The 566,087-nt window shown below is 38.1% G+C and overlaps 14 protein-coding genes and 3 long non-coding RNA genes across 28 annotated transcripts in view; 9 read left to right on the forward strand and 8 right to left on the reverse strand.

Moving 5' to 3' along the window:
* slco3a1a (solute carrier organic anion transporter family member 3A1a) overlaps positions 1-35,807 on the reverse strand; it is a 92,981-nt gene extending 57,174 nt beyond the window's left edge. Inside the window, exon 1 of one of the 2 annotated variants that reach the window (XM_067418938.1) lies at positions 35,719-35,807. Coding sequence is in view for 1 of the 2 variants with exons in the window: in XM_067418937.1 (XP_067275038.1) it covers positions 8,610-8,747 (138 nt within the window). In the remaining variant the exon portion in view is untranslated. Of the gene's footprint in view, positions 1-8,609; positions 9,130-35,718 lie in introns of those variants that run through there. The other variant, XM_067418937.1, reaches the window with a different exon arrangement.
* si:dkeyp-59c12.1 (Ras-related and estrogen-regulated growth inhibitor-like protein) lies at positions 35,770-38,021 on the forward strand. Of its 2 annotated transcripts, none has more exons than XM_067418942.1 (4): positions 35,770-35,926; positions 36,063-36,116; positions 36,198-36,274; positions 36,972-38,021. In XM_067418942.1, the coding sequence occupies exons 1-4, from the start codon at positions 35,854-35,856 to the stop codon at positions 37,395-37,397; spliced, it is 630 nt and encodes a 209-aa protein (XP_067275043.1). In that variant the 5' UTR covers positions 35,770-35,853; the 3' UTR covers positions 37,398-38,021. The 2 variants fall into 2 exon arrangements, with proteins under 2 accessions (XP_067275043.1, XP_067275042.1); XM_067418941.1 differs by having other exon boundaries at positions 35,771-35,926; positions 36,969-38,021.
* Positions 38,022-38,168: 147 nt separating this feature from the next.
* On the reverse strand, positions 38,169-59,753 carry plin1 (perilipin 1). 2 transcript variants are annotated; one of them, XM_067418940.1, is made up of 9 exons: positions 59,735-59,753; positions 59,189-59,253; positions 58,727-58,922; positions 57,280-57,362; positions 56,897-57,161; positions 51,220-51,410; positions 50,554-50,694; positions 49,721-49,912; positions 38,169-40,178 (listed from the first exon to the last, which is right to left on the reverse strand). In XM_067418940.1, exons 2-9 carry the CDS (start codon positions 59,231-59,233, stop codon positions 39,876-39,878), a joined length of 1,416 nt encoding a protein of 471 aa, XP_067275041.1. In that variant the 5' UTR covers positions 59,234-59,253; positions 59,735-59,753; the 3' UTR covers positions 38,169-39,875. The 2 variants fall into 2 exon arrangements, with proteins under 2 accessions (XP_067275041.1, XP_067275040.1); XM_067418939.1 differs by lacking the exon at positions 59,735-59,753 and adding an exon at positions 59,385-59,463.
* A 9,717-nt stretch (positions 59,754-69,470) lies between these two features.
* Positions 69,471-77,104, forward strand: LOC137043252 (uncharacterized). Its single transcript, XM_067419444.1, has 3 exons — positions 69,471-69,572; positions 70,036-76,530; positions 76,994-77,104. The coding sequence occupies exon 2, from the start codon at positions 70,242-70,244 to the stop codon at positions 76,311-76,313; it is 6,072 nt and encodes a 2,023-aa protein (XP_067275545.1). The 5' UTR covers positions 69,471-69,572; positions 70,036-70,241; the 3' UTR covers positions 76,314-76,530; positions 76,994-77,104.
* Positions 77,105-81,307: 4,203 nt separating this feature from the next.
* Positions 81,308-86,453, forward strand: LOC137043521 (uncharacterized). The gene is made up of 6 exons (XR_010898510.1): positions 81,308-81,575; positions 82,165-82,200; positions 82,687-82,789; positions 84,257-84,421; positions 84,501-84,601; positions 85,995-86,453. It is a non-coding gene; the product is annotated as an uncharacterized lncRNA (long non-coding RNA).
* Positions 86,454-107,152: 20,699 nt separating this feature from the next.
* gnrhr4 (gonadotropin releasing hormone receptor 4) lies at positions 107,153-122,065 on the forward strand. Its single transcript, XM_067418935.1, has 4 exons — positions 107,153-107,525; positions 107,845-108,531; positions 111,490-111,694; positions 117,297-122,065. Exons 2-4 carry the CDS (start codon positions 107,983-107,985, stop codon positions 117,761-117,763), a joined length of 1,221 nt encoding a protein of 406 aa, XP_067275036.1. The 5' UTR covers positions 107,153-107,525; positions 107,845-107,982; the 3' UTR covers positions 117,764-122,065.
* Positions 122,066-183,054: 60,989 nt separating this feature from the next.
* pex11a (peroxisomal biogenesis factor 11 alpha) lies at positions 183,055-186,348 on the forward strand. The gene is made up of 3 exons (XM_067419823.1): positions 183,055-183,492; positions 183,609-183,724; positions 185,039-186,348. The coding sequence occupies exons 1-3, from the start codon at positions 183,437-183,439 to the stop codon at positions 185,605-185,607; spliced, it is 741 nt and encodes a 246-aa protein (XP_067275924.1). The 5' UTR covers positions 183,055-183,436; the 3' UTR covers positions 185,608-186,348.
* Positions 186,349-187,762: 1,414 nt separating this feature from the next.
* LOC137042968 (novel protein similar to elongation factor RNA polymerase II (ell)) lies at positions 187,763-237,930 on the reverse strand. The gene is made up of 12 exons (XM_067418943.1): positions 237,734-237,930; positions 233,600-233,647; positions 211,036-211,160; positions 207,824-207,987; positions 201,296-201,537; positions 199,867-199,991; positions 194,257-194,377; positions 193,473-193,914; positions 191,962-192,025; positions 191,382-191,553; positions 190,820-190,864; positions 187,763-189,747 (listed from the first exon to the last, which is right to left on the reverse strand). Exons 1-12 carry the CDS (start codon positions 237,914-237,916, stop codon positions 189,637-189,639), a joined length of 1,842 nt encoding a protein of 613 aa, XP_067275044.1. The 5' UTR covers positions 237,917-237,930; the 3' UTR covers positions 187,763-189,636.
* Positions 193,929-302,436, forward strand: fkbp16 (FKBP prolyl isomerase 16). The gene is made up of 9 exons (XM_067418945.1): positions 193,929-194,116; positions 243,137-244,003; positions 245,674-245,843; positions 247,216-247,304; positions 293,724-293,935; positions 296,124-296,305; positions 297,860-297,937; positions 301,817-301,957; positions 302,080-302,436. The coding sequence occupies exons 2-9, from the start codon at positions 243,418-243,420 to the stop codon at positions 302,164-302,166; spliced, it is 1,545 nt and encodes a 514-aa protein (XP_067275046.1). The 5' UTR covers positions 193,929-194,116; positions 243,137-243,417; the 3' UTR covers positions 302,167-302,436.
* Positions 302,437-303,876: 1,440 nt separating this feature from the next.
* On the forward strand, positions 303,877-305,493 carry serf2a (small EDRK-rich factor 2a). Of its 2 annotated transcripts, none has more exons than XM_067418947.1 (3): positions 303,877-304,002; positions 304,867-304,975; positions 305,148-305,493. In XM_067418947.1, exons 1-3 carry the CDS (start codon positions 303,918-303,920, stop codon positions 305,212-305,214), a joined length of 261 nt encoding a protein of 86 aa, XP_067275048.1. In that variant the 5' UTR covers positions 303,877-303,917; the 3' UTR covers positions 305,215-305,493. The 2 variants fall into 2 exon arrangements, with proteins under 2 accessions (XP_067275048.1, XP_067275049.1); XM_067418948.1 differs by having other exon boundaries at positions 303,964-304,109.
* A 270-nt stretch (positions 305,494-305,763) lies between these two features.
* Positions 305,764-317,671, reverse strand: rasef2 (RAS and EF-hand domain containing 2). The gene is made up of 17 exons (XM_067418946.1): positions 317,165-317,671; positions 316,370-316,522; positions 315,078-315,168; positions 311,981-312,076; positions 311,819-311,899; positions 311,130-311,245; positions 309,449-309,517; positions 309,255-309,336; positions 309,042-309,112; positions 308,624-308,807; positions 308,447-308,545; positions 307,919-308,063; positions 307,741-307,822; positions 306,444-306,558; positions 306,246-306,359; positions 306,086-306,162; positions 305,764-305,994 (listed from the first exon to the last, which is right to left on the reverse strand). Exons 1-17 carry the CDS (start codon positions 317,473-317,475, stop codon positions 305,892-305,894), a joined length of 1,989 nt encoding a protein of 662 aa, XP_067275047.1. The 5' UTR covers positions 317,476-317,671; the 3' UTR covers positions 305,764-305,891.
* Positions 317,672-320,020: 2,349 nt separating this feature from the next.
* On the reverse strand, positions 320,021-432,332 carry sema4ba (sema domain, immunoglobulin domain (Ig), transmembrane domain (TM) and short cytoplasmic domain, (semaphorin) 4Ba). 7 transcript variants are annotated; one of them, XM_067418952.1, is made up of 17 exons: positions 405,531-406,473; positions 396,859-397,033; positions 392,273-392,387; positions 361,211-361,575; positions 344,272-344,432; positions 343,348-343,410; positions 340,627-340,725; positions 339,865-339,976; positions 339,015-339,131; positions 337,491-337,648; positions 331,784-331,965; positions 331,263-331,413; positions 329,187-329,397; positions 328,653-328,768; positions 328,090-328,247; positions 327,094-327,182; positions 320,021-324,951 (listed from the first exon to the last, which is right to left on the reverse strand). In XM_067418952.1, the coding sequence occupies exons 4-17, from the start codon at positions 361,314-361,316 to the stop codon at positions 324,188-324,190; spliced, it is 2,487 nt and encodes an 828-aa protein (XP_067275053.1). In that variant the 5' UTR covers positions 361,317-361,575; positions 392,273-392,387; positions 396,859-397,033; positions 405,531-406,473; the 3' UTR covers positions 320,021-324,187. The 7 variants fall into 7 exon arrangements, with proteins under 7 accessions (XP_067275053.1, XP_067275054.1, XP_067275052.1 ...); XM_067418953.1 differs by lacking the exons at positions 392,273-392,387; positions 396,859-397,033; positions 405,531-406,473 and adding exons at positions 422,210-422,369; positions 432,318-432,332; XM_067418951.1 differs by lacking the exon at positions 396,859-397,033.
* A 6,604-nt stretch (positions 432,333-438,936) lies between these two features.
* On the reverse strand, positions 438,937-472,674 carry LOC137043711 (uncharacterized). Its single transcript, XR_010898560.1, has 5 exons — positions 472,577-472,674; positions 472,146-472,269; positions 458,472-458,664; positions 439,661-439,703; positions 438,937-439,453 (listed from the first exon to the last, which is right to left on the reverse strand). It is a non-coding gene; the product is annotated as an uncharacterized lncRNA (long non-coding RNA).
* Positions 472,675-477,333: 4,659 nt separating this feature from the next.
* znf710a (zinc finger protein 710a) lies at positions 477,334-504,026 on the forward strand. The gene is given in 8 exon segments (XM_067418957.1): positions 477,334-477,527; positions 497,002-497,178; positions 497,180-497,360; positions 497,363-497,410; positions 497,413-498,566; positions 501,049-501,240; positions 501,377-501,551; positions 503,063-504,026. Coding segments are annotated over 8 exon segments (2,118 nt in total). The 5' UTR covers positions 477,334-477,500; the 3' UTR covers positions 503,227-504,026.
* Positions 504,027-504,912: 886 nt separating this feature from the next.
* On the reverse strand, positions 504,913-520,720 carry idh2 (isocitrate dehydrogenase (NADP(+)) 2). The gene is made up of 11 exons (XM_067418961.1): positions 520,533-520,720; positions 511,925-512,016; positions 510,554-510,719; positions 509,954-510,114; positions 509,716-509,859; positions 507,948-508,084; positions 507,627-507,778; positions 507,285-507,397; positions 505,700-505,797; positions 505,453-505,545; positions 504,913-505,287 (listed from the first exon to the last, which is right to left on the reverse strand). The coding sequence occupies exons 1-11, from the start codon at positions 520,642-520,644 to the stop codon at positions 505,203-505,205; spliced, it is 1,353 nt and encodes a 450-aa protein (XP_067275062.1). The 5' UTR covers positions 520,645-520,720; the 3' UTR covers positions 504,913-505,202.
* On the forward strand, positions 520,309-545,523 carry LOC137042976 (uncharacterized). Its single transcript, XR_010898399.1, has 3 exons — positions 520,309-520,418; positions 523,642-523,742; positions 545,292-545,523. It is a non-coding gene; the product is annotated as an uncharacterized lncRNA (long non-coding RNA).
* Positions 524,917-528,983, reverse strand: ankrd34c (ankyrin repeat domain 34C). 2 transcript variants are annotated; one of them, XM_067419824.1, is made up of 2 exons: positions 528,751-528,983; positions 524,917-527,627 (listed from the first exon to the last, which is right to left on the reverse strand). In XM_067419824.1, exon 2 carries the CDS (start codon positions 527,594-527,596, stop codon positions 526,001-526,003), a length of 1,596 nt encoding a protein of 531 aa, XP_067275925.1. In that variant the 5' UTR covers positions 527,597-527,627; positions 528,751-528,983; the 3' UTR covers positions 524,917-526,000. The 2 variants fall into 2 exon arrangements, with proteins under 2 accessions (XP_067275925.1, XP_067275926.1); XM_067419825.1 differs by having other exon boundaries at positions 524,917-527,645.
* Positions 545,524-566,087: the final 20,564 nt, after the last annotated feature.

Below are 566,087 nucleotides of genomic sequence, written 5' to 3' on the forward strand. Positions count from 1 at the left end.
ATAATAAGAGACTAGCAATAATATACAACCAGCAACATTCCCACTGTGCCAGTAAAGCACTATTTTAAGATTTGCCCTGATATGTCCTATAAAAGACATATGCACTTTTCAATCCCAGAGCCTTTCCAACATTACCAACAAATTTAACAGGTCATAATGTCACATAAAGTCACAATTATGAAAACTAAACAATACAGCAATAAAACTTGTGTGTTTTTGTACTATTCACACCACCTGGTTAGTTGCCAGGCCCAAAGATATGTGCCAGCAAGTTCTGGAAGCATGACGAAAGGACAGGACTGGCCACATCCCCCATCTGCCTCCACTTCTGCTTTCCTCAGAGTCTGTGCCAACTGAAACCTGTTGACTGAATAGCCGGATCTGTCTGCATACATCAGTAGCAGTGCCATGGCGATAGGGCACATAGGCTGCCACATTAATGCCAGGACACATTCAACATGTCAGCAGAGCAAATCTCTGTTAACTCTACCCTGACACGCTCACACCCATCACCCTCTAATCCCCCAGCATGAAACCCTATTATTATAGGAAGACTATGAATTATTGAACAATAAGACAAAAATGTCTATCATGTTATTGTTGAGTCAAGTCAGTCTTACATAATAAGCAATGACAAATTGTACAGAACAACCAGTCTGATATCATTCAAGCGTGAAATGTTTTCAAGAACATGTGCGGCTACCAGGCATCCTTCAGCAATCTGTGTTTGATTTTTGAACATGAGAGAGACAAAGCATTGCCTTATCAGTCTAACAGGAAACAGACCAATGGTAGACCTTTCCATGAATTGAGGTTTCTGAAAAGAGATGGTGGACCAATAGAAAACAGTAACTTTTGCATCTACACTCTTAGAAGAAAAGGTTAAACCTTAAAAGAGCTACGTATTTGGAACCCCTACAAGGTTCTATATAAACCCTTTTTAAAGGTCCCGTTCTTCGCGATTCCATCTTTCAAACTTTAGTTAGTGTGTAATGTTGCTGTTGGAGCATAAATAATACCTGTAAAATGATAAAGCTCAAAGTTCAATGCCAAGCGAGATATTTTATTTAACAGAAGTTTCCTTTCAAAGCCTACAGCGAACGGCCGGTTTGGACTACAGCAGGAAGTGCAGGGATGTAATGATGTCACTAGAACCATTTGTTGACTAACCCTCCGCCCACAAGAACATGCAAAATAGGGGGCGTGGTCTTGTTGCTCTCCCACGTGGAGAAGAGCATGCATTCAGCGCTTGCATCTCCCCGTTATGGTAAGAGGCGGGACCTTTCCGGGCAAAGTGCGCTAAGCTGCTGTCCAATCACAACACGGGAAGCCCTGGCCAAATCAGAACTCGTTATGTGTTTCTGAAGGAGGGACTTCATAGATACACGCGAAACATGAACTCATGTTATACTGCACACTGTAAACACAATCAAAGCTTCGAAAACACACAAAGAACGGGACCTTTAAGTGCCAAAAGGGTTATTTCTTGTCATTATAGAACCTTTTAGCATAAAAGGCTCTTTGGAGTTGAGTAAAGAACCCTATGGTTCCATATAGTACCCCAATGATCCTAATGAAGTGTACTCAACTCCAAAGAACCTTTTATGCTAAAAAGGTTCTATAATGACAAGACTTAAAAAGGGTTCTATATAGAACCTTTTAGGGGATCCAAATACGTAGTGCCGATAGAAACGTTTAAGGTTCTATATAGAACCTTTTCTTCTAAGAGTATGCGTATATTAGGCAAAGTTCTTTAGAACAAAATTAAAGCAGGAGATTGCACCAGTAAAAATCAGAAATTTTTCAAAATTTATGAAAAATCAGAACAGTTATAATACTGGTATTATTACGAACCATGGCTGAATATTGAAGAAAATAGTTTCAAAGAATGAGATAAATAACTGACAGTGAAATATCTGGCTGATCTCACTGCTAACAGCATCCATCCCAACTGTTCAAAAGAAAATGTGATGGGAAGATAAATGAGGGATGTCATTTACAGAGTCGGCACATTGTTTGCTGTCAGGCGAAGATTGATTTTGAGTCCTGCACTGTCATAATAAACACATTATTTTTCATCATCAAAACATTTCACCCATAAAGAAATTAATTGCACTTTTGAAAAACATCTTTAAGTGCACTCACATGAGATGAAAAGTCTGCTCATATCAGAAGCCTAAAAAAAGTTGATTCATTTAACCTGGAGCAGGTTACCTCATGGAGGTTGGCAAGTTGAGATACCTCGGTATCCCCTTGTACTCACAAAATAAATCAATTGCAGGTGACTGCAAATACCATTTTTTTGAATGGTTTTTGTATGGCTTTAGATTCATGCCACTCGCTATAAAGGTGTGAAAAAAACATTGATTTATATGTCCTGCAGACTTTAGCTCAAACCCTGAACAAACTCTGAAGACACTGAAGACATTGATTAACTGGTTCAGAAGTGTTTGATTAGGGTTGGAGCTAAACTCCTGGACTGAGGCCCCGTCCACATGGAGATGCATTTAGCTGTATACGTATGAATTTTGTACCGTATCAGAGTTTCATCCACATGGATCTGGCGTTTTGGTAGCATGAATACAATATTTTCTGAAACCGGGTCCCAGAGTGGATAATTCTAAACGTCAATCGTGTGTGTTTTCGTGTGTACAGCAAATCTGTAGATTTTCTGAAACAATGATGTCATCACACTACGTCTAGCACGGTGAAAGAGTTAAAGGATACAACTATGGGCACTGGGAATGTGCATATCAATATTGTGTCATTTAATTACCGTCTTTGTATTATTGTAAGTAAAGGTTAAGAGTTGGGGTAGGTGTAAACATTAATAAATCACATCTGTTAAGTAGCAATGTATTTATTGTTAATTTATCGTGAGATTTTCCCTCACCTCCTACCACTGTTACCCATTCTACTCACAACTCTTCTTCTCTGTCTTTAGCGTATTCCTGTGGCAGAATTACAGCGTCACACACTGGCCTGGCATATATACTACATCGTTTTGAGTAATTGCGGGAATCTCGTGTGGACGCAGATATTTCTTGAAACGAGGAAAAAGATAGGATTGGGAAAGCTCTGGCTTCGTGTGGATGGGGCCTGAAAGTTCCCACCCCTGCTCTACTATTTTTAGGGACTTCCACAACAGGTACAGAGCAGCTATAGCGGTTTTCTCCAACATGTTTGATGATTGAAAAAATGGCAGAAAGAAACATTGTTGATGTCCATGAAAACCACGTCACGTAATGTTTTTATTTAGCATGAGTGACGTAAATAACAAGTTATCCCACAAGTAAACTAGAGCGACCTGACCTGAGGTTCTTTTTGACCTGAGGGAGGGGTTCTAGCAGACCAATCACAGTGCTTGTGGTCTGTGTAGAATTGACACGTTGTTACATTTTTGGAGCAGACCTGCAGCACCCCTCTCAGAAACTGAAGCTTTCACACCTCGATTGGCCCCCCGGTGACCGGTCCCAGTATAGTTCCCCCTCTGTGTTTTCTAATAGACGCAAGGCAAACTAAACAATAAAATTACACTTCAAAAATTTTCCCCCCAAAGTTAGTTTATGTCATTGAAGGGCAGTTATCATGACGATGATTTCATTTCAAGTGTTCGTTTTTAAAATAAGTTTAGTTTTAGTTATTTGATGCTATAAAAACGGGGGGTGGGGGGAGGTGTGGGTGACGTCATGATTAACAGATGAGATCGACGTCTTCTCTGAGTGAAGTTGTCACTGAGGCACTAACAGACTTTTTCCGGGATTTTTGGTAGCAGATTGGAGCTTTAGCTTTAATTTCTACATTTCCATAACTGTTTATTTCACACCAACATAATTAATTGTTCTGCATCTGTGAGAGTGTGGGCGGGCTTTTGATATCGCTGCTGTACTTCCTGCCCTACTTCCTGCTCTCTACTGCGCAACTCCGGTCCTGAAATCTCTACTGCGCAGACTCTGCCCCAAGATGTCAGCGCCGTGCAGGCCGTCTGAAAGCTTCAAATCGGCCAAGCGGAAACGGATGATGTCGCGTCGTCCATATTTTTTTATGGCCTATGTTTTGGAGATGTGCACTTCAGGCTAAACATGTTACACACAGCCTGTGACATAGCTACAGCTTGAAGTAAAAATCAGCCTTCAAAGCAGCTTTCTTATCTTTCAAATCCACATGGGGAACACTTTTGCTAATTTGCAGAGGTTTACCACTAAATGGTTTGGAAATCCTAAATACCAGAGATAACTAATGATTAAGCATTATGAGGGTGACAAATGTCAAAATGAAACACATGCACATACATTTTTATTTCATGCTAACTTTAATGATTCTCTTAATTTCTAAAATAAGTATATTAACCATGTAAAGACTACATATAATTTATAATGCACCGTTTTCTTTAACATTACTTTTAATCTGTCCTTTTGTGGCTGTGCTTCATTTAAACCTGTATCTAACATTCCTTACTGTCTGAAACGGCTAATCTCACAGGCACTCGTATGGTGGACATACATGACATATAGCCATCTACATGTTTCAGCTTAGCACTGTATTAAGCACAAGCAAACTGAGCAAGTACAAAGTAAATGAGCTGAGGTTAGAAGAACAAGATATATTTGTTTGGATATGTCACGTGGCATGCCTGCCAAGGGACATTTGCAAACACAGTCCCAACATTTTTGCATCACAGTCAGAGTACTTAAATATATGCATATTGAAAGCTGTACAAAGATTTACACAAGTTGTAAGCTTTTTCAGGAGATAAAAAACACACTGGCTCTCTTAGCACATGGGGGAAGTACCGACTGCCCAAAGTCAAGCTCAGGGCTGGGGCTAAACTTAGGAAACTGACACAATGTCCAGGAATGAGCCACTGAGTCATTCTATGATGGAGGGTGGAGACTTAAAATCTCAAAAGGAGACAAGAGTTACAGTTGATTCTGAAATAATCTAAATGAATCATTACATGGAACATTTTAAATGCTACTGCTAGTTTTAACAAAACAAAACTTTTTCAATTAATCTTGCATTATAAATAACTGAATGACCTAGACGTTAAACAATCACTCTGAGTTCAGACAAATGTTTGCTTCAATAAGACATATTTGGAAATATTATGAAGCACTATGATGGCTGGTTTGTCTATGGAAAAACCCTAGGGAGGATAAGTTTAGTTTAATGCCATATTTATCTGTTAAAATAAATCTGGCCAATCTCTTCATCTTCCAGTCCCACAAAGTTTTTTTTAAATGGAGAGTTGTGTTCATTTGCTTTCCAAACATCACAATTTCCATAAGCTGGGAACATATCCAGTCCCCAACAAGTGTACCCCTTTGAGACTGTTCCCATGATGTATTGTGGTTTACTGGCACAGAGCAAATGATTGTTTCCTTTCCAAATATGGTCTGAGCTTGCACAGACATCAGAGACGTCCCATGGGTGTGGAGGACATGGCTGGACAAATCTTGTCCTTATCAAAGATGCTATATAGTAAGGTATCCAACTCACTGACACCAAGTACTGTCAGATTTTTCATTGAGACATCGCACACCAAACAAAGCAGAGAGACCAACAAAGCAGCACTGTGTTGTGTTTATACATTAATAAGCAGAGTTGTCAAAACAGAAAAAGCAATCAAATCTTTTATCAAATGGCCAGTTGGCCACTCAAATGTATCCCTAACACAATGTGTTATATTAAATTAAATAATATTACACACACACACACACACACACACACACACACACACACACACACACACACACACACACACACACACACACACACACACACACACACACACACACACACACACACACACACACACACACACACACACACACACTTATTAGGGCTGTCAAAAGATAAAACAATTTTTAATCATGATTAATCGTACCGGTGTTGTGCGATTAATCGCATGCTTGTTGTGAAATTATATATATTAGTTCTGCAACGACGCGGCGACGTCAACGATGACGTCGACTACAAAAATACGTTGACGTGCGTGAAATGCGTCAACGCGTCACACTGTTTGTTTACACCTCGCGTAATGGCATACCGGGAATGGAGAAAGTTGCATTCTATCACAAAAACAAAGACCACTGTTATCAAAAGTATGGGAATACTTTAAACAGAGGACAAATAAAATGGCCCCTTGTTCCCTTTGCAAAACCGATATGGTGTACCACGGCAGCACAACTGCGATGCGCGAGCACCTCAGAGGAAAACATCTCGGCACTCTCCGGTGTTACGGTTTAACTGGTTTCCGTGTGATCTGGTGACTAACTTCCTGGCTCAGGTCGGATATTCTTGTGCTTGCGGCATTCTGAAAAGTTGAGATGAACTCGATGCGGTGCGGACGCGCATGGAAAAAACGATTATGAGCGTGCTTATCGCGCGGCTACATTGGAAATAATGAACTTGAGCGCGCAAAAGACGTGATATGTGAACGGCCCCTTAAAAGACAGCGTGCCGCGAGAGTCACAAACCACCGAGCTACCCCGAATCAGCTCCAGATCTCTGGAAACCATGCTAAACCATAGCAGAACCCTGACTACATTTTATGGTTTGTGATGCTAAAGAACATTTCATGACGTCTCAGACAACTGTAAATGTATGGCTACTGTGGTTTAATTATAAACGCTATCATAAACTCATATTTACCATAGTAAAATAATTTTCTTTGCCTTATTATTTTATACTGTAAAAACTTCAACCACATTGATTGAAAATGAATAAAGGTTGAAATATTATATTAGAAGTTGTACTTATATTTTTTTTGTAAAGTTATCCAATGGATTCATGAGCTAATTACAAAAAAGAACAGTAGATTAATTATTTATTTCAATAAAAAGAATTGTTAGATTAGTCGACTAATCGGAAAAATAATCGCTAGATTAGTCGACAGAAAAAAAATCGTTAGATTAGTCGACAGAAAAAAATCGTTAGATTAGTCGACAGAAAAAAAATAATCGCTAGATTAGTCGACAGAAAAAATAATCGTTAGATTAGTCGACAGAAAAAATAATCATTAGTTGCAGCTCTAATATATATATAACTTGTTTTGTTGGGGATACATTTGAGATAGATAATTTAAATAGGTTTAATAGCCAATAGATAAAAAGAAATAACGACAAGATAAAGACATTCTTGGTTCCTGTAAATATTAAAAAAGGTTATCATCAAAAATATATCTTAGATATCTAAAGCAGATTATTCTTGTCCTGGATTCTGTTTTCAGCATACATCATTATTTTTGCTTCATAACAACACTGGTTTTGTCAGGGACTATATATTTGTACGCGTATAGATTTTTCATGAGAAACTGCGTTCATTTGCAAAACATTGCGTTCCCCGAGAAACTTTGCGTTTGCTTGCAAAACTTTTGCGTTCCCCAAGAAACGTTGTGTTAATTCGCAAAACCTTTGTGTTCCCCTGAGAAACTTTGCATTCATTCGCAAAACTTTTGAGTTCCCACAAAAAAAAAAAAAACGTTGCATTCGTTCGCAAAAACTTTGCATTTCCCTGAGGAATTTTGTGTTCGCTCACAAAACCTTTGCATTCCCACATGAAACATTGCGTTCGCCTGTAAAACCTTTGCGTTCCCATGAGAAAGTTTGGGTTTGCTCGCAAAACATTTGCGAGAGAATCCAAAAGCATTGGCAAATATTTTTTCCCTCCATCTAATTTTTTTCCCCCTTTAACATTTCCCTTTAGTGGTTCCGTATTTGAGGTAAAGTTTGCCGTTTAATAAAATATACATTTTTTAAAAAATTTTATAAAAGCAATAATCTGCCTTGGTGTATTGTGAATAGTCTACATAAATAATAAAATGAGTGGGGGTTTAGACAACTCTTTTTGGAGTGGGTTTCTTTCACTTATGAGCTATAGCTAGAGATATAAATGTAAAACCAGGAGGGAGTTGATCTAGACTAGAGCAAGCAACACTTCACAGAACGCTTCGAGTAAGTAGGGAAATTGTTGCTCCCTTCCATCTAGACTATGCTCTTCCAAAATGTTCCAAACTCATTACTTGGTCGCACACAAAGTTTGACACTGTTGCTTCTTTTAGAACTATTTTCGTTGGTAGAGAAGAAATATCTAAACTGTCAGTTGTCTGAAACAAGTTTTCCATAGAACTGTTGAAAGCAATAGGCTAACCCACGTCACAAACGTAGAAGCGAATAACAGCAGGTCTGTGATCACCTACTGTACAGAATTACTGTAGCCCACTTCCAATTGCTCGTGTGATATTGCTTAATGGTTTTTTATATAGATGGAGATTTGAAATGACTGTCATACTAGCCCAGAGCTTGCCAGTCATCTTATTTCTCACAGTCTGACAGCTATGCTGCATACAGCTGTAGCCTATGATATCTGCTTATGACTGCTGAGGAAGCTAGCCTTACTACTGCATGTGTTATATGATTATGTCACATCCGTTTCACGTTTCATACCATGCACTAAATCGCACTCAATAACAAGAAGGTTAAGACTGAAAATAAGGATTAGCGCAAACCAAATGAGCCAAATAAGTTTAGCAAGTCCAAGAGCAAACAGTCATTTCCATGAAGTGTCAAACTAAACCAAAGGCAAATGATAACCATCGCTTAACTTACCAAGTATGCCCCCACTGTGCCCTGTGCCAACATCAGAGCACATTCCGCCACTAAAAATATCTTAATATTTGAGAAACATGAGGGCTTCTTCTCATCCCGCGGAGGATCCTCGGAGCTCCTCTGCTTTTTCACCTGCATCCTGAACCTAGAAACGCAGCTAGAAACTATAGTAAACGGAGAATAATCGCTACGTCAAGAGTGTGTTGATATTTCTGATACACTATAACTGTTGTTTACAGTCAGACTCTGCGCCGTGTGACAGACTTTTCATTGAAACTCCGCCGATGAATGAAGACGAACTAAACTCTCCCCCTGTGCGCTCTATCGCGGAAACGGTGGATAAAACGTCGCTGGTTTTTACTCCACACATGTTTCTTTCCCTGTGAGACTGTCCGAGCTCCCGCCGTGTTAGTGTTTGCTCGTATTCCGTCACCATCGATCTAGTCCACAGGCTTGATTCTCCGCCTCGGTCATTATGACTGATATGTGCGCGTTTCCACCGGACGGCTGACTTGTACAGTAAGACACATGTCTCGGTAGAGGCGCTGTGCTGCAGACACGGAACGGTCTGCTTTACAGCATTACTGACTCAAAATAAAAGCACATTTAAAATATAATGTTTTAAAATATTTCTGCCAGTCATTATCTGGGTGCATTCTGTTGGTTTCGCGCAACACAACATTGGATTTTGGCGCCTATAGGTATTTATCTTAAATATGTAAGCCTAAACAAACTTACACATTTTTGTAATATATATTTATAAGTGTATAAATACACAATAAATTGATTAATAAATGTCCATAACTATGGTCACGTAACATGTAAGTGATTTCTGTTGGAGAGCTTTCTTATAGGACTCAATAAATAATAATAATAATAAAAAATATTTATATAAATAAAAATGTTGATTTAAAAAAACAACATACATTTAACAGTACAAGATAAAAAAAATATTTCCCTATATATATATATATATATATATATATATATATATATATATATATATATTCATCATCCATCTCCTGCTCCATATGTATCCATATCCATTTATCCATCCACATCCGTCCATCCTTCCATTCATATCCATCTATATACATCCATACCTCCCTCCATCCATCCATCCATCCATCCCTCCCCATTCATTCATCCATCCCCATCCATCCAATAAATATTGAAATAAGTAGGACATTCTTTAACAATTTACCTGTTTACCATTTTTTTCTTTCTTTTTTTCTTATAGGTTAAACGGAGTTTATAATGTTTTACAGGTTGGAAGTTCAGAGACATCAAAAATTCAGAAGAATGCAATGTGTTTCCAGATGCATTAGTACATCACATGGTCCCTGGCAGTATGATCATATTTGGGGATACGTGCATGTTTTCTAAATGATTGAAAATCCATCTTTTAATGGAACCATAGTGAAAGTCTTAAGTATAAAATCTTATAACCAGTTCACTATGCCCTAATGGGTCTGAAACCTTGCTGAATTATTATCAAAGAGGATGTGAAGATGATTCATCATAAATATCTTGGGCTATTTAATTCCAAGTCGACATAACATGTTTAACAGCTTACTTAATGTCTTACTAGCTAATGGATTGAGAGACATGCTTTTTGTTTTTCTGAGATGTGGTCACTGTGCAAACACACTGTTCTCTGGTCAGAGTTTTGAGGAAGAAGAGTGTGAAATTCTGACTCATGTTAGGTGGAGAGCTAGAGTTGAGGCTGATGCTTGCCACACACACACACACACACACACACACACACACACACACACACACACACACACACACACACACACACACACACACACACACACACACACACACACACACACACACACACACACACACACACACACACACACACACACACACACACACGCCTGATGACACTGCTAGGTGTTTGGTTGCCATGGCAAGCATGCTAGCAGCTGTTAAGTTATGAAGATCTCTTTTCTTTGCTCAACTTTTCTGATTATTTAACATGCATGGATATCTTGTAGAATCATAGTTGAATAGTTAAAGAGAGTTTTCCCTCATTATATACGAAGCCTGGTGTTGTTCCAGACCTGTATGAGTTTCTTATTTCTGCTGAACAAAAAAGAAGATATTTTGTAGAATGTTGGTAAACCAGACAGTTGACGGTAGCCATTGACTTCCAGTGGTTCTAGTGTTTTTTTTTTCTACTATGAAAGTCAATTTCTACAGTCAACTGTTGCTGTCATTCCTCATACGTGTAAACAATGCAATAAAGCTAATTCTACTTAAAACAGAGGTTCAACCCTGATAGGACAAGAAAAAGCATCAAAATACAGCTTAAAAACTGAATATGATCTAAAAAAACATGCTTTTACTTAAATGCTTAAGATGCTTAAAAGACGCATGCAGTTTTTTTTTATGCACACGAGTCTAGTGCATCATGGAAAAATTCTAAATCAAAGTTTTAGGGAGAGTTTTGACATGTTAGCATCCATTAGTAGATGCAAAACATGCATTAAAGTGACTTGCCAGGGGGAGAAAAAGGATCTTCACAATAGGCAACCCGCCAGACAACGTTCCATATGGACCATGCATTTTTCATGTGGACTTGAGAAACAATGTGACAAAAAAATAAAAATAAAATACTGCATTTATTTTTTTTGTTGGGAATTATCATAGAAATTATATTACAAATGATACTAAAAAAAATTGCCAATGCATTTATATGGGCCACTCGGGAGAAATTGTGATACTCAATAAGGCTGCTGAAAATAGCTTACCACCTTTTTCATCATTTCATTGCCTGTTTGTATAGTCACGAATGCTTATGCACATTAGCTGGATCAGACTGCAAAGTGAGATTAAGCATGTTTTCAACTAAAAAAATGCACAAGTGCAAACAAGGGTCATTGGAAAACAATTCTGCAAAATGAAATTACGTTGCTTTTTGCAGTCACACACATACAAAGTAAAAATAGTGCTAAAAGCTTTCAGTTTCAGTTTTTCAGTCTTAATCTAAACAGATGAGCGTGAATCTCAATTTGAAATATCCAGTGAGTTAGCCTAGAAATCTAGACGCACCCTAGCGGCAGCAAATTTATTATGCCCGCAAGTGTCGTCTAGGAACTCTCAAACCCCCTTCTGAGCTGCATTCCTCTCAATCTGGACGGGCCAATCACATCGTGGCCATAATGACGACGGCCGAGTTGCGTTTGCGTGCTTCTAGTAAAAACAGAAACTGGCGAACGGCGGTCTTTCGAAACAGCTTTGACCGCGATTCTGGAAGACTTGGAGTTAAGCTTTTCTCTGAGAAAAGAACAAAGAACGGCACTGAAGTCATTCTTAAAAAGGGAAGATGTGTTCGGAGATTAGCCGACCGGATACAGCGAAAGTTTTATCTATCAACAAGCTCTGTTTCACCTTCGTTGCTCTGGTTGGTTGTAGCGCTATCCTATCGCGTGCAGAGGGAGTTTGAAAGACAACCGTTTATCCGCCCCTCGGATTGAGCTGTCAATGGTGAGGTTCCAGACCAAACATCTTGATGTGGGTCTGGCTTGTCAGGCTACCAGTGAGTTGCATTAAAGACACAATATGTAAGATTTTTATAATATAAAATTGTAAGAATATAAGATTTTTAGAAGAGAGAACACTATATTTTGTTGACTTGTGTAGTTATCCCAAATGTTTCCAATAATGTTTAAATCCAGGGAAATAAGCTATTTTAATCAGGAGTGCGTGCCGCCTATCGTTTTCTTGATTTACCGCGAGTACCATGTTTTACAATGCCTAATATCGATCTATCTTACTGCAGTGTGCAACAAGTGTCTCATAGAAGCCACCAAATGAATGCACAAAGTAGCATTATAACATATCTTTCAACACACTCAGATGTATCGAATATGATAAAACAGTCCTGCATTACCCCACATACACATGAGCGGAAGAAGCGGAAGTGCTCATCTGAGGCAAGCTTCACTGCTCTCAAGCTGTGTGTCACGCTCGTCTCTCATTAGCAATCGCACCAGCACCCTTGTTCCCACCCTGCTTCACACTAGTAAAATTAATAAATCTGTGATACATTAGCTTATCCATGAAAATGATTTCTGAGTCCTGTTGGATTCTTTTCCACCGGCTGTAGGGGTGAAGACAGTAACTCCCATGATTCCTTTCTTATGAATAAGAGACCTCTAGTGCCAGGTTAATGCTCTGATCGAAAATACCGTACCAAATAAACAAAATCCTTTTTTCTTAACAAAAGCAAACACAAGATAAAATTGCATTTTCTTAAGCAACCATGCCATTTTATCTGGCTTCTATAATTTGTGTTCCTTAGTCATGAGTCATGTTTTACGGGATATGTACCCGAGTACTCTGCATTGGAAGTGCAGTGCTGAAACAGGTTAGCTATTGAACAAGTTTGCTATGAAAAGCTACACTTAGAGCTGGTTATGCGATGCAAACGTTAAATATTATATATATATATATATATATATATATATATATATATATATATATATATATATATATATATATATATATATATATATATATTAGTTAACTTACCAATTACCACTACATCTCACTAAATACACAATATCCAAATCAGTCTGAAACACATTTTTAAAATTCCTCTGCTAAGAAATTTAAGGTGTGTTTATGTAATTACGTTACATAAAAAATAGCTTCTACACCGTATCAAAAAACCCTATTATTTAAAATTTAAGTAAAAAAAAAAAAATCTAGTATAAAATGATAACTGCCAAGTGACCAGAATAACAGAAACACACACTCCCTGCTCTCCTGAAGTTATTTTCACTCCGCATTCCATGGAAACTCCCTTTATACAAACAAAGTGATACAAATACTTGACATGTTTCCGTTCTCATGGAACTGTATTATATGTCTGCACATATAATCATAATACATAGTATTTTTAGAGATCTGTTTCCTTTTCAGAGATAACCAATTCAATAGTATAGAACAGCATTGGTTTTATTATCTGCAAACTGTTTAACAGCAAAATAATATTTTCTTAAATTTATAGAATTTTCACATTAAAACATTCTTTATCGTACCTTAATATAGGTTGCCAGTTGAGAGATATCAAACAAACAGAATGCAATGTGTTTCCAGATGCATTAGTATATATCTAGGCACTTCAGTGACAGCACACATTATGGGGAAGGCATGCAGTCAGCAGGCTCTATCGACTCTAATGACTTCTCCATGCACAACGAAGGCTTGCTCATTACACTAATGTGCTTTATGGTGCACAAACTGCATGATATTATGACAACACCGGTGGCCCTATATTTTATTGGTAAGCACAAATGAAACACAGGCTCCCACAGCTAAAATCAATTTACATTTAATTAAATGGCCTGTCTTTTGCTTCATAATGAAAAGTGGCACTGTTAGTTTTCAAATAGATGCAGCAATAACACTGTTTTGGTACAAATGGGAACAAATTATAAAAGCAATAAATTTGATGGGTTGACATCATTGTGTCTCATTTGATGCCTATGCATGGGCTTGTGTCAGCAAAGACTGTGTAAGACAAAATTGTTGGGAAGCACTGCATGGTCTAGATTTCTCCATATTGTGCTCCTAGAGGCGATATTTCAGTGCGTCAGTCATGTGCAGAGGAATCTGACCTGTGGCGCAACATAATTACTCACACCAGCAGGCTGGAGTTTCACCTGGAGCAGAACATATGTGATGTCTCCAGATACCAGCATTTAATAGATACCTTGTTGCAAGAATCCCTACAGATTCCTTTGACCATAAAGCCAAACTCTGAGCAAGTACGTAACATTTATAACCAATTGAACCCATCTGCATGGTAGTGGTGGCCTTGAAACAAGTATTGGTTTTTGAATCAGAGCAAAACCATTTATTGTGTATTAACTGGTTTTGCAAATTACACATTTGCTTGTCCTCACTAAAAAAAATTAGTTGGGAAACAAATCCTTTTCTCTACGATGTGGCCTTCCGTCTACACTGAGACTAGTTTTTATTAATTAAAAAAAATAATTTTCATTAAAGAAAAAGCTGCCTGAAGAGGATACATTTGAAAATTTCGTGCTGTATCTGTGAAATCATGATGCTCGTTTCTTGAATTGTTCATTGAAACAAACTGATTCTTTCACCGAAAGAACTGATTTGCGGAAATGAGTCAGACTCTACATAACTATTGTGAAAATGCATTTTGTGGACTGTGAAAGAAAGATATAGAGGGTATGCATTGACATCACTTTCCTGCCGGGACCACTCCCATCAGTCGGACTGAGTGGAAAAAGGGCCAGCTGCTTGGCTGGATTTAATAGGGAAAAGGTTGCAAAAACGTGAGTAAAACAAACAAATATCAGTTTAAACTAATGGTTGGACTTGATAGTGCTCCTGACAACTTAACAAAGATCCAGGGATCCATGGATGTTGACATGCAGCCAGGAATCCTGACATTTATACAGGTAAGTTCTAAGATCTGCAGTAGTCAGTATCTATCAAAAGGGGCCCATGGAAGGAACAGTGGTGAGCTGGTGAACATGGGGCGGCATTGATGCACGTTGTGAGCGAAGGCTGGCCCGTGTGGTCTGATCAAACAGACAAGCTAATGTAGCTCAAATTGTTCAAGAAGTTAATGCTTGTTCTTATAGAAGGGTGTCAGAATAAACAGTGCATCATAGTTTGTTACATATGGGGCTGCATAGCCGCAGACCAGTCAGGGTGTTCATGCTGACCCCTATCACCGAAAGAGCCAACAAGCATGTGAACATAAGAACTAAACCAGGGAGCAATGAAAAACAGTGGCCTTATCTGATGAATCATCTGGCCTCCAAATTCCCCAGAAAGAAAATCTAATCGAGCATCTGTGGGATGTGCTGAACAAACAAATCCGATCCATGGAGACCTAATCTCGCAACTTACAAGACTTTAAGGATCTGTAAGTTGCTACTAACTGTAGCAACTGCTAAACTCTTTGTGCCAGAAACCACAGCACACCTTCAGGGGTCTAGTGAAGTCCATACATTGACGAGTCAGGGCAGTTCTGGCAGCAAAGGTGGGTAGGACCAACACAATTATTGGTCATAATGTTATGCTGGACCAGTGTATATCATCCAGCACTAAAACTTTTTGTCAGTGTTTATTTAAAGGAACACTCTTTTAACATCAACATAACCAGCGTGACAATCTGCTTGCACAGAGAGCGAGTCTTGTAACCATGGTGACGTTTGTGAGAGATGATTCAGAAGATATTTACTTTGGTGCAGATCCTGAACCGTATCTATTTAAACCGGAATAACAGTTACACTGAAGATGAGCTTTTGAAATGTGAAAGACAAAGTGTGGCTGAACAGACTGGAGCAGAAGGGACGAGGAGAACAGATTCAAACTGGTGAGTCAGAGAAGAGTCAAAATTCAAGGGAAAATGGTCCGATCATGGATTCGGTCTTCTGACTTTTTGATTTTGACTCACGTAATATGTGAATGAAATATGCTAAGACAGTGGTGCTTATTATGAAGACAGAGAGAGTGCACGTGCTCCGCTCTTGCTCTCTGTCACTAAGTTAACATGCGCCCTGACATCTACATCACTCAAATAATGAAAAATTGATCAAATAAGGCTTTGACGGTACAAACATTTTTTTGGTGGCCGCCAACAGAACGTAACATCACTATCGTAGTATTTTTTGTACCATAGAAACTGTGTAGATAAACAATACCGGCAATTCCACATTCTATTTTATTTCAAACTATACACTACCTCACCAGAACTCTACAACAAAACTACTAACGTTATATACTGTATAAAACAGCCGATGTAGTGATTGCATTCACAGGTAACATTAGCTAAAGACAACAGCAGTGGTTTTCAATCTGGTTGTTCAAGCTAACAACCAGATTTTGTTTTTTATACTTACAGCCATGGGGTATGATACAGTTCGCCCCGTCTGGCCGTATCCTTTAGACGCCGTACCATGGTAACACTGTCCATGTTTTCCAAATAGTCATCTGGTCCCAAATGCTTTGAGCAAACATGCAGTTTCTTGTTTGAATCTACCGGTGTTTTGATATCTATGATTCAAAGCAGTCAACTACTTTCGTCGAGTCTTTCGTTACTTGATTTTTGTTGGTATTCTGTGAAACATGATGGTAGAATACACCTTCGACTCACTATCACAGCTCTTTACAATACACAGAACCATGGCTAATCGAACAGTAGATCCACAACATAATCAAGTTTTAAATAGGAAAAATATTATCTTTGAAAAAATAAAGTTTTTGGTCATTTTTGAGAGCGATGCTAATGGGCTAATATTCAATGATGAATGCTAAGCTATGCTAAAAGTGCTACTGCCAGATACAGAGATCGGCTGAATGGATCCAAAAACGGTAAAACTCTAAGGGACTTGAAAAATAAGCCTATTTTCAAAAAAGTGGAGTGTTCCTTTAAAAACATCTAATTATGCAGAATATAAGATGGCAAATATTTAATTTATGAGTTTTAAATACAATATATAGGGTATGCTTTTACTCAAATTCAACATTAACACAAAATGACAAGTGCAAATCCACATTTCATTGTCTGGAGTATAGCCGTTTCTTTGAAATGCAGCAATTTGCTTCCCTTCTCTGTAGCTTTCCGGAGTCTGTATACCTTCCATTTCTTGTCCAATCTATTTGTATAGTCAACCGCAAAGCTCTTTTCCATTTTAGACGTGTTTTGCGTGCTTATCGCGCCATTCACACTGAAAACCACTTTCTTACTCAGTGGGCATAACCCACTAACAGTCACACCGGCCGATGGTGATGTCATGTGCATACACTCTAAACAATGACACATGCTTAGTCATGTGATGCATATTGTACAGGTAGATATTATATGTTAATAGCGGTATTGTGCCTGTTTTGTGCTATTCACTTTCACAGTTTCTAAAATGTGTTGTTTTGTACACTCTTCACAGTCTTAAAAAGATGACAAAATGTACTCACATTTGCTGCAAAACAGTAGTTGCAAACATATAGTAGTGAGTGTGACCAGGATGTAAAATAAAATAAAATGATCCTGCCAGAAGAATTGCGTGATAAATGTATTACGTTAGAAGGCGCTCGCTTATTTAGAATGACCTACGAATTTGACAGAAACTTTACGAGAACTTCTGTGCACATCAAGTGAAGTTACGTCAATATTTATCGCAAACCTTCTTGGGCATCTTAGTGTTGTAAGAAAAACTAACTGCGCACACGCACGCACACACACACACACACACACACACACACACACACACACACACACACACACACACACACACACACACACACACACACACACACACACATTTCAGTTTTCTCAGGAGAGAAAAATGTCAAACATAACATGCAAAGGAAACACACATGAAGGTGGCTAATAACCTCAAGGTTCAGCCTTGTACTCTCAATACCTCTGCTAAAAAGCAATGGCACCCTTGGGAAACATCCTGATTATAAAGATACCACACTGGCATTTAAAAGCTTAGCAGATGTTGACTGAGAAAATGTCAAGCAACATTCTTTTTTCAGTTTTACTGTCCTAGCTATTAATAGAGCATCAGTATCTGTTCTGTGTTCAACACACACACACACACACACACACACACACACACACACACACACACACACACACACACACACACACACACACACACACACACACACACACACACACACACACACACACACACACACACACTAAGACCTCTACCATCTATTTTTACCCTGGTATAGAGAGGCTAGCATGTGCTTTAAAACTTGAGTGGCACTGCTGCAAAAGAGTTGAAAATATAGAGCCTTCCACATGTGGAGTGATGGGTTTGGGTAAATGAAAACATTGGCTATGCTGTCGCATGCTCTCAGAAAGAAAGAATGACGTTAAACATTCACAATGCAAAATGGCGCCTGTAGTTCTGTAGGTGTTTTGTGTATTCAGGAGTTCAATAAACTGGAACAAACTGCTTTCCTGGAAGCTCTCATGCATGAACAAAATTTGCACCTTTACTTCTGGGAAAAACAATAAAGCCACACACTGGTGCAAGTTATAGGAAGGCCTCTGCCTATTGATTCCCTCAGTAAGCAAAAGCACACAAAACAAAACAGAAAAGTGTTGAAGAAGTGACAAGGAATGCTCTACAGGTGCAGTATTATGCTACAAGACGGGCCGGACAAGTTTAGCCATTGTCTAAGTTGTAATAAAGCTATTTAGTCATATGTGAACTCACCATCTGCAAGTGAGGGAGGGAAAAACCGCAGCAACACAAATAGTAACTCAAGCTGACGCGCAGCAACAAACAGACATGTCATAGTGCCACATATTCCCATAATCCTCCCACTATCCTATGTCTTTGAAATCTGCAATTGAAGTTATTGGATATGTGGCATTATTTTAAATGGTCTTTTCAAGTTATTAATTCCATTACCATAGCTGAGAGAAAGAAGCATTATTTCTGCCAGTCATTCGCTGAAAACAAAGAAACAACTGCCACATATTTAAATTAGGGCTGTGAATCAGTGAGGGAACAACTACAATCACATGAAGCAGCATACATCCAATTAAAAATGATGAAGGAAAAACAAAAAACTACTCTTTAAAAATGCTGATTATTTTATGTAAAAGTGAAGGTTTTCAAGTTTTTGTAAAATACTATTTGCATACAGTTGTGTTCAGAATTATTGGCACCCCTGGTAAATATGATCAAATATGGCTCTAAAAAATAAATCTGCAATGCATATTCTTTTGAACTTTTATTTAAAAATATGCAAAAATAACCTTTCATTGAATTAAAAGTACATCATTCATCAAAATGAGTAAAACCAAAGAATATAGTTCAGATGTGCAGCAAAAAATTGTTGAGCTTCACAAAATAGAAAGTAGCAAAAGGAACATAGCTAAAGCATTGAAAATCCCAATTTCCACTATCAGGGCAATAATGAAAGGGTTAGTTCACCCAAACATCAAAAGTATGTCATTAATGACTTACCCTAATGTCGTTCCACACCCGTAAGACCTCAGTTCATCTTCAGAACACAGTTTAAGATATTTTATATTTAGTCCGACAGTGTATCCACACTATACTGTCCATGTCCAGAAAGGGAATAAAAACATCACCAAAGTAGTCCATATGTGACATCAGTTAGTTCATTAGAATCTCTTGAAGCATCGAAAATACATTTTGGCCCAAAAATAACAAAAACTACGACTTTATTCAGCATGGTCTTCTCTTTCCTGTTTGTGTTCAATCCTCAAATAAAGATTCAAACGGTCATGAATCAGCGTATTGATTCATGATTCAGATCGCCAATGTCACATGATTTCAGCAGTTTGACACGCGAGCTGAATCATGAATCAATACGCTGATTCATAATTGTTTGAAACTTTATTTGAGGATTTGTGCATGAACTTGTGCGTCTTAAACTGTGTTGCGAAGATGAACAGAGGTCTTACGGGTGTGAAACAACATTAGGGTGAGTTTTAATGACATCAGTTTCTGTTTTGGGTGACCCAACCCTTTAAGATGTTCCATTCTAAAGATGTTAAGAATCTGCCTGGAAGAGGATGTGTGTCTATATCGTCTTAATGCAAGACGAGGAGGAACGTTTGACTGGCCAAAGACTCTCTCCAAGGATCACAGATGGAGAATCGCAGAGATTAGAGTCCTGGGGTCAGAAAGTCTTTACATTTTATATTAAAACATTGAACAAATCTATAAATCACCACGTTGTTCAAAAGGGTTTCAAGAAAAAAAATCTTCCTTGCTCATCCAGAAACAAACTCCAGCATAATCAGTTGTCAGATACGACTGGAAATTCAAAAAGGACCTGGTTCTGTGGTCAGATGAAACCCACCAGATGTGTTTGGTGCAAACAGGGAAAAAAAGTACCCCATGTCCACGGTAAAAATACCACTGGATCTTTTTTGCTGGAGGTCCTGGACATCTTCAGATATGGAATTATGGATTCTAGCAAATACCAACAGATAAAAAATCAAAACCTGATCGCCTCTGCTAGAAATCTTACAATGGGCAGATCCAAAACAAACAAAATGAAGCTTCTGCCATGACCATCCCAGTTCAATGAGCTGAACCCTAGAGAATGAGTGGGGTGAGCTGAAGAGAAGAAGCACAATCATGGATCTGGGAATCTGAAGGATCTGGAGAGATTCAGTATGGAGGAATGATCTCTGATATCTTTTCAGGTGTTCTCAAAACTCATCAGGCATTATCAGAGAAGACTCAGAGCTGTTATCCTGGCAAAAGGAGGTTGCAAAAAGTATTTAATAAAAGGGTGCCAATAATATGGCCACCGTGTTTTGGAGAAAAGCATTTATTTCATGATGTGATTTACTCATCCCCAACTCCCCTTCTATTCTTTTACTTCAAAAAATGTTAGATGTTTGCACACTTTTAAAAGCTCAAAAAGATAAACATTACAGATTTATTTTTTACAGCCATCTTTAATCAAATTTACCAAATGTACATACAAATATTTCAGTTTTTTGAGAGCATTGTGCTTCATGGGAGTAGACGGAGCAACTTTTTTTGACTCTCTGATTGGTGGATTTTTTTGCACGTGTAATGTAGTTTTTCACAATGAATATACGATTATATATATACGAATATACGTTCAATAATTATTTTAAAATAAGTTGGAATAATGTTGGCTGATAAGTTCAACAGAAGAAAATATCATCGATTAACAACCCTGTACAGTAGCTAAGCAGGGCTGTCTTTAAAAGTTTATAAGTTATCGTTCAAAATCAATTTCCTTATGGAGAAAATGAATGATTAAGTGCCTACTTCTGAAACCCAACTGTTTCACTCTATTACAGAACATGGTCAATTTGTCATGTAATCACTGTATCGAGTAGCTTCATTTCACACATTTTAAACCCAAGCCACAGAATATCCCTCTAAAACAGGACAGATAATGCAAAAAGTCTGCCGATTCTGCACATTGCAAATTACCATCCATATCCGGGAGCAATACACTTGGTTTGATGCATCGCTTGACAGCTAAATTGTCCTCAAAATGATAGCCTTTAAAGCTCAATGGCACTGTTCTAATGCCCTGTCCCTTACAGTGCAAACTAACTTTAATAATCCAGATATTTATGTGACGTCTGTATTATGAGCACAGAAGTGACACAGGATTAGCGATCATTAGCTTGGCACTTTCTCGTGATTTGTGCTTTGATTTCCGAGCACTGACAGTCTAAAATGGCTCTTTATGATTAAAAGATTTCAGTAATGAAACTTCAGTTAGATGAAAAGCTAAGGCTAGCGCTGAGCCGTCACCGTTGGCGCTTCTGCACAGCATTGCCATACTGTGAGCGTTGGATCAACCCCAGTTTTAAATTTCACTGGGTAAATAATCCCTTTAATTAAACCTTCCCACCCAGGCGTTGTAAAAACTGGCAACTAGAAATAAACAGACATGCAATCAAATATCTCCATGCAAGGGCCTACTCACAGAAGTCTTAAACTTTACACATGGAGTTATTTTGCCATTTTGAATGATTGAAAATCTCACTCTGTTTATTTCAAGCAGTAATTAAGAGTTCGAAATGGAGAAGTGCCAAAGCGCAACAATGGGCTGCTTATAAATTCATAAGGGTATACTGTAGATCCAAATTACGTGTCTAGAAAAAGTCTATTGCAGTTATTGCTGTGATTCACTGTTAAAGAAGATATATATAATTTTGAAGGTTTCTGTCAGGCAATTCATATTCAACAGTCATAGCCATTAGTCTATCGTTTTACGGACTTTTTGTATAAAGTGTTCGTTAAAATTGAGTCAAAAACCCTAAGGTTAAATATAGAATGTGTTTTTATAAAGGTGATAAAAATAACTAAACTTAATCTATGTAAGTGCGGGTCATTTCATATGCAGTGCCTTTTGAAAACCTTCATAAATCTTTAAAATGCTTGTGCTATGTCATTTATATCAAAAGTGACATTTAGAAATATGCTGTGATGTGAATATGCATAGAAATGCATATGACTTTTAGATAAAAAGATATGATGTTTTTTAAATAACATCTTTATCTAGTCTGTTACAAATATTATGGGGACATGAAAATGCACTGCATAACAACCCCTATGACTTGAAACAGAATACAAATAATAATGTTATTGTACTGACAATACTAAAAATTAGTTTGATAGTACATATTTATGCTGTCCTCTCCCTGACTGATACAGCTTTATGGGTGTGATGGATTTTATAGCAAGGGACAGACAAAGTGCCATAACCTCCTTTCAAGAGCACATAAAATGCACTAAAGAGCCTTTGTTCTTTCTGTTGGCACAGACGGGCGAGTTTACCACCCTGGATAGCGATGGAGAAAATAAACAGCATGTTTAGCAATTCAGAAGCTCTCGCTCTGGAAAACCCCAATAAATTCAGCCTGAGTTGAAAAGCTGCTGACTGTGCTTTCACAGGCCTGACTGTGACAGCAGTTTGGAGACAGGGTGCCGTGCCACCTCTCAATTCATTACAACCCCATTGGAAGTACGGATAGACAAGAATGCACTGAAGGGCAAACATAAATGTCTGTCATGTCATGACATGTGCCACATCTTTTACTCAAAGTGAAACAGTTGTGAGCAGTCCGTTAGGAAAATACCTAAAAAAATCCCAAAAGTGTCAAGGTTGTTGAGGCAAGAATATAAAGTAATTAAAATGTTTCATAAATTACGTGGTGTCGATTAATCGTATAAATTTAGCTGGAAAAAACTACCCTTTAAAGTCCTCATTGTTTAAATGTGAAAGCATTCAGTAGACATTACAAAAAGTGCTTAAGAAATAAATATTGTATTTGATTCAACATAGAATTTAATGCCCTGCCCTATGACCTGTTAGTGGGTGGGATATATTAGGCAGCAAGTGAACATTTTGTCCGGAAAGTTGATGTTAGAAGCAGGAAAAATGGGCAAGCGTAAGGATTTGAGGGACTTTGACAAGGGCCAAATTATGATTTCTAGACGATTGGGTGAGAGCATTATATATGTACAATACAGTATCCTATATATATATATATATATATATATATATATATATATATATATATATATATATATATATATATATATAGTGTGTGTCCTATATTAAAGTTCATTATATCTTTTTCAGCATAGTTAGAAAATACATTTGTAGTTTGTTTTTGAAAACAGTTTTGCTAGTTTGCATTCGGCATTTTGTACACACCCAATTGGCTCACATCCTGTGCAGCTCTAAAGAAGGAAAAGGCTCCTTGATTTCATTTGTCTTTTAAAACAATGCAAGCCAGACATGTACTTGCCCTTTTGTCATGGCAACCGCCTCCGCTGTCAATCAACCAGTGGCATTCTAGAGATATTTATACATGTTAAATAGTTCTCTCTGTGGATACAGTCAGGGACTTTGCAACTCAAATAGGGTAAATGTGTCCTCTGAGAGAAATATAGAAAATACAAAAGGCATCAGGACATTCCACTCTACATGATAATGAACAGTACCGCTAAATGCATTGGTGCATTCATCTGAGCTGATGAAGATATATTTGAAACTGTCCAGCCAAATACTGTTTACACAGTTTTCGTGCAGTTAAGGATCTTGCTATTCCAACAATTTAAATAAGATTTTCCTCCAGTACGAGATCTTTCTTAAAGCTTGCGTGATGCCCTCATCATGTTGTGTCTGCATTAATTTACAGTGTTTAATAATGAAAATATTGGCTGTATTGTATCAATCAAGCATGAAAAGTACATAGTGAGTATAAATCGTGGGACCAGGGGAGTATTGTAGTAGCTTTGGTGAGCGTTTAGGGACCATTTGAAAGCACTTACCATATTTACACCATGAATTATTCATTTGTTTCTTTTCCCTCAAGCATGCGCATATGCCAAATAGCTAGAGTCAAGTTCAGCTCACATATGAAAGCAAAGCATAAAAATCACACAAGCCACAGAGAAACGAAAACGAAAGTATCTAGACAAACGATTGGCTGCATATTCACATCTTTGAAAGAAACTCTGGTTACACTTTATCTTGTTACAGCGTATTTAAGTTCTGAGTAATATTAATTAACAACACATACTGTTAGGGTTAGGATTATGGTTTGGTTTAGGACCGTAAGCATCATTTTCTGTTACTATAGTACTATAGGAAATACATGTAACAAGGACGCTGTAAAATTGTGTAACCAAATCTTGTATGCTTCCCCACATTAAAAAAAAAGTGTAAAAACATTAATACTGTAAAATATTATTACAACTTAAAATAACTTTTTTCCTATTTTAATATATTTTATAATCTGAATTTTCAGCTTCATTAAACCAGTTTTCAGTGTCACATGATCCTTCAGAAATCATAACGTTTCAAAAGAACAGAATTTATTTGAAGCAGACATTTTCTGTAACAATTTAGTCTTTACTGTCACTTTTTATGATAATTCTTTACTGAATAAATGTATTAATTTCTTTAAAAAACAATGACATATATTTTGACTTTAATTGTAATGTAAATTAGGTCACACCTTTGACACTATTAACTACAACTTTTGCCTCAGTAAACTGCTAATTACTGCTTATTAATAGTTAGTAAGGTAGTTTTTATGTTTAGGCATTCGATAGAAATAAGGGACATAAATAAGGTCATGTAGAATAAAGCATTATATGTTCTTATAAATAGTACTAATTAACAGTCAATATACATGTTAATAAGTAACTATAGTTCATAGTAAGAATTTGACCCTAAACTAAAATGTTGCTGTATATTAATACATGTTTAACATTTCAAGTTAACATTAATGTATTATGAATGAACATGAGTTTGCAAATGATTAAAATTAACGCTAACCCTGTTTGATACCTAATATATTAACTAATGTTCACAAATTGAACCTTATTGTAAAGTGTTTCTATTCCTTCTGTTACGATTAAGAAAAAAAGGTTCATCCCTTGCAAACAAGGGATGAAAAGTATAAATTACCCTTTCAGAAAATGTTCACTAACAGACATGAGCAATAAGCAACAGGATGTCTCATTTAAATTCAGCAGCAGTTTCTCGTTGATATACACACAGCGATAAAGGAACGGGTAATGGAAAGTGAGACACATGCATTAACACTGAACTGATAAAATTCTGGCACATTGAGGAATGCAGGGAGCAGCTTCCACCCCCTTCCCATCAAAATACATAGTGGCACTACAAGCAGCTGTTTGTGAAAGGCTTGGGAGTTTGATTCTGCCTTCTCGCTGCACAGCTTGTGGCGCTACAGCAAAGTAGCTCAAGCGTTTCCTTCCTGAGGGGGATATGAAAAAGCAATGGTCTCATCTTTTCCTTTTGTAACGGTTCCTCCACAGATGTCTAATGATGTCTAATGAAAGCTGCTTCTCACAAAGGACAGTGGTTATATAATATCAAGACAGATTTCTAAATGGTGCAGAGATGACGTATTTTTGTAGGCCAAAACTTGGAAACAAGATAGCATTTTAGCACTTTCGGTTCCATTGTCCTGAAGTCGATGGGTTTTTGGTTAAATGCTTGGCATAATGGTTTGTGGCGAAGACAAGCTTAAGATATGTTTATTCTACGATTAAAAAAATACATCTAAATGTGACTACAGAAGTTGTCAGTGACATTAAACGTCATCAGTCGAAGAGGTAAACAGGAAAACTGTAGTCTGCTTTCACGGCCCCTTGTTTATAACCGAGCTCTTGCAAATTATTATGACTCAAATTTCCAGGAAAAAATATTTTTTAAGACCGAAAATGGTTTTTGTAGCTTAGTTATGGCGACATTGAAGTCATTTGATTGTGGTGTAGTTCGTTTATAGCCTACATTTAGCTTTTAACTTCTGCCCATTGTATTTTATACTTAAAAATTCAAGTTTTGTTCATTAGTGAAGATAAACAAAACATAAAAGAATTATAACCATAGACCATATTTTCTCTAATAGTCCTAAAGCCATTGGAAAGTCGCTGTGTTGGGAACCAGGGTGATACGAGTGTCTTACAAAAAATTTGCCCGAAAAAGTTGGGGGTTTGAGGCAATCGGTTTCAGAGCAAAACCTTTATGTCACCAAAACCTGGAGAGTTTTATTTTGTAACCATACATTTTCATGGGTCTGAACTTGAAATATTTCATATATTTAACTTAAAATGATCATGTTATATCACATTTTTAGTAGTGGAAACTTGACTAGCTTTAACTAGCTAATTCAATAAATACCACCTTGAACATTTAAGATATCTGTATGTAACCTTGCATGTAACCTTTAAAAAAATAATAATAACAGAAACTCTTCTAAATGATCATAAAATATTAAACACTACTAAATCTCCCAATTAACATTTATTTTGCACAAAAATAGTTTTTAGAAATCCCAGTCCATTTTCAAGTTCATCAAGCTTAAACCAATTAAACAATTTGGATTACTTGAAATCATCAGGCCACTAGGGGACAGGCTCCAGAAGGAGCAGAATCTCATTGAACCCCATGTTAAAATGCCCAACTTTACAGCAGAGAAAAAGCCTGCATGGTTTAAATTGTGGTTTCTGTCTATACAGCTAATTTTGCTCTTCATGACAACTGTGACGGGGTGAATTATTTTATAACTCATTCGTTTACATTATATAAAGCCTTAAAGTTCTGCATAATTAAGGGCGTGGTTACTTTGATTGGCAGGTGGATCTGCCGTTTGTCTGCTGTCTAGTAATCATGTCACCTCAGCTCTGCCCACGTCCCGTCTCTTTGCCCATTGTCAGTTAACTGAGAGTGACGCGCAATGACGTGTTGCCAAGATAGAAACGGCCAGCTCGTCTCTACTTCACACTTCAAAACTGCTCTTCAGAATCCTATGGGTGACGTCACAGACACTACGTCCATATCTTTTTACAGTTTATGCTATTAACTCATATTTTCACATGGTAGGCCTATGTCTGCCAACCATGAACCAACTGTAATAACAGAATGGTTTAAAAGAAAAAAAGAAGAAAAAAGAGAGATTCAGTCTTTTCTTTGTTCAGAAAGCTCCAAACACATTCCTTTGAAGATTGTTGTATTGGTTACTGAAATGGCATTAAATTCCCTCACTCACAGTTCAAGGTGAGCCGTTCAGTGGACACACACAATTTCTTAAGAAAATCTATCCAGCTGAATAATGGAAGTGTCTGAAAACATGAATATCTGAGTGTCTCAACCTCTCTCTTCCATCAGCCTGCTCTGGGATTCAAAAAGCAAATCTGGGCTGGAGAGGAAAAAATGTTACAGTCATTGTACAGCACTAAAGACCATGATGGGTAAAGAACACTACAGCCTTACCATTATGGGTATTAATGAAACTAATTTAAATAAAATAGAAATCTAATGTGCTAGGCTGACAGAAAGATATCGAGGACTTTAGATGATGCCAATTCTGAATCAACATACACAACTGCCAAATTTTCTATATACTTTAATCATTATGAACACAAATTGTACTAACTGCTTTAATGAGATCGTTTCTGCCTAAATTGATACATGAGTGTCTATATATATACACACACACACACATACATGCACACACTCACCTAAAGGATTATTAGGAACACCGGTTCAATTTCTCATTAATGCAATTTTCTAATCAACCAATCCCATGGCAGTTGCTTCAATGCATTTAGGGGTGTGGTCCTGGTCAAGACAATCTCCTGAACTCCAAACTGAATGTCAGAATGGGAAAGAAAGGTGATTTAAGCAATTTTGAGCCTGGAATGGTTGTTGATGCCAGACGGGGCGATCTGAGTATTTCACAATCTGCTCAGTTACTGGGATTTTCACACACAACCATTTCTAGGGTTTACAAAGAATGGTCTAAAAATGAAAAACATCCAGTATGCATCAGTCCTGTGGGAGAAAATGCCTTGTTGATGCTAGAGGTCAGAGGAGAATGGGCCGACTGATTCAAGCTGATAGAAGAGCAACTTTGACTGAAATAACCACTCGTTACAACTGAGGTATGCAGCAAGGCATTTGTGAAGCCACAACACGCACAACCTTGAGGCGGATGGGCTACAACAGCAGCAGAGTCCTACACGAGTCCGATTTTGTAAATCCACACCCGCCCGTACCCACGGTGCGTTAAACCACATCCGACCCGTTTTCCGACATGGAGCACTAATTAAAATCTGCACCCGACCTGGCCTGCTTAAAATAGAACCGACACTCGACCCGCACCCGAAATAAAATCAGTTTAGCATATAACATTATATAGGCCTACACATTTATTGCCAGGTCATACAAAAGTAATTACAGCAGTGTGCCACGTCTTTAAAATTCAAACACATTATTTTCAATAAATGTACGCACACCAGCGGCGGCATTCGGCGCCTGTCTGCGGCGACTCAGGAAGTTGTTCAAAATCCTGATGCACCACAGATGCGCCAATGTACTGTACTGATACCCGCAGGCCTATATAATGTGCCCATCCAGCGCTGAGCTTTGCGTCCGGTGTGCAACCCTCTTGAAGCCTTGTGTGATTTACCCGCGGGTACCCGAACCCGTGCAGGACCACTCATCTCCACTACAAATAGGAAAAAGAGGCTACAATTTGCACAGGCTCGCCAAAATTGGACAGTTAAGGACCTGAAAAATGTTGCCTGGTCTGATGAGTCTCGATTTCTGTTGAGACATTCAGATGGTAGAGTCAGAATATGGCATAAACAGAATGAGAACATGGATCCATCATGCCTTGTTACCACTGTGCAGGCTGGTGGTGGTGGTGTAATGGTTTGGGGGATGTTTTCTTGGCACACTTTAGGGCCTTTAGTTGCATTTGGGCATCATTTAAATGCCACGGTATACCTGAGCATTGTTTTTGACCATATCCATCCATTAACCATGTACCCATCCTCTGATGGCTTCTTCCAGCAGGATAATGCACCATGTCACAAAGCTCAATCATTTCAAACTGGTTTCTTGAACATGACAAATTGTAGCCCAGGAAGTTTCCATCAACTGCAACATGCTTTCCTATCAATATGGGCCAACATTTCTAAAGGATGCTTTCAGCACCTTGTTAAATCAATGCCATGTAGAATTAAGGCAGTTCTGAAGGCGAAAAGGGGACAAACAAAGTATTAGTATGATGTTCCTAATAATCCTTTAGGTGAGTGTATATAAATATATAGATGAGATGAAGACGAAGATGACAATGAAGAAGACGATGATGATGAAGATGAAGAAGGTTCCAGGTGAGGGCTTCGATAAAGGACAGGTAGTCACTGGTGGATCGGTGCAAGACCAGACAGTGAGTGTGAAGGTGAGGAGTGCTTATGTAGTGGTGAGTGGTGCACAGGTGATCAGAATACCAGTGATGGGGAACGAGTGGGTGTGGCAGTGTCTGATGGCTGAGAGGGCATGATATATATATATATATATATATATATATATATACATACATTTTTTACATTTTTGTATATATTTGTAAGACACAAATATATGCATTGTAAAATGCAAAATCATATAATTAATCAAATCATTAAAGTCACTCGTTTGGACAGTTTATCTGTACGGGAAATTGCAAATCCAATGTAAATTTCAGACAGGCCTTCTATAAAAATGGTCTAATTCCACACCTTTACTCACGCAGTGTGCTATAAGCTTGAATCAGGACAGAGTGGATTTATCAAAGATGGAAGAGGGTTTAGATTTAGAGGGTTTAGTCCATAAGGAGGTTCATTTGCATAAGCACATGCACAGACTCAGCTGCTTTACTTTTCATGAATAAATGTTCATAATAAGCGAGTATTGGGTTTGTAACTAGATATGAAAGTTAATGCAAAATCCACCAACTGTGAATCAGTCTGGTGTCTGTTATAAATGTAATGCCCATTATTTGCTCAACACTTTTAATCAACACTTATTACATCTGACACTCTCAAATAAAATGATATGAACGAGCGAGATTGAAAATAAGAGAAGCATTTAGTGTTCATGTTCACATATAAACATGTGCTTGCAAAGATAAAGGCCTCGGACCTGTGCGTGCATGCACACACACACACACACACACACACACACACACACACACACACACACACACACACACACACACACACACACACACACACACACACACACACACACACACACACACACACACACACACACACACACACACACACACACACACACACACACACACACACACACACACACACACACACACACACACACTACACAGTGTACATAAACAAACAGTATGACAGGATTTCTTTTTCACAGAGGTGAACTTTATCCTTAGATCAGTGAGACTCAGGCCGTGTTTACACCTGGTATTAAGATGTGTTTTGGTCGTCAGGATCACAAGTAGACTATGGAGACACATTTCTATATAAAACTGATGGTTTAATTTGTTCCACTTGCAACAACCTCTGTCCTGATTTCTTCCCAGGGAGGGTCTGGTCTGTGGGTGGGTAAATGTACAGGCTTTTTTAAAAATTAATATTAATATTAATAATTAACAATATAATTACATTGTTGTGTTTAGTTGATGCATAGATATCCACGTACAAAGTTAGTAAAGAAAACATTTTGTAAAATGCTGAAGCACATTACACTAGCTCACCTGTGCGGGATATATTATGTCTGACACTCCTGCAGTATTTCACACGTGTGTGGAAATTAGAGCAAATATAACCTCTGACAGCTCAGAAATTGAGGAACTGACCCCAGGGTATATACAATATTATCTACATTCCCTTTGGTGCCCCCAGCATACAATATCTATATTTCATTGCAGGAGACATTAAAACATTTTCCTAAGAGAATCGTAATGGCCTTCCCCGCTGTGCACTTCTAACCCTGCAGTGAGAAGGCAGAACAGAATACCATGTTTTACTGTCTGTCAAGCATGTAATGAGCTATTGTCTATGCGTTCATATGGCCCATTTCTTGACATTGCTTTGACTTTTCTAGATTTGTTTTAAAATATAGATGGCTAAAAATGGAAACATTCAACAATTCAGGTGAGATGAAGCTGTGCATGGACCATTTATAAGTAGATCATACAAGTATGATTTGAATGTGTTCAGGAGCGATGTTTTTATGGCATTCAAAGCCTTTACAGTTTTTTATTTATTTATTTCACCTGCCTCGAATTAGGTTGATAGTGCTTTTTATGAGGTCAGTATGGATACAGTAATAACTGTGGCTTTGGCAATGGACTCTAGGTAAGAGAGAATGTAAGAGGAATTTGAGATAACATTACACTTTTTGATTAAAAAGTAAAATAATATAAATTAAATAAATATTCTGTTGACCTGACTAATAGTAGCCTAAACATTTATTGCAATTGTTACATGTATAAAATAATCTCTCACAGTTAAATAGCTTTAAACATCCAAGAACAGTAATTATGTATAAAACAAAAAAACAAAATTAAGGGATGTTAGATTAATAATACATTACTAATTAGCTATGATGAATAATTAACTAACCATACCATGTTTTGACTGACTCCATATGTTAGCCTTAATTACTCATACCTCTTTAAAAACAGGAAACGTGGTGCGAGATTACCTTTTTAAAACCGGGACTAGTCTCACAATTCAGATACTTGCTAATTGTATTTTGTTACTGATTGCAAATAACATGACAAAATTTGTTGTTAGAAACGTTATATAGATTAAATGTTTTTTTTAAAATTACTTTTAGATTATATTCAACTTGTTTATCACCTCGATTTCAATAGGATTATTATGTACCATATACAGTATGTATATTATATATATATGTGTGTGTGTGTGTGTGCGGAACGTGCGGAATGAAGGATTACTTGGCGAACACATGGCACCATAATGCACTATGGGAAGAAGGCAAGCCGACGGAGGAAGTGTGGAACTTTGGGCAATGTTGCTGGGAAACCATGGGTCCTACCATCCATGAGGATGTTACTTTGACACGTACCACCAACTGTGGCCTCTTTCAACAGGATAATGCGTCCTGCCACAAATCAAAAATGGTTCAGAAATGGTTTGAGGAGCACAACACATTTGAGGGGTTTATTTGGCCTTTAAATTCCCCAGATCTCAATCCAATTCAGCATCTTTGGGATGTACTGAACAAACAATTCCGATCCATGGAGGCTCCACCTCGCAATTTACAGGACTTAAAGGATCTGCTGCTAACATCTTGGTACCATATATATATATATATATATATATATATATATATATATATAAACACACACACACACACGCACACACACATTATGTAATCACAATATATACAAGCAACTGCATTTCAGTCAAGAAAGTAATCACACACACCAGCTCAGTCAGGGCTACAGCAGGGTGTTGCAGGAACAGGGGAACTTTATGACGACACAGAAAAGTTTCTACACAGGCACTATTTAAAGCATCCCATCAGGTAGGATTACCGCCTGGCATGGAAGTGGAAGAACTCAGAACAGCAGAGACGTGCAGATCGTCAGCTGAGAGTATGTGTCAAAAGTTTGGAATACTACTTTCGTTTTGAAAAGAAAGACTGCTGAGTTTCATGTAGGTGAAGGTGTTGACATACAGGTCCGCTCTGCCAGCACTATTACTATTTCACAGATCAATGCAGCCTTGGTGAGCATAAGAAACAGCTGACCATCTGCATGTCTCTGACTTCTGCTCCTTTGCCAGGTGGTAATCCTATATGATGGGATGCTTTAAATAGTGCCTGTGTAGAAACTTTTTCAACATTAATAATAAGAAACATATTTTTTGGGCATCAATAAGGATCATGTGACACTGAAAACTGGGGTAATGATGCTGAAAATTCCGATTTGCATCACAGGAATAAATTATAATGCACTAGACAGAACAAATGTGTTATTTTAGAATAAATACAATGTACGATTATAATCAATTTAGATTTTTGGTTTTATTATTAGGGACATATTTATTGATCAATTTGATGGAGATTGCCTTGTACACAGAAGGAAAGATGAAAAATGACACAAAAACACTCATAGTCTACAACACAACATATGAAACGATCTCACACATTTTCTTCCTTAGAACTGCTTTTAACTTGTTTTCCCATCCTATGCACTTCTGTCATGGAAACATATTATTTTGATTATACTGAACCCTAGTGGCCAGAAATGGACAATACATTTTATTTTGCATTGAATTTTTACCTTTCCATTATGAAAAAGTAAGTAAAAAATGTGATCCACAGATCATTTAAGCACCATGAAACATCACACATCTATTTTAGTTAAACCTACAGTGAGGACTGGGGCAAAATGTGACACTATTTGTGTGGTTACATGAATAGGGTAAAGTTATTTCCTTTTATTAGGCACATAACATTACAGTTGGCATAAACCAGAATATCCAACTGAAATAGCTTCTTGAACTTCTAGAAATAAATGTAGTGGGGCTTGATTTTGTCCAACAGGAATCGCTTGAATCTTTGTGGTTTGCTATTGCTGTGATCTCATGTGTGAGTAACAGGTTTTCCCACCCTCAGTAAACACATCATCAATAAAAAAAAGAGATGACATAGCATGGAATATTCATTTTAAAACAAGTAATGATGTGCATCGATAAATCATAAATAAACTGCAATATTCCACAAAAATGTCATTGTGTTTACACACCAAGAATGAAGACAATGTAATATTTATAACAATAACTATATTAGCATCCATGCTATGACATCTGCCCCTTTAAATGCTTGATCTTGTTAATGTTGGTGGATTAACCTTTAATGTTTTTGTCATTCATTAGCTGAAAAAAAAACTGTTCTGAAAATGAATCCAATGGTTTTGTTCATATGTCGCGATAGTTATCGCGACGTATGAACTGGCTGAAACATATGAACAGCCATTTACATCAATCAATCCTGACTTCCGCTTCATTTGACGTCACTTCCAAGATGTCGGCAAGTCCTGCTTCTAATGAGCATAAACGTAAAAACAAACTTAACATTAGACAGTAAGTTTATGTAATGATACCTTCATTTTTGCTTTTCTTCAGCTATTTTCAAAGAGATTATGTTAGTTTTATTGTTTTTGCCATTATTGACCCCGAAGTACGATAAGCCTCCTTGTGTCATGGCGACGTCACATCATCAACTTGTGAACATGACGTGTGACAGGTCTGAAGTGGGACATTTATTTTGGGATATACCCATGTCTAACCTCCTCTGAAATGCAAACCTCATTTGCCTACAAAATGACCTCATACCTGCAACACTCTATATGGCGAATAAGCCTGCCTTCTAAATGAAAGAGCCAATCACTGATTAGTAAAGTCACTGTAGCTGCCTTTAGAAGTTCCAATTGCAATAGGGTTCTGAGATGCAGATTATGCATGCACATTTGCTGTGTCCAATCCCCCCCTGTTTTTCTCATGTTTCGAGTGTTACGAAAACTTTATGACACAGTTGTAGTCCAATTATTTGGTGATTTCAGATATGAAATTTAATCTCAAACTTAGCTAACAGTTTTTGAGAAGTTTCTCCATTCAAAGAGCTAAACTTGCATTTCAAAGATGGCCGCCAAGATTAATGACTTCCAGGGGGGAAATACAGTTCATTAAACATTTCTAACAGCATATTTATAGCCCCATGGTAGCATGGAAGTGTATTTTTATTGTATTCACTTTTTATCCAATGTACTAATTGATGGCTATAGGCAATACCAAAAATATGATGCTGTTTTAGTTTTAATTTGTATAATACACAAACATTATCATAATTTAAGAGTAAACAAGATGTTTGAAACCAAAACACAAAACCACTAGAAACCTCTGTGACTTTTGACTCTGTAATATATTGTATCTGCCCACCAGGTGTTTTCACATAAAAGTAAAAGCAGTTGTTTTCTAACCCTCAGTAGCTTAACTTATTCACAGCACCTTGTGGCCTCAAACACAGGTTCAATGTTTGAACAATACGTAAACCATAGACTGTAAAATATGTAAACAATGACTGCAAAAATATTCAGTTCCGTTTAAGCAAAGTGGGCTCTGTAAATTCCGGCGAATTGACATACATCTCTTTATCATTAAATGTCACGCAATAGGCTGTTTGATGTTAAGATTTTTTGTTAGATTTTTTAGTTCATAAAACTCACCGGCGTGGAGAGCGGGCAGGAACATCAGCGTCACAGACTGGAGCGAGCACGTCTAAGCTCCGCCTTCCCCTCAACTTGGTTGACTGCTGCGGACGCGCGCCAGATCAGATCACTCGCAGCATCTTTCAAAAGGATATGACTAGACTAAACGGGCAGAGAATGGATGCAAACGTCGTGGTACTCGGTACAGACAATGTTGGAAAATCTGGTAAGTTTTTCTTAGAAAGTATATGATATACATCCATAAAATACATATTTTTTTCTTAGTCAGCTTTTGTAACTTTTTTTAGACATTCTTGCACATATCTAAACAAATGCTCATACACCTTTATTTGTTTTTGTAGCACTTATTGTCCGCTTCCTGACTCGTAGATTCATCGGGGAATATGGGGATATTGGTAAGTTGCCCTATTCACTGACTGACTTGCGTTTCCTTTAATGCTTTACATTTTACTATAACTTATACGCTTTCTCTACAGAGTCCCTTTATGCTCACAATGTCGTTGTGGATGGAAGAGAGCAAACGCTGAATATTTGGGATGCACCATATTCACAGGTGATTCAGTGTTTCAGAACCTGTTGTAATCCAGGTTAACTTTTTTGTCGACTATTTAAAGGAATAGTTCACCCCAAAATTCAGTCATCCTTTACTCACCCTCAAGTTGTTCCAAACCCTGTATGAATTTCTTTCTTCTGCTTGAACATGAAAGAAGATAGTTTGAAGAATGGCGGTTACCAAGAAGTTGATGGAACCAACTGACGTTCCATAGTCATATTTGTTTCCCTTATAATGGAATTAAATGGGGACCATTAACTGTTTAGTTCCCCATATCCTTAAAAATATCTTCTTTTGTGTTAAGAAAGAAAGAATAAGAAAGAAATTCGTACATGTTGAAGGTGAGTAAATGACAGAATCTTCATTTTTGGGTTAAATAGTTATCACTTTAATCTCTCTCTCTCTCTCTCTCTCTCTCTCTCTCTCTCTCTCTCTCTCTCTCTATATATATATATATATATATATATATATATATATAGACACATATAGTATCCTAGCTTGGTCATGGTCTGTTGGCTAGACTTAGAAGGGTTTTTTGGACACTTTTTCTAACTTGCAAACCATCTTAAACCAGCTAAGACCATCAATTCATCTTAGGCTGGTTTCTACTGTTATAAAACGTTCTGTAGTGAATAGCAAATATTAAACGCACCATCTGAAAAGTACAATAAATACACAATGGTTGTCTTCTTAGCAGGACCTGTCCATCGAGTCCTTGATGTGTGAGAAAAGAGTCCAGTGGGCAGATGGCTTTGTGCTGGTCTACAGCATCTGTGACCGAGCCAGTTTCAACGCAGTCTCCAGACTCATTCAAACAATCAAAACAGCTAAAGACTTTCTGGGCTTTGAGAAAATGCCCATAGTTATTGTGGGAAACAAGAGAGACCTGCACCATCGCCGTACGGTCCTCAGCGAGGAGGGCAGGCTACTGGCGCTCTCTGCCGACTGTCAGTTTTATGAGGTCTCGGCTGCTGAGAACTACCACAGCGTCCTCATGGTTTTCCATGGGCTGATGGATCGCATCAGGGAGTCCAGGGTGTCTGCGAAAAAGTTAGCAGGCATCAAGGGCATCGTGAAGAGCATGTCGGCAGTGTTCGCTCGCAGGAGAACAGATTCGTTGTGAAGCTGATTAGAGCTCTGGAAAGCTTACAGTATGTGGTCTTATGACCTATTTTAGAACCATCGAGTGGGATGAACTGTTGTTGTGGTTCCTAAGAGAGTCCGGGATCTCTCACATGACTACAGCTGGACTTCCACATGGGCAACTAAGAGATTGCCCTAAATATCTGCTAAGGTGATGGCATCCATTGAGAATGTGTTGAAAGCAGAGAGTTCTCAATACGTTGCTTATGATGCTATGTGGTAGCAGATTATATCAATCAAAAGTGGAGTTAGGTGTGAGGATAAATAGGTCATTTAATCTCATTTGCTTACTTCAAGCAGAAAAGATTTCAGTGCTTCTGCAAATAAACATAAACACTGGTAAACACTGTGGTGATGACGGCCTTGGGACTCATTCATGATTCGATGCTGTGATCTAAAAATATAAGCAGACGTAAGATAACATTGTCCTTGGCTACATTTATCAAACACAAAAGTCTCCCACAGTATAAGGAGTTGTCATCAGCTCAAGGCCGTCTTGCAGTTTGAATCGCAATAGTATCAGTCTTTAATGATTGTGTGTATGTGCATTCAGATGACAGCACGTGTTTTCCCCAGCTTCTTTTCTGAGACTGTTCAAGTGCTTTATGAAGAACAGACCACACTGTAATTGTGCTACAAAATCTAATAAATCACATAAAGACTTCCCCTGAATGCCAATGCACAGTGCAATGTTACAATCATCAGCATATGAATATGCTGTTTTTGTATTGAACACATTGTTACGCCAAAATCATGTATTCAAAGTATGTTTACTTCAGTTGATGAAAGATTGCATATCTGACACAAATGCAGTGAGTACATGATATATACAGCTGACAGGTAAATGTGTATTCGTCAAGTATTTATAGACCACAGACATTAAGAGTATGCATGTAAACATTTTAATCTGACAATAAAAATGTTGTAATTATTCCTGTTATTTGTATTACAATATGGAAATATTCAGGCTTAAACCACTGTTACAGGCTATTTTCTTAAATAATTATGCTGTATGTGTTGCATAAATCAACTAAACTAACTCAATTACCTTTCCTGTAACTCGCTCTGGTATCTTTGAAGAGACCAAAATTTGAGGACTTTTCAAAACTGAATAGAGGCAGTGACAGCAACAAAAACAAAAAAATATTATAAAGTTAATAATTTATACTCATACTTAATTGGTTACAACTGTGCAGTTGTGGTGTACCTGTTGTGTAATGATCTAATCTCATTCCTTGCATCTTGGTGGATGTCTTTTTGGAGAAAGTGCATGAGCACCAATCGCTATGACTGTTGATACAATAAAATATAACTGAAATATAATTTCCCCTGTGTCATGAGATTTGCACCATCTCTGTAATTGCAGTTATTATATAATCACTCACAAATAGGTTATGCAAGACATTTGTATAATTTTATGCTCCTTGTGCATGTTTTATTATTACTAATATGTAGCTAAAAGTTTGGGGGTTTTTTTAAATCTTTTTTTAAAGATTTTTTTCTGTTGAAAGATTCATATTTTTATTTGATCAACAAAGATTAGAAGTTATAGTTAATGCATATATAGCGTTTTAAAATATTGCTAAATAAATTATATTCTATTGAATGTCATTTAAAAAATCCTGCACAAAAACATGGTTTTAAAGGTCCCGCTCTTCGCGATTTCATCTTTCAAACTTTAGTTAGTGTGTAATGTTGCTGTTGGAGCATAAATAATACCTGTAAAATGATAAAGCTCAAAGTTCAATGCCAAGCGAGATATTTTATTTAACAGAAGTTCCCTTTCAAAGCCTACAGCGAACGGCCGGTTTGGACTACAGCAGGAAGTGCAGGGATGTAATGACGTCACTAGAAGCGTTTGTTGACTAACCCTCCGCCCACAAGTACACACAAAATAGGGGGCGTGGTCTTGTTGCTCTCCCACGTGGAGAAGAGCGGTGCTTGCATCTCCCCATTATGGTAAGAGGCGGGACCTTTCCGGGCAAAGTGCGCTAAGCTGCTGTCCGATTACAACACGGGAAGCGCTGGCCCAATCAGAACTCGTTACATATTTCTGAAGGAGGGACTTCATAGAACAAGGAAATCATCAGGCCGTTTTTAGGACTGAGGAAACAGCGCTGTACAGATAAGTAAATTGTGTGAAAAATACTGTTTTTTTACACGCGAAACATGAACTCATGTTATATTGCACACTGTAAACATAATCAAAGCTTCAAAAACATGCGAAGAACGGGACCTTTAACAAAAATATTAAGCAGCTGTTTTCAACATTAATAATAATAATAAATGTTTCTTAAGCACCAAATCATCTTATGATTGATTGATAGGAATAAATGTATAATTAGGCCTTCATGTAGGTCACTGACTTGAAAATTTAGAAATCATCGCTCTATTCCCACTTGGCGTTCCTGTGGTTTTGCACTGTGTTAAAAGAAGAGGAAGAGGAGGAGATCTGGGTCTAATCTGTCAGACTCTTCCTAGAGGATCTGTGATTGGATGATTTGTTGTTGCTACCCCCAATAACGACTTTCTGCTGCACAGGAATCTGCTTCATGACCTTCTTCTTCAGCTGACGGGTCTCCTCCGACATCTCATTGGGCTCTGTAGTCTTGAGAGACTGCTTTTCAGAGTTGTCACTGGGACTGTGCATGTGTTCTCCAACACTGGACTCCTGCACAAGGGAGACACTCAGACATTCGTCTGCTCCATCTTTCCCAGCCAGTTGGGAACCTCCTTCTGTCTTGGAAGATTGTCTAGGAATCTGTTATGAAAGAAAACAAAGCCATTCTTTAGTTTTCCACATGTGAAGGATCTCAAAGGTAGCAGAGAGTATGGAATTTGGCAGTCAAGTACTACTGTTCATTCACACGAATGAAGTATTAGCATTAAAAACCGGCAAATGTCCTAGAGCTTTATAGCTGTAATGAAAAACATAAAGTATTCTTTGACTGACATTAACAATAAAGAGAGCCAAAAAGTGTGTACACCACAATAGTGACTTTATATATATATGCATTATATATATATATATATATATATATATATATATATATATATATATATATATATATATATATATATATATATATATATATTTTTTTTTATTTTTATTATATTATTATAACTACTGATTAACTACTGAATAACTGATTACAGCCTTTATATAAACTGACAGCCTGCTGCAAAGGGCAGAGTAACTTTGGTGCCAGACGTAGTGGAGTCTCCTCCTTTTGTCTAGCTATTTTATGGGATCCCCAACAGTCCCAGGCCAGGGGTTAATTAGGGAGGGATGGGTCTGTCTGTGGCCAATTACAACTCTTTGTCACGTTCTCTGACCTCGATCGCCTCCTAAGTCTAAGTGACTAAGCTCTGGGCAACAGTGAAGGCTTAAGATCCATCTCATTAAAGGAATAGTTAACCCAAAAGTTCTGTCATTATTTATTCAGCCTCAAGTTGTCCCAAACTTGTAGGACTTTCTCCTTCTTTTTACTTGTGTAAAGAGATATTGAACATAAAGCAAAACAACCAAATATTAATTCAAATAAACTGCAAAAAAGGGGAAAAGGGCCTAATTGGCAAACAAACACACACAAATCTAGAAGATTTATGACACAGGGTCTGAATGGCAAGGTTCTGGCACAGAAATGGCCAAAGAAAGTTTTGGTGGAATTTTCCTTAGCCAGAAAGAGAAAAGCACCTTATCTACTGCTAAGAACATGAAGTAACGCGTGGCCTCGGCTCTTCACTGTTAACACTGTGTTGCTATCAGAGATCTTCCACTCCAGATTTTCCAGTTAGTTAAACTCACGCAAATCCTTAAGAAACACGCAGACACAAGCATCAACATCTCTCCCTCTCACTTCTACAGATAAGCTCATGAACAAAAACAAAGACACTCTCAGACAAAACAACCCAAATATCTATAGAATGATAAGATCATCTTTGAGACATGACTCAGTTCTCAGTCTACACACATTTGTAAAAACATTATGTGTAACAAAGATACCAAGGCAATAATGTGTTCCCAGAACTCTCTAAATGTGTTTTAATACAACTCTAAAGCAAAATAATGCATTTTGCAAGTTAATTACTGAGGTTAAGATGAATAAACCTTAATTTATGTGTTAGGTTTCAGGTAAGGGATGAGGCGAGGACTCATGTTAATGGGCATTTATTAATAAAAAGTAAATAAAATAAAAATACCCCAAAGAGGAAAAACATAAATAAATTAGGGAGAGCAGGTTATAAAAAAAAGAAACAACACTCAGGTAACATGGTTAAGACAATAGACAGCAGAGCACATGGCACTAGAAACAAATAAAAACAAAGACATGTGCTCAGACATAAACATAACATGAAAACGCAGCCAAAAAAAGCTCTGATCGACTGCACAATCACACAAAACATTACAACATGAAAGCATTTGGCCAATGGAAAACACACAGCAGATATAATGCATCGTGTAGACGAAAGAGTGCACGTCCAAGCTAACTCTGAACCGCACACTTACAATGACAAGACAGGAGTGCCAGGGCTCCAAACTACCCCCTTCAAAAGGGCAAACATAACAACATGACAAACCAGGATGGGGGGAGACAAGGAGGGCAGGGAGGGGAGCCAAGCCAGTGCTGGCAGAACAGCCCTGAAGTCTCTGGAAGGTCCGAAGCCCAGGCGATGACCAGTGAGGGGTGGGAGAGTTGAGCCAAGAAGAATCCGACAGGTCTGGAGACCTGGCAGAGGGCCAGGGCGGAGCCTACACGCTTAAAAATAAAGGCGTTTTTTTGGCAGAGTGTACGATTCCATGAAGAAAATAACCTCTTCATTCCACAAAAGGTTCTATGTAGTGCAAAAAAAAGGTTATTTAGACTATAAAATGGTTAGGGAAATTTTTTTCTGTAAAGAACATTTCACAAAACGGTTCTTTGGGAAACCAATAGTTATTCTATGGCATCACTGTGAAAACTCATTTTTGGTTCATCCTGGCACCTTTTTTTTAAGGGTGTATAGGACAGGCAGAGCAGGCTGGTCAGAGTCGGGCAAGACAGAAAGGAGGGTGAGGAAGGGGAAGGTGAAGCCTTGCTCCATAGAGGAGTAATTATCCCCGAACAGAAATTGTTCAGACCAATGAAATCATCAGGGCGGGCTTTAGACGATGACGGACAGATGATCAACAGTAACGTAATCATCACGTCATCAAAGGGGCTTGGATTATATTTTTTCAAATCGTAAACGGAGAGCTTGTTTGTATCTGCATTCACCTTAACAAGTTCTCTCAGAAATGATGATCGTGTTGGGTAAGTACTCTGTGTATCATTAAATTATTTTATTTTTTTACAACACCGGCAAAGATCGTGTATTCCAGCCTGATTCCAGCGCGCGTGCAGAGAGGGTTGCCAAGTTTTTACAACAAAACCCGCCAACTACTAGCCCTAAACAATAGCTTCTTGGGGGGTTCTCCGGGGGGAAAATGGCGTTTGGGGGGTAAAATGTGTGTTATTTTGGCAAGGTTGCCTGCTAAAATTCGCACTCATCGGTCTATATATCACATAATAGTCGCTTCAACCTGCAGACATAGAAAACAACCCGCGGGGAAAAAACGCGTACTTGGCAACACAGTGCAGTTGAGTTCTGTTGACATTTGACAATGCATCGCTTCGTTGCTCTGATTGGTTGTAGGTCTATCCAATTTAATGTCTTTCCTGGTTCGGTTGAAACACGCCCCATAATCACAGCCCAATGGAGCAGTTTCAGACTCATATTCTGACTAGAATTGAGTATGACCACATCAGGCTAGATGGAGACAAGAGTCTAGGTAGAGTAGTCCCAGGGCGTTAAGGGACAGTTCACCCAAAAATCACCCTCAAGCCATTCTAGGTGTATATGACATTCTTCTTTCAATCAAACACAATCGGAGTTATATAAACAAATATCCTGCCTCTTCCAAGCTCTATAATTCAGAGTGAATGGTACCTTGTTTTAAGCCCCAAAAAGTGTATCCATCATAAAAGTAATCCATACAGCTCTAGGGGGTTAATAAAGGTCCTTTGAAGTGAAGCCATGCATTTTGTAAATAAAAAAAATCCATATTTATAATTTTATAAACTATAATCTAGCTTCTGGTAATGGCCGTTTGTGAAGGCGGAAGAAGTGACCTGAGGCATGACGTAGAATGCAGGAGTAGTGTAAGCTTAGGTGAGAGTAGACGCCTCTCGAGGTTCAAGTTGCGCTTCCGTGTTCACCGTGTTCCGTGTTCATCATCCGTGCCCTCCTACATACTTCCACTCAATTTTCATTTTCCTTCAGTACTACTTCTGGGAGTGCGGTGTATTCTTAGCTTTTCTCCGAAAAATTTTTTACCGGTCCAATCAGCGAACAGAGGGAGTGGCTGAGAACGATGGCGTTGATGTCCTGCGCTAGTTTGAGTTTTAGTTCAGTAATGGCGGCGAAGAAAGATGTCAGTGATAATTGCATTCATGAACATAAAGATGTCAGTTATTGCCGTCCGTTTCTCACGACCCGCGTAAAAATCCCCGGCCGAGATACCTACTGCTTTTGACAAACACGAAGGTCGTGTGAAGATGTAATAGCTGTCCGAATCCACACCTCTGAGTTTTCAACAATATTCTCTGTACAAATGAAATGTATGAGAGTCTGGTAAGACCAGGCTAGGTCAGAGGTCCCTCTTCCACTGAAACTAGATCCATGTACGATCATCACCAGAAGCCAGTAATTATAGTTTATAAAAGTTATAAATATGGATACCAAATGCTACCAAAAACACATTGTATTACTATCAAAAACATTTTACTTTTATGATGGATGGATGGTCTTTTTTTGGACTTAAACAAAAAATGGTACCATTCAGTCCCAATATAAAGCTTGAAAGAGACCGGATATTTTTTAATATACAGTAACTCTGATTGTGTTTGGCTGAAAAAAGAAAGTCATATACACCTAGGATGGCTTGAGGGTAAATTATGGGATCATTTTCATTATTGGGTGAACTATCCCTTTAGAAAGCAGCTGGAGCAGACAAAAGGCTGGCAAACAGGAAGTCAGTGGAGAGGCGTGCACTGCCCAGGCATGCAGGACAACCATGGCCTAAGAACACACAAGAATGCCTAGCCAATGAAAACATAAGCCAGGCATTCTACCAAAACACAAGACAAGAGCGCATGTCGAGACAAAACATGGAGCATGAATGTCCAAACCCGACACTGAACCGAAGTGTTGAGATCCGAACGCCAGACTCCGCACATACAAATTATCACATGGACAAAAGAGCACAATGAGCTAACTCTGAACTGCACACTCACAACGACAACAGTAGGAGTGTCACCAAACTAAGAATAAACCAGCTCAAAGTGACAGAACCCTGACATTATGTAACTACACTCATTAGCATCAGGTCAAACAGCTTGCATGCAGTTCGTTTAATCAAAAACGTTATTTTCCAGATGCTTTCTGGGTATTGTGATGTAATCATCAACACCGCAGTGCCAAGTCCTATCACTTCACGTGTGATGTTTGTGCTAACGGTCTGAGGCTAATTACAATATCAGACCATGTTTCCCAGAAGCACCCAGTGGGGTTTGTCCTAGTGGTGGAAATCTTCCAACGAGACTCGCCTGCTGTTTTTCAAGGAATCCAAGACCAATATGGCAAGAAGACAAATGGGAAACTTTGAATGATTCATTATGTTTCTCTCTGATCTCATCTGGAATACACATTGCAATATTAATCAAGAACAGGGATTTTTAAACCTCTTTTATTACTCGATGACAACTAGGTCAAAGAATCCACTGCATCTATGAATAGGTATTCAGCATTTAATGAGAAAGTAAAGCTCTGCAAGCTGGAATCAGTTTATCATCTTTATCAACCTGCAAATTTAAATGCATATTTAGATTCTTTAAATCCTTTTTGTTTTTTGTTGTAGTGACACATGAAGCCAAGTGTCAAACTGTGCTTTTATTCACAGAATTTGAGTTCCAGTTCCAGTTTGCCCTGCATAAGAGCAAGTTACACAACAATTCCTCAGTACCTTGACACTATAATCCGATTCATTTTATACTCTTATGCAAGTTTTTTTTTTAAGAATTGTCTTATGCTCATCAAGGCTGCATTTAATTGATTAAATATAGAGTGAAACAGTAATGTTATGAAATATTATTTTAAATACCTGTTTGCTATTTTAATATATTTTAAAATAAAATGTATTTATTTCTGTGATGCAAAGTTTTTCGGCATCATTATACTCCTGTGTTCAGTGTCACATGCTTCTTCAAAAATCATTCTAATATGCTGTTTTGGACAAGAAATTATTAATATTATCGATTTTAGTTTGAAGTTGTGCTGCTGTTAATATTTTAATTAAAGTATAATCATAAATTAGACTTATGGTTAGGCTGAGGACAGTTAGACAGTGCCAGGATGTCATTTATACTCCCTGAATCAACATCAGTCCCCGTTTGACAAGTCACCAAAAGAACATCTAAGAATGCACCGAATAGTCATGATTTAAACCATTTGTCTCCGTGTCAGCTGACTTCTCAGCTATGCGTGACATATTTATATATATATATATATAGAGGGCTGAATTATTTTATATATATAGAAGCCTGAATTTTCAGCATCATAACTCACATTGTCACATTTGGTGTTTAAGAAAGATCAATGTTGATAACAGTTGTGCTGCTTAATAGTTTTGAGGAAACTGTGAAACTTTTGCTCAATTTGATAAATCCTTGCTGAATAGTATGCATAAAAAATAAACATTACTGTCCTTATTTTGAATAGTAGTAGTATAATTAAAAAAAGACAAATTCAATTACTGTACTTCAGTTTTAAAGCAGTTTTAAAGCAACTTTTTTTTGTTTAAAAAGTTGTTAAATCCAGACAGGAACAGTAGCCCCTCATCTGCTTGCAAAAATAATCCGATCGAGCTCCACCCCATCCGTTTGATTAAATCCTTGTGTGCACCTCCTCTTCATACAATGCTCCACAAATGGGTAGAAAGCATGTCAGCACACGTGCTAATGCTGTGCAATGTATTGTATTCTCAAAAAAAGTGAAACTTAACCCGCTTGACAATAAACTATCAAACAAAAAGCAGGATTAAAATGTATTTCAATTAAATTGTATCAATTGTTTCTACACTCTAACTTTTTTTGTTGGTTTAACTTAAAGTAAGTAACCTGGTTTCCTTACAATTTTGAGTTTATTGAAATAAAAAATTTGATTTGATACAATGAAGGAAATTTGTTTAATAATTAGAAACTCAAAATATGAATGTATCTGAACCACATAAAAATTTGATAAATCATGAAAATAGCACTATTTGTCATGTTTCACTGCGTCATCAGAAATAAAACACAATTACCCAATATTCTTACAAAATCTTTTAATAGTATTTTAATAGAGGTTGTCGAATCTCCAAATTTTTTTATGGTATTAACTAAAAAATTTAATTTCAATGAACTCAAAATTAAGGCAACCAGGTAACTTTCTTTCTAAATATTTTTGTTTAACAGTGTATTGGAACTAAAGATATCCCAAAACCACCAGGCCAGTGTTATATATTTAGTTCAGTTGAGGTCTTACAATATCCCAAATGTTTCCAACTATTTGTAAATCAGGAGAAAATGTATATTTTAACCAAGGATCTGGGATGTCTGAGGGAGTCGCTTGTCAATTGCGTCATATCTGCGTTACCCTCGGTTTATGGTTTTATTTTGCAGAAATGCTTTACTCTTAGCAGTGTGAACAAGTGTCACAGCAGCCGCTGAGCGAACGCACAGACATCATAACATCATTTTAAACACACTCAAATGTATCAAATATGATAAACAGAGCTGTGTTACCTCATACTCATCACCAGAAAAGCAGAAATGGCACCCGTGACTGTGACCCATCATAATAAAAGTCCCGCTGCTCGCAGGCCGTGGGTTGCGTAAAAAACAAAAAAAAATAACGCTCCTGCAGTTATTGAGGTGGAGTTATTCAATGGTTGAACACGGCCTTGCTCAGCTCCTTCAACACTCGGTCCTGCTCTGCTTCCTACTACAGTAACTTTAATAATTGCATTCATGAACATAATTTCCGCCCGAGTCCTATACCATTTCTTTTGCACTGGCTGAAAACCACGTCCCAAGATTCTGCACTCAAACCTGCCGTCATCAAACTATGTCTTTGTTTTGAATAGGCGCACTCTAGCAAATGGAAAAGTTACATAGTGTAGCTTTAAAGTGCCCCGATTATTCTTTTTCGAACATAATCTTTCATTCAATTTGTTAAATTGGCTGTTTATGAATGTAAAATGTGTGAACATTTTCAAAATTCAAAGTGCATGATAAATGGCGTTATTGGGCTTTGTTTTAACGATCTGAGCACATGATATGAAGCGCATGGCACAGGTGCACTCAGGGTGTTTCCATATCCCCTTTTGCTAGTTTAACGAAGGAAAAAATGGTCGCCGCACCAGGGGCATGGTCTTAAAGGGTTGTACCAAATCTCTTTATGAGTCATGGGTGTGTTTTGGGCGTAACATGCAATAAACCGATCGGAGTCTCATCTCCCATTCCCTTTAAAAGCCAGTTGAACAATGGCAGATTGACCATTTTGTGTCTTGTGTGTGTGTGTGTAAGCAGAGTGCAGGTGCGTTGTGTACCTGGCGTACATTACTAACGCACCCTTTACAATAAATACTGAACAATTAACTTTAGACCAGGTTTTTGTTGGACAATGTCCGCAGTCATTTTTATTTGCCTCAAAATACCAGCATGCCAACAATGCTCCTGCACAGACCAGCACCCATGGGTGAACAGGTGGGCACGAGCGTTTTGCCATTTTTTTTTTTTTTTTTTTTTTTTTACTGTTTAAAAATTGTAACTTTCTTTTAGCGTTTTGCCATTTAAACAACATCCCACTGGATGTGAACATGATAATTGCGTCAAGTTGAAACTATCAAAAAACACTTGTGCCGCGCCTGGTGTCGCATTGCGCCGGGTGCATGATAGGGCCCACTGTCTCCCGAAAGAAAGAAGTGATTCTGAACTGCCTGAAATGAGTTGTTATTAATTTCTGTCTTCATTTGCATAAAGCTAAACTACAGTCTACATTCACCAGCACAAACAAAGACAAAGCCATGAGCTGAGACACTAAACAAATACTGAAATTTGGAAAAGGACACCGCTGGCAGGGCTGCCAGGGCAGAACCCTGACATAAGGACTTTAGTACTTAAAACTATGCCAAAGTGTACTTCTTTTTCACAGGCATAATACCAGATATTTTGTCTACTTTTGGTGTACCAACGAAAATAGTTCCCAAATAATGCCACAGCAAAACTAACTGATGCACAAAAATGTATGTGGAGTTTTGTTCCTGAATAAATCACTTGATTCACTTACTCATTCATAAAGACTTGTTATGTTCTTGAATGAATCAGTGTTTTGAATGAATCAGTTGAGTTAATGACTCACTGAGGCAGTCCACCTACTGGCATAACAATGTACCATCTGCAGAAAGAGTGACTGGAAAATCACACCACTAATGCACAGTCTAAAAGTATGACTGAAACATAAACATAGACAAGCAAAGTGAGGTAAACAGTGAAAGGTTCTGGTGCTGTTGAACTTGTATGTCAGCTATACTCCACTAATCAAACTTAAGAACTGAAACTATGCAGATAATAAACTTTCATGCAGTCTCACATGAGCATGACCACGATAGAGATAATAATCAAAACCAAACAGATGTTTTAGTTTTTGGCAGAGTAACCGTGCGCAAGCTGGAAAGCAGGGTGGGGAGCAGCAGCTCATTTGCATTTAAAAATACATGCATGAAAACAGCATTTTTTTTCTTCCACTCAAAAATGGGCATTTACAACATGGTATAATAAATTATCGGTAGGGTATTTTGAGCTAAAAGTTTTCAGATACATTCTGGGGACACCATAGACTTATATTACATCTTGGAAAAACGGACATAATAAGTTTCCTTTAAATTAACCTTTTTACTAAGTGATGTATCCAAGGTGATCTTGAAGAAAGGTCATCATTTATTACAATTATTCAATGTGTCTTTCAGTCTATAGGAAGGAAATAGTCCCCTGTTATGCAGAGCTGGGTGTGTGATCACAGCAGGCGTGGGTGATGAGGTTGAGGTGTGTGTGTGTTTGTTTGTGTCTGTATTTATTGAAGGCGGTCTATTCACATGTGAAGAGTCCACGTGAACTAGATTCCTGATGCATCGAAGCATGTGAGGGAGCCAAATCAAATCAAACCTGAGGATGACTGACTCACCAGCCCATAATAAGAAAGGTTGTGCAGCGCTTTCTCCCTGACTGTGCCAAAGGAACCCAGAACGATGTTGACTCCGTCCTTAGCCAGGCTGAAACTGGTTTGAGTTTTTTTTTTTACATTACCCACCACAGATTCATAGACCTTAAGTAACTGCTGCCCTAATCCACTGACCAGACTTGACAGCCATTTAATCTGCAAGAAAGAGAATAAATAAATCAATAAATATTAATATGAGTGAGCTAGGATGATTAAGCAAACAAACAATCCAATATTTGTCTTATGCTATTATGGAGATTCGTTTAATAAGATACTACAGGCTTTCTGTCAGGACTGCAGATGAAAGTGTTGTGTAATATTGCTTAAATCTCCTAGCCCATCATTAAAAAAGGTCCATAGAATATTGTCAATGGTATAGAGGTGTATGAAGCACTGTTTAACAGATGTCACTTTCAAACCAAGCAGCTTTCTGTTGGTCAATGCAGTGATTTCGAGTAAGCAACATGAACTGCATGGAGAACTTATTTGTCCTCACGCGAAACCCCAGATTGCACAGATTCATATTAAGATTTTGCCTCCAGCATTTATAATGGTAAATTTGATCGCACCATTAAACTATATATGCCTACACATGCACGCAAACAAACAATATTAGGTCATAATGAGATATTGCTTCAGTTTAATGGGGTGTATGAATGTTTACGGTATTACAGTAAATTGCTGGACAAAAACTGAATGCAAGAAATGCCAATACAGCTAAAAAGGCCAATAGTTTAAGTTTATGTAAGTGTTTAATACAACAGTTTTAAATTACTAGAACTAGAGATACCACTAACCTCAAGCTGCTCATGGCCATTATTGGTCATCTCCTTCTGAGGATTGTGCTGGTGTCCGTCTTTCAGAAATGCTGCCACAGAACTCGGGAGCCACAGTATTACATCTCCTATAGTATTTATGGTCTTCATGGTATATTCAACCTTAAAAAACACAAAATCAACATTTACATCACAAACATCAGGGGGTTTATTTAATTTTTAATTTAGTTTTAGCTCTCGTTTTTTAATTTAGTAATATTCAGGCAAGATTTTTCAAAAAAATTAAGTTGAAATGTCTTGTACAGCCAATTTGATTGTGATAAAATGAAAGTTTATTTTAAATCCCTGGCCTTATTCAGTCCTTAAAACTGTCCGTTTGCCAACGTTGCCATGGCGAAATAGGGAGTGAATGCATGTGCCGAGTTACTGGGCTCTCTGTTTGAGTCTACTGGCTTGGCAGAGTGTGGATACATAGTAATTTGGCGTACTAAGTGTACTAATTGAGCGAGCGCTATGCACAACTGCAGTTTCCAAAACAAGGGCCCTCGATTTGCTGTGGGCTCTGTGAAGAGTTGTACAGAATTACACTTCAAACACTTCAAAAAGGAAACATGTGCTCAACACTAAAGCCACATTTTGTTCTTGTTGGAAGGACAAACTAACACTTGAATCCTGTTTGCTGCTTACCAGGGGACTCGCGCCGGGGATCTGTGTGACCAGTTCCTGACCTTGACGTTTGGAGCGCTGAAGCTGTGCAGCTGTCTTCTCAAAGGCACGTCTGCAGATGGTGTCGGCCAGCGCTCTCAGTCTGCTGAAGCTGGGCTTTGGGCCAGAGGATCCAACATCAGGCTCCTGCTCTCCCATACTCCCATCGTCCTCTGCAATAAAAAAATGAAGAAAAAAAACTTAAGTGAGGATATAATAAGCAGAAGGGAGGTATTTAGACTGCTTTCATGTTCTTTTATAGAGATTCAAACACACACATCTTATTCACTCACAATCTGTGACAACATGTGACTGTGAAAAGGGTCACAAATTCCTTTACGCAGCAGAAATAAAAAATAACAATGGAATGAGAATTCATACAGACAGAATAATTTATTGAAAATTTTGGGGTCAGTAAGATTTTGAATGTTTTTGCAAGAAGTTTCTTAAGACCGCCGCCGTTCGCCAGTTTCTGTGTTTACTAGAAGCATGCAAACGCAACTCGGCCGTCGTCATTATGGCCCCGCCCACCGACTCTATACACGATGTGATTGGCCCGACAAGAGTTAGGCGATTACAGCTCAGAAGGGTATTGAGAGTTGCTAGACACTCGCGGGCAGATTAAATTTGCTGCCGCTAGGGTGCGTCTAGATTTCTAGGCTAGTAAAAAACATGATATAGCAAAATATTATTCCAATTTAAAATAACAGTTTTCAGTTTTAAAATATAATTAATTTCTGTGATGTCAAAACTGTAAAAAAATATATTCAATAAAATTATATATAATATTTACAATATAATAATTGAGCAACAAATCAGCATATTATAATCATTTCTGAAGGATCATGAGACACTAAAGCCTGGAGTAATAATGCTGATAATTCAGCTTTGTCATCACAATTATAAATAATATTAATATAGAAAACTGTTATTTTAAATTGTAAAAAAAAAAATTCACATTGTTGTTAATGTATTTTCAAATAAATATATAAATAAATACAATTATTAATTACTTAATTTTTGACGACTACAATAATGCTATGATTTTCCATGTTTTCTTTTCCATTGTTGTTTGTTTTGTGCAGGCTTCACCGTGACATTGTACTCGATATGAGTTACTACTGTAACAACTAGCACCAGTTTCCGATATAGCAGGGGAAAATAAATTATCCTCCAGGCTAAGAAAGGACAAAAACAAAAATATGGGAAAAGTGAGGAACGAGAGTTTCTCAGCATGAAATCTTCAGGTCATAGATGATGTAAGGGTAAAGAAAAAGAAATTCCTCAGGAAGCACTTCCTCTATGCGTATAACCAGAACAAACATAACCCAATGTAATAATGATAAACATAACCACTAAGCTCAGGGCTACAGAAGCATTCAGGCCTTCTCGGTCAATATCCAACATTAAATGCAATCCAATTCAATTTACAAAGGCAGACAAAACACACACTAAACAGATTCTCTCTGCTGAATGTACCATTAAACATGGCCACAGAAAGACACAAGCATGGAAAAAAATGTTCTAACTGTATTGGGATAGAAATAACCGGCAACGTGCTGCTTCTTTAGGGCCATGTGAGGAAGGAATTACCACGTTTGACACACTTTCACACTCATGGATAACCAAAGGAGCTGTACACAGGAAACTTTACTTTTCTGTTTCTAAAGAATTAAAGGAATCATTGCCTCTGAGCAGAGAGTTGTCTAAAGCCAGGTAAATACTATGATTTTGAAAATCCTAAAAGATTCCTCGGAAGTCTTTCCAGTACTTTCCTTAAAAAGTAATGCAATTAGCTACTGTTTTAGAAAGTAACGCATTACTTTTAAAAGTAACTTCTGATAACAGTGATCAGAAGCACATGTAACTCGCACACTTTGAGAGCCAGATTACAAAACCAAAAGTGTCACCATTAAAAGCCATGTTTCAACCACACACAACTATAATGATGTTCTCATAATAATTTTATGTAGCCTTTATGACTGTATTTTCCTTCTCGAAGTTTCAATCATATTTCAAGCAATTCAAAACCATCATGGCAGAAATTATACATTATTTATAATCTAACGACAACATTAAAGATGAAAATAGTGGTATACGCCATAGGTGAAGTGAATACTGCAGAATATCTTTTACTCACAGCACCTGTTAGTGTGTAGGATTATGTTAGGCAGCAAGTGAACATTTTGTCTTCAAAGTTGATGTGTTAAAAGCAGGAAAAAAAGAGTTTGACAAGGGACAAATTGTGACGGCTAGATGACTGGGTCAGAGCACCTCCAAAGCTGCAGCTCTTGTGGGGTGTAACTGTGAGCACATGAGCATCACATCTGTCCCAAAGTGGCCTGGTCTGATGAATCACCTTTTCTTTTACATCACGTGGAGGGCCGGGTGCCTGTGTGTCGGTTACCTGGGGAACACATGGCACCAAGATGCACTATGGGAAGAAGAGAATCTGTGGGATGCGCTGAGCACCGATCCATGGAGGCCCCACCTCACAACTTCCAGGATCTGCTGCTAACATCTTGTTGCCAGATACCACAGCACACGTCGCTACAGGGCAGGGATGTTTTGGCAGCAAAAGGGGGACCAACGCAGTATTAGGATGTTGAAAGGGGGATTCTGAAATCTACTGCCACTTCCTTATACCTGTATATAGTACATATATCCTAATTAACTTCATAATTAAAACCTTAATCAATATTTATCTTGCTATATTATTATAATGAATATTTCCAGTTATGATTCTGATTTATGTTTCTTGTTTTCTAAAGTGTGTATTTGGTCTCTGAGGAGTGACTGAGGGTCTGGCCTAGAGATGTGTGATGTATCACTAAACACTTACAACAAGGTCGTGTGTTTGGATTTTTGAGGTATCACACACCCCTAACATGTCAGGAGTGCAGTAACAGAGATGAAATATGGATTTGTCTTTCATTTAATTTATTATATTTTATTCCTTTTATATTTCCTTTTACTAAAACGTAAAGAGTCAATAAGAATATTGCCTGTACTATTGTGTGTCCCTCTCACTAAAAGAAAGCACATGTTATCAGTATGTTTTGGTTAGAACTGGAGCTTAATCAGCTCCAACCTTGGAGAGACTGTGTATCTGTGTAGGTCTGCAATATTCTATGGTACAGATCAGTGTTGAGAATGGTGTACAATGGGCACCCTAAGACCCTAAGAGATGGGTGGACTTGTTGTTCTAGGCAAGCTGGTGGCTGCTCCAGATCTGGAAGATCACTACGGGCCTAATTTCTGGGGTGAAAGCGTCAACAAGTGACACATCTATGGAAACGTGCATCAGATTAAAGGTGGGGTAAGTGCTATCTGGTAACCGTTGTTGGTATTTCAAACCACCCTATTTTGATAGCGCCGCCCCAGACATATGTAAACCCAGAGGCATCAATGCCATGGCAGAATCTCTGTGTATCTAATCCAGGTCAAATATTCAATGAAAAAGTCATCCCTTCTATCACAAAAACACAAACTGCTCTTGTGAACAACTAGAAAGTACACGAGCAAGACAGTCCAACTTACGTACATTTCACATTTATGACAAGATTAGAGTTACAGCAATCACAAAAACACACACAAACCGTTCTCATGAACAACTCGATAGTACACAAGCACACAGTCCAGCTAACAACATATTACAATTATGACAAGATTAGAGTCATAGCGATCACAAAAACACAAACTGTTCTCATGAACAACTCTGTAGCACAAGCCGACAGTCCAACTAACGACATATTACAATTATGACAATATTAGAGATAGCGATCAAACTGTATAGAACACAGGCACGACAGTCCAGCTAACAACATATTACAATTATGACTGGATAAGGGTTATAATAGATCATGAAAAGAGTAAGCAAACATATATTAGGAGTATAGTATCTTACTTGTCGGAGACATTGTGTGAGCTGATGCTTGAAGCACACAGGAGATTTAGATGCTCCATACGGTGTGGAATTGAACGGGTCTTTATCATCGCTGAAGTGTTGCACCCCTAACAATGTTATGCCTGATCTGTGTATATCGGGCTATACCGATATGGTGGACGATATCTTGTGCATTCCTTTGATGTATATGCCTTTAATTTTAGAAACAGATTTATTTTTATGTTTTCAATTTATTTTGTAATATATTACCATTTAGGTTTACTTTATTTTTAATTTCAGATTTAGTTTAGTTTTAGTTAGTTTTTATTTATTTGCTTATTACCCTAATTTAGACTTGTTTGTCATAATTATGATTTCTTATGTCACAATTAGGATTTACAATTTTTATTTTTCTTGTGAAAATGGGCTACTAGTTAGACCATCCACTTGTTTAATTTTAGTTAAAGATAGTAACCCTATCTCTTATGAGACTTCAAACACTGACAGTGAAGTGGAAAGAGCCAAAGTTCAAAGCCTGAATATTTCAGTTCTATCAGACACTGAGGACAATGTAAAAGTAACCATTTAACAACAGTAAAAGATACTAAAAATGATGTGATGAAACACCCGCTTTAAAACATCCTAATAACAGATGACGCAATTTGAAGCCATGAATGTGAATACGTGCCTCCGGACACATCTCTGTAGAGGAACCGACACACTGTGAACATTTAAAGATGAAATATTACAATAAACAGAGAGCAAAGAGGACACAACGCTACTATAGTTCTTCTAGGCAATGAGTCACACTCACCAGACTAGATCAACACTTATTCAATCCAGAACTCTATATTAACTTTCTCTACGACTCCAAGACTTGAACCACAACAATACAGTCCACAACACGAACACAATAAAACATTTTAATATGACTGTGTTTGATAGAAAAAATAGAATTGCAAAGACAATGTTACAATACAATTGCTAAATGGATAGTTTACCCTTAAGAAAGGAAAATATATTTACTAATATATTACTTGAAATATATTAAAATATAAAATATTTTGGAAATACATGGAATAATATATTGATATTATATATTATGCAGTCATGTTATATATTGCAAAATATACAAATTAATGCTGCTTTCAATATATTGCAATATATTGGAAAATATAAATATTAAATCCCATATATGTGAATATATTTCCTAATTTATTACAAGATATTTTCCAATATACTGCAATATATTTTTGTTTTGTAAGGGTAACTAGTATGGAAATATATTTCTGCCACACAAGAAAACAATGCTTTGGTGGATCATAATTATGAAATAAAAGTCAAAATTATGAGAAAACAATGCAAAAAAATGTTATAATTATGACCGCATATTTTGACATTTCATAATTATGATTTACTAAAATATTACTTTTTTTCTTATGTGGCAGAAATGACCTTCCATAAACAAGACATGGTTCAACAATAGAGAAAAAAACAGAGCAAAAGCAGTGTAGTCAAATTTGATAAAATGATTATGCCCATATACAAATGTATCTAATAAATCAAGTTTCAGCAATTTAACAATAACGCTTCGGCGACATCTAGTGTCTCGCTTTAAAAGCACATGTGCTTTGCCACATTGAAGGCTTAAGAAATTGTAACACTCATATTCTGTAAGCATAAAAATATTCTTAGAGAATATGTAAGATATTCTGATTTGTATTCTTTCATATTCTGAAAGATAAAAAAAATAAGCATATTTCATTTGAATACCTGTCTCAGCTGAAGATTCAGGAAGGACATATTCGACCAGGTTCTCCGTCAGACTCAGAGCCCTGTTGGCTCTTTGCTCGGCCAGGTAGACAAGCTTGCTGTTAAGGACATACTGTATGCCGTCACTTATGGCATTCTTGCTCTGCTGGTACCCAGTAGATACCTTTCCCAACACAACGTTAGAGGTGTGTTTGACTGGAATGGCAATACCATCCTTGGCGGTTTCCAAAGTTGAAGACATCAGCTCCTTGATATTTGATGCCAGCTATTGTGGAGGAAGCAAACAAAATACTTGCATTTTAAATGTCTGCCCACAATTAAAAGCAATCCAGTTAACAACTTGGAGAGCAGTATTAAGACAACAGTTTTCAGAACCACATTACCTCTGCAGGTGGAGACTGCAAGGCCGGTACCTTCTCCTCCAGGCGGTCCAGTCCTCTGCAGGCAATTGAGTTGGCTGCTATAACTATGAATAATAGATTTTCATACAAATGCAGTGTTGATGTTTTATAACTTGAGAGTGAAACATACAAATATAGGCTATTAACACATCTTTTTTTTATTGATGTAGGCATATGCTGATTCATTTGATGAAAATATTACCTAGCCAGGTATTATTGACCAGGACTTTATTCCACAGAAAGGGGGACAGGTAAAATTGCTTTCTCTCTAGAGATAAGTATGGATTTAAAAGTTTGTGACAACTTTTGATGATGGCGTGACAACGGCGATAGATAGATAGATAGATAGATAGATAGATAGATAGATAGATAGATAGATAGATAGATAGATAGATAGATAGATAGATAAGATAGATAAGATAGATAGATAGATAGATAGATAGATAGATAGATAGATAGATAGATAGATAGATAGATAGATAGATAGATAGATAGATGTTGGCAGATTAGTATTTTAGTTTATACAATTAATTAAGACCTAATACATATATTTATTTGGATATTTAGTTGAATACATTGAAATTTTAGTGTCCCCAACTGAGCAAACCAAACCAAAGATGACAGTACTGAACGTGCCACACCAGACTACGAAATATCCAACTATTATCTCATTACAAAAAGGAAATCACTTGCGAGCCATAGTTCTAGTAACATGTAATTTCATCTCTCAGCAGATTAGTCTTGTGTAACGATCAAGTGGGTCCTTGAAGGGTTCAAATATTTAACATTGTTGCCCAATTATTTTAATCACAAATCAGAGTTCAATTTTGCAATGCCAGACTATAACCCTGACTGCACTGCATTTCTCAATTTGTATTTGAATTCATGTTACACATTTATTTGTACAAAATAAGCAGGAGAACAGAAAAAAACAGCACTTGGCCTTTATTAATTATAGACTATCGTTGAATTTAAATAAATAATCGGTTATTGTTATATTTTGATATCATATTAGATCACTATTAAATTAATTTTTCAAGTAAGAGGCATCTACAAAACCAGTCATATGGGTAAAAAAATTTTTTTTTTAAATAAACGTAAAATTTATATTTATGGTAGGAAATTAACCAAATATCTTCATGGAACATATTCTAATGATTTTTAGCATACAATTTTTAGCATTTGACCCATATAATGTATTGTTGGCTATTGCCATACCCGTGCGACTGATGACTGGTTTTGTATTCCACGGTCAGCCACATAAAGATTCAATTTTGGTTTGAGTTGAAAAATATTATGTTTACATTCCACCGGGTCTAAACAGACCGTGAACTGCAAAAGTTTAATTTAATGCTTTAGGAAGGTTAATCCAGTTTAACAGCATAATGGATGAGTTTTTATTAAAAATACAAAAGATTTGAAGACTTACGCTGAGGCTCCAGTACATGGAGGGCAGGTTGCATACTCCATACAGCCAAGCTGCCAGCCCTGCTCACACCTCTCTCATACAGCCCACACACAGACCTTAGGATGGGATGAGACTGTTTTGTACGGATGTATGTCTTCTCAATGGATTCAAGAGCAGCATTGACAGATCGAAGATTGACGATTCGAAGAAATACATTCTGTAAGGAAAAACTTGTCATTTCAACAGTATAGTCATGAATATGAATGCAAAAGTTTCTTATTTGGCTTTCTACCAGTTTTTAATCCAGCCATACTTTTTAAGTCCAACCTTTTAATAGCCTATACAACTGCTGATAAACAGCTCTGACCCTCAAAAAGAACACATGCATTCATATAATAAAAAGGTGAAAGACAATAACCTTAAAAAAAGAAAAAACTGAGCTATCCGCAGAAGGACACCACCTGTCAGACGTTGAAACATTACCTGATCCTTCAAAACTTCACCGGTTCCCTTTTTTTCAGACGCCATCTCCAGAAGTCTTCAATGAGCTGCAGAAATATGTGGAGAGAAACTTTAGCTGGTCTAATCCCACATCTACACAAACATCTCGTGACAGATTTATTAGATCATGAGTAGGCTATGCTGCATTCTAAAGCATGTGTAAGTCTAGTGATCTTACAGTAAAGCTCAGTGTAGAAGACTGTCATCAACAAATCACAGTATTCCTCTGAGTCTAAACTACACCCACTGAACACTGGCAACAATATCATGATTTCAAAATCTCCCCCTAAATTATGCAAATGTTTTCTTTTTTTTTATTGGTAAATTCCAAAGTCTGTATTTGCCATGACAAACTGAACTACGTTTATATCTACATGTGCAACAGATCTTAATAGCATAGCAGAAGAAAAAAAAAAACTTTTTTACTAGCAGAAAATACAACTTTTGCCTGAGGCATCGGCCCTGCTGAAAAATAGTCTAAAAACTTAGAATTTAGATTAAGAGCAGCTAATCTCAGCCTAGCCTTACCAGAGGAGACCTGCTAGATGAGTTGACAAACTAGCCTAACAAGGCTAACCACAAAACCAGCAAAAAATCTTAAACATCTTGGTATTAGGATATTGTTTTTGGCAGGGCAAATGCAGTCTATTTGATAGAGGCTTGCAACGGTGGCTGAAATGACCACCACAGAGCTACATTTTACCGACATATGCAGCATGCTAAGTAACACCTGTTTTTCACTGATGTAATAACACTACAACCACTAGATGCCAGTGTTCCACAAGCACACTATTACTTTCGCTATATTTAATTATTGCCACTAGATGTCAGAATTTCTTCAGCTCCAGTTTCTACCACATTCAACCTAAAACTGAGCCACTGATACTTTTCAGATAACGAACAAAACTATAAAACTTAGGTTGAATGCATTTACACATGTAAGGAATGACATCTTAACTAGCTTTCTGGTATTTAAGATGGTTTCAGAGAAATGTTTATAGAGGCTGACAGTTGTGAGAGAAAATTGTGTATAAAATATACGATTCCCAATAGCATGAGCAATTGATGCTAATTGGTGTACAGCGTTCATATTTTAAATTTAAAAAATACCGCTTTAACTTTAAATTTTAATTCTCTGTATATTAAATGTATGTATAAGCTTATTTGGTATTAGTTATTTTTAAACAAAAAATGTAGAAATCAGAAACCCTTGTTATTAGGAACACCATTATTAGCAGTGATAAAGAAGCATCATTTAGGCCCTTTAAAGGTGCACTGTAACATTTTTTGCAGTAAAATATCCAAAAACTAATAGGCCTGTGTTATATCCTATTTTGTTCAGTTGAGTACTTATATAACAAATATTACCAACTACTTGTAAATTGAAACTAGAAAATGGCTATTTTAACCAAGGAACCGGGGCACGTGATGGAGTCGCCTGTCAACTGCGTCATATCGGAGTTACCATCAGTTTCTGTTTTTATTTTGCAGAAATGCTTTACTCTTAGCGGTGTGCAACAAGTATCTAATATGATAAAGAGCTGCGTTACCTCATACTCATGACTAGAAAAGTGGAAATGACACCGGCAACTGTGGCATTATAAAAGTCCCGCTGCTCACGAGGTGTCTGTTGCATTCATCTTATTAACAATCGCTCCAGCGGCCTTGCTCAGCTCCCACAACACTCGGCCCTACTCTGCTTCATACTACAGTAACGTTAATAATCTCACCAATTAACATAATTTCTGCACGAGTCCTATCTAGATTGTTTTTCACCGGCTGTAAGATCATGTCCCAAGATTCTGCAATCAAACTTGCTGCGACGCCTTTGTTTTGAACAGGCGCCCTCTAGCGGACGAAAAAGTTACACAGTGCACCTTTAAGTTTTTTTTTTTTTTTTTTTAATAATTCATTTTATTTCAGTTAACTTACGTCTTAAAATCCCCTTATTAAAACATCACACTTTTAGTGTGACTGTTTAAATTAGTCCAATTTAGCGATGACTTGATGAGTAGCTATCAACGTTGCTACCAAGCTGTTGCCAATACCCAATTTTAAAGAGGGGAAATTTTATGAAAAACAGTTGTGGTCCAATGTCAGAAATATGTAAATGGGGGAAAAAAAGGTATGTTTAATGAATTATTTCTATTAATGTTCTCTCTCTCTCTCTCTCTCTCTCTCTCTCTCTCTCTCTCTCTCTCTCTCTCTCTCTCTCTCTCTCTCTCTCTCTCTCTCTCTCTCTCTCTCTCTCTCTCTCTCTCTCTCTCTCTCTCTCTCTCTCTCTCTCTCTCTCTCTCTCACAAACACACACACACTACAAGACTATATGACTTTACTATACATATATATAAATGTGCATAAAAAGTCTGAGATATAGTTGAAGAAATGTAAATTGCTGCCATTTGGAGTAGTAGACAAATGTGGGTATTTTCTTTGCCTACAAGTTTCAGACGTTTAGCTAAAAAAGGGTAGTTTTAGGTTCTGAAGAAAAAAAGTATTACACCATACCCGGTCTCCCCTACACTTATTGATATTTATTTTCATGTGAGTATTTTTATTATGATTTATGGTTAGTTTAATGATTATAAACACAAGGTTAACCATGGAAAACCAAATCTATATTTATTGCATTAATATACCATCAATAAAAATAAAGCTGGCACGAGTTATGCCTAATTAAAAACTAAAGTCTCTTTGGATGTTATCCATTTCTAAAGTGAGCTACAGTACATGTAGGATAAATGTATGTGACAACGTTTCTGCCACATCTCTCTGACGCGGTGTAATACGTCAATGCCCAAATTTCTCACTTCCTTTCATTCACTCCCCATCACTAGTTATTAGTATGGTGAAAACCTTCCTGTTGCATTGATGTTGAGAAGGTTATGAAAACTGTTCATTCCTTTTAGTTCTGCTCAATACTACTCAAATGCATTGAATGATGAATACAGCCATAAAAAATATCCTCAATATGATTCAACTTGGAAAATTATGACTCACTGCATTGAATTTTGGATTGTATGATTGGAAACACCTTGAACTGGTCATTTCAATAGGGATCACTGATTAAGGATTAGCTCAAGCACAGCACAATTAGTTTAGACTTGGCTAGATTATAATAAATGTATGTCAGTTTTATGTAAATGAGGAGAGATTCAGGCAAAATTACTTTGTCCATTATGCCAACTAAATAATTGTAATTTGCATTTCAGGGGCACATCGTGACAGAGGTGTGCTTGCGCTGATAATAGACTCTGTGTGTGTGTCTCACTCAATGATGTGGATCCAGCTGTCCGTGTGTAATAGCATCTGAAATGTGTTTACAGTCCCTTGGAAGGATCAGCCACATTGGGAGATGATGGTGAGAAAAGCAAATACTGTTTTTTTGTCAATAAAGACAAATATGGAAGACTGTATATAATGAGTCCGATACCATTCAAAGCCGATATCATCATCAATAGTGATACCAATGCTGCTAAAGTTGGAGAAAACAACAAAGGAAATTATCTTGAAAGTTGTTGTGGAGATAACACTCACTTAGGAGCTCAACAGATACACAAAACAACAAAAAACAAATGAGATCAAAGGAAGATTTTTATTATTATTATTGTACCATAGAGATTAAAAATAAAGATTGCATGACCAGAATTAAAGGCAGGATGATAATTTCAAAGGCACCCAGAAACAGCTGTGTCATGCAACTTTTAGCTCTTATGCTGATCTGTTGGACCACATGAGATTCTAAAAGTGGCATGTAGGCCTAATAAATAGCAAAAAGTGACTTTTGAGCACCAAATCAGTGTATTAGAATTAAGGATTTCTGAAGGAAAGACTTTAAAAAAAATGCAGGTCTCCAATTGAACATTTTCAAGTGACTGATCACATCTAAATTTTTCAGTTGGCTGAATTGATTATGAAGCTCGCAAGCATTTCAAACTACACTCACTTCTTCTGGAGGGGCAAGATCTTTTTTTCAGGAGCAGCTTCTTAGCAAAACCTACTTTATACTGACCATCGTTTATAAAGCAGTCTGGTGAGAAATGATTTGCGCAAACATAAAAGCATTGACGTTGATCGGGGGGAATATTCCCTTCGAAAACAAAACTCAGCCACTCGGTCTTCAGCAGTTTGGATTTAGGAACATCATGACTGCTGTGTTCATTATTATACACTCTAAAAAATGCTGGGTTAAAAACAACCCAAGTTGGGTTGAAAATGCCCCGACCCAACAATTGAGTTGTTTTAACCCAATGGTTGAGTTGTTTTAACCCAGTGGTTGGGTTAAATGTTGCTTAAGACAACCCAATTGCTGGGTAAGAACAACTCAACCATTGGGTTAAAACAACTCAACCATTGGGTTAAAACAACTCAGTTGTTGGGTCGGTGCATTTTCAACCCAGCTTGGGTTGTTTTTAACCCAGCATTTTTTAGAGTGTACCCAAGAACAGAACAGAACGCCACAATCATTCTGCTCCAACATATCAACAATTGCGGACTATGATGATGACAGCTCGCTCAGGGCGGGTCTGAGGTGAAACGCTGCTCAATCAACAGTCGTGGTATGGGTGTGTGACGTCACATGGTCGGACGACTTGATTTGAGACAGGAGAAAACATAAGGAGATTTTAAAAAACAAACACTTTTTTATCATTATAGGATGGTTGTGTACAGGCACTGCCAACACACATTTCCATACAAAGAACTAAAAGTGCATTTACCATTATATGACTCCTTTAAAACAGAAAAAAAGTTATTTTAAAATATATATATTTTTTAATTTGTAATCAAATGTATGCAGCCTAGGTTAGCGTGGAATGTATATGCCAAAATGTGTTTTGGCGTGCATATGGTATTCAGTTTTTTGCGTACTTTATGGCGTATTATACACACAAACCACCCACCCCCATCCTACCCAAGAGCGTGTCATATACACGCCATAAAGTGACGTGACACTCAAATACAGACTCCTCTGTCATTATCCCTCTTCTAAAAGGTGCTCATCATTGACTATTATTAACACTATTGTAAGCAGAAAGCTTTTCTTCAGTAATCTAAGTGGCATTTCAAACCCATTAGTGCAAATGTAGACCCACCTCTATTTTCTACTTACAATTAAGTCACTCAGCACTATTCATGTTTTCTCAAGTATGAGCTTTATTTGAACTTTCTATTACAACAGTAAAATCTTTAAGATTTTTTACCATACCTTGTTACCAAAGAGGTGCAGTCCCAGGATAACCAACACCCCATTTATATATTTGTATAAACATATATATAAGAGTGGTTCTATAATTGGAGATACATTTTGCATTTTAAAAAGGTAAGGAAACAAACTGTTCGCTAACATAAATATTTTTCAGTATCATTTTTTAAAAAACATAACATTTTAATAATTATTAAAAAAATGTGTTTACTTTTAACGGAAAAGTATTACCCTTTACTGAGTTTTTATTTACACCTAGCATGCCTTGTTGGCAAGTGGTATTCACATTAGCTCCGCCTAACAATGCCTGGTTGGGCCAAACAAGATAAAAAAAGACGTGTATTCAACATCTTCAGTGGTGCAGTCAGTTGCATAAGTCTAAAAGATCTAGGTTTTGACGCGAATGACCCGGGTTCGAATCCGCCTTTTACAGAGCTCGCTCTTCTCCCTTTTCCTAAAAAAAGGCAAAGGCATTTACTTTCAATAAAAAAATAAAAAAATATTCTAAAAGTGGAAATAAAATGTCTAACAAAATGTTTAATAATAATAAAAGGGTAGGTGTAGCAAGGGCTTTTATTATCCCATTAAGGCAGCATCCGTTTAATAATTTTACTAAATATAAAAAATTACACTATGATGTAAGGCAGGGGTGTCAGTCCCTGCTCCTGGAGAGCTACCATCCTGCAGATTTCAGTTCCAGCACTGCTCCAAAACACCTGTCTGTAATTATTTAGCACCCTGATTACCATGATTAACTGGTTCAGGTGTATTTGATTCAGATTGGAGCTAAAATCTGCAGGACGGTAGCTCAGGACCAGGCCACCCCTAATGTAACGGATAGACAATTTTAACCTTTTTAGCTGACAACTCCACATGGCACTAATGAAATCATGATTAAAATGTTTTTAAACAACCCACAGTGTGTTTAGTGATAAATTCTGTAATGAATATAATACATTTTATAAAAAGGCTGTAACAGTAAGTACTAATCAACAGCCAATACCCTATGTGATATGCATGTTAATAGTGAGATTTGGACCCTAAACTAAAGTGTTACGAAATACAATTCATGGGCATCATGCACAATTAGAACTCAAAATATTAATTAACAATATCCATCAATGGGATTGATTATAGGTGACTGGGGAAAAATGCTGTTATTAACTGTTAAATGCTTCTGCAGTTACCAAAAAATCACTTGATGGCGTTTTGAGGCCTGTATACTGTAATGTTGCATAAAATGTAACACGAAACACCTAAATATGCACCTAAACCATAACTGATAACTAAAATAATATAAACAGAATAAAATGTAATCTGGGATTGATGATTTGTCACAGCAGGGGGTAAGAGGTGCCATCTTCTATCTCATATATGAATATGATTCCCATTTATCGGATGATTCCCATCAACATCATTGGAAAAGTGACTTTTTTTGGTACAGATATATCTATAAAAATTTAAACATCTCTAGTTAACTTGCAGAATATTATTTTAGCTTGTTTGTGCAAAATAAAAGGCGATCTGGTGATAAAATGTGTTGCTTTTGAAATCATGCCGCTGTTGTCAGTGACAGCGGCTCCTGCACAGATGCGTGCTTCAATCCCGTTGTGGAGACTCTCTATTCATTCCAGTGAAAGCACAAAATAAAATGCACACAAACATGTCCCAGCCCTTGATATAAAATCACTGATGAACGCATTTGATTGTAGCCTAATGAGTAAAAAAAAAAGTATACGAGGGCGGATCGAACCCAAACCTCTGATGTGTTTAACAAAAGTTAACAGGGCGCCAATTTTCCAATTCCCCACACAGTGAAATTATAGATACACTCTAAAAAATGCTGGGTTAAAAACAACCCAAGTTGGGTTGAAAATGCACTAACCCAACAATTGTTTTAACCCAATGGCTGAGTTGTTTTAACCCAGCCATTGGGTTGTCTTAAGCAACATTTAACCCAACCGCTGGGTTAAAACAACTCAACCGTTGGGTAAAATCAACCCAATTGTTGGGTTAGTGCATTTTCAACCCAACTTGGGTTGTTTTTAACCCAGCATTTTTTAGAGTGTAATAGAAAACAGAGGATTTGTTTTAGTTTTTTAACCGCCCGTGCCTAAAACCGCTACTGACTACATGCAACCCCTCCTCAAACCCCGGTCCGCGGCATGAGAGTTGGATGCTCTAACAAAGAGGCTAAAGGCTGCAACCTCTAGCATCAGTCGCTAGAGAGTCTCTTGAGGTCCGAGGAGTGAGGTTTACTTGCACAGTGACTTCCGTTACATTACATACACATCTATCCCCAGGCCGAAACTTTCAGCCTTGCCTCCCTTGGTCTATCAGCCAATAATCATAGAGATAATCATCATTACGTGATTGTAATGCAGTTCGTAGAAGGGAAGGAAGGAACGTCCAACAACTTTAATAAATAATAAACAAAACGAAAGTAAACCGCGGACAGCCCATCACGGACGACTGCCGCACACACATAAAAAAACATAACATAAATCCAGGCCTGGTCCTCTCTCGTCCTTCACTGGTGTCGCTCTCCTTATATGCCTCCGAGCTCCCTCATGAGAGGACTCAGGCTTACGGGTGACACTCATTCGCAATCACGTCCCCGGTCTCGCTCGCTCCTCCCATGTCTCTCGCTCGTCCACTTCGCCACTGTGATATTAATGACTTTAAGCAAAACAATGGTGTTCTATTGCGCATACATGACTTTAATTGCTACTCTGTGACGTTCTAAAGCAGAGGGTTCTCAACCGTGGTCCTCGAAGACCACTGTCCTGCAGAGTTTAGCTCCAACCTAGATCAAACTCACCTACCTGTATCTTTCTAGTAATCCCGAAGAGCTTCATTAAGTGGTTCAGGTGTGTTTGATAAGGGTTGGAGCTAAACTCTGCAGGACAGTGGCCCTCGAGGACCAGTGTTGAGAACGCCTGTTCTAAAGCAACCGTCTACGGGAGAACAGCTAATTTGCCATTAGAAAAGTAAATGTTATATTTTATAGCTATGTGGCATTTTAACAGTATCTGTATATAATTTAATACCAAAAGGAACCATTTCCTTGCTTTTTTAAATTACATGTTTTTTTTGTTTTTTTTTTTGTATTTTGTTAAATTATGTTAAATGATCCACTACGCCATCCTCTTTATTGTTTCTTTATTGTTTGGATTTTTGCGTTCTTTGGCTATGGCAGTTAACTTTACTTCCGGTTGCGTTCTATCAGTAGCTGTTTTTCCATATGGTTTTGGCAAATAATGACATATTCTCAGGAATAACACATAAAAAAAATAAAAAAAATAGAAATAACACATAGCATCACAAGCGGAACAGCTCATATGTCAGTCAGCAGGGGATCTGTCATCACCATATCACAAGAAGCCCATATGACATCTCTCTTTTTGAAATCTTCAGTACATTGCATGACCTTTTAATCCTACCACTAGAGACACAGCCCAGGACTCCAGACCACATTCCCTATGGGATAATATCTGCCCTCACCATGTAGCCATCATCTATTAGAGGTTCACCTCACATGAATTACCTTTCTGCCATGATTTTCCCTCTTCCTCAATCCAGCTGGTAATTTTTTTTTTTATTTGACGCTGTAGAGCTTAAGATCTGCACTCTTATCAGCAAGCCTTGAGGCGTGCAGGCTGTTGGCATGCAGGGAAAATCCCTCCAGAGCATTAAGAATATGTCTGTAATGCAACATATGGGTCTGGTGCTAGATATAAGCTGGGATACGGATGAAGAAATTTGAAGATTTCAAGCCCAAATTCAAGATTCACGATTCCTTTTTTGTCCCTAGGGAAATTTGTCTTGGACATAAGGGTGCCAAATAAAAAAATATACAATTATAGTGCAACAGACACAGAAATAAGACATAAGTACAGACATAAGTGTATTCAGTACCTCTAAACAATCTGCATTGTTTATCTATTTGAGCTATCATTCAAAAAACCTTTAATTGAAAGTTTAGGTTAGACCTCTGAGGCAGACCAGACTAAAAAAATAACTTTTAAACCATTTTGTCATCCTAACAGCATATGTAATGAAGTGCAGCAGAGCAGGGCAAGAATATTGTATATTGGAGTGCACTGTTTGGCCATTTCTAATTATAGGATGGGACTTAAGGCTGACTTATACTTCTGCATCAGACCTGCGGCGTAGACTTTATGTCGATTTTCATTTATACTTCTGCGTCCTTGTCCGAGTAGATGTGCAGTTACACATGCAGAGGGAGCATGGAAGGCCGACAGGGCCAAAAACACATGCATTTTAACACGTATTTAACGTGTATTACACGTGTTAAATACATGTTAAAATTAATGTGTTTTTCACATGTTTATTTGTTTGCGCAGAACAAATAAATGCATATTTAATGCGTATTTTTTCCATATTTAACATTAAAATGTTAAAAATCAGTTTGTGTAATCATGTAATTAATAAATAATTAACTGCCTGGGTATTTTAAAACGTAATATAATCAAATTGAAAAAAACGGTACTTCATTTTTGGAAACTGATTTTGTAATCCAGATTACATTACATTTAATCAGTTACTACCAGCACTATACAATTTCTTTCTTTCTTTGTAGCTGATTGATCGCTGAAAATAACATTTCAGGTTAATTTGTTTTAAATTGCATATTTTACATTATTCACAGTGCTGCTTTTAGATGCAAAAATCATTTTAAGTTCTATAACATTGTTTACCAGACATTATTTCACTTGTATAGTGCACACATTTACAGCCACTTTTGTGCATATTTACTTTGATATGCAAATTAGATTTATATGACAAATAACATTTGCGCCAATGCACCCAGATCTACTGACATGACGTCGTTCATAATTTTGATTCATCTTTATTTTGATACTGTTTTATACCTAAACATAAGTCTTTTCTAATTTTATACTGCATTTTTTGGTATTGACTACTAGTAGCATGAATCACAATGAGTGGTCTTTCAGTGTATTTCAAGAACTAATATACAAATTGTATAAAATCCCTGTTGAACTCTTAATTTGAATTCGTGTGTGACATCGCAAGGGGGTGGAGTCAGGGACATGCACAAACAAGTTCGTTTCACAGAATGTTCGGTCGCTGCAATGAGACAGATCGCGGTTTGTTTGGTGTGTGTGCGTTCTTGATAACGTAAGTTTACTTTAATATACATCATTATGTGACTGTGTATAGGTTTATATGCAGACATATGCATGCTTATTCCATATATTGTTGTTTTGCCGCGATATTTATTGCTCGTGCTAAGAATGTTTAGATTAACAGACGCATTTATGCAGGCAAGTCTGTTATTGCCAACATGTATATAACGACGCTGATATGGATCGCCGTTATATTTGTGCTGTCACTTTACTGGCATACAGTTTGGGTGTGTTGTTTACATTATGTATAAGGAGTAGGCCTTTTTGATTGTGTTCAGCATAAAATAATGTTATGCCTCTGTTCTATTACTGAAACAAGAGCTCCATCTTGTGGTCATTGGTTTAATTTCACCCTGTACTACTCAATGTATAACTAAAGGTTGCTTTATTTACTGTGATATATATTTTCAAGCATTGCATTTCATTTATTCATTGTTATTGTTTATTTATTTCAGAAACCACACATAGAACTACATCTAACCCAAACTACTTGTGTATTTGACGGAATAAATAAATGCTTGGGAACTGAAGCTGTCATGCATTTATTTGCCTATAAACCTTCTGATAGAGGTTGAGTATTGGATGTTGACAAGCCAGTGCATTTACGCACATACATCTTTAACAAAGTGGTCCTTCGAGCCGGATTCAACATCTTATCCTCATGGCAGCATCCCGTGATTACACTGAGGAACAACAAAGTCTCCGTCCAAGCAGGATCCGACGAATTCCTGGACATCTGGAAGACTTTGTACTTGCTTCCCAACCCCGGCAGCTAGTTCCACCCCCCTTGCAAGAGGATTTAAGTCATATGCATATTAGTGAGACTGTCTCTGCATCAGATGTGGATTATCGAACTTCTACTCCTGATAGACTTTGGACTTTGCAGTACACTGAGACTACAAGGTTACGTAGAGTGGAGGAGTGTGTTTGGAATGTTCAAGAGCAAATCAGGGAGCTACAAAGCACTTTACAAATGTCGCTCGAACAAGGCAAAGTTTCACCACACATGCATCAGGGCTACTCTCATGCCACCGGTACTGAACATCAACGGTCAGTCCCTCACTCAGGCAGTCAGCAGCAGTCCATCCAGCAACGTAGTGCCAGTTTGCCTCTTCTCTATGCAGACATAAACCCAGGTTCACAAACCCCTGACAATCTTGGAAGAGCAAGGTACTCTTATCAAACGATGCCTGCACACTCATCAAACACAGCCATACCTCAGCCTCCAGTCCAACAGCCGCCAGGGTTATTACCTCAGGCTCAACAGCCCTTGTATCGTCCATCATCTGTCCCTGTTATTGATCGTTATGTAGCACGACAAGCGCTACGACCAGAGTCTGCTCCAGCAGGTATGATACATCAGCCATATGTTTATCAACCCTCTAGTGATCTACAGCAGACATTTCAGCCGCAAGTCCAGTCCTTTGGGCAACAATGTGCACATCCAATGACATCATCTACGTCTACAGTGTACCGAACTGTGACCGGCAGACCGCCAGTTTATGCACCTCCTATGACACCTGTGCAGAGCAATCCTGTGAATTCCAATTATGTACAACCCCAGTTAATACAGTCAGTACCAGCATTTGTTCCAGCACAGCCTCTGATGTTTCAGTGCTCAGAACGTCGCCCACTGCAATCTGTAAATTATTCAGATCCATACACACAGGGCTATCGGCCTATCAGACCCACGGACACAATACCTCAGCCACAGTCATGTCCTGCACCATTTTCTTCTACTGAACAGACAGCAGGTCATGTTCCAAGCATGGTGGAGATGGCTATTGCTTCGTCTTATGGAATACCTAAGCCTAAGCTCATTAATTTCACCACGGGAAAGGAGAGTGATTTTGCTCTGTTAAAAAAGGGACTTGATGGCATCCTTGGCCCACATCTCCATTTGACAGAAGACTATAAATTCCAAGTGTTACTTGATCATCTCAAATTACCAGCTGCTTTACAGATAGCGAAGAGGTACATGTATGACCACATGCCTTATACACGCGCCATGCAAGCTTTGCAACAGCGCTATGGACAGCCTCGACAACTGATACAGGGAGAAATAGGCAACATTCTTCGCACACCTCCTCTGAGACCAGGTGATGCTCAAGGGTTTGAGGACTTTGCTTTATCAGTTAGCACTCTGGTTGGTCTCCTCAATACATTGGATGGGTCTTCCAAGACTGAGCTTATGTGTGGTTCCCATGTCGATAGATTGCTCACCAAGCTCTCATCATCTCATAGAGATAGCTTTGTTGAATACTGTCTAGCAAAGGGCATTCTCCAAAATGGGTCTGATAGAACCTACACTCTTCCGGAGTTTGCAGAGTGGCTCGAGAAAAAATCACAAGCGCTTCAAATATCGAGGAGAGCGGCTGAACTCTACAGTTCAGATAGACCTCGCTCTGAGAATAGAGAACAGAGAAACTCAAAGCCACCAAAGGTACAATCCACAATCTACTATGGCATGGATCAGGCGATAGAGAAACCCTCTGCCTCATCTACTTCATCTTTTCAGAAAGGGAAAGAGCAGACAAAATTCAAGAAACGGGAAAGCTTTAAACCGTACTGCCCTTTCTGCAAATGCCAAGAGCATTACCTCAACTCTTGTCCTGAATTTGTCAAATTAACCATCCCACAGATAACAGCATGGATAAAGGACAATGACAGATGCTGGAGGTGCGGTAGAGGACATGAGCCTGCAAACTGCACCCTGAAAAAGCCATGTTCCAATTGTGGTGAACAACATTTGTCAATTCTCCATGAAACCGCAGCCAACATCAACAAGAGCATTCTTACTATGAATACAGTAGCCCGCACTGTGTACCTTGATCAGGTTACTCACTCTGGCAGAGTCATGTTGAAAGTGGTTCAGGTCAGACTCCATAGCAAAGGGAGAATGTTGGACACATATGCCATTCTAGACGATGGTTCTGAAAGGACCATAATTCTCCCGACAGCAGTGCATTACCTTGATCTGGATAAGGCAGATGAATCACTCGCCCTCAGGACAATTAGACAAGAAGTAGTAGAGATCCAGGGTGCATCAGTCTCATTTGAGGTGTCTGCCTCTGTGAATCCGAGCATTCGTCACAAGATATATAATGCTTTTACAGCACAAGAGCTAAACATTGCCCGACAATCCTGCCCTGTGGATATTCTAAAGCACAAGTTTGCACATCTGAGAGACGTTCCCATTACACCATTCAAAGAGGTACAGCCCATGCTCCTCATCGGTTCTGATTACCCACATCTCGTTACACCAATAGCTCCAGTACTCATGGGCTCATTGGGCAGTCCTGTTGCAGTCAGTACAAGTTTGGGCTGGGCCATACAAGGTCCAACTACATTCCTAGACCAGCCATTGGAGACTACCTGCTTGAACCTCTCGCTGTTCAATGCTCCTATACAAGATCTGTCTCATCATGTTGAAAAGTTGTGGCAAGTCGACACACTTCCCTTTCAGCCTGTGAAAGACATAACACGATCCAAGCAGGACAGGGAGGCTCTTCAAATGCTGGAAGCAAAAACAAAGAGGGTTGAAGTGGATGGGGTCTCCCGCTATGCAACTCCTCTTCTTCGCAGAGTTAATGCGACTGTTTTGAATGCAGGTTCAGAATCAGTCATGGCTCTTCTAAGGGCCACTGAGCGCCGTTTGAATCAAAATTCAGAGCTAGCAGAAATCTACAATAAAGAAATCCACAAATTGGAGCAAGCAGGATATGCAATAAAACTCACTCCTGAAGAGGAGAAAGGAACAGATGAGTCATGGTTTATTCCCCACCACCTTGTGCACCACAACAACAAAGCCAGGGTGGTGTTCAACTGTTCTTATCACTTCCACCAAGCTTCACTGAATGATCAGTTACTCCCAGGACCTACATTGGGTCCATCACTGCTGGGAGTTCTCCTCAGATTCCGACAATATCCTGTGGCCATCAGTGGGGACATTCGTTCAATGTTTCACCAAGTGCGCTTACTTCCAGAAGATCAACCTTTGCTGCGCTTCTTGTGGAGAGATCTGGAAAAGGAGAGGAGTCCTGACATCTATGAATGGCGTGTTCTTCCATTTGGAACCACGTGCAGCCCATGTTGTGCCATCTATGCCCTCCAGCGTCATGTAATAGACCATCGTGAAGGCAATGAAGAGGTAGCAGACTCAGTATTGACATCCTTCTATGTGGATAACTGTTTGCAGTCCCTTCCCACAACTAATAAGGCCAAACAGCTCATAGATAAAATGAGAGCGTTACTATCTGCTGGGGGGTTCGAAATAAGACAATGGGCCAGTAACTACCCAGAGGTAATTGCTCATCTACCAACTGAAGCACGATCGGAAAGCTGTGAGCTATGGCTAACTGTAAACAAGACAGACCCACAAGAGTCTACACTCGGGCTCTCTTGGCATTGCCCCTCCGACAAGCTTGGCTATCGAAACCGGCCACTATCAACAGAGGAGCCTACTATGCGCAATATCTATAGAGTGCTAGCTTCCCAGTATGACCCTCTTGGTTATATTTTGCCTTATACCACCCGGGCTAAAATCCTTGTTCAAGCTCTGTGGATAAACAAAAGAGGCTGGGATGACCCCATTGGAAATGAGATGCTCGGCAAATGGCAAGAATGGACCAATGAACTGCAGTATCTTCCCATGGTAGGCATGCCAAGGTGCTATTTCCCAGACTGTCCAGAACCTAACAATGACAAGATTGAGTTGCATATTTTTTGTGATGCGTCTGAGCGGGCTTACGGTTCAGTGGCATATCTGCGTCTCCAAGACAAGAAAGGAGGGATTTATACCTCATTCGTTATGGCCAGATCCCGTGTTGCACCAAAAAAGCAACTATCAATACCCCGACTGGAACTGTGTGGTGCCCTTACTGGAGCCCAACTGGCTAAACTCCTCTTAACTGAAATCAGCCTACCCATCCATACAACTGTTCTCTGGACAGACTCCACCACAGTTCTTACATGGATCAAGTCTGAATCCTGCCATTACAAGGTATTTGTTGGCACACGGATTGCTGAAATACAGGAGTTGACCAGTTCAGAAAATTGGAGATACGTGAACTCAGAACTAAACCCTGCTGATGATATTACAAGAGGGAAAACCCTTGATGAACTCTCTCAAGAATGTCAGTGGAATCAGGGCCCTCACTTTCTACAACAGTCACCAGAAAACTGGCCAACACAACCTACTGTATCTTCAAATGACGAGAATGAGCTAAGAAAGTCATTGTTCTGTGCTCATGTTGCTGTCATTCACTCTTCCCTTCCAGATCCAGAGCATTACACAACATGGGCAGACTTAGTCCAAGCTACCTACCAATCTGTTCATGGGGCGGCAGCACCCCCAATGTTAGCATCACAGCGCATTGATACTGAATTGCTTCTTCTGAGACAAGCCCAGCAGGATTGTTTTACTGATGAAGTACATGCCCTTCAGAATGGTAAGGTCATCCATGCTACCAGTAAGTTAAGTACTCTGTCACCTGAATATGATCAAACCATGGGATTAATTCGGGTAGGAGGTCGTCTTCGCAAAGCTGAGAAACTTGATGTTGATACTTTACATCCTATTGTACTGGCACCTGATCACCCTATCACTAAACTAATAATTCAAGACTACGACGACCGACTGCTTCATCCTGGTCCTGAACGTGTCTTCGCAGAAGTACGAAGAACCTACTGGATTATCCGAGGCAGACAAGCCATAAAGAAATATCAACACCAATGTAGAGAATGCAGGAAATGGCGCAGTAATCCAGTCAACCCTAAAATGGCAGATCTCCCTGATTCTCGTCTTAGATTATATCAGCCTCCTTTCTGGTCAACTGGAGTTGACTGCTTCGGACCATTTACAGTAAAGATGGGCAGAAGACATGAAAAACGCTGGGGGATCATATTCAAGTGTCTCACCACACGGTGTATCCACTTAGACCTCCTGCATAATATGGATACTGACTCATTTCTCATGGCTTTACGTCGTTTCATTGCACGACGCGGCAAACCCTTCGAATTAATATCTGACCAGGGAACAAATTTCAGAGGTGGGAATCGAGAACTTCAAGAAAGCTTCTCTGCACTTGAGCCAAGCATTCAAGAAAAACTGAGTGAACACAGCATTTCATTTCAGTTTAATCCTCCACATGCACCTCATTTCGGTGGAGTGTGGGAGCGTGAAATCCGCTCCATAAAATCCTGTCTTCAAGTAGTACTTAAAGCTCAAATTGTGTCAGAAGAAGTACTATCTACTGTTCTTGTGGAAGTGGAAGGGATACTAAATTCCAAACCACTTGGTTATGTATCATCAGAGATATCTGACACTGACCCAGTTACACCAAACCTCTTGCTGATGGGGCGGCGGGATGCCTCTCTCCCTCAAGTGGTTTACGGAACAAGAGAATTACTTGGAAAGAGAAAATGGCGACATAGTCAAGTCATAGCTGACCAGTTCTGGAAACAGTTCATTCAGAACTACTTGCCAAGTTTGCAACCCCGTGCCAAATGGAAAAAATCTACACCAAATCTATCATTGGGGCAAGTAGTTATGGTCGTGGACTCCCAATTGCCACGAGCCCTCTGGCCAGTGGGTAGAGTAAACCGAGTTGTTACCAGCAGTGACGGGACAATTAGAGTGGCAGAAGTAACTATTGGTAATCGCACCTACAGTCGCCCTGTCTCTAAACTAATTGTGCTTCCAGAGATGCCTACTGATTCCAATGGTACATAATTTAAGGGTACAGGGACCTTTACTTGATTTCTAATTTGCTGTACAAATTAGGGGGCGGCTGTATAAAATCCCTGTTGAACTCTTAATTTGAATTCGTGTGTGACATCGCAAGGGGGTGGAGTCAGGGACATGCACAAACAAGTTCGTTTCACAGAATGTTCGGTCGCTGCAATGAGACAGATCGCGGTTTGTTTGGTGTGTGTGCGTTCTTGATAACGTAAGTTTACTTTAATATACATCATTATGTGACTGTGTATAGGTTTATATGCAGACATATGCATGCTTATTCCATATATTGTTGTTTTGCCGCGATATTTATTGCTCGTGCTAAGAATGTTTAGATTAACAGACGCATTTATGCAGGCAAGTCTGTTATTGCCAACATGTATATAACGACGCTGATATGGATCGCCGTTATATTTGTGCTGTCACTTTACTGGCATACAGTTTGGGTGTGTTGTTTACATTATGTATAAGGAGTAGGCCTTTTTGATTGTGTTCAGCATAAAATAATGTTATGCCTCTGTTCTATTACTGAAACAAGAGCTCCATCTTGTGGTCATTGGTTTAATTTCACCCTGTACTACTCAATGTATAACTAAAGGTTGCTTTATTTACTGTGATATATATTTTCAAGCATTGCATTTCATTTATTCATTGTTATTGTTTATTTATTTCAGAAACCACACATAGAACTACATCTAACCCAAACTACTTGTGTATTTGACGGAATAAATAAATGCTTGGGAACTGAAGCTGTCATGCATTTATTTGCCTATAAACCTTCTGATAGAGGTTGAGTATTGGATGTTGACAAGCCAGTGCATTTACGCACATACATCTTTAACACAAATCTTACTCTATTTTAAAAACAGTGTATGAGAGTTTTGTTATATGCTGAGAATGATGAGATGATAGTCATACGAGATGAAATATGTTTCTGCTTGATTCTATTTAAAAAAAATATATAATGAATTAGATTTACAGGCTTGTTTTTCTGCTCATAATTGGCTTCTCATTTTTTAGCTTCCAAACAACACCTAAGTGATGCACTGATGCAGTAAAAAAAAAGGAAATTCATGGACGCTGTGTGTGTGTATATGTGTGTGTGTATATATATATATATATATATATATATATATATATATATATATATATATATATATATATATATATATATACATACATACATACATACATACATACATATACATATACATATATAATGATGCTGTCCTCACAAGAATACAACTTTAATATATATTGATATAAAATATAAAAAGGTTATTTTAAAACAATATTACTGCTTAAAAAATAACGAGTGAGGGAAAGTGCAGCTTTCAAAGCTGAAAATCCGCAAATAATAGATTTTGAAAATGGTACTTTCACTGCTTATAATGACTGTTCAGCAGTTTCATGCATAAATGACAGGCAGGTGCTGTAAATGGGAGGATGGCTTTGGCACAAAGAAGCCGTCTTTTGCTAATTAACAACCTTGAGTTTTGAGTAGCAGCTGTCAGATGATGTACAATTATAAAAAATAAAAAAACTGAAAAAGAAAGTGCCACCTATACACTCACACACGTGCTGAGTAACTGAGTACTGTGGGGTTATTTTATTGGGTTATTTTTTTGTTAATTTATCTACTGGGTCATCACATAACTACGCAGCGCTTGGTCAATCAATGTAGCCCAGTGTTGGGTAGTCTGTGCCAAACCGCTTAAAACTGAATAAATATGTCAACGGTCATTTTGTGTTCTTTTGAAGGGAAATTGCTGAAAGAAATTAAGGTTTGTATTACATTGTATTCCTATCTAATTATTAATGTACAAAGAGAAAATGTTACATTTTACCTTTTTTGTTTACATGTAAGTCACAGCAGTGCCACCAGGAAGTTTCACCACAATATTGTGGAAGAACACAGTCACTGCATAAGCTTCTTTCGGATCATAATATTAGGAATGTGTGATACTTCATTTATTTTTAATGAAGTTCCAGCTCACATGGGGAAGACATACAAGTGTGTTCGCTTCTTTTCACTGCAAAATCATTTGTAAACTAGTCTCAGGTCGTGCTGGATTTGCAGACACAATGTTGTGCCTTCTATATTGGATCCGACAGGAATGGTGCAACACACTTATGTGAGTAAAACGTCTTTTTTATATGTAATAGTAGTCCCGTGGATATGTTTCCAGACGGGCCGGTGATAGTTAAATAGTTAAATAATATTCCTTTCTTGATCTGGGCACGCGCATGTGTGTGTGTGTGTGTGTGTGTGTGTGTGTGTGTGTGTGTGTGTGTGTGTGTGTGTGTGTGTGTGTGTGTGTGTGTGTGTGTGTGTGTGTGTGTGTGTGTGTGTGTGTGTGTGTGTGTGTGTGTGTGTGTGTGTGTGTGTGTGTGTGTGTGTGGTTCGTGCTTATATCCACTGTCTGGGCGGGCCAAGTAATACAGAAATAATATTCCAATCAATCGCAGGTGGATGAGAAATAAATCATTGTGTTTGTTTGATAAAGACGTTTACGAGCCCTGTGAGAGAATCATTCCGGTTGCCGCTTTCAAAACAATCCCTCTCTCATGTGAACTGACCTGACAGGGGAGCTGAAGCTAATTATAATATACAAATCTTATCCAATCCTAACCGTGGGCATTTACTTCCAAGTCTTCAGTGAGTCACGCCCATCAAAACCCAACGTTCAGGAGAGAGCCTTAAAACCAGTGTAGAAAATAGCCTATTACTTATTAGTTATGATGTTTTTGAAGGTAAAAACCACACAAACGTCATTAGTTGACCTCAGACAACAGTATAAAAAAGCCAGTTCATGACACCAATAAAAGAACACTCTTACTTGAAATTAGGCTCATTTTCTTACACCCCTAGAGTTAAACAGTTAAGTTTTCGAAACCATTCAGCCAATCTACGGATCTGGCGGTATAGCACTTTTAGCATAGTTAACCACAGATCATTGAATCTGATTAGGAACTTTGCTGCTGTACCATGCGCAATGATATTACGAAGCACCTGAAAATAGGCTAACTTCCGTCAACATAACCAATGTGACAAACTGCTTACACAGAGAGGACTATTGCTGGGGAAATATTTTCAGATGCTTCGTAATATCATTGCGCTACTGCACCAATTGTACGGCAGCAAAGTTCCTGGATTATTACGCATGAAGGAGTATATAGTTCCTAGTAGACATTACACAATGCAAGAAGAAGAGGCAAGTTTTAAATAGGAAACATATCGAAAGTCTTTGGTCATTTTTATGCGAGATGCAAATGGTCTAATCAGATTCAATGATCTATGCTAAGCTATGCTAAAAGTGCTACCGCCAGATCCGGAGATCGGCTGAATGGATTCAAAAATGGTAAAAGTAAACTAAACTGCTAAAATGCGTTGGAAAATGAGTGCTCCTTTTATGGATTCCCCAGATTCCCATTGGCTGCTGTTGCTGCTCATGTTTAATACATGGTTTTGAGTATTTCATGACAGAAAAGACTGACAATGAATAGCCTTTGAAAAATATTGTATATGAACTTTTCCTGTCCTATATAACAAGAGATTTATATAAAGTGTATTTTTATTATTTCAAATTAAAAACATTCAATATCAAATTGACTGACCAAGCACTTAAGTTCACTTTAAAATGAAAATTCTGTCATCCTTTACTCACCCTCAAGTTGTTTCAAACCTGTATGAATTTCTTTCTTCAGCTGAACACAAGGGAAGATATTTTGAAGAATGTCAGTAGCCAAACAGTTAACTGGAGCCATTGACTTCCAAAGTAGGAAAAAAAAATACTATGGAAGTCAATGGCTCCCGTTAACTGGTTGGCTACTGATATTCTTCAAAATAGGCTGCAAAAGAAACTCTTGCTGCAGGAGCAATATGGCTTTAATTGCAATAAAATATGTAATTGCTTGAGATGAACAACTAAGTCAATGTCACAAATAATAAATGCACTGCCTAATGAATTGCATGTATGATTCGTCATATAGCATCATTACTTTATGTTACCATTCCAGTTTGCAGAAAACACTGATATAAAGAACACTCTTCATTATGTCACAATTCATATTTGCTGCAGGTCACAAACCAATCCTTGGTGATAATGACCAAAAAATGGTAAGGGAATTTTTTCGTTTGTAGTTCACCTCATGGTCAGAGGAACTAATCAGAAATGCTAGGCATTTTTTCCTCATCGTTACAGCTATTTGTGCACAAACCTCTATGCGTCACACATGACTAAAGGTTGTTTAACTGAGGTGAACATAAATACATCGCCCACCTCCACACACACTGAACCTAATATGTGTGTCATTCTAACCCCCTCCCCCTCTCCAGAAACTGAGAAAAGTTCACCAGAGAAAACTGAACTTCTAGAAGAAAACATCTTCTTGGAAGAGGGATCGTAATGAAGCTTTGAGAGCTTCAAATAAAGAAAGACAAACGTGTGATTTGGTGAGAAAGGTCTAATGATGTAATCTGTAGACGGACATAAGAGGGTATTGTATACCCTGGAAATATCGTCTTTTAAAAACCTATTTCCCAAGAGATTAACCCACAGGTAAAATGTCTACTCAGTGTAATCTCATCTCATCATGACTTCTGCCACTGTTTGTTTTGTACAAATTGATAGCTGTCTGTTTGATGTGATTTCATCAGGTAGACTACAACATGCACCTGGATCCACATTTCAAACAACCAATCAGATTAGTTTACAGTTTATGTCAAGTTTAGATTTACATAAGTTTCTACATCAGTGTTATTCACCTTTCCCTCTGATTTTAGGGATAATTTATGGGTAGGGTTAGGTTAAAGAGTAAGGATATACAACATTTTTAGAACTAAACAAGAATGCTGTTCCAAGATCAACAAAATATGTTGATCCAGAAACAAGCAAAGCCCTATTTTCCTTTTAATATCACGGGCCCTATCTTGCACCCAGCGCAATTGAGTATGTACACCGACGCATGTGTCATTCCTACACAGCAAATTCATCAGTGTTAAATTTCCAGTGTTAAGCCAATTCAGAGTAAAGTGTTGAATTTATAGTGTTATATTTAGAGAAATTAACACTATCAGTGTTAAAAGCTTGTTTGCTTTGGTGTAATCACTGAGTTACAGGTATACAACCCCCGACAACACCCCCCCAGTGTTATTTGGAACATCCGGGCATTTATTCAGCGATCTCGCAGAAAGATTTTTTCCAGACGCCATTTTTTTTTTGTGCCATGCGGAGGATAATGAGAAACGACCTGGTGAGTGAAAGTTACTTAAAAGTTTGGGTTTAATTGTCATTTTATATCAAAATTATTATCTTTGTGTTAGTTTGAGATATTTTACATTCAAGGGTGGATGCATTTATGTCCAAATGTGTTATGTGTCCTTGTTCGCTACACAAGGCGAAAGGCGAGCGGTTTTGAATATTGCTCCTGACGGTTATCTGTGTCAAGGAAAACTTTTTACTTTGCTTGCATTGTATGTCTCTCTTTTTTTATCAAACAGGAACTTTATTGTTGTAGTTGACAGGGTATATGTTAGGTGTGTCGAACATACGGCCTTCGGGCGGCCACACCATGGCTCAAGGATGTGTAAGTTACAATCCAGCCCGAGGGATGATTAGACGCCGTTTTCTGTCACTCGCTTTCACCCGGAGTAGGAGAGAGTTTTATCAGGCAGCTGTTTTCCGGTTTTGTCTATAATATCGCGCGCAATCTATTGAGCAACGTTAAAGTTATCAATTCTTATCACTGAATAAGTAAAATGTCACTAACTTCATAAACTTGTAAGTAATATATCTCTAATGACGGTATTTTTTTTTTTTGTACGTTCTCTCGTTATGTGTAGGAATCAACAGGATCGCGAGACTCTTTCTTCTATAAGGTAAGTAACGTTACGTTAGAGTTTTGGTTTTGTAAAGCTGCCGTTAGGCAAACATAACCATGTGTAGTTAGATATATGTCAACATTGGTATTAAATGTGTTAACGTTATGCAGATATTTATTATCAGCACAACACATATATTGTAAAGGCATGTTTTGTATTTGTAAAACTTTCATAATAAGAAGGTGGCATAAAGGGATTTTTTTATTTATTTCTGTCCGTGCGTTTGTTAAGAAGGGTAACAGAAAGATATTGCTGTCATCCTTAGCAGTTTGAAATGCAGTTTGTAAACTAAGACCATACAAAACATCTGCAAACCCTGCAGCTTCACTTTCAAAAGGTATTTTGTTCAGAGAGGATTTGAGTGTTGTAAAAGCTTTCTGATTCTTAATTTGCCGAAGAAGGACCTACCTATTTATCATTTAGTTTCCATTGCATAGATATATTATCTAGTAAATGTCCTGTTGTCCCTCTGTTTCTTTACAGGCTCATGCTGTTGATTGCAAAATTATCATTAAGGTGCAGTACGAAAATCGCAAGAAATACATCAAATTACAAGCTGCTGATTTTGATGAATTAATTTCTGAAGGTAAATATCACAATTTGTTAAACAACTTGACTAACAAGTAATTCAGACTAAGAGGTGGTCATTATGTTTTGTAATTTAAACAATTTACCATGTTTTGTCACTTAGTCAGAGAAAAGTTGTCCATCCCTGCGAACAAGATTAGTGGAATATTTTTTGGCACAGAGGTGGATGAAATAATATTTGCAGAATTATCCACAGTGGACGGGATTTGCTTTGTTGTCAAGGACAGTCATGTCTAATAATTTATAACTTAACTTCCGTCTGTTTTAAAGGGATAGTTCGCCCAACAATGAAAACTCATTAATTACTAGAGATGTCATGATTATATGATATCAAGTAAGTTGTGCAATTACCATCTTAAAAAAAATACCCCCATGTTTTCAGTGCCGTTGTGTTATTGACAATTTCACATGACCAAAGAGTGTCGCATGCTGTCAATAACATACAGCCCACCGCGGGATTGCAAGCACCCAAAAATGAAATGTCTGTCATTAACTCCTCGCCCTAATGTCGTTCCACACCCGTAAGACCTCCGTTCATCTTCACACACAGTTTAAGATATTTTATATTTAGTCCGAGAGCGAATGCAAGTGTATGCACACTATACTGTCCATGTCCAGAAAGGGAATAAAAACATCATCACAGTAGTCCATATGAGACATCAGTTAGTTAGAGAAGCCAATGCTGAATAAAGTCGTAGTTTGTGTTATTTTTGGACCCAAATGTATTTTGGATGCTTCAAGAGACTCTAATTAACCCACTGATGTCTCATATGGACTACTGTGATGATGTTTTTATTCCCTTTCTGGACATGGACAGTATAGTGTGCATACACTTGCATACGCTCTCGGACTAAATATAAAATATCTTAAACTGTGTTCCGATGATGAACGGAGGTCTTACGGGTGTGGAACGACATTAGGGCAGTCATTAATGACATAAATTTCATTTTTGGGTGAACTAACCCTTTAATGAGAAAGATAACAACAGAACAGTACAATGACAAGCTCGCTTAAATGGGCGTTTTTACATTTAGCTTTGCATCTGAATCTTCCGCTGTATTGTCAGCTTCTCACTCGTGATAAATTAAATCTGACTCCTGCCACTTGTCTGTGCTCAGTTCAGTTTTTAATTGTAATGTCTATTCTCTAACTGAATGACATCTTTTTTTTTTTTTTACTATAAAACAATCAAAACGATATCAATACATATGACTGTTTATGATTCTATATTCTATAACGAAAAAACATTTACAAGTCTTGACATCAAATCCGGGAGATAAGTCAGTAAATTCGAGTAAAATCACAGGCTTTGTTTATCCCGTGCGAATGTGCCACGCAAACAACTCAGATGTGGGAGTAATTTCTAAATCACAGAGGTGCCTAGATAATACTAATCCCGTGCGAATAGTGATTTAGTACATGATTGTCAGAAATATAAATTAAAAAAATGTTTCTGTTGCTCCAGATTTTAGCCTCCTCTTTGGTCTACAAACTGATGGAGAAGGGGCCTACATTCTATAAAGAAAAGGGATCAGAGAAGCAGAGAACCTTACTACCACCCCAGTGCTCCTGAGTTTGCTGAAGTCTGCCAGAAATCAGTACAATGACGAATCATCAGATGATCAACCAGGTATTCATTTCACAAGACTAATGTGACAACACCGCAAAAAAGTGAGTAAATAAAAATCACTGTTTGTGTTTCTTTTTAGAGTGGGATATGGCATCCAAAGACCTTCTAAAAAGAAAAAACGCACAGAAAACTGACATCAGCGCAGCTCAGGCCACGGACTATCTAGTTGCATTTCACAAGGTATGTGCAAAGCTACAGTTTGTGGGGTTTTTGTTTTGTAGTGGGTAGCACAAACTACAGGGGCACTGAAAAGCATTACAAGTCATTAAATGGATTTTAAGTAAGAAAAAAGGGTTAGTTCACCCAAAAATGAAAATTCTCTCATTAATTACTTACCCTAATATCATTTGACATCCGTAAGACCTCCGTTCATCTTCACACACAGATGAAGATATTAGTGTTGAAATCCGATGGCTCAGACAGGCCTTCATTGACACCAATGTCATTTCCTCTCTCAAGACCCATAAAGGCACTAAAGACGTCGTTACAAAGCCCATCTCACTACAGCGGCTCTACAATCATTTTATGAACCGATGAGAATAGTTGTTGTGCACAAAAAAACTAAATAACGACTTGTATACTGATGGGCCGATTTCAAAACAAAGTTTCAAGCGTTACGAATCAGTGAATCGATTCATGATTCGGATCGCGTGTCAAACTGCTGAAATCACGTGACTTTGGTGATCCGAATCATGAATCAATTCACTGATTTATAGCGTTCGAAACTTTGTTTTGAAATCGGCCATCACTATAAGTCATTATTTAGTTTTTTTGCGCACAAAAACTAGTCTCGTGGCTTCATAAAATGATTGTAGAGCCGCTGTAGTGAGATGGGCTTTGTAACGACGTCTTTAGTGCCTTTATGGGTCTTGAGAGAGGAAATGACATTGGTGTCAATGAAGGCCTTTCTGAGCCATCGGATTTCAACACTAATATCTTCATCTGTGTTCCGAAGATGAACGGAGGTCTTGCGTGTGTCGAAAGACATTTAGAGTGAGAATTGAATGAGAGAATTTTTTGGGTGAACTAACCCTTTAAGACAAAAAAAGGCTTTGTTTACGATGATATACTGTGATGACGATAATGTATGTTTGTGCATATTGGTTGGTTAGTTGGAAGTCCTTTCCAGCTCGGAACACAGGAATTGTTTAATGGAAGTGAAATGCACGCATCTTATAGAATAACCAGTTCTTGGAAATTTGTTTTACGATACCCAACCCTACTCGCCAAGGTTGAATTTATTTGAACAAATATACAATAACATTGTATATATTATAAAATATTAATTATTAATTAATAAACCTTTTAACTGGAATAACATAAAATAATAAACATTTTAATTGGAATTTATTTTAAATTATAATTTATTGCTTTGATTGAAAGCTGGATTTCCAGGATCATTACTCCAGTTGTCATATTTTGTGAAAACCATAATAAATTGTCATTCAAAACTACATTAAAAAGCTTATGTTTGTATGGCATAAAAAAATAAATAAATTAGATTTAACAAAATTTGCAGAAACCCTGAACTAGTAAGAATATTAAGCAAACTGATATGTATTTTTTCCCACAGTTGATCAGCAGCTTAGATGAACACTTGCGGAAACTGGAGGGACATCGTCAGCCTCATCTCCTTGCCTCTGGAACTCACAAGTTGGCCATCAGCAGTTACTACATTGTGATTGACAAGATGCTCATTCCATGCCAGGGAACCACGTCATTGGTAGATTTCGATGAACTATTTAAAGTGCTCTTTGTTTTCAGTGTAAGTTATGATGACTTTGTATTTTAAGTGCCCTGCATGTTATGTGAAGACTTGGATGATACGTGAAGCTCTTCGATGCTCGAATGTTTTATGCTTATAGACTTTTATATTCTACCAAACAGCTGCATCATATAAACTGTGAGGTATGCTTTGTTTTATGAAGTTAAATGTTGATCAGGGTCATTTTACAGTAAATCTTGAGTGCCCTGTCCCGGGCTAAATTTATTGTGAAGTCCTGGTAAAGGAAAAATAATAAAATGGATTCATTACAGCACTTTATGGTCTGATTATTGTGTTGGTAACACTAATAGATGGTAACTGTTCAAACTATAGTGTAAATCATAGTTGTGTATGCAAAAATACTTAACATTAATTTTATTAAAATTTAGCTTAAACGTTGGTGAAATGTTGGCCAGGTAAACAAATTAATTTTGAACACTGACTTTGGTGTTCTGATTATCTATTGTGGTGTTAAAATTTAACACTTTAAGAGTTAGTTAGTTAACACTGTCAGAGTGTTAATAATGTTAACTCTTTCAAAAGTGTTAATTTAACACTTTTCCAGTGGTTCCCATATATACTCTGGGAAAGTGTTAATTTTAACTCTGAGGGAGTTAAATTCACTCTTTAAAATTTGCAGTGTATGTTGCACCCGCGCAAAGCGCGCTTTTCCCTCCACAGAAGCACGTCACTAAACTAGTGAATGAACTTGCGCTCTCTGGGTGGTTCAGCGCAAAAAAGGAGGCGTGTTCCGGCGCAAACAATCCCTGGTGCTATTTTGCTGTTCCATTAAACAATTGCGCTACTGACCACAAAAAACCTAGTCTAAAGTCAGTGGCGCGTTGCGCGTTGTTCATTATGCTATGGCGCATTTAAGGGCGCATGCTTGACCATAATGTATAGCGTGCACAACGCGCATACACTTTGCTCATGTAATCTACACAGATGCAACAGTTATTTTTGCAAATTATAAATTGTTACACTAAAAAAATATTAACACATGAGATGACGGAAATCATTGTGATGTGCCCGAATATGTTAAAAAATAGGCATAAATCTAGCTTACAAATTATTCAGGGTAATTGTAGTAATTAAGGATCAGACCTGTTTGCCCAATAGTTGCAAGATATGTATTTAAGGGCATCTGACAAATTGGTTTGTCCGTCAAGAACCAGGAAATAAAAAAATCGACTGAAAAACTGAAAAAACTGTTTAACCGACGCTATTTTTGGGTGGGTTTCTCCCATCCCCATACAACACAACTTCTCTGTCTTTCACTGCTCTTACAAGAACATCAGTCTCCTCGGCTGTGAACCGCTCCTGGCGTGCGCCTGGTAAATACGCCATAATAATAGCGATCCATAATGGAACTTGCGCAGCTGCTTTTAAAGGGAATGTTGGATGACGCTCTAATTGGTTTATTCACGTTACGCCCAAACCACACCTATGAATAATGAATCTACTTCAGACCAAACCATTTTATATTTGCGCCGGGCACAAGAGCCATTTATCCCGCCGGGAAAAAAGCAACACAATTAAAGACCCGCCCACAAAGACCCGCCCACAAAGTTACTTGCGCTTCCCGCTTTGACACTTGCGTTTCAGATCATTAAGGGCCCCACGGCTTTGAAGCAGAGATGAAAATAAAGGCTGGATCTCACAACAGTCGTCTCAGTTAATTTTTGTTGTTGTGTCACTTTGCTCACAGCTGATTGGTCAGTTTCAGTTTGACATCTTTTACCCAGAACATAACCCACCCCAGGGCAGGTTAGCTGTGGAGCGCAAGTTACAGAGGCGACGGACACCACTTAAACCCGAGCCACTTTCATAGTGTCTAAAAATCTAGGGTTGGTGCAAACTAAGCTGAAACATATCTGGCTATCCACCTAAACCGGCTTCATAGTAGGGCCCAAGAATAAAACTATAAAACAAAACTCAATCTCAGACCAAACGTGGCAGTTACTCCAGTCCAACTTTAAAGGGATAGTTCACCCAAAAATGAAAATGTTATGTTTATCTGCTTAGTATGTGGCTCATGATGACACATTGATATCTTAACATACAAAACAATCAGTTTGTGAGAAATCTTATAATTTATATATATTTTTTACCTCAAATACAACGCTATATCCAAAAGCATGGAACGCGCTTCACTTCCGATAAGGTCAATAATACACGCGCTGGATAGACAAACCTCTGTAATGTGCTAGAAACACCTTTCTTATTGCCTTAACAAATCTGAACAGTTCTAATAAAGTGTAGAAATTACAACAAATTTTTGTATTACTATTACCGAGGCCAGGCATGGTTGTGCACTTCTGTCTTGAGAGAAGACAGCAAACTGGATCAGACATCAGGACAGAGAGAGAGAGAAGTGGACAGCCCAGATGTGCAACAAGAAGAGACAAGTCTCTAGATTTAAAAATGCCTCAGGTCATCAGCAAACAGAATCAGTACACACTAAACAACATAACCATTCACATATCCTGCAATAAGAAGCAACAAAATTATAATTTCCCTTGTGAAAAAGACGTGCTGCTTAATAGTATTGAATATGCACTAGTAGTCTTAAAATCTTACACTTATTTTGATGTGTTGACATACATACTAAAGCACTTGTCAAGGACTTAAGTGTAATTTTAATGTATATGTTTATTGATATTACAACTATCTGCCTATCTATCCATCCATTTATCCATCCATCCATCCATCCATCCATCCATCCATCCATCCATCCATCCATCCATCCATCCATCCATCCATCCATCCATCCATCCATCCATCCATCCATCTATCTATCTATCTATCTATCTATCTATCTATCTATCTATCTATCTATCTATCTATCTATCTATCTATCTATCTATCATCTCACACATCCACACACACACACACACAAAGGAGTTTGCTATCTAAAAAACAGCAATAATAATTTGTAGGACTTAGCTGAAAATTCTTAATTGCCAAAAAACACAAAATGATAAAGCTAGATGCAAAGAGATATGCAACTAATTATTAATCATATGACATTTATATACTATGTGAAAACTACTTGGCTTGATGTAATAAATGTTGTCATGGAAACAATCCTATACTGTCCTTCCATGCACTGTAATTATCTCGTCCTTTGGTACCAGAGAATGGTCAAGCGTGAAGAAAAAACACTTTCAGTATGGATTTAATGCAAAATTGACAATGGCAGGCGGATTGGTGACATGCCATTGGGAAGTGATAGTGAAAAGGTGTGCATGAAACTTCATCTTAAAAGAATAGTAATTGGTTAAAGTCTGCAAAGCTGCCATTTCTGCACACTGTAGAAAAAGAGTTACCTGGTTGCCTTAAAATTTTGAGTTAATTGAAATTTAAAAATTTTATTAATACAATGAACTTTTTTTGAGATTTGACAACATTTATTAAAATATTATTAAAAGATTTTGTAAGCATATTGGGTAATTGTGTGTGTTTTATTTCTGATGACGCAGTGAAACATGCCAAATTGTGCAATTTTCATGATTTATAATTTTTTTTATGTGATTTAGATACAAAAATATTTTGAGTTTCTATTTATTAAACAAATTTCCTTCATTGTATCAACTCAAATTTTTAATTTCAATCAACTCAAAATTTTAAGACAACCAGGTTACTTACTTTTTTTAAGTTAAACCAACAAAAATCAACAATTTTTTTTGTCAGTGCAAGATTCAATTAGATTCATTCTAAAACAAAAACAGGTTTTTATCAGTTTTTTATGAAGCCAGTAAATTTTTCTCCCAATATCTGAGTCAAGATCTGTGTCCCATTTTTCTGTCCCTTTGTCCTGTTACCGCTTGATTTTTACCTTTACCTGGCTTGACTTCCTCACTCTTTTTGATGCATGCTGATGCCTCCGCTAGAGTCCAAACTCACAATGTCTGCACTTTTTTTGCCCTTATGTTCTAAATCAGCAACATCAGCAGTCCAGGTAAGTCACTTACACTGGATCTAAACAGCAATATGATGTGAAGAGAAAACCAGGTCTTCTGTCGTTATGCTACTCCTTGTCATCCCAATTTAAATATTGTATAATTTTTATATGCATGTGCATTTCTGATAACAAATGCTCTTATTCTAAATGTTCTCCTCCTAGATGTCCTCTTCAGTTGTTTACTCTAACTTTTATTCATGGGCTTTTTTTGATTTTCCGCTTTTAACAGCCTTATGACTGTAATGGGTCTGCATTGATTTTAACGGAACAACTTGTACCTCATGGCAACTCATGTTCCAAAGGATGATGCTCTTAATAAATTTGACTCCTTTCTGTAAAAGTCCTTCAACCCCCTCCATTATCCAGAAATACTGTTTTTGCAACTATGCTAAATGTTCAGTTAAAAGTCTTGCAGTGTTTTGTCATGACTCTAACTCTGCGATGACAGTTTTAGCTTAAGTGCACACTTTTTGCTAAACCTAGGGCTGTTTATTTGTCCATTTTTTTACACCCTTGTACTGTGTGTCTAAACTGAACTCAACCACCACAATCATTTGAAGCTGTCTACACTGGACGCAACAAAGTGAATATTGCAAATCCATTTGTTCTTAGACAAATTGATTTGGGAACTCCTGAAGTTAGAAATAGAACGGGCTGTCAGTTTACTGTTTGTCGTGGCACAATGCATGCAGTGTAGACAGCGTCACTGATTATAATAGTTTCTATTTGCATTTGTCACACTGTTCACTTCTGGTGTAGACACGGTTAATTTAATTATTTTCAGTGATGATAGAAACAATCATATAGGATGTATTATTATTAAAGAAAATGCATACATGCACCATGATTTAACATCATAAGAATTTATCTTCTGTATCTTTTTGAAGAAAATGAGAAAGCTCAAGTCCTGCTCAAGTCGTCCTCGCAATGGAGGTTCGGGTTGAACGTGCTTGGATAAAATCTACGTCTTTATTATCTTTACAGTGTGTACAATCAAAGTCCCTTTAAGACAAGTCATTTCACTCGGCGAACATCTTTAGAAAGTCTCGGGCATTTAAGTGCAGCTCCCATCCAATTCCCCAAAACTGTTCACCAAGCTTATAATTAAATTTCATATTTGAAATTACCAATGAAATCTAAACCGTCTCGTTCATGTAGTTACTAAACGCTTGAATTATGACAAAAAACAAACAAACAAAAAATCAGCATGGACAAAGCAAAAGTGGATGCACAATCCTAAATGCACTTCTTTACTAATTTAAATGATTAGCTCTTCATTTTGAAGGTGGGAGCTTTTTCGCCATATTGGGCATTGCACTTTCTCCCCTTCATTGTGTGATTGGAGTGCATTGTCTTTCATACAAAAAGTCATATCCATATAAAGTCTTTGGTACAATTGCTGAGGAACCCTCCTGAGAGTTATGGTAATAGGCATTAGTCTCTAAAAAGCGGTAGACCAATCATAACAGACTGGGTCATCTGGCCAATCAGAGCAGAGTAAGCTCCATCGATCCATCGAGTCGTTTGAGAATCATTGTACAATGTGGTTATATGCAATGTATATGAGAAAATTAAAGCATTTTTGAACTTTGATGCATGTAAACCTGTAGGAGAAACTTTAAAATGGCATAATAGGGGAAATTTCAATGTAAAATCCACGGTGTGTATCCCAATTACACCGTATCCCCCCTCAATATCAGCAAAAGTGTTTTGCAATACAAAATGAACACAATAAGTACATTGTACATATATTTTGATGTAAGTACATAGTTAGGCGACCTAATATAAAGTGGGGCCACCCCACCAATGTGGGGTCAAATGCACAACCTGCTCATTTATCCAGACAGAATCGAGTATTCAGACGTATAATATAATATAATATAATATAATATAATATAATATAATATAATATAATATAATATAATATAATATAATATAATATAATATAATATAATATAATAATATAAAAACACATTTTGCTGAACGGCATGTGCTGCTCAGCATAAAAGACCAACACTGAAGAAAGAAAAAATAAAGAAATAAAAGGAAAAAACGAACATAAAGAACCTCATAGCCTGTGAGGAGGTATTTGTGCAAGCATATATAATTACACTTTCTATTGTATACAAAGCAATTTTCTGTTTTCTAACAGCATAATTTCAGATCTCTCAAGGTAAAATAACCACAGTAAATTGTAGGTGATGGAAAAAACAAAAACAAAACATTTGTATTTCAATGAAGTTGCTTTATAAGATCTGACAGAACTAACCGTGGTACATTTCCTCAGGGATTGTACTCAGCAGTCCAACAAAAACTGAGACAAGTTTGTGACAGTCTTGAAATAACATCTTATAACTGCTAGAAGTGTCTTGGGAGGACACACTGAGCCCTGACCCCGATTTCAATACCCAATAAACTGATTTGTATCATTTTTATTACAAACTAGATTCAAGATAAACCTTTTCATATACCCTATTTAGCTTTTTTAATTTATTTTTTGTTTCTAATCATCCTCTCCATCTGGCAGCAATATTTCTTGATTCTTAAACAGTGTAATTTGTTATTGTCAATTACAGAAAGCAGTTCTGCTTCAGGACTTTGATTTTACAGTGGTCATCAGGTCTCATCCAATATTGTAGCTAAATAATTAATCAAACCAAATAGCTAAAAATGAACAATATTGTTTAGTAATTATTCAAATGATGAAATCAAAGAAAGGCTTGGATTCAAAACAAGTCTGTCTGCTCAAAAATGTGCACAGTATATGCTCACACTGCAGTTTTTTACAAGGAAGAGTTAAATGAGAAACATGGAAAAAGAGTCCTGCTTTTGGTGAATGGTCCCCCAGGAACAGAGATAGATAAAATTATCTGATCATGAGTAAAGTTCCTGCACGTTGCTTGGATACTTATAATAATAACCCATAATAGGACACCATAAGAGACTTAAAGTAGAGGCTGAAACAAAATAAAAGGTCATTTGGTGACACTAGCTCTTGTTTGAGTTAGAAAAGCCACAAAGGAGTTGCCTTTCAGAAACCTATTATATGAAACACCATGTGGTCTTGCAGATTTTTGAATGTAGAGGCCATAGTAAGCACATACACACACGTGTAGTGGATGTGAGGTTATGGGGGGTTAGAATAATGGATGTAGGCTTGTAAGAGTTGCGCATGCAAACTTCATTCCCCTAGCCTCAAGATGCACGCTAGCGACTGACTTTAGAGGCTGCAGTCTTTGTTGTCCTTGTTAGCAAGCCCACCTCCCAGACCAGAGTTCCCAGGTCGAATCCTGCAGAACGGATCAAGTACATTTGGTGCCGTGACCCGAATGGGAGTGAGGTTTATGGGGGGTGAGTGTAACGGATGTAGGCCAGTAAGAGCAGTGTGTGTAAACCTCACTCCCTGTCTTCAAGAGGCACGCTCTAGGCAGAGTCCCTTAGGCCTCTGTTAGTGCACCTGTCTCTCACGCCAGAGACCCTGGTTTAAATCATAGAAAGAAATGGACACAGTGACCCCCATAGACTTCAACGGTGAAAAGTTAAGTCAATTAGAAGCACTCTCTTCCTGATGGCTGAGCGTACTGCAGAGGTAGACAGTAACTAAGTACATTTACTTGAGTTCTGTACTTAAGTACACTTTTTGAGTATCTGTACTTTACTTGAGTATTATTTTTTCTGGAAACGTATGACTTTAACTTCACTACTTTTGAAAGACAAATATCATACTTTTTACTCCACTACATTTCCATCAAGGTCCTCAAAGTCGAAAGTCGTTTCTGTAGCAGCTTTAAAAGTCAGTGGATGATTTTTTTCTTCTTTAAAAGGTGTTTGGGTTTTTAACAAGGAATCACTCTTGTAGGGTCACGTGAAGTTCAATGATTTCCCAGCATTTTTTGAACACTATAGCAAAATGGAATAAGACGGATGTCAAAATGTTCATTGTGTCGAGTGTTCACATCAACAAAGTTGATTATGTCTTAAGTGAAGATAAACAGTTGGAGAATATCAGATGTGGATCAGTGTATTGGATCCGTGCATTCGTTCTTAGTGTGACAGCAGCTTTGTAAAGGGCTTTGTATCTTTTATACAAGTATTTAAATTAGTTTAAGTTAGTCGTATACTAGCATGTCAGATGAAGCATCACTGGCTTAAACCATGATGGCATAATGTGCATCTATACAACAATAATAAAATAATGAATTGACACAAAAAAGAAAATTTACTTTTGATACTCAAGTACTTTTGAAAACAAATACTTTGTCCACCTAAGCTTTTTCTACAAAACACAAACCTTCTTCACTAGCATAAAGATATCCCCCAACCCATCTCTGTTAATATAGCTAACTACGCCAGAGGTGGACAAAGTACACAACTTCATTACTTGAGTAAAAGTAAAAGTACTACTGGTCAAATATTACTCAGTTACAAGTGAAAGTTGTAATACTGATTTTTACTTGAGTAAAAGTACAGAAGTATTTGTTTTCAATACAAGGGTGGGCAATGAAGGGAGACCACAGTGTGTTGCGTGCCTCAAAATGTTAACTTCATACAATATGAAGTCGAACAAGTAGAGACTTCACAAAATAACAATAATTGAAATATATACTGTATATTTATCTTTACAAAAGGGCCTGCAGAAATTGTTTGCGAACCACTGTAAGGGAAACTGCTTGGTGTGGTTTGCCAAATAAAGATGTTTTGAAAGGCTCTGAAATAGATATTTTTAACCACTTCTGTTTGGAACGACACAGCATGTAACAACATGATTGTTCTCCCACTGGAATGCACTGTTAATGAATGAAATTATAAAAGATCCTAAAGATTTTCAACATAACACCAAAATAGGATGTTTCTTGCCTACACATTTCTGGCCTCGTAGCTGTGCCGGTCAACTGTAATTGCTGCTATTGAGAAGTGCGTACAAGACACAAAGTAATAGATTGCACACTATTGAGCAGCAGTCCTTGTTGAAAGGTATAAACATTTTCTATCCCAACCACTCAGCAATTCTGATCCAAAAACTCTTCATTTGGTTGTGTGAATAAAAAGCCTAAATTCAATCTTTTCATCAAGCGATCGTGTCTCTTCAGAAAGTTTGACCTAAACCGCTCAATTCAAATCGATTCGTTTTATGATCTTTTCGTGATCTTTTTTAAACGTCAGTGGTAGTTGTGTAGCTGTTAATGAAGGGACAGAAATCTCTCAAATTTCATCAAAAAGATCTTCATTTGTGTTCTGAAGATGAACGAAAGTCTTACGGGTTTGGAACGACATGAGAGCGAGTAATCATTCATAGGCGAGGATGAACCAACTCTAGTGTAAGGCTAGATGCGATTCCTCCTTAAAAACACATTTAAATAGAATTTGATTAAATAATTACGTGTTGCCTATCCACAACCTATCCCAGCATAAATACTCTTGTTATCAAAGTGGTTATGTTCCCAAGCCACTATCATTTGAACAGGCGATTTTGCCGATTTGAACATTGCTCAATGCTACAAAAATCTGATATGCTGTAAATAGAAAAATATATATATTTGTTTTGATGCTCTCAAAAGCACAATCACCAAATCTGTTGATGTTTATGATGAGAGTATTTGTGAGAGTGCATAATTTAGTCAAGAGTTCAGCAATCGACGCTTTTAATTAAATTTTAATTTTCTCTTTATTTCTAGTATAAATTATGCATAATTACATGCAACTAACCCTATTCTTAACCCTAACCCTATAGGAAGTTCTTTACATGTTTGCAGAACTCAACTGCACTGTGTTGCCAAGTCTGCGTTTTTTTCCGCGGGTTGTTTTTTTCTTGTCTATGGGTTATAACAACTATTATGTGATATATAGACCCATGAGTGCGAATTTTAGCAACCTTGCCAAAATAACACACATTTTACCCCCCAAATGCCATTTTTTCCCCGGTGAACCCCCCCCCATCCCCCCCCCGAGAAGCTCTTGTTTAGGGCTAGTAGTTGGCGGGTTTTGTTGTAAAAACTTGGCAACCCTGTCTGCACGCGCGCTGAAATCAGGCTGGAATACACAATCTTTGCCGGTGTTGTAATAAAAATAAAATAATTTAATGATACACAGAGTACTTACCCAACATAATCATAATTTTTGAGAGAAATTGTGAAGGTGAATGCATATACAAACAAGCTCTCCGTTTAGGATTGAACAAATATAATCCAAGCCCCTTTGATGACGTGATGATTACTTTACTGTTGATCATCTGTCCGTCATCGTCTAAAGCCCACCCTGATGATTTCATTGGTAGATAATTACTCCTCTATGGATCGAGGCCAGACCGAACCGCCCGACCTAAAAATGTTGTGGGCGGGGCTAAGTTCGGCTGGCATCCAGGCTATGATTGCACTGTAACACGGAAACTTTAAAATAAAGTGTAACCCGACTTTCCATAGACATAATGATTTTTATACTGTCCAAACTGTATGTCCTATCCCATATCCCTATAAACCTATACCTACATTTTTACGTTTTCACAAAACAAAAAAAACTGAGAAAAAAAAAAGCTGTTTTCCTCATGGGGACCAAAAAATGTCACCAGCAAGGGGACATTTTGTCCTCACAAACAAAATGTGTAGGGTTTACCTGGACCTTTTTTATTTACTTTTACTACAGTCAGAATTTTTTTGTGAAAGAAACCCCTCTTGAAATGATTGTTCACATCTATCGGTTTATGTTATTTGGTAACAAGCTGTTTTTTTCTCACTTTGCTGCAATGGCAGTTGTAAATAATTTGCTGGAGAGGTGCCATTCATGTCACTCACAGTCCCTGCTTCTGAGTGTGTGTAATGCTGCTCGTTATAGCAGCAAGTAGTACATTTCTAATTTTAGTCTTCTTACGGTTTGTTTTTCCTGCTTGTTATCCTGGTGAGCTGTGCACTTCCGCAGTTCAGCGTGCTTTTCTCTTTGAACGACCATTACAAGACAAGATGAAAAATATGGCTCTCTATGCATGAACTCCATTATGACTCTCCAAATGTTTTGTGTAGGTGGACTGTATACATAAAGCTAACCTTTTAGGTCATACCTCCTGACAAGGCTGGGAACTTATTAATATACTCTTGTGTCTGTGTACCTGGCACTAATGATATTACGCAAGTAAAATGTCCATTGTTTCTTGATAGCGGTTTCTAGTTTCTTCTGAAGCAAATCGTTGCGTTTGGGTAAGAAAAATATCCGTATTTAAAACTTTTTGAATTAAAGTTCCAGCGATCGGAAAAGTGTTGAAAGTGCCTTCTTGGAGTTCAAGATGCATACGTGACGTCTGTCGAGCTTACTTGGTAGAGTAAAACAGTTTTCCCATGAACTGAATACGGAAGGCGAAAGGCCGAAACGTTACTTTATCAATTTTAAATATGAATCTTTTTCTTACACAAATGCACCAATTATCTTCTAAAGGCATTTATTAACCTCCCAGAGCCGTCTGGAGCACATTATTTGACAGACAGATGCATTTTTATAGACTTCAAAACATTTACAGGTATGCATTTAGCAGACGCTTTTATCCAAAGCGACTTACAACTCAGGAGAACAGGAAGCGATCCGTCAAGAAGAGGCAAAGAAACACAAAAAGTGCCCCAAATACCAAGAAATGGAGGAGGTCAAACTCTCAGAGTTTGTCAAATTCAAATTCTGAACTCTGATTCAAAAACAGAGTAACCATCCCTGCCTTTATAAAGCTTGGACTAGCCAGGGCTTTTTTAATATAACTCAACTTTTATTCGTCTGAAAGTATGTCATATACACCTAGGATGACTTGAGGGTGAGTAAATCATAGGCTAATTTTCATTTTTGTTCGATTTTTTTCATTTTCACCTTACCCTTCACTGTAAAAAACAAAAACAAAAAAGTTGAGAAAACTTAAAAGTTTAAGGCAAACAGCTGCAGAACATTTTTGAGTTTTTTCAATTTAGTACAAATTTAGTTTGAGTAATTTTTCATGTTAAAGTGTTAGTTCACCCAAAAAGGAAATTTCTTTCATTAATGGCTCACCCTAATGTCGTTCCACACCCGTAAGACCTCTGGTCATCCTCGGAACACAGTTTAAGATATTTTAGATTTAGTCTGAGGGCTTTCTGTCCTTTGAATGTAAGTGTATGCCCACTTGATGTCCACGTCCAGAAGGTAATGAAAACATCATCATCATTGTCCTTATGTGACATCAGTTGGTTAGTTAGACTGTTTTGAAGCATCGACAATACATTTTGGTCCAAAAATAACAAAAAATACAACTTTATTCAGCATCGTCTTCTTTTCCGCGTTTGTTTTCAAACCTCAAATAAAGATTCAAACGGTCGCAAATCAGCAGACTGATTCGTGATTTATATCGCCAATGTCACGTGATTCGCGAGTTTGACAAGCGATCCGAATCATGATTCATGACCGTTTGATTCTTTATTTGAGGAACACGGAAGAGAAGACAATGCTGAATAGTCGTATTTTTTGTTATTTGTGGACCATAAAGTATTGTCTATGCTTCAAAAGAGTCTACTAACCAACTGATGTCACATATGGACTATGATGGTGATGCTTTCATTTCCTTCTGGACGTGGACATGAAGTGGGTATTCACTTACATTCAAAGGACAGAAAGCCCTCGGACTAAATATAAATATATAAATAAAAATATCTTAAACTGTGTTCCGAGGATGAACAGAGGTCTTACGGGTGTGGAACGACATTAGGGTGAGCCATTAATGAAAGAAATTTCATTTTTGGGTGAACTAACCGTTTAAATAGTTGAGTAAACTTTAAAAGTTTGATTTTGAGTGTTTAAACCTCGTTGATGAAGTCAAGTTGTGGGATATAAAGCTGCATTTGTTATATGTAAAGTCACAATTACGAAAAATTAAGTATCAATTAAAAAATACTAAGTCGCCTTGTGAGATATAAAGTTGCAGGCGTCCAGAAAATCTTTAAAATTGAAAAAAAGAGGAATGTATAAAAGCCCATTCTAAATCACATTAAAAAAAACATATTTGTGAGATTTTATTGTGATCTTAATGTAATAAAATGATTATATTATAAAAGCTGAGTGTTTAAACAGTCACACTGTGAAAAATTAGGTCACATTGAGATTTAAAGTTAAGATATGAGGTCATAATTACAAAAAATAAAGTATAATTTGACCTGTAGTCACAGGTTTCCTTATGGAATATCTTTAAAATATTTTGTTTTGTCTTCTTCAATTGTACTTGTTTCAAGCAAGCTGGCTTTCTTCAATCATGACTTCTCTCCTCTGTTCTGAAATGTTTTTTTCTTTTCTTCTTTAGGCTGATATGAACAGAAGAGAACAGAGAACTTTCAGAACAGAAGAGGTGCATCATAGACAGACTGGATCAACACTTCAATAACATCACATCCACATTTTCCTGCTGGTGTTGAGCTATTCCACACACGCCTGCACACTTTGGAAAAAGAAGTGTAGCTCAAAATGCATCATATGGATATGCATCTAACTAGATCAACAAACATGTTTCAACCTACTTGACTGCTCTCCACTTCCTGAGAGTCATTTCATTTCCATACCATCATCAAGACAGAATTAGGCTTATATTCCAGCATTCCTCCTCATTTATTCATAACTTGTTGTTCAATTGACATGTACATTTTAATAACAACAGCTAGATCAGATTATCATATAAAAAGCTGTCAGCCATGCATTTACCAGTTAGTACTTTAGTGCAGTTTTCATAACAACATGAGGGAATATGCCTTGTTCTCATAAATGGCAAATATATTGCATTCAACAGTCTGAAATTCATTCTCTGAAACTGAAAGACAAACACTTGAGGATAATTGCTAAAAGCCATGAAAGTACAACTTGCAAAAACCTCCAAATTGAACCATCACCTTTATATTTCGTTCTCTAAAGAAAGATTTACAAACAGTGATTTATGGTTATGAGGAAGATATTTGTTTCTACAATCATATTTTGTCTGAACAAATTCACGGTCAAAAATCTTAGGGCTGTGAATAAATGCTCCTTGTCCTTTAAACGCAGTCCTGCCTGGAGGGGTTATTCTGTGCCATGTGCTTATCAGCCTAATGTTCTGTCTACCCAGTGTACGTGAACGCCTTTATAACTCTTGTGTGAATTTGTGCTTATATTTGTGAGCATTGGATATTTCTGGTTCCTTGGACACAGGAACTTATGAGAATGTGCATCAGACATGTATTCACCCAGAAAGGCGAGAAATGCATACTCAAAACCAGACTAAATCAATTATGAAATATGACTTTAAAATAGTGTGCAGTGGTATATGCATAATTAAAAAAAAAACAAAAAAAAAACAGCAACTCTTTTGCATTTTTTTTTAGCTCTTTGCATTGAATAAGGTCTTAAAGTGTGGCATGAGGGGGGTAAATGCAAAAAAAAAAAAAAAGAAAAAAAAAAAGAAAAAAAAAAGATACTATGTGAGAGAAGAAGTGCAGATAATCATATAATAATTAACTTAGATAAATTAACATATGTGCCGACGGCCATATGCTTTTATCCTTATAGAGTATTTTTTAAACTAAACATTTACATAGTTATTATATGTATCAAAGGCATAAACGGTTTATGTGACTTTTTTATACATGTAAGTATGTCATACAAAAATAGTACAGCATTGGTTGCTGATAAAGTAAATATTGTTCTATATGCATTATCCAACATAAAAAAAGAAACTGTGACATGAACTTACACTGATTTAAAAAAGACAAACACACAAAAGTCCAACATGGTGGTAACTAATATATTCTGGAATATATTTTATATGTGATGTTATGAAATACTTTTTTCGTGCATGCTTATTATGCGAACTTGTAATACATTATATTGCGTTGCAAAGGACAAGTCAGAATATTGGGCAGTTAAATTAATAGAGCTGGATGAACATTCAACCTTATTTCAGACAATTCTGCTGTTGAAATGTACCGTAACACTCAGTTGGGTCTAACTGTAACGAGTAGGCTATATGAGAATGAAATCTGAATGTGTGTGTAAAACACTCCGGGATTGTTTGCTTTTACAGGCTAATTGCTTCAATTTGATGCACACACGCACATATGGAGCTATAAATAAATGCATGCATTCATATATGAAGCAATATTACATGAGAGTGTTAATGATGCACGAATTGCTGTTAATACAAGTGACACTAAATTTAACCTGTTAACTGTCACCCCCCTTTTTGAAAATATACATGAAAATTCACTATCCAAACTTAAATGGTTGCAATTCAGGAATACGTTGGAATATAGAAATATGTTTGGTATCATTGTAAAGAAGTCAGTCAGCAGAGTATTGCTCAAGTGAAATCACTTCAAAAAATTAAAGTATACAAAAGTTATGGAAGTTTAAATTTACTGTAAATCAAATATACTGTACAAGATATTTAATATATGTAAAAAATAATTTGTACTCTAAAATGACTATCAAATCAAAGCCATATGTCTAATCAATTTTTGTTCCAAATTTGAAGTTAATATCACAAAAATTGAAGTTCCCATGAGATTTTGTTTATGCGCTTTACCAAAAATAGCCACCGGGTGGCTTTTTAATGCAATTTCCTGTGTCAAAATTACATATATTTTTTCAAAATATCACAAAACAGTTTGTAGATATAGAACCGTGAGACTCAGACCTTTCCGACGATATGCGTTTTGTCAAGATTAGAAAAGGTTTTCATTATGAAGTAGTTAAATAAATATGAAATATGACGACGCCTCTTGGGGAGGAGCCTGTTAGAATAATTTAGAGCACCGTTTCCATGGTAACACAAGATCCGATTTCAAAACGGTTTTCACAGGATGAATCTTGAGTTCGTAAGCTTTCGAATGATATATATATATAGAATAAATATAGGATATAATTGTTTTATACATGCAGTGGCAAATGGGCCCGCCGGTGGGCCAGTGACACTTAACAGGTTAAATCAAGCAAAGATGGCATGAGTCGTTTCGGAAAAGAGTGATAAGGACACTACTGTGTAACACTGCTTTTATAAAACATTTTAATAAAAATTATGTTAATTTTGGAATGACATACATTTTAGACACAACGCCAGTTACTCGCTTTTGCTCGAAAATAGTTCCAAAGCCATAGTTAGTTTTTTTTAGTTTTAGTTTTATTTGTTTATTTTCGAACATGAGAGAAATAAAAATACAATAATGTTCAGACATTATTAAAAGAAACAAATAAAGGTGAAAGATAAAAAAATTAATTAATTCTATCTCATGAACGAAAAAGGAGTAGGATGAAGTAAAACTTATATACTCATACCCCTTTAATTATTATTTTTCTTTAAATAACATGCATATGCCTACGCCTACTCATACACATATATACATCAACACATATACATACTCATGTACACATTTGTATTTATACATACATACACCCATATATATACCTATACCCCTATATCCACCGACACATACACATACCTCCACATGCCATATACATACATGCATAAATTCAAAATAACCACTAACAAATGTTATAACTCTTAACAAAGGAGCGCTCCCATTTTCCTACAGTACTTCTTGATACTTCTTAAGAATTTTTTCTCTATACATTTTTTTAAAGAGGAATATGTTCTTGAGTCTGGTCTTCACCTACTGGTGCAACGATTCAGCCTGCTAAAAAAATCAATTTTACTATTTTATCTTTGTTTGAATTTTTATGGTGTGAATCAACATTAAGGTTTAACATAAGATTTTTGCTGTAAAATATCCAAAAACCACTAGGCCAGTGTTATTTTGTTCAGTTGGGTACTTACAATATCCCAAATGTTTCCAACTATTTGTAAATCGTGAGAAAATTTTGATTTTAACCAAGGAGGATGAACGTGTGAAAGTCTTTTTAACAAACTGAGAAACCAAAAGTGGACCAGTATCAACGTTTTCAAGATGGTAAGAGCCTCGCAACAAACATCGACTTGGCAGAGATGCCGTTCTTGCATGCGCAGCTTTATTAGACAACTGAGCAAAAAAACGAATCAATGTTATGTAGCTCAACACGATGAAATGTGTTCAGTATGATGTTAGTGTTGGTGTAGCTCACTGCTAGTCTCATACAGCCGATAAACTTACACACAAAATAACAAAACTTTCAACATACAAATGCAGTTTAGACAGTGTAGACCAAGTAAAACAGCATTGTGTTTCCTCACAATTTGAAATTGTCTAATAAACTGACCTGCAATTCAGCATTTGTGGGAAGTTCGGTAGAATGAATGTCCTCATTTTCTTTATACACACGTGACATGTGGTGCTGATGATAATCATAACACAGTCATGTTAAAAAAACATGAATGCATTCACTCATCCATAAACATAACTTCGTCATAAACATTATTAGATCCATCGGTATGACAAGAAGTTCCATGATTCCCTTAATGTTTTCTCTAAGGTTCAAACCAAGACAAAAACATTTCAAGTCCTTTTGTTGTCAATAAATGTATCCCTTAAAATAATATTTGATCACCAAAATGTAACGTTTAAAAAAATCTTTATGCCTCAAAATAGCTTGCTTCATTAAGCGGTCTTATTATCAAACAGCTAATAATATGTTGCTAATGTTACACAATCATGTTTCGGTTCGCCACCTCAGTCTGCCTTCTAAAAATCAGCATCCTTTGAAAATGCTTTGATGTTTTCCTAACATAATGTGCATCATATACATATAATTCACTCGTTATATTGATAATTGTACCTGATTTTTCATATCAACTGAAAAATACTGGGATAATCTATAGCTTCTCTTAAGACTCCCCTGGTTCGCAGCATAGTTATGATATGCTAAAGCCCACCCGCAAGTTAACGTGATGGTTTACAAGGTAGGCCTAGTTTGTGACACCGGCGATTTTCAAACTGCATTTTTCAGACTAACCAACCGATGTATGAAAATCAGAAATTTATTCAGAGAACCTTCCAGACATTGTAAAAACTATGGCTACTTGTAAGTTCCTGTGTGCAAAAATGGATCTATGTAATATTGCCATGCATGACTCTTTATTCTGTACTTTATTAACAAAGTAAGGATTGCTTAAGTTTTCTCTTTGAACAGACCAAAATAGTGTGCATATCTCTTGGGGCTATATCTCTTATAGAAATGTGTGGGGAAGTAATATTGATTTCAATTTAAGCTCCTCTATTGCTGTAAGGGTAACCCTCCTTTTATGAGATTTCTGGAAATTAATTTTCTCTGCCTTCTCTGGATAAGTGCAAGACGAGATAAACCTTATATTGTACAGGAAAAGAATAAGAACTAAAAAGTCGATATACAATATTTACAAAAGCACCAATTCGTATAGCAGGTAGGCCTAATCTTCCAATAATACGTTCAAAAGTCTGTCATTCAAATTCTCAGTTGGTTGCAGACATGCTCTGAGAAAGTGTGTGATGGATATTATACCTGTGGAGAGGGTTTAATGCATTCTTCCATTCTCCCCTGTGACAGGATGTCTATACCTGAGTGTGTTTGGGAAGGAGGGGTTGTGTGTGTGTTTGTTTATACATGGTAAGATTTAATGAGAGGAGACAGGGAAGGGCCGTATTTGTTGGTGTGTTGCTGTGCCAGACAGCTCAGTTCCCTTTAGCAGGGAAATGGGGCCAACTCGGACCGTAGCTCAGATCTGTCTGCAACACCCTGAAGCTGAAATGAGCTTGACTTCTGCCACAGCACCCTCTCCTGTCTCCAGATTTGGGTGGGCGAGAGGGACCTTCAGGTCACTATGAAATTAATTTTCCTTGCAGCAGCAGTGCTGGCACCTTCTCTTTAATACAAAGCCTCACTGAAATCAATTACTGTCATGCTAATGCTTAGGAGATATGTTTTAATCAGGAGAGCACACTGTACTCATTACATATTCAAATGTGGTGATTATTAAGGGTGCCAATGTTGAGACCTGTTTGGGGCTTCATCATAATAGTGGAGTGCAATGCAAAACCCACATCACGCCTGCAGTGAGTAAATTATAATTAAAAGATTGTTATACAATTAATTAAAGGGTTATAATTTTGAGAAAGATCTGCAAATCTTCCCATATTGTCAAAGAAAAAAAACTATTATTCACTTCCAGACTATATACGAGAACATTAGTCTAATCGGTCTATTTTGGTCTTGACAAATTAAATAAATTGCACACTAATTAAGTCTAATTAATTAAATTAAAACAAAATAGATTATTAAAATGAATATAAATACAGTTTATTGTGTGCTTAACTAGAGATTCCTGATTCACCTATTTGGCTTTATTGATTTCATTTCAATCATATTATGTTCTCAAAGGCCTGCTGGAGGTCTCAGATTTTTTCACGTAAGGTTGCAGGCTCATTTTCTGTGTGTGTCAGTGAAACGGGTCTCTCTATTATAGATATCTTTTTGAAGTGTGTGCGGAATGCTAAATGAACCGGTCATAAATAACTTATGTTTTTAAAAATCACCTTCCAAGCAAATTCTTGTTGATGCCAACAGACTGCTCACAGAGTTCAGCAAAAGTGAGACGTCAGGCAAAGTGGGATAATTAAATCAGACCTGAAAATGATCTATTATGACTTTTAAGATTTTATACTATTTAAATTTTATGCAGATTTTATGTATGAAGCTTTTAGATTCACACAGCAGTGGCTTAGGTCAGTCTAATTTTAAGAGAAGCAACTTTTTAAAAGACCTTTTTAAGGTCATTACTTGAGGTCTATTTTGCATAAACTGTTTGTCAAACAGCAACTATTTTATGATACATTTAAAGTGCTGATATTATGCCTAGAGGCCTGTTCACACCAAGAACGATAACCACCATAGTGTCCACACCAACACATGATATAGTCCGCGCTGAAGTTTTGTCGTCTGTCGCTTTAAATGCTCAAGCTCTTAATGCAGGATTGATTCTAATTGGCTAACATGTCTTTATTGTTTATCAGCAGCTTTATCTCTCTGTGCCGTTATTGTTATAGTTGTGGTGAGGAGTCTGCTATTCTTTCATATTTAGAAGGATTTTAAGAACTATATTTTTTGAATGGACCTTAATACTGCATCCCAATTTGCATACATCTGTTTTATTTTCATTATTATATGCCGTTTTAGTATTCAAAATTAGAATTAGTGTCTCAAAACATAAGGTGTGAGACATTATTATATGCCGTTCTAGTATAAATAATGTGAGTTGTGTTCACTGAAAATTCCCACAAGAAAAACTTACACTTTAAATACCCAGAAGATGCATCTTGGCCCGGCCCCAAATGGCACATTTCATATGCTGCACTTTCAGTCTTTTGGACTTACAATGGCTGCCAAGAGCAGGGTGTCCAATTTGTCATTTTAGATTTTAAAAGGGTGCTCATTTTGCTTATGGTTTAACTGAGTCATCGACAGTCAGCAGCAAGTACACTGGTCAATAAATGGATAGAAAATATTTGTTTTATTTAACATATTTATTATTGGAGGTTTGCATAGTAGCCTATTCTGATTTTTAATTTCACTGATTTTATTTTATTCTCACATTTAGTCTAGAACTACCATAACAATCATATTTACACACAATGCCTCAGCACTTAGGGTCTCTCTCAACATGGGGACATGAGAGCTGTGTCAATAAATGGGAAAACAAAGTGACTTGTGCTACTTTAAAAAACAAAACAAAGATATTTTGTTGTATATTTAAAAGTAGCCTAATGTGTTGTTTAACTAGTTACTTTAAAAAAGATTACTTTTGTCAAGTAACTAGTAAAGCAACACATTAGGCTACTTTTAAATCTACTCTGGTTTAGGTTGAATTAGTGAATCTACATCGCTAAATATGGATCACAGCAAGTTCGTGAACACAATTGACCTGCGTAAAAGATGATGACAGTTCAAACTGACACGCGCAACGAGAGCGAGAGCGAGCGCGGGTGTTGTCAAGTGACGCGCGAGGGAATTAAGAGGTGGAAAGTCCGTGTTTGCGCGCAGCGCGCGCTTCACCAGAGACAGCAGAGCAGACACGCGCGGACATTCACACATCACTCTCCAACTGGAATAGATAGCACAGAGGTTGCTATTGAAGATACATATCAGTTAATCTTATCTGAAAATTACTTTTTACAGAATTTCCGTTCATTTAAACAGCACTTTCTCTCTGAAAAAGTAGAGGTTGGTGCCTTTTTTAGTTTCAAATCAGTCTGAATAATTCCAAGACGAGTACCTTGCGAACAGGTGTTTGAAGTGTTGGAAAAGAGCTACATTTGAACTTAAACATCGGATGTTGGATGATATAAATCAACCGAGGTCTTGTAGTCAGTAAGATGAACAAACAACTATTTATTTCAAGGTCATTGGATTTATATTTTCTGCTCTAAGTGATCTTACCAGGAGAGCCGCTTCAGGTAAGTTACATTTAATATTAATAATAATAATAATAATAATAATAAAATAACGACTTTTAGGTGAATATATGATGTGTTTTTGACTTTTAATACTTATTTTAAAACCATAAAAATAACAAAAAACATCATTTTTTAGCAATGCAGTTAAACAGTAAATAAGAGTAATCAATATCAAAATTGCATTATGAGGCTAAAATTTTTTTCAAATATAATGGCAATTTTTGTAATTGTGAAATGCATCAGGCTGTTCTACAAACACTTGGACAGTTTAATATCTGAAAAATATACTCAATGTTTTCTCTTTTTTATCTCACTTTAGAACTCTCAAATAAAGGAGCTTTTACTCTAACTGTCTATCACTCCTCTGGAATCATCATCATCATGGCTCGTCTGTAAACCTCATTGTGCAGCAGGTAGCCGAACGAATGCAGCAAACACACGCTTTTGCTCTTCAGTGATGAATGACAGCTCTCCAACATCTGAGAACATCATGTTTCACCAGCTGACTGCAGACGCCCTCAATGGCAGTTGTGACTATACCTTGCCCTTGTGCAACAATAGTGCAGGTGAAGCGGCATTGCAGCTGCCCACTTTTTCCATGGCAGCGAAAGTGAGGGTGATAATCACCTTCGCTCTTTGCGCAGTGTCAGCTGTGTGCAACCTCGCCGTTTTGTGGGCTGCCAGCACCAATAACAAGCGCAAATCCCACGTGCGAATTTTAATCATGAACCTCACCGTTGCCGACCTGCTGGTGACTTTCATCGTGATGCCAGTGGATGCGGCTTGGAACATTACGGTTCAGTGGTTGGCAGGTGATCTGGCTTGCAGATTGTTAATGTTTCTGAAGCTCGTGGCTATGTACTCCTGTGCATTCGTGACTGTGGTCATAAGCCTGGACAGGCAGTCGGCCATTCTCAACCCTCTGGCCATCAATAAGGCTAAGAAGAAGAACAAAATCATGCTGAGTGTGGCCTGGGTGATGAGTGTTGTTCTCTCTGTCCCTCAGGTGAGGAGCTGCTTGAGTGATTTTCTGTGTTTTTCTTTGTCTTTTCTCTGTGTGCTGCATTACTCAGATTCACAAGGACCCCCCCAGAGTCTGGCGCAACACCCTGAATCATGTAGAGAGATCGAAATGAAAACGACAGGAGGTTTAACTACTTGCCTTCTTATATTTATATTTGTTAAAATAATAATAATCTGGTTTTAAACCACAAATTCATTCATTTAAAATAAAAAATGTATTTGACATTTTTTTATCTTTTTGTTGAAGTCTGCTATTCAGTTTTTAAAACAGATGAAAATGAAAATTCTGTCTTCATTTACTCACTCTCATATTTGACTTTCTTTCTTCCATGGAGCACTTTAACAGAATATCCAAACTGCTCCAATTAAGGCCGTCAAGTACAATGCGTGTGTGTGTGTGTGTGTGTGTGTGTGTACATCTCTATTCATGTACATCTCTATTCCATCTGTGTCTCTATTCCTGTGGGGACTTCAACCTGAATGCACATAGACTCATGGGGACTTGTGTCCCCATCAGATAACAAGCTTATAAATCATACAGAATGAGGATTTTTAAAAATGTAAAAATACAGAAAGTTTTGTGTGATGGGTTTAGGTGTAGGGTTAGTATAGGGGATAAAATATACAGTTTGTACAGTATAAAAACCATTACATCTATGGAGAGTCCCTACAAAGATAGTGAACCAGACATCTGTGTGTGTTTGTGTGTGTGTGAGATTTGGGCAAACCCTACATTTTGGGGACAAACTATCCTCACAAAAATGGCAATATACAAAATATTTGACCTTGTGGGGCATTTTTTGGTCCCCATGAGGGAAAAAACTAATAAATCATACTAAGTGAGTTTTTTTGAAAATGTAAAAATGCAGACAGTTTTACCTCGGTTTAGGGGTAGGGTTAGTGTAAGGGGGTAGAATATACAGTTTTTACAGTATAAAAAATATTATGTCTATGGAATGTCGCCAACATGTGTGTTTGTGTGTGTGTGTGTGTGTAATCATTAGTCATGATCTTCATTCCATCTCAGATCTCACTTACATTAAATAGCACTTTACACCATGCTTGAAGTCACAAATGCTGTACGCCACATACGTCACAATGCACCAAATATTAATATGCGCATATTGAAATCATAAAAGACATGAACGCCATGGCAGAAGGAAACAGTTAACCTTAATGTCCCTCACACAAAGAAGCCATAAATGGATGGTACTGCTTTAACACCATATAATAATTCCATTTTCATAATACTGAAAAAAGCAGCGTGATGATTCTGCCTACTGTCTCCTTTTGTGTTTTACGGAAAAAAATAATGTCATGTGTGGTACAATATCAGGATCAGAATAAAGGATGACAATTTTTATTTTGAGATGAACTATTCCTTTAATGTATTACTGTATTTTGTGTAACATATGTATTTACATGGGTCAGAATGTCTTTTAGATCATAAAAAAACACGTTTTAAATCAGTAACATATTCAGTAGTATCCCTAGAACTGGTGTAAAATTAGAATCAGAGCTAGAAAGTGTTGCAAAATGCATACATGTTCATAGATTAGTTCAACAATTACAGTACATGCTCTCATCAGCCCTTTAATTTCACCTCAGATTTGACATAATGACTGGCGCTGAGACACATTACTCAACATTAGCAACACACACGGACATGCACTCCTGTTGGGTTTTCACGTTTTATGGAGACGTTCCATAGACATAATGATTTTTATACTGTACTAACTTTATATTCTATCCCCTAACCATAAACCTACCCATCACAAAAACATTTTTACATTTATAAGCTGTTTTCTTCATGGGGACCAAAATTTTTTCCCACAAGCATTTTGGATATTACCATCCAGATGGATATTTACCAGGACCACACACACACATTTGCTTTTATGAATTGTGGAAACATTCCACAGGCGTAATGTTTTTTATACCGAACAAACCGTATTCTGCATTTTTACTTTCTTAAGAAAAGAAAAAAAAATAATTCTGTATGATTTATAAGCATTTTGAAAAGTGGGCACATGGGGAATGTCACCTTTTTCTGTAATACCTATGTCATACCCATGCATTATACACATTTGTGTCCTGATATGTCACAAAAACAAGAGTGTGCACACACACACACACTCAATCATATAAATTTGATATTTTCTTAAATGAGCTTGAAATTACAATTTCTGAAACGCAGCGAGAACTACTGTGGGATGAGTGTTAATAAACAGTGATTCTCAATCAGAGGAGGCGTGCACATTTTAAAACACTGCAGTTGAAGTAATAGATGCAGAGACCTCTTTATTTGCTCCTCCTGATGAAGTAGAGCGTTTATAATCAGTGTGCTTTCAAGTTTAGAGAAAGCTGATGACGGGTCGGCCAGGTAAAAGAATGAGAGCATATTACAAGCACCGAAACTCAACAGTAAAACACAGTGTGACCACAGATTGTGTTTGAATGAGGTTATTTCACAAAGATATTGTAGAAGATACAAGGTCACAGCGGGCTAAAGCGGATATTTTGTTGTCATTTGTTTTTGTGAATCACAGATGGCTTCAGCCTGTTTGTCAGTATGCCAATCTCATTTGTCATTTGGGAGTCTCCTTGTCTTATATAGAATATGTCAGGCATCATAATATTTATGAAATGTTCTGTGAAAGACTGATCCCGGGAACACTGACTGAATCCTGAGCCTTAGCTGAAGGGGATATATGCCACATCTAATTTGCACAGCTGACAGTGTTCACTTGATTAGTTGGCTACTGATGTGTAGAACATTTCGCAGTGAACAGCCTCTTAGATTTCTGGGCTAATTTTCCAAAAGAACAATTAGTCATTTTGACGGCTTCTAAATCAAGCTAGTGTTTTAATATATTTGATGGTATTAAACAAAGACAGTGGTTGTGATTGTAATCTGTTGTCTTGCTGAATTCCCCAACAGATGTTTCTGTTTCACAATGTGACCATCACGGTGCCAGCCAATTTCACTCAGTGCACAACCCGAGGGAGCTTCGTCAAACACTGGCAGGAGACCATTTACAATATGTTCACTTTCATTTGCCTCTTCCTGATACCTCTGGCCATCATGATCTGCTGCTACACGAGGATACTGGTGGAGATCTCCCGAAGGATGACCAAAGGAAACAGTAAGTGGAGTTTCATTTGAAAGGAAGCTAATTTGCATACTGTATTAATAGGACCATCACTATGAATTAGGGTGTTCAAAATATGTAGCTTTATAAATGTCATCTTTAAAGGGATACTCCACCGCTTTTTCATATTAAACTGTTATTCCCTTAACTAAGATGAGTTGATACACACCTCTCTCGTCTGAGTACATGCACTTAATCTCTCTGACGCGCGGTGACAATCTGGCATTTAGCTTAGCCCACTAAGCCCAGTTCATTCACTATGGTACCAAACAGAGATCAAGTTAGAAGAGACCAAACACCTTCACATTTCCCCTATTTAAATACAGTTACACGAATAATTGAACGATCAAGTATGATGAAATAAAATAAAACGTGGATTTTTTCTAAGCAGATTAAAAAGAAGAACTGTAATGTATGGCGGAATAGCACTTTTGAGAATACTGGAAAATGAAACGCCTGAAAAATCTTCCCTTAAATCTCCCCTCGCCCTCTCATTTCCGTCAATAGGGAGAGAGGATTTTTCATGCGGGACTTCTTAGTCAAAGTACTCTCAGAAATGTTATTCCGCCAAACATTATAGTTCTCCTTTTTAATCAGCTTAGAAAAGCGGCACGTTTTATTTTGTGTCACCATACTTTCGTTCAGCTATTCGTGTAACTGTATTTAAATAGGAAAACCATGGAGGTGTTTGGTCGCTTCTAACTAGGGGTGTCCATGGTTAACCGATAAACCGCTTAACCGTTAAAAATTGCATAACCGAGTGAAACATTTTGCTCGGTTAAGTGGCGTCAATGACGTGCTTTGAATGAAAAATTTGAATTTTTATATTTTTGCACCACTAGAGACCGCCAGAGTGCTCCCAGACATTTCTAATATCCACAAGAAGAAGTCATGACCAGCTTTTTTTTTCTTTTTCTTTTTTAACATGAAGCGGGCAAAGAAAAGTACAGCGTGGGAGCACTTTAAAATTGAGAGTGACGGGGCAAAATGCAAGTATTGCAATGCAGTGTTTACCGCATTTTTCAGGCTATAAGTCGCTCCGGAGTACAAGTCGCATCAGTCAAAAAATGCGTCATAAAGAGGAAAATAACAGAAGTCGCACTGGACTATAAGTCCCATTAGGGCAGAAGCAGAGCGGGAGCCACGCGCGCTGTGCATAACGGAGCAGAAGAAAGAAAGTTTGAAGTGAGAAACTTGTGAGGGACTAGAGAAAAGCAGAGGTTACTTTAACTGTAATGAATAAAACAAAAAAAGCTAATCGCGGACTGAACGCAAGATGGCCAGAGCTGAAGGAACGAGTCCACAGATGCTTGAACTCTCTGCCGGGAGAGGCTCAGCCGCGCGAGTCAAACGCTGTGGGAATCATTCTCGGCTGCATATTTTACTACATGCCCTAATCATGCAGGCGCCCTCGCGGCCACTCGCATTGCTCGTGAACTGGAGCGCATCTCATCCTAATTTAACGAAACTCAGCGTACGCCTCACAGACATGAAATATATCTTAAGAAAGCTCGAAATGTCTTTTAACAATTTTAAACGAAAAGAAATAGGCTACTCTGATTATGTAATCCATTATGTGCATTTCTCTCTATACACAGCAAAAAACATGTTGGGAGATTTATCACCACGGGTGTTAAAATTATCACTTTCCGGGTGAACATACAGGTCCATCTTTGCTAGTGTTAAAACAACACTGACGAAAGTGTTGGTTATACAAACACTGTGTTAGTGTTTCTTTTTAGTCACTCAAGGTGTTGAGAAATGTATTACTCATAAGTGTACATTTAACACTTTATGGTGATTAATCTCACACACCCAGTGTATTTAATGTTTATTTAATATAAATACTTAAATACTAAAATGGCACTGTGAATGAAATTTAAAACAATTTATATATATTATTTTATTTTTCCCCCAAAAAAATCAAGTGACTACAAATTTATTTGAATATTTATTGAAATTGTAATATATCAATTCCATTACATTTATGTATTTGGCAGACACTTTTATCCAATGCGACTTACACTGCATTCAATACCATTTTTAATAAAAAAAACATTTTTGTCAGTTCTTGCTTTCGCCGGGAATCGCTACAGTAAAGCCATTGTTGTCACACATACAATTGAATAAAACAATTTCTTGTTATACTCCAATGCTATAATATCTTACCATGATAAATCTCTACTGCGTTTCAAACAAGATTAAACAAAGAAACATTCCTCAAGTAATGTTTTAATTGAAAATACAAAAATTCAACATTGTATATATTAAATCAACCTTAATGTTAAAAAAACTGTCTGGTTTGTAATTCATTCTGATAAAAAATACTATTCCTTTATAAATTAATACATTTACATTTGGCAGATGATTTTATCCAAAGCGACTTACATTGCATTCAATGTACGCATTTTTACATTTTGTCAGTTCTTGCTTTCCCAATTCATCGATCCCACGATCTTGGAGTTGATAGCGCTCCTCAAAATGATCCAAACACATAGTATCGTTCCTGTTAAAGAGACACATTTGGTTAAAACAAACACATTAAAAAAATCTAAGATATAAAGTTTCAAACATCTTCAATCAACAAGCAGAGATACTTACATAGCCTGTCTTCCTTTCAGGATCGTTTAGGTTTGTAGAGTAATAATGCCAAGGGCATACATAGATTGTGGCCTTAAGTGGTTTCCTTCTGCAATAATAAACAATATTCCATGAAACAAAAATCCTCCAAAGCAGAAAGCAAACTAAAAGACTCAAAATAATCAGGTCACTTTGTGTTTTACTTCAGGTTATTTTTATACCAACACATAGCAAGAAAACGTTATATTCAAAACATAAGCACTACTGTTACAGATTTACAATGCTACAACTAGAAAAGGCAAGAACTAAGTTGTACAGAAAAAATCGCGCATGGAAGGGCACTAATGCATGTCTGCTCAACTAATACAAAATTAGACGAAAAATGTCAAATAGTACGAGTGTGCAATGTCGTGGAATGTATACGCCAAAACTCATTTCGGCGTGCATATGATACGCACTTTATGGCGTGTATATGACACGCTCTCTTGGGTAGGTTTAGGGTAGTGGGGTGGGGGGGTTCGTATGTATAATACGCCATAAATTGCGTATCATATGCACGCAAAAAACAGCGTATCATATGCACGCCAAAATGAGTTTTGGCGTATATATTCCACGACATTGCACACTCGTACTCGATCTTGAGTTTCTATATATTGACTGAAGCAGTTCATGAAGAAAAGCGTGTCCTACGATGTTTTCGACATTTTGGAGCGCTGTACAGAATGGTTGGCGTATGTTATCAAAGTACCACGAGAAGATTGCTAAAACACACAGAGCATTTCACTCGCAAAATGTTGCAAACCGATCAGTACGCGCAGCGCCGACAATGATGGACCGTGCTATCCGTGGGTGCTCCGCCATGGGATCGAGCCCCGGCGTCACACAAGAAAAAAAAAAATTAAGAGCAATTCATTCATTCGATTAACGTCTGCTTTCTCATTTGAATGACATTTCAAAACACCAGAATTAACTCTTAGTTACGGGGTGAAAGATATAAACGGTCTTATAAAGGTTGGAAGCCCTAAAGATACTTAACGTTATGCCAAATGAGAAGGAATAACTATCCAAGTCCAGTGAGTTAAAAAATGACACATAATGTTAATGCTGCTACATTATTACAAAATTAGTACAACGAAATTAAGTCACTTACGTAAATCTCGTCCTCCATTAACGAATTTAGTGTGTTAGTGGGGGTTATTCAGTTATGTTAAACTGAATGGCGGATCAAAAGCGCGCTAAATTTAAACTGAGGTAAAAAAATAAATAAAAAAAACGCTAACATAGTTAAGTCAACCACATCGGCTACGTTACTCATTATACAAGCTCATTAATAAATCACAAGTTGATAAGATAATAATACTATACTATACCTTGTCCTTGTAACCGTTGTGTGTGCAGGGAAATCCATAAAGATGGAGAGACCGAAGGATGAGCTGGGAAATTTAAAATGCTCTGCACATGCGCAGATGTTGATTGTTAACACCCAAAGGAAACACTGTGCTTTATCACCCAAAGGAAACACTGTGCTTTATCACTAAACAAGTGATAAAGCATATAATATTTGTAAATTAACACCAGATTTTATCACTAGATGCCCAACACCAGGTTTTTATCCCTCAGTAATTTGCTGTGTAGGCGCGTTCACTACGGAGATGGCGGTCGTCAAATTAATAAACTAAAAATAATAACCCTGAAGCACACTATGGTTAACCGAGTATTAACCGCTAAGGGCCTCGGTTAACGGTTAATGAAAAATTAAAAAATGTGCAGCCCTACTTCTAACTGGATCTCTGTTTGGTACCATAGTGAATGAACTGGGCTTAGTGGGCTAAGCTAAATGCTATCAGCATATCACCGTGTGTCAGAGCGATTAAGAGCACACACTGAGGTGAGAGAGGTGTGTATCAACTCGTCTTAGTTAACGGAATAACAGTTTAATATGAAAAAGCGGTGGAGTATCCCTTTAACTCTTTCCGATTGAATTGTCAACTTTAAACCTACTCTGTTGGTTGAACTAGCTTTGAACTAGCACTGGTCTTGATTTCTTCACTTAAAATAACAATCAATGGCTGTGTCCAAAACCGGCCCTATACGCTCATTCACTATTCCCTACATTAGTCCACTAATGTAGTCCACATGAGGAAGTGAATGAAAATGAGTGAGTGAACTCGGACACTGAGTGCACCGGACGGGCTGCTGCTTTTTTTCCCTTCTAGCTGTTTAATAATAATTTGTAACTTAGCAAACTGGCAGCTCCAGAACTAATGAAAATATTTATCTTGAACTCTGTCATGGACTCTAGCATGTATAAACCCTAATTAAACCATTTTTATAATCAATTCAAAAGGAATTTATACCTGTATGATATTACTATGGTTAATTCAGCTGTGGGCACCAACTCTTGGCAAAGAGTAGGAACTAATTTCGTCCGTGCAAATCTAACATTGAATTATGGGTATTCTTTAGCCATTGAGCATACATCAGTTGTACACTGTGCATTGTTGGATTGAATGAGTGTACTCGATAATGTCCACTATGGTTTTGGACACCACTATAAATGGCTGTTCCATCAAATAGTGCCATATTTAAGGGAATAGGAGACGATTTTGGACACAGATATAGACATATTTTCCTGGAATGGAGTAAAAATAAGTTATTGTGCATTTGGAATAAATTGAAGTAAAAGTAAAAATGCCCCACAATTAAATAACTCTGATAAAGCACAGAAGGGATAGTTCACCAAAATGTATATTATGGCATCATTCACTCTCACTCATACCATCCAAACCTGTATAATTGTCTTTCATCTGTGGAACATAAAGGATGTTTTTTTAGAAAATGTTTTTTTTACATACAAAGAGAGGGCCATGACATTTTTGACCATGAGAGTCAAACCATGAGAGACCATGAGAGGAAAGAGTTAATATAAGAGTGAACTATCCTTTTAAGTACAGAAAAAAGTGTTTGGACCATCATATATATTCTGTAAAAGTATAAAAATCTTCTCGTTTTACAGTTTCTTCAAAGGAAGTCCATTTGCGCCGCTCCAACAGCAACATCCCAAAGGCCCGTATGAGGACTTTGAAAATGAGCATAGTCATTGTGACGTCTTTCATAGTTTGTTGGACGCCGTACTACTTGCTGGGTCTCTGGTACTGGTTTCTTCCTGACGATTTAGAAGAGACCGTTTCTCACTCGCTGACTCACATGCTGTTTATTTTTGGACTTTTTAATGCAATTCTGGATCCCATCACTTATGGCCTCTTCACTATCCATTTCCGCAAAGGACTGAAGCGTTACTGTCACAACGCAGCCGTAATCACAGAGTCAGAAAATAACTCCATCATGACGGGCTCATTGAAATGCTCACCATCTCCGTTCCGCATGAAAAAAATGACCCAGACAGGTCCAGGAGCTGATCCAGAGCACAATACGGTGGGTGGGAAAGACAAGAAGCCAGTTGACAGTAAAAACAAGGAATAGTGGCAACCCAACCAATCCAGCCTTGAAAGTGTCATTTGGTCAGAGATACTGATGTGACAAGGCGGGCCTTGTACTGGCTGTCCGACTGCTCACAAGAACAATGAGACAACAACAACACATACCTGCCTGTGCTCCTCAACATAATGAGAGACGTTTGAATTGAGCTCAAGTGCGTGGGATCTTTTAAGTCATTCACTGATGAGCTGTGTAATTTACTCGTTATATTTAATACCCATCAATTTTCCTGATTCAGGTGATTAAGTGTTGTAATCATTTGCTCTTTACTAAATATGCCAATCATGTTTTTTCCCCCTGCGGATTAATTAGACCATTGCTACTTGTGGCTTTTGTTTAAAATGTCATTTACATCAAGAGGTTTTCTCTCTGTTTTTTTTCTTTCCATCTCACAAATCTATGTAGTTCAGCATCTACACCTGCTATCACAAAGGGCATTGCTCCTGAATTGCTTGTTTGTAAGGAAATTGCTTTCATCTACAAACAAATAAGATGTATGGCGTTTATGAGATATTACAAACGCAAATGAATGCACACCGGTTCTTGAATACTTTTCTGGTGTTAATGGGAAACGTTCATTTGTACCTTTTCAGGAATCTTAACACAGCCTCTTGAGATGGTATGGTTTAATGTGTCGACTTTTTATTGAAGAGATTCATAATCACTAACCAGCCTGAAGAGGTCCTGAATTTAGGGACTGTGCTATTCATATTCGGCCAGGGTTGTTTGAAGAAGCATTCCCCAAGTTAGAGTCTCGGTCTGTTTGTGATCGCCCTTTGGGGGAGGGGAGGGGAGGGGAGAGGAGGGGGGCTGTTTGCCGCAAGGCCCCCTAAAGCACGAGGCCCCGTGTGGTCTCACCAATCGCACCGCCTTAAGGAAGGCCTGTGGCATTAACATGTTTGCATTAAGGCTGTTATGTGCGATATGGATATGTTGACAGCATCTAAAAGTATTTACGTATATGCAGTATTTTAAATTAATAATTTATGTATAGTTAAAAAAAAATTATTTGTATTTGTATATTTTACAATTATACTTTTTTCCACCCACGCCTACCATGAATCTAACCACTCTTCAAAATAATATAGAAACGTAATAGGCAGATAAATGTACACTGGCAATCATTTTTGTCACAATATACGCTAAAAAAAGGGTGTTGGATTTACATTATTTAATTATGTACATCGGTCCCACATGAATGAATTGCGTTAAACAAACATAATTTGTTCATGTTACTTCAAAATCACAGAATGAATGCATTTTTAGTGACTCAATTAAGTAGTTTCAAAGTGAATTTTATATGACTTCCTGTAAAGATCCAGACATTCAATTTCATATTCATCCACTTCAATTTAATATACTTTAATGTTACACAACTGAATTATAATACTGCACTAGCTAGCTGACAAACTTTTAGCTAGCAAGAGCATATATTAGCATCTTAAAATATTAAAGACATTAAAGGTGCACTATGCAACTTTCCGTCCACTGGAGGGCGCCTATTCTAAACAAAGGTGTAGTTTGATGACGCCAAGTGTGAGCGCAGTATCTTGGGACATGTGGTCTTCACCTCACAGCCGGTGGGAAATAGGACTCGGGCAGAAATCATGTTCATGGATGCGGTTATTAACGTCACTGTAGTGTAAAGCAGAGCAGGAGCGAGTGTTGTGGAGCTGAGCACGGCCGCTGGAGTGTTTGTTATACAAGCACACGGCTCGTGAGTACCGGGACTTTTATTATGACGGCACGGGACAGAAGCGTTGAGAAAATGTATAGCAATTGTGTTGCTTCAGCTCATTTTGAACAAGCAGTATAAATATTTTTTTTCAGTGTACTATTATATACAATACCAGGTCAGTAAGATTTCTTTCTGAATTTAAAAAAAAAAAATTATTCAGTGCAGTGCATTAAATTGATCAAAATGGCAGTAAAACATTTAGAATGTTACAAAAAAATCTGATTCAAATAAATGCTGTTCTTCTGTTTTCAACTTTGAATGTAATAAATGTTATAGCATATTAGAATAATTTCTGAAGGGTCATGTGACACTGAAGACTGGAGTAATGATGCTGAAAATGTGTTCAAATAGAAAACAGTTGTAATAATATTTTATAATATAATAACTACTGTTTTTGGATCAAATAAACGTAGCAGTGGTAAGCTTTTTTTCAAAAACATAAACAGAATGAATCCAAACTTTTGAAGAGTAATGTATATATGAAACATTTGACAAATCCTCTGAAATAAGTTCAGTCTGTTCATAGATTTAGGGCCCTATTTTAACGATCTGAAACGCAAGTGTCAAAGCGCGGAGCGCAAGTAACTTTGTGGGCGGGTCTCGGCGCTGTTGCTATTTTCCCGGCGGGATAAATGGCTCTTGCGCCCGGCGCAAATCTAAAATGGTTTGGTCTGAAGTAGATTCATTATTCATAGGTGTGGTTTGGGCGTAACGTGAATAAACCAATCAGAGCGTCATCCAACATTCCCTTTAAAAGCAGCAGCAAATTCCATTATGGATCGCTATTATTATGGTGTATTTACCAGGCGCACGCCAGGAGCGGTTCACAGCCGAGGAGACTGATGTTCTTGTAAGAGCAGTGAAAGACAGAGAAGTTGTGTTGTATGGGGATGGGAGAAACCCACCCAAAATAGCGTCAGTTAAACAGTTTTTTCAGTTTTTCAGTCGATTTTTTTTCCTGGTTCTTGACGGACAAACCAATTTGTCAGATGTCCTTATATTCATATATGTCTTGCCACTATTGGGCAAACAGGTCTGATCCTTAATTATTAGCCTGAATAATTTGTAAGCTAGATTTATGCCTATTTTTTCACATCTTCGTGGCACACCACAATGATTTCCGTCATCTCACGTGTTAATATTTTTTTAGTGTAACAATTTATGATTTGCAAAAATAACTGTTGCATCTGTGTAGATTACATGAGCAAAGTGTATGCGCGTTGTGCACGCTATACATTATGGTCAAGCATGCGCCCTTAAAATAGCAAAATGAACAACGCGCAACGCGCCACTGACTTTAGACTAGTTTTTTTCTGGTCAGTGGCGCAATTGTTTAATGGAACAGCAAAATAGCACCAGGGATTGTTTGCGCCGGAACACGCCTCCTTTTTTGCGCTGAACCACCCAGAGAGCGCAAGTTCATTCACTAGTTTAGCGGCGTGATTCTGTGGAGGGAAAAGTGCACTTTGCGCGGCTGCAAAATAGGAATAACACATGCGTCGGTGTACAAAGTCAATTGCGCTGGGTGCAAGATAGGGCCCGTAATACTTGAATTTTAGATGCTGTCAATAGTTTAATAATCTATGCTTCTGCAGTGTATATTCAAACACAAAAAAACAGAACCACGTTTTACATACAAATACTGACGAATGTTTATAAAGAAAAGGTTGCACTCTCGTCAACACTTACTGTCACATTCCTCGCAGTAGCAGCCAGGAGAACTATTTAGCTTTAAAATGAGGTTAGGTTGATGCATGCGTAAGTGGTGAGTGTGTTTACATCATACTTCTCAGGGAAGGTGCTTCTTTTGTCACAGGGTATTGAAGTCCAACTGGAGACTGACAAACTGTAAAGCTTTCTTTCATTTTAATGTCAGGTAAATACTGTCATCTCTGTTGATGTGACGTTATGTGTACTGACAGTGCTTGAATCATGCATAATGATCAACATTTTTGAGAGCCTTTTTCTGGGTCACGTGACATCTTCTAGTTGTGAAGATAAAAACTGTGTTTGCCGTGTCTCTGCAGGGTGTACGACACGTAGGCCTTCGACCTCAGTGACCCAGATTTTCAACCTCAGTAAATGTAATAGCCCTGCGGGAATGTGCATTTGAGAAGGAAAGTCAAAGAGGAGTGAGTCTTTTCTGTCAATCTGTCATAAGTGAAGTGAAGATCTATACACTTGCACGTGTGTACATTTCCATTAAGTGAACCACAGCTGCTCTTCAATATTCCTTACGGATGGGAACAACATTGAGTCTTAGAGAAACAGTGCCAAATTTACTCATTATATCTGTTTTATATTTGCTGAAGAAAGAGATTAGATAGACAAAGTATATTATTGGATGATGTGAGTATGAAATGGCATTTATATAAACTGTTGACATTAATCTAAAGAAGAAGTTACAAATAATGTTAAAACTTATTTAAATGCATGACACCAACTATGTGTTTTTGAGAAAAAGAAGAAAGGATAAGATGTATTTTCTTTTATTGTGCATGATATATGATGATATTGTATTGTGTGTCATTATGTTGTCTGTTTTTAATGTGAGGCAGTAATAAAGATATTGCTTTCATTTACAATATCCTTGTTTCTTTTAAAAAGCCAATTGATTTCATTTATAATTTAGCCACATGTTGTTGAATATTACTGAAAAAGGTTTAAAGGGGTACTTTCTACACTGAGAAAAGACAAGACATTTTATTTTTATCTCATGGGGATTAAAGACAACAATTCCCAGAATGCTTCGCTGCCCTACAAGGCCACTCCCAATTAGGCTTGGGCGGTAATACGGTAAAATGGTATACCGCGGGATCTAAAAATAGCAACGGTATCAGTTTCAATACCGTCAAACCGTCAAAAAAAAAATTCAGATCAACTTACATATTGCTGATCAACAATTAATTATTAAATATTTAATAAGTTGAACTAATTAAACTATTTACATATTAAATACTATTTATTTGTTAAATGCCTAAATATGTGTATCCGTTGTTGTGACAGCGTGGATGAGAGAGAGAGAGAGAGAGGGGAAAAGACGGCGAGTCGGGCACTGAGTTATTCGGTCTCGAAACTTCTGCAGTTTGGAAGTATTTTGGGTTTTGACGGTAAATACAGACGAGGCAATTTGCAAATTGTGCAACAAAAAGATGACCCTGAGAGATGGAAATACCTTGAACCTAAGGGCGCATATCCGTTAACCACCATCCACTCACTGCTGCGTGGATGAAAAACCGAGCGCACCCTCGGACTATGCTGTAATATTGCCGAAGCCTTTTGTCACACAGCTGGCAATGTAAGCAATAAGCATGAACTCCACAAAAATCAAGTGGACATGGGACTCACAAAAAAAAAATTCAATTGTCTGACAATTGTCTCATAACGGTAAGCATAAAACGTGCAGAGTTTCTCAGGGGCAGGGGCTCAAATGTAAAAAATAAAATAAAAATATAGGCCTATATATATAAGCCAAGCCAACAGTTTGTTGACACTGTCTGAGCCTTACATCATAATGTTTTAATTATTCACGGTAATACCGTATACCGAGGTAAAATAGGGAGGAGGTTTGACGGTATCAAAATTTGGATACCGCCCAAGCCTACTCCCAATGCCACCGCTACTGAATCACTTTCACTTTCCCACCACCGCGTTCATTTTAATAAAATCAGTTCAGTTAGAGAACAGACACTACAATAAAAAACTGAACGTGTCTGTTCAATATAATGTGATTTAGCCGCTGAGTGAGTGTTACAGCACAAACGCAGCAGGAGTCAGAATACATTGTGATGAATGAGCTGATGCACGATCATTTGAATACACTCCAGGGTTTCTACTGATAGAAAGCCCTATGCTAATTGCTGAAGTAATCCTTTAAACAACAATATAATGATTTCAAAGCATTCAGTTCTCACTAAAGAAACGTCATGGATTCATATTCAGACATTTATATTCATAACAGATTTGTACCAAGTGAGTATGTGCAACCCACATTAATGGCAATTATAAAGTTTCTGGGAATCCATAAAACATGTTATGTTAAACAAAAAGCTGAGAAGAAATATGCAATATAACTACAATAGCATAAATTACTGTTCAAGTACATTGACTAATTTACATTCACTCTTCAGGTTATTTAAGATACTGGTTCTTTGCAGCCTTTCAGCCAAGAACAGAATCACGTTTGGCTGGAATATAGTCTCTAAAAAGGGTTCATGATTATTTGAATGATTAAAAAAAAACTCTAAGATGTTTCATGAGAGGTTTTTCAGAACCAGTGTGTTGGTTTCTGGGTTCTTCAAAGCAACAGCTGCAATGTTTTTTTTCTGTAGAGCCAATCATGAAAAACTTTGTTGTGAAATTTATAAAGGTTTTACTGTGATATCTTTGACACAACCCAACTTGTTTCAAACCTGCACCTTTAATTTTTTTAACTGCTAGAATCTTTAATTCTAGCTGAAGACGAGTCAGAATGTCTAAAACAGTGATTAAGATTTGATGTGATATTGATTGGTAATTGTGTCTGTTTAAAGACAATGGCGCTCATTTATCAATATTGCGTAGAAACGGGCGTATATGTTGCGCCTCTCACCGCCTGATTTATGAAGCTGTGATCGCCTCTGCAATCCAGGTGTACGCAATACTTGCCTTGATAAATGCCGCGGCTAAAAACGATCGTCATTAGAATAATATATATTCAAGTCTCTGGGTGTGTCTCAATCAGCTCCCTAGTGCATTACACACAGAAAAATAGGGTTTCAAAATTTTACCTTTAGGGGTACAACAGCCTGTCGCTGGGGCAGTACCCTTAAAAGAACAACGTTGTACCATTTTAACCACAAAAAGGTTCATAGTAGTACTAATATGCACCTTTTAGGAGTAAAAAAGGTACAAAGATGTCCTTTTATGGGTACTGCCCCAGTGACAAGCTAAAGGTACAATTTTGACACTCTATTTTTCTGTGTAGTCAGGGCACTGATCAGGGAGTCAGCCCATTTACTTATGTTCTGATCAGTGCCCTGACTAGTGAACTAGGGAGCTGATTGAGACGCAGGGTCTGCCTAACCCCACGCCCTAATTTTACGCTATGAACACACGGAAGACGGCAAAGAACACTGTCAGAAAAGACTTTTTTTCTGAGAGTGAAGCGAAACTTCTCCGACGTGGAGATCGAGACCATCACCAGGTGGAAAAAAACCAAATAGTTTTATTTGGGAGTTTAAAGAGTGGGATTAAAGGCGACCACAAAAAACTAAATATGGACCCAAATTACGAATACTGTTAATAGTGTGGGGGTTGAGATGCGCACTCCAGCAGTTTAAAAAGCTGTTTGGATGAGAAATTACCTATCACAATGCATTATTTTACAGCACGTGTTTTGAAACAATTAGCATTTGATTTTGTATCACGGCACATGTATTGGGGTGTACAATAGTGATGATGATGTGATGTGGCGTACCATTCATTCACATTAATAATTCCATGACAATTTGTAAGATTCTTCTTCTTATTTTTATTAATATTATGATTTTTATTATTAATGACACATTGTTATTTAGAAGAAGAATGTCGTTATTATTTATTTTATTATGGTTATTATTATTTAAAAGAAGAATGTCATTTTTATTATTTTGTCATTCTGAATTATTTTCAGTCCCAGTCTGTGTGCAGCTGCCGGGCCTAACCCTGAACGTCAGATAAAGCGCACAGGCTCGCCACTGGAGGAATACATGCTTTGGTAAAGTCACACAAATGAAACATCGAAGTCCATTTTGCACAAAAATAAACAATGAATTTATAATTACTATGTTGTTGTTGTTGTTGTTTTTTACAGTGGGTCATATATAGCATATTTTTGTCAATGCGTTTTGTGGTGTTAGGTATTGTTTTTCTGCGCATTTTCGCACTAACTCAAAACGTGCGTACACCACCTCCTGAGCTCGCGTAGGATTTGAGCGTGCCGTATGCCAACATCCATATTGGTAAAAGTCACCATGGTTTTGGATGGAACGTCACATAAGCATAATTAATTTATTTTTTAAAGTTTAAATGAAGCCACTGTTTTCAACAAAGAAAATGTTACGGTAAAAAAAAAAATCTGAATACACAATCTTTTGAGAGCAGTTTCTTCTGTGTAAACTACAAAAACACAAGTTTATAAAGAGTTTATAAAGTGACGTCATGTGCAAACGTATAATGTGCTCAGTCTACATGCACGTAATGTTTCTTTACCAACTGACCAATGTGGCATGACCAACTGGCCTGGCAGCAGAATACAGCTTTTTTAGCAATTTTGTCAAATCTGTGGAAATGGGGATCGTTTCGGCAACGTTGTCATCTGTACACCAAAACACAAACGAAAAAAGTTTCCATTTTAGTACATTGTTGTTGAGTAAACGTACAATAACACTAGTGTAAAAATGTGTCTCATATCACGTTTTTTGTTTTGTTTTTACAATAGACATGCAAATGATCTCAAGAGACTTCAGTATTAATATTACTGTACTATTACTGCCCTAGTTCATCTTGTTTCTAAGTTGATTGTTTTGTACATTGTAATGGACAATTATTTTTTTTTTAATGCAACCTTAAGATAATTACTGATTAATTTATTTTACAAAAAAATGTCTCAATGATAAATAGTATGTGCTTTTAGTATTTTAGTGCTAGTATTTGCCAATGCTAATAAATCCATCAGTTTCACTTTATTTTGATGATCCTTTTAACACATTCTATTGACTATAAGTAATATTGCACCTACATGTTAACTGACTCTCAGTGTTAGTGCAGTATTAGTAGACTGGTAGGGTTAGGGTTAGAATAAGTTGACATGTAGTTGCAAAGTTACTTCTGGTCATGTCTGCTGGGCCATAAAGAGTTAGCCTATAAGCAGACTACTAATAGAGTTAGATGACATGTAGTTGCAAAGTTACTTGTAGTGATCGAAATTAAACATTAGTTTTACCAATGCATCAGCTCAATAAATGATAAAAATGTATTTAGGATGGGATAAAAATACTACAGAATACAATAAGTCTAAGGTTCAGATTTTGTCCTTATCTAACCTTCATATTTTAAAAGGCCTCCTTGGCTTGAACAGTGGAGATTGTAAAGCACTTCTCTTTGCAAAGCGGCTTTGGAACTATTTGTAAAAGCAGCACACACACACAAAAAATTTAAATTGAATTGAATTATTGATTCCTCCCATGACCTCTTTTCCAGGGCAGACATGTGTGCACATTAAACTAACAGCATCCAAGGAGTCCAAAGTTAAGGGGTGAACTTATTTTAAGTTCTTTTTATGCATACGTTTTTATTATTATTATTATTTACAAATACTTATCAAAATGGCTATATTGCAAGTTTTGAATTATATAATAATTGACATGTAAGATCATATTAGTATTTGTGAAAAAAAGAAGAAAAACTACTGGTTTTCGTCTAGCCTTAATTATAGAATGACCCAGATACAGATGGTTTTTAGGTTATTTTTTAAAGAACCCTTTCAACTAATGTTTAGTGATCATAGACATACAGTGGTGGTCAGAATTATTAGCACCCCTGGTAAATATGATCAAAGATGGCTGTAAAAATAAATCTGCATTGTTTATCCTTTTGATCTATCATTCAAAACATTTGCAAAAACCTAGTCTTTCATTGAAGTAAAAGAATGGAAAATTGGGGGAAAATCACATTATGAAATAAAAGGTTTTACTCCAAAACACGTTGGACACAATTAATGGCACCCCAACAAATTTTAATGAGGAAAAAATCTCTGAAGTATATTCCCATTAATATTAACATTATTTAGCTCCCCAGGGTGACTGAGAATGAAATTGTCCAGCTATAATGTCTTGTTCCACAGGAGTATAAATATGAGGAAACACAAAGGCCCAATTCCCTTACTGATTCATCACAATGAGTAAAACCAAAGAATATAGTTCTGATGTGCAGCAAAAGACTGTTAAGCTTCACAAAATAAGTGGCAAAATAAACATAGCTAAAGCATTGAAAATCCCAAATTGCCACCATTAGGGTAATAATAAAGAAGTTCCAATCAACTAAAGATGTTACAAATCTGCTTGGAAGAGGATGTGTCTCTATATCGTCTTAATGCAAGACGAGGAGGAACGTCCTAAAAATCAAACTACCCCTACATCACTGCATGTTGTTTGGGAATGATTCAAGAAAAAACTTCCTTGCTCATCCAGAAACAAACTCCAGCATATTCAGATATGACTGGAAATTCAAAAGGGTTCTGGTTCTGTGGTCAGATGAAACAATAAAAATAACTTTTTGGCAGTAAAAACGTTGGATGGATACTTAGATATCTTGTTTAGATTTGGTATCATGGATTCTAGCAAATACCAACAGATTAAAAAATCAAAACCTGACCGCCTCTGCTAGAAATCTTACAATGGGCATGGATTGGATCTTCCATCAGGACAACGATCCAAAACAAACATCAAAATCAACACACAAATGTGTCACTGAACACAAAATGAAGCTTCTGCCATGACCATCCCAGTTTAATGAGCTGAACCCTATAGAGAATGAGTGGGGTGAGCTGAAGAGAAGAAGGATATGCTATTATAAATAGTCTAACATGGCTTCCAGTTCGACCTTGTCAATGAGTGCCTTCGAGTGTTAAAATGCGAAAAGCGAAGCTTGAATTTATGGGTATGTCCCTCTTTGGCTAATGTACTTTCAAGATGGAGGGGCAACATGGCGACCGGCATTCGAACCCCTCACCCGTATGTATTTTCAATGATATATTATAAACTTACGAGAATACTTTATTACTTGAAAGAAGTACATTTTTTGAAAGAACTAAGTGTTTTTAGCTAAGAATAAACAAAAAGTTACACAGTGTAGATTTAATAAAGAGCTTTCTCATTATTACTACTCGTTTGACAAAAAGAAAGCAACACAAAAGAAGAGAACGTAATAGGCTACAGCTGTGTCCCAATTCAAAGGCTGCATCCTTCAAAGGACCAAAGGCCAAACCTTCAAAAGCTGCGAAGGTCAAAATAGGACGATCTAGCTTATGGACGGCTATTCTTGTCGCCTAGCAACTGTGACAGCTGCCGTTGATGTGGGACAGTAAAATTTGGACTAGACTTTGTTGAAAGTTATATTAAACTTAAAAAAAAAAAAATCCTGTCGTCACTGGCACGCAAGGCCGCGAAAGGGTCCATCTGTTGTGTTCTTCATTGCACAGGAAACGAACAACGCATTTGAGGGAGCCTTCGAATTGGAAGGCCTTCGTTGCGGTGATGCAATCGGCGTTCGTATGAGCCCTTCGAAAGATGCAGCCTCTGAATTGGGATGCAACATGCATATATCTACGCTTCCCCTTTCCACATAAATGACTGCACATTTAAGTCTGCTCACAAACAGAAGAACAGCTGATACGGACACAACAACATCATGAAGGCTCTGAGCACCCATAGAGGTGACTGTAGATTTCAAGAGGGACGCCTTATATCCAGAGCGTCTAGACATCAATTGCTTTATTGTCACATCTGTTAAGTCTTTCAATTTCCAGGGAATCGTAATTTATCCTAACATGAACTCTCGGTGCAATAGAAGGCACGATTCAAAGATGTAGTTTCTGTGACCTATTGAAACCATTCAATCTGTTGTGGGATTTAGTTGCCTAGAGTGCCTCACCCTATCATCGACAAGACTGTTTTACTGTTGCCTTTCCTACAAAACCTCTTTGAGTTCAAAAACTGACTTATTTAAAAACATTACAAATATTCCAAACCTTTGAATGATTTTTTGAATGTTATTGTTTTCTTCCCTTCTGAGCACAAAAACACCCTTTATTAAAATGTCAGATCAACATCCTTCACATTCAATTCTTGGCGAAGTGGGCGATTTATCCAACCCATCACTTTTCTCATCACCTTGGGCTCAAAGGATAAGGCTCAGTGCAGGGATGTGTTTGTAAGGCCACTTGTAAAGAAAGGAAAGATCCTGGGGAAATATAAATATAAAACTAACTCAACAGACCAAAAATTGTGAAAATCATTGAACTCTTTAAAAGTTGGTTATGGTATATTGAAAGAGAAAAGGGAACGTTAAGTGATGTAAAGGCCTCGTGTGGTAACCCGTATTTAGAATCTGTCCTCTGCATTTAATCCACCCAAGTTAGAGTACACAAAACAGGGTGTGTATGTGCGCTCGCACACAGGGTGTGTGTGACATGTCTAGTAGTGCTGGTAGTAAGGTCATGATGCATGCTGCGCGTGCGCAGTGCCCTCTGCTTGCTACTCTTCGCTTACAGCTATTGCCACCGGCTAGCCTTCTTGAAAGAGGGTGAAAAGAGGAAGCCTCCTCCTGCCAGTACAGAGCCTCTCCACCACCAAGACTCCGGCAGTGCCTCCACGGGGCCACACGCGGAAACTTGATATTATACGGTCCCAGACTAAACTACAGGGGATCTCGGAGCAGCAGTGTGCCCTAGAGACACACCCCATGGCACCCCTCAACGAACTGTTCCAGCTGGGTAAATAGCCCCACTGCCTTGTGGTAAGTCTTTTGGGATAAGGCTATGGGAGCATTAGGAGCAGTGAGTGGTGAACAGACACACACACTGCAAACCCGGAGCAGAGGGCAGCCGGGGGGCAATTGGGAACTTGAGTGACAGGTGGTCATCGTGGTTGTCGCTAGGCAGGCAAGGTTTCAGCATCCACGCACCTCAGCTCCCCTGAGTGGCAAAAATACTGAGTGGCAGCATAGGTTTCTATGCAGCAAAATACATCTAAAATGGGAAAGAGCTTTGGGTACAGAATTATTTGATTAGAAATTTGAGGTATATTTTTAGAGACTGCAGAAAGCTACAAAAAAGCATTGCTGCAATTCACAGAAACAATTGGAACAGGGAAATGTGGATTTGCAGTTATCAATACCAATTTTTAAGGGTAAAATCATACCCTATATATTGTATTGTTATATATTGTATTGACAACTCATCAATTAAATATTTACTATGTTATATTTTGATATGTTATATACGTTTTAGGGCTGGATGACACAAAACTATATATAACAATGACATAAGTGATCATCCAGATTTATATACCTATATTGTATTGATATAAAGTGTTTACAGGCAAATTTGCTTTACGTATTTCCCCAGCATTGAAATCAGGTACATATAAAATGTCATGGTTATCCATGGATCACTGGATCTTTGGTAAGTTGTAAGGAACACACATCTATAGTTATGCGGTGGCACAGAGTAGACCCTTTTGACTCCACACAGTAACTGCAACGCGTGCGGCATGTCGTCACATTTTGTTGCAGAGACACTATTAGTTATATGCCAGCGAAGTAAAACACTGAAGCAGCTTGATGCGAAAGTGTGAGTATGTCTGCGGTCTGTAGGCATTATAAATTGATGACAACATTGCAAATGCAATAGCAAACTGTGAGAATTTGGGATTGCAAGAGGTGGAAAGGAAAAGGCTACATTTAACACAACAAACCTGATACTGCACCTCTAAGACAAACACAGCGAAGGCGTAGGACATCACAGTCAAGATAGCACACATGATCGCAATGAGTGACCTGCCATTCGCCTTTGTAGAGAACCCTGGATTTCTTATGTTTATGGAAGTGTTCTATATCTTAAAATAAGGAGGAATTAAATTAAAAAATTAGGAACATCCAGGGTCTGTTTTTCGCTCTTCTTTATTCTTTTTTTAATGTATTATAGAAGTATCGGATCGGGACTCGGTAGATACTCAAAATCAAATGACTCGGACTCGAAAAAACCTTATCGGGACATGTCTAGTCTAAATAAAGTTATATTCCACCTAAAATATTGTTTGACTCAATGACCAATCGTTTGTTTAGTAGTAGCTCTATTTTGCCCGTCAAAATGGGACAAATTTATAGAGATTTTTCCACTTCGGTGGTGCTTAAAGGGTTAGTTCACCCAAAAAGGAAAATTCGGTCATTAATTACTCACCCTCATGTCGTTTGACACCTGTAAGACCTATGCTTATCTTAGAAACACAAATGAAGATATTTTTGTTGAAATCCGATGGCTCAGAAAGGCCTCCAATGTCATTTCCTCTCTCTCTTTTATTGCCATAAAAGGCAATTAAAATTAAACATTCAATAAGTGGATAAATCGCTACTTAATACTTGCAGGAATATAGTTGCCACTTTCTTCAGTTTAAGACGCCGAGCAAAGCTTGCTTGAAATGGGCCGAACAAAAGAACAATTTTGAATTGTTGTGGTATCGGATTAAAAACATCAACCATGACTGTTGACATTTTTTATCTGTGGGAAGGATATGTAAAGTCCTCAGGTCTCCTGAACAGCCTGGAACATGAAGTGTGTCCATCATAGACTGTAAAAAATATGGACGTAGTGTCCGTGACGTCACCCATAGGATAAGCCGTTCTGAAGCTTAAAGTAGAGTCGAGCTGGGCGTTGCCATCTTGTGAGCGAGTCATCGCGTGTCACTCCCGGATAACAGAAAATGGGCAAAAAGGCGGGATGTGCGCGGAGCTGAGGTGACGCAATGACTATAGACGGCAGATAAATAGCTATCCACTTGTAACCACGCCCTTAATTATACAGAACTTTAAGGCTTGATATAACATAAATGAATGAGTTATTAAAAAAATCACCCCCCTCACAGTTGTCATGAAGATCACAATTAGCCTTATAGACCAAAAGCACAATTTTTACCAGGCTGTAAACATGTTTTTTTCTGCTGTAAAGTTGAGAATTTTAACATGGGACTCAATGAGATTCTGCTCCCTTCTGGAGCCTGTCCTCAAGTGGCCAGTTAAGGAATTACAGTTTACATTACTACCGTATTGGCTTCAAGAGAGACCGCGGGAGGTTTCCGCTTGGTGTCCATGCGCAGCTTGTTTACCTGATGATTCGCTCCGTTTCCGCCTGACAATGAACATGTTTGGACAGATGCTAATGTTGGGAGCGTGCATATAAATGATCCCCAACGCTTGCGTCACGGTTGGGTTTATTGTGTCGCACAGCCAGTTTTCTGTTGTACATGTGTTTAAGAGAGAAGGCCCAAGTGTTTTTTCTGATTTAGAGCTAGCTGTGTAAACCTTTATCATTATTTTCCGAATACAAATTCCTTTTATTATATATAAAAATAAATAAAAAAAAGTATATATATATATATATATATATATATATATATATATATATATATATATATATATATATATATATATATATATATATATATATATATATATATATATATTTATTTTTTATTTATTTATTATTTATTTATTTATTTATTTTATGAAGGATGAAAAAAAGGTCTAATTCAGCTATCCCACTTGATGCACTTCTTGTGCTTCTATAATTTAAAACTCAAAGTCCCTCTTGATCACTTCCAGCCGACCACTGATTTCAAAATAGATCACTATACCTGGAGAATCATGTCAATACGCATTGGTCGTTAAATTGAATGAGCATGTATGCTTGCCCACTGAATCATGTGATCAAATGATGTTTAAGACCACACGAGTTTTGTAGGAGAGCATTAAACAATAGGATCAATTGGATTTCAGTGCAACTTGACAAGCACTAATTGTGTCAAACTCCTGTATTTCAGAAACACAGCATTCAAATGATGACAGTCGCTGAAAGCTGCTGCCTCAGTATAGAAACTCACACTGCCCTGACAGAAAATAAAGAAACATAGAAACATCGAAACATAGAGAGGTGAGAGGACACTCTGATACTCTGCTACTGCTAAGGAGCACGCAACTGACTCATCTTGAGGCTTTAGCGTTTATCAGTGAGAAAGCTAACAGAATGCAGAAGCTTTGCAGTTGTCTTTTCTTTACTTGAGGAAAAGCGGCTTACGTTACAGGTTTGGAAAAATAGCTTTTAAAAAATTTTCTCTGGGTAACGTAAACAAAAACAAAATGATTCCGAGTGGGGTCAGATAGGGTGGAGGCAATTTTGAAATGCAAATGATACATATTTCACAGTCTGAGCAGAAATGTTTAATCCCAATCAGAATCCCCTCCAGTCTCTCATTCAGCTCACACTCACCATTCATCAGTGTTTTGTACATTTGTGTAACAGGTTTCTTGGTTGATCGTTTAAAAGAGGATTACAGTCTATTCTTGCTTTCTTTGAGGAAAATCAACCAGCACTTCAAAAGATCGACAAACTTGTTGAGTTGGAAATGCAGTTTTGGCAGTTAATGATTCATTAATCATTTTCATTATGCAAATATGAGCATTCCATTTCCATCCTTTGAGTCAGAATTATACATAATTACACTGGCTGCTCAGGCACAACATTATGACCACCTTCCTAATATTGTGTTGGTTCCATTTTTACTGTCAAAACAGCCCTGTTGTATAAACATATGTGTGTGTGTGTGTGTGTGTGTGTGTGTGTGTGTGTGTGTGTGTATGCATGTAATAGAGACAAGATAGTAAGAACTGTGTGTTTAAACTTCACTTCCCTGGCTTCGAGAAGTGCACTAGTGACCGACACTAGAGACTAGCCTTTTTGTTAGCACGTCAGCCATTCATGCTGGAGACCTGGGTTAATGTCATTAATGTTATTATGCAATGAGGTTGATCTCATTTTTGCCCCCCTGAAAAAATATAATGCCTGTTTGCAAATGTGTGTCTGGTGCGGGGTCTGCTTTCAGATAAATACATATGTTAAAGTTATGTTAAAAATGTCCTGGCTAATCCAAGCTTTATAAATGGTTTACAAAAAAGTGCATCCATCCATTATAAAAGTAATCCACATGGCTCCAGGGTGTTAATAAAGGCCTTCTGAATGAATCAATGGGTTTGTGTGAGAAAAATATTTTAACATATTTAAAACTTTAAAAAAGTAAAATATCTAGCTTTCACCAGGCTGCCTTCCGTACTCAACTTAACGCCTCACGCAGTTCAAAACGCTTACGCTACATCCGACGTCATCGTTGCAACAGCTACACTTTTTCGTAAAAATATGGAAACTGGTCCACTGGAAGCTAGAACTTTTACTTTATAATGTGTTAAACATGTCAGAAGAATAATATCATATACACCTATGACTTGAGGGTGAGTAAATCATGGGGTAATTTACTTTTACACACACACACACAGACACACACACACACACACACACACACACACACACACACACACACACACACACACACACACACACACACACACACACGTCTGGTGTTCACTATCTTTGTGGGGACTCTCCATAGACGTAATGGCTATTATAGTGTACAAACTGTATATTATATCCCCTTACACTGCCCCTGCTCCTATACACACACACACACACACACACACACACACAAATAGTTTTTTTGTGCAAAATACATGTCAAATCCTTGTAAAAGTTAAATAATTTTGTAATAGTCATAGAATAAGCTGGGGAAAACATTTCCAATAAATAAATATAACATGCAAGTAAAGTACAAGAGATGCATTAATATTGGCTTAATGGAAGTGGATATTGTTCCTGTAAAAACTATTTTTCTGGCTGTCCTGGAATAAAATATATATTTCTTGGGTACAAAGAGATACGTTGTATAACACCACTTTTGTGCATGTTGAATTCATGTTGACATAAAAATGATGTGTCATTTTGTAATCAGACCTCTTGTGGATGATTTGGATGTCACCCTAATGATTAAAAAGGTCTGTGATAGTCAGAGGAATCGGTATAGAGACTGAAAACATCTGTACACTGGTTCAGTAAAATAACCTTTTTTTCTCCACTTCAAGGCAAGACCGATCGAGCAAGACTGAATGATTACAACCAACATTAAAGACTTTGATCATAATAAACAAGGTCCAATCTATTCCATGGTATTCACATAGTGAGCTGGTCAAATTACACAAAGCAGAGCACATACATTCTAAGAAATCTCTCTCACTCACACACACACACACACACACACACACACACACACGATTATATGTTGTAATTGGTGCATTAGCAATATCTTCATACTTTTTTTTACCTTTTTCTACCTGTATGCACAGTCAGTCAATTCTTATCTTTGGTTTCGGATTTTGCTTATCCTTCAAATTTTCTTTAAATTAAATGATGGTGAAAACAGCAAAAACAAAAAACTAATTCTGTCATATAGCACAATATTCTGTCTTAATTATAATTTCTATTCCAATTGGAATACAAGAGCTTAATAATGTAATACCAGATACTAGATTGTAGAATTTCCCTCTAGAGCACAACACAAATCCATCTGTTCATGTAAGGTCATTCATCAAGATAATTTCAGTCTAAAAATAATAGAACAATTCTAAATGATATCAATCTGCTGTTCTGTTGTAGTTTTCATACTTTATCTGCAATTTTAAGATTAAACGTCACAAAGGTCATGGGTATTGTACAGATTTTATCACTCCAGAGGCAGCTACCAATTAAAAAAGAAAGCAATTAGCATTGATACAATAAAGGTTTTGTGTTACATACTAAGCATTAAAAGCATGTCATTAATTGCTTATTGTTAGCACTTTAGACAATTTCCATATCTTTGCCTTTAGTCTTTAGAGAAAAGTTTACACAGCTTAAAGCTGGGGGAAGGCAATGTTTTTCATGAACACTTTTTGGTATACTGGTTGAAACTCAATCAATAGAAGTGGTCTAAATATTTCAAAATGTATACGTGTCTTATGTGGAAGTCTCAGGACCAAAAAGGTTTTGTCCAATAATTATGTTCGGTCCGAATGCAATGATAGGATTTTTTATCTGTTGTCGGTGTACAGTATTTGCATACCTCCGCACACGTTGATCACGCAGACAGCATACGTCATTAGCCTGAGGTTATGCAGAGTTGTGGACAGACAGTCACCGAGTGCCACAAACAAACAGCAGCCGGCTTTTACAGTTCTTCCTGAAACAAAATAATATGCTGCGATCAGGCCATGTTGTAACTGTACTTATAACTGTAACCTGTGACGTTTTATTTCAGAGTAGTTTACGTCCACAGACTACTATCAACGCCATTATGAATCTGCAACAGTCAGGTGGTACAAGTCAGCTCTCTTTAAATTGGTTACATTCATTATTATTGTAGTGTTATGTGCTTTGAGACATTTTATGGCATCTCTCGTGATACTTTGCAGACTCTGCTGTGCGTGTTCATGTGTTTCGAAGGATGTGTGGCTTTGGGCGCTCTGAAGGAAGCATTATGATTTCAAAGCAAGCTTGCTATTGCTAGCCTTACCCTAGCTTAACTACGTTTATAAAAATGTTAAACATTTTTGAAAAGTTTCTATTAGTGAACACTCAGTAATGTTTGTCAAAATGTTGTTAAAATTGTTCTACAAAATGTCTTCAGATGATACATGATATATGTTGAGTCGGGAATGAATCTGCCTGCTTACTTGAGGGCAACTATTGCTCTCAATCAAAATCTCATGTGTAATTCTGGAGTTCTATTTCATTTTATCCACCTCTGGTGTCTGTAAACAATCCATCAAGACATAAATGCTGTCACATATCGATGTTTCATTAAACAAAGATCTGTAAACACTGTTGCGGGCCAAAGACGTGGGTTGGCATTAATGCATGAATTATTTAAATAACAAGACACTTTAATTAAACAGCCATGTACATTGTTAATTATGTAACTTTATAAATAGGAGAGACTCTGTAATTAAAACATTCAGATGCACAAAGGTGTGATTTTCAGTGATGTTTTATTTCAGCTTTATTTCTGTTAAGGCCAGACATGTGAAGGAAGCAGAGGTGAATCTCCATAGAAGCCGTTTAACTTTATTTATCATCAACAATAAAGGTAATCCAACAATGATCACGTTAACACACACCTACACCCTGATAACTAACAAAAATCTGCATTGAAATAACCCGATTTACACGCAAATCAATAACTTGGCAATGCAAGTAAACAGTGTTTACAAGACATTCTCTGATGGTGATGACTTAACGTAGCCATCCATGAATTTTCACTCACAGTATTCCATTTATAATGTGTGATGATGTTAAATAAAGCATAAAAAAACAGAGCAGTCTACTTCAAAATGTCAGCGTGAAACTTGCACTCTCCTCTCATATTTGAAGTTTCTACAACAATATCACTTCCCAGATAGCAAATTGGCTTTGGGCCAGATCTGGCTAAATTTCAGATTTGGCCTAGCCTAAAAATCTAGACGCACCCTATCGGCAGCAAATCGGATATGGTGAAAGTTTAATCTGTCAACTAGCTCTGCTTCACCTACATTGCTCTGGTTGGTTGTAGCGCTATCCAATTGTGTGCAGAGGGAGTTTGAAAGACAACCATTTATCCCACCCCTCGGATTGAGCCCTGTAAATGAGTTTCCAGACCAAATATCTTGATGTTGATCTGGCTTGTCAGGCTAGATTTGGCCCACATACCACATGGAATTACAGTCCAAGGTTTGCCCAAGAGCTTTTTGCCGAAAATCAACCAGAGCAATGTCGGAAGCAGACCGAGACTCACCCAGAGTTTACAATGTTCCCAGAAATTATCCAGAACTGGCATACAACAATGCCGTAATCCCTAGATGTCAGCCAGACAAGAGCCAAACTGCCACCACATTTACCCCAGAACTCAGCCACAACTTATACAGAAGCTCCAGAAAACAGCCATAACTGGGCCAATATCATGCCAGAGTGCCCAAAACTGAACCAGAAATGATCCCTGTGTAATATTGTGCAAAGAATAATAAAAGTCCTTTGGCTTCATGAGATAAGAACAAACTTTTTATATTTCTTGTGTCAAGAAAAAATTGATTTACTGCAAAACACTCGCTGTGGCTGGATGCTCTTAAATCTGCCGTATAATGACGCTTTCCTTTCACATATCACACGTGCAAGCTGACACAATGCAGGTTAAGGTGTTTACATACAGGGCAAATTGGGGTAAGGGGGAAAATTTGGTTTAGTGTGCTTACATGACCACAGGATATCGGCTTATTTAACATTAAACATACGTCAGTTTAAGAATGTGCATGTATAAACAAACACAATGCAGAGAGAGTCTACTTGCTACTACATTTCTCTCCGATATGGTAGGAAATTAAACTGAATGGGGACGATCTGAACTGTGACGAAGATTGACAGGGCAGTTTAAACAGTGATGGGACGCAGGTAACCAAGCGACAGAGCCCGGTAAAGATGATGGAGTAGTATGACTTCTGCTACACACTCAAAATATGTCCTTTTTCTTCACAAAGACTACAGACTTTTAGGTCATAGTATATGAGGGCGAACTGGGACGCAGCAATAGGGAAAACAGGAAACAGGAGCTAAAAAAACATTTCAAGTAGAAGAAAAGATTTATGATTATGATTTTATTTAACAATAACGACACAGTGGTTCACACAGTTGACACAAATCACCTAGTTTACAATTCGCTCTTAAATTGTGCATTGTATTATTTGCCTTTCAAACTTAAAAGCCAATATCATCATGTTTTTGTATTATAATTTCCATTGACTATGTCCATAGTTTCTCATGGCATACGTCTCCTATTTCTCAGATAAAATGCATTTAAATATAGACAAATTAAGCATGAACATTTTAGCGTTGCTCATTAGAAAATACATTAAAGGGGGGGTGAAATGCTGTTTCATGCATACTGATCTTTTTACACTGTTAAAGACTTGGAATCCCATACTAAACATAGACAAAGTTTCAAAAGTTAAGGTGGACGTTTGATGGGAGTATTTCTGTGTCAAAAATACTACTTCCGGTTAGTCATAAGTTTCTGCAAGTTTTTTGCGATCATGCGTCCCCTTTGACGTTAATGGGGGCGGAATTTCCTTGTATGGGCCTTATGGACAATTCTACCGGAAGAGCGTGAGAGAGAGAGAGAGGGAGAGAGCGAAAGTAACAGGCTACGCCCATCAAAGCGCTGGCTCGTAGGCTGCGCTGCACAGGTGATATGCACAATTACAATGTCACCAAAAAAGTGCGTTTTTGGTTGCCAGACCAAGACAGTCCTGCACAGATTCCCCAAAAACCCCGCGTTAAGGCAACAGTGGATGTAATTTGCTTTTCCGGATCAAAGGTTTATGTCTGTTCGCTGCATTTCGGTGCTGACTGTTTCATAAAAAAGGCCCAGCTCGACGCCGGATTTTCCCGATCGCCTAATGCTGCAGGATGGAGCAGTCCCAACGATAAAGGTCCCAACGTTAGAACCGCAGGCTGTGAGTGAGACTGATTCAAATGTCTGTGTTTTTGCCTATGCTCATCAAGTAGCCCAAACATGATCACGTATAGTTAATTGATCAATGGAGCATGCGATGTGTAGTGCGTGTACATTTGTTTAGCTGGCCACTATATGTGTAACTTTATGTTTGTGTATTGTAAAAGCACTCCAAACAACAATACACAAAGAGTGGGGAAATATGTTGAACTAAATAAGCGCGCTTCTTCATATAAATGCGCTACTATTCCGTGTCTTTCTATGTAAACACTAATTTAGCCTGCCGTGCAAAACCAGTCCGCTTTTTAACGTTACAATTGTCTACACAAACCACGCGTAAACACACACACACGTGCACAACTGCACTTCCCACATGTACACCTTCAAAGACAAAAATACGACGATATAATTCAAGTATAAATATGTAAATAACACAAGCCGCTAAGCATATTATATAGTTACTGTATAACTTGTACCACATAGAGACGTCCTGCTCTAGTCGTTTTTGCTGCTGCTCCTGTTCAACTGCAGCCTCTGGGTCTGATTCCGGATCATAGATGTATGGCTGTATCTGATTAAAAGCCATATTTTTATTTTGAATAAAGTTTTTTTCCCGCTGTTAGGGATGACACAGCTTTACGACGCACTCGACTCAACACAATAGCAGCGCGCTGCTGCACACGTCATTATTTAGCTCCGCTCACACGACACGCCCCCACCCGCTCGGCTTTTTTCGGAAAGACTCGGAACAGCGCATCTTTCTTATATAATTATAAAAAAAATAAAGACTTTTCGGAGATATGCAGGATGCAATGCTACTCTATAGGTACTCAAGATTGACATGACACTGACTGAAACTGAGTGTTTCACCCCCCCTTGAACGTAAACACCTTTGACTGGATTTATTAGATTTGTTTTTATTCATGCATGCAAAATCTCACACAAAAGATCTATGGCTAATCATTGAAGATTAAGTTACTACATTCTTTGCAAAATACTGGTGACATTCATCCCAATTCCATTATTTTGACATCTTTGATCTCTACAAGATTAAAATTCCTCAATACTCTCCATAAATCACAAAAGCTTTGCAAGAGGGCTAATGAACGTCACAGAGTTAAAATGCGAGTCTGTGATGAATTAGTTCTTGGCAAGAATATAAAGGGAAAAAATGTTTCTTTCATTAACAAACTGACAACCTCTGAACTGACGAGTCACAAAACACTTTAATTGCAGTTCGAATAAAAGAATGAAGTCAACCTCGGTTAGTAATATTTGACCTGAAAATGAACGTTCCGGTAGAAAACAGCAGAACTGTCCTGCCTGTGCGAACAGGTGCTCCAATCAAAGATCACCTAATTGAACATGACCTTACCCCTTTTTGGAAGATAGTGTCAAGTTTTCTCTTTGGATAATTTCTAGAGGAACCTGTGGGAACTCTTTGTGCTCTCAGCATTTTGGGTACACAATGTTATATGACAGCTACTGCTGCTCTTTACTCTCTTTAAGGTGAGATTTGGAGCACACAGTCTCTACCTGTTCTCTGCATGAAATGCCAAAGGTGACAGCAGCGGCTCTGACACTGCAGCTGAACTGTGGTGACATCCATACTCTCAGTCCTCGACTTTGGTCTATTTCTGAATAGCAAGCCACCACATCTTTTTTTATTCTTTCTTTCAATTCAGTTCAAGGTCCAATGATTTGATGTCAGAGGCTGCTTCACAAATATCTGAATATACCTCTTAAAAGTGCCCCTATAGGATGCTTTATCAGATATAACCATTTTTGTAACATAGCTGTTTGTGAATGTAAAAGGTCTGCAATGTTTCAATATTCAAAGTGCACAACAAATTAGTTAAGCTCGATACTGAACTGCTGAAGTTGCCAGCAATTCCAGTCAATCATAGACTGTAAAAATACGGACTTAGTCTCCGTGACGTTACCCATAGGATTCTGATAAGCTGTTCTGAAGTGTAAAGTAGAGACGAGCTGGCTGTTGCCATCTTGGCAACGCGTTATTTTGGTCACGCCCGGATTACAAAAAAAAAAAAAAACGGTAAAGAGGCGGGGATGTGGGCGGAGCTTAGGTGACGCAATGACTATAGACGGCAGATCCACCTGCCAATCAAAGTTTCCACACCCTTAATTATGCAGAACTTTAAGGCTTTATATAATGTAAACGAATGAGTTATAAAAAAAATTCACCCCCCTCAGTTGTCATAAAGGGCAAAATTAGCCGTATAGACCAAAACCACAAGTTTTTTTTTGCTGTAAAGAACATGGAGCTCAATGGGATTCTGCTCCCTTCTGGAGCCTGTTGAGGAGCCCTAGTGGCCAGTTGAGGAATTGCAGTTTAAATTACTTCAGTATTGGCTTCAAGAGAGACCGCCGGAGGTTGCCGCTTGGTAGCAATGTAATACATTTGCATAATGCCAGCCTATGGTTTTCATTGGGTGCCCTTGAATAACATCTACTATGACCCTCCCTCAAACTCTGTAGTTGATATGGAAGAGTTTGTGTTGTCGACATGTCAAAATGCTGTTTTTCAGTGCTGCAAATCCACTTTGCATGCATTTGATAATGAAGAGGACTCGCGCTGGAATGAATACAGAAAATCCAATGCCATCGTTCACATCAAAAGTGCTGAGGAAAGTCTCCGGAGCTGAAAATCATTCTTTCACCTGATGGAGTTTGGGTTCCTTGCCACTGCCATCTCTGGCTTGCTTAGTTAGGGACACTTGGGACTAGATTTTCTAAACAGGGCGAATTCGTGTGAGAGTGCAATTCAAAAAAAGAGTTGATGGGAATGGAAAGTTCTGCTCATGATCTACTGACGACGTGCTAATGAAATTACTGTTTTCTGCAGAACTGCTTTATGGATTAAATTAACTAATTGAATTATTGATGATCTTTACAATGGAACTGAACCAACACTAAACTGACTTCAGTTGAGCGCTATTTTCTTTTAGAGCTGCTGTACAGCCGAAATGAACTCGTCATTGCATCATTGAATCATTTTCCTGATATCACTGTAGAGCTGCTTTGAAACAATTGTATTGTATAAAGCGCTATATAAATGAAGGTGACAACAATCACAACAGACTGGGCCAATTATCTGACCAATCAGAGCAGAGTAGTCTCGTGGAAGAGCCCGATCTCACGAAAATGCGCATAAATAGTACGAGTGTGCAATCTCGTGGAATGTATATGCCAAAAGGAGTTTTGGCTTGCATCTGGTACACGGTTTTTCACATGCATAGGGTACGTACTTTATGGCCTATTATTTGTACGAACCACCCACCCCACCACCCCCAACCTACCCAAGAGCATGTCATATGCACGCCATAAAGTGCGTATCATATGCATGCGGAAAACTGCGTAGCATATGCACGCCAAAACTCATTTTGGCGTATACATTCTACGAGATTGCACACTCGTACTATACACATTACCATGCTCGTGTTGGTTTTGCCGTGCATATGGTATGTGGTTTTTCGCGTGCATATGATACGCACTTTATGGTGTATTATATGTACGAAAACCACCAACCCCACCACCCCCAACCTACCCAAGAGCGTGTCATATGCACGCGAAAAACTGCGTAGCATATGCACGCCAAAACCCATTTTGCCATATATGTTCCACGAGATTTCACACTCGTAATATTGATACACATTACCACGTGTTTGTGTTGCTTGAAAAGTAGGGGTTAAAGAGACCAAATCTTTTATTGAACCTTTTAAGACGAGGTAATGTGGCAAGTAATATTATGAGAAAGTGAAAGTGTTTTTTGACCTTGGATCCATGTAAACCTATTATAGAAGACCTCTAAAACTCAACTATGAACATTTAAAATAGCTTAAAGGACACTTAAAGATAATGTTTTAACAATGCACAGAACAAGATGAAGCATTTAAATGCTTGACAGTTGTCATGTCTTGCATATTCATTGAATCACCTGTCAGGACATTATGAGGCTGTTATATCAGCTGAGGACTACAGAATTAATCTAGTGTCTGCAAAGAGATTTTATCAGGTCTGGAGGATGGGGGTTACACATTATGCAAATAATACATGACAAAAGGATGTAAAGTCATTACCACTGCACCTGTCTCTAGAAAATGGTCATATAAATCCATTGATACTGAGAAAACTGTTTCTGCCTCAAGAGTAAAAGGTAATTGTGAGTTTAAAATAAGATATACAATGAGATATAATCACCAAAATTAAAAGAAAGAAAGTTGTAATTGTGAGATTTGAAGTCACATTATGAGATCTAAAGTCACAGCTGTGAGCTATTTAAAGATGCAGTTATCTTTTTGTGGGGGCCATTTACACTAAGTGCAAAAAGCAAAATAAATAGCAAAGAAACTAAAGTAAATAGTGTTAGATACTATCTACACTTAGTGCAAATATAGATAGTATAATATAGATAATATAGTGACAGATACCATGCATTGTAATAAATGAATGAATAGAATAATAACAACCTATATTCAGTGTATATACACTCACCTAAAGGATTATTAGGAACACCTGTTCAATTTCTCATTAATGCAATTATCTAATCAACCAATCACATGGCAGTTGCTTTAATGCATTTAGGGGTGTGGTCCTGGTCAAGACAATCTCCTGAACTCCAAACTGAATGTCAGAATGGGAAAGAAAGGTGATTTAAGCAATTTTGAGCATGGCATGGTTGTTGGTGCCAGACGGGCTGGTCTGAGTATTTCACAATCTGCTCAGTTACTGGGATATTCACACAACCATTTCTAGGCTTTACAAAGAATGGTGTGAAAAGGGATAAACATCCAGTATGCGTCAGTCCTGTGGGGGAAAATGCCTTGCTGATGCTAGAGGTCAGAGGAGAATGGGCCGACTGATTCAAGCTGATAGAAGAGCAACTCGTTACAACCGAGGTATGCAGCAGAGCATTCGTGAAGCCACAACACGCACAACCTTGAGGCGGATGGGCTACAACAGCAGAAGACCCCACCAGGTACCACTCATCTCCACTACAAATAGGAAAAAGAGCCATAAAATATCCCTTTATGGCAGTGGCTATTTGCACTAAATAGCAATCAAATGCTATTCACACCAAACGAAAATAGCATTTCTTAGCAATATAGATTCTAGGGGTCTGCATTCCTGATCAGTTTTCTTGCAGCACGGGAGTAAATACCCAAATCACCTGGCCACTCCCGACATCCTTTTACAATTTATATTATTCAAATCAGTTAAATGATTGTTTAGGCTGCATTAAGGTCTGCTGGAACTGGAAACACTTCCCATAACACATTATGTACTCATTACATCATATGAAGAATGGCATCTATGCTAATGTTAGTCTCTCTGTTTATCTCGAGGTTTACAGTAGTCTGCCGGATCCAGATCAGATAGTGGACCTGCGCCTAGATATGACCACAAAGTAGACTCTCCCCTGTGAAGGCCTCCTTCACTTCACTTTCCCTCTGTATGTTATAGAAATTATCGGAAACGACTAAAAAACGCTGTATTATGCATGCCAGACAAGTAATTTTGTAAAGAAAACAACGCTGTAGACAGGTAATGCTTATGTGCATGCTGTCTCCGTTCTCACAGATTTGTTTTTGTTTTGTTTACACAAATCTGTTTCAACGTTTGTGTTTCTCTAGCCGCCGGCCACTGTTGCCGTGTGGATGATTGGCCGCAATGCATTGAGAGTTTTCTATTTTGGTTCAAAATGATGTCGTGTAAGTGGCCCCAAAGTAAATAATATTTTGTTCATTTATATAGTGCTTTTCTGGGTCCTCTAAGCGGTTTACATGGAATCTCCTCAGCACCACCAATGTTCAGCACCACCTGGATAATGCGACGGTAGCCATATTGCGCCGCAATACACAGCACACACCAGCTGATTGGTGGAGAGGATAAAGCCAATCCGTATGTAAGGGGATTATTAGGAGGCCATGATGGACAGAGGCCAATGGGCAAATCTGGCCAGCATACCAGGGTTATACACTCCTACTCTTTTTTCGAAGAACATCCTGGAATTTTTAATGACCACAGAGAGTCAGGACATCGGTTTAACGTCTCATCTGAAGGACGGTGCTTATTGACAGTATCACTATACTGAGGCATTAGGACCCACACAGACCACAGGGTGGCCTCACTAACACCTCTACCAGCAGCAACTTAGTTTTCCCAGAAGCTTTGCTTTGCTTCAGTGGGAAACCAGTCTTGGTCTGATGCTGGTCTAATAACTAAAATGAAAAAAAAAAAAACATTTTCATTTGTGGGAAAGCTCGCAAGCCAACAGTTTTAATTTTTTTCTATGTTTGGCTTATAGTTTTGAGTGAAATATTGTATTTGATCAGATTAGATTTGAAGTAAAATCCTATTTACACTACCACTGCACTCAGAATTAGGAACATATCCGTTTTCTTAACAAATCAATATTTTCAAGAACAAAGTTTATCAGACTATGTAAAACTATGTGGGAAAGTATTTAATAGGCTACTCAATTAAGAGTAAACACAACAAAAAAAGGTATACGAATACTTAATTATACTTTCAAGATTGAGTAGGACTAATATCATTTTCTGTCAGTATAAGTCAAGTATACTTGTGTGCAATTTTAAGTATATTTTTGTACATAAAGTAAATAAAAAGTAGACTGAAACGACTTATTTTTAGTTTAAAAGAAGTATAGCACTTGGATAGCTTATTTTTGTAAGGGATACTACAACACCCAATGGATGGAAGTCATGTGTTACATTTTTCTTCACTTTAGATATGTCACACTACTGAAGTCAAATGGATTGGAAAGAAATTCACTTGGACTATAAAAGCAAAGAGCATAAACATTTAACAAAGATGTCTAACTTGCCAAAGAAAACCACTAATCAAATCCAAAAAGTGCTTTCAGCTTCACTGTCAGGGACATCTGCCTGCAGAGTGAGGAGATAAAGCAACCGAAATTGAATAATCAGATTAACCTTTTTCCTTGCGGAAGTGAATTCATATCGACACCAGTGACTGAGGCTAGACAGTTATCGCTCATGACACATCAGTTCTTATGCTACACTTGCTCTCTCTCTCGACTTTTATACAGCCTCATCTAGCAGAATTGAAAGCGCCGACAGCAGCAAGGCCTCAGGGTTTTCCAAAACATATTATCATGCGTCCAGGATGGAAAGATTCATTTTATATTCAGCCTTCGAGTTTCATATTATTGCATACAAAGGTTTTTTTTATGGTTATGTCATTAAACTGCTTTTAATTAACAGCAAATCGGCCCATTAAGGAAGTTGACATCTCTATAAGGATTCATCACAGGCTACTGATGATTCAAGAACATGCTGAGGACTGTAATCAGACACTGGAGAGGCAATTTTAGACCCAAACACAGATGAAAAGCAATTTCTCTACAGCTCAACAAACACACTCTGTGACCTACAGGAGTTTTTTGTTGTTGTTGTTGTGCGGTGTCCTTGCAAATATATCCTGCTGTGTCCATTTAAAATGGTATGGTATGTAAAAACTATTATAACTAAAATATTTTAGATATACTATCGTTTACAAGCTTAGAGTCCGTAGTATTTCTTTAGCTTTTAATGAAGAAAGTCTCTTATGCTCACAAAGGCTGCATTTTTTATTTTATTTGTTTTGTTTTGTTTAAAAACAGTAACATTGTGAAATATCATTACAATGTAAAATTATATATTGTAAAAATTACATTATTTCTATGATGGCAAAGCTGAATTTTTAGTCACATGATCCTTCTGAAATTATCCTAACAAAACTTTTTTATTTGTGGAAAACAATAATAATAATAATAATAATAATAATAATAATAATAATAATAATAATAATAATAATAATAATAATAATAGATTTTATTTATAATGCACTTTTCATTCCGAAGAATCTCAAAGTGCAACAAAGGGGGACAAAAATAACAAAAAAAATTAATAACAAGTAAAAATATTGAATACTACAAACAATCAACCAACACAGAAAACAGAACAGAAACAGAGCTGATGGTGAACAGAAACAGAGCTGATGGTGAACAGAAACAGAGCTGATGGTGAACAGAAACAGAGCTGATGGTGAACAGAAACAGAGCTGATGGTGAACAGAAAAAAACTGATGGTGAACAGAAAACAGAGCTGATGGTGAACAGAAAACAGAGCTGATGGTGAACAGAAAACAGAGCTGATGGTGAACAGAAACAGAGCTGATGGTGAACAGAAAACAGAGCTGATGGTGAACAGAAACAGAGCTGATGGTGAACAGAAACAGAGCTGATGGTGAACAGAAACAGAGCTGATGGTGGACAGAAACAGAGCTGATGGTGGACAGAAACAGAGCTGATGGTGAACAGAAACAGAGCTGATGGTGAACAGAAACAGAGCTGATGGTGAACAGAAACAGAGCTGATGGTGAACAGAAACAGAGCTGATGGTGAACAGAAACAGAGCTGATGGTGAACAGAAAAAAACTGATGGTGAACAGAAAACAGAGCTGATGGTGAACAGAAAACAGAGCTGATGGTGAACAGAAAACAGAGCTGATGGTGAACAGAAACAGAGCTGATGGTGAACAGAAAACAGAGCTGATGGTGAACAGAAACAGAGCTGATGGTGAACAGAAACAGAGCTGATGGTGAACAGAAACAGAGCTGATGGTGGACAGAAACAGAGCTGATGGTGGACAGAAACAGAGCTGATGGTGAACAGAAACAGAGCTGATGGTGGACAGAAACAGAGCTGATGGTGAACAGAAACAGAGCTGATGGTGAACAGAAACAGAGCTGATGGTGAACAGAAACAGAGCTGATGGTGAACAGAAACAGAGCTGATGGTGAACAGAAACAGAGCTGATGGTGAACAGAAACAGAGCTGATGGTGAACAGAAACAGAGCTGATGGTGAACAGAAACAGAGCTGATGGTGAACAGAAACAGAGCTGATGGTGAACAGAAAACAGCTGATGGTGAACAGAAACAGAGCTGATGGTGGAAGTCTCTGTTAGCTCCGCAGCACACTGTTGTCCACTCCATGTTTTAAATTTCTCCCAGCGGCAGTGTCCTGATGACATCGTCGAGGCATGACAGCTGAAGACCAGATGATGGGTCTTCATGACGATTCAGACGTTGTGGATCGCCGCAGCACCATGCAGGAGGCAGAACATTTTTCCGGGCACTTCTGTGGACACACCGGGCTCGGTGCAGAAGTCCAAGCCGCTCCACGGCCGCAATGCAGGACGGAACAGCGGCGCAGCCGAGAAGCGGAACATCCCAACATCATGCCGGACGCCGATGATGCTGGCCCGGATGACGCTAGCCCAGTGCAAACTTCAGCCACCATGCAGCTTAAGCCCGAGGGAGACACCAGTGAGCAGCCGCGGCGAGAAACATCAAATGTCCTCCAAACCAGAAACCAACCGCAGCAATTCAAACATAAACATCAGAGAAGCGGTGGAAAACGGCGAAACGACGAACAACGTCCTCTCAGTGGCTGCCAGCAGTCAGCAACAGTCCCAGTTGTAGCTCTGACTGTTAGACTAGTCACAAACATAAGGAAATAAAATAAAATCTAAATCTAATAGTACATTAACATGATTTGTGGGTGGAGAAGCGGCGAACAGACAACGCCAGCGTCCTCTCCCCCACGTAGAAAAACATATTTTTCTGGAAACTGTGCTACATTTCTTGTGACTCTTTGATGATAGAAAGTTGTAAAATTTTAATGTCTACTGTAACTCTACATTGGGATATCTATGCTGAAAAAAGACATTAATGCCTTTCAGAAAATAAATAAATAAGCTTAATGACCCCAAACTTATAATGGTAGTGTATGCGAAACATTTTGAGGCTGTGGCATCCAATAATCTGCCCTAGTCTCATAAAATAAAGTAATTAACTAAACTGACCTCTGCTCATTTTGTCTCTTATTAAAAAGTACCAGAACACTCATATTCTACCGTAATGTTTCTCTGGAAAGCGGCGTAATTAGTTGGGAGTCATTCCTGCATAACAAACACCTGAAAGCAAATTACACAGCAGGAGTCGCTGTCTAATCAGATATGTCTGCAGCATGACAGAGTGGGAAAAATAGAGAGAAGGTTTAAAATGGTCTGGGGTTTTCTTTCAAGGTCATTGGAAAATGACTACTATCTGTATGCAGAGTGCAGTGAAAGCAATATTCTCACAGCTGACCTTTCGTCTTTCCACTTCATTTTGATACACAGTCAAGAAAAATAATTAAAAAATGTGCTGTTTGTTCTTAATCCACGTATGCAGTCCATTCACTCAGGTTAAGACTCCTTTTAATGTATCCTTGGGGACAGATTTGTTAGTCCTTTGTGCATGCCAAATTGATTGCACATCCATGTTATAAACCTTGGGAGTGGTAGGATATGATATGGCCCATTGTGTTGGTTTTTGGTGTAGCCTACCAACTCCTACGTCTCTATCTCCTGGGCTGAATATACCTACTTTTTGGTGGTAAACGAGTATTGCGTCCTAACTCAAAGTATTTTTTAGAAGAATAGGTAAAAAGTACCGAGATGATAATACTTGAGAGAGATTTCTGTGTGCATCCAATCTCCCATAAGGCCATGGGAGAGGATTTTTGAATGGCAATGAAGCGACTGGAGGTCTTGCAACACATACATTTTCAATTAAAATGAAATTTGGACTGAATGTCAATATTTGGTTATCTAGCTATTCAAAGGCTTTTATTTGCATTAATTTCACACATTTTTAAGGATGTTATTTTGTTATCTAATCTATTCAAATTACATGATCAAAAATAAATTCTCGTCAGCTACAAGCATGCCAATATTGGAACTGATTAAAAAGATTTTAGATATAAGTTTTGTTACTTTAATATGACCTAAATTATATAATATATAATTTATATATAATTAAATATAAATTATACATTTGCAACTTGCAAACATGCCCTGGATGGCAACATGCCCAGTGCATTGTGGGGTGTTGAAGTTTTTTTTTACCTATTTGGCAAAACAACAGCCTCTTTTTACCACTCTCTCTATTTAGGCAGAATTAAAAGGTCTTTTAAAGTACGTGACCTGGCTTGTATAATTTTTTGATAGTGTCATCTGAGGTCAACTTATGACGTTTGTGTGGTTCTCAAAAACATCATAATGAATAAGTAATAGGCTATTTTCTTCCCTGGTTTTGAGGCTCTCTCCTGAACGCTGGGTTTTGCTGGACGTGCTGCACTGAAGACTTGGAGGTAAATGCCCACAGCTAGTATATAAGACTGCATATTAATGAGCTTTAGCTCCCTCGTCAGTAAAGCATGTGGGAAAATGGCAACCAGAATGTTTCATCACACAGGGCTTGCAATATGTCTTCATCAAATGAATAAAATGATTCATCTCTCCTCCACCAACTGTGATTGACTCAGATGTTATTTTTTATTACTTGGCCTGCCCGATCAGGGGACTAGTGATTGACCGATATTGAATTTTTTTAATCCGATACCAATAATTTGGGTATTTATGTGCCGATAACCCGATATATAGAACCAATATTTATTTATTGTGTTATTTATGTTTTTTACAATTACAGCAACAACACTGAACTGAACTTTTTAAACACTGTAATTTTTGCAGTTTCACTCCCTCCCTACATACAGAACAAAAAAATGGTCTGAAAAAATTTGCATTTTTTTTAAATACAGTGCAGTCTTTTTAACATTAATGCTGTTTCACCTTTTTATTTATAAATACAGGCATATTAACAACAGGCAAAATACATTTATTAAGTCTAATATTTTCAAATGGAGAACATAGCTAAATGAGAGTTAGTCTATCAAATCCCCATGGGCATAAATATAAGCATTCATTTTACAGTTTTAAAAGGTTTATGTGTTTAATAGACTAAAGATTTAATATTCTCTGGAATTGTAATAGCTATGTATTTGCGGGTTTGTTTCTTTTTCTTACAGAGTCAATCTCATCTACGTTAGTAGGCTATCAAAATTAATGTTTGTTTATGTCTATGAAATGCTGAAGACAGCGCTGTTTTCATCGTTTAACTTACACGTCTCGCGGAGATAGGCATAATACATTTTCACGGAGCAGTAATTAATAAGATTTTTATTACATAAATGTTATATAAGATAAGTTAATATAATTTAAGGAGTTTTAAACGAGTCGTCCTTGTTTACATAGCCTACGGTAGCTGGAGCAACTCGGTGAACGGCTGAATGCGACTGAGGCTGAGCATAAACACACAGAAAGAAAGAAATTAGGTGCTTTTACTTCCAACATGCTCTCATTCATGGCTGTTGTTTCATTCATGTGAAGTTACGTGTTCATTGTGACATGACGGATTACCTGACGCTAGTGAGTTCGTCTCTACAGCGCCAAGTTTAAACTACATAATATCATCTCATAACATCTTATTTGTGCATAGCTCAATTGTGCATTAATGTTATGTTAAACAAAGTTTATTAATTAAGGGATGCAGGTTATTTTACCTTTGAACACCGTTGTTGACTCATCTCCTCTCAGACAATCCGTTAATGGCGCCCTTGTATGCAATTCTCAAAACGTCCACAAGATGGCACCATTTATCGGGAAATCCGATATTACACAACAAATACCCGATTATGGGAAAATGCTTAAATATCGGGAAAATATTGGGAATCCGATATATCGGTCGATCACTAGACATAACCACAAACCGTGCATCACTAACACACACGCACATGCCTCACTGCAGAGTCAGACAAATCAGTATGATCAAAACTTCCGTGACTTTCAAAATCTTTCAAATATCAAGTCAAGAAATTGAACAACACACATCAAGAAAGTAATGTTCTTTCACTATTATAAACCCTATTCGGACTGGATTAGATTAACATGGGGACGTGGGGGGTAAAGTAATTATTACCAGAGGTTCTCTGTGATTTTAGTCCCGTCCGAATGTACCACTTTTACTTTCTGTAAAAAGGTCCGGAAAAATGAGGTAATACTAATCCCCTTCCAATAGACCCGTTGTAAAAATGTATGTTAAAATCCTGTCATTTCCTGTTTAAAATTTTTTAAAAGCGCATTTTGCAAGCTTGGAGGCCCTTGAAGCATTCGGTTATGTTGTAGGGGGAGGGCAAGTCTGTGGCAAACGTCCAGTATTTTCTGCGTATTATTTAAAGCAAAATTAAGCTCAAAAGCACTTATTAGAGGCACAACACTTATTTTAACTCTAGGGAAAAATGGTCTATTACCAACACAATCCAATCAGAATCGTTAGACTGAATTTAAAACACACATGTAGCCTGAGACGGAGTTCAGACTGGCGCTCATGTTGTGTGTTTGCTCATGTGATAACAGCAACGTCATACGTATATGACGACACAGGTTACTGTGGTGCGTATAAAGTGAGTTACTCCTCCCACGTCTGCTAGTTTTACTGAGGTGTCTTATCCCGTGCGAATTGGCCATTAATATTACAGTCCTGAGGTAAAATGACTTTACCCCCACGTCCCCAGGTTAATCTAATCCCGTCCGAATAGGGCTTCGAGAGAGAGCCCATCGACTGGCAGGTTTTACGTTTTGGTAGCGCGTCTGGAAAACACACAGCCCTGAGACGTTAGGCTTTGCAAGCCCTTGCCCATACATGACCGAGTCTGATCACGAATCGTAATGAACCAACAACACCACAAATAAAGGATTCTTCAGCCTTTGACAGCATGCTAAGGTATGTTCAGTTAGAAGTTTACACATCATCAATGTATGTCAAACGATATGTAACAATGCAAAAATATTACATATAGAAAACATTTTACTCACATAAATATGTTGCTTCATTCATTTTTTCATGTAATCTAATCCTGCAAATCCAGTCCATGGTGAAATTAAGGAACAAATGCACAATGTCTTCCCCACGTGAGCTGGATTTTCATTAAAAATAAAAGTTAATCTATGCATTCATAATACTGGATTTCAAATGAAGCTTATGCGACATGTTTATTGCGATCCGGTCTAGCTCTATAGTCCTATGTCATGTAAGACACGAGTCGGTGGCCGGGGCTACAGAATCAGACGTTCTTCATCTTATGTTGAGGCGATGTTTCACAACGCGTTGACGTCACAGCTTGGCAAATTCTGTGATTGAGAATTTGCTGGGTCTGGTAGCTTTTCTTTGACTAACAAGGAAGTTTTCAGATCTGAAACTTACAGGATATTCTTAAATTACCATGACCAGGGCCGCGTTATCCTAATGGGCAACATGGGCTGCAGCCCAGGGCCCCGAACACCAGTTGGCCCCCCGAGACAATGCTCTTTTGCGTTATCTTTTTTTTTTTTTTTTGGATCGAGGTAATTATGCGTACATTGAGGGCCCCATAAAACTTAGCCTAGGGCCCCGCAAAGGCTTAACACGGCCCTGACCATGACCCTTTATATATCAAAAGCTCAAGGGAAAGCGGATTTCTCAATTCATGACCCCTTTAAAGTATGTTATTTCCATAATAAATACTCTTTTTTAAAGTATACTAAAGTGTACTTATATTTCACATGAGTAGAGTAGACAGTTAAGTTTAGGACTATTTTGTCCAATCAAAATGTGTAGCATCATCAAATTATTTTGCCCTCCCAAAAAAACTAAAATAGATATAAATTGAAATGACACTACCTTGTCAGTCAGAAGCTACTGATCGTGAATTATTTACTGAAAATAGACCCTAAAGAGAGGAGCTCAGATGATATCCATAATGAATGCTTTTCTAACATAACATAAAACATAGCAACACAAACTCACAATTATCCTGCATTGTTATGCTGGTTATGCTCTCTTAGAAGAAAAGGTTCTATTGGCGATACGTATTTGGAACCCCTAAAGGTTCTATATAGAACATGCAGCATGACAGAGTGGGAAAAATAGAGAGAAGGTTTAAAATGGTCTGGGGTTTTCTTTCAAGGTCATTGGAAAACGACAACTATCTGTATCATAAATTGAGATGTTCAGAATCTTAATTAGGGCCTGAGCACTGATGGTGTGAGGACCCTATTGGAATTGCTCCGTTTATTATTTTTGCTTGTATTTATCTCATTACAACGATGATCTCCTGTGCTACACTGTCTGTGCTACTATTTAAGTTACAATCTTTACCTATCTTTAGGCACCATGCTTTCATCCAAAAATAAGTAAGACCGTAGCAGTTGCCCTCAAGCAACCGGATGTTTAGTGCATTGCTCAAGGACTGAGGTTGAGAGCAGGATAGAGATTTTAGTAACTTTGCAGTTGGGAAAAGCTAAAGCTGAACCTGCTGAATTCGCTAACCATAAAGCCTGTGCGCAAACATGAGAAATTATTAAGAGCTGCTCAGACGTTATGCATTAGCTGAGTTTATTTAAATATTCAGATATTTATGTTCTGTTGCCCATTTTACACTTTTCTTATTTGTCATTTGTAGATGTGACTTCGTCTTTAAAACTCCCTCTAAAGCCAAGCAGAATCTCAGAGTCTTCTCTTCACTATTGCGTATGAAACTGTTGTTTGGTGTGTAATGTTCAATGAAGCTGCCTGCGGAGCAGCTGTAAGGGGTTTGAAGAGACTCTAATGTACAGTGTGTGTCCCCTTTTTATTGTGCATCTGGGCTATTCACATCCCTCTCTTTCCTGGTTTGCTTTCCTCTTTCAAAGGAGTAATGCACACTACTCCATGAAGCAGCTTTCATCTTTCAAACAGACAGATTGATTTATAGTTAAAGCTGTTTCTTTTTTTTTTAACCTTTTTTGATATCAAAACTGGAGTGGAGGTAATAGAGTGGAGTATTCACCACACCGTCTGCCTCTGATGGCTTCCGGTACCTCCGACCCCTCAAAGTGTTAGTTCACCCAAAAATGAAAATTCTGTTAATAATTGCTTAGCCTCATGTCGGTCGACACCCGTAAGACCTCCGTTCATCTTCGGAACACAAATGAAGATATTTTTGTTGGAATCCGATGGCTCAGAAAGGGCTTTATTGACACTAATGTCATTTCCTCTCTCAAGACCCATAAAGACACTAAAGACGTCGTTACAAAGCCCATCTCACTACAGTGATTCTACAATCATTTTATAAAGTGACGAGAATAGTTTTTTTGTGCAAAAATAAAATAAAATAATATATATATATAACGACTTTTATAGTGATGGGCCGATTTCAAAACAAAGATTCGAACAGTTATGAATCACTGGATTGATTCATGAGTCGGATCGGCAAAGTCACGTGATTTCAGCAGTTTGACACGTGATCTGAATCATGAATCAGTACGCTGATTCATAACAGTTCGACACTTTGTTTTGAAATCGGCCTATCACCCAAGTCTTTTTTTTCATTTTTTTGCTTACAAAAACTATTCTCGCCGACAGCGTCTTAGTGATCGACAAATGCAGCACTGACATCAAGAAGTACCAGCACAGACAATTTGCCTTTATCTGTTTTGAGGTGAATATCATGTATCATATTTATGAGAGCTGTCTCTGATGTCTACTATGATGCAGTTGGAATCCAGATTGAAAATTGTCCTTTTGAGCTTTTAGTGCCCCTATTATGCTCTTAAAGTTTCCTAATTGTGTTTTGGAGGTCTCCAACAACAGGTTTGCATGCATCAAATAACACACATTTTCATTGCACATCACCACAATGTTCAATGATTCTCAAACAATGACGTCTCTCTAAATCCCTCCTTTCTGTGAGCCTGCTCTGCTCTTATTGATCAGATGCTCAGTCTGTTGTGATTGGTCTACCGTGCACAGCGCATATTTCAGAAACAAACGGCCATTTATAACTGATCTTTCAGCTCTGTCGGCCGGTTTCCTGTTTCTAAAGCTCAGCGACTGTACGCTCTGTAAAGACAGTAACGATGACGCTGATTTTACACCAAAGCCCTGCGTGAGTCCGAATCAATGATGAAACACTGGAAGAACTAGTTATTCAACCCCAACCTTGAACAGGACATTTTTCAGCGATGCTACTCAGTTTGAGGTACATAATGAGGCGTTTCAACTGTAATTCCTCACCATCAGCATTAACAAGTGTACTGTGTACACAACGAAATGGCTTGCAAACTCGTTTGAAATACCTCAATACCTTTATTTACTCTGCACTTTCGGATTTAAAACTTTGCAGGATGTTTTTCATTCACTTAGAAACTGTTACACACAACATGAAAGGTAATTTTCAAAAATCCATAATAGGGGCTCTTTAAGAATTTGTTCAGCTAATTGTAAACAAAATTGTGCCTATAAAAGGAAGATTTAATATATGGTCTTATCCATATTGCTCTTTATCAACTGCAGTTTTAAGAAGTAAGCCACTTCTAGGAGATTAAACATTTAAACAGCTTCTAAACAGTTAAACACAAGTTTGAAAAAATAAGTGGGGAGTGTGTCAAGAGTACAGGTTGATGTTTTAAGATGCTGTTTAATTTATTCCAAGATTTTACCATCAATTGCTTCAAAATCTAGCCTGGTTAAAAAAGACCATTCTCAGTAGTAACTGGTCTGGCAAAGCTTTGTAGAGAAATTATTTTCAAAGGGGCGTCACCAACGGACGTCGCTCAAATGCCTTTGGACGCAATTGGATAGACCTAAAACCAATCAGAGCGATGAAGGAGATGCCGTATAGCCTGACAAGCCAGAACCACATCAAGATGTTTGGTCTGGAAACTCACCATTGACAGCTCAATCCGAGGGGCGGGATAAACGGTTGTCTTTCAAACTCCCTCTGCACCCAGAGCAACGAAGGTGAAACAGAGCTAGTAGACAGATTAACATGACAAACGCAACTCGGCCATCGTCATTATGGCCCCGCCCACTGACTCTATACACGATTTGATAGGCCTGGCAAGAGTTAGGCGAATACAGCACAGAAGTGTATTGAGAGTTGCTAGACGACACTCGCGGGCAGATTAAATTTGCTGCCACTAGGGTGCATCTAGATTTCTAGGCTAGATGCCGTATGCAGAGCAATGGAGAAACATCTGAGACTCTGATAGCAATTCTCTGTTTGTGATTTTGAGGAAGATGTTGAAATGGCTTCTAACGACTTTTACCGTTGTTGTAAAAGAAATAGGATAATAGCTGGTGTCTATCACCACTCCATCAACATTTTTGCCAAATTTGGAAAACCTAATAGCATTTCAGACTGACTGAAACATCTCAGATTGACAGTCGAACAGAAAACATCAAGCTCTGATCACATTTGCCCCCGTTGTAAGGAATTTGTATTGCGATTAGAACATGATTTGCAATATTTTGAAGATAAAATAATATTGATGAGTCGTTCAAATTCAGTCATTTCAGATGTGTTAGAACATTTTCAGACATGAGCATAATTACGCTAGTTATTTATTTACAATTATTTTAAAAAAAATTGTGATTACCAGATCAATGTCTGAGGAAATAAGCACAGAAAGGCCAGATACAGAGCTGTTGTGTGGTGTTAGCACATGATCACACTCCTCATCCTCCTCATCAAAGCCGGTGATCCACATCTGGTAGCGGAGTGTTGTTCTTTGTTTGGGTTTTACAAAAAGGAACATTTTAAATAGTTTAAAACAGACGCTATAGCTGAATTGAACGAGTGATGTTCCACGGTGGCATCCATCTTTGTAATGTACAAAATCTGCTTCACCGTCGCTGCGCTGCTGTCATCATCACGTATAAATTGGTGCCGCGATTTAGACGGATTAGAAATGGGCTTGAATTGGCTTTTTGCCAGACTACTTACAGGGCAAATTTAATTTTGCCAGAAGTTGTCTGGGTTTTCCCAGGCTACTTGAAATCATAACTAGTGACTAATTTCTGAAATTGAGTCTGTTTGACCTCAAGGCATTACATGAGGATGTGCTGCTTGCCTATCTGATATTATTGATTGTCTCAAGAAAAAAGTAAGCAAACTAATTGCATTTGCTTTCGGAGAGAAATACACTGGAAATGTGACTTGAGGCATTTGTTAGTGTTTCTACATTATAGGGAAAAAAAAAGAGTGCGGGTTGTTTAAGTTGTAGTTTATAATGTTTGAAAAGAAGGTCTGTCTGTGCCTAGTTCCACATTGTAAGCATGAAGTCTGTCTTTATAGATGTTATAATGGATTTACAAGTGTTGTCTTCCGCCACATTCGCAGAGCTTTGCATTTACTTTTCAAACTTTGAACTGCTGTTGTTTTTCTCCAAGGTGCTTTAGATCTCCCAGTCTCTTCCCTGACTTTCACAGGAGCAATCATCAATGACATCCATGACTTTTGAGTTAAAGGAATCAAGGAGAAAATCAACATATATGCTTGGCATCAAAGATAGTGTTCTCAATTTGATAGAGACAGATCTAGCTTCAATGTTAGGAGAGATCAATCTATCAAAGAAAATACAGAAATGATCAGATGTTACATCAGCGCTACATCCTTAAAAATGGGATGAAATCTTTAGACCCTTACTGACTTAAAAGTGTCAGTTGTTGTCCCCTCAGCAGATGTACGATTTGAAGAGACAAAAAGGAGATATTTTGAAGAATGTGTAACGGATTCACAGAGGCAGGATTCAAAAGCAAGTAATTAGTTTATTTGACGGATAGTGTCACAAAGGTGAAAACTCAGAACACTGAAGAAGTCCGGATAAGACAGAGCAGTGAGAGAGGCTCTGTTGGCGACACGGGCAGGCTGTGAGCAGCTGTGACTCGGGAGGTCGGTACAGGTAATCCGGGAAGGGATCCAGCGTTTCACGGAAGGGGGAAACGACAACCAACACGGAGACACAAGGGGAAACATCCAACAACGCTCTGACAAAGACAAGAGAGAAACAGAGAGACTAAATAGGGTGAAGGTGATGAGTTGCAGCTGGTGCAGGTGATCAGCCACAGGTGCGTGATGAGCCAATCCCAGGCTCCGCCCTCACCTACATTCAACACGCACCCAAGAGTGAGACAGGGAATCCATGAACCGTGACAGTACCCCTCCCCCTAGGAGCGTCCCCTGACGCTCCCAGCCGACCTTACCTGTTGATTGTAATCATCAATAAGGGAGTGATCCAGAATGTCCCTAGCAGGAACCCAACTTCTCTCCTCCGGACCGTAACCTTCCCAGTCCACCAAGTACTGGAAACCGCGTCCCCTCCGTCTAGAATCCAGAATGCGATTAACCGAATAAGTTGGTTCCCCATCTACGAGTCGCGGCGGTGGGGGAACCGGGACTGGCGGATTAAGGTGGGAGTGAAAAACAGGTTTGATTTTGGATACATGGAAGGCGGGATGAATCCTCCTGTACGCCGGAGGGAGTTTGAGGCGGACTGTCACCGGACTAATGATCTTGGTGACAGTGAACGGGCCGATAAATTTGGGAGCAAGTTTATTAGATACGGAGCGGAGAGGAATGTTCTTGGTAGAAAGCCACACTTTTTGACCGACGACGTAAACGGGAGGCTTAGACCGGTGGCGATCGGCTTTAGCCTTGGTGCGCGCTCCCACCTGGAGCAGAGTCTCACGGGCTCTGGTCCATGTGCGATGACACCTCTGGATAAAGGCGTGAACAGAGGGGACCGCGACCTCGGAATCCAGACTAGGAAAAATAGGTGGCTGGTAACCTACACTACACTCAAATGGCGAAAGGCCCGTAGATGACACTGGTAACGAGTTATGAGCGTACTCAACCATAGAGAGTTGCTGGCTCCAGGATGAAGGATTCTTGGATACCAAACATCGCAACACTCTCTCCAGATCCTGATTGGCTCTCTCGGTCTGACCGTTGCTTTGGGGGTGATAACCCGAAGACAGACTAACCGTGGCTCCTAGTAATTTACAAAACTCCTGCCAAAATTTGGACACAAATTGGGAACCTCTGTCGGAGACCACGTCCATCGGGAGGCCATGTAACCGAAAGACGTGATCTACTACAGATACCGCTGTCTCCTTGGCTGAGGGTAATTTGGGCAAGGGAATGAAATGTGCTGCCTTCGAGAATCGGTCCACGACGGTCAAAACGACCGTCTTGCCCTGGGAGGGCGGGAGGGCGGTAACAAAATCTAGAGCGATGTGGGACCAGGGTCTCGAAGGAACAGACAGCGGCTGAAGTAACCCCTGGGGAGGTTGGTTAGATGTCTTACCAACCGCACAGACCGAGCAAGCCAAAACAAAACTGCGAACGTCGCGAGCCATAAGTGGCCACCAAAATCGTTGCTTTATTAAACTGCAAGTGCGGTTTACCCCTGGATGACAGGCAATGTTGGAGCAGTGACCCCATTTGAGGACCTCGGATCTTAACCCCTCCGGAACGAACAAACAACTCGGTGGGCCGCCGGGCGGGGGCGTTACCCCTTCTAAGGCCACTTTGACCTTCGATTCGATCTCCCATGTGAGTGTAGAGATAACTATCTTCTCTGGCAAAATACACTCGGGAGTAACCGGGCGTTCGGAAGCATCAAAAATACGAGATAAAGAGTCGGGTTTGATGTTTTTAGACCCGGGGCGGTACGAGAGAACAAAGTCAAAACGTCCGAAAAAAAGTGCCCACCGAGCCTGCCTGGAGTTGAGTCTTTTAGCAGATCTAATATATTCAAGGTTCTTATGATCCGTCCATACAATAAAAGGTACCCCCGACCCTTCAAGCCAATGACGCCACTCCTCCAACGCTAACTTGACGGCCAACAACTCTCTGTTACCAATGTCATAATTGCGTTCGGCAGGAGAAAGACGATGGGAGAAAAACGCGCACGGGTGCATCTTGTCATCTGAGGGAGAGCGCTGTGAAAGAACCGCTCCTACCCCCACCTCTGACGCGTCGACCTCTACCACGAACTGACGTGTGGGATCAGGGGCGACTAAGATGGGAGCCGAAACAAAGCGGCTTTTCAGTTTGGCGAATACAGCCTCGGCTGTATCGGACCACCTGAACGTCATTCGGGGAGAGGTCAAGGCAGTCAGAGGTGCGGCTAGTTGGCTGAAATTGCGAATAAAACGCCGATAGAAATTGGCGAACCCCAGAAACCTCTGTAGGGCCTTACGGGAATCTGGACTTGGCCAATCCATCACAGCCTTAACCTTGTCGGGATCCATGCGCATTCCCTCCGATGACACGATGTACCCTAAAAAAGGAACAGACTGTGCATGAAAAGCGCATTTCTCCGCCTTGACAAAAAGCCCATTCTCTAGCAACCTCTGAAGCACTCGTCTGACGTGTCGAACATGTTCCTGGAGAGACGAAGAAAAAATCAAAATGTCATCCAGGTAGACATATATGAATTGGTCGACCATGTCTCTCAACACATCATTGACGAGTGCCTGGAAAACCGCTGGGGAGTTGGAAAGGCCGAAAGGCATGACCAAGTATTCAAAATGCCCCCTGGGGGTATTAAATGCGGTTTTCCATTCATCCCCCTCCCTGATGCGAACCAAATGATAAGCGTTACGTAAGTCCAACTTCGTGAAGACGGATGCTCCCTGTAACCTCTCGAAAGCTGAAGACATCAACGGCAAAGGATAGGTATTCTTTACCGTGATGTTATTCAGCCCTCGGTAATCAATGCAAGGTCGCAGAGAACCATCCTTCTTCCCCACGAAGAAGAACCCCGCCCCCGCTGGAGAAGAGGAAGGGCGGATGAATTTGGAGGCTAGAGAATCAGAAATATATTTCTCCATGGCCTCCCTCTCTGGAATAGAAAGAGAGTATAGTTTGCCCTTAGGCGGAGACTTACCTGGGAGTAAATCTATAGCACAGTCATAGGGACGATGCGGAGGGAGAGAAGCAGCTCGGGACTTACTGAACACTTCCTTCAGGTCGAGGTACTCCGGAGGCACGTTAGACAGATTCACCGTCTCACTCTGAAAAACAGAACGAGAAACAGACGAACAAGCAGACACCAAACAAGACTCATAACATCTATCACTCCACGCAGACACAGAGTTTTGTCCCCAGTCAACCCTTGGATTGTGTAACTCCAGCCAAGGGTGACCGAGGACAACGGGAGCCAAAGGGGAGTCCAGGATGAAAAATGAAATGCGTTCTGTGTGGTTGCCGGAAGTGATCAGTGTAAGTGGTTCAGTGGTGAATGAAATGTCAGGGAGAACTTGTCCGTTGAGTGCGTTGACAGAAATGGTGTTCTTGAGTGCAATGGTGGGTATGTTAAGTTTGTGAGCAAGGGCAGAGTCAATGAAGTTACCTTCCGCTCCCGAGTCGAGGAGGGCGAGGCTGGAAAAATCCTGAGCTGCCCACAGCAATCTCACCGGGAGGAGAGTGGAGGATGAGGTCTTTTCCACGGAGATCCCGCCCGACAGTAGCCTTCCTTTTACCGCCGGGCGTGGTCTTTTACCGGGCAGGAGTCTAGCAGGTGTCCGTTCCCGCCGCAGTACAGGCAAAGACCACGGGATCTCCGTCTCGCCTTCTCCTCCCGGGAGAGCCGAGCTCGACCCACCTGCATGGGCTCCGGGTCGAAGGTGTAGCTGACCGCATCCGTTGCGCTGACCTGAGGGCATTCGACACTCCCATGCTGAGGCTCCATCCTGGACCTCAGCCGACTCAGACGAGCGTCCACCCTCAAGGCAAGGTCAATGAGACCGTCAATCTTCTCCGGAAGGTCGATGGCGAATATCTCCTTCTGGATGCGGTCAGCCAGCCCATGCAGGAACATGTCCCACTGTGCCTCCTCGTTCCACTTGCACTCGGCGGCCAGGGTGCGGAACTCGATGGAATAATCCGAGACCGAGCGGTTACCTTGGCGGAGCTCTGCGAGTTGACGTGCCGCTTCTCTTCCGGTCACCGCTCGGTCAAACACCCTTCTCATCTCTGCCGCCAGCGTCTGGAACGAGGAGCAGCAAGGATGTTGGTTCTCCCACACCGCCGTTCCCCAAAGTGCGGCTCGTCCGGAGAGCAGGGTGAGGACGAATGCCACCTTGGATCTTCCCGTGTTGAAAGTCTGCGGTTGAAGAGCGAAAAACAAGGAACACTTGGTAAGGAAGGCTCTGCAATAATTGCTCTCACCGGCATAACTCTCGGGGGTAGGCAGACGTGGTTCCGGTTGCCGTGATGCAGATGGTGTGTGGGGAATCGGCGGTGGGTCGGGCACAGTGGGACCGACGAGTTGTTGCATCTGTTGGGTCAGCTCGGCCACCCGTGCCACCAAGGTGTGTACTGCCTGTCCTGTGGCAGTTAAGTTCGCCTCCTGCTGGTCCAGTCTCTCGTTGCTGCTGGTCAGTAGGGCGTTGATACTCGCTGAATCCATGGTTGGTCAGAGCGTTCTGTAACGGATTCACAGAGGCAGGATTCAAAAGCAAGTAATTAGTTTATTTGACGGATAGTGTCACAAAGGTGAAAACTCAGAACACTGAAGAAGTCCGGATAAGACAGAGCAGTGAGAGAGGCTCTGTTGGCGACACGGGCAGGCTGTGAGCAGCTGTGACTCGGGAGGTCGGTACAGGTAATCCGGGAAGGGATCCAGCGTTTCACGGAAGGGGGAAACGACAACCAACACGGAGACACAAGGGGAAACATCCAACAACGCTCTGACAAAGACAAGAGAGAAACAGAGAGACTAAATAGGGTGAAGGTGATGAGTTGCAGCTGGTGCAGGTGATCAGCCACAGGTGCGTGATGAGCCAATCCCAGGCTCCGCCCTCACCTACATTCAACACGCACCCAAGAGTGAGACAGGGAATCCATGAACCGTGACAGAATGTAAGTAACCAAGCAGTTTTTCAACAGTATTATTTCCCACACGAATGGGGTCTGTAAATTGTTTAGTTCCCCATTTTCTTTAAAATACCTTCTTTTGTTTTCAGCAGAAGAAAAAAATTCATACAGGTTTGGAACAGACTGAAGGTGAGTAAATGATGGCAGAATTTTTATTTTGGGGTGAATTATCCCTTTAACAGAACGGATATAGAGAAAGCCACAGGCACACTGGGTTCCTGCTTGTTCTGTAAATATATGAGATGGTTGCTGTTATCATAGCGGGGAACCGACACATCATCGAGAGCTGTTATCAGTTGTTTGACGTTCACCTACAGCATATGGAGGAGGGTGCAGAAGAGCTCTCACAGTTGGAGGGCGAGCTATGCCCACAGGGAGTGTTGTTTCCTCTTTTTATGCAGTCTTAACTATCCTAGGTTTTCAAAATAGCATGTCGTGCGCGAGATGCTGCAAAAGACGCAAGGCAATTAAATACAATGGTCAATCCATATTTCCATAGAAAAACAATGGAAGCACTGCAGTGGGATGTTAACGTGTATTGTGCAAACAGCCAGTCTAAAGGATTAGGATAGGCCTAAAGGTGCCGCAAATTTAACGTTATTAAGAATTTTATTTTGGCCATAGTCCAAGAATGTACTCAATTGAATTTCGAGTAAAACTGAAAAACCTCCACACAAATTTCACAACAGAAAGCTGCTTGGTTTGAACTGTGTGAACTGTGCTTCATTCAGCACTACACGATACAGATAATGGACCTTTTTTTAGACATTTTACTAATGGGATCACACCTCAACATTTTTCTCAGTAGACTGAAGTAATATGGTTGGAATTGATTTAAATGGTTGTTTTACAAAAAAATAAAATCATTGCGATATAAATACTGTATCAATTTCTTTTAAAAAATATACAAATGTGCTTTCAATGTGTAATATTAGAAACTGTAAAACTAAGTGACTCAACAATAAATCTGATCTATGAGTAAAAAAATATTTTATATCTCAATCTTGGATTGTTATATCTCAATCTTGGATTGATTTTGCATACAAATTTAGCCAATCAGATGTTCAGTCTATGGGTCTACAATCTTAGCCTGACAAGCCAGAACCACATAAAGATGTTTGGTCTGTAAACTCACCATTGACAGCTCAATCCGAGGGGCGGGATAAACGGTTGTCTTTCAAACTCCCTCTGCACGCGATAGGATAGAGCTACACCAACCAGAGCAACGAAGGTGAAGTAGAGCTCGCTGACAGATTAAACATTCACCGTATCCAGTCGGCAAAACTCAGAACACATCTTCCCTTTTTAAGAATGACTTCAGAGCCGTTCTTTGTTCTTTTCTCAGAGAAAAGCTTAACTCCAAGTCTGAATCAACTAATCATTGAAACCCTCAAGCGAGAGGGTAAGACACAAAAAGAAATTTCTGAACGAATAGGCTGTTCCCAGAGTGCTGTATCAAGGCACCTCACCTCAGTGCACCACTTTTGGGCTACAGAGAAGCAGCACTGGACTGTTGCTCAGTGGTCCAAAGTACTTTTTTCGGATGAAAGCTAATTTTGCATGTCATTCGGAAATCAAGGTGCTAGAGTCTGGAGGAAGACTGGGGAGAAGGAAATGCCAAAATGCCTGAAGTCCAGTGTCAAGTACCCCAGTCAGTGATGGTCTGGGGTGCCATGTCAGCTGCTGGTGTTGGTCCACTGTGTTTTATCAAGGGCAGGGTCAATGCAGCTAGCTATCAGGAGATTTGGGAGCACTTCATGCTTCCATCTGCTGAAAAGCTTTATGGAGATGAAGATTTGGTTTTTCAGCACGACCTGGCACCTGCTCACAGTGCCAAAACCACTGGTAAATGGTTTACTGACCATGGTATTACTGTGCTCAATTGGTCTGCCAACTCTCCTGACCTGAACCCCATAGAGAATCTGTGGGATATTGTGAAGAGAAAGTTGAGAGACGCAAGACCCAACACTCTGGATGAGCTTAAGGCCGCTATCGAAGCATCCTGGGCCTCCATAACACCTCAGCAGTGCCACAGGCTGATCGCCTGTGTTTGAGTATTGAGTGCATAACTGAACATAATTATTTGAAGGTTGACTTTTTTTGTATTAAAAACACTTTTCTTTTATTGGTCGGATGAAATATGCAATTTTTTTGAGTTAGGAATTTTGGGTTTTCATGAGCTGTATGCCAAAATCATCAGTATTAAAACAATAAAAGACCTGAAATATTTCAGTTGGTGTGCAATGAATCTAAAATGAAAGTTTAATGTTTATCATTACATTATGGAAAATAATGAACTTTTATCACATATGCTAATTTTTTGAGAAGGACCTGTACAAAATGTGATTGGCCTGACCAGAGTTTGCTAGACGACACTCGCGGCAGATTAGATTTGGTGCAGCTAGGGTGCGTCTAGATTTATAGGCTACTACAGCCTAGCTTTTATTGTATTGTGATTGGGCGACTTCAGTGACAAGTAATAAACTAAAAATGATCCACTAAACTCCATTAAACTGTAATCTACAAAATATAAAACTTGGTAATGGCTTTGCTGCTTTTGGAAGACTCTTCCATAACATTCAATGAAGGTAACCATGTTTTTATTGACAGAAAGGAACTCTTGGCTTATAATCAATTCAATTCCCATTGGACATCTTCTGCAACTGTGTTGCAAATTGTAAAAATTGACATTTTCAGGTCAAATTCAGCTCTATCTATTGAACATGTGATGGTGTGGCAAAACAACATGATGACTGACCTTACCAGTTGTCCCTCTATAGAAATATCTCTTTTCTAGATAGATGAAACTGTAACCATCGATGTGTAGGTAAAATGAGTTGTTTTCAACCTAACCATAATCCATAAGCAAAGAAAACATGTCCATGACCTTCATGTCATTTAAAAAAAAAAAACATTATTTAACATGTGCACATATATACATAACACAAAGAGAGATACACAAATATAGTCTTTGATTCAGACATCTTCATTTAAGTAGCGAGCAATGAAGTTTTGAAACTTCAGTGAACACAAACACTTCACTAAAATAAGGTCAAATGACAAGCCAGCAGCTTAGCCCATACAATTTCTAAAGCCGCTCGTGAGTTATCTGAAAAGCACTGCTGCATACTAAAGCTTTGCTCATGTGATTCTGTCACTTGACTTACAATGCCTGTTAATCTGGGGAAATGTATAGGAAAATGCAATTCTAAGAAAAAAAAGTGCTTTTTAAGAAAGAAAACAATATTCTGTGAAAAAATACAAAGGAGACTGACTGTATTGTCTGTACCTGATATATAAAATTCTTTGAATAATTTGTGCTGAAACAACCTGAAAATTCAAATTATTTTATAATCAAAAGCAGCACTTCATATTTGTATTAGACAGTTTAGCGCCTCAAAAAAAAACAAAAAAAAAAACAACACTTTCAGAAGATAAGAACATTATAACAGCTTTTTGCTCCTTTTAAAAAGCTGTCTTTTTGCAAATTCACAAACTTGTTTTTTTCATTTTGAATGGCATTAAGAGTAACCTAGAAGAATATCAAATTTTGTACAAGTGGCATGAATATTTATAACACATTCAAAAAAACATTCTCTGAATCCATTTTCACATATTTAAATGAGTTAATTTTCTATAAAGCCTTTTTTGGACAGGATTAGTTACCGGAGCTTCTGAGTGATTTTAGTTCAGTCCGAATGTGCCATCTCAGTAATCATTACGGACAATGTCAGTAAAGATTACGGCGACTTTTACATTCTGTAAAAAAAGGTCTGGAAAAATTACCTCAGCCTAATACTAATCCTGTGCGAATTGGCCTGCTGTAAATATGTATCTAAATATTCCATAATTTCCTGTTTAAAAGTAGTTTTCCGCGGCTTTTCAAGGCACTTGAAAAAGCATTAATTTGCATTATAAGCGGTGGGACAAGTCTTCTATTTTCTGCACTGGTTTTGAGTCTCTCTCCTGAACGCTGGGTTTAGGTGGGCGTGCCGCACTGAAGACTTGGAAGTAAACGCCCACGGCTAGGATTGGATAAGATTTGCATATTTAATGAGCCTCTGCTCCCCTGTCAGTTTACGGGAGGGAGGGATTGTTTTGAAAGCGGCTGAATAATTCTCTGACACGGCTCAGTCTCAAAACGTATTTATCAAACAAACACAATGATTTATCTCTCATCCACCTGTGATTGATTTTTTTAATTATTACTCGGCCTGCCCGATCGGCGGATATAAGCACGAACCACACTCACACACACGCGCTCTTCAAACACAACACTGGTCTGGAAAACACATAGCTAAGGCCCCCACACACAGAAAAATAGGGTGTCAAAATTGTACCTTTAGGGGTACAACAGCTTTTCGCTGGGGCAGTACCTTTAAAAGGACAACGTTGTACCATTTTTACCACAAAAAGGTTCATAGTAGTATCTTAAGGTACGCATTTGTACTCAAAGGTACTTATATGCACCTTTTAGGAGTAAAAAAGGTACAAAGATGTCCTTTTAAGGGTACTGCCCCAGCGACAAGCTAAAGGTACAATTTTGACACCCTATTTTTCTGTGTGCAGGATGTTGCGCTTTGCAAGCCCTGTGAGTATATGAACCCGAATCGCAATGAACCAACAAATAAGGGTTTCTCCAGCCTGTGACAGCGTGCTGGTATGTTCTGTTAGACACGTCACATACACATAATAAATACTATCTGTAATAATGCAATACTATCGCATATAAAAAAGATGTTTTACTCACATAAGTGAGGAAAACACTTTCTACCATTCTATATCCAACTATTCCTGTCGGATCCAATATAGAAGGCACAGCATTGTGTTTTAATCTCAATATGTCTGCAAATCCAGTGTCGACCTGTGTCTTGTTTACAAACGACTATCTTGCTATCTTCAGCGTGTTTATTGCCCTTTAGCAACACCAGTCTGTGGGCGGGGCTACAGAAGCAGCGCACACAGAGGCAGCGTTTCACCCTTCTTATACGTCATTGATTTGAGAGCCTCGCTTTCTGGGCCTGGTGTCTATAAAAGCTTTTCTTTTATAGTCTACAAGGAAGTTTTCAGCTATGAAACTTAGAGGATATTATTATATTACCATGACCTTTTATATATCAAAGGCTGAAGGGAAATTGGATTTCTCAATTCATGACCCCTTTAATATAACTTATATTGTGTTTATCAGAAAGAAAAATGTCATATACACAATAGAATGGCTTGAGGGCGAGCAAATCATGGGTTAATTCTAGGTTTTGGGTGAACTAACCCTCTAATATAAACCCTGTACTGTATGCTTGACTGTATGCAATGGTTCGCTGAAAGCATATTAAATGATGAATGGTGTTGTTATGGTATAAGTGCTACATCTCTAGTTTCAAAATAGATCTTTTTATAAAATATTCAACAAAATTCTATATTTATGATTTCCAATAAAATATTACGTTTTCCTCATGCTACTCTTTAGATATCATGTCTCTCCACTGTGCTCATTGTGTATTCTGAGCTTTGAGTCTGAAAGCTCAAACAACACATTTTGAGATGACCAGAAATCAATGGTCATCATTGACACTGTGTTTGAACTGAACAGTCAAATACAGTAATAAGCTTTAAGAATACATCAATACATTTCAGCCGTCAAAACCGAGGGAATGAAATGCAAAGTCAGACACAAATAACTGATAGTTATGGAAGTCTATTTTATAGCAACAGAATGTAAAAAACCCCCATTAATTTCATGGTATGAAACAGAGTAATCTTGACTGTAGACACAACTCAAAAGCTTTAAAATAATACATTTCTATTAATGTCTGTGTTGAGGAAAGTTACTTTTAAAAGTAATGTTACAATGCTGCATTCATTTCTAAAAAGAAAAGAAAATCTAAGTTCATTAATTATTAACTTTTTATGGAAAGCAGCCCATAAAAACAGCCGCTAATGAGGCATCTATGTATACATATCTATGAGTTCAAGACTCAAATACTTAAAGGGATAGTTCACACAAACATGAAAATTACCCCACTCATCCTCAAGCCATCCTATGTGTATATGACATTCTTCTTTTAGACGAATACAATCTGATTATATTGTGTATCTAGTTAAATATCTAGAAATATTATTGAAATATCTACTTATTTCCGTATTCACCTTACAAAGAAAGTGTAATGGCTGTTGCAGTGCAAAATACTCACTCTACGTCCGACGACATCCATCGCACCAGTTACTTTTTTTTTCTTCGTAAGTTGAATACGGAAGGTTATATATTCTATCCTTACGAGCCAGACCCACATCAAGATGTTTGGTCTGGAAACTCACCACTGACAGGGCTCAATCCGAGGGGCGGGATAAACGATTGTCTTTCAAACTCCCTCTGCACGCGATAGGATAGCGCTACAACCAACCAGAGCAACGACGGTGAAGCAGAGCTTGTTGATAGATTAAACTTTCGGCGTATCCGGTCGGCTAAACTCCGAACACATCTTCCCTTTTTAAGAATGACTTCAGTGCCGTTCTTTGTTCTTTTCTCAGAGAAAAGCTTAACTCCAAGTCTTCCAGAATCGCGGTCAAAGCTGATTCGAAAGACCGCCGCCATTCGCCAGCTTCTGTGTTTACTAGAAGCACGCAAACGCAACTCGGCCGTCGTCATTATGGCCCCGCCCGCCGACTCTATACACGATGTGATTGGCCCGTCCAGATTGAGAGGAATACAGCTCAGAAGGGTATTGAGAGTCCCTAGACGACACTTGCGGGCAGAATAAATTTGCTGCCGCTAGGTTGCGTCTAGATTTCTAGGCTAGATATATGCAATTATGGGGGAATTTTCATTTTTGGGTGAACTATCCCTTTAAGAAAAAGAAAGAAAAGAAAGAAACAATTGTGATGTTTATCCAATGTCATTTTTTGCTTATTAGTAAGTTGGAATTTGAAAGGTCATCAAAAGTAAACAGCAAAGACAGTGGATAATAAAGTGATATTAAATACATTAAGTATTTGTATTATTTAACATATTTAATATTATAATGTGCATTTTACTGTTTTTATTCATTCTGAGAAAAACAATCAGTTTTTGTGCAAATGAGATGCATGCTCAAATTTAGTCTAGAACTACAATAACCTCTTCACTTACACCTGATTCTCTCCACAATGAGACAAGAGAGCTGTCACTCAATAAATAGGACATTACATTACTTATTTGTAGCTCAGATATTTTGAGCAAAGGCAGCTTGTTTTATTGTAGTGAGACCCAACATTGGTTAATCAGCCTGATAGACACTTAATCATTAAAAAAGAAAAGAAAAAAAGACTGATGGTTTGTGAATATAAAACATCCATTATTCCATCCAATTTTCATATTTTCATATTATCCTATGTGTAGCCAATTCCACTGTCTTATACGCCGTTGGCCCCCCGGATGCACAGAAAACCGTTCATCAATATATCTATCTGACAAGCATTTCCTACAATATGATTGAGATAATTCTGTGTCCACGAGCATGCTTTAATCGAGTGTTTTTGTATTGATTGTGCAGTCTGGACAAAGGCCTGTATTGGCTATCTCTGGTATTGAAAGGCAATCATTTGTCTGGGTTTTAAAACTGACAATCTGGCTAGGCAGAATTGGATGAATTAAGATATAAGGTACTGATCAAAGAACATTCAAAGCTTTCATTTATGAGAATTGTATATCCTTGACCTGGATATACAATATGCAGGCTGCTAGTCCTGCAAAAGTCTATGGTAAATATCACCTGCCATCTTCGTGAACAACTTATATAAGTGTGTCTTAAATTCTTCTGAACAATAAGGCTTGGAGGTTTTTGGTGTGATTGAAATGTACACAGCACAACGAAATACTTTTTTAAAACTTAAACTTAAACTATTCAGCAGTCTTGGACAGAGGAGCAAAATACATTACTCATAAGTGAACTTCAATAAAAAATTTGAACAGGCTTTCATTTTCTGAATGATGCATTTCACCTTTAGACACAAGTCACTCAGCCCCAAATTGTGCTATTAAATTAGCTTCAATATCATATACATGCTCAAATCTTTAAATCCATTATTCATAGATGTCACAAAACAAAGAAATACACGTCTGTTTGATGGTGTCATTTGTAGTCACATAAAACAACCATGGTAATATATTCAAACCATGAAAGCAAATTTAGTTGAAGGGAAAGAAAACAAGAACAAGCGGATTGTGTAAATTATTACCGGTATCTCTTGACCAAAACAAAGCTGCACGAAATGATTTTGCCTCTTTCATTTGAACGCACAGCTTGAATGCATCTCTGTTTGATGCAACTTGTTCAACAGTTCATTCTTTAGACGGCTTTGGCCAGCCTCAATATATCAACATGAAAGGCTCGCTTTCCAAATGATATATCTTTTTGAGGTTAGAATAATGACTGTACATGTGATATGAATCTGAAATAAAAAGCAGAAATATGCCAAAATAAAAGAAAACCAAATGCCTATATAAAAGATTATATATAATTTATATATATATATAATTAATAGTATATAATTTGTAGGATGAGTGAGTCCATATACTAAATAAAGAACAAACAAAGCAAATACCAACAAAACAGCAATATTTTTATTTTATTTAATTTTTTAAACAATTACTTAAAAATTTACTTAAGCAGTCAGTTATATCTATTTCATATGACTTTAAACTACATCCATCAGGCATTATAAAATAGCAGATTTTTTATACTGTACTTAAAAACAGTATTTAGTGCTGTCAAATCGATTAACCGCAAATAATCACATCCAAAAAGTTTGTTTATAGAATATATGTGTGTGTGTACGGTGTAGAATTATACACACACACACACACACACACACACGCATGTATATATTTAAGAAAAAATTCTCATTTATATATAAAATATTTATATTTACATATAATATATATTATTTAAATATACTGTATATACACATGAAAATATATTTTTTAATGAGTGTGTATTTACATATACATAATAATTCTACACAGTACACACACATATATTATGTAAACGAACACTTTTATTTTGGATGTGATTACTGATCACGATTAATCATTTTGACAGCCCTAATACATTTGCATTATTCAGTATTTATTTGTATTTGCCCACCTTTAGCAAATCAAAGCAGAAAAAAACTAAAAATACAAATACGCATTTTTCTTCATTCCCAAGAACCCTAAAAGCAGAACTAAGTGTTAAAATTCAGTTTTACCACAGCTACTGGCAAAATAGCAAACATTAAAAATAAATTTACGTAAATATAGCAAATATCATTTGAGCCATTTATGTCAATTGTTGACCATAATCATGCAGCTCTTAAAACCTTATAGGATTCGAAGACAATCACAACACACATGTTGCATTATCCACAGTCTCAGAAATAGATGCACAATAGATGCACATCATTATAGATATTTCAGAATAACCTGTTGGATGAAGGAGATAGCAGAAAACTAGTGTATTTTACTCGTCTCTAGGCATGTTTAAAATAACCAATGGCTTCAATCAATAATTCCAACTATAAAGCTGTATTTTGTTTTGTTCTGTTTTCCTGGAACTCGTATCTACATTTTTCTCTCTTATAAACATCTTGTACATTAAAGGTAAGGTAAGGTAAGAATTGGTTAAAAAAAGTTTTTTTCCAAATTTGTTTAAAATTTCTTTATATATCAATACATAATTAAAATGTAAGTACTCTAAAAAAAGAAAGTATAAAAATTGAGTGTCTGTAAACCTCTTACGGCTGTTTTAAAGACAGCTCATTATTTCCATTCACTCCACCTTCTCCCTTCTGGACTCTTTCCAAAGCCACGCCCCCAAAACACATGAACGCGCTTCACCGGTGTTACGAGATTTTTGGTTTCTGACCCTGCGCCTCATTTAGCTCCCTATTTCACTAGTCAGGCCACTGATCAGGACATAAGTCAATGGGCTGCTGACTCCCTGATCAGTGCCCTGCCTACTAGACTAGGGAGCTGATTGAGACACCCCCTGAGATTTTTGGTTTCAGTGGGCGGAGCTCACGTGAATATTCATAAGTTTCCTGGACATGAGCGTGAAACTGAGAATTTTAGTTTGCTCCTCCTTGTATCTCAGCAGATATAATCTATTGTTTCAAAAAAATGTAAATCGTTTCAATGTCGCGCAAATTTATGCCTAAACTTCAATTATTTATTGCTTTTACGAAATATTTTGAGGTTGAAGTTTGCAAACTTCAACTAGTCGTAGCCTACTGATTTCATTTCGTTGTGATTTTCCTTTCTTTGTACCATGATGCTTTTAAACGGTATTTTAATAATTTGTCATAATTTGTTCATAAACCTGTATTTGTATATGTGGACTAAAAAGTTAATCTATCCTGGTGTGATTTGTTCTTAAATTCTTGTTTATTTTTATTTATCAAATAACTTAAAACCACACACAAGCATGAATGTGTTGCTTTAATAGGTCGACAGAAGTACAATTTGAATTAAATCTGTCATGAGAAAAGTCTGCCTGTTTTTCTTTAGGCTAATAATACTGTTCAAAGGTCTTTCTTTTTTATGTTCACCAAGGCTGCATTTATCTGATTAAAAAATGTTGTGAAATATTTTTACCAAATGTATTCTCTATATTTATTTATTTATTATCTTGTGATGGCAGAGCTCCAGCCTTCAGTGTCACATGAGTCATAACCCTTCAGAAATCATAATAATATTTAAGGTTTTTTTGCTCAAGAAACGTTTATCACAGTTGAAAATGGTTGTGCTGCTTTTGCTGCTGTTTTCTGGATTCTTTATGAATAGGTAGTTTAAAAGAGCAGCATTTATTTGAAATATAAATGATTTGTAGCATTTCGTCTTTACTGTCTTTTTGATGTTGTTTGTTTACCAATAGAATCCATTCTTGCTGAATAAAAGTTAACATTTAAATCATAGTGATTCCAAACTTTTGTCTTGCAAATCTTAAGAGTGATTAAAAAAGTCAACATGACAGAATGTCATAAATGTTTTAACATAGATTCAATAGTTTAAAGATGTTTCATTTTTCAAGATTTAAAGTCAAAAGTGCTTCTATGAAGCCCAATTGAGAACCTACATGTTTATGAAACACGTCCGGTTTCACAGAAAACTCTGTTTTAACTGAAAGCATATCGTAAAATATGTCAGTTCCATTGTTTTGTCTCAAGATGCACCCATTAATGTTTTTTTTCTTAAGGCATGTTTAATGTTAAACCTAAATGTCCTAATTTAACTAGGCCTAATGCTAGTTAATCTAAACCCTGTCTGTGAAATCAGGCCTTTATGACTGATAAATTAGCGTTTGTTGTGCATCAAAATAGATCAGATATAAATGATCATCAATGTGTATCATCCAGGCAGTGCAACACATGGTCAAAGAAAGAGCAGATGACAGAGAGTAACATCAGTATAGGTTGCAAAATGTTTATTAGGCAGAGGGAAAACAGTTTTAAAGCTTTATAAGGGAAGGTAACAGAAGTGCATAACAATAAATAAAATGATAATCTGTTCATAAGAATATTATTTATCTGTTCTTCTATTGGAAATCTGTGTAAAATGTGTTCTGGAATATTTGGTTTCACAGTGTAAGTGGAACCTTAAACCGTGTCATAATTTTTATTTGTACATTTATATTTGTTTGTAAAACAATTCATTTAATACTTTTAAATTATTTTATTCATGCATTTTTTTATTGGAAACATGAAAAAAACAACAACAAAAAAAACAAATCAGCAACATTTTTCAGCACTGTGATTTGTACAACCACACAGCAGACAGTTCACAGAGAACATGAAGAATGTTCAATTGTTTGGCTCATGAAAAGGGAAAGTTAACACATCATCATCATCAGTAGGCTATATGTTACAAAAAATATAATGTCCACAGATACAATAAAACAGGGTTTTTTCAGTTGTTACGGGCAGTTCATAAACTGATAAAAGACACTATCTCAAAAGCACAAAGGAAAATAACAACGAAATTAAATAGCTAATGTATTCGACTAGGCTGTTTGAAACGTTTAGGGGAATTCACGTCACCGGTTTTGCTCATTTTATGGAAGCTTACACATTTATCATGCTTTTGTTGTAAGGACAGTAGGGGCAGGTTGTTTGCAATTGTAACGTCCAATTTGTTAGAGTATTGTAGATTTTATAGAAGTTTGCTTCTCCTAACATTACACGTGAATGACTGCATTCATCAAGGACAATTGTAGCATAGGACAATTGCACAAAACGTGCAAATAATAATAATAAATGGTTCTGAAACGATACATAGTTTAGCCATAAACTCGCGCCGAAATTATTTACCTTTTTGAGATAATCCATTAAGCATGCTGAGTAATAAATGTGCATGAACTAAAATTCTCAGTTTCACGTCCGGGAAACTGATGAATATTCATGTAGCCCCGCCCACTGAAACCGAAAAGCTCAGAAACCAAAAATCGATGTGTTTTGTAGTACTTTTAGTACTCACTATCAAGCTAGAATACTGATTTGGTAAAGTTTAAAATATATTTTTGTTTGATTCGGTAACGAGCTAGTTATATTTATAAGGCAAAGAAAATGGGTAGCATTGATACATGTTTTTTTTTTCAATAACATCAGTTATTCTGTGATGAAGATGAATTTCGTGTAAGATTCATAACATATATGGTATTTTGCATGTAAGAGTTGCCATGATGAAAGCATTGTTGTAGTTGCTAAAGCTAACTTAGTTCTAAACATAAGTTCCTGGATGCGGTGTACTAGCTTTTACACATGCATTTTGTTATCTTAAGTTAAATTTTCCGAAATTCAACACGACAGTGATCAACTTGAGCTAAGCATATTGAGTATTTATCATCGCTACTAATGGCTAAGTGTATAACATTGTAACTTTATGCTAAGTAATGTTATGTTAGCTATATTAGGCAGCTGTGTGCTAGAAAGATTAGCTGTCCCTCAGAAATACAGCCAGCAAGGAGTCGTTTTTCAGCCCCAAGAGGTCCCTCAGTTCTCGCCATCGTTGAAAAGCCACAAGACTTTTTGTGCATTATCTTTTCTTGTACTGTCTTCTTTTTTGTGCATTGTTTGCCTTCGCTGCCTGCAAAACCCGGCACTGTGAATTTTGAATGCTCTTTCTCTGCTATTATTTTGAACAGCACGTGGGCAGACCTGTAGCGAAAGCGGTGGTAGCCATGGTAGCGAGAGAGAGAGTGACAGTCGCCCAAGCCAATCACTTTCGAAAACGAAAATAATGAGCAGTGTTTATTGCAGATTAAAAAGTTCTAGTCTCTTGATTTTTATACTCACTTTTTCAGAGTACTTAAATTATAATTATGTATTGACATATAAAGAAAGTTTAAACAAATTTGGACAAAAGTGTTTTAGATCATTCTTACCTACCCTACCTTTAAAGACAAAATCTTAGTGTATTTCTCTCATGTTAAACAGCTTTTAAAAGTGCCAATTGTGTCTCTGTAAACACTTAAAGGTAGTTCACCCAAAAATGAAAATTCCGTCGCCATTTACTCCCCTCAAGTTGGTCCAAACCTGTATACGTTTCTTTGTCTGCTGTACAAATATAAGGAAGATATGTGGAAGAATGTTTGGCAGATCTTGCCTCCCATTGACAACCATAGTATTTTTCCCCTTTTATGGCAGTCAATGGGGGACGAGATCTGCTTGGTTACAAACATTCTTCCTAATATCTTCCTTTATTCAACGATTTCTTCAGGTCTGTCTGTCTCCTGTTGATGTAGTAATACAGTCCAGCTCTTCTGAGTTTCTGCCGAGTTACGCTAGCATGCCGGCTCACCATTGGCTGATGCTGTTCCCGTGAGCACCACGACACATTCATGTGATGACGACGCAGAAGCTGCATTGTATTTACAACGGAAACTGCGTAGAATACTGGCACAGGCTAGAACGAAATTGTTGAATAAAGTTGTTATTTTTGTTAGTTTTTTGCACACAGAAAGTATTCTTGACGCTTCATAAAATTAAGCTTGAACCACTGCGACACATGAGCTATTTTAACCATGTCTTGCCTACCTTTCTGGACCTTGAAAGTGATAATTAACTTTATCTAACTTTAATTAACTTGCTGTCTATGGAGGGGTCCGAAAGCTCTCAGATTTCATCGAAAATATCTTCATTTATGTTCTTAAGATGAACAAAGGTTTTGGAACGACAAGAGGGTAAGTAATTAATAACAGAATTTTCATTTGAGGGTGAAATATCCCTTTAAACCATAAGCAAAAATGACTTTAAATTATTTGTTTTTATTGGAGTTTTTATTGTTTTTCATTGAAGTGTTAAACTTTCTACTCCTGCATCCTATCCGTCTGCCATCCAGAACAGCAGCACAGCTAAAAAGGTTTGTTTGAGCGGTGCCCTCTACTGTACTGTAATCTGCATTTCAACAACATCTGGCAGGCAATATAATTAGTATTATCTACACAATGACAGCTGAAAGTGCATTGGTTAGAAGTATTGTTTGTCCATAAACCACATTAATATGCTTCAGGTACACTGTATTCTGGGTAAACCATCCGTGCTTTCCAAAATAAACTTCAGCCGTTCCAAGAAGGCAATCTCACGCATGCCTCAGGTATTCGGTTGCCAATCCATACTCACAAAACCATTTCATTACATCAATATAGCCTGATGGAGATTGGCAATAAAGCAGATAACAAGGTATACTGTGTGACATCTTAAAAGTGACAAAAAATGTCACTGCATATTTAATTTGGGGCGGCCTATTATCTGAACTGGCTTTCGAAATGCCACATTACAGCCCCTAGGTGGTTGAATTTATGATTAAGGTGTGTTTGGCAAAGACATTTTTTGAGGATCTACTAAACATTGTGTGAGACTGACAGTTTCATTCTTAAGGGGTTAAACACTGCCCCCTGCAGGTCTGATCTGATCTGACTCTTACACATAGCATGATAGCACACAGTGATGTTTTTTTTTTATAATAAAAAAATTATATTAATTCTATATTATATATAAGTAATTAATTCTGTGTAGATATGTTGACTTAACTTCATGAAAGATTCATAAAGCAATGCTTGACAGCATTAATGAACTCTGGCTTTAATCTTAGTTTTGGACTTAAGGTCAGCAATCAAACACGCTTACTACATTAATAATATATATTTTTTTAAATAAAAAAATAACATGCCCAATTTTAAATATTCTCTTTCAGGCTACATATCAGAAATATGAATAACCAAAATTCATTGTAGAAGTAAAACATGTAATAGTTTACATCAAAGGGAATAATCCAAGGCCGGGGGGAAATATCATAGATGATTCATTTTAAATTTCGCAATCTTTATCAACTTTATGTATGATAAAAATGAGTTCATCATAATTAAAATCATCGTTCACTATCTGATTACTGGGAGCATCTCTTCTCTTGACCTATGATTTTCTATATACTACTGAGAGCAAAACAAGGCCTTTTCATAATCATAAACCTGACATCTGTTATTGAATCTGGTATTAATATGGCAGATTAAGCCACATTACCAGGATATATTCTTACAAAATTGGTCAAAACTACTTTGGTAATCACATGGGAGCTGTTCAAATTGGCAAGCAGAATTGTGTATAAATAGAAGGCTGACTGCTAATCTCATTCAAGTCACTGCATTTACAATGTGTATTATGTAAAGATTTTCCTATTGTATTGTGTGACACACAAAATCATTTAATAAACATTTGCTAAAAAGATTTTACAGTCCTGCCCTTGTTGAGTCACTGATGATTTAGAATATACTGATGGCCAATATCTGTTAACTGTAAATCCAACGTAAACACACTTTCAGATTCTACTTTAAAATGCACACACACAGATGTCTGGTTCATCTTTGTAGGGACTGTCCGTAGATGTAATAGTTTTTATACTGTAGAAACTTTTTATTCCATCCCCTTACACAACCTAACCCACCTATCACAAAAAAAACGAATTTTACATTTTCAAAAAAAAAACTCATTCTGTAAATCTATATGCTTGTTTCTTTATGGGGAACTCAATTTAGACCCCTTGCTGGCTTTTAAGTAACAAAATAAGAAACACTGAAGTGTCATAAGGAACTGGTCCTAACCATAGACCGTAAAAAAATATAAAGGAAATGGTCCTAACCTGCAGTTCTAATCCAGGTATTTCCGGTGTCCAATCCAGATCTAGTCAGTCATTGGTCAGTTAAACCAGGAAGTACACAGACTTGTCCTTCCTCCAAAAACCTCCGATTTAAAATTCGAGCTCCACAACAAATAAACACATTCTAAAAAATAAAAAAAAAACAATAAAAAACAACAACAACAACAACAACAAAAACGACATAGCGTTAATTTAATTCGTTACAATTGTAAAATATATTTCAGGGCTCTCAAGTTTTGAACTGAGTTCAGAGTGAGATTTCGGCCGTGGGTTTGGCTGGGTACAGGGGTCTGATATGAAAAATGACAAATTCGTACAAATAAAATAAATATGTATTTAATTAGTGTGTTTGTGAGAGAGAGAGAGAGAGAGAGAGAGAGAGAGAGAGAGAGAGAGAGAGAGAGAGAGAGAGAGAGAGAGAGAGAGAGAGAGAGAGAGAGAGAGAGAATGGTTAGTGTTGTTTATTGGTGTTGGTAGCAGGTTTTTGAGGCCTTCAGCCCAGAGGATGGCGGCACCTTAACATGAGCACGGTCGCGCTGAAGTGAGCTGTGGATTACAACAGAGATTATTTTACTCTCAAATAATCTTAGACAAGCTGCCTATGATTATTGTTTGCTATATCAGTATGGTTGTATGTTTTCCTCTCTTTATGACAGCGGAAACAACTCCCACACCAATACCCCATCATTTTTTAGCCATACAGATAGGCTAAGTACAAGACATAATTATAAACTGTCTACTTTTATTTGTGTACACTCAAAATAACAACAAAGGCTGTGGATGCAGGGAACGGAGCACCCAACTCCAAACAGTCTTTATTTCAAATATGTATTTTGTTTATTAAAAGCAAAGTTTTTAATTTCAAAAGCATTTCTGAATTCAGTTAAAATAACAAAATGTAAAAAAAATTTTTTGGAACCATGCAAAATTTAATTAATTCTTGAATAACACCTATGTCTCCTTTCCATTAAAAATAATGGCTAGTGCGGTGATGTGGCATAATTTTTGGAATTGCTTGAACATGTTAAACACATCTAATTATTTCTGTAATACATTTTAATTTTAATTTTGCAACTTATATAAAGTATTAGCCTACAATATACAATTTATGTTTAAATTTTTATGTTAAAACTAGTGTAGGAAATAGCAAATGTAAATTATATTATTCAATTTGAATTATTATTTTGCTCCAAATGATGCACACATGGTATGGAAAATGTAAATGTAAATTTTGAAATGCATTGCCATTTTACATATTGCATTGCAAATTTTATATCGCTACACTTCAGCTTCCATAAATAGGGGTGAGCACGAATATATTTGATCTGTAATTAATGTTCGAAAAATAAAAATAATATTGCAATTTTACTATATTGCTTCGCTGGCCGCAAATGCAGTGAATCCATGATAAATCCCTCTAAATCTCGCAGTTTTAACTAAATCCACTGGGTGGTGCTGTGGAGCGGGTTAATAACTCGACTGTATTTGATCACTAGTGTCGTCTGCCTCGTGATGTTTGGAATTATTACTTAAATGAAAAGTGCAGAAGTGCAGAAGAGCACAGATGTTCACTGAGTGAGAGCGCAATAACGTACAGCAAAATGCATTTCATGCAAATCATGATTGAGACAAGGCTTCCTTTAAGTTTTGTTGAGGGATTAAGAACAGAAAACAAAGTGCTGTCAGAAACTTAACTTGACACCGTTATCTTTGTGTCTCTGCGTCTGTCATCGGGGTTTGTAGTTGCCAACTAATGGTACTTCAGCGAGCATTTGATTCAATGAGCGAGGCCGTGGCGTGAATCACAGAATGTGACGTTGGAATCAGAACGTAAACGTTATTGGGTGGAGGGAATATTTATCTTACCCAGATACAGCAAGTCTATTTTATGATTGGCTGTTCGGTCTCTATTTTTATTAGATTAACTGGTGCGTGGCAGGGCCGTCAGAACTCTATGGGGAACTCGCTTGACTCCTCTAATAGCGCGCGTATTACCCTGGCGATTTCTCTGCGTGAGAAATACAAGGTGTGGCGTGTGAGCGTGTGAATGGGTTGAAATGCGTGTGTCTCACGCCCAGTGCGTGAGACTTGAGAGCCCTGATATTTAAACATCAATGAACATCAGTGAACGTGAATGAATCGCTCTTTTGAGTCGGATCTTTCAAAGAAAAAGATGAACTGGTTCACAAACGATTCATTCCAACAGATCACGGAGGATTTGACATTTGGGGTGAAAAAAAGTGTTACTTAATAGCCGACCAGAAGAAATGTTACAAATAAAACGTACAAAAAAGGACTGTTTACAACTTAATCGTAATTGCAACATACAAAACTGTGATGCATGAAATATCCCCAAAAACACGCTTATTAATAAAATACTGCCTACATATGGCTTATGCGAGAATTAAAATAACTGAATTTAAATGATTAAAATCAGACTGGGATGCCAGTGACCGTGTGATGACGCATTTACGTCATGACGTAAAACTGAACTGTTTGAAAGAACCGATTCTGGAAAATGAATCGGACTTCTTAATCGCCACGAAAAAAGAGAACCTCCTGTCTGTCATAATTTTTTGTAATTTCATACTCATAAATGTTAAATCTCCTAGAATTAGTTAGCTCGAAGCGTTTTTTGTTTTTACAAGCGCGACACAATAATGTACTTGGCATGTGAAGTTTGTGTGGCTCCAGCGTGTGTTTTGTATGTTGCATGAACTTTCACCTCAGTTCCCACAGTCAAGCATGATCGTGTGGATTTGACCAAGACATACTGTGACAATACACGGATCTTTAACTTTGACTATGCACTGCTTTCCGGCTTTTTAGTCATTTATTCGTGAAAGAAATTTTGCAGTTTTGTTGCACGCTAGCTGTTGCACACATGGAAACTTTCATTAGCTTCACTAACCAAAGCCAAGGAAGGGATCGCATATTCAGGTCAGTGCTTCTTATCAAAGCATGTCATCCGTCAAAACAACATTGCATTGAAATTATTTCCTATAAAAAAAGACGATCGAGACTGTTTGAATATTTTATTTGTTTGTTTACTTTAGAGCAACCCAATATGCATGCGCTTTGGCGAAATACCTTCTGAGGAATGAGGCGAAGAGAAAAGAGCTGGTGAAAAAGCTGCAGCTTCTGGAGTCAAATATGAGTTCAGGGCGGAAGCGTAAGAACGAACATTTACCGTTGCATAACACAACAGTTCTTTTTAATTATTTGTCAGTAGTTGCTAGCGTGTATTATAGCTTTACTAGTGCTTATTTATTACGAATACTTATGAGACATTATTATTTTTGTAGTGATATTCCTTTACAGTTTAATGACATCAAATTAGTCGCTGTGAAATCTATTTAAGTATTCATTATGATTTATATGTACACATTATTATTTTATTATTCGTGTGGCATTGTAATCTTTGATCAAAGTTACACCCCACTCCCACTGAAACAACGTCTCTTCTCTGATGACGTGTTTACTGGTGTGAGGGCGGGGCAACCTGTCACTCACATGAGATCACAGCAATAGCAAACCACCATCCAATCAAATTCCAATGGACAAAATCAAGTCCCGCCCTACATTTTTATTGTGAGAGCACTGTAATAAGTAAGCTAAAGTCAGATTATGGCTACATTGTAGCTCTGTTAAACTCTTAATAGTAAGATTAAACCTGTTACTAATTACAAATGAAAAAAAAAAAACACACATATATATACACACACACACACACACACACACACACACACACACACACACAGTACTGTGCAAAATCTTAGGCACGTTAGTATTTTAACCCAGTATATTGTGTATTTTGCAATAGTGTGTCAGTAGGTAATATCAGTTTACCTTTTCAAACATTAGTTTGCCATTAATTGTAATAATCAATGCCAGTGAGATTTTTGTATGCAGAAGGAGTCTGACAACAGCTGTTTGATCCACACGGAGATCTAATATTTAGTTTATCAATTAACTTCTAATAACTAAATCAAATCAGTGTTTGGTGTGACCACCTTTTGCGTTTTAAACAGCTTTTGTCCTCGTATACTTGCTCATAGTTTTTCAGGGAGCTTTGCAGGAGGGTTTCTTTAAGCGTCTTGGAGATGTTGTCGCAGTTCTTGTGGATTTTGTTCAGTTTCTTCATGTAATCACAGACGGACTCAATGATGGTGAGATTAGATCTCGGTGTGGATCAAACAGCTGTTTTCAGACTCCTTCTGATACAAAACTCACTGGAATGGATTACAATAAATGGCAAAAACATTTTTGATGTAAAATGATATTACCTGCTGACAGACTATAGCAAAATATATAAACAACTGGCTTAAAAAGAGTAAGACTCTAGACTTTTGAAAAAGCCTAAGACTTGTGCACAATACTGTAGTAATTTAGTTTTACGGCATCTAGCTTGCCTAGAAAATAGCCTCTATTTTCACAGAAATGAGAAGAATATCATCCATAATGGGTCTGTTTTGCTGTTTTTCAGTATTCAGGCTTGGGAACACGGTGAACTCTATCAATGCGGCCAAGAGCACTCTTAATGTTTCTGACCCCGTGCTGCGCTTTTGCCTTACTTTTGCCAACTTCAGTCGTGCCTTGTACTTCATCTGTGACAACATACTCTGGGCCAGAAGTATCGGGCTGGTACAAGATATCGACAAGGAACGCTGGAGCTTGAACTCCACCCGCTTCTATTTCCTGTCCTTGGTCATGAATCTAACCAGAGACGCCTATGTGATCGTCCAACTTATGGCGCAGAAGTCTCGGGAAAGACACTACCAGCAAAAAGTCGACCAGCACCTTAATGAAAGCCCAGATGTGGCTTGTGTCATAGTGCCTCAGCTCGATGCGTTCCTCTTCCTCCTCCTCGAGAGCCTCAGGAGTCAGCCGTCTGTGGCTCTCGATACGCTTAAAAATGTGTGCGACCTTTTCATTCCACTTGACAAACTGGGCGTTTACCAGACAAACGCAGGTGTGGTGGGCTTCTGTGGGCTTGTTTCCTCTCTTTTAGGCATACTGTCAGTCTTGAGGCCCAACCTCAGAATCAAGCCATGATTTAGGGAATGAGGAAAGTGCTTGAGAGTAACATCCAGAAAGTCTTAAATAAGGATTTTCTTTCCTAACAAATGTTTTGATCTCATTTTAGCGTGAACGTAGACTTCTCTTAAGCTTACTTTTGTGACGAAATCTACTAGTTGTTGTATAAGGGATATAGGAGGATAGCACACATCCATAATTCAGCAGTGCACCTGCAAAAAATAGCATAAAAATAGCATAATTTAGGTGAGATTTCGTAGTGTGTGTTGGACCACATGCGGTGTACACTTTTATTAAAAAGAGTGCCTTGCCATATCTGCTGTTGTATTATCAGGGCAGTCCTAGTGAAGCAATACACCTGGATATTAAGCACCGTTTAGTACTTTTAATAGAGATCGTTGATCTGGTGATATTGAGATGATGTTTTTCCAATTTTGGAGCTTGTGACATTTATTTTCCAGGCAAAAGATGCTCTCTATGGCGGCAGATACACAGCTTTTTGAAATATGTGCTTTACATTTAGTCTCTTCTATTTGGAGAACCATCTGTGAAAATATATATATTCTACCTCATCCTGACAGATCCTAGAATTGTTTACAGAAGTGGATTTTATTTTAGGTGTGTGAGAGGGTTTTCCAATTTTGGTTTATCATGACACAAGACAAATTTTATTATGTTCTGATTCTACATAATTGGCACAAACTGCTCCAAGTACAAACTGTGAACTTTAATAAAGGAATTTTTATGCACTGTTAAAAATGTTCTGGCTTATTTGTTCCTCGCGTCTGCCAAACAGAATATCACAGCAGTTATACCACCACATTAGTATGGAAGCTTGTTTCCACCACTGAAAAAAAAAAAGTAATTGCAACTTTTATTCGGCCATGGAATGAAACAATTTAAACAATGATTGTGAGATATACACTTTGAAAGCCATTTTAAAGTTTTCAGGCCCCCAAAACACTGTTGTCATGTAAATTAATGGCCAAAAAGCATAAAGTTTCACTTTTTAGTCAAAAGCAGTGTTATGTAAACGGCCTTGGGATTTAAGCAGACAAAATGATTAGACAACTCCAATGAAATGCTGTGTCCGAAATCGCATACTCTCTTGAACGGGTACATATTTTGAACCATTACTGAACAACTGCTAAAAAAAGAATATTCTTTATGGTATGAATATAATCTGGACATACTGCATTCATCATGTTTCCCTTATCACGTGTCTCGATCAGTGGCACCTGCACCCTCCAATCACGTTTGAGAGGGAAACAACAAATTGAAGGTTTCTAAGATTTTTATTTTTTCCTTTTTTTTAGAAGTAGTAACGGGTGCTTTTGGTTATGGATAGAAATGTAGTGGAGTAAAGAGTACAGTATTTGCCTCTTAAGTGTACTTGAGTAAAGTCGTGAATACTCCCCAAAAATGATACTCGAGTAAAGAACAGAGCCCTCAAAATTGTACTTAAGTACTGTACTCGCGTAAATGTACTCCGTTACTGTCCAGCTCTGAATTCGGCATTATATATGCAGAATTGAATGCCATATTAAGAACTGGAAATTAAAAAATTCTGGTTCTCTATCGACTTTATTTTTTTTTTTTACACTTTTATTTTTTCAACATAAACGTTTTATTTCAGTTAGATGTCAAGGCAATTTTAGTCAAGTTTTTCATCCAGTATTTATATATATTTCAGCTTTTTTCAATGAAATAGTTTTAGTCAAAAATTAGCCTGACAAGCCAGACCCACATCAAGATGTTTGGTCTGGAAACTCACCATAGACAGGGCTCAATCTGAGGGGCGGATAAACGGTTGTCTTTCAAACTCCCTCTGCACGCGATAGGATAGCGCTACACCAACCAGAGCAACGAAGGTGAAGTGGTGGAGCTAGTTGACAGATTAAACTTTCGTTGTATCCGGTCGGCAAAACTGAACACATCTTCCCTTCTTAAGAATGACTTCAGTGCCGTTCTTTGTTCTTTTCTCAGAGAAAAGCTTAACTCCAAGTCTTCCAGAGTCGCGGTCAAAGCCGATTCGAAAGGCCGCCGTTCGCCAGCTTCTGTTGTTTACTAGTAGCACGCAAACGCAACTCAGCCGTCATTATGTTAAGCTCCGCCCAATAGCGGTACTGTGCTAAACACAAAGCAATGAAATTCATTAGACATGTCCATAGTATTAAGTTAATGTGGTCCAGTTTATTAAGGCATCTACATCAATACATGAAGTTGCCCCATGAAAGGATGAAACAAACTGTTAACAATAAAAAGAGCAATGCTATTTTGGCATTTATCAGTTTTCCAGCCAGATAACAAATCAGGATCAAGGATTAGAGGAACTAACACTGTAGTGACATAAATAACAGATCAGCAGTCTCCACAAGAGAAATGTCAAAGCGCAAAAGTGACACAAAAAATACTTCCATAATGTACATGATGAGGCTATGGGCATGAACAGGAATGACACGGACTAGAGGGACTTTGGAAAGACTCTGCTTCTACAATGTTTGGTGTCAGATCATTACGTAAAGTAGAAGACCGGTGAGATCTTCCATCTGTGTTCATTAAGTCCTACATTCTGGGAAAACAGACATACTGTATACTTTCATTCACATAAAACATGGCCCAAACAAAAGTCAGGATCGAGAGAAAGCCTGACAGAGTCACCTTCATGCTTTAAAGGGAAAGAACGCAGTTATTTCAAACTTCAAGAAATGAAACCAATAACGACATGTCAATAAAAAAGTTCCTGTAACATATCCAACAGATAAGCTCATGAATATGTTCTTTCATTAATCAATACATTTGTTTTGTTAAAAAAAAGATAAAGAAATGACATTTAGAAATTAAATGTGCTTTCAAACATGATTGTTTCTGCCGTTTAGTGTCCAAATAATAACTATAATAATGTTATCAACATCATTCATTTAAGGACACAGTGTGCTGTAGTGGTTTGAGCACTGGACCCTGGACACAAAACTCATGAGATTATCACTGAATGAGGTAACTGCGACTTTTTATCTCACAATTATGACTTTTTTTCTTGTATTTGATAACTTATATTGCAATTGGATGACAAACTCGCAATTGGGTGTTATAAAGTCGAAATTGTGTGATATAAACTCGCAATCCTGTTGCAATCAAGTTTGTCAGACAATTCTGACTTTATAACACATAATTGTGAGTTTACATCCAGCAATTCTGATAACAAAAGTCAGAACTGTGAGACAAAAAGTCACAATTACCTTTGTGTATGGAAATAAGCTTCCATATGTTTGTCATATTTGATTTTTTCCCCCACATTTTGATGCATCCAGGTTAAGCACCTTTCCTTTCATTACACAATCGGCTATTGTGTAAGGAATTCGCTGAGGAATTAGAGATTAAATTTGGATCCCAAAACTCATCATGTGGCTACACACACAAAAGAGAAAGGTCTGGTCCAATTGAGAGTCTGATATAGGTGCTTTCACACGGACGTTCTTATCACCCCAGAGCTGAGAAAATCCCAGGTTTCCCTTATTCTATCCAGTGATTAAACGCTCTATAATAGATGTCAAGATCTTACAAGTATACAAATATACATTCAGTAAAATATCAAAATAGAAACTGTGCTTCGATAACAGACAGCGAACACGTTAAGATAATCATCTCTCATCGTCCAGGCTTTATGATTGTACCATAAAAGCAGCCTGCAGCCTTGAAGAGCTCAGAGCTGAAGATAGAAGATCAAGGGCAACAGTTACAGGTATGCTGCATTTGGGAGGCGGGGGGAACGATTTTGGCTTAGGTTGTGTCTCACGTCTAACCAAATTCCTCAACACTTTTTTATCAAAATCAAAACTTTAAAGGGCTTAAGTCACTAGTCGGAGGTCTTGGCCTTTGTTTGATAGTTTGGACTCGGATCCTCTGCCTCCACACGGTTACCCACAGTTTGTGCGGAGGATGTGGAAATGCCTTGGCTCTCAAGGTCCTGCATTATGTCCACTGAGGAGTCTTTTGGTCCGTACGAGCAGACTGGGAAGGAGGAGGAGGAGAGTGGAATGGCTGGCACTAGGAGGGCGCTTGTGTGCGGTCATAGTCCAGAATCAGGCCTTTGATGTGTGATAGTTTCTGATGGAGATACTCGCAGCGTTTCTTTTCTTCCCGGTAGCCTGGAAACTTCTACAGGGACAGAGAAGATCATAAATACATAGAAAAACTAAATCAAACAAGTTAATCAATATTGATATCCTACTTCAGGGGCTTTCACACCGGGTAGTTATTGGAATTGCTAGAGTGCCTTCTGTGTGAACGCAAACCCGTCCTGGGATTGATCCCGGGATGGGGACCTAGTAACATTCCTGGATCAGTCCCAGAACGCACCATGTTTAAACAAAAGGCAGAACCGATGCTGTGAAAGGTGTGTCGTAGTGATGACGCTTAGTTTCTGATCAAATCAGAAAAAAAAAAAATATATATATATATATATATATATACACACACACACACACACACACACACACACACACACACACACAGCAAATAGATAAAGTCCAAAAAAGTTGCCGTGTTCCTTTAAAATGGCTGACAGCTTTTTAAAAATGCCGGGTAAAAGCGTTTCATAAGGCATGTGTTCGGCCAGTCAACATACACTGGTAGTTCCTATTGTGATGTGTCGGACCATACTCTGCTAATTTAGTCCCCCCAAAAGGCCCCCTATATGACTTAAATTGTTCCCAGTTCCTGTGGTGAGAGCACACCAAAAAGCGGGAACTTCCCCTATTAGTTACAGGAATCATGAAAGTGTTCCTCTGGTGTGAAAGCCCCTGTAAATGCTCAGCTATCAAAAAGAGCGGCATCTGCTGGACGTAAGGTGCACTACATATAATGTTCAGTTTTCATATAGACACAATAAGGCATACAAGGTCCAGTTAGGTTTTCATTTATTAAAAAAAAAAAAAGATATACATATTAAATGAGAGAGCTTAAACTTAAAAAACCTAAATGAACATTAAAAATGTTGCATTGGCAACTAACTGCAATAAAATGGTTACTAAAACTTGTTGAATTATTAAAAAACACTAATAATAATGGCAAAAGCAAAATTACTAAAATCAATTGAGTAATACTAAAATAATACTGAAAAAAGAAATTTGATTTTAAGATTTTCTATTCGATTATTCAAATAAGGCTCATAGTGAAGTTACGCGGTATAGTGAGTTAAACATGTGCTTTGTACACACAATTTTCTTACCTTCTTATACTTCCTATATTTCTCCATTATTTGATCTTCCATTACCTAGAATAATCAAAATCAAACATATTAATCTAAAATAACCTCTGATGTATTATGTAACTGTTAGATTTTATATATAATTATCTTGTAAAACACGGACACAAGAAAAACAAAACAAAAACAGTGCATTAAAATTACATTAAATATGGACAGTACTGTTCAAAATGTTGGGGTTGGTAAGATGTTTTGATGCTTTTGAAAGAAGTCTCATCAGTATATTACCATCAAGGCTGCATTTATTTGTTCAAAAATACAGTAAAACAGTAATATAGTTAATATTATATTACTGTTTTCTATGTTAATATATTTTAAAGTGTAATTTGTTTAGTGTTGGCCATTACTCCAGCCTTCAGTGTCACATGATCCTTCAGAAATATGCTAGTTTGATACTCAAGAAATATTTCTTATTTTCAAAGTTGTAAATGTGATATATATTTTTTTCAGGACTGTCTAATGAATAAGAAAGGACTGACTCCAAACCTTTGAACAGTAGTGTATATTATGTTTTTTTTCTCCATACCTTATACTCCTGTGTCCCAGGAGACAGTGTCTTTATCTTGGAGCCCAGCTGTACAAAAATCTCTGTGACTTTCCCTATGCGCTCGTGAAGGTCTCTGTACTCATCGTATTCCGCACAGAAATCCTCTTTGTACCTCTGTCGCTGCTCAGAGTCTGCAATAGTGTTGTATTTTCTGAAAAGAAAAGATCATTGAGGGAACTAAACCATTTTAACAGTGACAGTAATTCAAGTCGCTAGGTGAAACCAGTCCAGAGAGAAACCAGTAGGTGGCACTACATATCAAAATAAATGAGTATTCTCATTCTCAAGGAGTTTGTCTGACATGATCAGTGCTGTTTGTGACCTCTGACAGTTCATATTCAGAAAATGTCAAAGCAAAAACCACACAGAAGGTTAAAGGCCTGTGTGTGTGTGCTTTTTTTTATTCCATTCTGGTGTGTAAAATCACACACTATAGCTTTAAATGTGCAGCACTAGTCATTTTCTATTTCTTCATTCATTTATGATGCTATTCAACAGACAAGCTTTATATACAGAAGCGCAAAGCAGTAAAATAAAGCCAAAATCTGGTCTTACTTACAATAAATAGTCAGGCAGCTCATCAGGTGAGGCACGGGTAACAGGTGTGTTGGGCCGTTCATGGTCTACACATTAACACAGACAAGAATCATAAAAAGGTTTATATAATCTCACTACGCAAACATATCAAAGCGCCATATCACGCTGCCCGGGCTGATGGAGTCATTTATCAAATGTTGCGATAAGGGACGCGGAGAGTGGTCGATGCTGACAAGACGTCAAGCTCGAGCCGGCTGTCGAAGAGTTTACAGTGGGTCACCCAGCTGTTAGCGAGTTAATCATCCACTCTAGAACTAGGGAAGGGCGCAGACGAGCAGTAACCTCACACACACACATCTGTGCGCTCGCACACACACGTGCAGGAACATTTCCTGAATTGCTTGGCATGTCTGAACCTGTTCTGCCATCATTTGACTGGAAATGAAAGCATCTTGTAGTGAGCCACTTCTGAGAAGAACTGCAGTGGCAGAGCCGAGACGGGCTGTTTTCTTTTCTTTTATGCAATAGGAGTTATGAAGCATCATAAACATCTATTAGGGAAATGCCCTCTGAGAAACAATGACTCCATTGCCCTTATGGCAGTGCAAGAAATATTTATCATGATCACCACAATCCCTGCTAATATCACTGACTGACATTTTACAATGTAACAAGCATTATCATAAACTTGGATGAATAATAAGTGATTGAAAATTGAGGTATAATGTTATACAACTTTTATTTTTTATTATTCAAAATCTCTTGGCTGATAACAGAACCACTTAAAAACTGTTAAATAATTACTTTATATGTTAATAAATAATAATGCTATATATATATATATATATATATATATATATATATATATAACTTTTAAATTATAATTTTTTTTAAATGTAATTAAAGTAATATTTATTTTAATGAAAAAATGTATTCAATCAAAGCTTTTACATTTTTTTAAATAAAAACTGTGATACCTGTCCTGTGTGAATGGAGCAAGCAAATATACCATTACAAAAATTTATTATGGGCTGTAATTGCACTATTGGTATGAATAATAATTGTATTTTCCTAGTTAAACACACTACTACAATTCAAAAGTTTAGAGTTGGTAAGACTTTTTTAAATGTATGAATGAATGGAATGAAAAGTCTCATGCTCACCAAGACTGCATTTCTTTAATAAAAAATACAGTATATTTATTTGTACGATTAAAATAACACTTTTCTTTTAAAGCTCATTTCTGCCACAGAATAAAAAAATCTCACCCTTTTTTTGTTTACATCTTACAAAAATGTAGCAATTATGTTTTTAAATGTTTTATTTTGTGGCGGAAAAATGCATCCATACTTTTCTATATTTGAAATATATCACTTTTGATGAATTTTATGCATCCTTACAGAATTTTTTATTTATTTATTTTGAAATCTTACGGACCCAAACATTTAGGGTAGTGTATATTACTTTCTCTGCAAAGAATATATCATTCACCAATATATTGCAATAGATTTACTTTTAAGCCTTTTAACCCACCATTAATATTTTCTTGGTTCTGTTTGAGGTCCGGACTGGTCTCGGCCCACGCCGGTTTTAAGCGCTCCCTCTCCTTTTCTTTATGCTTCTTGGACTTCTTCTTTTTGTGCTGGCCGTTCACTAGCTGCTGGTCAGTGCGGATTTCTGGTTCAGTTCTTGTGTGTTTGGGGCTGGTGGGCGGCTGCTGTGCTGGCTCTGGCTGTTCTGGTTTGGGCAGGCTGTTGGACTCGCCGAGCTTGTGCCGCTGGTAAAGACCATCTGGACTCTGCTGGGCTGCATTGGTACCCCTCTGCGAACTTGTGTTTCCATGAGCGGAAGAGTTACGCCCCATGGAGGAGCTGAGATATCCATTGGAAGGAGATTGCAAGGGCATGTTCTGGTCTAATAAACGTTGCTTTTTCGGCGTCTGACTTTCTAGATGGTCGGAAGGCACTGGGCGTTTCTGGGAGAAAAGAAAGGAGATTTTCAGATGGAAAACAGCATGACGACTAGCAATAGTGTGGACCAGCAGCTTAATTGGCTCCTGCAAACAGCAGTGACTGAAGCGCCTCCAGCATCTCCATAAATAAAGAGCAGACGGCGCCAAGCATGATCTTCACAAGAAAACAAGAAAGAAAAGGAGGCTCTTCTCACTCTCATCTCAGGTAAATCAATCATATTCAATGACAAACCTGTGCGCACAACAACCTGGTAGTCCATTTCAGAGATTATACAACATGCAAAAGCTTTAAAATGAGACTCCAAGGAGAAAAAGTAGCACTTCTTTTTATAGGTGCATATTTACCACGGAGAGATTCTTGACCGGGCTGAGTTGGGATGGAGAATCCCCTGAGGTTTTGTGGAATGAATGGCTGGATTGGAGGCTTTTCAACTGGCTACTGCTGCTGCTGAGAGGCTGGAGTTTTCTGGAACATCAGAAAGTGAGACACTGTCAAAATGTCATTCTGTGCAGTCTTGCCAGCAGGAAACCTTTGCTAATTAAGTTCTGAAACAAATCCGTGAACCGTCTCAAGTTGAGATAAACTTCCTTGTTCCAGGAATCTATAAAAAGGTGGCGGTGCAGTTTTGCTTACAGGAATCGAAAGACCTAAACAGGAAGAAATCAAGCTCAGGATCAAGGTCTAGGATTCGCTCGGGTGTTGATTAGTTTGGGCCGTTCCCAACAACACGAACACTGCTGCACAGCGTTCATACGGTCAGAGCGCCGGGGCTTGTTAGTATAGCTTAGCATTTCCGGGTAACTGATAATATCTGCAGTGAGACTGGCAAAAGCCTCGATAACGTCCAGTGACGAGAACAATGGTGCCAGAGACATTCCTACTCGGCTGGAACTTTCCTCTGGCAATCTGCTTCCTACAGCTCCTTCCTCTTATAGAGCTGCTTTTTCATCACACGGAGGATCGTTCCTCATAAGCGTCCTAATAAACTAATAAATAAATGCCACCAGTTCCAATGTCTGAGGTCATTACGTTTTTTAATTATACTTTTATTAAACAAGGATTCATCAAAAGTTCTATTTTAAATAAATGCTGTTCTATTAAAACTATTATCAAACTTTTCAACATTAATAAGAAATGTTTCTTTAGCACCAAAATATATTAAATTGAAACATTTTTAATTTTTAATAATATTTTACAGTATTACTTAAAGTAAATGCATCCTTTATTAAAAATCTTTCTGACCCTGAACTTTTGCAGTAGCAGTGTGTGGATGTTTCAACAAACATGCTGTGTTGTGCAAGTCCCATTCTGGAGATTATTGCAAGAGTGTTTTGAGCTGTCCCATTATGACCCTTTGACTGGCAGTGCACATAAAAATCGAGAAGCAGAGGTGAAGGCAGCGAAGAGACTGAAGTACACAGTCAGTTAGGCGGAGTGTGGAAAACCTCCCAAATACACGGCTGCCAAGCATGTATTTGGCAGGATGGCTGCCGTTTATTCCTCTATTGTTCTGGGTCTGAATGCGGCTGCACAGAAGCTTTCAGCATAATTCCACTCAACAGCACAGTGAATCGCATGGCTTCCTGCTCAGACAGGCCTATTAACCACATCATCTGTGCTAAAACGCGTAGTTAATAGGGTCTCCAAAACACATCATCTCGGCAGACTGCGGGGGCAAGGCCTGGATGACAGTACTGTACTAAACGTCATCAGCCCTTCTTAGTCAAAGAAAGTTGGGAAATAATACTGTTACCAAAGTTTAAAAGCATGTTCCTGAGCAGGGTTATTATCCTTACCTAAAACTAAAACTATTAAAAACTGTGTTAATTGAAATACAGCTGAAATTAAATGTAAATTTAAATGAGAAACCTAAACTCAACAAAATGTAGAAATGTTGCCTGTCTGAAATTAAGTTTTAGCACTAAAATTGCTAACTGGAAATAAAGAAAAACTGAAATTAAATTAAACCTAAATAGTAATATTACAAAAGTTGTTTGTGTATGCTGTGAGTATCAGGATGCGAGTAATTAACCTTTTAAATATAACATAAAATCGAAATGACAATGTCTAAATATATCCTCAAATGCAAAACCTAAAAAAAGATAAATGAGAAATAGTGATCTCCAATACTCTTTTGAGCAACTAGACTAGAGGTACATGCATTTTTATTTTTAAAGAGCCATACAGGCATTAAGTGTGTAAACCAAGGCATTATATATGAATATGAATTTTCTGGCCCTCAATTGCCTCTAATTTGCATTGGAATTTAAAAACGTTATCTCTATTTTAGCCTTAAATACACAAACAGAAAAATAGATATTAAAAAAAAAAATGTAAATGGTGGTTAATGGATCATAACAAATATTATTAAGTTGCCTATGGAAGTAAAACTGTGCCACTTGATTTTGAATTCTAATTTTTAGCACTGAATTTTTTTACATCGAATTTTTAACACTGAATTTTATTTTGCATCTAAATCAGACTTTGAATTTTAAAAGCCATCGAATTTCTAGCTCTGTTTTTTTTTTGACTATGACATTTTTTCAATGTTTTAAAAAAATTCAGTGTAAAAAGAAATTCAACGTCTCAAAAAATTCAGTGTAAAAAAATTCAACGTCTCAAAAGATTCAGTGTAAAATAATTCAACGTCTCAAAAAATTCAGTGTAAAATAATTCAACGTCTCAAAAAATTCAGTGTAAAAATATTCAGAGTCAACATCCGGGTAACCAAGGAGAAGCAATCGATCCCTGTATCAAATCATCCAACATCCAGCCAATCATTTACGCTCCATTGGTCATGTGATGCTGAAACAGGAAGGCGGGGAACAGGGCCGTTTCTACCCTAGGCGAGATTCATATTGTAGTAGGTTGTGGGAGTGGCTATGGTTAACTTATGAGCTACTCGTAATTAATGTGCACAGGTGATGCGGGTGAACCCTGATTATTTATGGAATGGGTGCGGGACGCTCGAGAGGGACGGTGTGATTTGCGTGTGCGAGGAGCTCTCATTTGTGGGGAACGCTAGACGGCCGCTCGGGACAAATAGTGTCTCCGGCGGTGAAGATAGTCAGTTAGTGGGGGGCAAATGTGTTAGAGAGTTAGGGGTTCAAGCGCTGGATAGGAGAGCTCTTTAAAGGCACATAATTACCTGCTAAGTGATCTGACCCGCACCCGGACTGTGGAGGATGCTGAACCGGAGAGAATAATTTAAGCCTACTGTGATGCAATCGACAAGGGGGAACCCCCGAGTGACTTCCCTGCTGACGTGATCCCGTCCCTTATGACGGCACCCATAACAAGGGGGGTAACGTGTTTTATAAAGTGTTGTGTTTTAACTAATAATAAAGCAATTGATTGTAAACTGCCCTCCTGGTGTAGTGTTCTCTGCCTCCATTATATCCGGTTGTTACAATATGTTGCACCCCCCCCCCCCCCTTTTTTTTTTTTACTTCAACTTATTAAGTAAATATGACTTCCTTATTTCATGGGCATATTGTACATGCATTAATCGAATAATGTAGCTAGGTTATCTCTGAGATCACAGATGTTGGGGGGTTCGGGGGCATGCTCCCCCGAGAAAAATTTGATTTCTATGATCTACATATGTGTATTTTAAGATGTTCTGAAGGCCAAAAAATTAGATAACAATAGCTTGAAAACCATGTCACTCGGCGCCGCTGCGGATTGAAGAACACAGTGAATCAAAGACTAAAAGACGGGACGAAGCAGTAGCCGAAGCCTTGCGCCAGTTTCATGTTTTAAAGGTTAATCACATATTTTTTTAGGGGGGGCTGATGCATAAGTTCATAAAAAAGGGCCTAGTGACGCCCATGGTTATGACAGTATTAGCCTACTTAATCAATTTACACTAAACAGCTATCTCTGATGTAAAAAAAATAATAATTCAAATTAACTGCTATAATGTTCTGCACCTGAAATGAGCATGGCGTGTGGTCCGTCCAGTACTAATATTCAGTGTAATGTTTTGCTCACCATTATGATAGAGGGACCAGCTTAGTAGAGAACAAGTAACCAATAAGTAGGCTATACCTGTATATTTCGCTTTCTTTTTACGATACTGAGCCCCTGATGGCTTTGACCTTTTCATGATGATGAAACTAAAGCACGCTGTAACGAGTAGAAATATAGTGTGGCGCCTTTAAGAGTTGCGAGCGCTCCCTGCAAACGAAGTCTGCATTTTGTGAATGTGCGCACTGAGTCTTGAGCTCCCATGTGTGGGGATTATTTTCTGTTTTCTGTTGCTAACAGTTATTTTGTTTTATTAAGTAATGCTGTGGATGGAAAGGGAGTTTGTGATGAGAGTTCAGCGGGGAATAAAGTGCGATCTGTTTGATGTTAATCGCCTCCGTGTTTGCATCCACTACAGTTACATTAAGTGAGCTATCCGCATTTTTCACTCGGACACAAGCGTTACAATGCCACGGATGACGACGTTCCCTGCCGCCCTCTACATGATCTCATTTCATTACAGCAGCTCCACTATCACCATGGCGACTTCACTCCAATAATCGCAACTAATCATAATGCCTTGAAATAGAAAAAGTACGAAATATTAATAATAAAATATATATGAAATAACTAAAAAATCTTGTTGGGGCGGGGGCTCATTGACGCCCCCCAGCTGTTGGCGCCCTAGGCGACCGCCTAGTTTGCCTATGACTAGAAACGGCACTGGCGGGGAAGTTCACTTCAGGTGAGCTCCAGAGCTCAGCAGCATGGCTCAGAACACACACGATGGCGCTTCAGTGAGTTTACTCATGACCAATGGAGCGTAAATGATTGGCTGGATGTTGGATGATTTGATACAGGGATCGATTGCTTCTCCTTGGTTACCCGGATGTTGACTCTGAATATTTTTACACTGAATTTTTTGAGACGTTGAATTATTTTACACTGAATTTTTTGAGACGTTGAATTATTTTACACTGAATCTTTTGAGACGTTGAATTTTTTTACACTGAATTTTTTGAGACGTTGAATTTCTTTTTACACTGAATTTTTTTAAAACATTGAAAAAATGTCATAGTCAAAAAAAAACAGAGCTAGAAATTCGATGGCTTTTAAAATTCAAAGTCTGATTTAGATGCAAAATAAAATTCAGTGTTAAAAATTCGATGTAAAAAAATTCAGTGCTAAAAATTAGAATTCAAAATCCAGTGGCACAGTTTTACTTCCATAGTTGCCTAACAAAAAAATCTCCTCAAAATATTAAATAAATATTATTGAACTAAAATATAGTAGATTTATTTAATTGATAAAAAGTTACACTTAAGATGTTTGGTCACTTTTGACCACCAAGGAGAACGAGTGTGACCCTAAGGGTTAAACTTAAGAAAAAGATATTAATGTTGTCTCTTTCACTTCCCAGAAAACAAATGCTGCTGTAAATGTTTTCGGCGTAGTATTTAATGCACATTATGCGTAAATATTTAGCATACATTTCTGCAGATATAGTGAAACTGATGTCTTAACCTGCTTAAAATAGTTTGGAACTATTGAGAGCTCAATGAATGTAAACAGATCATGTAATATACACTTATGAGTGACAGTGTGTTGGTTGGGCGAAAACCCTTGCTAGTGTGCAAATTTAAGAATGGCCTGATTTTATACATTTTGAGCATTTTAAATGAAAAATGAAATGCTGTGCCAAGCTAAAAGTTGGTTAGAAGAGCTGTATGAAGTTGCAAAAAACAAAAAAATAAAACAGCGTACACCCTTTTTTTTCTTGTACACTCCTACATCCCAACTGCAAAGATATTGTAAGTTAAATTATGATAAATTAGGGTCTGACTCACTAAAACGGCAATAAATATTTATAAAAAGATACCGATATTGTAAGTTAAATTATGATAAATTAGGGTCTGACTCAATAAAACAGCACTAAATATTTATAAAAAGATACCAGGAATGTTGTGAGAATTGAGAAAATGTACCTTGCCAACACCCTTTGAATGAGTTGGCGCTCTTCCTCCACATAGCCGGGCCAGTCCCTCCGCACATGTCTGTAGAAATCATCCTTTAGAGTAAAGCTGTGGTCTTTGGGATTGAGTTTAGCCACCTGAAAGGAAATATACAATAGAATTATACTCCTAATCAGAAACTGCCCTCTGTTCCCAAATGCACTCAAGAAAGCAATACTTCAAGAATGACTCGAACCATCAAGCTTTCCTTCAGTCAGCATTTTTTTGAAGAAATGTGACACTTCAGATTTTTTTACGAGAGAGAAAAATAACATACGATAGGCCTTTTAAGGACATTCTTAAATACATCCAGAGGACAATAATTCAATTCAGACCTCGTAAATGTAAAACAGAAAGCATAAACGTATTGGAGCACAGGACGTTCTGTAAAGCACTTCTACAAATGGGACGTGAAGCCAGCACAACCCTCCTTCTGTCAAAACATGATCCATTCTCTAAATATCATTAAGGCAGCAGGCTAATTGCTACCGCAACCTCTCCTTGTTGACTGTGCAGGAACTCCTGAATATAAACGCAGCAGGAAACATTCAGCAAATAAACCTACTGGCAAAATCAGCCACGGCCATCTCGTCTGCCCAATAGTGAAGCAGCTCTGGACATAAACTATATTATCTGTACAAGCTGAATAATGTGTATTTTGAAGTAGTGTTGATGGGTGTGTTCCGGGAAAAAAAACAAAAAAACTTGGCATTGGTGCAGAATGTAACACTGACAGAGAATTTTAATTAACAAAATATTATACAGGCTCCAGACTAGAACTAAAATGGTCACGAAAGTGACAAAAAATTGAAACGACAACCATTTCAAATCTAGCCTCCGTGAGCATTCATACACAGATATGAAGATATCATCTTGCGGACTGGCCTTAATTACATTTTCAGAAAGCCTTTCCTGCATGCGGTAACGAACAGCGCAAGTCATGATTTGTGAACAAACAACTCTTATGAACGGGTTCTCTTTTCTTGAGTCGGTAAAATTGATTCATTAAACACACTTGAGCAGGCTTATGAGTTAGCGGTTTGAATCAAATCCCCAAATCAGCATTCAAATGATTTCTGAAGGATCATGAGACACTGAAGACTGGAATAACAAAGTTAAAAAATTCAGCTTTGCCAAAAATATATATTTAAATAGAAAACTGTAGTAATATTTCACAATTTTGAATCGTGTAAATGCAATCTTAGATTGAACGTAAGACATTACAAAAAAATCGTACTGACCCTGACATGTCATTTAAGCCGAAATATATTTTTTCCAAACAGAGTGATATTTATATATGGCACAAGTACAATCACAAAAGTATATTTGTCCATTTATGCAAATATTTGGTGTGTTATAGGCATTTTCACTGTAGCATGCCATGACATGCCATGTGTTTTACCTCATCCAGCACAGCGCTCAGGTCGGCCTTGTCTTTGGGGCTGGCTTTCTCCCTCTCCAGCCAGAGCAGGAGTTCTGGCTTGCTGTAGGGCTTTAAGGCCAGAACATGAATGACACGTTCCTTCAAGGGCCTATGGGCTACCAAACTAGGTCCACCGCTCCTCTTGTTGCTGGGTGAATGTCTATTAATGTTGTCAGAGTTTGTAGGAAGGCCTTGTTTCTTCTTAATCTTCACACATTTACCTGAGGGAAGAAGAAAAAAAACACACCAAGAGGTTTTTTTTAAATATTGTTACTTGGACTGTAAAAGAAAACCATGCACCTTTTGTTCAGTTCTAGGTAATAACTGATTATATGTAATCTGGATTACAAAAAAACAAAAACAAAGTACATGCAATTAGATTATGTTAAAAAAATTATTATTGATTACATATTTCACACAAATGGCAGTAATTACGGACCCACAAATGATAATTAAATCAGGTCCCACTTTATATTAGGTGGCCTTAAAGGAACTGTATGCAAGAAATGTATTTCAATTAATCATAAAATGGCCCTGATATGTCACTAGACATTAAGAAATCATGTTAATTTCAAATACTTCTATGACAAGAGTAGTCTGAGTAGGATATTGTCATTTAAAAGTTGTTGTTATTGTGTTTTGCCATGAAGCTCCACCCTCCACCTAATATCTACCAATCACGAAGTCAGTAGTGTTTCTATATCCGGGTTGCCAGATCTGCTCTAGTTACCGCAGATTCAGCTACAAACGTTCCTGCTGGATCCTGCAGCTTATCTGGCAACTTTGAGTCGGAGGGCACAATCTTACATACACTTCCTTTAACTAATGTGTGCCAACATTTAAATTAATAATTTGATACAATGCACTTATTATACATGTTTTTACATTGTACTTATATTTTTAAAATTACATCAATATTGCAAATGTACATAATTATGATATGCAATGGCTCAAGATAACTGAATGATGAAAACTCTTACATTTTAGACTGATGCAGATAGCAGAGAATAGGCGACACATGACTGTTTAATACATGTGACATGCTTAATGTTAATATGCGCAATAAGCGAAGTACTCGCTCGCAGAACAAACCGCCCTAGGGCAGCGCTTAGTCTGATTTTCATCTGCCGCAGCTCATATAGACAAATACACAAAGTTATGGCAAAATACATAAAAAAGGCATAAACAAAGACAGCTGCCTTAAGTGGAATAACCAGTTGAGAAAGAAAGCGAGCATGTAACAATATATTGGATATGTGCAGCTCTTAAAGTGACAGCAGCCTAATAAACCTGCTTCCATCTGTGTGCTTAATTAATCAAAAGCCAAAGAGAAAGTCACCCACTGCTCTTGACGGAATAACTTTTGTAGCATTTATACGAATCAGTCTATATTTAATTCTCACAGTGAATAAACCTAATGTAGTTAGTTACATGACACTTACTTTTTAGGTAATGCTACAGTAAAACACTGCCGTTCACTTTCAGAAGCTGTAGGGACGATTTCTTCTCACAAAATGAATGTGAAACCTGTATGTTGGTTCGCATATCAAGTATTGCATAATTCAACGAGTTATCACAGCCTAAATGGAATATATTTTCTTTCTCTTAGTATCAATATAGTACAAGATGTCCAGCTGAATTATATGTGAAAATAAGTAAGGTCAAAAGTAATCTAAAAGTAGTCATCACATTACCCAAACGTGCAATAAATAATATTACTAACTATAAATTTCTACAAATGTAATTTGTTATCAGTAACAGACAATTCGTAAGCAATGCTTGTATTATTCCTTAATGCATTTTAACGTCTTCACAAGAGTTTAAAACAAGCTCAGAATCTGATAAGACTTTAAAAAAGTGACATAAAATGTCCTGAGAGATTATTGCTTAACCTGACTGCCTCCTCAGCACTGAAAATAAACCGAGAGCTCTGCAAATAGCGCAGAACTTCTGGGGCCGCTCAAATCCCAAAGCTCTCGTTACGCAAAACAAAACCGAGCCGCCCTGAGGTGAAATTAGACACACACATAACGGAGAAGGGGTGAGTGCCGGGGCCGTAACAAATGGCTGTATCACACATACAGTAGTGTAAACAGCAAGCGTTGAACCACTTTAGGAAATACAGCTTTAAGTAAACATCACGGCCCCCGTAGCACTCGTATGACCCACTCTCCGGATATGCACTGAATTTGGCGTGCACCGGGCTGGCCGTAGAGCGTGAAACACAGCTGACGGTAAACGTTGCTCTCTCCTGTGCAAATATCCAAGCTTTGGAAACGGATGCACCTAAAATAGAACCGTTTTTTTTCTGCTTTCCATCTTCCCACCAGTGTGCTAATTCACCTGCAGCCAGCAGGACACAGGAGTGCTAATAGATATCAAGCATGCCTAATCTTATTAGAAGTTTAAGCTGTACTTTGAAGGTTGCTATAGGACAAAGTGAAGCATAAGCTGTTCATACAGTGACTGCTATGCTCCTGTGCACGTCCAGTTTTATATAACGTTCATGGGCTCATTTATACTGATTTTAGGCTTTATTATTGCTGAAACACACGATGCTGTTGTCTTGCGAGTTAAATCTGAATGGACTGGTTTCAATCAAATAACTGTCATTTTAAGCAATCTTTACATTATCTTAAAGGTGAAAGTTAATTTAAAAATGTACTGTTATCATTTATTCACCCTTCACATTATTATATAATATAATATAATATAATATAGTATATATATATATATATATATATATATATATATATATATGCATACATATATACACAAGTAGCGCACATAGTTTCGGAGCAACAAGAGGTTGAGAAAATTATGACAGAATATAATTTTTGGGGTCAAATATCTCTTTAAAGTTTCATTCCTGTAGCATTCGGGCCAGTATTTTGCCCCAAAGTATCTTAAAAGCATTGTACAAGCAGTCTTTATGACTTGCATTTGTGAAAAAAAGACAGAGAACCAGATCAGTTATATCACTGAAAAGATCATTTTGAAATATCACTGAATAATCATTCTTGAAAACTGAAATGTAACAATTTTTGATCTCTCATACAAAACTATTATATAAGACTCTAAATATAGCAGATAAGTCACAAAAGCACCTTTGCTTTTGCACCGATGATAGCCTACGTTTATGTATTTCTGTAATTTTCAACCACATTTATTTCAACACCATGGGGGAAAAAATAACCAGTACATTATTTATAAGCTCCATAGTCATGCAGGTTTGGAATGACATAAGAGTGAGCAAACCATGACAGAATCTTTATTTTAGTTTGCCTCAACAACAGGAGCCAGTCAGTCAGCCATAAACAGAATGGCTTTATTTAAAAATAAAAAAGTAAAACTTGATTTTACAGTGTCCTTTTTGTTACATGTAGTTACTATAGTAATACCTATAAATTATTAATAATTACATGCAAATATCCCAACACCAAGCCCTAACCCTATAGTAAGTACATGTAGTTAAATAAATTACTCTGTACTTAAATGTATAATTACCCCGTAACAAGGACACCTTAAAATAAAGTTTTTTTCAAAGTTCTGTTATTGCATTTATTTCATAATACTTAAAAGAGCTGTCTTCATATCTCAACAGTTGTATTAACTACATCATGTATTGCAATAACCGCGGAGCTATGAGAACAATGACTCTATTTAGGAGGAATGTTTCACTGTTACAGAGTCCAACATGCTGACAATCAAGAGAGAGAGAAAAAAACCAACACAAAGTACTGAATTCTTCTTGACGCCTAAACATGTTGTGCATTGCAAAAAGAGCTGAATTAAACATTTTCTGTCTGCAAAAGCATTCAAAATAATGTTACCGTGTTTTTTGGGGGGTAATACTGTATGAACTGTAGACAGATGTCATAACTCCAACATCAAACGTTTAATCAAATCTAGCCTTACAAGCAATCTCATCAAATCAAATTCCAAAATCAAATTGTTTTACCTCACAAAGCCCAGTAATCACTTGTTTAATCATGTCTACATGCTCAAATATGCCACAAAAGTAAAACATAGATAAAGGTGCGTATAGTAAATACTACAGTGTATATGGCTAGTCTATAAAAAAAATTGTGTATTCACACGACCAGTGGTCGGCCGATATATTGCCATGGCAGATATCATCGACTGATATTTGAATTTTTTTTTAAAGGAAGCCTATTATGCCTCTTTTTACTAGATGTAATAAAAGTCCCAGCTGTCCCCAGAATCTGCCTGTGAAGTTTTAGCTCAAAATATCCCACAGATCATTTAATATACTATTTTTGAGTGAAAGGAAAAAACATGCTGTTTTCATGCATGTAGTATCTTTAAATGCAAATGAGCTGCTGCTCCACGCCCTGCTTTCCAGAAGAGGGCGGAACCTTTACAGCTCATGCCTTGAGTACTCGGAGCCATATCACTCTAAGTGCAGTCTGAGCACACACACTCGAGGCACGCACACAGAAAGCTGGATGTCAGACGGAGCGTCCAGTGAGTATTAAATTAAGTTCTCTTTCACATCTTATTGAGCTTAAACTGTCAAAAACAGTTCACATAAACCCAGTCAGTTATATCTGTGAGCGTAAACAGCAAGTAAAGAAATTGCATATGTATATTAGATCGGTGTATTAAAGTGAAAGCAGCATAATATACAGTACATACTTCTATATATGCTGTTAAAATGAATCAAACAACAAAAGACAAAGAGATAATCACTCGCTGCTTACTGAATAACATTAGTAGCTTTAATAAGAACACATTTCTTACTGCTGCTGTTAAATGCTCTGGCGAGGGGATAAACATGTAGGACGTGGGCGTGGTCTATGCTTATAGGGCGGAGTCCGACAGCAGTCGTGGGCGGGCTCTGTGCAATATGACGTCACAAATGCTAGAATCTGCAAACGCTTCTGCTTATGATTTAGGGGGATTCAAAAAAAGGTGGAGTGGGTGGATTTTACATTATAGCGTGGTTGTATACACACTGCCGACACACTTTTATGTTCATCAAAGTAAATTTTGTATAAAAGGTCCCCTTTAAATATTGCCATCGGCTGATACTGATACTGTTTGGTCGATAGACTTTTATTTTGACAGTGCTGAGAACGATTTGAAATCCTGCTCTTTAAGATACTGGCCATAAAAATAAAAAAAATCCATATCGGTTTACCACTAACGACAACTGTACTCGTCCTGATGGCTAAATGAATGAGAACCAACATCATCAAACAGTAAGTAGATACTAAATGTTTGATGATGCTCTTCTGAACGGCTCATACCAGCATGCAAATCAGAGAGACCGTTATACCTCTGCTCTTTATAATTAAACATCCACTGAAATACCTGCCATACATTTGAAAGTCTGCCAATTTATGAGAACTACGATGGCAAAGCAGTATTTAGAAGATACACTAAGTGTACCATTACTTTACCACAGAAATATAGCGTGCCACCGCAAGAGGTTTCTGCGCTCAACTACAGAGATGGGAAAAAAGTTGGAGGCCGTTTTATTTTCGTTTCAGCCAAACAAATGTATCTGCCAGGCACTAAATTGTGCACGGACATGGCTCCGTTTCTACCACCATATGCATTTGGAGCTGGTTAAAAATATGCATGGCGACAGTATTACTTTTTGTCGAGGTGAAATAAAAAGCCAAAGCAAATACTATAAACTCAGTTGCAATATGAATGTGACCCAAACACACCCATTATATGAAATCTGAATGGTGCAACATCAAATCATCCCACTATGGTCCTCCTCTAATGTCCGTCCCTAAATTATATCCTTAGCAATCAGAGCAGCCCAAATGTGTTTACATTACAAGGCAAATTGAGACACACACACACAAAAAAAAAAGGACTCTGCAGGGCTTTGTCTGTAAGGGCACTATTTGCTTTACATGGTGAAAGCGATTCAGGGCTTTTAATTGCCTTGAATCAAACAGACTTTATTTTCTCCAACCACTGAAGTGCTTTTTTTCACTCCACCACACATCCACCTTTTTTAGACACGAGAGGCCAGAACGACGCGTGTCCTTCTCTCTAGTCGTCGCTTGGGGAATTGCAGACTTTGCTTCAGAGAGAGACCCTATGTATAATTCAGTATTTCTGCAGATGAAAACCTAATTGATCCCCAGCCATGGTAATTAAAATCCTGGGCTAAACTTCATCCACCCAGCATGAGACTTGTTAGCGCATACTTCTGGCAGTCTCAATCAGATTAATGGAACAGGTCTGTGGCTGTGCCTGTGTCATCTGCAGATAAATGCTTGAGAAAGAGGTACTGGGGGAGGGAAACGCATCCTACATGGCTCGACTGATACACAACCATCCCTTGATCAAAAACATTCTGGTTTATCAACCATATGTACATAATTAACGCTACTACTAGGGTAGGATTACTTGCTTTTGTACTAAATAAATGTGTTTTTTGATATGAGACGTTTTAATGAGTGAAGATTATGTCTGCATGTGGAGTGGTCCTTTGTCTGTGTGTATGAGCTGGATTCTTACTTGGACGTGTGGATCCAGGTTTGATCTCAATGGCTGAGCGACTCCAGATGTCCTTTTCCACTTGAGACATGCGCTCACGGGTCATCTGGTAGGAATCGTCGGTGGCACACACCGTGATTTTGTCCTGAATACTGCCCTGACCTTCCAGATGCTCCCTGCCATCTCTTAAAGGAAATACACAGTGAGGTAAATTATCAAGCTGGAAAATATACATTTATTGAAATGCAAGGGAAATGCTTGTTTGAGAAAAAAATATACATAAATAATACATGTATTTATTTATTAAACCTTATTTAAATCTTAATTTTTGAATGCATAATTTTAAAAATAAATAAATTATATATATATTAAAATAGTGTACTAAATATGTACACATTATATTATAAATATTATTATGCAAGTAGTTTCACGATTAATCGCATCCAAAATAAAAGTTTGTTTACCCAACATATTTATATAATAATAAATAATATAGGTATTTAAGAAATATTTGAGAAAAAACTTAGTGGAGTATGGAGTATAATGTTATGCCTGATCAGTGTGCATATATATATATGCACACTGATCAGGCATAACATTATGACCACTGACAGTTGTCAATAACAATGATTATCTCTTTATCACGGCACCAGTTAGTGGGTGGGATATATTAGACAGTAAGTGAACATTTTGTCCTAAAAGGTGTTTGTTTGTGTGAAAAAGTTAATCACCGATTTCACCGATATTTTCTTAAAAGCTCAGAGCATCAACTGCTATGTAAAGACTGGCATGTTTAATTACTCACTCTGCTTATTTAAGTGTTGCAGCTGCTCCCTCTGTCCACAAAGCAGCCGGAAAGTCGGTGACTAATTTATGACTAATGGCCTTAACTGGTTTTTGTGGAATTGCTTTGCATCCTCTTTCCCACAAACCTATGTAATGCTATTCTTCAGCGGGACAAGTGGAGTATTGTGAGACTACAAGTCTCCTTTGAGCTGCAGAGCGAACAGATCAGTGCCACCCCGATCAAGAGGCAGCAACTTCACAACCGACCGTGACGCTAAATACTGTAATAGAACTTGAGTTCAAAGGTCCCAGTAAATGTTGATCCTAACAAACAACCACCTACACTCAAAGCTCATATTTATTCAAGACAAACAATAACTAATGGCAGTAATAGGACTATACATTACTACTTTTATTATTGCATTAAGTAATTAAGAAGAGTTTTATGTTGTAAAAGCATTAACAATTTTGTGATTATTAGTGAATAATGACTCACATTTAATTTGTTTCCCACCAGTCCTATTGTATTTTTATATTATTATGAATTGATTTTCCAATAATATAATCATTAATTATGGCGTTTTTTTTTCCTTCTCTTTTTTGAGCTTGACAGTTCCAGGTCCATGTAATCCACTGAGAAAATAACAGCAAATATGTTTTTTTTTTTTTTTATGGCAGCAGCTATTTGCTATTAGAAGTGTAAATAGCAAATAGATTTTATTTACACTTAGTCAAAATAACATATCTTACAGATAGATCATATTTACACTAAGAGACAATAGCTGTAGATGCAACTTATAATTTATTTTGACAGATACATACTATTTGCAGCCCAGTATTGTTGTACATTAACAGGATGCAATAATAACAATGTCAATTATTATATTTATTAAAATTATTAAATGGATGCTGCCTTTAATGGGACCAATGAGTCCTTTTATTATTAAACATTTTGTTACACACTTTTAGAAAATTTTCTTAATTTATTACTGAAAGTAAATGCCTTTCCAATGTAATAAGTAATGGAAAAAGGGAGAAGAGCAAGCTCTGCAAAAGGCGGATTTGAACCCGGGTCAATCGCATCAAAACCTAGATCCTTATGCCTTACACTTTACTGACTTCACCACTAAAGATGTTGAAATATCTGCATTTTTTTATCTTGTTTGACCCAACCAGGCATTGTTAGGCAGAGAATAGCACTTGCCAACAAGGCACGCTATTTGCACTTGGTGGAAATAAACAATAAATAGTAAAAAGATAAGACAATAAAAACATTATTAACATAAGTGAACCTCAAGTAACACACGTATATATATATATATATATATATATATATATATATATATATATATATATATATATATATATATATATATATATATATATATATATGTGTGTGTTACTTGAGGTTCACTTATGTTAATAATGTTGTTTTTTTTGCACACACAAAAAAACAAAAAATAACAAATGAATATGTTGAAAAGTATTTTTTTTAATCTTCATTCTGACCCTCTGTCTGACATTATCAGTTTTTAAGGGGAGACCCGCAAAGGTTTGTCAGCAAATGGCCACTGCTATGATTGGCTGATGTCACTGCACAGGAAACCACCTCCCACTCGCTATTGCATGCATAATTAAGTGTTTTAAAAACATCAATATAAACCGGTCATTTACAGACAAAACATTATGAAATAGTTTATCTTTCAACAAAAGTTTCTTTGCAAACTCTTCATTACACTGTGCCTCGTTAACCAAATAAAACGCTGCGAAAAAACATATAATACTCTGACGCGATACAAGACGGCATTAAAATAAACAATACACTTTTTTTTCCATCTTTTACTTTTTAAAGAGACACAAATCATAGCTGTTAAAATCATATTAGATACATTTGAGCGTGATGAAAGTTGTTATAATGCTACTCTGTGCGTTCGCTCTGCGGTTACTATGAGACAATGATTAGTTTGTCGATGAATGTATCCAAACAGTCCTCTCACCTGTCTAATAAATCACATAATATATTAAAGTATCTTTGGTGTTTCCATGGTTTCTACAAAATAAAACTGGAAATCGAGGGTAATGATGTCATTGATAGGCGACACACGGACACAATCCGTGTCCTGGTTAAAATAGCTCTGGATTTAAATATTCTTGGAAACATTTGGGATAAATGTAAGTACACCAGTCAACAGAATATAACAGTGGTTTAGTGTTTTTGAGATATTTTAATCAAAAAATCTTATATATTGTGGCTATAATGTTTTAATGGCAAAAAGACCACTAATATGTCAAGATCAATGGAAATTTTATATCTCATGTCATTACCTCTTTTAATGATATTATATTACATTATATAACATGATATGTGATATGATATTATATTTGTTTGAACCACTGTTTGAGAAGTTTTTCCCCTTATTTGATTCATTTTTGCATCAGTGTCTTACCCAGAAACATACTGGTGAATACAGTCAAAGCTGGCCTGAGGTTTGTCTTTACTGTCACTGGACAGATAGAAGGAGAATACACGGAAAGCATCAGGAGAATCCGAGGAAGCAGGAATCTTGATATACTGTTGGAAAAGAAAAACAAAGATATTTCAGACCCGTGTCAATTAAATTGAATTCAATTCTAAATACACATACAATCATGCTCACTATAAATACATGCACACAACAGTGTAATTATGAGAGCTGGATGTTTGTTTATACCCTTATGCTTCAGAATGGCTATTTTAACCATTAAATGGCTATTTTAAGCAATGGAAAGACTCTTGTGTAAAATGCAAAACAGATGATGCCAAGAAGATTTAACTTTCATAATACAGAACATAAAAATTACACACAGGCTTTTGTTTTTGCTCCAGTTTACCGACGGCATTTACTTAGACAAAGCTTTTTTTGGAAAAACATCTTTCATTCAATAAACTAGTTAAATGAGCGAAACCTACCCTCCTACGAAACACAGTATTCAGTGTTGCATGTACTCATTAAGCAATTAAGTTGTTACAGTACTGTCATAGAAAAGGCACTTGCTGTACCAAAACCTTTCAGGGCGGGATGATCTGTTGCCTATTTTTGAAGCAAAAGACTCATATTTGCTAATTATATGAGCTTAATGTGGGTTTGCAACAAGCACCCTATTGCACAACACACATAGGCATATAAAGTTACAGGCCTCTTGTTGTAAAAATTTCTATATTTGGTTAACACATTTTGCCTTTAATAAACATTGGGATTTCTGTGATGTACAGATTTTGTCATACTTACTGGAATGTCTTGTATTAGTCCTAAAAGCCTTTAAATGGGCTTGGAAATAAAAAAAATCCACCATATGCCAACAATTTCCAGCAAAAGGTGTTAATGAATTTATAGTAGGGGTGCACCGAAATGAAATTCTTGGCCGAAGCCGAAACCGAATAATAATGAATTGCTTGGCCGAAGGCCGAATACCGAACACGGTGTTTCGCATTTTTTCCATTTATTTGGCTATTTTTTTACCATTACAAAAATTTTTGCTTTTTACTATTTTGTGTTGCTTTTCAGAGAAATAAATCAAATAAAAAAATACAATTTCAAAATATTTATTTAACACTGAACTTTTTTTAACATTCCAGCAGATATTATACAAACTAAGCACACCATAACTTAAAATAAATAATTAGTAAAATAAAAAATATATTTTTATTTGGCCATCTTTGAAGCCCCCCTTCTTGAATAGCCTATGTTAGGCCTATAACTGACTGCTGAAAGAATGTAACTCTGTATGTCTACAACAACAAATGTGCATTGAATAGTGCAAAAAATTTGGATGAACCCACAACAAATAAATAACTGTCCTAGACATAAGCCTACTTGTTCAGGAAAAGTGGCCGGTTCTTCTTTATGAAAAGTAGCTTCTCTGCTTTCTTACATGAAAGTCAGTTCCTCTTCTCATCGATGACATGAGATGCAGCACTAAACAGTGCTTCCACACAGCTGACATGTTTGCTGCATAAAGCGCGCGCCTCTCACTCTACGTGGGTTACTATTTGATCGCGTCATTAAAAACGTCATTGTTCGGCAAAAATTATTCGGCCTTTTTACTTATTCGGCCGAATGCCGAAAGTGCTATTTTTGGCTATTTTCGGCCGAATAATTTCGGTTGCCGAACATTCGGTGCATCTCTAATTTATAGCCATCATGGAGTTACATAACTATAGAGTTTACAGCAGTTTATTTGAAATGAAAAACAAAAACGGTTATTTTTGAACAGTATTTGGAAAAATAAAAGTATAACAACTATTTCTGACAACATGTTGCTAAAAATAAAATTTATCATTTTTGGGCAAGTGAAAAACTGCCACAGCAAATATAAGCATGTACAAAAAAAACAAAAAACAGATAGCGGTTAAACTAGTACTATAGTCCAAATTGAGGGCCCTATCATACACTCGCGATGCAAGTATCTTTCACTAGTTTCAGCCCGACGCAGTTATCATTTTCATGTCCAGCGCCATATTGTTTAAAGCAAATCGGCCATGGGCATTCTGATCTGAAAACATACATCTTTTCACTAATATTAAAAATAAAAGGATTTCTCGCTGGAGAATTGTTCAGTCTTTCGCTCACAAATTCCTCCATGTAAATAGCGAATCCGCTGTGCTGCAAGCGCAACTGGCTTAAAGGGAATTGGAGATGAGACTCTGATTGGTTTATGGCATGTTACGCCCAAAACACACCCATGACTCATTAAGGGACATGTACAATCCTTTTGGACCATTTAGGTCGGGTAGAATTTGAAATCTCTGAACCAGTTTGTTCACTGGCTTCCATTGCTGTATTTTCCACCAACTGGCAACCCAGGGATCCCAATACTATTGGGTAAATTGGCAGTGGGTGGGATCAAAAAGACCAAAACAGAAAGAGACTTTCAGAAAACGGAACACACATTTCAACGTGGAATAACGGGCTGTAGCCCTGTTGTTCTTAGAAACTTAGCATGTTTTTCCTACATCTCTGCAAACATTTTATGGCATTTTTATGCTTTGGTACATTGACAGTCCAAAAATGATAGAGCACCTTTAATGAGGGACAGTTTTTCATATGTTCATTTTTTTGTAATATTTGTGATTCCCATGGGTTTTTCTGGAGACATGGCTAAGCAACTGAGCCAAAGAAACCTTTTTTTAACAGTGTGCGATTTGCTCAGCTTTAATAATGTGCAGAAAGACCTGCAGAAGCAACAGAGCACAAATGAGCTTCAAGAAAGTTAAACTACTCAAACTATTGTCTATTTATCTATGCAGCATTATTAATTATAATTAGAGAAATGTATTTTCTTTCATAGTTGTCAACATTAAGCTATAACCGCTTCAGTGCTATAAAACTTCAATGATATGTTCTGACTTAATCATGCCAGATCGACTGCAGCTCAGAGTTTGTGTTCTGAGGCAACGCAAGGGTCACGACTCAGTAACTGAGTCAGTTACATAATACTCGCAGTCATCTGAGGGCGATCAAAACAAACGCAGCCCAGAACAAGTAACATCGACAGCGTGACCTCACTACCTGTTCAAAGTCTTGTGAAAAGGAAATCAATAAGATTCTGGCCAACTCTACAAGCACGAAGCCAAAGAAGCAAACACATGGTGAGGGAACGCTTTGAACGCCACACTGAGCGAAAGCCGACCGTTCAATCGACCTCGCGGCACTCTCAACTCTCCTTCATCCGTCGGCTTCTATAAAATATAACCTGAGATTTTAGGCAGGCTATTTCTGATATTAAAAGACAAGCCATATTCTTCAGGGAGGCCTAGAAACCTACTTTCACTAATACAGAAAGGCAATTCAAAATACAAACTCATTAAGCAACAGGTATTGCGGTGTCATTAAAAACAGCTTTTCCTTTCAAACAGCCTCCAGCAGAAAATGATGGATGTTTTAGTTGAGGCAGCGTCCTAGATTTGAGGGAAATGGATGGGTAGCGTCCGCATAATTTAAATACTTTTTTTTTTTTTTCGAGAGGCAGCAGTCTATCATTTGTGCTTGAACATGTCCAAAAGTAAGGTAGCAAATGGCAATGACTATGGACACAAAAAGTCACCTAACTCGTTAAAAATGGTTTTCAGGTGTGTCATTTTCCATAAATAAAATAGCAGGGAATAACAAGGCACCTTTAATTCCCACTGTCAAATGGAGCCACAGGGTATTTTTAAATATGCAGGGTTATGCTGTGCGAGCAAGCTTGGTTAAAGACTGGTTTAAAAAAATGCATCTATGTCCTAGGGCATGAAAGCTCTCGAAAAGCATAGTGCAACCTTTGTCCACAGAGAACGAACAATTTTCCCACCAGTGATCAAAACTCAATCAAAATGTTCCTCTTCAGCAAGAAATGGGACACAAACTAAATAAAACAACCAGAAAGCTAAAAGCAACTATGCATCTGAAATCGCATACTTCCCTACTATATAGTAGGAGAAAAACAGTATATGCTATTCACAGTACTCATAAAAGATTAGGCAAAAAGTACAGACGACCTACTACTTCAGGGATGATTCTGAAGTGTGCATACGATGGACACTTTACTATCCCACAAGGCCAGAGGAGACGATTTGTGAATGGCAGTGAAGCGACGTAACTGGCGCTGGTAGGTCACATGATAATGATAGCATGGCGAATGTAGTACATCTTGAGTGTATTCATGCTACACATACTCATACTATTTAGAACATACTTTTTTAGCATTCGTGAACTAATTACTTATTCAAAAAAAGTGACTACTCAAGAGAGTGTATGCGATTTTGGACACAGCCAAAATCTCTTTACCTGCTTTTGCCCAATTACTATACAGAAGCAAAATATAACAATTATAATGTGTAAATGTATAAAATAAATTTTTAAAAAAAATCCCTGCTCAATAAAATGCACCGTTTATAATCATACAGGTTCATTATCATTGTTCAAACATGCTTCATTTTAGAAAACACAAACACTAACCGCTTCATTTTTTAGAAAAAAAAAAGCGCTGGACTAATTTCAGCTGTGTTTAGTGAAGTGCATAAATACTCTAGCAAGCAATTTACCATCCTACATATCTAAAAACAGTACGGTCACCGCAGAAAAGGGTTTTGGCTGTCACAAATGCCCGGTCACGCAGTACAACTATAAGCACTGTCGGCAACATGGAGCCAATAAAAAGCTTCAGTCTCACAAACACACATTCAGCTCCACTACCCCCACAGAACGAACCCTGCCCCCATCATTATCTGTTAGTTTTCCGTGCGACAAAACAAGCACTCACAAGCAGTCACAACATACTAGCAAACAGTAGCCTGCCACGACGATGGACACTCATGGGGGTTGAGTCGGGGAATGACCCAGTTATGTCCTCGGCTTTAAAAAACAAGGCAGTACGGCATGATCAGACTAATGCATATTTTCTTGCAACAAACCATAAAAAGCATCATGGTCAGCCAACAGCTATAGTCCTGGGACTACAGCTGCTGGAAGCCACAGCCAAAAAAGGGTAGCCATCCTTGTCCAAATGCAACAAGTCACTGCAGAGGTCCCAGAAGTAGATCAATGGTGCAAAGGAATGAATAATCATTTGCGTTTCAAATGGCCACACCGATGAACAAAAGCTAGTCACCTCTGAGACATCAGCACAGCCATGGATTTACAGTCTTTACACCCGCCCTTTTCCCAAAGCATCACATCCCCCATCTCCTACCCTCCAGGAGACAAGCGCTTCCCCCAACCCCTGGTCCCCGTCTCCTCCACGTGGTACATTCACTTGTCGACCCCTGGCCCAACCACCATGCACACTACATATTCTGATTCTAATCAATGTCATGCAGGTCAGTCCATTCCAGGGACTACTCTCTTTTTCCATTCCCAGTTTCCTCCTCAATCTTCATAACCATATGTCATTTACCCCTTGGTTCCCAGCTCCTGTCTCAAGGGAGAATGTAGTTTTTTATGGTGGCAGCATCACACCAAGCCACTTATATCTGAGTAAAGTCCTGTTCACACCAATAACACTAACTATAACTATATTAGCGTCCACACCAGTGGACAATTGTTTTTTCTAAGCAGGCACTGCAGTTTTGTCGCTTTAAATGCTTGAGCTCTTTAAATTAGCAGCCATGTTTTTTTAATCATTAATCAGATGATTAAAAAAACATTCTGAATGTGATTCCAGTGAGATTCTTCTGTGTTCTTATCATTTTTTTGTATGGACTCACTATTCTCATATAATTATATTAAAACTAAGTAACTCTCCTTGGTGTGAATCACCCAAAAGTGAAAATGATCCCATCATTTATTCCCCCTTAATTCAAGCCATCATGTGTATATGACTTTCTTCTTTCAGCTAAACACAATCTGAGCTATCTTCCAAAATATCCTGTCTCTTCCAAGCTTTATAAAGGGAGTGAATGGTATCTTGGTTTTTGAAGCCCAAAAAAAGGCGACCATACATTATAAAAGTAACCCATACTCCAGGAGTTTAATAAAGGCCTTCTCACGTGATGTGACCCGTTTTTGTAATAAATGTCCCTATTCCTAACTTTATAAACTATATTATCACTGGCTTCCGGTAGGTCCGTACGCGAGTCCAGCGGACGAATGACCTCTGACTCGGCGTATGAGTAGCGTAAGCTTAGGTGAGAGTAGACACCTCAAGCTCCTCCGACATTTCTCTTTAAAAATTCTCGTTTTAAGGTAGGGACACACCAAACCAACACCACAGAACTAGCGCTGATGAATGACGACTGTGTTGTCAAAACACAGAGAATTACAGCCGACTGTCAGCTAGCATGCGTTCTGCGCCTGCGTGTAAATGAAACATCGGTCTATTTCTGCAGATATTTATTTTCGTAATTCAAAAAGGGAAACCGATGCTGCAGGCTGCAGATACACAAACCGCAAAACAAAGCACGCTTAACATTTTGAATACTTTCTAATTAATACTATACTTATATTAAAATATTCAGCCAGGATCACTCGGTAAGATGACGTAACATTAGAACAGCCTTCTATCGGTCCCGTTTTGACTTCTTTGGTGGCTGTTTTGCTACTATTCTCATGCACTAACTCACTGATTCACTAATCTGAACAGCCAATCATAGTTCGCTCTCTGACCGATGGCCCGACGCCGATTCTACATGTTGAACTGGCCTATACAACCCAGACGGTGTCTGACTGGAGCCAACAGTGTGTGGAACACACCGGAAAAAAAGAAGTCGTCGATCGTCGAAGATAAGATGTTTAGTGTTTATAAAGTTATAAATATGGATATTTTTCTTATAAAAATGCATTGTTTCACTTCTTAAGGCCTTTATTAACCCCCTGGAGCCTTAGGAATTACTTTTATGATGGCTGGATGCACTTTTTGGGCTTCAAAATCTAGGGTACCCTACACTCCTATTATAAAGATCGGAAGAGGCAGGACCTTTTTTTAATATAACTCCGATTGTGTTTGGCTGAAAGAATGTGATATACACCTAGGATGGCTTGAGTGTGAATAAATGATTGGCTAATTTTCATTTTTGGGTGAACTAACCCTTTAACGGCTATAAGCAAGAGATGCCTATAAAAGTACAGTTTCCACATTTATCCACATCCCAATCCAAGATGCAAAGGTGTCTGAGAAATCCAAAATTCATTATCTGTGTTTCGAGTTGACTGTTAATGCATTTGCCTTTCACTCCTTTTTGTGTTTATTCCTCCAGCGGGAGCCAACGCCCAGCTCGGCAGGTGAGATTTTATCAGCTTTTAGATCAGTACATTAGGTAGTACATCAGAAAGGTTACAATGCAAATACACACTGCTTCGAGGGTTGTTACTGAAACGTTATCTCTCTTACTAAGCTCTGTGCATTTGTGATGATTGAGATTCAAGCCCTTTGTGTCATGCACCTTGTTTTTTCACAGCAAGTCTCATTTACGAGCCACAAATGCATTTGTGCACAAAACGTGTTTGCAAATGTTATAGTGCAGACATCAATTTAATTTAACATTTAACAAATATAGCCGCTTAAATTTAGGATTACAATTAGAAGAATCCCAAACCACATACAGCTCTGGAAAGAATTAAGAGACCACTTAACATTGAGAAATCAATGTTAAGTGACGAAATAATTAAATAAATTCTATAGTATTAAAAATGTAAGTCATCACAAAGTTATAATGTACAGCATTAAAACTTTCATTTTGAGATTTATAAAAGATTACATTTAACAGTGTAATTAGATTAGTATTTTCAAAGACTAACTTTAGGTGAGTGTTTAATGACAGTAAAAGTATGTAAAATTCAGCTTTAATAATGGATATACACTATGTAAAAGTTTGGAAGATTTTTTTAAATGTTTTTGATATTTATGCTCCCCAAAGACTGAATTTATTTGATCAAGAATACAGTAAAACATTGTTAAATACAGTAAATTGTTAAATACAGTTAAAACAATATTGTAAAATATGATAACTAAACTTTATAAATAACTGTTTCTATTCTATTTCAAATGTAATTTATCCCAATGTCAGATTATCCTTCAGAAATCATTCTAATGCTAATTTTCTGCCTCTAGAAACACTTATTATTATCGATGTTGAAATTGTTTGTTCTGTTTAATATTATCTGCAAAATCTACAGAGATTATAATACAATCTCTATCTTTTTATTATACGAAGTACTCAATTATTAGTGAATGAAACCTAGTTTTCTTACAGTGAGTCACCAATTCAGTAAAGTCACTATGCCAAGCAAAAGTATTGCAAGTTAAACGTTTTCCACCGTCAATAGCATTAACACATACACAATACGTGGGCTTCATCTACGTCATAACAGCCACAAGGGAGCAGAGCACAACAGAAAGCCTTCGTCTGCGGCCCATCTTCAGCCACACGATGCCATGTGTGTTTGGAGATGTCAAATACTTTCAGTCGGCTATAAGGTGTGAACTGGGCTGGAACAGAATGACTTAGTGGGGGCCAAGGCCAGTGGCGACGAGACAAAGGCTGTGCTTTGTAGCAACCATGGAAAAAAACAACTCTGCCTCTTTCTAAGAACATTATAATGTTTTTATGAGGTGGTGAGACGCACTGCCCCCCAGATTTAAAGTACTCAAACTTTCTCTGCTCATGAGATTTTATGACTTTAAAAGATTGTGTTTTGTTCCTACGAAGCGCACATCTGTTTGGAAAGAAGAGAAGCTGGCGTGTTGTTTCAGGTGCTGTTTTCTTTTCTCTTTCTTAAGGCATATTGGGTCAGTGTAAGAAAGAGACGAAACAGAACATCTCATCCTCTCAGGTCAGGGCCTGAAACTAACAGCCACCTAGTAAACAAATTAGTGCTGCCAGCCGAATCATTGTTTAAAGTCAGCATGATAGAAGCCACAATAGTATTTTCTTTCCTATTGCAATATGTATCAGAGTGAAACTGCTTCTTGAAGAAGAAAAAAATGTAAGGTGGGACTTGATTTTGGGCATTGGGAATTGACTGGATGGTTGTGATTTGCTATTGCTGTGATAGCAGGTTGCCCCGCCCTCACACCAGTAAACACAGATTTGCCATGACATTATTGGGTTTTAGTACAAATGTGTTAGTCTTACTCTTATATATAAGCTAGTGTGAACCAAAACAAAGAAAATATTCACATTCATAAGATATAGGGGTTCAAAATGTAAGTTCTCTGACTTCCACCAATATGGATCAATGATTTTGATCACATCACTCTGCAATTCAGCTAGCCTGACAAGCCAGACCCACATCAAGATGTTTGGTCACCATTGACAGCTCAATCCGAGGGGCGGGATAAACGGTTGTCTTTCAAACTCCCTCTGCACACGATAGGATAGCGCTAAAACCAACCAGAGCAACGAATGTGAAGCGGAGCTCGTTGATAGATTAAACATTCGCTGTATCCGGTCGGCAAAACTCCCAACATATTCCCTTTTTAAGAATGACTTCAGTGCCGTTCTTTGTTCTTTTCTCAGAGAAAAGCTCAACTCCAAGTCTTCCAGAGTCGCGGTCAAAGCTGATTCGAAAGACCGCCGTTCGCCAGTTTCTGTGTTTACTAGAAGCACGCAAACGCAACTCGGCCGTCGTCATTATGGCCCACCCACCGACTCTATACACGATGTGATTGGCCCGACAAGAGTTTGGCGTTTACAGCTCAGAAGGGTATTGAGAGTTGCTAAACGACACTCGCGGGCAGATTAGATTTGCTGCCGCTAGGGTGCGTCTAGATTTCTAGGCTTACAATTCAGCATCTCTGCCCACACAAAAAAACAGAATCTGAAGCGTCCCGCCCTCTACACTATAAAAAGATGTTGAAGCTGTGACTAAAACCAGTCACTTGTTAACACATTTATTATCTTCAACATGGTAAATGGCACATAGTGCACTATATATGGGATAGGGAATGATTAAGACGTTTGAGACAGTGTAAATATGCTTTCCAATGGGGCGAATGAAATCTGGTTTTATGTCAGGCCCCATTTACACGTACATGGTAATTTAAAAAAACTGAGAAATTTCCCTTCGTTTACACGCAAACGGAGAATTCGCCTCTGAAAACCAGTCTTTCTAAGAATTTCGGCCAGAGTGGAAATTTTGAAACTCTTTGTTTGCATGTTTGTATGTAAACGGAGACAAACGGGTGTTTAGGCAGCCAATGTCACAGTACGCACCAGAGCTCGCACCTACGTCAAAGGTGCGATCTATGTTTACCTGTGATCATGGGAGCGTTCAGAGTAGCAGTCGCATTTATGTTGGTGCAAACTTTACCCGTGTGTTTGCATTTGCAAATACAGCTGCTCTATTATATCGAGAAGCAGAGACGAATAAGTGCAGCAATTTTGCAACAGCTTCTCCCTCCAACACGAAGAACCTGTCGGAGTCCCCACCAGCGGCGCCGCTATATTCGGGATTCTGATTGGCTTACGTGGGCTTGAGCTTCTCGTTACACCGCCACCTACAGGTTTGGCATGCTCGTGATGCCATATATACATGGGTACGTTTAAATGAATACTTTTCTGAAAACTGGCGTGTGCAAAATGTTATTTTTGAAACCGGAGAGGTTGAAATGTTTGTTTACGAAAATAGCCGCTCACGTGTAAACGTAGCCTTAGTGTCACGCGAACCGCAGCAGCGCACAGAGTCTGTTCTGGTCAAAAGATACGATGGACATATGATCCGCTCTGTGCTGAGTCGGCTCACACCAGAACATATATCGAATTCTGACAAGTATTAAGAGGAGAAACGGTTAGAGGTTAGGAGGAAACTCTAAATTATTTGATATTAACTAAATGCAATTGGCTATTTAAAAAAAGGGGAGGAGCTGTTCGATAAGCCCCCTTCTCTGTTTCAGTGGAAATCCCGTAAACACATTGAGTTATACTGACATATATATATATATTTTTTAAATGATGTATAATTATTTATATTATATACCTGCAGAATGCGGTAAAAAAAACAAAAAAGAGTTGTCTATTTTGATTTCATGGTGTCTTTAACCATCTCTACAGTCAGAACAGAAAGAAACTTCCCAGCAGTCCAAAATCATGTAGCTTTTATCTCTGCAATTATAGTGCTAGCTATGATTCTTTGACTTTGACCAGTCACGTAATGAGGACCTTCTACTTTAAAGCTCAGTTGTCTTTGGCCTGGTTAAATTAGTTCCGCTGGTTCTGTCTACTCTACAGTCAGTCTTCACCGCGATCATCACCATTGTTCTCTTCACACAGAGTGCTCGTCTACGGCTCCTGTGAGACGCTCGTCTTTTGTTCCCGCCGCATGCGATGGCACAGAGTTTGGCCTATATTATTCATAAGCAGCAGGAACGTGTGGCCTGTTGCAAGGGGGTGGGGGAAGGGTGGGGTTTGGGGCATCCCTGCCCAGGACTGACAAACGGGACTACATGACCCCCTGATCCGAAACGGACAGAGCCACTCATCCGAAAGAAGAAAAACAAAAAACAAAAAGAGGGGTGGGTGAGAGGGGTGAAAGAAAGAAAAAACAGAGAGTGAGTGACGAGAAGAGAGAGAGAAGCAGACTGTGGATAATACAGAGCTTGAGATTACAGCGCTAATGATAATCCGCTACATAAGGGGCGATATGGAGGAATTATGGGAACTGTGAATTATGAACTGAGCAAATGTTCCACTCAGAGCCACTGTCACGTCGTCTGACAGTGTGAAGTGAAGTTTACACTAAAAGAATTAAAAAGTTACTGTTGGTACAGTCTGAAGTACTTAGACACATTAGGGTAAGTATTTAAAGCATTCACCCAAAACTTAAACTGTTCCTATAATTTACTGACTTTCTTCTTTCAGCCAAACACAATCGGGAGTTATATACGAAAAAAATATTATGGCTCTTCGAAGCTTTAAAATGGGAGTGAATATTGACTTTAAAGTCCAAAAAAAGCACATCCATCCATTATAAAAGTACTCCATACTCCATCGAGTTGAATAGGTTTCCGTCGAGTTCCGGTGGAAGAGTGACCTTTGACCCAACGCATGATGTAGGATGTAGGTGAGAGTAGATGCCGCTCGCAGTCCAAAATAAATTGGGCTGAAGAACAAACTCAAGCACCTCCGACGTTTCTCTTTAAAAATTATTGTTTTAGACTTCTGGTTCGTGAACGTAGATGTTTTCTGCAGATCTTCTGCACTTCCGCATTCGTCAATACATCATGCGTCAAGTCAGAGGTCACTCTTCCACCAGTGATTATATTTTATAAAGTTATAAATATCGATACGTTTCTTTCAAAAATTCATCGCTTCACTTCAGAAGGCTTTATTTTTCTTTTTTGAGGCTTCAAAATCTAGGGTACCATTCACTTCCATTATAAAACTTGGAAAAGTCAGGATATTTTTTAAAATAATTCTGATTGTGTTTGGCTGAAAGAAGAAAGTCATATACACTTAAAATGGCTTGGGATAATTTTCAGTTTTGGGTGAACTAACGCTTTATCACTTTTAATCCAAAAGAAACCTAGTGAGTATCATCCCAAAGATTTGCAGGCCCAATGTAAACAGATTATTTTGAGGAAGGGAGTTGCCCTGATTTGCACAAAACAGCAAAAAGAAGAGCAAGAGCTGAAATACACTAGCATTCAAGACTGCGTTTACTTTACCATATAAAAAAAACAAATTACAAATGAATATCTAATTTATTCCTGTGATGAAAAGCTACAGTTTCAGCATCATTACTCAAGTCTTCAGTGTCAAACGATCCTTCAGAAATCATTCTAATATGCTTTTCTTATTATCAATGTTGAAAACAGATGTGCTGCTTAATTTTGTGTAAACTGATACATTTTATTTTTTCTTTGATGAATAGAATTGAAAAAGAACTGGGTTTTCCTTTGATCAATTTTATGCATTATTGCTGAATAAAAGTAATCTTACGAAGCCAAACTCGGGTATGTAATATGAATATGCTTTGTGAAACATGGCAACTTTCCTTGCCCTTCTCTTTCACTTCTTTTTCTCCTTGCCGCTCTCTCACTGTTCGGGACAGTATGTGCACCTGACAATCCGTCGGCCAGATTTCGAACCAGTGGAATCTATCGTAGTGTCTCAAATGTGCTAAGAGATTTAAAACATGAAAGATTGAAGAGCTTCACTCTTGGCTCCAGAGATGAAATGACAATAGTGCTAACAAGTGGCATTTAAGAGGGGAGAAAGATACAGTAACAATGCATTCTACCCATTGGAAAACCTTGTCACGCTTCTCCAAATACATTCTCAACCCCACCATTTATGATATAAAAAACTAATATCCCATAAGTCACGTATTGTGAATGCAGTGCATGAACTCGCTTCTGTCTTTCACATTAAATCACTCTGTCACCATACCAGGCTGAAGTCCGTTACATTTAAATGGGGAGGAACCAGAGGGGGGTGGATGTCTGTTGATGCATGGGGGTTGGTTTAAGAATAAAGGGGGGTTGGCGATGAGAAGTTGTGGAGCTGAAGGAGGGGTGGTGGAGGGGGTTGTGGTGGCTGCCTCATCCCCTGAGGAACTGCCTCGGATGCCAAGCAAAATCTGTCTCTCCCCTCTCTAGCACCTGAGGGCTAATCTGTCAAGCTCGGTAAGCACTGGGCGACCTGACTCCATAACCATCCTTGTATGTGTGTGTGTGTGTGTTGATAATGGGGGAGGAGAGCACCCCACATACTGCTTTCATATGCACCCCATTCACAGAGCAGCCAGAAGCCATCCTCCACTCGCCTATCAGTTACTATAGTGACGAGTCTGCGCAAATTAAGTAGAGGCAGGTCTATGGGGGCGTCCACAGCCTCGCTGGCCTCTGAGATTACAATAGTGGAACAGTTCTCTACGCTTTGATTGGTTAATGTCGGCACATTTTGAAAATTCATACACAACGCCAGCTTTGAAAGGCTCAAGGCAGTCTTCACTCCGCATGTGTAGTATTTGTATTTGCTAGAGGACTGATGGGAAAATGCAGGGAGATCAGAAACTTTCAAAGAGCAATTAGCAATTTAGGTTAGCATAAAAAGGTCTGTAACAGACTGAATATTAAAGCGAATATGAAATTACAAGTCACTTCTTCAAATCTTAACAAACACAGGTCTTCAGAAGCAATGTTCTGCCTCAGAGTAAAAAATTAATTGGTAACTGAGAAAAATATCTTTTTTTTTTAGTTAACACATTAACAGAAAAATGAGGTCTGTTAACGTGTTAACTAACAAATGAACTAGACACTTAATACAGATTTTAATAATCCTTGTTAATGTTAGTTAATAAAAATACAACTGCTCATTTTTAGTTAAAGGTGGGGTAAGTGCTATCTGGTAACCATTGTTGGTATTTCAAATCACCTAAACAAACACGCCCCTACCCCCAAAAGGGTCTCGCCCCTATTTTGATAGCTCCGCCCCACACATACGTAACCCAGAGGCATCAACGGCTATGGCAGAATCTCTGTGTATCTAATCCAGGTCGAATATTCAATGAAAAAGTCATCCCTTCTATCACAAAAACACACCGCTCTTGTGAACAACTAGAAAGTACACGAGCCGACAGTCCAGCTAACGACATATTACAATTATGACAAGATTAGAGTTACAGCAATCACAAAAACACACACACAAACCGTTCTCATGAACAACTCGATAGTACACAAGCACGCAGTCCAGCTAACAACATATTACAATTTTGACTGGATAAGGGTTATAATAGATCATGAAAAGAGTAAGCAAACATATATTAGGAGTATAGTATCTTACTTGTCGGAGACATTGTGTGAGCTGATGCTTGAAGCACTCAGGGAGGAGATTTAGACGCTCTATATGGTGTGGAAATGAACGGGTCTTTATCATCGCTGAAGTGAGCCAAAATACGATCGCAAATAGACTAACAAGCAAACATGACACACAAGCAGAATATATTAGGCTAGTTCTCGGCTAATGTCCGTCATGTGTGACTCGTGTGTTTTGAATAATGACGTGCACAGAGCGAGAGCGAGCGCTCTTCTCACCATCATTAGTAGACACGCCCCTTACCTGCTGATTGGCTACAAGTTTGTTATTTCACTCGGCCTGTGTCCTTTTTCTAAAATGGTTTTGAAATAAGACTTACCCCACCTTTAATTTCAGCTCAGGTCTATTATATAATATTAACAGACACAATTAGCATTAACAATTTGAGCTACAGTAGCGAGTCTGTTGGGTTGGACCACACGGGCCAGCCTTCACTCACCACGTGCGTCAATGAGCCTTGGCCGCCCATGAACCTGTCACCAGTTAACCACTGTTCCTTCCTTTGAGGACTTTTGATAAATACTGAGCACTGCAGACCAGGAACACCCCACAAGAGCTGCAGTTTTGGAGATGCTCTAACCCAGTCGTCAACCCATCACAATTTGGTCCTTGTCAAACTCGCTCAAATCCTTGCGCTTGCCCATTTTTCCTGCTTCCATCAACTTTGAGGATTTTTTTTCCACTTGCTGCCTAATATATCCCACCCACTAACAGGTGCCGTGATGAAGAGATAATCAGTGTTATTCCCTTCACCTGTCGGTCATAATGTTATGCCTAATCGGTGTATATCATAATCATGACATTTAGTGCATGCATTTTATTAAACTGAAAGAACTAAAAAAGTTCCATTTGTGAAATTTGAGAACACAATTGGGAGGTTTAAGTCACAAGAGTTTCAATCGTGAGATATGTAGTTGCTAATACCGCTGTTAGATATTGTGAGGTTTAAGGCGCAATTAAAAGAAAAAATTCTGAAATTAAACTGATATATATAATGGCAATTATGGCATATAATGGCATTTTAAAATGGTAGGTCACAATTACCTTCTTTTTTATTTATTGTACCGGTACTTCTCTTTCAAGCTTGTCATAAAAAGGTCTTCATTCAGAGCTTCAGGACAGAAACTGGTCATAACAACTTGTTCCTGAAATGCAGAATGTTTTTAAGCCAATGTTTATTTACAAGACCGTTGCTCATTTCCTGAGCAGTTACACTATGGACTGCCGGATGGCCCTGACAGACAAGCTACACGAACAAAAACAAACCTGAAAGAGGCTTCCGTTTCTTGCTGCATTCACGTGACAGCTAGACGTGGCCATGCATGCGCTTCCAATAAGATTTAAACAACCCATGTGATGAAAAACTACTATAAGCTATTAGAAGCAATGCATCCTGCTGGGCCGAGCCAAAGCCTCCTGCTGCAGGCACGGAATCAATGGATCTACTCATGTGACTGAAAACTGACACATCCCATCCACATCAACGGCAACAGGACGCAGACATGCTTAAAGAAAAAAGAACATTTAAACCCAAGAAGACAATAATACAAGGATTTAAGCATCAAATAAAGAGCGAATTATGGATTCAAAGAAAGATGCTACACAGACAGCATTTGAGAGGTGCGGCCGGTTAATGGGTGATATACTCAGAGCCGCACTCTTTCAGAAGTCGGTCCAGACACGTCAGAACTGTGAGCGTGCCCTGTGTGTGTCCCTGCATGAAAGGCCTGAAATGTGTCTGTGATCTTCCCCTTGCGATTCTTGGCTTCGCTCAGCCATTTAAAAGCTGTGAGATGTACAGTACAAAATTTTTGGAAGAGTTTCACATACACACCACATGTTTTCCATAATTTATCTTCACAGGAAAGATACTTTTGAAACCAAAAATGCTTTACTTTAGATTCTTGGTATGCATAAAAATAAACAAATATTGAGCACTCAATGTGTTGCCAAATTTTTAACATTTTTACTAAATGTACCACACACATTTAATTCTGAATGTGAAACTACGGTTACTTTTATTAAAACTATTTTTATCCCTATGACAACAGAAAGATTTAACGGTCAATATTTCTGACAAATAGCACAGGTCGTTGTGCCTGTCTCTCAATCAACTAGCACATGTTAAAAAAAAAAGCATTGAGTTATGATTATGTTCCTCATAAATTATCTGGTCAGCTCGATAATGAATGAATTCAACAAATATGTTGCTACATGGAGGTCTGTAGAAAAAAACTTTTTTTTATAGGTTAGAGTGATGCAGCAAAATTTTAGCAACCAAAAATGTTCTGCCAAAACGAAATTTTTGATCTCTTATGAAATCATTGCGCAAACCAGTGATGTTTAATTAGCACTTCTTCAATAACGCGTTTTGACTGAGTCAAAGTCTATTTTGTGCACACAAAGTAGATAAGCTACAACACATGTCAGCAGTGTGGCTGTGGACACACTTTACCGTGACTAACAATGATGCTATTTAGAAAAATGTAGAATTAGTTTGTCATCACATTTCTCACTGAAATTCTTCCCTCAACTCAGGGCTTAAAGGGTTAGTTCATCCAAAAATGAAAATTCGGTCATTAATTACTTACCTTCATGTCGTTTTAAACCTGTAAGACTTTCGTTCATCTTCGGAACACAAATGAAGATTTTTTTGATGAAGTCAGAGCTTTCTGTCCCTCTGTTGACAGCTACGCAACTACCACTTTGACGCTTCAAAAATTTCATAAAGAGATTGTAAAACTAATCGATATGAATTAAGCGGTTTAGTCCAAATTTTCTGAAGACACAATGTCAACTCATATGGATTCGTTTTACGATCTCAAAGTGGTAGTTGCGTAACTGTCAATGGGAGGACAAAGCGCTCAGATTTCATGAAAAATATTTTTATTTGTGTTCTGAAGATGAAAAAAAGTCTTACGGGTTTGGAACGACATGAGAGTGAGTAATTAATGACAGAATTTTCATTTCTGGGTGAACTAACCCTTTCAAGAAAATCCTTGGCTTGGTGACATTCATGTGCGTCAAACTCGTAAATACAATCTTTCTGATTTAAATGCACCATAAGCTCACTATTAACACTATTATTTAAAATACTTCTTCTGACATTAAAAAAAGAAGATCCTCCCTGCTCTTGCAAGGACCTTGTCAAAGATCGCCTGGCAAGACCAAGCAGCTCTGCCAGTCAAAACACTGGGCCCCAGACAAGACGGGCACTCGGGTCCCTGTTCACGTCGCCAAGCCCGTCACATCTGGATGAAAGAATCGGCGTGTGCCCTTTCATTCACACGTGGGACCGCTCCCCCCACACATCCTCTGCTGCCAGAGACTCTCTGCGTTCTACGATCATTCCTCTTATTGTCATTCTAATTAGCTTTCAAGAAGGAAAAAAGCCAGGCTCGCACACACGCACACACACACAGAGGCCCTGGCTCAGACAAACACAGTAACCAATAGACACACTTTCAGTCACCCACTGTCACAAATAGAACTGACCATACATACAAAATTCACAGATCCCAAGACACATTTTTGTCAAATAGTTGCACTCCCTCAAACTCAAATTAGTAAGCCATAGAGGACCTCAACATTGCATATAGAGACATTACGATAATGCACACTAATAGACACTCTCGAGACTCCATCACAATCTCACGTACACACACACACACTCATCGGAGGTGCGAGAACTGGTGCATCCCAGCGAGAGAAAAGAGGTTGAGACAATCACAGTGATGACGAGAAGACAGATGGGTGGGGGAAGCGAAACCTTCACACACATTTACCATGAGAACATCACTTTATCCCCCACCTTCCAACACTACTAATGCCACAGAACACACAGACACACACACACACACACACACACACACACACACACACACACACACACACACACACTAACTCAGAAAACACTTAAGGAAGGTTTTAAGGAAGACAAATTCATGCTGCTGTTAAATCGTCTGCTCAAAATCATAAACAGGTGTTTCTAGGAAAGAAGGATCACTGACTTCTCGTTATTCCAAAAAATACATTTAAAATTGCAATGCATTATGATGAACATGTTTTCCATTACTGAATGAATTGATGATGATCAATTTCTTTGTGTAGCATGAAAGTCAGAAACGTGTAACTGTCTGTAGATTGCACAAAAATCTTATTAAAAGTCTACCAAATCAAAAGTCATTGGGGTATACCAAATAAAACAAATATCACACCAACTAGAGTTCAGGCTTTAAAATGTCAAATATGACGACTTTTGAAAAGGCAGCCTCAATCTTATTTGCATCCAATCAAATTAAAGGGTTACACAAATCAGTGTAACCTTTTTTTGAGGGTTACACTGCTTGACATTTTTAGATGAACAATATCCCAATCGAGAAACAAACACACAGAAAGCATATTAAATTAGAGAGCATAATCATGTAAAAGTTTCATTGCATTTTAAAAATGGCATAACATTTTTCCAAAAATATGAGATACCAACATGAATGCAAAGATCAAATTTCTAAGAACTTGCTGGCAAATGTGTTTTAAACTTGATTTTTTAAAAGCTTTTTCCATCACAGACATCCATCATTCTCAGACATCCAAATTTGTTCCTGGCATTTAAAAGAATTATGAAAATTGTGCAATGCAACTTCTACATAATTCTGCATAATAATATTCTCTCTAATTTAATATGCTCTCTCACTTATCACCATGGTTTAGTCTGTCAATTAATATGAGATCATAAAAACGCATGTATAATATAAGAATTGGAGGAAAGTCGTATAAAAATGTCCAGATATAGCCTGTCAAACTCTAGGACACTGCCCTCCGTTCATTCCATGAGAACTGTTTCTGTTTATTGAGACAGACATATATAATTGTAGCCTCTGGATAATTAATTTTGTGCAGCAAAAATCCAATTAACAAAAGAAAACTGCATGTGACTGCATGATGTGAAATCCCAGTCTTTGAGAATCTGAACTGAACATGAACATCCCTAGTGAAGCCATCAAAGGCATTCAGATTGTATAAATCCTCCAGGTTTGGGGATCACTCCCTGTAATATGAAAGGAGTTTTACTGCTCTAAACATCGTTTCTTGTGTTATTTCTCATCAGTTGCATCATCATCCTCCTCCTCCACAGATGGAGAGAATTGAGCAAATTAAAGCTCTTCCGTCTGTAAAACCCCAATGATGGCTAAATTATTTCTTAACTGCCACATGAACGCACATTATCAAAGCTTTGTCAAGGTAGTGGAAAATGGCAGCTGACAATTCTCAGCAGGGCTCTTTCTGACTTTTCCACGCTGCCCGTCAAAGGTCTGGAGGAAAGCCAGGACAAGGTTTATGGGAATTCCCTGATATCGAGGAGCCCCCCTGCAGGTGGAGGGAAATGACCTGGCTAAAGCCCCGTTCACACCACCAGCGACACTCAGCAACATCCAAAAAATCATATAAAGAAGTGTGTATAGGTTGGTTGTCTGGCTATCACCAGACCAAGCTCAATTTAAAACAGAACATTGGTCTGGGGAGTCTGCTCTGTATTTTCTACTGCACAAGAGGCGTGATCAATGGACATAATTCAAATGACTCTGAACGCAATTGGATAGTCCTTCAACCAATCAGACCACAAGAGCTGTGATCAACAATCTGTCATTGTGTTAAACCCGCCAATAGTGCGTCAGGTGGATAAGCCAGTCTGTGATTGGTTCCCGCAAAAGTGTAACAGAAGCAGTAGAAATCCATGTACAGGTTTCCAGACTGAGTTGCAGGGTGAAATCAAATCGCCGGCAGATCAGGCAGGGTTTACCCAGTCTAGTGTATAGCAATACTGTTTTTAAAACAGTAATGCGCAATATTGATCCAAAAATTGTGATAGTACTTTTTTGTCAATATTGCACAGGCCTGTCTCCACAGGAGAGCAATTTTCTGTGTCATCTCTGCAGAATGTCATCTCTGAGTGAATTTTCTTTCATCTTTGCAAGAATCTAATTTATATACACTGTACAAAGTAACGTTTCTTTCCCACAACAATTTGAACATGAATAGCAGTGCCACAATGACCGCAACCACAGCAATCTACAGGTACAATACGAATCACATGACATGACTGAACTATCGTTTTCGAATACCTCTGTTTTCACAGCCCACACTACAATGAGAGAATGCAGTTTTCAAAATCATCAAGGAAGAGCTCAGTTTTTGAAGCGCGAAAATGGCATCTCAGTGTGGACGGAAGGCCAAAATGCACTTTCAAGTGAATCCAAATGAATGTGGACAGCCTAAGACAGATCTATCTCCCGACTGCTGTTCAAAGATATCTATCCATTGTAAAACCATGATACTCAATATTATATCGAGCCTGACTGAAGTGAAAGCATCCCGAGGTTACGGCTAATAGAATGACTGATAACTCGGTTTCAGTCCTGTGGACTTAACATCACTCCCTACCCCCAGCTGTAATAGCTTAATTTGTCACCCTGACACACATACAAACACACACACACACACACACACACACACACACACACACACACACACACACACACACACACACACACACACACACACACACACACACACACACACACGTGCACGCGCACACACGTGCACGCGCACACACACACACACGGTTCAAATACCTCATTAATGCCCAGCAGCCCATTATCTGAGGAGGAGGGGATGAATGCAAAAATTCAGTGCAGCCAATTTGAATATGTAATGGGCTAAAGATATAATCACTAAATCTAATTCGACAATTAGAACAGATTCCAGTTTTACACACTTGACACAACTATGCTACTCCAATTTTAAAGCGGAAGAAACTTCATTAGATCAGATATTGCTTGACTACATGTGACAGTATTTTGCATATTATAATTGTGGAATTAGTGGGGGTCGAACGATGCTTTAGGAGACAGAGCGGCCCCGGTTATCCCCCTCCTTGTCGCAGGTCTTTCATGTCTGCACTGAGACAACAGGCATAGAGACACAAGAGGCTCCCTTGGGTTTACCAACACCCCCACTTCTTCCTAGAGCTCTTGACAAAGCCTTTCCAGTCACCAGTCTGACCCAGTAACCTGGCGAGGAGCTCGGGGGTGTTGAGTAGTTGAGTAACCTCTCCCGGGCTTCCGACCGCAATCGAGTCACACAGTCTGCCGTTTGTTGAGTCCTTTTCCTGTCCCGTTTCGGGATCAGATGAGTATGTTTTCGATGGGCCCGGTTGTGGCTGGCAGGCGCTGATGAGGAGGTGTGCCACGGCTGAATGTGCTAATCCGGTTAGACACAGGCATCTTTCTTTACAGACGTTTCACTGGAATGCACCCCCTACCAAAAATCCACCTAGGCCATACAGTGTAACCACATGGCATTTTCACTAGCTGTAAATAACAATACTCGCATATAAACCAAAGTGGCTGGCACGCAAATGATGCGAAACCAAGGAGTCGCATCCAAGCGATGACACTCCTAATTTATGGGGCATAATTGCGCTTAAGAACGTGCGTGCTGCTATAATTATATGAACGTTCCCAATCTAGTCGGGCAGGCCCTGAGAGTGGCGTCACTGCAAGCTACAGTTCCCTCTCCATTTCAGGCGATGGTTCAGGAGCTCATGAAATATTGAGAGAGCATGCAGGCGGCTGAGGGGTGCCGTGAGTTTTTTGCTGCACGACTCGACAATCAGGTCTAATTAAAGGATTGCAATTTTTAGACATCAGGAGGGGTGAGGAAAAACACATTCATCTTACCCCCTGGTTCCCCTTGAAGCAAATTGCCGGTTGATTTGGTAAGGACCCCTGGGGACAGAAGAAAAAAAGGTAGAAGTGGTTGGTTAGCATTACTTTTATTATACAAAGGTTTAGAAAGAAACAAAGAAATCGTGGAAATGCATCATCTCCACCTGAATTTCTAGGCTGGAACAGATTCCAAGATGCTTGAAAAAAAAACCCCAATGGAAATGCTTTTGTACCCACGTTATATGAAGTAAAGCTTGACTTTTTTTGTGCCTTCTGCAAGTTTTTTGGTCATATTTTAGATAAGGGTCCAATTCTCACGATTAACTATCAACCACAACTTTTCCCTCAATAAACTCCTAATTACTGCTCATTCATAGCTCACTATAATGTAGTTAGGTATAAGCATTTGGTAGGATTATGGGATGTAGAATATGGACTATATGGAATAAGGCATTAGTATATGGTTCATAAACAAGTATAAATAAGCAGCCAGAACCCTAGTAATATGCATGCTAATAATACACAACTAGATAATAGTGAAAATTGGATCCTAAACTTAAGCATTACCATTTTTGTTGTCCTTACAATGAGCCAATGGGTTCCAAAACAACCCAATTGGACCCGAAATTTTCATTGTATACAACAAAAAAAATTGTTCTACTGAAGAAAGTAAGTCATGCACGTTTTGAACTGTGTGAGGGTTTTCATTTCAAGTGTTCACCCACAATGCCGGCATTTCCACAAGCTGTGTTTAGGTACTAACTTCAGTGAAATATCATGCCTACCTATTAGCCTCCCTTCCCAGTAATTACAGTCTCCCGTTACTTGCTTGCCCCCATCGACAGAGGCACAGTTCTCTCCTGTATTAATTCATGCAGACTGCGAGTGAGGGGGGTTGCTTTTGAGAGAATGAAAGGCTGGCTGTCACTGGCCTCTCAGCAGTGTCATGGTTCTGCTTGTGCGAGCCTAAAGATCAAGGCCGGGTTTGCTAATCTGCACTGGAATGCGTCCGATTAATAAATCTCGGCTTGAAAGACCTTACACGAGTCAATCAAACGTTATTGTGCGAGGCGTGGATGAGTGCGAAGATGCTGAGTGAAAAGTGGGGGGTGGGATAGGGCAAACATCATGGGGAAAGGTTTTAACCAACAAATGTTGAGCACTAATTATTAGGACTGAAGGTAAGTTACAAAAATTAATTTGGTCTTTTTTTCTAAAGATGCATCAAACACAATCAAGCAGTCCTGGACATTATCTAGCCAGTGGTGTTTGCACACCACATAAAGTGTGTAGAAAGAGGCCTTTTATATAACCATCTCTTGCGAGCCGCTCTGAGCTTTTAACACTCAGCTCAGTCCAATGTCCAGGAGAAGCATTAACGTATATGAAACAAACTCATTCACATCACTGACGTAAATTATGGAAGAAAAACATTAGGCTTCCCCCAGCATAGCTCGAAACCATTAAGCAAGGTCAAAAGATAGCACTTATTATCTTCAAGGTACAGCTGGAGCTTTGGTCAACAAGCATGTTTATCTATTATGGATGTTACAGGGAGAGGCCGTCATGTCACACTCCAGACGTACAGCTCAAGTTGCTTATTAAAAAATACAGGCTTATTGGTTCTGCGTTTGTTGTTGTGGTCGGATTAGAGGCTAAACATTACTGAATGGGGTGGTGGTGCTGTAGCTAACTTGAACTTTGTCTTTTTAATTCTGAAAGCTTATAAGCACATAATGAGCACAGGTCAGAGGAGGACAGTGAGGTATCTAATGACCTGACCTGACTTGACCATGTCCTTGGTTTTATTACAATGAAGTAATTGTTTTTTTTTTTTCACTTCTGACCTAATTTGTAATTGATAAACGTGTAACCAATGTCACCCATGAGCCTCATACTGACCAGACCCACAGATATGGCCATAAATTGTCATTATTGATCATTTATTACCTCATCGTATCCATAACATTAAACAAACACACCTTATGTAAGACTATGGACCACAAAACCAGTCATAAGTCGCACAGTTATATTTGTGGCAATAGCCAACAATACATTGATTGTATGGGTCAAAATTATTGATTTTTCTTTTATGCCAAAAATCATTAGGATATTAAGTAAAGATCATGTTCCATGAAGGTATTTTGAACAACTTAAAAGGTGATTTTCTCAATATTTCGATTTTTTTTGCACCCTCAGATTCCAGATATTCAATGAGTTGCATCTCAGCCAAATAGTGTCCTATCCTAACAAACCGCACATCAATGAAATTAAGAAAAAAGGGAAAATGACTTATGTACTTATTGTGTTCCTGTTGTGCTGCAAAACACTTTTGCTGCTATTGAGGTGGGAAATGGTTATATTTGAAATACATGTATAATGTAAGATGTGTAAAGGTACATTTTATCATAAAAGTAAACAAAAAAGTATACAAAAAGTAAATAGACAAGTTTACACACACACACACACACACACACACACACAGTGTGTGTGTGTGTGTGTGTAAACTTGTCTGTATATTTACTGACACAAACATTACTAAAAAAAATCAAACAGATTAATAGGGAATCCAAAATATCCCTTATACCAACGTGTTTATCTCTACTTTTCACTCCTTCTGCTAGGTCACATATGATTACCAATAGAAAATTCATTACCGAGCTCCTGTTGCAAGCTCGAGGAAGTCTTCTCGTGTTCTGATTGGGTCAAACGACATTCTACACCGCCTGACTGACCAATGAGCGATGACATCGGGACGGCGTCCAAGCGTTTAAAGGTCTAACAACAATACGACAGAGCATGCCAACAAAAATACACATTCGTCCAATCATCGACAAGAAGCGCTGGGGTTGAGATAAAGCTAACTGATCAAGTGCCTCGTCCAGCTGGCGTACACGTTTTACCGCTGAAGTATTGATATTACAGGAATCCGTGCTGTAGAGCCGACGTTGACAATGAGAAGTTTATTGATTACTTAACGGAGGATAACTGGTAAAATGCGCCTTTCCTTTACGTCGAGACGAACATTACACTTAAAGGCATAGTTCACCGAAAATAAAATTAATTTAGGCTATTCGCCCGCATGCTGTTCAAAACCCGTCTGACTTTCTTTTTTCCTTGGAACACAAAAGGACAGAATGTTAGTGACTAACAGCCTCAAGTTCATATTAACTTGCATTGTATGTTAGTTTTTAATTAAAAAAAAAAAAAGTGAAAGGGGACTAGGGCTGTCATTCTGTAGAACATCTTCCTGTGTTATGTGGAAGTAACAAGGCTATACAGGTTTGTAACAACATATAGCCTTATGATAATATTTTCATTTGAAATTGAATTAAATATGTTGGCATGCACTTGCCACTTTTAAGTTAATCACTTAAATAACTTGTTATGAACATAAATGTAGGCTACCTAAAAAAAAACAGAATGCGCGTTAAGTAAGCTAAATTTAAGAGATAGTTCACTAAACCTTTGCAACGAGTTGAAATATTAGCTACTCTCGAATGAAAATTTGTATATGGAAATAATTAATTTTTATATATAACGTTATATCAATGACTATTTGAATTAAATGCTGCTCGATCAGTTTGAGCTCGAGCCTTGAGCCCCTCTCAGACCGTAAGATCCCCGTGTGTGCTCTGGGTAAAATAAACATTTCCCATCTTAGGTTTAAAATTATCATAGTTATAATAAAGTAAAGCAATAAGAGAGTGTCATGTTGCATTTCGTAGGCTATCATTTGTCAAAAAGAATTAAGCGACGCCTTAATTATGTTGAATCTAAAGTGGAGATTTTGTAAAGCCAATTTCGACTGGCTTAACGGGAAAATAATGCGATTGTCATTTTGTTTAATTTTATTACAGCATAAAAATATCAATAAGTAACAATAAATAAAAACGAACTTTAACGCAACATAGTAAAAACTGGATGTGTCCGATTTCCTCCTGTTAGGCTAGCCTACTAACTATTTGTCCATGTTCAAACAGCATATGGCACTTGACGTAGGCTACTCTGCCTATATAAATCAACACTTTACAAACAGCTAACGGAAGGAACTGTAATGAAGTTGTGAGTTCTAAACTTTTCTTTCTGTCCCATTGAGAACAGTGGAGCAAATAAACACTGACGAAATCGAACCAAATGCGTTACCTTAAGATTCTGATAGGCTTCCAGCGTCCGGATGGCTGTGTCGGTTAGCTTGACGTGAAAGACAGTTTTGTTGGGAATGCTTTTATTAATCTTTCCACAGGAGAGTCCATACCGATGTTCCTGTCTCAACGCTGCCATGTCTGGAACTGAGGTGAACTGGCGACATTCTCGTCGAAACGTCATTCTCAGATGGGCGGGGTTACGAGACAGCGTTGTGACAACGTCATAGACACACACACACACACACACACTCACATACACACACACACGTCTGGTTCACTATCTTTGTGGGGACTCTCCATAGACGTGTTTTTTATATACAAACCGTATTTTCTATCCCCCCTACACTGTACCTACCCCTAAACCTACCCATCACAGGAAACATTCTGCATTTTTACTTTCTCAAAAAAATCATCCTGTATGATTTATAAGCCTTCTGAAAAGTGGGGACTGCTGGCTGGTTCCCATAATGTAGGTAATCTCAGGTTTTACTATCCTTATAGGGACATTTGGTCCCCACAATGTAATATAAACAAGGGTGCACGCACACATACTAATAATGTTGTTTTCATGTTTTATGGGGACTTTCCATAGACATAATGATTTTAATATTGTACAAACTGTATATTCTCTCCTCTACCACAGACAACTTTCTAATTTTTTACATTTTCAAAAAACATAATTTAGTATGATATATAAGCAAATTTCCTCATGGGGATTCAAAACAATTTCCCCACACTGACAAGGATTTTGGATATAGCCATGTTTGTGGGGACGAGAGAGAGAGAGAGAGAGAGAGAGAGAGAGAGAGAGAGAGAGAGAGAGAGAGAGAGAGAGAGAGAGAGAGAGAGAGAGAGAGAGAGAGAGAGAGAGAATATGAATATTGCATATGTATTTCAGCATTAAACCTGCTAGAACTAAACATTAATATGATGGTGACATAATAGAGTAAATTTAGCAGTATTTGACAAGTCCAGTTTTACTGGACGGCCAGTTCTGTTTTCCACAGAAAATGTATTTTAAGATAGATGGACGGACGGACGGACGGACGGACGGACGGACGGACAGACAGACAGACAGACAGACAGACAGACAGACAGACAGACAGACAGACAGACAGACAGACAGATAGATAGATAGATAGATAGATTAGATAGATAGATAGATAGATAGATAGATAGATAGATAGATAGATAGATAGATAGATAGATAGATAGATAGATAGATAGATAGAATATACATAAAAATGACATACTTGAAGTCAAGGTTTAATGTAAATTATCAAATTAAGTAATCTGAAAGTAATTCTCAATTTTATTTGAATAAAACTTTGCATGTTACCGGTAAATCAGCTTTTCCAACCGCATATCATTTTCAAACATTCTTTTGAAACCAGTCAGTTGAAAAACAACAGTTATCAGTCTGAGATAAAAGCAACAAATATGGGTATGCCTGCGGAAAATTCATTGCGGTGTTAATTGCGAGTCTTGAAGATTGCATGGCATTTAAAGAAATGTCCTGTGAACAAAATGATGAGGAAAAGCTCAGACTGTCATTTTAAACTACATTAAAATGTGCATACAGGGAAAATGATTCACTTAATCTAGCCAGGCAATCATCTGCACCTTTTAAGCTTGCAAACAGACGAAGTGAAATGGACAGTGAGGGGGGAAAATAGAGAATTTAGGTTAATTGGAAGACATAATCCCCAACAGACAAGGTGCTCGGGCCTTTGGATTAAGGAGCTCTCTCATAGTCTCTAATGGAAACTCTACTTGCCATATGGCTGTCTGAGATACAGGGACATCTGAAGCCGGCTGGATAAACAATATATGTTACCTTGGATTGTGGTTTATGATGATAAAACATGCCACTGGCTCTACAATTGCTTTGGAATATTATGCCATGAGACACCATGTTGTACATTTACATTATATACAGATGAGTTCAAGTATTTAAACAGAGCCATAACTGAAGTGTCAGAGAATGGATGTAAATCGAGATTAAAGTATATACTATTCACTGCTGCACTTCAAACTGCACAAGCAACTTGGATCATATTTGTCCATCAAACCTTGAGTTTCTTCTCTGAAACTCCCTTCCTTTCCACCTACTTAAAAAAAAACTGTTTGGGGATTTTACATTTGGCAGAGAATATTACAGGGTTGGCAAGGTTTCCACGGTATGTCACTGTATTTGAGCTCACCAAATTGATAAACGGACTCTTTGTTACATAAAACACCAGTTTTATTCAAGTGTCATTCTTTCAAACAGTAAGTCACCCAGTCATCAGCTCAGTGACTATTCACAAATAGAGCACCACAGCTGTTCAAGTGCCATTTTAAGGCCCAGGTTAAACAAGAAGTCTGTCCTGTGGCCTTTGGTTAATCTTACCATCACCATAAACAGTGCAGACTGCCTCTAGAGAATGCAGAAAGCAAATACAAATCTCTAGTGTGTTTCATCTTTAGAGACAAAGCCAAGATCAACATTCTCAAAGCTGCATATAAAGTCACATCCGTGTACTTGTACATTTACATTTGATGCACTGATGCCACACTGCTAAATAGTGCAATCATCTTATGTCTATAATCTATCACTCAAAAAACAAGTTGACGTGTATATACAAGTACAAGCAGTCTTAAATGTTATAGATATTGATTGTTGTTTTAAAGATGTTTTTGAGTGTGTTTTGTGCATGCATAAGGACAAGTGCTCGTCTTGTCTTGAAATTATGCATGGTTTATTGATGTCTCCTTTACACTTGGCATGTTGCAAACCTGGAAAAACCAGTTTATGTGTTCACACACAGTGTGTTATCTTCGGTCAATGCCCGTTCTCCTCATGAGAATATGGCTCTTTACCTTTGCTCAGTATCTAAACAAATATCACTTTGAATTTTGTTCTGCCAACATACTTAAATTTGCATTAGAAGGATATCAACACGATATCATTCAAAAGAAATTACTTTTATTCAACAAGGTTGCATTTAAGTTATAAAAAGTGAATAATTGTGTAATAAAGGTGTAAACAAGTCTATTGGTTTGTGTAAGAAAAATATCCTATGAAGTATCCTATTCTCGTATAAATAGTTTTATAAGGACTGGATACACTTTTGTGGGCTTCAAATGTTGGGCTGCCATTCACTTCCTTTATAATGCTTGGATTAGCCAGGACATGTTTAAATATAACTCAGATTGTATTCATCAGAAAGAATAATGTCATATACACCTGGCTTGAGAGTGAGTAAATTATTGGATAATTTTTGGGTGAACTATCCATTTAATTAAAAAAAGTAAGTTACCTGGTTGACGTTAAAATGTTTAGTTAATTGTATTTTTTGTTGTGTTAATAAAAAGAAGGAGATGAATGGAGATGAAAATGCAGCTTTGCATCACAGGAATAAAATTACGTTTTAAAGGTGTAATGAACTGGCTTTTTTAATTGTTTTACTGTCTGAGGTCAACTACTGATGCTTGTGTGGTTTTTACCTTCAAAAACATCATAACTAATAAGTAATAGGCCATTTTCTACACTGGTTTTAAGGCTCTCTCCTGAACGCTGGGTTTTGATGGGCGTGCCGCACTGGAGACTTGGAAGTGAACTCCCACGGCTAGGATTGGATAAGATTTGCATATTTAATGAGCTTCAGCTCCCATGTCAGGTCAGTTCACATGAGGGAGGGATTGTTTTGAAAGCGGCAACCGGAATGATTCTCTCACAGGCAGGGGCGTCGGACTGGGGGGATAAAGGGTACCGAGTAACCAGGGCCCGAGGCAGGGGGGGCCTTTAGAAGTCAGTTTTCTATACATACACATACATGGTACGGGGGCCCAGAAAGATGGTTTGTACCTAGGGTCCAAAATTTGGTGCTACGCCGCTGCTCACAGGGCTCGTATACGTCTTTATCAAACAAACACAATTATTTATTTCTCAACCACTTGCGACTGATTGGAATATTATTTTTGTATTACTTGGCCCACCGATCGGTGGATATGAAGTGTGAACTGCACACACACACACACACACACACACACACACACACACACACACACACACACACACACACACACACACACACACACACACACACACACACACACACACACACACACACACATGCGCGTGTCCTTCAAATATCAAGTCAAGAGAGTTAAAAACGCATAACAAGAAAGGAATGTTATTTCACTATTTAAGATTCACCAGCCTGCGGACGGCTTACGTTTTGGTAGCCCATCTGGAAAACATATAGCCCTGGGACGATGGGCTTTACAAGCACTGGCCCATAGACTCCAAATCGCAATGAACCAACCAACAAATAAAGTATTCTCCAGCATGTGACAGCGTGCTAGGTATGCTTTGATCAAAACGATCTCAATGCAATACTATCACATATAAAAAAACATGTTTTGCTCACATAAGTGTGTTGCTCCATTCCTGTCGGATCCAATATAGAAGGCACAGCTTTCTGTTTTAATCTCAATATATTGTCTGCAAATCCAGCACCCGAGACTTGTTCACAAACGATTCTGCAGTGAAATGAAGCGAACATGCGTACAATGTCTTCCCTACATGAGCTGGAACTTCATTAAAAATAAATTAAGTATCACACATTCCTAAAAGTATGATCCAAAGGAAGCTTATATCTTGCTATCTTCTTCCACATATTTATTGCTGCTGGCTAGCGCGATCCGAACAGAGTCGGTGGGCGGAGCTACTGAATTTGGCCTGCTTATTATTCTGTAGAGGTGGTGTTTGGCCACACGTTGATGTCAAGATAAGGCATATTCTGAAATTGATCGTCCTTGCTGGGTCTGGTGTCTATAAAAGCTTTTCTTTGACTAACAAGGAAGTTTTCAGCTCTGAAACTTCTGATATCTTTTATTACCATGACCTTTTATATATCAAAAAGCTAAAGGGAAAGTTGATTTCTCAATTTCTGACCCCAAAATAGAAAACATTATATTAAATTCTAATAATATATCACAATATTTTGCTGTATTTTTAATGGAATAAATACAGCCTTTGTGAGAGTAAGAGAGTTTTTTCAAAAACATGAAAAAATCTTACTGAACCCAAACTTTTGAAAGGTAACAAATATACGTATACGTATAATCTTTAAACAAGTAGAAATATATGTATATGTCTGCATTATATTGTAAGTAAAAACAACCATAATAGCAAACAGTCCCCGAAGTCCTCTTATTGGTGGAGGCATTCATGGAAACAGTATTACGGGACGACGTGATGAAGTCATTAAGAAGCTTACAGACGTTGGGGCAGATTAGATTTTGCTCTTCTAATCCAACAGATTATCACTGCACACAACTCTACTGACCAGTAGGGCTTTACGTTTCAACACAATTCTCATGCATTGATCATTTCTTCTATCCTTCGATACAGAATCAACACATTAACTGCAAAACGTAACAACAAGGACCATTTTGCGAGATCTGCAGGAAATGGACTGGCCAGAGATGGGATTTATGTCATGCAGTGATGCATTTCCATGATAATTCTATTAGAGTCCATGTGGACGTGGCACTTTAGAAAATACTACACGCTGTCACTAATGGATGCAGGTGCTCATCGACTTGGCAGTTGAGCAGCAGCGACATCAATTTCTACAAGCCTGGCGTGTGGTTTGTGCTGGAGAGACATTCAGCACTTTTAGGAAGAGATAAATGGTATCCTTAGCACCGTGTGGGGACATGGAACCAGAAGCTGGAGAACCGGAAGAGACATCATTGGAGTCTGAAATGTTTGTAAAACCAGTAAGGGACAAAGAGGAGGTGAAAGAGGAGTTTTTGCAGCCCTGGCAGGTGCCTCAAGAACCAATCATGGAGCTGCAGAGAATGAATATCACTGGAAAGGAGGATGAGAAGAAACCAGTGGAAGACAAAGAGGATGAAGAAGGAAGTGAGAAGAAAGATGAAATGGAGAATGAAGAGGCAGAAGAGATTACGTGTGCTGAAAACTTAAGCAACATGCCCACAGATGCTAATGACTCCAGCAGGGATACAACCAATGAGCCCGTTCCCTCAAATACTCACATCAGCCCGCCTGAGACCAATGAATCAGACACAGACGACATCAGAAAACTGACAAAGACTCCCAGCTTTGGGAAAACAGTTCGGTTTAAGGAAATTGAAGCAGTGGAAGAAAGGGACATCTCAGATGACACTCTTTTTCCAGACTTTGAAAATGAAGAGTGGACCAGCACCAGCTTTGAGGAGCTTTTTCTGGCAGACGACTGGAAGGATGTTACAGGTATGTCCATGATGACATATTTGTTTAGTCTTAATCAAATAAAACACAAGCCATCCAAATTGTTATCAGGAAATCATTGAAAATCCCCCAAAACCTATTCGCTAAACACCTAAAAGGGCATTTTTACTGTGATGCCAATGATTATTAGAATCATTTTGAGTTCCCGAAAGAAGGTTCTTAATTTTTTTTTTTTTTTTTTTTTTTTTTGTGGTCACATTTAACATTGTTCAGTGAATTGTGAAAGTGAAATCCAGCATCCGGAATCAATGCAATCTCGTGAGAGGATGAAATATTTCCCTATGCAGATTTTGCAACGGGCTCAAGTTGGTCACGCAGATTTGTCTTGTTGACCAACAGAAAGCTGCTTGTTTGGAAAGCAAGCGATTTATATGGGAGCTGTATGTGCTTCATACAGCAATAAACTGTTGACGAAAAACAAATGGCCTTATGTTATCCGCAAAATGTCATCAAAATTTTGAAAATGTGACACCTTTAGTGCAGCGCATTTTAATGATCTGAAGTATAAAGAAAATTGTGTTCAATGCAAAGCTCCGTGGATGTTAAAGGTTCTTTAATGAACCATAGATGACAAAGAACCATTATTTTTAATGTGTTTTAATTTTCATACACATTTAAGAGTGTATGATACCAGTATTGTTGCTGGATGTTGGTCTACACACTGAAAACGCTAACGTTAAAAATACTTAAATGGTTTGAGTAGAGCCAACTCAAATTAAACTAATTAGTTAAATCAAAGGAACTTCTATAAGTATTTATTACTTATTCTTTTGAGTTCACAAAAACTGACATTTTAAATAATTTGAATTGTTTAAATAAGTTTTGTGAACTTTCTTTTAATTTAGACAAACTTAAATTTAACTGAAACTGGACTGAGATTTCTCAAAAGGGAGAGTGTTATATAATATTTTTGGTGCAAGAATAATGTTAAAGTGGAGGTTTAGAAGTGTTTAATGTTTTTGCTATGTTAGTTTAGAAGGGTTGCTGTACTCATTCCACAACTGCTATGCTATGCTAATGCTATCAAAGCACTGTGATACCAGTTAGCTATAGCATTTATTGAATTAGCTATTTCAAGCCAGCCAAGTTTCCACTACTAAAAATATTTAAGTTGATCATTTAAATTAAAAAGAATAAATGAGCTTATACTCAAACTTCAATTTGAAGTTAAGAACAATTAAAATGTACAAAATAACAATCTCCAAGTTCTGCTTACTTAAATTAAACATTAAAAAAATGTATGTAACCGATTGCCTCGATTTGGTTTCATTTTTTCCAACTTCTCGAACAAATCGGGTTTACGATGATACTGATGTGCTGACATCCCCAAAAATCTTCTTAAAGGTTTCTTGACCCATGTCATTCCAAATTAAGAAAACTGTCTCAGTGTTTTTTGTTCAAACAGTAAAAAGTCAACAGAGTTCAATGTTGTTTGGACCCCATTGACCTATAGACAAAAACGGTTCTTTTTTGTTCCACAACAGAAAGAAAGCCATACAGGTTTGGAGTGACATAATTTTCCTTTTACCTAGCTTAACCAGAAATACACCATACTCAGAACATCCACCACACAGTTTTGCACTATTGCTTTAGGGTCTTGTTGATCTCTTTCCCCTCCCCCGTTTTCCCTCCACCACCCCAACCGCCGGTAGATGACCGCCTGCTAAAGAAGAAGGTGTTACAGGCCAGTCCCGAGAATGCCCTGACTCCGGCTTGGGGTCAAGAGGTCACGCTGAAAATGCAGGGCGTGCTAGAGGATAGGACTGTGGTGGAGAAAGACTGCAAGCTGGTGTTCGTTATCGGAGAGGGAGATGTCAACCAGGTGAGACACAAACAGGCAAAGGAAGGGCAACCGCACACACACACGTGCACACACACGTTTGTTTTTGTGACCTATGGGGACATTCCATAGGCGTAATGGTTTTTATACTGTACAAACCGTATTTTCTATCCCCCTACACTGCCCCTGCCCCTAAACCTACCCATCACAGGAAACATTCTGCATTTTTACTTTAAAAAAAAAAAAAAAATCATCCTGTCTGATTTATAAGCATTTTGAAAAGTGAGGACATGGCCAATGTCCTCATATTTCACCCTCTCCTTGTAATAACCGTTATACCCATGTCATTATACCCATTTGTGTCCTCATATGTCACAAAAACATGCACACACACATGTTGGTCTATGTGGTTTACAGGGACTCTCCATAGGCGTAATGGTTTTTATACTGTACAAACCATATTTTCTATCCCCTTACACTGCCCCTGCCCCTAAACCTACCCATCAGAGGAAACATTCTGCATTTTTACTTTAAAAAAAAAAAAAAAATCATCCTGTCTGATTTATAAGCATTTTGAAAAGTGAGGACATGGCCAATGTCCTCATATTTCACCCTCTCCTTGTAATAACCGTTATACCCATGTCATTATACCCATTTGTGTCCTCATATGTCACAAAAACATGCACACACACATGTTGGTCTATGTGGTTTACAGGGACTCTCCATAGGCGTAATAGGTTTTATACTGTACAAACCGTATTTTCTATCCCCTCTACACTGCCCCTGCCCCTAAACCTACCCATCACAGGAAACATTCTGCATTTTTACTTTCTCAAAAAAACATAATTTAGTATGTTTTTAAGGCCATTTGAATTATGAGGACATTTGATATGTCCTCATAAACCACATTTATAGTGTACTACCAGTGTAATACCCATGTAGTTATACAAATTTGTGTCCTCATAAAGCACATAAACAGACACACACACACACACACACACACACACACACACACACACACACACACACACACACACACACACACACACACACACACACACACACACACACACACACGAAACTCTGGAACACTTGCCTGCATCTTGTCTATCACTTCGCACCTGCTGCCTGCAGTAGAAATAATTCCGTAGGGATTAACCTGTGTTTTCACATGTTGAGTTCTGTATGTGTTTACTCAAGGCTGGGAAAAAGTCACCTCCTTGCTGATTCACTTTTCAGTGGAAAGTTAGTAAGGTCATTCTTGTTTGCCAACACTTCAAACCGTATTAGAGCCTTGAAGACTGCGAATAACCTTTGTTTGCATAAGTTATTTTGTTGATACTAAATCTATGCACCGTAAAATCTATACTGTATGTGTTATCTGAGGTTTAAATTTCCCGTTTTGCATGTATAGGCCTTGGAAGAGTGTGCCCTTTCAATGAAGCAAGGGGAGATTGCTTTACTGCTTGCAGATTCACAATACACCTATGGACTCCTGGGACGGTAAGAGAGAAAATATACCTGTGTTGTTTCTGCAATAATGTACAGACTGGGTTTGGGGATAAAATACAAGCAGGTTTTTTAGGTGAATTTAGGTACACATTCTGTTATAAGAAATTCAAGAAGGAAGTATGTGAGGGTGGAGAGCAGCGCTCAACGGGTCTCTTGTGACATCAGGTTGAAAAAGTCAAGTGTCTTCTATCCTCACAGGGTTGGACAGAGCACTTTTATACCTGTTGCTCTCAGGGCAAACGGTCTGTCCCCAGAAGCCTGTTAAATGAACCATGAACAGCAGCAGATGGCTTTCCCAAAACACCATTGAGGACGTTCAGGAACCCCTCCCCTATCCCCTTAATTCTTTAACTATAGCAATTATTTTGTTTAACTACTTGCTTCATGCAACTAATTTACATCATGAGGATGAAAACTCATTAAAATGTGAGTTTAGTTTTACTTAGGTGGCTGATGCCTATCTCTTCAGAGGTAAAAATGGAAGAACAGTTCCTTCTGAATCACCGCATTCTCAGGAATTTGTGACATAAATAACGACAGATGATGGCAAAAGTGACCAAATATCAGGCAACACACACACATATGGTAATATAAATATAGATAAGAAGTACACTGTACATTTAGAAAGTTTCCAACATAAGAATAAAACAGATATATATATATACACACTGTCAGAAAAAAAGGTACATTGCTGTCAGTGGGGCGGTACCCTAAGGTACAAAACCAAAAGGGTACTAATATGTACAAATTTTAAGCTACTACTTTGTACCTTTAGGGCACTAATACGCACTCTTAAAGTACTAATATGTATCATTTAGGGGTGAGTAAGGTACAAAGATGTACTTTTTCACTTTTGTACCTAAGGGTACCGCCCCAGTGACAGAACTGTGAGTATATATATATATATATATATATATATATATATATATATATATATATATATATATATATATATATATATATATATATATATATATATATATATATATATATATTTATATATATATATATATATATATATATATATATATATATATATATATATATATATATATATATATATATATATATTTTTTTATTTATTATTATCCTTTGATGAATGGAAAAGTCAAAAACATTTATTTGAAATAGTTTTTTTTAACAATCTAAGAGACTTTGCTTTAACTTTCTTTTAATCAATTTAATTCTAAATAAAAGCTCTTTTAAAGAAAAAAGTTATGACCCCAAACTTCTGTATATATATTGAAAATAATATACATTTATTTACATTGTTATATGTATTATACATATTATATATTAATGCATTAGACAATGCTTTAGATCAATTAAATAGGCTAGTACTGTTATAAATGTCATGTGTTTACTTTGTATTCACATGTTCACAAAGCAAATCCATGCATGTAGCTAAGCAGTGAACGGTCATGTGTTTTTGAGAAGACATTCCACAATTAGAGATTTCCATCGACTTCAAATCAATTGCTCGGTTAACCATGTGCTGTTTCCAGTTCAAAGTGCTTTTAGTTCACTGCAATATGACATTTGCGTATCTATCGTGAAATTTGTGAGTTCAGATGATATGCAGCAGCTTGTATTGAGCTGCAGATCCCTGCCTGTGATTTAGAGGGTATTTTTGGCATTCATTTACTTATTGCAGATTTACTCTGAAGCACAAAATGACCAGAGATTACTCCTGGGGGACCGCAAGTTGGGGTCATGTTGTTCTCGTGCCATGATTGTGGTCTTGAGCTTTGGCCTGTTTGTATGCTAACTACACAAGCACACATATGTGTGTGTGGAGTGCAGCGCGTAAGAGGGCTCAGGAGTGATCGTTAGCTTTGGCTTGTAGCAGTGCAGACACAAGGGCTGAAGGGACATGCTCCTGTGTGATTCTCTCTCTTTGGCCCTGTTATGAGCGGCGTCCGCTGGGAGCTGGCAGTCGTGAGAGGCAGACCGATCCACAGTTAATGGTTGTTTTGATGCTACTGATTAGGACTGTGAGCGGCAAACTTAAATTTAGCCCTGGCCCAAAGGTAGACCTCACAGGCTTCTTGCCAGCAGTTAAAAGGATGACAGCAAAGCCACTGTGACAACATCTCCTCCCATGGCACTGAATAGGTACAATGCACACACACACACACACACACACACACACACACACACACGCATGCATGCACACCTACACACCGACAATGCTTCCCTAAAAAGCAGCTGCGTTTACCATGCTAAAAGCAAACCTAGACTCTTAAAAAAAAAGGTTTCAATGGGGGATTTTCACAACAATACCATAGAACAACCAATTTTGAACCTTTCAGAGAACAGTTCTTAAAATAACTGTTTTGTCTTAGTGCTAAGAACATTTTAAAGAGGAGCTATTGTGCTTTTTACATTTTCAACTTTCTTCAGTGTGTATTGCTTTTTGAGCATGAATACGAAGCAAAGTTACAAAGCACAAAGTCCACTCCAAAGGGAGTTACTCTCTATATCAGCACGCGCTGTTTCTGAACTCCCTCAAATGAAACAAAAGATATTTTAAAGGGGGGGTGAAATGCTGTTTCATGCATACTGAGCTTTTTACTCTGTTAAAGACTTGGATTCCCATCCTAAACATAGACAAAGTTTCAAAAACTAATGTTGGACGTTTGATGGAGTATTTCTGTGTTAAAAATACTCCTTTCAGTTTCTCACAAGTTTCGGCGAGTTTTTTTCGAGTATGGCTCGACTTGACGTTAAATAGATCGGAAGGTCCTTGTATGGGCTGTACGGGCTCTTCTCCCGGTAGGGTGCGCGCGCGCGTGACTAGAGGGAGAGAGAGGAAATGCACGCTGTAAACAGTCTCTCAGGTGCAGATCCAGTCGTCCGTGAACACTTATGACGCGCCGCGCTCCACTTTATTCCTATGGGTGACGTCGAGCGACTTCAACGCTTCAGCACAGCATTCCGGGAAGGCAGCGCTGCATTTGAACCGATTTGAACGCAGAAATGACGGGAAGCTTCAAGGCATCGCTTCAGTCGCGTCGCAAAGTGGATTTCCACGGTCACTGCTGTCACAGGACTTCACCAAATCATACCAAAGAACTGTGTTTTTGACGGAGCGGTCCCAGCGATAAAGTTCGGTCCTGCTTTGGAAGCAGCCGGTGAGTAAAACAACTTCAAATGTCTCTGCTGTTGGCTACCGTCGCATGAGTAAACATCAGTAAACGATACGATCGCGTGCTTCGTCATTCAAATGCGCTAACGGTTACTCCATTGTTGTTCTGTATAACACTAGTCTGACTCAGACGTGCAATACCGTTTTGCTTGCTACCTCTAAGGTCTAGTCACATACAATAGTCCATAAACCGAATCATGTCCTCATAAACTGCACACAAAGGCCCCTTAATACAGTACATACCACAGAGACGGACATCCTGATGTTGCCGTTTCTCCTGTTCAATTTATTTCAGCCTCAGATTTGATTGTGGATCATTATCTGTATTAGCTGAGATAGCCATGGGTTTCTCCACGCTTGAGGACGTCACCGCTTTGTGCACATTCGTCATTCTTTAGCTCCGCCCACACGATATGCCTCCAGGCGCTCGGTTTTTTCCGGAAAGACTCGGTACAGCCCATATTTCTTTTATAAATATGATAAAACGAAAGACTTTTCGGAGATATGAAGGATGCAATACTACTCTACAGGTACTCAAGATTGACATGAGATTGACTGAAACTGAGTGTTTCACCCCCCCCTTTAAAGAATGTGGGTAACCAAACAGTTGCTGGTCTCTATTGACTTCCACAGAAGGAAAAAAATATACTATGGAAGCCACTGGGCACCAGCAACAATTTGGTTACCCACATTCTTCAAAATAACTTTTATTTTTAACAAAAGAAAGAAACTCATTAAAACAAATCGAGAAAGTAATTCACGAGTTCACACTTACATATCATTTATGAAGAGTAGATTTAAATGTGTATTTGTTGTGCTGTCCGGGGTGAGGCTTCAACCTTGCTTCCTCCCGAACCTTGTTAATAAAACATCATATGACAGACAGATTATTATTATTAATATTAATGTTATTAATAACAGTTCTCAGACTTAAAGATATGTTTAAAAGCATTTAAAGAAAGTCTTTGTCAAAGCCCCTGTTATTCTTACATCTAAAAAAAATGTCAGGCTCCAATAGAACATTTTCAAGTGACTGATCACATCTAATTGTTTTAGTTGGCCAAATTGAATACAGTGTGAATTAAATTGCATCAATTCACAGAAATTAAATCTGGCCAACTGAAAAATGTAGATGTGATCAGTCTCTAGAAAATGTTCAATTGGATTGCAGTGTAATTTTGACATGCATTTTTACACCAGGTTCAAAATATTGGTTACCGGTCTACTTGACCTTCAAGAATCGTTATCAGCAGTGAAAAACATATCGGTCAAACCCTAATTTGTACATATTCTAAATAAAAGGTATAGTACTGAATGTCAACTTGCTTACTTTGCTTTAAAATAATGATTAATTAAGTCCACATCAGATAAACCACATGTCGAGAGCTGTCATTAACCACACAACTTTGCCATGTTGTTTTGTTCGTTGAAACTATGCTTTCGGGAAACAAAGACTTGTGGATATTGTTACGAACTGCTCTGAAACACGGGTTGAGGATCCAAATGCAGCTTTGATTAGTGGTAATCCACAATCGTAATCCATATGACAGACAAGGGTCAAAACCACAGGGAAGACAATCCAAAACAAACAACAGGGTAGAAAACATGGGCAAACAGGGGGTCAGAACCAAAGCACAGGAGACAAAAGAGAGCGCTCAGAAATGCAATGTGACACCTACAAGACTTTGTAATAAGTGACTGAAAAAAAGTTAAAGGGTTATTTCACTCAAAAAGGAAAATTCTGTGAATAATTACTTATTACCCTAATATCGTTCCAGACCCACAACCTCTGTTCATCTTCAGAACATGAATTAAGATATTTGTGTTGAAATCCGATGGCTCAGAAAGGCCTTCATTGACACCAATGTCATTTCCTCTCTCAAGACCCATAAAGGCACTAAAGACGTCGTTACAAAGCCCATCTCACTACAGTGGCTCTACAATCATTTAATGAAGCGACGAGAATAGCTTTTTTGCACACAAAAAACCTAAATAACGACTTCTATAGTGATGGGTCGATTTAAAAAAAAAATACGAATGGTTATGAATCAGTGTATCGATTCATGATTTGGATCGCGTGTCAAACTGCTGAAAGCACGTGACATTGGCGATCTGAATCGATACACTGATTCATGACCGTTCGAATCTTTGTTTTGAAATCGACCCATCACTATAGATGTCGTTATTTAGTTGTTTTTTGTGTGCAAAAAAACTATTCTCATCGCTTCATAAAATGATTGTAGAGCCACTGTAGTGAGATGGGCTTTGTAACGACGTCTTTAGTGCCTTTATGGGTCTTGAGAGAGGAAATGACATTGGTGTCAATGAAGGCCTTTCTGAGCCATCGGATTTCAACAAAAATATCTTAATCTGTGTCTGAAGATGAACGGCGGTCTTACGGGTGTCGGACGATATTAGGGTGTGTAATTTTCATTTTGGGTGAACTAACCCTTTAACAAGGGTAATGACAAACAGGTGGAAGTGATTAAACAATGAGTTGGCAATGGGTTATGGGAAGATCAGGAAGATCTAGTTCAATGATCAGGCTCGTTGAACTATGCTGATAATGACGGGATAGTTGGCTAACGATGCTTTGGGGGAAACGCACCCCTGAGCGTTACTGACAGACTGGGAAGGGGGGTGCTGCAACAATGTAAAATATGTGAAAATAATGTGTTTTTTTAAAGCTACACTGTGTGATATTTTCTCCCATCTAGTGGTGAAAAGGTATATGACCATCCAGTGAATAATAGTTTCTGCTCCTCTCAATTTCGATTTCGTTTCAACTCCTACGGTGGCCGATTTAGTCATGGCTTCCAGTTCGACCTCTTCGGTGAGTGTTGCGTCAACTCAAGTGATGAGGTAATTTTTGAAAACTATTATAATTTGCAGTTATTTAATTTACCAAATGATCTATGATCAAATTAATCTATGTAAAATGAATAATAGAACTGAATAATAACCAGTTCATTGCTAACATCAGGTTCCCAGACGAATGCAAGCTCTTAGTAAAGTAACTTTTATCAGTGCTATCATTATTCTGTATATTGTACAACACCACTAGCGTAAGGCAAACAAATTATAATGCAATTAAAATATTAATCTCATGTTATCCGTCATAGAACACGGATTTATGTTATAAGGTAAACAATACTTTTTCATCATTGATGCGAGGAAAACTATCCTAGACGTCGTTCTAGTGTTATGCACAGCACACCGTGATATAATTAGCCAAGCAACAATAAAACTTCCAATATACACAAATAGGCTGAATTAATATTACCTGTCGAGAAGAAAGCAGGCAATGTCGGCGTTCTTTTTCAAATCGTTGCTCCTCATGAGCTCTTTCCATTTTGGAAAGGCCACTCCAATATTTACTTTTGTCTTGTTGATTTGCCTGTCGCGTTGCCGTCTTAATTCTCTTTTCCGCTTCCTTGGCGACTCTGATACATATCCCGCAATGTTACTAGGTCCCCGACCCGAGTCGAATTCGGTAATCAATTCCGGGACGTGGTTGCTTTTACACAGAAGGCGACCCGGCAATGCTCCGGGAATATTGCGGGTCCGACGTGCAGTGTGAAAGGGACTTAAGAGTGATCCTCCATCATCATATAGCAGCCTCAAGCAATCCTCCTCTTCACATGCGACACAGTGCCATCGAGTGTAAAAACGCGAAAAGCGAAGCTTGAATTTACGGGTATGTCCCTCTTTGGCAAATGTACTTTCAAGATGGAGGAGCAACATGGCGACCGCCATCTGAACCCTCAACACTTATGTATTTTCAATGGTATATTATAAAATTACGAGAATGCATTATTACTTGAAATAAGTAAATATACATTAATGAGCACATATATTTTTGAAAGAACTAAGTGATTTTAGCTAAGAATAAACTAAAAAAGTTACACAGTGTAGCTTTAACATTCAAGGATGGAAACCTATAGTAGACTCCAAAATTTAAACACTGAAAAAGGGCATAATATGAAAAGAGCTGTTTTCCACTATAAAGAACCTTTTTTGCAATGGAAAGGTTCCAAGGATGTTAAAGGTTCTTTGTGGAAATGGTTCCTATTCTTCAATAAAGAACCTTTACTTTTAAGAGTGTATACTTATGTTTGAACTGCTCAATATACGTCTACTATATTAAAAGGTAAATAGGATTATATAACCAAGACTGATAAAGACTCCTTTGACAAGGAACTCGGAAAAAAAAAAACATCACCTCCAACATGTTTTCCTTATTTGACAACTGTGACGGCTTGTCAAAGTGGCAGTACGGCAGATGGAGTGAGCAGAAAGTGGCAGAGAGGAAGCTACTGAGGGAAGAAGGCAATAAAGAGAAAGAGTTAAAAGGAGCAGGAGAAAAAAAAATCTCATTTAGTTTCTCTCCAGTGGCTGTGGCATGTATTGACTGAGCCCTGTCGGTAGCCTGTTACAGACAGCGCTGTCTCCACCAAGAGCACTTCACAGCTTTTTGTTGGAGCCGACGGCAGACAGACTGATTCAACTGACTGTGATTGGAGTCGCAGCGTTGTGTGGAAAAGTGTTTTTTCTTTTTGTCTCTAATGCATGCATCCGTGGCTTATTAGTTATGGAACAGCAGGTGACTATTTTTTCAATAATGGAGGTGGATCAAGGTTAAAGCACATCCATGTTGATCTTCGGGAAAGGCATATAAGAGCAACCAAGTGACTCATCACATCTCAATGTTGCTTTGTCTAAGATCAAAATATCGTTTTCAAAGGTGTGAAGACATCGACTGGACCCCATTAGTCACTGCCCAGCAATCAATTTTGCATTTAAAAGATGTCTAATAGCCATCCTTACACAGCTAGGGCTGGACTGGTAATATGGCATACTGGGCATTTTCCCCCGGTGGGCCGACGCACTTTGGGGCTGATGCAAGTTTTTTTTAAATCTATTTATTTATTTTTAATTGAGCGCATGAAACTGCAAAAGGCGAAAATCTGTGCGCTACCGCTGACGAAACTACGGTTTCTGCTGCTCTATCAAGTGAACGGCACTCTGACTCCGAATTTTGTTTTATACAATTGTGTGAAATGGGAACATTACAGGTTCTGTGGTGAAACTAGCTGAAAACAGCCGCGAGCGTGTAAATACTTGACGAGGTAAAGTGGAAAACGGCAGTAGGCCTAACTACAAACTTGTCTCTTTAGCACAACTACAATTTACCCTGTAGCTACTAACAGTGAAGAAATAAGGTGTTTTGGAACAAAAAAAACGAATTTATTAAAAATGTTGCTATTATTACTTACATTAAATATTGCGGAATATAAATCACTTTTATAGAGGCTGTTTTTGTATTTCCTACATGTGTGTTTCCAATATTTTTTATTACAAAATCAATAGTTTATTATATATGGTTTATATACTATTTTACAAACCATAATGGTAATGTTAACTCTTAAAAAATATGATTGTTCTTAAAGGGGTAGTTCAACCCAAAAATGTGATCTTTTACACACTGTCATTCCAAACCTAAATTAATAAAAATAATTGTAATATAAAAGAAAGATTTTTTGTTTAAACGATATTTAAATGGTATAGCCTAAGCAAAAGGACTTGGTTGCCAACATTCTTCAAAATACCTTCTTTTGTGTTTCATGGACGAGAGAAAGTCATAGAGGTTTGGAATTCATGATGGTGAGTAAATGATGACAGAATTTAATAGCAGTAAATTTAGCATTTCTGTGACAAAAGTGCAATATTAAGTTTTTTATCTGCATTTGCAGTAAATTCGATAATATCCATCATTATTTTTCCTTGTCCTAGATTTATTTATTTACTCCAATTGAAGGCCCTAACCCCTGGCAAAAACATTCACGGCGAACTCATGGGCCGGATGGGCTGGGTTTGCCAGGGCCGAATTCACAGCCCTGATGTGTAGGCTAAAGCAAGGCAAATTTTGGGCTACCAGTGACAATTTAATCAACGTTTAATCATATCCAGACTAGACTATTCATCTAGAACATGTCAAAGAACATGTAAACTCCTTGTAATCACTGTTTACTTTGCTTAAATTATGAAATACGACATGTAACCAAATTCAAGGTTGTTTTGGCTAGAAGTGGGTTACTCATAGCCAGACTATATTAGATGGTGAAATGACGGATATTGCTTGCTGGGTGACCTGCAGGCTTACAAATAAAAAGTATATCTGAAGCTTTCAACAATATCATATCAATAAAGATCAACAATATTACACACACACACACACACACACACACACACACACACACACACACACACACACACACACACACACACACACACACACACACACACACACACACACACACACACACACACACACACACACACACACTAATGTTTGTACATTACTGTTAGAGACAGTGTAGTTATTGTTAAGTAAAACTATTAAAAATGTTGTTAAGAATTGAAATAAAGCTGAAAGTGAATACAAAAATATTAGATAAAAAATTTATATTTTCCCCAGTGTAACTATTTGAAATAAAAAAGTTTATGTTAAAGTACGATAACTCAAATTTAAAAGAATTCAAAACCAAGTTTTTTCCCCCCTGCCAGGCCTGTAGTATATATTTTCCCAGACAACATGTTTTTGGCCGCACGTTCGTTCAGTCATTAATTTGTTTGTACATTAATTTGTTTATATATTTTACATAATCAGTAAATGTTTTCTTCATCTCTCTTCCCCCCCCCCCCCCAACCTTACTGTTGAACCTAGATGTGAATCTCTGTATGATGATACAGCTTCAATATGGGCAAATCACTATCAGCAAATTAATGGCATAGTAAATCCCTTTAAATCCCAGTTTTTATTGCTTTATACAGGAAAAAATGAATTATGTTATTCTAGAGCAGATGGCAGAGAATATGATATGTTTACTCCTTACAGCTAAGAAAAAGTGCTGCTAGTGTTTGTGAAAAAGCCCACCAATCACATTCAATTTGTTGTGACTCACCGCCACTATTTAATTTATGTTTGGCATTTGCATAGAATATGCCAAAGACAGCGATGATACAGAAATCCCAGACCTAATATAATGCTCCTGATATAAATGAGTCACCATTTTGCAGGAAAACACGATAGCAGATCACCGCTCACCCACTCACCCTCCATCACACAAACACACACTGTTGCTTTCTCACTGACACACACTAAAAACACACATAGATAGACAAACACACCCTCACTGTGAACCCCACGCTCCTCTTTTCTCTCTCTCAAGCTTTTATCTGTATACTTGCCGGAATCCAACACCCCCGACAGATAAACATGCTGGACATGAGCAAATAATAAATTAGCGTGTGAGCCGAGTACAAAAGTTCTCAAGCGAAACAGAACCATGTGTGTGTGTGTGTGTGTGTGTGCTATGGCAGAAACACAATGCTGTTTTTTCCAGCATGTGCGAAAATGAGGACCACCTTCTTGTTGGTCTTGGCGGAGTGACTCAATGAGCCGTGCTAGAGAGGAAAGTGTGTATTTACGCGGACATCGAGACATGTCGTAAAATTTAATGAACAAACCCCAGATGGCTTGCGATGAACTGGAGTGGATCACTAACAAAAATATCAAGCTGAAATTGTCTCATAAAAAACAGTTTGTGTTCATGTTCAAAGAAAAACCCAGTCCCAAAATGACCCTAACAAGCTCAGCGCTCACTAGTGTGAGATCCAGTGAGCTAAGCAAATACAGTGGATGACGGGGATTGAACATAAGGAGGACCAAAGGTGACTGGACACCTTAGCCATTTCATTATAGCTCTTTCAGGGAAAAGCTGTACTCAACTACGATAAAGCTAAAAACAAATCTGTACCATATGTCATCGGGGGGCAGCGGGGGGCAACTATTGCACGTTAGCTTGGCATTAAAGATAACTTTAAAGTGTGGCTCACTCAAATTCTCAACTAGAATTAAAGGAATATTCTAGGTTTAATACTAGTAGGGTGTGTTCACACTTGGCATGTTTGGTTCGACTAAACCCTTGTGCAATTGCTCTGTTAAATCAAGTGTGAACAGTATTATCCGAACCCTGGTGCACACCAAACAAGACAGCTGGAAAGATGGGTCTCATCCGCTTCTAAATTAACTCTGGTGCGGTTCAAATGAAAAAAGAATGCGCCACGGACCAAATCAGGACATGATGTCACAAGATGCAACCCTAAAAAGTATACCAGATACCAGGACTTTGGACTTTGGTTCAGGTGTGTTGTAGTTTGGTTTTTTTAGTCCGGACAAAAAAAAAAAACCCTGTTTAGTCCTGGTCTGCTTAGCATTCACATTGGCATTTTAACACCAAACCTAAATATACTGAACCTAAAGGCATTGGGATATGCTCACAACCTGATTGGTCGGCCGTTTATTACGGCTTATGTGCATAACCTACATGATGGTCTTTTGACCAGCTGAGAACTCATGGAGAGCTTACAAAATGTTTAAAGGAGTTTGTAACAAAGTTCTTAACTGGGCAGGAAGGAGGCGGGAACCGGCGAACGTTCAAAACTGTTTAATTTAAAATAAACCGCGGGCAGCCCCTCACGGACGACTGCCCACACACACACACATAATAACACGTGGGCAGCCCCTCACGGACGACTGCCCACACACACATAATAAAACGTAAACAAAACTCAACATAAAATCCAGGCCTGGTCCTCTCTCGTCTTCCTCTGCCTTGGCTCCTCCTTTTATGCTCCCGTCACTTGGCCGCGAGACGAGACCGGTGTGTCACGCAGCTGGTACTCATCACCACTCGTCACCGGCCCACTCTCGCGGTCCCTCGCCCCGCTGTTTGCCACACCACAGAGTTAAAACTGAATTTTTGTGTCTTGTCATACACACAAGCGAAGATCCGCTGAGAGGAGACGTGGTTCTGACGCCTGTACCGAATTGTGATGGGCAACATCGTAACTGTGATGACAACAAACAGGAACACTTGAGCATTCTGCCCTTTTTAGGGTCGCATCTTGTGATATCATGTCCCGTTTTTGGTTTGTTATGGTCTGTGGAAATGGAAAGAGGATGAATACCCATCTTTTCATCAGCCTTGGTCAGCTTGTATGAAGCATCAGGGTTCGGATGGCAGTGTTCACACTCATTCATATGAAACAAACTAACAGAGCAATCACACCAGGGTTTGTTTTAATCAAACCAAACATGCCACATGTGAACAAATACCAATGTAAGCAGACCAGGACTAACTTTTTTGTTATTTTCTTTTTTGGTTCCGACTAAATGAACCAAGCAAACCGAACTACAAGTGTGAACACACCCTAAGCTCAGTTGACAGCACTTAATGTTGACTATGACAAAAATGTATTTCCCTTAAATATTACTTTAAACGTGGAAATTCATCTATTTTTTAAAGGCATCTTATCGATCTCATTGTGAACATCTATGCATGTTTCATCCTCATAAACCCGCCCCTTTCTTACAATCCACTGCAAGCTCACATTCAAATCTGTTCCATCCAATCAGCAACAGAAATATAGAGCCATGTCCCTGCCCTATACATTTTTTCTTTTTCAATACACAATTTAATTTGGATGTGCCTTACAATATGGATGATCTGTGACTACTTCTGTTGTTGCAACTTTTAATAAGCAAAAATATGGATTGCATTGTGACACTTACAATAGAAAAGAATGTGAATCTGTTTCTTAATATAGTAAAGTAACTTCCGATGTAATGTGTTGCCATGAAAATGTAATGCCTAAACCCTAAAATGACAGTAAATTACAATTTTCAAGTATTGTAAGTGCTTTTATAGAATTATAAGCTTCACGTTTTTTTAAATCCTCAAAAAAGTGCCCCATTTATTTCCACATCACCTTACACCCTAAAAAATTCTGGGTAAAAACAACCCAATGTTGGGTCAAATATAGACTAACCCAGCAATTGGGTTGTTTTAATCCAGCTATTAGGTTGTCTTAAGCAAATATTTGGCCTGCAGGTTTAAAACAACCCAATCGCTGGGTTAAAACAACCCAATTGCTGGGTTAGTCCATATTTGAGCCAACATTGGGTTTAAACAACCCAACATTTTTTAGAGTGTAATGTTTTTTAAAGAAAAAGATGGAAGAGTGTACAATTTTCCTAAGTAGTAGTAATCACCATTGTAATTTAGTTGAGCTTAATTTGTACTCAACCTGAAATATTACTTTAATTATCTGAATTGTACTGTTAACAGTTTGATGTCTTACTGTGAGCAATTTATCGACTTTGACTCAAACAAATCTGACAGATAATGATGAAATCAATGCATTTGTATTTATTCGCCTTCATTTTATTTAATTTTTCTTATTTAGCTGTTAGCATATGCTAACGATTTGTTTGTTTTTTCAGCTCTGTCAACCGTGCAATCTCTGACAAAGCTGTAATATCATCATTAATCACGGTTCTTTCACGCTCTTTGTAAAACAACTAAACTTGGCATTCTCATGAAGAACACAAGTCTTTGTCTACTCATATTCCTACACTTACAGAATGAAAAAAGAGGTGCAAACAGATTGAGCCTTTAAGCAAACATGTTGTGAGCTGTGTAGGTGTGTGAAATGAAGAGATGCATCTCCTCTCATCTGAATGTCACATGTGTGAGGAGGATTTTGTGAGTGTACTGTATGTGCCATTGATAAAATCTTCCAGCTGCACTGACATATGACACATTCTCGCACACATGCACACGCGCGCAATCGCACGCACTCATGCCGCGCATCCAAGTGACGAGTCTGTTCACAGCATGGCTTTTAAATCAACACACACAGTTCTAGGTTCTGGTGACTGCTTGCAGGCCAAATCTTGAGAAAGAGCAGAAGAAAAGAACTGGCAGTAGCTTCTATCGCACTCAGAAAAATGACTCAGCAATTCAAATAGACAATTAAAAATCAAACATCTGTTATAGCAAAACCAGTCTTCTGCTCCATGCAGAAAGACACAATGGAAATACATACAGTGAACATGATTTCACCAAATACAACATCACTCTGAAAAATCAGTTTTTGTGTTACCCAGCTCCTGGGTCAGATGTAACAACTGAATGTTTGGGTAGTTTTGTGTTACCCAGGTCCTGGTCCAGGAATACAGTAACAACCCAGGGGTTGAGTTATTTATCGCAGGCTTTTTGCGAACTCTTCAGGAGAGAGCAGTGCAGCTCTGTCAAATTGGTGCATGGTAAAATACAGGTTTGTGTATATATTATTTCATCTACACCTTCGTTATTGTGCTGTATATCACTTAATCTAATGCAAAGCAACATACGGGGTGTGATGTGAGTCACCCAAACGAGTGTCACGTCGGTCTTTTCACGTGGTGGAAACTATTGGGCTGTTTTTAACCTAGTGTTTTTTTTGTGTGTTAATAAACCAGATTTGACTCAGGTTTGAAGGACAAGTTTAACAGTTTATGTCAAGTTTAGTCTTAAAACCAGAGTTAGTGCTTCTACACCATTCTCTTCTGGTTTATGGATAAGGTAAGGGTAGGTTTAGGGGTAGGGATTGGTCAGGACAACATTTTTGGACAGGAATGTTGTTCCAGGATCAACAAAACATGTTTGATTTGGCAAAATCACGGTGGCCAATAACATGTGTGCGTTGAAGTGGTTGATAAGTGGTTGATAAAATGTGCTGTAGGAATGTGACGCTATTCACTCTTGCATGTATGTGTGTTTGTGTGTGTGTGTGTGTGTGTGTGTGCATGTGTCTCAGACAGAGAACTTGAGAAATTGTATGACTCACGGTGAGTGACCAATCACTGCTGACGTGCAAACCCGGGAGCTACACGGTATTGTTTTTACGGTATAGGGCTTTTCAATCAGAGAATACTGTCAGGAAGCCTACTGGCACAAAATTGACATACGAATATGTGTGTGTGTGTGTGAGTGGTTCAGGTACATCCTATGTTATAGTGTTTTGGTCCCCATGAGGAAAAAAGCTTGCAAATCATACGAGATGTTTTTTTGAAAATGTGATGATTTCTGTGATGGATAGGTTTAGGGGTCGGGGTAAAATGTAGTTTGTACAGTATAAAAATAAAAATCAAGACCTCATGAAAGTAAGTGTGTGTGTGTGTGTGTTTCTTTGGGACTTCAATCTGTCTCATGGGGACTCGTATCACTGTGGGGACCTAAATTGATGTCCCTATGAGGAAACAAGCTTATAAATCATACAAAATATGTTTTTTTTTAACAAAGATAGTTGTGGTGTGTTTTAACTTTTACGGTTTGCAAGCAATACTGTTGCCGGTCAATTTATCCTGCATGCCTGCCCTCTGTATACGACACAGATAGAAAACCTTATGGTATGATTTAAATGCATGCAAATATCAGAGGAAACATTGTCAGTCCGTGTCGTGTAGTTTTGGAAACATTCCCACAGCAGATTCATGACGAGGGCTGTAGCAGTCATGTGATTTCAGAGATTAAGACTAGCTAGAACTCCTGAGGAAGAGTGAATCAGAGCCACTCCCAGCAGTCATGCAGCAGTCAGGTCAGAAACGCAAGCCAAAATTCAGGAAGAAATGTTCATGCATGTCTGAAAACACACCCACAAATAGCGACATCGGTTTCCCTGGAACTTGGATGGTGGCCAGTGAGCCACTGTTAAGGTCATCAACTTTAAGCAATCTAACCCTAACACAAATATTTTTTGCCAAAAACAAACAAAAAATAATTCTGGTGCAATCATAGAGCAGCACATTAATATAATATGGTGTGCTGACTAGTTTGTGATCAGGAGCAGCGTCACATATGCATTTCGACTATCAGCATATTTAGCTCGCAGCTTATTCTGGCTTTTAACTGCTCACCTAGACTGGGAAAACTTGTTGACATTAAAAGTGAACAATCACTGTTATTTAGATCATGCCGGGGTTAATTATACTTAAACACACGCACTGCAACATCTTTATATGATAGTCTGCATAGAAAACAGGGAAGATTAGCAGAAATTAGTGTATACTTTGTAATCAGAATTTCTGTCCACCCTAATGTAATAGATTAGTTGACTTACACCACCATTACACTACCAAAGGTTTTAGTGATCCATTTATTTGATCAAAAATACAGTAAAATAGTACCATTTAAAACTATTGTTTTTAATGTATTGCAATTTAGTCCTGTGAATTTTCAGCATCATTTCTCCAGTCTTCAATGTCACATAATTCCTCAGAAATCAAACATTTAATACATTTTGGTATTATTATTATCAATGTTGAAAAAGTTTGCTTAATATTTTTGTGGAAATCATGCCTTTTTTTTTTAGGATACTTTCAAAAAAACAGCTTTTGTTTGAAATAGAAATGCTTTATTTATTCGTCTTTACTGTCACTTTAGATCAATTTATGCATACTTGCAAAAAAATAATAAATAATAATCATCAAAGCCACACACTTTGAGTTACAGGAATGTAACTCAAAGCCAAAGCAGAACTTGAGATTCTGCATATGCACGTCAGCAAGTAAGAATTACTTAATTTATATATATATTATATATATATATTAATATTAAAAGTTCAACATCACTTTCAAGACATGTGAGATCATGACAGTTCTCCCCACCCAAATCTCCACCTGTGTCCCAAAAAAATGGGTGCACACGTGAACCGGACTGCACGCATACACACAGAGACAGACACCCACACGCAGATACAATCTCACTGCTGATAACAGAGACCTGTTCATCTCTCATATTGTTCACTGACACGCGTTTCAAAAAGACACTCTGGACCAGCTGATGTTTGGCCACAGTTTGACTGCAAATGTTCTGTATAACATTCTTTTTCATTCCATGCGAGACTAAACATTTGGTTAGAACGATCTTGAGCAGTTTGCCTTCTGAATGACCTGTCCGCGTGCAGCCCTTAATGTTTCTTCTCCATTTTGTCTATTTCCTTGTGCTCGAGCCTCAACTTGTTCCTGATAACCTCAGAGCACATCATACCCATCAAACTGGACATTCATGACTTGACACAGCTTTAGCTCTATTTTTTGGGTCGTTCTGTACCTTCTTATACATAATGCAATGGTATTAACTCTTTGACACTGATAGAGGACCAACACACCCATTCCATAGGCCTAACCTTATTTTATGATTTATTATTTCTATGGTGCAAACCTGGTCATGTACTCAGTTCATACCTTTGGGAGTGACAACTGTGAGTGACTAAACAGACTAAAGAAAATATTAACCCAATTTTTTTGTGAGTGAATGTGGTTAGTGCTGTTGTGATTAAGTGCCCCCATTATGCTTTTTCAAGTGTTATCTTTCACGTCAAGTCAAGTCAAGTCACCTTTATTTATACAGCGCTTTTTACAATGCCGATTGTTTCAAAGCAGCTTCACGAAAATAATGCAACAGAATTTTATTCGGCTGTGCAGCCGCTCTGGAGAAAAGGGTGATGTTTTCCAGCTAATTTCAATTATCATAAAGTGTCAATGTGGGCAGATCGGTAATATAGCTGAAATTTAAGTGTGCCCAAATGAGCAAGTCAAAAACGTAAAAGTTTTAAAGAACAAAGTGCATGAATAAATAAAGTTATTGTCTCTAGAAAGAATGAACAATAACAGTTCCTACTTCCTTTTACATACCTATGTAACGATTAAATATGCACTATGTAGTATTTTTTCAGTAAAATATCCAAAAACCACCATGCCCGTTTTATATATTTTGTTCAGTTGAGTTCTTACAATATCCCCAAAGTTCCCAACTATTAGTAAATTGTGAGAAAATTGCTATTTTAACCAAGGATCCGGGATGTCTGAGGGAGTCGCTTGTCAATTGCGTCATATCTGCGTTACCCTCGGTTTAGGGTTTTATTTTGCAGAAATGCTTTACTCTTAGCAGTGTGAACAAGTGTCACAGCAGCCGCTGAGCGAACCCACAGAGGAACGTCGGTCATTCGAATCAGCTTTGACCGCGACTCTGGAAGACTTGGAGTTGGACGTATCCGGTCGGCTAAACTCCGAACACATCTTCCCTTTCCACTGACTTCAGTGCCGTTCTTTGTTCTTTTCTCAGAGAAAAGCTTAACTCCAAGTCTTCCAGAATCGCAAAGCTGATTAAAAAAAACGCCGTTCGCCAGTTTCTGTGTTTACTAGAAGCACGCAAACGCAACTCGGCCGTCGTCATTATGGCCCTGCCCGCCGACTCTATACACGATGTGATTGGCCCGTCCAGAGTGAGGGGAATACAGCTCAGAAGGGTATTGAGAGTTGCTAGACGACACTTGCAGGCAGATTAAATTTGCTGCCGCTAGGGTGCGTCTAGATTTCTAGGCTAGAGTTTCCAGACCAAACATCTTGATGTGGGTCTGGCTTGTCAGGCTAGTAAACTATAGAAGTCAGATGTAGCCTACTATAATATTGAAGGTAAAAATGAATTGATTTGTATACAAACACTTACAGGGTTAGGTCAGTGATTTAGCATTAAGCTTTGTATTTAAACTGGGCCATTAATGTAGTAGAAATTTAAAATCTTTTTTGAATTTGGTGCCTTCTAGACTGAGAAAAGACAGAAAAAATATTTTGTCTCATGGGGATGAAAGACAACAACTCCTAGAATGCATTGCTTCGCTGCCCTATGAGGCCACTCCCAAATTCACCACTGGATTACTGGATCATTTGCCCACCGCGTTCATTTTCATAAAATCAGTTCAGTTGGAGGACAGACACTACAATTAAAAACTGAATGTGTCTGTACAATATGATGTGTGTGAGCCGCCGAACAAGTGCCCTGAACATCGGGGCTGTGGCATAGATTCACAGCACATCATGTTCAGTCTGCCGTGCTTTCATTTCATGCCTGTGGAAGCTTAACTTTCATAGGAATTAATTTGAGAAGTTGAAACACTCACTCACTTTTAGAACCGCCGCAGCTGCCCGAGCCGAGTGCTATGAGTGTGAACCCACCCCCATGGACGGGTTGAAAACATGCGAAAATAGCTCCCTCTACTAGCTGTAGTCTTTAGCCTCTGGCCCCAAAATCCTCAGATTACGCAAATTGACTATATTCGCGTCATCAGAGGATTTTTTTTACAGAAATAAAATACATAAATCTCTCGACTCCGGGGGATATGAGGGGGATATGAGCACGATCATTCGAATATACTCCCAAGTTTCTACTGATACAAAGCCATATGCTAAATCGCTGAAGTAACCCTTTAAATTACACTTTTTTTTAATAATAATAAAGTTGTATGAAATATCAACATTTAAATGGTGGCTGTCATAAAAAAAAACTTGCCTAATTTATAAAAACATGCACTAAATATTGAAGAACATTAAAAAATATAATGAAAATGTAATATGGTGCTGCATATATTTATCAAAATGCTCCTCTTTAGAGTACCTTTTTCTAGCTGACTAAGGAGTTTATGGACACTGGATATGGTTTTTCTCAGGTAAATGTGATGTTATGTGACATATTGTTTACAAGCTGTTTTACTGATGTCTCAAGCGCAGAGGAGACATCAGAGAAGACATCTTTCAGCTCTGGAGCTGAAATTCCGTTATGGTAATAGTTGTTTAGTTTCCGAAATGCGCTGTCCGCGGTAGACCAATCACAACAGACTGGGACGACTGACCAGTCAAAGCAGAGCAGACTCATGGGAAGGAAAGGGTTAAAGAGACTGAATCTTCAAACGATCTTTGAGAAATGAGGTGATGTTTTTATGAATTATTTGTTGCATGTAAATCTGTTGCAGGAGACCATCAAAACATAAGCAGGGACCTTTAAAATAGCATAATGGGGCACTTTAACAAAACTTTGCATGTAACGAATGAGATTAAACGTTTAAGAGAGGAGTGACTTAAAGTGTATTTGAATTATCTGTTGGCTGAATTATAGCTATCTCTAATCTACTTACTGTAACAGAATTTGCATGCAGTATGTGATGACAGGAAGAAGATAAACTGAGAGAGACACTGTCTTTAGAAGCTAGAATGTAATTTATGTGAGTTAGGCCAACCTGTACACACAGAGCCATGTAAACACACAATCTATATGAAATATATAAAATAAAATAATGAAATAGAATTAAAAAAATAAATAAAAAAAAATTAATGAAATAAAATAAAATAGAATAAAAAAATATAAAAAATATAAATATTTTTATACAAATTTTGAATATTTTTGTTATGTTTCTGTGCTTTCTGTACAGCCATTCGGATTGATACTGATGTGCTATAATTTCAAGATGTCTTTTTTATTATTATTATTACTGTAGTATCAATTCTTTCAGATAAAACTGATTTTCACATAAAAACGGTCGGTTGCTTTACATGTCAGCAAGATGCTTTATTCCTGTCTAACTGGCCAAAATAAACTACCAAGTCGAGATCCAAGTCGGATATGTGAGACTAGGTGTTGGTAAAATTTGCCTTGGACAGCGGATGTAAAGCATGCTATCAGAAGGCTCAGGAGAGAATGGTGTTTGTAAAGTGACATAAATGAGATAACATCTTCCCCATGGCATGATATGCGTGAGAACAATACACGTCAGAATAAACGTCAGAGCCCCTGACCCCTTACCACTTCCCGGCCCTGCTTACAAAAGATAAAGAGAATAGAGCAGAAAAAAACGAATGGCAAGGACTGACGGGACACATGTGGTGGCCCTGGAATCAACTCTGTCAAGGCAACAGAGAATCATCTCTCTCTCTCTCTGGCACATTGGAGTGGCCAAATATACAGAGATTACAGGTTAGAGCAGCAGGTCTGTAGCTAATAAATGGCTTTCCTATATGCATACAGACACACACAAACGACACAAAGGAAATATTAAGGGCCGTTCACACTTTTCTGCATGCTGTCTGCATTATTAAAATGAATCTTTTTTTTAAAAATAGCTTTCATTTGAATGATTCTGATATTGAGTTTTTGGAATATGCACCTGCAATAAGAAACATCTTTCGATTCACATGACCGGGTTCACACGAGCAATTCACAAGCAAATGACTTATGAGCAGTCTTGTTATTGTTCACTAAATCTATAAATTATATAATTTTTGGAAATTTCAAATAAAATAAAATAAAATACATTTTAAAAAATAGCGAACGATTAAAAACACCTAGTTCACCCAAAAATGAAATTGAAATGAAATTAATGACTCACCCTAATGTCGTTCCACACCTGTTAGACCTCCGTTCATCTTCAGACACAGTTTAAGATATTTTATATTTTAGTTCCAGAGCATATGCAGTCTATGCACTATACTGTCCATGTCCAGAAAGGGAATAAAAACATCATCAAAGTAGTCCATATGAGACATCAGTTAGTTCATTAGAATCTCTTAAAGCATCGAAAATACATTTTGGTCCAAAAATATCAAAAACTACGACTTTATTCAGCATTGTCTTCTCTTCCGTGTTCCTCAAATAAAGATTCAAACGGTCATGAATCAGTGAATCGATCAATGATTCTGATCGCCAATGTCACGTGATTTCAGCAGTTTGGCGGTTTGACACACGATCCGAACTGCTGAAATCACGTGACATTGGCGATCTGAATCATTGATCGATTCACTGATTCATGACCGTTTGAATCTTTATTTGAGGAACACGGAAGAGAAGACAATGCTGAATAAAGTCGTAGTTTTTGATATTTTTGAAACAAAAATGGCAACTAAATCTGAATAAAGTTGAAGTACTAAAATTACTAAATTTAAGACTGAAATACAAATAAATTAAATCTAAATTGAAGTATTAAAAATAATAATCATAAAAATACACATTAAAAAAAATTCTAATTCAAAATATTAATAAATACTGTAATAAATAATATTAAAATAGCACTGTTTATGAATAAGATCTTTTTAGTGAATCAAAAATATTCATCTCAGCCAGTGTACTTTGATTCACAAATAAATGACCCTTACGTATCAGAAACATAGTGGGACCAGTGTAGAGTCATACCCGACACAAATTCATCTTTAAAAATATGAGTTACTTGAATTAGTCCAAAACACACTAATATACGCAAATGATTCAGAATGGAATCAAACCGAATCAGGAGCTTGTGAATCATTTGGAAATCTGTACTGATTCTCAGCCCTAACAGACATGTGTTAGATGGATGTCTTTGGTCATAGTGCATTTGAGGACATCTTGTCAAAATTAAAAATTGTTCAGTTTAGCACACAACATAATAGAGCATATATATATTTTTTTTTATGCATAGGCTATTCAAAAAAACATGGACCACCTAGTGAAATTAGTGGCCACACAACATTGTGAGAACATTTTTTCACAGGCTTCAAATTCGAGCGCTACAGGACAGAAAGAGAATGTTGTCCTGGGTTGTGTTTTCATAGCTGGTCTCAATACTGTCTTGTGTTTCACATGTGCAAGCTTCGTTTGATGGAGGCTCACCTTCTAAAGGCCACCCAGCTCAACACATCATATGCATAATTATGTGCAGCTCCAAAACAAAAGCAGGAAATAAGCAACCTGTCTGACCAGATCCTATCAGTGCCACTGATATACAAACAAGCACATGCAAATGCACTTAAAGATCTCTGAGAGCACGCAGAAACGGACACAAGAAAAGCCGTCGTTTGTCCGCTCCCTTGTTTGAAAGTGTGTGAAGGCCAGTCTGGCGAGTGCGTCACACAGCTGTCTACCTCTGGTGGATCGTCTGAAGGCACTGGGCTGAGAGAGTGACGGCAGAATATGTAATGCCACGCGGCGCAGATCCCAAACCCCCCTCCTCTTGCACGCTCACATGCACTGACACACTCAATGGCCGTGAGTCAGACTGAGACGTCAGATTACCGTCACTGGCACTCAGCATCAGCACACATCCATCACAAGAAAATCTCAATCTCATAACGCAATTTTGTTATGTGCTTTTGTCATTTGTATTAGTTTTTCTTATTTGTAGCTTTAATTTATGTCTATCATTTTTAGTTTTAGTAAGTTACTTACATTTATTTTATTTCTGTTCAATTGCTTTTTTTTGTTAAAGGTGCACTATGTAGTATTTTTGCAGTAAAATATCCAAAAACCACTAGGCCAGTGGTATATATTTTGTTCAGTTGAGTACTAACAATATCCCAAATGTTTCCAACTATTTTTAAATTGTGAGAAAATTGCTATTTTAACTAAGGACCGGGGCGTTTCAGCATAGCGTTTGAGGAGGTCGCCTGTCAATCGCGTCATATCTGCGTTACCTTTGGTTTTATTCTGCAGAAGCGCTTTTCTCTTAGCAGTGTGAACAAGTCACAGCAGCGCCGAGCGAACGCACAGAGTAACGTCATAACATAATTTCAAACACACTTAAATGTATCTAATACAATAAACAGAGCTGCTTTACCTTATAATCATGACCGGAAAAAGCGGAAGTGCGAGTGCCCAGCGACTGTGCCCCGTCCCGTCATAATAAAAGTCCCGGTGTTCGCGAGCCCTGTGTTTGTATAACAATCGCTCCAGTGGCCGTGCTCAGCTCCACATCACTCGGTCCTGATTAATTAATGACTGTACATTATTTGCATACATGCAAGCACACATACAAAGTTTTTTATGTTTTTAAAAGAAGTTTCTTATGCTCACCAAGTAAACATTTATTTATAGTATCTTTAACTAATAAAAACAGCATCTACACTCAAAAAATGACTTGTTTAATTTATTTTTAAAAAGATGCGTCAAGTGGTTGCACACAACTATATTGAGCAATTTTTACAAATAATTTATTTATATGAACAAAAGAAATTCAAGTAAAGCTGACAAAATGTCTTTGACTAATTCAAATGGTTTGTATTTAGTCAATGTTACATAATATTTATATGTGCAGTTTACTTAATAATGTTATGTTCAATTTATAAAATGTTATTATGTAAGGTGAACACATTTATCAATTTTTATTTACCTTTACAAGTTTTAAATAACAACAGGCTTATTTTTAGACATAAAATGCAAATATAACTCATTAGACAAATTCAAATTTAATTGAGAGCAGAAATTTAGAAAATTTGTGTACAAGTGCCCACAGCACAGGCACTACTCTTCTGCATAATGGTAACCACAAAATTACAGAAACTCCTCAATGTCCAACATACTGAACATTAAACACTAACATAAACTAACAACATCTCTCCCTTTACTGAAAAACACATAAAATAACACTTTAATCCCTAAATTTACTCTAACCCAGTCCCTTGCAAAGCATGCTGGGAGATCCACTGCCCAGTTTGTTATGTCAGCACAAATATTTCATTTAGTTTTAACACAAATTAATTAAGCTTCAGTTTTAAATATATTAGGTTGATTGAACACAATTAAATTACGTTGAGAAAAAATTAGATATGTTTAAGTAAAGTGGACAGAATTGAAATGTGTCATATCTATGAAGGGCCTGAATATATATATATTTTTTGAGTGTATACACTATCAAAAGGGGATCTGGGGTTCAGTAAGATATATTTTTTGTGAATAAAACATTTAGTTAGCAAAGATAATGCATTAAGTTAATCAGAAGTGATCGTAAAGACTTTTATAACGTGTATATAACAAGTTAAGCTAGTTTAGAATCATAGCCCCATCAAAATCACAACATAGTGACCAGCTATCCTGGTCTTTTCAACAGGATCTTTCACAATCGCTAACGCCTCGCATGTTTGCTTGCTAGTGAAAGTTGCTCTCTAGAGACCTTAGCAATAAATGCATGCTGCCAACTTGTGAGTGACCAGCTGTCAAGTTCAGTCAGATGCTATTGGAACCCTTGAGCTCTTAAAAATCGAGCCCTGCTGGTCCCATCCTTCCTACAGCGATCAGAGGAGGAAGAATGTGAGGGTCAGGCTAATAAGGCTGCTATAATTAGCCTCCCAGATGTGGAGAGTTCCTCCTTGACAACCCCTGACACATCCCCCTCATTAGCAGCAAAGTGTGCAGATCTGGGCATCCAGACCACAGACAGACCGGCCCACATGGGTGAGAGGGAGAACACACTCAACCTCAAATGAGAGCTATTTATGAGCTATTCAATGGTTGGATGCAAGACATTTTTGTAACATTAAATGTGCTAGAAATTCTGACAACGCATCTGACCAAAATTACCTTTCTTCTTCATTTTTATTATGTCTAAAGACAGGTAGGAAACTTTAGATGTTTTCACAGGGGACGGTTCAGGAGGAAGATTTACTATTCCCACTGGTTTAATTATTTTTCATAATGATATGGGTGATATTTCTTTGATCATAATTTTTTCTGCTACATTTCTTATCTTTTCATTAGATTTCATAAGTCAGAAGTCGTTTCAGGAGTCGCAACAACGAGCAACTGGTTTGGCTTTTTAAAAGAAAGGAAATTAATTTTTGATGAATATCGGTTTCGATGACATGCGTTTCCTTGTCAGAGTCAGAGTATCATACATTAAAGGCAGATCTGGTGGAAGCAAGCTGTGCTTTACTGTCACAAGGATTTCCAATCCTCTTTTGTCGGAATGAGAAATAACCGAAAAGTATTTTCCCCCAGACACTGAGCCAGAGGAACAGAGAGAGAAGGAGACAGTTGACAGAAGACGAGGGACAGGTTGTAGTGTTACTGTGAGACAGACTATGTCTGAAGAAAGGATGATTCATTTCATTTAGAGCCATAATACTCATCTGTCTGATTTTTTTTTTTCATTTTCTCCTCTTATTTGAACATAATTGCAGAGAATGTCCCCTTCTCAAATGTTCGTTTTCTGAAGAAGTCTGGAAACAATCTGGGAAGAAAGTGGAAATCTTTGAATCTTAATGATCATAATGTGTCTAAATGCACATTCGTTTAAATATTAAACATTCCTATGAGCAATCGAAAACAATGCAACCTTTGTGTAGAATTGTATTCCAGACAAGCTAAATATAAAAGTTAATATTTATACTGCTGGTAAGAAACTCTCCACGGATGATCTTGACTAAAACATCGCTATTGCCACCAGCATGCTTACTGTTTATATTCAGTCTGTCATCAAGGCATCATTATATAACTAAGCAAATCATTATGAGCTACAAAGAATTTAGTTGTATATATGAACAGTTTGGACCGATTTCTATGTTTATTGTGTCACATAATTGAAGGGTACAGTATATACAGTAATGACCTGTAATCAAATCCCACAGAGCATTGCTTACGGAGTGAATCTTAGATTATGGTAATTTCAGATAATGTCTGTAAATGTGAAGTGTCATTTCTGTGCCATTAGTGAAAACTAATGTAATAGCCGTGTCCAAAATCATACACTTTCAAAGTTACGTACTGTATTTGATCAATAACTTACTTCTCAACTGTTAAAGGGTTAGATTAAAAACTAACTTAAATTTAAATTCTGTCAATAATCATTCACACACGTCTTTCCAGACCCGTAAGACACAAGAACCAATGAGGTTCATTCTTGTGTTACACAGTAAAAAAGATTTGTTCTTGCAAGCAGGTTCGGTTGAGCCCCTGTTTATGTTCGCTACAATGTTAATATGTGAATAAAAGCCTAGATTAAATCAGTTCATCATATGAAGTGATTGAGTCTCTTCTGAAAATTTGGACAAAACTGCTAGATTCATATGAATTAATTTTACAATCTCTTTTATGAATTTTTGAAGCATCCAAATGGTTGTTCCTAGCTCTCAATAGAAGGACAGAAAGCTCTCAGATTTCATCAAAAAGATCCTCATTTGTGTTCTGAAGATGAACAACAAATATCTATATATATATATATATATAAAATATAAATATTAGATTAATATAAATATTTTAAAAAAACTTAAAGGTGCTCTTAAAGGAATGAGTTGAAACAATATTTTAAATTGTTCTCTAATAGGGTATGTGACTTATTTAAGGGTTAACATTTTACAGATACGGTTTTACAGGTCCATTTACAACCCCAGAAAATGTCCCTTGTAATGTTCTGTTTTTGCCTTATTTGGACGAGTTATCCAACCTTATGTTTGATTCTGTTTCTGACGAAGATAACGATTTTGAGGAACAACCAACTGTTTTGAGATTGGAAATGGACGCTTTTGGGTGGTAAGTTTAGTCTTTATTTTCAGTAAGACCTGCAAAACGTTACGTCAGTACTATAACTTTAGCCTACATGTGAACTAGCATATACTGTAACATTAACTTTACACGTTAACTCATATCGTCAGCAGTCACAACTTTGTTTTTAGCATTTTAAAAACATTTTAATCACTGTAATGCGTCACTGTTTGATTTTACAATGATAGCTTCTTCACTTAGAATCACAAACTCTAAAAAGCGAACTGGGTGAGGTTAGCGCACAAATATGTTGTTTGTAAAGAACAAGTTAGAAGTTGTTGTTTTTTTAACAAATTGACGATGCCATGTCAAATTACTACTGTTTCAACTTAGCTAGAAGGATCGAGTGAGCGATTTGTAAACAACAAAACTAACATAGTTAGCTCCCGAGTTTTATGTTGTTGATGAAAATAGCCTATAGGCTAAATCATAATTCTATACGACAAAAGGGATCGCCATTTGTTTCTACGGTTGTATTTTGTAGATTTGTATGACAACACTGGCAGGAAATAATATTAACTTTGACATTTGTCAAACTGATGTATACTTCTTGGAGTTTCCTATTGTTACTGTTGCATTGGATCTAGACAACACAGGGGATATTATCATTAATGTTGTCTCACTAAGAAACTTCCAGCTTAATCAGAAATTGTTTAGACAGTCAATAAGTGGATAAAATCACAACTTACTGCTCGCGGGGATATAGTTTGAATTGCCGCTTCTCCAGTATCAGACGCTGAGTGAAGCCTGCTATTGTCCAGGTTAGAAAAACTGTTGGTGGTGAAATGGGCAGAGCAAACTAACAACTTTTAATTAAATTGTTGCGGTATCCGGTTATAGATAAACATGCCTGTTGACAGATTTGTTCAGTGGGAAGGGTATAAAAAGTCCCCATATCCCCTGCATAGCCTGGAAGATAACATCTATTTCCATGATCTGCCATTTTCACTATCCTCGTGTGACGCATGCGCTGCCATATACAAATGTTGGGGGCGTACATACTAATGATCCCCAGCGATTGTGTCACAGGTGGCGTTCGCCTGAAAAATTGCCTGTTTTTCTGTAGTATTTTTCACAAACATCACAAGATTTATATATGAAGGAGGAAATAATGGTGTTTGAGACTCACTGTCTGTGATGTCCATGTACTGAACTCTCTAGTTATTCAACTATGCCATGGTTAATTAAATTTTTCATTCTAGAGCACATTTAAAGGAAAATTAGCTGCTAATTAATTGAAACTACTCAAGCTAAAATAAAAATAAAGTTAAATACAAATAGAAATATTAAAACACTCCAAAGAATCAGACTGTTTTCAAAAAGCTTTCTCTGAACACTCCCCCATTCTGCTAGCCTGACAAGCCAGACCCACATCAAGATGTTTGGTCTGGAAACTCACCATTGACAGGGCTCAATCCGAGGGGCGGGATAAACGGTTGTCTTTCAAACTCCCTCTGCACGCGATAGGATAGCGCTACCACCAACCAGAGCAACGAAGGGGAAACAGAGCTTGTTGATAGATTAAACATTCACCGTATTCGGTCGACTAAACTACGAACACATCTTCCCTTTTTAAGAATGACTTCAGTGCCGTTCCTTTCTCAGAGAAAAGCTTAACTCCAAGTCTTCCAGAGTCGCGGTCAAAGCTGATTCGAAAGACCGCCGCCGTTTGCCAGTTTCTGTGTTTACTAGAAGCACGCAAACGCAACTCGGCCGTCGTCATTATGGACCCGCCCACCGACTCTGTACACGATGTGATTGGCCTGACCAGAGTTTGGTTTTTATAGCTCAGAAGTTTTCGAGAGTTGCTAGACGATTCTCGCGGCAGATTAGATTTGCTGCCGCTAGGGTGCATCTAGATTTCTAGGCTACCATTCTGCCATTGGTCAGTTAAACAAACAGCCCCACCCAAATGCATCTCATTGGTTGAGTTGTTGCTGTGTCAGGCTGGTCAAGCAAACAGAGTAATGTTTTGATAGCACCACAGAGCTACAGTGTTTACACTTTCAACCTTTGAATAGTTCACTTAAAGTGGTCTCTCTGCATATTTTACTGTATAAAAGAAGAAAATCACATTGCAGAGGCACAGCAGTGGCTTTGTAGCAATGTACAACAGACCAGTTAAAGGCTGGTTTACTTTGTTGTTCTTCTGTTGTGGTTTAAACTCCATTTGGTCACACTTCACCATGAAATCTGACAGCTATATATTTAAAGCCTCCATCATACATCTATGTCCCTCATCTATGATTACTATGTAATCAGCCCTCAGAGAAGCCTTTATGAGTGGCAGTATACACACACACACACGCACAAATACAGCAGTTAAGGCCTATAAAACAGGCAGTAGAGCTGGCGCCGGTGGCCGCAGGGCTGAGATTGGGTTCATTTTAAAGGGCTAAAGAAGCCTGCTCCACATTATGAGCACTTCAGAAGAGCTCTCCCTCAGGCACTGCGCACTTTGCTGCCTTGATCCCTGCTGTTTACATCCTCACTGCCCCGGCAGAAGGAAATAAAAACAAACAATACTGTAAGCATTTGGTGAGCAAAATTCCCGCTCAGATATAGTCGTGGTGTAAAGATAATAGAATCCATTTTTAGATAATAGGCTGTGTCTTTTGTTATCAATGTATAATAGAAGAACAGTAAAACGGAAAATCATCTGTGACATGTTACAAAATTGAGGAATAAAGTCCTGTGTGGTGTACCAACTCATGTCTCGACGGTAGAAGAAAAAACAGTGACATTTGATTCATAAAGCTCCACAAAGAATACCCTGTGTCCTTCCTCTTGGTATAGCAAACATATGTCATACTATATAGCATATTTTTTGTTAGCACGTACAGCGATAGGTTATTGCCATGGAAACCGCTCAGAGACACTTGCAGGACATTTCCATCATTTATAGCATCTGACGTCAGAGGCCCGACTGTTTATCTTTTTTTCTCTCTCTTTCTTCCTACTCCTCCTTCCTCTATTAGTTTTTACTCTGCTCAGTTAGACTGACAAGGTGACTGGCTGACAGACTGCACAATGAGTCAGCGAGTGTTTGCTGCCCCAACCGGTGAACGCATCGGATTTGTCCCAAAGAGATGATGCTAAAACATTGATTTTTACCCTGAGTGAGCACACAACTATTTTTGGCATCAATTATATAAAAGAACAGAAATAATTGTGGCATCTGGGGACTCGCAGTTCCATTTAATTGAGCTCCATTTAATAAACAAGTCTGATGAATGTCTGTCAGAATGCATAAAATCATTTCTAGGAAGCCTCAATATATATATATATATATATATGTGTGTGTGTGTGTGTGTGTGTGTGTGTGTGTATGTGTGCTGCAAATCAATCAAAAGTTAACTAATTAATCAAAACAAATTTCTGTAATTAATCTTGATTAATCACACCTAACATTAAAGATTTTAATATATGTTTGTATTGTAATAATTTCAAATTTAATCATTAATCCATATTAATGTAGAGAAACAACTGAATAAAACGATCAATAACTTCACAGTCTTCACTACATAAATGATAAATGAAACATAGATTAGTACTTATTAAAGGTACAACATTTCAGTCAAGAACGGTGAGTGATTTTCTCTTTGTCTTTTGCTCTTTAATTTACATTAAAGGGTTAGTAGTTCCCAAAAATGTAAATTATGTCATTAATGATTCATCCTAATGTCGTTCCACACCCGTAAGACCGCTGTTCATCTTCGGAACACAGTTTAAGATATTTTATATTTAGTCCGAGAGCTTTTCTGTTCCTCAAATGAAAGTGTATGCACACTATACTGTCCATGTCCAGAAAGGTAATAAAAACATCATCAAAGTAGTCCATATGTGACATCAGTTAGTTCATTAGAATCTTTTGAAGCATCGAAAATACATTTTGGTCCAAAAATAACAAAAATTACGACTTTATTCAGCATTGTCTTCTCTTCCGTGTTTGTTTTCAATACGCAAACAAAGATTCAAATGTTTATGAATCAGTGGATTGATTCATGATTCGGATCGCCAATGTCACGTGATTTCAGCAGTTTGATACACGATCTGAATCATGAATTAATAATCTGACATGTCCTCACAACTCTTTGTGTTCATTTAACACTTTTAAGACTGTGTTTTACGAGGATACTCGACAAAGTGGACATTTTGGCAAACTTTTTTGTGTTTTTTGTCCGTTCAGGCGCAAAAGAGAACTCAATGAGTCCAGATTTAAGTTATTTTTGCGTCTTATCGCGCATTAATGGTTTAATAGCATGTGAATGAGATAGTGTTTGTGTTTTTATGCATTTTTACATTTATTCCAAAATAATAACTAAAGGCAATACACATTTAAACAATATATATATATATTATTTGTGAACTAATGTTAAAGTCTAACTTATTTTCATCGGTCACAGACAAAAAGATGTACCTTTAATCCCAATTGTCATCATGTTTTTTAATTTACTTTTTAATTTGATTTCCTATTAACACCTTCATTGTCTTTGCCTTTCATTGCCGATACGAGAATGCGCATGAAAACAAGAGGCAGGATTTAACACAAACCAATCATATCCAAATCATAACAGATCATATCCTATCCTAGCACGACGGAGGCATTGCCTCCTCTCACATGACTTTCCCCCATTCATTCTTAATTACCCCCCAGCAAATCCATTGCATGCTTTAGGGGGGTCAGTAAAACTCAATGAACTTAGGGCAGGCAAGCCTCGCTGTAACTTTACCTGCAGGTGTTGCTGTTGGACATGTTACTTTATAAAAACGTGGCTTTTTAATGTCACATTTTGTCATTTTTGCATTGTTTTACTTTTGTATCCAGTTTTTTAAGCAGACACTGCCTTCCTTGCCTGGTCTAACCTGACTTTGTGTGCCGCACGTAGCTTGAATGTACGAATATGCCCTGAATCCTGCCACCTTTAATAGCCCTCCTGATGTTAGCGAGCGTCACCTGAAATGCTCATCTGTTCTCCCACAGTATACAGTCTCCCACGCTGCTCTCTGTCTCGTCTCTATAGCAACTGCCAAAGCTCTGACCCCTCCTTGTTTAAGTAACTATCAGAGTGTCTAACCAAACCCTTCTCTGAAAACTCCACGCCATCCAATGTGCTGCCATCACAAAACCACAATGGCTGTTTTTACCCAGACTGGCCTAGACGTATCCAAAATAAGGCCCAGTAAATGCCTTGACTGGAATCAGGGCAGGAATGCCGCCATGCTGGAGTCTCCATCCTCCTGATGAGTGGTGATACGTTGTGGCTCCAGCATAACCCAAAACAGTGATTTGAACTCGCTTGTGAAAAACAATTATTCTTTGGCTGAACTTAAATGCACAGTGTCATAATGTACTCACCCCATGTCTATCCAAACCAGTGAGACCTTCTGTCTGCAGTGGAAGACTAAGGGATAAATCTTTTGGACTGTTCACACTGTTTTTCCCCCCATACAGAACGTGGATGAAGATGAGGGACTGTCAGGCACCTAAAAGGGCATAAAATAGTCCATAAGTGCAAACATATTAACATATTGAAATGTAATATTATTGTTGAAATGATTAACATTGTATATAGTTGTACATTTGTTTGTTTCTTCAAAGTAATTTATTCATGCGGCCATTACTCCAGTCTGTCACATGATCCTTCAGAAATCCTTCTAATATGCTGATTTGGTGCTCAAGTTACATTTTTTGCAATATTGAAAAGTTTCAAAAGAACAGTATTTAATAGAAAAAGACATCTTTGTAACGTGTCTTTAATGCCATTTTTAAAACATTTATGCATCCGTGTTGAATAAAAGTATTTATAAAAATAAAAAAAACTTTTGTGTAGCTACATAGCAATAGTGCACATTTGCCGGCTAAATGTGCCTTTTTTACAATATATAACATTTGGTGTTGACAGGAAGTTCAAGGATAAATAGAATGTTCCACTCTTTACCAAAAATGTTGGTTAGTTCACCGACATTTTTTTATTTGATCATTAATTACTCACCCTCATGTCGTTTACAAAATATGAATGTACAACACGTGCTCACAAAAGCGCAACAACGCATTAGGTTGGGTTCTGTTGTGTGAATGTGTGTTAAAGATTAATATTTTGTAAATACTTTTTTTGTGTGTGCAAGAAAACCACTCGTCACTTCATAAAATTGAGGTTAAACCACTGGAGTGCATTACTTTAATTCTTTCACAGCCACCATTTTTTTAAAGACAAGCCACCCCCAGCATTTTTTACGGTATGAATATCTGAAAAAAGCTTTTAAACCGAACAACAACAACAACAAAAAACTATTTATTCTAGCTTATATGCACTCTTTTTTTTATCAGAATGTGGGTAGGTTTAATTTAAAAAGCAACATTTTGAGTAAAAAGCTGATACAAACTTTTTGATGTAGATCGAGTCCATCAACCCCTCCAAAGCTTCACAGTCCTATAGCTCATCCTGGGTGGACATTTCATTCAGTAATATTAGGTGGTTTTGATTTATTTGCGCTTTAATGTTGGTGATCACCTTATTTTACATATGCATCTTCTTACATATGCTATCGCTTGTATCTGCTTTCTTTTCCTGTGTTTTGATTCTGTACTCTTTCAGAAGATGCGTATTGCATCAATGGCGGGGAAAGAATTAATGATGTCTTCACTACCTTTCTCAGACTTGAAAGTGGTAGTTTTATAGGCTGTCACTGGAGGGACAGAAAGCTCTCAGATTTCATTAACAAGATTTGTGTTCTGAAGATGAATAGATGTCTTTGGAACGACATGAGGGTGAGTAATTAATGACAGAATTTTCATTTTTGTTTGAACTAACCCTTTAAAACTCACCTGAACAGAAACTAAAATCCCAACATAACAGGCCATTAAACAGTCTACCCTTTTCTCATCTTGCTCAAAAAGAAAACCACTCATCAGTTCATAAAACTGAGGTTAAACCACATAAAATATGTTATTTCAACATTTGCTCTTCCTAACCTGCCAGATTCATAGAATGGGAACTAGAAATCCCCTGCCCACTTTCAGAAATGTTACATTAACTCCAACAAACATTATTCATGTAGTCCCAATGCAACTTCAGCTTTACTCATTTAATTTCATGCAAAATCCTAAAAATATTGTTGACTTTGCAATCTAATTAAATAAACACAGCAATCTGCAAAATAATAATAATAATAATATAGTTTATAAAAATATTTCGATCTTTTGGAATGAGCTGAACAATCAGGACTTGTTTCTGGGTCCCACCATTGTGAGTTTCAGAGGACAGGCTAGTTTTATAGTCAGGATTTGGTTGTGAATGGGTGAAGAGGGTTCCAGGACCTCTTTCTCATTTTAGGCTCCTCTGTGCTTAAATCAGCCCCTGAGGATCAATCAACCCTGAGGGTTTATACACAGGCCCTTTACAACAACCTCCCTTTCCTGCCACCTACATTTCTCCGGTTTCAAGTCCTCAGGGCTTCATCAAGTACTCGCATTTCCCATTAATGCATGCCGGCTGGAAAACAGATATGTGCAACGGACCATGGGAATTATGCAATATCTCATTTATCAGCCCGGAGCGTACAGATTTGAGATTACGATTTGAGGACAGATCCGTGATGTTCTGTTGCAGAATCACACTTCCTAAAACTTTTGACCTGTTGAGTTTCAAAAGCAGAAAGACTTTGTCTCATGATATTTCTTGAGGTCATTTGTGGCTTTCTTGAACGGTTTTACTGTCCTCTGTCTTAAAATGGTTAACTCATCTGACCTAAATATGGGTTTTTGCAGTGAATTTGACAACTGTGTTAGATATTAAAAGTCATTTGCTTTGCATCGCATGCACAAATCCATATATCAATGTGTCTCTTTGTGTCTGGACAGTACTGTACGGTAGCTATGCATGTGATAGCTACCTTAAAAAAAATGCTGCATGTCAAAAAACAGAGAGCAAGCAGGTGGAAGCAGCGGCCTGATTTAATTGAAAAATGACTCAAGTCTTCACAAAGAAAATGTATTGGTCCAGCAAATCATGACTCACAGGTGGGGTTTCATTTCAAACTGATCACAGACCCTATTAGACGCCTAGACTTGGAAACCAATTAGCATTATCACAATACCTGACTGTTGATTCACACTCATGATCAAAGTGAAATCATCCAGTGTCCCCGAAGTCAATTTGCTAAACCCGGAGGAAGCCCAATTCCTGCTAGTTGTCTGATAGGGATGCTTTGTCTGCAAAACGCAAGGCTTATTAGTTGCGAAATTAAGGCTTCTTACATCTACATGTGAGACATGCTTTCAAATGTGCCATGGGAGCACTTTGGCCAAAGATTGCATAGGCTATGTTGCGTCATATGATAATCTCTTCTTAGACTCAAACACAAGGCGATACAGCTCCTGAATTGTGAATTGTATTTATTAAAATACATGGTGGTTAATTCATTTTGCATGCTATTCAATAGCTACTCAATAGCACTCTTTTGTAAATTAGTTAATGTGCCTTTAATTCAGTCAGTGCAACTCAATCTGCAGACCAGCCAGTTTTATGTTTTGACAAGCTGAGCAAGTCACAACAGAACTAAGCGATCAACTAAGAAGGTATAAGGAGAAAGTCATAAGACCATTTAAGTAGGGCTTCACAATTTTGGGGGGGGGGATCTAACTGCAAAAAAGTGTGCTGTGCTTGTTTGTATTCCAACTGTATTATTTCTAAAATAAGAATAAAAATTAGTATTTAAGAAAATTAATATAATTTTCTTGGACAGTACAACTGTAACTTGCTTTGACTTTTTTTGGAAGGTATCTTATGGAACCAATGCAATTAAAAAATAAGATTATATATAACATGATTTTTTATGTAATATTTTAAATACAACTTTTATATATTTAAGCCACAACATGTCATTTTTCAGACAAGTGTTCTGCTTCTTCCACTCATGTGTATGTGGGGTAACACAGCTCTGTTTTAGTATATTAGATACATTTGAGTGTGTTGGAATGTGGGTATGTTATTTATAATGCCACTATGTCTACTATGAGACACTTGTTACACACTGCAGTAGCTAGATTAAAGGACAACTCCGGGGAATTTTTAAGTTTATCTTGATCGTTACACCTTTGTGAGTACAGTCTATAGGGAAAAAAACGAACCGGATTGGTGCTTGCAACACGGAGCTATTACAGTTAAAGATACTTCACCGCTTTTTCATACTAAACTGTTATTCCCTTAACTAAGACGTGTTGATACATACCTCTCTCGTCTAAGCGGATTAAAAAGGAGAATTATAATGTATAGCGGAACAGCACTTCTGAGTACTTCGACTCTGCGCAGTAAAAAGTCCTGCCTAAAACATCCTCCCTCACATCTCCTCCTCCCTCTCTTATTTCTGTCAATAGGGGGCCTATATAACAATAGGAACAGGGCCATTACAACGAGATGCGTTTAGCCACTTAGCCATTGTTTAAATTCACCTAAATAGTGTTTTTAACGGCTAGCTGTAGTCTCGCGCTGAAGTCCCGTAGGAACTCCGTTTTAGCCGGAAAAAAGGCAAATAGCCCAGTTGGGAAGAGCGTGTGTGTGTGTAAAGCATGATTATTTTATTACTGCACATCTTTTCTGAAGCTGTGTGTGCCCAAATGGAAGGATAAATAAAGTTTACTTTACCTCCAGTGGTTGCACCCGTCTTCGACCACGGAATGGCATTTTTCTGCAACCGGTCCCGCTGTGTTGAGTCTGTGTCATCCTTGTCAAAGCGTATTCTTTTTTTCCCACGGGACTTCAGCACGAGACTATGTAGCCTAAAACAGGTGAATTTAAACAATGGCTAAGTGGCTAAATGCATCTCGTTGTCAAGTAAGACACCCTTTACGTGTATGCCCCCATAGCTGCTGTTTTAACTGAGTGGGGGCTCTGGGCATTAACTGTAATAGCTCCGTGTTGCAAGCACCAATCCGTTTTATATATATATATATATATATATATATATATATATATATATATATATATATATATATATATATATATATATATATACTTACCAAGGTATAACGATCAAGATAAACTTAAAAATTCGCTGGAGTTGTATTTATATTAGGCATGGTAAAACATGGTATTCTTAGTAAAACAATAAAACTTACTGTGTTGAGCTACATAACAGTCATTATTTTTCTTTCGATTAATATGTCCAAACAGTTACTCACCTGTCTAATAAAACACATAATATATTATGGCATCTTTTGTGTTTCCATGGTTTCTACAAAGTAAAACCGAAAATGTAGGGTAACTCTGGTATGATGTCAATGATAGGTGATGCCCTGTTAAACATTTTGCTTAATTTTCTGGATTTAAACATTGGGGATTGTGCAAGTACACAAGTCAACAAAATATATAACATTGTTTAGTGGGTTTTCGATAGTTTAATCCCGAAATATTACATATTGTGCCTTTAACGGGACTAGGCTATATCCCTTGTTATTAGCGACATCTGTGGCCATTAAGTGAACTGCAACTTATTGCTCGTGCTCGCGCTCATGCACACCTTTAGTACAAAGGTACAAATACCGTTGCAGCGATTCTTTTAACTAACATCCAGATGCATTCCACGCTACTGAGGGCGACGTTTAGATGAATATATGTAAGTTACAGAATTCTTTCCTCTCAATAACAAAGTAAACAAAACAAAAAAGATCTGATCATAGCGTTGTGGAAATGTTTCCACGAGCTCTGTGACTCACCGGCATCATGTCGACGGATGACTATAGACTATAAATATGGCTATGTGAGACTAAAGTTTGAAGTAATGACCTTACACCACACATTAACATTACCGCACAGAATAGCTCTTCCTGCATTATCCTAAAGCATTAATGACATTGAACGGCAGTGAAGCTCTACGCGCGTGACGTGTGTATCCTGAACGGTACTGAACGGCGCGCGTAACCGTTGCTTCTTTGTGATTTTCCCGGTAAAAACATTACCTCACATAAACATTTAGTCTACATGCTTTCAACCTAAGAATGACTCGTTTTTAAGTTTCCTTAGAAGCTGTTAACACATTGGCAATAAAAAAAAACCCGATTCAAACATACATTTCTATATAAAAATTATGTAGGCCTATATATATAATTTTATTTTATTTTATTTTATATATTAGCTATAACATGGCCCTCATTCACTAGTGTATAAAAAGCATGTGTTGTTTTGTAATGTCTCCAGTACAGGCAGAAGTGAGTTATGCCACAGCAAGGGTCATGGTTAAAGGTATGGACTCTTTCCAGTTACCAGATCCTCCTTTGATTAAAACACAAAAAGAACATACACACTCACTTCCACACAGAAACAGTCACTGAAACATTAAAAAAGAAAGTCAAAATGTGTCACAAAGGCATCTCTTTTTATTGCATGGCTTGCTTTTCTTACTGGATAATGTGTGCAATTGTAAAGAGTTCAAGATAAAAGACTAGCCAAAAAAGGATCAAGGCCAGAGGAACAAATACATTTGTGCAGCACAAGGGCAGTTTCTTTCAGCACAGTGGGTTAAGGAGAGCAGTGGTTGGCTATGATTGGGCATTTCATCGTGTAGTTTAACCTATTAGATAAATCTAAGTACAGTACAGTGTGTGCTCTGTTCCAGTGTGGTGCCGTGTTACATAAGGAATATACTTTGACCTCTTGAGAAATAAGGGGAGGGGAACACTTTAGCTAAATTTGGACAGCATGTTATGATCTGCACCGCTCTGTTCTGGTTCATAGCCATTGACCTGTAAACTGACAGACAAGTGTATTTACAGTGGCATGTGTCTGTTGTGTATGGTCGTATGAGGCCGTTTTGCTTGTGTTGTGGAAAACTCTCATTCACATGAACGTAAGCACGTGGATTAGCTACTGTACAGCGAGGGTTGAAATACAAGCGTATCGTAGCCTGAAGTGTTGTACTAAGCCAAAGGATCAATTACTCGCAAACTACCTCAGATGAACTTCCTTTTATATTCATTTGGAGAAGAAGAAGAAGAAAAAGTCACACAAGAGCACTATAAGAAAATGGCAGGAATAAAACAAATGAAAAGCAAGACAGTCTGGCCATTATAAGGAGTTCCTTGTCTCTTTGTCAGCTCTATTGTATCATAAGTTGCCTGTTTTAGCGAACAAAACTAATTAAAATAAAAGTACAGCGTGATTTATCATTTCCAAATCATTTTATTTCTAAAATGTGATATATTTATGAGTGAAAAATGGGCGTTACATACCAGAATGGAGCCTTACCCAATGCTGCCCACAAACCTGTGTGGCTGGGGGAAAACATTTTTTTTTAAAAGAGGAAGTTATTACATATTGATCAGGAAAACAAACAATCATAACATGAATTGTTCACAAGCAGACCAATAACGTATAAAAGAAAATGTTTACATTGATTAATAAAAATAACACTTTTATTATTATATTTCCTATATTTAATTAAAACACAAACGTGTCAATACACTATGCAGCTGAAATATACATGAGGATATAACAGAGCTATCACCTTACACCCTGCTTCGCACGCCAATGACAATGTAGATTCAGTGACTGGATCTCATTTCACTTGGAAAGGAAGGAAGTGAGCTGAACCTTAGAAGTTTTATTGTTATAATTTGTACGCATTACACGTAAAAAAAATGTGACAAAAAAGTAGGGCTTTTATGGTTTTATTGTAGACAATCTGACAAGGATTTATATGTTACACTTCCTCTTTTGCAATCTGTGAATCTCAGAATGCACAAACAGACTTCTGTGTGTCTTAAGGTGCCTAGTTATACATATATATGTTTTCCCAAATAATGCTGCTGTCAAGAATCATGGAACATTTATCAAATATTTACCTAACATTTTTTTTTTTTACTTCTGTCCCTCCTTCCAATCAAATATCAAATGCTATCCAAAGTGATTGATTAACTAATTAAATGGACCCTGAACTGCATCTTGGCAAGCATCCACACACACACGCGCACACGCACACACACACGCGCACACACACACACGCACACACACACACGCACACACACACACGCACACACACACACGCACACACACACACGCACACACACACACGCACACACACACACACACACACACACACACACACACACACGGTTTTCATGTTTTGTAGGGACTTATTATAAATATTATGATTTTTATGCTGTACAAACTGTATGTTATATCCCTGACCCCTAAACCATAACAAAAACGTTCTGCATTTTTACATTTTCAAAAAGCATCACTTAGCCACTTAATGGCCAATATATGATATTTCTTAATGCTGTTTTCCATTACGTACTGCTCTGTTTGTTGTTTGTTGATAGACCGTTTAAAAAGTTTATCAGATCAAAGAAGGCAGTGCTTAAATGTTCACTGAAGATGAGGATAAATTCCATAGACAAAATGTGGACATATTGTCCGTGAGGTCACCTGTAGGTTGTCCTAAAAATGGGCTAAGAGGCGGGATGTGGCTGAAGCTGAGGTGATGACTAACAGACAGCAGACAAACGGCAATCCACCTGTCAATCAAAGCGGCCTGTATTATGCAGAACTTTAAGGCTTTATATAATGTAAATGAGTTATAAAAAATGCACCCCCTCACAGTTGTCAAGAAGTGCAGGGTAAAATTAGCCGTATTGACCAAAACCACAATTTGTACCAGGCTGTAAACATGTTTTTTTCTGCCGTAAAGTTGGGAATTTTAACATGGAGCTCAATGAGATTCTGCTGCTTCTGGAGTCTTCAGTATTGGCTTCAAGAGAAACTGGGGGAGGTTGCCGCTTAATAATAATAATAATAATGCGTTATAACAATTTATATAGCGCTTTTCAAGGCACTCAAAGCGCTTTACATAGAAGGGGGGAATCTCCTCAACCACCACCAATGTGCAGCATCCACCTGGATGATGCGACGGCAGCCATATTGCGCCAGAACGCTCACCACACACCAGCTGATTGGTGGAGAGGAGACCGAGTGATGAAGCCAATCAGGATAGGGGGATTATTAGGAGGCCATGATGGACAGGGGCCAATGGGCAAATTTGGCCAGGATGCCGGGGTTACACCCCTACTCTTTTTCCGAAAGACATCCTGAGATTTTTAATAACCACAGAGAGTCAGGACCTCGGTTTAACGTCTCATCCGAAAGACGGAACAAAATATATAATAATAAATTCCAACATGTTTAACAACCCACAGTAACACAGTGATGAAAATTAATCAATTAATTTGAATTAAAAATATGCTATCATTTAGATTATGATGTCATTCATCACTGAATGTGACGAGACAAGATGCATTGTGTTTTTGGGGGGGTATTTTTGGACATATTAGACATACAAACAAGTGCATGTGGGCATATTTTCAAACAAAATATTATTGGCAAAGATTTTAAATGGATAACTTCACAAATACATAATTACACCAGGAACTTATTTTACCATTCTTTATTCCCTTAAATCCCTTTTAATCCTTTAATTATTTAATTTATTTAAATTAAATTGCCACCACTACAAACAAACAAACAACAATAAAACTTTGGTCCCATCCAATGTACACACAAATAAGAATGTACACATACATTCAACCTGTGCTATAAAATCCTGCAACATTCTGGTTCCTGTATATTTTATAGTTAAAGGTGCACTATGTAGTATTTTTGCAGTAAAATATCCAAAAACCACTAGGCCAGTGTTATATATTTTGTTCAGTTGAGTACTTACAATATCCCAAATGTTTCCAACTATTGGTAAATTGTGAGAAAATTGCTATTTTAACTAAGGACCGGGACGTTTCAGCATAGCGTTTGAGGAGGTCGCCTGTCAATCGCGTCATATCTTCGTTACCCTCAGTTTTATTCTGCAGAAGCGCTTTTCTCTTATGTCACATCAGTGCCGAGCGAACGCACAGAGTAACGTCATAACATAATTTCAAACACACTTAAATGTATCTAATATGATAAACAGAGCTGCTGGCTTTACCTTATGACCGGAAAAAGCGGAAGTGCGCGCCCCGGCGACTGTGTCCCGTCTCGTCATAATAAAAGTCCCGGTACTTGCGAGCCGTGTGCTTGTATAACAAACACTCCAGCGGCCATGCTCAGCTCCACATCACTCTGTCCTGCTCTGTTTTACACTACAGTAACGTTAATAACCATGAACATGATTTCTGCCCGAGTCCTATTTGCCACCGGCTGTGAGGTGAAGACCACATTTCCCAAGATACATCGCTCACACTTGGCGTCATCAAACTACGCCTTTGTTTTAAATAGGCGCCCTCCAGTGGATGGAAAGTTGCATAGTGCACCTTTAATAACAGAATAGTTCATGAACTGATGTTAATGTACTAACATACCTTAACTACACACATCTGCTTTGTAATTTAAATTATACTGATAACTAGCATCATAAACAGATGCTAAAACAGATAATGAATTAAAGTTCACCAAAACTGGCCTTACCATGAACTATAACTAAATATGTATAGAGCAAAGTGTTATTATATAAAACAACAACAAAACAAATATTATTTTAAATAATTTTCATCATTACTCTAGTCTTTAGTGTTTATTCAGTCAATATTATCCAGAGCCTTCACTCTGATTCTGATAATAGTTCAATTGTTTGTTTTGTTCCTCTCATTACGTTGCACAAAGCAGCAGCACAAACCTACAGTTACATGCTATTTAGGTTCTTTGAAAAGGCTTTGGATTTATGTCAGCTCACCAGCTGACTGATATTAACACTCCAGTTTACTGAAATACCATGAACTGTACTGAAAAACTCCCAGCTGTACAAACATGCGTGTTCGGGCTGAAGAACGTCAAACTGTGACAATCTAGCAGGTTAGCTGACTCTTTCACACCAGGCTTGATCTTCTTTTATCTCACAAGAACACACTTAATAAATGTGCACAGTGGAAATGACTCATTTTCAGGCCTTATATTTGTCAGTCTATTGATTTATGTGCAGTCATGTGACCAAGTACTGAGAGTAATAAGGCCAGATAAGGTTGTGTGGGAAAGGTGGTGTATTCCATAGACCCCTGGGATCCTCCTACAGCTCCTGAAACGTCTCTGTCAGCTCAAACTGGTTCATGATCTCATAGCTCTTTGCAGCAAATGCTGTGTTGGCAGAGAAAAGTAGGGTATATATAGGGTTACATATTATTATCATTGCCATGTGTGTATGGGAAATAGGTTCTGTGATGATGAATCACAAAACATGAAACAGATTTTGTAAGAGGCTATTTTGAAGCCACTGCCTTGGATGATAAATATTGACAGAGGTATTGATGCGCTAAGATATGTGACAGAAGTGATGTATCGAGCAGTCAATCAGAGAGAAAGAGGGATGCTTGCGTTTTGTGATGGACCGAGTTATTAGGTATTTGTCATTGGAATTCATAGTACAGCCATATAGCTATCAGGAGCTCAGTGAATTCAAGCGTGGTACCGTGGTAGGTTGCCACCTGTGCAATACACCCATTTGTGACTTTCCTCACTACTAAATATTCTGTGGTCAACTGTTTGTGGCATTATAACAAAGTGCAGACAATTGGGAACCACAGCAACTCAGTTGCTCATAAAGTGGTAGGCCACGTAAAATCACAGAGCGGGGTCAGCACATACGAAGGTGCACTGTGCGCAGAAGTCGTCAACTTTCTGCATAATCAATAACTACAGACCTCCAAACTTCGTGTGGCCTTCAGATTAGCTCAAGAACTGTGCATAGAGAGCTTCATGAAATGGGTTTCCAGCTGCATCTAAGCCTAACATCACCAAGTGCAATGCAAAGTGTTGCAGTGGTGTAAAACCACTGGACTCTAGAGCAGTGGAGATGTGTTCTCTGGGGTGAACAATCACACTTCTCTGTCTGGCAATCTGATGGATGAGTCTGGGTTTAGCGGTTGCCAGAAAAGAGTTTTCAGGGGTTGGGCTTGGCCCTGGCTCCGTAGTTTTGAGCTTCAGCATATCAAGACATTTTGGACAATTTCATGCTCCCTTCCTGTTCCAACATGACTGCGCACCAGAGCACAAGGCAAGGCCCATAAAGACACGGATGAGCGAGTTTGGTGTGGAGGAACTTGACTGGCCTGCACAGAGTCCTGACCTCAACCCGATAGAACACCTTTGGGATGAATTAGAGCGGAGACTGCGGGCCAGGCCTTCTCGTCCAACATCAGTGCCTAACCTCACAAATGCTCTTCTAGAAGAATGTGGAAATTGTGGAAAGCCTTCCCAGAAGTGTTGAAGCTGTTATAGCTGCAAAGGTTGGGCATCCATATTAACTCCATCCATATTAACTCCATATTAAAACTTACCGATTAAGAATGAATAAAATTTCACATAAAGACATGCATCCCAAAACCTCTGTCAATATAGTGTGTGTGTATATATATATATTAGGGCCGGGACTCGATTAAAAAAAATTAATCTAATTAATTAGAGGCTTTGTAATTAATTAATCGAAATTAATCGCATTTTAATTGCATATAAATATTTGACCTTGACAATGAGAAGTAATTTTTCACATGGATTTTTAGTATACCATTGAATAGTGACTGAAAACATAAGCTTAATCAACAAAATATTGTTTATTTATTTCAGTCCAGCAGACCAGTGCAATGTTTGCCATTAAGTGTAGCAAAAGCATATTTGTGATATTTGAGGCTCGATGTGCTGCGGTGATACGCAAATTCCTTGTTGTATAGCAGGGGTGTACAATCCTGCTCCTGGAGGGCCACTGTCCTGCGGAGTTTAGCTCTAACCCCAATTAAACACACCTGTACCAGCTAATTAAGGTCTTATTAGGCATACTAGAAACTTTAGCAGTGTGTTGAGGCAAGCTGGAGCTTAACTCTGCAGGACAGTGGCCCTCCAGGACCGACTTTGGACACCCTTGTTGTATAGCTTGCACACAACCATGCTCTTGTCAACGCTTCCATCCTTTCGTTTTTTAAAACAAAATTTCCCACCCACGGGGCCAAGCAATGCGGTCTCATCAGCTTCTTCGTTCATGTTCACACTGGTTTGTTGTTGTCGTGAGCGCTAGTTGGCGTTCCAGTATAATCGGTCCGTCGAAACTCATTCATTGAAAAACGTTCCGCGGTGCAAAAATAAGTGTGGTTACATTTTTTTGTTTTTTGTTTTTTGCGTAATTAATTAACGCGTTTAAGTCCCGTAGTTAATTAATCTTAATTAACGCGTTAAAGTCCCGGCCCTAATATATATTAATACATAACCTAGATTAAATTAGGTTATGCCTCATTGACCAAAACATTGTCTCGTGCAAAGTTGTTATAATTTCTCTCAGATGGCAAAATCTGAATAATTAGTGCCTAATGTAGCCTAATAATAGGAACTTATTAAAAATATGAAGGGAAAATATGAGGTTAATTTTAGAATTACTGCAACCCCCCCCAACCCTAATCCTTCTAGTTGAGAAAGAGAGGGGTTTTGTGGCTCAGTGTGTGTTTAGTAATAATTAATCAAAATAATGCTCAAGGAACATCACAGAGAAATTTGTAGTCCACCAGAAAAGCAAGCAAAATGTTTTCCATTATCTCATCTTCATTAATGTCTACTGCCCTAAAGAATACTAAAAGAATACAGTTTTTTTTTGACACAAGCCAGAGCATATGGTCTTCTAAAGAGGCCTCTGCCAGTACTAGAGTTCATATCTGGGCAAAGTGAGGACAGTGCGCACACACACACACACACACACACACACACACACACACACACACACACACACACACACACACACACACACACACACACAGGACACAAGCCTTTTGCCTCTCACTAGGCAGCAGGCAGCCAATGTTCAAAACAGCCCCCCCCCCCCCACACACACACACACACTCACTCACTCTCTCTCTCTCTCTCTCTCCCTCCCTCTCTCTCTCTCCACTCTCAAACAAAAACAACCACAATACCGCAGCACAAAAATGACAGACTTACTCGAAAGAAGATATATTTTACAGAGAGAGAGAGCGAGAGAGAGCGAGAGAGTAAAAGAGAATAAAAATAGCTTCCACAAACTGCCAACATCTCCAAAACTGTCTAACAGTAAATTAAGAATCTACAGTACAGAATAAAAACAGTAAGGAATCAGGGAGACACCATAGATTGATAGATGGATGTAGTGGATCATTTTTAACTGCTAGTGAAGAGCAAATGATTCGGATCGGATCTTTCAGTGGACTGAGATCTTGTGAATGAATGGAGCTTCATTGCTGTGTATGTGTTTTATTGGCAGGGAGCCTGATATACCAGCCTGGGCACCTCTCCTGTATCAGCTGCAACTCCTAGGCTTCAGAGAGAAGCAAGACCCCCTTTCACTGCCCATCCCCGACCGGATCCGAATCGGCAACCAGAAACGCGAGCGAGGCAACTTCTACTTCCAGAGGGAAGAGTACAGCATGGCAGCTCAGGCTTACTGCATGGCTTTAGATGTGCTCACAACACATGGTAATTCAAACCACAGTGCCCTTCAAACACCTGTGTCATATCATGCATTAAGCAGGAACAAGCCAGGAGGCGCAGAAACATCATGCACACACACACAAATGCATAAAGGCACATTATTAACAATAAGAAATGTTTTTTTATAAAACTGAATATTTATAAATATTAGTATAATGTTATAAAATATTTCTTTCTAATATTATGCATATATATTATTGTATTATAGAGTATTTTTATATAAAAAGCATTGTATATTCCTACAAAAATGAAGCTAATTACTATATATAAATACTACAGTTTAACTCCAAATAAGTAAACCCATACTTATACACACTATATCATTTTTCTATTGGCTTCATTGTATCTAATAAATCATCATATGGTGATGGAGAAAACCCCTGTAATAGCTCCCAGTCCAGCCCAGTTCTAGCAGCTCAACTAATCTATTTGATCAATAATCATGTCATTGGAATGCTCAGTCATGTCTGCAAGCTGTGACCACCCCGAGTAACACTCCTATTAAACCCTACGCTAATCAAACGTAATAAATCTACATGTTATTTCCACCTCCTTAATCATGGTAATTGCTGGAAAGCCTGGCCCATCTTGAGAGGACCGTTTGACAGTAATGAGACAGTAAAGTGCAAAGCGCCGCTTTGGATTAGACCCTGATAATGACCACATATGCAGAAGTGATCTCCACATCGCCACAGTCTCCACTGACCACTCAAGCGTCACATATTAGACTCTCCTTCATTTTCTACATTTATATACATATATCACACTAAGCAGATATTTGATGAATTATTTCAGGAAAAGATTTTGTGTAAGACGAACACCAAGCCGCCCTGATACAGTATCCAATAAAATGTTACTGTAGGCTACATGTTTTCCACCATCAGCAATCCCATTTCATCAATCAGTTATTGGCTACATTTATGCAGTTTCACATGGCCATTCACACAAAACACAATTTTGCATTCACGCATCAATGTTGAATAATAAATGAATAAACATTGTTGAATCGATGTTTATGAATGAATGAATGAATGAATCAACGTTTATCAATGAAAGAATCAATTGACAATTATGAATGAATGAATGAATGAATGGACATTTATGAATGAATCAATATACGTTTATTAATGAATAAATCAATGTTTATGAATGAGTCGATGTTTATGAATGAATGAATCAACGTTTATGAATTAATGAATCAATGTTTATGAATAAATTAATCAACATTTATGAATGAATGAATCAACATTTATGAAAGAATAAATTGACGTTTATGAATGAATGAATCAACGTTTATTAATTAATTAATACATTTTTATGAATAAATGAATCTATGTTTATGAATAAAATGAATCAACGTTTATGAATAAAATGAATCAACGTTTATGAATAAAATGAATCAACATTTAAAAATTAATGAATCAGTGTTTAAGAATGAATGAATCAACGTTTATGAATAAAATAATCAACATTTATGAATGAATTAATCAATCAGCAATTTTTAATAATGAATCAAAGTTTATGAATGAATGAATGGACGTATATGAATGAATGAATTGACATTTATGAATGAATCAATCAAATTTTGCGAATGAATCAATGTTTATGAATGAATTAATCAATGTGTATGAATGAATGATTAAACATTTATAAATGAATCAAATTTATGAATGAATGAATCAATCAATCCACATTTATGAATGAATATTGAATCAAAGTTTATGAATGAATCCACGTTTATGAATGAATCCACGTTTATGAATGAATGAATGAATGAATGAATGAATGAATGAATGAATGAATGAATGAATGAATGAATGAATGCAGTCACTTGTCACCACCTACTGGCGCAACAATGTAACCTGCAATGTAAAATCCCCACCCCTAATGCACGGGCTGACGGCCTCTCTTGAATAAACGGTCAAAATAGTTACGTGAAAAATTACGCTTTCGATTCAATTGCATCACAAAACTATTCACTTGCTGGTCAGAATTGTGTACATGCAATGAAAACTGGAACACTGCTTGACCAATCAGATTGTACTGTACGGATTATGCTGGATTGATCAAAATCAAGCAAACACTTTTTAATTGTGTTTATCATTTCTCTGAAATGAAAGGTTGGTGTTATGCATAACTACAGTGAGTCTTGTACAATTGTGTGCCTCTACAGACGGTCAAAGCTGTGTGACAGAGGAGGAAGAAGAAGAGGTGAACGACTACCGGGTAAAATGTCTGAATAACCTGGCAGCAGCACAGCTGAAGCTTGGACAGTTCGATGAGGCGCTGCACACCAGTCGAGATGTGCTGTTTCTCGATCCCCAGAATGTCAAAGCCTTATTCAGAAAAGGAAAGGTATGTATGGGTGAATATTATTCAACAAACTAGGTGCGTAGCCATGCACAGTTAAAGGGGTTAGTTCACCCAAAAATTCTGTCATTAATTAATTTAGTTCCAAACCTGTAAGACTTTTGTTCATCGGAACACAAATTAATATATTTTGTGATGAAATCAGAGCTTTCTGTCCCTTTATTGACAGATACACAACTACCACTCTGACGCTTTGTTCATAAATTTCATAAAGAGAGGTGGAGGTTTGCTCTGGAGAGAAGAGGAATGAAGGTTAGTCGAAGCAAGACAGAATACATGTGTGTGAATGAGAGAGAAACCAGTGGAACAGTGAGGTTACAGGGAGAAGAGGTGAAGAAGGTGCAGGATTTTAAGTACTTAGGGTCAACAGCCTAGAGCAATGGGGAGTGTGGAAAAGAGGTGAAGAAGCGTGTGCAGGCAGGTTGGAATGGTTGGAGAAGTGTCAGGTCTGTTGTGTGATAAAAGAGTGCCAGCAAGAATGAAAGGAAAGGTGTACAGGACAGTAGTGAGACCAGCGGTGTTGTATGGTTTGGAGACAGTTGCACTGAGGAGAAGACAGGAGGAAGAGCTCGAGGTAGCAGAGCTGAAGATGTTGAGGTTCTCTTTGGGAGTGATGAGGATGGATAGGATCAGGAATGAGTACATCAGAGGGACAGCACATGTGAGATGTTTTGGAGACAAAGTTAGAGAGGCCAGGTTGAGATGGTTTGGACATGTTCAGAGGAGGGAGAGTGAATACATTGGTAAAAGGATGCTGAGGTGAGAGCTGCCAGGCAGGAGATTAAGAGGAAGACCAAAGAGGAGGTTTATGGATGTAGTGAAGGAGGACATGAAGGTAGTCGGTCTGAGAGAAGAGGATGCAGGAGATGGGACTAGATGGAGGCAGATGATTCACTGAGAGCCGAAAGAAAAAGAAGAAGATGAATTTAACGGTTTAGTCAAAGTTTAGTCATGACATTGGTTGCTGCGTAACACGAGAATGAACCTCATTGGTTCTCAAACGTCAAGAGAACATGCTTGAGCTTTCGTTAAACTGTGTGAGTGGATGAATTTTTAAAAGCAATCGAGTCTCCTCAAAAAAACACTTAATTCGTATGGATTAGTTTTAGGATCTCTTTATGAACGTTTTGAAGCGTCAAAGTGGCGTAGCTTTCAATAGAGGGACAGAAAGCTCTCAGATTTTATCAAAAAGATCTTCATTTGTGTTCCGAAGACGGTTTGGAACGACACGAGGGTGAGTAATTAATGACAGAATTTTCATTTTTGGTTGAACTATCCCTTTAAGCTTCAACCCTAATTAAACACACTTGATCACGCTAACCAAGTCCTTCAGGCTTATTTGAAAACTACATGCATGTGTGTAGGAGCAGGGCTTGAACTAAACTGTGCAGGACTGTGGCCCTAGGGGCTGAGTTTTAGAGCTACTTTTGCAAGTCCCACCAAGGTTTATCTTTCCATCTGGATTGTACTTTTTCTTATTATTGTGCTTAAAACAATGTCATATTAACTGTAATCCAGATATGTAAAATGTGTCTGCAGCTTTTATCAGAAAAGGGTGAGTATGAGGAGGCCATGGAGACGCTGAAGAAGGCTTTGAAACTGGAGCCGTCCACTAAGGTGAGAGACGTAACCGTATCTCCGGAACACATCTAAATTTCACGTGAGCTAGCAACAGAAAATCCCATTAGTAGCTATTTACAGTTCAACCAAGGCCTTTGTGAAATACCTGCCCTAACTGGAGCGGTGCTATTTCGTTTTATTTCAAACTCAATGTCAGCTCATTCTCACTGTGGGTCAGGAATGAAGTGTTTTAATTTAATGAAAGGTTCATGTAATATTTAGGTTTACGATTCTGTTGAGATTTCAGTGTTCATGAGTACAAGTACTTTCCAAAAATACTTTAAATGAGTCCCGCAACAGAGAAATGACGCATGGCTGTCTTCAGGATAGTGGATCGATTTGGCCTAGTTAAGACTTGAACAAAATGGACGGCCACTTCTAAATATGTTTTAAATATTCATGGCCCATCACAGTTTTTCAACAGGTCTGTTTAAAATAATAAATGAATAAATAAAACACAAACGTCCTGAGAAATTCCACCGAATCAGACAGAAAGAGTGCATGCAAGCAAAATTTGCTTCTACAGGTAGACTCTTATAGTATTAGAGAATGACTTTTGTGCTGCATTACAATCCACCAAACCAAAACTTGTTCAGTCATGCCTTTGAGAATAGTTAGTCTGTCAAATCCTCAGAGCAGCCACCAAGATTACGGCTGTCTGGAGCCGCTAAATGGACACAATGTTACACACACATCCTCCTGTAATAAAGTAAATCAGCACTGTATACACAGTGAATGTTCACGACATGTGAGAAGCAATAAACAGAATAACACGAAAGGATATTATGGCCCATTCTGCGTTAAAAAACTAACAAAATGTCCTATCTTATATGAAATTCCATAATGCAAAACATGTTTTTGTAGTGCTTTAATCATTTTAATATTACAATATCACCCCAACTTTATCAGTTTAATAATATCATATAATAGTGCATTTAATTAATCAGTGCAAGCTGGTTTAAGTTAAAACAGCTCAAACATGCATTTTAGTTTGGGACTTTCTGTCTGTGAAACCGACTGTCTGTGAAACCGGGGATAATATAAGTAATGTAATATAATATTGAAGCAAAGAAAATCTACAGATTGTATCTGGGCTTGCGTGATCTCAGGTCCCCTCACACTGTGCTTTGACCCAGAGTGCTCATGGTGAAAAGTGAGCTTTATCTAGACAAAACTAAAATATCTGCTGTTGCTATAATGACACCCCGTCTGGATGGCAGGGCAAAAAGCAAACATTTCCTCAGGAGGGAACTCATTGCAAAATTCAAATTAGGTTCATAGAGTCAGAGATAGCATGGGACAGAAAACGTGGTAACACATGCGCCGCTATATATTTCAGCCTGTTAGCAGTCTCTTAAGTGTATGGTCTGTGCTAATGGATTTTGATTGTAATTATACATGTAGGCTATGCAAATTTGTACCCATTATATTCTAAGGAAAATGTTCAGACCCATTCCAAATGGGATATGAAATCTGAACGGTGTTAAAGTAGCAAGGTATTTGTTATAAGTTCAATGAAGTGATTTCTGTCACAGACCAGTTCCTCACAACCAAAAAAAATCAATCAATGTCCAACAATATATTGATCTACAAGAATACAATAACTAGCTGTTCTGAGAAATATTTAACAAACCTTTCTTAAAGGCCCACTGAAGTGTTATTCAATGTGTTGACGTGATTTCCCCTGAAACGGCTCCAGCTGTTAGCAGCTCCTCCCCTTTTTTGAAACAGCCAATAGCGTTTGTTAATAAACAGTTTGACTAGAGCCTTTCTGTTTGGTAAAGCCAGTTTCCTCTAACCGTTTATCATCTTAATCTCCTCCATATCGCTTTGAAATGCAGCATTCTGTGCAGAATTCAAATGGGGCCGATATATTTTGTTGTCTGCGCCGACTCGATCTCTCGTGTTTGTAGTCTAACTTTAGACCAGAGCCGTTGGTGTGTGTGTGTGCGCTGCTGTGGTGCATGAAACTAACGTCAAAACAGACTTCATTCGGCTCAACTGAAAGCATATTTCCACAATGCTTTGTGCCTTTCACCATGTAGAAATTAGTAAATGTGTGAACAACTGACTGATTTCAGCCGCGACTTCAGCAGTGTTCGGGGCAGGCTTTTTGATGATTTTACGAGAAGGTGAAGTCTGCGAGGATGTCATCAAAATCTGTAATTCGCTTTAACGGAAGTTAGAGACTGTGCGTTTTGAATGCTCATATCTACTAAATGCAAATTGTCATTATTTTGGAAAACACCAGCTTATTCATAACTTTAAGGCCTATATAGTCATACTAAAAGCTGAAAAACACCCAAAAATTAATTGTCATTAATTACTCAACCTCATGTCCTTCCAAACCTGTAAGACCTTCGTTCATCTTCGGAACACAAATGAAGATCTTTTGATGAAATCCGAGAGCTTTTTGACCCCTCCATGGACAGCAACGTTATAACCGCATAAGGCCTAGAAAGGTAGTAAATACATTGTTAAATTAGTCCATGTGAATACTTTTTGTATAAAAACAAAAAGTGATTTTATTCAACAATTTCTTCTCTTCTGCTTTATAAGCTATTCACATTGTAAACATTGTGCACATAGACAGTAAAAGAAATGGACCGAGCGATCCCATTGCCTTCTACGGCGTTAAGTGATGTCAGTATAGGAGCACTTACTTCCTGATGGCTGAGCGAACTGCGCAGGCTCAGACTGAGCTTGACGACGCTATGTGACGTGAGCCTCCTGTCTGACAGCTGTAGGTCTTCTAGTAGATGTGGAAAGTGAAAGCTGAATCACGTTGTTTAAATATTTTCTCCCGTTGCTTTTGGCTCACTTTGGGCTTGTCCCCATTCTTCCCCCATGACTTTATCAGACTTTATGTCTCCACGTCCCCCCGACTGTCTCATAGACAGTAAAAGATTGCCTGCGAGCGTCTCCTCAGGTCTATACGGTAATTTCTCAACTGTGCGACAGAGTCGCGTTGGTTATGACGCAATAGTTAGCCTATTTTTACAAAAACAGCTTCTACGGGGCGATAGTGTAAGATACAAGGTAATGGAGCCTTTTATGCATTGTCGTGTTTCTTTAGAAATAAACAATGGACAAATGGAGTCTTTAAACGTCTCAGATGTAAAGTTATTCACTGTCAAAGTGACTCAAAAATGAATGGGAGTCAATGGGATGCTAACAGCAGGTGATGGCTTGGTTAGCAATGGCAGCCCCTAGGGGTGGAACGCTTTCTGAGCGCTAGATTACCCCCTTGATTGTGCATCACTTCTGGGTTCTATGGCATAATGCTGGCTCACTATTGGCCAGCTCCTGTCAGCATCACACACGTGTCGTGGTGCTCACGTGAACAGCATCAGAGATGTTTTTATGCTTTTTTTTGTATTCTTGTCACTTCATAATATTAAGGTTGAACCACTGGGGTCACATGGGCTATTTTAACAATGTCTACCTTTCTGGGCTTTAAAAGTGGCAATGGTGTTGCTGCTATGAGGGATCAGACTCAGAAAGCTCAGGATTATCTTCTATATGTTTTATCTTCATTTGTGTTTCGTAGATGAGTGAAGGTCTTACAGGTTTGGAAACGACATGGGGGTGAGTAAATGATGACAGAATCTTACATTTTGGGTGAACTATCCCTTTAATATGCGCTTTACATTTTAGATGAAGTGGTGTTGTTTCACATGAAACCCAATCATGACTGTCCTCAAACGCAGCTTGCAGTCAGTGAAATGGCACCATCTTTTGGTCAGTGTTGGCAACTGCAGGAGCGCATGTTTTTCTCAGAACTGTTCAAAGTTCACTCAGGATAGAAGTTGTTGTGTTTTGCTTTGTATTAGGGTTTTGAATGCTAATCTCTTTTCTTTCGAATGTATTTTATAGGCCATTCATGCTGAACTGTCCAAACTGGTAAAAAGACAGGCGGGGGAAAATGAGACCCAGAATTGGCAAGCTAAACCAGCCCAAGTGTTTGGCGAAAACATAGCGCCCTTTCTGACACCTCAGCCCAAAAAGAAGCCGTTTGTAAGTGACTGACTACCCCCTAGTGAACAGAATAAAATTGGTGTGGAAAATCCTTTCAAAATGTGCCAGAGCTGGCATCCGAGTGCCTTCATCGTTTGATCTCGTGTCTAACTGTGTTTCAGGGAATTTCTTGGAAGTTTCTGCTTGGAGCTCTGGTGGTGGCCTTGGGCAGTTTAGTCACATCTGTGGTCCTGACCGCACGGAACTAGCTCTCCCGGCCTACTTGCAAATTAACTACAAGTCTCACAAACATTCCATAAAGCTGCCAAGGGACGGAGGAAAAATGCACCGAACTGTGTTTAAAGAGCAGCTGCATGGGCGGCTGTACCGGTGGAACACTGACTTATGCAAAGCAGAATGTATGCACAGAAAAAAGGGCAAGGAAAATGCTTTTAAAATATTTGCAATAAAAACACAAGTATTAATATATGTTTGGCGTTTCTTTTGGCTTACTGCTGTGTCACACGTGCAGTGATGGAATGATCTGGGGAACAGCTGTTATCTGTTAAATCAGAAGACATTTGATCAGTTGTGAAGAATAAAAAGAGTGTTCCAAGATGATAAATCAATATTGCAACCGAATTTCTTTCTTTCTTTTTTTTAAATAATTATGAAACAAAGATATATAAAATAGTAAAGATAAGTTAGAATGTATTAAGTCACCCTGCTAAAGTCAATTTTAGTTTTAAACCCATTCTACTTTCATAATGGGAAGCATGATACTTCAGCACTTTTTTAAACACGTTTTTTTACTTTGGTAATTATTTATTTATATAAATAATGAATTAATGTATAGTATTAATGTGCTCTGAGTTTATTGAAATGTGTATGTATATACATGTAAAAATCTTTTCTTTTTAATTTCTGGAATAACAGTTAATTAAAATACCATAATTTTAATGATGTTTTAGTTAAATTTGGAAAAGCAGCAGCTTTGTATAAAAATTTAAAATAAAATACCACAAGAAATATATTTCTTTATATTAGATAGCCCTTCAAATAAAAGTCTGAGAACCAGTGAGAATTACAGTCAGTAGGCCTATTGAAAGACAATTTTTTTTTTTAAATATCTTACACCGATGAAACATTCATAACGAGTCCAGGGATGCATTAAAGCAAATAAGATTTGTTTTGACTTCATGTTGATTTTACATTCTGCTCTCACAGAGGTGGAACTACATCCGGCCTTGAGTTGCCTACTAACCCACACAATTACTCTGGTTCCACTCAGGGTTCGGTTTCCTGGGCATGAGCATTACTCTGTCCGCCTTCACACTCTGGCACTCCTGTAAACAGTCTGAGCACCGGTGACTCATCTGCACAGAGGATCTAATACGTCAGCTGATTAATCTATTGTTGCCCAAACCAGTTGGTGTGACGTGTCGGAGAAAGATCACAGAATCTGTCCTTGACTATTATAATGCAGACATTGTAGCCTCAGCCATTCATCAGAGAGAAACACCACCTGTGTTGTTATCAAATAGGTGTCAGTTCTGCTTTGCTATACTGCTTTGAATTGATGGCCTTTTATTGAGAAAAAAAAGATGACTTGTTAGGTCAATAGGCTAAAGCAGTGGTCCTTAAGGCACCTTTGGAAGTTTACTGCTGATTAAGATGAAAACAGCATACATCAGGAGAGAAGACGTTTAATATTTAAGAAGCTTCTGCAGTAATTAGGTATTTTTGTAAGCCAACCCAAAAGTTATCGTCAGACCTTGGCTTCGACTGATTGACTGGACTTCAAAGCAGCTTTCATTGGCCGACCGTCGGACTGACATGTAAAGCAACCAATCACAGCTCTTTTTGTTCAGCGTCGCGTTTGGGGCATGAGCATGTCCCTACAATAACAGACCGGAGTTTAAAGCTTTTGAAAAAGTCTATGCCGTAAACTTCACATACACTTCAGTTTAATGCTTCCAAAATAATCTTGAGAATAAAATTTCACGTAGGATAATCGTTAATGACGTCACGTGTTGCGTCCAATCAAAATTCAGCCTCCTGTACCGAAAGATCTCGCGATGATGCGCATGCGGATGCTTCCCAGAGTAAGTTTGACGCCAGACAAGACATCGGTTAGTTGGTTGGGAAATAAGATAGCGGCCCTTGGGGTGAGCTAATCTGAAAATCGGATAAAACTGATCAAAAATGACCAGTGAGTATATAAACGGATCGATCTTGGGTTCAGTATTGGCATATTTGGTCGCTGTCAGACTTAAATCAAGAGCTCTCACATCGGCCCATGGCGGATGAAACCGTTTCTTCCGGTGTCATGTTAATACGTTACTTAAAATAAAACGTACAAGTTAACATGTCTGTTTTCTACAGGGTTCAACAGATGGCATTATATGGATAATTATATTTATAAATTCGTAAAAAAGAAAGGAAAAAAAGGGTTGTGTTCGTATGCGTATTCATCTTTGCAAGAGTCCCCTTCAGTCAAAGCTGCAGAAACAATCGCTGGTATATAAAAATAATAATATATATTTCGTATAGAAGTTTATCTTTAAGTTATGCGTTCCACATAAAGGCATATTACTGGTAACGTATTGTTTAGAATGCACCCTCACAGAAAAGAAGAAAAAAAAAAAACACAAATGGGTCTCCCTCTCATATAGTAAGAATTGAGCTCAATTTGCATGAAAAAAAAAAAGCTTTTCAGATACCTAAACCTAGGCAAAAAGTGTATTTATATCTACCAATAATGCGTTTTAACACTGTATTTAAAACGCAATGATAATTGAGAGAAGTGAACTGGTTCAGTTCGGTAAATATTATTTCTTACGTGAACCATGACCTGAGTGTGTGGACGCTATTTGCATGCATCAAATTATACAGTAGGTTTTATTCTGTTAAATTGAGATTAAAACATCTTCAGATCAGATATTTATTTCAGCACGTGTCCTTTTTAGGGGGAAACCAGCGTGAACTTGCTCGCCAGAAAAATGCCAAGAAGCAAAATGATATGCACAAGGGCAAGAGAAATGACGATGGTTTATCTGCTGCTGCCCGAAAGCAGAGGTAACCGGCAATAGCAGACAGTAACAGAACTTGAGCTAGATGCAGCTTCTCTGGAAGAAGCACTCGTATATAGTCTGTTGTTTACTTTCTGTGAGTATGAGAAAGTGAAATGTGCAGCACTTTAAAATCTAGTGGGACACAATTAACTGGCATTATTCTTTTTCTCTTTTAGAGATGCTGAAATAATGCAACAGAAGCAAAAGAAGGCCTACGAAAAATCGGATCCTAAAGCCAAATAGTTATTAAACCGTCAACAAATCATCCGGACCATCTTAAGCCATCATTATTGTTGGTGGTGTGTTAGCCTGCATGTTTTCTTCCCTTTGTCTGGATTGAGCAGGGCCATTATTTGTATTGCACCAATTTGGAGACTTACTTCAGTGCACTGGCATCTCTTTTCTTGATCAGTATAACAGACCCAGCCATGTAAAAAACAATAATAACAGACCCAGCTCGGAAACTCATACTCTTGTATTTGTATTTTCCTTTAATTGTTGAATAAAAGTAGCTCAAATCAGTTTGTTGCTTTTTCTTTAAGAACATCAGAAAAATGGTTTCCAGACCTTTGATTTAAACTAAAATCTAAAACTTTTATTTAACACAATGTTAGAAAAATGTACATGAACATCCTTCCACACAATTACAACAAATACAAACATTTAAATAAACACTGAACCCTGAAGTGAATTGATCAATTGTAGGCAAATGCATAAATATACATTTGATCAGTGCTTAACACCAAGGACAAATATACGAAACATCAAAGAGGTCTAAAGTGGCTAACTTGATTCTTTAAAAAAAGGTTTTATTAACATATTTTACAATAGGAGCAATAATTTAAAAAGTTAGCTTTACTAGTTCAAAGGACTGACATTAAAAAAAAGTAAGACATTTAAACCAGATCTCGCTGCACGACTTAAACTCCACAGCAATTGCTGAACGTCTTCTTCCGTTTGTGAAGATTCAGATTCACCCGTGACTCTGACCTCCGCCCCAGTTTTGCATGTTTCTTTACTTCTCTGTGATGTTTCAGAAGACATTTTTAACCTCAAAAACACTGTATAGCTTTACTCTGTTTTAGAATGAGCAAGAACTGATGTGGCATCTTACCTTGCTAAATGTAAAACGGCCTCGATGACGTTCGTCCCCTCTTTAGCACTTGCCTCACAGAACAGGGCATTATAAGTCTGTCATGGACAGCAGCCATTAGGATTGACAAAATGGTGGTCATTACATTCTTCCCACATAAAATACAAGACACTAGACTCACCATAGCAAGCTTTTCTCCATGAAAAGAGCTCACACAGCTTCCCTCTGGCCTCTCTGTCCTCAAATCCACCTTGTTCCCTATTATACACATCGGGATGTCCTTATCGGTTGACTCCTTTAAGGGGAGAAATAGACTGCATTATTACTACGTAGTCTGAATCCTTATGAAATGTAAAAGTCACTAAAAATGTCATGATACCTGAATCTGTTCCACCCATTCACGAACATTCAGAAAGCTGCTCTCAGACGTGACGTCGTACAGTAGGAGCACTCCATGTGCTTTGCGGAAATATGACCTGGCAATGCTGCGAAACCTGCGGAAAAGAAAAAAATATTTAAAAAAAATGAATGTGCTTGCAAGTGAAGTATTGTTTACAAAAACAATAAGCAGCAAAATGGAGTAATGGCTGATGAAAAGTCAGCTTTACCAAGAAGGGAATAAATTCATAAACACTAAATTGTAGTAATATTTCACAATATTACCGTTTTAACAGTATTTTTGATCAAATAAATCCAGCCTGGGTGAGTCTTTTACCCCCCAAAATCATTACTGTTTAAAAGTTTGGGGTAAGTAAGATTTAATTATTTTACATTTAAAAGTTTACATTTAAGTTTACATTTAATTATATAAAATTAAGTCCTCAAAAGTATAAAAATGTTACAGATCAAGTAACAAGCAAAGAATCTAACATGTGACTTCACATGCAAACCCCAGGCCTGCATGCCTGCTAATATTCCATTATTTACTGTAAACATTTCCTGTTCGTTTATACACAAAGTGAGGAGCCAGAATGTATTTTCTGTGGCAACATGCTGTGGTACATTGATTAGGTTGGAACAGTCATTGTTAAACAGGACTCAAGGGATGGTCAGCTTTTTTTTGACGGTCTCATGTTCACCAACGATACAGGTATTTGATCAAATGCAGTAAAACATTAATATTGTGACATGTTGAAATACAGTGTCACATGATCCTTTAACAACAATTCTAATTTGCTGCTTTAAAAAAAATAAAACATCAATGTTGAAACAGTTGTGCTGTAATATGTGGGGAAACCATGATACGTTCTTTGCATTTGTTCAAAAAATCTTTAACATAAGCATCTTTAATGTCACTTGATCCATTTAATGTGAAAAAAAAGAAGCTCATTACTCTGCAGGAGACCTGTTACACATGTTGACTGATTTAGAGGTTACATAGGTAGAGTGACAGCGCACCACTAAAGAAAAGGAACAGAATGCAGCATCATGTTCATCATCATCTGAAGCCAAAATAAAAACAGAAACTAAAATTCTATTAAAAAAAGAAAAACATCCCTATTCATTAAACCTTTGAGAGCAAAGGGGCCCTCTGGTGGTTTATTGGGCCCCATGCACTGGGTATTGGTGGAGAATGTAGTATCTGTATATCTCTAGTTAATATGCATAATTTAACCATCCATGAACTTGGTTCTTAAATCAGTCATATGCTATATACCTCTATATGCTACATATACCTTTCCTGTCCGGCAGTGTCCCAGATCTGAAGGTTTGTTTTCTCTCCATCCACAAGCATCTTCTTGATTTGAAAATCAACACCTGCAAGAATTATTTTAGCAATTTAGATTCTATCATACTGTATTCATATGGTAACATTTAAGCACGTTCAAAAATAATGTGGCGTCATGTTCTCACCCAGAGTGGTTTGTATATCTCCTCTAAATTCGTTAAGACTCAGCCGTAGTAAAAAGCTGGATTTTCCCGACCCGGCATCCCCAGCCAGCACAAGACGATACACTGGAGACAGATCTTCTGTGTCATGCCAGTCTTCTTCAGTTTGCTAGATAATAAATGTACAGAGTCCATCACAGTGGTTCTCAAACTTTTTTTTAAACCATTTTTTAATAGTTTTACAGTTATTTACTAGGTAAGATTAATAATTGTGATTTTATGATGATTATTTTTCCACCGTTTTCTAGGCAATACAATATTTTAGAGCTTGCAATAACTAGAAAAATGTATACTCATAATGTATAAAATTACTCTTATAACTATTTATTAGTTTGTAGTTTTTATTTTTGTAAGATTTTGCCAGAAAGTTTTTAAAAGGTTGATTCCAAGAACCGGCATGCATTTACATAATTTATAACTAATAAATAGTTATAAGAGTAATTTTACTAAGATGTTTAAAACTAGGGAGTAAGCAAGAGCAGCAAGAACTACCTTGACAGGAAAAGCCGATAAGCGCCGCCGAAGTGAGGATATTGAGCCAACTGTGCTACGAGCTACAGATCCCAAAGCTTCAGACTTCAGCTCCGACACCTACAAAAAGAGTTGTTTAAACGAGAAATTATACAGATACACAAATACAGTGAAAACTAGAGAAACCTGAAAACGTACCTCCAGTTCCGATGGAATAGAAGAGTAACTATGATGCACAGTCTCCACTGAATTATGGCTGTCGTCACTGTCATAATTGAGGCCTGACATCGGCTCAGTGTCTATCTGAAGGGAAACGCCACTGTCCAAATACTTATCTGCCCAGCACTTGACCAGGGACATCGTATCCTCTTCATTAGTAAAACTTTTTTTTTAAAGTTAAAAAAATATATATATTTTAGTCAAATGTCATCCATTGGAAAACATGAAATAGCACGCGCGCACACACACACACACACACACACACACTCACACAATACGTATAATATATGTGAAACACACAGGCCTAAACAAAGCATCTTGAATGTTTACTCTGTATTTGTTGCACTTGTACCTTGACAGAAAAATATACTGAGCAAACATTAGTTGGCATAATTACCCGCTCTGATTCATTGTACTCTGTCGAAGGGGTTTCATCTTCCTGGGAGGAATTTCATTTTTTGGTGAGAGCTACAGAAGAGCAAACATTTTAATGAGGATAGTTATTGTGTACATTAAAATGCCTTCCAGAAATTATGCTGATTTCCTTTATGATGGAAATCCAAATATTTGGTTATAACGAAAGCCGTACCAACTCAAATTAAATAGCTACCCGTCTTTTTGTAGAGGAACTATCCTGGCTCAGAGCAGAGCGTAACCCATCATTACTGTCATACAACGATTTGTTCACTTCCCTGATGTTGAGGGAAAAAATACATACCTTTCATATCCAAGCAAGAAATCCATTTCTTCAATAGAATATTTTCATTCATTTGAGCATTACAGAGAACAACTGAATCAACTTACTGGAGCATTTCTATTTGGCTAGAATAAGACTGGTACTCCATCACCATCTTCTTAAGGTCATCACTTTCTCTGAGAAGAAAATCACAAGGAACCAATGGCAGAATTAAATTTCTTTACATACACAAATCCTGCTTAAAAGGTATACTGAACTGGCTTAAAAAAAAAAGAAAAGAAGAAGAATTATACTGTTGTCTGAGGTCAACTAATGACGTTTGTGTGGTTTTTACATTCAAAAACGTAAGTAATTTACCATTTTCTACACTAGTTTTGAGGCTCTCCTGAACACTGGGTTTTGATGGGTGTGACGCACTGAAGACTTGAAAGTAAACGCCCATGGCTAGGATTGGATAAGCTTTGCATATTTAATGAACTTCAGCTCCTCTGTCAGTTCAGATCACATGAGGGAGGGATTGTTTTGAAAGCTGCAACCGGAATGATTCTCATTCTATCAAACAAACACAATGATTCATTTCTCATCCACCTGCGATTGATTGGAAAATTATTTCTGTATTACTTGGCCCACCCGATCGGTGGATACAAGCGCACACGCCCAGATCAAGAAAGGAATATTATTTCACTATTTGAGATTCACCGGCCTGCCAACAGACTTGTGTTTTGGTAGGTCTGGAATACACAGCCCCAGGACTATTATTACATATTTAAAAAAAAATACATTTTACTCACATAAGTTTGTTGCACAATTGCTGTCAGATCCAATATAGAAGGCACAATATTGTGTCTGCAAATCCAGCACCTGAGACTTGTTCACAAACGATTCCGCAGTGAAAAGAAGCGAACACATGTACAATGTCTTCCCCACGTGAGCTGGAACTTTATTAAAATAAATGAAGTATCACACATTTCTAATATTATGATCTGAAGGAAGCTTATGCAGCGACTGTTTAATGTATCTTTGTGTAATGTATAATATAAATCGACAGTTTCACAGGTAATGATAATGACCAAGCTGCATGTTTATTATGCTCCGTGCCCAGATAGAAAAAGTGGATTCATGAAGATTTTAATTCATTTCATAAACCTTGATGATCGCCCATTTGTTAAACTTTTCCGACAACGTTAGGTCGTCTCACCTGACAACCGTGACAATCTCCTTCTAGTGCCGCTCATGCAGGCTCAGCTCAGGTGCCGCTCGCGTGCACAGCCACGTAAACAGTTTGCCCTTCCCCCACTGACTTCCACTTTCGGACGGGTGCCCAAATGTTAGTGAATGAGGCTTTGTGATTTTTATTTTTTTGTATCTAGGCCTACGTGAAATTCTGCATCATTGTACCAATTTTTATTTTTTCACCTTGGAAGGGCAACGTGAGTTGAGAAGGGCATATGGGAAACCCCTCTGCACGTCCTGCGATCAATATCTTAACATTAATCAATATCTTGCGATCTTCTTCAGCATATTTATTGCTGCTGACTAGCGTGATCCGAACACCTCCATGAGTCGGTGGGCAGAGCTACTGAATTAGATGTGCTTATTATTCTGTAGAGGCAGTGTTTCATCACTCGATGACATAAGAAAGAAGCACACGATAGTTGTCTGGTGTCTATAAACTTACAGGATACTCCTATATTACCATGACCTTTTATTTTATATATACATCTCAAGGGAAAGTTGATTTCTCAATTTATCACCCCTTTAAATGAATTGAAGCCGTAGTGATTTCACCTCTCGTGTTGGAGTTTCTGGTCAGTGAAGGCATTCTTCAATCTGTCCAACTCAACCTGGAGAATTGAGACGTTCATCTTGGCTTTCATAAGAGAACTCCTCAGCTCCTCATTCTCCTGCAAAGAAACCGAAATAAAAGCTGTAGAAGTCACAAATATCTTGGTATTTAGGGTGCCAACATTTTGCAAATACACAATAAGGGAAAATCTGCCCCACCAAATTCAGAGAGATTGGGTGTGGGATAAAATAAAAAAATAAAAAATGCAGTGGATAAACTGGTGTCTCTAACAAAGTTTATAATTTGATCACATTTAAAAAGGGCCCGTTTGTTCAAATAGTTTTGATTTAAAGTGTGAATCACTCATTTGACTTCGAGAAGTCATTTCTATGGCCTCACGTGATAGTTCTGTCTCAAATCTACAAAAATATATTTTGAAGAACATTGGAAACAACAATGTTGGAAACAACTAAATTGGACACTGACCTTCATTTTATGTGAAAAAATTGATAAATCTTGTCTCTTTTATTCACAGAAATCATTTTCCGAATAAAGTGATGGTAAGAATTTATTTTTGGGTGAACTATCAGTTTAAGTGAAAATTGGCAGACTTTACCTCCTTATCTTAGTTCTTCTTCTTCTTTTCTTTTTTTTACAGTGCATGTGATCGTAATGGGGGTCTGATTCATACCTGCATCAGATCTCTAATCTGCGCTCTCAATTTGGTGGCATCTTCTCTGGGGCTGTTTAACTTTGCCTCCTCTTGATATTGCTAAAATTAGAGAATGCAAGTTACACACAAAAATAGACAAACCCACAAGCATTCAGTGAGAATCCTACATTATTTTCTCACCTTTGTGAGCCTCTCTATTGTTGTTTGCAGGTCTGCCAGCTCATTCTCATGCTTGATTTGGAGCATAGCAATGGATTCATCCAATTTCTTCTGCTCCTGTGTGCATGAAACCCAAGAAGAGTCTAAGCCTAATAAAGAGGCATTTACAAGCTCTCATAGAGAAGCCTTTGTGCGCACAGTCAGGCTGGCTTTCCTGTTAAAAGCAGTTCACTGGGCTACAAGAATAAAGGTAAACCACTGAGCAAGAAGCTGAAACTGCAATCCGTCTTTTCCACTTAGCAAGACAGAATTAACGTACACATTTGCATGTATGAACCATTATCGTTGCCTAATGGTGATAATACACGGGGTAGCTTATTGAGCAATGTTGCCGTCAACAGAGACACAGGACCCACGACCAAAGTATCCAGATATAAATTTATTGCAGTCTCAATAGGAAAGTGACCCAACATCACTCTGCAACATTGCTTAAAGTTGCCCCATGTATTATCACCTTTACAGTTTTTATTTTAGACCTGACATGATTGTTTTTGCAGGAAATTATACCAGAGCTCTCAAAATCAATGCATTATAAATATTAAAAGGAGCATCTGTTTTTTGGCTGCACTACAGCGTATGATCACACCATAATTCATTCACCACCATAATGTGTGAGCAACATGTATGTACATGATGGTTTGACAGAATAATGTTTATGCATGGTTTTTGAAAAAAAAAAAAAAAAAGTTTTAAAATGAAGGCCTCATAATAGATACGAGTCCACAATACTTTTGACTAATGGGTGATATTGCCTAGAGTTTTTGCGGAGTTCAGTCTGCTAATCAACATTTAAGCACTCAACATCCTGTCGGTATGACGGACACACACCTCAAAACTGCTTCAGACAGTGTGCGGGCCACATTAAGTTCTTTCGCGCTTGACCAGACAAGAACACACAAAAGTATGTCAAAATGCTCACTTTGTCAACTATTCTCGCAAGCACAGTCTTAAATTACTTAAAGTATTAAATCGCTGTAAAGAGTTGCGAGGCAATGAGATATACGTGACAGATCAGTGTCATGTGCTGCTGTGATGTCCGTCATTAGTGTAAATAAAATAAAAACAGAAGAAAAAAAAAGTCACTCATTGCTCTTGACTGAATAAGATTTAATCAATATTTAAAATAAAAATGTATGCAGTGACGATAAGCTTTATCATCAGTCTACAATAATTTGGAGATTAACTGAAATTACTACAATACAAAAATATTTAAAACTTTAAATCATCCAATTCACTAATCTCACCTAACATGAATTGAATGACAGCACTAGTACATATATCACAACGCACGTACGCAAAGAGTTGTCATATTTGGAAATAGAGAAGTTGCTTCTGCTGCTCCCGCGTCTGGTGTTACTGTGCGTTCACACCGCCACCGGCGAGAGCATTAAATCGCTCTGGCCGCCCTGCCAATGACGCTGTTGAAAGATTTGTGGACGCACTGCCGCTCTGACATGAATCGAATGCTTGGTCTTTTTTTAAACTGTATTTAAAGGGGCCGCAAAGCAGACAAGCATGTTGATTGGCAGTCGGACCACAAATAGGGTATACATTAACCTCATGAAATTGTTTAAATGTGAAAGTAAGAATTAATTGAATTCCCGAAAAAAAAAAAAAAAAAAAAAAAAAAAAAAAGCGTTCTCGCGCCTATAAAAGTGTTGCATGCCTTCTTAAAAAAAAAAAAATACACATCACTATGAATGATCACGTCATAAATTATAGGGAAACCCGGACAGCAATGATCAACTTCTCGTCCATTTGGCTTGGGAACGAATGTGGTCGGAACCAAAGCTTACAGGCCTGCGTTCTCTGGATCTCTCTCAAGCGGAGCACTTCTACATTCCAATTGGTTGCCGCTGAACCGCATCACAGCTCCTTAAGTTAAGCTGATTTCAACTCTCCTCGAGGCCCGAAATGTCCACGACACTCCACTCTCGCCGGAGCTCACCGCCGACTCCCATTGAAAACTAATGACTTCCGGCCACCACGCTCTCGCCGCCGGCGGTGTGAACGCACAGTTAGGGGCTTAGGTTAGTTGTCACAACGAGTGAGAAAGATTGACAGAGCAGCTAAATCTAAAGTGGCTTACATTTTCAGAGGGCAAGAGTGATTTGATGTTGTAAAAGTAATGCAGAGATGGCGTTTTTATTACTCAACAGGTCAGTACAGTATTTTATAGAACGGGTAAATTGCCATATGTAGCTCTCTAAAAAAGTTCATTGTAAAGCATTATGCAGGCTTGTTAATCTGCAGTCACGCAGAGGTGAAAAACCACCAAAACAATGTTTTTATGCAAACTGCATGCAGTTGTTTAACCACTAGACAACCACAAATAGCAGTGTAGCTTTAAAAGGTTCAACACGTTTAAATATCATTAAGAATTCAGAAAAGCATGGTCTACTTTTCCATTAATCTGCATGTTAAATGTTACATTATTAATTTTCAAACTAATGCACATGTTAGCCTGACAAGCCAGACCCACATCAAGATGTTTGGTCTGGAAACTCACCATAGACAGGGCTCAATCCGAGGGCGGATAAACGGTTGTCTCTCAAACTCCCTCTGCACGCGATAGGATAGCGCTACACCAACCAGAGCAACGAAGGTGAAACGGAGCTTGTTGATAGATTAAACATTCACTGTATCCGGTCAGCAAAACTCTGAACACATCTTCCCTTTTTAAGAATGACTTCAGTGCCGTTCTTTTCTCAGAGAAAAGCATAACTCCAAGTCTTCCAGAGTCGCGGTCAAAGCTGATTCGAAAGACCGCCGTTCGCCAGTTTCTGTGTTTACTAGAAGCATGCAAACGCAACTCGGCCGTCGTCATTATGGCCCTGCCCACCGACTCTATACATGATGTGATTGGTCCGGCAAGAGTTAGGGGAACACAGCTCAGAAGGGTATTGAGAGTTCCTAGACGACACTTGCGGGCAGATTAAATTTGCTGCCACTAGGGTGCGTCTAGATTTCTAGGCTACATACATGTGGCAATTCATATAATATGAATTGTATAATATAATAATAGCAGCAGCATATCAAACTTGTCTTGTCTGCTTACCTCTTCTCTGACCCTTTCTTCTGTGCGGGCCAGTTGCTGCTGCAAGTCCTCCTCCATCTCTTCTAACTGACTGCTGGTCAGTTCCTCTGTCCTGTTGACATCAAAATGCACAGCCTGAAATTTTTGAACCAAATAGCAACTTAAAAGTCTTTCTCCAGAAAGCTGTTTGAAACAACCGGTCTTGGATGCATTAAAGGGTATACTAAAATCAAGTGCAACAACATCCAGACCTCAAAAGTAACGTCCCCCAAGGAGCTACTACTGGAGAGATGAATTACTCCTTCAAGCTACACGGTCTAATCACAATCATCAAGTGGGTGCAGTTGAGCAAACGTCTGACGAAAGGGAAGGGAGGAATGAGGCAGGACTCTTGAGAACACAAGCTACAACTGTATGGTGGACCTGTAGTGAAGCAAACAGCCTTGCGCTAAACACACAGTAAAAGGCCTGAACTTTGTTTCACTGTGAAAACAGAGCACTCAAACTGTGTCCACACCTACAGAGCCACATAAATAGACATTCTTGAGAAATACAAGCTTAGTAACTCTACACGAATTTTCAATTTCCTCCTTCCTTGGGAAAGCTTTTCTTCATTTTAATAAATGTAAGAACTTCCTTGATGACAAAATGGCCAGTGCTTCTGTCCACCATACAGTGTACTAAATGGGAAGTTCACAATTATATTAATGTGAATTCATTAATCTAAAGAAACTCGTTTCCACCAAAAAAAAAAAAAAGATAATTGCGACTTTTCACAATTGCGATTTCTCGCCAAGTTATAAAGTCAGATTTGAGATATAAATTTGCAATTGTGAGAAGAAAAAAAATCCCCTCAGAATAGGACTTTGCAAGAAAGTCAGATTTACAAGATATAAACGTGCAATTGAGTTAAGATCACGCAATTGTGAGAATTCAAATCGCAATTATCTTTTAAATAGTTTTATTCCATATTAATCTGACATGAAACACTTCAATCTTCTTGTACTTACAATTTTGTACTGGTGTTTAAATTCTGTGATCATTTCACTCCCACCAATCCCACTAGAAAGCCTCAGAAAACTCCCAAAGGGCCACAAAATGACAAATTAAAATGCTAAAGAAAAAAAGTCCTTCAAACATATAAAGGTGCATGAAATTGTATCAAGGTTCAACTACGATTGTCCTTCATAATATCTCAGCAGAACTGGGAACTCTTTGGCAATGACACTCAATTTGAAAGGGCCAAAGCACCTGTTGTAAAACATGTTAGAATCAGCACAGCATCCAGCTGAATCCTGGAAATAACCTCTCACCTTCGAAGACTGGTCTCGAGTTGTTCACTCTCCATCCGGTGCTCTTTGCTCTCAGCCACAAAGGCCTTGATGAGATCTTCATATTGCTGCAGTAACAGCTCATCTGATGTGGAGTGGATTTGTTCATACAACTCACTCAGTGCATCCCACTGCCTGCAGACACAAGAATGAAGTGAGAACAGCAAAACAATACACAAGGACTGGATGAGCGCATCTCATTTGAATTGATGAATCCAGTTGTCAAGACAGGTATTGGTTATTAAATGTATAGGAACAAAAAAAAAAAAAAAAAAAAAAAAAAAAAAATACATATTGTGAGTGTTACTTAGCTAAATGGGCAGATACCATAGACTTGTTTTTACAGCACGTTATGAATGGGGGACTGAGGAGGACAAATTACAGTTCAAAACTGAGGATTCCCATCTTTTATCCTTGTATAGCCTCCAAACACTGAGCAAATGTCATATTTAGGCATAAATATAGTTGGATTTTCTGCTATAGTCTATCAATTCCCACCACTGTAATTACAACAACAAAAAGTAATCATGTAAAATATATTACTGTAATACAATGCAATACATAATTTTACAGTCTTTAGAAGTAGTTTTTACAAACGAAACCTGGTTACGTACACACACACACACACACACACACACACACACACACACGAGAACTTGACCTACCTTAAAAACTAGTTTAAAACGCAATTATATCGTCGCGGCCATCCTAATGACCCAAGTAAAAGTTAAGCAAAACAAGTGAACCTGAACGTCACAAGTCAAAACAGAAGCCTACCTTCCCAAATAAAAGGCCACATCTCCGTCTAACGTGTTTTCAAACTCATCCCAAGCGCTTCTCTGACTTTGCAAACAGTTTCCCAACGAGGCCAGATTGAGGGCTTCAGAAACTTCATGAAAGCTAGACGAGAAATCGTTAAAATTAATGTATCCGTCTCCATCCAGGTCGAACTTGTTGAATAAAGTCCTGATCTCGTCTGAGGGGACGTTAAGCTCTCGGCAAACATTGGTGAAGTCCTCGTATTCGACCCTTCCTGACTTATTCCCATCACATGCTGCGAAAAGTCTCCGGAGGTCCGTTTGGTTCATTTTTTTCACTTCAACGCTTATCCAAAACACACCTGTGTGCAACGACAACGCTCCAAATAACCCACGTGAAAGTGAAAACAAGACGAAAAGAAAATAGGAAAGTGTGAAGAGGATGAATGAGCGTTAACATGTAGCCCACATCGCCAACAGGTGCGCGCACGGATACCTCGCGCTGATTCTGAAACTAGAGGTTGATGAAGGAAGAAGGCATGAGTGATTGGATGATCGCTCATTATCTCGCCTGTAACAAGTTAAACTCGAGTTAGTGTGTCATTGGATAGCTGTGGAGGTAGGCGTGCTGTAAAGGTGTACAACAAAGAACCAGCCCATATTTACATCTAGTGTGCCCAAAACTAAAACCAGCAACCTGTAACCCGGGAGAACACTAAACAACATTTGATATGTTAATTTATGCTTTTCATTAAACAAAGAAGAATAGCCAATAGTATATATTATATATTATGCAATATAGGCTTTAATGATAAGACAGAAAATGATCATTATAATACTATGAGATAGGAGATACGGAATTTCATAGTCTTTACTTATACTTTTACTTCGCCACGTAATTATTTTCTAATAGAAAAGGTGCACATTATACTATATATATAATATATATATATATATATATATATATATATATATATATATATATATATATATATATATATATATATATATATATATATATATATATATATAAGTATGCATTATACAATAAAATGATCTAAAATAAATTCTAAAATCAAAATGACATTTTGAAAATGACAGAAATGCGGTCATGTTGTTGTTCCGTCGCGCGCCAGACGCCAGTGCGCGCATTGTCGCTTGTACTTTAATATTTCCCTTACAGGTGTGACTGTTCTTTATCTGCTGGTGGACATTTGCCTTCCTTTGTTTGGTAATGTCCACGCCACATTGCTACACTCATTTTCCACACATTTTCTCTGAATCCGCAGACTGATTTAAAAAAACAGGTAAAACAACCAAAAAGTAAATAAATAGGCATCCTAGGGGGCGAAAATCCTTACTGAAATTGAATTATTTTTCATTGTCTATGTAGCCGTGTCATTCTGCAAACATGACACCGCACCTTAACCTAACTTAAGTGTTTACTTGAGCCAGTCATAGTTAACTTTAGCTTGCGTCAAATAACACGCGCGCATAAAGGGCATTACCTAAAGGAACTTCATTATTTACATAACTGGATATGAGTGTCGTGTTGTAACTATGTCATCTATTATTGACTTTATTTGTCCTGGAGTGATGACACAACGACACGGCATAGTCGTTTACCAACAATTGCCACATGATGGCAGCATTATTACGGTAAAATGTTACATTAGGCCTACTATTTTTAATTTGTTTGAAAAAAAGTCTCGTATGCTCATTAAGTATTTATTTTGACCAACACTTCAGAAAAAACAATAGGCCTAGGACATATTATTACAAATTTAAATAAAGGTTTTCTATTATAATATACTTTAAAATATAATGTATTTGTTGTGATGCAAAGCTGAATTTCTGCATAATTACTCCAGTCTTTAGTGTCACATCATCCGTCAGAAATCATTCTAAATGCTGATTTGATACTCAGTTATTATATAAAGGTTTTAAACAGTTCTGCTGTTTAATATATATATATATATATATATATATATATATATATATATATATATATATATATATATATATATATATATATATATTTGTTTTTTTTATTATTTTATTTTTTATTTTTTTGTAGGATTAATTGGGGAATAGAAAGTTTAAAAGAACAGCATTTATTCAAAATGTAAATCTTTTCTAAAAAATATACATCTTTATTATCACTTTGTTTTATCAATTTAACACATCATCGTTGAATAAAATTATTAATTTCTTAAAAAAAAAAAAGGACTGACCCCAAACTTTTAAATGGTGTATATTGTAACAAACATTTGTAATAATAAAAAAAAGCTGTTCTTTACAAAAAATAAAAATAAATATTCATCAAAGAATCCAGAAAAAAAGTATCACAGGTTATAAATATTAAACTATTTCCAACATTGATAATAAATCATCATATTAGAATGATTTATGAAGGATCATGTGACACTAAAGACATGAGCAATGATGCTGAAAATTCAGCTTTGACATCACAGGAATACATTTTAATTTAAAGCATATTCAAATAGAAAACCATTATTTTATATTGTTATTATATTTCACAATATTACAGTTTTCTTTTATGTATTTTTGATCAAGGCTTGATGAGGATAAGAGACTTCTTTCAAAAACATAAAAAATAGTAATATTTCTAAAATGTTTACCAACTATAATTTTTCTAAACTCGTACTGTATTTGTAAAGATATGTTCATACCAACCAAAAGAGAAACCTATAGTGTCTATGAAATGTATAAGCTAACCATTATTAATATCATTATATGAGATATTACAGTATATCACTTCATTAATCATACAATGTGATGCCACTTGACTCAAAACCATAGGTTGCAAGTTTCAAAACAGCAATTGAATAATAATGTTGAATCGGTCAAAATCTGTGGGTTTATTTCTTTTATTAAAAAAATTAAAATTAAAGTGCTTTTATGTACAATATAATAAAAACAACAAAACAGTAGTGATGTATAATACAAAAAATACATTTCACAACAGGTTTTTTTCTTTACATTGGCAGCAAAATGTACAAATACACCTTTACATTAAAGTTTACAAGACATTAACTTACAATAGATCAGAGCATCTTGGTGCGCCATTATAAAGAATGTATCTGAGCATTTGAAGAGTGTAGCAGACTACCGCAGTCCAGTAACTCTTATGTCTGTGTCAGTTCAGCACTGAAATATGTGACTATACGACTATCTATATACGTAACTAAATCTACCGCTTGCAGGTAGCAGCTGATGTACAGTGAAGTTTTCACATTGTCTACTCTGTAAAACGGCACGCTAGTGATAATAATCAGATGATGTACTGAAAAACATAAGCAATTTTGCTTTGCATGATATTTTGAATGTGATTTTTCAAACAGAGGTCTTAGTATATGTAAAACAGTTATATTATTATTATTACAAAAACATAGTTTTTTTTCTTTTTCTGTGCTTGAAATATATTCAGTAAGTGTTTTGTGTGATTGTTATATATATATTTATATATTAGGGGACCTCTGTAGATATTAATTAGCACAGTGGAGACATACCCTTGCACAGATGACCATTCCATATACAGTGGTTTGCGACTTTACATGTACTAGGTAATTCTACTGTGTAGTCCACCAGAGCAGACATGCATGTGAGGTTTGCTTTTTGTTCACGTGTTTGAGTCACAAAAGGGCTACAAGATTACATTTGCTTTCCCGCATACCGTTTAAATCACAAAATCTAGCTCGGAGGCTTTAACAAAACCGTTGGTACTTGCTAACGCAATGTCAGAGGAACATTCATTTCAAGACACTTTCATTTCAACCATGCCACATTCTGTGCAAATACAATAGGAAAAAAACTGAATTGTAATGCATTCTGGTATAAAAAAAAAAAAAAAAAAAGAATGTAAAAACATTAAATGTCGTTCACTACCTTCCCTTACAAATACAATGATACAACTTTGTGATCAAAGTCATTGTTCATCAATATCACATAAATGTCCCGCTTTCAAACATTCAGCGTAAATTTAAATAAGACACAATGTTTCTATTGAAAGAAGAATTTTGGAACACTTTCAATCAATACATAACTACATTCACAATACAAATGTCTGTGTGATCTTTAAAGATCGGTGGCAATGAAATATTACACACTTGGGTGGTGCAATATACAATGCTTGTCTTTGGGAATCTTACTGGAAAATTTTGATACCGGAAATAGATGTTTCTTAAAAATTACTATTATTTTTTGTCTCTGTGTGTTTTTAACTGTACATTTTTACATGGATCCTTATGTTGATGCTATAGTAACTTACATTTGTGGTATTACCCCCATCCCGATGCTTTGCAGCAACCAAGTACTGAAATCGAGCCAGTTTGACACTCTTGGCAGCTGACGATTTATAACGTAGTTTCATATGTCATTGCTCCCACCCAAAAACATCTGTTAGCCTGCTTTGACTTAAGGTGTTATAGTGAACATGGCACTTTTTCATGGAAAAAAAAAATCTGCTGGTCACTTTACACTCTTCGGGAGCATAGATCTCATAGTTTAGCATAAAATTGGCATGTAAAGTCATTTTCATTCTGTCCGAATGCAAATTCATCATTCAAATTTACAACATGGCAATATAAATGTCTTTAATCTGAGAGAAGTACACTTTTGAGTCAAGAGAACAGCTCTTGACAGATCCGTAGTCCACTTGGGCTTCTGAGAGATGTGAAATCAGAAAATCTTTTGGCACATCAATTTTTTTTTTTTTTTGGATCAGTAAACAATTTCAAGAGACGTTTGATCACTATTGACTGTATTATGCACTACTTCAAGAAATATATATGTCGTTAATTAATTTAATTCGTCATTTACTCATCCTCATCTGCTGAGATATTTAGAAATTTGTTTCAACTGTTGTCTAGGGATGCACAGTATATGGGCCACCGTACAGTATCGGCCGATATAACCAGTCATATATTTTTTGAAATTGAGATTTATAGATCATCCAAAAGCTGAATAAATAAGCTTTTTATTAATGCATGGTTTGTTAGGATAGGACAATATTAGGCCGAGATACTATTATTTGAATATCTGGAATCTGATGGTGCAAAAAAAAAAAAAAAAATTAAAAAAAATTGAGAAAATCGCCTTTAAAGTCATCCAAATTAAGTCTTTAGCAACACATATTACTACTAATAATATTTTTTTGGATATATTTATGGTAGGAAATTTACAAAATATCTTAATGGAGCATGAACTTCACATAATATCCTAATGATTTTTGGCATAAAAGAAAAATCTATAATTTTGACCCATATGCATTGTTGGCTATTGCCACAAATATACCTATGCGACTTATGACGGGTTGTGTGGTCCAGGGTCACATATATGTTCATTTTTAATGTTATCATTATCAGCCGATTAATAAAATTTGACGGATATATTAAAATCGATAAATAATGGATTATTTCCTTCAGCTGAGACACTTCAGATGTGCACTGTTCACCATGATGGTTTTGAATTGCTCGAAATAGGATTGAAATCACTACAAAAAAAGGACATTTTTATAATTAAGTGCAAGTCTGTCATATAGGCTACGTAAAATAATAATGAGAACATTATGATTGTGTGCTTGAGACATGGCTTTTAATAGTGAGGCGAAAATGAATGGTATATGAATGGTTTTTGTAATCAGGTTTTAAAAAATGATATAAACATTTGGATTTAGATTTAGATTTATCAGCCAATATATCGGTTATCGGCTTTCAAACATCTAGAATTATTGGTATCTGTAAAAATGTTCATATCGGTGCATCCCATAACTAACAACATTGGACCCCATTGATTTGCATTGTTTGGACAACCAAAAAGTACGTAAATGATGACAGAATTAAATTTTTTGGGTGAACTACAGCTTTAAATCAAAGGTTCTCAACCAGGGGGCCAAACAGGCCTCAAGATAACAAACAGTTTTAAAAATAAAATAAGTCAAAAATAAACTAAAAATCAATTGTAAGTATATAATTGTATATATTTTAGAATGAATATATTTTATCAGGTAGAAATTGTAAGTAAAATATTATAATTTATTTTTAAATCCTTAATCCTTTTCAGTAAATAACTTGAAGATGACATTCATCAGATGTTGTTGTTGGAGTCAAAAAGGTTGAGAACCTCTGCTTTAAATGGTGTTTTAAATACTACTGGTAAATTAGCAACAGATTGTTGGGGTATAAAGAACATATTTTTGCATCTTCAGAGTGTATTTGTGCCTTGGATGTACTCTTAGTATTGCTAACATGCCTTCTTTGGAGTCCTCTACACATTGTAACCCCATTGTGGGCTCTTTATATGCCTCAATCTCACTTGCATACTTTATTTAACGTGTGTACCTCTGAGAAGCTGTGTAGAATACTGAGGTCGTGGCATCACTTATTATTATAGTAGGACAGCCATGTACTGGTTGTTAGCTCTCCTTATTGTGATTTGCATAGTATGCCTGCTATGTGCTGAGGTCGTGATGATATACTGCGCAAAAGTTTTGCATATATCATCAAAGCTTTTTGATGCACCACTACATCTTACATTGTGTTGAAATGTCAGCGAATCATCTCACGTCAGGCACTATGTTTAGCAGAGGCTCTATTATAGACTAAAGTTTGAATTTTCATCTTCTCGTTCACAGGACGGCCAACTCTACGCGGCGGACCGAGGGATGAGATGGGAGCATGACAGGTTAGTGAACCCTGAGGGCATCGTATTGCTTTCACACAGATGCCACCAGACATTTTTTGGACGGACCGGGCGGGACAACCTGATTGGCGTCTCTCGCAATGCCCACCTTTATTTAGCGTGTCCTAGGCCTTGCGTCCCGCTCGTTGTGGCTCTGGGTGCTTCACAGACTTGGCAGTGACTGAGAAATGTGAACAGGTCACCAAGACAAAATGAGAGGAGACAAAGTGCAAAATAAAACCCAGTGATGGTACGTTTCCAGTCATTTTCAGTCTGTCCCTCCCTTGGTGCTGTTCAGTTCAGAGGCCACTATTTTTTTTAACAGTCATCCAAAACAAACTTAAACAATCGAGTCTTTGATCTCCGAGCCCAGTCGTACTCGAGGCCGCGGGCAAGTCGGCGAGATTTCCACGTGGCTCTCCTTTAAGTTCAACGGTCTCTTTTCGGATTCCGAGAAGCTCTTGCTGTTCTCGGGTGAGGAACATTCGTGGGTTGGCGTGCTGCAGATGTAGTTATCATTGAGTGTCTGATAGCCCTTGTGGTCAGACACAGAGGGCGGGATATTGTTGCCGTTTAACGGAAGGCTTTCCGTGTGCTTCCCTGGAATCCGCGGTTTCTTCTGTTGCATGTTGGGACACTCGCCTTCCTTTAGCATGGACTTCATCCTATCCCGGTTCCTGTACGCCACGAACAGCGACAGGACCACCAGGGAGAACACGAGTAAGGCACACACAACAATCAGTTCATTCCAGTATGTTTTGGTTTTCTGCGGTGACCAGGTTTCCCCGGGCAGGATAATCGCCTCCCCTTTGGGCACGAGCTGTGTTCGGGAACGTCCAGTCAGGGTGGTGCTTTCGTGCTCTGCTTTAACGCAATAATTCGCCAGAAGTTGTTGGTAGCCACCTTCTTCAGACCAGCATTCATAGACCTCCTCCTTGTCCACTTGGGCTACGACCACCAGCCCCCCGTCAGGACTAGGGTAGACGAATCGCTCGGCGTCATTACTGTACGCCCATCGCCTCTCGGCCAAGTTGGATCGCAGCTTGCAGGGTAGAACCGTAAACGTGTTGACTGGTATTTGTACCACATGACATGATGGAACACCTGTGGGTTAGATGGTCTTATTAGTTACCAATAAAGCAAACATTTATCTTGGATATTAGCAGACCACTATGCAACCACTTCAATTACTTACAGTCTATCAAAGGGTCTTGCCGGAGGCATTGTGTAAATGCGTTTGGTCATGCCACATGCCACAGTGCTTTTGTAACTGTCAAAGCTTGCCTTACCCTCATGCACTCTATGGCACTTTGTGGTTTGTTGGAAATGAATTCTACAAATAGTGATTCACACTGAGTTTAGATATTGTAAAGGGCCTTTCACACTGAACACGGTTAAGCAATGCCAATGTACGTCTCAATGACTCTCTTGAATCAAAACAATAGACCCCTATGAAGACCTTCACACTTTTTTCTGAACAGTGTGTCGTTTTTTCGGCTGCATTCAACAACTTTTAAATGACAATATCCAGGCCGGACTACTGTTACTAACTAACTTTTTTAAAGGGTTAGTTCACCCAAAAATGAAATTGATGTCATTAATGACTCACCCTAATGTTGTTCCTCCCGTAAGACAGTTAAAGATATTTTATATTTTAGTCCCAGAGCATATGCAGTCTATGCACACTATACTGTCCATGTCCAGAAAGGGAATAAAAACATTATCAAAGTAGTCCATATGTGACATCAGCTAGTTCATTAGAATCTCTCAAAGCATCGAAAATACATTTTGGTCCAAAAATAACAAAACCTACGTCTTTATTCAGCATCAGTCTTCTCTTCCGTGTTCCTCAAATAAAGATTCAAACAGTCATGAATCAGTGAATCGATCAATGATTCGGATCGCCAATGTCACGTGATTTCAGCAGTTTGGCGGTTTGACATGCGATCCGAATTGCTGAAATCACGTGACAATGGCGATCTGAATCATTGATCGATTCACTGATTCATGACTGTTTGAATCTTGAGGAACACAGAAGAGAAGAAAATGCTGAATAAAGTCGTATTTTTTGTTATTTTTGGACCAAAATGTATATTCAATGCTTCAAGAGATTCTAATGAACTAACTGATGTCACATATGGACTACTTTGATGGACATGGACAGTATAGTGTACATAGACTGCATATGCTCTGGGACTAAACGGGTGAGGAACGACATTAGGATGAGTCATTAATGACAATAATTTCATTTTTGGGTGAACTAACCCTTTAATGTCTACTGACATATCAGGACCATTTTATGATTAATTGAAATATATTTCTTACATATAATTCCTTTAGGAAAATTATTCCGGAAGAGGGAAGAAAATGGATGTTGAGTGTTATCATTGGAGTCTGAGTCTAAGAACAGATTAATTCTTATATGTTATACAGATTATAATTTCTAATAATTTTAATAAATGAAGAGCGCTGTTTCCTTCCGTGCGTGTCTGTTATGAGTCAGAGCGCTCGTTCCCTCTATAGCTGTCAATCATACTATGATCATAACTCCTGCCCTTCCAAATGGTGACGTTGTGTTCATTTCCTTGTTCTGCATGAAGAAACTCAGGGAAACATTTCCACAGATGAAACAAGAAGCCAAATAAATATATTATTATGATGATCATACTCTGTAAGAGTTTTTCCATGCGGCTTGGGGTATTTTTATAACAATAAATAATGAGAAATGCCTACATGAGAAATGTTAAGTAGTGTAGCGTTCAGTTTATTATAAAACACTACAAATCTGAGTTCAAAAATTAAGTCAAGTGTGATGCATCATGTTTATCATGTTGTATCATGCTGTTAACTTCTTGTTTGCCTTACGAAGGGTTGCATTTTTAATAAATTATTTGGAAGCACCAGTGGCAGTGTGCCGATTTTGTTATTCAAATAAAAGACATCTGCCCATTATTTAATCAAAATCTACTTTAGATTGCAGTCAGAAGTTATTACATGTACTTGATGATGTTTTTTTTGTAGTACCAAACTTTATTTAATTCAATTTACTGTTGTATGTTGTGCAGCGTATGAGGATAAAGCCAAATGGGAAAACCTATGAGATAAATTTATTCTCGGACAGCACCACCTGGCGTGCATGCGTGAATTAGCTGGCAATCATTTGTTTCGCGCTCAGTGTGAAAGCTCCATTCGCTTTATCACATCAAACTCAGTGTGAAAGGATCTTTAAGTGTGGCTTTTACTCACGTGGTGGAGTCGGTTTTGCAGAACGGGGGTTTAGCATTGTCATTTTGCACATGGCAGTGTTGGCATCATCTACATCTTGTTGCCATTGACTAGGAAGAAAAGAGCAGCGATTAGAATAAAATTCAATTCATACATACAGTAGAATTAAAAAAACACAAAAGTAACAGACATTTACAGTGTTACAAAAGATATACATTTCAAATAAATGCTGTTTTTTTATTGGATTAATAAAAGAACCCTGAACTACATCACAGTTTGCACAACTCTTTTCAACATTGATAATTATAAGCACCAAATTAGCATATTATGAACTGACACACTGAAGACAATAGGCCTACTTAACCATAAACTAATGCGCTTCAATTAAGAGCATATATATATATATATATATATATATATATATATATATATATATATATATATATATATATATATATATATATATATATATATATATATATTTAACATTTTATAACTAAAATAAATTTTAATATTTTTTGAGGAAATAAAGTAAAAACTGTCCTGATGATCATAATTTAGAAAAAAAAAACCTTAAACCTAAAATAATTAAATTCTTAAATAGAAAACCTTATTAAGTACTTTGGCTTAAATAAAATAAAAAAAGCAACTTTGTTAAATTATTTGTAATAAATGAAAAACTTTTGTCTGCCAATTCAATGTATATAAAAATAAAAAACCAAACCGGAAATGATGTCATACTGCCACATGTCACCCCTGCAAACCCTCATGAGTGTGTGTCAAGGTCAATAATTCTCTAATCATTTTCATATTTATTTAAAGTTGCAATATGTTGTATAGTACATTCCACTCAAAAACCTTAATGATATTTATGAATTTAAAATAATGATACACTCAAGTAAAACAAGGTGTAAGGAAACCTTGTTCCTTATTTATATATGGCATTTTATTACTTGTTAGTATAATTATTGGAGTGCAATAGTCGGATGCTAGCACAAGTAATAGAAATCTACTAACCTCTTAGTGGGAGCATGTTTGATATTTGAACACTGCTTCCCTGTCCAGGCACAGTAAGGATCTCTAGACAGCACACACTCTCCACAGCTCTGATAGTTGGAGCAGTTGGCAAGAGGGATTTCAACCAGCCCAGAATAGCTGGACACAAACAACAGTCCCTGTTGGAAATGCAAACACATCAGAAATGAGACACATCTACAGGACAATCATATATCCAGTTTGGATAAAGATGCTTTATATATATTCAGTAAATGCTAATAGATGATAATTGCAGTGACAGAGGTAATGAGTCTTTTTAAAATAGCTCTTATGCTGTAACATATACAGATGAAGTATAGACTGAGTAGTGTATAGACAGAGCAGACACTGTTTGTTTCCCATCTGTTCACACAGATCCCCAGAGAAGAAACAGGGATGCAATTATCTCCCTTCCAGCCCTCACTATCTCTACGGTTGAAGGGTCCTTTTTCCGGCCACGCTGTCATTTCACTAATGCATTATGTTCTTCAGCATGCATAACAAGTACAAAGAAAGTAGATGAGTTTAAGGGAAAAATGAAGTACCTTCTCATCATCCAGTTCGATGTGTTGTACAGAAAGTGGCTCGGGGAAAATCACCAGCTCTTCGATGATATACATCTTGTGCTGAACATTGATGGCTTTGTGAATCCTGCCGTCATCTGAAACAAAACGCAAGTGATGTGAGACAATTTTGTAATGATATTGGCTGTTTATAAGTACTTAAAAAACACATATTAATGCCTTATTCTGCATGAAAAGAAAGAAAGTAATAGTTTGGAAAGACAAAGGGATGAGTAAATGATGACATTTTTGAGGCAAACTACCCCTTTAAGCAATGAATCAGTAGTTACAAACCAGCTTAAATGTCTAAAGCAACCGATAAAGTCGTGCTGCTTGATATTAAGGTTTGATTTCCCAAGTCTAAAATCCTGGACTTAAAATCCCGTATAGTTAAATCCTAATGGGGATTAGGGCAACATGTAAAAAGCCTTTAATGCAGGAATATTAGTATAAAATCAGATTTGCTATGGTGTATTCCTGAGCTTTACATGCATATGTGGCGGTCTAAGCCCTCACCGGTGCCGATGAAGAGCACGTCATAGGTCTTGTGAAGAGCCTGTACTCGGTGCACAGCGAGCTGCGTGTAGCGCACATTTCGTTTGAGCAGCAGAGGCTGGCTGCGAATCACGCTATCCATGAGGAAGTGGTCTTTCACAAAGTTCAGCACTTTATCAGGCATGTGCAGAGACGAGGAGATCCCTTGGGCACGGGCTGCATTGGTGATGCACTGCAGGAAGATGGAAAAAAGATGCTTCAGAAACACAATATCCATGTCACTATATCTCAGTGATATTTGTTGAGTGGCAGCTTGATTACACCGGAATCAATGTAACTTTCAACACAAACACTAATGTCAGGTCAGATTATTGAAAAGATTTGTAACACTTAAGGTCCAATTCTCACTATTAACTAATTGCTTATTAGCATGCATATTATTAGGATATTGGCTCATATTAATGCCTTATTCTGTATGACCATATCCTACCCAATACCTGCATTTAACTACGTTACTAATAAGCAGTAATTGGGACTTTATTTAGGCAAAAGTCATTGTTAATAGTTAGTTAATAGTGAGAACCCTAATCTAAAGTGTGATCAAAAGATCTTGTACTCAGACAAACTAAACTCATGGTAAAAATAAGCTCTGCCTAATAATGGATTGGCCAGCAGCCACATCACCCTGTTTCCCACTGAAGCTAAGCAGGGCTGAGTCTGGTCAGTCCCGGGATGGGAGACCAACGGGGGAAAAACAGGAGCTGCTGGTAGAGGTGTTAGTGAGGCCAGCAGGGGGCGCTCACCCTGTGGTCTGTTTGGGTCCAAACGCCCCAGTATAGTGATGGGAGCACCGTCCTTTGGATGAGACAATAAACCGAGGTCCTCACTATCTGTGGTTATTAAAAATCCCATGGCACTTCTCGTAAAAAGAGCAGGGGTGTAACCCTAGTCTCCTGGCCAAATTCCCTCCATTGGCCCTTACCAATCATCGCCTCCTAATAATCTGCATTCATTGAATTGGCTCTATCAGCCTCTCTCCTATCCACCCTGGTGTGTGGTGCGTTCACTGGCACCATTTATCTGTGCATCATTTCTTAGCCCTCAAATTTTTTCATCAAACATCCTGACAACTTTTATGTAATACATGTCATGATCACAAATTTCAAAGGAAGTTTAGAACAGATGGGTCAGTATGGTCAATTAGTTGTCCACCAACAAACTAATTTGTCAAACTCTTGTTTTTGAGTATCTTTTTTCTCTTAAAGGGATGGTTCACTAGCCTGACAAGGATGTTGGGTCTGGGAACACACCATTGGGAGGGCTCAGTCCAAGCGGCGGGATAAACGCTTGTCTTTTAAATTCCCTCTGCATGCAATAGGATAGCGCTTCAAACAACCAGAGCAACGAAGAAGGTGACATATTCAGAGTGAGAGTCCTTTTTTAAGAATGACTTATTGCCGTTCTTTGCTGTTTTCTCAAAGAATAGCTTAATTCCAAGTCTTCCAGAGTCGCGGTCAAAGCCGATTCAAAAGACAGCTGTTCGCCAGCAGCAGCCATCTTCTTTATTTTCAAGTAGCAGGGGATTTAAGCGGAACCGTCGCATCTCTGCTGTCATTACATTAAGCCCGTCCACCGACTCTATACACAATGTGATTGGCCTGACCAGAGTTTGGTTTTTCAAGCTCGCAAGCCAACGAAGAGTTGATAGACGACCCTGGCTGCAATTACATTTATATTCTAGGCTAATAGTTCACGCAAATATGTATATTTCTATCATCATTTACTCACCTTCATGTCATTCCAAAACTGTGTAACTAACTTTCTTTCACGGAACATAAAATAATATATTCTGAAGAATGTTGGTAACCAAACAGTTACCAGTTAGCAGTAAAATGTTCAATAAAATGTAGCACACATGACAGGAATGACATGAGGTTGACTAAATGTTGACAGAAATCTCATTCTTGGATGAACTTTTCCCTTTTGAGTAGTGCGTCTTTTCTGATGCTGTGTTTTTTTAGAAACATGACTCAAGACCCCCGTGTTCGATTCTGTTGCGTTCCATCTAGTTGTTTTTGAACATAACAAGAAACGTACCGCTCCGGGTCTGGGTTCTGGTACTTGGTGGTTGTAGGTGTACCACTGCTGCGTCTCCCGATTAACTTCCCGGTAACGTCCATTAAAAGCCTCTTCAACCTGGTCCATTGTAAACGCACATACAGCTGAGCTTCCTGAAGCACCTTTGTACCTGTACATACAAACACAACATTCATTACAATCTGTCTGTGAGTGCACGCAAAATGCAAAAGTGTTTTATTTAACCTCAGACATAACAGGTGCGTAGGCGGAAACAAGAGGGAGGCTATTCTGAGCCTCGCTGACATCTCCTGCCTGTCCTGTCTCTTTTGCCCCATGTTAATGCACTCAATCAATACCCACAACTCCCACACTAAGCAAAAGGAGTCTGGTTGAGTGCCAGGCAGGCTTCAATAACAGAAATGAAAGCTGGATTTCTTCTTTTTCTCAAAGGTTTAAGAGGAACACAAACACAGCCACAACAATATTCACTGTATCTGTATTCTAAATGCAATTTCAGGAGATATAGCGTAATACGTTACCACTGTGAGGTGAAGACTCCGTAAAACACGGTACTCTTCCAGGCCTCTTTGCTGGGGGTCAGTACAAACATGTCCTGGATGATGTTGAAGGGGAACCCATCGTCAGGCAATGAACATAGGAGCTGGGCTTTCAGAAAGGTTGTCCATTTCTTTTGAAGAACCCTCTCTCCACCTTTATCACCCTGTCGAAATACCAATAGAAATGAGCGTTATTTTAGTTTTATATTTTAGCATTTAATAATATTTTAAATTAGCATTTATTTTTATAATTTTAGTTTAATGTTTAGTAATTTTATTATGTGCTTTTTTCATTTTTATTAGATTTTTTGGTAACTTTACAATACGGTTTCATTAGTTAACTACTTAACAGCTTTATTTCAAATATCAAAAAACGTTTTTTATTTTTATTATATCGTTTTAGCGCATGACAACCCTGACCAAAATGAGTCCTGTTATGAGTTCCTGGAGCTCAACTCGTGGTCTGATTCACTGGACACTCACAAACACTGACACAATATAAACTCTGAAGTTGATTTGGATAAAAGCGTCTGCCATAAATGTGAAAGTAAACTGAGGAGGATATGTGCAAAGACTTGTTTTGACCATTTCCTACCACCAGAGGGAACTAGAAGCTGCCTGCGATTCCAACAAGTGGGTGCATAAGCCAATGGAAATGTTGATTATGATGGCAACATTGTCTGTTATATAAAGATTTAGAACTGGACAAGCTTCTATCTTCAGCTTCTATCACATGTTGTGCATTAAGACTGAGCACAACAGTGTGTTTTTGAGATTGAGGCCCTGAGGTTGCAAAGGCCTTAACTTTGGTACTTTTAAGTCCCTTTAAACAAAACAGGCAGAATAATGCAAGGGCTTTAATGTCTATCAGAAGAGAAAACAGCCAGTTATGAGAATTTTTCAATTAGTGAGCAATGTTATGGATCTGTTTTGCTGTTCAACATAATATTGCAACATAATAAAAAAGAAAAGACAAAGGGGTTGTTGTGAAATGATGTGACTAATTATTGGATTCCCATAAACTATTGCGATACTTATTTTGACTTCTCCCTTTAACTTTAAGTATGGTGCACTATTCCCTGTGCTGTAGTCCATTATATAAAAAGAAGCTTTGGGGGTAATGCATTTCAGGTAACGCTTAATCAGATTACTTTTAGTAAGTAATTAGTAAAGTAGTTAATTAGTAACATATTACTTTTAAATGCACAAACAATATCTAAGTAACACAAGTTGCCTTGTTTTCCCATGAATTGACTGATAGCTCTCCTGTCCTCATGACATTGTGAGTAAGTGCAGAGGCGGTGTGTGAACATGATGGTTATTGTAGATCTAGACTGCATTTACTCTTCTCAATTGCTCAAAACAGATTCAATATTCTTCCAAATGAATTAAAACAGTGCAATTCAAACTTAAACCTGCAATAATTAAATATGTTGAATGACACATTCAACAGAAACCAACCAAGTAACACAATTGTAATGCATTACTTTTAAAAGTAACTTTCCCCAACACCGTCAAAAAGTAAGACAAATATTGGTTTAAAAACTAAGAGCCAAAGTGATCTTTGAAAAATACATTCAGAACATAAAAGGCATAGTGGAAACTTGCAAAAGGAAGGGATGTTGGATAATAAACCCTATGACACAGGTGAAGTAGAACAAAGCAAACCATGAATCAACTAAATATTTTTGTTTTTCAGGGCAGCTTTATATTAGTGTCAACCCTCGCTCAAGCAGAACTTTATACTGAGCACCTGAACAAACAAGTGGCCGGAGAGATAAAATCAAAGATGAGAACAGAATGAGAAGTTTGGGCAAAGAGCAGGGCAGAGAAACAGACCAATATGAAATACAAATGGCCTGAACGTCAGCCAGAGGTACGTAAAGCAGAGGTCCCAAAAGCACAATTTTTATTCATCCATCTTAGCTGCTCTCCAAAGAAAATGAGCTTTCCTCTAATTATAATATTATTGTAATCCAGCACGCAAGACAACGCCTTCCCTTACCAGCAGGACGGCAACAACACATTCCAATAAAATCTTTTAAAGGGAAACTCCCACCTATCATTGAACAGCAGAGTTTAGCGCTGTGAATCTACAGCTGAAGGCTGAGTTACACTATAATCCATAAACAGTGCTCGGACCATACAGTAAACGCTCTTCACAGCATCACATAAAATTGCTACACTAATCTATAATTGCTTCATTGTTTTCGGGTCAAAATTTAAATAATTTAAATTTAAATTATGTAATAATATTTATTTTGTAATACCAAATGAATGTATATAATACATTTTTGTATTATTATTTAAGGGTATTATTATTTTTAATGAGATGCAGTGTTGGGAAAAGTTATTTTTAAAATGCCTTGCAATGTTCCTTATCTCCTAAAAAGCAGCTAATTATTTTTCCATTTATTTGGCAAATGTAAAGGCCTTTTTGCTTATCAAGTTTGTTAAAGTTTTGGTTGGATTGGATCATAGAAAGTCAGCAGCAAAGACACTGGTTAATAAAGTGAGATTAAATACATAAAGTATATTTTTGCAAATCCTTTTTTTATTAAGTTTGTGGAATACTGAATCTGATTTTGTGCAAGTGAGATGAGTAAATGCATGTTTAAATATATGTGTATATATATATATATATATATATATATATATATATATATATATATATATATATATATATATATATATATATATATATATATATATATATATATACATATATTTAGTGTATTTCTACAATGGCAGAACAGTAATAGCTGAAAAGTGCACCTTTGGTTTGAAATCAAAGGATTGCAGCTTCTGCTCATTGTCATTCTGAGTGTAAATGATATGGTACTCTTTCAAACCCAAACCCCAGGCGCAATTCAGAAGGAATCTTAAAACAATAAGAAACTGTTGCAGTACGTAAATAGATAGTTTGACATGCATCACAGTTTCCACTGGAATTTGACGTGGTCGTGGGTGGAAAAGTGCTCCAATATCCATATTATAGTGACACTTGATTGGAGGTAAATAAGGAGTCAAAAAGAAAAGGAACCAAAATATAGAAAGAGCAGTGGAATTGAAATCATTCTCAGACTTCAAAAGCAAGACGAGAAGGCAAATTAATCTCGCAGATGTTGTACTCCGCTCATGCGCCGATCAGAACAGACAGGGTCAGTGCTGTTACCCAACTGGCAACGTAGAGACTCTCTTAAGATTCAGATCACTCTTTATGCGCAAATGCACCGATCTGAGATGGAGAGCATAAGCAAAGGGAAATCAAGTCAAAGATGGGCTTGTGCATCGGCCCATGAGCATTCCTTTGTTGCGCGCCACATCACATAGTGCACGACAATTAAGTCTACTAATGGGCTTTGCAGGAATCATTACATTTGTTTACTATATGAGAGGAGATAAGGTACAATACCAAGAAAATGCAGCTTATAAACATAATCATTGCATTCCCTCCCTCATGGCTGGGCTCCAGTGGATCTGGTTGGAGGAATATGGGGCATGCTAAAAAGGGAACCTCGGATAATGTTTAAGGTAGGGGATGCCAATAAGAAGGACACATTCCCCTGGCATGGCAACCATTTAACTGTCAGGAGGCATTTCATGCAGTCTGTGTGATAATCCATATTACAAGGCAAGAAGACAGGAGTGTGTGAACCTTCTATCGGCTGCCGCTTGGTAAATTAGCTAGTGTGAAAACGGAAACCATTAAGTAATTATTCTTAGTGAAGCTGGTTTGAAAAGCCTATTTGAATGAGCTACATGGCAATCGCTGAATGTTTATATTCATCACTGTCATCACTGCGTTTAAAAATACTAAGGGGTCAAAGTTAGCATAGCACCGTTAGCCTCCTGCTAGTAGATGCCATAACTACACTATCTGGATTGATAAGACATGCAAAATTCTTTGTTTATTTTGACTAAATAAGAGTTTTGACTTATTTCGCAAGCAGCATATAAATAGTTTAGGCATTGTCACATGAGCAAGAGAGGTTATGTTAGATGCTGATATTCAGACCAACAAAAAACAGAAGTTAAAATTTAGAGACATACAGTTTAGACAGTTATTTGCCTCTTTTTGCACCGTATTGTATTTCGTACCTGTGATTTTGATTCAATGGAGTTAATGATTCAATGACTCACTCTTACAGACAAGTACTTGTTTCGTTCATGAATGAATCATTCATTGGTTTGAATTACTCTACTGAGTCAATGATTCAACTGCTCACTTATAAAGAGAATCACTTAATTTATTCCTTAATGAATCAGTGGTTTAAATTTTTTTTTTTTGGGGGGGGGGGGGGGGGTATTCTATGGGCCCTATCACCTGGTGCAATATGTTGCCAGGCACGACACACGTTTCAGCTTGACGCAGTTATCATTTACATGTCCAGCGGCGCGTTGTTTAAAAAGCAAATGCAATCGTGCCCATCTGTTCGCCCGTAGGTGTGCTGATCTGAAAACGAGGTGTGTTCAGGCGCATTGTTGACGTTATTGTTATTTTTATGCAAATGAAAACGACTGCACCATTTACCAACAAAAAACAGTTTTAAAGTCAATAGCATTTTTTTGCGTTATTTAAAGGGCATGTTAGTAATATATGCCTATAGTCTTATTATTACACACACAGGGATGCGCAGCAACACACAACAATTTGTAAATATTAAAAACAAAAGAATTCCTCTCTGTTGTTCAGTCTTTTCACTTTCAAATTCCACCACTGTGCAAGAGCAAAGGGTTTTAAAGAGAATGGGAGATGAGACTCTGATTGGTTTATTGCACGTAACACACATAACTTATTATGAGACTACAACCCTTTTGGACTATGTGCCTGGCATGCAGACTGTGTTTAATTTTTTTTTGTTTTGTTAAATTAGCAAAAGTGGATTTGGACTTAGCGGATTCGGACTAAGTGCACTTGCGCCATGCGCTCAGAACATTTTTAAATTTTAAAATGTAAATTTTTTTTCATATAGAGTCACTAATTTGGGTTGAACAAACTGGTTGAATCATTGATTTAATGACTAAATCAAAAAGAGAGTCACTCAATATATATACACACACATAATATATATATATATAATATTAATTATATATGAGCTCTTTTAAATCTTTATTCTCTAGTGAAGAGTTTGGGACTGTGCACATATGATGCCATCAGCCAATAAGTCAGATAGCATTTATAACTCTGGCTCAAAAATAACTGGAAACACCCATAGGATAGCTTCATGCTGGTACTATAGACCTCTTTGTAAAGAACTGTGAGGAATGTGTGTTTTGTGTGTGTGCAATGCACATTTTCAGCTGCCCCTCAACTCAACAGATGAATGCTAATATTTGCTGAGCAGAGATAAGAATTGGAGGCGGACCAAGTAAAGGGAAAGCTCTGCATTGAGGAATGTGTCTTTGAAACACAAACCTCATAATATCTCTGAAAGGCAGCGGACCTCTCTTACCTTGGTGTGACGCATGAAACGATCACACAGCCATGTGAGCCAACACACTCTGTCCCACATATGTGCACTAATATTAACATGCACAAACATACTGCCATGTAATTCTTTTACACTTCATTGAGGGAGGTGTATAAATGTTGTGTGTGCATGTATTTAGTTGGATTATTGCTGTGGGGAGAATGGCCCTCATCCAACTCCCTTCAAAACTGTGTTTACACCAAAGTGTCCCTCACCTTACACACGCGAGCGATGCGTGACACAATGGTGTTGTCAAAGAAATCAAACTCCTTTCCCGCTTCACTGAAGAAGAAGTAAATCTTATCATCATCGCCGACTGTATTGTCTTTGGGTAAACTCTCCTGAATGTAGGCTGAGCCCACAAAAGCAGGGTCTGTGGGAGAAATAAAAACAAGTGTCAATCCACGCCATGGACTGTACACCGAGACAGCAGCGTTTGTAAGTAACGTGGACTTTATGTCACAAATATAGCCACTGGTCCACCTGAAAACCCTTTGACCTAACAATCTCTAGGTGTAGTTACCAATATAAGATATTTTTATTACACTATCAAAGTGCACAGAATCGATTTTGCATAGGCGTCTTTCATCAACTTTGCCACTTACACTCTAAAAAATGCTGGGTTAAAAACAACCCAAGTTGGGTTGAAAATGCACCGACCCAACAATTGGGTTGTTTTAACCCAATGGTTGAGTTGTTCTTACCCAGCAATTGGGTTGTCTTAAGCAACATTTAACCCAACCACTGGGTTAAAACAACTCAACCACTGGGTTAAAACAACTCAGCCATTGGGTTAAAACAACTTAATTGTTTGGTCGGTGCATTTTCAACCCAACTTGGGTTGTTTTTAACCCAGCATTTTTTAGAGTGTATGGCAAAATATTAAGCTATTATTGAGCATTCTTTAGTCAGTTGAGAAGGGTTTGACTGTGTAAACTGACACTAAATTGATTTGTTTTGTTGTCTGTAGTCTTGCTTTATATGAATAACTCTCGGCTGTGCCAAAACTGCCTCTTAGTGGTAACTTCAGGGGGACTAAAGAGGACAGAATGGGGGAATTGTGCTGCTTATAGAACCATCTACTTGCCTGCAGTTTGTGCAATTGTAGCACCCGAGTCACTTAAAAACATAGTTCACCCAAAAATGAAAATTCTGTCATTAATATTAAATATGATATATGAAATAATATTAAACTGAAACGAAAATCAGTAGGGTTGCCTTCCTTTAAGGTATATTGAAATATCGACAACTATAAGATAATTAAATACTATATATATATATATAGTATTTAATTATCTTATAGTTGTCATTCTTGGTGTGAACGGGCTTTAACCCTTTAATTGTACCTGGTAAAAAGCACTTCGTTTTGAGAGATGCTATTTACAATGCGGCCAATTAACATGGAAAGAAAAGATGTTTGTGCTGAAAAGAATTGCAATGACATCCGTGGTTATTTCCATTTGTATTACATTGAATGTATACCTCTTTTCTGTTCACTTAAATAGTCATTCCATTCAATCAAGTGTATTTTGTATCACTTTTCACGATAAATATTGCTCTTAAACAGTTTTACAGTGAATACAAATGGCAAAGGTGAGGAAAAAGTGAAAAAAAGGTGATGTTAGCATCTAGTTAAACTGAATTGCAGAAGGTTAGTGATTAATATGCAGGTTTTTCTGCTCAAATACTGTGCGCAATTGCTTCATTAAAAGCAGGTCTGTAGTGGATTTGGCTCTTACCTTGAAGCCAGTTCAGTGAGTTTTCAGTCTTTAAGGCTGTGCCCTGGCCAAGGCTTTTGTAAATGATGGGTTCGTTCCCTTGGAAGTTACTGACCGTGCCGGCATACAGTTCTCCATCTGTAAAACCATCATTCAAAGAAACAGACATTAATAAAGCAAATAGGGAAAGGGTGTTGCAAACTCTACTTTTTGTAGCGGGTATAGTAGCATTAAGATGCGTTTTGATTGATCGGATCACAAGTGGACAAAGCTAAATACAGGTTTGATCTTGCCCACTGTCGACCACTTCAAATGGTAGTCAAAAACGCATTGGACCAGATTGCTTTCGTAGTGTAAACGAACGGTCATGTGGTCGAATGCGTTCAAACAGCTATAAAGCAGCCTACTCTCCACCTTCTGACCTAATGCATAAACATTATAGGAAGTGCGCTAGCCAGACAGGATTTAAACTTTGTTGGCTGAAGACATAAGTTTGTTTTGAAGATGAAAAACGTACCAAGCACAATGTTCTCTCACATTGTTCGTCAGAATACCTCCCGCTATTTTGACTCCTTTACAGATTTTACGAGCTCTTTGTGAGTTTGCAGCTGGTAAAAATACCATCATATATACCCATATACAATAAGCGTATTTAGCACACAGCATTGTTTGGGATGTTTTGTTGCAAATTACGTCATAAAAGCTTTTTTTTTTTTTTTTTTTTGTATCTTTAGGTTTGGTGTTAAAAAAGTGAACTAGAACTAAATTACATTTTTAGACCAAAGGAACCAAGATAACTAAATTAAACAGTTTAAGTTTAATACGGTGATGCCAAAATACTAAAAGTTACACCACTTTTTGTAGCACATACCAGCTATGATGGCCGTTGACTTGTATTCGGGGTTAAAAGGGCACCGGCTTCGACCATCTTCGCTGACTATTTCTCCCATTTCACTGCGCACCAGGGAAAAATCCGATGTGTTCTGGAGGGAAGAAGACACAGGGAAATTCTTTAAAGACAGCAAGCACTGTCTCTTGTATCGACTGTGCTGACCGCTTGCTGCCTGTGTAGATCTAAACAAGGAGCTTATTTTGCTGAACAGAACGTCATGTTATTGCGATAAGTCTGGGGAGATAGTAAGAACAGGGTGAACGCACTCAAAGGGACTCGAAGGGATGATGTGTGTACTATCGACTGTGTGTGGGCCAAGGATACTGATAAAAATGATGTTTGGAGGGAGTTGGGGCTGGATGCGCTCTGATTCTTTCTCGTTTATGTCTTTATAGGGGCATAAATGACAATGTAAACCATTTCAATGGACAGCTGTCACAAAATCAGCCTGTGTATGCAAAGAACACTATCCTTAAGCTTCAATCTTAGCGGTCTGTGTCGGCCCCTCAAGTGCGCAGACCAATTCTAGCCTAGTCTCCAGAGTGAAGGGTCTAAGTAAAGTGCAGGGCAATAATCATTTCTCATCCGAACGGCATTTACCCTCAGTGTATTTCTGAGGACATTTTGACTGACTGAGTAAATTACATAGATAATTAATTCCTCCCCTGCAGTCTGTTAAAAGCATGGATGGAGGTGGTGAAATCCTGGAGGAAAACAGAACAAAAATGAAACAGTACTTACGATGTATGCGCAGATAGGGCTGAAAGCATACGTTCCGCACACGTACAGGTGAGTGCTGTTTACACGCAGTAAAATCTTGATGTAATTGAAGCAGTCAGTCTGGAATGAGAAAGCGAAAGCAAAAGGAAATTTATAAGAAAAGGGAAAGACAGACAATGATTTAAGACATGCATGTGACGGTTACTAAAGTGCCGGGCATTGATGCACCTATTAGATCACTTGCACTGCATCCGAAATTGAATACTTCCCTTCTATATAGTATGCGACAGTACCCCAACAGAGTAGTATGTCCGAAAACATAGTAGGCAAAAAGTTCCCGGATGACCTATTTCTTCCAGCGAGATTCTGAAGTGTGCATACAATGGACACTTTTCTATCCAGCGAGGTCACAGGAGACGATTTATGAACGGCAGTGAAGCGACCCTGGTAGGTCACATGATAAGGACAACATGGCGGATGTAGTACACCCCGCAGCCACATCACCCTGTAGCCTAAGACTAGTTTCCCACTGAAGCTAAGCAGGGCTGAGTCTGGTCAGTACCGGGATGGGAGACCAACTGGGAAAACCAGGAGCTGCTGGTAGAGGTGTTAGTGAGGCCACCCTGTGGTCTGTGTGGGTCCTAATGCCCCAGTATAGTAAAATACTGTCAATAAGCACCTTCCTTCGGATGAGACGTTAAACCGAGGTCCTGACTCTCTGTGGTCGTTAAAAATCCCAGGATGTTCTCTCGAAAAAAGAGTAGGGTTATAACCCTGTCATCCTGGCCAAATTTGCCCATTGGACTCTGTCCATCATGGCCTCCTAATCATCCCCTCTCCTGATTGGCTTTTTAAAACGTCTCCTCTCCACCAATCAGCTGGTGTGTGGTGAGCGTTCTGGCGCAAAATGGCTGCCGTCGCATCATCCAGGTGGGTGCTGCACATCGGTGGTGGTTGAGGAGATTCCCCCTTCTATGTAAAGCGCTTTGAGTGCCTAGAAAAGCGCTATATAAATGTAAATAATTTTTATGTCCGGATTACAGTCACACCACACACATTCATAATTTATAGAACATACTTTTTTAACGGTCGTGAATTAAGTTCAAATTCAAATGTAGTACCTAGACAGTATGTAATTTCTGACACACTGTTGGAGATCGAAACTTTTTGATAGGAAGGATTCCAAAATATGACAATCTCCTTGCAAGGGCACTCCCTTGAAATAAAAGGCAGCTATATATATATTGTAATCAATATATAGGCTCATCTATACTGTTTTTTGTGTGTGTTTTATATATATATATATATACGAATTTAATTTATTTAATTTTAAATTAAACACCACGGGCAAGAAACATCTATCCAGAAAGATATAACACAAATACAAACTATTCTTTAAGGTTTGTAGGTTGCAACATAAGCAGAGAGATACGAGCATGCTTTTCCCCTGACAATTATATGCAGATTTGCTTTTATTTATTTCTCACTGTTAAAAACGATGGCTCTTTACAGAATAAATAATCACAATTAATATCATGATTTCTAACCAGTCTTTAGAAAACAACTATTAAGCAGTAAGTTTAAATTGTTCACATTTGTTTCAAATTTATTAAATAATTATTTTCATTGAAAATTTCCACTGACCACCTAGCACCCCTTTTGGAAATTTTGGAGTTTGAAGCAACTCGAGGGTGGACAGATGATGACATAATTTTAGTTTAAATTAAATTATTTCAGGAAGAATTTAGACATACTGTATATTATTTCTGCCACAGTATAAATAGGATAGTTCATCCCAAAATTGAAATTATTTAATTATTTAGCAGTACTCACTCTCATGTCGTTACAAACCTTTCTGACTTTCCTCTTTAAAAAAATACTTTGATAAACGTCTCAGTGTTTTTGTCCATATACGATAGAAGTCAAAAGGTTCTAATGCTGTTTGATTCCTGACGTACTTCAAAATATCTTCTGTTGTGTCCAATAAATATCAAACAAGTTTGGAATATGAGGGCGAGTAATTGATGACTGGATTTGTATTTCCGAGTGAACTATTTCTTTAGGATGAACATTTAATTTTTTACAATACGATAGTTATTCAAATTGATTTTCAAATAAACACAAAAAAGAGAAAAACTATCCCTTTAAGGCAAACTTTTTATTTTTTACTTACTGTATGATGGTTATCCAAATACATTTTCAAAAATACAAAAAAAAAAAAAAAAAAAAATCACAAACATAGAGTTTGGCCATTACATAAAGGTGAATGTAAGCACCAGGCTTGTTGCTTGGCTGGGGCTCAGAATGTGTTTTCACATCAGTGGGTTTGATCTAAATCCTCTGTAATAGTCTGGGAGAGGTTTCTGGCAGCTGCGTGTCATCGGCCACAAGAAACAGCAGTTATTACTGTGTCTTCATCAGGGTCCCAACATCCATCCAAACCTGACTCCCAAGACAAATCAATCTGGCAGCAAATTAGGCGTGCTGATTATTAATCTAATAACAGCCCTTATGCAGTGTCAAGCTTTCAGGGAAATTACAGTGTGGACGTGTCAAGGCAATAACGGATCCTGCGAACTGAAAGTAATGCGACGGGCAGCTTCTCAGATTCAAGTTTTGCCCAATCCTATAGCTAACACCTACTTTAGAGACCTACTTATTGCTTGAGTTATATGAATCAGCACGGAATATCATGTTCAAACATACTCTCTACTTGGTTTGATGAATGTCTCATTCACTTACCTGTAAATCTTTCCCTTTGAAACTGCACTCGTCTCTCTTTTTCTGTGGTGTGCTCCATGTTAACTGAAAAAGTGGAAATCGCAAGCTGACTGAGTTGAGCAGTCTCAGCAGCTTTAGTACATTTACAGTAGCATCATGCATTAATAAGCACATTTACATTGAGTGGGCCTACATTGAGTCACCTTGGCTGTAACATATTGCAGTCTAGCCTTTCTGTTATGTTCAAAATGAATCAAGCAACGATTTGCAGTGAACTGTGAAGGTCTATTTATGACTTAAAAAGTTAATTTGTCGCAAAGTATAATGCCAAAATACAATAGGGGAGAAGTGGGACAACTGGTAAAGTAGGACACTTGGTGTGAATGAAACTAAAGCTTCCAAGCTTCTAAAAGGACACAAAAACCCAATAAAAGCGGAAGTGATCCTTATGACTTTTGCACTACATTTCAAAGTCTTCTGAACCATACGATAGCTTTATTATGTAGCCATTTGGGTCATATTTTACCAATGACAAATTATCCGAAAGTGACCCACCTTAACCGTGTTCACCCTTATGTGTGTGCTTAAAGGGACAGTCTCTGTTATTGTTCAGTTTACTCAACCTTATGTTGTTACAAACCTGTCTCCATTTCTTTCTTCTGTTGAACTCAAAAGAAGATATTTTAAAGAATGTCCAATGCCTTCAAAATATCTTCTTTTGTGTTCAGCAGAAGAAATAAATTCATACAGGATTGTAACAACGTAAGGGGGGAGTAAATGATGACAGAATTTTCATTCTTGGGTGAACTATCCCTTTAAGTGATGCCTAGATCCAACATTATTGATATTCTACTCTCATTTGAACCTTAAATGACTAATTCCCATATCACAGACTGATTCGCATGCTTATGAATTCTCCAAAATGAATCACACAGACATACTCACATTACGCTGCAGCTGCGTTCTGCTGATATCGGTGATATTGAGTGCGAAGAGAGTCTCTCGAGCGCCAACGTACAGCATGTTATCCTCTTTACTGAGGAGCAGAGAGGTGTAATTGAAGACTCCATCGGGTGAAAATCTCTTGGCCGACCTCTCGTTTGCATCTATGAGTAGATATGGAAAAAAGAGAGGGGAGAGGGTGGAATGTCAGCGAAACCCAGCCAATAAGATTTACTACTGGAAATATGATAAATGTGCAAAAGTCTGATATGCAATTGTGCTTTTCAACTGGTTTTACTTCAGGACAAACAATTTTCACTCAGAAATTGTTAGTACATTTCACAAATGGGAAGTCACATTGAATTAAACATTCAAGAGAAAGACTGAAATGGTATGGAAAGTAATCCAATGATCTTTTTAAAAGTTTTATTTACACCTGTGAAAAATCGATTGTAATTTTGACTGTAAAAATGTAACCGTAAAAACCTGTTAATTTGTTAAAATCCTATACAGAGGGAAAAAACGAATAGATCTAACCTTACATTTTGTGAAATTTTAATTCATTTTATTTTATTTTATTATTTACATTTCCCCTCTCCTGAACAAACCTTAGATTCACCTTTGTTTCATGACCCAGTTAAGAACAAATTCAGGGGAGAGCGCAATTTTAAAAAAAACGCAGATGGGAGTGGAACGTTCTGCTCATGATCTACTGTCGACGCGCTAATTAAAGAACACAGACGCAGACGGATCATTTCCTTAATGACCAACATAATCTGCCAAGAACAGTGCGTTTTTTTTTTTTTTTTACGTGCTTTTTATGTGCGGTGGTGCAAATACCTGTAAATTGACTTGCGCAAATCTTAGTAAATCACCTTGCATGATTCGTTTAAATACTCTCCTCCCATAAGTTTTGCATCTGAAAGGAAAAACTCCAACAGATGCATATGAAATCACCCGCAAAAAAAACCCTGTCTATGCCTTCTCAGCGCTAATTTTTCACTGAGTGTCTTCAGTGGATCCAGACAAACGCCAAAAGAGGGTTTGCACTGGCACAAGCTGTTATTAAATCTGGCTCCAAATGTTGTCTACTGGCTGGCAGTGAGAACCCTAAAACCTGTTGCAACAGCAACGTGTCTGAATCATGTTAAATGAGCATTTGTGTGTGGCCACATATAGCTCAGAGACAGATGTTCATCTCTTAATCAAAGATATTGCAGTGCATCATTATCATGGCAGCTCCTGCAGGCTGTTTCTCTCTTACCATGACAACAGCGTCTTTCCTACCAGTAGGGGGTGTTTGCTAAGAGGTTTCGAGACCTGCGATTGGCTCAAATCCCTTTCAGAATGCCAAATCATACTTTTGCATGGCTTTTTTTGACTTCAGACGAGCCACTTGAGAATGTGGTGGTGATTCAGAATGTGTGTAAAATGAAATGTGTGGAAATAGTCTTTCATCTCTGGCAGAACCAAGCAGTGCTCTCATGCCACAATGACATCATTCCAAGATACCAGCTCCTTAGGTCTTAAGACGCATGTCGAATCAATGTCAACAGGCTGTAAATACAACCTTCATCACTGCATGGCAGATGACACAGTGTTCTCCACATCTGTCATTGGCTTAATGGTTGAATCACACTCGTCTTTCAGTCCAGCATACACCGAAAGGAGAGCAAAAAAAAAAAATTCTGTGCAAAATACTTCTACCTATCCCAGTTTAATATGCAGATATGAAAAATAAAATTAAATAAAATTCAGGAGTACTGAGGAAAACTATTTTTTTGTGTCAAATATTTACTGATATGCAGAAAATTTTGTTTAAATAAACAAATAAAATAAAATAAAATAAAATAAAATAAAATAAAATAAAATAAAATAAAATAAAATAAAATAAAATAAAATAAAATAAAATAAAATAAAATAAAATAAAATAAAATAAAATAAAATAAAATAAAATAAAATAAAATAAAACTGAGGGCAACTGTTCTGGAAAAAAAAGTCAAATAATACTACTAATATGCAGAGAAATTAAACAAACAAACAAACAAATAAATAAATACAATTCAGGTGTAGCGAGGGCAAAAATAATATTTTTCTGGATTTTTTTTGCATGTCAAATACTACTACTAATATGCAATACATAAAATAAAAATAAAAATAAAATAAAATAAAATAAAATAAAATAAAATAAAATAAAATAAAATAAAACAAAACAAAATAAAATAAAATAAAATAAAATAAAATAAAATAAAATAAAATAAAATAAAATAAAATAAAAAATATAACAAAGGAAAAAAAAACGGGAAAAAGTATTTTTTCCATGTCAAATATTAGTAATATTTAGAGAAATAAAATCTGTTTGAAAACAGTTATTTTCACAAGCCAAAAAATGATAAACTTCTCTCAACAAATGCACACTATAAATTACACACCCTTTCAGCCTTTGACTAAAGTACAGGTTTTATTTCATTTCACATTTTCAAAAAACAAAGCAAGTGCCCACATAGTGCTTACCAATATCATATAAAATCCAAGGTCAATGCTTAATGGCGTACAAACTGATATCGATTTACCTAATTTAAAGATTCCTAGCAAGCCGTCTCCTCCTGGTAGGTCTTACTTGGAGAGCATGTAATGATTACACTGAATATGCTCCTGTGGGTGACTTTGAGCTGAGGTAAGACTCTAAAAGCGTCCGTGTCTCTGGGAGCTGCTGCAGAAGGTCTGCTTCCTGAGTCCCGGGGGAGACAATGCGGTAATAATAGGGCATCAGTCCTCAACCAGGAGGGCTTATTACCACTGAATCCAGTCTGCTAAACCGCAGGAGGGGATCAGCACGGCACATTAGTGGCACGCTACTGGGGTCTCAGCCTCTGTGTGTCTCGTATTTCCCCTCGCTCTGATTACAGGATGAAACAGGGCACCACTCAACACTGGCAGCGCTCATTTCAGAGGGTTTGGGGAGAAATTTAATGGCGATTTAGTGAGACAAGGACAAAGGGCAATAGCTGCAACCAAACAGGGCTTAAGTGGGATTTGCACAGACAGAAAGCGTTCCCTCAATTATTCTCCAGAGAGGCACAGCTGTAATGCTTCTCCCTGCAGCTCACACAATGAGGCAAATAATTGGGCCCCATCAGGGAAAAATCACACATGTGAGCGTTTTACTGAACACTTCACTGTAAAATCCACATGATGACAGTGAGTTGTGTTTCAGCTAATAAGAATTACTTAACATTATATTGAAAAATGATGAGACAAAAATGATTGGATACGTTGTACAAAAAATATTTCAGTCTTTCTACAACATTTTCCTGTTTAATGATACGTTATTTACTATTTCTTTTCAATTATTTGTGAAATTTAGGATAATATATATATATATATATATATATATATATATATATATATATATATATATATATATATATATATATCTGCAATTATTCAGACACTTTGACCTGACCTTGTTTCAATTAAGGGCTTTTTCTTTAATTGCTTATGTGAAATTTTACACCTCACATTGAACAAAAGCTTTGTAATTATTGACTATAATCTAATTGTGTACTTAAATTTAACAGCTGATTGTAATCCACTACATATCTTTCTATCAAAGTTATCTGACATTATTAAGATTAATTTGTTTTGAGTAATAAAGTTTAACTGAGTTCTCTTAATTTATAAATAATGTTCTAATCCATAGCGTATAAATTGATGTGATAATGTCAGAAAATGTTGAATAAATTGTTAATTTACTGTAAACAAAAATGTTAAATAAATTTTGTATATATATATATTTTTGATATATATATATATATATATATATATATATATATATATATATATATATACCAACACTAGGAATAGTAAAAACTGTTAAAAAAATTTATCCTACACCAATTTTTTCCCAATGTATAATATATAGACGCTCAAAAATCTCTCACAAAATTTGTAAATATGTATATACAGTGTATATATATATATATATATATATATATATATATATATATATATATATATATATATATATATATATATATATATATATATATATATATATATATATATATATATACACACACACATATTTACAAACTTTAGTTAGAAGCGATTATTCCTGATTAATTGATTTGACAGCACTACTAAATATTAAAGTATTAATATTAATATAAAATATTGATACTTTTATTAATTTATTATTTATATAATATCATTCTTGTATTATTATTATTTCCAGCATTCACATTCAATCATTTATATGGTCGGAAATTCCCAGAGCTCCTATACTGAATAATGAATGACTTCCAGTTAGTTGTTTATCAGAGATAGTGATAAACGAGGCAGCTTAAGCATGATCAGGTGTAATAGCAATGCAAGCACCACTAGTTGTTAACTATTACTATTAAAATACAATTAATATTTTACTCTAGGTCATTGTGAGTTGTGTTAAAAGAATTACATTCTGCAACATATATACAGAGCTGTATAAACACCTGCCCACATCCAGCACTAATTAAATGCAGATCATTTCAAATAAGGAAAATCTTTGCCAATATTTAGGCTGTTTTAGTTTGTGTGTTTGCAAGCTCACGACGTCTGTCTGTAACCACTTATGCGGTTTTCAAAAGGTGCGATTGTGAAACAAACCACGGCACTGACAATGAACTGCGACAAACAAAACTGATTAAGGATGACATGGAATGCAGTTCCAGAAAATGAACTATAATAACTTTAAATAAGCTTATATAAGGGTGGCGGGACGACCCAGGCTAACCCCACATTTCTAATGTCCTGGTCATCGATTCTCATGTCTTGAAACATTACCAATCCCCCCACAGACAATACGGCCTCTCTCTCAATGAGTCTGTGGTATTATTGTTTGAATTGACTGAGGTCAGTTCCCATAGGGCAATTCCATGACGACAGCTGCGAATTGCTTCCTCAAAGCGGCACTGTTGCATGCTGGGAAAAAGACTTATCCTGTTCCCACTCATGGGGAAAGAGGGCTGAGAGTGTCAACAAGCAAGAGAGGTACTTATGAGACAAGTAGTTATTGTCTCTTTGTGCCGATATCATAACTCGTACGTCCTCGTCTTGTTGACCCTCATCTATCTTCACAGTCTCCTGTATTTTCCTCCATCTAATCTACTGTATTCTACAGCCATGTTAGATTCTTTGTGTTGCTTTGAGCAATATGAGATCATTACTGCCATTATGCAATTACATGTCATTTTTTTGAAGAAAGCCACTACTAAATGGATTGCCATATCCGCAGCGATTTGCTTTCTAATCCATTTAGAGAGAAATTAATTATGCAGGCTTTTAGGGAACCCTTCCATGTTGGGTTTTCAGAGCTGAATTCCCTACGGCTGCTCTAACAGTACATGCCCGAAGTTAATTAGAGACACAGAGCATCCCGTCGAAAAGAGCGACTGCGTGCAGCAATCTGGCCGTCAGTGTGAAAGATCAAAGCTCTGTTTTGTTTAGGCCTCAGCAGACGGCTCATTTAAGTAAATAGTGGATCTGATGATTTGAGCTTTCAGAGGAAAACGCTGTGAAGTTAAATGCCTATTAGAATCCTACACACACTGTAATCCTAGTCGCACCGTATAGCTGGAAGTGCTGAACTATTCAAGTAACCATGAAATCAAAATTGACAATTCAGTATTTATGTCGTCGCTCTCGGGCGGAAATCTCATATCTCCATATTTCGTTTTTTTTATTTATAAATCATTACTGTTAGTCATTCGTTTACGCCTGTCTGCGGGGTTTGCAAATATTCAACCACTGAAAAGTATTAAAAAGAGCTTGTGACTAAACTTTGTAACTCCATTGGATCCTCAAGCTGTCGGTATAACCTCATAACTCCACCCCGCCTCTATCGCGAATGAAGTGCCGCACACAATTTGGATCATCTCTGCTTGTTTGCAATGCAAGGTAAATACAGAACTGTTGGTTTGAGTAAGTAAAGCGCTTGCTTTTCTCAAGAAACACTATATATATATATATATATATATATATATATATATATATATATATATATATATATATATATATATATATATATATATATATATATATATATATATATATATATATATAGTGTTTCTTGAGAAAAGCAAGCGCTTTACTTACTATATATATATATATATATATATATAAAGGCTAATTCTTCGCGCAGAAGAGTGTCTTAAAGGGGGGGTGAAATGCTGTTTCATGCATACTGAGCTTTTTACACTGTTAAAGACTTGGATTCCCATCCTAAACATAGACAAAGTTTCAAAAACTAATGTTGGACGTTTGATGGAGTATTTCTGTGTCAAAAATACTCCTTCCGGTTTCTCACAAGTTTCGGAGAGTTTTTTTCAAGTATGGGTCGGCTTGACGTCGATAGAGCGGAAGGTCCTTGTATGGGCCGTACGGGCTCTTCTCCCGGTAGGCGCGCGTGTGTGTGACTAAAGCGAGAGAGGAAATGGACGCCCATAAACACTCACTCAGGTGCAGATCCAGTCGTCCGTGAACACTTATGTCGTTATAGTCCGCGCCGCGCTCCACTTTATTCCTATGGGTGACGTCGAACGACTTCAACGCTTCAGCACAGCATTCCGGGAAGGCAGCGCTGCATTTGAACCGATTTGAACGCAGAAATGACGGGAAGCTTCACAACATCGCTTCAGTCTCGTCGCAAAAGTGGATCTCCACGGTCACTGCTGTCACAGGACTTCACCAAATCATACCAAAGAAGTGTGTTTTTGACGGAGCGGTCCCAGCGATAAAGGTTCGGTCCTGCTTTGGAAGCAGCCGGTGAGTAAAACTGCTTCAAATGTCTGTGTTGTTGGCTATCGTCGCGTAAGTAAACATCAGTAAACGACACGATCGTGTATAACGATAGTTAATTTATCAATGGAGCATGCGATCTATGGTGTGTGTTTAAATACATTTGTTTAGCTGAGCACTATAGGTGTCAGTAAAACCACCCAAACATATGATGTTTTTATTCCCTTTCTGGACATGGACAGTATAGTGTGTATACACATAGATACGCTCTCGGACTAAATATAAAATACCTTAAACTGTGTTCCGAAGATGAACGAAGGTCTTATGGGTGTGGAACGACATTATATAAAGTAATTATTTTGGGGGGTTTTGTGCACAAAAAGTATTCTCGTCACTTCATAAAATTAAGTTTGAACCACTGGAGTCACATGGACTATTTTATCGATGTCTTTAATATCTTTGTGAAAGTTGCAATGACTTTGGTGTCTATGGAGGGGTCAGAGAGCTCTCAGATCAATTTGTCCCCCAAAGATGAACGAAAGTCTTATGGGTTTGGAACGACATGAGGGGGGAATAATTAATGACAGAATTTTCCTTTCTGGGTGAACTAACCCTTTAAAATAAATCCCCCTTCCTTAGGCAACAACATCTCTTCATGCCATAAACAATAAACATGATGTTTATGGCATGAGGGCGGGACAAACTGTCACTCACATGAGATCACAGCAATAGCAAACCACAACCATTTAATAATTGTCGTTGTACAAAATCAAGTCCCACCCTAAATGTTTTCTTGTTCAAGAAGCCATTTCACTGAGATATACATCACAATAGGAAAGAAAAAGCTATAACAAGTTCTGTTTCATGAATTTAAACAGCGAAACAGAAAAACCTTTAAGTGATTAGTGTCACTTGTGCATTATTTCTCACCTTCTCGAGCGACAAGTAAACAATGTATGTGGTGAAGGATAAATGATGTCATCTCCAGGTGTCAGGAGAATGACAAGCCCCCTGTTGCCTTAATGACAAAGTGCTGACTGTTGATGCCGCTTTTGATGTTGGGAAAAACAATCTGGAAAAATGTTCTCTTCAATTATTTTGTCGTAAATGGTGCTTATAGGATTATGATGACAAGTTTTACAGAAACATCAATCCGTTTCCATCTAAGAAGCTTTAGAGCACGCTATGAATTTTCAATTCTGTGCTTTATGGTGACGGCAAAGAAAAGACGGTTATTCATGGGTCAAGGTGAACAGATATGGAAGCCAGAGCTTCAAAACCATAATCATAATCTCACACCATGTGTGCCGCAACGCGACAAAAGCAGAAAGGACCCATTATAATCAGCGCTGCTGTCTACAGTGGAAACAGCAACATGACAGATTCCTCACAGTAAACTGATGCCCCGTTCTTTTTCGGACTTGCATTAAGCGCTTGCCCTACTTCTGACACAAAGAACGAACGATTTTAAATGTTTGCTTTGTCGTATCTAGTGTGGACAGCATCAAGCTGTTGTGGTGTGGCACTACACAGATCTGAAACTAAGCGAAGTAATGCACTTTTACTTTTCTCAGTTCTTAGCTTTGTGAATTTAGGCATATAGGACACTTAAATTAAATGAAATGTCATTGCATGTGATGGTAAAATATCAAAGAGGCTCACTTGTCTTTAATATAAGCGTCAGCTCTAGTATTAAGTATAAAAAAGGTCAATATACAAATAAAGAGTTGTGTTGAACCGCTGAGGTCTGCTAAGTGCATCTGAAACGGAAACATCTCAATTTCATCTAACAGCCTATAGATCCCTAGTGGGATCTTCCTACAACACTCTTTCAAAATCTTCTCTTTTTATTGAGCTATGTTAGACCCCAAACAGAATGGATTCAGACCAGAGAAGGATCTTAATACCTTGTTTGAAAGTAACTTTTGCATTGTTAACCAAGTAGAGCCTGTAAAAGTCTAATAGTGCCTGTAACACACACACACCTATAAAAGCTTTCGACTAACCACTCTCCATAATAAGAGCAGAAAGAAAATGATTGTGTCTACAAAGTACAAAGTCATACACTGTAGATATGTGACATTAGTTATATATAAAATTGTACAAAAGTGAAACAAAGTAAATTTTAAGCAAACTGTATTTGTCCTGAAGACATCTGAGATCATTTAAAATGCTCATATATGTTCAAGCTAAAATTCTCCCTAACCACCCTGAAATGAAAATCGTTTCCTTAAGGCTGCCAGAAACTAAAAGCAATTGGAACATGACTGTTTTTTTATGACAATGCAAACCACATTAATCTGGCAAAAACATATGCATGCTCATCTCAGCTGTGTGGACGTTCTCTTCACTCGCACATTCTCCAATAAAACATTGCTGCATTTGCCAGAAAGACAGCTGATGCTGCACCGGGATTCATTTACATGAATAAACACTGACAAGTCTGATCTGTAATACATACAGTACAATTACATTTTATACACACACAGATAAGTCACGTGTGTATATATATATATATATATATATATATATATATATATATATATATATATATATATATATAAACGTAGTTGTACTGTGGGATCAGGAAGTAATGATTAAAAAAAAAAGAAATTCATAATTTTATTTAGCTATAAGGCGTTAAATTGGTCAAAATGTGATAGTAAAGACATTTATAATGTAACAAATGATTTGTATTTCAAACATTAAAATGATTTCTGAAGACTGGAGTAATGATGCTGACAATTCAGCTTTGATCACAGGAATAAATTACATTTGAATATATAATACAATTTTATTAAACTGCAGTAATATTTCACATTATTGCCGTTTTTAATGTAGATTTGATTATATAAATATAGCCTTAATTTTCAAAAAACATTTAAAAAATCGTACCAAACTTAAACTTCTGAATACAGTCTGTGTTTAAACACATTCATAGTATAATATTTGATAATGCTCATAAAAAGTCATATTGGTGCGCTATTGGCTGGATTAACACAATGACGGATAGAGAAGCGATGGATCGATGCCTGTTGATCACGCCTCTTGTGGTCTGATTGGTTGAAGGACTATCCAATTGCGTTCAGAGTCATTTGAATTATGCCCGTTGATCACGCCTCTTGTGCAGTAGAAAATACAGAGCAGACTCCCCAGACCAATGTTCAATCTTAAATTGAGCTTGGTCTGGTGATAGGCAGACAACCCTTTCTTATGAAAGCTTGTTTCTGCCACAGTATAAAAAATTAAATAAAAAATCCTCAGAATTGTGTGATATATATTTAGCAAATTATTAAGTCAGAATAACGTGATATAAACGGCAACTGTGACTTTATAATAATACAATTCTAACTTTTTATCTCACAATTCTGGAAGAAAACAAGTCAGAACTGTGAGATAAAAAGTCTCAGTTATCTTTTAAATCGTTTTATTCCGTGGCAGAAACAAGCTTCCAAAGGAAGTGGTCAGCAAAATGCTCTAGGGAAAATATGCTCTTTTACAGTGAGCTCTTAGTGTCTTTCCCCTTTAAGGACAAACCGCTTTCCCAGAAGGGAATCGTACATCTCCTTCTCACACTGCTCTGTTTTCATTAATGCCCTGCGCTGATGAGAAATGACTGTTGAGTTTCTCCAGAGGAGGAGAAAGGAATGACGCAAGTCTCGGTTTACACTTCAGAAACATTCTGTTCTCTTCCACCTGCGTGCGTGGCCGGGTCTCCCAGCTCCAAAGTTAGAAACTCAGCATGAAATATTGAACAACAAGATGATATAATAAAAGAGCAGTTTGAAGTCACGGGAAGGCCAAGAAAGGAAAACATTAAGACATCAAGTAAAATCTGTAGAGACGTTCAGGAGAGAGGTTTGTGTTTGCTTGGTGAGCTGGCACAACGTCTCTCTTGTTAGCATGAGAAGTACAGAAGTGGCAGCTTGCACTGACACCATGGTGACCGCTGGAATTCTGGGTAGGTCAAACATGAGTTTGGCGAGTAGAACGCATATAAACACTCCTGGTTCAAACAGAGGAGGCCTCAAAACTAAACGAAAGAAGATGAATGTGCATGACGCCAAGTGCTGCATTTGAAGGTTTGATAAAAAAAAGTGTGTTAAATGAATTTACTGCGATTCACAAGGCAGGAAGGTTTCAAAAGCTGTGAAGAAAGGTGTAATTAGGGTTTTCATGAGTCGTGTGGTAACGTTTACTGGGAAATAGAGGCTGATTAATCTTCCCTATGAAACAACAAAACAACTTTTGCATTTAAACAAACCTGCAGTTTACAAAAGTCACTATGATATAATTATATCACACTACAGGATGGTCCAGTTTCAGAATGGCTTTTGGGACACCATGGTAACGTAAACAGGTGCCAATAAACAAATAACGATCGAGGAAACACAAACACTTCTATTTGTTGGTGTAGGAGTCTGTGTGTTTGCTTTTGCCTGAGGGGTCTGACAGATTTGATTCATAAGTAGAACTTAGCAGCATTTCACGATGTGGCTCTAATATACTCCAGTCGTGCCAAGATCAATTCAATCACAATGAAAATGAGTGGTGTCTATTTTGCAGCTCACACAGCAGTCTGTAAAATTCCTCCATGTCATACTGAGACTGAAATTGCAGAAGTCTGGTTAGCATAGCAATGATCAACATAAAAAAACGAACAAGCTGCATCCAAGCCTTACATCACCAAGTGCAATGCAGAGCGTCGGATGCAGTGGTGTAAAGTTTGCCACCACTGGACTCGAGAGCAGTGGAGACGTGTTCTCTGGAATGACGAATCACGCTTCTCTGTTTGGCAATCCAATGGATGAGCCTGGGTTTGGCGGTTGCCAGGAGAACAGTACTTTCCTGACTGCATTGTGCCATGTGTAAAGTTTGGTGGAGGGAGGGTTATTGTGTGGGCTTGTTTTTCCGGGGTTGGGCTTGACCCCTCAGTTCCAGTTAAATGAACTTATAACGCTTCAGCATACCAAGACATTTTGGACAATTTCATGCTCCCAACTTTGTGGGAACAGTATGGGGATGGGCTCTTCCTGTTCCAACATGACTGCGCACCAGTGCGCAAGACAAGGCCCATAAAGACACGGATGAGCGAGTTTGGTGTGGAGGAACTTGACTGGCCTGAACACCTTTGGGATGAAATAGAGCGGAGACTGTGACACAGGCCTTGTCATCGAACATCAGTGCCTGACCTCACAAATGCGCTTCTAGAAGAATGGTCAAAATTCATGTAGGTCACATGATAATGACAACATTGCGGATGTAGTACATCCAAATGTCATTCATACTACGCACATTCATGCTGTATAGAGGGTCCTTTTTAACGGTCGCAAAGTAAATTCAAATTTAAATGTAGTGCCTACTCATACAGTATGCGATTTCGGACGTAGTGTTAATATTGATCTATTTCTAGTCCTAATTAGGAAACGACGAGCAGATGAAGCTTTGTGCCATGCTGCTTTGTTTATCAGTAAAAACGCTGGTAAAAGCAAGGTCTGATGGGACGTTGTCCTGCTCCACTTTACTGACTATGAGTGGAAGGAGGATTTTAGAAATGACACTTTATTCAACAATAACGACAGCTCATTCCACGCATCATACACCATTACGCTGTTTCTACATACACAGTACTTTCCAGTTTCGGTTTTCAATCCGATCAAGTGTTTACGTTCTGTTGAATGGATTAGAAAAGGTTTAAACCACCCCTTACAATCCGAATGAAATTTTAATCGGATTGGCCCAATTCATTCCGATTGACATGGTTACATGTGGCTTTTCTATTCTAACTGTGCTACTAGTCCAATCGGATTATTAGGGTCCATGTAAACACTGCTACTCACATGGCATAGTGTGTATAGGTTAATTTGTTACTTTGGTTGAAGGGTTAAAAATCCAGCACCTATAAGTAAGTAAACAAGAGACATTCCTTCCTCTCATGTTACAATGTGCCACCTAAGAAGCTATGTGATGCATGTGGCTGGATATGAAAGGACACTTGATGCATGTTTTGGAAGCCTTCCATAGGTCTCGGGTGATTCAGGCATGTCTGATCACCTCCAGCCACAATCTTTTAAAGAATCAAACACTGCACAAAGCTTGATCCCCATACCATGTGCATGCTATATATCATACCGCAGATCAGTAATTTCGATTTTAGGCTACGGTGATAAATCAAGGATTACAAGTGCATAAGCCAAGGTTTGTAACCTTCATTCATAGCAGACCAGTTAGCAACCTAGACATTCCTTCTGTAAAAGCATTCCCTAGCTTTACCAGGAGAAAATGGCTGGATAAGCAGAGAGCTCTAGTGTAAACCGCTTATAGGTGTCTTTTTAAATAGCTTTCTAATGCGCTTTAAGCACTGCAACATGGTGTGTATCAAAGAGAGGAACAAAAGAAGAGAGGCTGAGCAGTTTCTCCTCCTACAACCCGTGATCCTTCTTGATAGGGACATAATGAGAAGCAGACCAGCGTACACACACCGTAACACGCACACATAAATCCACATTCATTATTCATGCCATATTAGCTTTTTTATTAGAATACTGGAAAGGTGGAAACCAGCAAAGGGAGGAGAATGTTTGTGCCACTGGGATGGAGAGACAACCTGGCTCTTTTCCTTTAGTAAAACGTGTGCCGTTGTTCAGATCGGAGTGTGTTTTACATCAGTGTACAGGTTTTGAGACTTCAGAGACTTTACATCAGTGAGCTGGAGTCAGTGTGACCACAGTTTCCTGAATTTAACTTAACTAGTTTTGCACACACTGAACAGTTCATTGGCAGTAATTTGAGCCATTTCAACATTACAGAAGCATTTGTTTATTCTAAGTGTGAGCCAAATACAGAAGTCTATATTTGGTTTTTTGCAAATGTACACATTACACAATTAATTTCGCACATTTAAGCTGCTGGTTGAACTAGACTTGGTTAGTGAATAAGACGCAGTCTTATGTGATAAAGTGTCGCAAATGTTTAGTGAATTCAGCCCTTCTGTTTCTGTTCATTCAGGTTTACCTGCATGACATTTGCCATTAAGGTGAGTGACAGTGCACAGATACACTGGAACACACTCAAACTGAGAGAATGAACAGGATTCCTTGTGGTATTACACAGACAGATGAGAAACACCAGTAAAAAGAACAGCTGCATTCTTTCTTACAATAGAGCATGATCCAGAGGACAACACAGTGAAGGACACAACGAACAAAGAAAATACTGGTAAGTAGAAAGAACTGAGGAATGACAGATGAGACGAGAGAAAAGGAAAAGAAGAAACATAAAAAAGATGAGAAAAAAAGAAAGAAAAAAAGCAAAGAGATTAAAGGGATAGTTCACCCAAAAATTAGAATTCTGTCATCAATTATTCACCGTTTACCACAACTGATGTGCAAGTTGATTAATGTTTGTATGTAATTTAAAGCCTAAATTCATTCTGTTCATCATTTAGTGATGAACCTGGACAAAACCGTTTAATTTATATGGATTTGTTTTATGATCTCTGTGAACTTTTTGAAACGTCGAAGTGGTAGTTGTGTAGCTGTCTATGGTGGTATATAAAGTTCTCAGATTTCCTCAAAAAGATCTTCATGTGTGCTCCAAAGATGAATGAAAGTCTTGTGGGTTTGGAACGACATGAGCGTGAGTAAATGATGACAGAAATCAAGCATTAGTTAGCTCCGCTATCAGCTGACCTCACCTGATTGGCAAAAATCCAACGCCACCCATATCAGCTGATCCGATTCCTATGCACTCAGTTGGCAACTCTCAAACTTAAGCGCAGCTTGAGTCTGGCTGCTTCCACTGCACGCTGCTTTGCAACCTACCTCCTCCCCAGCTCCTCCTTCAACTTGTGTTTAACTTAATCAATGTTATTCTGTTGTCACTGATGCATGCTCTGGTCTCAATGGGGGGGATTTACGTTGCTCTCCCCAAAAATGGGAGGTTGTCTTGGCATTTCATGGAGCTCATGAAAAGGATGAGGAATTTAGAACAGAGCCTCACTGCCAAATGTAACTTTTGCAAAATATGCCAATAAAAAGTTGGCTAAAATTGTCTATGGTATTTTTGACTTAAGTGTTCCTGAATGAATTATATTTTTTGGGGTAACTAACCTAACTAGCCAAAGCTTGTTATAATTGGTTTTCCAGAGGCTGAAAAGTGAAAAGTGCCCCAAAAAACTTTTTGTATGAACTATCCCCTTAAAGGGTTACTTCAGCGATCAGCATATGGCTGGTATCAGTAGAAACCCTGAAGTATATTCAAATGATTGTGATTCCCCCTCATATCCCCCTGAGACAAGAGATTTATGCATTTTATTTCTGAAAAAATTCCTCCTATGATGCAAATTGACGATATTTGCATCATAGGAGGAATGTTTGGCCAAAGGCTAAAGACTACAGCCAGCAGAGGGAGCCATTTCCGCATGTCTTGAAACCGCGCATGGGGGATGGAGATCACACTCACAGCTCAGCTCGCAGCTACAGGCACTCATTTAAACGGAGCTATGGTGAGCAATGTAAGTCTTTTAACTTCTCAAATTAATTTCTATGAAAGTTAAGCTTGTAAAGGCATGAACTGAAATGCGCCAGACTGAACTCGCATTGTGAATGTATGCCGCGAGTGTAGTCGCGATTACCTCAGCTCTCATCACAAGAGTGCTCAATCATTATATTGAACAGACACGTTCAGTTTTTAATTGTAGTGTCTGTTCTCTCACTGTAATCCAGTAGTGGTGGCTTTGGGAGTGGCCTCACAGGACAGCGAAGCATTCTGGGAATTGTAGTCTTTCATCCCAATGAGACAAAAGTACATTTTCTGTCTTTTCTCAGTCTAGAAGGCACCAAATTCAAAAATTATTTCACATTTCTAATACATTCATGAACCAGTTTAAATACAGATTCGTCTTCTCAGCGCTGAAGTACCCCTTTAAAGGATTAATGGGGGTACATTTTTAAGTGAACTAATCCTTTAAGTGAGACAAAGAGAAAAGAAGGGAAAAGACAAGTCAAAATGAGAAGGCAAGATGAGATGAAAAGACAACACAAAATGAGAAGAAAAGACCAGACGAAATAAGAAAGGAAGAGAAGAAGGAAAAACAGAGAGGAGGAGAGGAGAGGAGAGGAGAGGAGAGGAGAGGAGAGGAGAGGAGAGGAGAGGAGAGGAGAGGAGAGGAGAGGAGAGGAGAGGAGAGGAGAGGAGAGGAGAGGAGAGGAGAGGAGAGGAGAGACCCTCAAAAGAGGCATTCGGCATGTTCAGGCAGGTTAAGTTTAACCCCCATCACAACCTGAGTGAAAAATAAGCGAGGAAAGGTGGGTGTAAATATGGGTTGACATCTTTGTCCAACATGAAGACACAAAGAACAAACACAGCAAGCCTAGGACCCTATGAGGATTTGTGGACTTGGAAACAACAAATAGTCTCATTTATGTTTCAGACTATGTAGTGTGCAATTGTATTTATTACATGAGAGACAACCACGTGCCGCACGCCACCGCTTGAACAAAACCATACTTTTGTCTTGAAAGGCGTCAACATTCTTCATCACAAAAGACTGTGTAGTTGAGTGATGAAAGCGATCATCTAACATGATCAATAGTCCCATAGTTACTTAATAAAGCCATAGTACATGGTGTTTACAGACTCAGTGTGCCTCTTCTCTTCACAATTCACTGTAGCCTGCAAAAACACGAATGGACGCACCCAAAAGTGCCCGCGATTCACGCGAGAGGAAGTGGTTTGTCTTTAACATGACAGATGTTGAAAGAGAGGGGACGTATTATGCTGTTGGTGAATAATGAGACGGCTCAGAAATTTTAAATAGACGCTTTGTTATTCTTCGACGACTGACGTGGAGATGCATGTGTATGTTGCACATTATGTTCGCAGTGGCACAGTGGTTATGTAAACGCGGTAATCCACCTCCATACAAACATGCCGGGGGCCAGCATGAACCAATCAGCCCTTGATATCTGCTTTCTGTTTATCAACACTTCAGCAAGTGTTACTGTCTATGGGCGATGACTGGGTTTCCAGCCCGTAGCCCCATCAGAGCTCTTAAGTCGACTCCACACCAGCCTTTATTTATAGTCTCATACCATTTGGCTCTTTTACACACTTTCAGTAAATGGACAGAGTGAGTTGTGCATGTGCGTGTCCGTGCACTTACTGTAAGAGAAACTTAGGCGAGGGGTGACGTCGTCTTCTGCTGCTTGAACCCATCCGACCAGGAGGACAAACAGGAAAGAGACACGCGTCAAGTTTAGTGTCCACATTTTGCTTCTTGTGTCTCAGTGTGTTCTGTCTCTGGATTTTATGCCGCTCATGAAGATCTTTTCCCTTGCTTGTTTGTTTTTCTTCTTCTACTCAAACTCCTGTAAAGGAGAGCCGTGCACTGATGTGATGACTATAGTCACCTCCACAAGGCTTCACAATGGTGGATTTCTACCAAGAAACCAGTCCTCCAGGACGATGATATGGCCTAAATCAGTCTCCATGTGCTTGTGTAGATTGTCAAATAGGCGTCTCAGCAATCTGTAACCAACAAGAAACACAGAAAAGGTCACATTAAAAGGAGATAATGAAATATTTTATTACTGGTGGGTAATAAACACAAATGAAGATCTTTTTGAGAAAAGCTATGTTCATAAAGAGATTGTAAAGCTAATGATTGGTTGTGGTAAACTGAAGCTCATGCATGTTCACATAACGTGCGAGAACCAATGAGGTTCATTCTCGTGTTACGCAGCACATTTGAGCGAATTGTCAAAGTGTCAGTTTCCTAGCTGTCAATGGAAGGACAGAAAGCTCTCAGATTTTATCAAAAAGATCTTCGTTTGTGTTTCGAAGATGAAGGAAAGTTTTACGGGGTTGGAGTAACTATAATGAGAGAATTTTCATTTCTGGGTGAACTAACCCTTTAAGGTAGCCCGAGCTTGTTACAGTTGGTTTCAAAGCGAAAAGTGCCCAAAACAATGACAAACTGACAAAAATCTTTGACATAATTAAGACCAGATGCACATTTTGCAAGCATTTCTAAATGAAGCAAACATCCTCTTCATGCTAGGCTAAACCCACAACACAGTGTGAAAGAGTTGCATTGTGTCACGCTTGAAAGCACCAGGAGACATGGGTGTTCAAACCAGCCATCTCCTACCTGTATGATAAACTCTCCGTGTGGGGTTATATCGCTCATAATCATCAGTAAGATTTGGATTGTGCCAAGAATTGCTCCATGAATGAGAATATGTAGCCTTAAGGGACATAAATGTACACAATATTTATGTCTGTGCTCTATGTCTGTGTTTAATCGACTCTAATCGTTAAGGTGAGCATGTCTGGGTCTAAGTTAGAAAACTGCTCGGTTTAAAAGACCTCCACTGCTGGTCACTGGAATATGTTACATTTTAGTGTTAGCAACTGACCATTCCTTGGTCAGCCAATATCACAGGAAATGCCATGTTGGTGCACTAGCATTTGTTGGTAAACCAAAACAACCAGTCTGAACCAACATGGACAATGACGTAAGCCGGTCTTCTCAGTAGGGTGTAAGCATGATAAGGCAATAAATAAGTGCTTCCTGGAAATGGTGGTATCACTTATTAGACAATGGAATATACCTCATTTTCTGCTTACATATTAAGTTGCATAGTTTGGAAAATAGTTGTTTCCCATAATCACCCATCATCATTCATCAGTTCCATTCCATAAAGCACTGTTCTGAGAACATAATACAATATAATGTATAATTTCCAGCCTCCTGCTAAGATGGCCTCGTTTGTTCCCGTTTAGATAAGAAATGTAAATGCATACGTGGAGTGTGACTGCCGGGCAAATTAAATGGACTGTTAATAAGTTGAATAGCTTTGCACTTGATATGTGATCTATAGTTATAGCACAGAACACAATCCTGTCTTCAGCCCAATATGTCAGCGGGCTAACACTTAAGTGGTTTCCATTACCCTGGCCATGCAGACAAGCCTTTTAAGCATAACCACAAAGCTAATCCAATTTCAATTCCCATTTAGGTTTAGGATTTAATATCAATGTCAAATGTGTATACTTTATTGTTATGAACTGCCAACAGTTAAGGGCTAACAAATGGGGTGTGGTGTAAAATTAGTATTTGAAGAAACAGTAAATGCAGTCTGGCTTTCAACAGACATCATTTAACATATATCTAAAACATACATGCTTTGAATTATATAAACTTAAAGTGACAGTTCACCCAAAAATGAAAATTCTATTATCATTTATAATTGACCCAAACCTGTATTCATTTCCTTCTTGTGCTGAAGACACAGGCACAGACACAGACACACAGACACACACAGACACACAGACACACACAGACACACACACACACACACACACACACACACACACACACACACACACACACACACACACACACACACACACACACACACACACACACACACACACACACACACACACACACACACACACACACACACACACACACTATATATATAGTTGGTATATATATACCAAACAGTTTCTTGTCCCCAATGAGTTCCATAGTATTTTCTCTCTTTATACTTTGGAAGTCAATGTGACCAGTAACTGTTTGGCTACCAATATTCTTCAAAATATCTTCATGCAGGTTTGGAACAACATGAGGGTTAAAAAATGATGACATAATTATTATTTTTGGGTGAGCTATCCTTTTAAAAAGATGGTCAGTATATACTGTATTGCAATAATGCTTCTGCAGATCATCATGTCTATTTTTGCTTTAAAACTGTAATGTAATTTGGCATCAAGCTCTAAGAGTGATACTGCAGGCCAATTTACTGTACAGCTGCCAAAACAGAAAGGATGCTTTGCTCTAATATAGACAATATGAGAGCAAGGTACAAACTGACAGCCCCTGAATAAAAAGAAGACAGAGACAAGGCTACTTTTCCATCTGGAGCATGACAGACCTCGGACTCCCCAAACGGAAAAAAAACTGCTGCTTGTTTAAAACACATCTCAAATTCATATTGGCACAGCATGATGAGATAAACTGATTACAAGTCAATGTGGTTTAGGTTTCCACAAATGAGTTACTGAAGAACTGCTGAATCATTGATGATCGTGGTGATGAATCAACATCAGACAAGTCCTAAAGGCACAAAACACTTTACTACTTGATGCTTGATGACGACAGATTTATGGCAGTTTTTTTAACAACAGTATATATGACATCTAAGATGGTATTATACCGAATAACAACATAATATGGCAACAAAGTAGCACAAAGTAACTAAAAGGACAAAGCAAGTTCTAATCTACACTTATCAGGCATAACTAATATTGTGTTGCTCCTCTATTTTGGTGCCAAAACAGCCCTGAGCCATCGAGGCATGGACTCCACAAGACTCCTGAAGGTGTGCTGTGCTATCTGGCACCAAGATGTTAGCAGCAGATCCTTTAAGTCCTGTAAGTTGCGAGGTGGGGCCTCCATGGATCGGACTTGTTTGTTCAGCACATCCCACAGATGCTCGATTGGATTGAGATCTGGGGAGTTTGGAGGCCAAGTCAACACCTCAAACTCGTTGTTGTGCTCCTCAAACCATTCCTCAACCATTTTTGATTTGTGGCAGGACGCATTATCCTGTTGAAAGAGGCCACAGCTACCAGGAAATATTGTTTCCATGAAAGGGCGTACATGGTCTGCAACAATGCTTAGGTAGGTGATGCGTGTCTAAGTAACATCCACATGGATGGCATGACCCAAGAACATTGCCCAAAGCATTACACTGCGCTGGCTTGCCTTCTTCTCATAGTGCATCCTGGTGCCATGTGTTCCCCAGGTAAGCGATGCACACACATTCAAACACCCACGTGGTGTAAAGGAAAACGTGATTCTTCAGACCAGGCCACCTACTTCCATTGCACTGAGGTCCAGTTCTGATGCTCACATGCCCACTGTTGGTACTTTCGGCGATGGACGGGGTCAGCATGGGCACCCTGACTGGTCTGCAGCTATACAGCCCCATATCCAACAAACAGTGATGCACTGTGTATTCTGGCACCTTTCTATCAGAACCAGCATTAACTTCTTGAGCAATATGAGCTACTGTAGCTCGTCTGTTACAGTAGCTCCCCACATGCATCGGTGAGCCTTGGCCGCCCATGACCCTGTGGCCGGTTCGCTAGTTTCTTCCTAGGACCACTGCAGACAGATACTGACCCAGAACGGGAACACCCCACAAGAGCTGCAGTTTTGGAGATGCTCTGACCCAGTCGTCTAGCCATCTCAATTTGGCCACCAAAACACATCAACTTTGAGGACAAGATGTTCACTTGCTGCCTAATATATCCCACCCATTAACAGGTGCTGTGGTGAAGAGATAATCAGTGTTATGCCAGATTGGTGTATATTTATGGAGCTAGAAATATGACAAAATGATCTGAATTTGAATTGTATAAATCTGAATTATTGACAAGTGTAATCTAACAAAACTGAATATTATGTTGCATTTTACATAGTTCTGAATTTGAATTTTTAAAAATGTTGAATATAGAACCTTTGAAATTGAACACATCTGAAATGTTTTTATGTCGAAATTGTTTAGACATGTATTTTCAAACAGCAGATATTTTGTTCTGAATTAATCGACTGGAAATATTCAGTTTCTGAAAATACAGATTCAAGATTTCAGATGAAGAAGAAATTCAGATCATCAAATTCAATATTCTAAAATACAGATCATCAAATTCAATATTCTAAAATTCAGATCATCAAATTCAATATTCTAAAATTCAGATCATCAAATTCAATATTCTAAAATTCAGATCATCAAATTCAATGTTCTAAAATTCAGATCATCAAATTCAATGTTCTAAAATTCAGATCGCAGAAATTCAGATCTTACAGAAAGTAGGCCAGAGGTCATCAGGGAAGAGTAAAGGATGTCAGAAAAATCCAACGGAGCACCATATCTGATCATTTGGGGGTGGGGGGTGAAGTTGTTAACAATAATAATGGGAAATGCTCTAATGATGCGTGACCTATTTTTTAACAGTCTATGGCGTGACAGTCACAGATCACTGTAGCCCTCGGTTCAAACAAACGGCAGCGCTCACGACATGAACCAATCACCTCCGCTTTACAGCACGAGAGAAATCATGAATGAACACACAGGGCTGACTGTAAGGGCTCCACATTATCTTTGTCTGGGACAAATCAAAGAGGGTTTTACTTTCCCGACAGGACAAATAAAACATTAAAATAACCAGATAATTTATTTATTATTATATTCAATGTAAACAGCGACTGATAATGGAGTGTATATCTGGTAACAAAGTCGCGTTGAGGCTGGCGCTGCCTATCTCTTTGTGAGACATTCGTGGAGAAATCAAAACAAGTGAGCAAACGATTTCAAATAGCTACATTGCAATCGTGAATTGTGTAGCATAATTCATTATTAGGTACTTACATTTTAGACTCAAAAACCTTTTTTTTTTCTATTTCAACTATGATTTCACCAACGAATATAGTTCCAAAGGAACAACACTCAGCGCGGTGTTTTGAACTGAATGAATCAGCGTTTTGAATGAATCATTTGAATGAACGACTCAATGACTCACTCATTAAGACGATCACTTGCTGCCACCTATTGGCGGTTTAGTTTCATGTTTAAAAGTATCATTGCATTTTTTTATTTGTATATTCAAACATTTAGAACATCAATCTCATAACATTATTCATTGCTGTTTTATTTTAGCAGTTTAAATTAATTAATTTGATTGGTAAAAGCCCTAGTGTCTTACTAATATAACTGCATTTATTAATCAAATGTAAGAATTGAACATGAAATGCATACATTTAATAAGATTTAAAAAATGGCCTTTATAAAATGACATAACGCCCTGGGGTAAAATCACAAATATGCAGATTTAAGTAGGCCTATGTAAAAGCTGATAGAACACTGATGAGAATATTACTACAAAATCAATATATTTATACCACCAAAAATCCCCCCCAATACACTGTACAGTACATACAATTGACTCTGTACTCTACCTGATAGGCCGGATTTTGAAACTTGTTTGCAGGTATTGAGGGTATAGGGGGCGATTTCAGATTCAGCCCAGGTCTGTTCAACAAAATAGTAGTCTTATAGCAGTAGAAGACTACCGCTTCTTAAACTGTACTGGGCAGGTCCTAGATCAAGCAACTTTTCTGTGCAACTTAACCCGTTTCACAGAAAAATTTTTTTATCTGATATATAAAATATTAATCAGTACCCAACCTTATTTAATTGTGCGGTAAACCACACGAAAAATGAGAAATCTAGCCGAAATCTAGAAATTTTTCTGTGCATTAATCTAAAATAAACAAAAAAGTATAAAGGGGTTGTTTGATCTTTTCTCTTTATTTCATTACAAATAGTAAATGAAATGATCAGATATGGTGCTCCGTTGGATTTTTCTGACATCCTTTACTCTTCCCTGATGACCTCTGGCCTACTTTCTGTAAGATCTGAATTTCTGCGATCTGAATTTTAGAATATTGAATTTGATGATCTGAATTTTAGAATATTGAATTTGATGATCTGAATTTTAGAATATTGAATTTGATGATCTGAATTTTAGAATATTGAATTTGATGATCTGAATTTTAGAATATTGAATTTGATGATCTGAATTTTAGAATATTGAATTTGATGATCTGAATTTTAGAATATTGAATTTGATGATCTGTATTTTAGAATATTGAATTTGATGATCTGAATTTCTTCTTCATCTGAAATCTTAAATCTGTATTTTCAAAAACTGAATATTTCCAGTCGATTAATTCAGAACAAAATATCTGCTGTTTGAAAATACATGTCTAAACAATTTCGACACAAAAACATTTCAGATGTGTTCAATTTCAAAGGTTCTATATTCAACATTTTAAAAAATTCAAATTCAGAACTATGTAAAATGCAACATAATATTCAATTTTGTTAGATTACACTTGTCAATAATTCAGATTTATACAATTCAAATTCAGATCATTTAGTCATATTTCTAGCTCCATATATATTCACATACATAAAATATGGAGCCTTGAAAGAACAATCTTTGAATATTCTGGTGAGAATACTTCAACAATCACCACACAAATATCTACCTTCATAAGTTTGCTGTATTTTGCATTTGCTGCAGTGTTTCACCACCTTCCCCTGCATTCAATCTCAGTTCAGACAAGAGATATGTTTACAAGGTCAAACTCCTCCTGCTGTCCATATGCTGGGGTAGGAATGTGTCCTGCACTGGTCAAGGCTGTGGCTTCAGCCATATTGGTGTGTGAGGCTTGCTCACTCATTAGCCTTCCTAGTGCTGGGAACGCTGGAGTGACGTCCCAGTTGACCAATGGCAATGTGATCTCATTAATTTCAAGTTTTGACAGGAAGAGGATAAATGGGAGCTGAAGTAGGACGCTAAAGGTCTCTCTGTCATCACGCAGATAGAATACATCTCTCCCCTTTCTTTTTACGGTTGGATTAACGCAGGAGCCATACATCAACTCAATACTCATTATCAAAAGTGAAAAAAGATCCATCCCCAAATCCTAAAATTAATGACCCCAAAGAAAAAGCATGATTTTAAATGCTAACCATTCGGATAAATCCAATAGCAAAACAACTTTAACTTGTCTAATTTGTACTGAATTGATATATGTTGGGTAGTTAAGCTTTTTAAGATCCATGTGGTTTCTTTGTATGATTTCTAATATGAAAACAAATCATTTGGAGGGTATTTTTTGGAAGGATCTTGGGACAAAGTGTTTTTTTAATTAGTAAAAATCTATTGTGAAATAAATATATATATATATATATATATATATATATATATATATATATATATATATATATATATATATATATATATATATATATATTTCACAATAGATTTTTACTAATTAAAAAAACACTGTGTTTTTTGTTATTATTTTTTGTTCAGAGGATGAAAGTTTCCTACTTTATGATGATGCAAACCATTTTGTTTCTCATTTTTTTGCATATATATATATATATATATATATGCAAAAAAATGAGAAACAAAATGGTTTGCATCATCATAAAGTAGGAAACTTTCATCCTCTGAACAAAAAATAATTAAAATGATGGCAAATGTTAACAAGTACATAAATAATCTCTATTCAGCCAACAGCCCGTCAATAATTCCGTGATCTCCTGGAACATGAGCCATATGTGACGATGGCATCAGATGTCACTTCCTGTATGTCATAAAAATAGAAATGGTTTACTACAGAACCAGCTGTCCAGATTATCATGTTTGTCCGATGGGATAAAATGATCTTGAAGCAAAGCCAGAAGACTAATGCATTTCTTTTGTTCAGTATGCAACGGTAACTTCCTCTTCTGGGAAAAAAATAAATAAAATAATAATAATTCCATTAAAAAGCACTGAAACCTTAGACACCAGTGTTGTTAATTAAAACTAAACTAAAAACTAAACTAAAACAAGCTGAAATAAAATACAATATACATATTAGTTGAAAATAAAGTGGAAATTAGAAATGTTGCCTTGTCAAGTAACTGAAATAAATAAGTACTAAAATAAAAAGTTAACATTTGTTAAAGTTAACTAATTAAAATAAAACTTCCATTAAAAAATATTAATAAATACTACAATAATAATAAATAAAATGATTAGACATTTCAGCAGTGTTTGTGCGTGCTGTGGACTCAAGTCTAAGATGTGATGACTTGCGACTTGACTCGATATAATTAAAGAAGGCTCGTGACTGGACTTGGAAAGACTTAATGGCCTATACCTTCTAAACCCAAAGATCAGAGTCATGATCACTCTCTGGTCCCTGGACCGTATGATCAGCTAAGATTAGCTCTGCTTTCGTGCTTTGGCTGGCACTGAGCCAGAGAGGGACTCGCTCAGCCAGCGCTTGTCATATATCAAACTGTTCATCGACTTCAACCACCAGTTTATTTTATGTTTCAGACATTTAAATACACAAAAGTGCTATATAAAAAACCATACTCTGCAACCTACACTGATGTCTATGTAAGCTTGTCTGCCTATCACCAGACCAAGCTCAATTTAAGATTGAACATTGCTCTGGGGACAAGAGGTGTTTCTACTGCACAAGAGGTGTGATCAACGGGCATAATTCAAATGACTCTGAACGGAATTGGATAGTCCTTCAACCAATCAGACCACAAGAGGCGTGATCAATGGACATAATTCAAATGACTCTGAACGCAATTGGATAGTCCTTCAACCAATCAGACCACAAGAGGCGTGAGCAACAGGCAACGTACATCCCTGTCCATCCCGTCCCATATTACACCATGAGAAATTTGGTCACCCCACTTGTGTATTATAGGGATTAAAATAATCTTTTATTGTTTTGTTTTCAATAATGAATATGTGTATCAATGTAAAGCACTTTGTTCAACTTTAGGTTGTTTTAAATTGAGCTATAGAAATAAATTTTAGCGACTGAAATAAAGTTTAAAACTATTAAAACTGCATTCCGACTTGGACTTGCCTGTCTTGACTTAGGACTTGAATGCACAGACTCAAAACTCGTGTCTGTGGATGTGTGAGTGCAGAAGCAGATGTGTGAGATGAGGAATGTGTCCTGACTCAAGGGGACTTTAAAGAATAACTAGCACATGTGTGACAAAACTATGACTCATTGCTCTCTAAGTGCCTGTTGAAACAGTCCATTGCAGAAGTTCTGCAAACTTTGAGCCCATAAACATATGGACATCTATAAATCAGAGAACACAAGCAAGAGAACACAAGCAATGTGATTTCGGAATGTGACTCAGCCGCACAGGTACAGGAAGTGATGCTGACACCTGCTCACAGGCACTGTGTCATCAGAGTAAAGTTTCCATTTGACTTCCTGTGATGTATGGAAACAGTGAATCATGAAGTGCTGGATCTGAGATTGTGAAGTTTCCCACTGTCCTCGTCACTGAGCTGATCCCCAGACCCAGCTTAGAGTAATTAATATCCCACTCCTCCCTGGGTGATCTGGCCAGCTTTAATTACATCCATATGTTCCTTCAAAGATCTTTAATGGCATAATTAAAATCTTATTAAATGGCCAAAGCGAAAAAAAAAAAGACGAAAAAAAAGCAGGCTCAATTCAAGTTTGAAAATGTTAAAAAAGGAGCTTCCACAAATGATCATGCAGATTTTTTTAGGCTTCTCGGATGATAAGCATTGCTTTTTAGTTTAATTAAATGGGTGACCTAACTAGATAAATGTGGATAAAATGTAAAATATGACCATGAAATGGCCCAGGAATATCATTACCTCCGTCTCTTTAAAATGAAAAATACCTCTAACGGGGACAGAGTCAGATGTGCAAATATTTCTAGCGGAGTTTCATTTTGTCCTCTCGCTCCTGCCTAGAAATTTCCATAACAGATGTGAGGTCTGTGAACTGTAGAACAGCACAGACGTGGCTACGCAAAGACCTGCTAATGCCATCATCTCTTTGTCAGGTAAAATGATATTTAAATGAAAAGCTGTTTCTGCTATGCTCTTAATTTTGGTGCATATTTAATTCACTTCAATTAACATGACAACTGATTCCAGATCAGCATTTTTAAAGGGATAGTTCACCCAAAAAAGAAAATTCTGTCGTTAATCACTCACCCTCATGTCGTTCCAAGCCTGTAAGACTTTCGTTCATCTTCAGAACACAAATGAAGATCTTTTTGAGGAAATCTGAGAACTTTCTGTACCACCAGACAGCTAAACAACTGACACTTTGACGCTTCAAAAAGTCCATACAGAGATCATAAAACTAATCCATATAACTGAAAGGTTTAGTCCAAATGTTCTGAAGAGAATCGATCACTTTATATGATGAAGAGATTTAACTTAGGCTTAGCGAACATAAACAGAAGCTCACCTGAACCTGCTTAACACGTGAGGAGGGACAGAAAGCTCTCAGATTTCATCCAAAAGATCTTCATCTGTGTTCCAAAGACGAACAATGGTCTTACGGGTTTGGAACGACACGAGGGCGAGTAATTAATGACAGAATTTTCTTTTTTTGGGTGTATTGTCTCTTTAAGGCTCTTTCCCACCAAGGATGATAGTTCAAAAATTCATTCTACAAATTCCACTTAACAACTAAAATGATAAGGATACAGGGAAATGATAGTGATAGAATTACTTTCAGAACGATTTTTTTTTAATGCTTATGTACAAGAAAAGCACTGACAGCCAATCAGAATTCATCTTGCTTTAATGAGCTCCAACATTTAAAGTGGCAGACAACACAACTGCAGTGCATTCTTAGAAAAACAAAACAAAAACAGAACAATACACATACAACTGACAACTGCTATCTTTATAGTTATCATTTTTGAACAGGCCGTTACAGTTGTTCCCCAGTCAGGTCTTTAGGCTAATACTACTGTGCGTACTGATCCATGCTGGACAGAAACAATGTGTGGACTGTCACTGGATGTACTTTTGAATGCCAGCGCGTAATTTGAGCAATTTCAATATAATTAGACTTGCATTTCTGCTAGTGTCACAGCACTGACTCATCTCTGATGGCATCCCCACTGCTTTCAGTTTTATTTTGAGAGAAACAAAGCTTTCTTAATAGCATGCAGCATATGGAAAAACTGAAGTGGTTTCCAAGAAATCTGCCTCATTGGAATTTGTTACAAAGAAATATAACTCTCAGAACAGGCTATATAAAACAGCTCCTCAGATGGAGAAGCCAGAATATCAAGGAACGCAATGCAACAGGTGGAGTTTAGCCATTTCAATGGGTTTTATATTTTACCTCGCAAGTGCAAAATTAAATCAGGATGGTCATATTAAGCATCTCACTTACTATTAGATTATGTTAGTGACCTGATTTCTAAGATTATGATTGTGTAGACAGAGTGGGATTTGGCACTGACTCTCTTCGCTGCCTTTTTTCCAGGCACTCAGACAAAATCTCAGTCGAAGTCAGCCTTTTTTAAGTCAAGGGAGTCAAGGTTTTTTAAATGCACTAAATGTATGTATGTATGTATGTATGTATGTATGTATGTATGTATGTATGTATATATATATATATATATATATATATATATATATATATATATATATATATATATATACATACACACACACACACACACACACATACATATATATATATATATATATATATATATATATATATATATATATATATATATATGTGTGTATATGTGTATATGTTATATGTTATGTATATGGGCACAGACATGAGGTCACATGACAAGCCGAATGCTACTCATTTAATCTATCCTCCTGTTACTGGACACTACAGGGAAATAATAATTTAAATAATTAATATATAATAAAATCATTTATTATGTCCAAATGCGCAACAACACATTAATACAGTGGCATGTATGCCCATTGTTGCCAGATCTTCCTAGAAAAACATGCAATATGTCATTTATATCCTTTAAAATCAATAAAAAGGTTTCACACATGCACCTGACCTATAATCAATAAATTAAAAAAAAGAAAAGGGCAGAGACATAGAAGAAAAGGGGAAATTAACCACAGCAATTACAAACAATGTTAAGTGCAACTTGGAAAACAGGAGTGGGAGATTTAATAGTTGTTATTAGTAGTCAAGCAAAAATTAGAAGTTTGACATTTTTGGGGGAATTTTTACTTTATTTCTAATGATGTGATTAAACCAACTGCACAGAATATAAGCCAGTTGAGAGTGCACGGGTGGCAGAGACGCACCGAATGTTGATATACGAGGAGGAGTATGTGTAAGAGGTGGTGGATAAGGAGGAAGAGGATAAGAAAGAGCAATATGTGGAGCGTGTTTTCAAGGCTGGGTCTGGCACACTAGAGAGGTTTTTCCTTTGTCTGGTGTGTTCAATGCTGAGGGGGAAAATGGGCGCAGGTTTCAAAAAAATGTGTTGGCAATTGTGGAAAAAAAGTGTAAAATCCACAAGCACAAAGTTTAGAAGTGATACGTGTGAGTATAAATCCAGGGTGACTGCCATATCATACCAAAATAAACGTACAAAAAGAAAATGTATCATACCAAAATAAAGTTACAGAGTGCTCCTTTAAAAATCCCAAATGTACGAAAGGGGACACAGTATTGCTGTAAGCGGATCATCCTTACGGGAAGTATCCTTGATGACTTTCTGGAAGTGGTCTTACTCCATGAGGAGTTCTCTCTTTCTCACAGCCCTGTTTGAGCAAAGGGAGTATCTATGCCTCATCTTTAGTTTATCTATTCTGCACTGGCTCCTCTGAGACATGATGCATAGAATGTCAAACTCAAATACAAAAGTCAAGACCTGGGTTGTATATTTGGTTTGACGTAATCTAATCTATGGAAGCTATCAACACAATTACAGTCTCCAGTTGAAGGTTTTCAGATATGAATTTAAGCATATTTAGTTCAAATGAAGACGCAAAATGGGACTCCCTTACATTATTTACAGCATCGTGTTGTTCTTGGGTCAAATCTCACTGTGTTTATTATTTTATGCACAACGACTGTTCATTGTGTGCTGGAGCAGCTGGCATAAGTGATACTGTGTAATTACTCAAGTAAATAATGCATGACGACATTTGCTTTGATATCTACACTGCGCAGGGTTTAATTACATTGATTACAGCTGTGCAGTGGGACAATGGGATTCTAGAAGATTCCCTGCAAAATCTGATCAAATTATTATTTCTAAAACAAGCAATGACTGTATAGGGGGGTTGACACATGCATCTTTACATAAAGAAAAAAGAGAGCTGGCTTCACTTAATTAAAGGTCTACTGTGATTTTGGTCCAATAGGTTTCTCATGCCAGCTGGGCCTTTTTAAATGCAGCTGCATTGCTGCCCAGTCAGGCAACGACTTCACAGGCAACATATAGAGACGTCTCCTAAGGAAACATTCAGACAGTGTGCATTGTCAGCCAGTATCTAGCTCTTACTGCTCTAAATCATATCATACAGCTGTTACAGAAGTCAAACATCTGTGTCTTCTGAGAATCCATACTGTGAAAACTCGCTCAGAATGCATTTGCGCAATTAGTGTGTCAGCGGCTTTTTAAAAGCATTGCACGGGCAGAAGATAAGTGCTCAGAGGTCTCACGTCCAGTAATGATGTTCTGTGGAGGCAGTTCATTTTCTTGTAGCCTTAAGTCAATAGTGCGCTTGGAAATTACAGAGAGACGGTCACTAATAAAGCTCTGACAGTTAGGGCATGGAGCTGTCAGCACATTTTTTTCCCTGCACTGTGTTTGCTATATAATGCATAGATATGACTTGTGGGTTTCATGCAATGGCCATCAGGGGACCGGAGAAAGTTTCCTCCAGGAATCCCAGTATAATTACATACAAACCAGTCTGGAAGAGTGCCAGTGCCCTGGGGTCTTGGAATCTACCGGCCTCCCACTTACTGCCTCTGTGTCTGTGGTGAAGTTAATATAGTAAATACTTGTTTATAAATACAGAGAGATCAGACACATCATAAGTTTCTTGTGTTATTTTATTAAATAATAATTAAATGGACACTCCACCGCTTTTTCATATTAAACTATGTTATTCTCTTAACTAAAACGAGTTGATACACACCTCTCTCGTCTGAGTGTGTGCATTTAATCTCTCTGACGCACGGTGATGGTCTGATAGCATTTAGCTTAGCCCACTAAGCCCAGTTCATTCACTATGGAACCAAACAGAGATCAAGTTAGAAGAGACCAAACACCTTCACATTTCCCCTATTTAAATACAGTTACACGAATAATTGAACGATCAAGTATGATGAAATAAAATAAAACGTGCCACTTTTCTAAGCGGATTAAAAAGGAGAACTATAATGTATGGCGGAATAACACTTCTGAGAGTACTTAGGCTTGGCGCAGTAAAAAGTCCCGGCTGAAAAATGAAAAAGGTGTTTGGTCACTTATAACTTGATCTCTGTTTGGTACCATAGTGCATGAACTGGGCTTAGTGGGCTAAGCTAAATGCTATCAGATCATCACCGCACGTCAGAGAGATTAAGAGCACGCACTTAGACTAAAGAGGTATGTATCAACTCATCTAAGTTAAGGGAATAACAGTTTAATATGAAAAAGCGGTGAAGTATCCCTTTAAATAAAATATATAAATCACTATAATTTAGTATAGTCTATATGTGTAGTCACACACACTATACACACTTTGTTGCAAAAAGTATAGACTTCCATAGCCATAGGTGTATAAAATCAAGCACCAAGGCTTGCAGACGCTTCTACACACATTTGTAAAAGAATGGGACGCTTTCAGGAGCTCAGTGAATTCAAGCATGGTACCGTGATAGGTTGTCACCTGTGCAATAAGTCCATTTGTGAAATTTCCTCACTACTAAATATTCCACAGTCAACAGTTGGTGCTTCATGGAATGGGTTTTCATGGCCGAGCAGCTGCGTTCAAGCCTTATATCACTAAGTGCAATGCAAAGCAAAGTAAACACGCTGCCTCTGGACTCTAGAGCAGTGGAGACGTGTTCTCTGGAATGACGAATCACGCTTCTCTGTCTGGCAATCCGATGGATGAGTCTGGGTTTGGCGTTTGTCAGGAGAACGGTACTTGCCTGACTGCACTTTGCCAAGTGTAAAGTTTGGTGGAGGGTTTATGATGTTGGTTTGTTTTCCAGTGAAAGCAACTCTTAAGACTTCAGCATACCAAGACATTTTGGACAATTTCATGCTCCCAACTTTTTGGGAACAGTTTGGGGATGGACCCTTCCTGTTCCAACATGACTGCGCACCAGTCCTGACCTCAACCCGATAGAACACCTTTGGGATGAATTAGAGCGGAGACTGTGACACAGGCCTTCTCGTCCAACATCAGTGCCTGACCTCACAAATGCGCTTCTGGTCAAAGATTCCCATAAACACACTCCTTAGCCTTGTGGAAAGTCTTCTCAGAAGCTGTTATAAGGGTGGGCCAACTCCATATTACGGATTAAGAATGGGATGTCATTAAAGTTCCTGTGCATGTAAAGGCAGGCATCCCAAAACATTTTTAATTATTATTTATTAAAAAATGAGCATTTTTAATATAGATTAAAGGAAGGAATGGACTTTAGCATTTATGTGATATCCACATATTTACGTTTTGAGCCAGCTGTTTTAGAAGTTAAGCCCAGATTTAAACACATGGAGTGATGTTTGCGTGACACAGGTGAAGAGAGCTGTAAAAGTAGTCTGGTTTTAAAATTAGGTCACTGCCTGCTTTACCACTTTACTTCCATTTCTAAATGTTTCCAATTGTTTCAGTATTATCTCACCATCATTTACGGTGGTGGTAATATTGGCCTAAGCGCTGATAAGACCACAAACTACAAGGTTTAGTGCTACTTCGGCTTCCTGTTATGCCTGAGCTACTGGCAGTACTATAATAGTTATATATATATAGACCAATATAGTCTATATATTTCAATATTTCCACCACTAATATACAAAAAATAAAAATAAATCAAAGCATACCGACTTCAGAATATAGTTTACATAAAATTGTAATAAAAAACAGAAGCCTGATCCAGTCCTTCAGGGACATTTATCTTTTTTCCAAAGAAAATAATCCGTTGAAAGACAATCTTATTTTTCTATTATGATGTGATTCATTTTTGGGGACTGAGGAAGGAAAAATTATATTCACTGGCTGCTTGTGTTTTTGAATCCATGCTTCATCATCCAAACGATTTGTAATTTATTCCTTCCTTTTATCCTACACTTTGTTACTACTTTGTAGGTACAAACCTACAACTGATGATTCTAACAAAGCATGCTGGTGGTGTCCTTTTATTGTATGTTTTTTTGTTGTTGCTATAGATGGTGCAGCGTGGAGAAAATGCCTGCATTCCTGGGACTTAACATGCATAAGACAGATGTTTAGGGTGCTGGTAAGTGTGCTACACCCATCAATCACATCAAAGGGCCAATAGTACGGTGTGCGCGAGGGGGCCTTCAGAGCACTCGGCCCCTCCTAATGGCCGTCAATATCTCTACCATCACTCAAACTGTCTTTCACAGGAAGACAGATTCCTGCCAGTGCCTCCTGAACCCTCCTAACAGATGGAGCTCTAACTCCATAGCCACCAGTAAAAACCATTTCTAGTATCTTCACTCTTATAGTATTAGTGCTAGTCGCAGTCGTAAGCTTGATTAGTCTTTCAAGAGTAAGAGGGACTCATCTCTCAGCAAGCCCTGGCGACCCATGCCGTAATGCTCTTCAGCAATATTCAACATGTTTGATATGATTTCATGCCTTTTTCCACTGCAAACTAAAAAGACACAAATCAGATTTTTTGATGGTTGAATTTTATATAATATACAGTATACATAATAAAAAACATTTCAAGTGTAGTCTTTTAAAGAGCATTTGAAATAATAAGCTAGCTATATGTGAAATGTATCAAGTTTTCGATAGGATACGCTTTGTAAGCATGTAATGGTGTAGTTAAGGCCAAAACTATCTAACCAACCTTCCATAAGCTGGATATCTATTGTATAGATTAATACAGCAAGTGGCTTATTTATACTTCACCATTATGATGTTGAACTGCAACATGATACCCCTCTACATAATCAATAGAGCATGTTGCACAAGGGCACGGCATGATTGGATCAATATAACGTCCAGAGAATGGAACCCAAACAAAAATTTATCCTGAGATGCACTGTCTGGATTTGGAGCTAATCATTGTACAGAACTTCATGTTTCTATATACTGGTAGACAGCATTATATATATGTGTGTGTGTGTGTGTGTGTGTGTGTGTGTGTGTGTGTGTGTGTGTGTGTGTGTGTGTGTGTGTGTGTGTGTGTGTGTGTGTGTGTGTGTGTGTGTGTGTGTGTGTGTGGCTTGTATTCGGGGGCCATTTGACTCCATTAAATAACAAATACTTTTTTTTTTTAACATTTTAGTAAATAAACCAATAAAAGCTATTGTCACCTGACAATAACCACCACTACAATAAATAAATATGTCTAAATATGTAAAATAAAAATAATAAAAAAGCAACAAAAAACAAACAAACAAATAATTTTTTTAAATGAATGAAACAAAACACTTTTTCTGGTTCACTGGACCACTAAAAACAACCATCTAAATATATAAAATAAAAATATAAAAGCACTAAAACTAGTTTTAAACAACAAGCAAAATAATAATAATAATAATAATAATAATAATAATAATAATAATAATAATAATAGCATTAAAATAAAATACTTGAGGTTCACTTGATCACTAAAAACAACTGTCTAAATATATAACAAATATCAAAAATCCCCCCAAAAAATGATAATTAAAAAATAAAAAATAAAATAAAATAAAAAAACAAAATGAAATATAAGTACACTAAACCTGGACACCTGAACGTTATGTAAGTGATGTGCATCAGAGCACACTCATCTCTTCCATCACTATTTTCACATTCTGCTGAATCTGATAGCCAATCTAGAAAGCATTTTATGTGGGCTTTTCACAGTCAGCTAGATAACCCCTTTACTCTTAAGCAAAGATTGACGACCATTAATTACTGCCCTTCGCTTGGAAGCAACCCAAAAGCATCCAAACGATTGAATGCATGACATAATCCCCCAACAGAGCTGAGGCAGAAAAACTGCGGCAAGCCGTTTCTATGGCTGTGTGTCCCAACACTGCAGTCAGTCTGTGCTCTGCCTGACAAGAGCTCTTGTCGATGAGATGAAATGCGCTCTGCTCTTTTAGACAGCAAACTTCAAATGCCCATTACTGAAATTAAATCTCTAAACATTTTCCTAATTTTTCATCAAAACCCTGCATCAGCAACGCTATTTATTTGGATCAGCATTTTGACTATTGGCAGGAGCTCTTGATTCACAATTGGTGGGATTTATTCATGCAGTGCTCACGCAGTTACAAAAGAAACCTGAGGGTCATTTGGGGCTGTTACTCTGCCGTAACTAAAGCCTGCCCCGTGCAAACCCTGACTGGTGGGTGATCTCATTGCAGGCGGCTCAATAAAACACGCTCGTTCTAGGGCCAAAGAGCGCAATGTCACCAAGGCAGTGGCATCTCAATCATCCCTGTGATCCAAACAATCCCTCAAGATATTTTGAGCAAATTCCACTCCACGCACGTTTGAGTCCTAGACGACGGGCTGTGACCCTGGAGGGCGGACTGACCCATAATTAATAGGGCCGACATGGGTCATGTCAATCAAAGTGGCAGCTCACTAACATAATGCTAGTATATGATTCATATTTTTCTGTGTGAGGAAACATTAATTAGAGCTATGCTTGCCTCTTTAAGAATGGTACCTCTTTTTCTAAAAAAAATTAAGAAAAGAGTACTTACAGAGGCTGAACTAAGGTGGCTTTGAAATTTGCCTTGGACTAGTGTGTGTTTACACGACAATGATGCACCTAAAATATTTGCATACAAACGACAGCGTTGGCAAAATGATCCCCGTTTACACTGTATTATGCATTCCAGGCCAGTAGTTGGCAAGGTCAGAATTAGAATTAGATGGCGATGTTAGAATCTGGTAAATGTAAATAATGTGTCTCCACTAGCTGTAGTGGTGGTGCAGGAAACGCTCAAAATAATTCATTAGTTTGAGTAGAGCCAACTATAAAAACCTAATTAGTTAAATCAAATGAACTTTTATGAGTATTTAGAACTTTCCTTTTTCTTTTGAGTTCACAAAAACTGACACATTTCAAGTAATCTAAATTGTTTCATTGTTTTGAATTTTTATGAAATGGTTTCTTTTAATTTAGACAAACTTAAATTCAACTAAAACTGGACTGGGATTTCTGTTTCCCAGCATGCTTCATCAAAAGGGAGAGTAAATGTTAAACTTAAGAGTTATATAATTTTTTTTTTTTTTGTGCAAGATTAATGTTAAGGTGGACATTTAATGTTTTGCTATGTTAGTTTAGAAGAGTTTGTTATATTGGGGTTTATTAAATTCGGTTGTTAAAGCTAGCCAACTTTCTTAAAAATGTATGAATTAGCTTACTCAAATATTTGAATTAAAGAGCATTTAAATGTTAGCCTGACAAGCTAGACCCACATCAAGATGTTTGGTCTGGAAACTCACCATAGACAGGGCTCAATCCGAGAGGCGGATAAACGGTTGTCTTTCAAACTCCCTCTGCACACGATTGGATTGCGCTACATCCAACCAGGGTTAGTTGAAAGATTAAACTTTCGGCATATCCAGTCGGCAAAACTCCGAACACATCTTCCCTTTTTAAGAATGACTTCAGTGCCGTTCTTTGTTCTTTTCTCAGAGAAAAGCTCAACTCCAAGTCTTCCAGAGTTGCGGTCAAAGCTGATTCGAAAGACCGCCGTTCGCCAGTTTCTGTGTTTACTAGAAGCATGCAAACGCAACTCGGCAGTCATTATGTTAAGCCCCGCCCACCGACTCTATACACGATGTGATTGGCCTGACCAGAGTTTGGCGATTACAGCTCAGAAGTGTATTGAGAGTTGCTAGATGACACTCGCGGCAGATTAGATTTGCATATTGATACTGAAATATCTGAATGAGTATTTTTTCCGCAGAACAGATTCACGATACAAGCTGTGCTTTCTCTCCATCTCCTCTGTCCAACAGCGAGTGACACACAAACCCGCCTCTTCTCAATCACTCATTTCATTCGCTCAGTACTGAAATTTCAGTGTGGGATTGCGTGTATTGTGCATAATTTTACTCATTCCTGTAGATTTTGTGAGGAACACTCAAAGTGCATGCAGATAAAGCCGCCTTTCAGTGCTAAATTTCAGGGCTTTTTTGTGCTTAAACAGTCAAATACACACAAAACAACGTCAAAATGCTGGTCTTGGTCGCGTAAACACAGTAAGCTATGTTCTAAGTGAACATAAATAGCTGAGAAAGAAAAATCATTTGTAACAGTGCGTCAGGTCTTAAAGTGACAGCAGTCTAATATACCTGCTGCCATCTATATGGCAGTTTTTCCTCATGAAATTGATTTCAGAATTGTGGTTAGTGAAAATGTTGAGTGGCTAATTAACTTTTTTTTAAACCAGATATTGTATTCAAAAACCCGTTTAAAAAAGGATACGTTGTTAGGCTTCCAAAACGCTGTTTTCATGTAAATGAACAGCCAAAATGCATAAACTACTCATCACTACACTAACTTTTTTTATGGTGTTGTGTAAACAGCCCCTCAGATGTCAATTGACAAAACAACGATGTCTAATTAGCGGGTAGGTGTTTAGAAAGATACCACAGCTCAAGTTGAGACGTGATGAAAGTCCAGTTAATCCAGTATGAAACAACAAGTTCCAACACCACCTCTTTTAAAAGGAGCTTAAAGGAAACCCTTTTCATGAGCATATTATTGAGGAGAGGCGTGAGGAAGCAAAATACTAAAGGAAGGTCTTTTTATGAAAGGAAATACTGCAGTACACGTTCTAATTTCACCTTTGAGGTGTGACTGAGTTTGTAATTCAATAGTGATTGCACCACCCAGCTCAGGTTATGCAGGTCAGAGCTGATGGGACGCAAGATGAAAATCAAACCGTGCTTTACAGGCATACGAATCTGCCGTTTCTGTGCCAATTGGCAACTCAACCTGATTCACATGGCTTATCATTTTTGTTTAAGAACCATAGGAGCTGATCCAACACTTCAGATGAAGCCATGATGCCAGGAACCAGACATAAACTTTGATTTGTGGTTGAGATTGCACCAGTCGTAGCCTGTTTTTATCACTCATTTCTGGGTTAATCTGATAATCAAACAAATTTGGATCAGTTTCAGAAGATAGACCTCTTCGTTGCATCGATCCCAAAATGAAGCTGGATTCAGTACAACCGATCCTTTTCAGCAGAACATGATGCATCAAAAGGGAAATTAAAATCTTAGCTTGAAGTTTTTCAACAGACATGAGACATTTTCAGCTGCCAGACATATACGTATGCTTTGATCTCACTCATATTACAGTCCTGATAGCCGGATAAAGGCCCATCTCTCTACAGCTCTTTGAAGCAGCACTGAGCTCTTAGCAGTAGATGATGCAGAAAATGTTCAAACACACACAAAAAGGTCTTTCAGACTTAAAGAATTTGAAGAAAATAAAACAATAATAAGATCTACACCTGAATGGATGAACAAATGAACCTGTATGTTGATATATACACAAAGGCTTTCTAATATAATATATAATTGCATAATAACTAAAAGCTATATATAATTAGGCTACTTTGGCATTGAAATAAATGTCATGATTTGATTTTGATTAATTTGATTGAAAAGTACATTTCTTGAGTAAATTTCCTCAAGGAAAAAACATCTCTCTCAATTAGTGCTGTGATCTATAAGGAGAATCCCAGTTGGTGCATTACCATAATATGAATAACTGATTGTTGGCTTTTTAAATTGCACATAATGACTTTTTTTTGTATAATAATAACAATATAATAATAGACCTACATTTCAAACATGGGCTAAATTAAATTTTGAAGGGCAGGTTATGTACAAATACAATAAATATGCAACATAGTGCATATATTTAGCAAAATGTTCCTTTCTGGAGTTCATTTTTCTAGTTGACTAATGAGTTTTTGGACATTGAATGGCTTTTCTAAACTGTTTTCTTGAACACTGACTACATGTGACATGATACAGATTTGATAAGATCTATTTTCAACATACTTTCTGATGTTCATTTATATTTATTATGTGCTGTAACTAGTAGTAAAGCATAAGAGAAGATCAGTTCACATGCGTTCCAGTTTCGCTTGAACTGAGGCAGCAACAGCGATCCGTCATGCCACATTAAAGAGCGGCAAAACAGTATTCATTGTTTGAAATGTACAATAAAATTGACAAGAATTTGAAAGCTGAGACTTTGAAGTAACAAAGCATAAAGCGATTTATTGGATGGGAAGTGTGCTACAAAGCTTTGTTCATTCATCAACCGAAAACAGCAAAGACTGAAAGATCAATTTGAGGATTTAAGAATCAATATCGTTTCTTCAAAATGAGAATTCAAGATTCAAGATCAATTCAAAATGAAAATCAAGAAAGAGTTCAACCCAACCCAATATGAAATATAATTTAAAAAAAACATCTATTAATTATTATTTTTTTAAATGTAAATCACAGCAAATTTCCACCGATTTGAATTATTAAATGATTATTGATCTATTAAAATCATCTAAAGGTGGAGTCACGTTTATAAAAATGAAATTATAAATGTGCAATTATAAACAATACAATATAAACCATGCCTGTTCATAATGACAGTATATCCAATATAATTGTACCCACTGTGAGCAGGAGAGGCCAAAATGCTGTCATCGCTGCAACATGGAATGAATGAAGCTGTTAGCCGACATCTAAAGCACAAGTACAAGACCTCGGCCTCTATAAACACACCACATCTTTGATCCACTTTAATAAATCATTCAAACAGCCAGCATATCCTACCTCTCTCCCTACCCCTCTCCCCTCATTCTATACAAACACAAGTTAGGGATGCCTGGACTGCAGTGCACTTTTCATGCAAGAAGCTTTCAGGCTGTTGTTGGTTTAAAGCACATTGTTCCAGTTGGCTTCCCTTCACATACTGTACAGTTACTCACACACACACACACGCTTCTGCATAGGTTGAAAAATGGTGAATGACTGCTATGACAAACTGGACAATGGGGCATTGCGGGACTCTTTAATAGCCCTATGGGGTTCTGAAAAGCACAACTTTTCCTCTATATCAGTAGTTCTCAACCAGGGGCCTCAGGGGCCCATTTGGGGGCCTCAGCAAACTTCCAAGAGGTCCACAGAATGCCTTATTAATTTAAGGCCTTTTTAAATTCATAAATGATTATTAATATAGTCAAAATACCAGTCACATTAGTTAGACTGTGCGCATTTATCACACACAGAAGTCACTTTCAAACCAAAAGCTTTCTGCCGGTCAATGTGGAAAATCTGTGTGCCCAACTTGAACATGTTGTGAAATTTGCCTGGGGAAATCTGACAGCAGTTTGTGTGGATTCCTACTGAAATAACTGGATTTTGCTCACAGACACATTTGCTGAGCCATCGTAAATTTAACTGCACCTTGAAGAATGAATATTGTCTACTCAAATATTGTGCTGAACAATAGTAAAAAAGTTGAGAAACATTGCTCGTCATTGTGCAACATCTCTGAAATCAATGTATTTGCAGTGTTATCTGACGCAGTGTGAACTTTAACATGCAAGCGCCCTAATTTGCACCGACTAAGCAAATGTTAAAGTCCCACTGAAGTGCCTTGAAACACGCAGCATCATTCAATGTGTTGACGTAATTTTCACTGAAACAGGAAGACGGGGCGGGACATATAAAACAGATCCCCTTTTTTAAAATAGCCAATGGCGTTTCATTTCTATAACAGCTCGGCCAGAGAGCATTTTATTGGAAATCACTGATCCATATTAGCGAAAGTGAGAGATTGTAAGTTTTGAATGCTAACATCTTCTAAATATAAATTGTCATAGTTTTGGAGCACAGACTAACAGCCAAAAAACTTCAACTTTAAACTCTACGGCTCTAGTCATCTCTTCACTCCCCATGATCAGCAGGCCTCACGTCGCTTATACATACTCGGAAGGTTACAGTGGCTTTAAATCATTAAATATCTCCAAAATAAACCTGTCAGCTCAGATCAGGTATCAGAGGAAAAACAAAACGAAAACAAAAGTAGCGTAGCATAAAAAGCGGCCTGCTGAAGGGGAGCAGAGCAGTTGTGGTGTGAATCTCTGCGTGGTCAGGGTAAGGTATGAGTGGAGTAAAGGCCACAATCTGGAATGCTCTGAGAAGATATCGGATCACAGGCCGTCTGTATATGTGTCAGTATCCTTAGTGTAGTTACAACTAGGCTAAAGTCCATTAATCAACTGCACTAACTAATGAATGCCCTTTTAACTACACATGCAAACTAATACACATGATTCGCACACACACGGACACGCTTCAATGTCCCGGTCTGTTTAAAATAGACCTGCATAATACATGAAACGCAGACACGCAAGAGGAACAGGTGTGAGACAGAAGGTGTCAAAGTGTGTGTGTGTGACAGCAGCAGCAGTGGACTAAGAAAACAGACAAACTTGCACACTTCAAATGTGCCTGTGAGCAACAGTTAAAACTTCAAAAATATGTGCGCTTAAAATGTTGTAATTCCAAAAAGCTCCCTCTGCTGACGGGATTTCTTTCTGTTTCTTTCCAGCTCGCTGTCTCTCATCAGGGTCGGAAGCCACTGAAAGGCAAGCACGCAAATGCTAACTTTTGATCTGTTTCCAGCTCCAGAGCAAGTTCCCACGTAAAAGCCCCTGGGAGAGAGAGAGAGTATGACCAAGAAAACCAGAGGGGAGGCTTGTGACGTCCCTTAAAGACGCATGTTTAAAGACTTCCCAGCAGTGAGTAAAAACACAGTGGCTGCTCTCCCCCCAGGCCTCAAGTACTGCTTGCTTTACAAGACCTAAATACATGAACCCTGTCAGAGCTTCTGACGCTCGTTCCCACTGTCTGTCACCCACACATCATGTGTTTATTAGTTATTCCAGTGGTTTATGCATGTTATTCCTACTGAAGAAAAGGTTAAAACCAGTCTAAACTGGTTTTAGATGGTCTGTTACCTGGTATTGGGCTAATTTAGCTGGACAGTGAACTGGACTCCTAGGCTGACCAACTGAAAAAATGTTCTCAAATCTCAAAATGAATCAAAATACAATCTAGGAGGCCAGCAAACCAGAGATAGCACAAACATACAGCTCCCAATGCTTAAACTTTAAAAAGGAAAAAAAAAAAGAGCTTAAACCAGCCTAAGATGGTTAGCGCAATTATATAGTTATCTGTTCTTAACTGGTTTAAGATGGTCTCCAAGAAGAAAAAAAACCCCTCTAAAACCAGTTTGGGAGACCATATAAAATCAGCAAAGTGTTTTGGTGTTTAGCTAAACTGGTGTATAGTTTAGCTACTGGTCTTAAGAGTGCCAAAGATTCTGTTAAAACCATTCAAAATACCATCATGGAAAGGAAAGGAAATGGTTAAAACAAAATACTGTTTTACACTACAGTTAACAAGTCTAAGTTCGTTTAAGCTGGTCTTAACTGGTTAAATCTGTTCCCTCAGCCTGGCCAAGCTGGCTTTTAGCAAGTTTAACTGGGTAGTCAACTGGTATGACCAGTAGAAAAGTAATCAAACCACTCTAAAACCACTAAATGGCCAGCCTGACCAGGCCGAGAGGCCAACAAAAACCAGCAAACCCCCTTAAGCTTTTTTTCAGTGGCTGATGGCACTCATCCAAATGTTCCTGCTGAATAAAATAAAAATAAATAAAATAATGATAATAATAAACCAGTGATTTATTGGTCTTAGCTGGTTTTATTTTCCAGCATAGCCTGATCAATTGCAAAAAAACTCTTTAAAACCAGCCAACAGATGAGTCTGACCAGGCTTTGAGTCCAACTAAGGCCAGCCAACCTGTTTAAGCTATTTTAAGATGTGTATTTTTTTTTGTCAGCAGGTATGGCACAATCATATAGCATCGTTCTTAGCCTAATTTCTCAGTTTTAATGATACGAAACATCAAGCATAAAGACTTATAACTGTCAGGAAATATTGTGTTTGTGTGTTATTGTGTCTGTCCCTCAGGACTGTGTCGCGACACACGGCAGAGTTTGAGCTCCTGCCAGAAAAATCTAGGCGCAAATAAGGCTAGTGCTTATTTACATTCCTTGATTCTACAACCAGAGCCGATAACTGACCCAGTTCTTTAATCCATCCAAGTTAAAAATCTCTTACACACACACATACACATGCAGAGGCAGGTATATAATAGCCAGCCAAGTAGGAGAAATCAAAGCTTAAGCTGGAAAAATAGCCTTGGGATCTGATGACTGGGATGAGAAACAGGTGGTGCGTAGAGGCCTGAGAATGGGGAGCTTTATATTCCGTAAAGATACTACGAAGAGATACGGCCTGCATCTGTCCTGCTTTTACTCTTGACCTAATGTGTAACAGGCTGCTGCTACAAAGTCAGCACGCAGGGTCTTTTTTCTGTCTATCTTGTTCTTTTTTGTTCCAAGCTGATCTTAGCATCTGAAAAGCCCACTAAACTCCTCTAAAACCAGCAAATAGACCAGGCTAGGAGAATACCAGCAAACCAGCTTAAAATGGTTAAATCAGTTATTTAAATGTCTAAATGTTTCAGAAGGGCCAGGTCACTTGTCCAAATGACCATTCAAGTACACTCCATGTCTTATAAACTCTGTTGTCTGGTAGTTTATGGTGTTGTATTTTGTGTGACAAGCTGCAGTCAGGCTGTGCACTATTGATATAACAGGCACCGGTTTTTACCAACTAGCCAAACACGTTCTGACAGCCTCACACAGGCCGACCATTGTCAAGGCTCCTGTAGCCAGAATGCTATTGCCAGCTACTGTCTTTATGGATCAGAGCAAAGAAAAACACAGGAGAAATGCTAACAGTGCAGTCAGCCCTCTCTCCCTGATGCTCTTCTTTCATGTCACCTTTTCCACCTCTACATCTCAACTGACATGCTCCAAACTTTCCAAAAATTACCATTCCCTCTAAGTCTTCACAGAGAAGTGGGTCTAGATTGTAAACGGCATGAACTTTCAGCTCTTTGAAGATGACTAAAATTGCTGTGTTTGTTACCGTTCCCTTCAATTCTCAGACTGGAGTGGTTATCTTCCGTGTGCAGCTGTCCAACAAGCTGCTGGCCAAAAAGAAAAGAAATATCGCATTGGACATGAAATTAATGTGCAGATTTGCACTGATTGCACATGCTCTTATAAATACAAATATGGCCATCCATGGCGACCTAACTACCAATGCTGGGGTCTTTATATTGAAGACCAAACCAAACCTGTTCTAAACCTGTATGACCTTCCTCCTCCTGTGGAACACAAAAGAAGATATTTTGAGGAATGTTTAACAGATTTGTCCATACAATGAAAGCCAAAGGGGCCCAAAACAACACGACTGGATCCCATTGACATTTCCAAATTTTATTTTTGTTAACATCTAATAATTAACAAAATAAGAAAGCCATTCAGAATAGGAATGACATGAGGGTGGATAAATGACGACAACATTTTTTGAGTGAACTGCAGTTAGTCTGGGGAGTCTGCTCTGTATTTTCTACTGCAAAATGACTCTGGACGCAATTGGATAGTTCTTCAACCAGTCAGACCACAAGGTGTATGATCAATGGGCATCTATCCATCGCTTCTCTATCCGTCATTGTGTTAAACCCGCCAATAGCATGCCAGGTGGCTAAACCAGTCTCTGATTGGTTCCCACAAAAGTGCAATAAAAGCAGTAGAAATGAATTTATAGGTTTTTTGCAGGGCGAAATCAAATCTCCGGCAGATCAGGATGGGCTTACCCAGTCTAACACTTGCAGTGAAGTGCGCTTAAAGGGTTACTTCAGCGATTAGCATATGACTTTGTATCAGTAGAAACCCTGGAGTATATTCAAATCCCCCTGAGACAAGAGATTTATGGATTTTATTTCTGGAAAAATTCCTCTCATGACGCAAATTGACGATATTTGCATCATCTTTGGAATTTTTGGCCAGAGGCTACTACAGCCAGCAGAGGGAGCTATTTCCATGTTTTGAACCCGCGCATGAGGGATGGAGATCACACTCTGAGCTCAGCTCACAGCTGCAGGCACTCATTTAAACGGACCTATGCTGAGCAATGTAAGCGTTTTACTTCTCAAATTAATTTCTATAAAAGTTAAGCTTCCAAAGGCATGAACTGAAAACGCGCCAGACTTAGCACGCGTTGTAAATGTATGCCACGAGTGTGGTTGCGATTTCCTCAGCTCTCATCATGAGAGCTCATCAGCTCATTTATGACGTTAAAAGTAATCTGACTCCTGCAACGTTAGAGCTGTGAGGCTCACGCGGCGACTCGATCATTATATTGAACAGACACGTTCAGTTTTTAATTGCAGTGTCTTCTCCAACTCAGTCCCAATAATCCAGTAGGTGGCTTCGGGAGTGGCCTCACAGGGCAGCGAAGCATTCTGGGAATTGTAGTCTTTCATCCGCATGAGACAAAAATACATCTTTTCTCAGTCTAGAAGGCACCAAATTCAAAAATAAATTCACATTTCTACTGCACTGATGACCCAGTTAAAATACAGATTCATCTTTCCAGTGCTGAAGCACCCCTTTAAATGAAATTACACTTTCATGTTTCTTAACACATAAAAAAAGTTGTATACTCTGTAACAATGTAAAATTAAAAGTTTTACTTTAAAGTGCATTTTAAATCATTATGTTTAAGTTTGTCACGCTTTATAAAAGTACACTTATTTTGATGTGTTACCTCCAAAAAGCACTCCAGTTCAGCTTATTGCATTTATTAAGAAGAATTTCAACTATAATACATTTTCATTTAATTGCAATTAACAATTAAGGGTCTGAAAACATTAAGTTCAAACTCAGTATAAGATAAGCTATACTTCTTTTTCACAAGGGTATTATTTTAATTTAAGAGCTCCATGCAGTTTTTCCAAGTAATTCAAATGAATAATCCACCCTACGTTTTTTTTTTTTTTTCTTTACAGAGAAAACCAACCCACATGTCAAAAAGGGACGATATTCCATTGAAATGGTTTCATATTTACTTCTGTGGGAGTCTTTGGTCATACATTGATAGTCACTAATCTACGAATGACTAAACAGCCCTAGAAGTTTGCGTTTCCTGACAAACACCTTCACTCCCCAACATGCCCTTGACCCAATCGCAGATCTCTAAAGATGCCAAAACCACATGAGCTTTTAATGAAGAGCCTCACACTTCTCACTTTCCAATTTTTCCCTTCACTTGCAAAGTCCCATTCCGAGTTCATGGAAAGTTCCTTCAAGCAGCCTGCCACATATACGCTTCCGTCTGCTGGCAGAGACTATGCGCAAAGATATTAACTCAACAGATCAACAGACAGAGCTTTAAGCTTCTCCAAATCAAACTGCCAAAGAGCTCATATGTACCGGCCAACCTAAACTGCAACACACCCTGCAAAACTGATCGCTTGAAACCAAACCCAAACAAACTGAGGCACTTGAGGCGCGCATACAAACAGAAGCAGACTGAGCTCGCTGTCCTGTGATCCGCTACAACCGGCTATCACCTTGCAGATAAGGTCTTACAGTAGAGGGATTGTCTTGTGTCAGCACACACCCTCCCCCTCAATCCCTCCAGTCCCAGCAGCCCCCTGCAATAACAAACCCCCGTGCAGCCACGCCGCTCGCCTGGAGCGTCTAACAGGAGTGCGGTGCTATAAAACCCTTTCATTTGCACACTAACCAAACACTTCCCGCAGACACGAATCAATCATTAACAGCAACCAGTTAAAGGCAGTCAAGCCAGTAACGCTGACTACTTACCCTTTCCGACACAGTTTTCCAGCAAGTCCCCAAGAAAAAAGAAATCCCAATGGAAATCAGAGTCCTTAAGGATTGTCAATAGATCCAGCTTTGAGACTGCCAGTATCAGCTGTTTATAGGTCTAGATGTGGGATGGGTAGTACAGCGCTCACACTCGCCTGCTTCTGTGACTGAGACTGAGTGTGTATCTGACACGCTGGTGTAGTAAACTCTCCTTCTGGCTTAATCACTGCTCCTCCCCTCACGCTCGCATAGTAAGAGAGGCAGAGAGAGAGAGAGAGAGAGAGAGAGAGAGAGAGAGAGAGAGAGAGAGAGAGAGAGAGAGAGAGAGAGAGGGGTGGTAGACAGCACTACCCTTGATAATCATTACAAAGACTAAAGGGAAACCACACGATTTCTTGCTAACCTTTTGGCCCTGTTTACACCTGGTATTAAGATGCATTTCGGTCGATCAGATTACAAGTGTACGACGATAGGTATAAACGGGGATCTAAAACGTTTTGAGCTTGTACACTTTCGACCACTTCCAGAGGTAGTCGAAAACGCATTGGACCGGATTGCTTTCGTAGTGTAAACGCTCGTGTGGTCGAATGTATTCGAACAGCCACAAAAGAGCGCCTGCTCTACGCCTACTGACCTAATGAATTAACATTATGGGAAGCGCACTAGCCAGATGGATTTAAACTCTGTCAGCTGGAGACCCAAGTTTGGTTTGATAATGAAAAACAAACCAAGCACAATGTTCTCTCACTATTACAGATTTTTAATGCACTCACTGTGTTTGGCTGGTCGGGTGGCTGTCAGAGCAGAAACAAAATATGTTTTCAGTCTTCTCCAGGTGTGTTCAAATGTAGATTTTGCAAGCTTATTTTGTCCATTAGATTGAAAGATCTGGAAAAAAAAAACATAAATTTACCTGCCCATAGACCCTCCCCTTGAAGAAATCAGGACAGAAGTGGTAGAAAGTGGACACAAGAGAGATGTATCTTAGTCATCTAATTGTGATTTAATCAACAAAATGCATCTTTATACCAGGTGTAGCCTATTAGCCAAATAAAGTCTTAGTTTCATTACTGGTGGTTATTAAACTTGAATTTTCAACAATGCTAATCTTTCTAAGCTTAAATGATCAACACAACAGAACTAGTTGAAAGCATTTGTCATGAGTGAAAAAAAAAACGCTTGCAGGGAGTGTTATAAATTGTAAAGCGTTTTCAAACTGAAACTGAAAGCTAAATATAGTTTTATGTCTTCTTTTAGAGGCAGAGCAAGAGTTTCGTTTATGATACGAAAGAGTTACGTAGATTAAATATTCAATCTTTGGGGAACTAAATATAAAACTTTGGAAAACAATGATCGACCACTATCCTTATTAATTTTATTTTATTCACAATTCATAATTTGTTTTAAGAATAATCAGAGGAAAATAAATACAAACATCCTTATTTTCTTTACATTATTATTATTACTATTATTTACTATTATTATTTTATAAGCAGACTCAATGTAAAAATGTAATGACTTTGTAAAACAATGATTGACCACTATCCTAACTATTTGAAGGGGAAAATTTATGATCAAATTAAATTATAAAGAATTATTATTATTATTATTATTATTATTAATAATAATAATAATATAATGAATAAGAGGAAAATAAATAATACTTTATTATTATTATTATTAATATTATTATTATTATCATCATAGGTGGACTAAATGTAAAAGTTTAAAAACTTTGAAACTTTAGTCAACTACTATACTAAAATTTTAAGTAAACTTTTTTTTATCCTTCACAGTATTGATTTTATATTAAAATTAATTAATATTACATTATCTAATTATTTTCATTAAAATATTTTATTGAATATAATTATATTAATGTAAGTTATGCAAGTTGAATTACCACTGTAAAATGATTATGAAATGATTTATATGCTATATAAATAAACTTCCCTTGCCTGTAATGTTACAGGCCTACAAGCACAACAGATACTAATTAACATTTATAAAACTTCATATGAATAGTAAGACACCATAGTGTAGTCAAAAAAGGTCATTATTTGAAACTAAATACTCCTAAAGTTCAACTGGAACTGCCAGCACTCGGCTCACGTAACAACACCTTCAGTGAAGAGTGTTATATCTGGTTGAGAAACAATCACCTTCTAGCATGAGCGACAATATTCATTGACCTCATGCATTACAGTAGCCTGACGAGCCAGACCCACATCAAGATGTTTGGTCTGGAAACTCACCATAGACAGGGCTCAATCCTGTGGGGCGGGATAAACGGTTGTCTTTCAAACTCCCTCTGCACGCGATAGGATAGCGCTACAACCAACCAGAGCAACGAAGGTGAAACAGAGCAGATTAAACTTTCACTGTATCCGGTCGGCAAAACTCTGAACACATCTTCCCTTTTTTAAGAATGACTTCAGTGCCGCTCTTTGTTCTTTTTTCTAGTTTCTACGTTTACTAGCACGCAGGCGCAACTCGGCCGTCATTATGTTAAGCCCCGCCCACCGACTCTATACACGATGTGATTGGCCTGACCAGAGTTCTGCGTTTACAGCGCAGAAGTGTATTGAGAGTTGCTAGACGACACTTGCGGCAGATTAGATTTGCTGCCGTTAGGGTGCGTCTACAGGCTAGCATTACAGAGCTTTCAGCCAAAACAGTATTTCCAATCACAGCCTAAAGAGTCAGAGACACTTCTTTTTATGTGATCGTTAAAACCAGTGATTGAAATGACTGTTAAACGTTTAAAACGGATGGTGCTAGAACAACTGAAAGATCTCAGTGACAGATCGTCTAATCATGCCCTAGTTAACAAGGGAAGAGAACTACAGAGTGCAATAGAGGAACAGTCACAGTTGGGAATCCCTGTGACTGAAATAGTGCCGCTAATTATGTATTGAGGGGAAATGCTAAGCAGGCAGATGGAATGGTAGGTTTGGGGTGTCAGGCTTCGTGATGCCGTCATTAGGAGACGGAGGACGAGCCAAATGCAGACACAAGCATGTCAAGAGATCCGGGAAGCAGAGCTGAGCCACTTATCAGCCTCTTACTTACAGACGCCAGATGCCGACTGGGACTCCGCCCCTTTATATCAGTCAGCCCTGGTCTACCATTATTACGCATGTCATTCTGAAAACAGCGGAATGTAGTTGCAGACAAAAAGGAAACCTAAGTGTAACACTTTTTTTTGCTTAATATAAGCTACACTTTATTTTAATGCTCCCCAACCGACATTCTACTGACTAGAAGTAACTTTGCAACTACGTCAATGGGAATCCTGACATTTAACTAATACTCTAATGACAGTTGGTAGACATGTATCTGCAAAGTTACTTATAGTTAGTAGAACGTCTAAAGTGGACCATCAAAATAAAGTGTAACTAAAGAAAGAAAAGAGTTAAAAAGTAAAAAAAAAAAAAAAAAAAAAAAGTGATGCCACAGGTTACACTATTAAAAATAAAGGCTCCTAAAGGTTTTTGCAACGATGCCATAGAAGAATCGTTTTTGGTTCCCAAAAGAACCTTTCAGTGAGCAGTTCTTAAAAGAACCATTGTTCACACTTGTAGTTTGGTTCACTTGGTTCATTTGGTCTAGACCAAAGAAGAAGAAAAAATCAGGTGTGTTCACACTTGCCATGTTTTGTTAGTTTAAAACGGACCCAGGTGCGATTGCCCTGTTAGTGTGGTTCATTTGAACATGTGTGACCGCTGCCATCCGAACCCTGGAGTGCACCAAACAAGCTTCTGAACTTTGGTGCAGTTCGAATTAAATTTGAATGCAACACAGACCATGTAAATAAACCAAAAATAGGAAGACCCTAAAAAGGAGAGGATGCTCACATTAGATTCGATTGCAAAAACATTCGATTTTTTTCACAGTTCGGTACAAGCATCAGAACCACGTCTCCTCGCATCAGATCTGCATTTGTGTGTGTGACGGAGGGATTCCTGCCGCTGTTTTAACTCACACTTTTTAGAAGCACTTCACAAGTTCTCAGCTGATTAAAATAACATCCAGGGTTCCCACAACTTGGTTAACTCAAAATTCAAGGACCTTTTCAAGGGCTTTCCAGGTCCAACACCCTCAAATTCAAGGATTGAATCTCATACACGACGCCAGAGCCTACGAGATTCACTTCTGGCGTTGGCATACACTAAGCCAGCTTGTGTATACCGGAAGAGATGTCTTTACATGTACACGACACCAGAGCGTGTATTATTGACCTTATCGGAAGTTAAGCTTGTTCCAGGCTGTTAGAAATAGTGTTGTATTTGAGGAAAAAAATTATATAAATACTCGAAAAAAAGGCCTGATTTCTCACACAAACTGATCGTTTTGTATCTTAAAAGGATAGTTCACTTTAAAATTAAAATTCTGTCATCCTTTACTCACCCTCAAGTTGTTTCAAACCTGCATGAATTTCTTTCTTCAGCTTAACACAGGGGAATATATTTTGAAGATGTCAGTAACTAAACTGTTAACTGGAGCCATTGACTTCCATAGTATTTTTTTTCCTACTATGGAAGTCAATGGCTCCAGTTAACTGTTTGGTTACTGACATTCAGCTAAAGAAAGAAATTCATTTGAAAGAAACAACTTGAGGGTGAGTAAATGATGACAAGAGTTTTCATTTTAAAGTGAACTATCCCTTTAAGATATCAATGTGTCGTCATGAGCCACAGGGCTCTTTGTCCTCATATAACGTTACTCATTGACATGATTATATGGCCGGCACACAGCAACGGTTAGAGTTAAAAATCTCCGTTTGTGTTCTACTGAAGAAACAAAGATACCTACAGTACATGTTGGATGCACTGGGGGTAAGCAGATAAACATCAAATTTAAATTTTTGGGTGAACTAACCCTTTAACCAAACCAAACGTACTAAGTGTGAACACACCCTTAGAGTGACGAACATTTTAATAATCTAAAAAACCCTTTTCCACTATAAAGTGGAATAAAAACATTCCATTTATGTAAAAGATTCTTAATGGAACCAATAAAGAACCTTCATTTTTAGGAGTGATATGCTAGATAATAATCAATTCATAATGCAAACTCAGAAAACAAGGAAGTAAAAATGTAACCAATTTCTTAATTGACTTTTGGCTAAAATCATTTCCATACACTTTCTTCCCATCATCAAGTTTGCATTTAGCTGTCAGTCATTTGAGTTATTTTTTTCTTATCTTTTGTTCAATCCCTTTTGTGTAATTAAACATGGACGGAACTTCTGACATCATGAATGACTTTGTTTATAAAGATTCATACAGCTAAAATCCGAATGCAAACTTCATCAGCACCACACAGATCACCCGAGTGTATTTTTCCCCCTCCGAACCTCTTGGTTGACTGATGTGGCGTGAACATCTTCCAGACAGCTTTGCCGTGGTCCCCTCTGTCTCATTTGTCATCTGAAGTTAAACTCCCAGGGCTTCATGTGCACCCAGCAAGTGGAAGCATTGGCTCAAAAGTTTTCGGCTCTGTTAATCTCTCTATAGGGGGTGTGTAATCCCCTAAATTGGAACACAGATTAGAGTTGTTTAGATTATTCATAAATTACATCTTTAAAGGGATAGTTCACCCACAAATAAAACATTCTGAAAATGTATTCACCGTCATGTCCTTTCAACCCTGTATGACTTTTTTCTTATTCTGCAAATCACAAAAGATGATATTTAAAAAAAAAAAAAAAAAAAAGTGTTTTTTTAGCCAAACAATAAACCAATGATGTCCAATGCTGTGTTGGACCTCATTGCATTTCATTGTACGAGTGGAAACATTCTTCCAAATACTTAGTTTGGTGAAGACAGACAAAAGTCAAACACATTTTTGTTTTAAATAACCCGAATCTTCATTTTTGAACGGATCTTTAAGCCTGCCTTGTTAAAGGGATGGTTTAGGGATAGGCGGACCGGAAAAAAGCACACGGAACTGGTGTGACAAAAGGCGCTACACTTTCTTTGTAAGTTGAATATGGAAGGTGCTCCGCCAGAAGCTAGATATTTTACTTTATAAAGTTTTAAATATGGATATTTTTCTTACACAAACCCATCGATTCGCTTCAGAAGACCTTTATTAACCCCAGGAGTCATGTTGACTTACTTTTATAATGGATGGATGCACTTTTTTGGGTTTCAATTTTTGGGTTGCTATCTACTATTATTATAATGCTTGATTGTATTAATCTTGAGGGAGCCTTTTTGAGTGAACTATCCCTTTAACCAGGGAAGCAATGCTTATTTTGCTAAATATTTTCTTAAAAAAACCTATTTTCTCAAATTAACATGTATACATTTAAGTATAATATTTAGTTTTATTTTAATAATACCATAAGTCAATCAAAGAAGCACACTGAAATAAACTGAGCATCAATATTCCTATCCGGGATAGTTATTCTGACCCCTATAGATTTGAATGGGTATTGCAATCATCCTCGATGTGCTCTAACTTGAGAAATCATGAATGTAACTCTTTTTGCAAAGAATAATCGCTTTCGCAAGCACATTCTCATCCTGAGAACAGCCGGAATTAGTGCATACGTTTAACACTGAGTTTGTTCTGATGTGAAGCGCCATTCTCCTCTAAATCTGAATCAACAATTGCGTCTCTGTACAGAGACTGACAGATAGCCAACACCGCAGGAGGTGACGGCAAAGCCCCTTCTGAACAGGATTATGAGAATGAGACAAATAAAGACGCTTGGCTTATGTTGTTTAAAGCACAACATTGATTACAGCTTCCGCCTGAAATGTGCTGAATGGGCATGTTTAAATACACTTTTCTTGTCATTAATACATGTCGTTTAGATTAAGTGTAGTCAAATCAATTTTGATTCTGTTTCAGAGCTGTTTTATAGATTGATAAACCATAGCTTCAGTTACTAAATGTCTGTTAGTATTCTCAACAGAGCAGTTTGCTCACTAAACACTAATTACAGGTTTCACCGATTACAGACTCGGAACACCGGTTACAGGTCAATCAGAAAGAGAAATTGGTACATCACATTGCTTTAAAATGCTACTGTGTGACAATCATGAAAATTCATTTCATATATAGTGGCATAAAAAAATAAATTTCCAGCATATCTGAGGGAGGATGCCTCCTGGGTTCCAGATTAAATTTTGAAAGATCAAAAAAAGACTTCTCGCATTTACTTTCATCCGGATGACTAATGTCCGACCCTCATAAAACCTCACAAGCTCTGCCATCAGCCTGTGCAGACGCCAGCGCTCATCAAGAGCCCTCAGGCCTTTGGTTTCTGTCTCTTATCTGCTTGTGAACCTCGTGATTAGTAGAAAGTTCTTGCAAACACTGCATTTCTGCTAGTCAGCTGGCAAAATTAAATGGTTGTATTTCTGATTATTCAGTTTGATGGTGGAACAAACTAATTATTATTAAATCATTTCAGCAAAACAACATATATTAAATAATTATACAAATGTAAATAATTGTGTATATGTTTTGTGACAAAAAAAAAATATTTACAATACCAAGTTTGGTGGTGGAACAAAATTAATATTTATAATTTAGACTAAAACAATATATGATAAAATAATTATTTATATAACATTTTACACACAAAAAATTATGTTATTTTTTTAAAATAATAATTATTTCCGTTAACCCACAATGCAATGAAGTTCAACATTTTAAATACAGTTAAAACATCTGTAAAAAAATAAATACAGTATACATTGTGCACTATTTTTACTTTTTTTTTACATATACATGTGATGTGATGTAATAAATTTATATTTATTAATTATATATAATTATTTTATCATATGTTGTTTTATAATTGAAAAATATTTATTTTGTCAATTAGACTAAAACAATATAATGTATGATAAAATAAGTTTTTATATATTACAATCTTCAAGCCTGCATTTATCTGATCAAAAACACATAAATGTTTTAAATAAAAACAGTAACATTGTGAAATATTACAATTTAAAATATTAGTTTCCTATTTTAATATACTTTAATTCTGTGATCAAAGCTGAATTTTCAGCATCATTACTCCAGTCTTAAGTGTCACATGATCCTTCAGAAATCATTCTAATATGTTGATTTATTATCAAAGTTGAGCTGCTTAATATGTTTTTTATAATCTGTGATACTTTTTTCAGGATTCTGTAATGAATACAAATTTAAAAAGAACAGCCCTATACTTAAAATAGAAATATTTTGTAATAATATACACTACCGTTCAAAAGTTTGGGGTCAGTAACTTAAAAAAAAGTATAATACTTTAATTCAACAAGGATTAAATTGACAAAGTTTTAATAAAGATTTACGCTGTTAGAAAAAAAAAGTCTCTTTTCAATTATTGCTGTTCTTTTAAACTTTTTATTCATCATTGAATTTATTATTTTTATTGTTATTATTTTTACTACTACAATTACTAGTCCTACTGCTACTCTACTATTCATAGTATTAATGTTTTAAAGGATTATAATCAGTTGTTGCTGACTAATTGATACATAATCATTTATTTGTTACCACACCAAACTGGATATTTTATGTAACCCTAACAGAAATACAACAATATTAGATCTTCAAGATAGAGAATGCAATCTGCAAAATTTCAAGATATTGCCAAACATTTGTTGCAAAACACTGTCTGAAACGTGTACTGTACACAATGTATCTTTTCTTAATATGAAATATGGAGTTGAGAAATATCTGCTGTTCACAAAGAAATGGAGAAAGAGAGCGAGCTGCGACCAAGCGTAAAGCAGACAAACGTCTCCTCAGGTGGCTCTAAATGTCCATATCAAAGGAACTATGATTTGCTTTCATGTGTCCGCCAGGACAGTTCCCCTGGCGGTGTGTAATAGATCATTTGTCCTCCCTCCTCCCCGACTCCCCCTCCTGTCAGTTAAAATAATTAACAGGCAATAGCTGTCAGTTAAGTGCTTACCTATTCATGATCAGTGTGACATACGACCTGATTTTATGGCGATACCTGCATTCTGCAAAACATGCCGGAATTCCAGGACAAACCGACCTTGAGCAGTGAGACAACAACTTTAAGCAAGTTTGTTTAAAATACAAAAGCATATAGCTCAAGAATGGTTGGACTTGACCTCCATCTCCCTGTACAGTGGCACGTCCCTGTGGTGAGGACACAGCTCAAGGAAATGACTTGTCATTCAGGACATTCAGAAGGGCCAAGCGTGAACAGAAGTCTTGTATTTGAGCCAGACCTCGTGGGGGTGGGGGAGCTTTGAATAAAACACTAAATAACTCAATCAAATGAAAACCAAAAGATTTGCCACTGCTTTTCTTTTCAACTTTGACACACGGTCGCCTGGTGTAAGGCAAAAGCAGACAGCCCAAAAAATGGGTTTCAGTAACCAGGACAAAAAGTGTATCCAGGCCTTTTTACTCTAGCGCTGCTGAGCCTGTAAAAGGAGCATCTGTTTTGTTTCAGCACAGCTGAGAGTAATGAACCTGGGCAAGCAATGAACTGTGACTAAAGAAATCTTGGAGAGTCAATATTAGTTCTTAATATTCATATTACTGCCAAAGACACACAAAGAGAAGGCACAGTGCAGCAGATTAAATACAGGGTCTTATTGGAGTTTTTAGAGACTGTGCAATGAAATGTTATTGATATATATATATATATATATTTAAATATCTTTTAAACAGAAAATGTGAGGGCGGGTCAACCTGTCACTCACATGAGATCGACCAATAGCAAACCACAACCATCCAAATCAATTCCGATAGACAAAAGTCCCGCCCTATATTTTTTTCTTGTTTAAAAGCTGTTTCACTTGGTCATACGTCACAAATAGAAGAAAATACTGTGACAACTTTCATTTAATGCAGACTTTAAGACAAACTGTATAAGACTTATTTAAAAAAATATTAAAAATATCTTCATTTGTGTTCCGAAGATGAATGAAGTACTTATAGGTTTGGAAAAACATGAGGGTGTGAAATGACAGAATTTTCATTTTTGGGTGAACTAACTTTTTAAAATATAGGTAAAACAAGGCATCTTAAAGATTGCGTATCCTAAATGTTTAGAATTGTTCTCTGTCAACAGTTCACATTCATTCTTGTTGTCCAGCGTGGACACAAAAATTGGGCTTTACGTGGACAGTGTGCAAAAACATCAGCATGTATGCAGGCATTAGCGTACTGTCAAGTGGACTTGAACAAGGGAAGTATACTTTTGTCTTTAAAGGGTCAGGTATACTTCATGTTCCGCATTTCACTCTACACAGTTGTGCATGCAAGCCATTCAAAGTAAATAGTGAACCTTTGTTTTTCGAGGACTGTTGTGCACACAAAAATCGGGCTGCGAGCGTGTCACCAGACCATAGACTGTATAAAACAATGGACATAGTCGTGATGTCAACCATCCGTTTCCAGTGATGCCAGTACACTAATCTGACAATTTTTTTCCCCATTAATGAGTAATCTAACGCGTTACTATTTCCAAACCAGTAATCAGATTAAAGGAACTTATCCAAGTCACTGTGAGTTACTATTTTAGTCATTTTCCTTAGTAAAAAAAAGATATTTTTTGCTTTCTTCTTGCGTCTCGGGGAGAGTATTTTTTAATTTCAACTTAAAATGTCAGGAGATATATTGTTGACGTTACTGTTAAAAATGCACTTCCAATAAAGTGAGTGTTGGCAGGGATGTTGTCGGCAACTGCTGAATGTAACTAATAAAGTAACTGCTAATCTTACTTAGTTACTTTTAAAATCAAGTAATCAGTAAAGTAACTAAGTTACTTTTTAGACTCGGAACACCGGAGTAATCAAATTACTTTTTCAAAGTAACTGTGGCAACACTGTCCATTTTGAAGAGCATTTTTGAAGCCCAAAGTGCGGGGAGCCGGTCGTCGCCATCTTGGCAGTGCGTCACTCCTGGATAACCAAAAACGGGCAAATATTTGGGATGTGGGTGGATCTTATAATTTAAACGGATAAGTTATAATTTAAAAAAATATTCCCCACCCACCCCACAGGCAAAATTAGCTATATAGACCAAAACCACTTTTTGTACCATTCTGTAAACATATTTTTTCTGCTATAAAGTTGGGCGTTTTTACATGGGGTGTTCAATGGGGTGACTCCCTTTTGGTGCCTGTTTCTAGCAGCCAGTCAATAAATTGCAGTTTAAGTCACTTCCATGTTGGATTCAGGATTCCAGAAGGTTTCCGCTTGGACCAGACATACGCGAACTGATGACGAAAATTATGGCACATAAATATATGTATACTTTTTACATTAAGATGGCCTTGCATGTATCTGCCCCATTAGGCAATCCCAGAATGCATTCTGTGGATGATGCAAGTTGGTTTAAGGATTATTAAAAGAACTGATTAATTCCTGGCATGCATTAAACAAACAAACCTGTAAAAACCCTAAATAGGGAGAGCAACCAAGATCATCCAAGACCATCTAAAATGGTTTATTTCAGCTGGGAATTGAAATCACGTGACTCTCTCATGCATTCTATGTGCAGTGTTATTTGTATGATGCACAGATTTCCTGCCCATGTTGTGCTTCAAATCAGTCACTTCCACACTTAAAAAGGACATCTAAAATCATCCTAAGCTGGTTTGCTGGTCATAGTTGGTCACCCAGCCTGATCAGACTTGTCTGTTGACTGGTTTAAGGGGGTTTGGGCACTTTTGGTCAGCTTAAAACAGCTAAAACCAGTTTAAAACAGCAACCCAGCTTAGGCTAAATTAAGCAGGGTTTTTCTGATTTATTGCTCACACACAAATTTGGAATTTACTACGCACACTATGTTTGTCCTTTCAGAGGCCTTTGTCCTGGTTTATAGTTTGTGAATGTGTGAGAGAGAAACAATACAGCAATAAGACAAAGACTGTGTCAAGCCCACTCAGCTAGCAATGCTACACGAAGGGCCATACGAGCCATAGATTCAGCCAGAGCAAACAACACTCCTCCAGAGATTCCCTGACCTTGCTCAGTGTTAGGGGACACACAATCCTACTGTAGTGCAACATGGAAGGGAAGTCACTGGAGAACACCCCCGTTCAATCGGCTCTATTTTAAGATCTCCAGCAACTTCGTAGCTGAAATCACCTGCTGCAGAGCTAAACCCTGGCATTCGCAACTTCGCAAAGGAACGCTAAGCGTCTTAGAGTCAAAATGTCTCTCGAAATCCTTCAAGTGCAACATTGTGACTGTGTGAAATTTAGACATTTCCTGGGGGAAGGCTGCTGCTTTTTTTCTTGAAATTCAGACTCACTGTCTGGTAGGAGGGAAATCAATAAAAACACTCACTGAGAAAACTGTTTTTGGGCACCGCATGATACAAGGGCTAATCATTTAGGGAACATTCTGGCCATTTCATGTCTTGCTCCTTGGACAGAGTGACAAAATGTAAGCTGTATCTTATTTATTTAAAAAAAAAAGGTTAATGTGCTTCTTTGGATCAATTTATTGATGCGTGAAATATGTGATTGTGAAGCAACGCTCACATATTCCAGCCGCTCACAGATAAAGCATGCTAGCAGCAGGAGCCAACCACATCCTGAGTAAACATAACCTTCTCCCCGCTGGGAAATCATAAATTGACCCCCGACAAGCCCACATGGTCCCATTCCACCAATCACAGTGGGCCATTTTTCTCAAGTCTGCAGATTTCACAGATCCCCATCACAAAAGAAAATCTTTACACTATTTGATTCTGACATTGAGACAAGCCTACTGTTTCTTTAATAAACCCCAGAGGACTTTTAAAATGTGTGTACCCTTAATCTATTGGAAATCTAGGTTGAAAAAAGCACAAATTAAGACTAGATTAGAAGCTGCAACTATAAATCATGGATTTCTATTCATACAGTGCAGTAATTACTTGAACTTAGCAAATCAATTATTTATGCAAAATTGACATGGAGGCTGTTGGTATTTTCCGTCTCTTGATATAACAGGGAAAAATCCTCTGGATAAATTAGTCATGACCACATGTGCACGTGGAGCAGCCCAGACACATGAAATATTAAAAAAACCTGCAAAAGACAAAGTATGGGATTTTACAGTGAGCTACCCCAGAAACATTTTTAACTTTTATGATTGATGGATGGATGGATGGATGGATAGATGGATAGATGGATAGATGGATAGATAGATAGATAGATAGATAGATAGATAGATAGATAGATAGATAGATAGATAGATAGATAGATAGATAGATAGATAGATAGATAGATAGATAGATAGATAGATAGATAGATAGATAGATAGATAGATAGATAATTTCATACATCTGTAGTATAATAATAATAATAACTGGCAATTCTGGAATTAGAAAACATTGATTGTGTTCAAGTAGATTTTGTCCACATCATAAATGAGGGGACTCGAGAGCAGCAAGAGGGGCTTACCCTGTCCACACTATAAAGCATTGTCCACGCACACACCCAGTCCCTCATGCATAAATATGCAGGAAAATCAATCTACATGTCACATTCATGCTGGACAGGAACATATTTCCCACACCAACTCAGCATAATTTATAAGTCTTAGTGGACAAAGTCATGACACCTTCACAAAAAAAAGCACAAAAAACAATCTCTGCAGCAAGTTCACCTGTTCGTTTAAGCCTACAGAACAAAACAGACATTCTTACTTTCAAGCCACAATGAAGATCCATTCAGAGCACAATCCCTTTTTGAAAAGGCTGCAGTCCAGGTGATATGCTGACCCAGCTATGAGCCAGAGCAGGAATCCATCCTTTGCTAGCCATGGTAACCAACACCTTACTAGAAGCAGTGTGTGCGTGCATGCGTGAGAGCCGCGCGAGAGGAGAACTGACAGCGGCGGCCACGGGAAACCAATTTCAATCTATTGCCATGGCACCCGGCGCTGCGGTGACAGCGGGCTTTCAGGACGCAGACCTTTTCATTCAGCTGTGCGCCAGACCCTAAGCCCGAACCGCTGTCCCGCCTCGCTCCCGTTCTATTAAAACCTGCAACACATGCCATTTGTCAGGTTGGAGAGAAATTACCTCGGCCGACGAGAGAGGGTCTTTTCCGCGAGCGGGCGAGCCCCAGCCGTCACAGGGAGAAGAGGAACAGTAGCTCTGCAGGGATCCCCAGAGATGCCCAGGGCTGCAGCTCACACGGCACAGCGCATACGAACGCCAGCCACCGCCACCAGCAGCAGCAGCAGCATCAGCAGAGGAGGAGAGGGCGGGAGGGAGAGAGAAAGACAGAGAGAGCTAGAGAGAAAACGAGAGAGAGAAAGGGGGAATGAAACGCAGCAGAGGGGGGCTGCTCATTCTGAGGCAGCCAGGCACATTACATCATTGCTTTCCACTCCTGAGGAGGCAGAGCTGTGGAGAGGGGAGAGGAGGCACTCCCCTTTACACCTTCTATCTGATAACATAAGAACCTGCAGAGGAAAAATACACTGACTGCAACCGTCCCAGACTGCAATTCTGTGGATTAGCATCAGATTGAGATGGATTTTACATTTATGCACAAATGGTTTTACATATGTACACACACCCTTTTGGGCATCAATAATGGATGGCAGGGTAACAATCTAGGATGTTTGCAATCTAACCCTCGTTGAGAAGGAACCATTATTTCTGGGAAAATCAAAACAGTCATTTGCATTTTTTAGGCTACGTTAAGATTGCAGGCAAATGTTTTTTCACTCTCTTGTTTTCTCATTTCTCATGTGTCGTCCTAAATCCGACAGAGGTCAGATGTTTTACGATGCGACCTCGGTCCGAACAGTCATGGCAGAATTCATGTGAATTTCGTGTCGCTCTAGAGCAACATTCGTCACAATTCTGCACTCATGGGAGTCACTTCAAACATTTTGCACACACAAAGTTATCGAGAAAGTTGTGAAGGGTCAGAGAAGGACAGTGATGTGTCAGAACTCATAAGTATTACAGTGACAGTGACAAGCAAAACATCAGGGCTCGTATCATAAATGTGTAAAAACTGCTCTTTTTTCGCATCCTCGTCTTTGTGTTTTAAAATGGCTGTGCATAAATTTGCCAGATCACACTAATAAACACGTAATCGCTTACTTTAATGTCCTCCGTGTTTACTTCCATATGACAGTGGGCTGCGTGACGTCTTATTATCATTCATTTGCTCATGCGGGTCAGTTCAGGACCAGGATCTGTTCACACTGGAATCTGATATTGGCCACATTTAAAACAAAAATTTAATATAAAAAATAAGGCTGATAGTGTGAACACAACTGCTTGCTGGTCTGGGCAAATACACATACACCGATCAGGAATAACATCATGACCACTGACAGATGAAGTGAACATTTTGTCCTCAAAGTTGATTTGTTAGAAGCAGGAAAAATGGGCAAACGTAAGGAGTTGAGCGAGTCTGACAAGGACCAAATTGTAATGGTTGGATCTCTAAAACTGCAGCTCTTGTGGGGTGTTCTCGGTCTGCAGTGATCAGTATCTATCAAAAGTGGTCAAAGGAAGGAACAGTGGTGAACCGGCGACAAGGTCATGAACCGGCCAAGGCTCATTGATGCACGTGGGGAGTGAAGGCTGGCCCGTGTGGTCCGATTGTTTTGTTTTTTATATCACGTGGATGGCCGGGTGTATGTGCGTCGCTTACCTGGGGAACACATGGCACCAGGATGCACTATGGGAGGAAGACAAGCCGACGGAGGCAGAGTGATGCTTTGGGCAATGTTCAGCTGGGAAACCTTGAGTCCAGCCATCCATGTGGATGTTACTTTGACACGTACCACCTACCTAAGCATTGTTGCAGACCATGTACACCCTTTCATGGAAACAATTTTCCATGGTAGCTGTCGCCTCTTTCAGCAGGATAATGCGTCCTGCCACAAAACAAAAAAGTTCAGGAATGGTTTGAGGAGCACAACAACAAGTTTGAGGTGTTGACTTGGCCTCCAAATTCCCCAGATCTCAATCCAATCGAGCATCTGTGGGATGTGCTGAACAAACAAGTCCGATCCATGGGGGCCCCACCTCGCAAATTACAGGACTTAAGGGATCTGCTGCTAACATCTTGGTGCCAGATACGACAGCACACCTCCAGGGGTCTAGTGGTGTCCATGCCTTGACGGGTCAGGGCTGTTTTGGCAGCAAACTGGGGATCAACACAATATCATAATGTCATGCCTGATCAGTGTATATACCTAATACTTTATTTAATTATAAAAAAGTAGCAAGACATATAATAATAAAAAATAAAAATACATTTTATTTATGAAGCACTTTACATTTTGAAGAAAATCTCAAAGTGCTACAAAGGGAGGAAAATAACTTAAATAGAGCAATTAAGAATTAAGTTAAAATCAAGACAAAAAATGGAAACACAAAGCAATTTAAACATTGAAAGACTTTCTATGTTTTTCGTCCCATTTTAAAAGCATCAGTCGTTTGTAGAGCCGTCAGATGACCAGGGAGACATATCCGGAAATGTTCCAGATATTTTGTTTGGTCTTTAGCAGAAATGCATGCAAACTACTTCATATTTTAGAAATTACATTTTTGGCTTTAATTTATTTGTGAGTAAAATTTTCTTTGATACTTTCATTGAACAACAAAACATCATGAATGTTGAATAAAATAAACATATTCTCTATGATTCCCATTCATTTCTGTAAATTCCCATATATTGCAAGGGAAGTTTCCAATTTTTAAAATTCATGGATTTTTGCAACCCTAATTATAAATTATAGCCAAATGATCATGAGAGTCACATTATTTCTAACTGTCCATTGTAAAACATGTTTATTTATGCTGTTATATTTGAGAAAGTTTATTTTCCATTTATTTAGCACCACATAGTAACCGCAAAGCACAAAACACCCTAGCAACCTCATTGAAACACTGAAAAAAACTAAATCAAAATATACTATCAATGACAGCAACATAGTAAAACTCGATCTTAGAACATCTTAAAACAACCACTTAACAACACTCTCGCAAAGACCCTACACCCTAGTGCTGTGGCGGCGAGTTTTGGGCGGACAAGCACTACTCAGACTCAAAAATCTGCTTTGCTTTTAAATGGAATCAGGAGGGGCCTGTTTTACATTCGCTTTTGCCAAAGAGGCTCCAAGGATCTAGAGCAGCATAAGGCCAGCGAGGGGCCGATGATGGAGCATGTGGTCACAGCGGTTGGCTGATGGTCCTGAGAGACAGTGCACACTCACTGCCTTTCCATCCCCACCCACTGCCACACCGCTCATGCCTACAAACACACGAGAGTTCACCAGGACGTGAACTCTTTTCAACTCTCTTTCAAAGGGAATGTGAAAGAGAAAACTATAATTGTGCAACACATAAGACGGCACATGTATAAGACATAGGCTGGTCCTGTTTTCTTACAGTTGCAAAAAACAGAACAATGAATTGGGAAAGGAAACAGCAGATATTAGTATAGACTATCAGTTAAGGATTTTTTCATGACTTTGAAAGAAGTCTCTTACGCTAACAAGGGCTGAGAATTATTTGATCAAAAATACAGCAAAAACAGTAATATTGAGCAATAATATTACATCATAATTGTTTTCCTTTCCTTATATTCTAAAACATTTATTCCTGTAATGGCAAAGCTGAATTTTCAGCATCATTCCTCCCGTCTTCATGTCACACGATCCTTCAGTAATCATTCTAATATGATGATTTGGCACAGAGTTATAGTAACTATTATTGGTACGCAATTATTAATGGTGCATATTATTGTCAGTGTTTTTGCTGCTCAATATTTGAGGAAACATTATACATTATTTCACAATTCTTTGATCAATAGGAAGTTCAAAAGAACAGCATTTATTTGAAATAGAAATATTTTATACCATTATAAATGTCTTTACTCTTTACTGTCACTTTTGATCAATTTAATTCATCCTTGCTGAATAAAAGTTTTCTTTCTTTCTGTTTTAAATGGTATATCACGGTTTTCACCGAAAACGCTAAGCACCAAAACCTATTTGCAACATTGATAATAATAAGAAATGCGTTTTAAGCAACATATTTGAATGATCAAAATAAATAAAATAAATATAAAAATAAGTGCTGGGGAAAAATGAATCGTGATTAATCGCATCTAAATGAATCGTGTTTACATAATATATGAGTGTGTGTGTACTGTGAATAATTATTATGTAGCACATGCATGTACTGTATATATTTAAGAATTTTTTATATTTTTAGATAAAAATTATAATATTTATATATAAGATAAATGATATATACAGTACATGCATGCAAAATTCCTTAAATATACGCCCACATAATAATTACAGCCTATAAATCTAGACGCACCCTATAGCTGCAGCAAATCTAATCTGCAGCGAGTGTCGTCTAGCAAACTCTCAATGCTTTCTGAGTTGTAAACGCCAGACTCTGGTCAGGCCAATCACATCGTGTATAGAGTCAGTGGGCGGGGCTTAATATAATGACGGCTGAGTTGCGTTTGCGTGCTTCTAGTAAACACAGCAGCTGGCGAACGGCGGTCTTTTGAATCGGCTTTGACCGCGACTCTGGAAGACTTGGAGTTAAGCTTTTCTCTGAGAAAAGAACAAAGAACGGCACTGAAGTCATTCTTAAGAAGGGAAGATGTGTTCGGAGTTTTGCCGACCGGATACGGCGAATGTTTAATCTGTCAGCGAGCTCTGCTTCACCTTCATTGCTCTGGTTGGTGTAGCGCTATCCTATCGCGTGCAGAGGGAGTTTGAAAGACAACCGTTTATCCGCCCCTCGGATTGAGCCCTGTCAATGGTGAGTTTCCAGACCAAACATTTTGATGTGGGTCTAGCTTGTCAGGATAGCCTTGGTGAGCACATCTTTAAAAATATATTTTTTTTAAATCATCATTACTCCAAACTTATGACCAGGATTGGAGTAAGTAGAGCACAAATACACAATATAATACAATCATTTTTGTTTCATTGTTTTAATCATTAATTTTCCCCAATCATAAGTCAGTATACACACAGCACTGACTAATTTACTTCTCGAACACCAACTATATACACCACCTCTCATACCGAGAGAAGAGCCTGACATAGCACCTTTTGTCATGCACCAAAAAAACTGCATTTTATATCCCAGCTGGTGAAGCCTGGCTGCGATTGGCTTTGTGAAGAGCCCAGCAGACCCCAGCTATTATCTGCAGATTGCAGCCAAGTACTGACAAACAGATTTCAGAGTTGTCTTTGCTAAAGCACTTTACATCAAAGTGATACACATTTAAAAAAGAGTGACAAGGGCAGAAAAACAGGGAGCTCTGCTATTATTTCATTCAAAGGTCCATTTCCACACAGACCTCCAAACAAGTCTTCCCAATGTGTTGCGTTCCCCTCGATCTACTCAGCTTTGCGGTTAAACGGAGACTCCAGCTTTTTAGGACAAGGCGACGAGCTGCTGTCTGCTGAGTCTGAGCAACACAGAGTCAGCCAGTGAAAACACAGTCCTTTTTGTTCTGCAGCAGACCTAACTAAGTGATCATGATTTATTTGCGCTAATTCCACACTCTTCAAAAAAGCCATTGATTCATAGCAAGCAAAATCTCCCCAACAAATAGAGCAGCCCTGTTTCTGATGAATGGCCTCCGCTCTTTTCACTGGCACTTGATTTCATAGAAACGATTTTTCTCAATAGTGGCAGCTGTTGGTCAATCGATGGAGGGTTTGAAGAAGAAATCATGGCCTTTTGCTGCAGTGCACTCTTGACTGGGTAAACGGCAGATGTTATTGCTCAAACTCTCTGAGATAGAGGACGATATTGATGGGGTTTAGTGTCCTCTGTGGAATGCAGAGTGTTATGCATTCTTTGCTTGTTCTATCATTTCATGATGCAAAACAACCAACTTTCTGCTACCTGCCCTTGCTTGTCCTTTAGCTGTGCATTATTGATATCAATGGGAAGGCCTGATTTGCTTCTAATATTTTACATTCCATAAGTCAAATCCAGGTCAAAATTATAATCGTTTTCATGTATTAACTGGTAAATGACAAATAATCTAAAATTCTATACTGTTGTGTCTAAATAATAATAATTAAAAAAATAAAAAATAAAAAATAAAATGCTGCAAGTGAAATTAGGCACACGTTAGAACAATAAGAAACACGGATACTGCTAAAGATTACATTTACCAGTGTTATTAAATCATAAGTGTTAATAAAGATTAACTTTATGGAAACATTAGATGATGGTGAAATAAGCATGTACAATCGACCAATACCAATAAAAGAATTTAAACAAAAAACTCTGATATTGCACCGTCTTAATTTATTAACTATCATTTCATTATTTAAATTTCTTTCACTGCCATTGACAGAATTATCCGCAATTATGACAAGTTTTGGGGAAAGTTACTTTGAAAAATAACGCATTACAATATTGCGTTACTCCCTTAAAAAGTAACCATTTAAATTTTTGTTTTGTATTAATTTTAAAAAGTAACTGATTATTAACTAATAACAGTCTACTCCAATCAGAGTTTTTGTCACCCTTTTGAATCCAATCCGGAGGTAGTCTTTGACAAAAACGCTGTTTTCTCAGCTTTTGTTTAAAATGTTGCTGACGCTGTTTGTTTTTTTGTTTGTTTTTTTCGCTGGCGGGGAAAAAGTTAAACTATTGGTGTTTTTTAATTAAATGAGCATGCGCAATTAAAAATCCGATATTGGCCAATATCAATAAGTTAAAAATCAAGCTATGCCACCACACTCTAACTACTATGTACGCACAAAAAAAGATATACCCCTTTATATATATATATATATATATATATATATATATATATATATATATATATATATATATATATATATCCCGTTGCAACCCGTTCTCACCCCCAAGGCGTCAAAATCCGAAGCATGGTCAAGCTCCTTCCCTATTGGGCAGTGTCAAGATTCATATTACAAAATAAATGTTGACTACGTTATCAATAAAAAAAACTATTCCAATCTTGACAAAACACATCGTCAGAAAGATCTAAATCAGTTAGCGACATACATCTATTAGGAGAATGCATCAAAACAAAAATGCAATGGAATGTGGGTAACGCCATGTGGCCTAAACAGTTTTTTTGTGATATCAACTTCAAATTTGGAACACAACTTAGTTAGACATGGCTTTAGTACAGAACATTTGATTTACAGTAAATTTAAACTTCCATAACTTTTTTCATACTTTCATTTTTTGAAGTGCTTTTGCTTCAGCAATGAGCTGACTTCTCTAAAACAAGACCAAACGTAGGTCTATAAGCATTCTAGAATTTACAACCATTTAATTTTGAATGCATTTTCACATCTATTCTCAGAAAAGGGGTGAGAGTTAATGGTTTAAAAAAAAAAACTAACTGCGTTTCTAAATGCTCAAATCATGACTTTGAATGTTTTTTTGAAAAACATTTCTCAGGTTGGACCAGTTGCAATGACTTTACCAATTGCTGATTTTATTTTATTTAGAACGCGGGACTTCTGCATTGCATTTGCTCCCATATAGTTATATGAGTGCACCTTTTTTCTGTGTATAAAGTCTTTGGTATATGTACTTACAAATTGTGTTGTATATTGCAAACCACTTTGCTATTGAGGTGGGATACGGTTTAAGGGTGGGTTAAGGTGTAAGAGTAGGGTCAACAGTGTAATTACAGAAATGAATTGCAGCTGTAATTACATGCAGGGTTTTTTAAAAGTACAATTTACAATAATTTAAATGTTATACATAATAGTATTTGACAAAGTGGGACCTAAAAAAAGGTTTATATTTGGTGGTTAGTTTTTTGTATTAAGAGACTTTTTCTGTCCACAGCTATTATAACTGGCTGATTTGCCCTTCACCACATCAAAACTGCATAAGACATCATTGTTCATGGACGCCCAAACAGACCAGAATAATAATGGAACATTGTCCGTTTCATATTGGACTTAATACGTATGACGAGGATGGTACAGAAAAACAGTCAAATGTCTTTTGTGAGTCCCTTAGTGTCTCCAAGAGCCCATGAATGACATTCCTCATATGCAGTATTGTAGGTTGTCTGGAATGCAGAAAGCCGATCAGACTGTACTGTTTTCCATCATGTACAAAAACTCCTCTTACAGGGCAATGCCTTAGGCAAAGAGAGAAGCTCCAGGAATACAAACACCATGGCAAAAGAAGTTGACCTCTAGCTGTGAAGATTTGTCCTGCCTAAAATCCTTGAGATATTACAGTGGAACAGAGGGCTACAGTGTTTTCTGCTATTGTAGACATGCTGCTTGCTGCCAGTTTTCAGGTTCAGATTACAGATTGTTCTAAAGTAGTGTCAATGTCTGACCATGACAGGGAAAACCCCTTTTTAGTCTATGAAAGAAACCTTGGGAAGAACCCAAGCTCAAAAGGGAAACTCATCCTCTGCCAGTTGACCTCTATGAGTAAGATATTATATGTCTTATGTGGTCACAATGGTTACTACTTAAATTCCGGCATGAAATTGCATTAAAAATAGGAAAACAACATTCGGTTCAGGAGGGAATAGACACAGGAAATGAAAGAGTCTGACGGATAGATAAATGATCCAAACTACTATATAATACATTACCTACCAAACTAAAACCTTACCTATTTACACTATAATGTTCAAAGAATTTAATATTTGTATTAATTTGATTAAAAATGTCAGTAAAGATTTTAAATAAATGCTGTTTGAGGAACTTTCTGTAAATATTAAGCAGTGACTGTTTTCAACATTAATAAAATAAACATTTCCTGAGGAGCAAATCATAATATTACAATGATTTCTGAAGTATCATGTGACTAAAGACTTAAAGGGGGAGTGAAACACTCCCAGTCAATCTCATGTCAATCTTGAGTACCTATAGAGTAGTATTGCATCCTTCATATCCCCGAAAACTCTTTAGTTTTATTATATTTATAAAAGAAATATAGGCTGTACCGAGTCTTTCCGGAAAAAAACGAGCGCCTGGAGGCGTATCGAGTGGGAGGAGCTAAAGAATGACGATCGCGCACAAAGCGGTGACGTCCTCAAGCGTGGAGAAACCCATGGCTATCGATCAGATTCAGTTAATACATATAAGATCCAGAATCAGATTCGGAGGCTGAAATAAATTGAACAGGAGAAACAGCAGCAGCAGGACGTCCGTCTCTGTGGTATGTACTGTATTTAGTGGCCTGTCAACATTTGTGTGTGTTTACTCGCAGATTATGAGGACATGATTCGGTTTAAGGACTATTGTATGCGACCAAACCTTAGCAGTAGCAAGCAAAACGGTTTTGCACGTCAGACTAGTGTAACGTTATATATAGAACAACAATGGAGTAACCGTTAGCGCATTTGAATGACGAAGCACGCGATCGTGTCGTTTACTGATGTTTACTCACACGGCGATAGCCAACAGCACAGACATTTGAAGCAGTTTTACTCACCGGCTGCTTCCAAAGCAGGACCGAACCATTATCGCTGGGACCGCTCCGTCAAAAACACACTTCTTTGGTATGATTTGCTGAAGTCCTGTGACAGCAGTGACCGTGGAGATCCACTTTTGTGACGAGACTGAAGCGATGTTGTGAAGCTTCCCGTCATTTTGCGTTCAAATCGGTTCAAATGCAGCGCTGCCTTCCCAGAATGCTGTGCTGAAGCGTTGAAGTCGCTTGATGTCACCCATAGGAATAAAGTGGAGCGCGGTGCGGACTATAACAACATAAGTGTTCACGGACGAGTGGATCTCTCAGCTGAGAGCATTGTTGATGGGGCGTGCATTTCCTCTCTCGCTCTAGTCACGCGCCCGTGCGCACCCTACCGGGAGAAGAGCCCGTACGGCCCATACAAGGACCTTCCGCTCTATCGACGTCAAGCCGAGCCATACTCCAAAAAAACTCTCCGAAACTTGTGAGAAACCGGAAGGAGTATTTTTGACACAGAAATACTGAGTGTAAAAAGCTCAGCATGCATGAAACAGCATTTCACCCCCCCCCCCTTTAAGTAACGATGCTAAAAAAAATTCAGCTTTGCATCAAAGGAATAAGTTACATTTTACTTTTTGATGCATCCTTGCTGTATTTCTTAAATAAATAAAAATATTTTTAAATGGTATACAATATTTATTTAAATTTAGCAGCACAGTTCACCCAAATTCTGCTTTTTTAATAACATTTATATTTACATATAAATCAATATGTGACCACCCTCTCAATCAATTTCAAACTAGCATGCACTGCGACAACAAAAATAAACTGGTATGTGATCATCCAAATTCCTAATAGCCAGCACTTGGATGAAAGAAAACAAAAGAACCTATATCATATCATTCAAACTTAAATATGCATTAATGACTCACTATTTTAAACAGCCTTAGAGTGCCGTAAACGTCGGTTAATTGTCAAGTAATTACAAAAATGCACTCACAAAGGGAGTCCAGTCTTCTCAGGCATGAAGTATGGTGCTGATTGATTATATTTAGCAGTGGCAGTGTGACTGCCCTCTCCCAAAAGCATTTCGCTAATTACACGGTCAGAGGTCAAAGAGCTGGCCCCTTTTGTGTCCATTCAACACTGCCAAGACAAATCAGATCGGCTGACAATCTTACTTTGTGTGTGATGCACTCTTTTAATCTAGGAAAGAGGATGTGGGCTGAAAACAATCATATCAAATCTCTGGATAGTCGTCATGCAAGAATGGCATCCAACCTTGCATGAGTTGATTGGTGTGATTCATGCACCGATTTAACAACTTAAAATGGGACCAAATGTCAAGAGGTCAAAGATCTTCTGTTGTCCTGCATGAGACAAGAATTACAAAAATGTGACGTGAAAGCCATGCAAATATGCGATCAATTAAAAATGTTATATTTACTAAACAAAGCTCTCAGAGCGTGTCTTTTTTGGTATTTTAAATGATGGATGGGATGGATTTGGAATAATAAACAATTTAATAAATCCGATTCTCTGAAGGGGTCATGACATGTTCCTTGAGGTTTACATATAATGGTACTAAAGTATTTGCACAAAAACAGTTAGTTTCAACCTTCATTCTGACTCTCTGTCTGAAATGATCAGTTTTTAAGGGGTGGCTCCTTTAAAGGTGCACTATGTACATTTTCTGCAGTAAAATATCCAAAAACCACTCCAGCGGCCTTGCTCAGGTCCATCAACATTCAGTCCTGGTCTGCTTCACACTACAGTAACGTTTTTCTTAATGTTAAGTTGTGACGTAAGAAACGCCTTTTTTGGGTCCAAGCCTCAACTCGTTTCACTTGAGAATGCCATCGACGCCCATTTATGAGTGCTATTTTTTTCATATTAAACATCAAATATTTAAAAAAGTTAAACATTTTAAATACTTACAGTCTACACAACAGTCTCTATGGCCACAGCGTTACAGACATTCATATTTTAACGATTTATAAAAGATGAATCACTGTCTGGCCATCTGGAATTTTGGTATGGAGAAAAAGCTTTTTTTGTAGTACTACACCACATTGTGTGTGTATATTAGCACCGTTTATAGTTTTTCTTGTGGTATAAGATAGAGTGTTTGGACCCGGAAGCGCTGCCGCGTGACGTCAGACTTAACAACCGGATAATCAAATCCATGAACATGATTTCTGCCCAAGTCCTATCCCGATTCTTTTCCACCGGCTGTGAGGTGAAGCCTACATGTCCCAAGATGCTGCGCTCAAACCTGCCATCATCAAACTACGCCTTTGCTTTGAATAGGCGCCCTCCAGTGGACGCAAAAATTACATAGTGTAGCTTCAAGGCTCGTCGCCAAATGCCACTGTTATGATTGGCTGACGTCATTGCATAGAAAACCAGCGCCCACTCTCTATTGCACGTAAGTGTTTTGAAAACATCCATATAAAACATAGTTTATTTGCAGTTTGTGAAGCAGCTGCTGTCAGATTTAACAGTCGGCTGCTTAATCTTTCAGCAAAAGTTTCTTTGCGAACTCTCCATTATACTGCGCCTCGTTTACAAAACAATCTGCTGTCAAATTCTCTGAACAAAAAGAATTCTCTGACGCAAACCAGGAAGCCATTAAAAATAAACCAACCACTTGTTCCTGATGCTGGGATCCTTCTGAAGTCTGAACAGACACATATGAGCTGTTTAAACAGAACGAGACAAACCAAACGTTCCTTTACGCTAACATTTTCTATTACATTTAACCCATTGTCGGCAGACTTAAGGGCGAGGGGTAAAGTGAACACGCATCTGTATCATATGTTCTATTTGCTTTTGATGCGACACTCGCATCCAGTGTAGCAAATGTCAGCTGTTAAACTACTGAACGCCAGTGGGTGGGGCCTACGGAAGAAATATTCATCGATGTCTTGCTCTGTCTCAAATCCACACAGGCAAAAAAATTATGATAAGTACACAAGCCAACAAAATACATTCTCTGTTCTCTGTTTCAATAGTACAATGTACCCAAACATAGTAACACTGAATAAGCCATGCTTTTAAAATGTATGCTTTACTTGGACATCTACATAAATAATACAATAGATTTTGTGTAGAGTAGACAACATATTTACATAATATAAGTAATGTGGTATCCACCCTAGCACCGAGATCTCAATACTTGACACACAATAACAGGAACATTCCTTGGATCATTTGAGTATCAATGTGTTATATTGAGTAGAAAATGAACTCCAGATGGTCACAGAACAGCAAGTTACTAAACCTAACAACGAAAGCAAATGACAAAACAGTGTAAATACAGCTGGAAAACAGTGATAAAAAAAAAAAAACTTTGTTATTCATTCATGTTCAAGTGTATGATGGGGAGAACCAGGATCAGAAAAATTGAGTAGGTTTTACTTAATTTTATAATGTTGATATTTATGCTTTAATGTCTACAAGCTTAAATTGAATACTAATATTGAATTTACTTAGTTTTTAAAATCTGCTGAAACTAACTTAAAATCTGGCCTTGAATCATTTTCAGATTCAGTAGGGGTCTTGCTAGCCTGACGTGGTCATACTCAATTCTAGTCAGAATATGAGTCTGAAACTGCTCCATTGGGCAGTGATTATGGGGCGTGTTTCAACCGAACCAGGAAAGACATCAATTGGACAGACCGACAACCAATCAGAGCAACGAAGCGACGCATTGTCAAATATCAACATAGTTCAACTGCACTGTGTTGCCAAGTCCGCGTTTTTCCCCCCGCGGGTTGTTTTCTATGTCCGCGGATTGAAGCGACTATTATGTGATATATAGACCCATGAGTGTGAATTTTAGCAAAATAGCACACATTTTACCCCCCAAACGCCATTTTTCCCCCGGAGAACCCCCCAGGAAGCTATTGTTTAGGGCTAGTAGTTGGTGGGTTTTGTTGTAAAAACTTGGCAACCCTGTCTGCACGCACGCTGAAATCAGGCTGGAATACACAATCTTTGCCGGTGTTGTAAAAAAATAAAATAATGTAATGATACACAGAGTACTTACCCAACATGGTCATCATTTCTGAGAGAAATTGTGATGGTGAATGCAGATACAAGCAAGCTCTCCGTTTAGGATTCCAAAAAATATAATCCAAGCCCCTTTGATGACGTGATGATTACGTTACTGTTGATCATCTGTCCGTCATCGTCTAAAGCCCGCCCTGATGATTTCATTGGTCTGAACAGTTTCTGTTCGGGGATAATTACTCCTCTATGGAGCAAGGCCAGACCGAACCGCCCGACCTAAAAAAAAAAGTGGGCGGGGCTAAGTTCGGCTGGCATCCAGGCTAGGGTCTTGCAGCATCAAACACGAAACTCTACTTAGTATTTCAATATTTTAGCATGGGATTAATTCCACATTGGTAGAAAAATAAACATGCATCAACATTTAAACAGAATATAATTTGGTTCTGGTATTTTATTGGTTAATTCTGGTGCACATCACCATGTCATGTTAAACAATCCATGCCAAAAACAAACAAACAAACATCAAAATCCAATCCTTTCTTTGGAAAGGTTCTCAATGTACCAAATGTAAACACCACAGATTAATAACCAGGTCAAAGCACACCCTTCCCAATGCCAAGAATCTGTACGATCCATCAACTCAAAGCATCAGCAGCCTGTTTTCTTTGGATTCTTTTACACTTGTTACTTTTTAACACTCTATTCATGCCTCTATAGCCACCATCATGACAAAACTCTAAAACTATAAAAAGAAGCAATGCAAACAAATTAATCTGTGGTTAAGAGAAAATGAGAACTATGTTTTTTCCACTTCTTTCTATCCCCCTGCAGAGTGGCTGGTGATGCCCCACAGAGAAAGTAAAAGCAATTATATTGCACAGTGTTACACAAATGAAAAGAATATCATTGCATTTGGGAAATATCAACAGACACCATGGGAAACAAAGCTATAGCTTTCCTAGCTGAAGTATTATTCTTTGCTATCATAATTTAAGGAACAGCTTGGCTTTGTAAACAAGCATATAATACAGTACTTATCAGCGATATCCCAGCTGCTGCACACTGCTGAAAATCAAAACACAATCTTTAACTGTTTATCTTGTGTTCTCCAGTCAGGCTAGTCAAACTTGACCCCAAATTATCCAATCATTTCAATACGTTCCTTTAATAGAGATAAATGCCTGCTGAATTGTCTTGTCAAAACCACTGAAAGACATTATTTAATAGCAATCTGAAACTCTTCGTGATAAATTATTTCTCTGACAGAGCACTCCAAATGTACAGTTTGAATGTTATTATAGACTAAGCATGTCCTAAAAGCGAGTTATTTTTCAGCCTGTGATCGCACAGAGGGCCTATAGAGAAAATGCTGATGCTAACAGCAGGTAGCACCATATAGAGTCAACATTGAGTCGACGTTACATTCCCAGGCCCAGAGCAATCGCACAGCAGGGTTTGATGTTGGTACAAAACTAAATGACGGACATCATGTAAACACAACAGTTATACTGTTGTGATTCTCTCTTTCTGCCATGAAGTTAAGTATACGGTTTATTATTAGACTTAATTCAGTCGTTGTGACTGGCAAAGTTGTGATGCAAGATTTTATAATGATTCTCAGAATAAGAGCGGTAAAGGTCCGGCTCTGTGTGGTTATGTAATGAGAACACGAAGCAAGACCCGCAGCACAAAAGCTGTCACTTTATTTTTTGGATTTTCTACCATCTAATGAAATGACAGAGCTAAGCTTGGACCTTAAAGATTGGTGCAGTGGATTGAGGGTGTGTTCACACATTTGTAGCTCAGTTTTCTTGTTTTTTTTTGGTCCAGACCCAACAAGAACCTAAAGATAAAAACAAAACTACTTTTTACTTTCTAATAGAACTTGTCGAGCATCCAAAACAATGCTGTGTGGTGGGCTAAATGCACTCTCTGTACACAATCAGGCATAACATTATGACCTATTAATATTCCTAATATTGTGTTGGTCCCTCTTTTGCTGCCAAAACAGCCCTGACCTGTCGAGCCATGGACTCCATGGACCCTTGAAGGTATCTGGCACCAAGATGTTAGCAGTAGATCCTTTAACTCCTTTAAGTTGTGAGGTGGGGCCTCCATGGATCGGACTTGTTTGTTCAGCACATCACACAGATGCGTGATTGGATTGAGATCTGGGGAATTTGGAGGCCAAGTCAACACCTTAACTGTAGAGCGGTGTATCTCCTCTCCCCCTCCCCCTCCCCCTGACTCGAGGTTGCCAGGTGCAGCTGCAGGAACGTTTGTAGATCTGCAGATGTGGTAACTAGAGCAGATCTCGCAACCCGGATGCCGAAACACTACTGACTTTGTGATTGGTCGAAAGGTGGAGGGCGGAGCTCAAGGCCAAAACACATGTCAACATCAACATCAGTTGAGGGCTGCAACAACAACTTTTAAATGACAATATCCTGGCCGGACTACTGTTGTCAGTGATATAAGTATTTGAAATGTCATGAATATCATGATTTCTTAATGTCTAGTGACATATCAGGGCCATTTTATGATTGATTGAAATACATTTCTTACATACAGTTCCTTTAAATGAAAGTTCTCTTGTTTGTAAATTAGTGTTTTATACAGGCTGTTCTCTTAATATGTTTACATTTTAATGTATTTTTTACAGAATTATTCTGGCAATCACAGCTGCCAGTTATTTTTGTAATAACATGTTTTTTTATAAAAATGTGGGAAAACTGTGCACAAATAATTATTTTTGTTAAAATGTTCAGTTAGTAATTTAAAAACAAAGTAAACACACATGCAGAATAGCATAAGATGATTCACGGAAGACAGCTTGCACATGACAGCAATCCATCTTCATCAAAACATAAAAAACCCTGTATATTGTGAGATCAAAGCTCAAATAAATAGGACACAGCTTTACAAGTCAACCAGCGAACAATGTGTACTATCCAAGAAAAGCTCACATGAAGGAGGAACTCACAACATACTTCAAGGACAAGATCACTGCAAGCTCAGCCAAGCTCTTATTCAGTAGTGACATATTGAGTCCCTTTAGAGAAGAGCAGGACACATTTTGACAAACTGCGTTGTGCTGCGCTCTTCACCTTGAAGAGTAAGTTCTTTGTGTCCTTGAAGCAGGACTTCCCTCAAATTATGGGAGTACGATCATTATAAAACCCACACAGAGGGTGACCACCGTTCTCTTATTTCACTCCTACCTGTACAGCCATCTCCCTCCCCCCTCATCCCTCGTTCCCTTTCTTTCGCTGTGGTGTACTGTTCCACGTTACCTTGGCAACGCAGTGGTTATGTTCTGCTCTCCATTCAGCCGGCATTCACTTGCCCTGGAGGGCAGATGCACTCTGCTTGTCCTCCTGTCATCCACACCAAAAAAGCCCATGTGGACGGCTCCATCAACTCTCCGTTTAACCTTCACGCTGCCTAAGACAACTGCAGAAAAGAGAAGAATAACTATAGACATCACAAACACAAAATCAAGTGCTACCAGATGTCTTCTCTTTTCTTACCAGGAATACAATTCGTCTCAAAACTGCATTGCAAAGATGCTAAAACCTTAGTCTGAGTGGGGGTTGAGGACATTTCTCTAATTGAGGAGGCTGGTTGCCATGGCAACATATTGAACAGTTGCATAGGGTAATGGGAGAACACCTTACTGCTGCTTGGTTTCACCTAGCTGAAGTGACATCCTGCCATCTCCGAATCTCTAGTGTAAATCCAGTAAAGAAAATACACACTGCTTTCATTTAAAAAAAAAAAACCTTCAGCTGCTTTAATCCATTCATTTCAACATTACACGAAAGACACACTAAAGAGTGTTAATTTGTGATTTTAGACAAAGCTACAATGCAACAAAAAGACTCAACACGTCCTTAAAACCAGACACTGCTTTGTTTATCTTCTCTCAGGTCGAGAGCGTTATTAATTTGAGCGCTGACAGAGCCGGTATGCTGGTATGATTAACTAACGTAACCACAGTGTTTATTCTGCACACACGCCTTGTCTGTCTCACAAAGGTCAATCACAGTAACATATGTAAAGTTATACAGCAAATCATGTTGTAGACACATTACAAGTGTTTCTGAAACAGACTGGATTTTGGGTAACACTTCATTTTACAGTGTCCTAGTTAGACATTCTCTAGTTACTATAAATTATGCATAATTACATGCAACTAACCAAACTTATTCCTAACCCTATAGTAAGTACATGTAGTTCATTAATATTACTCAGTACTTTAATGTATAATTACACGGACACCTTATAATAGAGTGTAACCAGATTTTGTCATGTTCTCATGAGATGACCTTAGGGATGTACTTATTGTTTTGTCCACAGAAGACAACTGAATATTTGTAGGGTTTAGGGTATTTAGGGTGCATGTATGTAAATGCACTAAATTGGCAAAAGTATTAGGACACCCCTCCAAATCATTGAATTCAGGTGTTCCAATCACTTCCATGGCCAAAGGTGTATAAAATCAAGCACCTAGGCATGCAGTTACTTCTACAAAAATGTTTGTGAAAGAATGGGTCATTCTCAGGAGCTCAGTGAATTCAAGCATGGTACCGTGGGTTGTAAAGTTGTTAGAGGTTGTTATAGCCAACTGTTAGTGGCATTATAACAAAGTGAAGACAACTGGGAAAAACTGCAACTCAGCCACGAAGTGGTAGGCCATGTAAAATCATAGAGCGGGGTCAGCAGTGTTGAGGTGCACAGTTCGCAACTTTCTGCAATTGCTACAGACCTCCAAACTTTGAGTAGCCTTCAGATTAGCTCAAGAACAGTGCGTAAAGAGCTTCATGGAATGGCTTTCCATGGTCGAGCAGCTGCATCCAATTGTCGGGTAGAGTGGTGTAAAGCACACCGCCACTGGACTCTAGAGCAGTGTAGACTCACACTTCTCTCTCTGGCAATTCAATGGACGAGACTGTTTGGCAGTTTCTAGGAGAACGGTACTTGCCTGACTGCATTGCGCCAAGTGTAAAGTTTAGTGGAGGGGGGATAATGGGGTGGGTTGTTTTTCAGGGGTTGGCCTAATAAAGCATTCACAAGTGATGAGCCTGTCGAAAATAAGACATTTAGAATGAAACACAAAATCTGCTGATCTCAAGAGATTTCACAGTGTAGGAGGACAAGACTTTCAAATGGGATATCTTAAAAATGTCACAATAAAAGTAATTAAAATAATGTGGAGTATAATAGGGGTGGTTCCTCAATTTGAGACCTCTGAGACAAATACTATGCTTGTTCCATTGGCCCACTTCAAAGGCAGAGACTGATGGTGTTTGTATATGAGCATGAATACTCCAGAATTGCCCCATAAGGAGGCTGTGATCCATATCATTGCATCCTTTGGCTGCAGATCAGAGCCCGGCGTGGGGGAATTGAGACGGGGCTCCATTAGTAGGTCCTGCATGTAGCCAATGTACTGAATAAGCCATTTTCACGGATTCTGCATTAAACTAACAGGCAGTAACTGTTTCCAAAGAACAGATGCCCTTGGGATAATTTCCTCATGTTCATGCGCACTTTGTGTGTTTTGTTTATATAAATATTCAGATCACTCCTCCTGGCTGATTACAATAAAATTGCAAATTATAAAAGTAATATAGAACTACACTTTCACTGACGTCAAGCTTAACTACGATTAGACATGGAACAGCACTCACAGATGAACAGTGAAGCTTTCACGATGCTAATAAATATAGACACAGGAACTAACAGCAGAGAAACCACCTCTCTCTTAATTATTCTTATGTTCTGCAGAGGGGAATCCTCAACTGTGGGTGTGATTCCCCCCCCCCCCCCTTTAACAGATTAATTTAGCTGTGAAACACTGAAGAAGATAGAACACCACACACCACTTCCATCTTCACACTTTTCTCACACAGCTGCTGCACCTTTGAGCTCAAAAGCTGTATTTCAGTAAAATGTGATCAGTGCATGATTACATGAAATCAGGCACCACAAATTAGATACTTGTTTTTAGATTACATTACTTTTTAAAATATCAGAAATCAGACTACAGTTACTTTTTTTATTGATTACATGACTACGTTATTCTCACTATGGCAGTACATTTTTCACAATTTATTAAATATTTTAAATAGTTTTTATAAATAAATAAAAAAACCTTACTGCTTATAAGAAGGTCTTCCTGGTTTGTGGAATTGCACACACACAGACCAGCCACTTATGGTGGCCCAGTAGTGGAGCAGTAATAAATTATACCACAACACAACGAAAACGGCACAACAACACGAAAACGCCACAAAAAAACGAAAACGCCACAACACAACGAAAACGCCACAACAAAACAAATACGCCACAACAAAACAAAAACGCCACAACACAACGAAAACGCCACAACACAACGAAAACGCCACAACAAAACAAAAACGCCACAACACAACGAAAACGCCACAACAAAACGAAAACGCCACAACACAACGAAAACAACAACATAATGAAAACGCCACAACAAAACGAAAACGCCACAACACAATGAAAACGCCACAACACAACGAAAAACCCAACAACAGAACGAAAACGCCACAACAAAACGAAAACGCCACAACAAAATGAAAACGCCACAACAAAACGAAAACGCCACAACACAACGAAAAACCCAACAACAGAACGAAAACGCCACAACACAACGAAAACAACAACATAATGAAAACGCCACAACAAAACGAAAACGCCACAACACAATGAAAACGCCACAACAAAACAAAAACGCCACAACACAACGAAAACGCCACAACAAAACGAAAACGCCACAACACAACGAAAACAACAACATAATGAAAACGCCACAACAAAACGAAAACGCCACAACAAAACGAAAACGCCACAACAAAACGAAAACGCCACAACACAACGAAAAACCCAACAACAGAACGAAAACGCCACAACAAAACGAAAACGCCACAACAAAATGAAAACGCCACAACAAAACGAAAACGCCACAACACAACGAAAACGCCACAACAGAACGAAAACGCCACAACAAAACAAAAACGCCACAACAAAACGAAAACGCCACAACAAAACGAAAACGCCACAACACAACGAAAACGCCACAACACAATGAAAATGCCACAACAAAACGAAAACGCCACAACAAAACGAAAACGCCACAACACAACGAAAACGCCACAACAGAACGAAAACGCCACAACACAACGAAAACGCCACAACAAAACGAAAACGCCACAACACAACGAAAACGCCACAACACAACGAAAACGCCACAACACAACGAAAACAACAACATAATGAAAACGCCACAACAAAACGAAAACGCCACAACAAAACGAAAACGCCACAACACAACGAAAACGCCACAACAGAACGAAAACGCCACAACACAACGAAAACGCCACAACAAAACGAAAACGCCACAACACAACGAAAACGCCACAACAGAACGAAAACGCCACAACACAACGAAAACGCCACGACACAACAAAAACAACACAACACAACGAAAACAACACAACATAATGAAAACGCCACAACAAAACGAAAACAACACAACACAACGAAAACAACACAACACAATGAAAACGCCACAACACAAAGAAAACGCCACAACAAAACGAAAACGGCACAACACAACGAAAACGCCACAACAAAACGAAAACGCCACAACACAACGAAAACACCACTACACAATGAAAACGCCACAACACAACGAAAACGCCACAACACAACGAAAACGCCACAACAAAACGAAAACGCCACAACACAACGAAAACACCACTACACAATGAAAACGCCACAACAGAACGAAAACGCCACAACACAACGAAAACGCCACAACAAAACGAAAACGCCACAACAAAACGAAAACGCCACAACACAACGAAAACACCACTACACAATGAAAACGCCACAACAGAACGAAAACGCCACAACACAACGAAAACGCCACAACAAAACGAAAACGCCACAACACAACGAAAACACCACTACACAATGAAAACGCCACAACAGAACGAAAACGCCACAACACAACGAAAACGCCACAACAGAACGAAAACGCCACAACACAATGAAAACAACACAACACAATGAAAACGCCACAACACAACGAAAACACCACTACACAATGAAAACGCCACAACACAACGAAAACGCCACAACACAACGAAAACGCCACAACAGAACGAAAACGCCACAACACAACGAAAATGCCACAACAAAATTAAAACAACACAACGAAAACGCCACACCACAACGAAAACACCACAACACAACAAAAACGCCACAACAAAATTAAAACAACACAACAAAACGAAAACGCCACAACACAACGAAAACAACAACATAATGAAAACGCCACAACAAAACGAAAACGCCACAACAAAACGAAAACGCCACAACACAACGAAAACGCCACAACAGAACGAAAACGCCACAACACAACGAAAACGCCACAGCAAAACGAAAACGCCACAACACAACGAAAACGCCACAACACAACGAAAACAACAACATAATGAAAACGCCACAACATAATGAAAACGCCACAACAAAACGAAAACGCCACAACACAACGAAAACGCCACAACAGAACGAAAACGCCACAACACAACGAAAACGCCACAACAAAACGAAAACGCCACAACACAATGAAAACGCCACAACATAATGAAAACGCCACAACAAAACGAAAACGCCACAACACAACGAAAACGCCACAACAGAACGAAAACGCCACAACACAACGAAAACGCCACAACAGAACGAAAACGCCACAACACAACGAAAACGCCACAACACAACGAAAACAACACAACACAACGAAAACAACACAACATAATAAAAACGCCACAACAAAACGAAAACAACACAACGAAAACAACACAACACAATGAAAACGCCACAACACAACGAAAACGCCACAACAAAACGAAAACGCCACAACACAACGAAAACGCCACAACAAAACGAAAACGCCACAACACAACGAAAACACCACTACACAATGAAAACGCCACAACACAACGAAAACGCCACAACAAAACGAAAACGCCACAACACAACGAAAACGCCACAACAAAACGAAAACGCCACAACACAACGAAAACACCACTACACAATGAAAACGCCACAACAGAACGAAAACGCCACAACACAACGAAAACGCCACAACAAAACGAAAACGCCACAACACAACGAAAACACCACTACACAATGAAAACGCCACAACAGAACGAAAACGCCACAACACAACGAAAACGCCACAACAGAACGAAAACGCCACAACACAACGAAACAACACAACACAATGAAAACGCCACAACACAACGAAAACAACACAACGAAAACGCCACAACACAAGGAAAACGCCACAACACAACGAAAATGCCACAACAGAACGAAAACGCCACAACACAACGAAAATGCCACAACAAAATTAAAACAACACAACGAAAACGCCACACCACAACGAAAACGCCACAACACAATGAAAACGCCACAACAAAATTAAAACAACACAACGAAAACGCCACAACCCAACGATAATGCCACACCACAATGAAAACGCCACAACACAACGAAAACGCCACAACACAACGAAAACGCCACAACCCAACGATAATGCCACACCACAATGAAAACGCCACACAACAACGAAAACGCCACAACCCAACGATAATGCCACACCACAATGAAAACGCCACAACACAACGAAAACGCCACACCACAATGAAAACGCCACAACACAACGAAAACGCCACAACACAACGAAAACGCCACAACACAACGAAAACAACAACATAATGAAAACGCCACAACAAAACGAAAACGCCACAACACAATGAAAACGCCACAACACAACGAAAAACCCAACAACAGAACGAAAACGCCACAACAAAACGAAAACGCCACAACACAATGAAAACGCCACAACACAACGAAAAACCCAACAACAGAACGAAAACGCCACAACAAAACGAAAACGCCACAACAAAATGAAAACGCCACAACAAAACGAAAACGCCACAACACAACGAAAAACCCAACAACAGAACGAAAACGCCACAACACAACGAAAACAACAACATAATGAAAACGCCACAACAAAACGAAAACGCCACAACACAATGAAAACGCCACAACAAAACAAAAACGCCACAACACAACGAAAACGCCACAACAAAACGAAAACGCCACAACACAACGAAAACAACAACATAATGAAAACGCCACAACAAAACGAAAACGCCACAACACAATGAAAACGCCACAACACAACGAAAAACCCAACAACAGAACGAAAACGCCACAACAAAACGAAAACGCCACAACAAAATGAAAACGCCACAACAAAACGAAAACGCCACAACACAACGAAAACGCCACAACAGAACGAAAACGCCACAACAAAACAAAAACGCCACAACAAAACGAAAACGCCACAACAAAACGAAAACGCCACAACACAACGAAAACGCCACAACACAATGAAAACGCCACAACAAAACGAAAACGCCACAACACAACGAAAACGCCACACCACAATGAAAACGCCACAACAAAACGAAAACGCCACAACACAACGAAAACGCCACACCACAATGAAAACGCCACAACACAACGAAAACGCCACAACACAACGAAAACGCCACAACACAACGAAAACGCCACAACACAACGAAAACGCCACAACACAACGGAAATTCTCCTGACTACCAGGGGGCTCTCGGAGTGTGGTAAAGTTTTTTTTCTTGCCATTGTTCTATATTAGTATTACAAAAATAAAAAACACTACGATCAGTTTAAAGCATGTAACCATTGTATATCAACATAAAATATCAATTCAAAAATCACCTGCATGAATTATAGCTGCATATTTATGCTTTTACTCCCTCTCGCGACGCTTGATGCCCAACATCAAGCGTCTGCCAATTCCACCAAGTGGTTGAAACGTATAATTTTATGAATTACACACTCAGTACACTTACATAACTCAGATGCATATAATATGATAAACAGAGCGGTTACCTTATACCCATGTCCGGAAAAGCGGAAGTGGCACCCGCGACGGTGTCATAATAAAAATCCTGCTGCTCCTGAGGCCCGTGTTGCGTTCATCTTATTAACAATCGCTCCAGCGGCCTTGCTCGGCTCCCATAACACTCGGCCCTGCTATATACTTCATACTACAGTAACGTTAATAATCTCATCCATAAACATGATTTCTGAACATGAGTCTAGTCCAGATTGTTTTCCACCGGCTGTGAGGTGAAGACCACGTTCAAAGATTCTGCGCTCAAACTTGCCGTCATCAAATTAGGCCTTCGTTTTGAACAGGTGAACGTTTAAAAAAATAAAAAATAAAATATTTATTCAACTTTTTATTGGCATATTTTGCAAAAGGTACATTTGGCGATATGGTTTTTAAAATCCCTGTCCTTATCATGAGCTCCATGAATAGCTAAGACATGGAAGAGCAGGATCTTCTGGGGACAACTTCCCATTTTTTTAAAAGGGAGAGCAGTGTAAATCTCCCCATTGAGACCAGAGCATGCAAGTTTAAGGAGGTGCTGGGGAGGAGGTGGGTTCAAAGCAGCCAAGCAGGCAACCTAAGGAAGGCACCCTGTTTGAGAGCTATTGGACCAGCTGATACGGGCGGGGTTGGACAAGCAGCTGATAGCGGAGCGGAATTACGTGGCCTGCCTGAATTAACGCAGAATGCTTGATTGTATTCCTTGTTTTATTAAAGTTCACAGTTCTCTGATGTTGGTTGATGACCACATGCAGGTAAACAAATTTTATTTTATTTTTTTCAATCTTTTTAGTGTTTTATTTTGATTGTTTTTGTTTTTTAATGATTTAATTCTTTTTCATTAAACTCATAAACCCCCTGCAGTTCATCACAAGCCCCAGTTATGGAAACCCTAACGTAATGTAATATTTAATGCACTTCATGTTCTTGATAACAAGGAAGGGACATCATTTTCAAAAAGATGTTTCTGTAGCTTTCCCAAAAGGCAGAAAGCCTTTTAAGGTACTGCTTGATTTTTTTTATTGTAAGGTATTGTTAATTTAGTTTTGCTTTATCGCTTTAGTTTTACCATCCATTCAATTTCACATATGAGACGTGGTGCTAAGGTCAAAGGTCCAGCTAACACATATTTCCATACAAAAACGATTAAAAGGTTTACTGTAAACAGCATGGAGTAATCACATCATCGCCATAAGAACTTTATGATTGGCCCAAAGTATCCTTTTTGAGTCTGCACGTTCATCTTGGTACGTGATCATAATGGTAATCTTAATTCTGCGTTCACACACAGTATCATACTGGTCATTTATTGGTAAATTGCCAGAACCAATTAACCAGTATTTTTGAAAATGTCCAGTTCACACATGATCTCTTAACGGAAATTTACCAGGAAAAAACTGTAGGCAGATGAAAGATGTAGGCAACATAACTATTAGCTGGGAAGATTAATTAATTGTGAATTAATTTAATAGGCACTTTGTTTCAAAAACAAGGCAGATTTTCTATTCAAACAACCAACAAGTAATGGCTCATGATTTAAATGACTCATTAATTTGATGATTAAAAAATACAAAAGAGAAAGAAATATAAATCCTTTACTTTGCTTCATCTTCAACTTGTGGACTATCAAGTATGAATCTGTTAAAGACTCATCATGTCAATGTCCTGTGGTACAGCATTTCTGATACACAAAGTAAGCCCTCTTATAAGCCCTGTGAGTAAATAGTATTAACCTCTACGATTGCTCACTGTCAGACACGAGGAAGCTCATCTGCCCAATCCACCCTTACGGCAGAGACCAGACGCAGCTGCTGATTTAATGGCGTGTCGTGAGAGCGTTCATTAATGTCTTTGCAGGATGTGTTTCAATGAGACTTGGCTGGTCCACTATCACAGATTCGATATGCGCCACAATGACTGACGATCATTTGTTTAGCACTCTAATTGATCTTAATCATCCTCTCTCTCGTGTCTCTCTCATTTATCTATTTTCATTGAATGATACACGATTTACTGTACTTGTTTGTGTGACAAAGCTCAGACGAACCCCCAATCCAAACCGCACCCATGCAGCCACCCTCCCCCATTCACCCTCAGGTCTGAGTGTAGGCAGATGGGTCCGCAACGCTCTGATCACACAGGGCATTTATACACTCTAGCAATGATGTTTCTATCACCATTAGTTGCGCAAACATGAGGATGGAAGTAGTTAATATACACAAACATGGATACAATGTACTGCATGGCCAAAAATATGTGGACGCCCCCTTGTAATTAACGGCATTGACTTTTTCAGTAATGAAAAATCCTAATGCTACAGTGCACAATAACATTTAAGAGAATTGTGTGCTTACAAGTTTGTGGCAACAGCCAGGGAATGGTCTTAAGTGTTCCAGCATGGCAATGACCCTGCGGTTCACTGAAGTGGTGTTGGAACTTAACTGACTTGCAAAACATGCAGATCTGGGCACCTCTGGGACTGAATGAGAAAAATAAGAAAAGAACAATGAATTGGTTTTGAATAAGGACATGCTATGGACATGAATACGTCATGAATAACAAACACTTCTATTTTTCAGAATGGTTCTCATCGTCAAAAACAAACAAACAAGTGATTTTAATAAGCCAGTTCTTTTTAGTGAATGGAACACACTGAATGCAAACAGTGTAGTCCAAATCCTGAATAAATGATTCTAATGAAATGGTTCTTTTTAACTGGGTTTCTGCAGGTTTTTTGAAGGTAAATTAAAGAAAGTGTATGTAAGATTGTGGCCAAAACTGGTACTGCAATCACTTTCAAATGACTGTAGAGCGGTGTATTCCCCCTCCCCCTCCCCCTGACTCGAGGTTGCCAGGTGCAGTTGCAGGAACGTTTGTAGATCTGCAGCTGTGGTAACTAGAGCAGATCTGGCAACCCGGATGCAGAACCACTACTGACTTCGTGATTGGTCGAAAGGTGAAGGGCGGAGCTCAAGGCCAAAACACATGTCAACATCAACATCAGTTGAGGGCTGCAACAACAACTTTTAAATGACAATATCCTGGCTGGATTACTCTTGTCAGTGATATTTGAAATAAACATGATTTCTTAATGTCTATTGACATATCAGGGCCATTTTATGATTAATTGAAATATATTTCTTACATACAGTTCCTTTACAGTTTTTAAAGGTGCACTAAATTTTAGCACATTTAGCACACGGTGTGGTTGTGAATTGCTTACCTTGTCTAAGCCTCAGACGTCACACTCACAGACCACTGGCTGAACGTCTGATACATACAGAACACTTATCTGGAAACACTTCAGGAGTTCGCCACAACAGGAGTTCACTGTTGTCAACAGTAAATGGACTGCATTTATATATAGCGCTTTTAACAGACCCTATGGCCATCCAAAGCGCTTTACATCTTGCCTCACATTCACCCATTCACACACCTACGGCGATGTCAGCCATGTAAGCAGCTGAGGTTAGGTGTCTTGCTCAAGGACACCTCGACACTTGGTCAGGTGGAACCGGGGATCGAACCACCAACCTTTCAGTTTGTAGACAACCTACATGAACCACTGAGCCACTGCCGCCCAGTAGTTCTTCAGGAGTTCACAGTCGTCATCAGATTGGTTGAATTCAACAGGATGTCTGTTGGACGCGTGTGTTACGTTCTTTATCGGTCCACTTGGAAACAAACTCCTGCGACTCCCTCAAGGAAGAAGTTAGTGGCTCCATTGTTGCAGTAAACTTGCAAATATTATAGGGACATTGATTTTCACGTCCCTAAATATGACGCGGAACAAAATGAACTGTGATTGGTTGCGGTACATGTCAGTCAAATGACCTCTTGGGCGGTCTTTGACCAATGAATGCTGAAATGGAGTCCAGACCTTCTGCCGTCAGTCTGAAGGACTACTCCTCTCTCTTCGAAGGACATAGAGAAGCTACAGTGGCCGACACAGGACAAAGTTTTCGTCTTCTGAAACAGCTGAGAGTAGCTAGCTGAGTAGCTACTAGAGTAGCTAGTAAACGGATGTTTGTCCATTTGGGGCTACTGTAGAAACATGTCGGTGCAAAATGGTGACTTCACTGTAAGGGGACCCGCGGTGAGATAGAAATGGCTCATTCTAAGGTAATACAAACACAATGGTTCATTATATAAGGTCTTTATACACCACTGAAAACAGTTATGTATGTTATATTGTCAGTAGATCCTTATAAATATAACACTGCACCTTTAAGACCAATTAAAGAAAATGTAAGGACCATGGCACATAAAAATGTTCTCTAAATGTAACATCTAAGCACACAAAGAGTTGTATTAATGACATTTAAAAGTTTGAAAAAAAAAATTATATATATTTTTTTATTACTTTTACAAAAAAAATGCTAAAAAGTTTGAGACAAGAAATCTTTGAAAATCGTTTTAACGTGATTGTATGATTAAAACAAGAAAAAATATCTGCTAATAATAATCAACTTAGTTCAAATGCAAGTAATTTTCAGACCAATTGACAGATATTGCTTCTTGTTTTCAGCAAACAGTCACCTAATGTTCTCTGCAATTCAGTCCATGTTTTCCACATTGCAGAATGTCATGATACTGAACTTAAGACTTTCTCCTCAAATCTAAGACATTTTTAAGGCCTTAAATTGTGACGACGCACAGACAAAAGATAACCCTGTTTTTAATACCTCAAAAACAAACAGACTATGCAAACAGCATAGTCTGATTCCAGAACAAATTACTCTAATGAGATAGAGTTTTTACTGGATCAAAAACACAGTGCAAACCCTTGTAACCTGGGTCGTCAACAAATGACTCAAATGATTCTTTTTATTGAATCCAAAACAAACAGCTTAAACATTGTTGTCTGGTTCCCGAACAAATGACTCTAATGAGCCAATTCTTTTGAGTGGATCAAAACAGACAGCACCAATAGTGTAGTCCAAGACCCGAATGAATTACTCTAATGAGTCAGTTCTTTTCAGCAAGTCAAAAACTCACAGTGCAAACAGAGTGATCCAATACCCGAACAAATACCGAAACAAAATCTGGCAGTGGAAATTTTTTCCCCTCAATGGAGCTGTCAGCTGTCCTTACTGACAGCTCCATCACTCTTTAAAAAAAAAAAAAAAAGAATAGCCAATTAGAAAAGTGTTTAATTTTTTGGACAATTAACCAAATAAAACTACATCCACTTGTTTTGAACTCTGCATTCATTAACTGGGCAAGGCTCCATTAGAGAGTCATTTCCAAAGATCTGCAACTCTCTTTCTGAGGTTTGCTTGGCAACCAGACGCTAAAAAACATGGCACTCATCTTTACTTTAGTTACAGAGCTTGTGCCAGGGCCTAATAATACACTGACTGGAGATTGCAGCCGTTACACGCCTCCCCGCACCGTTCTCTCTGAACCTCTAAACATAGCCCGGTATGAAAAATCAAGGAAAAATCAGAGTGATGTCTTGCCTAGTCCATGCCACATGGACCCCCTTGTAAGACAAAAGGATCTGGGACAACTGCTCACATTCCAGGCATCACAGTGTGGACAGCATGGCACTAGGACAACAGTTGTAATCCTTCAGTGTCTGCTGGCGTGAGCTTGCGCCAAAGATTCCTTGTGTCAGAAAGTAATCAGAAGCCAAGCTATGTGTTCACCAGAAAAAATGACCTTGCAAATGGATTATCATACTTTTAATGCTATACTTTAAGGTGTTTGAAGACAATCTGAGAACAAGAAAATTACATATGACATACAAATATATAAACAAATCGCCTACCCTACTTTTAAAGGAATAGTTCATTTTAAAATGATTTACTCACCCTCAAGCCATGGGAGTATGACTTTCTTCTTTCTGATGAACACAATAAGAGTTATATTAATAAATATATTGACGCCTCCAAGCTTTATAATGGCAGTGACGTGTCCATTGAGCGGGTTAATAAAATCCTTCTGAAGCGAATTGATGGGGTTTATTTTTAGAAAAAATATACTTGAAATATATGCATTTAGCGTCTGCCAGACTGGCTTCCATATTCAACTTATCCATAGTTTCAAATATGAATATTTTTCTTACAAACCCCTATCGCTTTGCTTCAAAAGGCCTTTATTAACCTTCCGGAGCTGTGTGGAGTTCGTTTATGATGCATGGATGCACTTTTTTGAGCTTCAAACTCAATGGACCCATTCACTGCCATTATAAAGCTTGGAAGCGTCAAGACATTTATTAATATAACTCGGCAACACGATAACATGGTAATGCGTATCAATAGTATGAGTGTGAAATCTCGTGGAATGGATTCGCCAAAATGAGTTTTTTGCAAGCATATGATACACACTTTATGGCGTGCAAATGAAACGCTCTTGGGTAGGTTGGGGGCAGTGGGGTTGGTGGTTCATTCGTATCATACACCATAAAGTGCGTACTATATGCACGGCAAAACTCCTTTTGGCATATACATTCCTCAAGGTCGCACACTCGTAGTATTTATACTCATTTTCGTGAGATCGGGCTCAACTCTCATTGTGCTCATCAGAAAGTCATTTACACCTAGGATGGCCTGAGGGTGATTAAATCATGGGCTAATTTTCCATTTAAAGTGAACTCATTTAAATTCTGTATTTAACATATGACCATGGAAAACAATCTCCAACACTGTGTTGGTGTGCCAAATGTGTTTCAAAAATGTTATAGTTCATACAAATGTTAGTTCTTACAGATTTCTAGGAAAGTATTGTGCATGTATCATAGCCATGCTTTATCAGATTTGAACAAACATGCTCTGTACTCATTCAGTGTATAGTCAATTTCTTGGAATATAGACTTTAACTTAACCGAACATGTAGTGTGTACATTTTATTTAAAACAATCTTTATTCTGATGTACACTCTTGGTCATCAAAATAAAGGTTCTTAAATGTTTCTTTGTCAGGGTGTATGGTTTCCTGAAGAACCGTTAATATCCAAAGAACCTTTCCATTGCACAAAAAGGTTCTTTATAGTGCAAAAAGGTTCTTTAGACTATAATATAGTTAGAACAAAATGGTTCTTTAAATAACCTTTCACAAAACGGTTCTTTAGGGAACCAAAAATGGTTCTTTTAAGGCATCACTGTGAAAACCCTTTTTTGGTTCTTCCTGGAACCTTTATTTTTAAGGGTGTACTTAAGCTAACTCTCGGGCTCAGACAGTTCGGCAGTTCATTTAGAGGGTAAATAATACAGCGGTTTCACTTATAAAACCACTGTGACAGGCATTGTCCTGCATCCTTACCTTGTCTTTCACTTTTTGGAAAACAATCCCATAAAAAAATACAATGACCTCTTTCTGCGGTTACAAAATACAGTCTACTTCGTTTGGGACTGTAACAAATCAGTCTAATGAAAAGGCTGGAAGGAGGTTTGTAGGTTAGTAAGGGGAAGACAAAGCTCATTAGAGGAGCCATCCAGAACAATAACCCTGTGCAGGCCAGGCAGACAACGACAGACATTGTTTTACAGGAGGAACATCTGTGAAATGTGTCCTACAAAACACACACACACACACACACACACACACACACACACACACACACACATGTTGGTCTATGTGGTTTACAGGGACTCTCCATAGGCGTAATGGTTTTTATACCGCACAAACCGTATTTTCTATCCCCCTACACTGCCCCTGCCCCTAAACCTACCCATCACAGGAAACATTCTGCATTTTTACTTTCTCAAAAAAACATCATTTAGTATGTTTTTAAGGCCATTTGAATTATGAGGACATTTGATATGTCCTCATAAACCACATTTATAGTGTAATACCAGTGTAATACCCATGTAGTTATACAAATTTGTGTCCTCATAAACCACATAAACAGGCTCACACACACACACACACACACACACACACACACACACACACACACACACACACACACACACACACACACACACACACACACGCACGCACACACACACACACACACACACACACACACACACACACACACACACACACACATCAAACCTTTCATACAAAGGAGAACAACATAATGAGATTTAAACATATTATGGTCTATTGCACTAAAGCCCCAAGTGTTTTCAATAGTCATGGATATTATTTTGTGCTTTTTGAAATGTTTTTTCTTTGTCGTTTTTTATGTATGCACTGCAGTAAACTTACTGAACTAAACTGAACTTATTAAAAAAACGTATTAAATAAACTGAAACACTACATAAATAATAATAAAACAAATAAAAACAATCCTACTCACTATAACATAATATAATAATATAATTAATGTAATATAAATAAATAAATATAATATAATTTTATTTAATAAATGTTGTTGTCCTTTAATTTACATGGATAAAATAAACTGAAACACTACATAAAAAATAATTAAAAAAATTAAAACAATCCTGCTCACTATAATATAAATAATATAATATAATGTAAATAAATAAAATACAATTAATATAATCTAATTTAATAAATGTTGTTGTCCTCTAATTTACATGGAGAAAAACTCAAACACAACATAAATAATAATAAAAACAATCCTGCTCACTATAATATAATTAATATAACATAACACAAATAAATAAATAAAATATAATTACTATTTTTTTTAGGACACAAGCAGTAAAACACAAAATATATGTTATAAGCCCTCAGGTAAAATGCAGGCAACCTGCAATCTTTTAATTTCAAACAAAACGTAGACCTCAGAGCCCTTTATGTCAAAAAACGTCATGTCTTTGCTCCTGACATAAAATGTGATGATACCGAGACACATCAGAGGTGTGAAACAACAGCTGCAGAGAGAGCTGAGGCTCAGGGTGACTGGATGAACAGCCTTTGACAGAAACATCCAGAGATGTGTCACAACTGAGCTGTTATATGATCACAGACTTCAAGTCACAATCCAAAATACTATAAAAGTAAAAACATGCCTTTCAATGAACACCCTGAAATGACTTTTCTCCGAGCAGGCTAAGGGATAAATGCTATTTACTTACATTCAAATCTCACATTCATAACCGAGGATACAATTTCACTTGGAAATGTCACATTATAAAAGTAAAATGTGTTATGAACCTTCGTGTTGACTTTAATAAACACCCATCACGTTATTAGGTTTTCTTCCAAGCCATAAATCAATGTTTACTGTGATCACTCATCAAGAAGATATCTGCACAGATTTGTTTTCAAAGGACAAGATTTAACTTGCTTGGATTAGGAATAAAGACTTTCACTGGAATACTTGCACTGTTGATTTTGGGAGAAAATCCTCTCTTATTTGCTTTGTTTTAGGCAGAGCACCATCATCTTCACGCTATACCCACCCTATGGGTCCAGCACTGCCATCACGCAGGTTCCACATCCATGCACGGCTGCTTGAACAAATCCAAATACCTCTTGTGCTCTAAATCCAGCAGTGAATCTGCTAGGCCTCTTTAGCACTCTCCATCTTGAAGCTGAAGTATGCCATTTACGCACCAATGGGATCTCTAAAACAGAACAGTAAAAATACTGTCTTTCAAACAGATTTCCCAAACACCCCATCGTCTGCCTTTAGTCAGACAAACAAATAGTCAAAAATAAATGTCAAACTCCAAATGTCAGTGTTGCTGTTGATGGTCAGGGTTACTCAAACAAGCAGAGCACATATACAACCACAGTATGAATATTTCTGATAGAAATCATGAATGACTTACAGTTTGTCCTGCATGAGATGGGTTGATGGAAGCTCATTTTTATCTGAGAAAAAAGAAAAGAAAATTCAATTGCGTAAAAAAAAAGAAAATCTAAAGTACTTGTGGTTATTGTGATTTATAGTGACATTAAATCTCAATCAGCAACTTTATTTTTTACAAAAGCAACAAAGGGTTTCATAGATAACATCCACATAATAAAAATAAAAATGAAACTAAATAAAATAAAATAAATTTAAACACAAAAAACATCAAATAAAACAAAAAAACTAATCAAAGAAACAAAAACTAAATTAAACAACAACAAAAACAAAACTGAACAAAAACAACAAATAAAACAAAAATAAAAAATAAAATTAACTAAAAATAAACAAAAAACTAAACAAAACAACAAAAACTAAACACAAAACAAAGGAACAAATAAATTAATCAAAATTCAACTAAAACATCAAAACAAAAAAACTCAACAAATCAACAAAAACTAAACACAAAACAAAGAAACAAAGAAACAAATAAAGCTAATCAAAACTAAAGAAAATAAAACAAACTAAACAAAACAAGCAAACAAACTAAACAGAAAATAAAACAAACTAAACAAAAACCAAACAGAAAACAACAAAAACAACACAAAATAAAACATCAAAAACAAAAAAAGACAACAAAAACTAAAATAAAACACACAAAAAAAAGAAACACTAAAAACACTAAATAACAAAAAATAACAAAAAATGAAACAAAACAATAAGATCAAATCTTAACCTTTCAGGTTAAAAAAAGAAGAAGAAAATGTATAGATTTGCACATCTGCACTTGCAGACACCTCTACATTCAGTGAAAAGTTAGAGAGCATGTTATATCACAACATGTGGATCTGAACTGCATTTGCATTGCAACCTGTTATTGCAGCTGGTAAGGGGTGCGTGCCGTAATGAGACTGGGCATACAGATGTGCAAAATGGCTCCTCCGGGGGATTGAGGAGCTGGTCCCACAGCGCTGGGTGTGTGGAGCTACTGCTATTGTACAACAATATGTGAGCACAGAGGAACCGGCCAAACCCATCTGGACGAGAGAGTCTCTCCCTCTTCCCCACCCTATATGAGTCAACGGCAATGTTTCAAAGAGGCAGTCCATTTAAAAACACGTTAAATAGCAAAAAACAAACTACCTCATAGGGTCTACGCAACAGGATCACTCCATGTTTAAGGCAGGAGGGGTGAGGCCAAAGAACAGAAATGGAAGATGATACTACAAAGGGAGGTGAATCAGCAGATTTAAGTAACTGCAGCACCTCTAATCTCATCCAGCGGCTCACAGGGGAACAGAGACAAGGACTGAAATGAACCCAATACTGATTTGATTATGAACTGAAGACAATGGAGTGATGACTCAGTGAAAGGACAAGGGGAAAAGGACACTCAGATCAAGGAGATGAGGTAGAATGAGAAAGGGGGAAAACGTATAAGTATAAGGAACAAGACAGATGAAGTTTATTTTAAGAACGCTACAAAATTATACCGGTCAAATGCTGGAAATGGTTTTAAATTAATAAAAAACAAAACAACAGCAATATTGCAATTGTTTTCTATTTTACTATATCTTAAAATGTAATTTATTCCTGTGATGGTAAAGCTGAATTTTCAGCATCATTACTCCAGTCTTCAGTGTCACACGTTCCTTCAGAAATCATTCTAATATGATGATTTGAACAAACTTAGCAGCACAACTGTTGATACTAATAAGAACCATTATTTATTAATAAGAATAACTGTACGTTCACATGCTTACATGCACGTTCTTAAGCCGATTATGCCTTTTTGCCTCTTACCTCGATTTCGCACTGCATGTTAACGCATTAACCTGCTTTCTGACGGCTTATTGAAGTGCGCATGTGTGATAGGTGACAAAAACGCAAACCTAGAGCAGATTTAAAGGCGTCCAGACAGAGCGAGCTAGCGTTTTGCATGAAATAAGGACATGTATGGTAAATGGAAAATAGACTGCATTTATATAGCGCTTTTAACACACCCTATGGCCATCCAAAGCGCTTTACATTTTGCCTCACATTCACCCATTCATACACCGACGGCGGTTTCAGCCACGTAGGGCACCATCCAGCTCGTCGGAGGCAGCTGGGGTTAGGTGTCTTGCTCATGGACACCTCGACAGTCGGTCAGGTGGAACTGGGGATTGAACCACCAACCTTTCGGTTTGTAGACAACCTACATGAACCACTGAGCCACTGCCGCCCCCAAACATTTATTTGTGATGTCACTTCAAGGAAAAAACACGGTTTATTAATAAAGTCATGTAAACACAGTTTACTTGCGTTGTCAGTTTACTGGTTTCCAGGGAAAACGGGTAATAAACTGACATTTGTGAGAAATCAGCTTACTGGTGTGCATGTAAACGTGCTCATTAAGCATCAAATCAGCATATTAGACTGAATCTTTTTTTTTTTTTTTTTTTTGGAAGGATCATGTGATACTGAAGACTAAAGTAATTATGCTGAATTATGCTAAAAAAAAAATTTCTTTATATATATAAAGACTTGAATGTTGATGTTTTATAAAAAAGCAACATTAAAGGTGCCCTAGAATGAAAAATTTAATTAACCTCGCCATGGCGAAATAATAAGAGTTCAGTACATGGACATCACATACTGTGAGTCTCAAACATCATTGCCTCCTACTTCTTAAGTAAATCTTGTGAACTCAAAACTCTATGGAAAAAAAGTGCTTCTCAAAATAAACCCAACCGTGACGCAAGCGTTGGGGATCATTTATATGCACGCCCCCAACATTTGCATCTGTCCAAACATGCGAATCATCAGGTAAACAAGCTGCGCATGGACACACTTCATGTTCCAGGCTGTTCAGGAGACCTGAGGACTTTTCTACCCTTCCCACAGATAAAAAATGTCAACAGTCATGGTTGATGTTTATAATCCGATACCACAACAATTTAATTCAAGATCGTTCGTTTGTTTGGCCCATTTCAAGCAAGCTTCGCTCAGCGTCTTAAACTGAAGAAAGTGGCAACTATATTCCTGCAAGCAGTAAGTAGCGATTTTATCCACTTATTGACTGTTTAAACAATTTCTGATTAAATTGAAAGTTTCTTGACAGCATTGTCTAGATAACGTAAGATGCTAGTACAGTAACAATAGGAAACTCCAAGTACCATACAAAACTAAATAGTGTGTCTAATGACAAAGGGTAATATTATTTTGTATTACAAAATACAACCGTAGATACTTTGCTTACAGATCGTTCACTCGATCCTTCTAGCAAACGTTACCTTTTCCACCATATAAGTTAAAACGATAGTCATTTGACAAGGCTATTCATTTTGTAAAAATATAAGTTATATATTTATATTTTTGAGAACTGAAGTATGGTGTTTCCTATGATGTTTTTGCCTATTTGTATTTCAGATTAGGCTACATCACAGTCACTGTGTAAAGTTAGCCTACATTGTGACTAACGGATGCAATATCGTTGACGAAAAAAGACAAGTCTAAAATGTAGGCTGAATGACACACTTTAAGCAGATCTCGAATGGAGATAAAATGCAGCTTACTTGTTTATTGGTGTTTTCAGATCGTCCGTGCGCGAGAGAGAGCTCGTGTGCAAATGGTTGCCAGATTGGACATGTTTAGGTAAAAACCGGATTGTATACAGGTTTCTTTTCACAGAAAAGCTCTGTTTGGGAATTTAATTACTGAAATCTGGCAACCGCACGAACGTGAGTTCTTTCTCACGCGTGAATGATATGAGAACACCAAATAAACAAGTAAGCTGCATTTTATCAATCTCCATTTGAGATGTTAGTTTCATTTAGTCGGTCTGTGTTCTGTCAGAACACACGAGCCGCTTCACTGAACTGCTCTGTGCTGTGAGCTGCTGAAATAAGCCAATCAGAGCAGAGCTCAACATTAATATTCATGACCCTTCCAAATAAGGCAAAAACAGAGCATGACATCCTAGGGACAATTCATAGGGTTGTAAATGGACCTGTAAAACTGTATCTGGACAATTTCTTTCCCTTAAATAAGCCACATACCCTCTATGAAGATATCAGAAACAATTTAACATATTGTTTCAAATCATTCTAGGGCACCTTTAAGATGGAAAATTCTGTCAATGGCGGGGAAAGTTAAAACAGAATTTATTTATATGTAATATTTGACAAATATTACTGTATTTCGGATCAAATAAATGTGGCCATGGTGAGCATATGAGACTTCTTTCAAAAACATTAAATTCTTACCAACCCCGAACATTTGAACTGTACTGTCTGTAGAACATTATAATATTAATAATGCTAACAGTATTAACAAAATAAATCATATTGTAATAATTAAGTGTTACCAACACCCAATATTATAGTATATAAAACAGATCCATTTCATTTAAGTTTAAGCTGTCATATCTGCATATCAATATCAATCAGGTGTCATCTATACCTTGAGAAAGGGAAAAAAGACAAGATGAATAACTTATCACGCTTTGATGACAACACACTAAGCATTACGCGGAGAATTTACACTGACATGCCCATACAAAGGTATTCTCTGCCTTTAAGGCTTGCCACAAATCTCCTCATCTCAGTGTTCAGGTGTGCGACCCTGCCGGATCACAGTTACATTTACAGTGTATCTCTAAATACAGACCAGATACTGGATCATTTGATGTTCTCATACCTTACTGCCTTAATTCAGAAGCATGCAACAGGTGTGAAGACTTGACATTCAAAGCTTTCCTGCCACGTTTCACTTAGTTTACCAGAAAAGGTATCAGGTCAAGTCAGATTACAATCAAAGTGCATGAATGACGAGGGCAAACTTGCGACAATGGCCCACAGACCAAGACGCGAAACCCAATAACCAAGTTCAAGCTCAGATTAGATTTCACAGAGCTTCGTTCCCCCCAGATTCATCAAAAGGGTCTGAGGGAACTTCCTTTCATCATCAAAGACATTTTCAAGAGAATAACACTTAGTCATGAACAAGTGGGCTAATGTCAGTATTGGGTTACTTCAGTGCTTTTGTGTTAAATGAGTTGCCCTCATCAGTGGAGTGGAAAACAACCTTCACACTACGATGTTTATTAGACTGATTTTAGTTTTGGTAGAACACATTTTCTAGCATTTTTTAGCATTAACTGGTAACATTAAGATGCTCATGCCAAATTTAAAATGTATAAAGGATTCATCATTTATCTAGCTATAAGCAATTTCTTTTCTACTTTGTACTTGTTTGTTTTCCTCGTCTCTCTCGCTGACGGCGCCTCGTCCGTTTGGGGTGGTTTATACTCGACGTGCAGCTGGATGATAAGATGTCATGCTCGGCCAGATTCGCATGAACTCGAGCTTCTTCGGTTGCGAAGCCACACGCAAAGTTACAAAATTTGATGTGTAAACCGGCAAACGAAATAGGTGCTGCGTCCCAATTCGACTACTTATACTACGTCCTAAAAGTATGTACTCTTTTTGTGAAGAAAAAGTATATACTTTTGAGTATGTAGCAGAAAAGTATGCAAGCTTCGGTACATACTCCTTCATCATCTTTAACGGACTCTGTCGCTTAGTTATGTTCATCCCGTCACCGTTTAACTGCCCTGTAAGGCATCGTCAAATTCGTCACAGTTCAGATCCTCCAGTTTAATCTCCTAACATATCGGAGAGAAATTTCTCCTGAGACTCTCCTCATGTGTTTGCAGTTTAAATATAATGATGCATTTAAAAGTTAATGGCCAAACGTGTCATAACAAAATTTCACAATGCTACTGCAGATGAAATATAATGTGGACAACACTGAATAAATATATTTTTGTCAGGTTAAATATTGATAGTTGGTCACTCAAACCCCTTTATCTAAACTTCTCTACTTAACCGTCGGACTCGCAAATCTGTCATGTTTGTAGTTTTTTAACGCTTTTTATTTGCGTTTGTAGTTCTAATCGAATCCTCGTCCAACTCGCAATGGGTTGTGGGCAATATCAGACGTTAGAGTGCTCATCGATCCATACTTCGAATTCAGACCGGAAATAGTAGACCATCTGGGTATCTTTGGAATACTCTTTTCAACATACTACAATTTGGGACATACTAATTCTATTTTCGAATACTATTTAGTATGGATAGTATGCGATTTGGGATGCAGGGCGTGTCTCGCGCACACCGCGTTGACAGCATTTTTGCCGCGCGCACCCTCTCGCTAGTGCCGGCACGTCGAGTATAAACAAAGAGCTGCACTGAAGTTGGCAGTTTGATAAATGCAAGGTAATTCTTCAGTTAAATCTGCTAAAAAGCACATAATTTCTGCAGAGATAGTGATACACAATCTCCTTTTTTTGTGCCATCAATGTCTTTTCTCTTGCTGTATCAAAATTTCATCTAGCTTTCCTCAGAGATTCCTCAAGTTCAGTTTGTGCATGATTACGTATAATTTTTTTTTAATAGTGTAAAAATAATACTTTATCCTAAATTGTGGATAATAATTAAGCTATATATCATATCCTGAAGTAAATATTTGAGTGTTAACGTTTAAAAGAAAAAACAACAACAAGAACCATACAGAACCGAAAACCGTGACCCTTAAACTGCGATACGAACCGAACCGTGGGTTTTGTGAACCATGCCACCCCTAATATGCATCTAAAACACAATAATCCATTTTATTCATTTGATATGGTATTTATTCATTTTTTGTTAACAGACTGAGATTGCTTTTATCATTTTTGGTTGTTTTGTTCGTTTATTGTGGATATTTAAAATGTTTTTTTTTTTTGTTATCAGTGTTAAATAGTCTTTAGAAATGTAATTTTATTGATCTTTGAAAAGGTGTACCTGCATTATTATGCCATTATCATTATTTTAGATGAAAATGGTCTGAGAACGACAATAATTTTTGGAGGTTTTGAGCTTCTCTACTTTCAACCACTTCCAGAGGATGTTGAAAACGCATTTGACCGGATTGAACTCATAAAAACGTTACACTCTAAAAAATAATTCAGTGGCTTAGTAAATATCACAGTAATAATTAACTTTATTAACTAAAACCATCAAGTAAATTATATTGAGAGATTTTATTAAGTTAAACATAGCAAAATAATTGACTAAAAATCCAACAGTTAATTTTGTCTAAAATTTATAGTTATATTTAAGTTTTTTTCACTAAAATAATTTAGTATTCAAATAACCAATTATTTATTTTAAATATACTTAATACATTTGTGAAATTTATTTCAAAATATTTGAGAATGGAGAATTAAACCGATCTGTTTCAAGAACCACAAATATTACTTAATTAAAATCAAGGTTATTAATATTTAACTCACACTGAAGAAATTGAGTAAGTTTACTCGATTAAAACAATGCGCCCCTCCCCCACCCTCTGACACGACGACAGCTCGACGGTTGAGTGAGTGCGGATATTTGAATTCTCCTCAGTCACCAGAGCAGTTTCTTCTTCTCAGTGTCGCAGAATTGGGGCATTTCCTCTGTTAAATTCAGGTTTGTATGTTTTGTTTTATCTATATAATCATTACTGTGCTAAAAGGCATTTTATTTAATTCAAAACAACATACAGGGACAGTGTGAGTCACCTTAAGTTAACGTGTGGCGTTGGTCTTTGAAACGCCTGCTGTGTTGCTCAAAACACACAACTTTATTCGTAAAGATAATGAATATAATGAATTTGGATGATAAAATCTTATTAAAACTGGGCACTGTTTGTTTATTTTCAGGTTATGGAGTCTGGCGCCTCCTCGCAGCATCTTTCAGCTACGCAGGACAGCGGTCTCAAGTTCAAAGTCCACCCGCAGACCGATAACGTTAGTCCATCTCAGGCTCGAGAAACAGCGCTGATACGGTGGAAATGGGATAACAGACCGGTTGATTACACTTGAATTACTTTTAAATGTTTAATTTTTACTTCTAAAATGTTTGTTACATGAGTTTAAATGTTGTAAAATAACTGTTATTCTTAATATCACAAAACAGTATTGCTGTTACTCGTCGAGAATAAAGGCCATGTCATGTATACGTTTGTTTGTGTGCACTGTGGAGTATTTTACAAAGGTTTAACCCTTTAACTGTCACCCCCGTTTTTGAGAATAGTCATGAAAATGCACTATCCAAACTTAAAAGGCTGTAATTCAAGAATGGTTTGGAATATAGACTTAAGTTTGGTCTTGATTTAAAGAAGACAATCAGCAGATTATTGCTGAAGTGAAAGCATTTCAAAATATGAAAGAATGAAAAAGTTATGGAAGTTTAAATTTACTGAAAATGAAAAATACAGTACTAAATATTTTTTATTTTATATAAAATATATATTTTACAAAAAATGTTTTACTCTAAAATTACTATAAAATCAAAGGCATATGTCTAACCAAGTTTTCTTCCAAATTTGAAGTTGATATCACAAAAATTGAAGTCCCCATGAGATTTTGTTTAGGCGCTATACCAAAAATAGCCACCGGGTGTCATTCAATTTCCATTGATTGTTTTTTTTGATGCATTTTCCTGTAAATTTCTGTCCAAATATCACTTCCATCACAAAACAGTCACCACATATGGAACCTTGAGACTCAGACCTTTCCAATGATATGTGTTTTGTCAAGATTAGAAAAGATTTTGATTATAAAGTAGTTAAAATACATTTCGTAATATGAAACATGACACTGCCCACTAGGGGAGGAACCCGCTAGAAGAAATTAGAGTACCGTTTCCATGGTAACGCAACGTCTGATTTCAAAACGGTTTTCACGGGATGAATTTTGAGTTCGTAAGCTTTCCAATGATACCTAATTTATGATAATTACTAAAATATATGATACGAAAAAAAGGCAATCAAAAAAAGAGCGCCAAGCGTCCCACCTGTGGGACGGTGACAGTTAAAGGGTTAAAGGAAATTAAAGTTATACTATACAAGTTAGTAATATTCATAAATAAAAACAGTTCATATTAGTCATAAATATTGGTTTTTAAATGCTTTTTACCCAATTTTTTCTACTCAATTGAATTTGTTAATGTAACAAATGCAGTTACTCAGATCTACTTAATTTTTTTACTTACATTTACTCAGATCATATTGTGTCTATAATTGATTTCACTGCTTTAAAATTTACTCAATTTTTTTAGTGTAAAAATGTTTCACCAAAAAAATTGAGTAAATCATAGTATAAGTTTTTAGAGTGTATGGGAAGCGCGCTAGCCAGACTGGATTTCAACTATGTTGGCTGAAGTCCCAAGTTTGGTTTGAAGATGAAAAAAGCACCAAGCACAATGTTCTCTAAACATTCCTGATTTCTAACACACACTCAAGGCTGTTAGAGCAGAAACGAAAGCTGCTGCTCTCCGTATGTTTTTCCGTCATTTCTGGGCACGTTTATATGTAAATTATGCAAGCTTATTTTGTCTATTACATCGAAATGTCTCATTTGCCCGCCCATAGACCCTCCCCTCAAAAAACAAATCAGGACACAAGTGGTTGAAGATGGACAAAAGAGACGAATGTGTCCCTCTTCTTCTTGTGTTCAAGCTACCAAAACGCAAATCTTAATACCTGGTGTAAACAGGGCCTTTGTTGGTTCAACACATCCACATGGTCATGCCTTAATGTTCTCAAAATATCCCGGTAGCTACGTTTAACTGGATCATTGGTTTCCGCTGTGAGTCCCCAAGCAACCCTCTTGAAATGACAGTGCTGGAAAAAGAAAGGTTTTCTCACCCTCTCAGCCTGTGGACAAAGATCAATGGCGCCCACAATAAAGCAAAGGCCAAAGTAAGTGACTTTTGGACCATTGGGTCATTCAACTAATCAAAGAGGGCTTTTTCCACACATCATAGTGAGTCAGTCTGGTTAACTAACAGGATGTGATGCGAAGGACAGAGTTTCTTTGTCCCTATGAGTGGACAGAGACACTGAGGCCGTATATAGGGTGGTGTTTATGTAAACTCACAAACCCAAAAAGAAGAAGAGATTCGAACAGCCTACGCAAGGCTCGAGTCTAAACATTTCTACACAATTTTCCAGAAAGCCCCACCCTAGCGAAAATATTCATAATATAAAGCATATGAATTCAATCACAACAGTGGCTTAACAAGTTCTCTATTCCTCTGACTCACTGAAAATAACGGGGCTTGTTTATGTCGAACAAAGGCTTCGGATAACACAGTCCTACAGGTTTCTTTCTTAGCAATCTATTGCCTCATTGTCACGCAACCCCTCAGAACAGGATTAAAGGCATGTCTTTACCTGAACGCTGGTTCAATCCTATGAACTTGAGCAATCTTGCCCTCTTCGTTGGAAATGTGTGAGCATTTCCATGTCACTGATGCACAACACCTGTCTTTCTGTGAATGATCAGCAATAGCCCACTCATGCATTCACTCTGAAACGAAAACAATCTTCTATTTTTATGATGTTATGCATCTCAGGATTGATCTAAACTTTCATTAGCTGATATGACCAACTGCACGTTATTTATTATGCTAAGTTGCTGACATAAAGTAAGAACATAAGACTGGAGAAAGCAGAGGTAAGCATTTAAATGTTAAAATCATGTAAAATTGAGACGACTCAAGCACAAACACCACTCAAATGTTATTCAGTCAATCATTTCCCAAAGATTTCTAGGCATGGCAGTTTTCTTTTTAAGACGCAGTCCATTTCAGACCACTTTTTATGTTACATAAGTAACCCAATATTTACTTAATTGTAATAACTTTACATTAGATATTTTTTTTTGATTGCAACATTTCATTATCTATTTAGTTCTTTTATGATATATTGTTTTTGGTGATCAGAAAATTCAAAAGAACAGCATTTATTTGAAATAGAAATCTTTTGTTATGTATTTACTCTCACTTGTATGCATCCTTGCTAAATAAAAGTATGCATTTCTTTAAAAAAAATCCATACTGCCCCCTTTTTTTAAAAGTAGTGTATTAAAATAGAAAACAATTATTTTAAATTGCAATAATAATTATACAATATTACTTTATTATATTAGTTTTTAACAGTGTTTCTAACTAAATAATTGCCACCTTGGTGAAGATAAGACAACATAAAAAATATTGCTGATCCTAAACTTTTGAATGTGTGTGTGTGCTTGTTTTTGTTAAATATCAGGACACAAATGTGTATAATGACATGGGTATTACAAGGAGAGGATGAAATATGAGGAAATTCCCCATGTCCCCATTTTTCAAAATGCTTATAAATCATACAGGATTAGATTTTTTGAGAAAGTAAAAATGCTGAATGTTTCCTGTGATGGGTAGGTTTAGGGGCAGAGGCAGTGAAAGGAGGATAGAAAGTACAGTATAAAAACCATTACTCCTAAGGAATGTCCCCACATTTCAGAAAAACAAACGTGTGTATGTGTGTGTGTGTCTCTATAGGTGTATTGTTTTTAATACTGTACAAACTATATCGCCCTATACTAAAGCCATGTTTATACTTTTGTCTGGGTCTGCAGCACAAGGCTCTGAATGCGCGTACGTCTCGTGCGTTTGGGGAGGTGTTTGTACTCGACGTGCTTACCGTTGTACTTTTCTTTGAAACCTCTGAGTAGCTGTTCTATAAACCATAAGGAAACAGCAATGAGAATAAGTACACACGTGACAGTGTTTACTTTCGTAAACTTGACCAAAACCAGTAAACCTTGAGATTATTACTTGTGACATTAGAACAAAATATTTATGCACTGTAAAAAAATTCAACTTACTGTATGTTTTGTATGACAAATTCAGCTTTTAAAGTTTATTCGACGATTTAACATGAAAAAAGTTGAGATAACTCAAACAAAGTTTGTACAACTATTGAGCCTAAGATGAGAAAAATCAAAAATGTTCTGCAGCTGGTTGCCTTAAACTTTTAAGTTTTCTCAACTTTTGTTTTTTACAGTGTGGATAGAGAAACATGTATACAACTAAATTAACAGTCTCTTAAACATCTTCTAATTTCTCTAAACATTTTTATTAAAAATTGATGTTTTTTTCATTAAAGGGCTTATTTGTGCTATTGTAGGCTCATTTTGTAAATATAAGCTATTCATTTAGAAGCACAAACTGAGTGCCAGTGTGATAAGACATCATGCTCGGCCAGATTCGCCTAAAACTCATTCATCTTCGGATGAGCCTGAGATTGCATTGTGTCATTCATTGACACAATGCAATCTCTAGCTCCTAAGGCCACTTCACACCAAGGACGATAACTATAAAGAAAACCTCCACACCAGCGGACGATATTGTTCTGTTTATTCTAAGCACTTGCTTGTCTGATGCTGTCAATGTTATCGTTCATCAGCTGGATGAAATCGTTCTGAAAATGTTTCCAACAATATTTTTTCTCTATATCATTATAGCTGTGTTGTGAACGCTGCTATTCTTTAAAATTAATAACAATTTTTAGATATATCTTTATCGTTATCTTTATAGTTGTCGTCCTTGGTGTGAACAGGCCTTAACCCTTACCCTACACATCAAGGGCCTAACTCGAACCCTTACCCTAAACCTACCCATAACCCAACTGTACATTTTCCATAAAACCCTCAGACAAGCCTTTAAAGGGCTCTCAGAATAATAATAATAATAATAATAATAATAATAATAGATTTTATTTATAATGCACTTTTCATTCCGAAGAATCTCAAAGTGCAACAAAGGGGGGAAAAAATAACAAAAAAAATGAATAACAAGTAAAAATATAGAATACTACAAACAATCAACCAACACAAAGAGCTGATGGTGAACAGAAACAGAGCTGATGGTGAACAGAAAACAGCTGATGGTGGAAGTCTCTGTTAGCTCCGCAGCACACTGTGGTCCACTCCATGTTTTAAATTTTTCCCAGCGGCAGTGTGTCCTGATGACATCGCCGAGGCACGACAGCTGAAGACCAGATGATGGGTCTTCATGACGATTCAAATGATAGGGATCGCCGCAGCACCATGCAGGAGGCAGAACATTTTTCCGGGCACTTCTGTGGACACACCGATAGTTGTACAAGTACACACACTTTAATGTTAAGTAATCCGAATATATTAACACTTTTGACAAATAGCTTGTACCAACCCTTCAGGACATTTCATTGCACCTATAAAGGCTCTGTTGAAAGTTGTATTGAACCACTGGGAAACACTGATCCACAATTGCTGTAAGAAACCTAAAGCCTATTATTTGGGTACAATATTTGTACACAGATTAGTAAGGATCACTTGCATCTAATCTTCACTTTAAACAATAAAACTGGTTCTATTGACATCGCTAGGGCAGTCCCTGAGAAGGCTATAACCTACAGAAATATGCAGTTTTGTTTATGGGTGGAAATGTTAGAAGGCACAGTAAATGGCTGTGCTTCAGCAACTTGTATTTCACTAATTATGGAGGGAAAAATGTACAACTCACAACCGCAGCTGCACACAACAAAATATATAAGCTGTTTCTAAGCTTTCAAACAGTGTAACAAAACACACAAAGCCATTTGTATGTATAATTTAATATACAATTAAATGCCAAATTGAAGTGGAAAAAAAATATGACATGTTTGCCTAAAACATGTTTGCCTTAAAGGGGATGTCTAATGCTAGTTCATGCATTCTGACTTATTTACACTGTTAAAAAGTTTGATTCTCATGCTAAACATGGCCAAAGTTTAAAGCTATATTGTGTGATATTTTCCCCGATCTAGCGGTGAAAAAGTATATGACCATCCAGTGAATATTAGTTTCTGTTCCTCTCAATTCCAATTTTTTTTAAACTACTACGGTGGCCGATTTAGTCTGAGATTAACATGGCAATCCCCCTCTTCACATTCGACACGGTGCCATCGAGTGTTAAAACGCGAAGCTTGAATTTACGGGTATGTCCCTCTTTGGCTAATGTACTTTCAAGATAGAGGGGCAACATGGCGACCGGCATTCGAACCCCTCACCCGTATGTTTTTTCAATGGCATATTATAAACTTACGAGAATACTTTATTACTTGAAAGAAGTAAATATACATTAATGAGCACATATATTTTAGAAAGAACTACGTGTTTTTAGCTAAGAATAAACTAAAAAAGTTACACAGTGTAGCTTTAAAACAACGAGTTGGATGTATGGCAGAGTATTTCTGTGCCGAAAACACTCTTTCAGGATTCAAATAAGTTTCTGAAAGTTATTTTTCTTTTCTTTTTTTTCGGGTTAGGCCCTGTGTGATGTCATAAAGGGCGGAATTCCTTGTATTGGCACTTCACCAAGATAAGCATGTGCACAGTTCAACCAGAGCGAGAGAAAGAGCATGCCGAACAAAGTGTTTCATTTGCGTTACGGAAGCCGTCGGCAGCACCAAAAGATTAACACGGGATTGGCAGAAACTGTGTTATGTACCCTTTAAAATGTCCATAATGTACAATACCAATATATCGGCAAATGTCAACAAAATGTGTTTTAAAACACTTCCCGGTAGGCCAAATATCAATGTAATGCCAAATGTGAAACCCTCTGAATGACAGCACATTCAAATTGCTGAGCGGAGAATCAAGCGTACTGCCCTCCTACACACTTCACGAACAGACTGGCTAGTACCAGCACACCACATGAACAACATTCATCTCCGCTTCATGGCGGATCAGCTGCAGGGAGTGTAAAAATAGACATTTGCCGGTGCAGGTGGTCAAATCTCCCAGATACTGTGCATAAACACACATATGTGCAGAGAAGACTTTGAAAGCTTTTCCTCAGCACTTTGCTGGATTCTGCACTCTGATTGGATGTGACAGCTGAGACAGGGTTATTATTTCCTATATTATCCCAGCGGTCACATCGCTGAGTGAGGACTTTCACACCTCACCACCAATACATGCTCACACAGAAGCCTTCAGCAAACCCGACTGATATGTTGTCACGACGAACTGCAAAACTTTTGCAATGGCAAGAAATCAATTAGCTGAATCCTTTCAGCAAGGTTAATCCTCAGCGTTATCTTGTGTATCTGGGTGCAAATAGAAAATGGCAACCAAACCAAGAAACTAAATAAATAAATAAAGTACGCTGAGAAAAAGCAGTATTCAGTGACCATGACAAATCTTATACACCTGTGAGACCTCCGTTCATCTTCAGACACAGTTTAAGGCATTTTATATTTAGTTCAACAGCTTATCTATGTCTATGCACACTATACTGTCCATGTCCAGAAAGGAAATAAAAACATCATCAAAGTAGTCCATATGTGACATCAGTTATTTAGTAAGAATCTCTTGAAGCATCTAAAATACATTTTGGTCCAAAAATAACAAAAACTACGACTTTATTCGGCTTTGTCTTCTCTTCCCCGTTTGTTTTCAAACCTCAAATAAAGATTCAAACATTTATGAATCAGCGGATTGATTCCTGATTGGGATCGCCAGTGTCACGTGATTTCAGCAGTTTGACAGTTTGACACGTAACCTGACGTGGTCATACTCAATTCTAGTCAGAATTTGAGTCTGAAACTGCTCCATTGGGCTGTGATTATGGGGTGTGTTTCAACCGAACCAGGAAAGACCGCAATTGGATAGACCTACAACCAATCAGAGCAACGAAGCGACGCATTGTCAAATATCAACATAGTTCAACTGCACTGTGTTGCCAAGTCCGCGTTTTTTCCCCCGCGGGTTGTTTTCTATGTCCGCAGGTTGAAGCGACTATTATGTGATATATAGACCCATGAGTGCGAATTTTAGCAAAATAACACACATTTTACGTTACTGTTGATCATCTGTCCGTCATCGTCTAAAGCCCGCCCTGATGATCTCATTGGTCTGAACAGTTTCTGTTCGGGGATAATTACTCCTCTATGGAGCAAGGCCAGACCGAACTGCCCGACCTAAAAAAATTGTGGGCGGGGCTAAGTTCGGCTGGCATCCAGGCTATTTGACAAGCGATCCGAATCATGAATCAGTACGCTGATTCATGACCGTTTGAATCTTTATTTGAGGTTTGAAAACGCGGAAGAGAAGACAATTGTGCTTAACAACACAACATTAAAAGTACCATAGTAAAAACATGTAATATTAAGGTAATACATATAAAAACACAAACCAACACATTCTAACCTGTGAAAGGTTTTCCCATTTCCCAGAATTTAAATCTCACCAGTTTCACCATAGATCTATATATATAGATGCGTCATTAGCAGCAGTGTTGCCACAGTTACTTTGAAAAAGTAATCTGATTACATGAGTAATTTAGTTACTTTACAGATTACTTGATTTTAAAAGTAGTAAGAGTACAAGTTACTTTATTAGTTACATTCAGCAGTTGCCGACAACACCCCTGCCGCCTCAACATAGAAATGACAACCGTTTTTGCCAACACTCACTTTATTGTAAGTGTATTTTTAACAACAGGGGCGTAGCACCAAATTTTGGGCCCTGGGTACAAACCATCTTGCTGGGCCCCCGTACCATGTATGTGTATGTATAGAAAACTGACTTCTAAGGCCCCCCCCCTGCCTCGGGCCCTGGTTACTCAGTACCCTTTATCCCCCCAGTCCCACGCCCCTGTTTAACAGTAACGCATGTATCTTCTGACACTCTAAAAAAAATCCTGAAATAATCCAAAAATACATTTTTTCCTTTTTTTACTAAGGAAATTACTAAAATAGTAACTCACAGTGACTTGGATAAATTACTTTAATCTGATTACTGGTTTGGAAATAGTAATGTGTTAGATTACTCATTACTGGAAAAAAATAGATAATGGATTTCAAGAATCAACAAGTTTACATTCATTCTCAAAGTCTAACAAATATGTGGAAATATGATATGGAAAAAAATATCATGATAATATGATATTATTATTTGATATATGCCCAGCCCTAATTGGCACACAAACGGTACTTATTACTGTATGTCAAAGACTGCCTTAAGTAGAAAGAAAAAAACAACAACATTGATCAGCTTTCAAAAACCAACTTGCACTTCAGTGTTTTTATAAAAAAAAGGGTTATATAAAAATATAATAATATTTAATATGTAATGTGATCAAATATAATAATATACTCTGCCCAGCCAAAAAAAAAGAGTCGCTGTTTGGATTGAAATAGTCTATGACTGGATCATTATTGGAGTGATTATTATGTTTCTAGCATGTTGTGTGGCAACAGTTCTTCTAACCCTAATTGATGGCGTGTGTAGCTTTTCATTTTTTTAAAAAACATGTAGGAAGACACAAAATGGCCATATTCTAGGATGACAATGTCAAGATTCAGGAAAAAATGTGCCTCACACATCTCAAACTACAGAGGATTATTTCTGTCTGTAACGATTAGAGCCATGGTCACTGGAAAATGGAGGAGAGAATGTGTGGCCTGTAATTGACATTTCATGGGGCCACTTTCTTTGTGTATCCATTAAGGCATGTCCGGCAGTTAATGGAACCAAATTATTGTACAAACTTCTAGAACTCTGGCTGTGATAATGTTACTCTGCCTCACAACCCTCTAGGTTCTCTTTCTATATAATGGCCTATGAGGAAAAAAGGTAATAACACTAGAGAATATTAAACTGAACATTCTAGAACAAATACAAGTTTGACAGTTCTTTCTGCTGTCGATTATCACAATACTTTATGCAAACAAACAAAAATTTGCCACAGAGACTTCCATTGCAACAACTCTCAGAGCATGTGTTTAATAACGTAAAGTAACATTCAAGAAAAAAAATTAAAGTTGCATTGGTCATTCAGAATTTCTTGGTGATGCATCAATATTAAAACTATGGTGAAGCAATAAGTTGCAGTTCTTAAATTTTCTCCAAATAATTTTGAAATAATACAATAAAAACTAAAATAAGTGGTCAGTATAAAAAAATGCTGTTCATTTAGATTTTCTTAGTGATGCACCAATTTTAAAACGATGACCAAAAAAATAAGAGGATAACTATTTTTATGTTTTGGCTAATAACCGATACATTGCTGTTCTTAAAAATCTTTATTTTGTCAAAAATAAAACTATTATTTTTTTTTTTTTTAAAAATCAATTATTAAAAACTTGCATTGGTTTCAGATTTCATTTAGCCTTGCATTGATTGCATTCAGATTTTCTTGCTGATATTCCAATATTGAAAAATGATGACCGAAACATTAAGAGGATAGTAATATTTAATATTTTGGCTGATAACGGATTGAAATGATTTATTTTGTCAAAAAATATTTATTCAAAATATTTATTCAAATATATTTAAAATAAAGAATTTTAAATAATACAATAAAAACTAAAATCAATTGTCAGTATTAAAAATAAATCGCTTCGTTCATTCAGATTTTATTGGTTATGCACCAATATTAAAATTATGAGCAAAACAATAAGAAGATAAATATTTTTATGGTTTTGGCTGATTATAAAGTTAGTTATTTTGCCAAAATAATTAAATAGCACAACAAAAACTGAAATTAATGGTCTGTAACAAAAAAAAATGCAATTGTACATTCCTATTCTCTTGGTGATAAATCTAATTGTATTGCATCTAATCTAATTGTAAAAATATGGGATATGACCATGCAAAATTAAATACCAATATGGGTGCTAATGATATAATTAATGTGTTACGCATAGATGCATCCTCGACAACTATGTATATCAAATCATAAAATTTCATTATCTTCTAGTCTGCACTCTTATCCTTGCTTGTACTTTTAGTGGCATTTAATCGATATAATACTCCATGACGGAGCTTACATCTGTGTCCGCAGAAGGCTTTGAGAGCTTCTTGGATGTCTCTGTAGCGGCAGCCACGCCTGTCATCAAAGCAACAGCTGTCAATGAGCACAACTCACTTGAGGCACAAGAAGGAGCAAAGACGCATGTCTGCCCGGTCGCCACACGTTCTCACGCTGTACCGTGGAGCTGCAGTGCACATTCCAGACCCCTGCTGCGAGGCTCTGGTGAGGCTTAATTATGGAGCACCGGTGCCATTGCTTTTAACACACCAGACTGACTGTATTTCACACTGCACGTCACCAACTGGACCTGAAAAAAAAAAACAGGCCTGAATATATCCCTGCTATAAATACAACCAAATTCTTTTAACACAGAACAAACGCATGAGGCTCTTATTAGTTATGTTACAGTTGGTAAGCCAAACACATTCTCTGGGATGTGATTTTTCATCTGGGATGCAGTTCATATTTAATTGTCGTGTGTGTTAATATATGAAATGAATGAAACATTACATAAACACTTTTTTTTGTTTTTTTGTAAATCCAGCAATAGCATTTTCACAAACCTACCCAGAATATTTTTTGCATGAATATTTAAACATGCAATATATCAAAAGAGCAGTAAATAAAATAAATATATCAACACTTGAATGTTAAGTTTCTCCTTCAAAACATTTTCTTTTAAAAGCCGAGAGAAAAATTACGTTTGGTGTGTTTAGAAATCGAGTCCTCCTCAATTATTATCCATTATTGATTGACCATTGGTAGGCATACACCAAAAACAACATTTGCAGCATTTGCGAAAACACAACACAACCTTGTTTCTGCAGTGATGTCTGAAGCTTTTATATTTTAAGTGGTGTGAGAAAGTGGCATAAGAAAACCGATGCAAATTCCAAGCAGAGCAGTCAGACTGAAATGGATTTCAAACCACATAAGAGTTAGACGGGGTAAACCCAGCCTGATCTGCCGGCGATTTGATTTCGGCCTACAAGTCTGGAAACATGAACATTCATTTCTACTGCTTCTGTTACACTTTTGCGGGAACCAATCACAGACTGGCTTATCCACCTGGCACGCTATTGGCGGGTTTAACATAGTGCTGGGCGGTATGACCAAAAATTTATATAATGGTATTTTTCTAAATTATATCGGTTTCGCAGTATATGCCTGTATTTTTCCCCCCTATGCATGATCAGGTGTTAACCACATTTTCTACTGATTTAGAGAGGAAATACTGCAGTAATTGACTAGAATGCCCTATTTTACTGTCATGAGGGAATATTGTAGAAAAATTCCACACTGGAGTTTGCAAAACCCCACAAAATGATGCTGTGGGGAGACAACTAATAAAACAGACCTGCAACAAACTCATTACAGATGTATGAATATTAAAATATGACCACAGAGAGAGAAAAAAAAAGTTGAGGGCACCATAAGCATTTTAAAAATTGAACCCTTTATAATAACAAACTGCCAAAATAAGGACGCGTAAGAACATTTAAAAGGTCTAGAGCATTTTAAATACATTTAAGAAACCTTTGCCTCTTTTAGTGTCTGAACAAATGACACACATAAGTTTAACACAGAAAGAATAAAGTTCATATTTTTTGAATTTTGAATTATCAGTCAGTTTATTAACTTACATCATTGTATTTTGTGTAGCAGAATAATCTATGTTGTCATCGCTGCTGTAATCAGACGTACGGTTGTATGCGTGTCCTTTACATTTCATTTGAAGAAGGGATGAAATGTGTCAATGATGACAATGTCAGGCTTAAAGTTATGAATAAGCTGGTGTTTTCCAAAACAATGACAAAATTTGCATTTAGGAGATATAAGCATTAAAAACTTACAGTCTCTCACTTCCGTTAAAACGAATTCGAGATTTTGATGACATCATTGCAGACTTCACCTTCTCATCAAATCTTCTGTCCAATCAAATGCTCTCTAGAATCTAAAGCCCGCCCCAACACTGCTGAAGTTGCGGCTGAAATCGGTCAGTTTTTAACACGTTTACTAATTTTTACATGGTGAAAGGCACATACCATACTATATATGTTATAGGAAACGATTCAGTGTAAATATGCTTTCAGTTGAGGCGAATTAAGTTTTCACGTTAGTTTCACTCACCGCAGCAGCGCACACACACCAACGGCTCTGGTCTAAAGTTAGACTACAGACACGAGAGCGCAGTGCGGATCATATGCGCGAGTCGGCGCAGACAACAGAACATATCGGCCCCATTTGAATTCTGCACAGAATGCTGCATTTCAAAGCGATACGGAGATTATGATGATAAACGGTTAGAGGAAACTGGCTTTACCAAACAGAAAGGCTCTAGTCAAACTGATATTATTAACGAAACGCTATTGGCTGTTTCAAAAAAGGGGAGGAGCTGCTAACAGCTGGAGCCATTTCAGGGGAAATCAATTTCATTATACTCGTTGCGCATTTTGTGCAGTAGAAAATACAGAGCAGACTCCCCAGACTAATGTTCAATCTTAAATTGAGCTTGGTCTGGTGATAGGCAGACAACATAAGAGTTTAACTTAAAACAGATAAGTAGAATTTTGATTATATTTGCCGTTCACACTTGCTTAAATATCCAATCGGATATGCATGGATTTGGACTGAAAGTCTGAACAAAATTTAAAAAAAATAAGATGCAAAGAGGACCAGATTATTTGCCTGGCAATGCGAGACCAGGTGACCTCTGACCTGTGGAAAAATGTGTGACCAATAGGGCATTTAAACATCACAGATTGACCTCATGAAAGCAAATGCCTTGTTTTGTATATCTTTGTCCATCTGTCATGACAGTTTGTTAAGGAAATTATTTCTGTATGTTAACTAATTTCACTATAAGTAGACTATAAATTAAATGTTTATATACACATAAAAGCCTTTTTTCCCCTATGGAAATATTATCAGTAATAGGCTGAATTTTATGCATGACTGTGACATGGTGAATGAATGTTTGTTCTGTGCAAGCTGCTTTCTCTCCCGGTCAGGTGATTTTTTTTTTAGAGATGGAATGGCCGTTAGATTACCATGGAAACCTCTGCAGAGACTTGATGGCAAACATTTAAATGAACAGTCATCTGACTCGAGGCTTCTCTTAAGATGCCTTTACACTTCAAAAACACTTATGTTTTTCATATTTAATGCTCTCTTTGGCACATTCAATCTTAAGACAATGGGCAAAAGATGTCCTGCAATTTCCCATGCCATTAGTTTTTGAAATAGCATAATTTCAACAGATGCACAAGTAATTTGATTTTGTTCATTTTAAAACATTATACACACATACACACATTATGACCAGTCACAGATAAAACAAATATCATCGATCATCTCCTAACAAAGCTACATATTAATGGCTGGGTAGATTTAGATGGCAAACAAACAATCAGATATCGTAATAAACTTGATGGATGCAAGAGAAATAAGCAGGAATAAAGATTTCTGTGACTGGCATTCTGGCAATGCACTTGGTTTAGAGTGTCTCTGAAAACAACAGAGGTCCGAGGAAGGACAAGCTACAACCACCGACAGGGAGGCCAAAGCTCATCCCATCTGGACCAAGCCAAAAGAGGGTCCACTGTGGCACAAGTCACATTCATAATTTTAATGACGGTTATGCGAGGAATGTGTCACAGCACACAGTTCATTACACTCTGCTGCATTTGGCTGTGTAGCTGCAGACCAATCAGAATGTCAATGATGACCCCTGTCCACCATCGAAAGTGCCTAAGAATGGGCACACGAGTGTTGGAACTGGACCTTAGAGTAGTGGAAGAAGGTTGCCTGGTCCGATGAGTCCAGTTTTCTTTTACATTACATGGACTGCTATGTACGTGTGTGCCATTTAGCCTACCTGAGGAAATGTTGCATTGAGGGAAGACGATAAGCCGCTGTAAGGAGTGTGAAGATCTGACTAATGTTCTGCTGGGAAACCCTGAGCAGTTGATAAACATTGAAGCAGACTAGGCACTCCCCCCTTCATGACAATTATGTTCTCTGGAGGAAGTGGCCTATTTCAGCAGGATAATACACCCTGCTACACTGTACACTGTGGATTGGCACTGTTTTGGTAGCACGTGGATGACTAACACCATCTTAGGGAGGATTTGGTTGGATCGTTGCATTTATACATTATATTATAGTTTCAGTTTCCTGTCAGAAACTTTTGAAAACACTGGTAAAATAAGGAAATATCAGTCTTCATCCTGAAATTCTCTTTCCATATTGTGTTCCTACTGTAGGGGCAGTTACACTACGCTTCCTACAGTCTTCCATTCACATTCATTCAGGAGACCAGAAACATACACTGATCATATGAATAACACTGATTATCTCTTCACCACAACACCTGTTAGTGGGTTGGATATATATTAGACAACATGTGAACATTTTGTCCTCAAAGTTGATGTGTTAACATCAGAAAAAATGGGTAAGCATAAGGATGTGAGCGAGTTTAACAAGGGCTAACGTCTTTTGTGACGGCTATAGACGACTGGATCAGAGCATCTCCAAAAGCTCTTGTGGGGTGTTCCCGGTCTGCAGTGGTCAGTATCTATCACAAGTGGTCCAAAAGTGGAAGGAACAGTGGTGAATCAGCAACAGGATCATGGGTGGCCCAGGCTCATTGATGCACGTGGAGAGCAAAAGCTGGCCCGTGTGGTCTGATCAAACAGACGAGCTACAGTAGCTCATATTGCTCAAGAAGTTAATGCTGGTTCTGACTGAAAGGTGTCAGAATACACAGTGCATTGCAGTTTAATGCGTATGAGGCTGCATAGCCGCAGACCAGTCAGGGTGCCCATGCTGACCCGTCCATCACCGAAAGTACCAACAGTGGGCACATGGGCATCAGAAATGGACCACGGAGCAATGAAGAAAGTGGCCTGGACTGATGAATCACATTTTTTTTACATCAAGTGGGTGGTCAGGTGTGTATGCGTTGCTTACCTGGGGAACAAATGGCACCAGGATACACTATGGGAAGAAGACAAGCCAGTATAGACAGTGTAATGCTTTGGGCAATGTTCTGCTTTGAAACCTGGGGTCCTGCCATCAATGTGGATGTGACTTTGACACGTACCACTGTGTTTGGTACACTGCCTAAGCAGTGTTGCAGACCATGTACACCCTTTCATCGAAACGATATTCCCTAGTGGCTGTCACCTTTTTCTGCAGGATAAAGCGGCCTGCCACAAAGCAAAAATGGTTCAGAAATGGTTTGAGGAGCACAACAACGAGTTTGAGGTGTTGACTTGGCCTCCAAACTCCCCAGATCTCAACCCAATCGAGCATCTGTGGGTTGTGCAAACAAGTCCGATCCATGGAGGCACCGACTTGCAACTTACAGGAATTTTAAAGGATCTGCTGCTAACATCTTGGTGCCAGATACCATAGCAGACCTTCAGGGGTGTAGTGGAGTCCATGACCGGACAGGTCAGGGCTGTTATGGCAGCAAAAGGGGGACCAACACAATATTAGGAAGGTGGTCATAATGTCATGCCTAATCACTAATCTCATGTGAAGAAATTTTGATGTATTGCAAAGTTTGGTGAACACTGACTGACAAATACTTCCCTTGAGTCTTTGAAAAAATGAGAAGTGCTGCTTTTTTCCTGTGCAAAGTTGTAGCACAGACTCAGGTGCAATGTGATAATTTCACAGCAATCAGGAACTTTGAGACAAATATTTGCCCTGTAGTTGACAGGGCCTCATCTATAGCGTTCCTCACACATTGTAATCACCTCCTTTATCTGTGTAGAGCCAAGCCACAGCAAGCCCATAAATGACTTACAACACAATGATCTAATACCCCTCAAAACACAAGACAAGACTTGTAACTCGTAAAATCAGGCCATTTAAGAACACAAGAGCACATGGAACTATCTGGAATTACTGAAACATTCTGTTGTATTAACAGAATGTACTAACAGATGAGAAATGGAACACAGAGGCTATGTTGGAAAAGCAGCAGTTTTTTTCTCTTGACATTGAACAGCCGCAACAACACATTAAAATCAGCTAAAACTGCACAAAAAAGCCTGCAAATTAGTCCTTTTTCAAAAAAAGAAATTGCACTGCCTTATTTAAACCAAGGCCATAACCATATCTTTAACTTTTGGGAGACCAATGGAATGGACATTTTTATTTATAGGAATTTAAGAAAGGATTTAAAGGAATGAAGAAAACAAATAATAAAATAACTAGAACTAATTGCATTTTAACTATTTGCAAATACTATTTTTATTTTAAAGAAAGATTTCCAGGTATAATAAATTAATTCACAATGTGCATATGTTCACTCTTAATTGTATGCCTAATATGCTGGAAATGGCACTTATGTATGACATTTCTTGTTACTTCACAGCTAACAGTAACAGATGTAAGTAATGTAAGAAACTACATACACATATTGCAATATATGAATCACGTGTATTTAAAATGATAAAATTCGACAAAGTTGAGTATGCGTCGCTGTATATTACAGTTGGTCAATTAACATTTTTATCATGAAGTTCAAGTATTAAATGCTGTGAATATCTTATTTGAACTGCGGGGTTTCCCAATGCCAACTATGGTCACAAGTTCCGTCATTACCAACATAATTCAATGAAACTTGCGGCCAAAGTTGGCTAACAATGCTTTTGGGAAACTCGCCCCTGAACAGCCCACCTTTTTTATTTGACCATCTCAAATATTAACAAGCGTTGTTTTTGTCTTGACTTGCCTCCCTCAATATTCATGGTGGTTACATCCCTTATCCAAACATACAGAATATGGATAACTAAACAGTTCTAATCTGTCAGTACTTTAAGTTTACACACCATATAGAATTAAAAATAAAGGTTCCTTATTGGCATCTATGGTTCCGCTTCTGATTGGGTAACCTTTCTATTCCGTGCCGGTCCAGGCCAGCTGGTACGGCTTTGGTTTATTTTCCACATTTGGGCTGATAACGGCAGCTCTTTGGAATGCCTTGGCAACACAACAGTTTACTGATGATATGAGATGTAAATATCGACCACATTAAGGATATTGGTCTCCTCCCCCTTTTTAAAGCACAAACGATGTTCAAATACTTCATTCACACTGCAAAATGCTTTTCTTTCTTGAGTATTTTTTTTATTTCAAGTACAACTATCTAAATAACTGATGTCACATATGGACTACTTTGATGATGTTTTTATTCCCTTTCTGGACATGGACAGTAAAGTGTGCATAGACTGCATATGATCTGGGAATAAAATATAAAATATCTTAAACTGTGTTCCGAAGATGGCCCGAGAGGTCTTACCGGTGTGGAACAACATTAGGGTGACATACATTTCATTTTTGGGTGAACTAACCTTTTAAAGCTTTACCTAAATTAAGTTTTTTTATATTAATTTAGTTGCTGCCACAACTTTTTTTTTTTTTTTTGCCTGTAGGATACCATGAAAATTAAACCATGAGAATTAAACATCGGTTTGGAAGTATGCGGATGTCTATTTGTCGGGTGCTGTTGCAATGGTGAATTGTAATTTCGTAGCTCCATTGATCATGGCTTTTTATAGTCATGGTGCGTGCTTTTAACTCAGGCCCCGTGCACAGAGAGCTGCATAAGTAAAAATGTTGCATGGTATCAGCGTGTCGTCCAGAGGGATCCGGCATTTTGGGAGCCTTAAACAGGGAATGTCATCACACCACATCTCACGCATGATTCCAAGTCTTCTTTAGTGTATGTTTTGTGTATTTCTGTGGCAGAATTACATTTTACAATTACAGAACTGTGGCAGATACACCGCTCTACAGTCATTTGAAAGTGATTGCAGTACCAGTTTTGGCCACAATCTTACATACACTTCCTTTAAATCAAAGTTGGTATGAAGCAGGCCCCTGGTGTTTTAATCTCTGTCTTTTGACCACTTTCAACCACTTTTGTCCTGATTTCTTTGAGGGGAGGGTCTATGGGCAGGTAAATTAGTTTTATCAGATCTTATAGACAAAATGACCAGAGGCGACAGAAAACATACAGAGAGCAGAAGTTTTTGTGTCTGCTCTGATAGACCATGCTGAACACTGTGTTAGAAATAAGGAATGGTGAGAGAACATTGTGTTTGGTACGTTTTTTTGTCCTTGAACCAAACTTGAGTCTCCCGCTGACAGAGTTTAAATCCCGTCTGGCTTCCCATAAATTTTACACATTAGGTCAGTTGGCAGAGAGTAGGGGTCTTTTGTGGCTGTACTTAGCATCGTCTACTTATGATTCGATCAACCAAAATGCGTCTTGTAAACAGGCCGTCTGACCAATAGAAGATTAGGGAAGTTTTTAGCAATTTTGGTTACCCCATTTGTCCAATTTGGACTATTAGATTTCTTCAGAAAATTGTAATACATATGCACTGCGCTATTTTCAGGCAGCTGTAATGGATATTCCAAAGTGTGTTTGTTTGGTAGAGAGCAAGAGAGTGAAAACGAGATGCAGAGATAGAGAGAAAGAGGAAGAAAGGTAGAGAGAGACAAATAGGCAGTGAAACACAGAGCTGTTTAGCTCAGCAGAGGAAGCAGGAGCCATCTGGGTGTAATGACACGCCTCCACTCTAACACAGAGGTGCAGGTAGTGCTACGGCCTCTAAGGCCCCACTGTCTCCGGCACTCACTACAAAGACTGTTTTCACGATGCAGGCTGACACACCGGCCAGCTGGCCCACTGCAGAGTGACCTTTAATACACAGACAGGACATGCTCACAGCTGCAGGGAGAAGTCAAAGATGCCAAGCTTTAATTGGCAGAGCTTTGATTTAGTTGCCAGAACCCCATGATACTAAACTCTTTAACAAAACAAAACAGTCACTTCGTAGATCTTACAGAATATTGCCATGGTAAAACTTTCAGAAGAGATAGAAATGTTTAATTCATGACTAGCGTTTTAAGAAGATATTTAGTGAGTATATGGCCGTGTCCAAAAATGAAGCCAGCTGCCTCGCTGCCCAGCCTGTCAATGACTGAACAGGCAGTATTTGTGTATGAAAGTTCCTACTCCGGAACCGGTTCCAAACAAGCACCATAACAACATATTTAAAGTAGAGCTGCAGAGATATTAACATTCTGGCCAGATAATCTGATAATTATTTCCATGAATAGATCTAGATTAATAAAACAAAGTTAAAAGATTAATAATTAAAGAGAGGCCATATTGTGCTCTTTTAGACAGTCTTGATTTTACCAGTAACAATTACGTTTAGCTGAATTCCTATCTCTCTGAATCCCCGCCTTCCGAAAAATGCAATGTGCTCCGATTGGTCGGCTGGACCAGTGTGTTGTGATTGGTCAACCACTTGGGGCATCCAGTATCAGCCTACCTAAAATTGAGGTGAGAATGGGAGATGGATAATTTAATATAATGTAAAATTGCAAGTTATTCATTTCATGTTTCAGAATATGTATTTCTTGTTTGTAATTTCACCACTGTATAAGTGTAACCACAGCACTCTTCTCCGAACGAGCCGAATCTGCCAAATATGGGAGGCAAATCCATCGCCAAAAAATAAATGAAAAGTCTATCACCATCTAATACTTCACTTTCAGCAATTAGGTGTTGAGAAAAGACATGCCAGAAGTATTGAGACACCCCTCCAAATCATTGAATTCAGGTGTTCCAAACACTTCTATGGCCACATAAATTAAGCACCTATAGGCATGCAGATGCTTCTACAAACATTTGTTAAAGAATGCGTCACTCCCAGGAGCTTAAGCGTGGTACCGTGATAGGTTGCCACCTGTAATAAGTCCATTTGTGAAATTTCCTAACTACTAAATATTCCACGGTCAACTGTTGGTGGCATAATAACAAAGTGTAAGCAATTGGGAATAGCAGCAACTCACCCACGAAGTGGTAGGCCACATAAAATGACAGAGCGGGGTCAGCACATGTTGAGGTGCACAGAGTGCAAAAGTCACCAACTTTCTGTAGTCAGTCGCTACAGACCTCCAAACTTAATGTGGCCTTCAGATTAGCTCAAGAACAATGAGTATTGAGCTGAATGGAACGGGTTTCCATGGCTGAGCAGCTCATCCAACCCTTACATCACCAAGTGCAATGCAAAGTGTCAGATGCAGTGGTGTAAAGCATGCCACTACTGGACTCTAGAGTGTGACTGGTTTTGTGGGCCAATGTTACAAATATCATGGATCCCTAAACTATTTTATTCTTTCCACCAACTGGCTGAACTGCACACAGAGGATTGTGGGATACCACAAGCAGTGAAGTATACATCTAACTATACTGCCTCATCAACTACATGAAGGCATCTCAGTAGACAGGATGTAACGCTTCCCGTTCTACCTCCATATGTGAAAGGAGCATTTCTCAGCTTTCGGACGCAGTCAATGAATCGTCCCTTGAATTTTGATAAAGACACATGTGTGAGGCCACATGTCTATGCAGGCATCCTGAGAAGATGTGGGCTAGGACAGAACTAGCAGGGATTCAAAAGGTTCAGAGTTACACTGAGTTAATGTAGCCTACAGCAAAATTGTTAAAGTCATACAGGAGAAAGAAGCACTTGCTAAACAGAAAGCTCACTGTTTATACTAACATCACCTCCGTCTTCTCTGTGTGACAGCACCTCCTCAGAATGAAGTCTTTTTCTTGTCCTTAATTTATGATGCATTAAATCCTCTGTCAGAATGAACAACAAAATCAGCCTCAGGCTACACTAAATACACTATATGTTCAAACAAGATCATTGGCAAAAGTTTCTCTACTCTTAAAGATATTTGGGGGAAAGTGCACTTTTGTGGCATTATAACTCATGAAATCCTTAATTCTCTAAGCTAAACTGCATCAAAGTACTTGTTTTCAACTTTTATGCACAAAAGATCCATTTGTAATTGGATTTAGCTTCATGCACTAAAAGGGTTATTTCAGGTATTCTCCAGTTGATGTTTTTTAACATATTTTTAAAGAAAATTGTTCCTGCCAGCTAAAAGGTCCGGTTCAAATTGACCAATTATAGACAATGATCCCTATGAGTATTCTTACATAAATAAACAAGGTCAAGGAGCTGAATTATACTACATTCAGTCTCAGCTTTCAAATGTAACACAGGTCAGGAGTGTGGGTGTATGCTAGAGGTTAATCAAATTGCAGCAAATGTGCATTCTCGTGAGCCTAAAGTGAAGATTCAAGCCAGTGTTTACAAAATCAGCATTAGTGTAGCTGTTTGGATAACCCATTTCCTTAAATGCTTCACACATACTAAAGACTGGAGGACTAGAGTGCCACTTAACAGTATAAAGAAGAATTTATAATTACAAATTCAATTATTTTTTATTAAATTGTATTACATGTGAGCATTTGAGCATTGTTCAGTTGAATTGTAAACACCTCTGATTGGCCATTGTGTTCATCAGATATGTCTATGATTGGCTTGGTACTTTTGTCAACACTACACAGTACTTCCTTGAAATTAAATTCAACCATATTAAGGAAATGACCTTCCACAATTAGGGGTGGGACAAAATAATGCTAGAGCAATATATCGTTGTCTTTCTCTGTGCTATATGAGTATATAGGGTTGGTTTTGTCTATTTTGCACTTTTGATATTTTAGAGTGTATCCCCTACATTGCTATGTACTTTTTTCTGGTTAATGGCTGATTTGTGGTTTGTATCACCAAAAGATTCCCTGAGTTTTTGTGTTTTTGCGTATTTCCCATTCATTTCCTATGGCGGTCATTTTTGATGACTTTTAGAGTGACTTTTTTTTTTATGACCCTTTAACATAGCCAAAACATTTCCATGCTTTTTTTGTGTGTTCACATGGCTAATGCAACAAAAGTCACCAAGTGTCATCCCATTCCGCTGAACCAAAAAAATAAATACATTTCAAAATGTAAAATGTTTCGGTCATTTTTGACCGAAGGGGACCAGAGGGGAAGTCCAAAGTCTGGAAAACCTGCACTTAACCTTTTCACAGGCATTTTGTTGTCTAAAGCCCTATTCAGACGGGATTAGTTTAACATTGGGAGATGGGAGTAAAGTAATTATTACCAGAGGTTCTCTGTGATTTTATTCTCGTCTGAATGTGCCATCTCGGTAATAATTACGGACAATGTCAGTAAAGATTACCGAGCCTTTTACCTTCGGGAAAAAGGCCCGGAAAAATAACCTTGGGTAATACTAATCGCATTTGAATAGACCCACTGTAAACATGTATGGTAAAATCCTGTCATTTCCTCTTTAAACGTTTTAAAAAACGCGTTTTGCGAGCATGGAGGCGCTTGAAGCATTCGGTTATGTACAGGTGGTGAGACTGTGGCAAACCTCCAGTATTTTCCGCATATCATTTAAAGCAAAAAGAAGACCAAAATAGGGCTATAGTGAGACAGATAACATGATGCATCATTATAGTATTGTGTAGCAATATATTATTTATCACAGAATTGCTGTATCATGATACTATCAGTATTGTGAGCCATATACCATGTACCGTATGTTATCGTGAAATACTCTGTGATTCCCACCCTCTCTGTTAGAGAACTACATATGGCAATTCATCTGTTCGATACCTTACTCACATGTTTAGTAATAAAAACGCAACCTCCACGTCACATTTTACAACATTTCAAAACCCATCTCCGAAAAGCCAAGCTAATGTTTTTGATTTTAGTTTTTTTTTCGAGTTCTTTCGCATTCTCTTTTTGCCAGCAGACTCCTCTGTTGTAGCCTAGAAATCTAGATGCACCCTAGTGGCAGCAAATATAATTTGCAGCCAGGGTCGTCTAGCAACTCTTCATAGACTTGCAAGCTGAAAAAAAACGAACTCTTGGCCAATCACATCATGTATAGAGTCGGTGGGCGTGCTTAACATCATGACGGCAGAGTTTCGCATGGTTCCGCATGCTACTTGTAAACAAAGAAGCTGGCGAACGGCGGCCTTTCGAAACGGCTTTGGCCGCGAATCTGGAAGACTTAAAGTTAAGCTTTTCTTTAAGAAAAGAACAAAGAACGACACTGAAATCCTTCTTAATAAGGGAAGATGTGCTCTGAGTTTTGCTGACCATACGGTGAAAGTTTAATCTATCAACTATCTCCGCTTCACATTGCTCTGGTTGGTTGTAGCGCTATCTAACTGCGTACAGAGGAAATCTGAAAGGCAACCGTTTATCCAGCCTCTCGGATTGGGCCCTATCAATGGTGAATTCCCCGACCCGACATCTTGATGTGAGTCTGTCTTGTCAGGCTACCTTTGTTCGGCATTTGTTTAAAACAAGTGATTTCCCGGACGTTTGAGATTTAGCTGCTTTTACTTTCACACCATACACGCATCAAAGCATTTACGAAAACATGTAGGTCTAAAATATAAACTCTTATAGGTTTAGCATAGTGAATCGGGGTAAACAAAAATGCATTTTGGAAGAAGGATTGATGATGTGTTGACTCGTTATTTAAATTTCAATGTTAAACAAGAGGAAAGAACACTGCCTGGGAAAACAAACTGGTCAAAGGCTGAGGATGTCTATAATCAGTTAAGGGCACCATATCAAATCAGTTTTTCCTTTTGGCAGGGTTATTTCAGAATCATTAAAACTACATTTGTTTTGTTTTCGTAAAATTACCACTGTTAAATCTTGGAACGAATACTGTTTGACCAGGGAAAAACAACTTTAACCACAGGAGAAAATCCAAAGGGCATCCTAATAAAAGACAGACATCACTGAGTGCAGCGCAGTCCATGACTAAAGAAAGATTGGCAAAGCAAGAAAGAACAAGATGGGTTTTTACCTGACACCACAGGAAACCATGCTGCCAGTTTGGACACCTCAGCAATCCCAAGTGATTCTCACATCGTTGATCTTTATTCCCCCCCCCTGCTGTAGCCATTCCTCTGAAACTGTTGGCTCAAATCCTAGAAAAATATTCAATAAATTCAGAAATTCAGAAAAGTCAATCAAAATACTTGAGGCAAAATAATGCACACTAAACAGATAAAATGCATGTCACGTCTGAATAGAAATACTAACTATTCGGTTGGTGTTAGTCTTTCTTTAATCTCTTATGTTCTGTGAGAGGATTTCTTCCCAACCATTGAAATCATCTGAATGCTATTTTCATGCAAAAGTAATGTTTAATGTGGCATATGAAATGAATAACCTTTAGGACTTCATTGTACATTGTTACTGTAATAATACCATGGCTGTTAAAACACTAGTCACCTCTCTGTGGTACATGTGTCCTGCCCTTCGAAGGTGTTTGATTCTGGCAAGGTACATGTTGTAACGAAAGCAAGGCCAGACGCTGGTGTCACATTCACAGTCTGTATCTTACACAGTCAGTGTAAGATACAGACCGAGAAAAGCCACATAGACATCCAAATCAATACTATACACAAAGACAGGGTTCTCACACCTTTTTTTAGGCCAAGGACCCTTAAAGAGAAAAAGCAGGCCTATAATAACATGTCTAAAGTACCATATTATTGAATTTACATATTTTAAGATGACAATTGTGCCAAACCCAGTGAAATAACCAAATTATTATACAAAGTCATATATATAGCAAATTGTCAAAAAACAAAAACAGGGTTATAATCATGTGAGTATAATTATTATTAAATTAATTGATTAAAAGTGACAAAGACATTTATAATGTTACAAACTATTGATATTTCAATGCAAAATGCTGTAATTTTGAATCAAATAATAATGGGGAAAAAATACTCCTTTATTTTTTAAAAAGTATTTTTTTTAATAATATTTTTAAATTATTAAGCACAACTGTTTTCAAGAATAATAAGAAATGTTTATTGAGCACAAACATACACTTCAAAAAAAACATTTTTTAAAATATTTACGCATTTCAATTAATAGTAAAATTCCATTCTATTTGTATTGAATAATCCTTACATATAATTCATATTATTCATATTATGAATTAAGAATTTTAAATGAGTTAAAGGAAGTAGAACTTAATAAAAAAAAAAATATATATATATATATATCTTAAATGGAGCGAGGGGATGGACCATTTAGTTTGATTCATATTCATGAATAAATAAAATAATTAATATGTTTAAGTTAACATGTTTTACTAATTTAACATGTTTAATTCATAACATGAATAATATGTAAGGATTATTCAATTCCATTTTAAAGAATTTCACTAACTTAATAAACTAAATATTGAAAAACAAAATAACTTTTTTGAGTGTATTACAATTAGAAGGATCGTGTGACACTGGAGTAATGATACTGAAAATTCAGCTTTGATCACAGAAATAAATTACATTAAAAAAATATTAAAATAGAAATGTTTTTTATTGTAATATTTCACACAAACACACACACACATGCACGCACGCACGCACGCACGAACGAACGCAAATAAGTTCATAAAAACAAAAATAATGGATCACCTGCAGCACAATGATAAGTACCTGCTTAAAAGCTTGGGGGGGAAATCGTATGATTGGGAAATGCTTATGAATATAGTTGAAGAATGCTTCAAAAGTATGGAATCAAACCACGCAGCTCAATAAAGAAGGTGTAAACATGAGAGGCAAGTTCAGGCCAAAACTCCTTAAAATATACAGAGAGTAAGAAAGGGCTCAAAATCAGCATGACCAGCCCCGTGGCTTCCTTGAATTGCTGCAATTTTTGCCTGACACACTGAGGAATCAAAGCATGGCATGGTTTTGTTGGACTGCACTGAACAATTACAGAAGCCGCTCTCCTTCCTATACAGGTTTCAGAATCCCTCAATGCAACACTGTCTGTGTTTATCATGCCAATAAGTCTTCTTTGAATCCTAAATCCTGAGCATAATGGTGAAAGAAAATAAAACGTTCTGTCTAAAGGCATGCACATTTTTTGGGGTTATGTTATAGCTTATACATTTGTAGTATAATTTTGTTATTTAGGTCAAGGTGGGTGTAGATGAATTATGCCACAAATATGTGCCTTTGGTTTAGTAATGTAAGCCAAGAGCACAATGGAATTGCACAAGCAGCTATACATAATTACATACAGTTTCAAAGCAATTCCCAAATACACCAATCAGGCATATAATTATGACCACTGACAGGTGAAGTGGATAACACTGATTATCTCTTCATCACGGCACCTGTTAGTGGGTGGGATATATTAGGCAGAAAGTGAACATCTTTGTCCTCAAAGCTAATGTGTTAAGCAGGAAAAATAAGCGTAAGGATTGGAGCGAATTTGATGAGGGCTAAATTGTCATGGCTATACGACTGGGTCAGAGAATCTCCAAAACTGCAGCTCTTGTGGGGTGTACCCGGTCTGCAGTGGTCAGTATCTATCAAAAGTGGTCAAAGGAAGGAACAGTGGCGAACCGGTGACAGGGTCAAGGCTCATTGATGCACGTGGGGAGCGAAGGTTGGCCTGTTGGGTCAGTTCAAACAGACGAGCTACTGTAGCTCAAATTGTTCAAGAAGTTAATGCTGGTTCTGATAGAAAGGTGTCAGAATACACAGTGCATCACAGTTTGTTGCTTGTGGGGCTGCATAGCCGCAGACCAGTCAGGGTGCCCATGCTGACCCCTTTCCACCACCGAAAGCGCCAATGCATGTGAGCATCAGAACTGGACCACGGAGCAATGGAAGAAGGTGGCCTGGTCTGATTATTTTTTTCTTTTACATCACGTGGGTGGTCGGGTGTATGTGCGTCGCTTACCTGGGGAACACATGGCACCATGATGCAAGAAGGCAAGCCGACAGAGGCAGTGTGATGCTTTGGGCTGGGATGTTCAGCTGGGAAACCTTGGGTCCAGCCATCCATGTGGATGCTACTTTGACACGTACCACCATGTACCTACTTTCATGGTGGAAACAGTATTCCCTGGTGGCTACGGCTGAGTCTGAGTTGTTGAATTGGCCTCATAATTCCCCTGACCTCAATGCAATTTGAGCATCGGTGGGATGTGCTGAAAGAACAAGTCCGATCCATGGAGGCCACACCTCGCAACTTACAGGACTTAAATGATCTGCTGCTAATATCATGATGCTGTGTCATGGCTGTTTTGGCAGCAAAAGGGGGACCAACACAATATTAGGAAGGTGGTCATAATGTTATGCCTTATATGTGTATGTCAACGGGATAAGTCTTTTTTCATTATAAATGCTTCAATTACACTGATAATCAACACCGTCAGACTTCCATTACTAGACAGACCTTTACTAAAGAACAAAAACCAAAAACAAAAGGAATTTTATGTAAAAAACATTTGATATAAACTATGAGTTTTATTAACGCAACACTGGAAAATCCTAGATTGTGACACAAACATTTGGACAGCTGATGACGTTGGGCTCCATCTGGAAGCTCTTTTATTTCCTATTCCACACATGCAAGATATCAGTTCAACTTTATTACTCACCCTCAGAGCCTTCGCTAGCACCCTATTTGTATGTTCGGTGGGGAGCGGCTCTGTTACATAAGCACCATGAGTAAAGAATTCCAGAAATTCCTGCCGGAGGAAAAACTGTATGATCCCAAAAGTGGTACAGAGAAAAAGAGGGTTACAGCAAATGACGACAGAACTGACTCAACGCACGCACACAGCTGATCCATCTGCAGTGCAGGACATATAGATTACCCATTACCGAACCTCCAGGCTGTAATTTCCTTAAAACAGATATGTATCAGAGGCCTGGACTGTCTCACTGCGCTCATGGGAAACTCAGGATAGGAAATGATCTAAACTGCCATCAGCAAGACAAAAAGCATCAAGGTAATACTAGTCTGATCATCTCTGAGCATCTCTTTAAGGACATTATTTCATCAACTTACTTAGAGTGAGAAAATGTGGAGAGACTGACGGTGCATTTGATCAGGGACTGCGTGATTAATAGTTATAATTAATTATATGCATGTTAATTTTCATTGAAAGAAAGCAAGCAAGCAAGAAAGACATTTTTTAAAGGGATAGTCCACCCAAAAAAATGTAATGTCTGCCATCATTTACCCTTTTGTTGTTCCAAACCAGACAGCTGACAGCAGCCATGAACTTCCAACAGCATGTTGTCCTATATGGAAGTCAATGGCTCCCATCAACTGTTTGATTACCAAACATTTTTCAAAATATCTTATTTTGTGTTCAACGGAAGAAAGAAACACATACAGGTTTGGAACAACATGAAGTGATGACAGAATTTTTATTTATTATTTTTGCGTGAACTAATCCTCAACAAACATTGATGCAAAGCCATAAAAGGCGGAGGTAATGTTCTACTGTCATCTAGTGGCAAACACATGTATAAACCAATGGAACATAAAAACTGAACTAAAATACTTTGCACGTATTTAAGAATTGTATCCACATTATTAGACATTCAACCCTAAATATCTAGCATGTAGCTTTAAATACGGTTGCTTCTTTAATTAAGAGCACTTGATTTTCATAAAATAAGTCCATGTGCGTGCTTTGTGCTTCTGAGGCGAATCCTGCATTTGCATGATTGCCAAATATACACAAATAAAATATGCCATTATAAAGTATACTCTTATTTTTAATATTTAGCCTTATATTAAATATAAATCAAGCTTTGTGCATAATTAACCAAATTTGACAAACAGCCTGATAAATACGGACTTAAAGAGAGAGATGAATTCATTCCACCAATAAACCTTATTGGACAACAACACCATCTTGCGCCATGAGATGAAAATGCCACTAAGACAAAAATTAGAGCTAAGTTAATATTGTACCAGAGCAAAAGTAATTTACATTAATTTTCAGTGAAACATGACACAATGTATGCTTTATTTATAATAAAATAATGTAAAAGTAATGTATCTTCCAGTACTATGTATGCCCTATAGAGGGCAGTGATTCACAAATAAACCGCCAATGGTTCCCAATCATTCGACTGAGTTTAACTCACGTGACAAATCAACGCAGAATACAGCAACGGTAAACTTGTACCTTAATGTTCTTACATGTATCTCCTTATCCCTCGATTGAGGTTAATTACGTGACAGTCGATGAAAAGTGTGTTTCTGATCGGTGCTCGCTAATGGGTCTTCACTTTAGGTCGAATGAGGCCTGAATAAACAACCAACCGGCGGCAATCCCAGATACCTGAGTTCTGACGTTAAAAGGGGCGTGTCCATTCTTAAGATGGCGGAAAGCAGCCTGCTGATGATGGTAATAAATTATTTAGTAGTATTTTAGCGTTATTGTTACATAATAATGCATGCTTTGCTGTTTGCTTTTTGGAAATAAATTATTTAGATGCCACGCATTAGTAAATAATGTTGCGAGTTATACCTACTCAACAGTAAAAACTTGTATTGTTAAATTGTTTTTGTTTTCCAATTGTTTTGAATTTAAAGTCACCATGAAATCAAAGTGAACATTCTTTTTTTCTTTTCTTTTTTGTATGGTATATTGCAGTATATATTAATCTGATTTATTTATCTGTGCACATCACTGTTGTGTTTATTGGCGTGAGGGTGGGACAAACTGTCACTCACATGAGATCACACTAATAGCAAACATAATTTTGTCATGTTTGACAAACTCTTTTCACTCTGATATATGTCACAATAGGGAAGTATGTACTTCTTTTGAATAAGAACTAACTTCATAACCAGTAAAATATATATATTATGAATGCCTAAATGTCTTTCCATCTTCAGTTTCTTCACTTTTAAAGTGTCCATTGGAACACTTCAGAATCTTGTAGGTCATTAGAGTACTTTTTATGATTTTCTGTGAATTCAGAACATACGATACTTTTAGCATACTATAGTATGAAAATATGCATTTACAGTTTCAGCCTTAAAGCTATTTGTTTGTAGTAAGTGTCCTACTTTACTACGCAATGGTGTCTAACTGTATTAAGTTGATAATTTATGCACTCCCATTGGACCATATGCAAAAACAGCTACAAGATATTGCAGTTGTCTAAATGTATATGACTGTAATATCTAAAAAGGTAGTATTGAAAATAATCGATTATTGAAATGACCACAAATACAAGTTGCAAACTTGAAAGTTCAAATTGTAATTAGGACTTCAGACTAATGTGCCCTTCATGTGAAGTCCAATCACATGAATGCCCAAGCAAAGTGGTATTTACAAGTGGGAAATTCGGAATTCGAAATAATTAACAAGTTGTGATATTGAAAGTGGCGTGTCAGTTTGAAATCCATCCACCTATTTTATGCGCATTTTAGGATATTGCATAAAAAACGCTTGATGGAAACACCAAGACCTGCATACATTAAAAAAAATATTTGCATTAAAAAAATATATGCTCAATTGAGGTGGATACATTTTTATCCAGTAAGTAGACATGTGCATAAACTATAATGGAAACACTTTTACTGAACAAATCCCTCAATACACAACAAAGAACTCACTTGACTTTACCTCAGCAGTGGATGTGATTGGATAACTGGACTAACCAGCGGAGTAGTTTCATTGCACAGCATCTCAAATGTTGTTTGGATCGTTCTAAAATGCCTGAGCAAGTCATCAAAATGATTTGGTTTAATTCCCTCCCAGAAGCGTCTCGCATGTTTGCATTACAAACACCAGCATCTGAACACAAGATAACATGACAACGTTTATCGTGTTTCATCTGCGCGCTCTGAGACACAAGTCATTTATGATGTAGGATAAAGAGCCACAGTTTCCTCCCTGATTGCAGCAACTTCCATTTTTAGTACAGATTTTTTGTGCCAATTTCCCAGAAAGTGACGACTTTGTGTGCTTTATTGGCAAATGTTTTATGTGATATTCCAATTTTGTACACAGTTGGTTCGCAACTTTGTGTGTAAACATAGCTACCGATCTATAATATTGTTAATATAATATATCTATATATACATCAGTGAGTGGAAAGCAAGTCTATAGTGAAGATAAAGTCAGAATGAAAAGTTGCGATGGTCTTTTCTTCTCTATTGTGACTTATTGTGGTGAGTGAAACGGCTTCTCGAACAAGAAAAATGTAGGGTGTGTCTTGATTTTGTCCATCTGAAACTGATTCGATGGTTGTGGTTTTCAATTGGTCAATCTCATGTGAGTGACATGTTATCCCGCCCTCAAGCAAACGGAGAAGAGATGTCTTAGCAAGAGGAAGGGGAAGCTATTTTGATCAAAGAGGCATTTATATATTGTTATGCACAGATAAATAATGTATCATTAATTGCAATAGTCCATAAAACATATAATTGTCAAACTGTGACTTTAATCACTTACCTAACTTGAAGCAAGGCCGCAAAAAAACCTGAGTGAGACTCGAGTTACCAAGTTAGGTTGACCCACAACCTTTCAACATGGTAAAGAGGAGAACATTTCAGTTGTGAATGGTAGAAAATGGAAGTAGAGCTATCGAAGTAGAGCTTCCTTGTTAGCTGTTCTGCACATGCAAAACTCACTGCCAAAAGGCTTAGCTAAGTGTTGTGTGTGGTTGACAGGGCATTGTTATGTGATAGCGAACATGTTCTCAGTGGTTTTACACGTTGCTACGCAGTTGCATTGGGAGTTGCTGGGTTGCTAGTGTGTTCTGGGTGGTTCCTTAGAGCCCACCTTCACATATCAGAATCACCTGCACCGCAGCGCACACATAACACAATATGATCTTGTGTAGTCCATAATTTATTAGGTTATGTTATATGAGATTGTATGGGGGATAACAGCCCTGCCTTGCTTGTCTTAAACAGGTAGTGCTCTGCACTCACAATTCTCCTTCATTGTCTATCTCTCAACATCTATTATTATTGGTAGTCGCATGCAGTATAGCCAGAGTGTATATGGAAGGTCATTGTTTTCAATTACAGATTGCATTTTCGATACCCAGTATCAAATTGTTTATCGTGACATGTCTGCTGGCAGGAGAAGAACTATATTGTTGACTAGGTTTTCCAGCTAGCTTGGATAAATGTGTTACCCTTACTATACAATGGCTTGGTGATGGAACTGCATATATTTGAATATAAATTCTAGATTATTGTATTTTCATGTCCCCACTTAAAGGGACATCTGTCATCATTTACTGACCCTTTTGTCATTTCAAACCTGCATGACTTTTTTTCTTCTGTGGAACAATAAAGAAGATATTATGAGAAATGTCTGTATTTTTGTCCATACAATGGAAGTCAATGGTAACCAAAACTGAAAATCCACAAAATACAAAAAATTCATACAGGTTTGGAATGTCATGAGTAAATGTTGACATATTTAGTCAGACATTTGTATAAATACATTACAACAATGTAAAAAAAATGACAAGTTATTCCTTTGTGTTTTTTAACAGACGATAATGGTGTCGAAATGATCCTCGTTCACACAGATCCATGAAAACAACCCATAAAACATCACATGCTAAACTTAAAGGGAGGGTAGGTGATTTGTTCCTGAAACATTTTTTCTTATGCTGGTTGAAAGTCTTTTCACATCCTGATAGCAATCACTAAGTTAAGTTGTCTAAATGTATTATATGTATATACAGTCTTGCTCAAAAATGTACGCACCCCTTGCAGAATCTGTGAATAATTGTAACACAATAAGAGGAATCATACAAAATGTGTTTTTTTATTTTATTTAGTACTGTCCTGAATAACATATTTTAAATAAAAGATTAATGACCCCTTTCAAAAGTTTATGAACCATTGATTTTGAATACTCTGTCGTTCCCTGGATGATCCACGGCTGTTTTTGTGTTTCGTGATGGTTGTCCTTGAGTCCCTTGTTTGTCCTTAGCAGTTAAACTGCTCTAATGTTATTTAAAAAAAACATTCAGGTCCTGCAAATTCTTAAGTTTTACAGCATCTTTTTCATATTTTAACCATTTTTTTTAATTTGGTACTGACCTTTGGGAGCAACAGAAGATAAAAATGAATATAATTTACTGAGATCTTCAAATTCAAAAAAAGTTTTCACCCCCCTGCTTAATGCATTGTGTTTCCCAATGGAGCATCAGTGAATATTTGTGTTTGAAAAGATGGATCTCAAAATCATCAGACACCACTGGAAAGGGTTCAAATATGCAACAGATCCTGCAAAACTGAAGATTTTGCAGGACTTGAAGGATTTTTCTGAACAACAGTGCTCAGTTTAACTGCTCAGGACAAACAAGAGACTCAAGAACAACCATCCGTGGATCCTCCACACACAGTATTAATAATCAATGGCATGTCAACTTTTGAATGGGGCCCATGATAAATTCAGTAATTTTATTTTGTCTTATGCACTTTAAACATCTTTTTTGTAAAATATCTTATTCAGGACAGTACTAAATAAAAAAAAATAACATGCATTTTGTATGATCCCTCTTATTTTGTTAAAGGGGTGGTTCCGTGTTTTTTTTCTAGGCTTGGTTGTGTTTATGGGGTGCAGTATAATATATCTTAATACTTTAAAAAAATTAACACCTCACGAAAAACAAGTTCACGAAAAAAAAAAAGTCTTACCTTTATTCCACACCGCTGTCTCCACTGTCCTTTGAATGGCTCGTTTGCTTCCTGCTTCTATGAAGCCCATCCCTCCGAAAAACGCAATGGTCTTCGATTGGTTAGATGGCCAAATGTAGTTTCATGTATTTTTATTGGCTGAAATGCCAAGCACAGTTTGCCGGAAACTCCACGCCCCTTGCCATTACGGGCCGAAGTCACATCTGGGGCAGTGTTTATGCTAATAGCAAGGGTTTATGATGTCACCAACCCAGGAAGAAGCTCGTTGTAGTCCAAACCGGCCGTTTTTGTAGGCAATAAACTGCCATAACTGTAAAAGACCATATCTCAGTTTGCATTGAACTTTCAGCGATGTAACTTTGCAGATACTATTTATGCTCAAGCAGCAACATTATACACTAAATAAAGTAAAAAAAGCGAAATTACATGCAACCCCCCTTTTAAAATTATTCATATTTTCACTGAATCTGCAAGGGGTGTGTTAACTTTTGAGAGAGACGTGTGTATGTTTATGATTTTTTATATATATATATATATATATATATGCCCTCATTTATCAAAAGTAAGTACGTACACCAAATTTCCAGCGTACACCCAAAAACCACGGTGACTTTGAGATTTACCAATATAAACGTTGGCATACGGCATGCTCAAATCCTACGCCAGCTCAGGAGGTGGTGTACGCACGTTTTGAGTTAGTGCGAAAATGCGCAGAAAAACTATTCCTAACACCACAAAACGCCCTGACAAAAATATGCTATATATGACCCACTGTAAAAAACAACAACAACAGTCATTATAAATTCAGTGTTTATTTTTGTGCAAAATGGACTTCAATGTTTCATTTGTGTGACTTTACCAAAGCATTTGATTTGTAGGCATGTATTCCTCCAGTGGCGAGCCTGTGCGCTTTATGTGACGTTTCTGGGTTAGGCCCGGCAGCTGCGCACGGACTGGGACTGAAAATAATTCAGAATGACAAAATAATAAAAATGACATTCTTCTTCTTTTAAATGATAATAACAATAATAAAATAAATAATAACGACATTCTTCTTCTAAATAACAATAAGCGTCATTAATAATAAAAATCTACATCACATCATCATCACTATTGTACACCCTATACATGTGTCGTGATACAAAATTAAATGCTAATTGTTTCAAATCATGTGTTGTAAAATAATACATTGTGATAGGTAATTTCTCATCCAAACAGCTTTTTAAACTGCTTGAGTGCGCATCTCAACCCCCACACTATTAACAGTATTTGTAATTTGGGTCCATATTTTGTTTTTTGTGGGCGCCTTTAATCCCACTCTTTAAACTCCCAAATAAAACGATTTTGTTTCGTTGGTGATGGTCTCGATCTCCACGTCGGAAAAGTTTAGATGTTTGGTCTGGAAACTCGCCATTGACGGCTCAATCCGAGGGGCGGGATAAACGGTTGTCTTTCAAACTCCCTCTGCACGCGATAGGATAGCGCTACCACCAACCAGAGCAACGAAGGTAAAGCGGAGCTCGTTGACAGATTAAACATTCACCGTGTCTGGTCAGCAAAACTCTGAACACATCTTCCCTTTTTAAAAAATGGCTTCAGTGCCGTTCTTTGTTCTTTTCTCAGAGAAAAGCTTAACTCCGAGTCTTCCAGAGTCGCGGTCAAAGCTGATTCGAAAGACCGCCGTTCGCCAATTTCTGGGTTTACTAGAAACACGCAAATGCAACTTGGCCGTCGCCATTATTGACCGTCCCACTGACTCTATACACGTTGTGATTGGCCCGACAACAGTTTGGCGTTTACAGCTCAGATGTGTATTGAGAGTTGCTAGACGAAACTTGTGGGCAGATTAGATTTGCTGCCGCTAGGGTGCGTCTAGATTTCTAGGCTAGTCTTCCATGTGTCCATGGCGTAAAATGAGGGCGTGGGGGAGGCGGAGACTTGAATATAGGGCCGTGTTATTCTAATGACAATCGTTTTCAGCCGCGGCATTTATCAAGGGCAAGTATTGCATACATTGATAAATGAGGGCCAATGTGTCTGTGGAAGGTGTAGGTCCATAAAATAATTGTCCAATCATTAACAAGCGATCCAAATCATGAATCAATAAGCTGATTCATGACCGTTTGAATCTTTATTTGAGGTTTGAAAACAAACGTGGAAGAGAAGACAATGCTGAATAAAGTCGTAGTTTTTGTTATTTTTGGACCAAAATGTATTTTCGATGCTTAAAGAGATTTTAATTAACTAACTGATGTCACAAATGGACTACTTTGATGATGTTTTTATTCCCTTTCTGGACATGGACAGTATAGTGTGCATACACTTAGATACGCTGTTGGACTAAATATAAAATATTTTAAACTGTGTTTCGAAGATGAGCAGAGGTCTTACAGGTGTGGAAGAACATTAGGGTGAGTCATTAATGACATACATTTCATTTTTGGGTGAACTAACCCTTTAAGTCCTGTACGGATCTAATTACCTCAGCTGTATACGTTCACTAAAGACATATCCGACTGTGTTTACCTGAATACTCGCCAGACCGTGCATTTTTACAAATGTTTGACCATTCAAACTTAAACAATAATCCGCGAAAGAACTGAATTGCGATCAAATGTTGTCTGAAAGGTGTGTGCGCACGCTTCAGGTCAGAGTCCAGCAGCGCGAGCACGTCCTGCGCCACGCTTTTTCTTCTCATGCGCGCATAATTCTGTTGCTTTCTTTGTCATGCGCTGCGCGTATATATTTCAGTCAGAAGCAGAGCTCTGCATACACGTCCTAACACCTGCTGTCACACATCCACACAAATTAAGAAATACAGCTCATATTAGCGCTGTCCTCATCAAAGTACCGGTACTAATAAAATTCCATATCGTACCGTTTGTAATAGCAGGGTATCGCAATACTTTTCTAGTACCGGTATATAGTGCAACACTATTGTAATGTTATGTGCTATAAGACGTGTTAACCACGTCTCTTGTGACGCTTTTGTTTGCTCTGCTGTACGTGTTCATGTGTTTTGAAGGAAGCAAGGCTTTGGAGACGCTCTGAAGAGAGGGTGGGATCTTACGCTTTCAAAATTAGCTTGCTAATACTAGCCTCGTCGAAAATTGCCTACCATACCTTTAATATAAATGTGTTACAATCTAAAAGTAAATGCACGTTGGAGCCATTTTTTCCTAATCCTACCCTAAATTAATAATTTAGATTTACATGCAGAGGATGTGGTGTGAATTTTTTACTTTGGTCTTAAAATCTGAACCCTCCTCTTTGCAACTTACCACAGATTTATCTGTCAAGAGTATGATGAAATTTTGTGATAGATGTGTTGTCGAGATGGACTTTATAGCTCAATGCATTTAAACCAGATAAATGGTTAATTTCTGCCTTCATCTGTATGTAGGCTGGTTAAGATTTTCTTGTGCTATTAATTTTGTGCCATTAAATCCATATTTTTAAAAAAGGAAAAAAGACAGTCTTTTATTTCTCTCTCTCTCTTTCACTCTCTCGCTCAGCACTAGCCTTTGCTCTGCTTTTTTTTCTCTGTCTCCCCCTCCCTCTCGCTGTCCCTCTTTCTTCTCTTTCTTTCTCTCTGGCTGCTTTTCATTCCTGTTTCTCTTTTCATTGTTTTTTTTTTCTCTCGCTTTTCTTCAGCTCTTTGGGACCTCTATTTCTTCTCTTCCTCTATTCAGGTTTTCTTTATTCTCTTTTCTGAATAGTTGTGGTACTTAAAGGGAAAGGGGAAAGGGAAGGAGCAGGGGAGGGAGGTTAGTTTCAGTCAGATCTCAAGCATAACACTTCCTCCTACTGCAGTCAGTCTCAACCAGACATACGCCAGGGACTTTTTCTTAGTGCGTTTTGTGTAGAGACTTACATAAAGCACTCGGTTTAGCCCTAATGAAACACTCTCAGGTGCCTTTCTGTGCATGCAAACATGTCTCATTTTGAGTAATCCTACGTAATGTAAAGGGGCATATTGTGTCTCGCTGGTTTTCTTTGTTGTCGAGGTTGTGATACTTTATATTTGAGGACCTTTATCTCCTCATAGGAGGTGTCTAGGCCTCACAGGGACATCTTCATCACAGCACTGAGCTGACAGACCACAATATATGTCCTGCCACATTTTCACTAGAAACCTCTAATAAGAGGAACGAAATTATGTAGTTCGATTGCTGTTTATTTAAAGGGATAGTTCACCCAAGAAATTATCCCACTTTCTCACCTTCAAGCCATCCTAGCTGTATACGATACGCCAAAAGAGTATTTTTTTTTTTTGTCATGTCAGACAAACCCCTGACAGGACACATGACAGAAGCAAAAGCTTTGATGACTCTCAAACAAATTGGGTCCTCTTCTCTTATATTGAAATCCTCCGACATTTCTCTTTAAAAAAATCATGACTGGTGTTTTGTTTTGATCTATAATTTGCGCTCACGCGTTCAAAAATACACAATGTGTTACTCTTTCACCAATGCGTAGAGCAGTTTTTCAAAAGCTAGTTATTTTAGATTATAAAGGTTTAAATATGGATTTGTTTTATTTATTTTTTTTATACACAAACACATTGCTTCAGTTCAGAAGGTCTTTATTAACCCCCAAAGCTGTGTGAATTACTTTTATGATGGATGGATGCACTTTTTTGGGCTTCAAAATCTCAACCTCCATTCACTGCCATTTTCAAGTTTAGAAGAGCCAGGACATTTTTATTATCTGACTGTATTCGTGTTATTTTCATTTTTGGGTGAACTATCCCTTTAACAGATATACACCGATCAGGCATAATATTATGACCTAATATTGTGCTGGTCCCCCTTTTGCTGCCAAAACAGCCCTGACTCATCAAGGTATGGACACCACTAGACCCCTGAAGGTGTGCTGTTATCTGGCACCAAGATCTTAGCAGCACATCCTTTAAGTCCTGTAAGTTGTGGGGCCTCCATGGATTGGACTTGTTTGTTCAGCACATCCCACAGATGCTCGATTGGATTGAGATCTGGGGAATTTGGAAGCCAAGTCAACACCTCAAACTCGTTGTTGTGCTCCTCAAACCATTCCTGAACCATTTTTTCTTTGTGGCAGGGCACATTATCCTGCTGAAAGAGGCGACAAGCACCAGGGAATACCGTTTCCATGAAAGGGTGTACATGGTTTGCAACAATACTTAGGTAGGTGGTACGTGTCAAAGTAACATCCACATGAATAACAGGACCCAAGGTTTCCCAGCAGAACTGATGCTCACATGCCCACCATTGGTTCTTTCGGCAGTGGACAGGGGTCAGCATGGGCACCTTGTGTTTGCCTTGCTCTTGTATTAACTCACCTCCTACTACATGTGTGAACCAGTGGGCGGGGCTTAAGAAGCCACGACGATGTAGAAGTGGGTGTTGACCTTCTTCTGCAGACTCTCTTTGACATCATATTCAGACAAACTCCAAAATTAGTCGTTTTGGCAGCTTGGTTTCAATAAAAGGTATTTTGGGGTTAACAAGGAACTTTTGAGTTCTGAAACTTTTATACAACCTTTTATATGTCAAAAGATCAAGGGAAAATTTTTTTCTCAATTCATGGATCAACATACGGAGAGCAGCAGCTTTCGTTTCTGCTCTGACAGCCACAAGACTGCCGAACACTGAGTGTGTGTTAGAAATCAGGAATGGTGAGAGAACATTGTGCTTGGTTTGTTTTTCATCATCAAACCAAACTTGGGTCTCCAGCTGACAGAGTTTAAATCCATCTGGCTAGTGCGCTTCCCATAATGTCTATGCATTAGGTCAGTAGGCGTAGAGTAGGCGCTCTTTTGTGGCTGTTCGAATACATTCGACCACACGAGCGTTTACACTACGAAAGCAATCCGGTCCAATGCGTTTTCGACTACCTCTGGAAGTGGTCGAAAGTGGACAAGCTCAAAATGTTTTAGACCCCGTTTACACTTGTATTACACTTGGACCAAAACACACCTTAAAGCTAGGTATAAACCAAGCGGCAACCTCCTACGGTCTCTCTTGAAGCCAACAAGGAAGTTATTTAAACTGCAATTCCTCGAGTGGCCACACAGGCACCAAAAGGGAGCAGAATCTTATTGAGCCCCATGTTAAAATTCCCAACTTTACAGCAGAAAAAAAAAAAAACATGTTTACAGCCTGGTACAAATTGTGGTGTTGGTCTATACGGCTAATTTTGCCCTTCATGACAACTGTGAGGGGGGTGAATTTTTTTTTATAACTCATTCGTTTAAATTATATAAAGCCTTACATTTCTGCATAATTAAGGGCGTGGTTACTTTGATTGGCAGGTGGATCTGCCGTCTATAGTCATTGTGTCACCTCAGCTCCGCCCACATCCCGCCTCTTTGCCCATTTTCTGTTATCTGGGCATGACAAGCGATGTCACGCTGGCAAGATGGCAACGGCCAGCTCGTCTCTGCACTTCAGAACGGCTTTTCGGAATCCTATGGGTGACGTCACGGACACTACGTCCATATTTTCTTACAGTCTATGGTATAAACGGCCTATTTGATAATCTTAACCAATAGCCAAATAGCTACTTAGGTATGTAATTCTTATGCACTGTCCATTTTTCTCACTCCAATCAATTTCCAATGTCCTGTCCTATATATTTTCTCATTGAATATCCCATTTCACTCTGAAATGCATCACATTATGAAAGTGAAATGGGTTGCAAACAGTTCACTATGAATTTAATTATAAACACATCACATAGACATCTACGGCGTGCTGAAGTTACCATAGCGAGATGAGGACACGATAACGGGTTTGATTCGCGTCAGACCTTCCGAAAGCTCGTAGAACAGAGAAGATGAGCACTGAAGAACTGACCGCTGTCTAGCACACATGTAAATGAGAGCTTGTGCCAGTGGAAATGAAGCGGGGATTGGACGAATGAAAAGTGATTAAAAATGCAGAATTGATAGGGCAACAGATGAAACTTTTCTCTCTCCCTCTCTCTTTCTCTCTCGCTCTCCATAAGTAAGAAACAGAAGGAAAAAAAAACAGCATGATGGAATGGCAGGCTTGAAGGGGAGAGAAAGGTGAAAGACAGATGAAAGTGAAAAGAGATAAAAGCCGGAGTGAGGAGGGTGTGGGATAAAGCAGGAGGAAGGGAGGCAGAGATGAAAGCAAAATGAGAAAGATAAGAACAGAGTGAGAGAGACAGAGAGGGAAACGGAGGGAGAGATAGATAGTGTACAGCGTAGAGAGAGGGGTAACCATGGAAACAAGAAGAAGGTACAAAAGAAGAGAGAGACAAAGGGGTTTTGATTTAAAAGAATGAAACTTGGGAGAAAGGAAAAAGTAATTCAGGTTGAAATTTGTTACCGTGAGGTGAGGGAGAAATACAAAAGAGCACAAGCGCGCCGAAGGACGGCCACTTTTTCTGTGCTATTTATGAGACCCTGCAAATGGGAGACTGCATACGGGCAGGCGTCAGACCCGCTCGTATTTACAGGCCTCTTCATTTGAGCGCAGGCCCAGTGAAATTGGATGTGAAACCGGGCGGCCAGACTCGTGCCGTCAGTCCATTTAACTGCCATTAGCAGGATTATGAGATGAAACGGCATGGGAGGCAGGAGGCAACTGTTCTCTTGAAGGCAGCGGCGGGAGTCAGCTGAGGCTTTGACCTCCCAACCTCAGACCGCAGGGATACACACACATGCAGAGGAGTGGCGCTCCTGAAAGCTCCTATAGGCCCGACACAATGAACTTGTGCTGAGTTTTGCAGGGTGTGGACTCCAGCCTCATTCAGATGCATACAATACAGCCTCCCATGTTCATTCAAATTTGTCTATCTTCATGGAGCCGAAGCCAGACATTACTGCTTCTTCTTCGTTTTTTTTTTTTTTTTTTTTATTCTGTGGTTTTTGAGTCTCTTGTGTGTCTCTTTCTTTCTATCTCCCTCCCTCCCTTCCCCCCTCTCTCCTGTCTTTCTCTCACTGTCTCTCTCCCTTTCCTCTTTCTGTCTCTCTTACACTCTCTCTCTCTCTCTCTCTCTCTCTCTCTCTCTCTCTCTCTCTCACTCTCCCTCCCCCTTCTCTCTCCTTCTCTCGCTCTTCTTCTCTCCCTCTCTCTCTCTCTCTCTCTCTCTCTCTCTCGCTCTCTCTCTCGCTCTCACTCTCTCCCCCACTCTCCTCTTTCTTTTCTCTCTCTCTGTTCCTTTTATATCCTGTGCTGAATGCTCTCCTCCCTCAACTGTCTTTCTCTTTTCTATTCACTCTATTTCCTCTCGGTTCTCTCGGCAGAAACATTTCTTGCCCAATATTCTGTCCAACATTTTATCTGTAACCCCCATGCTGAATGAGGGGGGTAATCTTTTATTCAGGATTTGGAGAGCCTCTCTTCTTTGCATCTTCTGTGTTTGTTGTTGTGTTTGTGTGTGCGCGCATATATCTGAGTGCGATTTTCTCAGACAAGCTGCAGTGAAAATACATAAACATTGAAATCAAGAGCGCAGGATCATCTGGGCCGAGACGCAACTTTTTTTCTTTCTTTTTTTTAAGACATCCGAGACTGTGTTTGGCTAAACTAGCTCCCGCTGTCTAACCTCATAACACGTTCACACAAGTGGACAAATGATTTAGAAGTTAATTTAGAAAGGAACTAACTGCTGGCAGTAATGTCTGGCTTGGGGTCAAAGGTTATGTCCATTGAGTTTCCGTGGTTAATAAGTGGCAGTGCTGGTGTGTGTTCTGGGCTCACATGGGGGGAGCTGAAGGCTGGCTGTGTGCGCTTTAACACCTCACAAGATCTCCACTAAACCCAATCTCACGGTAGCTTGGATGACATGTTAAGATCTGGCTTTGTGCTAATTCAAGTTTGTTTGGTTCTGCCCATATTAAAAGCTTTTAAACAGACCATTTATCATGGAGACATCACAGCATTGAAGGGGGGGGGGGGGGGGGTAAGATGGACCACCTCCTTGAGTTTAGGCTACTGTGTGGTTTATGACTTGACTGGCTATCACCAGACCAAGCTCAATTAAAGATTGAACATTGGTCTGGGGAGTCTGCTCTGTATTTTCTACTGCACAAGAGGCGTGATCAACGGGCATAATTCAAATAACTGTACGCAATTGGATAGTCCTTCAACCAATCAGACCACAAGAGGCGTGATCAACAGGCATCGATCCATCGCTTCTCTATCCGTCATTGTGTTAAAACCGCCAATAGCACGCCAGGTAGATAAGCCAGTCTGTGATTGGTTCCCACAAATGTGTAACAGAAGCCGGATAAATTAATGTACAGGTTTCCAGACTGAGCTGCAGGGCGAAATAATATCAGGCTGGGTTTACACAGTCTAATTTATGACACCAAATGTTTACATTTTTGATATGTTTTATAGGGGTTTATATGTCAATCCATGTAAATTACCTTCATGGCAGGTAAAATTATATTAATGAAAAAGCAGGCTTATCCAGATTTTTTATTTATTTTTTAAATACATTACCACTAAAAAAATTGTGGTGGGTAAGTTTCTTTTTTGTGGTAGTGGTAATGGTATATATATATTTGATGAATACAAAGTTTAGCGTTTATTTGACACAAAAATATTTTTTAAAGTATAAATGTCTTAACTTTCACTGATCAATTTAATCCATCCTTGCTAGAAAAAAGTGTGCTACAGAATTGTAGTGTACAGGTAGTTTACATGTTTTAAAATCAACATTGATATCTGTTAAAAAAATTATATGATTTTTTATTTTATTTTTTATATTTACATTTATAAACACATTTTTGCCTTCAATAGTTTTTTTTTAAAAGGTCAGTCAATCAATCCCATCATCTCTCATTTAAAATGATATCTTAAAAGCTGCATAATAATTTGCCAAATACGTTTTAAAATGTAGTTTAGCTTGTCACACCACAGGATATTTCAGGATTCCTTTCTAAAAGTATTTCATGTCAACTTCACACTGTCAAATCTTATGTTGGTGAATTTCTACTAAAAAAAAAACATGTCATTTTTTTTTTTTTTTGCCATGAAATATTACTATAATTGCAGTGTTTCCACAAATTAGTACACGTGGGGTAAAGCGTGCCGGGTGCTTTAGGATGTGCAGTCAGTGATGGTGAATTTTGTCTCCCAAATGCAAGACAAACTATTATAAATAGGCCTATTATTACTCTTTCTAATACTTTTATCCAAAATTATTACTGCATCCAAATATTCTGAATATTAAACTTTTTCCTGGCTGTTTTAAGAAAATTTGTATAATGTGCATCAATATAAGACTCAGAATGGTATTGTGTGTTTTCTTGTTTATGTTCAAATTTCTATTTAAAAATGACACAGTTTACCCCTGCACTGTTTACTTCCCGCAAAATGTTGCATCAAGAGTTGAAAAACTTGTGTTTGTGCTACACCGCTTCACCTTTTTTCGTGTCGTAATGAAAATGTTAGGATTGTACTAGTGGAGGTTTCGAGTTTCCCTGTCGGATCTCCGCTCAGGTCACGTTAGCACTGAGGGTTTTGGGATTCAAAAGCAGCCACATACATTTACATCCCAGTCAGATCTCCACCACTAACCCAACCGGTTCAAACTTCCCTCAGTATCATACAGTTTACACTGCCGCAGAAAACAATGCAGACAAAAGTTCCCTATTGCTTCTCTTCAGGCAGAGGAGAAATACGAAAACCACAAGTACAAGTGTCATGTGATATGCACACACACACACTTGTCAGTTAAAACCTGTAGATGGATTCCCAAACCACACACCCCTCTAAAACACAAACCTGTGGAGAAGCACACATGCAGAAAAAACTAGTAGGCGTTCATTATTCATCAGGTATTCTTCCCTGCATGTGTGTGTGTGTGTGTGTGTGTGTGTGTGTGTATGTATGTGTGTGTGTGTGTGTGTGTTTAGGACTGGTTCACACAAGTCTGATACTTCTGGGCAAATGAGGTTAAGACAGGTTTCAAGCCATTTCTCTTTTCTTTTTTTAAGGAAGGGGGGGGGGGGGGGGGGGACCCTATGGGCCTGGATGGGTATTCTTTCTTTCCCCCTAACTTTTGTTGTCTCCCCCTCTTCGTTTTCCCACAGGCGGGCAGCTCCGTGTTGTTTTATGTACACGTCCCTGGCCGTTTCTTCTTCCATGTGGATTCTTTGTCTTTTTGCGTCTTATCTCTTTGTTTCTTCCCTTGCACTCTTTCTATTTTCTCTCCTCTCTCGCTCTCTCAACTTCCTGCTATCTCTCCCCCTCACTCACTCACACCCTCCCTCAATCTCTCTTTATCTCTGTCTGTTTCCCTTCGCTCCCTATCTCTCTCTCTCTCTCTCTCTCTCTCTCTCTCTCTCTCTCTCTCTCTCTCTCTCTCTCTCTCTCTCTCTCTCTCTCTCTCTCTCTCTCTGTCCTTTCTCTTTTCCCTCCCTCCCTCCTTTCCTCTCACGATCTCTCACACGCACACACACACATCTTTCTCTCTCACTCAGACGCGCATATACCGACTCTCCTACAATGCTTGATTTTCTCTCTCCTTCATGGATTGCCCTTTCCTGCTCACTGATGAAAAATGTCCTCCACTCTTCTCACACACTGACGGTATACAGCACAGTCCTTCACTCAGGTGTGTTCCATTCCATAATAGAGGCTCTTTTGTGGGACGGCCAGCCTATATCCTGGCGTTAATAAGCTCACGGGAAGTGTTAGGAGTAATCCCATACCTTTTCCGTAATGAGGATGAGCGGGAACACCTCGGCACACACCCGGCAAACGGAGCGGGCAGGTAGCCTATCACGCGCTCCTGACAGAGGAAACCAGAACTTCATAGTTAATATATTTCCTTGCTGTTTTTTCCTTTTCCTCTCTTTTCCCCTGCCCCCCCCCCCTTCACTCTTCCACTCCCCCTCTTTTTCTCTTGCTGATGAACTCCTCTTTTTTATTTTCACACTCCACCATCCCCCTTTCTTCTTCCCCCCCTCACTATCTCTCTCTCTGAGGCTGCTGAAACTCTCTCTCTCTATCTCTCTCTTTCAGTCAGAGCGCTCTCCCTCCCTCTTCTCCTCTTTCTTTCTGTCTTCTCTCTTTCCTTTGACCTCATCTTTTCTTATGCTTTGCTCTCCCTCCCCCAGTTCCTCTCTTCCTTCTTTTTTGCTGCATTCTCTTCTTCTCTCGCCCTCCCCCACCTCTTTTCTCTCTCTCTGTCGCTCTCTCTCTCTTTTTCTATTTCTCTCCATTCACCCCCCCTTCCCTTCCCTTTTCTCTCTATACCTCTCTGTCTCAGTCCCCTCCCTCTTCCTCTTATCTCTCTCATCCCCCATGTCTGTCTCACTCCCTCCCTCTCTTTCCAAACTGCTTTTCTTTCTCCTTGTTCTTTCTTTTGTCACTCATTTTTTGTGCGCGCACTGGCTCTCAGACACTGCACAGGCATCTTGCGCTTAATTATTTGAGATGCGCGAATAAACAGACCTGTAGAACTCCTCCCGGAAAACATTTCAGCATATCTCACTCACTGTCTGTCTGACACCGACAGACACACCCCTCCAGATTAGAGATCTCTGTGTGTGTGTGTATGTGTGTGTGTGAGAGAGAGAGAGAGAGAGAGAGAGAGAGAGAGAGAGAGAGAGAGAGAGAGAAGAGAGAGAGAGAGAGAGAGAGAGAGAGAGAGAGAGAGAGAGAGAGAGAGAGAGCCTGTGCACATGCCGGCTTGAAACATGTTTGCGATCATCTCTAAAGTGAGAGAGGACGTACGTGTGCTGAGAAGTGAGCTTTTGTTAGTAAGAGAGAAATATGTTTGTTGAAGGGCCACGCCATTTGGAGTGTGTGCGTGAGAAAGAGTGAAAGAGAAAGAAAGAAAGAAAGAAAGAAAGAAAGAAAGAAAGAAAGAAAGAAAGAAAGAAAGAAAGAAAGAGATGGGGGAGTGTGAGGAAGGGAGGGCAGAGAGACAGAAAGAAAGAGAATGGAAGAAATAGGTTTGTGTGTGTATGTGTGAGAGAGGCAGGCACAGTCAGTTCTGATAACAGCAACAGTTAGGAGGAGGATGAGCCTGGCTCCGCCCCCCTCTCTCTCGCATTATAAATAGGAGCTGGTGTTTTTTGCTCCTCTCACTTCTCTTGAAGGATGAGGTCCCGTGAAACATCTCAACATCACACCAGGAGTAATGTGGTGAGTGCTCAACCCAAACATACATGCTACCCGAAGCGGCTTGTGTTGATATATCGACATGAGCTGTTGGTTAATTGCTGTGTGTTTAAGTTTGTAACTCTGAACTGTGGAAATGAAATAACTTTTTTCTCTCTCACAGAATACCGCAAGAGTGTCGTTTATACTTTTAACCGCTCTCTCTGTTTTAGTCTAACCGCTCATATCGTCTCTCTACCTCTAATGCAGTACATTTCTTTTTGTTTTCTGTCTCACACTCACAAACACTCTCAGGTAATCATTCTATGCTAGTCTTTACACTAGCTAGCGGGGGTTTTATGTTTATTTTTTGAATCTATTTTTATATTCACTTCAGCTCTCCTCATACAGTCACGGCTGCTATCTTGCCAACTGGCTCTCTCATTTGTCTTTCTGTCTTAACACTCCTTCTCTTTTCTTTTCCCTCTTTCGTTCTCTCTCATTTCTGTCTCCTTCTTAGTTTCAGTCTTTTCAGTCCTCATACCCCTCCCTCCCTCTCTCTTTATCTCTCTGTGTACTCTCTCTCTCACTCACTCAGTTTCTCTTAGTCTCTCATCCACCCGCTGCCCCTCCTCTCCCTCTTCTTTTCCTCTCACTCTTTCTTATCTCCCTTTATCTTTCTTTCCTCACTCCCTCCCTCACTCAGTCTATCTCTCATCCCAGTCCCCCTCCCTCCTCTCTCTTCCTTCTTTCACTTGCTTCTCAATCACCCTTTTTCTCTCACTCACTTACTCGTCTTTTTTTTCTGTCTGTCTCTCCCTCTGTCTGACTGCTTTAAAAGCAGTAATTATAAATGACATGGTTATCAGGGCATCCAGGTTCCCCTTCTCATTTCTCTCTCTCTCTCTCTCTCTCTCTCTCTCTCTCTCTCTCTCTCTCTCTCTCTCTCTCTCTCTCTCTCTCTCTCTCTCTCTCTCTCTCTCTCTCTCTCTCTCTCTCTCTCTCTCTCTCTCTCTCTCTCTCTCTCTCTCTCTCTCTCTCTCTCCCCCCTCCACCACCCACATCTCGTTTTCTTTCCTCTGTCTCTGCTTGTCTGTCTCTCTTCCTCTGTTTTACAGCTGTCAGTCTCTCCCTCCCTCTTTCCCTTGTGTATGCTTGTTTTTGCTTAGCTGAAAACAGTATTTCATTGCTTTCTATTCAGCACAAATCAAGGTACCAGCTCGTTAGAGGTGATAATGTACATTAATGACTTTTCTCAGCACACACATAATTACTTGTGTGAACGTGACGGTGATTTGAGCATTCTGGTAATCTAAAACAGAGGTGTGGTGACCTGAGCTAAGAGTTCATCAAGTTGCCTTTAATTAATACATATGTAAGTAACATAATCATCAGCCTTAAAGGAACGATATTTTCTCATAAGTGCTGCAATGACCGAATCATGTTGGCTTCAGGCAGTCTGTGAAGTCTGCAAATTGACTGGACCTCGCTTATGTTGCTAGCTAAAACTTCACTGTCCAGCCTTTTCATAGTCAGCAGTGTCAGCGCTTGACTCGCAGGAAATGCTGTGGATAGTCCGCGGATGTAGACTTCCCGCTCGGACCCAGACACTCTTTGTGCTTTGCGTTCTTTTAAAGACTGTGAAGGAAGGAAGCATGGCGCTTGAACAGATCTGTCTTATCTATCTAAAGCAATCTCTGGTGGACACGGAGGGAAGGCGTTGCTAGAATATGTCTTTTGCTTACTGCTGTAAATATTATATAATATATGTATAATTACCTTTTTTGACAAAGATCAGGTAGAGGTTCTAGAAAAACATTCCTGCCCATGTTGCCAGAAATTACATGATCTGACTGAGCTGTCAATTAGCTCTAAAGCAAATCATCAAACTCTATCCAAACAGCTTTTATTTGTTGCTCCGCATCAGTCAACTTCGTTGTTCAGACACTCATGTTGATGTGACGCTACTGCACTGACTTCATTGCTATTGTAGTGACACTGTTGCCATGACAGCATAAGCCAGACTTTGTTGCTACGAGTGGATTGTATCGACGCTTGCAATGACAGATTTATACACTGATTCAGATTTTATGAAATATTGCTTAGTTCTGTTGTTCTCTCCATTGGCAGGAAGAGCAGGAGGTTCCTCTGGTACGCTGCTATTCTAAAGTAATGGAGCATGCGGTGGATGTCGGCACTCAGACTGACCCGGTTGTGGTCCTGTCCCTAGCACAGGCTGCTGTGCTGGGCCTCATATCTCAGAATGAAATATTTGGAGCCACAATTGCCCCTAACGGTTTCTACACAGAGAGAGGGACGTGAAGCCCCGCTCCCCTGCGGAATCATGGAGTATGAATATGCAGATCAGCTAATTGGAGCCAATGGAGACTATCTAGCTGAACCTCACGGGAGAACAGGAGGCCAGAAGGGCCTTACGGGGCAGGGCGCAGGCGACCGGGGGCCCCGCGGGAGGACCAAGAGGCCCTTGAGTGAGGAGAAGCGGAGGAGTCCACAGAGAGGTCTCTGGACGCATCGACTCAGTGAAAGGAGAGAGGCCTGAGTTCTCTAGCCCCTGTTATCTCTCGAATCCCCAGCAAACTGACAACGAGCCAGAAGTGTTGGACCTAGCACCTCAAAGAGTGCCAATGAAAGAAGAGCAGTGTAACAAAGGCTACCCTGAGCCCTCGAGGGAGCCGGCCAGCCAACAGGTAGACTCTGAGGCTCAGTCTCAAGGCCAGCAAAGCCCTGTGGAGCGTGGAAAGGTATCGGTGGAATCCCCTCAGGAAAGGCGGGGAAAGGAGGAGGAACCACAAGAAGAAGAGGAGGAGGAAGTAGAGGAGAGAGCACTGAACCTGAAAACTACAGAGGAGGATGTGAGCCCAGCGATGAGGCGCTACTATGAGTCCAGCATGACAGCGTACGAGGCTGCCGAGATGGGCCTACCGGGAGAATATGAGGAGGGCGGCCAGGCCATGGTGTGGACTGAGGGTGAGAACTCCTTGGGTAGACGGATGCAGATCGACCGTCTAGATATAAACGTGCAAATCGATGAATCGTACTGTGTGGATGTGGGCGAAGGCCTGAAACGCTGGAAGTGTCGCATGTGTGAAAAGTCCTACACTTCGAAGTACAACTTAGTTACACACATCCTCGGTCACAATGGCATCAAGCCACACGAATGTCTGCACTGTGGAAAGCTCTTCAAGCAGCCCAGCCACCTTCAAACGCATCTGTTGACGCACCAGGGCACGCGGCCGCACAAGTGCACCGTCTGCAAGAAGGCCTTTACCCAGACCAGTCACCTTAAACGGCACATGTTGCAGCATAGCGACGTCAAGCCGTACAGCTGCCGCTTTTGCGGCCGAGGCTTCGCCTACCCCAGCGAGCTGCGTACCCACGAGACTAAGCACGAGAGCGGCCACTGTCATGTCTGCACGCAGTGCGGCATGGAGTTCCCCACTCACGCCCACCTCAAGAGGCATCAGGTCAGCCACCAGGGCCCGACGACCTTTCAGTGCACCGAATGTCACAAGTCCTTCGCCTACCGTAGCCAGCTCCAGAACCATCTGATGAAGCACCAAAACGTGCGGCCTTATGTCTGCTCGGAGTGCGGCATGGAGTTCGTGCAGATCCACCACCTGAAGCAGCACATGCTGACACACAAGGTACTGACACAGCAGGCCCCCGAACACAAGGTACTTAAACCTCATTAGTTTTTGTAATCTTCCCACAAACATCCAATTAGAAATAATTCCCCAGTGACTTTCAGATCCAGACCCCATCTACATTTCCAAACAATACATGTTCCCATAAATCTATAGGTTATTGTGTCATTTGTGTCTCGGGTATTGCCACAACAAGTTTCAGTGTAAATGGAGCTGTCTCTTTCAGTCCCTTCCAGCCATCCAACCCCGCCATTTACTCGTCCCGTTTCTCTGTCCCTCGCACTAGTATGGAGCTGTTTTGTTTTGTGCGTGCTTTGTGCAGTGAAGTGTGTCTTACATGCTGATACTTCCTCCTTTCATTTCTCACTCTCCATGAGTATGATTCATCTCGTCATGACTGCAGTGTCAGTAAACAGAATGTGTCACAGGTCAGCAGGGTTATAAACAAAAAAAAACAGCGGCAGTTAGTCATTTCTTCAGCGTTTATATCAACAGTTGTCTAGTTTGGAAACCATTTTTAGATTTGCCATTAGAGGTGATGAGTGAATGAAAACACTGGGTGATTTCCGTTAGTTGGGTACACTGTGGGTGCTTCTCTTTTCTAATTTGTTCATCCTTGTTCCTTATACTCGCGTCTCAGTTCCACCCACTTAGGATGCATGGAAAGAAAATGAGAACAGAGGAATGGGAGGAAAGCTTATTTTTATATTGTAATATTTTGATCACTCAGTGGTGACTTTAAAGCATCATCAGCTGCACTAAAGGGGTCTGCCCTTATGTTTTTGAAGTTTTGGTTATTGAAGTTTGGTTATGTATTGGTTAAGAAATTCATAAATAATAATAATAAAGCAAGATGTCCTGTTGAGATATGTGATATATATATATATATATATATATATATATATATATATATATATATATATATATATATATATGGTTTATTTAAACTACAAAAGTAAAGCATATATTAAAATGATTGTGACTGCTGTGAAGGGGGAGGAGAATTTAGACGTGCATCAGGTTTTTCGTTAAGCAAGACTCCCGCATAGGTTACACCTGTGCATCCTCACTCATAGCTCTTCTAGAAGCTTTCTCGTTCCTTGCCTCCTCACAGTGCAATTAGAGAATTGAGATATCCTTCAAAATGGCTAACTTTGATTGGTTTTTGGGTCACAAGCTGGAGGACAGGGGAGCAATGAAACAAGGAAGCATCAATTTGAGTATTGAGAAGCACCCTATATGGCAAAAAGTAAATGGACTGAATACTGCACCTGTGTGTGCTTTATAATTGCCAATAGGGGGTTAGAACACAAATAAAGGAATTTGATACCAGTCAGATCAGGTGCTGATGTTGGGTGATGTGGCCCGGTTGCGGTTCCAGTTCATCCCAACAGAGTTCAGTGGGGTTGAGATCTGAGTTTTGTGACCAATCAAGTTCTTCTGCATCAGATTCTATAAACTTTTTATTTATTGACCATAATTTGTGCACAAGGACATTGGGATCTCCCTAGACCAGGGGTCACCAGACTCGGTCCTAGAGGGCCGCTGTCCTGCAGAGTTTAGCTCCAACCACAATCAAACACACCTGAAACAGCTTATCAATGCCTTTAAAGGACCTAGTAAGACATTGATTAGCTGGTTCAGGTGTGTTTGATAGGGGTTGGAGCTAAACTCTGCAGGACAGTGACCGAGTCTGGTGACCCCTGCCCTAGACCATTAAGGTAAACAAGATTTCACCAAGTGCAACTTTTTCAGTTTATGTCAAGTTTAGGCTTACAACCAGGATTAGAGCTTCTATATCAGCGTCATTCACCTGTACACTGTTATTCAATTTCCTTTTTATTTTAGGGATAAGTTACGGGTTGGGTTAGGTTTAGGGTTTGAGGTTAGGACTACTTTTTCAGAGAGGAATGTTGCTGACCAATAAAATATGTTGATCCAGAAAAATGTCTTATTTAGCAAAATCATGGAAGTGAACACACTATTTACAATGGGTAGCCCATGCAGTGTAGATTCAGTGTAGTTTTTCATAGCACATTCTGAAATGAAAAGGATGTTTTCACGTATGTTAGGACTGCTGTGTTCCCTGGATATATTGGAAGTGTTGAAAAGTCCAATTGTTAAGCCGAGAGTATGTTTAACCCTCTTCATTTGTTAATGTTTTAGCTTGGTGGAGCACCAGAGCTCACACTACGGTGTATACATGTCTATTTACCCTGCAGCATTGCGATAACAACAGTGAATAAAACATGTGTGCGTGAATTTCTTGCTCTGTATTATGAATTCTAGTGAGCAAGCAAGACGGGCACCCTGCTGATGGATTCAGCTGCGCTTATGACAACTAACCACTTTTCTCATTCAGCCGATGCCAGTGATAAATCATTTTTCCTCCCGCTCTCAAAAATGGAAAAAAATATATACCACTAATTAAAAAAAAGTTTTCTTTTTTTTTTTAAGCAATGGTCGCAATGGAATCATATCTAAATATATTGCCGTGGTCTTTCTCTCTCAGGGTATGAAGGAATACAAATGCGACGTGTGTTCTCGTGAGTTCACGCTCTCTGCCAACCTGAAGCGACACATGCTGATTCACACCAGCGTGCGTCCTTTCCAGTGCCACGTCTGCTTCAAGACTTTTGTTCAGAAGCAGACGCTTAAAACGCACATGATTGTCCACTTGCCTGTGAAACCTTTTAAGTGCAAGGTGAGTACGGAGAACTCTTCCATGCACACACAGTATAACCCTGCAGGAGTCCTTCAGACAGTCTATATTTTTCTACTCGATACGGTTGTGCATCAAACATAGAGCTCTAATAGTTCCTGTATTTATTATTTTTTAGGTATGTGGCAAGTCCTTCAACAGAATGTATAACCTGCTGGGTCACATGCACCTTCATGCCGGTAGCAAACCCTTCAAGTGTCCTTACTGCACCAGCAAGTTCAATTTGAAGGGCAACTTAAGTCGACACATGAAGGTGAAACATGGAATCCTGGACACCTCGACTGAAGGGCAAGGTAACATGCAAATTATACCTCAGATTATACTTACTCGTGACTCTTGCAGTTCTCAATGTTATAGAAAATTAGAACCAACAGGACGGGTATAGCCTAGAGGTGTATAGAGCAGCTTGACTCCGCCTCTCTGTGGGTTTATAGAGCAGGAGTTAAAAATAAACGCTAATGTAGTAAAAGACTTGTGATGTATATTTGACTGATTTTTGTCAGTAGGTAGGTTAACATTTCATATTTGCAATATTGTTGATAAACTTTTGCGAAATGACAGCGTTTCCATTAACCCATGTTATGCGACTAAAACGTGATTTTTTTCTTGCACGATAATTGATTGCAAAATTCACGGCCACGGATGTTGGTAGGTTTACTTATACTTCAGAGCGGTTGAATACTTGAATCTGATTGGCTGACGAACATTCTAAGGTGTGCAATTATTTTCAGGGAAACACGGCAAAAGTAGTTTAAACTTCACCAAATGTTTTCAGTTATTTCAAAGGTCTTTACAGCCGACAACATCAAAATAACCAAAACCCACTTCGACACTGACCAAGCAAAGAAATATTGTACACAATAGGAAAAAATGACAAAATATTTCCATGTTTTTCCCATTAAATTACATTAAATGAAACAATGCACATTCTCTCTCCCACTCAAATGCACATTAACGTGTTGTCAGACGATTTTATCAGTAAAATAGTTTAGCAACTTAAAAGCTACATGACATTTCTCACTAGCGAGGTAATAACGCCGCTGTTTTTACAGTTCCGTATTAGTAGACGCTGCTGCCGAAAAACTGTTGAGAGACGCACAGACTGAGGTAATTCGCATACGCTCTCTCTCTCTCTCTCTCGCATTAATAACTAAATCATCTGAACAATGTTATGAGGTATGGTAACCATAGTATAAGTGCAATAATTGACTCCTGGACGTTTAGTTATTCGAAAGATCCACCTCGGGTGTGCATTGTTTGTCTAATAATTCAATGGTCTGTCGTCAATTATTCCTTACATACAGTATATCGCAGCCACTGCACTAATCAATATTTTTAAGCGAAGGAGACGTAGGCATGTTTTCCAAGCTTTAATGGCAAAAAAAAGGCCCTTATACTTGGGAGCGGCCACGTATGAGGGGTTTCTGCAAGGTTATAGTACACAATTATAGTTATAGTTCAGGATTTCCGGATGAACAGATTAACCTTTTTTCAGTGCAATGCAATAGGGCAACAGATACAGAATAAAGAACTGTCTCAGCTTGTCCAAACATACCAGGCCATCTTTAAAGAGAATGTCATGTGACATTTATGTATGCCAAGAGATCTGTAAATATTCCTTTATCGAATTGCCTGAAAAAACACCTCGTGAGCATAAAAAAACATTTTTAAAATATACAGGAGATTTCCCAAATTGAAGGGTAATGGAAGCACAGCTAGTGATTTAACTTAATCAAAATGATAAAGTATTCACATATTGTGTACATGTTGTAACAAAAAGAAGTGTCTCCATTTCCTTTTTCAGATGCCCTGCCTGATGCAGAAGGTCAGGAAGATTACGAGGAGGAGAGCTTTGATTACAGCGAAAGGGAAAATCTAGCCAGCAACAACGCACAAGATTTGGCAAAACTCGCCAAAATTAGCTACTACAACTACACCAAGGTTGCTGCTCGCTACAACACGACTTAAGCAGCGGACTGAGACACTAAAATGTGGTTTAAGAGGGTGAAAAACACTGCAATGGTCATTTCTATAGTACTCTTTGGCTCTGATATGAGCAGTGAGGAAATAGCCATCATAAAGTGGATGTGCACTGGAGCCCATTTTGGGTCTGTGAAACAAGTGATAGCATATTGAAGCTTCATTTTAACAATGTCATTTCACATTAGGGATCATCCTGAAGAACAGAGGACTGTGTGTTTAGGTGCTGCTCTTTTTGAAACAAACGTTCCACTTTTTCCCTCATTACAGAAGTATATGATTTCTGAGCTACGTTTAATGGGGCAGTGAAACGACATGTACAGATATAAGGAAGGACTTAATCTATACAGACAATCCACAGCTCTAAATAAACCAAGACTGCCGTTTTAGACCATTGATCTTCTTGGTGGTTTTCCTGTCCAGCAAGTTAGATATCACTTTATAGGACTTAACCAAAGCTGACAAAGTGCAAATAGGTGTCATTAAATGTTAACTTCCCCAGCATTTAGTTGAGCATACTGTGACTTTTTGTTAAGATTCTTCTCCAGCATTTTTTGTTTGTAGCTCATATTGGATTGATCGGGTTTACGGAGAGGTTTTTCAGTGCCTATCTTTTTTTTCTTGCATTGAATCACTTTTTGTCTTCTGGAGAATTGTTTTATTTGTTTTAACATTATTGCAAATAGTATTTATTGTTCCATTTTTCTTGGCATTCACAAGTGTAAATATATTGCTAATGGTCCAGATGGGCAGATTTTATTTCAAATTTAAAATATAGCAGCTATGTTATGGGTATGCATTAATAACCTAAGTGCATTGTTTGGGCCATCATCTCTAAAATACAAGAAACTTGTGTTTAAATGATATATTTTTTTCCATCTTTAGTTTGATGAATGTAATAATACTAAGATTTGTCCCTTTAAAGCGTTCAATATTTCAGAGCCATGCGTCAGCAAAAAAAAGAAAGAAAGAAAGTATTTTTATTTTGCAGTCTGTTCTTTACTACTTCTGTGTTCTTGTACTACGTACCAGTTAACTACGTGGGCTAAATTCATTTTATTTTTAAAATGTGGCCATCTTTTAGCATCATTTTTTTGGTGTGGATTAAACTACCTTATTCCAAACCTCATCTAATTCAGCATCCATTTTAATGTCCTTGGACATAAAACCTTGTAGCGTGTACTGTATCTTTCACAAACTCGCCAATACTGGTTGAATTCTGAAGAGGACGCCCTAAAAACACTGGACAAAAATATTAACTGCCCTCGTGTGTGCAAGAGAGAGTCTCATCCATCATTCCTGCGCAGAGCTCAGGAGTGATGAACGACAGTCTGCCGACATGTGACAGGGCTCGAGACCCAGCAGAGAATGATTGGGGAAATTCACCATGTATTCTCCATCTAGCTAAGAAACTCAAAATGTTAATGTGAAAGATTTGGTGCGTTTTTATCGTTTTAAATGGTTGTGTCCTTGCATTTTGAGCTGTTCGCTCCAAGCTAGGCAGGCGTTTATGTTTTGTATGAGCTTTCAATTCTTTTGTTGCACACTGATGTGAATATGATGTTGATAAATGTCTGTTAAACGTTGTGCTCTGGACATTACTGTAAATTAATACATTTATTTACCTTTAAACGTGTGGTGTGTGAATTGTGATTAACGACAGAAGAACAGGAATCCAGGTGACGGATTTATTAGAGGGTTTCTCGTGTGGCCCTTGATCTTTCTTTTTCTCCTGTGGTATTATACAGTATCTGACATACAGTACTTCATCTTACAAAAATAGACCCCTGGAGGTGCGGGAAGAGATGGGCTCACCCATCAGCAGGATTCGCTAACAGAACAGCTACGAACATCACTATGTTTTTATTACTCCTCCCTTCATACATAATGTGGTATTCATGACCTTTAAGTTAAAAATGAGGTACAAAAAGACACTCTCCACTGTGTCCGGGCCCCGTTGTCCTTCATTTGCCCAGTGCCTTGTCTAGGTTTGTCTTGATGGCATCCAAGAAGTCTGTGGTGTTGACGTAATGCTCGTTCAGCTTACAGCTGTGGTCACAGAAAGACAAATGTTAATACCATCAGAGACATTAGCTAGAGCACACATGACAATTGATGGCAGCGGTTTTATCGTTAGGGCTAGTCATTTAATGGAGGTTGAAGGCATTACTCTTTGATCATTTTTTATATGCTCGGAATAATTTGCTGACTTACTTGGCGAGACCGTGAATGCAGCCAGCCAGATCCTTGGTCATCACGCCGCTCTCCACAGTCTCCACACACACACGCTCTAGAGTCTGAGAGAACCTGCAAAGAAACAGGACAATGATGATTGGTTCCACTTTTGATTAAACATTACCAATATGACTGGAAGGCTGTTACATCAAAGATAAAACTTCCCTTACAGCCAAGCTTCCCAAACCATACAATACAGATGACTGACGGCAACAAATGAGCTTACTTGATCAGGTCTGGGTTTCCATCGAGTTTGCCACGGTGCTCCAGTCCTCTAGTCCAAGCAAAGATGCTGGCAATGGGGTTAGTGCTAGTTGGCCTACCCTGTGTAATAAAGATGAACTCAATATTATGATACATTTTTTTAATTCTTGGCAGTAAATGTAAGGTTCTACACTGTAAGCTATCCACATGAAATAGCACGTGAAAATTGGTAGGTGTGAATTTTAAATATATGGGGGCACCCCAACTGCAGCATGCATACATATATATAAAAAAATGTGCACCTCCTAAAACATCCTACAATAACTCAAGACAAACTTTAAGATGGCTTGAGAAAGCTTAAGAAGTACTCAAGGGTGGTTGCTAGGGTATTACTATGTGGTTGCTATGCAATAAACACTACATTATAGAATTGTTGCATTTATTTGATCACAGAGTAAAATAGTATTATATAGTGAAATAGTATTACAATTTAAAACAGCTGTTTTATATTTGAACGTGTCAAATGTAATTTATTCTAATGATGCAAAGCTGAGTTGAGCATCATTACTCCAGTCATAAATGATGATGAAAACAGCTGTGCTGCTTAAAGGAGTAGTTCACATTAAAATGAAAATGTACTCATCCTCAAGCCATCCTAGGTGTATATGACTTTATTCTTTGAAGACTCCGATGAACACAATCAGAGTTATATTAATAAATATCCTAATGCTTCCAAGCTTTATAATGGCAGTGACGGGGCCCAATAGTTTGACCCAAGCTCAAAAAACCCAAGCCCAAGCTCGTACTCCACACGGCTCCGACGGGTTAATAAAGGCCTTCTGAAGTGAATCGATGGGTTTTTCTAAGAAAAATATCCAGCTTCAAACATGTTCACTGCAATTATAAAGCTTGGAAGCATCAAGATATTTATTAATACAACTCTGATTGTGTTCATCAGAAAGAAGAAAGTCATATACACCTAGGACGGCTTGAGAGTGAGGAATCATAGGGGACTTTTCATTTTAAAATGAACTAATCCTTTAATATTTTTGGAGAAATGTTTTTTTTTAAGTTTCACACTGCATTAATTTGAAATGCAAGGGGTTTTTTTCTTTTAAGAATGTTACTCATCCTTGCTGGAAAAAAACTGATGTTGAAGGTTGTCATTTTTTCCTCTCACCACAAGATGGCAGAAGGCATCTAAATTCAGTTGTGGAAGGTCCAGGTTGCTTTATTTATTTAAATTCTCGTTTTGTTTTGTTTTCGATTACCCTTATTGGTTACACTTTATTTTGATGCTCCGCTTTAGACATTCTAGGAAAAGATAAGTAACTTTGCAAAAGTAACTAGATGTCAACTACCTCTCAGAGACTTACTGTAAGACTTGCATTAAGCAAACAGTATAGTAATACTCAAAGTCGCTTCTACATGTCAATCACAAGCCATTATAGTTAGTAGAATGTCTGAAGTAGACCATCAAAATAAAGTGTTACCTTATTATTTTATGCAACACAACAAACTACTTTGAATTTCCAGTATCAAACCTACCGGTATATTTGTATGAAGAATATGATGCGTAGCAAGAAAAAAAAGACTGAAACACAAACCTTCTGGTGCTCACGGTAATGCCTGGTTACTGTGCCGTGGGCGGCTTCAGCCTCAATGGTCTTTCCATCAGGACACACCAGCACTGAGGTCATCAGCCCCAGAGAGCCGAAACCTGTAGAAAACATTCAATAGGTAAAAAAATGAACACTGTGAGCCTTTAAAATTGGTAGCATGATTTTGCTCTTTTCTACACATATGATTGTTATCTCTAGAGTTTCATGACTTGAAAGTCTCTGTAAGTGCTAAAACTATTTAAAAACTGCATGAACTTGGGTGCAATATGATTAAACAATAGAAAAGACTGAATTGATTAAATACATATATTTTCCTAGGATTTTTACCCTGAGCAAGGATGTCAGACTGCACATCTCCATCATAGTTCTTGCAGGCCCACACAAAGGCACCCGACGACTTCAGCACCTGAGCCACCATGTCATCGATGAGCCTGTGCTCATACCAGATCTTCAGCTTGTCAAACTCTGGCTTGTAGTTTCTGCCAATGGAAAACAAAAGACATTGAAATAACTTTGGAAGAAAAGTATAGTTTCACATGTCACCACTGTGACAGCGTCTCAAAGCGCTAATCTCATAATTACACAGCAACACGCGGTGGAAGTGTGTAAATAAAAAGCGTGCCAAAGATACTGATAAATATTTCTCACTTCTCAAAGATTTCCTGGAAAATGTCCTTGAATCTGCCATCGTAAGCCTTTAGGATGGTGTTCTTAGTGCTCATGTAGAGAGGCCATTTCTTCTGGATGGCGTACTGGAAGCAGCTGTGAGCGAAGCCAGTGATGGACTGTTAGGAAGGTACAAAAGACAGAACGTCACACAACTGTTCCACTTTCACAATGGGGAATTCAGCTAGGATTCAGAAATGCTGGCTGTGTAGTTTCAATTGGTGGGAAAAAAAACTCACTCCCTTCAAATGTGAAGTGGAAATGGTGTAAAAATCAATTTCAGCACCATCAATTGGAGGCTTACAGTGAACAGACACTTGAAAAAACAATCCCACCACCAGCACCTCCTCTGAAGCTGCCTGTAGGCAGACACCTCTTCTGTTGTAAACCCAAACAGACCATTCCCCTGACTACAAACAAAGACACCAGGGTTCACTGCAGGAACATGGGCTGAAGGAGGTCATCTATAATCTACAGTAGACCTCATCTTTCCGGAGGTGTAAGTGCAGAACATGACAGAATTTGAGTCAAAACGTCTTAATTATACAAACTGAGAATACACGAGACAGCCTAAAAACGTCTCTAATTTAAGGTGTTATTTTTACACCTTCAAGATAGATCACCAGAGTATAAGCTCATTAACAGAAAGATATTTTTCAAATTCATACATCCGTTTGCCAGTTTTTTATTTCAGTGCGGGAAGCTGAAAATAGGAAGGTCCCTGCAGATATGCTGTTTTGAGGCCACATTTGGATTCACTTCAACGAAACGAACACTGAAACATTTGAGATTACTGGATTTCTCAAGTCAATTTAGTTGAACTTTATAAACACCACCTCCTTTCAAAAGTTTGATGTCAGTAAATAAGAAAGATCTCTTATGCTCACAGAGACTGCATTACTTGAACAAAAAATGTATTAATTAATTAATGATTTACATTTATATAGCGCTTTTCTAGGAACTCAAAGCGCTTTACATAAAAGGGGGAATCTCCTCAACCTCCACCGATGTGCAGCACCACCTGGATGATTCGACGGCAGCCATATTGCGCCAGAACGCCCACCACACACAAGCTTATGGTGGAGAGGAGACATTTAAAAAAGCCAATCAGGAGAGGGGATGATTAGGAGGCCATGATGGACAGAGGCCAATGGGCAAATTTGGGAGTTTTAATGACCACAGAGAGTCAGGACCTCGGTTTAAAAAAATTGTTTTTACAATTTAATTTATTCATGTGATGACAGTTGTATTTTCAGCATCATTACTCAGTCTTCAACGTCACATGATCCTTCAGAAATTATTCTAATATGCCGATTTGCTGCTCAAGAGACAATTCTTATTATCAATATTTAATAACAATTCAATATTTAAAACAGTTGAGCTGCTTAATATATTGTGGGAAAAAGTTTTTTACAGGATAATGAATATGAAGCTCAAAAAAAGCATTTACCAGTAATCTTTTGTAGCATTATAAATGTCTTGACTGTCACTGTTGTGATCAATTTAATGTGTCCTTGCTGAATAGAAGCATTAATTTCATAAAAAATAATAATCTTGCTGACTTAAAAACTTTTGAATGGAAGTGTAAATATATTTATGCTATTACATGGAAGCACCATTTCATATTTTTAGGTATTCCATGACTGTGGGTATCGATTACATTTAGAGGGGAAAAAAGTTATTGTTCTTTTCACAGATTATAATACCTTTATTGTTGATTTTAAAAATGCATATGCATATGCTCACTGACCTCATCAGTGTTGTACATGCCCATTCCACAGCCACCACCAGGGAAATCGAACACCTCCCACTCCTTGGTTTTGCTTCCATCGGCTGGAGAGAAGACCATTTTGAATTTGCCTGGTTGGCCCACAACAAAGTCTGTTGCTTTATACTGTGAAATTAACAAGATGATTGCAGGAATAAGAACATGTTGGAAAAGAAAAATGTATAAATAAAAAAACATTGAGAACATCCAAAAAGCAGACCTGGTCACCGTAGGCGTGTCTGCCAATGGTGATGGGCTGTGTCCAGCCAGGAACAAGTCTAGGAATGTTCTTGCAGACGATTGGCTCACGGAAGACAGTGCCGCCCAGAATGTTCCTGATGGTTCCGTTGGGACTCTTCCACATTTTCTTCAGATTGAACTCTGTCAAGTGTAATCGATGACACAAATGTACATAATGCACTTTTTGTGTAAATATGAAAATGGCATGATTTTTTTTTATCAAAAGCACCTGTACAAATTATAAGATGGCCATTATGGATTTTTAAACAGTTATCTAGAAAGCAAGATGATAAAATCTGATGATGCAAATACAGATTTCAAAAAAATAAGATTTCAAAGATTTTTGAAATAAAACTAACTTTTCACAACATTTGCTCAATTCACATAAATATGCTGAACAAAAAAAAGCTGATGCAAACTAAATCTGTTAAATCAACAACACTTTTGAAATGATCAGCATCAGTTGATAACTGATATTAGAAAATGGCCCAACCGAACAGCATGTCTGATATATATCGGCAAGTAATTTACAACAAAAGGTATAAATCAAAAGAGGAAGTGTTTCTAAGATGTGCCGTACCTTCGACCCTAGCTTCATCGGGTGTAATTGTGGCGCATTTCACAGCAACGTTGTATTTCTGGGTAGCTATAGCAGAGTCGATTGTGACTTGGTCATCAGTCTGGTCACGGTATGGAAGACCCAGGTCATAGTACTTCAGCTCCACATCCACATTGGACAGAATGAGCTGGACACAACAGTTTCATGTTAAAGATGTAAACAGTGGCAGTGTCATAAAACACAGATTAAAGGGATAGTTCACCCAAAAAACGAAAGTCCTGTCATTAATTTCTCAGCCTCATGTCCTTCCAAACCTGCAAGAGCTTCGTTCATCTTTGGAACACAAATGAAGATCTTTTTGATGAAATCTGAGAGCTTTCTCTCCCTCCATTGGGAGCAACACAACTTGCACATTTAATGTCCAGAACGATAGGAAAGACATCATTAAAGTAATCCGTGTGACTCCAATGCTTTAACCTACATTTTATTAAGCGACACAAATGCTGTTTGAACAAAAAAATCTTTATTTGTGTTCCAAAGATAAACAAAGCTCTTACGGGTGAATGGAAACATTTTTTTGGGTGAACAAACCCTTTCAATTTATAACAGTAAATCAAGTAATTTGGCAATTTACCCATTTCTTTTTTAGTCTCAAAGGGTGATGTATTTTTTCTGATGTTTTTGGAAAATACTATCCTATCCAATCTGAATATTCAGTTTGCTGATGCATAAATTTCACACTTTACAGTTTTAAATTATGTTACATGTGAACGTTTAAATTCGGATTAAACCTAAAAAAGAGAATCTTGTTCTCTTTGGATCAATGGCATTGTATTGCTGGCTATAAATAATAAGCCTATTCTGATTCTCCACAGAACTAGCAGAATAATTTTAGAACGTGGCACGTCAGACCCACCACCATCTGCCGTTTCTCTCATGGAGGCAGACGGCCAGCCAGTAAAGTGACCTCAACACTGGCCCTGCCCACTGCGTGATGCGGCTGTAATCGCTTGGTCTTCGCATGCAAATACTCTCGCAGTAAGCCTATCACACAGTCGTTTTAAAAAAGGAGATCTGCATAACACGTCAATCTCTCCTCCACTCTCTCTTCATCTGTTTAATTCTCCCAAGAGACACCGTCACATTCCCTTTCCAATTTCCGTCTCCTTTTGTCTTTCTACTCTTGTCTAACCCAATTTTCACTCTGTCTGTGTCTGTCTAGGCTTCTCACTCTCCTGTTTCTCTCTTTCCTTTGCCCTCTACATCTTTCCCTCCTGCATTCTGTTTCTCTCTCGATGTGTGTGTGTGTCATAGATTTAAAAATAGACCAGACAGACAGCGCTTCCCTCCCCCTCATTCTCTCACTCACTCACGCGCTTGGCGTTTAAGCACCTTTTCTTTGATGAACTCCCAGATGATCCTGGTCATCTCATCTCCGTCCATCTCCACCACCGGCTGTGCCACCTTGATACGTTTATCGGCATCTGTCAAATTAAACCAAAATCTTTGTATGAGTGTTTTTCTTTCAGGCCAAAATAAGGGATTGTTTCTTCCCACTCACGAGACACCCGGGAATTTGCTTTTCCTTTAAGGAGGAGGATAATAAAGATATATAAAGCTCCATTCACTGCACTGGTTGGATGCTAGTAGACGTTCCAAGTTCTGGTTCCCCAAGAAACAGTTATATGAACGTCATCATTACCACTAAAATGTGTTTCATTTAGCAGTATAAAAGCTGATCCAATATCAATGGCTTGTGCATAATGCATCATCCCAGATAAACAAAAATCAACACCTGCTCTTTGCCACTGCACAGAACACGCAAATCTGGGTCTACACTACAGTACACACATACATTTTCTTTAAAGTAAAAAAAAGGATTTGCATTGCACGCATTATTTTAATATTGTCCCTGAACATGTTTTAGCACACTTTAGTTTAAACGGTGAAACTACAGTGCAAATGAGTAAGTCTCTAATTTAAACCAATTTTGTAATTTGAGGGTATTCTTCATAGACCACATCATACACTATCCTTCAAAAGTTTTATGTCATTAAAACTTTATTTAATTCAGCAAGGCTGCATTAAATTGACAGTGAAGACTTTAACATTGACAAACATTTTCTGTTTGAAATAGAAGCAGCAATTTGAACTTTCCATTCATTTCCACTCAAGAATCCTAAAAAATGTATCACTATTTCCACAAAACATATTGAGCAACTAGGGCTGGGTTTCCATTCAAATTTCAAGAATCGATTCGATTACGATTCTCAAGATCTTGAATCGATTATCATTATTCGATTCGATCAGATCTTCGAGATTTAGATAAGTGTTTTTAAAGAAAGCATTTTTTTCCAGCTGTTACCTGAATTACAGGACTGTATTATGCAACATATTGATACTATTATAGACATTCAACTGCAAATGAATGTATTGATGGCTGTAAAGAACAATCCCCCTTCCAGAGTGCTCTAGTCAGCGAACGCGCGCTGTCATGACTCATGACAAGGCAGCCATTACATCTTCCTTGGCAGTAAGAGTGCGCTGCAGTGAGCACGGCTGTAACGTAAGCCGCGTTCTCGACATATCCAGCAGCCCGAGTTCGCTCATCTAACTTACTCTAGTATTCTCTGTCCGCGGAACGAGAGAAGAGGAAGAGTGAGGAAAACTCGGTCTGTCCGCGATGCTTCTTCAGCACGGCGGCGGCGGTATAGTGACGAGAGCTTCGGCTTCAGTTCGTTTATCTACTCTAGTATTCTCTGTCCGCTGCTGTTCTGGAGTTTTCAAAGCTGCCATGTTCGTTGTTTTAATCTCCTTCCACTTGCGTGCATGCGTGAATTCAATGACGCGGCAAATTAAAATTCACGGGGAAAATGTAGGCCTATTATTAAATCGGTCCTCTGAGTTACGGATCGATCTTTAGAAATTAATATGAAAATAGATTCAGAATTGGTGAATTGATTTTTTTCAACACAGCCCTATGAACAGCACAACTATTTTCAGCATTGATAATAACAAAGAATGTTTCTTGAGCACCAAAACAGTAAAGAATGATTTCTGACGGATCTTGAAGACTGGTAGCCTAGAAATCTAGACACACCCTAGAGGCAGCAAATTTAATCTGCCTGCAAGTGTCGTCTAGGAACTCTCAATACCCTTCTGAGCTGTATTCCCCTAACTCTTGCCGGACCAATCACATCATGTATAGAGTCGGTGGGTGGGGCCATAATGACGACGGCCGAGTTGCGTTTGCATGCTTCTAGTAAACACAGAAACTGGCGAACGGCGGCGGTCTTTTGAATCAGCTCTGACCGCGACTCTGGAAGACTTGGAGTTAAGCTTTTCTCTGAGAAAAGAACGGCACTGAAGTCATTCTTAAAAAGGGAAGATGTGTTCAGAGTTTTGCTGACCGGATACGGCGAATGTTTAATCTATCAACAAGCTCTGTTTCACCTTCGTTGCTCTGGTTGGTGTAGCGCTATCCTATCGCGTGCAGAGGGAGTTTAAAAGACAACCGTTTATCCCACCCCTCGGCTTGAGCCCTGTCAATGGTGAGTTTCCAGACCAAACATCTTGATATGGGTCTGGCTTGTCAGGCTAGAAGACTGAAGTAACGGCTGTTAAAATTCAACTTTGCTTTCATAGTTAAAAATAGAACGTCTATTGTAAATTGTAATAATAATTATAATAACTGTTAAACAACTGTTTTCCTGCTGCCTTCGTTTTTCCCTCACCAACTCAAAACTTTCAAATGGAAGAGTAAATAAGAAAAATGGTGGTTTCATTATTTCTTGCTAGGGCTTGACAGTGCAACTGTATACAACAACTCAACTCGTATTACAAAAAAAAACAAAAAATAAAGGAAAGGAAATGTGTTTGGTTTTTTTTACATATACAATGCCCTCTAAAGGTTTGGAAAAAAGTGGGGTTTTAGATAATATCAGCATAAAGCTGATAATATTAACTTAAAGGCATTGAAGTTTCTTGTAATTATCATTGAAGTACAGCAATAATGATTTCATCTTGATTACACAATAGCAGTATAAGTGATGACAAGCAGGTCTGCCTCTTTGGCAGCTGCAGTGCCCGATTATTTGATTAAACTGGCCCAGCCCAGGTTTCATTTTTAAAGATTACTGGGTCAACGAGTCTACTGGCTGATTGCCAATCAAGGTTACAACAGTCAAATTAGAATAAAATTTAGACATGCTTTAAATAGTTCCTGATTTTTTTTTTTTTAATGTTCTTATTTCGTTTTGTATTATTTAATAAAATGTTTGATTATAGTCTGGGTTGTCCACTGTCATCACAAATCGATTTTTGCTGTTATTGTTCAAACCCCCTTTGCCTAGGGTGTGTCCAAACTTCAAGGCGAGGGAGTTATAAACCAAAAATGTACTGTATATGCTAAAAAAAATATTGCGCTATAAAATTACTCATATCACCCACTTCCACTTGCTGCTACAAGGACCAATTTGCAGCAATTTCACAAACGTCTAGTCTATCTTGAGCGTTTCAAAAACCTTTTCATGCCACTGCTTCCCACTAAAGCGAGCAAGTAGAGTTCATCTCGCTCTCCCCCTCTCTCAGTGGGGACAAAGCAGAGGAAGGAGGAGAGCCAACGAGGGAATCAAGTGACTGTTACACTTGCCAAGTTCCTGCTCCAGAACCACTCCATCTAACGAGTCGGCAGAGCTGTCAAAATCAGTAAAGAGTTCATAAAAGATAAAATGCCGTCAATAAAGCTTGACATAATGACCCTTATAAGCACTGCGGGTAACATATTTACTACACTCACTGATGTAATCCTCTATAAAACTAAATCTTCAATATATTTCAGTAGCCACAGGTCAGGTCACGTCCATCAAGTCAAAGTTCAGACCCTTTGAATATTTTAATTGCAGAATGACATAAAGCCACAGTCTACAGATTAAAGTTGTCAAATGTTTCTAAATATTTGAATGCAACACATACTAACTCAAATGTCTAATATAAAAGATAATAGGGACCATTTCATTTGTGCAAATCCAAGATATCACAGGTGAAAACAACACCACCAGGCTTAAGAAGAGACAGAAAAATATATTTCAGATTGGGTTACCGCTCAGCACAGCTGTATCAACCAACAGTGCATTATGGGTAGGGCCTTTCGCTTGAAACCTGACTGAGTTTGTGATCAGAAATTATATAAACAGGGAATCCTGGGGAAAAGAATCCTCTCACTAGTCACAAGCGCTGGGGACGCACAGCATGCTAAAGGGGGAGGAAGAGTATATAAGCAGGATTATGTAAGCATGCTTCAATAACCCGTTTCCAACAACAGTACAGCCATCTGCACAGAGCATGAATCCAATGAGTGATACATTTATGCTGAGCAAAAACATTTTCCATCCATTTATAAATTGCATGTGATCAAACAACATGAATCATATGCAGTGAGCATGATACGGCACACTGCCACTTAACTCCTACACTATTGAGCAATGGACGATATGCTGGCATTTACTGCACTGGAATCCAGTTGATGCCATGTCACCTATTTTAGGAGCCTTTTCTAAACAATTTTAAACACAAATAGTAGGTTCTTCCCAACCCCAATTAAACACACCTGTATCAGCTAATTAAGGTCTTATTAGGCATTCTAGAAACTCTAGCAGGTGTTTTGAGGCAAGCTGGAGCTAAAATCTGCAGGATATTGGCCCTCCAGGACCGACTTTGGACACCCCTGGCCTAAATGAAAAAGTTTCACTATGTACTGTTCAACACATCAATCCTCCTTCCAAAACAGGTTTTTGTCTTACCACGATTCAAGTAAACCTATTATAAGGGTAACATTTTAAATCTGACATCTTGTTAAATCCATAAATAGAGAAAAGTTGCTCCAGCTACCTTGAGACAAGTTCTCACAACAAGCGAGAACGTTTGACATGGAACATGCTAAATCTCCAAACTTTAGGGAAATTACCCATTTAAAAAAAATTAAACACTGAACAGAAGAGCCTGCTTGCAAAAAGCAAAAATACACGTCAGAGCTTGATGGTAAAGCATTATCTATTGTGAAGAGTCGTTTCATTATGGTTGCTGTAGCGCTACACTGGAATTTATTTTCAAGGAAGTACCGTATCTATTAATGTGTAAAGCTACAGTAAACGTCTTCAGTGCGAGATCGTTTCCATTTTAACTGGGTTATGTCTCTAAAGCATCGAAGTGAATGTTTTATGAGCTCTCTCTTTTTTTAGTTCTGAGAAAGAACCATATGTATTATTTTTACTATCTTTTACGATTGTTGCTTGTCAGACTTTACGAACATGATCCGCGCTGTGAGCTGTAAGATCTCAGTTGTCATTAATGTCAGACTGCACGGCAGTCAAGAAGCGTTAAATGGACGCACAAGAGTTTTACATCAATCAGTGATACGTTTTGCTGTCAGTGAGATGCATTACATGTGGAACAGAAAAGGTGGAACTAACATTAATTTTAGTCATGGCTTGTCTTGAAAAACTAAGACAATTTGACGGTTGTCAAAGAGGAAGTCACAGTGTAGGACTTGCGCTGCCAGAATATTGCCAGAGGTAAAATTTGATCGCAACAGCTATTAATCGGCTGTTGGTGAACAAGTCAAACTCATCAAAGACTTCAGATTTTAGCCCAGGATCAGAGGACACTTAGGATTTGCAAAATTGTACAGAGTGCTGTGCACCCAGCTTTAATTTGTGGAAGTATTTGTTCAGCTTAGGGTCAGTAAACATTTTTTTTTCATGTTTTTGAAAGTCTCTTTTGCTCACCAAGGCTGCATTTATGTGACCAATGATACTTTTCCAGTCTTCAGCAGTGTCACATCATGATACATCAGATATTATCCCCGTTTCTTATTATTATCAAAGTTGAAAAGAGTTGTATTGCTTAATTCTTTTTTTCATCCACTAATTTATTTGAAATATATTTTTTGTATAAAAAAAAATAATTTTTCAAATATAATTATTTGAAATATAATTCTTGATCAATTAAAAAAAAATAACAATATGTAAGTTTTTTTTGTATTAAAATGTCAAAAAAACACTAGAACAATATTATATATTGTTGACTTGTGTACTTACATTATCCAAATGTTTCCAAGAATGTTTAAATCCAGAGAAATAAGCAATTTTAACCAGAACACTGGTGTCTGTGCGTCGCCTATCGATAACATCAAACCCGCATTACCCACGACTTCAACAAACGCATTAACATATTATGAGTTTTATTAGACAGGTGAGCAACTGTTTGGATACATTCAACGACAGAAAATGAATCACTGTTATATAGCTCAACACACAGTCTTATTGTTTAAATCTCGTTTTCACGATTTACAGCGAGTACCATGTTTTACCATGCCTAATATCGGTCTAGCTCACGTCAGTGTTCGTCTCAGTAGCCACCGAGCGAATACACAAAGTAACGTTAGTACATTTTCAACACACTCAATGTATCTATTATGATAAAACAGGGATGCGTTACCCCACATATGCATGAGCGGATGAAGCGGAAGCACTCTTCTCTGGGATAATAAGCTCCGTGAAATCCAGGCATCATCAAGCTACGTCTTTGTTTTGAATAAGCAACCTCTAGCAGCGGAAAATTACATATTGTGGCTTTAATGCATCCTTACTAAATAAAAGTATTAATAAAAATAAAAAAAGTTTTCTATGTTCTGCACCATGGTTCCAGAACCATAGTATTTAATTTGTGCCTGCCATAGAGAACTGACAATAAATGGAATATACGTTTTTAAACATTCATGAATTATTTTCGTGCAACCAAAAGTGATTTGCCATTCAGTAACATTTACATTGCGATATATAAAAAAATTATTAAATAATAATTTAATGTTTCAAAAAATAATTTACCCCCCAAAAAATTTACTTTCAATTTAAAAACTATCAAGTCAATCCAAATTCATTGAGGATTAAATGGCAGAATTTGAGCAAACTATTCCTTTAATCCAAATAACTACAAAAGGAAAAAGTCATGTCAGTCAACCCACATTGCTTCTACACAAAGCATGTGGTCAGCATATCATATAGCAAGCAATCACTCTCACGTGGCCCTTTGATTTTTTTCAGTTGTCAAGGACATTTGCAAACAGTGTACACTTGTTCTCCACACTTGAAGGCCAGTAGTTTAAAAAATAATCCACGAGGTGAGCAAGTTCACGTGGAATCCTCACAAATCTTTTGAATAAATCCTCTCATACTCAAACTCTTCCCTATGACTTTCAAAAGCAGCTCAAGAGTGACCGAGAGAAAGTGTCTAAAACTTTCATGAAGATGCTGCACCATGGAGACACTAAAAATAAATGAGTGAAATAACAAACCAGCTGGGTTGACAACAACAGCAGCTCAGATTGTTTTCGAAATAGTGGAAGAGAACACATTAATTAAAATAACTTTTATTTACAGAATATAATCATAACAAAGGAAGTTATATATTCATGCATACATAAAAAAATATATAATCAAGTTTAGAAAAAGATTTCTAAACGAATTTTGTGGGCTTCTCAGCTCTCATTACAGCTCATAAAACCTCTTGGCAAAAGTCATATCCAACCTTGTGACTTTAATGAGAGAGAACATGCAAGTGTGCTTGGCAATGTGCCTGAACTTGTCAATGAAGTCAATCTGAAAGGCAAGACAAGACCACTAGTCTGCATAGTGTGGCTGACATTTCACCACTATAAGAAGCTCACTCAAAAACCCATAATAATCCAAACTGCTTTAGGGATCGGGACATACCAACACAACCACTCAGTGCCAAAGAATCACGTCTTTTATAAACTTGGCAATGCAAATGTTTTAATGTGGCACACCTCAAGTGCAAAAGGTCAGTTATGTCAATATTACATTCACTCATTCGGGTGTCATACAGGAGCACTAATTAGGATTAACCCATTCAGGGGAAAGTGTAAAGGTGACCTGGAGGACATGAACACATCAAGAAAGTTAAACCCCCCACATATCCTCCATGACAACTGATTACCTAACAGAGGGAAAAGCTAGTGTCAGGGCATGACACCTATTAATTCACAGTTGTCCATGAAGGTCTGCCCTTCAGTTTCCCTTATGTTTTAAAGTAACAACCTAAGATCCATGTTTCAAAAGATAAACCCCAATCTATCAGTAATGTTAGCTCAGTTGCATCTGGCATTTAGGTCGATGCAGCCTCCATTTCAAAAAAGGGTGAAAATGCGCTATGGTGTAATAGTCAATGTTTACTAAAATAGATGAAGCACATCTCGTTCATTTATACCTTCACTTCATGGTCTGTACTCTGGCAATAGAAAAATACTACGTACAGCTGACCACCAGGCCGACTGACCTTGAAATGATTCACACTGACCATAACACAATCAAAACAATTACAAACCCCTGAATGACCACTCATATAACTGGTTATCGAATCATCTTGCATCACAAAGATGTTTGATTAAATGTTTACCGCAGTATTTTAGCCGGTAAAATGGTTTCATAAGTCATCCCGATCGGGCGACTAAAACACACACACAACCAAACGGCGCTGCTCTTACGACGCCGTCAAATTGTTCAAAGACGCAATTATGTGCTGAATACTGGATTAGCCTTACTAGAAACAATGTCTTAACCACAATGGATTAAATGAAAGCAAACTATCGTATTGTGTTTGTTTTCTTTAAAAGGGCATCCAGCGAGCAAACAAAGGAGCGCGAGCACGACTTCTGCCTGTGCGGCCGCGCGATTCCCGCTGCACGTACAACGTCACCGCGAAAATAACGTTCTGCTGTTCGCTCTACTAGATGAAAATCTGCAAGCCGGCGGATTGAAAGAAAAATGACTGTCCAAAACTAGCCGGCGTCTTTCGATACAAGCATGAGGTTTGTGGCAGGGGTGTAAGGATATTAACATCTTCTCAGATAAGCATAAGCCGGTGTTAAAGCGCCGGCTTCATTGGCATATCTACAGACAAATTTTGAAAGTGGAAAACTCACAGTTCCTCTGTTGCAAACTCTGGCAAGAAGCTGGAGCAAGAACGGCGGGGTTTTTTGATAGAGTGGCCGCGGACCTAGTGAGAGAGCTGAGGACCTTCAGGTAACCTGCCATGTTTTTTTTCTAGCCGAAAATACTAGAGGTTGCTGCCCGACTACACTCCGGTCGAAGGAAGGGTCGAATGAATTGGAGCAAACGGCAATAAACGCAGCTCTTCTCCGCCTCCGTGTCAGGGCCGACGTCACCATTACATCGAAGGGGCGAATGGCCAATCATATTTGAGCGAGCAACACATCGATGTTCCACCGGGTGACTTTTGATAAGAGACCGTTTGCACGTTCTCTTTCGTTTTCAGTTAACCCTTCACAGGCGTCAACAGTTATTTCCGACTGTGTGCTCTTATGGAATGCCCGCATTTGCATTCATGTTTAATACAAATACAACTATATTTTTATTTTAGAAGGATTTCCAAATATGCATTCAAACGGATTGGAAGTGTTGTATTTGTGCTATTTGGCATAAGTAACAGACAGGCAGATAACCTTTTACAGTCCGTTGTCTGGATGTTGCTGAGCTGCTCCGCTAATTTTAGCTGGGTTGTGTTACCATACTGGGTGAATGAATGGGAGGTGCTGCGCAGTCTGATTGTGCGCATGCGCTGTAGAGCTGCTGCGGGTCATTTCAAGGTGCCAAAGCTAGGTTAAATCAGAAATGGTCCCGGTTACTCCTTTAGGCATTTGTAGTGGTGTCCGAAACCAGCTTGGTGAACGTTATCGAGTGCAATCATTTTATCCTACAAAGTGAGTGCTTTGATATGCCAATGAAGCCGTGCTACAAAGAATTCGCTATTCATTCCTTCAAGTAAACTGGTGGGCAAAAGTGTTTGAGTGGCGATCTCGGATTCATCCCAAGTGTCTGAGTTAAAGACTGAGGAGTTGTTGACAAATACACTTTTTTTATGTTCTGTCTCACAAAATTCACAACATAAAATGTGTTATATGTAACTTTAGGTTTTGTTAATTAACTGTATAATTAAATAGAAATGATGGAGTTAGTGGGTTTCCTCACCTAAGTTCAATTGTCTCAGGTTTGGCGATCTAGGCCAGTTCAAATGTAAATTCCTCAATGCTTCTCGTGATTTTGACAAGGAAACAGATTGAGTAACACCACTATCCTTTTCCGTGTTTATTATGTCTGTATTGTTGTCGTGCAAGTCAAGGTTGTCATTCTGAAATTCAACATGCAAATATTGCTCCACTGAACTACATGTCAATATGACCTCTGTTATCATTCAGAGGTCTGAAACGCGTAGTTCACAGTCAACTGTTTACTCTACAGTGTTTGTCTGCTTACAGTAGTCAACTTTTAGGTCACAGACAAAAAAAAAATTTCCAATTATTTTCACAGCATGAGCTGGTTCACCACAACTGAATCACTGCTGTGTACTTATGTACAACAGTCCGTGTGCTTATAATGACAGTAGGACTGAAATAACGGAATGTAACAATATAAAAAAATAATCTTTAACAAAAAATATTTTATAGTTATAATAATAAGCATATTTTGTATTGATTGTTTTATGTGTATGTACACCTATATCCTTCTCCACTTAAATTTACAATGAAATCAAGCCATATACATTTGTTGCCTGTAAATACTTTTTTTATATTGCCACCTGGTGGAGGTAAAGCCTGTAATGTTAGTAAATATGTTGTATAATATAATTAAATTAGCTGTCACCTTGCATTACTGGAAGCTTTAGTTCAGAGAGGGTTATTTAACACATTGTTATTAAGTTAAAATAGACAGTGTATAAAGCTTAATATAGTATATATTAAGGATATATTACATTTGGATATATCCAAATGTAATATTCTGACTAATATTCCATGTTTCAAAGTGAATTATAAATTATAAAAAAATAACCAAAATGCCAAATGTGTGTCACATTTAGATCATTTTATGCACCCTATTTGTTTTCTGTTTATCAAGAGAGGAGAGATGCGAATACTGTATGCCCACTAGAGGTCAGTAATAAATCATTATTACACTTAGTGATACAGTTTTCTGGTTGAGGTTCAATGACTAACACGTGTAACACTAGAATTTCCTACAGCTAGTCATCATTTTTTAGTTCATTTGTCGTATGTTGTTGCACAAAATGTTTATACTTCCAACATTGCATTACTATATATATATGTGTATATGTGTGTGTGTGTATATATATATATATATATATATATATATATATATATATATATATATATATATATATATATATATATATATATATATATATGCAATTGCTGCTTTAGAAGACTATGAAAAACCAAGCAGACAGCTTAGTCAACAAGTATATCATAGCATGTTTCTCTCCTTTATTGCTGTATACTTTCCAGATTTGTATGTTTTTGCTGGGTTTTTCTCACTATAGTCCCCATCTTGATCGCTGGGGTTGTAGGCATTTATTGTGTTAACTTTCTTAAACAAATCGCTTTTGATTGAAAAGGTTCTTCTTCAGGTTTATACATTCAACATTAAGTATAGTCAATTTCATTTTGTAAACAATATGTTGTATTTATAATGTCACACTTACTATTTATCTAACAGTTTAGAACAATCATACATAAAAAAAAGATAGATGGATTTCAGGAATATTATATTTTAGGGCCCTTTGCATCATACATTTTGAAAACCCCTGCCTAGGATATCCAGACTTTCACACACAAGAGTCAGTGTAAGCAGAGTTTACAGAGAATTATGTGGAAATGGTTAGCATGTCTTGACCAATGCCGGTTCAAGCTGAGAGATATGTTTTCTTTTTCAGTATTACATCTATTCTGTCTTTACCATGTACATCCTGGTATCATCTGTTCACAACTGAACACAAATGTCTAGCCTAAACTACACATTCTAGCCTAGAATACACCATAAGATCCTCTATAATCCCTTAATGTACTTTATTAAGCGTCCTAATGACTTTACAATTTACAGTGGATTAGATCTGGGGAAAAAAACGGGTCTACTTGATCATATGAGTTGTCTGTGTGTTGTTACTCCTTTGAGATTTACACTCAATTTAACCAACATATTTCTACTTTTTGTCCACAGTGACTACTAATCTAAATGAGTGGAAGAAGGACGCAGATAGACTATGGGGATCAGAATGCTGCAACGATGGGTTCTGCTGAACCTACTGCTGAAAATAACAGGTTATTTTACGATCATTTGAAGTTGCAAACTTTGTGATTAGAATGACTAGAAAGATTGTACAGATTGATACAGACATTTATTCAAAATATACAAGATACTACATACAAAAATACTATGCATCAAACAATGTAAACATGAGCGCAACCAAAAGTATGCCTCACAGTTTTCATATAAGACAGTTGTGATAAAACCTTTTCACATGGTCTCATTTGGGGTTTATTAATAATTTAAATGTGCTTATTTATGTTCAGGTTTTTACTACTGAATTGCTTGAGGACCAGCAGTTATAAATTATAATTATTATTGAAATAAACGTATTTGATAATCACAGACCAAAAGGCTGAATGCATCTGTTTGATTGCTTGTGTTTTATGTCTTAACCCAGGGAAAATTAGTGAGGAGTTAGCCAGCTAACTCTAGTACTACAGAACATATATTATTTGACAGCCTTATGCAGGCTAATAAGTGGCTATTACAAGTTATAGCAGCAATGAATCTGAAGCACTTTGCAGTTGCACAAAAAGTAACATGGGCACATTAGTTCTACCACATAACATTGGCTGACAAATGGATAAACCTATGTTAACATTTGTCTGTACAATAGTCATTGGTTTATCACAAGGTATGTTCTGCTACAGACCTTTTATAAATATGTTATGATTAAGTATTACCTAGTGATTTGTCAATTGTTGTCATTGTTATATTTGTCATGTGATTTATCACTTGCAGCAAACTAATTCTAATATTCTAATTAAAATGCTGCTCAATAATATTTTATTAAAAGTAATCTGTGATGCAGAACACATTTTGCTCTCCTTCAAAGGCACTATACACTAATTAGCTACAAACATTCAACCTTTTGAACTCATCATGGAACAAACTGACACACACATATATATATACATATGTGTGTGTGTGTGTGTGTGTGTGTATATATATACACACATACATATATATATATATATATATATATATATATATATATATATATATATATATATATACACATACATATATATATACACATACATATATATATACACATACATATATATATATATATATACACATACATATATATATACACATACATATATATATACACATGCATATATATATATATATACACATACATATATATATATATGACTATATAATATATATGACTGCCAACCTAGCTAGGTTTACTAAGGGCTCTATGACTATACAAATCTTCTTTGCGTTAAGGAGTAAGTCATAATTAGATTTGCAATGTTGCCTCTATTATTGCAATCAATGTAAGATGTAATCCATTACAAGAGACAGATTTCCTTATAATTAACTCACAGATGGTCAGTATTTCTTACAGAATCTAGATCAGGAATGCATGTAATTATACATCTGCTCACAGGCATTATTAACATCAACATTAAAAAGTTAGCATTTTATATGTATAGTGATCAGAGAAAAATTCTCGTGCATTTCCTCTCTCTTGCTATACATATCTCAACTTGATTTGCTTTTCTTGCAGGACTTCCAGCTTTAATCAGGAGCCAGTTGAATGCTTTTTTTTAATGGGTATGATCTGGTGACCTCTCTGCTCCATTTTGACAGTCTGATTTTGCATTCACTCTCCTGTCTGCTTTAATGAATCTCATTGAGAGATGTCTAGACTTTGAAGAAATACAGATATTTCTGTCTCTGTTTTTGTTTGCTTAGAACTAGCTGTAGTCAAACTGTCAGATTCAATCTTCATACGCACGAGAATAATAGCACACTCTCTCACCTTCTCTTTAAGAGGACAAGCACTACCTTTGTTGTGGAATGGAAAATTGTACTGCTTTGTTGTATTTTTGAAAAACCGTTTTGTGGATGGCAGGAAGTGACAGTATAAGCTTACGCTATAATGTTACATCATATATTAAATCTAAACTAACCTTTAACAGCTAGGTTGCATCTTTTATAGAATTTTTTTTTATAGAACCTTTTATAGACAATAAGCTTTATATGCACCGGCTACATATAATTTTTTTTTTTCCTCTGGTAGGCATTAGATAAATATATTAGTTTTCAGTTGCTTTTTCAAAAATGGCCTTTTTGCTAATTGAAACTAACAAGTAGATTAACCTCGTGATATAATACCCCTTTGCCCTAAATGGCTACATTCAGTACTAACTACTTTTAAATTCTACTACAGGTACCACCTGTTTTATTACCCCAAAATCTCAGACATATATATTAATGATGTTAAAGTTGCTACATCTACATAGACTGAGTTTCATGATTGATGGTTGAGCTCCTCAAAGTTTGAAAGCTGCTTCATCTGTTCCACTTGCATAGAGTGCCTTCTCACAAGCTTCTTTTTCGTCCTGAGGTTGCCTCTCTTTGGTGAGTTGGGTGCTACGGGAGCTATTGGTCTGATGCCTGCTGCAAGTGGGGATGAGGGTTTGCTGCTTGCCCCTATATCTGGAATCGGAGGGTTGGGGTTGACGTTTAGTGGGGGCAGGTGACCTGGGCGGGTGTGGGATATATAGTCCAGCAATAACGTTCCAGAGCCGCGTCGCTCCAGTAGGCCAGGTGCTCTGCATCTGGTTGTGCTAGGGGAAGAGGTACTGGGATTGCTGTCCAAGGACTCTCGCGAGCCTGTAAGCATAGCAAGAGGGGATGTATTGAGCTTCCTTCTCTCTAGGGGTGCCTTAGGAGAGTCTAGCATGCTGGAATCTGAGTACAGCTGGGAGTCTGAGTCGTAGTGTTCATTCCCCAGTCGCCGCCGGTGCAGTGTGTCTCTGAGGCTAGCTGGCCCCACGTTTGCTCCTGAGCCCTCCTGCTCCGTAGGGACAGTGCTACGCCGTGCCAGGGGTTGGTGCTGTGCCAGCGATCTCTCGTAGGAGGCCTTGGAAGATGCCGAAAGGGATGAAGTTGGAGAAATTTTTGTGGTCTGATCTCCCACCATTGGAAACAAGATATCCTTTCCGTCCACGCTGTTATGCCGGGACAAAGTGCCTCTTTTAGACAGGCTCAGACCGTTAATACCTGAAACAACATCTTCATCTGAGTTGGCTCTCTTGCTCACTTCATTTGCTGCCGCCAACACGGAGGGGGCAATCAGACCCCAGGGCTCTGACTGTAGTCGCTTCAGCTGGGGTAGACGAGCCCGCTTGGGGTTCACTGGCTTCCTACTGGGGGAAGTATGTCCATTGGGAAGTTTGGCTGCTGTGTTTGAGGCTGACTTAAACTTTGTTTGAAAATTGAATACAGTGTCTTTTTCCTCCTCTTTGCTGGGAGATGGCAACGTATGAAGGTCTATCTCTGACGGTGAGGCACATGGTGCAGGAGATGTCCTCTCATCCAACTCCGGAGACGGAGGAACATTCAGGTACTGCTTGGTAGTTTTGGTTCCTGAAGGTGATTTGTCAGTGGTAATGATGATTACCTCCTTGCCTTTGGCTTTGCAGGCATCAAGGAGAACTTTTAAGGTTTCTTTATCATCTGCGTTGACAGCATAGACTAAAGCAGAGGATCCATGACGGTCCTCCAGGCTCGGATCAGCCCCGTTGGTCAGTAGATGTGAGACCACCTCATGTCCTGCCCTGTGGCTGCATGCATGCATGAGGGCTGTCCTTCCAGCTTTGTCTTGAATATTAGGGTCAGCTTTGTTGTCCAGAAGGTACTTGACAAGTTTTGCCTTGCTGACACTCTGCTGGTCAGAGTGTTTGGACATGCAGGCCACCATGAGTGGTGTCTCTCCACGATCGTTGCTTTCATTGATGTAGGCTCCACCTTCCAGGAGAAGCCTTGTAAGGCGCAAACGGCGAAGCCATACTGCTTTCAGCAGTGAGTTCCCATCCGTCCTGATCTCCAGCACGTCAGCCATCACCCAGACTGGACCTAAATCAGCCTCAGTCCTGCAAGGCAAGAGCACACTGCTGCTACAGTCATCAAGCAGATCCCAGACACATTTCCATGTCACATGTCAACACTTTACATTTTAGAAATAAGGAAAGGTGTTGCTGATGTGTTTAACCCTGCATGAAATCACTATAGCCTGTTTGTTTTGAAGAGCCACCAGGTGGCAGCCTGAATGCGCAGGGATGAGTTATTGGAAGAGACGCTGAACTGACAGGTAGATCAGGTGCAAATGGAACTTTGAATTTGCAAACATTCTGAAATGTGTTTGTGCTGAGTATCAAAATGTGTTTTCTTATATGAATCCTTAAATGACGTTATCTCGATGTATTTAAATGTTTTATCTGAATGTGTATATAGTTACACCTGTAACGATAAAAAACGGATAAAATAGAAAATCGATTCAGTGACGTTATTAAATAAATTAATTGCGCGTTTTCTGTTTTCTTCTATATTGTGTTTGTATGTTTAGATTGATTTGATAAGTCTCTTCGCCATAAATTCGTCCTGAAATGTCCAGTTCTCAGATCAGACCATTTTTGAAATATGATAACCCTTTAAAATTAAATGTAGCAATGCGAGTTATTCAATCCCTGGAAGGGTTTTTATCAGGGTTAGCTGATTGCATTTGATTGTTGAACACGGGAACAGTATGAGGGAATGAAAGGACTGACTGATAATGCGTTTTTGGTTAAGTGCGAATGAATTAAACATGTATCGTGTCCTATAGAGATTTATTTAGATATTTGCGTTTTCATGTAATCACTGCGATTGCGATATGACACTGTCCATGGTCCTGAGAGCATGTGGGAAATAGTAAACATCTGCGACGCGCGCTTGGAAGATAAAACCTGTTCTCGTAATTCTATAAGTTATAATTATTAGTCCAGTTGCATCTACATCTGTGTAAATCACAACTTTGGTCAGTCCATCTGGATCTCAAACGTATTTGTGTCCGTTTGATTACGAGTTCTCTAAAATTGAATTTCGTTGAACATTATTAGCAAACATATTGCATCATAATCATTAAATAGGCAACATATATTAAAAATATTCTAAATGTTAAATGCGTTTGTCAGGTAGTTTGACACCCACATAGATGAAGTTAATTAATTTCCTTACCTGGTTGACGCACAGGTTTACCATTGTAGAATAAGTCCACGGTAACGGTCTCCAATATTTTAGAAGCTGTGGAGAGGCATAGTTTCTCCTCACAGCTCGTGTAGTTATTTAGTTCAGACTCAACAGAACTGTCCTATTTTAGGTTCAGTCCTGTCGTGCAGGCACAACGACGCTCCAGCCCCACCGCTTTTGTTACTGAACGCAAGAGACCAGTCCAATCGCTACATTCCTGTTTGCGCACCCAAGGATCACACTAAGACGTTGAGGTTATAAATAACTTCTCCCTTTTTCACTTCGTGAATTAAACGTGAATCTGACTGACGTCAGAATCTACAAAAATAAAACGGTTCTGGTGTGAACCTGTGTTGTCATGATGAGCACAAACAAACTAAAAAAAAAAATCTTAGGATTAGGATTCAAATCAGTATCATAGACTGGTGCACACTTAGATGAATATTCAAAGAATAAGAAGGCTTGTGCACAAATTGCACCTGATTACTGGATTTGATGTGCTGACATATTATAATAATATAAGAATACTACACGTGTGTGTGCGTGCGTGCGTGTGTGTGTGTGTGGTATTATTTATAATAATTAGCCAAAAAAATGATACTAATTTAAATTACTGTCAAAATCACAATTTGAGTCTCCACAATGCCTTGTGTCATTAACAAGAGAAAATAATTATTTGATGTAAAATAGATGCATATAGCACTGATTAGGGTGATAATAGTGCACCTGTTCTTTTGATTAAACAGTTCAAATGCCCATTCTTATGCAAGTAGTGACGATTTGCTATCTATCTATCTATCTATCTATCTATCTATCTATCTATCTATCTATCTATCTATCTATCTATCTATCTATCTATCTATCTATCTATCTATCTATCTATCTATCTATCTATCTATCTATCTATCTATCTATCTATCTATCTATCTATCTATCTATCTATCTATCTAATGACAGCATTCCCACAGCTTATTGTCAGAGTTTGCATAGCAATTAAACACCCATAACTTGCTCTAGCCATTTCAGTCATATATAGCATAATAGGGACAGTTCTATTTTTAGGTTGCTATGAGACAGCACAGAATCATATTCTCACTGAGACCGATAGAATTTGTGGTGCTGGTGAGAGCATGAACTCAAAATATAAATAAATATAAAAAAATAAGAAACAAAAAAAATGAAACTATTACTCTTAGTAATGTTGTGACGCTAAGTTGCTTTTATGATAAAAAATTCTCATAAAATATGGTGGACTTTTGCCTTCGAATGACCCTTGTTTTTCCTTCCCTCATGTTTTTAATATCACACAAGGCCTGTGGCTATTTACTTTCTGATAAACTGCTCGCATTAGCCTTTTTTTTTCCACTGGAGCAAAACAATGATCCTTGAATGGTTCTGCTGATGATGACACTTCTGATCACTTAGGAGAATATTATTATTTACCCAGCCATCATGTCTGAGACAGAGGCTAGTTATGAAACTGCAGGGCGCTGCCAATCTCCATGTTTGTGTTCATCCTGCTGGCTAATGGTGTCGTTTGGAGCGTCACCAGCCAAATGACCACGCTTCATTTATCTTTACAAAAGTTTCCAGAGCACAGAAAGGTGGATAGTAACCAGATTTTCAATATCTGCTGTGGGGTCACATCTTTTTGAGTCTTTACAAGGGAAGTAAGGAAAAATATATGCATTCATATAGAGCAGCTCTCATGTGATGAGTGTTGTTAAGCAACAGAACTAAGGGCGGGTGCATGGTGGTGTGGGAAACAGATGCAATAGGATACCCACTGTTGTCGGTTATCAGTTTTAACATGCTTTATACATTGCAAATAAATAATTGTCTCCTTTGGCATGACACTGGTGATGACAAAAAAATCTGCATTTTGGTATAAGGGGAATATTTGTACATGAACCACTTATCTGACTTACAATGAGACGTGCCATGCTGTGAATTGGCATTGTTTTATGTGAGCATAGTGTGCTAGTTTGCCTTTCACAGTGTGCTTTCCAGGCATGGCTTCCTCAGGCATGCATGCGCTTTCTGACTGGGGAGCAGAAAGGTTCATGAGCTCTGTTGATTAGACACGTTCATTAACATGGGAACTACAGGGACGTCAGCACTCTTCCTGCGATTCTTTTTCTTTTTTCCCAGTGCAACGCCTTAGATACAAAATAAATAATGAAAGCGCCCGAGATTCAGCTCTCTCACCCCTGGGAGCTGTTTCCATTTTCAGACATCTTACATTGCACCTGATGCGCTGCCTCTGTCTAAATATAACCCCCATCGCTCTCTCTCTCTCTTTCTCTCTCTCTCTCTCTCTCTCTCTCTCTCTCTCTCTCTCTCTCTCTCTCTCTCTCTCTCTCTCTCTCACTCTCACTCTCCAACTTTCTCACTTTCTCTCACTCTTTATTTTACCCAAGAAGTGAAATCCTACTGTGTTAAAGCATTGCAGTTCTGCAGGATTAGTCTTTGGAAGCCATGGAATAAAGGAATAAAAAAGGTAATTTTAAGTTTAGATCTTACATTTCTGAGAAGAAAAATCTGAATTGCGAGATACAAACTCGCTATTGTCTTTTGTCCTTAGAATTGTGATAAACTTGCGAGAAAAAACTGTGAGGTAAAGTTATATGTTTAAATGTTATCTATGTAAAATGTTATAGGTTTAAATATTATTTCATGCCATAACTACTGCTATTACATTATGTTCCATATTAACTGCCTATGTGAATATTATGTAGACCTATTGTTTACGTTAAATTATCCCGTGGGTTTCGTCAGTCCAGTCTGTCTAATGGCTTGCAGTCATAAACATCTGCATTTAGCTTCAAAGGGCATCTTTGACTATATTTATTTTCTATAAAAATCAAGAATCTTTTTTGCATTCCAATTCTGACATTCAAAGGCAGAAAAATAAAATTTTCTGCGGCCAGATAGGCTCCAACCACAAAAAACGTCATCGGTGTTTGCCACCCAAAAGGTTTAGCATCACCCACATCTTTTGAAAATGTTTACCATATTTATAAGAAAGATGAATTACATCTTTTATATGACCACTGGTTATCTGCTATTATTAAAGGCTACTTCACTCGAATGAAGTTATCCCATAATTTACTCACCCTCAAGCCATGGCTTTCTTATTTCAGCCAAACACAATCAGAGTTATATAAAAAAATATTCTTGCTCTTCCAAGCTTTGGATGGGAGTTAATAGAGCCTACATTTTTTAAGCTCCAAAAAGCTCATCCATTCATCATAAAAGTAATCCATACTGCTCCAGGGGCTTAATAAATAGGCCTTCCATATTTATAACTTTTTAAACTACTATCACATGGTTTCCGGTAACGGTCATACGCAAATCGAGTTCCTTCTGGAAAAGTGACCTCTGTCTCGACGTAGGTATAGGATAAGCTTAGGTGAGAGTAGATGCCTCTCACGGTTCAAAAGAATAGGGCTGGGCAACAAACTGAAGCTCGAAATGTCGAATTTCTGGTTTATGACTTCTAATTTGTGACTGGTGTTTTAACCAAATTGGGTATATGGCCGTTACCGGAAGCCAGTGATTATAGTTCATAATGTTATATATATATATATAATATTTCTTACACAAACGCATCACTTAACTTCAGGAGGCCTTTTTTAACCCCCTTAATGATGGATGGATGCACCTTTTTGGGTTACCATTCACTCCCATTATAAAGCCTAGAAGAGCTAGGATTTATAATGTAACTCTGATTCTGTTTGGCTGAAAGAATAAAGTCATATACACCTAGGATGACTTGAGGGTGAATAAATTATGGTATCATTTTAGGGTCAACTAACCCTTTAATGTTGTTAAGTTTTACTTAATGAAACTGCACCGCTGTAAGAGTTTTTTTAGGTTCATACCCTTCAAATGTCCATATCAGTTCTTTTAGCTCTTGTGTGTTCCTCTGATTCTTCTTTTCCAAACAGCTCTCTCCTTCTGCCACTATTCAAATGTTTTGTCATTGCAAGTAATTAATCATTTCAGGATTCGGGTTCCAGCTAGAGTGTCTGCTCACTGAATGACCTTTTTGAGGCTAAGCCCAATTAGAGTGTGCCAACAGGTACCTGTAAGAGCGTTCATGGACGATCTCACAATCACAGCGAAATCAGTACCCGAAGGCAGATGGATCCTGGAAGACTTGGTCGAGCTCACCGAGTGGGCAAGGATGGGATTCAAACCTGAAAAGTCCAGAAGCCTGGTCCTGAGGAAGGGGCGTATACAGAACCGGTTCCGCTTCAAGATCAGAGATACCATCATCCCCACGGTCCAAGAAAAACCAGTAAAGAGCTTGGGGAAGTGGTTCAGAGCAGACCTCAATGATAGGCAGAGCGTGAGGGAGATGCTTATCCAAACAGACACCTGGATGACATCACTGGAGAAGAGCGGCTTGCCTGGCAAGTATAAGGCCTGGGGTTACCAGCATGGGGTCCTCCCTAGACTGCTTTGGCCTCTGCTAGTTAATGAGGTACCTGTATCCACCGTCGAGGGGCTGGAAAGGAAGATAAACACTTACCTGAGAAGATGGCTGGGGGTCCCAAGAAGCTTTTGCTCCATCGGGCTGTATAGCACAGGCAGCAAGCTACAGCTGCCTGTGACATCAGTGGTGGAGGAGTTTAAGGCGACAAAGACGCGTCAGGCCATGATGCTGCGAGACAGCAAAGACGAAAGAGTACGCCAGGCAGGCATTGTGGTCAGGACAGGCCGCAAGTGGTCAGCTAGCAGAGCACTGACAGAGGCAGAGGTCCGATTGCATCATTCAGATATCGTGGGGACAGTAGCCCAGGGCAGACTTGGACTAGGCTGCTCCACTAGAGTGAGCTGGAACAATGCCGACCCAAAGAAGCGGCGTACTATGGTGCAGATGGAGGTTCGAAAGGCAGAAGAGGAGGTTCGGCATGTCAAGGCTGTAGCCATGAAGAAACAGGGCAGCTGGACAAAGTGGGAGGGAGTACGAGGGAGGGCCCTGACCTGGCAGGACATCTGGAGTATGGAAGGACACCGAGTAAAGTTTCTGATGTGTTCTGTGTATGATGTTCTGCCTACTCCATCAAATCTCCACACGTGGGGGTTAGCAGAGAGCCCCAATTGTAAGCTTTGTGGAAAAACAGCTAACCTCGAGCATGTACTCTCATCGTGTCGGTTAGGCTTGGCAGATGGGAAATTTAGGTGGCGACATGACAAGATTCTAGCCCAGTTGGCAGATGGCGTAGAGCAGGCGAGGAAGAAGGTGAAGAAGATTTCTAACGGGCCTAACTTTATCCACTTCGTCAGGCCAGGAGAAAGCATTGCAACAGGACGAAAGGGTAGAGGGATCTTGGCTTCAGCAAATGACTGGGAGATGAGGGCCGACCTGAAAAAGCAGCTAAAATTCCCAGAAGAAATAGCCCACACAAGCCTTAGACCAGACATTGTCCTCTGGTCGAAAGGTATCAAGCAGGTGGTGCTCATAGAGCTAACAGTGCCCTGGGAAGAGAGGATGGAGGAGGCACAGGAGCGTAAGCTCAAAAAATACCAAGACCTTGTCCTCAAAAGCCAGCAAAACGGATGGAAGGCCTGGAACCTGCCCGTGGAGGTCGGCTGCAGGGGCTTTGCTGGGCAGTCACTCTGGAGAACCCTTGGAGTACTGGGTATCGAGGGTCTGGCCAGGAAGCGGTTGGTAGCCAATGTCACCAAACAGGCAGAAACAGCATCCCGATGGATCTGGATACAGCGAGATGTGCGGTGGCGGAGCCAACCTGGGGAAGGATCAACAACAGCAGAGACGGGTGGTGGTCAGCTGGGGTAGAGCCAGGACGCTGGATCTGCTGTCAAGCCCTCCCGAGGTGTCATGGGCTTAAATTGATGAAACATCAATGAAGGGGGGTGCCCATCTGATGACCGGCTGTAGCCACCCAAGTCTTGTTCAGGTATGTGGCCAAGGCCTGACTTGGCTCAGGAAGGAGGACGGTCCCGCTCGGCATAGTCCCGCTGGTGCCTTGGAAGGGAAGAAGGAGAGGAGAGTGGAGAGAGCGATGCCGCTGGCCCACAGATGGTGCAGGGCAGGGTACCTGTAAAGGTGGGCCAGGCGCGATGACCCACATCGTATTTTGCATATTGCATATGAGGGGCAAAATCCTAGTAATTTAGAAAACAAATCTCAGTAAAAATTTGTATTTATAGCTGATAGCAAGCTTAGACTCTTGCACAGTGTCTAGAACAAAAATGAAATGGGCAAACATTGATTGGGGACCACTTGATTGCAGAGAGCAAATCGTGGAGTGAAGAAAAGCCTGTCTAGTGCCTGAAATAGATCTTGTGATTTCTTCTTTTCTTTCTTTCTTTATTTGTTTTCACCTTGGCAGTTCTGCTTCATAGTTTATTATAATCCATTTGGTTTGTTTCCAATCTTGCATTGTACACTACTCTAACCGTTTATTGAGCTCAGTTTGCTTTTGTAAAGCATTAAAACAGATTTGATTATGATCAACCTGTAATGCAGTCTGCTTGTGAATTAATTACCAAACAAAAAGCCTCTTAAATAATAACATGATGTTGTTTTTTTGCTTTTCCCTCCTAACACCAAATAATGGCTCATTTTTCTCTGGTAGAATAGTGTAAGTAGCAGATGTTGGCCTGTTCTGTTGCATTTGATTTCACCACAGTGATGGAACAATAGCAATGGGTGGAACATGATCAAAGGGACCCACAGATATAATTATGGAAATCAAAGATCATTTTTGTCTCCGGTGGCAACATGTAATCCTAGTGTGAATAGAGAAAAAAGACAAATATCGCAAATGAGGTATTCAGTGAAACATTACCCAGAGAATGTTTGATCTATGAATCAGCCACTGTAATGTACAATTAATTTCAGTCTAATCAGTTCAGTGAAAGAGTTAATACAATGCTTGGTATCTCATGATGCGTTCACATCCTTTGTAAAAAGCCAAGCGATTCTTTAATGACTTTTGCAAAAGATGCATTTGCTTTGCATCACTTTTGCATCAAGTGAAGAGGTGGAAAGCTGCTTTTGGATTTCTGAATTAACATCATATTGTAAATCTGCTGCTGCTATGTAATTCTACTCAATGTTAGTTTAAGCACCCAAAGTCTATCACTAAGGAAAATGCTGGCTTTTGCTCTTGCACAGATTGCATCCTGGCAAGTATAAAGGCTGTGCATATGTTCTATCACACAGTTTTTAATCATCTTTACCCCCGACTCACTGTGACTAATCTTTACTCGTCTCTAGACCAAAATAATCAAATGAATATGCTTTCCGCTCGAAGTGTGCGGTCTTTCCCCTTCTTGTTGTGGTGTAGAATATTGGATGTTGCTTTTGATTGCGTGCTCCTGAGCTTAGCGTCTCTTTAAAAAGCGAGCCTGACATTCTCATGGCATTTGGTGTCTCAACGATTGTATCAGCCGAATGTGTGGGCTGTGACAGCAATGAACTGGCACAAACCTCACTGCAGCACTATGTCGTCTTCTCTTGCCCTCCTCTTGTGTCTCCTCTCCCACATGTAGACCATACCCTGTATCAATTCTCTCCTATACCACAGAAATATCTTCACGTGTACTTGCAGTACAGTATGCAACCTTAAATGAAGCCCTCGAGCCGTTTTATTTCAAGGAATGCTGATTGTCTTTGCTGGAGCTCGGAGATGGCTTCGGATCCTCTTATGCTGGCTGATGCTCTCGTCACTGTTGCATGCATTTACAATACAGGCAACAATCTTGCTTGGTGATTATTGTGTGGCGGGCCGTATCCTAGGAGATTTGTGAATATCTAATGAGGAGTTTGCTGCTCATTTTGCAGAGTGGGTGCTTTGATGTCTTTCTGTTGCATTTCCAGATTCACGTCAATTTCCTTTCTTAATGAAGCTGGAAGCCTGAAGGGTGTAGATTATGAGACATTTCCGGCTATTTGGAAAACATAGCTCGTCCTTTGATTGGAAAATTACAGTGGGACCCCTCATACTGAGGAGAAGGTCCATCTACTTTGCCCCGTTTCACTACTGTCCACTTAAAATGCTTGTGAAAATGAATCTAATCTGATTCTAATTGCTGTTTACTTTTTGAGTGCTTCTCAAAGACTATAAAATATCAAACGGAGGCCATGAGTTTGATTTTCATGTACTGAAAAAATGCACAGAATGTGATGTGTGAATTCGCTAAATGTATTTCATTATCACAAATTAATTAATCAGAAATGTGCTCCGTTATGTTTTCCTCACTAAAAATGTTTTATACATAAAGAAATTAATAGTACACTGAAAAGTATTATTTCAACTTCATTTAAAAAAATATGTAGGCTATTTAATTGCCGAGTTTCAGGTGATGAACTATAGATATAAAGTTCCACCAAGACTGTTATCATTCATTGTATTGCATTAAGTCGGGGTGTAAAGCAGATGGTTCATCACAATATGATATGATCTTGATTCTAGCAATACAATATTTTCCAATTCCTCAAAAAAAAAAAAAATAATAATAATAATAATTAAATGATGCGATTACAATCCGATTTGATTTAGCATTTTTTTTAACAGATAACCAAATTACAAGAAATAGCACAAATAAAAAATAAAAAAGCTTTTCAGGTTTTTCAGGTAGGTTTAAGAATTATTCAGGCACAGGAGTTAAAAAAGTAATCAAGTGTATAATAACACTGCATCTTCACTTTGTAAATTTAAACATACACTCACCTAATGGATTATTAGGAACACCATACTAATACTGTGTTTGACCTCCTTTCGCCTTCAGAACTGCCTTCATTCTACGTGGCATTGATTCAACAAGGTGCTGAAAGCATTCTTTAGAAATGTTGGCCCATATTGATAGGATAGCATCTTGCAGTTGATGGAGATTTGTGAGATGCACATCCAGGGCACGAAGCTCCCATTCCACCACATCCCACCATTTTAGTACAGTGAACACATTATCATGTTCAAGAAACAAATTTGAAATGATTTGAGTTCATTATCTTGCTGGAAGTAGCCATCAGAGGATGGGTACATGGTGGTCATAAAGGGATGGACATGGTCACAAACAAAGATCAGATAGGCTGTGGCATTTTTCTATTAAATGTTTATTTGTTAAATTGAGTTTCATGTTTGGCCTCCCCTTTTCTTATGTTGCTTCATTAAACGATGCCCAAATGGCACTAAGGGGCCTAAAGTGTGCCAAAAAAACATCCCCCGCACCATTACACCACCACCACCAGCCTGCACAGTGGTAACAAGGCATGATGGATCCATGTTCTCATTCTGTTTACGCCAAATTCTGACTCTACCATCTGATTGTCTCAACAGAAAGCGAGACTCATCAGACCAGGCAACATTTTTTCCAGTCTTCAACCCTCCAATTTTGGTGAGCTTGTGAAAATTGTAGCCTCTTTTTCCTATTTGTAGTGATGAGTGGTACTCGGTGGGGTCTTCTGCTGTTGTAGCCCATCCGCCTCAAGGTTGTGCGTGTTGTGGCTTCACAAATGCTTTGCTGCATACCTCAGTTGTAACGAGTGGTTATTTCAGTCAAAGTTGCTCTTCTATCAGCTTGAATCAGTCGGCCCATTCTCCTCTGACCTCTAGCATCAACAAGGCATTTTCTCCCACAGGACTGCCGCAAACTGGATGTTTATCCCTTTTCACACCCTTCTTTGTAAACCCTAGAAATGGTTGTGCGTGAAAATCCCAGTAACTGAGCAGATTGTGAAATATTCAGACCGGCCCGTCTGGCACCAACAACCATGCCATGCTCAAAATTTTTTAAATCACCTTTCTTTCCCATTCTGACATTCAGTTTGGAGTTCAGGAGATTGTCTTGACCAGGACCACACCCTTAAATGCATTGAAGCAACTGCTATGTGATTGGTTGATTAGATAATTGCATTAATGAGAAATTGAACAGGTGTTCCTATACTGCAAGAATTATGAGCCGCCCTTCCTGTCTGCTCTATCTCTGGTGTTTTGCATTAAGGACATTGCAGTTTAGGATCTCTTTAGTGTCCTGCGTTATTGGAACTGTGACTTTAATTATCTACTACCAGTTTATCCGTTTAAGGCTACTGTAGAAACATGACAGCGCAAGGTTAGCACCTAATTATTACCCAGGTAATATAACTACTGTAAGTGCATAGTATGTACATGGGAACAAGACTGTAAAAAAAAAAAGTGCTACCGTTGGATATTTTGATATAAGTAGCAAATCTTGCTGTATTACTGTCAGTTACATTCTTTTTTAAATGTATCAACTCACTGTTTTTTTTAAAATGGTGTAAGACTATAAATGTACTGTCCTTATTATGTTTTTTCGCAAGAGAAGTCGAGGCTGTTTAATCTGTTAGTGTGCGTGTGTGTGTGCGTGTGCGTGTGTGTGTGTGTGTGTGTGTGTGTGTGTGTGTGTGTGTGTGTGTGTGTGTGTGTGACAGCTTGTTAGAGAGCATCACACTGCCTTTGGTTTACACCCTTAGCTGTTGCTATGACGTCTTAGGCAGCGCAAGTGCTCTCTGACTAAAACACACTTCCTCTGCTGATAAGAGTGGGAATGTGAGTAGTGTTCATATTTTCTCTTCTGGTTTTCACGTTTGAGGTGGCAACAGAGCGTTTGTACGTGGCTTTGATGATGTCAGAGCTCATTTGCATCTTCCGTGCAGTATTAGCCTTCATAATCCATTAACACATACACAAACAATCTCTCAAGATGCCGTTTTCACAAATGTTTCCTCATATAGCATTTATCTTTTTATAAATCCAGAAGAGCTATATTGCTGAACTGAATAGAACCATCGGATAAGAGTTAACGTTGTGCCACACATTGAGCAGATAAAGGCGTGTTGTAGACAGAACCGTCTGCAACTGTTGAATAACTCATCTTTGGAGGAGTAGATAAAAGATGGCAGGTACAGCCTTGTTCATGTCGAGTTCAATGAAAAGTCAGTAATTGTTGCCCTGAGCTGTAAGGTGTTGCGGAGGCCACACAATAAGAGCCATTAGACTGTGCTCAAACTTCATAAAGAAGCCCCTTTCCTTTTCCCAGTGCCCACGCTCCTTTTAGACTACGGTTCTTCCCGTGTCACAGGGTGCATTTGCGTGGTGCTTGTAACAGTGAATACATCTGTGCTTTAGTGATTCTAAAAGACCCCCTGAAACACTCGATGCTGACGCATGTTTGTCATAAAAAGCTTTTTACCTGCTTATGAAATGTATCCAGCCCAGATACCCAAGGACTGTTTGCTAGAAGCATGGTTTGGTCTTTGATAATTCACATGGCTCAGGACCACTGTTCGGTTTGGCTGAATTCTCACCTGCCGACATGCCCAGCAGGAATAAGCGGGTCTGCCATCAGAGATAGCAGCATGAGAGCCAAGAGCGGATTGAAGCATTCGGCACTGCTCTTCTCTGATTCTCATCCGGTCAGGTCAAATAACTCTACACCATCTTATTTGGCTATGCTCCCCTCTAATGTCATGCAATCGATTGCTGTCTGTTTTAGATGAAATGTTTTTTGTATCATGGTCTGTCTGAGTACTCGATTCTGTTTGGCTGGAAAGTGCGCAGTAAAACCGTTTCATGAACATGTAGTTCCAGTCTGTTTTAGTCCCTGGGTCATTTTGACCCCAGATTCATTTCAATTTTTAATAAAATTTTTTTTTTTTTTTTTAATTTTGAGTAAGATTTTTTTTAATTTATCAGAGTTTAATAATATAAAATCAGTCCCTCGTGGATCAATTTGACCCCCTTAATGGAATGCTTCAGTATACATAGAAAATCTAAAAAATGCTCAAAATTAAAACTAAACTTTACCCCTAAAAATGATTTTATAATATCTACATGTTTATCTGAATGCATACTGAAGTGATTAACTTAAGAACTAACGTTAGGACCCAGTAGAAGAGTGCATTTGCTCTATATAGAGCTATCTATTAGCCTGGATGCCAGCTGAATTTAGCACCGCCCTCAACATTTGAGGTTGGGAAGTTTGGTCTGGTCTTGATCCATTGTGGAACAACTATGCTCAAACCAGAGCTGTTCGGACCAATCAAATTGTCAGGGCGGGCTTTATACGATAATGGACAGATAATCCACAGTAACGTAATCATCCACGTCACCAAAGAGTGCTTGGGTTGAATTCGTTCTAATCCTAAACGGAGAACTTGTTCGTATATATTCACCTTTACTATTTCTCTCAAAAATGATGATCATGTTGGTAAGTACTCTGTGTATCCTTGAATTATTTTTACAACACCGGCAAAGACTGTTTACTCTCATCTTGTTCTTCTACTTCTTCCAGTGTGCGTGCAGTTGAGTTCTGTTGACTACTACACGTACACGTCGCTCATCACTTCCTCCGTTGCTCTGATTGGTTGTAGGTCTATCCAATCGATGTCTTTCCTGGTTCGGTTGAAACACGCCCCATAATTACAGCCCAATGGAGCAATATCAGACCAAGGGGGTAATCTAGCGCTCGGAAAGCGTTCCACCCATAGGGGCGGCCATTGCTAACCAAGCCATCACCTGCTGTTAGCATCCCATTGACTCCCATTCATTTTTGAGTCACTTTGACAGTGAATAACTTTACATCTGAGACGTTTAAAGACTCCATTTGTCCATTGTTTATTTCTAAAGAAACACGACAATCTATAAAAGGCTCCGTTACCTTGTATCTAACACTATTGCCCCGTAGAAGCTGTTTTTGTAAAAATAGGCTAACTATTGCGTCATAACCAACGCGACCCTGTCGCACAGTTAAGAAATTACCGTATAGACCTGAGGAGACGCTCGAAGGCAATCTTTTACTGTCTATGAGACAGTCGGGGGGACGTGGAGACATAAAGTCTGATAAAGTCAAGGGAGAAGAATGGGAAGAAGCCCATAGTGAGCCAAAAGCAACGGGAGAAAATATTTTAACAACGTGATTCAGCTTTCACTTTCCACAACTACTAGAAGACCTACAGCTGTCAGACAGGAGGTTCACGTCACATCTATGTCGTCAAGCTCAGTCTGAGCCTGCGCAGTTCGCTCAGCCATCAGGAAGTGAGTGCCCCTAGGTTGACTTCATTATTTCACCGTTGACGTCAATGGGGTCGCTCGGTCCATTTCTTTTACTGTCTATGATTCTGACTAGAGTCTGACTATGACCACGTTAGGCTAGCTATCTATGGCAGGAGTCTTGAAATATCATGTTATATTATTATTTTTATCACAAGAGGTCGACAGAGACACCCAATATGAGAAATTCTGAACTGAATTAACAGGATTATGCATGAAATGTTGAGTTTTTTTAAAGTTATTTTTTAATTTAAGTTGAAAGAATATGCTGAAATTATGTTATTTATTGATTAAATCTATAGCGCTGGACATGAAAATTATACTAGCAAAAAACACTTGCACTCGCATTACGCCGGGTATATAGTAACAGTAATAGTGTTTCTTTACAAAATGATATTGCCAACTACTGGCCTGGAAGCATAATACAGCATTTTTAGTAGTTTTCGTGGATCTACAACATTTTTCGTCTATATGCGAAAAACACTTTTAATTCATCGTTGTCCTGTAAACTTTCCCTTAATAGAAAATATATTAGCACAGGAAAGCTGAGCTTAATTTCTTGAAACTTTATAGAAACAGTTTTCTCGGAAGGGAAGCCGAGTGTCATTTCATTCGCTTATTAATATCTTGCTTACTAAACAGATGCAGGAGCGGAGCCGGTGGTCTCTTCGAATCTAATCTTGTTTTAATTATCCTAAAGCAGTAAAACCATAGATGAAAGGGAGGCCAGATATCCATTAAAGGGTCAAGCTTGAAATCTTCTCTAAGGATGCTGCCTGTCGACAGTGAACTAGAGGCACACCATCACGGTATCACATATTCTGCTTCCAGTGTGCCTATAGAGAAAGAAGCATATTGTTAGGAGGAGGAGCATGTGTGCATGTCACATACACAGCTATGGAACACTCTGCATACAGCAATCTCAATATCACAAAAGGATGAGTCATCTGTATTATAATATCCCCTGTGATGTCTCCACAAAACAAGCTTGATCCACACACAAACACAACGAATAAGTATAATGACATGCCGTGGTTTCTTTTATCTGTGTTCTTACAAACTTTCTCATCTGTTTTCATTATTTGGTAAAAGACCTGCTTGATTTAGCCTGCAATATTGTGCAAGAACATTGACACATGTAATGTCTGTTGTAGAAATGGGAGCACGGGAAACATATTTTTTTTTGCTTCTTGCTATTTTATGCCTGGCATCTGACACAGAAACATTTTACATAGCATTGATTTGTGTTGTGCACAACAGATGGATGTGGTTGCGGTCCAAGAGCATAAATTCAGTGCTATTATTGCAGATGGTACATTGTTAATTTGAAAGGAGCATGTAAACACATAAGACACAATAAAAGGGCTGTCATATATGATGCACGTTTTGTGAAAAAATCAGTCTGTGCGATGAATACATTTACCACAGTAGCACACTTACTAGTTTTTTCATGTGTGTGAGACAGTCGCTTGCTTGTGTGAAGTGAGACACATTTGTTGTGTTTTTGTCTGTATGTGAGGCTAATCTCGAGCTCCACGATTAACTGAAATGAAACGGAATGAGATTATTAAAAAAAATCATGACATTTTAATTAAAGTGCAAGTGCACAGCACTGAGATCAGAGCGGATCGATTGGTCCAATTGTGTGGTCTGTGCTACTAATTAATACTAATTTAACTTGTATGTAGATTCTAGTGTCACTAAAAAGGTTGTAGGAGAAATAGACTCAACCTCATTCCAATCGCATAATGCATGCATGTTTCTGAGAGAGACCTAATGGCTACAAGTGCATGTATAATGACTCATTCTGAGGTGATATGTTCAATGTAAGGGCCCTTGATTTGCCGCTTTGTTTGCATTGAGATCTTTCTAATCAGATGAGATGTAAGATAGAAGGATTGTTTCCAGTACTAGCTTCTCAGGAAATTCACAGATTGGTGCTGATCTGCTGGTGTGCCGGTTCCAATGCAGAAGCCAATGCTTATGATACAACTTTTATTTCATTTGAGAGAGACAGAAGGTGGACTGCAGTGTGGATTCAGCTATTCAGCTATATTCAACTTAATATGCTCTGAATATGTTCAGTCCACTTGCAAATAATACAGAGAAAAATACACTGTAAAAAAACAAGTTTCGTTGTTCATAAAGTTTTTAAGTACAATTAACTTGCATGTCTAACTTAAATTACGTTAAACTGACATAAAAAATGAGTTGAATCTTGTATAACTTAGTAGCTTATATTGTGTAATAACTTTTGCGAACATTTGCGTAACTTATTTTAAAGAGTTAAAGCAACATAAAAACCTGTTGTTATGACGTATTAATAATATAATTTTTAGAGTGTAGGATGGCTGGGTACATTGTGCATTGAAGATGCCCTGAGAAACAAGTGTGTTTTGTGTTACAGTAACACTTTATTTTACAGTGTTTTGTTACACATGTAACATGTAGTTACTAGTTACTGTTGCAAAATGATGCATAATTACATGCAACTAACCCTAAAGTAGACCCCAACCCTATATTAAGTTCATGTATTTAATTATGATAACTATGTACTTAGTGTATTATTACACTGTAACACTGAGACCTTAAAATAAAGGGTTACACTTTATTGTGATGTGTACACCTAAGTGTAATTATACATTTAAGTACTGAGCAATAATAATTAACTATCTAACTGTATACATGTACGTACTGATTAGGGTTTGGTTAAAGGTTAGTTGCATGTAATTAAGACACTGTAAAATAAATTGTAATTTATTTTAATGTGTCATTGTTACAGCGTGCACTCCAAAAAATGATATGTTGGATTTACTTATTTTTTTTATGTCAACGGGTTTCACATAACTGGTTTATGTTAAATTTAATTAACATATATTTCAGTAAACTAATTCAGTGTCATTTAGTTGAATAAGGTTAACATTCTTAATTGTCCAAAACTACAAAATTCAATTATTCTAAAAGGAATATCAAACAAAAACCATGACAAGTAATCCAGTTTAATTACAAAATAAAAAATGTTATCTAACAAAAATGTTGTTTTACAAAATATTGGCTAGCCAGAAGATGGTTTTGTTACATCAATGGACTGCTGTTTTTGTTATTAAAATTGTTAGTAAGTACATGTAACATAACAACGAGACTGTAAAATAAACTGCTACCAATATTTCTAAGAATTTATAAATATTTATATTAATAAAAAATAATAAAGATTAAGAGAATGCGATATAAACGTAATACGATATAAACATATAAACGTAATATAATCTAATCATAAGTCTTTCTATGAATTATGTAATACACATGCGTGTAATATTTGCAACCATAAGCACATTTATATTATAGTGATATTTATTTACACAGGAATATGGTGTGAAATTGAAGTTAACATCTATAGATACAGTGTTGCAGCAGTGAACACTATGTAGGGACCCTGTGAATGAGAAAGCAGTTTGAGTCCTATATTTGATGTTACAGGTGTTGCTTGTGAAGAGGAAGTGGAAGGGTGAGAAGGAAAGAATTCAAGCGAGGATGGTACGGACAATAGATGTCTTTTCCCTCCTCTTTTGTCATAAGTGAAGGGTGCTATTTCTGGCATGTCGTCAGGCTTTCCTTGGAGTTATACGTCGGTCTCCAAGTCTACCTGAGATCTAATTACATAGAATGACTTCACCTGACAGCCGGGGATGACATACTCGCACACACTCATAGACGCACGCCAATGACCTCATCAGCTTCCTCTCAACTCTTAACTAAAGGATGAACTCTATGAATATTAATGCTGCTCATATTAACTCATGATTATTCAGATGCTGCATAAGGTGTACAGCAGAACAGACAGTATGGACGTGGTCACAATTCAAATAAAGGTGTCCATTTAATTGTATTAGAGCAGTGGTCCTGGAGGCTCTCCAGCCCTGCATATTCTGTGTGTCTCCCTCATTCATCACACCTGATTCAGCTCAGCTCGTTAGTAGAGACTGCAAAAACTAAACTGGGTGTGTCTGATAAGGGAGACATTCAAAAGTGCCTCCAGGACAGGTTTGAAAACCACTGGTCTCGAAGAATGTTCATTTTCTGTCTCCACACTGATTAAAACATTCACTAAATGTTTGAAGGGGAAAAGATGCAAACCTTTTCCATGCGTGATTCGAAGCTGAATGGCAGCTCGCAAGCTCTGACGCTTCAGAAGACTGATGTTTGAAGCAAAATCTGTGATATCCGAGTGATAACCACCTGAAGGAATTTACGTAAATCCATTCAGCAAATGCCACAACCTTATGAGGTTGGCCAAAAGCAAAAGAGGGATTGAAGTGGAGGGATTTCGTTCATCTCTGTAATGGCAATTAGTTTAATAGAATTTAGTCTTGTGCAGTCAAACTTTCAGACTGACGGCAGGTCTGGACTCCATAAGCTTTGATTAGCCAAAATCACAGTTCAGTTTGTTCCGTGTCATGTTTAGGGGTGTGTGAATGTCATTTTAAAGAGTGTATGCAGCAAATTTTACATCCTTCTCATACTTTTGAAAATCCAGCATTTAGTTGAACCTAATAAGCGATCATTTTCCCAGTTGTAAATATGATCTTCTTCCATGAGGGGTTTGGCTTCAAGGCATCTTTTTTTCCGGGCGGACCAAAGGGTTAGTTCACCCAAAAATAAAAAATGATTCTTCGGAACACAGTTTAAGATATTTTATATTTAGTCCGACAGCGCATCTAAGTGTATGCACACTATACTGTCCATGTCCAGAAAGGGAATAAAAACATCATCAAAGTAGTCCATATGTGACATCAGTTAGTTCATTAGAATCTCTTGAAGCATCGAAAATACATTTTGGACCAAAAATAACAAAAACTACGACTTTATTCAGCATTTTCTTCTCTTCCGGATTTGTTTTCAAACCTAACTAACTGATGTCACATATGGACTACTTTGATGATGTTTTTATTCCCTTTCTGGACAGTTTAGTGTGCATATAGATACGCTCTCGGACTAAATATAAAATATCTTAAACTGTGTTCTGAAGATGAACGGAGGTCTTACGGGTGAGGAACGACATTAGGGTGAGTCATTAATGACATCAGTTTCCTTTTTGGGTGAACTAACCCTTTAAAGAACCCGACACACGTGTCTCAAGGAAATCCTGTAGAATTCAACCAATCAGATGAACTTGTTTCCAGTTAAGTGTGCCATATGCATCAGATGTTCAGCCAGCGGTCCGTGACATCTGAGGCTGAGAAGAAATGGAATGCAATGAGTATTGCAGAAAACAGAGGCAAAGCATGTTTGGGCCTGGTTTGAAACCCTTCTGGGAAAACCAGGTTAATGCTGGAGGAGGTTATGACAGGTTGCTGTGTTCTGTGTAAATCTGAATGCCTCAATGTGCAACGAGGACATTATGTTTAAAAAAAAAAAAAAGTCTTTCAATTCCAGTTCCAGTTGTATGAAAGCTGTTTTGAGAGTAGAGGAAAGCAGCGGATTGACTATTTGTACAAACAGTGATCATAATCTGTCAGGAACAGTAACAGCATAATAACATGACAAAATGCATCTGAAAGTGCTGTTCCTGTTTAAATGGCATTTTGTTATATGGCCCTGAAAAATCTACAAACAATGTTTGAACATTAAAAAAATAGTTCATATCGACAAAAGCTTAAGGAGTTGCATACTATACCGTTCAAACGTTTTATTAAGACATAAATAATACTTTTATTTCAAAAGTAACAGTAAAGACTTTTACACCTTAACAGATTTTTTAAAAAATATGTTTCAAATAAATGTTTTTATTAACTTTCTATTCATCAAATATATCTGATTTTTGATGTAATGTGTTAGAAGCAGGAAAAATGGAAAAAACGTAAGGATTTGAGCAAGTTTGACAAGCACTAAATCGATGGCTAGGGTCAGAGCTTCTCCAAAACTGCAGCTCTTGTGGGGTGTTCCCGGTCAGAATCTATCAAAAGTGGTCAAAGCAAGGAACAGTGGTGTACCGGTGACAGGGTCATGGGTGGCCAAGGCTCATTGATGCACGAAGGCTGGCCCGTGTGGTCAGATCAAACAGATGAGCAGCTGAAATTGCTGAATAAGTTAATGCTGGTTCTTATAGAAAGATGTCAGAATACACAGTGCATCACAGTTTACACTTTATTTTAAGGTGTCCATGTTAGGTTTGGTTTAGTTAGTTGCATAATGGACTATTGTTACTACTAACTGTAAACTGTGTAACAGGGACACTAAAATAAAGTGTTACCAAATAAAGTGTTTCACATTATTACTTTTTGTACTGTATTTTGATCAGATTGCAAGACTTGTGAATAATGGTCAAATTCTGGTCTGTTTCTCCTATAAACCATAAGAATGGTTTCAGAAAACCATGCATTAAATTCGTTATATTGCTTTTTTAGGTTGGGGGGCATTTTTTATCAGAGGTCACTGTCACTATGATGACTGTCATTATATGTCAAGAGCTGTGTAATGATTCTAAAATGTATACTTTTGTTTTCCTGAGGGGGAAAAAAACAGCATATCAAATGACGAGTGTGAGTAAAGACAGATTTTTCATTTATCATTAAACTATTCCTTTATAATCTTGTGTATTGATGCAGACAACTTGTCTGAAGAGGGATATTTAAGATCTAATACCTCAAAATAATAATGAATGATATGTTTATGAAAATGTCTGCTTCATGACATGTTACAAACGGAATATGTCACAGATTTGTGTACCCCCCCCCCCCCCCCCACACACACACACACACACACACACACACATTTTTTTATAATAATGCTTTTGTACATAACCTGTCATCATCAGGTAGCACTTGAAGACGTATTACCATATCGTTCTCATATCCTCATTATCCTAGTCCTTTGCTGACTGTGTGCTTACATCCACTGGTTGGGCTGGTGCCGTGGTGCTAGGCAGATGTGCTGTTTCTGTAACACCTTTAGCTGGAGCCCCAGATGGAGGAAGAGTGGCCTAAATAAATAAAGTCTCCATGCTGAGTTCCCGAGTGACTCCTGCTGCTTTCCCTGATGCTGTGGGTTTGGCTGCTCTCTTTAAACCCCGTCGTCCAAGTAGTGAACTGGCCCTCTTATTTAAAAAAGAGAGAGTGAAGTTATGATGGATGGATGATGGCATCCACATAGGCACATTGTGTGCATACACTACCATCCAGAAGTTTGACGTCTGTAAGGGTGTTTAATGTTTTTGAAAGTCTCTTCTGCTCACCAAGGCTGCATTTATTTAATCATAAAGACAATAAAATAGTAATATTGTGAAATATTATTTCAATTAATAATAATAATTGTGTGTGTGGGGGGGGGGGGGTGTCCTTGGTCATATTACATTGTGGGGACATGTCCCCATAAGGATAGTAAAACCTGAGATCACCTACATTGTGGGGACCAGCGAGGTGTGTGTGTGTGTGTGTGTGTGCGTGTGGGAGAGAGAGAGAGAGAGAGAGAGAGAGAGAGAGAGAGAGAGAGAGAGAGAGAGAGAGAGAGAGAGAGAGAGAGAGATTTAAATGCGACAAAAGTCCTATAGGGTCTTGGACCACTCTGATGAATACTCAATTTAAAAAAATAAAATAAAAAATGGGAATAAGTTCAGTTTAAATAATTTACACCATGCTAAGTTTTTATGGTCAGAAAGGAAAAATGACTCTTTCACAAAATAATTATTAGCTCACATTCAGCACATTTCTTATTATTTGTCTACTATCATGAATTGATATTGCACATGAATCATGCAGATGACCAAGTGTGTTCTGTTCTCATCTTTTATTCTTGCCATGAAACAAACAATGCGTTGTTTGGGAATCACATCCACTGCAGTTAGAGTTTTCTGTAAATTGTGTGTTGGAGGACATTGATACTTCTTCTAGATGAGACATTGCAAATCAATTAGTAAATAAATAAACTGTATCAGATCAGTTAAGTGATTCATTCTTACTCATGATGCTTAGCTAGACTAGTCCATTTTAAAGTCTCATCTGGTGAATTTATTTGGCTTATCTTGTTCTAGCATCAGTAATAGCTCCATCTGAACATGAATGCTAATCAAAAAGTCTGGCAATAGGCAGAATGGCTATGAAAACATTGATGCTGAAAACAGTAACGGGGTTGCTTATGTGTTTGTTCTTTGTTGTTACAAAATAACACTTCAACACTGATAGCACTGACATGTATTCTTGCAATAATAAAATTGAAATCCTGCAAACTTTACAATTAAAATATGTCCTGAAGTACATTAACCATAGTTGTTGTGCAAATGCCCAAAGGGACTGTGTGAGGTAAAGGAAGATGCCAGCTTATAAATAGGGATGAACATAGAGCAGCCTGGTTTATAACTTCATTGCCATGGTGATAATGACTGTATTTTCCCTCAATCGCAACTAATAGAGCCTGTCTTTTATGAAGCATCTCAGAAATGCCTGTTTTAAACAATGCAAAGGCCTTTTACACTTTAACCACGAGACAAAGAATAAATAATCATTTCTGTCCATTTCGAGGTAGCATATTTCATTTGTATTGTCATTTATCGCTATGATCTAGGTAGCTATTCAAATTAAAGATTGTTAAAGGGAACCTATTATGCAAAATTCCCTTTTACATAGTGTTTGAACAATTGTGTGTTGGCAGTGTGAACACAATCACCCTATAATGGTAAAAATCGTCCCACTCCTATTTTTTTAATCCCAATAAATCATAAGTAAATCATGAAGCTGTTTGTAGAATGTAGCTTTTGTAAAGTCAAAAATGCTTAAGCCCCGCCCACGACTGCTGACGGACTCCGCCCTATTAGCATTGACCTTGCCCCGATGTTTATCTTCTGGCCAGAGCATATAACAGAAGCAATGTATTAAGTGTATTAAGTAAGAAATGTATTGCTACTTAATGGTATTCAGTCAAGAGCAGTGAATGATTATCTGTTTTTCTTTTGTTGTTTGATTCATATTATCAGCATATATAGCAGTATTATGCTGCTTTCACTTTAATACACAGGTCTAAAATACACAGGAAATTTCTTTACTTGTTGTTCACATTCACAGACATAACCAACTGTGTTTATGTGAACTTTGTGTGCTTTTGACATAGCCTTGCGTGTATTTGACAGTTTAAGCGCAATAAGATGTGAAAGAGAACTTAGTTTAATACTCACTGGACGCTCCATCTGACATCCAACTTTCTGTGTGCTACTTTCGGATATCTGCACTCAGAAAACCATAAATCAGAAGTTTAGACTGATATGGGTTAAAAACGCATGAGATAAACTTTCATGATGATAAAGAACTGCAATGTCACCAGCGTGACTGCAACAGAGATGATAATCAAAATCAAACAGATATACTATATTGCCAAAAGTATTGGGACACCCCTCCAAATCATTAAATTCAGGTGTTCCAATCACTTCAAAGGCCAAAGGTGTATAAAATCAAGAAGCTAGGCATGCAGACGCTTCTACAAACATTTGTGAAAGAATGAGACACTCTCAGGAGCTCAGCACGCCGCCAGTGGACCCTATAGAGCAGTGGAGACGTCTTCTCTGGAGTGACAAATCACGTTTCTCTGTCTGGTTTGGCGGTTGTCAGGAGAATGGTTGCCTGAATGCATTGTGCCAAGTGTAAAGTTTGATGAAGGAGGGATTATGGTGTGGGGTTGTTTTTCAAGGGTTGGGTTTGGCCCCTTAGTTACAGTGAAAGGAACTTTTAACGCTTCAGCATACCAAGATATTTTGGACAATTTCATACTCCCAAATTTGTGGGAACAGCTTGGGGATGGCCCCTTCCTGTTCCAACATGACTGCGCACCAGTGCACAAAGCGTCGGTCCATAAAGACACGGATGGGTGAGTTTGGTGTGGAGGAACTTGACTGGCCTGCACAGAGTCCTGACCTGAACACCTTTGGGATCAATTAGAGCGGAGACTGCGAGCCAGGCCTTCTCGTCCAACATCAGTGCCTGACCTCACAAATTGCCCTTTAGAAGAATGGTCAAAAATTCCCATGAACACACTCCTAAACCTTATGGAAAGCCTTCCTAGAAGAGCTGAAGCTGTTATAGCTGCAAACAGTGGGCCAACTCCATATTAAACCCATGTGCAGCTAAAGGCAGGTGTCACAAAACTTTTGGCAATATAGTCTATTTTAGTTTTTGGCACAGTATATGAGGCACAAGCTGTAAAGTCTCCACCCTCTTCTGGAATGGGTTGAAAACAGCAGCTCTTTTGCATTTAAAGATACATGCATGAAATCAGCATGTTTTTCCTTACATTCAAAAATGATGAGTCTTGACTAGCTCATGAACACACATCTTTTGTCGTCTATTAGATATGCCAAGTGAAAGAATGTGACGATTGTGGACGACGACCATTTGATTTACACGGGCATCATCTTAGAGCCAATCTGATAAGACACATCAGATTGCTTTGAGCAGGGAGCGTCTGTTCAATAACGCAACATGAAAGGCTGACATTACCCAACTATTCACTGCCAGCTAATGTGATTGAGCAGGGATGGAGAAAACAGAAGTCACGGCACTGCTTCGCTTCTGTGTTTAAGGCGCTGTAACAGCAGACTAACATGAATCTTCGACTGAATTAGTTCTCTTTTATACAATAGACATGAGGTAAAAAGTGCCTCATGCCAAGCTGAAAGAACTTTAATTATTGTCCTGCCTTTGTGCCCTGTCTAAGGCTGTAATAATAGCAAATTCTTTAGCTTTTCATGTCTCATTTGATCACTGCATGACGCACAGGTAAATGTCACTCAGTTCCTCAATTAACTTTGAGTGGATGCCTCTTGAACCGTCATAGTTCGTCTCGATGATATTTTAATGCATCGGGGATAGGTGTTTCATTTCGTTCCCACAAATTCAATCTGAAGAGCTTAGAACATGAAAGTCAGACTATCGTGTCGAACTGAGAAAGGATTCTGTATATTAGAGGTGATGCCATCTTTTCTGGCAACATGTTCAATAGTGACTGTTAAACACTCATTAGTCTATATTTATCTCATTATTCAGAGACAGGCATTTATGAAATTGTTAGCTCAAGGGTTGAGGGTCTCTGCACAGACAAGCTATTTTTCAATGTTATTGTGTCCAAATGTCATCATTTATCCTCTTTCAGGGTGCACAGTTACAACATATGGATCATCACCTGTTAAAAGAAGGGTTTCGATTTTGACTCATGAAAGCCTATACCATAATGTATGATTTGTTTGGCATTAAGCATAATGGCAAATTAATATGCTGTTGTATTCTAATAACTGAACAAATGGGATATTCATTTATTTGTGTCTTTCTTTTGTGTGCATCTCACTTATAGATGTTTGTGAGGGGCTAACAAATAAACCAATTAAGCTCTTATTTACTGACAAGACGAGTGGAACAGAGTGTTCTTAACTCAAGAGCTCTGCACACCCTTTACTAGTCAATTATTTAACCAGACTTTCCTTCTGAAGAACATGACAAATAAAACAGACAAACTAATAAACTTATATAATTGCTAAATTCTGCAAAATAGCAATAAAGCTTTTCCATAGATAGAGTTCCTTGCTAGTTTCTGTATATTCTGTATACTTTCTTCCTCTTGGATGTTCAAACACACTTTTATAAAGTCAAATGCACTTTTATAAACTGACACTCAATAATGTTCACTATGGTTTCAGACACCACACAAAATGGCTGTCTCCTCAAAAGGTGCCCTATTTAAGGGTATAGTGTGCGTTTTCGGATTCAGCCATGTTGCTTGTCGCTGGAATCTTATCTCATTGTGTCTAGTTAGGACACGGTGTGAACTTTTAAGGAACGTTGCTCAAGGTTGAGAGAGCATCCCCTACTATCCTCAGCAGATAGCAGACTCAATCCTCAGCAGACAGTGTTTCGCAGATGTTTGTTACTTGAATCTAACAAGCTTTTTCTTTTGTTTCATGTTACTGGTGATGTGATGTTTCTACATTACCCACATAGTAGGGGATGTTCTCGCAAACCTTGCGCAACGCTCCCTATAAAAGTTTACACTGTGTCCTAACTAGACACGATGTAATAAGATTCCAGCGACAACCAACATGACGTAACCCCTACTGTTCGGACCGGGACTGCCGGCATGAGAGTCGGACACTCTAACAAGGAGGCTAAAGGCTGCAACCTCTAGTGTCAGTCGCTAGAGCGTCTCTTGAGGTCAGAGGAGTGAGGTTTACTCGCACAGCAACTACTACTAGCTGGCCTCTGTTACAATGGCTGAATCCGAAATCACCCTCTATACCCTTAAATAGAGCTCTATTTTAGGGGAAATTTGAGGATATTTGGGATATACGCAGAACATTCCCATATTGTTCCCTGTTAGTCAGATGTGGACATTTCATTCTGGACTGCGCTTCAACATATTTTGTTCAGTGCAGTGGTCTCTACGCTACATTCCCATAACGTTTACAGGACCTTTAGGGGACCAACCTAGAATGTTAATTTGTTTGTTATGGCTGGTTAGGACAAAGACTCTAAATAACATGGAAAATATATATTTTGTCATGTCGTGTGTAATTAGGACAAAGTGACGAAAATCCAGAATTTTTACAGCACATTAGGGACGTTTCTAAAACATCCTCTTTTGCTCATGAAAGTGCTGCAGTTCAAATATCATTTAATGACTTTTAGGGGGATGTTAGATTTTGGTAATTCTATGGTCACATTGCAACATTACAAAGAGGACATTTGGGGCGTTAACAGAACGTTCCCACATGGACCTCTGTTGGTCATATAATATCACACCCGATATTACTTTAGGGGGATGTTCCATTTTGGTTATCCTATGGTCACACAGCAAAGTTACAAAGAGGATATTTGGGACGTTAACAGATGTTCCCATATGGTTCCCTGTTAGTCAGAAGGGGATGTTAAATTCTGGACTGCGCTGCAACATATCTTGTTCAGTGCAGTGGCCTCTACACTACATTCCCATAATGTTTGCAGGACCTTTAGGGGACCAAGAAAGTTATTTTTTGGTCCTATTTAGGTATTTCCATCATGTTTACTGAATGTTTTCAGAACATGTTTGTGTGAATCAATGTACACTGGGCTGCTTTGCAAATCAACTGTCACGGAAGAGAAGAAATTGTTGAATAAAGTTGTCATTTTTGTTCGTTTTTTTGCACACAAGATGTATTCTTGTGGTTTCATGATATTACAGTTGAACCACTGGAGTCACATGGGCTATCTGTCTGGGCCTTGATAGTGATAATGACGGTCAGAAAGCTCTCAGATTTCTTATTTGTGTTCAGAAGATGAACGAAAGTCTCACGGGTTTGGAACGACGTAAGGGTAAGTAAATAATGACAGAAATTTCATCTTTGGGTGAACTATCCCTTTAAGCATAATTGTGTAAAGCCATGCATGCAAAACACACTCAATAACGTGCAACGTTATTCATGCTTATTGAATGCAATGTGCGCAGAGAGTTTTTACAGATGCGGTTGGCCTTTGATGTCCATGTCTTTTAAAAGTCGATGAGACTGACAGACAGCTGGGTATGCAATGAGGGCCCTCTTTGCTCCTTTTGACACCGTGGATCCCCTTCTCTTTGAATATGTTACTTTGTCATCAGAGTCATCTTCTTTCTCTTTGCTTCAAAAGCAGGAAGCTTTATCCCAACCATTATACTCTGACTTTCAAAATTACAAGTCTTTGTTCACTTTCAGGATCTCTGCTCTAGTGAGGAGACAGCCAGTGAGAGTGGAGACAGGTGATGTCCTCAGAAAAAGGTCTAAATATAGAAGAAAAGGAGGACAGAGGAGTCTTGACCAATGATCTGTCGTTGTCGGTTGCAGTGAAGAGCTGAGACGTAGGATCTAATCGCAGACAGACAGACTTTTTAAAGGGTTAGGTCATTCAAAGATGAAAATTCTGTCATGAATTACTCACCCTCAGGTCGTGACCTACGTAAGAGTCTGACACAGACTAGAAAAAAATGTTTGGAAGCAATTACAAATCTCAAACATTTGCCACCGATTTCATGCACACAGAGCGGTCTTCTAACAAGTCAGCCCGCCCTAGCATCTTCCCAGCTACTCAAGAAACATTTTTCCATAGCCCCCACCCAAAAGCAAGTGTGCTTCTCCAGACAGAAAGTATCCTAGAAGAAGACCATTTGTAACAGACATGAAAAGACTCATTTTGGTCACATATCAAAGTCCATTTTCAGCCTATCCATGTAATGCATTTAGTCTGCGAAGCCACATGACCGGTGGAAGATGATGTCATCCTGAGCCATCACAACAATATTCTGTTTTCTCAGGTAAAGTCAGGTAGACTGGTACACATGACATCAACTACAATCTGCACAAGAAGTCGGTAAAATATGCTTCAATGCGCTGAGTAAATGTGAAGGAATATTCCCAATTGCTTTTAATCAGGTATGAAATATTCAGAATTTGCAGTTTTAAATATTTTTGTTTTCTATTTCCAAATATAATTTATTCCAGTGCTGAATTTTTAGCATCATTACTTCAGGCTTCAGTTGCATGATTTTTCAGAAATCCTTCTAATATGCTGATTTGGTGTCCAGGAAACATTTCTTTTTATTATCAATTTTGAAAACAGATTTTTTTAAAGATTTTTTTAAAGGGGGGGGTGAAATGCTGTTTCATGCATACTGAGCTTTTTACACTGTTAAAGACTTGGATTCCCATCCTAAACATAGACAAAGTTTCAAAAACTAATGTTGGACGTTTGATGGAGTATTTCTGTGTCAAAAATACTCCTTCCGGTTTCTCACAAGTTTCTGAGAGGTTTTTTCGAGTATGGCTCGGCTTGACGTTACTAGAGCGGAAGGTCCTTGTATGGGCCGTACGGGCTCTTCTCCCGGTAGGGTGCGCGCGCGCGTGACTAGAGCGAGAGAGGAAATGCACGCCCATAAACACTCTCTCAGATGCAGATCCACTCGTCCGTGAACACTTATGACCTTATGCTGTTGCTGTTTCTCCTGTTCAATTTATTTCAGCCTAATTCTGGATCACGCATTCCAATCGATAGCATACATGGGTCGATAGCATACTTGGGTTTCTCCATGCTTGAGGACGCTTGTCCTTCTGGTGCTCGTCATTCTTTAGCTCCGACAACACGATACCTCTAGCGGTTAAAAAACAAAACTGCCTGTATTTTGCAAAAGAACATTGTTTTGGTTGTGCTTCGGCTCTGCATGACTGTGTGGATAAATATGGTCCTTTCTTATAACTAAAAGAGAGAGGGGGAGAGCGATTATCCTACTGCTTATAAAATATTCACTGCTAGGCTTAATAGATATAACCAGTTTAAATTGAAAGGATCTTAAGCTGTCCAGACATGGTACTTCTGTTGTGTATTTACGAAATGCAGTTTGTCCTTCCTGTGTTTCCATACCCCCTTTTGTGTTACGTGATCCAGCATTGGTAAAAAAGAACAACACATAGATGTTGTGCTATTTCTGGAACAATAAAGACGGCCAGTTAGTTTTCAAGCTTACTTTCGCCTCACGTGTATTTTTACAGTAGAACATCTGTAAGACATAACAACTTCCTTAAAAAAAATTCCAGCACATTGATATAACAACCATAATGAAATGACCCTTCACAAAAGATAATGCTTTACAATTAACTCTGTTAGATATGGCAAATTTGTCTGTTCAATAAAATACCTTACTCACCTGTGGAGTAATAACTTAATCTCTACATCGCTTTTACAGTATTTCAAATCCATCAGTTCTCGCCATCTCCGAAAAGCTAAGCCAATGTTGATTCTTGTTTTATTACGAGCTCTGTCATGCTCTTTTTGCCAGCAGACTCTCCTCTGTTCGGCGATTGTTTAAAACAGCTGATTCCACAGAGGTTGGAGATTTAGCTGCTCCATATCAACCTTTCTTGCTCATTGTGACAATTAACCGCCGCCAATTTTCACACCAGACACGTGGTGTTTCTATATTTACGGATATGAAGAGACATGCACGGGCGAAAACCACCCCACCCAGTCTAAAATAATAGTTATAATAGGCGTTAGTGAACACGTTTTGAATAGTTTATATAGTGTGCCTTTAGGTATAGCATTAAAGATGATATAGATACATATATACTTTATTTGGGACTTACCATGGGAACAAAAATCTCTTTCAATCCTGTCACCGCAAAGAATGTTAAAGACAAATGAAAAATCACATCAAGAGCTATTTTGATCATCTCAGCCTAAGAAACAACATGTCTAAATAAAAGCTTCAACATTGATTTTTTTCATGTCTGGACACTATACAATGATGAGTCCTCTAAATACTGAATATTGATCTTTGCTCTGAGCCTCTGTGGCTCACTGATCCTGAACAGGGGTGACTCTGACATTCACATGATATGCTTATGTCTGTTACAGTATTGTGTTCTCACTCTTGTAAAAGACCAATGGCAATCTATGAGTGCATATTATCTGTCAATTTGCACGGGTATGTCTATTTCTGATTATCACAGTATTTACAGCATAAATGGTTTCTAGACATAATGGTAAGTGTGTAATCACTGAAGCAAAGACAGATTGAAGATTGAAACTGATAACTCTGTTCTGTACTTTCTCAATAGGAAATCCAGAGCTTTGCATTTATCTTGTGTATGTCTAGTGCGCTGCTAAAGGTCAATTGATTGGTGCTTGGGGCTTGTAAAAGGTCAAAAACGGTTGTGTCTTTGTGTCTGCTGGAGAGAGGAAATACTCTTGTGTCACTCTGTCTGTGGTCTCTCTCTCTCTCTCTCTCTCTCTCTCTCTCTCTCTCTCTCTCTCTCTCTCTCTCTCTCTCTCTCTCTCTCAGGCATGATGCTGGTAGAAGCCGCTGCTTCAGTGTCATGTTTCTCTTAATGGTCACGTTTAGGACTCGGATGGGAGTGATTGATTGAAGATTGAACTGAGGTTCAAGGACTTTCCATTCCCAATCAACTTATCTCCAAAGTCACTGTGAAATTGTTGTTTTTGCTGCAAACATTCTGCAGTGGGCCGAGCAGCCACTCATACTTGGTACCAATCAATCTGCTAAACAAGCTAATAATGGTCATTAGAGAAGCACTTCACTCCCTGTTCGCAACATTCATTGAGCAAATGGGAAGGGGGCAGAGCCTGTGTCACATCCTGTGGTTTGGATAAGCCTCCCCCTCCTTCTCCATTTAGCTGATCAGATTCGGGACAGAAGGAGCTAGGAAGTTTAGCAAGAAAACTCAGCATGGCAGAGCGTGACTCATTAGCATGGGGATGGCACCAGGCCTGTTGTGCCGAGTTTGTGCTAAAATGTAAGCAACTCTCGCTGCTTCTTGATTTTTGTCATTTAATAAGGCTCATTCAAAGCTTGATTCAGTTGATTGGTTTTAATATCTGTGACACTGGTACAACAATGCAAGAAGTCATTTGAATTGTAAAATGAGCAGACCTATCAGATTTTAAATCAGATTTGTAAAGCAAAGTGTAAGTGAAGTTAGGTGATTGTGAAAAATAAAGCAATAAGCCACAAGAGACCATGTATTCCAGCGCTGTTGCCACAGATTAGAGTCGTTCTTGGGGCATGTGCTATATTGCTACTGAAAATCTTAAATTCATTGAGCTCATTGAGTTCATGGGTTTCACTTTATTTGGATGGTCCCTTTGACACATTCTCTGGACTATAAGTGAAGTCATACCTACATGTCTACTAACTATCATTAGATCTGGTGTTAGTAGAGTATTAGTAGACTTGTAGGCCTTAGAATAAGTTGACATATAGTTGGAAAGTTACTTATATATTTAACAGAATGTTCAATAGGAACCATCCAAATAAAGTGTTACCATTTTATGTCTCACAAGCATTATCAGTTTGGTTTTCTGTGATGTATTCTACATTTTTATTTTTCTGACAAACATCAATGAAGATTTGTTACATTTGCATATATATATATATATATATATATATATATATATATATATATATATATATATATATATATATATATATATATATATATATATATATATATATATATAATTCATTTATTATTTACTTATTCAGTTAACTTTTGGGGTGAAATGCCTTTTACATTTTACCAAAACGGTTTTTGTGATGGAAAAAAATATCTACAAATATGTATATATGTATATATATATATATATATATATATATATATATATATATATATATATATATATATATATATATATATATATATATATATATATATATATATTTCAATTATACAGCAATTATTATTTTTTTGTATTCATATGATAAAACGAACAATATGATAAGAGACTGGGATTAAATTAATACTTTTATTTAGCAAGGACACATTCAGTTGCTTGAAAGTGATAGTAAAGGCATTTCCATTGTTTCAACAAATGCTGTTGTTTTGAACGTTCATTTAAAAAATCCACAAAACATAGCGCAATTTTCAACAGATAATAATAAGAACTGTTTCTTAAGCACCAAATCAGCATTTCTGAAGGATGATGTGACACTGAAGAGTAATGATGCTGAAAATTCAGCTTTGCATCACAGAATACATTCAAAAAATGTTAAGAATTGTAAAATGTCACAATGTTATTGTTTTTTATGTATTTTTGATTAACGTATTAAAATTGATATTTTGGGGGTCCTGAAATTTTACCGTTTCAGGATTATCCAACCAGAATTTAGAGTTTGAACTATATTGTATGAGTCTGTATCCCATAAACAGATGAACCTTTCTCTAAATGTATCCCACAGTTGTTAAAGCCTGAATGACTTTGTTTCTACTAATGAAAGTAATTCCGTTTTAAACTGATGTTAATCACACCCCCAAGCCATGAGCTTAATAACTGGCACATTCTCTGTGGCTCGGTGATCAATGAGAATAAAAAGGAGAGCAAATTGCTGGCTTAGGAGTGCATGTATGGCCTATGACCTTAAAAGTCTGGAACAAATTGGAGTGGGGAGCTTTAGGAAAAGGGTTATATCTTTAGGAAAAGGGAACATTCTGTATCTCTTTACCTCTCTGGTGTATCCTGGGTGGGAAATTGGCACCCAAATGCGTTCACATGTTTAATTAAATGCTTACACAACCTCAAGGTAATCTTGGGCATATTAGATGGTGACAGTCTTGCATAAATGACAATTGTAAGATGTCCTTCTATTGATCCTACAGTTGCATTGTTAAGGTAAATTAAAGTGCCCCTATCATGCCCCTATGGTCTCCTACAACAGGTTTCCATCAAATGTCAACATGTTTTTTTATTATCATATAATTCTTACCATTATTTTTACCATAGCCTATCAATCCGAGCGTGAGTCCGATGATGAAACCTCCATTGCAAACCTCCACTGCAAAGACAACTTGAGCCGGACGTTTCACCTTGATACACTAATTTTGAGGTAGGGCCTACATTAACAAACCCATGTGTAGATTTCTAATTTATTGAGGTGCACATGCGAGAACTATATCAATAACAGTGCGTAGACTACATTAGCCTAGCATTGAAAGTAAAGACAAATCTGCATTAATAGACACAGTTTTAGGTAATAGTGGCGGAGCTGATGAGCAGAAGTATTTCATAAGACCATAAAAACGAGGGGTAAGCTAAAAACCAAATCAATAATTAGCTCTTCATTTTGACAAGTTGTGATTCTGAGGAGCAAGCTGGTCCAAATAAACTGCTGACCCACCTTTCAAAAGCAAGCATTTTTTTGCAAATCGCATGACGAGTTTGAGGGCTGGTCAAGTTGTTCTCAGGCCGACAACGCACAACATAGATCGTACATTATGCAAATTTCTAGTGACCCAACGGTGGGATTCGAATTACAAACGGCTCATTTATGGAGTTGATTCTTTCTTTAACTTCACACGTTTGCAGAACGTTTGCGTTCACAAAAAGCTATATATTACATTATTCGGGAAAAAACTAAACTATGGGGCACTTCAACAGAACAGAACAGAATACATTGCTTTTATTTTTCCTTGTGTAATCTGCTGTAGCTATATTCCTACTCTATGTTTTCAAAGGAACTGCTGCACCTGACAAATTCATTCTACCAAATAACTCATAGCCATCTTTAATTAATTCATTTCATACTCTTTCAACCATGTAGACTATGCATGCCTAATAATGTTACCCCACCCCTCAACTTTTTTTCTTTCTTTCTTTTTTCTTTTTTCTTTCTTTTTTTTTTTTTTTTTTTTTTGTGGAGATGATTACCATATCGTAGTGCTTTGAGATTTTTCTTAGCTTTTCGTTGTCATGGTGACAGATCTCTACGCTTGCATCTATAATTAAGACAGTGAATTAGTGTCTTGATCACCAGGGTCTGGTCCCACTAGCACCACAAGAGGTCGCCACTCAACCTATGAATGGCTGTCTAAACTGTGTCTGTAAGTTCTGTTTTTCACCTTCCCGCTTAATTTAACTCATATATTAATTAATCAGTCTGCTAAGGTATCGGTATCGCTTTTTATTTTTTGGAGGTTCTGTAACATCATGGTAGACTTGTTTCTTTCTTGCTTTTTTGTAGAAAATTTCAGTTTGAAATGTACGAACTAGCGTAAAGCTGTGATGTAAACTAAAACCTGATATCTGCTTCACGCATCCTCATGGTTATGTCTCACCAAACTATCTAATTTAATTAAATATGGGATTCAACACAGGTTACTGAAGTTATTAACTGCCTTGCACTACATGCCCATGCATCTTCCCCTCATAGGCCTACACGAACTTATGCTAGTACGTTCTTGCTCAGCATTTGTTTATAGGACAGGCTAGGCAATATGAAGTGCATTCGACCAAACAAACTTAAAATGAAGAGGACACCATGAGTAATATTGTTTCTATGGTAATAATAAAGCTATGGCAAAAATTGTTTAATTTCCAACAACTTGGGAGTTGTTCCAGCTAAATGTGCCATACATGTAAAGAGTGGTATGTCTGTAATGATGAGTAAACAAATACCTTCGAAACCACAGAACTTACTGCTACTATTATTCCATTAAAAAGTCCAGAAGTATATTATCACAATGAGTCTGGGTGAAGAGGTTAAGGATAACCCAAGGGCATAAAAGAGGTCAAAAGTGGCCAGTATAGGCTACTATATGTATGACTATAGTCTTCCTCTGCTCTATGCCTCTTGTAATGTTAGTTCTAAACTCTTTCTGCAAACCTACACTTATTTTGATTTGTTGCACTCATCAAGTCTGATGATTTGTGTTATGTGGAAGATTGAAAGTTTGGAAATGGAGAGACAATGCAGATATACTGATGGAGGAATGAATAGTTTTAATTGTAAAGAACAAAGTTAGACTTTGTGTACAGTCTAAAAAAATGTCTTTGCCATGTAAGCTGCTGATATGAAACGTGTGTGTGTGCCATAACTAATGAATTATGCAAAATGTCATGCATCTAACCGTAAACCCACCAAACCCTAACCCTATAGTATGTAGTTCATTATTATTATTAAATGTATATAATTACAATGTAACACTGAATCAGAAAAATGTCAAGGTCCCTAAAACAAGGGCTCTATAACAAAGCGTAAAACTAATGCTAATGTGTTTATATGCTGTGTCTGTTCTGTATTGTTGCAACATTGAAGAATCAAGGCGCATGTGCCATAATAAAAGTATCAGATAAGGTAACCTCATCCATCTTGTGAAAAACTATAACTAGCAAACACATTGATTTTATTTGTTAACAGTGTGTTTAAATCACCAAACAAACACATTACAAAGAAAAGCACAAAAAGGAGGTGTTTATTTGCATGACATTTTCCAACTGTGCATATCATACAGTTACATCAATCACACACAAACACATATTTTATTCATGAACTTATTTATAAGCATTATCCATGCTTGAATTAAGTAGGAAAAGCCTAAACCAACCGCGTTCAAAGAAAACTCTAATACATACCCCGGGGCTGCAACAGATACCAAACCTGATATTCCGGCTGCTCCGTTTTTATGGCTTTACATGTTACTACACTTTCAGGAAACTTCACCCATTAGCTTTCGGTGTATGAACCAGCACTTATCTCTCAAATCCATTTGGATCCGGTCTTCCTTCATTTCAAGTTCATCTCAAAAAATTAATCAAGTATTATCGTCACTGTAGCATAGTCCAGTTGCTTAAAGGGATAGTTCACTCAAAAACTGTAATGTTTTTTGTTGCATTCACTTGCTCACCCTCAAGTAGTTACAACATTTTATGAGTTTCTTTCATCTGTGGAACTCAAAAGAAGATATTTTGAACATTTACTTTTTCCCCTACAGTGTAAATCAATGGCTACCATCAACTGCTTGATTAGCAATTTTAGGGTGAACTGTCCCTTTAATACAAGGACATCTTATACATATATCCAACAGCGTTTTTTGTATTTTTGTAAACGTTTAAGATGCATATACACGAAAATAACAAAGAGCTATAAGCCATCAGCAAAGGTGTTCACAAAAATACAAATGAAGATAATTAGTTATCAAACAATATGACTGAGACCATGCTCGACCAGCAGGGAGTATCGGGCACATGCCCTTATCAGTTCTCCGTCCAACGGATACTAAATGGATAGCTGGGCTGGAAAAGTGATAAGGAGATGTGGTCGACTGAAATCGAAATCTCACCATGATGGAAGAGTCCTCTGTAAGTTCTCTCCAACTCCCCATCGTGAGACATAGACATCCAGTATAATCACAGCAGTAGAATGTCAAAAAATGTCCATCTTGCCCATCTGTCCTTTAGTTCTTAAAACCTCCGACCGGTTGACTAGAGGAGAATCCAGAAAATACTTTCTGCGAAAGTTGTTTAGACACACCTCATTGATGAGTTTTATGTCACCTCAGCCCAACCCTACTTCACTTTTCTAAGCTCCCATTGGCCCACAACTGAGATTTGGATTTCAGACTCTCATCAGAAAGTCAGCCAATAGGGTGGGAAAGGAGTGCACAGTTGAGCTGGGAAAAGGTGTTATACACACAGGTGTGGTTCAGCTGTGCATTCCTGCACACACATACCTGTCAGCTTAGACTTCATCTCCATTGCCCCGAAGAGACAGGCGGTCTCCCAATAAGAGCATTGCTTGTGGTTCAGCAGACCACATTCTTCTCTTTAATTATTTTTCGCTTGCATGTAACCAAAAATCAAAGTGTCATAACGTTCAGTTTAAATGGAATTCAGTTGGGTCCCAAAGTATGGAAGCTTGTTTTCGCTTCAGAAAACGGTTTGTCTAACAATTCTTGTGATCTCTTTATCGCGAAAGATTTTTTGCCAGCTTATATCTTGCAAATGTAAATTTACCATGCCATGTCTGTTTTGTGTTGTTGCAACATTTAAGAATCAAGATATGGCCAAAGATACATTGGTTGAAGCAGGGCATCTTTTTTCAAACACAGATTGCATCAGAAATATTTCTAGGTCGCTAAAACAATTTAGGGCATAGGCCAGGTTTTAACATTAAACTTTTTACAAAAGCTCAGATGTTTCTATTAAGACACAAGAGGCTCTTTGTATTATTATGGAGAACGTGTACATACGGGTTGAGACAAACTTATGGAGTTCATTCTGATTGAATATATCTGTCATTAAAGCAAATTCTGAAATTCAAATACACTCATGCATTCATTTTCACTCATTTTGTCTGATTATATATATCTGATTATATCATTTATAATGAAAATTCAATTAAAAATGCATACGATTTACATTTTGGAACCCTTTTAGACTTTTGGCACAAAATCAACACCATACAGACTTTTATTGACAATGATTTCATCAGTGCAATTAGGGTACTAAATAAGTGTGTGTGTGTGTGTGTGTGTGTGTGTGTGTGTGTGTGTGTGTGTGTGTGCGCGTGCGTGCGTGCGTGCATGCGTGCGTGCCCTTGTTTATATTACATTGTGGGGACCAAATGTCCCCGTAAGCATAGTAAAACCTAAGATTGTGGGAACCAGCCAGTGGTCCCTACTTTTCAAAAGGCTTATAAATCATACAGGATGAGTTTTTTTGAGAAAGTAAAAATGCAGAATGTTTCCAGTGATGTACTTAGTACTGTGAGGTTATCTGAGTGTGTCTGTGATACAGATGTTTCCCATGCAGTATTAATGAGTGTTTCTGGCCGTCTTCTGTTCTCTGCGATGCCAGCCACTTGCACTTGCTGCGGTTGGGTCTGTGTGCTTGTTTAGCCCTGTTTGTTCACAGGCTTCCAGAGTATAAGCCACACCTAGAGACCCAGCTGGTGGGGCAATGTTAAATATAGGTTAACACTACATTATAAATTCAATCCATTGAGAAT

Source organism: Pseudorasbora parva, chromosome 16 (genome assembly GCF_024679245.1).
Source record: "Pseudorasbora parva isolate DD20220531a chromosome 16, ASM2467924v1, whole genome shotgun sequence".
In the NCBI taxonomy this organism is placed as follows: Eukaryota; Metazoa; Chordata; class Actinopteri; order Cypriniformes; family Gobionidae; genus Pseudorasbora; species Pseudorasbora parva.

Coding starts and splice junctions, on each gene's coding strand:
- rasef2 (XM_067418946.1), bottom strand. CDS start 317,475: ATGAACCAAACGGACCTCCGGAGACTTTTCGCAGCATGTGATGGGAAT. Junction 315,169..316,369: donor CTCGAGACCAGTCTTCGAAG/GTGAGAGGTTAT, acceptor TGATGTCAACAG/GACAGAGGAACTGACCAGCA. Junction 306,360..306,443: donor AATGGGTGGAACAGATTCAG/GTATCATGACAT, acceptor CTCCCCTTAAAG/GAGTCAACCGATAAGGACAT.
- sema4ba (XM_067418953.1), bottom strand. CDS start 361,316: ATGTGGACACTAAACTTGACGCGTGTCTCTTTCCTGTTTGTCCTCCTG. Junction 340,726..343,347: donor TCAAAGGGAAAGATTTACAG/GTAAGTGAATGA, acceptor TTCTCATTCCAG/ACTGACTGCTTCAATTACAT. Junction 328,248..328,652: donor TCGAACTGGATGATGAGAAG/GTACTTCATTTT, acceptor CATTTCCAACAG/GGACTGTTGTTTGTGTCCAG.
- pex11a (XM_067419823.1), top strand. CDS start 183,437: ATGGAAACTTTCATTAGCTTCACTAACCAAAGCCAAGGAAGGGATCGC. Junction 183,493..183,608: donor GGAAGGGATCGCATATTCAG/GTCAGTGCTTCT, acceptor TGTTTACTTTAG/AGCAACCCAATATGCATGCG. Junction 183,725..185,038: donor TATGAGTTCAGGGCGGAAGC/GTAAGAACGAAC, acceptor GCTGTTTTTCAG/TATTCAGGCTTGGGAACACG.
- serf2a (XM_067418947.1), top strand. CDS start 303,918: ATGACGTCACGTGTTGCGTCCAATCAAAATTCAGCCTCCTGTACCGAA. Junction 304,003..304,866: donor GCATGCGGATGCTTCCCAGA/GTAAGTTTGACG, acceptor TGTCCTTTTTAG/GGGGAAACCAGCGTGAACTT. Junction 304,976..305,147: donor GCTGCTGCCCGAAAGCAGAG/GTAACCGGCAAT, acceptor TTTCTCTTTTAG/AGATGCTGAAATAATGCAAC.
- idh2 (XM_067418961.1), bottom strand. CDS start 520,644: ATGGCAGGTTACCTGAAGGTCCTCAGCTCTCTCACTAGGTCCGCGGCC. Junction 509,860..509,953: donor GACACGCCTACGGTGACCAG/GTCTGCTTTTTG, acceptor TTAATTTCACAG/TATAAAGCAACAGACTTTGT. Junction 505,798..507,284: donor ATTACCGTGAGCACCAGAAG/GTTTGTGTTTCA, acceptor TTTATTACACAG/GGTAGGCCAACTAGCACTAA.
- LOC137043252 (XM_067419444.1), top strand. CDS start 70,242: ATGGCAGCATCCCGTGATTACACTGAGGAACAACAAAGTCTCCGTCCA.
- LOC137042968 (XM_067418943.1), bottom strand. CDS start 237,916: ATGACGTTTCGACGAGAATGTCGCCAGTTCACCTCAGTTCCAGACATG. Junction 211,161..233,599: donor GCTTCAAGGGGAACCAGGGG/GTAAGATGAATG, acceptor CTTTTCCAACAG/TATATCAAGATTCCTGCTTC. Junction 192,026..193,472: donor GAACCAAGAAAATATTAATG/GTGGGTTAAAAG, acceptor GTTAATGTGTAG/ACCATGAACGGCCCAACACA.
- plin1 (XM_067418940.1), bottom strand. CDS start 59,233: ATGGCGTCTGAAAAAAAGGGAACCGGTGAAGTTTTGAAGGATCAG. Junction 57,162..57,279: donor TGCAGTCTCCACCTGCAGAG/GTAATGTGGTTC, acceptor CCTCCACAATAG/CTGGCATCAAATATCAAGGA. Junction 50,695..51,219: donor TCCCCGGCGCGAGTCCCCTG/GTAAGCAGCAAA, acceptor GTGTTTTTTAAG/GTTGAATATACCATGAAGAC.
- si:dkeyp-59c12.1 (XM_067418941.1), top strand. CDS start 35,854: ATGACTAGACTAAACGGGCAGAGAATGGATGCAAACGTCGTGGTACTC. Junction 35,927..36,062: donor AGACAATGTTGGAAAATCTG/GTAAGTTTTTCT, acceptor TTGTTTTTGTAG/CACTTATTGTCCGCTTCCTG. Junction 36,275..36,968: donor GGGATGCACCATATTCACAG/GTGATTCAGTGT, acceptor TTGTCTTCTTAG/CAGGACCTGTCCATCGAGTC.
- fkbp16 (XM_067418945.1), top strand. CDS start 243,418: ATGGTATCCTTAGCACCGTGTGGGGACATGGAACCAGAAGCTGGAGAA. Junction 293,936..296,123: donor AGATGTGCTCACAACACATG/GTAATTCAAACC, acceptor GTGCCTCTACAG/ACGGTCAAAGCTGTGTGACA. Junction 297,938..301,816: donor AACTGGAGCCGTCCACTAAG/GTGAGAGACGTA, acceptor TGTATTTTATAG/GCCATTCATGCTGAACTGTC.
- ankrd34c (XM_067419824.1), bottom strand. CDS start 527,596: ATGGCTGACGTGCTGGAGATCAGGACGGATGGGAACTCACTGCTGAAA.
- gnrhr4 (XM_067418935.1), top strand. CDS start 107,983: ATGAATGACAGCTCTCCAACATCTGAGAACATCATGTTTCACCAGCTG. Junction 108,532..111,489: donor TTGTTCTCTCTGTCCCTCAG/GTGAGGAGCTGC, acceptor ATTCCCCAACAG/ATGTTTCTGTTTCACAATGT. Junction 111,695..117,296: donor AAGGATGACCAAAGGAAACA/GTAAGTGGAGTT, acceptor CTCGTTTTACAG/TTTCTTCAAAGGAAGTCCAT.